This window comes from Triturus cristatus, chromosome 10 (genome assembly GCF_964204655.1).
Source record: "Triturus cristatus chromosome 10, aTriCri1.1, whole genome shotgun sequence".
Lineage (NCBI taxonomy): Eukaryota > Metazoa > Chordata > Amphibia > Caudata > Salamandridae > Triturus > Triturus cristatus.
The window spans coordinates 914,584,702-915,161,417 of record NC_140593.1 but is presented as its reverse complement, the minus strand read 5'-3'; the positions used below and the strand labels follow the sequence as shown (position 1 = coordinate 915,161,417).

The window sequence follows — 576,716 nt, the reverse complement described above, 5'->3', positions numbered from 1 at the left end:
TCAGTTTGTATATGGATTTAATTTAGTGACCAGGGATTCTAATATAGGCCCTATTTTTACAGACACCTTACATCCACAGGTGTTCATCACTCTCACCTGCGCCATTTGAGCCTTGGAACCCCATCGTCCTTGACAAAACTTTGTACCTGCTAAGTTTTCTCTTCTAATGGTAAATATAGTGATCTATTCCTACTTCTGCCCTCGTCCTTGAATTTATTTTTCGGATCTGACAAACTCCTTATTATACCCTTAGGTGCCCCTTTGCCCTCATCCTTCACTTTTGTCCTGAGGAAGACCCCGCCAGTAAGGACCAAAACCAACCTACAAGGTTTAAGGGGTCAAAACGTAGACACATCATTGATGCCAGTACCATCAATAGTGCACTGTGCACTGTGTTCCTCTATTATACATGGCTTTGTAAATGAATGTAAACTAGCTGCTAAGAATTTTACTATGATTTTGTGGCATTGAGTAACATGCCTAACAATTTGATTGTGATGCTTTTGAGTATTGTATGTCACTCGCCTCACTACCTCACCCAAATCACCCTCCTCCCCTCCCCTCACCCAGTTGGGCACACCAACCAATTTTTATTCTAATATTGTTTATAAATTGCTTCCTTAAACCAATATCTAGCAGGTGCTTTGTGTGATTATACAACACTTTAGCACTAATTAATTTCTCTTTGTTACTGTTTTTTTATACTGTTTTTGAAACTACTTTTGAATATAACTGTGCTGGGACCATTACCTTCTATACTGATCTAGAAGGCAAGCAAACCCAGAAGTATGTACAGTTGTGCTAACCTGTCGGGAGAGCTACTCCCAAAATTGCTCACCTTTCAAAATTCTAATGTTGAAGAGAAGCTGTAACTGCGTAGCAGGAGTCCTACCATGGTTACAATATATTCACTATCCACTGTAAGACAACAATATACTAGGTTGTAGTATTCTAATACCAATGTCACATAGTAATAAACACATGACTTCAGATTGGTGTCATTTTATTCCACAAGTGAGCAGTGCATGCTTCGAAAATAAGGGCTGCTAATAAAACACAATCCAGTGTCCAAAATCCACATTGTTTGCCAAGACTGATGCTAGTTCCTCTCCCATACATGATGGTGCCGGCCATCCAAGAGAAACCCTAAAGTGAGAAGCCTTTAATCACTATCTGACCACCAAAGTAAAATAAAACATAAAAAGAGAGAATAAGATGTGGGAGAGGATGCATGGGTGGCTCATTATACTAATATATTTGGATCAGTTCCAGAAAGGGAATATTTAACTGACGACGTTTTAACTAATGATGTGTGCCCCCATTGTCTTCTCTATGGCAGAGGGAAAATGTGGTCTGATGCAATGCAGTAGCACTAAAGCCCCTGGCCCAGATGGGGCTCCGATCGATTTCTCTTTTGATTACCCGGTTCTCTGGTTCCCGTTCTAGAAGAACATTTTTAATGCAATCACTATAGTGGGTCCCCCTGCTTCACGGAAAAGGAAAAATATTGTACCAATTTATAAGAAAGGGGATAAATCATTGCCCAAAAACTATAGGCTCATTTCACTCCTGGATGGAACAGTTAAATTAATGGGCTGTCTGTTATAAAACAGACTAGAGGATTAGGCTTCTGATTAAAATATATGAACACCAGTTAAATATGGTTTTTAAAAAGGTATGGGGACTTTGGATCAGTGCTTAAATTTGAATCTAATTATATCCAAGTGTACCCAGGTTAAGAAAAGAAATAGTTTTATGGCGTTTAAGGTTTTCTCAGCAGCTTTTGATTCTTTCTCACATAGCAAATTATGGAGTATCATGAAAGATATGGGTGTAGATGAAACTATGATATCTTTCACTCATCAATTATATTCCCAATCTTCTGTGTGCATTAGATATGGTCGTCAGGGGGAATGTACTAGATCATTCCCCATTATTAGGGGTGTCAGGCAGGGGTGTGTGCTAGCCCCTTTCTGTTTTCACTCTATACTAACGGCGTAGAATCAGCAGTGGATCACTCTGTAATTGACTTCCCCAGGGTAAATAAAAAACGGATCCCCATATTGCTATATGCAGATGATACCGTATTGATAGCCAGGACTGGCTTAGCACTGCAAAAGCTAATTAATAATGTTGTGCCCTTTATGGCTTCATTGGATCTCCAGGTTAATAAATCAAAAATCTATATTTTAATTGTGGGGAAACAACCAAGAAGAGCACCCTTCTTTTATAACGCTTCAGGGAGAGTTGAAATTACCAAGACTTTTTTATACCTGGGTGTACTTTTTAATAGTTCGGGAACGTGGCTAAATATGATAACAAATAGATGTAAGGCACTAGAAAGGAGCATTATGGCCATATTTTCCTTCAGGAAAAAACTGGGAACAAAGCCATCGGAACCAATTAAAAGATTTACTCTGCTAAAGCTATCGCATCAGCCACATATGGAGCAGGGATTTTGGACATAACGAACGCGAATGCAATACAATGGAAAGAAAATTGCTTTTTTAAGAAATTACTTTACCTCCGTAAAAGCTGTTCAAATTATACTATGCATCAAGAGTTGAACGTCCCATATATTTCAGATTTAATATTCCTTACCCTGGTTCTACTTTGGCATTTAATTTGGCGGAGGGACACGGTGGGACTAACCCAAAATATTATTAGGGATTTGTTTAAGCCTCAAACAGGTGCATGTGGTACCATGGCTCCAATATGTAAATATAAACATAGTCAACATTGGGTTTCGAATCTCTATATAATGACCCACTCAACTGCCAGAAAATCCCCAAAGCTGAAATTAAATCTCACTCCAAAACGTATAGGGAAAACAAAAGACTTGCACATGACTGTAATAAAACCATGGCAGCACTATATCTGGGACTACCCACAATCCCTAATGAAGCAAACGCATATCTGGCTTTTGTGTCAAACATCCACCAACGATATGTGTTGGTGCGATTTAGATTTCATTACAAGACCGGAGGCTACCATTATGCATATTACTTTTAATGCGTCCCCAAGCAGCCACATACATCATAAAGCAGAAAGGTTCCAGAACAGAACAACAAGAAACATACAAAAGGCATGAGGACATAACAATCAGCCTCTTTTAAATGCGGCTCCAAGCAGATAAGTCACCTTTTTTTTTACTCGTCTCTTACTGCTTTTATGATTGAATATTTGATTTCTTGATTACATATCATGCTTTTTAATCCCTGCTATGTTATTTATTCCTTCACCGACCTGTTTATTGTACCTTTTATGGGTTAACTCCTACGATTTCGGATTGCCCCCTCCCCACCCTCCCTCCCTTCGGTCTACCGATCTCCAACTTATGGTGATTGGTCTCGATCTGATCCTTCCTTTTCTCCCGCTTTATTTTATTTATTCAAATTAACTGCACACACGTAGAACTCAAAATTGTTATGCCCCCGGATACTTCCACGTCCATTCCCCAATTCATGGACATCTCGTACCTTGCGTCGTCTTCTTAATCATCCGCACGATCGCCGCTTCGTATGAAGGTTACTTTCTCCCCTCCTTCGTAACGGAACTAAATTGGAGGAAAGTACCTTTGGCAACACGCGCGCTACATTAGCGCGTTGCCAAGGCACTTTCCTCTAATCATTGCCAGCCTCTTAGCAACGAGACTGACCCTCTTACGCTCGAGCACAATAACTGTTGTTTGTTTTCCTTCGTGCACATCGGACCAGAGAATTAACAAAAAGGAGCATTTTTACACATTTATTCATTCTATACCTGAATTTACTTCTTTCACAGTACCCCTCCTTAAAGTCCTCTATCTATAACTCTTGGTCCCATCTCTATTCATAAGATCCCCCCCCCCCAAAAAAAAGAAGGCAGTTTCAGTATTTATATATATATAATTAATAATAATAAAAAAGGGGAATAGATAAATTTAAAGTTATTATTATTTAACATCTATCCCTTAAACCTCCATGTCTGACATTGAGTCGGATGAGGCTCGAGCCCCCATCCCTAATATGGAGAACAAGGCAATCAAAAACATGATTCATGATGAAATGAGATCCTGTATGTTGTCAACTTTATCTAAAGTTATTACATCTAAAAGATTACTCCCTCCTGAGGAGGATGACATTACCGAACTACAACATACCCTTCCTGATGATGATCTCATTGAAATAAGGGGAAAAAGATCTAAAAAGATTAAAAACATCGATTTCATCCCCAAGAGCACTATGGGAGGTCACAGCACCTCAAATTTCATGGGAGGTCCTCGCACCTCAAATACATCAGGTGTCCATAGCGGCACGACTTTTAAAGGTGTCCCTAGCGGCACAAAATATACGGGTGTCCCTAGCGGCAGAAACTATCGAAGTGCTCAATTCATTGATACACATTTGGATCAAGATGATGATGATTTTAATGACGATGATGCCTCTGACTTCCCTGATGAATATATCCTCGACTTTGTTGAGGACGATCAGGAATTTAACTCTCAACCCTATGATGATGATCTGCCTTCCTCTTCCAAAGACACCATTTTAGACCCATTAGGTAAAGAGATGTTTTCTCCCCTTAATATTAAACACCCAAGGAGCTCAAAATGGGTTCCTCAAGATCATGTTTGCAAATTTATCGCAAAATGGTTGAGAAACCCTCTGGAAAGAGACACCTGCAATCTTTTAAGATCCGAATGCTCTAGACCCTTCATTGAGGGTATGGCCTGCCAAACCCCAAATCTTGACCCAGAATTGCTCAAATATCTTTTTAAGCTCGGGAGAGATCCCAGAAAAGGAAGGAAAGATCTCTTAAAATTTGCCAAGTTCGGCTCCTGGATATCGTTGGACCTCTAACTAAAATCATCGATGCTGCACAAGATAGCCACAATAATGGCTCTCCACTGAACACCGAAGTAATCCGAGGTTGGAGCCAAAGAGCATTAGTTTTATTGGGCAACGCCAATGCCAGCATCAACTCCGAGAGGAGAAGAGTCGTTCTCACCAAAATCAGTCCGAAAGTGAGGGACCTAGCGGAAAAGGAACCCTCACTCAATCCTAAAGGTTTACTTTTTGATGAAGACATGATCAAGACCTTAGGTAAATACGTATCTACCTTTAAGGCATTAAACAAGGCCCATCAAAACATGAAGAGAGTCTTCAACAATAATAACCTTTTTGCCAGGGCCGGAAGAAGGGGCCAATCTTCCGGCCACTTCAACCGCAGGCCCTACTCCAGATCTAGAGGTTACGGTGGAAGCGATTACCAGCTTTCAAACATCCCTCAATTTTATCCCCCAAGAGGGAGAGGATTTTGCTCAAGAAATTTCAGAGGAAGAGGAGCATCCAGTGACATCAACCCTCAAAGTGAGTACTATGATCCTTTCCACTCCCCCTTCCCTTTCTCCAAAGGTAGGAGGCAGACTAAAATTATTTTTCTCACAACTGGAAACTAATTACTCAAGACCCTTGGGTCCTGAATACTGTGAACGGGGTTATGATAGACTTTATAGACATTCCGACACAAATGTCCCTTCCCAAGAACATTCCCCTCACCTTAGATAAAGAAAAAATAATAGAAGAAGAGATTTCCTCAATGCTGCTGAAAGATGCAATCGTGGAAGTCCCTATGCACTTGTTAAGATTTGTGAGCACACTCTTCCTGGTAGAGAAAAATGACAAAGGTTGGAGACCCGTCATGAACTTAAGAGAACTCAACAAATACCTTGTTTACAGACACTTCAAGATGGAGGGAATCCATCTTCTGAGAGACTTGTTATTAGAAGGAGGCTGGCTAGTCAAATTAGATCTAAAAGATGCTTATTTTACCATTCCCATGGCCAAGACTCATCAACCCTTTCTCCAATTTATCTGGAATAATCATCTTTTTCAGTTCCAAGCTCTTCCTTTCGGCCTCTCCTCAGCCCCTTGGTGTTTCACCAAGGTGATGAGGGCAGTTGCCTCCTCTCTACGAGAAAAGGGTCTTCGTCTTATGATATACCTAGACGATATCCTCATCCTGTCTTCAGATCATTCTCAAATCATTCAAGACCTGAACTCTGTAATAAATCTCTTAGAAAACCTGGGATTTATCATAAACAAAGAAAAGTCAATACTATCTCCCTCCAAAACTTTGGAATTCCTGGGTTTCACTGTGTTCACCACAAATTGTCTCCTCCTCCTTCCTTCAAAGAAAATATCCAAAATCAGGAAAGAGATAAGACACGTTCTGAAACAAGAAAATCTATCCTTGAGAGAACTAGCCAGACTACTGGGTCTCCTTTCCTCTTCTATCCAAGCTATCTTTCCAGGCCCCCTAAACTATCGAGCCCTCCAAAGGATAAAAGCGAAGGCTCTGCGATCAGGTCTCTGGTACGGAGATCGTGTTTCTCTGAACCAAGAAGCCAAGTTGGAACTGAACTGGTGGTTAGAGAACTTAGACGCTTGGAATGGGAGAGCAATCTTTGGCTCAGCTCCAGACTTTGTCTAAGAATCAGATGCCAGCTTTCATGGCTGGGGTGCCTGTTTCCTGGATCAGAACAAAGGAGGAGTTTGGTCTCAAGAAGAATCTTCTCTCCATATAAACTTCCTAGCGCTCACTGCCAGGCTTTATGCTCTAATGAGTTTCAAACACTCTCTTCAAGCTAGATCAGTTATTCTAAAAATGGACAGCATGTCCGCTGTTGCCTACATAAACCATCTGGGAGGTACAAAATCCACAGACCTATCGAATCTAGCCAAGAAACTTTGGATGTTCTGTCTAGAACACAAGATCTCCCTAAGAGCAGAATATCTCCCTGGAAAATCAAATCTATATGCAGATTGGAACTCGAGGTTCCTCTTAGATCACAGAGACTGGAAGCTCAACACCTCTGTTTTCAATTCACTCAACAATTTTTGGAGTCCTTTCCAAATAGATATCTTTGTGAGCAGACTAACATTTCAACTGGAGAATTACTACAGCTGGATGCCCGACCCGGTTGCTCTAGCGGTGAACGCATTTCTCCAATGTTGGAAAGAGATCAACGCTTACGCCTTTCCCCCCTTCGCCATGATACAGAGAGTCCTCCAGAAGGTCAGGCATCAACGCTCTTCCATTGCCCTAGTGACTCCCTTCTGGCCAGCCCAAGCCTGGTTTCCCACTACTCTGGTACTTTCTTACGACCTTTCCTTCCTAATTCCTCCCCTCGCGGATCTACTTTCAGACGTAGACGGTCATATTCACCCTCTAGTCCAAACAAGGAATTTGAACCTTCTTGCCTGGAAAGTGTCAGGAAATCCAACCATCTCACAGGACTTTCATCGACAGCTTCAACTCTTCTCTGTGAGTCTTGGGCCCCCGGTACACACTACCGGCATAACAACATTTGGAAGGTTTGGTTACGTTGGTGCTTGGAAAGGAACCTGGATCCCGTGGAGGCATCTATCGTTGACATAGTTAATTTCCTTGTCGAACAATTCGAAAGGGGTCTTAGTTATTGATCTATCAATTGCTATAGATCAGCTATCTCCGCAGGCCATGCTCTGATGAATGGTAAAACGATAGGTAAAAATAACATTATTTGTAGAGTCCTCAAAAGTATCAGATTTGGAAGACCTCCTCAACCAAGATACCAATCTCTATGGGATGTCAATGTTATTCTTGACCTCTTCTCTAGTTGGCCTGAAAATAAACTTTTGAACAGAAATAATCTCTCCATCAAACTTGCTACACTACTTTGCTTAGTATCTTGCCATAGAGTCTCTGATGTTAAAGCTCTTTATATTTCATATAGATCCTATAACATGTTTGGGGTCAATTTCGAGTTGTATAGAAGAACCAAGACTATGTCTGACTCTATTTTCTACCCACGCTTTGACCTTTGCAAAAAACTTTGTGTTGTAGACTGTATGAAAGAATATGACCACAGAATGAGTTCTCTTCGCCCTTCTGGTGTGAATCAGTTACTTATCTCCTTCATTAAGCCTCACCAAGGTATTAGCTCGGCTTCTATCGCTAGATGGGTTAAAATCGTTATGAATCTAGCAGGTATTGATCTGAATATATTTAAACCTCACTCTATCAGAGGCGCTATGGCCAGTAAATCCTTCTGTTCAGGTGGTAAGTTGGATGATATTCTTAAAGCTGCTGATTGGTCTAATTCTACTACCTTTGCAAAGCATTACTGTAAACCAATCACTCATATGTCAGATGTTGTCCTACAAAGCTACCAACATGCATAATGGTAGCCTCCGGTCTTGTAATGAAATTGCGATTCTCCTATGACCATGACTAGAGAATCTAGATTTCATTAAAGACACGGAGGCTAACATTATCCCTCCCACCCTTTCCCCGGGTGGTTGATTTTTGCATACAGTACTTATATTGCTATTTCATTGTGATGTTATTATATTGTTATTTTATTCTCTGACTTACCTTTCATTCTGTACATTTAATGATTATTGATGTTTTTTATAAATGCCTACTTGTTCTCTCTCTTAAATGTGCTTAATCACTTTTTTTGCCTCCTCTTTTGAATTTTTATCATTCTTCTTCTTCTTATATCTTTCTCTTCTTTTTCAGATAACCTCTCATAAACTTCATGATCTTGATCTGTGCAAGAGTTCTTCCATCGCTTCATGGCGGTCTAAAGAATTTCTCTGGACTCTAAAGTTTATTGGACTTATCCTACTCTATACCACATTTTAAAAGAGGCTGATTGTTATGTCCTCATGCCTTTTGTGTGTTTCTTGTTGTTCTGTTCTAGAACCTTTCAGCTTTATGATGTGTGCGGCTGCTTGGGGACGCATTAAAAGTAATATGCATAATGTTAGCCTCCGTGTCTTTAATGAAATCTAGATTCTCTATGCATGGTAATAGGAGATACGCAATTAAATCTCATCCCTTGCATGCTGGGTTTTCTTGCGGGAGTTTACTCAATTAATGAAAAGCCAGTTTGTCCTAGCGATGGTACCTCCCCTCAATCTAACCTTCATTTTATATTTTTCTGTACATTTTATATATATGATATCTTATTGCCTAAGATCGAATTAAGGTAATAACTGAAGTGAATTGAATTGAGAGAATAAGGTGGGGTAAGTTCAGGGTAGAATATACCTGTATGATTTCAACCTGAGATTAGGGGAGCACTCCAAAATATTCAGATCAAATATCTTAACATTGATACAGTCAAATGTTTGTGTTCACGAAATATAAATTCCAGCTCTAAAAACTACTTTATGTAAAAAAAGAAAGCAACAACATAAGCTATCCAAATAAGATACTGGTTCTCAAAAAATACATCATTGTCATGATTGAAAATTTCAATATTTATCTTGTAAAGAGACCTCATGGATAATCTGGTGCATCATCAATTAGCTATCCATAATGTTAAGAAAACTCTTAAAAGAAGGTAGATCTTGTGCTCACAGTAATGTAGGTTGTATCAATTAATGAGCCAACAGTTACTGTACTTTCACATTACTCTGAGCGAAATCTTCAAACCTACTTAACATACCTGTAGTATCTCTTACAAAGGATGGAAGATTTTCCAGTACGGGTTTTAGGAAGATGTCACCAAACTGTGACAAATGTTTGGTCATGGATCATATCCCAGAGATAATCAGGCACCCAGGGGGAAGTGTCCCTTCTTCTGTATGTTTGGTAGCAGGTACAGACAGGGGAAACTGGGATTGTTAATCAGGCGGAACCTCAACTCAGCATCTGATAAAAGCCCAGTCTCTTCCAAGGCCTTTGTCTGAACTCAGCAATTCAGCTCCTGGGACCTCATGCAAATGGACTTCTAAGGGTTTTAGGCTGGTAAAAGGTAGATTTTCAAAAGTTCATTTAATAAAATATCCATTAAAAATCTGGCTTTAGCAGTAAATTGAGCTTATAGTAAATAATGCTAAAGGTCCAGAAATTATTTGTGATATTGTTTGGTAAGCAAAGATGAAATGATTAAGGTGCCGATTCCGATCCGTTAAAAATAATTTGCGTACGACCTGTATCCGTAGTATTTTTACGTACGAGTCGTACAAGTACCGTACAAACGTCCAAGTACGATTCGTCCGTGAAAAATAACTACGAATAGCGTCGGGAAAAGTCTGCGTCGGAAAGTTTTCATGTCCGAATATCGTCGGGAAAAGTGTACGAGAGTGAGCCGGACATTTTTACGTGCAAATCGTAAAACACAAGTCCGAGCGCGCAAGTACGATCCTAACCGTCCGTCCGAATACACAATCGCACGTAAAATGGCCCGTACGGAGCCAACGCAGTAGCACACATGTACATGGGTAAACTTATGCCCGTGTACGAGCCGTACAGCCCCCCACCCCCAAATATGTCAGCACCATACACCACCTTGTCCGCACTGTACCCCAGCCCCGCAACTGTACGCGCCGTCCCCCCATGTACACACCGTACCCCCCATGTACGCACCTTACCCCCCCGTCCGCACTGTACCCCTGCCCCGCACCTGTACGCGCCTTCCCTCCCCCCTGTACGCGCATCACCCCCGCATGTACGTGCCGTACCTCCGCATGTACGCGCCGTACCCCAGGGCCGCACGTGTACGCACCGAACCCCCACCGCATGTACGCGCCTAACCCCCCCATGTAAGTGCCATACCTCCACATGTACGCACCGTACCCCAGGGCTGCACGTGTACGCACTGAACCCCCACCGCATGTACACGCCTAACCCCCCCATGTACGCGCCGTACCTCCGCATGTACGTGCCGTACCCCAGGGCCGCACGTGTACGCACCGAACCCCCACCGCATGTACGCGCCACACTCCAACACCGTACCCCAGCACCCTCACCCAGCATCGCGTATGTACGGATCGTACCTACGCGAAAAAGACTCTTACAGAACCAGGACACTGTAAAACAGCACAAGGAGGGTCAATTCGACTCGCACAACACCACAAAACACGTCTACGTGACAAAATACATCTCAATGACTGACCTGGCACATCCAAACAGGCAAACAGAGGCCCCAAATCACAACCGCCTCTTATAACATACCCACCAAAATTCAAACACAGCCACACCCAAAAATGGACCAATAAAAAGGGCCCACACATACAACCCAAGAGCCTTTGCAACAGACCCACTGCTGCCAGACCCCACTGAGAAACAACTCCACTGAGAAACAACTCCACATCACTCATACCTCAACTACACCTTCACTCACACACCTTCACACAACCTCCTCCACAAACACCCCCCTCTTCACATTCACACACACACCGTCACATTCACAGCAACACACCCACAACCATCCACACCCACACCCACACCCCACACCATGCCCACAGACAAGAATCCAAAGTTCACAACGGCGGAGCTGGACCTCCTTGTCAACTTAGTCATCAGAGTCGAGCCACAGCTGTTTGGAACATTGGTCAGACAGACCAGCATAGCTGAAAAATCTGCCATGTGGCAGAGGATTGTAGATAAGGTGAATGCTGTTGCGCCCATCCGAAGGACCAGGCATGAATGCCAAGCCAGGTGGTACGATCTGCGCAGGGCGGTCAAGAGGAAAATTAATGAAGAGTATGCCCAGAGTAACATCACTGGAGTTGGGCCGCCCCGCAGACCCGTACACTACCATCCCTGGGAGGAGAAGGTGATGGCCCTGCTACCGCCGGTGGGAGTACACAGAGTGGAAGGAGTCGCAGAGCCTGGTGAGTACACAAACAACTTACGTAACATGGGGGCAATGGGGTCTACACCACATATACACCAAATGCACGCAACTTCCCCCAAGCACTCACCGCACACAACCACACTCAAAAATCACGCTCATGCCACTAACGTCTCCATGCACCCTTCACAAATCAAGGCAAGGCCATGTCCAAGGCTACAACAACCACAAACACAAGAATGGATGTCCGGGAGGCTGGAAGGGTGGGCCCCACACAACACATTGTGAAAATGAGACGCAGACACCAATGCCCTCAGCCCATATGGCATAGGTACATACCCATGCACAATGCACAGGGACTGGCAAAGTACTGACAAGGTAGCTGACACTTGGCCCTGCTGTATGCAGCACAAGGCCCTCCTGGGACCACTGTACACTCAAACACCAACTCCACAAGCACAGGTATCTAGCACAGGAACTCACACTCACTGTCATGCCAGCATGCACCATGAGGGGCCAGACACATCACCTGGGAGACCCAATGACAACTCACACTACACACAACAGCACGCCCGGTCACAACCCCCCCCTAACAAGAGCACACACCCCCGGGGCAGGCAACGGATTTACACACTCCCACAATGGACATGTGACACAACAAGACCAATCCAGAGCCAAATAAGCATCAGAGTCAACAATCTACAGGCCAAACACTCAGGAGAACATCCCAATCTGTCCCCCGCAACATACCCATCCCCAAGTGGACATTGAGAGGAATGCTAGGCACATCCAACTACCTGGAGGTACTTGGTCAACTTGAATATGTATGAAACATAGATGTCGCATGAAACACCATTATCATTGTCTCGCACTCACATACAGGGCAACGTCGACGATCTCCCCCCAACACTGGGGGGGAAGAATCACAGTCCCAGGCTCCGCGTGAAGAAGATCCCACCGGCAGCGACGACTCTCACCACTCCGTGGATGACCCCGACCAACCTGGACCCTCTGGTGCCCAAGCCCCTGCAGCACCTGCGTCAGGTACATCTGTGCCAACCACCACCCCCATTCCTGCCACATCCCAGGACACACCCAGGAGCCCTGCTCGCACTGAACAACAGAGCCAGTCTGACCAGGAGGGACAAGGTTCTCCGGGCACCCAGGAGGAGGCAGGCAACCCTGCAAATGCCATCCCTTAGGGGTCCCGTAGACCCGATGTGCCCACAAGGGCAGGCCAGGCTCAAATGGGCAGGGGTGGTGGGAGTGGAGGCAGGCGGAGGCGCGAACCTGACCAGCCAGCACAGGACACCGGTATGTCACACATACGCAACATCCTGGACTCATACCGGCATGATACCAGAGGCATTAACCAGGTCATGTCCAGACTCTCCGAGATGCAGGGGACCCTCGATGAGATTAAGAACCTGCAGGTCGAGCATCATGCCAGTCATCAACAACACCAAGGACGGATGGAGACAAGACTGGCTGAGCTCCTGGCGGTGCACAGGGACGTGAGCCAATCACTCCGTCAGATCGCCCAAAGCATCGGCAACCCTCCCTGTGCCACCAGGCATAGACCAGCACCAGACACAGGGAGGGAGGAGGAGGAGGATTCGTCTGACAGAGCGTCCCCAGCATCGTCAAGGCCTGCATCTGAGGGTCCCCGGAGGAAGGTGTGTCATCCACGGAAAAGACCGTGAGAGTCAGCGGACCATCCACATCTCCCAGGTCACCTGGCCTGGCACCTGGCCCCTGGCGCAACAGCAGCACCTCATCCAATGACATGCTCTGCCACATGGACTTGCTGGTCACAGTCTGACCAATGATGACCAACACTGTGCCCTGGACTCTGATGACTTCCAATGCCAAGGATACCATCTCCCCCTGTTAACTTTGGATTCTATTCCCCCGGTAGAGCACCTAATTGCATCTACCAAACCACTTACCCCACCGCAAATAAATATATCACTTTGGACATGAGACGTTCCTGTCATTTTGCATTAATCAACAACATATGTGTGTGGGAAATGTCAAACTATGCCTGAGTGTTGAACTAACTCCAGCCATCCATACCCTGGGATCAGAGTCTGGTACAGGACACACATGGGTCACAAGGTATCATTCAATGTAGGCATGGAGCACAACACTCACCTGTGATGGCCTCTGGCTGCTGAGGGGGTGCTTGCTAAACTGTGCGGAGAGACCTATTTGGGAGATTATCATCAAGGCGTAGAGGTCATGGCTCATGTGGAGGTCCCCGGGGAGGGAGTCCCAGGTATGTGTGGCCAGGTGGGAGAACAATGTCCTGTATGCTGGAGTACGGTGGATGTGAAGAACGGTGGCCAGGGCAAGGTTGGATGCACAGAGATGGCCCAACAGGATCTAGGATGACAGACGTACAAGGTTGGTTGGGGTCGGGGTTGTGGACTGCCTCCTGAGTGTGGGTGGGGAGTGTGGAGGTCTTCCTGCAGCAGACAGTGATCCATTGCAGCTATCTATGGTGGACAGTGAGGTGGCTGGGGCGCAGGGTGTTGAATCTGAGGTGTGCAGATGCACCCTGGAAGTGGACCAGTTTCCTGGGAGTTTGGATGTACTTGCTCCGTAGAGGGCAGGGCAGTCTTTGACACGGATGTTGTCATGGACCTGGCGGATGGTCTGTCTTTTCTTGGAGTGGATATATCTGTGGATCATGTGCATAATGCAGAGGGCGTTGCAGCATGAGGTACAGATGGTGTGGACTAGCATGGCATATGTGAGCGAGCGAAACATGATGCACACCATCTTGTGTGTGTGGCCACTGGGTGCTTGTGCAGGGCTCTTGCGGGTGGGACACAGGCACTTGACCCAGCTGGAAGGGGACAATCCTCAGATGATCACCTCAGTCCTGTACAAGTCCAGCCTCAGGTGGCTCGTGTTCAGCCATTCATCAATGGATCTCATGCATACTTGAATGATGGAACTGCCAATGTCTGTGTCTTTGTTGAGGGTGAGGAGCATCTGGCTGTCAATGGCATACGAGCTGATGATGAGGTGCTGTGCGCATGTGATGGTGGAGAGGGGGGTCCTGGACACTCTGTAGATTGACATGCTGAGAGATGATACCTGTGCCATGTCCCTGACTATGACACCATACTACATGCTGAAGCCTTGAGTCCCACTCCCATGCCCTTGCTGGGCTACAGAGCCTGTGGGCAGTATTAGGGACGTGACCTGGTTGGTGTGACAGGGCCTGGAAGGCGGGCAGTGCAGTGTAGGCAGTTGGAGTTGCACACTCAGCATGCAAAGGTGTCGTGTGTGTGCCCAGGGTATGTCTCACAGCAGGCGTTAGATGTGCGTATGGACATAGCTCGGAGTGTGGCTGATACATCAGACTGTAGTGTGATGTGGGTTATGCAAGGACAGGATGGTGGTGCAATGTGCACCTTGCATGTGCTGATGGTCCAGCCTTTGGCACCGCGTGGCGGCAACAGTGGCATCGACAAGCTGAGGACATCCAAATGAATGGGTGGAGGGAGGAAGTGAGGAGCATCTTGGAGGCGTGTGTGTTGCCAAATCAGGATACTCTGTGGGCCCTTGCTGCAGGGGCCGCAGCAGCAGGCGGCATCTCCTTGCAAAATGACAGAATTTGTACACATAGACTAGGATGTCAGAAGGACAACTGCAACAGGCGTGTGTGTAAAGTAAGGAGTGTCCAGTGTCACATGGCACACCCAGAGACAATGCATGCACAATCACCAAAGAAGCATGACACCGGATCAGGAAACTGAAGGCCGACCTGCGCACAGGAGACACACCCTCAGCAGCTGTTGATGGCCCATTGTGTGGACCAACATGCCAAAAATCATACACGACCATGTACTTCATGCCCAATAGGGAGCCTAATCCATGAGCAACTGCATGCATGTTGCTAAACTACACATGGACTCCTATGCATAATCTTCCACAACTATGTCAGATATGCCGCATGCAAAGTGGCAAGAGACCTGCATTGACGGAGATGAGGCACCTTGGAGTGTGACGAACACCTTTATTACTCAGCCTCACACTAAGGGAAATGCATCAATTGGAACAGACTCACAGGTCATTTGGCTGACCATGTGTGACCTACATTGCACACCCCCTTCAACACACAGATGTGTAAATCCTACTGAGCTGGCACACAAGTGAAGGGGTTGAGCCTAACACCCCTTGCTGCACACGGAGAGTCTACAATTCCCCATTGAGCCTCATATGGGGATGTCCCACACTATGTCCACCATAAGCTTCCCGTATGTTCCTGAGGGACGTTACACACACATTGATGCCTTCATCAGAATCCACAAACCATTACAGATGACTGTCAGGAAGGGTGACTATCAATTCATGGGAGCCATGCAACACGTCATGTGGCCCATGGTGAGTCGACATGTATGCATGGTAACACAACATGCACAGGAGCAGTCCCCACATATCACAAACACGTACCACCCACAAAATGCCTTGCTGCACTCCTTACCCCAAATGACTTTTCACCATGTCTGTGCATTTAACTCTGATCCAGCACACGTTGCAATACTCATGAGGAATAGCAGGAGGGCAATGATGACATGAGCAGACGACAGCCGCAAGAACCTGTAGAGGCCAGACACACAACAAGTCAGCGAAGAGCTAGTAATCCTCAGACATGTACATGTAGTCTACAGGAATGATGTTGTCACCATGCCTTTAATAAATTTAGTGTCCCAGCTAATATGTGTGGAATGACATCATCACTTGAATGACACATCAGAACACACCTCCAAGTCACTTAGCACACAGTCAGCTCGACACACACATTGCAACACATGCCACACAAGGCTCAAAGCGTGCACACTCAGACACAGGGACTCACCATCATGAGAAGAAGTTGCGGATAGGCTGACTCCGGATGTCCTCATCCTCATCCTCATCCTCACTTGCCCCGTGCCCGAGCCCTTCATCCTCCACGGGTGGATGATCCTGCTCTTCCGGATCAAGGATGAGTGGCACGGCCTTCTCCACTGCCATGTTGTGCAGCATGCAGCACACAATGAAGATTTATCAGACCTTCACCGGGGCATATGGGAGGGCGCCGCCGGTCTTGTGGAGGCACCGAAATCTGCTCTTCAGGAGTCCAAACGTCCACTCAATCACGCGCCTCGTCTGCCTATGGGTGTCGTTGTATCGGTGTTCTGCGGCTGTTCTAGGGTTGCGGAGAGGCGTCATCAGCCATGGCATGTTGGGATAGCCTGCGTCCCCTACATGGAAACATCATGTGAAGAAGTGGGTCAGGAGATGCCGTAAGATACAAATATCTAAGATATAAAGACAAATGGTATAGAGGGATAGATCATATTTTGTTTTGCACAAGAGTTTATTAATTACCTTGGCAAAAAGCCTATTTCTTCTGGCAAATTTAGATAATTATTTTATACAGGCACAAATATCCATCGGTGAGCATCAAAACTAATGGACGGAGCATCAGAACCATGCCAGGGAAGGCATGGCTTGGCAGTTCGGGCTGGACTGTTCCCATGAAGCACAGCGTCAGACTGATTTGCATATGGCCATGTCTGAACTGGGGTGGCAGAGTGGGCTAAAGAACGGTTATGGATCAAACCCAGATCTGTTGACTGGGTGTGAGTGTTTGATTGGTTCTGATGCTCCATCCATCACCACCCCCCTTTGTACCGCTTTGTTCGCCATAAGTTGGCAGGGTATGCTCAGACGTGAGTCCCTTGCTCACTTTGCCACTGGATTCAAGCAAGCCTGGCTGAAGATGGCTGAAATGCCAGAAACCGGTCCTAGGAAGCTTGTTTCCGGTCCAGGGAAGGCATGGCTTGGCAGTTCGGGCTGGACTGTTCCAGTGAGGCACAGGGTCAGACTGATTTGCATATGGCCATGTCTGAACTGGGGTGGCAGAGTGGGCTAAAGAACGGGTGATGGATCAAACCCAGATCTGTTGACTGGGTGTGAGTGTTTGATTGGTTCTGATGCTCCGTCCATCACCACCCCCTTTTGTACCGCTTTGTTCGCCATAAGTTGGCAGGGTATGCTCAGACGTGAGTCCCTTGCTCACTTTGCCACTGGATTCAAGCAAGCCTGGCTGAAGACGGCTGAAATGCCAGAAACCGGTCCTAGGAAGATTGTTTCCGGTCCAGGGAAGGCATTGCTTGGCAGTTCGGGCTGGACTGTTCCCATGAGGCACAGCGTCAGACTGATTTGCATATGGCCATGTCTGAACTGGGGTGGCAGAGTGGGCTAAAGAACGTTGATGGATCAAACCCAGATCTGTTGACTGGGTGTGAGTGTTTGATTGGTTCTGATGCTCCGTCCATCACCACCCCCCTTTGTACCGCTTTGTTCGCCATAAGTTGGCAGGGTATGCTCAGACGTGAGTCCCTTGCTCACTTTGCCACTGGATTCAAGCAAGCCTGGCTGAAGACGGCTGAAATGCCAGAAACCGGTCCTAGGAAGCTTGTTTCCGGTCCAGGGAAGGCATGGCTTGGCAGTTCGGGCTGGACTGTTCCAGTGAGGCACAGGGTCAGACTGATTTGCATATGGCCATGTCTCAACTGGGGTGGCAGAGTGGGCTAAAGAACGGGTGATGGATCAAACCCAGATCTGTTGACTGGGTGTGAGTGTTTGATTGGTTCTGATGCTCCGTCCATCACCACCCCCTTTTGTACCACTTTGTTCGCCATAAGTTGGCAGGGTATGCTCAGACGTGAGTCCCTTGCTCACTTTGCCACTGGATTCAAGCAAGCCTGGCTGAAGAAGGCTGAAATGCCAGAAACCGGTCCTAGGAAGCTTGTTTCCGGTCCAGGGAAGGCATGGCTTGGCAGTTCGGGGTGGACTGTTCCCATGAGGCACAGGGTCAGACTGATTTGCATATGGCCATGTCTGAACTGGGGTGGCAGAGTGGGCTAAAGAACGGTGATGGATCAAACCCAGATCTGTTGACTGGGTGTGAGTGTTTGATTGGTTCTGATGCTCCGTCCATCACCACCCCCTTTTGTACCGCTTTGTTCGCCATAAGTTGGCAGGGTATGCTCAGACGTGAGTCCCTTGCTCACTTTGCCACTGGATTCAAGCAAGCCTGGCTGAAGACGGCTGAAATGCCAGAAACCGGTCCTAGGAAGCTTGTTTCCGGTCCAGGGAAGGCATGGCTTGGCAGTTCGGGCTGGACTGTTCCCATGAGGCACAGGGTCAGACTGATTTGCATATGGCCATGTCTGAACTGGGGTGGCAGAGTGGGCTAAAGAATGGTGATGGATCAAACCCAGATCTGTTGACTGGGTGTGAGTGTTTGATTGGTTCTGATGCTCCGTCCATCACCACCCCCTTTTGTACCGCTTTGTTCGGCATAAGTTGGCAGGGTATGCTCAGACGTGAGTCCCTTGCTCACTTTGCCACTGGATTCAAGCAAGCCTGGCTGAAGACGGCTGAAATGCCAGAAACCGGTCCTAGGAAGCTTGTTTCCGGTCCAGGGAAGGCATGGCTTGGCAGTTCGGGCTGGACTGTTCCCATGAGGCACAGCGTCAGACTGATTTGCATATGGCCATGTCTGAACTGGGGTGGCAGAGTGGGCTAAAGAACGGTGATGGATCAAACCCAGATCTGTTGACTGGGTGTGAGTGTTTGATTGGTTCTGATGCTCCGTCCATCACCACCCCCTTTTGTACCGCTTTGTTCACCATAAGTTGGCAGGGTATGCTCAGACGTGAGTCCCTTGCTCACTTTGCCACTGGATTCAAGCAAGCCTGGCTGAAGACGGCTGAAATGCCAGAAACCGGTCCTAGAATGCTTGTTTCCGGTCCAGGGAAGGCATGGCTTGGCAGTTCGGGCTGGACTGTTCCCATGAGGCACAGGGTCAGACTGATTTGCATATGGCCATGTCTGAACTGGGGTGGCAGAGTGGGCTAAAGAACGGTGATGGATCAAACCCAGATCTGTTGACTGGGTGTGAGTGTTTGATTGGTTCTGATGCTCCGTCCATCACCACCCCCTTTTGTACCGCTTTGATGCCATAAGTTGGCAAGGTATGCTCAGACGTGAGTCCCTTGCTCACTTTGCCACTGGATTCAAGCAAGCCTGGCTGAAGACGGCTGAAATGCCAGAAACCGGTCCTAGGAAGCTTGCTTCCGGTCCAGGGAAGGCATGGCTTGGCAGTTCGGGCTGGACTGTTCCCGTGAGGCACAGGGTCAGACTGATTTGCATATGGCCATGTCTGAACTGGGGTGGCAGAGTGGGCTAAAGAACGGTGATGGATCAAACCCAGATCTGTTGACTGGGTGTGAGTGTTTGATTGGTTCTGATGCTCCGTCCATCACCACCCCCTTTTGTACCGCTGTGTTCGCCATAAGTTGGCAGGGTATGCTCAGACGTGAGTCCCTTGCTCACTTTGCAACTGGATTCAAGCAAGCCTGGCTGTAGACGGCTGAAATGCCAGAAACCTGTCCTAGGAAGCTTATTTCTGGCCCAGGGAAGGCATGGCTTGGCAGTTCGGGCTGGACTGTTCCCATGAGGCACAGGGTCAGACTGAGTTGCATATGGCCATGTCTGAACTGAGGTGGCAGAGTGGGCTAAAGAACGGTGATGGATCAAACCTAGATCTGTTGACTGGGTGTGAGTGTTTGATTGGTTCTGATGCTCCGTCCATCACCACCCCCTTTTGTACCGCTGTGGTGGTACCAAAGCCACATGTGTCCCATCAATGGCCCCTATTACATGAGACATCCCTCCCAGGGCATAGAACTCACCCTTGACACCTGTCAACTGCTCATGAGGAAAATGGATGAATTCATCCAGGTGCACCAACATGGCTTCTATAACATCATGCAGGACACGGCTGAACATTGTCTGGGACATGCCACCGACATCAGCTATGGTCAATTGAAACGTGCCGGTGGCAAAAAATGTAGGGCTGCCATCACCTGTACCTTGGGGGTCAGAGCTGTAGGATACCTGTGTTGTGGTTGGAGGTGTGGTACAAGCCGGTGGGTCAAGTCCTCTATCAACTCTTGCGAGAAGCGGTATCTGCGTATGCAGTCATGTTCACGCATGGCATCCAGGTCTGGCATTCGTCTGGGAAGAGGCGGTGCCCTGCAGAGATTTGGAAGGAATAACGAAGAGTGAGTACATTACCACACCAATGTCACTGAAGTGAGCACATGTTCAACAGCTAATACACATCTGCTTAATACAAGTCTGTGCTGTGCAATACATCCAGGATACGTGGGCCAGCCAGGTGATACTCCTACGAAGAGCCAGCCACAATAGTTGCATGGCAATGTTGACGTGACATGCCATTAAAATAACTGTGGGCCAGTGTAAGTGACAAGCCAGACACATTACATGAGTGACAGACATCCACATATCAGCATTTGAAGGATGTCTTCTCATACAGATAGCTGGCGGGAGTCTAGACGCACAGGTCACATGTCATCTGGACATGGACAGATAACACACATTTCCATTAAGGGGTCCATGTCAAAAACTGATGACATAGACATTGAGAGAACTCAGATATTGCCTCATGTCAGGAAGTCATCTTCGAACCATCATGACACATGTAACGTGTGAGTCCACATGTGGCATGGTGTGCGTATATGTGTGTCATGCACATATGCACACAGACACATGTTGGATGCTGCAACAGCAGATGGAGTTGACGGAACACCAACGGAAAGCTCATGGGAACACATGACACACACATGACATAGTCACATCGTGGCACGCTGAGAGTCACATGTCAGGTGTAATTATCCGTGTACCTGGCATCAGGGGACAGTTGCGGGTGTTGCTGACTGTGCCATACCAGTGATGCAGTGCTTGACACGTGTGTCGTACATGCACACATGTACAAAGTGTGAAGGGGAAGTGTGCCACGTAGTGCCCCATCACACATGACATGTGTAAACAGCTCATCACACATCTATTGTGCCACAACATGAGAAGACATGTGCCACATCACTGCCTGACACACCTAGGCCCTGCACATGAAGGACTGCACTGACAATTACTTGATGTCCAGCCTTGTGCGAGTCTGACACCTCCATTCCTTTCGTGTGTGCCTCCTATCACCAGTGTAAGCTGTGAAACGCAGTACGCACGCAACTATAGTTGTGTTTCTGTAGGTCCAAGTGAAACGGTACGTACTCACGCGTGTACGGCACTGCTGGTATTCCTCTTATTATTTCATGCTGAATAAAGCATTTTGTTTTCCGTTTTGAAAAGTCTTGCATTTCATGTATTGATGTTGATGCTGAGGCTCCAGGAGTTGGGGTTGTGGGAATGTGTTATGTTTCATGGACATGTTATAGTCTGCATCTCATGGGGTGGAACCTGGTATCTGCGTGCCCTCACAAGGTCTCCGCAAAGAATCTTTGGTCGTGTCTGCTCTTTGTGTTTGGAGACATTGTCCCTAGGAGTGTTCCTTCCTCTGTGGCACCTGACATCTCCCCTGCAGAGGGTTGCACAATTGTTGTGTTGCCCTGTGTCTACATTTCCTTTGTTGGTGATGGATCCCTTCAACTCTGGCCATGCCTGCTCAGCAATGTCTCTGGCTGCATCGTCTGTGCCATCCTTGGGACTCACTGTACTTGTGTATAGAGTATTTTGCCATGCCTTAATGGAGAAATTATCCCTTTTCCGCACAATGCATGTGTGTAATCCCAGCCTAGTACACATATGGTACTTGTTCTGCTGGGTATTTGAACACCTGACTCACAATTGTGGGCATTGTATCTGTGGGAACTCCACCCTATTCCTTCCATGACAGACAACATCTTGGTGGCTGGCCCAGCACCTGAACATTCCTATCAGTCCTGGGATGTGCGTGACAGTGTGTGTTCTCTTTGGCTCTTTTAGTTTATTAGGCAGTGACATGACTATACAGTCTTGTGGCATGATCTCAGTGTGTGTATTGTACTGCATCTGCCAGGGGTGGGTATGCATGTGTTATTTGTCCTCACACCCACATGTGGTGTGTCATGCAGTGGGGGAAAGACATCCATCCTCCTGGGAGTGGGACACTGCTGTCAGTGATGTGTTGTTATGGCACTATCATCATTGTCCAAAGTTAGGGATGCGTACATACACCCATGGAGTTGTGGTCATCTGATAATGATGTACACCCCCCCATGTCTCTGTCCACTGCTGGGAGTCCTCTGCACCCACCCCCATGTCTGTGTCCACTGCTGGGAGTCCTCTGCACCCACCCCCATGTCTCTGTCCACTGCTGGGAGTAATGGGCACCCAAACCTCACATGTCCCTGTCCGCTGCTGGTATTCCTCTGCACCCACCCCCATGTCTCTGTCCACTGCTGGTATTCCTCTGCACCCACCCCCATGTCTGTGTCCACTGCTGGGAGTCCTCTGCACCCACCCCCATGTCTCTGTCCACTGCTGGGAGTGATGGGCACCCACCCCTCACATGTCCCTGTCCACTGCTGGGATTTCTCTGCACCCCCCCCCCATGTCTGTGTCCACTGCTGGTATTCCTCTGCACCCCCCCATGTCTCTGTCCACTGCTGGGAGTCCTCTGCACCCACCCCCATGTCTCTGTCCACTGCTGGGAGTGATGGGCACCCACCCCACACATGTCCCTGTCCACTGCTGGGATTCCTCTGCACCCACCCCCATGTCTCTGCCCACTGCTGGTATTCCTCTGCACCCACCCCCATGTCTGTGTCCACTGCTGGGAGTCCTCTTCACCCACCCCCATGTCGGTGTCCACTGCTGGTATTCCTCTGCACCCACCCCCATGTCTCTGTCCACTGCTGGTATTCCTCTGCACCCACCCCCATGTCTGTGTCCACTGCTGGGAGTCCTCTGCACCCACCCCCATGTCTCTGTCCACTGCTGGGAATGATATGCACCCACCCCTCACATGTCCCTGTCCACTGCTGGGATTCCTCTGCGCCCACACCCATGTCTGTGTCCACTGCCTGTATTCCTCTGCACCCACCCCCATGTCTCTGTCCACTGCTGGGAGTCCTCTGCACCCATCCCCATGTCCCTGTCCACTGCTGGTATTCCTCTGCAACCACCCACCCACCCACTTGCGCCCTTGCTTTGGTACACTGCTGTCCTGGGCATACACCACCCCCAATTTAAAGCTGATGTGCTGCACCAAGCCGTACACCTACGTCCGTGGCGTGTGTACGCCTTGTATCCATCATGTAATGGGGCTGTAGGGGTACGGGTGGTACAGCCCGTACCCATGCTCTGGGGGCGTGGGTACGGGCCGTACCACCATTGTGGCGTTGCTGTAGGGGTACGCGTGGTACAGCCCGCACCCATGCTCTGGGCGCGTGGGTACGGGCTGTACCACCATAGTGGCGGTGACGTAGGGGTATGCATGGTACAGCCCATACCAATGCTCTGGGGGGCGTGGGTATGGGCCGTACCACCATAGTGGCGGTGACATAGGGGTACGCGTGGTACGGCCCGTACCCACACCCCCAGAGCGTGGGTATGGGCCGTACCACCATTGTGGCGGTGATGTAGGGGTACGCGTGGTACGGCCCGTACCCACACTCTGGGGGGCGTGGGTACGGGCCGTACCACCATTGTGGTGGTAACGTAGGGGTACGCGTGGTACGGCCTGTACCCACGCTCTGGGGGGCGTGGGTATGGTCCGTACCACCATTGTAGTGGTGATGTAGGGGTACGCGTGTACGGACCGTACCCACGCTCTGGGGGCGTGGGTACGGTCCGTACACGCGTACCCCTACATCACCACTGCAATGGTGGTACGGACTGTACCCACGCTCTGAGGGGCGTGGGTACGTCCTGTACCACCATTGTGGTGGTGATGGGTACGCGTCCACGTCCACTTCCGTTGTGGCGGGACGTGGGATTGGTGGACACGCCCCCCGAAGGGACCAGACCATGGAGGTAATTAATGTGCAGGATATATTTGTTTTTTGTGGGGTGTGGGTTATGTTTCCTGCCCCTTGCACCCCCCCTTTGCCCCTGGGGGTTGTTCTGATCTTCTGCGGCGTCTGCGTCGGTTTCTGAACACGAGGTCGTAGGCTATGAGGGCCGGGATGACGCGTAGGTTGGGGTCCATCGCTGTCCGTCGCGTACTGGTGCTCCTTCTTCGCGTCGTCCTCAATTTCCCGGCAGTTTTTGGCGCCCATAAAAAATGCTACGTGCGGAGTGACGTAGGCACGCATCGTACTTGCTGGTCCGTAAAACGCTGCCTGACTCCGTCCGGACGTCGTGTACGCGCCGTCCAGATTCAGATTTGTATGTATTTTTTTGCCGGTCGGTCTTTTGTACGACTCGTACGGAAATGGTATTTCTGTGCGAATCGTACTTGCGAGTTTGTAAGGTGTTTTTCCCGGGTACGAGTCGTACGGAGAAAACGCTCCTTATGACCATTTGTACCGGGGTTTTACAGGATCGGAATCGGCACCAAAGTGTTAATATTGCAATGGTTTTAGTTAACTATGCAAAAATAAAGAAACTTGACAGGTCAGGGTCATCGTTTTTCATCAGAAAATTTATTTTTTGGACTGTTAAAAGAATGATTTGAAATGTCAACTGAATCATACCTCATGTTGAATAGCCACTTTTTAAAGCATAACGATGACCAAAATTGCCATTATTACACATTTTTCCTCATACGCAGAAGCTTCTAATTTGACCAATTTCGGGCAGGAAAATGACTCTAAACACACTTATTTTAGTTCCAAAAGTGATATTTCACATGCAAGTCGTTTACATTCAAAAGATTAAACATTAAAAAATCACCGTTACTGACCATCTAGAGAAAGTTCGACAGATCCAGGGTCATCGTTTTTCATCAGAAAATTGACTTTTTGGACTGTAGAAAAAATGATTAAAAATGTCAATTGGATTGTGCCTCATGTTGAATAACCACATTTTAAAGCCTCACAGTGACCAAACTTGCAGTTTTTACAGAATTTTCCTCCTACTCAGAAGCTTCTATTTTGACCAATTTCGGGCAGGAAAATGACTCTAGTCTAAACACACTTATTTTAGTTGCAAAAGTGATAATTCACAATCAATAGCCATTTACAGTCAAAAGATTAAACATTAGAAAACAACCATTACTGACCAACTGGAGAAAGTTCGAAAGGTCAGGGGTCATCGTTTTTCATTAGAAAAGTTATTTTTTGGACTGTTAAAAATATGATTTAAAATGTAAACTGAATCATGCCTCATGTTGAATAACCACTTTTTAAAGAGTCACAGTAACCAAAGTTGCCATTATTACTCATTTTTCCTCAAACTCAGACGCTTCTAGTTTGACCAATTTCAGTCAGGAAAATGACTCTAAACACACGTATTTTAATTCCAAAAGTGATAATTCACATGCAATCGTCATTTAAAGTCAACAGATTAAACATTAAAAAATCACCATTTCTGGTCCGGGGTCTTTATTTTTCATCAGAAAATAGATTTTTTGGACTCAATCAATCAATCACAGAATTTGTAAAGCGCACCACTCACCCGCGAGGGTCTCAAGGCGCTGAGGAGGAAGAGGGGGAGTTGCCGCTACTGGTCGAACAGCCAGGTCTTGAGTCGCCTCCTGAAGGTCAGCAGGTCTTGGGTCTGTCGTAGGTTAAGAGGAAGGGTGTTCCAGGTCTTGGCGGCGCGGTGGGTGAAGGATCTGCCGCCGGTGGTGGTTCTTCGAATGCGCGGATGGTGGCCAGGGAGAGGTCGGTGGAGTGGAGCTGGCGGTTGGGAACATAGAAGGAGACTCGACTGTTGAGGTAGGCTGGGCTGGTCTTGTGGAGTGCCTTGTGTGCGTGGATGAGGAGTTTGAAGGAAATTGTCTTGTCAACGGGGAGCCAGTGCAGGTCTCACAGGTGGGGGGTGATGTGGCTGTTGTGTGGAATGTCGAGGATCAGGCGTGCAGAGGCGTTTTTGAATCTTTGTACTCGTTTGATGAGCTTGGCCGGGGCTCCAGCATAGAGGGCGTTTCCGTAGATGAGTCTGTTGCTAACTAGAGCCTGGGTGACTGTTCTTCGCGTGTATCCGTGGGGATCCACCTGTAGATCTTGCAGAGCATGCGGAGGGTGTTGAAGCAGGAGGAGGAGACTGCGTTGACGTGCATGGTCATGGAGAGCATTGAGTCGAGGTTGCCTCCCAGGTTGCGTGCGTGGTCAGTAGGGGTCGCGGGTGCCCCCAGGGTCGAAGGCCACCAGGAGTCATCCCAGGCTGATGGGTTGGAGAAGAGGATGAGGAACTCCGTCTTGTCCCTGTTCAGCTTCAGTCGGCTGCACTTCATCCAGTCGGTGACGGCCTTTATTCCTTCGTGGAGGTTGGATTTGGCGGTGAGGGGGTCTTTGGTGAGGGAGAGGATCAGTTGCGTGTCGTCGGCGTAGGAGATTATGCTGAGGTCGCGCTGTGGGGTGATGCGTGCGAGTGGGGCCATGTATATGTTGAGCATTGTACAAAAAATGATTCAAAATGTCAATTGGATTGTGCCTCATGTTGAATAACCACTTTTTAAACCCTCACAGTGACCAAATTTGCCATTTTTACAGACATTTTTGCTCCTACTCAGAAGCTTCTATTTTGAATAATTTCGGGCAGGATATAACTATAAACACACTTATTTTAGTTCCAAAAGTGATAATTCACATGCACTAGTCATTTGCTGTCAAAAGATTAAACAATTACAAAATCACCTCTACTGACCAACTGGCGAAAGTTCAACAGGTCCGGGGTCTTCATTTATCTTCAGAAAATAGTTTTTTTGGACTGTACAAAAAATGATTCAAAATGTCAATTGGATTGTGCCTCATGTTGAATAACCACTTTTTAAAGCTTCACAGTGACCAAAATTACAATTTTTACAGAATTTTCCTCCTACTCAGAAGCTTCTATTTTGACCAATTTCAGACAGGAAAATGACTCTAAACACACTTATTTTAGTTCCAAAAGTGATAATTCACATGAAATAGTCATTTACAGTCAAAAGATAAAAAAATTTAAAAAGACCATTTCTGACCATCTGGAGAAAGTTTGACAGGTTCGGGGCAATCGTTTTTCATCAGAAAATCTAGTTTTTCGGAGTGTAAAAAACAATGATTCAAAATGTCATTTGGACAGTGCCTCGTATTAATAACCACTTTTTAAAGCCTCACAGTGACCAAAATTGCCATTTATACAGACTTTTCCTCCTACTCAGAAGCTTCTATTTTGACCAATTTCGAGCAGGAAAATGATGCTAAACACATGTATTTTAATTCAAAAAGTGATACTTCACATGCAATAGTAATTTACTATCAAAAGATTAAACATTAAAAATTACCATTTCTGACCATCTGGATAAAGTTCGACAGGTCCGGCGTCTTTGTTTTTCATCAGAAAATTGATTTTTTGGACTGTACATAAAATGAATCAAAATGTCAATTGGATTCTGCCTCATGTTAAATAACCACTTTTTAAAGCCTCACAGTGACCAAAATTGCCATTTTTACAGACTTTTCCTCCTACTCATAAGCTTCTATTTTGATCAATTTCGGGCAGGAAAATGACTCTAAACACCTTTAATTTATGTTCCAAAAGTGATGGTTCCCACGCAATAGTCAGTTACAGTCAAAAGATTAAACAATGAAAAATGACAATTTCTGACTATCTGGAGAAAATTCGACAGAACCGAGGTCATCATTTTTCATCAGAAAATTGATTTTTTTAGACTGAACAAAAAATTATTTAAAATGTCATTTGGATTGTGCCTCATATTAAATAACCACTTTTTAATGCCTCACAGTGACCAAAATTACAGACTTTTCCTCATACTCAAAAGCTTCTATTTTGACCATTTTCGGGCAGGAAAATTACTCTAATCACACTTATTTTCGTTCCAAAAGTGATAATTTCCACGCAATAGTCATTTACAGTCAAAAGATTAAACATTGAAAAATGACCATTTCTGACTATCTGGAGAAAGTTCGACAGGACCGGGGTCATCGTTTTTTATCAGAAAATTGAGTTTTTGGAACTGTAAAAAAATGTTTCAAAATCTCATTTGGATTGTGCCTCGTGTTAATAACCACTTTTTAAAGCCTCACAGTGACCAAAATTGCCATTTTCATTGACTTTTCCTCCTACTCAGAAACCTTTATTTTGACGAATTTCGGGCAGGAAAATGACTCTAAACACACTTATTTAGTGCCAAAAGTGATAATTCACATGCAATAGTCATTTCCAGTTAAAAGATTGAACAGTAACAAATCGCCATTCCTGACCATCTGGAGAAAAGTTGACAGGTCATTGTTTTTCAACAGAAATCTTGTTTTTGGACTGAGCAAAAAATAATTCAAAATGTCAGTTGAATTTTGCCTCATGTTGAATAACCATTTTCTAAAGCCTCACGGTGACCAAAATTGCCATTTTTGCAGACTTTTCCTCCTACTCAGAAGCTTCTATTTTGATCAATTTCAGACAGGAACATTACTCTAAACACACTTATTTTAGTTCCAAAAGCGATAATTCACATGCAATAGGCATTTACAGTCAAAAGATTAAACTTTAAAATATTACAATTTCTGACCATCTGGAGAAAGTCCGACAGTCCCGGTTTCATTATCTTTATCAGAAAATTGATTTTTTTTAACTGTACAAAAAATGATTCAAAATGTCAATTGGATTGTGCCTCATGAATAACCACTTTTTAAAGCCTCACAGTGACCAAAATTGTCATTTTTACAGACTTTTCCTCCTACTCAGAAGCTTCTATTTTGACCAAATTTGGGCAGGAAAATGACTCTAAACACACTTATTTTAGTTCCAAAAGTGATAATTCGCATGCAATAGTCATTTGCAGTCAAAAGATTAAACATTAAAAAAATGACCATTTCTGACCATCTGGAGAAAATTCAATAGGTCCGGGGTCATCGTTTTTTATCAGAAAATTGATGTTTTGGACTGTACAAAAAATTATACAAAACCTCATTTGGATTGTGCCTCATGTTAAATAACCACTTTTTAAAGCCTCACAGTGACAAAAATTGACAATTTTACAGACTTTTCCTCCTACTCAGAAGCTTCTATTTTGACCAATTTCGGACAGGAAAATGACTCTAAACACACTTATTTTAGTTCCAAACGTGATAATTCACATGAAATAGTCATTTGCAGTCAAAAGATAAAAAATTTTAAAAAGACCATTTCTGACCATATGGAGAAAGTTTGACAGGTTCGGGGTAATCGTTTTTCATCAGAAAATCTAGTTTTTCGGAGTGTAAAAAACAATGATTCAAAATGTCATTTGGACAGTGCCTCGTATTAATAACCACGTTTTAAAGCCTCAAAGTGACCAAAATTGCCATTTATACAGACTTTTCCTCCTACTCAGAAGCTTCTATTTTGACCAATTTCGAGCAGGAAAATGATGCTAAACACATGTATTTTAATTCAAAAAGTGATACTTCACATGAAATAGTAATTTACTATCAAAAGATTAAACATTAAAAATTACCATTTCTGACCATCTGGATAAAGTTCGACAGGTCCGGCGTCTTCGTTTTTCATCAGAAAATTGATTTTTTGGACTGTACATAAAATGATTCAAAATGTCAATTGGATTCTGCCTCATGTTAAATAACCACTTTTTAAAGCCTCACAGTGACCAAAATTGCCATTTTTACAGACTTTTCCTCCTACTCATAAGCTTCTATTTTGATCAATTTCGGGCAGGAAAATGACTCTAAACACCTTTAATTTATGTTCCAAAAGTGATGGTTCCCACGCAATAGTCAGTTACAGTCAAAAGATTAAACAATGAAAAATGACAATTTCTGACTATCTGGAGAAAATTCGACAGAACCGAGGTCATCATTTTTCATCAGAAAATTGATTTTTTTAGACTGAACAAAAAATTATTTAAAATGTCATTTGGATTGTGCCTCATATTAAATACCCACTTTTTAATGCCTCACAGTGACCAAAATTACAGACTTTTCCTCATACTCAAAAGCTTCTATTTTGACCATTTTCGGGCAGGAAAATTACTCTAATCACACTTATTTTCGTTCCAAAAGTGATAATTTCCACGCAATAGTCATTTACAGTCAAAAGATTAAACATTGAAAAATGACCATTTCTGACTATCTGGAGAAAGTTCGACAGGACCGGGGGTCATCGTTTTTTATCAGAAAATTGAGTTTTTGGAACTGTAAAAAAATGATTCAAAATCTCATTTGGATTGTGCCTCGTGTTAATAACCACTTTTTAAAGCCTCACAGTGACCAAAATTGCCATTTTTATTGACTTTTCCTCCTACTCAGAAACCTTTATTTTGACGAATTTCGGGCAGGAAAATGACTCTATACACACTTATTTAGTTCCAAAAGTGATAATTCACATGCAATAGTCATTTCCAGTTAAAAGATTGAACAGTAACAAATCGCCATTCCTGACCATCTGGAGAAAAGTTGACAGGTCATTGTTTTTCAACAGAAATCTTGTTTTTGGACTGAGCAAAAAATTATTCAAAATGTCAGTTGAATTTTGCCTCATGTTGAATAACTATTTTCTAAAGCCTCACGGTGACCAAAATTGCCCTTTTTGCAGACTTTTCCTCCTACTCAGAAGCTTCTATTTTGATCAATTTCAGACAGGAACATTACTCTAAACACACTTATTTTAGTTCCAAAAGCGATAGTTCACATGCAATAGGCATTTACAGTCAAAAGATTAAACTTTAAAATATTACAATTTCTGACCACCTGGAGAAAGTCCGACAGTCCCGGTTTCATTATCTTTATCAGTAAATTGATCTTTTTTAACTGTACAAAAAATGATTCAAAATGTCAATTGGATTGTGCCTCATGTTGAATAACCACTTTTTAAAGCCTCACAGTGACCAAAATTGTCATTTTTACAGACTTTTCCTCCTACTCAGAAGCTTCTATTTTGACCAAATTTGGGCAGGAAAATGACTCTAAACACACTTATTTTAGTTCCAAAAGTGATCATTCACATGCAATAGTCATTTGCAGTCAAAAGATTAAACATTAAAAAAATGTCCATTTCTGACAATCTGGAGAAAATTCAACAGGTCCGGGGTCATCGTTTTTTATCAGAAAATTGATGTTTTGGACTGTACAAAAAATTATACAAAACCTCATTTGGATTGTGCCTCATGTTAAATAACTACTTTTTAAAGCCTCACAGTGACAAAAATTGACAATTTTACAGACTTTTCCTCCTACTCAGAAGCTTCTATTTTGACCAATTTCAGACAGGAAAATGACTCTAAACACACTTATTTTAGTTCCAAAAGTGATAATTCACATGAAATAGTCATTTGCAGTCAAAAGATAAAAAATTTAAAAAAGACCATTTCTGACCATCTGGAGAAAGTTTGACAGGTTCGGGGTAATTGTTTTTCATCAGAAAATCTAGTTTTTCGGAGTGTAAAAAACAATGATTCAAAATGTCATTTGGACAGTGCCTCGTATTAATAACCACGTTTTAAAGCCTCAAAGTGACCAAAATTGCCATTTATACAGACTTTTCCTCCTACTCAGAAGCTTCTATTTTGACCAATTTCGAGCAGGAAAATGATGCTAAACACATGTATTTTAATTCAAAAAGTGATACTTCACATGCAATAGTAATTTACTATCAAAAGATGAAACATTAAAAATTACCATTTCTGACCATCTGGATAAAGTTCGACAGGTCCGGCGTCTTCGTTTTTCATCAGAAAATTGATTTTTTGGACTGTACATAAAATGATTCAAAATGTCAATTGGATTCTGCCTCATGTTAAATAACCACTTTTTAAAACCTCACAGTGACCAAAATTGCCATTTTTACAGACTTTTCCTCCTACTCATAAGCTTCTATTTTGATCAATTTCGGGCAGGAAAATTACTCTAAACACCTTTAATTTATGTTCCAAAAGTGATGGTTCCCACGCAATAGTCAGTTACAGTCAAAAGATTAAACAATGAAAAATGACAATTTCTGACTATCTGGAGAAAATTCGACAGAACCGAGGTCATCATTTTTCATCAGAAAATTGATTTTTTTAGACTGAACAAAAAATTATTTAAAATGTCATTTGGATTGTGCCTCATATTAAATAACCACTTTTTAATGCCTCACAGTGACCAAAATTACAGACTTTTCCTCATACTCAAAAGCTTCTATTTTGACCATTTTCGGGCAGGAAAATTACTCTAATCACACTTATTTTCGTTCCAAAAGTGATAATTTCCACGCAATAGTCATTTACAGTCAAAAGATTAAACATTGAAAAATGACCATTTCTGACTATCTGGAGAAAGTTCGACAGGACCGGGGTCATCGTTTTTTATCAGAAAATTGAGTTTTTGGAACTGTAAAAAAATGATTCAAAATCTCATTTGGATTGTGCCTCGTGTTAATAACCACTTTTTAAAGCCTCACAGTGACCAAAATTGCCATTTTTATTGACTTTTCCTCCTACTCAGACACCTTTATTTTGACGAATTTCGGGCAGGAAAATGACTCTAAACACACTTATTTAGTGCCAAAAGTGATAATTCACATGCAATAGTCATTTCCAGTTAAAAGATTGAACAGTAAGAAATCGCCATTCCTGACCATCTGGAGAAAAGTTGACAGGTCATTGTTTTTCAACAGAAATCTTGTTTTTGGACTGAGCAAAAAATAATTCAAAATGTCAGTTGAATTTTGCCTCATGTTGAATAACCATTTTCTAAAGCCTCACGGTGACCAAAATTGCCATTTTTGCAGACTTTTCCTCCTACTCAGAAGCTTCTATTTTGATCAATTTCAGACAGGAACATTACTCTAAACACACTTATTTTAGTTCCAAAAGCGATAATTCACATGCAATAGGCATTTACAGTCAAAAGATTAAACTTTAAAATATTACAATTTCTGACCATCTGGAGAAAGTCCGACAGTCCCGGTTTCATTATCTTTATCAGAAAATTGATTTTTTTTAACTGTACAAAAAATGATTTTAAAATGTCAATTGGATTGTGCCTCATGTTGAATAACCACTTTTTAAAGCCTCACAGTGACCAAAATTGTCATTTTTACAGACTTTTCCTCCTACTCAGAAGCTTCTATTTTGACCAAATTTGGGCAGGAAAATGACTCTAAAGACACTTATTTTAGTTCCAAAAGTGATAATTCACATGCAATAGTCATTTGCAGTCAAAAGATTAAACATTAAAAAAATGACCATTTCTGACCATCTGGAGAAAATTCAACAGGTCCGGGGTCATCGTTTTTTATCAGAAAATTTATGTTTTGGACTGTACAAAAAATTATACAAAACCTCATTTGGATTGTGCCTCATGTTAAATAACCACTTTTTAAAGCCTCACAGTGACAAAAATTGACAATTTTACAGACTTTTCCTCCTACTCAGAAGCTTCTATTTTGACCAATTTCAGACAGGAAAATGACTCTAAACACACTTATTTTAGTTCCAAAGGTGATAATTCACATGAAATAGTCATTTGCAGTCAAAAGATAAAAAATGTAAAAAAGACCATTTCTGACCATCTGGAGGAAGTTTGACAGGTTCGGGGTAATCGTTTTTCATCAGAAAATCTAGTTTTTCGGAGTGTAAAAAACAATGATTCAAAATGTCATTTGGACAGTGCCTCGTATTAATAACCCCCTTTTAAAGCCTCAAAGTGACCAAAATTGCCATTTATACAGACTTTTCCTCCTACTCAGAAGCTTCTATTTTGACCAATTTCGAGCAGGAAAATGATGCTAAACACATGTATTTTAATTCAAAAAGTGATACTTCACATGCAATAGTAAGTTACTATCAAAAGATTAAACATTAAAAATTACCATTTCTGACCATCTGGATAAAGTTCGACAGGTCCGGCGTCTTCGTTTTTCATCAGAAAATAGATTTTTTGGACTGTACATAAAATGATTCAAAATGTCAATTGGATTCTGCCTCATGTTAAATAACCACTTTTTAAAGCCTCACAGTGACCAAAATTGCCATTTTTACAGACTTTTCCTCCTACTCATAAGCTTCTATTTTGATCAATTTCGGGCAGGAAAATGACTCTAAACACCTTTAATTTATGTTCCAAAAGTGATGGTTCCCACGCAATAGTCAGTTACAGTCAAAAGATTAAACAATGAAAAATGACAATTTCTGACTATCTGGAGAAAATTCGACAGAACCGAGGTCATCATTTTTCATCAGAAAATTGATTTTTTTAGACTGAACAAAAAATTATTTAAAATGTCATTTGGATTGTGCCTCATATTAAATACCCACTTTTTAATGCCTCACAGTGACCAAAATTACAGACTTTTCCTCATACTCAAAAGCTTCTATTTTGACCATTTTCGGGCAGGAAAATTACTCTAATCACACTTATTTTCGTTCCAAAAGTGATAATTTCCACGCAATAGTCATTTACAGTCAAAAGATTAAACATTGAAAAATGACCATTTCTGACTATCTGGAGAAAGTTCGACAGGACCGGGGGTCATCGTTTTTTATCAGAAAATTGAGTTTTTGGAACTGTAAAAAAATGATTTAAAATCTCATTTGGATTGTGCCTCGTGTTAATAACCACTTTTTAAAGCCTCACAGTGACCAAAATTGCCATTTTTATTGACTTTTCCTCCTACTCAGAAACCTTTATTTTGACGAATTTCGGGCAGGAAAATGACTCTATACACACTTATTTAGTGCCAAAAGTGATAATTCACATGCAATAGTCATTTCCAGTTAAAAGATTGAACAGTAACAAATCGCCATTCCTGACCATCTGGAGAAAAGTTGACAGGTCATTGTTTTTCAACAGAAATCTTGTTTTTGGACTGAGCAAAAAATTATTCAAAATGTCAGTTGAATTTTGCCTCATGTTGAATAACCATTTTCTAAAGCCTCACGGTGACCAAAATTGCCCTTTTTGCAGACTTTTCCTCCTACTCAGAAGCTTCTATTTTGATCAATTTCAGACAGGAACATTACTCTAAACACACTTATTTTAGTTCCAAAAGCGATAATTCACATGCAATAGGCATTTACAGTCAAAAGATTAAACTTTAAAATATTACAATTTCTGACCACCTGGAGAAAGTCCGACAGTCCCGGTTTCATTATCTTTATCAGTAAATTGATCTTTTTTAACTGTACAAAAAATGATTCAAAATGTCAATTGGATTGTGCCTCATGTTGAATAACCACTTTTTAAAGCCTCACAGTGACCAAAATTGCCATTTTTACAGACTTTTCCTCCTACTCAGAAGCTTCTATTTTGACCAAATTTGGGCAGGAAAATGACTCTAAACACACTTATTTTAGTTCCAAAAGTGATCATTCACATGCAATAGTCATTTGCAGTCAAAAGATTAAACATTAAAAAAATGTCCATTTCTGACAATCTGGAGAAAATTCAACAGGTCCGGGGTCATCGTTTTTTATCAGAAAATTGATGTTTTGGACTGTACAAAAAATTATACAAAACCTCATTTGGATTGTGCCTCATGTTAAATAACTACTTTTTAAAGCCTCACAGTGACAAAAATTGACAATTTTACAGACTTTTCCTCCTACTCAGAAGCTTCTATTTTGACCAATTTCAGACAGGAAAATGACTCTAAACACACTTATTTTAGTTCCAAAAGTGATAATTCACATGAAATAGTCATTTGCAGTCAAAAGATAAAAAATTTAAAAAAGACCATTTCTGACCATCTGGAGAAAGTTTGACAGGTTCGGGGTAATTGTTTTTCATCAGAAAATCTAGTTTTTCGGAGTGTAAAAAACAATGATTCAAAATGTCATTTGGACAGTGCCTCGTATTAATAACCACGTTTTAAAGCCTCAAAGTGACCAAAATTGCCATTTATACAGACTTTTCCTCCTACTCAGAAGCTTCTATTTTGACCAATTTCGAGCAGGAAAATGATGCTAAACACATGTATTTTAATTCAAAAAGTGATACTTCACATGCAATAGTAATTTACTATCAAAAGATGAAACATTAAAAATTACCATTTCTGACCATCTGGATAAAGTTCGACAGGTCCGGCGTCTTCGTTTTCATCAGAAAATTGATTTTTTGGACTGTACATAAAATGATTCAAAATGTCAATTGGATTCTGCCTCATGTTAAATAACCACTTTTTAAAGCCTCACAGTGACCAAAATTGCCATTTTTACAGACTTTTCCTCCTACTCATAAGCTTCTATTTTGATCAATTTCGGGCAGGAAAATGACTCTAAACACCTTTAATTTATGTTCCAAAAGTGATGGTTCCCACGCAATAGTCAGTTACAGTCAAAAGATTAAACAATGAAAAATGACAATTTCTGACTATCTGGAGAAAATTCGACAGAACCGAGGTCATCATTTTTCATCAGAAAATTGATTTTTTTAGACTGAACAAAAAATTATTTAAAATGTCATTTGGATTGTGCCTCATATTAAATAACCACTTTTTAATGCCTCACAGTGACCAAAATTACAGACTTTTCCTCATACTCAAAAGCTTCTATTTTGACCATTTTCGGGCAGGAAAATTACTCTAATCACACTTATTTTCGTTCCAAAAGTGATAATTTCTACGCAATAGTCATTTACAGTCAAAAGATTAAACATTGAAAAATGACCATTTCTGACTATCTGGAGAAAGTTCGACAGGACCGGGGTCATCGTTTTTTATCAGAAAATTGAGTTTTTGGAACTGTAAAAAAATGATTCAAAATCTCATTTGGATTGTGCCTCGTGTTAATAACCACTTTTTAAAGCCTCGCAGTGACCAAAATTGCCATTTTTATTGACTTTTCCTCCTACTCAGAAACCTTTATTTTGACGAATTTCGGGCAGGAAAATGACTCTAAACACACTTATTTAGTGCCAAAAGTGATAATTCACATGCAATAGTCATTTCCAGTTAAAAGATTGAACAGTAACAAATCGCCATTCCTGACCATCTGGAGAAAAGTTGACAGGTCATTGTTTTTCAACAGAAATCTTGTTTTTGGACTGAGCAAAAAATAATTCAAAATGTCAGTTGAATTTTGCCTCATGTTGAATAACCATTTTCTAAAGCCTCACGGTGACCAAAATTGCCATTTTTGCAGACTTTTCCTCCTACTCAGAAGCTTCTATTTTGACCAAATTTGGGCAGGAAAATGACTCTAAAGACACTTATTTTAGTTCCAAAAGTGATAATTCACATGCAATAGTCATTTGCAGTCAAAAGATTAAACATTAAAAAAATGACCATTTCTGACCATCTGGAGAAAATTCAACAGGTCCGGGGTCATCGTTTTTTATCAGAAAATTTATGTTTTGGACTGTACAAAAAATTATACAAAACCTCATTTGGATTGTGCCTCATGTTAAATAACCACTTTTTAAAGCCTCACAGTGACAAAAATTGACAATTTTACAGACTTTTCCTCCTACTCAGAAGCTTCTATTTTGACCAATTTCAGACAGGAAAATGACTCTAAACACACTTATTTTAGTTCCAAAGGTGATAATTCACATGAAATAGTCATTTGCAGTCAAAAGATAAAAAATGTAAAAAAGACCATTTCTGACCATCTGGAGAAAGTTTGACAGGTTCGGGGTAATCGTTTTTCATCAGAAAATCTAGTTTTTCGGAGTGTAAAAAACAATGATTCAAAATGTCATTTGGACAGTGCCTCGTATTAATAACCCCCTTTTAAAGCCTCAAAGTGACCAAAATTGCCATTTATACAGACTTTTCCTCCTACTCAGAAGCTTCTATTTTGACCAATTTCGAGCAGGAAAATGATGCTAAACACATGTATTTTAATTCAAAAAGTGATACTTCACATGCAATAGTAAGTTACTATCAAAAGATTAAACATTAAAAATTACCATTTCTGACCATCTGGATAAAGTTCGACAGGTCCGGCGTCTTCGTTTTTCATCAGAAAATAGATTTTTTGGACTGTACATAAAATGATTCAAAATGTCAATTGGATTCTGCCTCATGTTAAATAACCACTTTTTAAAGCCTCACAGTGACCAAAATTGCCATTTTTACAGACTTTTCCTCCTACTCATAAGCTTCTATTTTGATCAATTTCGGGCAGGAAAATGACTCTAAACACCTTTAATTTATGTTCCAAAAGTGATGGTTCCCACGCAATAGTCAGTTACAGTCAAAAGATTAAACAATGAAAAATGACAATTTCTGACTATCTGGAGAAAATTCGACAGAACCGAGGTCATCATTTTTCATCAGAAAATTGATTTTTTTAGACTGAACAAAAAATTATTTAAAATGTCATTTGGATTGTGCCTCATATTAAATAACCACTTTTTAATGCCTCACAGTGACCAAAATTACAGACTTTTCCTCATACTCAAAAGCTTCTATTTTGACCATTTTCGGGCAGGAAAATTACTCTAATCACACTTATTTTCGTTCCAAAAGTGATAATTTCCACGCAATAGTCATTTACAGTCAAAAGATTAAACATTGAAAAATGACCATTTCTGACTATCTGGAGAAAGTTCGACAGGACCGGGGTCATCGTTTTTTATCAGAAAATTGAGTTTTTGGAACTGTAAAAAAATGATTCAAAATCTCATTTGGATTGTGCCTCGTGTTAATAACCACTTTTTAAAGCCTCGCAGTGACCAAAATTGCCATTTTTATTGACTTTTCCTCCTACTCAGAAACCTTTATTTTGACGAATTTCGGGCAGGAAAATGACTCTAAACACACTTATTTAGTGCCAAAAGTGATAATTCACATGCAATAGTCATTTCCAGTTAAAAGATTGAACAGTAACAAATCGCCATTGCTGACCATCTGGAGAAAAGTTGACAGGTCATTGTTTTTCAACAGAAATCTTGTTTTTGGACTGAGCAAAAAATAATTCAAAATGTCAGTTGAATTTTGCCTCATGTTGAATAACCATTTTCTAAAGCCTCACGGTGACCAAAATTGCCATTTTTGCAGACTTTTCCTCCTACTCAGAAGCTTCTATTTTGATCCATTTTAGACAGGAACATTACTCTAAACACACTTATTTTAGTTCCAAAAGCGATAATTCACATGCAATAGGCATTTACAGTCAAAAGATTAAACTTTAAAATATTACAATTTCTGACCATCTGGAGAAAGTCCGACAGTCCCGGTTTCATTATCTTTATCAGGAAATTGATTTTTTTTGAACTGTACAAAAAATTATTCAAAATGTCAATTGGATTGTGCCTCATGTTGAATAACCACTTTTTAAAGCCTCACAGTGACCAAAATTGTCATTTTTACAGACTTTTCCTCCTACTCAGAAGCTTCTATTTTGACCAAATTTGGGCAGGAAAATGACTCTAAAGACACTTATTTTAGTTCCAAAAGTGATAATTCACATGCAATAGTCATTTGCAGTCAGAAGATTACACATTAAAAAAATGACCATTTCTGACCATCTGGAGAAAATTCAACAGGTCCGGTGTCATCTTTTTTTATCAGAAAATTGATGTTTTGGACTGTACAAAAAATTATACAAAACCTCATTTGGATTGTGCCTCATGTTAAATAACCACTTTTTAAAGCCTCACAGTGACAAAAATTGACAATTTTACAGACTTTTCCTCCTACTCAGAAGCTTCGATTTTGACCAATTTCGGGCAGGTTCATTATGCTTGACACACTTATTTTAGTTCCAAAAGTGATAATTCCCACGCAATAGTCATTTACAGCCAAAATATTAAACATTGAAATTTGACCATTTCTGACTATCTGGAGAAAGTTTGACAGGACCGGGGTCTAGGCCTGGCCGTTAAATTTCGTTTCGCTCGCAGAATTTGCAATTTGTTGTCATTTTCGCATTCCGCGGAGAGCACGAAAATGTCAAAACTTTTGCAATCTGATGCGAAACGAAAGTATTTTTCTTGTTCGTGCTTTAAAAATGCGTTCTCGCGTGCGCGGTCGCGACTTTCCGGGTCCCTGCGTTCGCCGATGAGTCTTCCTATCCGTTCGCGCGCGCCACAAGATGTTGGATTGTTGGTAGCCAGTTGCGCTATCCCGCGAGAGTTTGCAATCGCGAACACGTCATTGCGATCGCGAACAGGAAATAAGCATCGCAAGCAAGATGGCTGCACCCATTAGCGACCGCATGGGCAAGTTGGAGATATATTTCCCCACGAGCACGCAAAAAGACATCACGAACGGGCGGGAAAAGATATCTCCGCATCTTCGCAAAAGATTCGCATGCTCGCGCAGATTTTGCGCAATTTCGCGATAATTTGCGAAAGTCAATTTTGCAAATTCCGCCCATCCCTTATGGGGTCATCTTTTTTCATCAGGAAATCGATTTTTTGGACAGTACAAAAAAATTTTTTAAATGTCAATTGGATTGTGCCTCATGTTGAATAACCACTTTTTATAGCTTCATAGTGACCAAAATTGTCATTTTTACAGACTTTTCCTCCTACTTAGAAGCTTCTATTTTGACCAATTTCGAGCGGGAAAACGACTCTAAACACATTTATTTTAGTTCCATAAGTGATAATTCGCATGCAATTGTCATTTACAGTCAAAAACTGAAAAATAAAAAATCACCATTACTGACCATCTGGAAAAAGTTTGACAGTTCGGGGGTCATTGTTTTTCATCAGAAAATTGCATTTTTTGGACTGTATAAAAAATGGTTCAAAATGTCAATTGAATTGTGCCTCATGTTGAATAACCACTTTTTAATTTCTCTCAGTGACCAAAATTGCCATTTTTACAGACTTTTCCTCCTACTTAGAAGCTTTTATTTTGACCAATTTCGGGCAGGAAAATTACTCTAAACACACTTATTTTATGTTCCAAAAGTGATAATTTCCACGCAATAGTCATTTACAGTCAAAAGATTAAACATTGAAAAATGACAATTTCCGACAATCTGGAGAAAGTTGAACAGGACCGGGGTCATCGTTTTTCATCAGAAAATTGTTTTTTTGAACCGTACAAAAATGATTCAAAATTTCAATTGGATTATGCCTCATGTTAATAACAACTTTTTAAAACCTCACAGTGACCAAAATTGCCATTTTTACAGACTTTTCCTCCTACTCAGAAGCTTCTATTTTGACCAATTTCGGGCAGGAAAATGACTCTAAACACATTTATTTTAGTTCCATAAGTGATAATTCGCATGCAATTGTCATTTACAGTCAAAAAATGAAAAATAAAAAATCACCATTACTGACCATCTGGAGAAAGTTCGAGAGGTCTGGGGTCATCGTTTTTCATCAAAAAATTGATTTTTGAACTGTACTAAAAATGATTCAAAATGTGAATTGGATCATACCTAATGTTGAATAACCAGTTTTTTAGGCCTCACAGTGACCAGAATTGGCATTTTTACAGGCATTTCCTCCTACTCAGAAGATTCTATTTTGAATGATTTCAGGCAGGTAAATGACTCTAAACACACTTATTTTAGTTTCAAAAGTGTAAATTTATATTCAACAGTCATTTACAGTCAAAAGATTAAACATTCAAAAATCACCATTACTGACCATCTGGAGGAATTTCAACTTGTCCGGTGTCATCATTTTTCATCATAAAAACTATTTTTGGGACTGTACAAAAAATGATTCAGAATGTCAATTGGATCATGCCTAATGTTGAATAACCACTTTTTTAGGCCTCACAGTGACCAGAATTGCCATTTTACAGGCATTTCCTCCTACTCAGGATATTCTATTTTGAACGATTTCGGGCAGGAAAATGACTCTTAACACTCTTATTTCAGTTCCATAAGTGATAATTCACATGCAATAGTCATTTACTGTCAAAAGATTAAACAAACAAATGACCAATACTGACCATCTGGAGAAAGTTCGGCATGTCCAGGGTCATCGTTTTTTCAGAAAATTGATTTTTTGAACTATAAAAAAATTATTCAAAATGTCAATTGGATCTTGCCTCATGTTGAATGACCACTTTTTAAGCCTCACAGTAGCCAACATTTTAATTTTTACAGACCTTTCCTCCTACCCTGAAGCTTGTACTTTGACCTATTTTGGACAGGAAAATAACTCTAAACACACTTATTTTAGTTGAACAAGTGATAATTCACATCCAACAGTCATTTACAGTGAAAAAGTGACACATTAAAAAATCACCATTACTGACCATCTTGAGAAAGTTCAACACTTGTTTTCATTTTCATCAGAACATGTATTTTTTGAACTGTACAAGCAATGATTCAAAATGTCAATTGGATCATGCCTCATGTGAAATAACCACTTTTGAATGCCTCACATTGACCAAAATTGCCATTGTTAGAGCCTCTCCCTCCTACTCAGAAGATTCTATTTTGACCAATTTCAGGCAGGAAAATGACTCTAAACACAGTTATTTTAGTTCAAAAAGTGATATCTCACTTGCAATAGTCATTTACAGTCAAAAGATTAAACATTAAAAAATCAACATTACTGACCATCTGGATAAAGTTCGACAAGTCCGGGGTCATCTTTTTTATCAGAAAATTTATTTTTTGGACTAGTAATTGATTTATTTTAGCAACTATTACTTTTCTTGCAATAGATAGGGATCAGTGTTGGTTATGTTCTGCAGACCATGTTATACAAGCTTACTCGTTGTTTACATCCTTGTCGAACCCTGAAAGTTCAGAAAATTGATTAAAGCATGATGCTTTCTCTGCGTCACTAATCCCATCCTCTGCTTTGCTGTTGTCATTCTAAAATTGACATCTGGAATTTAGTAGAACATTTTATTAAGATAGAGAAATGTACTTGTGCATTTAAGTAATGAAGGGCTTTTCTTTTGCTTTACATTCAGGTCATAGTAACTTCTTAATTTGAGCAACCATAAACCAAATCCATTAACTACAACTTTAGCCAAATGTGTGACTCTCAGCTTTGGGCTTAATTCATGTTTATAACAGAATAATGATTTTGACCAACTGAATATTAACAAGCAAGCAAAATGTTTTTACACTCAAATTTATTAGTCATCAGAAAAATGTACAGAAGATATATTTCAAAATGGGAAAATCTATGTGCTAGCTAACAAATTCATATCCCCTAGCCTGATCTCGGTGTTATGCTTGCACTGTCAAACCACCTCCAAAGTTAGCTGCATTTAGGAGCATGCTTAAATTTGAGCCATTTCCTGCCACATTTCATTCAACATCATTATCTTGGATGTTTAAAATAATTGGCTCAATTCATAAAGCCACTTGTGTATATTTATGCGAATGGCTCTTATAAATAAATGTATTCATACAAAATATTACCATGTAGTGGTGTAAAATTGAGTATGAGTAAATCCCATTGATTGGGCTAGGAGGTTTACCTGGAGAGATTTGCAACACCTACAAGCTAGTTTTTGTGGGTGTTTGTGGGTGTTCTCAAATTCCTCTCTTATCCAGTGCACAAAATAAATTATCACGAAAACGACTTTCCAGAGTGGTAAGAGAACAGGAAGAACGCCAACACAAATGTGTTGTAAAGGAAGGGAATTATCCACTGGCAGTATTTTCTTTGTGGAGAATATATAAATTATGATTGACAAAGCCAGGTCTGGGATAAAGGTGGTAAAGCATACAAATATTCAAACCAGCAATAGCGGACAGAGAGGGCAAACATTTTAAAGTAGTCGTTGAGGTACTCAAGTACAGGCAGAAGGATACATAGAAGTAGTCCGTAGTATTTGGTATTTTTTTTAAAATGTTTATTTGCATTTAAAGCATTGAAAGTTATACAAGACAAATAACAAAGAGAACAAGAACATAGATAACATATTTAACTTTCTGAAACACAACAATGAATCAATGAAATATTTCTGCAGCAGTTCAGTGTCTTACCCCACAGGGAGCGACCAGAAGGAATGATCCATCATACCCTGGAGGAAGGGGGAGGAAGCAATGACAAACACAGTGTTGCATGAACTGATGTTCCCAGGTCAAACCATCACTTATAGCACAAATCAAAAGGAGGAGACAAGAGGCCCCTGCCCGTTCCTCAGTGCAACCATCAAAATGTGAGACAAATCCTCAGAGCTCCGGAAACATCTGGCTCACATCACAGGAGCATTTGGCAAAGGTGAATACTCCACTGGTCTGAGACAAGTAAAGATTAACATTGTTTCAGGAGAAGGGTGATCTCATACTTGCATTCTAGAGTGCATGGTATTTGTGGGAACTCCTTAAATCAGTATTCTTAAAATGTCAAAAACCAAGAGCCCAAAAATTGCTCCAGATTGGAGCTGCCTGACTGATGAGATGCTGCCTAACAAAACCAGAGCGACAAGACACATTTGGCGACCTATTGCTAACAATTTGTGCAATGCCTACAGCATTTCACTAGAGGAGGGTCTGTACACTTAGCAGCAGAAAAAGGAAATGGATCATAGGCAGGATCACTTGGTTGTTTGTCTTGAAGCAGTTGGAAATGTACTACAAGATTTAAGAAAATACACATTGCTGCCACCTGAAAGGCCAAGGATGTAGGAAGCTGCTTTAAAACAATCACAAAGCTGTTTCTTGTCCTAAGTGGGGAACTTTAAACCACAAGGTGTTTCTAGAATCCAGTTACTGCTTCATAACTCTGCCAATTTGCTGAAATCAGAGATGGAAATGCTCCCCATTTCTCCACATCACCTAGAGAAATTATAAACTACTGTACCTTCAGCTTTAAAATGTTTTAGTCATACCAGTCAAGTCTCCCAGCCTGTCTTTACTTATGCACTTCTCCTCAAGTACTTTAAAGCAACAGATAAACAGCGTACTACTCCAACTCCTGGGACCCTATCTTAGGAGGTACACCTCAAGTCGTTTGGATAACCTTACCTGCTTGTGAATTTATTTTATACAGCAGAGCTCTCCAAATCTGCATATTTTAGCAGCTGTATGTATTGTCATGGGCAACTTAATTACCAAATAATTCCTAAAGGATATATAACTATTAATCAATAAAGGGAACATTTGTTTCTTAATCACATCAACTATTTCATTGAATTTTCTACTACCTCTAGATGAAAAATAAAATCCTAGACAAAGCCAGAAATACACGAGCAGCACTTTTTCCAATCAGGGCGTGGACATGAAAGTCATAAGTTGTTGTTGTTAGACAACAGAGAAAGCACTCAGTCAGAAACTATCTTCACAACCACCACCACCAAGGGATTCATGACCATCATCTTGTTTTTAGTTAACATTATAAAATTAGTTGATCAAGGTGTCACTGCACGTTAGTGTATGATTATACACAGTAGTTTAATTTACGCTGGTGATTACAATAACCACACTCGTAAATGCACTGGATGATTAAAATTAAGGTGCTAGTGAAAAGCAAGCATGGTCATGGATTGTTGAGTAAATTCAAACAAGGGTATTTGCCATCACAAATACATGTTGGTAAAGCAAAGGGGAGGTTTATAAAAGTGTTGACTACTTTATGATGATTTGTGCATCAATTTACTGTAATGCCTTTATGCTAACTGATTTACTGATCTATTGATATCTGGAAATGGACCAGCTATATTTGATTCCATCGCTGAATGATAACTGTTGCAATAATTTGTATTCTCATATTCCCTGGGTAAAGTGGTTGCTTGCAATTGTGCACTTTTTTAAGTATTTGACTAATTGAACAGAGTCTAACTTATAATTTATTCCTTCATTTATACTAAGAGAAATAAAATACATAGGCTATCCCTATCCTTATAGCTTTTGGGCACAATTTACAATTTAGTGGAAAGAGCACTCCTTGAGAGCTGTAATGGAGTTCCCAATTCAATTTTGAGTCAGGCGGACCACTAGGTTTACACGAATGGAGAAAAATGTACCGTATTTAGAGTGGGCAGTCAGATGGCATTTTTTGCTGTCCATCGCCGCCAGGCCAGGACCAATACAGTGACAGCAAAAGTAAAACATTGATCCCCCACACCACAATAGGATTGATGTTGGGCCATTAGTTTATCCTTTTCAAAAACAAACCCCTGCTTTAAGAGTTTGTTTTTGGAAAAGTAAATAGTTTTGAAAGTTTGGTGTAAGCATCCATCACAAAAGCTTTTCAATGGCTTTGTGTGTACCGGTGTGATCGTAGGTCTTGCATACCCGCAGAGGTCAGTGCAGGCACGTTATAAAGTCCTTTGCCACTTCAATTGCCTTACTCCATCCTTCAAAATCGAAATCAGGCCCTCTGTCTTTTATTTCCGTGTCACTCTGGATTTAATCATGCCAATTGTATTTCTAATCATACACATAAATGAGCAGGCCATATGTTGTCTTTGTTAAATCTTTGCCGTTTTGATAAACAGTTATAGCTGTACCTCGCAATTTGTTCATTGCATGGCTCATTAAGAGGTGGCTAAATAGTTTTTGATGCTGGTTATATTTCTTTTTAAAAATGTACTTGCAATTTTGGTTTTAGTTTAAATTCTTAGTTTTTCATTTGGATATGGGGTGTGAGCTAACTGAACTTGATTGGTTGAGAAACTTCTATTAATAATTGAAAATTCTTGCATATTTAATTAGCAATCAATTAAGAATATTATGAAACCACATTAAAAACATTAATAATACTGAAAATCGCAAATATTGTTCATTAGGCACCTCTTTACAAATCGTTGTGTTTTTTTTTGTCCTCATTCACCACCAATCTCACTTAACTACACACCAGTGATCTCTGTACCAAACTCAGTAAGCTCGGAAAGAGTGGGTGAATAGGTACAAAAGCCCACCTACAAGGTATCAGAGGTCTGCTTGGATGCCAGTGATGGAACAACTGAGATAGCTCTTCTACCGAGCTCCAAGAGCTGGGGGGCCCTTGCCGTAAACTCCTGTCAGCTTTCCATACTCTTACTGCAGTAGAAACCAAGCAAAAAGCTCCAGTGTGGATTCAAAATGCCATCTGCATAGCTGCGCATTGCAGCAGAAGGGTGAGGTTGTGTTAGCAATAGTGAGCGAACACAGCCTCTATTAGGGCTGATGGCGCTGTCTAAATAGCCGCACTTTAAACGGGAAAAGCATAACTCAAAGGACGAATGGAAATCTTAATTCAGGAGGATTTCCCCTGAGAATTAACTGACTGCCTCATATTATTTTTGACAGCTTGGGGAATTGTGAAATATTGACACAACCTCACTCAAGACTTTTATCCAACAAATAGGTCACCCATGTGCGTTTGCACAGGTGAGTTATTCCGTAATTATCAAAGAGTGATTGAATGGTATGAGAGTGCTTCACAATAATGTATGATGTGGAATAGCAGCAGTGATGTGCACTAGGGATGGATGTGAGTGAAACACTTACAATGCAAACAATGTTAAAAAATGTGTAGGGTTAAAAAACAGGCTTCTTTGTGTCAAATTGAAAATATTTGGAGTTACACATGTATATAAAGGGTGAAGCCGCTGTCTCCTCAAAGTAAATGATACCCAATAAGCAACTATGTGGGAGCTTTCCTTTAATAAAGAATGTCCATAATGTATTTAGAAGGGACTAAGTATGAATTAGAGCAATGTAGCATGCAGAGAACACGTTTTACTTTAAAGTAAAGAAATGCTTTATCTCTGCATTAGGTGACTCTTTTGGATAAGGAGAAACAAATAGTTATTGTCCTGAAGAAGGAGGCTACAATCAGCGAAAGCCTCCGAAACGCGTCGACGCATTGTGCATTTGTTAAATTTGGAAGTGGCCAACAAACTATTGGAAATAGGGAAGGGAATCCCTACTTCATGTTGCCCATAGAGGGTCTGAATTAACAACGATATGACAAAGTTTATTGTCTTTTATCTTTTTTTCTCCTGTATTATTATATGTTAAGTGTCTTTAACTGTATTCTTGTCTTTTTGGTTTTTTAAAAAAATGAAATGTATATTTTATATTGATTGTACTTCTATGAAAATATTTTCAGATGCAAATAACTAGTCTGCTTTGATACAATTGGTGTTTCTTGCTTGTAAGTGTTTCACCGGTTGGAGCGATCTGTTTAGACCTCATGTGGGGATTCTGACTGAGTAGAGCGATTGAATGAGTTTGACATTGTTTCTTCCAAAAGGAAAAACTTGTTTTTACTTTTCATAGAATACAGCAGACCAATGTCAAAATAACCTAGCTGTCTATATCGAAGGAGCAGGGAAAATGATCCAGAACTGAGGGAAAAAAACTGTTTCTATGCAACGTTAAAGGAGGAAGGAGTGACTACCTTGCAAGCTAGGAGTGAGGAACTATGATCCGCATTACATTTCCAACATGGGAGACATGTTGTTGCTGCCTGACCAATTCCAACCTTGTTAAAAGTGCTAAGGAGATCTCACCCACTTCCTTTGTGTTTCTTCTAGGGATATTCTAACTGCCTAACATCAGCTTCACTAACACATTGTCTGCTCAACCTGAGCCCCCACAAGAAGGACAATATCAGTCCCTAGTACCACCACAGCAGACTGTAAGAGTCCATGGACCCATGGCCCAGCAGTTGGTCTCTGCGGCCCTTGTAATTAGTGCAGCCTTTGCCTGAAGAGAATCAAGACTTAGGACCCTGCAGGTGCAGATCTTATTCTGCCTTTTGAACAATCTTTGAACTTACTATGTATCACTGTTAATAATTACATCAGCGGCTAAACCAGATGTTTTGCCTAGGTTGCTCCCTATCATATACCTGTTCTTGTGAGCCTTAAAGGTTTACACACTAAGAAAATGTGGCTCTGGGGAGGTGCTACTAAGAGTTCATTGACAAAATATCAAGGCAAAAAATATCTACATAAAAAAATGTTGAGTTAAATATAGAATTTGAAAATATTGACTCCCTATACTTATAATTAAAATGACAAATTATCGAAAAAATATAGTTTTCATTAATACAGTTGTCTAAAATATTGATTTTAAAATATATATAAGTTGAAATAATAAACATAAATTAAATATTAATACTAATAACGTAAACATAAAATATAATGTTTTGAAAAATATAACAATTATCATCATTTAAAAAAATTAAAACAAACATATATATTAATATACAGATTTATTTCACAAATATCTAATTTAAAAATATAAAAGAAATAATATTTTTTCTTCTTGATCCTTTTCTTGCAATATCGTGTATCTATTAGGACTACACATGTCACACGACTCTCCCGGTGATTTCTCCATTTCATGATCCAACCGTCCCTCCATACTCTTATCCGTCTCCCCCGCCTCACTACTTATCAACCTCCCTTCCCACAGTGTTAGAGTCCTAGGCAGCACCTTAAAAAAGGTCCTAAGTGAGGGAGTAACCTTCACCTTAACCTTCTGAGATTTGTTCATACAATGTTTTGTCAGCCCCTCTTGCTTGGCCACTCTTTGTTCTCTTTTTACAGTGATTCTTGCTAGTGGAGTTTTAAACTCTGAAATTTCTCTCTCCTCCTCTCCTTCACCTCCTTCACTTCCACCTCCACCCCCTCTTCACCTCTATCTACACCCTGTCCTGCCAAGATCTTATCCAACTTAGCACTCCTCAATGAATATCTTCCCGGCTGTTTAAGCTCACTGTTATGTTTAATCTCTACGTTTTGTTTTAGGTTTGATTTTTTCTTGCCGGCCTGCCCCCTTTTGGGCTTCTTTTGCACCTCTCCCTGCAGTGCTAAATTCTGCTGTAGGACCTGATCTCCCTCTGTGCTTCTCCCCGTGCCTTCTGAACTTTCTATAGTCAGCTCTCCAATTTCTCTGGTTTATGCTTTTGGGCTGTCTCCACCTCCTCCTCCTCGGTACGGGATTCTTGCTGCCGCCTTTCTCCCCCTTTTGACTTCCAGCGCGGCTCTGAACCACCGCTGTTCGCTTCCCCTCTGCCTGCCGTGACTGCCTCTGCTTTGCACCCTAACCTCCTTTAATATACTCTTAAAAAAATGTGGGAGGGGGTCGGAATAGGGTCTAGGTCCCGTTACCGTAATCGGAAACGATTGCCCAAATCAACCAGACTGTCGTTGCTCCACTCGACTCGTCTCTGTCCCCATCTGGACTCTCCGTTCTCCGGCATAGAGCCCCGCCTACTGTAGGTCTTGGAAGTCTGCCTTCGCAACTTGACCGTGATCCGCGTTCTGCCTCCCTTGACTCTCGGCTCCTGGCTCCGACTCGTGGCTTGCGTTTTCACTGCAAGTATTCCCGATTATGGGGACAATCTTTAATTTTCACTAAACTTGTACAATTCGTCTAATCTTCATTTCCTCTCCACGCACCTCTCCGCACGGTAGCGCACAGGAAAACACCTGATTACAAACACACCTGGAGGAGCTCCCGCAATCCGCCTCTAGCTGGCCACCATGTTCTCCTGCTTAGAGGCTTGCACTACTCCTTAGAAAAAAGTGATAGCGCCATCACCCACCCATTGTCAGAGCAGGATGAGAGAACTAAGGAGCGGGGGACAAAGGAACTCAACCCTGGTCAGAAATTGAACACAAAAGAGAGAAAAGAGAAGACTCAAAGCGGGCTGGGGCAAGAAGTCAATATGGAGGGAACAGTCCTGGGTGATTTGATAGCAAGTCTTACATCCGAGATTAGAAGCAGGTTCGAGGTGTCTGAAGGGAATCAAAAAGAGATTAAAACAGCTTGTGAGGCGCTAAAAAAACATTGTATGATCTTACAGGAAGAACAACAGTTTTGGAAGAGACAGTAGAGGAACTCAGGGGGAAAGATACAGATAAATGAAGAAGAAATAAAAGCCTTGAGATTGAGAGAACATGGGCATCAGGAGTGGGAGGAAAGGATGGAGGACAACCAAAAGAGAAATAATTTACGAATTTTAAATGTCCCAGAAGGAGCGGAGGAACATAACTTAAAAGGACTGATAGTTAAGCTGTTGAAAACAGGGCTTCACCTAGAAGAGACTGAGCAAGAGATGGGGAGGGACATTCAGAGAGTAAATAGGGATCCTTTCAGGCTTAATCCAAATAGGAGTAAACCCAGGAGGATCCTGGTAAATTTCTTACTTTTCCCTGAAAGAGAAGGCTTTATCTCATCTTCTGAAAATGAAAACAATAAAGGAAGATGGAATATCTTGTGAAATTAGGTCAGATATTTCCTACATTACTTCCGATAGACAATGGGAGTTGGGAAAGAGAATGGACCAGTTGAAGGAGCTAGGAGCCTCTGTGCAGATGAAATTCCCGGCGGTGCTAAAAGTTATGATGAATAATAAGATGCATAATTTCACAGGGGTGAGCGAAGTGGATGACTTTATAGGGGCTTGTAAATAGACATGTAAATAAATTCTTGATAGATATATCAGATAGCTAGATAGGAAGAGCAATTAATAGTGGCTGAAATGCAAAATTAGATGTTAGATGTAAGATAGAGGTAGAAACACACCTGGGGGAAAACCCATAGGCTTAGGTTAAGGCCATTAGAAAGGGGGGAAGGTTCTCCATGGGGGGGCGGGGAAAGGGTAGGGGTCACTGGGTGGGGAGCATTAGGGAAAAAAGAAAATAAAACCTCTGAAGTCTCAGATTTGCTAGGTAAGAAGTTTACTAAGATGGTAAGATGGGAGAGAGACAGAGATTGAGTCTGAAGATTTTATCTTGGAATGTTAATGGGTTAAGGGTGAGGCCAAGAAGAGAGCGTATCCTCCAGTATATATAAGACTGTAATGCCCAGATTTGTGTGCTTCAGGAGACACATTTGCCAGAGAAAGAGTGCAAGGAAGTATGTAAGTCCCAAAAGTGGGTGCAACAAATAGTGTGCACTAAGCAAACTATTGTAAACAAGGGAGTGGTGATATTAGCCCCTTCCATGCTCATGACGGAACGATTCCGTCATGAGCATCGGTTGAGCTGTGCTCATGACGGAACCGTTCCGTCATGGCCCCGCCCGCGCTCGAACCCTTCAGCACCGCGGGGGAATCCGCGCAGCGCTGAAGGGGTTAGTAAAACAGGACCCAAATATTTATATTACATAAAGTAACTCAGACACATTTGGCAGATGGGTCGTAGTTAAATTGAAATTGAGGGGACATGGCTTTACATTAGCAGGATATTACGGGCCGAATGTGGATGACATAGCACCACTGAAAGTGTTATTAGCGGAGTTATCTTGCTCCTCAGACCCAATTATTTCGGTGGGGGATTTCAACGTGGCATTGGCTAGTACCTTGGATAGATCAGCTGGCAGTAGAGCAGGTGCAAACACAAAAAATGAAGGGGCAGATAAAATCTATGATGAAGCAACTGAGATTATATGATAGTTGGAGATGGAGGATGGGAGATAAAAGAGAATACACTTATGTAAATAAGAAATATCAACACCAGTCGAGGATAGACTATATCTTGTTAGACTTAGGTCTGCGGGAACAAGTCAGGGGTATCACACATATCGGGATACACTTGTCTGATCATTCTGCAATCCTATTGGTGATCTGCCTCAAGAAAGATAGTGCCCCCCATGTTGGACATTAGACCGCACCCTGTTGTTAGATAAGGAAATTGAGAGGAGATTAAAGGAGGATACAGCTGAATTTTTTTACTTTAATTGTGGTTCAGCATCGACTGGGGTGGTCTGGGATTCTTACAAAGCATACTTGGGGGGAAGCTAATAAACTATGCGGTTGGGAAGAGGAGAGTCTTCCGGGAAAAGATAAGAGAAGTGGAGGAAAGGATAAGAGTACTAGAAGGAGATCTGGTCAACAACATTCAAAGAGAGTCTAGACAGATCGAATTAACAGATTTGAAAATTAAACTTGCCGGTATTCTAGATAAGAGTGTGAGGGAGAGGTGGGAGACAAGCAAGCTAACGCAATTTGAATATGGGGAAAATTGTGAAAAATTGTTAGCTTGACAGACAAGAAAAGATCAGGTGAAAAACTTAATACAAGAATTTAAATGTCAGAATACTGATAAGGTTTTAACTAGGCCTGGGCCAAATTTACGTTCCGCTCACGGAAATTGCGATAATTTGACATTTTCGCGTTCCGCGGAGAGCGCGAAAATGTCAAAATTTCCGCATTCCACAGCTTAGCGATAATTTGGTTCTTGCTCGCGCTGTAAAATAATACATTCTCGCGTGCGCGCAATCGCCTTACCTGAATCCCCGCGTTCGCCGACAAGTTTTCCCGATCCGGTTGCGTTCTCCACAAGATGTTGGATTGTTGGTAGCCATTTGCGCTGTCTCGCGACAGTTCGCGCCCGCAGTAATGTCATTGGTCGCGCGATCACGTCTTTCTTCTCGCGATCATGCACCGCGAGAAGAGTGAAAACAAGATGGCCGCGCCCGCAAGCAACCGCATGGGTAAGTTGGCGAGCCGCGACCATGCAGAAAATATCGCGAACGGGCGGGAAAAAAACTTCCGCATCTTCGCGATATTTCCGCGTGTTTGCGGAGATTTGTAACATTTTCGCGATAATTTGCGAAAGTCTCTTTCGCAAATTCCGCCCACCCCTAGTTTTAACCAACGGAAAAGAGGTTGAAGAGGCTTTTTCTCACTATTATGGAATTCTGTATTAAGAAGAACTGGTGTCATTCGAAAAAGAGAGAAATAGGTGGCTTGGGGGGGTGAGATAGTGGCATTGGAAGATGAAAAAACTGCTTTATTGAAAGTTCAAATCCAGGAGGGGGAGGTGGAGCAGGTACTGAAGAAGGGCAAGCGGGGTAAGGCACCTGGTACAGACAGTCTCCTCTTAGAAGTTTACAGCACACTAAAAGAGGTGTTGACCCCAATCCTGACTAGATTATTTAATGAGCTATTTATGCAAGGGATATCCCAACCAGAATCCTGGTCAGAGGCTATTATCTCTCTAATCTTAAAACCAGGCAAGAGCAAAAATTGTTGTGATTCTTATAGGCCAGTGTCGCTTTTAAATTGCAATTACAAGATTTTCTCAAAAAGTCTTGCAGACAGACTTAAGGGCCTAATGGGAGATCTGGTAGACGAGGACCAAAAAGGCTTTATGCAAAGAAGGTCGTTACATGAGTTAACTTGCTCCCTGATAGAGGCAATAGATCTGGCGATAACGAACAATGCACCTTTAGCAGTTATAGCTTTGGATTCCACCAAGGCATTTGATTGTGTGAATTTGGCTTTTCTGGCATCCGTCATGGAAACTGCTAAGTTAGGTGACAGATTTTGCAGAATAATTGCGGGGTTCTACAAGTCACCAAAGGCAAGAGTTTTAGTGAATGGAGCATTAACATCAGCATTTACTATTAGGAGAGGGACAAGACAAGGGTGTCCGCTGTCCCAATTATTATTTAATTTATATATGGAACCATTGGCAAAAAAACTGAGGGCAGAGCCGGGGATAATCCTTTTTCAATGCAATAATTGGGTTAAGAAACTGGCAATATATGCTGACAACCTGTTGCTATATACGACGGACCTTGGAAATACAATGAAGTATGTAGTAAAAATTGCAGAAGAATTCAGAAAAGTATCAGGGTACGAGATAAACAGGGGTGAATCCGAGATTATGGTGTGGAACTTAGATGAAGGGGAAGAAAAAATTACAACTGAAATGAGATATCTGCGAGTGAGAGTGACTCAAGGTATCAATAAGTTAGCAGAAACTAACTTTAACAGGGTGAAAAAAGAAGTCTGTGATTTAATGACAAGTTGGATGCACTTACCCCTGACTATCTTTGGTAGAGTGAATTTAGTGAAAATGATTCTATTACCAAAGTTGACCTTTCTTTTTAACGCTATACCTCTGCCGTTTAAAGAAGTGGGGCTTATGAAGTTGCAGGGTAAGATTGTCTCCTTTATCTGGGCAGAAAAAGGTCCCCAAATACCGCAGAAAAAGCTGCAGAGGAGGAGAGAGAAAGGGGGCCTGACTCTTTCAGACTTGCAACTATATGCATGGGCTTTCCATCTTAAGAATAATAGGATGCTTCTAGATAAGCCCTCAGATTCATAAATAGGCATGTTGTTTACGGGACTGCTAAAAGATATAGAAGGAGGGGCTTTGGGATTTATGATGAAGTATGCAGATTCTAGATACTTCCAAAAAGTTAGATTGAAGATTCTCAGAGGAGCGGCAGAAACCGCTTATAGGATTAGAAGGAGATTGAAATGGATGTATTATAGCAACATGGCTCCTATTTGGGACTCGCCAAGATCACTGGAATGGATGAAGGACAAACTAGCTGGGGCATTAAGGAAAGCTGGAGCGGAAAGATGGGAGGATTTATTAGAGAGAATACTGATGATTTCATGGGAGAGTTTTCAAAACAAACCATCAAGATTCAAGGTTTAAGTATCTTCTGATTCAAAGTTGGGTTCAAGCATCAGAAAAAAAGATAGGAGGACCCAAAGAACTTTAAGAAATGATGATTTTATATGACCCCAAGAAGAAGGAAACATCATATTGGTATTGGCGAATGATGGAAGAGTTGGAGGGGGAGTTCACTCAACCACAAGAGATATGGGGAACTGACTTGCCAGGAGCAACCCTGGAAAAATGATGACTGGTATCCTTTTCTACACTTTATAAAATGATCAAACCTGCCTATTTAAAGAGAAACCACCTTTTTTCTATCTTTTGTGTATTAGACTCCGAATAAGTTGTCGAAGGTTGGGAACAGAGGAGAGATGGCGTGTACCAAATGTGGTCTGAAGTTGGGGAATGACATGCATGGGGTGTCCAAAGATTCAGGTATTTTGGGGAGAGGTGTGTTGCGCCTTGGCTGAAAATTTGAAGAAACAGATTCAGGTAAGCCCTCTCCTAGTATTTTTAGGGGTGGACAGCGAGTTGGTTAGAGATGAACAAAAAATAATCTTTTATGCTATGTTGTTGGCGAGAAGAGAGTTGTGCAAAAAGTGGACTAGCCCGTATCCTCCCACTTATATAGAGTGGAAATCAAAATTGATATATATTTTAAGTTTAGATGCAATCTCTCTAGATAGGAGAAGATATGCCTTTTGGCGCCCGGTAGCGGAATGGCTGGAGAGGTAGGAAGGGCGGTCCAATGATTATGCCTAAAAAGCAGACCTCGGTAAAATGCACAAGCCACTCCTCCATTTTTCGTATCCCTCCTGGAGGGTCGGTACCTGAGCATTGGTCGTTGGTCGAGAGAGTTGAAGGACAGGGAGAATGGCTATTGGAAGTGCACTTGGCAGGTCTCTTGATAAGTAAGGCAATTATCAGAACCTTGCTCTCAAGGCACGAAAAAAGGGCGGTTACGGATGGAGGTACTGTGGAAGCCAATCTGAGGCTAATAAGACCTAAAAAAAAACAATTACAAAAATTAATATTTTTTATTTACATTATTTTTTCATACTTTTTTAATGCAATAACGTAAAAAGTAAATTTAAATACATATCCAATAATACAAAATATTTAAAAAACAAACCATTTTAATTACATATGAAAAACTCAAACAAAATTTAAAAAATGAAGATAAAAAAATATATATTAAAAAATTAATAATTATAAATATTATCATTTGAATAACCAACACATATTAATATGAGTTTAAACAATATAAAGTAAACTAGAACATTTTAAAATTAATTCATATACTATACCCACTTCAGCTTATAAAGAGTAGACAAAGTACATACTCAGGAGGTGTAAATTTACAAATCCCACTACTGTCAATGCAACAGTAGGTAAAGGGGCCGATTACGATGTCGGTCCGAAGGGCATCCAAGAGCCTTTCAGAGTTGGACCTTCCGACCGACTCGTACTTGGATTCGGTTTTCCTGACCGACGCATTATGATGCCCAAAACCCACTGCTTACCGACTGACTCGTTCACTCCGAATCTGACTGGATACTCTGAACGAGAAGCCTTTGGAAATGCCAAATGGAGCCAGTTGGAGCCACTTCAAAGTATGAATCCACCCGCCCAATTACGATGGGTACTACCAACTCGCCGAATCTGTCGGTCCGAATCTGTCTTACCAACCACCAACCACCTCCTCAGAGCAGTCAGAAGGGGAGTATTTCAACTCCAAATCTCATCACAATACGATTCCTGTGACCAAGAATGTGCAGCTATGCATTCCATCGCATATGTCATCCCTCTACTGTACATCTACGATGAATACTACAACCCCAATTGACCCGGCAGACGCAAAGTTAGACACCTACCCCTACAGAATAACAAAACTACCCCACGAAAGACAATACAGTAGAAATCAGGGGCTAAGCTAGAGGCAAATCTAGGGGGGTAAAAGTTACAGAAACGTCTCAGTGTATAATATAACTGGTGTACATGCATAGTGCCTCAGAACCTTTGGGTGGAGTTTGAGCCGCATAAAATTGCACAAAAAAAGCCTAAGGTTACGAATCAGGAAGTGCGTTCTCACACTGTGACAGCAAGAGTAATTTGCAACTCTAAGGAATAGATAGAGTGGAGATGCAGGGGCTCCAGGAACAGTTGAAAAAACAAGAAATCCCAGTCATCAAGTAAATGGTCATTTAAAGACCTGTGAAATACTGAGGAGTGGCTGTGATAATATGCCAGACCATCCAGCCCACAGCAGCTCAAGAACTGTCTGGGGGGAAGCTGTCTCAGCACAGTCTGGCACACACGAGGGGGGTGAAGCCCTTTGAGCTCTATGGGCTTTGCGCACCCGGGAGGGGGGTATATGGGGAGGGCAAGAAGCAGCCCTGCCAATGTTCCCAGGTTCGTATGTGATGTGCTGCTCCAGTCTGGGGTTTTGCCTTTGAACTCTGGGACTTGTAGTCTTGTTTATTGCATTATAAATCAGGACTACAAGTCCTAGAATTCAAAGGATAAACCGTGAACTGGAGAAGCATATCATGCATGCACCTGGGAATCTTGGTAGTTTTGAAGGAGGTATAAGGAGGAGTGGCAGCACTTCTCATTGTCTTGGGCCCACACTGTTAGTAAAGTGTGGGCCTTGGAGACCTAGGGCACCATCAAGTCATATGGGGTCCACATTAGTTGTACAGCCAGGGTCCCCGAGAGCCCAGAGCTACCCTCCAGAGGCATGGGTCTGCCCTGGTAGTATTGTGTGGGCCTCTAAAAGCTGGGGTATCATGAAGACATGTGGGTGACACCCTGGTGTAGATTAGGACTCTGAGAGACAGGGTATCATGAAGACATGTGGGGCTCACACAGGCTTACCTTAGGTATCTGAGAGATGGGGTACCATGGAGATATGTGGGGGTTCACACGGGCATAGATCAGGCCTCTGAGAGACAGGGTATCATGAAGACATATGGAGGTCACACAGGCATACCTTAGGAGTCTGACAGAAGGGGTACCATGAACATATGTGAAGTCACACTAGTATAGTTAAGGCCTCTGAGAGACGGGGTACCATGAAGACGTGTGGGGGTTCACACTGGTATAGATCAGGCCTCTGAGAGACAGGGTATCATGAAGACATGTAGGGGTCACACAGGCATACCTTTGGTGTCTGAGAGACGGGGTACCATGAAGATATGTGGGGGGTCACACTGGTATAGTTTAGGCCTCTGAGAGACAGAGTACCATGGACTGAAATGGAGGGGGAGCACACTAGTATACCTTAGGCTTCTGAGAGGCGGGCTACCATGATGACGGTCATGGACACACTGATATAGCTTAGGCCTCTGAGACTCAGGGTACCATGAAGACATGTCTGAGTCACACTGTTATAGATTTAGCCTCTGAGAGATGGGGTACCATGAATACGGTCAGGGACACACTGGTATAGTGCAGCTTAGGCCTCTGGCAGATGGGGTACCATGAAGATGTGTGTGGGTTTACACGTGAATATCTTTGGCCTCTGTGAAAAGTGATACCATGAAGACGTGTGGATGTTCATACTGGTATAGCTTAGGCCTCTGAGAGGTGGGGTACCCTGTTGAGCTCAATAGGCATTGTGTGCCTGGTAGAAAGTGTTCTGCACAGGCTTGGATTGGGAAGGTGGGCAATCAGGCTTGGGTTGATGAGCTGGTGCCTCACGGTCACCTGTGGGCATGTTATGTAGGCCTTTGTAAACCAGATCAAGAGACTGACTTTCTTCACTAGTCCCCACCAGCCAACCTAAATGTGATGCCAGTATCTTGGTTGCTCCCCTGCCGTGCTATAAATTGAGTCTGGGGGCCAGCCTTTTCGGGCATACTCACCTTGGCGCCCTGCCTTGCATGCCCTGACTCGCATGCCCTGCCAGAAGCAGTGTCATCTCCCCTGCCGGGACATCACTTTTAGGTCATGGCAGGTGCAGGGAGGGTGGGTTGTATGCATGTGCCTCGCAGGGGGGCACGTTTTACAGGGCCACACTAACCTACCCAACACTCCCTTGATCAGCAGCAGTGTGCTGTTTTGACACCTCCATTGTCACATAAATGCACAGAGGCTATAATGAAAGGGATGATCAGAGAATGTGGCCCTCTTCCTTTTAGAGTGCCCAAGCCTAATTGTGATCCCAATCCGATCCTGGTTCTGTAGCATGTTTTGTAAGTCAAATGAGGGAAAGTCATCTTTAGGTAGGTACACTCAGCCTGCAAAATACTGGGAGAAAAAACATTTTACTTTGGAACAAGAATGCCCATAGCCACACATATGTATGTGTTGCTAAATGAATGCATGAGTAGACCACAGCACAAATTAAAACATCACAGTGCCACAGAACTTCAATGTACACACAAATGTATGTCCGCAGACACATATGCACTGGCACTAGCCAACACCTACATGCATCAGTACCCCATGAAAAATACAAACATATGAAACACAGACAAATACAACAACACCTCATGTACTAGTAAGTCACATTGCAGGAAGTGACAATATTTGTCCTAATTTCCTTGCCATTTTCAAAACATTATAGCAAGAAGCACATCTTTTCCTCTGGATAGCTTAAAAAAAAACGTCAACTTGTATAAACCACACAGGAGAGTGAAGGCAAAATCTGTGGCTGATCTACCAAGTAGCAACACAATACATCCACCCAATTAGTAGGCCTGGGCGGTAAATTTTGTTCCGCTCGAGGAATTTGCGATATTTTTACATTATTGCGTTCCGCGGAGAGCGCGAAAATGTCAAAACTTTCGCAACCTGCCGCGAAACGGAAGTATTTTTCTTGTTCGCGCTTTAAAAATGCGTTCTTGCGCGCACGGTCGCGACTTTCCGGGTCCCTGCGTTTGCCGACGAGTTTTCCTATCCGTTCGCGCGTGCCACAAGATGTCGGATTGTTGGTAGCCGGTCGTGCTATCCCGCAAGAGTTTGCGATCGCAAACACGTCATTTGCAATCGCGAACAGGAAATAAGCATCGCGAGCAAGATGGCCGCGCCCATTAGCGACTGCATGGGCAAGTTGGAGATATATTTCCCCGCGAGCACGCAAAAACACATCGCGAACGGGCGGGAAAAGCAATCTCCGCATCTTCGCGGAAGTTCCGCATGCTTGTGGAGATTTTGCGCAATTTCGCAATAATTTGCGAAAGTCAATTTCGCAAATTCCGCCCACCCCTACCAATCAGATGGGAAACCTAGGCCTAGCTTCTTTACTCTCTCATACATCACTTTACCTGATGCAACAATTGTTGACAGATCAAAACGTCTCTAAACAAAAAATTGACAACTACAGTCCAAACAGGCCTGCCACTCCCCCACCAGCAAAATTACACAGACTCATGGACTCAGATTGAGAGGGTGGTGGGTCCACTGCAGTGGTAGGGTCACATTGAGGAGGTGGGTGGGCAGCTGTAGTGGGAGGGCTAGATGGACGGGGGATTGGGCTGGGCTTAACAAGTTTGGGGATGTGGTAATGGGTAATGGTATGAACAGGAATAGGGAGGGGCACTGACTTTTTGGAACTTTGTGGGTTCGGAGGTACTGGGCTAGACTGGGAAAGTATGGGTTACAGGAGGGGATTTGACTTAGGAGACTGGGGGGATTTACAGATGAGGGTTGATTTGGGGCTTTTTTTCTTTTTAGGCGGGGGATGGGGCAGATGTAGATGGCAAGTCTGGGGACGTGGGTTTCCTCTTCTTGGGAGGGGGTTTGTAGGTTTGGGTAGGGAGAGTTTAAGAGGAATGAGCTGGAGAACCTGGGCTGAGGGGGAACAGGAGAGGTAAGGGTAGGGGTCATAGAGACAGAGGGTTCTGAGGTCTGCGGCGTGTCTGTGGATGCATGTGTTTTGTCTGGTGGTATGTCTATGGTGGTGAGTGTGCTGTCTGTCTTGTGAGTGTTAATGGGTGTGGGTTTGCCCTTGTGTCTGTGTGGTTGTATGTTGCATGTGGCTGTTGAGGTGGATGCATTGGTAGGTTTGCGTGTGCTTGGATGGGGAGGGTAGTTGGGACTTTGGATGGGGAAGAGACAGGAGGGGGTGGGACAGCTGTAGCTGGGGCACTGCTGGCATCAGTGTAGAGGCCAGAGCCTGATTGGATCTCTGTAGGACAGACATGTCAGAGTGAATGCTCTCCAGGAATTATACCATTTGTGTTAGATGGGTGGAATGCACACTCAGGGCAGCAGGGGAGACAGGGGCAGGGGGTGAGGTGCCTCACATGAAGGAGACGTGTCCCTTTCTAGGGGAGCAGCCATGGACAGTGGGATGGGGAGCAGCAGGGAGGATGGTAGGGGGTGGTGGCCTGGGATGTAGATGAGTCTGTTCCTGGCTGATCCACCACCACACGAAAGTCCTCACTGGAGCTGGAGCTGGATTGTGATCCAACTGATGTTACATCAGAAGTGCCCCCAGTTAGGCTCCCCTCACCCTCCGTGCCACTGGTTCTCTCCTGCTCTGACTCGGCACTGGAACCAGTCTGGCAAGCTCCTTCCCCTTAGTCTGTGACGCTGCTTTCTCTACTGGCCGGTGCTGATGCTGTGAACAAAAAGGAAAAAGAGTTACATGAGTCATCCAGTGTTGGCATCTATGCACAGTGCTAGAAAGATGACTCAGAAGGTTGTGCACATTGGAAGCATCTCACCAATGTCAGATGTGAACAATGCTCAACACACTTCAAAGTCCAATGACTGTATCTTCATAATGCTTCAGGTAGATCACTATGCCAACGGGCCGTCAGGGTGAATTGTCTGTACAGTCAATTATCTTTAAGTGTTTAGTCAACACTGTCTACCAATCCTGTCTAGACTGCAGAAGTCTCCATTTGTAGATGCCAAGTCTGAATATCCCTCACTTCCTTTAGACATATTGCACACTTTGTACAGCTTAAATTGCTCTTGTTTAACATCTCATTTTTTTAACTTACTCCAAAATGCTGCACATTTGACATCTCTGAATCTGACAGTGATGCATCCACCACATGGTTTAAACATGCATCAAGTATGGATAGTCAAGAGCATTTACACACATGTGAACCATTGTCAATGTGTATCTGACATCATACCTTACAATTCCAGCTCAGTTTCCACCAGTGACCACCTGTGTTTGCCACTGACTGGCGTTTGTGGCCACCATTAGATAGTCAGACACATGGACTCACTCTTTTGAGTGGAGAGAATGGAATCTTACAACCAATCATGTGAAACCTAACCTAACATTGGCACACTAACCAATCAATACCCACCAAGGCCTCAACATAGACATCATCTGCTACTGTGATGTATAGCATGGGCTTTTTAGACTTGAGTGCTCCAACAACATGCTTCACAGATTTGGTGTGACCACTCTGAGAGCAGGTCAGACATTAGTCAATTTGCTGACACATGTTGAGCAATCGCATTACTACTGAAGCTTATCTCCAAGCACGTTGTTGTAATTTGTGCTGATCACATGAGCATGACACTACTGTCACTACCCTGAACATATTTTCCTCACATGCTCCTGATGAAAGGGGCATAACCAGTCATCTAATAATCCTTGTGCATAAGCATCTTTTAACACTGGTTTTGGTTGTCTTACAACCTGAAAAGGGCCAGAAGGCAAAGATACATCAACATGCATGGTTAAGAAAGTTGTGCAACAAGGCACACACTCACCCCTCCTTGATGCTGTGTGGCTTTCAACTTCCCATCCAGGTCAGGGAAGACCACTGCTAGGATGCGGTGCACCTGGGGGGGTAGTGTCTGGCAAACACCCCTCTTGCTTGGAGATGACAGGCCCAGACTTCCCTGATCTTCTTGGTCCAGCAATGAAGGTCCTGCCACAGTTTCTGACAATGAATGGTGCGCCAATTAGTGACCCCCCAAGTAGCGCATCTTCGGGGCGATATTCCTCCACAGCTCAGCCTTCCGATGAAAGTTGACCTGTAGGGATGACATGGTGACAGACTCTTAGTTCACATGAAAAATGTACAAAGACAAAAACTGGTACACAAAGGTAAAGGTCAGATTGGCAACACTGTCTAAGGGGTAGGAAAGTGGCATTATTTGCAGTTCTCCTGTGTTCAATGATGACATCTCATTAGAAGAAGATGTTTACCCCAGTAGATACACTTCTACACCAGTGTACTAGCCCAGAAAAAATATCTACACACTTTAAAAATTTTGAAAAAGTCAGTTTACATGCTTGTCTGTGAGATTCCTAATGCCAGTAGTGCATGGTTATTGCCCCTGTCAAATGACAATTCAGTGTGATCAATTCTCACCTGCTCCCCTGGTTTGCCATAGAGCCGGCTGTACAGAGGCAGGAAGCTGTCCAGCAGCACCTGGTTCTCTTCCTGGCTGAATACTGAGGCCCTGCCCTCTGTATGTGCCATTGTAGGTCCCAGAGGATATGGACACAGGAACAGAGAGATAGGGAGGTGCAGGAATGATGCAAGTAGTGCAGACAAGTAAAGTCTATAGCGAACAGACAGACTTATATCTAAACAGCAGAGGCGGTCTTCAGTCCATGCTGCCTAAGCGATAGGTTTGCGTCTGTCGCATTTTCCAATTTGGTCCAATGCATTACCTTGCTTGCAGATGACACGCCTACTGTGTGGTTCAGCAATATCATCAGTCCCAGAGTGTCTTTGATACATTGGCAATGGGAGGTTACCGAGTCAGTTTCCAGGTGACGAGGACACATTCCGAAACCCGTATCTGTCACCATAACAACTAACAGCCAATGGGCGTGTCCGAATTGGTCCCCTGAATCTTCCCAACCCTTTCCTTAGGGTACTTAAGGGCTTTCCCGGGTGCAGGTCCCTAGATTCGTCATGGACAAGATTCAGAACTGAAACCACTGCACTTCTACCGTCTGGGCACTTTGGACTTCGCTGGGCTTCGTTTGGGCCTGACTTATGTCTCCCATTCAGTCAGCTGCATTGTCTGTGCTTGTGCACCATACAGGATCCATGCAGGACCTGTGGAGCATCCACAACACTTAAAGATAATCTCCCTTGAAGTGAAGAAGTCACTTCCCTGCATTCGCGGGCACCTCAACAATGCTGACTGATCTGCTGATCCCAAGCTCCTGAGGACTCCAAAGGGTTCAACAACACAGATGGTGGTTATCTACGTCTCTTGAGGCCTGAGCTGTCCTCTCACCAAGTTTGAGGTCAGCATCCCTCGTGGGGGCTGCATTATCCGAACCCCTGTGCACCGCGTACTTTTGCAAGTGAATATGCTTGTTGGAAACTTTGTGACCAGTGCATTAGGCTCCAAGTAGCCCCAACCTCCGACAACTTCTTCTACCAAGATCTTCTGCCACCTCATCTTGTGGGCGCTGTGGCCTGCTCCTGTTGATGAGCTGCTCGAGGTCCTCTCACGACTTCTGTGCCTCTGGCCTGTGGGTCCATTTGAGGGTCACCTTTGTTTTCCATGGGCTTATCTGATTGTTCAGGCCTGCCCTGACTCGAGGTGAGTCTCCCAGACCTTGCTGGTCCCAACCGTGCACCTTCTTAATTTCTTGTGTGGGTTGCATTTGCCAAGGCTTGTTGGTGTTACCACCTGACATTGAATCCTCAGCACTCGACATCCTTTGTGGGACAGCTCGCATCCAATCCTTGTCATACTCAGAATTGCCTGGTCTTCGCAGCTGCAGAGTCAAGGTCACTGTCATCCTTCCTGAAGCACCGAACATCAGAGGGCATTCTTCTTCCAAGTCTACTGGTCACCTCTGAGTGACATAGACTCTGTCCCCTCTGCTTTCAGGTACTCCTTATCAAGAATCCAAAACTGGTTTCCTCCGGACACTTTCTCCTCTTCCAGCAGCGGCACTTTCCTGTGGTCCTCTGTTGGGTTCCACTGCGGTTTCAGATGTCACTTCACACCTATGCACCCTAGCTTCCCTAGGATAGGTAACTTGGTTACCACGATATTCACGGATGGGGTGGCCATCCAAACTTCTGTCTTCCACAGGGTTTCTTCAGGGTCCACTGGGAAGGGTCCCTCATCTTTAACGTTCCAACCGCAACTTGCACATAGACTTGTACGGAGGACACGGTCATGTTCACACACTGCATGCGTTCTCTGTGGGGTCCCTATCTACTTACCTTGGGTGGTTCTGTGGGTCCCCAGAAATTCTATATCCTCTCAACATTGTCCTGATGCGAGTCGTGGTTCTTACGCCACTTTCTAGGTATATGGTTTGGTCCCCCCCAGGGCCCACCCTGTATTAGTGCTATTTTCTGTGATTTTTTGCTAAAGTATTGTGTGCTTTGTGTCTATCTCTGTGTAGGAGATACTGTAACGTACTAGAGAGTGTTATATAATGAATACATATTTTTATACATATTTTGTGTGGTTCCTTTTCCTTTAATCTAGACTATAAGATTGCATTCTGGTAAAACAAGCTGCTTTACACTCCTTCAAGACTTGGGGCCAGATGTACGAGCCACCAATTAGCGAGTCACTACTTGTATCGCATTTGTGACTCGCTAATTGGGATGTACAACAGTGTCTGAGACACTGTTTGTGATTACCAATGGGGTCGCAAATTGCATGCCTCACGCATATTAATGAGTCTGTCGCAATTTGCGACCCATTGGGAAGGGCTGGCACTCCCAGGGATGGAGGCCTGCTGGGGTCAGCATACCTCCATGTCTGGGACTGCTTTCAAATAAAGCTGTTTTTTTGATATGCAGCCCGTTTTCCTTAAAGGAAAACAGGATGCCTTTAAAAAATAAAAATGTAACTTTTCAGTTTCATTTTTTAAGGGCAGTCAGTGGTCCCTGGGACCACTGCGTGTCCTTAAAAAAAATGTGCACATGCATTCACAAAGGGGAAGAGGGCCCCTGGAGATCCCTTCTCGTTTGCGAGTGCTTTACCACCCTTCTGAGAAGGGTGGTAAACTGCGAGTGTTATGCGACTGCAATTGTGGTCACAAAACATTCTTACATAGCTTAAGGAGTCACTATTTTGGAAGGGACGCTCTTGGAATGCCCCTTCCTTATAGAGAGTCACTAATCTTATTTTACGAGTCGCAAAATAGGATTAGTACATGGGCCACAGGTTTTTTTGCGGGCGCAAACGGTTCTAAAACCCCTTTGCTCCCTCAAAAAACCTTTGTACATCTGGCCTGAAGGCTGCTTTCCACAGCTACCACTTGGATAGCTTTCTAAGGGTATCTGAGAGCTCTTAAATCACCATAAGGGTTGTCTGGACTAGTCTAAGGTGTCCACTTACATTAGTGGACATCATATACTAGGTTAGCTTCTCACATGTTTACACTGACATTTTGGTGCTTAAGAATAAATCATTTGCAGAATTATGCTATCTTATTCCTGATTTGCTAACTCTGCTCTTTGTGATATTTTACCAGTGTACTTTGCGTGTGCTCCACTGAGTGGACTTTGACGTTGTGAGCTCACCTGACACATGATTCTGTGACAGTTTGTGACTTGGAACAGTTTCTGAACGCCATGGCACGTACTTCCTTCAGACCTGATAGTCAGTTGATTTTGTTTTTAGTTACTTTAAGTACTGTGTGATGTGATTTTGCTTTGTGTTCAGGCACTCTGTTGTATCTTGAGAATAAACCACTGTTCCACATTGAGGTGTGCCTTGACTGTTATCACACATCCAAGGAGTTTTTGAAAGCATATTTGACAATGATGGGCTTGTTTTGCTAACAATGATTGTTGATTGTGCAGGCAAATGGTGATAGGTGTGAAGACAATAGCCTTCCATTGAATCTGTACCATGTACAACAGGTTCTATGATAACCTGGTTGTGTCTATCTATCATGCTTTGCCAAGGTACATTTACTCATGAGCCCACCAGTTTACTACTCGGATGTAAATTAGTTTTTTTTTTTGTTGTTTTTTTTTAAATACTTTATTTCGGTTCTTTTACAAACCATAAAAGTGCGTACAATATACAATACTTTGTCACAAAGGAAAAAACCATACATTTCATCAAGTGCCAGTGCAAAGGAGAAAATACATTGATGGTATAGGCACATAAAAAAGGACAGAGTTTCACAATTTAAACATTACTGGTCCAGACAATTTCTCAGTCTGACAGATAATTTTAAAAACTCCTTGATTTGGAGGATACTATCACTGTGCAAAAGCTGCAAATACAAAAGTGCCGGCCTGATTTGTTTAAAACCAAGTTTATTTAAAAGAGTTACTAAGTATCGCTTGCGTGGAAATTCATAAAATTTACATAAAAAAATAAAATGCAGCATATCCTGCGGAGACTTTCGGTCGCTGATATCAGTCTTAGGTCTAATAAGCAGATGATGGAACAGATTAAACCTGAATCTGGTCAGTAAGAATTTTTCATGTGTGGTCAGTGAACCTGCCAGGTATGGTTCAAGAGTCTCAGTGGTCTTTAGCATAACAAACTTCCTCACACTATGTTTCTGAAGCTCCACTTCTTCTCTCCGGGTCCTCCTGTCCATCAGGAAGGCCTGTTTAACAAACTCCAGATCTCCCTTTGAAATTAGGCATGGATTGGCAAAAAGTTCAGATCGTCCAAGTTTTGCAAAGTTTAACTTTAAATAGGTTAGCCAAGGGGAACACATTGCCTTGTCCAGGCCCATAAAGTCCTTCACAATTAAATGTGTTAGGGGTATGTCCTCATTTAGCCATAATTTGAGCCAGCAGGTCAAAGGACGTAGAGAAAGCAGATCACATAAATATTGCGTCCCCAACTCCTCATGTACAACAAGGTTAGACGTACCAATGGGGACACACAGTAGGCGCTTCATGAAAGAATTTTCTACGATCTGTAATTGCTCCCCGCCAACATACCCCCAGATTTCGCTGCCATAAGATGCAGTTGCCACGGACTTAGCATTATACAATTTCAGCATGGCGCAAATGGGTTTTTTCCCCAGTTTGGCAGCAAGGTTGAAAATAGATGCATTGACCCTCACCATTTCTCCTTTCTTTTTTACAAGATGAGGTTCCCAATTTAATTTTGTGTCAAAAAGAACTCCTAGATAGGAGAAAGTTTTAGATAAGGGAATTACTTCTTCACCAATCTTAAATGAGAAGGACCTTTTTGGTTGCTGACCAACTTGTAAAACAAACTATTTTGTATTATTTACCAGAATGTCTCTGTCCGTCATAAACAAATTAAAAACATTTAACAAGGATTGAAGCCCCTTCTCTGTTCTTGAAATTAAAACCGCATCATCTGCATAAAGAAGTATTGGATTCCACACCTGCCTACTCTTGGGCAGTCAGCACAAACATCCTGTAACACACCATCTAACTCATTAATATAAAAGTTAAAAAGAAAGGGGGCCAGAATTCAGCCCTGCCGGACACCCTTTCCAATGTTAAAATTATTTGTTACTCTCAGATCTTGGGAGTATCTCACGTTGGCTCTGGTATTACAATGTAAATCAACCAGAAAATCAACCAGACCGCTATCTACCCCCTTCGACCTCATGGACTGCCACAGCTTTCCCCTGTTTACACAGTCGAAAGCGGAAGACAAGTCCATAAAGGCGAGATGGATGGTGCCTTTTTGTATTACGGTGTATTTGCTTAATATCAGAAAGAGGTTGAGGCATTGGGTTATTGTCGAGCGGCCTTTACAAAAACCATACTGCGAGGGGGACATAATATTCTTTTCCTCAACCCAATCTGTAAGTCTTTGCAGTACAATTCTTCCTACAATCTTGACCATAGAGTCTATCAGTGAAATGGGTCGGTAACAGTGTGGGCTACCCTTGTCCCCCTTCTTAAAAACCGGGACAATTGTAGAAACACCCCACGATTGTGGACAACCTTCTTTCACAGCAGCATTGAAGACAGACTCTAAGATGGGTGCCCAAAAATTAGGTTCAGACTTAAATAAGTCAGGGGGAATCCCATCAGGCCCAGGGACTTTCCCACCTGTGAGCCCCAAAATGCCCTCAAAAACTTCACCTCTGTTAAAAACAATTTGTTCACCAGTATCAATACAGGCAGAAGTCATAATCGCATCCACTGTACAACAATATAACTTCTTAAAATGCGCTTCCCAATCCTCCTTGGATATATAGCTTTCTAGGCCGTCTCCCGGCACCTGGGCCAGGAACGGTTTCCTCACCAGGGCCCAAAATCTAGTACTACTCCGAAGGGTGGCAGGATCTAGAATCTCTGACCACGCCTCTTCCCTAAGGGATTCCTTATGTCTAGCAATAATATTTTTATAGGTCTTTCGACACAACTGAACATCAGCTTTAATCCTAGGTTTTGTCGCCAGTGCTGCTCTTAGATTTCTAGTGGCTTTTGAGCAGTCGTGATTAAACCACCTCGGTCCTTTAAAATCCAACTTCTTTACAGGTGCTGATAATAGCTGAGACACCTTATCCGTTAGGCATTGGAAAGCATTTAAGACAGTATTTGGGAGTGCACCCTCTTGTGTACAAACCGTGATTTCATCTGCACATGTAACTTTAATTTCATTATACAGCAGATCGGGGGTAACCGTGGACCATCTCAACCAGCGTCTGCCGTCTGTGGTATTCACCCTACCAATAGAGGAGTCTTCTCTTTCTTTAGCTATCAGTGGACCCCTCATATAAACAGTGAGAGGGTTATGGTCACTGAATTCATTAGCTTCAATGGAGAAGGATCCCACAAAAGACTGCATTACTGATGTTAACAGAACAAAGTCTATAAAGGTTCCCCTCCCATTCCCCTTAAATGTCGGGGTATCAAAGCACTTGGTAGGGGCCATCAAAGCCATCGTAGTTGTTAGGTCCAACTCATTAAGCATGTCATTTAAATGTTCCCCCTCAGTTGTATGCTCAAAATGGAAATCATCACAACGTGAGCTATTAAGTTCTGTAATCATTTTAAAAAGGGGATCTCCACAGGGATGCACATTAAAATCCCCCATCACCATGAGGTTGTGAATGCAATCCTTCATAGAGTTACTAATGAAGGTGTTCAGTGCTACTATCTGACTGGAAACAGTACTTAAATTAATAGCATTATAGAAATTGACCAGGCCGGCCCTACAGTTATCCCCTGTTAAAACTAACCCAATAATACCAGTATGATTTGTTGTGATTCTCCGCACCTTACAGCAAAGTGCTATAGAAATAAACACAACCAATCCCCCTTTGGGTCTGCCCCTAGTGGTCGCTTCTGCAGGGACATAATAAGCCTTATACCCTTCCAGAAAATGATTGCAGTCAGTTGACCAGGTTTCTTGCAAACAGATAATTTGGTACTTCTTAATGTACCCAATCCAGTTGCAGTCCACCATTTTTGTGCCTAAACCCGCAATATTCCAGGAGATTACGCTATTTGAATTTATTACTGCCAAAGTACTCTCCATACATCCCAGGTCCTCTGATCTTCGAGTTACCTGCCCAGCAGATACCTCATGTCAGTCACAAGACTCTAATCCCGAGAGAGCATCAAATCTATTATGTGTTGCAATATTGATACAATTCCCACTCTGGCTACCAACATTGTACAAATAAGCTCCATCGGGGGTCGATGGCTGTAAAGATATACATGATCTAAGAGGCCCAGGGGTCGATGGATTTTTAATCAGGTGGGAGTAAAAGTACCCCAGAGGGCGTATGCAAATACTATTAGGAGTATGAACCATTGATGCTGCTCTTAGTAAAACCGTGGCAACATGTTGAGGATGCCTGAAGTTAACAATAATGCAGTCACCATTTGTTAACTTACTAGATGGTCCGATCCAACTCACCCTTCTTGTTGTTATTATTTGGTCAGCAAATTTAACAGGAAACCCACAATTTTTATTGAGCCAAGAGACCGTTCTATTCTTTAGAGAATCGTGAGTTTCCTCATGAGCCTGATATGCATGAGACTCAATGGGAGGGACATTAGTAAGTACAGCCACATAAGGTGCACAGTCAGGTGGAAGATTGACATGGCGAGTTTTCTTTACATAACTATGGACTGACATGCCGTCAGGAACTCCCGTAGCCCTTATGTTCTGCAGAATTGGTGGGTTGGGATCAAATGGGGCAGGCTCAGCAGCAGATGTATACTGCCTAGTATTTTTTAAATTAACTCTGCCTGTTCCCAGACCCTCAACAGTTGGTTTATTATTCTCTACATTTGAGTTTCCTGATGCTAAAGCCAAATGCGATGTTAACAGCCCACCTAGTCTTTCCACTTCCAGAGCCATTATATCTAATTTAGATAACAGGGGTTGCATCAGCTCAGTGATTTTTGCCTCTATTTTTTCTTCCAGAGAATGAATTAGAAGAGCAAATGGTTCCAAATCTATATTAATACTCGTGCCACCCATACCACTACCATCCTCTGGGTCCTTTCGAGCTACCACACTACTTGGGGATAGATTGCTCTTTCCTACTCTCGGTTTACAATTCTTCCCCCCCGTTTAAATTGTACTTTCCTGCACAATCTTACTGGCCTAAGGGGGGGTGATAGGGGTGGTGTCTCTTCTTCTGACAAATCAGGTACTGTTTCTGGGTGGTCTTCAGTCTGATCTACATGTACCTGCGCCACAGTAATTGCGATAGCCCCATTACCCCCTTCCTGTCTATCTGTAGCCGCTAGATCCACCAAAGGGGGAGGAAACTCTGCTGATGAGACAGAATCATTACCTCGCCCTAGAGACGCTCTGCGGGTATTATTAATTTGAGTAACCTTTTGTACAAGATAATTTTCCATGGAACCTGCCCCAATTACGGGTTTATTAGCCTTAACCTTAGCCATTTTGCCAGGCTTGACAGAAATCCTCAGCACGACACAAGTTACCGACGAATAAAAAACAAGCTACTAACTTCTAGTGACAAACAAATAAAAACTCACACTTTATTGAGTAAAACAGGACCAAGAGGTCAGAGTACAGGGTCCATGGCCCAGCCCAGCCCAGCCTCTTCTGGCCTCTTCTGGCCCGCCTTTACCCGGGCTTAGCCCGGCTTGCTCCCGCGCGGGCAGTCAGGTAGGATTATGCCCCTCCTGGCGCTCCTTTACCTTTGCCGTACAAATACCTCCTGAAAAGCACAGACCACTTGTGTCCGGGCGAATGACAGTACCACAAGTCTGAGTGTCTTTACTCCGGCGAATGGGGGGTGGCCCAGCCCAGCCTCAATCTGCCTCGGACGGCCCGCCCTTTGCCCTTTGCCCGGGCAACGCGGGAGGTATGCTCGAATTTAAAGCGCCTCCGGGTGCGTGACTAGCATCGCCTGTGTCCGCCCTCTGAAGCAGGGGAGCAGGGGAGTCTGGGGAGTAAAGTTTCCTCCACACGGCTGCCGCGTTGTGCCAGCAGAGCGGCGGCGGGAGGAAGAGAAGCCAGCGACACCCAAGGCGACCACGGAGAAGAGCAGGTAAGTTTAGGGAGTCCCCCAAGTTGTCCACAGCGTCAGATTAACACCCGTTCCACCGGAGGTATGCTCGAATTTAGAGTCTTCCTCAGTCTTTCACTGCAGCTAAGCAAACCAAGCCACAAACAGAGAAGCGCAAGAGCCAGCACGGCAGAACAGTGAGGCAAACAGCGAGACAACCACAGAAAAAAAGCTACAATTTTGGGAAGCTAATGTCCGTCTCCAGCTCACCTCCTCAACGACACCACCAGGACAGCAGAACCGCCGTCTACTGCTCCGGAGGGCTCTCCGTGGTGTTTAACGATTTCCCGTCTGATATTTCCATAAGCCCTTCCGGAGCTTCATGCGGCGTCAGCACTCCGGAGTGGACACACCTCCACTCGGCCGCTCACGACCTCCTGTTGCAACCGAGCCAAACCCAGCCTTCTTGCCTGACCAGCGAGGATTAATGGAGACCGCCGTCTGTCCCCAAAATCAGCTTTTCAGCTCACACCACCGCCACACCTTGAGCACCGTAAACAAAGCGCTTTCAGTGATAAAAATATCTGCATCTAGGAACTAGCATCTACGACGCTTCGCCTCGCCTCGCCTCGGCATGCACCTCCACCGCAACCCTCACTGAAACGCCAGTCAGGTATGAGCGCCATTACTGGGGGGTGGGGCCTCCCTCGGAAGCATTCGGAAAGATGGAAAGAACAAATATGTTAGAGATCCCGTCGGGTGAAAACAGCGATAAAAAAGGAAGGCATGGCATACATTTTCAGAGACGTGGAACGTAAGGAGTCCGATGGCAAGGTTAATTGGTGTTGAAAGGTGCACAAAAGGCATATGGACTTGGTCATACCCTAGCTACTAAGGCACAATGACTACGCCCTGCCTCCTGGATGATTGTAGGAGGACCACGTCACTGTAAATTAGTTAATGCTGTTGTAGACAATTTCTTCTTTGTCATTTTGCGGGTCATTACAATATGTACATTTGGAATTCAAAGTCATGCAATGAGCAAGTATTTTGTTGAAAAGTGTTTTATTTTTGTGCATAAAGTGGTCAAATTAAAGCCACACAATGGCGGTTTGATCACAACAAAAATAAAGAACGTGTGGACAGGAGTTGATAGTGTTTGTAGATTAACTCTTCCAAAGTAAAGCCACAGTTATTTGAGTCCAAAGTCCAACTTTGACCCTCCATCCAATGTGGGACGGTTCTTAATGACAGTCAACAAAGTGATTGCTAGGCACACACTGGAGGATATCAGGGGCATATTGTCACTTCCTGGGGGTGGTACAATGAAATTTGACTCCCAGGGATTCTTCCTCAGACGGCCCTTCCCACGTTTGGCAGGGGAACCCTCAGCTGCATGCTCTTAGGGTACTGTGGACTCTTCACCAGATTCCATGCCCCTCCCTGTGGCTTGGGCAGATGTTGATGCACCAGATGTTGTGGGCACACAGAGAGGTGTGGTCAGGTGATCTGCAATCTGGCGGAGGCTAGTGCCAATGTCCCTCAGCACCCTTGTCATATGATCAATTTTCTGATTAAAAGTGTCCAACTGTTGGTTCTGGGATGCCTGCAGCTGCTAATGTTTCATAGGATCCCAATAACATAGCCCATTTCTCCCTGGAAAGCCTGGTAGGCGTTGATCACCCAGAAGATGTTTGGGTGCTCATTATCACCAGCACCAGCTGCTTAACAGTGTAGATCCCCACAGCCCCTCCCACTACCCCCACCCACTCGAGCAGGCCAGGTTGTTGGTGGCACTGGAGCCTCCTGCCTCATTGACAAGTGTAGGATCTGCTTCTTATGGTTACCCCCACTTTTTGCTTGATGTTACACTGTTTTTGACTATTCTGACTGGGATACTGCTAATCAGGACGCCAGTCTATCTGCTTTCTCCCTAAACCGTTATGTACTTAGGTACACTCCAGATTGGAGACTGGGGTACCCTTGTCAGTCCCTAGTATATGGTATCCATGTACCCAGGGCATAGGTAGCCCAGAGGCCTCCCATGGGCTGAAGCATGTATTATGCCACCCATGAGAGGGCATGCAAAATGGAACTACAGGTCTGCAATTGCAGCCTGTGTAAGATGGTGCATGCACCACTTACGTTAGATATAGGTTTACTTTATCTATAGGTCACTACACTTAAAACCTAACAATCACCCCTCTAGCAGTCCTTGACAATCCTGAAGGCAGGGTGCTAGGTTTTACCTGAGAGGGTGCCCCTGCATGAGTAGAGCCCCTTCAGAGACCATTATCCCGGGTTGTCGGTGTCACAGCCAGACATATAGGTAGAGGTGCATTATATGCTCGCGTAAAACACTATCTTAAAAACAGCTGCAACAAAACATATTGTGTTTGATATCAAACACCTTGGAATCATACTGCCACACCGGTAACCAATGTGGGAGATATGATTCCACCCTTCTGAAGCAAGCTTCGTGGGGTCGCTGGTCTTCCCGGTACAGCCTTCTCGACCCGGGCAACACAAAATATTTACTGCCGATCAGAGACATGATTCTGCCCTTCTGCTGCTGAGCCAAGCTTGAGCAGGGGAAGGCAGGACAATAGGCATCCTGTCACAGGGAGGCGAGACCACCTCCCAGACAGGATTTAGTGTATTGGGGCTGGGTGGGTGCACTTACAAAGTGCCTGAAAGTCTGCATCTGGGGCACACTTGTTGTCCAAGTGCATAGTCCAGTTCAAACCAGTCCTGGGAGCTGTTGGCTCCTGCTCTGGCACAAACCTGGACACAGGGCATAGGAGTATCTTCCCCCCTGTCCTGACCCTCCTCTGAGAGGGTCCCCTGAATCTGTCCAACCCTCTACCGTGGGTACAAAAGGTCTTACCTGGCTGTAGGACCCTTGATTCGATGTGGACAAGATTCTGATCATGAAACCACTGACCTTTGAACGTCTGGATACTCTGGACTTCGCTGGAATTTTCCTGGGCCCGACTGCCCCTCCCTCTCTATCCAAAGCATTGCCTGTGCCCGTACACCATACAGGCTCCATGCGGGACCTGTGAAGCATCAAGGACAACAGAAGTATCTCCCTTGGGGTGAAGGAGCCACTCCCCTACATTTGCAGGCACCGTAATGCAACTGACCGGTCTGCTGATCTTGAGGTCCTGTGGACTCTGAAGGCTCCAGCAACACAGGAGGTGGGTTCCTATGTTCCTTGAGGTTGAGCTGCCCTCTCAGCAAATTTGAGGTCAGTATCCCTCGTGGGGACTGCATTACCCAAACCTCTGTGCACCGCGTACTTTTGCAAGTGCATATGCTTGTTGGCTTTCCCCAACTAAGTGAATTGGGCTATCAATAGCCCCAATCTCTTCCCACATTTCATAGAAAGGACTTTGGCCTCCTTGTACTCTGTGCCCTGCAAGCTGTGACTTTGTCAAACTGCTAGAGGTCCCCGTGCTACTCCTATGCCTTCGGCCTGTGGGTCCACTTGAGGGACAACACTGCTTTTCTTGAGGCTCCCCTGGTTGCTCCAGTCCTTCCCTGACTTCTCCTACTGTAGTGAGTCCTCTGGTCCTTGCTGGACCAGACCGCAACTTTCTTTGACCTTCTTCGTGGGTTGCCGCTGTCAAGGCTTGTTGGGGGTCCAGCCAGACGATATCCTTTGTGGGACAGCTCATATCTGACTCCTGGTCATCCTCAACATCTCCTGGTCCCAGCAGCTGTAGAGTCAAGGTCTCCATCTTCTCACCTGAAGCTCCTGACATCAGTAGGCATTCGCCTACTGAGCCCCTGGTCACCCATGACAGACCCAGACTCTGTCCCCTCTGCTTTCAGGTTATTTCCATCAAGAATCCACCTGTGGGTTCCACCGGACACTTTTCTTCTTCCCAGCAGTGGCATTTCATTGAAGACTCCCATTGAGAACAACTTCATTTTCTGACGCCATTTCAGCCCTATGCACCTGGCTTCCCTGGGATTGGTAACAATGGTACTTTGGTATCCATGGGTGGGGTGGTTCTCCAACCTTCTATGTTCCAAAGGGTTACCTCGTAATCCAGTGGGAAGGGTCCTTAAACTGTAAAACTGCAACCGCAACTCTCCCATCGAATTGTATGTAGCACGCAGTCGTGTTCTCACACTGCACCCATCCTCCGTGGGGTCCCTACTTACTCACCTTGGGTGGTTCCTTGGGGTCCCAGCAATTCTACATCCTCTAGACACCGTCTTGATGCGAGTCGTGGTTCTTATACCACTATTTTAGTATATGGTTTGGTCTCTCCCTGGAACCCACTCTGTATTAGTGCTACTTACAATTGTTTCTGTGCTACAGTATTGTGCTTATCTGGGTGTAGCAGATACTGTGAGGTATTTAAGGTGTGTTATGATAATAAATACATATTTTTATAACTTCTGTGTGGATCTCCTTTCATTTAACCAACTCATTAAGGTTGCATTCTGGTAAAACAAGCTGCTTAACATTCATTCAAGACTAAGCCTGAAGGCTGCTCTCCACAGCTAGCACTTGGATAGCTTTCTAAGGTTATCTTTGACCTCTTAAATCACCATAAGGGTTGTTTGGACTTGTGCAAGGTGCCCACTTTAATTAGTGGACAGCGTATACCAGGCAATTTCTTACAACGGGGTATTGTTGTCCGCCAACTCCAGAGTGCCATGTGTTGCTGTGCTGTTGGCATATTTACGGCCTGCTGTGTCCATCAGTGTAGGGGTCAGCTGAGTGTTTTCAGCTGAGGCTGGAGTGGGCGCAGTGGATCCTGCTTTAGCCGCTGTGGGTACCGTCTGCTGACCCAAACCTGATGGGCCAGGTTGGTCCTCATTTTCTGGGGATGGATGAGAGTCTTCCATGCCGGAGAGACCCTGGTTGCCAAGAGTCTGGGACTGAATGTCATCATTTTGTCTGGTGGTGTTTCCAGCTCGCCTTGTGGGTACAGAAATTGATGTGAATGTCCACTGCACCTCAAATCATACTCATTACATAGATGATTGAACCTAACAATAAGTTAATGAATGTTGATAGGCATCCTTCATCCATGATGCTGGCCTATGTTTTTTGAGGACAATGCATTTCTGATAAGTTGTGGATAGTTGAACATGTCCACCTAAGAGAACAAATCGGCATTTGAGTTTAGTTCTCATGACATGTCCAAAGACATTGACTGGTGCCTGACACCCTAGGGATGACACTGGTGGGTTGGTGTTCTCCACATCTGTAGTATGACAGTGACATACCTACTCTTCAGTTCCCAATGTTGGAGACTGTGTACTGGGCTTAGTCCATGTGTACGCAGTCACATAGGTGTGGCTGCCTACACAGTCACAGTCTGTTGCTTTTCTCTGATTTTTGTGGTCATGGTGTGAGTGAGGTACTTATTGTTCTCATCTCATGACACACTAGTGAATGACTGTCAGGAGCCAAATGTGTGACTGCTTATTTTGTGCCTACACAGATCATGTATTTTTTTCAATTGACCGGCAAAGCGAGAGCATCGAGGCGCCTTAACGGAGACACCGGGTTGAACCACGACGTGTCTCTGGGTCGCGTAGTCCTCTTGACACATAATCATTAAAGAACTAAACGCCAGTCCATTCACTGACGCTACCAGAACACGCCATCTAGACTGATCCCCAATCCCATGTAAAACCGCCAAGACCGTCTGTTAAGCTCGCCTAACAAGTCGATTGGAAGTACGCTCTCCCCGTTCCTTCCATACCCAGACCGTTTAGTGAGAATCTGGATACATTTTTAAATTCTCTTGATCCTAATTCGCGTCAAGTAATATCCAGAGAAAAGCGGATTCGTCAAACAAATAATAATTGAAAGGGTTGTAGCCCCCCTAAACGGATCGGTTATTAAACCTTTCCACTTGACTTCGACTGCAGTCTTCATAGCGATTCGATCTATGCCTACCAGCATTCAGAACTCAATTAGTGATAAACTCACACAGGAACCGAGAAGTTTCATGACACACGAGTAGGCCATCTACCACTCTTATCGGTGACAAACTTTGTATGGCCCCCTGATGAAGGCACATGCCGAAACGCGCGTAGGATTGTGGAAACATCCTAAGGCCATATCAACGCTTAACCCTTTGTTTAACAGCCTTTGAATATTTGCTTAGCACGTTTATAATTTTTGTACTTTATTTCACATTGAGGAGATTTCCCTTGTTAACTGTGTCAAATATTTTTACACATGTTAAACCATCTGAAGAATTGTGATTTATTTACAGATGAATAGCAAATTCAAAACATGTAATTGTAAATATGGATATATATATATTTTTTCTACAAACTTATAAAAATAAAATGATGTATAAAAAGCACTTTAGTTCTACCTAATTTTGAATTCAAGAGTTACGCTGTTTTCTATTATCTAACCTACATTCCTAAATCTATGTTTCTTCCCATTCAGTTTTGTCTTACCCTGATTTAGGAAGAATAATTAGGGGTAACCCTCTGTTCTTTACACATATATTTTTTTCAATTGACTCCATATTCAGATGAGATGACAAACTCTGCTTTCTACTATTTTGTGGCTAACTAATTTAGAGATCTGAGGTTTGAGTACTTATGGTCTTTTTGTGTAACTTACAATCCTCCTCCCACCCAGCCCAACCAGCATAGCTGTAACTCTGCTTTCCTAACAGTGAGGGGGACAGGTGAAATACCATTCACCATTGTCAACCATCCTGCAAGTGGATTTTGAACCACTGTGGTGAAAGTCTAATTCCAGATGTGCTGTTTGGGCTTGGTGGGAAGAACGTGTGTAGGTCAGGGTCTGCTGAGAGTTAAGGCCACACCACACATCAGTCCACAGTGCCAGTCATCTTGCTAGTCCATTTACACTCACTGTCAGGCAAGCATAGTTGAAGGGGTGCTGTTTGTGCAGGGTGACAAGGGTACATATAGTACATGGCCTGATGTGAGATGTGACTAGGCCTGGGCAAAAATTTCGTTCCGTTCGCGGAAATTGCGATAATTTGACATTTTTGCGTTCCGCGGAGAGCGCGAAAATGTCAAAAATTCCGGTTTCCGCAGCTTGGCGATAATTTGTTTCTTGCTCGCGCTGTAAAATGATACATTCTCGCGCGCGCGCGATCGCCTTACCTGAATCCCTGCGTTCGCCGACAAGTTTTCTTGATCCGGTCGCGTTCTCCATGAGATGTTGTATTGTTTTTAGCCATTTGCGCTGTCTCGCGACAGTTCGCGCCCGCAGTGACGTCATGCGTCGCGCGATCACGTCTTTCTTCTCGCGATCATGCACCGCGAGAACAACTCAAAACAAGATGGCCGCGCCCGCAAGCAACCACATGGGTAAGTTGGCGACCCGCAACCATGCAGAAAATCTCGCGAACATGCCGGAAAAAAACTTCCGCATCTACGCGATATTTCTGCTTGTTTGCGATAATTTTAAACATTCTCGCGATAATTTGCGAAGGTTAATTCCGCAAATTCCGCCCACCCCTAGATGTGACCATTGCAAATCCTCCTCCTCCCACCCAGGGCCAAAAGCCTACCCAGAACTGCTTTCTTGACAGTGAGTGGAAATGGACTAGCAAGATGGCTGACACAGGTGCATGGTGTTTAACTTGAACCAAACTCGCATCAAGGACTTATGCTCCATACACCATGCAACAGTGCCAGCCATCCTGCTAGTACACTTCCATTCACTGGCAGGTACACATAGGCTCTGATCTGATGTCTGCACTGGGTGGCAGGAGGAGTGTTTGCACTGACTCCATCTCCCATCAGGCCCAGGTCCTACAAACACCTTCCCACCCAGTCCAAACAGCCCATCATTTACTATGCTTTTCTCACAATGTTTCAGAATGTACCAGCAGGTTGGCAGACAATGGTGAATGGTGTTTCCCCTGTCCCCAAAGTCCATCGAGGCTTTGGGCTACAAACACCAGTGCCCAGTGGGTGGGGCGTGGCCTAAACAACCATGATTGTGGACAAAAACTAGGTTAGCTCCGACCGTGCCCCAGACATCCAACGTCATCCTGCTGTGAAAGAAGTCAGCGATTGCCCTCTCTCCCTGTTCTGGGTGAGAGACAATACGGTGATGCCCCCTGGGCTCAGGGGGGGGGCGAATTTTGATCCAGATCGGCAGTGGGCATCGCCTGCGACGTGCACTGGGTTTACCTGTATCCTTGGGCCTGGGTGGCTGTCCCTACTGAGGCGGCTCCTCTCTGTAACGGAGCCGACCTGCTAGTCACTCAGAGAGCTGTGGCCATATCCAGGAGGGCTGTGAGGTCCAGCCTGGTTAGGAAATCGTAGCAGAGAAGAGCGCTGCTCGCCAGATGCTCTGTCCGATGGGATGAGGGTGTTATCCTGATCTGAGACGCCATGGAGGTGACGTTGATGGAACCGGCTGTTGAGGCACTCAGAGACCTACAGCTATGCTGCGGGGCACTCCAGAAGGCCCCCTGCCCGCGGCGGGTCACCAAGTAAGGAGAAATTGAACTTGGGATTGAATTGGGCATTTGACTGTCACGAGCTCGGTGCTGCGGCTGCACAGGAGAGAGGAAGCAGTTTGCTGAAGTTTCTCTTCCTGTATTTTAGTAAGCGACAGTGTCACTACAGTTAAAGACAAGAGCGCCAAGCCATGCCAGTCCAACCAAATCCACCAATATACCCAGGTGCTCGCACCAATGGGGCAAACTTTGGAATGCCTACGGACACAGCCGATCAGTCACAACATGACTGCCCACCCTAACAGATCTTCTAGCTTCAATACAAACCACACATTCAGACCTTGTCCAAAAAATAGACTCATTTGCAATAGATGTACCGCTCCAGCGGGCAGATCTATGTGGGCTTGCAGACCGAGTGACTACCACTGAGACGGTAGTGGCAGGTTTAAAATTTGAAGGAGTGTCCCTCTTTGAAAATATGTCTTGAGGAGTAGATAGGCAAGATCATTCAGCCAAAGCCACTGTTGTAGAATGGGCAGCTAGAGCCTTAGCGCCGCCCCCTCCCCGCCCTGGGGCACCCTGAAACCCATCATGGCTAGAATGTTCAACCACAGAGACAGAGATGCAATCCTTCAGCATGTGCATGTGAGAGGCACTCTTAACTTCGAGGGGCACCCCATCTCGATATTTCCAGACTATATCATGAGGGTCCAGGAGCAGAGGTGAATATTCCTGGCGGTGAAGGCAAGGCTACGCGAGCGCAATCTGCGCTACAGCCTGATGTTCCGCACCAAGCTCAGGGTACAATACCAGGGAAAAACACAGATCTTTGCCTCAGTGGCAGAGGCTCCAGACTGGATTGATGCTATACCGAGCCCCCCACCCCCACTCAGGCGTTAGGACCATTGAAAACTGCAACAGGCTCTGTGCATAGTCTAAACTCACCAAGACAAAAACGTTGAGCCCTGAGGCCTGCACGTCTGAAGTCCCAATCGGTGCATAGAGGTTTGTTTGGATGGGACACTCCAAGAGGCAACTACACAGGCAATGGCATTGCCCCCCCCCCCACTTAGACAGACGCAGTGACCTTGTGTACTCCTCAGATAGCATGGCTAATGGCAAAATATAATCCTTTACAGTAAATCATAATGGGGTTATGCAGTCTCTGAAACCTGACTGGGGATTGTTACACATTACAGATATTATTGTACACAAACTTTGAGATGTGAGAGTGGGTGGGGGTGCTGGGAGGGGGGCACCTCTGAATAATATGATGACTGGCACTGGAGCCCGGTATTGATATTGGCATTGGCTATGAAGAAGTTTTAAGACTGGTAAAGATGGTTATCGTATGACAATAATTACTGTATTTCCTTTGGCAAAAGGATGTTGCAAAACTCACAGCTTATCAAGTTTTCAAATAGGGGTGGTATGACCATAGATGGGCAGTGAGTGTGGGAGTGTGACTTATTATATACTCCATATTGCCTCCTGTACCGGTTGTGGTAAGCTAACCCCTAGCACTACAGAATAATCAAAATATGATTTTGGTTATTGTTCTGTTGTGGGGATTACAAAGAGAGGGGTATGGGGCGGAACCAGCGACTCTTTCTGTCTCAAGTCTAAAAATGGGAGGGGTTGAGGGTACTGCCCTGAGGGTGGGGGGGAGTTCGGGTTACAATTGTTGCCAGTTTCTTACACTTTATGGGACAGGGATGCATAGGTGAACGAGAACAGATCTTGACCGTGAGGTGGAGACATGTCATACACAATGCAGAAATGGTACAGTTCCACTAAAGTATAGAACCGGTATGGATAACACACTTAAGATAATAACTTGGAACGTTAGAAGCCTAGCGTGACCGGAAAAGCACCAGTGAATATACAAATACCTTAAAAGATATAATTTAGCAATAGCCTTCCTACAGGAGACACATGTTTGGGGAGATCGTTTCCTGGCACTGCAGAAATGTGAGAGGGGACAGTTATATGCAACTTCCTACTCTGTGTTTGCCAGAGGTACCCTGATCTGGATAGCCCAGGAGTTATGTTCTGACACATTGGTCATGTGGTAGACCGCGATGACCACTATGTGATACTCTTGGGTTAACTGAATGGTTGCTGTCTCAGTTTGATCTCAGTCTATGCCCCGAACTCGGATCATTCACAGTTTTTTACTTACCTGATTATGGCCGCAACCCTAATTCTAAACACTGACATTATATTGGCGTGTGACTGTGGCTGCGTGCTAGATCTGGTCCTGGACTGAGACCCCCTCAGGGAAACACAAAACTGCATATGACTGGTTGTATGCAAGCACTGCTGTAGAAATTTAATCTCAAAGATATCTGGTGTGATAGGCACCCAATGACTAGAGCCTTCTCTTGTTATACACCGGCAGCGGGCACGCATAGTGGGCTTTATTACATCTTCACAACCCCCAACATTACCACCTTTGTCACAGAAACATCATATGAAGCTAAACAATTTTCTGATCACTCCCCCCTCCTTGTGGCCATTACGCGGGATCAACCATGCCCCACGGTACGACGGTGGCGACTGCGAGCGGAGGAATTGACAGACCCCCATTACTAGCCACGGTACACACAACTCTCTACAATTACTTTAATGAGAACTGGGGTTTCTCCACAGCGAGGGCTTATGATTGAGAGGCGATGAAGGTGGTCCTCCAGGAGGTGTGAATCAATACTACTTATGGGGTCAAAAAGCAGTCAGAGCATGACCTAGATCATGATGAAACTAAGATACTAGAAATAGAGCAGGCCCTCCCTATACAACTGACTAGACTAGAGGAATGGCGCCAACTGAGAACCTTGACATTAGACGACTGGAATAGATTAGAAAAATACACCCACAAGGTATACAGGCAGCGCGTGCATATGGAGGGAGACTAAACCGGGGCTCTGTTAGCTAGACTTGCGAGACAGATGCAATTACGAGACCTGATCTTGGCGTTGAAAGACGCAGGGGTACTCTACATACTTCTCAGTCATCCATAATAAAGGAGCACCTTGAAGAGGTGTACGCCCTATGTTGTGGGGCCGCTCGCGCTGATGTAGGCCCTCGTTACAGGCCCCGCAGCTATAATAATGGACGCCACACTTTGTGTCTGGGTATCGGCGCGTGACTGCCTCAGCAGGCCGCGCCCCTTTATTTTATACAGAGGCGTACGCCACGTTCGTGGCGTACGCATTGCGTAGTGACCTTATGCGCTCTAGCGTCTAACGCTAGAGCGCTAACTGTAACATCCCTCCCCAACTTGGATAACAAAATAAACCAAAGTCTATAACAGTCACTCACTTGCTTGGCAGGCAAAGTCTTTAAGGCGGCTGCTAGGCGTGGGGTTCGCTCTCAGACCATACCTGGCAGTGGCACGAGTGCCGGAGCTGGGTGGGTGGCTATTCGGGGCTTCACCTTCCATGGGGGCATGATGGCTCTGCTCTGGGGCGCTGCAGGCTCCGCTGGACGTCAGTCCTGGTCCCAACTCTGGGGTTGAGATCTCTTCCTCCCCTCCGTCCAGTCCCCTCTGGCCGCGGTCGGTGGCCTCCGGAATGCGTTTGAACCACGAGATGTTCCTGGTGGTCGACTCCACCCCTCTTTCTGCTGTGACCATTGTACCCCGCCTCTGTGCCACAGTCCAACTACCTGGTTCATACCGGGGTCTGAATTTTCCTCCTGGCCTTCTGTCCTTCACGAGGTCTGATGTCGCGGTCTCGACTGCCTCTGGCCCGGCTCACTTGTCGGTTGCGGTATGCTCGTCGTTGGAAAACCTCCTCCGCTTCGAACGGTGGGGCGCCCACCCAGGGACTGTGGGTAGCCCATCGCGGCGGGGCCCATTGAGCATGAGAGACCACGGGGCTTGTTTGGTGGAGCAGTGGGGCGTGCTCCGATATTCTCCCAGGAATCGCTGGATTTCCCTCTCGGGGTCTAGTTGCTCCACGCCGGCTATTCGAATCACTTTATTCAGGGTCCTCATGAATCGTTCTACTTCTCCGTTGGCTTGTGGCCACTGAGGAGTGATTCGCCGATGGTGTACTCCCTGATGCTGAAGGAACTCCCGGAACTCATGACCGTGGAAGGGTGGCCCATTGTCACTCTTCACCTCCGAGGGGCGCCCGAACATGGCAAATATTTTCTCCAGCGCTGGTCCCACGAACATGAAGGCTGTGGACGGTAGAACTTCCACTATGGGATACTTCGAGAAGTTGTCAATGACCACCAGCGACACTTTTCCGTTTGGGAGGCTCCCGAAGTCTATACTAATCTTGTCCCACGGGTACCTTCCTGGTTCTTCTGTCACGATGGGGGCCGGAGGCTCCGGGCCGCTCGTCACCTGGCACGCGGCGCAGCTCCTTACCACCTCGTCCACCATGCCATCCAGCCCCGGGAACCATATCTTCGCCCTCATCCTGGTCTTCATCTTCTCCGTCCCTTGATGGCCGTCGTGAGCAATGGTCGTGGCTTGATGGCGTAGTGCGGCGGGCATGACGATCCTAGACCCTCGCAGGACGACACCATCGCGGGTCATACTTAGTTCATTCCGCACTCGCCACATCTGCTGCAAGTCCTTCTTGTCCTCGTCTGCCCACGAGTTGGCGGTGTGTAGGAAATCAGCCCAGGACCCTTTTTGAAGAGCTCCCCGTGTCCTTGCCAGCACGGCGTCGTGCTCCCCGGCACGTATGATCTCCTGGATTGTTAGTATCCGAGGGCAAGTCAGAGCAGCTAAGAGGTCGATGTGTGCTTCGGTTTCCTCTTCCTCTTCTTTCCCGACCGGGGACGTCACCCCCTTTTCCGGGTGTCGTGACAGAAAGTCTGCCGGGTTTTTCGCACCTGGCCGGTATGTCACCTCCATCTGGTATTGCTGTAGTCCAATGGCCCACCTCTCGATCCTCGGGGGGGGGTGGGGTGCTGTCCCTTTGAACAGGGGCACCAATGGCTGGTGGTCTGTCACCACAGTAAAAGGGTGTCCGCAGACATATAGGTGGAAATGCCGGCAACCCCATCGGATGGCTAGTGCTTCGCGTTCAATCTGAGAATACCTCTGTTCAGTTGGGGTGAGTGCCTTGCTGGCGTAGGCCAGGGTGGCCCATGTTCCTGGTTCTTGCTCTTGCGTAAGGACTGCGCCCAGTCCCACCGGGCTGGCGTCGACAAGTAGTTCTGTCTTCCTGGTCGGATCAAAGTAGACCAGAGTGGCCTGGTCCAGCAGCGTGGTCTTGATAGCACGGAAGGCATCTTCTTCCTCTTGCCCCCAGCGCCACAGGGTGTCTGTCTTCGTGAGGCGTCTGAGAGGTTCCGCCGTGGTAGCCAAGTTTGGGATGAACCGCCCACAGTACGTGGCCATCCCGAGAAAACTGCGGACTTCCGACGCAGAAGTCGGTGCTGGGGCGTTCTTGATGGCCTGGGATTTTCTTGGGTCTACTTGAATGCCATGGTTGGTGAACGTGTATCCGAAGAACTCGATGCTTTGTTGAAAGAACTGGCACTTCTCCTTGTGCAACGTGACCCCAAACTCTCTCAGCCTCATCAGTGTGGACCGGACTCGTCGGTAGTGTTCATCCACTGTTGTGGAGTGTATCAGTATGTCATCACTGACGTTTAGTACTCCTGGTAGCCCCTGCAAGATGTCTCTGATAGTGTTCTGAAATATTTCGGCCGCCGAAGAGATGCCAAAGTTAAGGCGTCGGTACCTGCGTAGCCCCAGGTGCGTGCTGAAGGTAGTGATATACCTGCTCTCTTCGGCTAGCGTTAGTTGGTGGTACCCCGCGTTGAGGTCCAGTTTGGAGAACCACCGTGCTCCGTTAAGGTCTGCGATTATGTCATCCATCGTGGGCGTGATGTGCCTCTCCCTTTTGTTGGCCTTGTTGGGCAGCCTCATGTCGATGCACACTCGAATCTTGCCTGGTTGCCGGGGCTTTTCCGCTATCACCATGGGTGATACCCAGGGGGTGGGTCCGGTTACTGTCTCTATGACACCTTGCTCCTCCAACCTCCTCAGCTCCTCCTCTACCAGCGGGCGTAGGTGGAAAGGAATCCTCCTGTGTTTTAGCGCTGTGGGTGTGACTGAACGGTCAATGTGGAGCTTGACTGGTGGTCGTCGGATGTTCCCCAGACCAGTGAACAGCTCCGGAAACTGGTCCAGCAGGGTAGTCGTCTGGGATTCTTGCACCTTCCGGAGGAATGCGATCAACCCTAGGTCTTCGGCTGCGTGCCCGCTGAGGAGGGTGTCTGCCTCTTGATTGATCACATGTATGTCAATCGTTATCTCTGCATCATCTGACTTCACCGGCACCGTCATCTTTCCTGCCAACGGCAGCGGTGTGTCACTTCCGTAGGCATAAATCTGGGCTTTTGACCGTCGGAGTTCAGGCTTGGGTCGGAGGCGATTGTATTGTTGCACTCCCATCACGGTGACTGACGCCCCTGTGTCGATCACTGCGTTTATCCGGGACCCAGCGACTAGGACGTCGCACCTCGGTTGTGGTCTTCTCGAGCTCTTGAGGGCTCTGGTGAATGAAATCAGGTATGTCTCCCCTTCGTCATCATCGGACTACATTGCATCTTCCTGCAGGGCCTGCGCTTGCTTGCGCCCTGGGTTGGTGGGGGAGGACAGCGACAGCTGGGATAGTTGTCTCACCAAGGCCTTCTCCGGCCTCTTTCCCCTCCGGTCCCGTTGCGTGGCTCGTTTGCGACAAACAGACGCAAAGTGGTTCATCACGCCGCAGTTGTCACACGCCTTTCCTTTCGCAGGGCACGTCCTGCCTCCGTGCTCGTCATACCCGCAGTACCCGCACGGGGCTGCAGGCTTCTTTGCCGCCGGTCGGCGGGAAGCTTCACGCGTCTGTATTGCGTCGGCCCGCTCCGTTTTGACTGTTACTCCTGACCCGGCGCCTCGTGTGAGCGCCATCTCCATCTCCTCTGCGCGGGCGTCGGATAGATCATGGGACCGTGCCAGCACTAGAATGTCCGCCATTGGGATGTTCGGTTGGCGGAGAATGAGTGTCCGTAGCTTTTTGCTGCGTATGCCGCATATTATCTGGGCTCTGATCTCCTCCTTGGCTCTATCACCCACGAGGTGCGTGTCTGCCAGCACACTCAGTCGAGCGTGGAATGCATCCACCGACTCCCCTTCCTTTTGCCTCGCTTGGCGCAATTTGAAATGTTCAAAATCCGGGTTCAACTGGGGGTCGAAATGCGCATTGAGGGCTCTCACGGCCGCGTCATAGTCGTCCGCGTTCCCTGTGTTGGGGAGGTGCTTGAATAGGAGATAAACTTCTTCCCCTGCATAGTGGAGTAGTAGAGACCTTTTCACGGTGCCATCCGTCTCCCTGGTGCCCGCAAAATAGTTGTCGAGTCGGCCAATCCACGTCTGCCAGCATGGGGCGGCAGTGGCAGGGTCAGCAGCTTCACTAAACGGCGGCAGAACGCCGGACGCGGGGTGCAGTGGCACTGCCTGGGCGGGGCGCTCATCATCCCCCATGGCTCCCTGGGGCACAGCACAGCAGGAGGGACGGCAGCAGGCAGAGGAGGCCGCAGTGGCAAGAGATGCCCACACTAGGTGTTGACAGAGGGCGTCAGGGCTCAGCCAGGGCACAGCAGGCAACTGGGGCAGAGGGCTTCAAGGCCCAGCCAGGGCACAGCAGGGACACAGAGTCACACAGTTCAGTGGCAGGGATGTTCATCTGCCAAGATGGGCCGTGTTCGGTGCACACGTGCACTCACCGTTGGTCAGAGGGGCCCAGCTGCACTGCCCGCGTGAGACGGAGCCGGTTCCAGTCAGGCCCGTCAGGAACACGTGCGCGCGCGCGGGACTGCCGCGGAGCGCGTCTATCGGCTGGGGCACACGTGGTCGATCTTCGCTCTCGTCGCCAGTGTTGTGGGGCCGCTCGCGCTGATGTAGGCCCTCGTTACAGGCCCCGCAGCTATAATAATGGACGCCACACTTTGTGTCTGGGTATCGGCGCGTGACTGCCTCAGCAGGCCGCGCCCCTTTATTTTATACAGAGGCGTACGCCACGTTCGTGGCGTACGCATTGCGTAGTGACCTTATGCGCTCTAGCGTCTAACGCTAGAGCGCTAACTGTAACAGCCCTACACCCGCCGACCGTATACCCCGCAATACAAGCCTACTTGGGCGCCCTAGAATTACCAAAGTAGTCAGAGGAACACGATGAATGCATTAGAAATGGATCTGGAAGGGGCGGAGATCCTTGTTTCACTGAAAAACTGAAAGCCTGCAAAAACCCCGGGAGGGGATGGATTGCCTGCTGAGTTTTATCATAAGTCCACTGAGGTACTCACAGGCAGACTGCTAGAGGTATATAATGAAGCCGTCACGGTGGGGCATCTCCTTGATGCAATGCGAGAGGCACTCGTAGTTATGGTGCCCAAGCTGGGCAAACCAGTAGATGAAGTGAGGTCCTATAGATCCCTTTCGATGCTTAATGTCGACACAAAAATACTCAGTGGACTGTTGGCAACCCGGCGATTACTCCCTACACTGGTCCACGAAGACCAGTGTGGTTGTATACCCAAAAGGAGTAAAGCACTGAGCCTCTGAAGACTCTTTCACATCCTGCAGGCCCCTGACACCCAGACAAGTCCATGTGCGCTCACTTTCCTCGACATAGAGCAGGCCTTCGGCACGGTGAGGTGCGTCATGAAGGAGCTGGGGTTTGAACCCAAATATATCAGATGGGTACAGATACTCCATGCTGCTCCGAAGGCCCGTGTCCGAACAGGTGACTACATATCAGAGTATTTTCCTTTGTATTAGGGCACTAGGTAGGGATGCCTTCTATCCCCATTGCTTTTTGACATGGCGCTGGAGCCACTGGTGATGTTGCTTCTTAGCAGGCTGGGAAACTCGGGTATCCCAACTGGAGAATCCATCCATGTGGTGTCTTTCCGTGCAGACAACACCCTACTTTATCTGCAGAATCCTGATGAAGCAATGCCATTACTACAGAAGGCTTTGTCTGAATTCGCAGAAATCTCTGAGGTCACGGAAAATACAAAGAAATTACAAATTATGCCACTGAGGACACTTACAACTCTCTAACCTGATCTGCTATCACACTTCTCTAATACCTGGTGTCGAGAGGGGGCATGTTATCTGGATATTAGGCTGGCCCTAGACAAACAGATGTTCCTGGATTTAAATATGGGCAGAGTCCTGGCAGGGTTGCGCGCCTCGGTCCTGTTCTGAAGAGATCTTCCATTGACACTAATGGGTTGCTTTGTCGTGGTAAAAATGGTGGTGCTCCCTCATTTCCTGTATGTTATGCCAAACTCGTTCTATTAAATCCCCCACCACTATTTTCGTGAACTTGATAGACTAATAGTAGCTTTACTGTGGTCCACAAAATGAAAACGCATCAGCATACGAATGTTACAACAGACATGGGACAGAGGAGGAGTGGAACTCCGTAACTTTGAGTTTGATCATATGGCTGCGGTACTGGAAAACATGGTTCACTGGTTTGACGAGGAGGGTAACTGGGAGAAAAGGCTCATAGGACAGTTGGATGGCCGGATCAGCCTGCCTGAGCTCTTCATGTTGGAAGCACGTATCCCAGACAAGTACACATACTTGGTCAGACTGGCAGGCCGAGTGTGGGAGAGATTGTTCACATTGGTACTCCGTGGAGCCCCGTATGCAAAGGAAAAGCCAATTCGGATACTCAAGCCTTTCAGGGACATTGAAAACACTACATCCATGACAAAATGGAAAGCTGGCGGCTGTGACGTCCTTGGAGATCTGTACCTGGATGGCCAATACATAATTAAAGAGGATGCCTATGACTCGTTTGCACTAAGTGCAAGGGATAATTTGCAATATCAAACAATTTCAGCCATGGTGCGAGAGATATGGCCAAGCTTTCCTGACAAGCCTGTCCCTTCTTAGACATTGAGAAGATCACTTGACATGACAGGGGATTGAAAGCTCATTACACATTTAAACAGGGCCATAAGGGATGACGCTCCCAGAATCACCCAAAAAGCGCACATTTCGATTAGAGGAGAACATTAAGGAAGACATATCTCAACGAGACTGGCACAAAATACACGAGGAGACATGTGTGATTAGCTCGAATCCCAGGTTTAGATTGGTTCAATATAATTTCGTAATCAGTTATATGTTACCCGTAAGATCCTGCAAACTATTTACCCCACCAGATCCGATGACTGTAAAGGCTGCCTGGAACCTGAAGCAGACTTTCTACATGTGGTCTGGGCATGCAGGGATATAAGGCCGTCCTGGGAGGAGACACTTACTACCGTTAAGCAAGCAACAGGATGGGAACTCAAGGTACTCCATTTGAAATAATATTGGGTTTCATACCTGCTCCAGTAAATAAAAAACGTACCCGAAGATTCCTGAAAGTGGGGCTGGTTCTGGCAAAGAGCTGTATACCTATTAGTGGCTGAGTCTGCGTCTGCTAGGTCATAGGGAATGGCTGCAAAATTTGGTGGAGTGGGCCATGGCCCAAGAAGTCAGAATGAGTCTGGTCAGACAGGACGACAAACTCGAAGACGATTTGAAAGCATGGAGGCAGATTATAGTACAGCTGAGTGCCTGGGAAGACCTAGTAGCAGTAGAGAATGTAATTGAATGAACTAAGAGGGCAGTGTGGCCTCCCCAATGTGCACACGGGGGGCACTATGAACAGACCTACGAAGTAAATAAGTAAACAGCAAGTGACTGTTCAGCTATACACACATAGGGGTGAATGCACTAAGGCCCAAGTACTCTCCTGTAGATGTTACGCCACAAGGTTTCCACCATTGTATGATTACTGGATGTTGTTTCACATGGAAGGGAGGAAGGTGGGGAGAGGAAAGCGAAATTGTGGGTTAAGATATGAAAAAAACAAGAATCAGCATGATGTATTAAAATGCATATATGTGTGACTCCTGGTACTGCAATGAAAATAAAAATATAGGTATAAAAAAAATGCCAGTGCCCAGTGTCAGTTATCTTGCCAGTACATTTCCACTCACTCTCATTAAAACAGGATCACAGGGGTGCTGTTTGGGATGGGTGGGGCGAGTGTGTGTATGGCATTGGCTAATGGGAGTTAGAGTAATAGCAACCACTACTCACCCAACACAGCACAAACACTTCATCAGGGCCTATGGCTAACTGCAGTGAGTGGAATATGGACTAGCAAGGTGGCTGGCACTGGGGACTGCAGTCTGACCGAACCACAACTAGCAACTTGGCCCTTGTGCTCCAAACACCTGGCACCAGTGACAACCATCTTGCAAGCACACTTCTCGTAATTGTCTGGACAGCACTCTTCCTGGTGGCCTGGTGGGGCTGGGTGGGAGGAGGAGTGTGAGTTTCACAGATAGACCATCAGCATTCTAACCCCAGTTCAGGTAAAAAGTTAGACACAAAATAGCAGTAAGCAGAGTTTATGATCTCATTCAAATATGGAGCAAATTTACAAAATACATGATATGTGTAGGCACAAAGCAAAGCAGTCACACATTTGGCTCCTTACAGGCATTCACTTGAGTATCACTGCTGTTTAAAGCACAAGGCTATGATGGGAATTGAGGTCAGCTCAGCCACCAGTCCCCAGTGTCAGCCATCTTGCTAGTACACTTTCATTCAGTGTCAGATAACCATAGGGCTAAATGAGCTGGTTGTGCTGTGTGAGAGGACGAGTATTTGCAATGGCTACATCTCCCTTCAGGGCATGTACTACACACACTCTTCCTACCCAACACAACCAGTTCATCTCGGACTCTGGCTACATGAGAGTGAGTGGAAATGGATACTCAAGATGTCTGACAGTAGTGCCTGTTGTGTGAGCTGACCACAACTCCCATCATGGCCTTATGGTTTGAACAACAGTCCCCAGGGCCAGCCATCCTTTGGGATGGGAAGGAAAGTATATGAAACACAGAGGTTGGTGGAAGATGTAGTGATCTCAAACACTCCTCCTCTCACCCAGCCCAACAAGCACAGCTGTAACTCTCCTTTCCTAACAGTGAGTGGAAATGTGCTGTCAAAATGTCTGATAATGGGCACTGGTGTTCAAAGCACAAGGCATGATGGGAGTTGTGGTCAAGTCAGACACCAGGCACCAGTCACAGTCATCTTGATAGTATACCGCTACTCACTGTCAGGTAAGCAGAGTCCCATATGGTCTGTTTGGGCTGGTTGGGAAGGTGTGTTTAGGACAAGACCTGATGGGAGTTGTAGTCAGTGCAAACACTCCTCCTCCCAAACAGCACAAATGGTCCACCAAGAAGCGTAGTGTACAGACAATGAAGAGAAGTGTACTAGCAAGATGGCTGACAGTGGTGCCTGGTGTTTGAGCTGACCACAACTCTCATCATGGCCTTGTACATTGAACATAAGTCCCCAATGTCAGCCATCTTACCAGTATATTTTGCTAACTGTCAGGACAGCGGAGTTCCAGGGTGGCTGGGTGGGAAGAGAGTGTGTTGGCAGAGCCTGATGGCATTTGGAGTGATTGCAACCACTCCACCCACCACACAGCACTATCACTTCATCTGGGATTATGGCTACCTGACAGTCAGTGGAGGAGTACTGTTAAGATGGCTGATATTGTGAACTGGTGTTTGGAGCACAAGGCCATGATAGGAGTTGTGGCCAAGTCAGACCCCAGTCCTCAGTGTCAGCCATCTTGCCAGTATATTTCCAATCACTGCAATGAAATCATGGTTCCAGGTGGCCTGGTTGTGCTGGTTGGCATGAGGAGTTGTTACCATTTCTCTAACTTCCATCAGGCCCGCCCTACCCACACTCTTCCCACCCAGATAAACCTGACCACCTGGCAGATGGTTTCCTGACAGTGATTTTAAATGGATTAGCAAGATATCTTACAGTGGTGCATGGTGTCTGATTTGTCCACATCTCCCATCCAGGCCTTATGCTTCAAGCACCAGTCCAAAGTGTCAGTCATTTTTGCAGTACATTTCTAATCACTTTCAGGTAAGCAGAGTTGAAGGGGAGCTGGCTGTGATGGTTTGGATGAGTGTGTGTATGGCAGAGCCAGATGTGAGTTGTAGAAATGGCAACCACTCCTCCCCCCCACCCAGCACAACCAGTTCAGACGGGCCTGTGGCTACCTGCCAGTGACTGGTGAGGTACTAGCAAGATGTTTGACACAAGTGCATGGTGTTTGGAGCACAAGGCATTGATGGGAGTTGTGGTCAACTCAGACACCAGTCCCCAGTGTCAGCCATCTTGGCAGTACATTGCCACTTACTGTCAGGTAAGCAAAGTTTCAGGTAGGCTACTTGGGATGGTCGGGAAGGTGTGTGTAGGATAGAGACTGATGAGAGATATACTCAGGGCAAACACTCCCCCTGCCATCCATCCCAACCAGCTCATCTGGGCCCATGGGTATCTGACAATGAGGTGAAGTGTAATTGCAACATGGCTTCTACTGGTGCCAGAATTGCCCACAATTCCCACCGTGACCTTGTGCTCCAAACAACCATTCCCAGTGTCAGCCATCTTGCCAATTCATTTCCATTCTCTATCAGGGACAGCAGAGTTCACGGTGGTCTGTTTGGGCTGGCTGGGGAGGTGTGTGGAGGACAGGGCCTGATGGGATATGTAGTCAGTGCATACACTCCTCCTCCCACCCATCCCAACTAGCCTACCTGAAACTCTGCTTAACTGACAGTGATTGACAATGTACTGCCAGGATGGCTGGCACTTGTGCCTGGTGTCTGAGTTGACCACAACTTTCAACAGGGCATTGTGCTCCATACACCATGCTCTAGTGTCAGCCATCTTACCAGTACATTTCCACTCACTGTCAGGTAAACGGAGTTCCATAGGTGCTCTTTGTTCTGGTAGGGAGGAGTGTTTGCCTTGACTACATCTCCCATCAGGCTGTGTCCTCCACTCACTTTTCCACCCATCCTAACCAGTCTACTTGTTACTCTGCTTTCCTGATAGTGAGTGGGAATGTGCTGGCAAGATTGCTGAAACTGGGGGCTGGGGTTTAGAGCACAAACCCTTGGTGTGAGATTGTAGGAAGTGTGCACATGTTGATAGTTTTGAGCCTTGTCCTTTTCACAGCAGTTAAGTGGTTTATCTATATGACATATACATCACATGCTCATTGACTCTAGTTTTTTTTAAATGTGAAAACATTCATTTCTTTCACTGGGTCCTTCACAGTGATGTCTATAGAGGTGTAATTGGTAACTTTAGTGGAATGTGGAGTAGGTACTTGCCAGACTCTGGTGCTTTTGTGAGTCCATACATGCTCTCCGGCGGAAGGTTGGCATGCACCTTCTCCTTCCAGGAAGTGAAGTGCACGGGTGGTGCAGGAGGGCCACCACTAGTCCTTTGGGCATTTGAATGTTCCTTTGCTAGCAGTTTATTTACCCTCCTTCTAACATCATACCACCTTTTCCTGATATCCTCCTTTGAGTGTGGTGTGTCAGCTACTGCGTTCCACTTTGTTGACTATCGTGCCCCACATCCTATTTTTCTGGTTGATTGGGGTATGTTGTACTAGGGTACCTAATAAATGTGGCTCTATTTTGACTATTTCATCTACAAGCACTATCAACTCCTCATTTTAAAACATGGCTGCTTCCACTGGGGCATGGTGAGGGTGAGGATGAGGGTGAGTGTGAAGGTGAGGGTGAGTGTGAATATAAAAGAGTGTGTGTTTGTAGGTGGGTTTTGAAAAATACATTTGTGCAAGTTGTGTTGTGGGTGAAGTATGTGTGTGTGTTCAGGGCAAATAGCAGGGAATGACGAAAATTTCCTCTCTCTATATTGGATGCAGTTGTGTGTGAGCAGAGGATCATGGTCATTTTTTTGCTCTTTTTAAAGGTGGATTGGTGGGCGTGGCTAATATTTTTTTATTTTTTTATTTGGTGCTGCCTATGCTTGTTGTTTTTACTAATTTTGATATTTTACACTTTCCAAGTGTAAAGTAAATCGTTCACGGAACTGCGTTGGATGCATCGTAATCTGTTCATCGGGTAAACCGAGTCTTGTTCGTAAGCGGAATGCCAATGCAACAGCATTTCTGACCGACTCAGTCGGTTCGGACATATTTCCGATGATGCGGTCGGGCGGAATGGTTTTTGACCAACTCGGTCGGAGTTTCACATGCAATGCATCGTAATTGGGCGGTCGGAAAACTTGCAGTCGAGTCGGTCAGAAACCATCCAGACACGGATTCAGGTGTGAATACTTTCTGACTGACATCATAATGAGGCCCAGAGTGTTGGATGTCGGAGGGGTAAAATTTACTATTCCCACTCCAATTAGTGCAACAGTAGGAAAAGTGTTGGATTGCAGATGGGAAAATGTACTATTCCCACTCCAGTCAGTGCAACAGTAAGGAAAGTGTTCGATTATGGAGAGGGAAAATTTACTATTCCCACTCCAGCCAGTGCAATATTAGGGAAAGTGTTGGATGTCGGAGGGGTCAAATTTACTATTCCCACTCCAATGAGTGCAACAGTAAGGAAAGAGTTGGATTGCGAAGGGTAAAATTTACTATTCCCACTCCTGTCATATTATAAATTAATACAAATATAAATTTTTATCAAAATACCAAACTCTATTGTCAAAATAATAACAACCAATAAATACAGCTTTATTTACAAATATAAAACAAAACACAATGAACACATGCAAAAATTAAATACGATAAAAAAGTTGTTCTTTTTAATTTTGTTATTACTTACATAACTTCCTACCCTATACCTCTACAAGCTACACATCACACATCTAAAAGGTACATTTACATTTATAATATTTACACATTTTACATAATTAAATAGATATTACAATATTAATGCTAATTAGCTACTAATAAAACAATTAAATGTAATTAACGTTCCACCCTTTCTCCACACAAATCAAACAACAGACACCTAATATATGAATACAAAAATAAGTAAAGAATTTACAATCAGTTAATCAATTAATATCACTTATTAACTAAAAATAAATTAAGTATATTTAATTAACTTCATACCCTTTACCCTTACAAATGCAACTCACACCTATAAACTAAACAATATTTAAATTACATATTTACATAATTAATTATCATGTAAACAATTGTTAAAAAATAACGATATTTATTAGTTATAATTTCCAACATAACATTTAACCATACAAAAACCACAAAACAGGCAACAAAAAAATATATTACACAATTTTCATAATTAATGATCAATTAAATAAATATTTTGACTACTAAATAATTTATAAATAATTATGATTATTTACTTCCCACCCTATACCAATACAAAACCCATAACCTGCATGATACATTTACATTTAAAACAAATAAAAACAACTTTCCGCCCTATACCTCCACACAACACGTTTTTATTTAAGTATGAGGTGTGTGTTTTACACACCTCATACTTAAATAAAAACGTATACTATCTACATAAATAATTATCATTTAAATACTTGATAATAATTAAAAATTAATGATGAATTAATTATAATTAATTTAAATCCCACCCTATCCCGCTACAAAAACCCACAACCTGAAGCTAAAACTAAAAAACAAACAACATTAATTATACAAATAACACAAATATTACCAAATAAATAATTGATATTAATCTAAAAATATTTATTAAAAAATTATAATTAATTTCCTTCTCACAACCCGTAACTAAAACTTAACTAAAAAAATATTATACAATTAACATAAATAATTATCGAAGAAATAATTGATATTAATGTAAAACATTTTTGTCTGAATACCACTACTGAATACTTTCAGACCCTTGTTAGAGCACTGGAAGTATTGTGCGCTTTTAAAACCATCTTTCTAAGATAGATTACATAAGTTAAGTAGCCCAGGAGGCCTACAGTAACTTACTTGAAGCAGATAGTGTTTTTGCCACAATAAGCTTTGCGTTGGGTTCAGTAGGTTGTGGAAAAAAACGATCTTGTGCTTGCATTCTAGTGTGCGTGGCATTTGTGGGAAATCCATGAATAGGCGGTCCTGAAGAGCTGAAAAACAAGAGCCCACCGATTGCTCTTGACTAGAGCTGCCTGACTGATGGGATTCTGCCTAACAATATACACATAACGGATTTTATGGGATGCTGGCATCCCGACAGAAGCCACAGCAAGAATACACATTTGGCACACCTAGTGGATATGATGGGATGAATATATGTTGATACTTCGCAAGCTAAAACAACGTTGTTTTTAGTTCGCATGTACCATTACAACTCATTTTTATATAGCGCATACCATTACTTCGTAAGTACTTTAAAATGCATATAAAATGTCTTTTCAACGGATCCCAATTCCCCGCATACTTTTACAGCAAATTTTTTAGCCCCTAACACTACGCTAATTTTTATATCCATATACACTACCCTACAAAACACATACTCAACAACACTACCCTAACCCCTAAAACATTACCCCCAGCACAACCCCCCCTTCCCACAATATGGTCTCTACATGCAAAACACTACCCCGCATGACCCCCCAACACTACCCTAAATCCTAAAGCACTACCCTACACTACAGAAATAACACAACACTACCCTAAAACCTAAAACACTACCCCCTGCACAACCTTCCCCCTTCCCCCATTCCAGTTCCTACACTCAAACACTACCCTGCATGACACTCCCAACACTACCCTAAACCCTAAAACACTACCCTACACTACACAAACACCACAACACTACCCTAAACCCTAAAACACTACCCCCTGCATGACCGTGCCCCTACCCCCAGTCTGGTCCCTACACTGAAACACTACCCAACACACAACCCCCCCAACACTACCTTAAACCCTAAAACACTACCCTACACTACACAAACACTACAACACTACCCTTTAACCCTAAAACACTACCCCAAGCACAACCCTGCCCCTACCCCCAGTCTGCTCCCTACACTGAAACACTACCCTGCATCACCCCCCAACACTACCCTAACCCTAAGACACTACCCTACACTACACTAACACCACAACACTACCCTAAACCCTAAAACACTACCCCCAGCATGACCCTACCCCCAGTCCGTCCCCCACACTGAAACACTACCCTGCACAACCTCCGACACTACCCTACACTACACAAACACCACAACACTAACCTAATCCCTAAAAGACTAACCCCTGCACGACCCTCCCCCTTCCCCCACTCCTCTCCCTACACACAAACTCTACCCTGCATAACCCATAATGCTACCATAAACCCCAAAACACTACTCCTCAAACACAAACACTTTAAAAATACACAGCCCCCCTTACCTCTCTCTCCTGGGTGCACGTCCCTTGTCCTCAGCTGCAAGCGTTCTCAATCAAAGACGGTGAGGACAGCATAAGTGCCCCAAAAGCCCCCAGCCAGCGCACAGGAGCCTGCAGATCCGCTCCAGGCACAAGCACCTGTCCCCTACTTGCTCCAGCCATGCTGCTCAAGGCCCCACAGCTCACCGGTTGTCCAGGCGCCCCCGCAATCTCTGACTTCAGTCCGAGGGACCCAGCTGGTGCGCAGGACCACCCTGAGGCCCAACAGTGCTCGGCGTCCACCGCAATGACAAACATGCCAGGACTTCCAGAACATGCTGCAAGGCCGCGGGACCAGGCTCACTCGCTACAGGCTGCAGGGGAGATTCAGAGGCCACTTCTGCCCCACTGCCGTCATCGCTGCCTCGCTGCCTCCTTGGGTGCTCTGCCATCTGGGCACCGGTATTGCTTACTGCCTCTATCCAATAGACCAGGCCGGAGGGGTCGTCCCTCCAATTCTGGGCGCAGCCAACCATGAGTATACATGTCTTGCACAGGGTCGAGGATGAGTTGGTCACGCATTACAATTCTTTCGTTGTAGTAACAGCGCATGCGATGTAATAGCATGCGTAGTAAAGGCTACATGTTGTTACAGCGCATGCGTTGTTACCCTTGCGTTGTAATGGTATGCAAAGTACAAGTTGCGTACTAATGGCTGTTTACCTATGGGATACCTCGGTCCCCAAAGAAACCAGAGCAACAAGGCACATTTTGAAACCTATTTCTATTAATTTGTGCAACTTCCTACAGGAATTGATTAGAGGAGGGTCTGCAGACTTGTGCAGAAAAAGGACTGGATCATAGGCAGCATCACTTGGTTATTTATCTTGAAGCAGGTAGAAACAAATTACAAGATTTAGGAAAAGACACACTGCTATGACTTGAAATATAAAGGATGTAGAAAGTTGCTTTAAAGCAATTGCAGAGCTGCTCCATGTCCTAAAGTGGGGAACTTTAAGCCACATAGTGTATCTAGACTCCTATTACTGCTGCTCAACTCTATGCCACTGTCTTAAAATCAGAGAGGGAAATACTCCCCTTTTCTCCACATCACCTAGAGAGATTGTAAACAACTGTACCTTCATCTTTAAAATGTTCCCTTCATACCAGTCAAGTCGCCCAGCCTGTCTGTGCTTATGCACTCCTTTTTAAGTACTTTAGGGTGATAGATAAATAGTGTAATACACCAACTCCTGGGTCCCTATCTTACGAGGAACACCATAAATCATTTGGATAATACCTTACTGTGAGAAGTTGGCCTGGTATATGCTGTTCACTAGTTAAAGTGGACACCTTGCACCAGTACAATTCGACTCTTATGGCTGTAGGTTAAAGACAACCTTTTAAAGAAAGCTATCCTAGTGGTAGCTGTGGAAAGCAGCCTTCAGGCTAAGTCTTTAGAGGAATGTAAAGCAGCTTGTTTTACCTTATAATCTCTTGAATTACTAAATGAAAGGACACCACACAGGTATATATATCAAATATATATGTATTTATTACTAGACACACTCTACTAATCTCTTTACGACTGGCGAGGGGACAAGGCCTAGGGCCTTCAGAAGCGCTGGGGCCTCACTAATCTACCCAAGGCAGGTAAGTAAAGGACCCACGGGAGACGCATGCAGTATGAGAACACAGCCGCGGATCCCAATTGACTTCTATGGAGCAAGTCGCGGTTGGAAATTTAAAGTTTAAGGGTACTTTGGGAGAGTTTACAAGCAAGTCACTTACTGGGTAAGTAGTTCTAGAGCCAACACCCACAGGAGCACCATAGTGCTGGAGCTACCTCACCCAGGGAAGCCGGGTGCATAGTTGTCTTTTGGTGTCGGGTCGCGGCGTCGTTTTCAATGGGAGCCAAAGAAGACTTGCTGCTTGTGAAGACAGGAGAAGTGTCCAGTGGAATTCAAGGATGGATTCAGAAGAAGGAAGACCTGAAAGCAGAGGGGACAGTGTTCAAAGTCACTTGGCAGTGACCCAGGGGCAAGGAAGATGGATGACCACAGTCGTCGGGTGATTTCAGGTGATCACGGGTGTCTTGACTCTTCAGCCACGAGGTCCAGGAGATGTCGACGACAAGCAGGAGCTGGATTCGGCGTGACCCATGAAGTCTGCAGCTTACTGCGGTGTCGGTGACCAGATTGGAGCCAACAAGCCTTGGTAACAGCAAGTCTCATGGAAAGGATAAAAAGTCAGGGGTGCAGACCAGCAAGGTCTGAGGGACTCACCCAGCGAGGGTAAGTCAGGGTTGGCCTGGAGCAACCAGGGGAGCCCTTTGGAACTGTAGAAAAGTCTTCTGGGGACCCACCAGTCAACTGACAAGGGATTGCGAAGACGCCTCAGGAGGATTCACTCAACAGGGGCCCACGGTCACTCGGGATGGGGTAGGCCTCTGATCTTCAATGGAAATCCTGCTGGAGGCTTGGACCACACGTGGTCCAATGTACAAGTTCGCAGAACATCGTGAAGGGGTTGCACTTGAAAATAGTGCGTGTTACCCAGGGATTGCGATTCCTCGTCACTCGTGGGGTCCACTTGCCTCAGCGTCGCTGGGGACTCACAATGGCCTTGGAGAAGTCAGGAAATCCTCTTCCTGGACTGCAGGGACTTCAGACTCCGGTGGGAGCAGGAATGTTTGTGACCATTGATTGCAAGATTGGGTGCCTGTCAAGCAGGGGAGTCACTCCTTGACTCCAAGGGAGATTCTTCCATCTTCCAGAGGTAGTGGAATGTCGAAAGTCCAGGATTCTTCTTCAGAGCATCTTCCAGGGATATCTAGTTTGCAATGGCAAGGGTTCCCTAACTTATACTAGAAGGAAGGGAGGGACTAGCTCTATGACCACCCCTATGGGAGGGTCAGGGGAGTGGGTGGCTACACCCACTTCCCTTTGTCCAGTTTCATGCCAGAGCAGGGGCAGGTAGCCCCTGAGCCGGTTTGAATTGATGTATGCACAGAAGAGCCTACAACTCCCCCAATGCAGGACTTCAAAGCACGCTAGGAGTGCACCCACCCAGCCCCAATACACTAAACCCTGTCTGGGAGGTGGTCACACCTCCCTGTGACAGGATGCCTATTGTTGGGCCTCCTCCACTGCGAGTTTCGGTCATCAGCAGGAGGGCAGCCCAGTGTCAGTGACTGGTGGCATCCATTTTGTGATGCCAGGGCTCTTCAGGATTCTACCGCGTTTCCACAGTAGGTACATGTCTATCCCTCTAGAAGGGTGGGATCATACTCCCACACCAGTTACTGGTGTGGGGATATGATTCCAATGCGTTTGACACCAAACACAACATGTTTTAATGCAGCCATTCCAAAGTTAGCCTTAACCGCAAGGTTATAATGTAATTAAGAGTATATGGTTTGACCGCATTCACAAACAGCCCCAGAGAATAGACTCTGAGAGCTGCAGAAGGGCCCTGCTCAGGCAGAGGCACCCCCTCACATGGAAACCAAGCACCCTGCCCTCAGGATTGATAGGGACTGCATTGGGGGTGACTGATAGGTTTTAATGTGAGTGCAGGGAGAGATATAGTGAACCTATATCTCAGTGAGGAGTGCTAACACTACCTCACCCAGGCTGCAGTAGCAGGCCTGTGGTGTCAGATTTAGTCTGCGTCCCAGGGGTGGCATAATACATGCTTCAGCCCCTGGTAGGCCTGTGAAGTACCTATGCCCTTGGTACCTAAGGTACCATATACTAGTGGCTCATAAGGTACCACAGTATCCAATCACTAGTGCACCTAATATGTACTCCAAGTTATTTAGAGAGAACAGAGAGGCTGGGGCCCTGATTAGCAGGGTCCCAGCCAGACTATAGCCAGAAACCAGTGTAAACATCAGAAAAAAAGTGGGGGCAACATAAGAGGCAGATCCTACTCTCCTACACAACCCCCCCACCCCCAAACGCAGGGACACTAAACTAACCTTGACCAGTTGAGTCTTCGTGTTCTAAGTGGAAATACCTTGAGAGTCCATCTGCATTGGCATGCTGAGTCCCAGGTCTATGTTCCACTGTATTGTCCATCCCCTGTAGGGAAATTGACCACCTTAAAAGTTTTCGGTTTTCACCTTTCATCTGTTTGAGCCATAGGAGGGGCTTGTGGTCAGTCTGAACTATGAAGTGAGTGCCAAACAAGTATGGCCTCAGCTTCTTCAGGGCCCACACCACAGCAAAGGCCTCCCTCTCTATAGCTGACCAACGTTTCTTTCTAGGGGTCAGCCTTCTGCTAATAAAAGCTACTGGCTGGTCTTGACCTTCATCATTCAGTTGAGACAGTACAGCTCCCACACCCAGCTCAGAAGCATCTGTTTGGACAATGAACTTTTTGGTGTAGTCTGGACTCTGTAAGATGGGGGCAGTGCACATGGCCTGCTTTAGGTCTTCACATGCCTTCTGACAGCTAGCTGTCCACTGAACCTTTTTTGGCATTTTCTTTGAGGTAAGATCATTCAAGGGGGTCACTATAGATCCATATCCCTTTACAAACCTCCTATAGTACCCAGTCAGGCCTAAGAAGGCTCTCACCTGTGTCTGGGTGGTTGGAGCAACCCATTCCATTATGGTTGGGATTTTGCTCTGTAGAGGCTGAGAGGCTGAACCTGGCCTCCACCTACAAGGTGGCCCCAGTACACAACCTGACTCTGCCCTATCTGGCACTTAGTGGCCTTGATAGTGAGGCCTGCTTTCTGCAGAGCCTCCAAAACATTTCTGAGGTGGACCAGGTGATCCTGCCAGGAGGAACTAAAGACAGCAATATCATCTAGATAAGCTGAGCAATAAGTTTCCATCCCTGCCAGAACTTTGTTCACTAAGTTTTGAAAAGTGGCAGGTGCATTTTTGAATCCAAAGGGCATCACCACAAAGTGGTAGTGCCCACTAGATGTTGAAAATGCAGTTTTGGCTTTTGCATCATCAGCTAACCTGATCTGCCAGTAGCCAGCTGTTAGGTCAAATGTACTCAGATACTTGGCTGAGGCCAAAGTATCAATCAGCTCATCTGCCCTTGGTATGGGATAGGCATCAGCCCTGGTGACTGCATTGAGGCCTCTGTAGTCTACACAAAACCTCATTTTTTTCTTACCACCCTGGGTATGAGGTTTGGGTACTAGGACTACGTGACTAGCCCAAGGGCTATCTGAAGGCTCTATGAATGAATGAATTAATTTATTTGTAAAGCGCTACGTCCACTCCAAGGAGCATCTTGGCGCTATCAGACAATGAGCAGAAGACAGAACAGTAACTGAAGAGACAAGAAGACAGATAGACTGTGCGTCCCTATGACTGTCCAGATAACAGGGTGAACACAGTACTGTCCCTGACGGAAAAAATCTACGTTTTTAATATTTTTCTAAAAGAGCACTCTGATTGAAGCAATCTCAACTGGAACGGCAAACTGTTCCAGGCTTTAGTACCCAGGACAGCTAAGGTTTTTCCCCCTTTAGTTTTCAATCGATAACTGGGGACTGTCAGACAGTGTCCAGATGATGATCGGAGAGGGCGCTGTGTGGTATAAGGCCGAATTCTAGTCCTAAGATATGATGGCCCTAATGTTTTTGTAGTTTTATAGATGATAATTAAAATTCTAAACAGAATTCTTTTATGTGTAGGCAACCAGTGTAGACGTTGAAGTCCTGTTGAGGAAGAAGCTCCCCTAGGAAGCCTTAGCACCAGCCTGGCTGCTGCGTTCTGGACCACTTGTAACTTTTTTATAATGGATTTATTTGCCCCCGCATACAGGCTGTTAGAGTACTAGAGCCACAAACCGATTTCCTAGCATGAAGAGGTAGTAGGTCCAAGAACTTTCTCAAAGTTTTTATAGTGTGAAAACACATGCCTGCCACTGCCAGTACTTGACTCTGAAATGATAAGGAGTGATCAAATAAAATTCCAAGGTTCCGAGCTGTGTCTGCAGTGTTCGGTGGAGGAACCATATTTTCAGGCCACCACTGACTGGGAGAAAAAAGATTAGTTTTCCCAAACAGCATAATCTCGGTTTTTTGGCTGTTACATTTCAGATGATTTGCTTCCATCCAGTTCATAACTGCCGTTAGGCAGTGATAGAATTTTTCCTCAGATCTGGTGGAATTTTTATCTAAGGTAAGGATGATCTGTGTATCGTCTGCATATGTAATAGCCTCAACCTCAAAGGTTGAGTAATGGGGTCATGTATAGATTAAAAGGTGTTGGCCTCAAAGAAGAGCCCTGAGGGACCCCTGACAAGCTCTGTTTCTCTGCCGACTTATAATGGCCAAGGATGACAGTGCCACGTCTATTTTCTAAAAAAGACATAAACCATGCTAGTGCCTTGTTGGTAATGCCATTAATAGCCAATCTATCCAGCAAGACTGCGTGAGAAATAGTATCAAACGCTGCAGATAGATCCAACAGAACCAGTACTGCATCCCTACCTTGATCTAAAGCCAATTTTAACGTTTCTGATGTATGGAGCAGCACTGATTCTGTCGAATGGCCAGGTCTAAAACCAGATTGTTTTGGGTGGAGAATATTTTCTTTCAGCAAGAACTCATTCAATTGATTATTCGCCAATTTTTCGGCCAGCTTACTCAATGAAATTGGTCTAAGATTAGAGAGTGTACTAGGATCCACAATTTTCTTTTTTTTATGTCAGTGACACCAGCGGCTCAAATGATGCATTAATTATTTTGTTAATGACTGGATTAATAATATCTACAAGTGCTTGAAAGACTTTGGGAGGACACGGATCAAACGGGGAACCCGATTTACAGGTAAGAATAACCTGTTTTGATTGTTCCAAACTGACTTCTTGAAAGCTGGAAAAAGCTCCGATAGTCCGTAAGAGTATAGACTCATTATGTGAAAGAGTGGTTACTGGGAAGTCTTCCCTCAGATCCATAATTTTTTTTTCAAAATATTCTGAGACTTTATCACATAGGGCTTGTGATGGTATCATTTCTTGTACCAATATCTTAAGTTTCGTGAATGTCTTAACGATATCAAAAATTGTTTTTGGGTCATCTCCAGCTAGCTCGATTTGCTTGGAATAAAAAGTAGCTTTTTCCAGTTTAATATTGTGATGATATTGTTTGAGGGCAGTTTTAAAAGACATAAGATCAGTTAATTCATAGCTACTCCTCCAAATTCTTTCTTGTTTCCTACAAATCATTTGCAATTGATTTAAACGGGGAGTAAACCATAGAGTTTGCTTTTTGTAATTGCTCCGTACCTTTCGAGGAAGCGTAAGTGGAGCTAAATTATTAGCTAAGGATACCATCCATTCATTAAACTTATAATTATCTATAGATGGGATACCAGAAAGAATGGGTTTTGTTGCCTCTGCCTTAGTTAAAAGCTCTGGGTGCATGAGCATACTATTCCATTTCCGAATCTTCATAGAATCTTGTAGGCTCCAGGGAGTCATTATTGGATCCTTGTCAAAAGTTATCTTAAATGGAATATATTTATGGTCTGACCACGTAACTGTAATGGGAGGCTTTACAACGAGATTGGTCATGTTAGTACAAACACCATCCAAAATATGTCCAGCAGTATGAGTGGGGGTCTCAATCATTTGTTTTAAACCTACCGTACTAATGATCTAAAAAAACTGTCTAGTATATGGGTTTTAATGGGAGTCTAAATGAATGTTCAAATCGCCTAAGATGGTAAAATTGGAGTATCTGATCACCAGGGGACCAATACTGTCTCCTAGTGCATCTATAAAATTATGCAGCGGCCCTGGGGGTCTGTAGATAAGAACTCCTGCAAACGTAGTGCTGCTATTTAATTGGAAGCAGAACTGGAGACTCTCTGCCCCATCAAAGGCCGTGGAGTTTATATTTTTTAATTTCAAATGTTGCTTGTATATAATTGCAAGACCCCCTCCCCTTTTTTCGCCTCTATCTTGTCTAGTCAAGGTATAGCCCTGTGGTAGTGCTAGTACAATATCAGGATTAGAGCACTCATTCATCCATGTTTCCGTGATGAATAAACAGTCCAAGTCCTCCATATTAAGAAGGTCATAGATATGAGTGGCATGTTTTGACAGGGAACGTGCATTTATCAGGCCGCAGAATAGAAATAAACTAGAAGTTTCCCTTTCTTTTACTGCCATTACGGAGCCATAAATATCTAAAGTGGACCTGCACACAGAGCAGTAAATCGATCCCCTCATGTCATCCACATGAAGTTGCACAGGGCATTTCACACCGTGAGTGTTTAATTTTCTTAAATCTCCGGCGGAATATTGAATATCTGGGCTAAAACCGACAGCATTCTCTGCCTTGGCCGCATGCCGGACGCGGACGGGCGCAGACGGGCTTGCCTTAAGCTCGCCTTCGGCGCGCCTCCGGCGCACCCGCTGCGTGTCCGACGAAGCATCCGGATTTGTATGCTTCCGGGGGCCAACCACTAGTCTGCTAAACCGTGGTGGCTCACCGGAAGTGAGTGTGTAAGTATGCCTCGTTAAATTGAAAGTGCCAAGTGCAGTAGATGTAATACGATAAAATACGGCAATTTTACTTCATTAAAACAACTCTTTACCTAAAATATGCAGCAAGCAATATCTATTAAAAAAGGCAAAGCGAGCCGAATTTCTCAGTTAAAAAATAGCGTGTCCCGACCTCTCCTATTCCATGCTATCTAAATGTAAATTGATACTTGTATAGCGCACTACTCACCCGCAAGGGTCTCAAGGCGCCTGTACGAATACCGCTGTGGAACCCATCCTGGCTTTCCCTGTGAGGCGTCCACTCCTGGGCACCCCCAAGGTGGAGGCCAGGCATCCTTAGCGTTGTGGGGGCCGTTGTGGAGATTAAGCAAGCTATTGCCCAGAGTTGCACTCCATGATTGGAATGGCACCGAGGCGAGAATTATCAGGTCCGTGGAATTTTTGAGCCCAAGACCCACCAAGGCGGGGAATTGAACCCTGGTCCCAGGCTAGACCTCTGCATCAGGGTCTGCTGCTCCAATCATTGAGCCACACTTCTCCACTTCTAAAGCTCTGTCACACCTAACTCCAACATTTTCTGGACTTCAGCCCTGATACAGTCCCTGACATGGTCAGGTTGCCTGTAGATTTTACTCTTGACAGGCAGACTGTCTCCAGTGTCCACCTCATTGGTGCACCAGGTAGTCTGACTAGGGGTCAGGCTAAACATATGTCTGTACTGCTGCAGAACTTGTCTGCAGTCAGTTTGCTGATGGTCAGTGAGGCTGCTTGCCAAAGCAACACCATCTACTGACCCATCATCAGGGTTCTGTGAGAGCAGGTCAGGGAGAGTGTCACTCTCCTCCTCCTGTTCCTCATCAGTTGCCATGAGCAAGCCCATGTCAGCCCTGTCAACATATGGTTTCAATCTGTTGACATGGAGCACCCTCAGGGGGCTCCTGGGAGTTCCCAGATTCACCAGGTAGGTGACTTCTCCCTTTTGCTCAACAATTGTATGGGGGCCACTCCATTTGTCTTGGAGGGCTGCTGGGGCCACAGGCTCCAACACCCACACTTTCTGTCCTGGCTGGTACGCAGTCAGCACAGCCTTTTGGTCATGCCAAGCTTTTTGTAATTCTTGGCTGGCCTCCAGGTTTTTGGTTGCCTTCTTCATGTATTCGGCCATCCTGGAGCGGAGACCAAGTACATAGTCCATCACATCCTGTTTTGGGGGTATGAGAGGTAACTCCCAGCCCTCTTTCATCAAACATAATGGACCTCTTACAGGATGCCCAAACAGAAGTTCATATGGGCTGTAACCAACCCCCTTCTGTGGAACCTCTCTGTATGCAAACAGAAGGCAGGGAAGAAGAAGGTCCCATTTTCGCCTAAGCTTTTCTGGGAGTCCTTTAATCATTCCCTTAAGGGTTTTGTTGAAACGTTCAACCAACTAATTGCATTGTGGGTGATAGGGGGTGGTGAATTTGTAAGTTACACCACACTCCTTCCACATTGCTTTCAGATATCCTGACATGAAGTTGGTACTACTGTCAGATATGACCTCCTTTGGGAAACTCACTCTGGAGAAAACTCCAATGAGGGCTCTTGCCACCACAGGGGCTGTGGTGGTCCTCAGGGGAATTGCCTCTGGGTACCTGGTGGCATGATCCACTACCAGCAGGATAAATCTGTGCCCAGATGCAGTTTGAGGGTCAAGGGGACCAACAATGTCAATCCCTACCCTTTCAAAGGGTACCCCCACCACAGGTAGTGGTATCAGGGGGGCCTTTGTTGTGCCACCTGACTTGCCACTGGCTTGACAAGTGACACAGGAGCGACACAACTCCTTGGTGTCTTCTGACCTATGTGGCCAATGAAAATGTGGAACAAGCCTGTCCCAGGTCTTGTTTTGGCCCAAATGACCTGCCAAAAGGATATCATGTGCTAAGGTCAAGAGGAACCCCCTAAACTTCTGAGGTATTACCAACCTCCTGGTGGCTCCAGGGGTTGGATCTCTACCCTCAGAATATAGGAGCCCCTCATCCCAATCAACTTTATGGGACCCACTAGCACTCCCAGCAGCCTGCTGTCTGAGGGGTTCAAGAGAGGGGCAGCACTGTTGCTCCTTACTCAGATCTTCCCTAGACGGGCCCCCTGCCCCCAAGAACTCAACCTGATCAGGCTCAAGTACCTCTGGGGCAGTTCCTTCTTCAGGATATGCTTCTCCTCCCTCAAGAGGTGAATCTGTGATCTGAGACAGAGGGGAAGGCACTGCTTTAACCCTACTGCTCCTCTTCTTGTGAAGCACCTGGTCCATAGTTTCAGGATCCAGAGCTGGTTCAGTGTTATGCATTTTGGCCTGTGACCTGGTAACAGCAAATACCTCTGCAGGGATGCTCAACATCTCAGCATGAGTCCATAACTCTACTTCAGACCGGGCTTAAGTCTCTAGATCATTGCCCAATAGACGTTCTACAGGGAGGTCTGCACTGACTACTACCTTCTTGAGGCCAGTTACCCCTCCCCAGGAGAAATTCACAACTGCCAGACTATGGTTGGTCCTGACATTGCTTGCATTGGTTACCTGGTACATTTCGCCCAGGATGATCTGTCCAGGGTCCACAAGATCCTCTGCCACCATGGTGACACTAGCACCTGTGTCCCTAAATGCCAAAGCCTGTTAGCCATTTATTGCAGGCTGCTGTTTGTATTTTCCCAGATTGCTGGGGCTCACTAGGAAGGACATATCAATGTCTCCATCACAAATCAGTAATGCCTGAGTGGGTACTCTGACTAGGCCAGAGTCCACTTCAGATCCCAGGTTCAACCCTACTACACCCTTATTCTGAGTACCACCTCCACCAGTAGCTGAACTAGGGGGAACAGTTGCCTTAGTGGCAGGAGTGGTGGTGGTTTGGTCTTTGGACTTGTTACAATCAGAAGTCCAGTACCCTTTCTGGTTACAGAATTTGCACCAGGGCTTCTTTTGGCTTTTTCCCTTGTTGGATTGTGACTCCCCACCAGATGCAGATTTTTGGGGCCCTTGTGAAGACTTCGGATCTTTTGACTTATCCCCACCTTTCTCAGAGCCCTTGGAATCCTGCTTCTTGGTGTCACCCCCTTGGTTCTGGGTTTTCTGCCTCACCCTGGTTCTGACCCATTTGTCTGCCTTCTTTCCCAATTCTTGGGGAGAGGTCAGATCAGAGTCCACCAGGTACTGATGCAACAACTGGTTCTGGCAATTATTAAGGATCTGTTCTCTCATCATTAGATTATACAATCCCTTGAAATTAGTAACCCTACTGCCAACCAGCCAACCCTCCAGAGCCTTGGTTGCACAATCTACAAAGTCAGTCCAGTCCTGAGTCTGTGCCTTCTGGGTGTCCCTGAACTTCAACCTGTACTGTTCAGTGTTAAGCCAAACCCACCTATCAATGCACTCTTCAGGACTTCATAGTCATCAGCATCCTCTTCTCTAACAGTGAGGAGCTTGCCTCTACCTTTATCTGAAAAGGAGAGCCACAAGATTGCTGCCCACTGCTTTTGGGGGACCTGTTGTACTCTACAGGCCCATTTCATAGCAGTTATCCACTTGTAGCCAAAAGGATATCATGTGCTAAGGTCAAGAGGAACCCCCTAAACTTCTGAGGTATTACCAACCTCCTGGTGGCTCCAGGGGTTGGATCTCTACCCTCAGAATATAGGAGTCCCTCATCCCAATCAACTTTATGGGACCCACTAGCACTCCCAGCAGCCTGCTGTCTGAGGGGTTCAAGAGAGGGGCAGCACTGTTGCTCCTTACTCAGATCTTCCCTAGAAGGGCCCCCTGCCCCCAAGAACTCAACCTGATCAGGCTCAAGTCCCTCTGGGGCAGTTCCTTCTTCAGGATATGCTTCTCCTCCCTCAAGAGGTGAATCTGTGATCTGAGACAGAGGGGAAGGCGCTGCTTTAACCCTACTGCTCCTCTTCTTGTGAAGCACCTGGTCCATAGTTTCAGGATCCAGAGCTGGTTCAGTGTTATGCATTTTGGCCTGTGACCTGGTAACAGCAAATACCTCTGCAGGGATGCTCAACATCTCAGCATGAGTCCATAACTCTACTTCAGACCGGGCTTAAGTCTCTAGATCATTGCCCAATAGACGTTCTACAGGGAGGTCTGCACTGACTACTACCTTCTTGAGGCCAGTTACCCCTCCCCAGGAGAAATTCACAACTGCCAGACTATGGTTGGTCCTGACATTGCTTGCATTGGTTACCTGGTACATTTCACCCAGGATGATCTGTCCAGGGTCCACAAGATCCTCTGCCACCATGGTGACACTAGCACCTGTGTCCCTAAATGCCAAAGCCTGTTTGCCATTTATTGCAGGCTGCTGTTTGTATTTTCCCAGATTGCTGGGGCTCACTAGGAAGGACATATCAATGTCTCCATCACAAATCAGTAATGCCTGAGTGGGTTCTCTGACTAGGCCAGAGTCCACTTCAGATCCCAGGTTCAACCCTACTACACCCTTATTCTGAGTACCACCTCCACCAGTAGCTGAACTAGGGGGAACAGTTGCCTTAGTGGCAGGAGTGGTGGTGGTTTGGTCTTTGGACTTGTTACAATCAGAAGTCCAGTGCCCTTTCTGGTTACAGAATTTGCACCAGGGCTTCTTTTGGCTTTTTCCCTTGTTGGATTGTGACTCCCCACCAGATGCAGATTTTTGGGGCCCTTGTGAAGACTTCGGATCTTTTGACTTATCCCCACCTTTCTCAGAGCCCTTGGAATCCTGCTTCTTGGTGTCACCCCCTTGGTTCTGGGTTTTCTGCCTCACCCTGGTTCTGACCCATTTGTCTGCCTTCTTTCCCAATTCTTGGGGAGAGGTCAGATCAGAGTCCACCAGGTACTGATGCAACAACTGGTTCTGGCAATTATTAAGGATGTGTTCTCTCATCATTAGATTATACAATCTCTTGAAATTAGTAACCCTACTGCCAACCAGCCAACCCTCCAGAGCCTTGGTTGCACAATCTACAAAGTCAGTCCAGTCCTGAGTCTGTGCCTTCTGGGTGTCCCTGAACTTCAACCTGTACTGTTCAGTGTTAAGCCAAACCCACCTATCAATGCACTCTTCAGGACTTCATAGTCATCAGCATCCTCTTCTCTAACAGTGAGGAGCTTGCCTCTACCTTTATCTGAAAAGGAGAGCCACAAGATTGCTGCCCACTGCTTTTGGGGGACCTGTTGTACTCTACAGGCCCATTCCATAGCAGTTATCCACTTGTGGATATCATCCCGACTCTGGTAGGGAAGAACAACCTTGCTCAGGTTCCTATGGTCTGGAATATATTATCTGACTCTAGGGACACTGTTGCTGCTACCAGTGGGTTCTAACCCCTCTCTTCTAGAAGCTCTCTGGAGCTCAAAGGCTTCCCTATCTAATGCCAACTGCTTGGTTTTGAGGGCAAATCTTGCTTCCTCATACTGAAGCAGTGTGTACATTCTGTCAGAGGAGGTCTCCCTTCTAGGAAAGTAGGAGTTCCTCTGCTGGACAGATTCTCTGCCAGAGTGATAGGAGTGGTCAGACTCCCTGGAAAGGGACCTAGGCCTTTCCTCCACTCTGTCAGTTCTCTTAGGGAGGATTCCTCTGTCCTGTTCAGAACCCTTGTGGATCTGGCCCTTCAACCACAGAGTCCTGGTCATCTTGATTTTCCTCCTCTGACCCAAACACTGTAATTGACCCACCCCCTGATTCAAACCTATTAGCTCCTAGAGCTAATCTAAGATCATCTGCTGTCAGCAGATCTATCAGGTGTAGTGTGGAGGGACTCTGTCCTAGCTTCAGGTGCCTTGCAGCACACATGGCTTTCAAGTCAAAAAAAGTCATGTCCTTATACTGAGGCTGGGTGGACCCACTGGTTCCAACCCTTAAGGACATTCTAGTGTTGTGCAGTGTTGTACTACCTACACTAGTTTGTGGCCTACTGATCCTAGCTTGAGCTGTGGAAAGGGTGTGCTATCCCTTGACACGCAGCTCTAAGTTCAGTAGAACTTATTGATACTAAGCTTGACTTTATATGTACCTTGAGTACATATAGTGGTTTTCAGTTAGTAATTCAATTAGAGATTTTCTGGTAAAACAATGGCAATCTGGAATCCCACACGCTGCCCACCAATGTGAGAAGTTGGCCTGGTATATGCTGTTCACTAGTTAAAGTGGACACCTTGCACCAGTACAATTCGACTCTTATGGTAGGAGGTTTAAGACAACCTTTTAAAGAAAGCTATCCTAGTGGTAGCTGTGGAGAGCAGCCTTCAGAGGAATGTAAAGCAGCTTGTTTTACCTTATAATCTCTTGAATTACTAAATGAAAGGACACCACACAGGTATATATATCAAATATATATGTAGTTATTACTAGACACACTCTACTAATTTCTTTATGAGATTAGAAGTCAGGAACATATGCATCAATCAACATTTCACAATAAGTTAAGCACAAATATGGCTGGGGCCCTAGGGGCGTACCAGACCATATACTAAAAAAAGAGACTTAGAGATAACGACTTGCGAGGGGACAAGTCCTAGGGCCTTCAGAAGCACTGGGGCCTCACTAATCTACCCAAGGCAGGTAAGTAAAGGACCCACGGGAGACGCATGCAGTGTGAGAACACAGCCACGGATCCCAATTGACTTCTATGGAGCAAGTCGCGGTTGGAAATTTAAAGTTTAAGGGTACTTCGGGAGAGTCTACAAGCAAGTCACTTACAGGGTAAGTAGTTCTAGAGCCAACACCCACAGGAGCACCATAGTGCTGGAGTTACCTCACCCAGGGAAGCCGGGTGCATAGGTGTCTTTTAGTGTCGGGTCGCGGCGTCGTTTTCAATGGGAGCCAAAGAAGACTTGCAGCTTGTGAAGACAGGAGAAGTGTCCAGTGGAATCCAAGGCTGGATTCAGAAGAAGGAAGATCTGAAAGCAGAGGGGACAGTGTTCAAAGTCACTTGGCAGTGACCCAGGGCAAAGAAGATGGATGCCCACAGTCGTCGGGTGATTTCAGGTGATCACGGGTGTCTTGACTCTTCAGCCACGAGGTCCAGGTGGCGTGGACGAAGACCAGGAGCTGGATTCGGTGTGTCCCATGAAGTCTGCAGCTTACTGCGGTGTCGGTGACCAGATTAGAGCCAACAAACCTTGGTAACAGCAAATCTTGTGGAAAGGATAAAAAGTCAGCGGTGCAGACCAGCAAGGTCTGAGGGACTCACCCAGTGAGGGTAAGTCAGGGCAGACTTGGAGCAACCAGGGGAGCCCTTTGTAACTGTAGAAAAGTCTTCTATGGACCCACCAGCCAACTGGCAATGGATTGCGAAGACGCCTCGGGAGGATTCACTCAACAGGGGCCCTCGGTCACTCGGGGCAGGGTAGGCCTCTGATCTTTGGTGGAAATCCTGCTGGAGGCTTGGACCACATGTGGTCCAATGCACAAGTTTGCAGAACGTCGTGAAGGGGTTGCACTCGAAAATAATGCACTGCACCCAGGGATTGCGGTTCCTCGTCACCCGTGGGGTCCACTTGCCTCAGTGTCGCTGGGGACTCACAATGGCCTTGGAGAAGTCAGGAAATCCTCTTCCTGGGCTGCAGGGACTTCGGACTCCAGCGGGAGTGGGAAAGTTTGTGACCATTGATTGCAAAATTGGGTGCCTGCCAAGCAGGGGAGTCACTTCTTGACTCCAAGGGAGATTCTTCCGTCTTCCAGAGGTAATGGAACATCGAAGGTCCAGGATTCTTTTTCAGAGCGTCATCCAGGGATATCTAGTTTGCAATGGCAAGGGTTCCCTAACTTATACTAGAAGGAAGGGAGGGACTAGCTCTATGAACCCCCCTATGGGAGGGTCAGGGGAGTGGGTGGCTACACCCACTTCCCTTTGTCCAGTTTTTCACCAGAGCAGGGGCCTACTGCTCCCCCAGTGCAGGACTTCAAAGCACTCTAGGAGTGCACCCACTCAGCCCCAATACACTAAACCCTGTCTTGGAGGTGGTCACACCTCCCTGTGACAGGATGCCTATTGTTGGGCCTCCTCCACTGCGAGTTTCGGTCATCAGCAGAAGGGCAGCCCAGTGTCTGTGACTGGTGGCATCCATTTTGTGATGCCAGGGCTCTTCAGGATTCTACCGCGTTTCCACAGTAGGTACATGTCTATCCCTCTAGAAGGGTGGGATCATACTCCCACACTAGTTACTGGTGTGGGGGTATGATTCCAAAGCGTTTGACACCAAACACAAAATGTTTTGATGCAGCCATTCCAAAGTTAGCATTACCCGCGAGGTTAAAATGCACTTAAGAGTATATGGTTTGACCGCATTCACAAACAGACCCAGAGAATAGACTCTGGGAGCTGCAGAGGGGCCCTGCTCAGGCAGAGGCACCCCCTCACATGGAAACCAAGCACCCTGGCAAGATGGCGGCCGCTTGAGACCGTAGTGCAGTGACCCCCGGCCGGTGCTCGTAGCTAAGCTTTACAGCCTGTTATGTGAAGATTTAAATACAGGCTTCAATTACGCTAAGGATCAGAGGAATGCTGCTCGAGGAATCAGCCGACAGGATTGAAATATTGAGTAAGAGCCGGGTCTTGATTTTGGCCTCAGTAATCGGCCTATCTATAGTCCGGTATTTATGCAGCATCAGTAAAAACTTTAAAAGCCATCGCCAATCTTACCTGAGTGACACGGAAATCCAGCAGTGTAACAGCATGGCTCCGAAAAATGCCTCAAAGAACACAGTCACTGCGACCACGAAGCAGAAAGAGACGAGAGTGACCAGATTGGCCGCCCGAGACACAGTGGAGGCGCCAGCTGCAGGAGCATCAGAGAGGATTCCATCTAAGGGCTTGAATGTGAGCGGCTCAACCCGGAAGAGTGGACAGACTGTCTCCTCAGTGATTGAGCTCCTACGCGGGATCCCGGCTCGTTCTCTTCCGGGTCGAGGTGAGCAGTGCAAGCCTCACACTCGAGACGCGCTGGATGCTGCCACAGCGAGCGCTACTCACACGGAAACTGACAACAGCACCAATGGAGTCTCTTCTGCCGAAATTAGACGGAGCCACATACATAAACAGACGGTGAGAGGGGGGAAGATCACAGGGGTCCTTTCGGGGGGGCCAATGGCGAGATACAAGCTTCTAGTAAGATTGTAATGAATGGGAAAACTGACGACAGTCCTCACTCAGTACTTACTTCTGAGACTGGAAGCGATGCTTGTCTAGTACCCCCCCTCACTCAAACAAGTGACTCGGGAAGCCGGCAATTGAATCAGGCTCTAGTGTCCTTATCGAGAGATCGGCAATCTGTGCAACTCGGATCTGAAAATCCTAGTGAAAATCCGAGTGAGGCTGACACAGATAAAGATAGAGATAAGGATAAGGAACCCAGTGATTTTTATTCCTTCTATGATGAGTTGGGATGGTCAACCGATACTGCTTCTAATTTATCTGAGTCCAGCGATGAAGAGACTAACATTAGTAAGGTTAGAACTGCTCAGAAACTGGGACCTAAACACAGGAAAAGCCGCCACGACTCAATAGACTTGGCTTGGGATTATACTCCTATCAGTGATCTCCCCCCCCAGGGACAACCTTGATACAATCACAGCGACCTATCTCTGGTTCTAGTCAACATCAAGAGCAAGGTACTACTCAAGACACGACTGCGCCAACGCTAGAAACGATTTTGTTAGCTATAGCTGCGCATAGGGAAGAGACTTCTCATGATGGTCGTAGGGCCCAAGCAGAGCTACGTAAGGTGCAGGGCGTGGTCCGTAAGCTTTCGAAGAAAATTGATTCCTTCAACGATCGTATGAATGAGATGGAGTCAAGATTTTTGCTCAATGAAACGGAAACTGCGCTAAATCACGAAAAGACTGAGGCGCACGATAAAGAACTCTCAGACATGATGTGGAAACTCGAGGACATGGAAAATCGCCAACGGCGAAGTAACCTACGAGTCCTGGGAATTCCCGAGGGAGTTGAAGGGGGGGACATCCGCTCTTTCATGGTTAAACTGTTTCAGGATTCCCTCCCAGAGTTGTCAACGTGGAAGTGGGATATTGAGATACAACGTGCCCATCGGGTACCCCTTAACATGAGAAGCACCCCCAAACCTGGGGCGTATCCAAGAGCAGTATTGGTATACTTTGGCAATTTTCTGCTGAGACAGGCGATATGGGAAAAAGCTAGACCTGAGGCAAAAAAAACTAGTGGCAACATAACTTATTTTGTACATCCCGATTTCTGTCACGTAACGGTTGAGCGGAGGTGGCGTCTCCGCCAACTTATTAGACCATTTCAAGAAAAAAAACTTCAGGCATTCCTGAATAACCCGGCCTGTTTGAAAGTTATTAATGGTAATCAGACCAAGTTCTTCACCTCTGAGATAAAAGCTAAGGAATATCTGGACACTCTCTAGGGCTGAAATTTAGTTTCCTCGCTTTTGGTTAATTAATGCTATCCCTCTGATATTTTTTTTTTTCTTTCTCGGTGGCTTCAAGCCCTGGAATATGACGAGGGGGATAAGTTAGTCTAAAATATGTTATTAAGGAGGGGTATAGATCTAATAGAGAGCACTGGCCTTTCACTGCACGTCCATCATTACAGACTCTTATGGAGTCTATTTGTCCTAGCAATGGGGGAGTGGGGGGGTGGGTGGGGGGAGGGAGGGCAAGGGGTTAGGGAATGGTTTGGGATTCAGGGGAGTGAAAATATATAAAAAATGCAACTGCAGGTATGGAAATAAAAATGGAAGCAGAGATAGAAATGGATTTCGTGAAATTATTATTGCCAAATCTGGTCATACAGTAAAAACTGATTGGTTAATAGATATAATGAAGTATGGCTAGCCTAAAATTATGCTCATGGAACATAGCGGGCCTCAATGATAAGGGGAAAAGGGATCGAATGTGGGGAGTGATCTCCCAAAATACGTTCGATATAATTTGTCTTCAAGAGACACACATCCCCTGGGCAGAAAGAAATATATTGAGGGTCCCGGGGTTTGACTTAATGGCAAGCACAACCCATACTACTAGAACAAGAGGAGTAGCTATCTTGGCAAAATCTTTTTTAGGACCGCCTACACGTAAGACAGCTGACCCCCTGGGCCGGTGGGTGATTGTCGAGCTTAAAGTAGGTATCACTATATGCTCTATTTATGCACCTAACCAGGATGATCCATCTTTTTTTTTCAATCTAGAATTGGAATTAGCATCCTGGCCTTCCACATTAATTTTTTGTGGAGATTTCAACATCTCTCTGATTCACCGAGACCTGATATGTAATCATAAGCAATTTAAATATGTGGGATACAAACCGAAGGTATACAGAGCCATATTACAATTAAAGGAAAGTCTAGGCTTAGTCGATGTGTGGGACATGAAACAACACCAAGATCCGGGATATACTTATTTTTCATATCCACATAATAAATATGTCCGCATTGATTATATCTGGACGACAAGTAGTTGGCTTAATGAGGTACAAATAAATAAACTTCCAAAAATCATCTCGGATCACAATCCCTTAGTGCTCATATTAAGGACTAATAATATTCTAAGACCTCGGTCAAGCTGGTCCTTCGATAGAAAATTATTAGTTGATAATGACTATATAGAATATATTAAAGTATGGGCACAAAGATTTATAGACGCTAATCGTTATAGTGCCCCACGGGATGTGGTCTGGGATTGTTTTAAAGCCTCAATCCGTGGTGAAACAATAAGCTATGTGGCCAGAAAGAGGAAGGAGCTGGTTAGAGCCAACGAATTATCTCTCCTAGAACTAGCTGGGAAGGAGGAGAAACACATCGCTATAATAATGCAAGGTGGTGATGGAGGGCAGATACTAAATGAAATGATGATTCTTAAAATGGAAATTAATAGTAGGCTAACCAAGAGAGCAGCAGAGATCTATCAATCCCATCGCAACAAGATATATGAGGCGGGTGAGATGATCGGTAAGCAATTAGCTCTCCGTACTAGACAAAAACAATCCCTAAACCTGATTACTAGTATTAAGGCAGACGGTCAAGACCACACAACATCTGAAGCCATTCTAGAAGCTTTTAAAAAATATTATCAGAAACTTTACCAAAATGGGGATACGCTGGACCCTTTAATAATCAAGGATGAATTTGCTAGGTGGGCAACTGAGCAGGCGGGTAACCCAGGACTAGAGGATGCTACCAGACAAGATCTAGAAAGAGACATAACCCTACTAGAGCTACAAACGGCCCTTGCAGAGCCCGCTCCAGGCAAGGCCGCAGGCCCAGATAAAATACCCCTGGAGCTATATAAAATTCTTGGTAATACTATAACACCGCTTCTTCTAGATCTATTTATAAGTATCCAGGTACGCGCCACCTCTCCTAGTTCTTGGAGGGAAACGAACATAGTTGTTTTTCCTAAAAAAGACAAACCACCCAATCTAGCTACATCGTACCGCCCAATTTCTCTCATAAATACTGACTCGAAACTCTATTCTAAGATTCTAGCTAATCGCCTCGGAGGGATCGTCGAGCGTCTGGTCTCCCCGTGGCAGCATGGCTTCATTCCGGGCAGGGGTACTACGGATCATATCCGCCGGGCTATCGCCTTGTTTGAGGCCATGGGTGTCTCGGGCGGCCGGATGTCGATGATCCTTCTGGATGCGGAGAAAGCCTTTGATAGGGTTTCATGGGCATTCCTATGGGCGGTACTCGAGCAAAACAAAATTGGGCCCCGTCTCATGAAATCCATCAAGGCTATGTATTTTATGCCAAGAGCTAGGGTTCTGGCAATGGGTCTTGAGTCTGGGTACTTTGATATATCTCGAGGCACTCGCCAGGGCTGCCCATGTTCTCCGATTCTCTTTGCCCTCTATATAAACCCCCTAATCTTGAAACTGTTAAAAACAGAGTCTATTAAACCTGTTACAATAGGCCCATTTGATACCAAAATCCTCGCTTATGCCGATGATGTGGCTATAATAACATCTCACCCTGCCGAGGCTTTATCGACTATTGAACAGATTACCCAGGGTTATGGTCGCCTCTCTGGATACTCTTTAAATAGAGATAAAACAATGGTTATCTGCACTCATAATACCCAATTTGTTGATTCAAGTAGAGTTGATAGTGCAATGTATTTAGGAGTTCCGATATCCTCAAAAATAGAGGAAATAATTAAAATTAATTATGATCCTCTCCTCCAAAAGATTAAGAACGATTTAAAAAGGATAGATGGCCTGCATCTATCAATTATCGGAAGAGGGAATTTTCTCAAAATGAATATATTACCCAGGGTCTTATATTTATTTCGTGCAATCCCGCTACTAGTTGACGATAAAATTATTAAAGCCATGGAATCCCAGATGGTCAGATTCATTTGGGGGTACGGGAAAATAAGGAGATCAATTCGCTTTCTCTCTCTACCAACTATGAGAGGCGGCCTCTCTGTTCCGAATTTGGGATTTTATTTGTGGGCCACCTTGATCCAACAGATGACCACGCTACTCTTTGTTAAAATACCAGAAGAAGAAATAGGGGGTAAATGTATACCATCAATCTATGAACTCCTCATAGGAGATAAGGCTAACGGTCTCCTAGTAAAACAGTTGGAACCCTCCTACTATAAGAAAACTAAGTTTAAGATCATAACTAGTGCCTGGGGTACCTGGAGGAAAATAGTGCGCCACCTTAATATACCTAAATATAATAGTATATTTCCCTGTGGCATTCTACAGCTCTACCATCACATATATATGATAGTATGGCTAGAAGATGGGAATACTTGGGAGTTCTAACATTAGGGGATTTCTTGCTACCAGGTAACACTAATAGATTTCAAGTGCTGCAAAGTAAATTTTCCATTCCGAATAATAATATATTTAAATTCATTCAGATTAATACAATCTTAAAACTAAGGAGTTTCGATTTCTCTCTGAGTAATATTCCCATATTTGAATGCATGGCCAAATCTACAACCAAGATTGGCACTGTTTATACAATCCTAATCGAAAACCAGCAGGATGATCTGGAAAATACCGAAAGGAGATGGTCATGCAATTTAAATAACTCCAATGTGGACATTGATATGTCCCTATATCTCTCAATGAAATTATTCGTCTCATCTAATCTGAAAGCTCAGTTATACAAAACTATATATGATCTCTACTTTACACCATCTAAGCTTTACTCTTGGGGGAAAAGGGTGAATTCAGAATGCCCGAGGTGTGGGAAAAGTGGGGCACATTTACTCCACATGCTCTATGAGTGTAATAAACTTGCTCCTCTAAGAGGTCTGATAGCTGACTTTTGGCAGGACGTGTTTGGGCACTCAATACCTGAATCCCCCACCCTATATATGCTGGGCTACGATAATACACTCGGGCATACAAAGAGAGAGGAAAGCTGTCTCTTTCTAGGGACAGCTATCTACAGGATAATTTTAACAGCCCGCTGGAAGGATACAGATCCCCAAACTTCCAGGTTTGGCTAGCTAGGCTATTGGCTATGTATAACCAGGAGAAAGCTATCTTTGCATGTAAAGGCAAAAAGGCGAGAGCCCTAGGTAATATGATCTGGGAACCGATAGAAACATGGAAGAATAATAATACAAATGTATGATTGTAATATGCTTAAGTTATATTTACATTAGTCCTATGGATTATCTGCTTGTTTTTCTCCTTAACTGTAGTTCTTATGCATATATTTTACTTTATATGTCCAATGTTTAACTTAAATTTCTCTCTCTGCAATTAACTATGTAAAGTAATTTTTGTAACACCTGCAATAAAAAAAAAAAAAAAGGAAACCAAGCACCCTGCCCTCAGGATTGATAGGGCCTGCCTTAGGGGTGACTGATAGGTTTAAATGTGTGTGCAGGGAGAGATATAGTGAACCTATATCTCAGTGAGGAGTGCTAACACTACCTCACCCAGGCTGCAGTAGCAGGCCTGTGGTGTCAGATTTAGTCGGCTTCCCAGGGGTGGCATAATACATGCTTCAGCCCCTGGTAGGCCTGTGAAGTACCTATGCCCTTGGTACCTAAGGTACCATATACTAGGGGCTCATAAGGTACCACAGTATCCAATCACTAGGTCACCTAATATGCACTTCAAGTTGTTTAGAGAGAACAGAGAGGCTGGGGCCCTGATTAGCAGGGTCCAAGCCAGACTAAAGCCAGAAACCTGTGAAAACATCAGAAAAATAGTGGGGGTAACATAAGAGGCAGATCCTACTCTCCTACACTTACCTGCTTTTGAATTTATCTTATACAACAGATATCTCCATATTTGCATATTTTAGCCGTTTTTCTTATACACATAACTATTTCATTGAATTTTCAATTACCTCTTCATGAAAGAAAACATTTCTTCGAGCAGGCCAGACATACAAGTGCAGCACTTTTTCCAATTGGCATGTGGAAATGAAAGTCATAGGTTGTTGTTGTTAAACAACAGAGAGAGCACTCAGTCAGAAACTATCTTCACAACCACCACCAATGAAGGGCTACCCCCACCAAGGGATCCACGGCCATCATCTGGGTTTTAGATGACATTATAAAATTAGTTGATCAAGTTGTCACTGGACCTTAGGGTATGATTGTACATAGTAGCTTAATTTACGCTGGTGATTAGATTAACCACACTTACAAATGCATTGGATGACTTACATGAAGGTGCTAGTGAAGAGCAATCGTAGTCATGGGTTGTTGGGTAAATGCAAACATGGGCATTTGCCATTACAAGTGCATGTTGGTAAAGCAAATGGGAGGTTTATATACGTGTTGACTACTTTATGATGATTTGTGCATCAATCTACTGTAATGCCTTTATGCTAACTGATTTACTGATCGATGGATACCTGGAAATGGACAAGCTATATTTGGATCCGATAATTGAATGATAACTTTTGCAATAATTTGTATTCTCATATTCCCTGGGTAAAGTGTTTGCTTGCAATTGTGCACTTTTTGACTATTGAACAAAGTCTAAATTGTAATTTATACCAAGAGAAATAAAAGACATAGGCTAACTTGATCTTTATAGCTTTTGGATACAACTTACAATTTAGCGGAGAGAGTACTCCTACAGAGCTGTAATGGGTTACCCAGTCTGCCGTCAAATTTTGAGTCAAGCGGACCACTAGATTTACACCAATGGAGAAAAATGTGCCCTAGTAACAGTGTGCAGATGGCTTTTTTTTTACTGTCCATTGCTGCCAGCACAGTAATAATACAGTGACAGCAAAAGAAAAAAAATGTCCCCCACACCACAGCAGTATTGGTGTTGCGACCATCAGTTTTTCCTTTTCCAAAAACCAACCCTCGCTTTGGAAGTTTGTTTTTGGAAAAGTAAATTGTTTTAAAAGTTTGTTGTAAGATTCCATCACCAAAGCTTTTAAATGGCTTTGTGTGAACCGGTCTGTTCGCGGGTCATGCAAACCAACAGAGTTCAATGCAGGCATGTTATAAAGTTCTCTACCATCCTAATTGCTTTACTTCATCCAACAAAATCTAAATTAAGCCTTTTGTTTTTAGGTCTCGCCTGACCCAGCGCATGCGCTGGTCTGGCGAGACTTATTGAGAGGGCTCCAAAAAGTGCTACCAGGCTAGCCTAGAGCTATAGTGCATGTGCGCGGGCGCGCGAGCCGCGCTTTACCGCGATTACTTTCGGTTTCGTGGCCGCGCGGCCGCTTTGATGTTTGATCGTGATCGCGATCACTTTCACTTTCGCTGCCGCTTTGCATAGCCAATAGGTCTCGCTTTTGGGACCTTATAAGTATTTAGTTATGCAACTGTTGCATGGCTAAACACTTATAAGGTCCCAAAGGCGAGACCTATTGTCTATGCCAATGCTTGTTTATTCTGTGTCACTCTGGATTTAATCATGCCAAATGTAATTCTAATGATGCACAAGAATGAGCAGACCAAAAGTTATCATTGTTAACTCTGTGCCGTTTTAATAAACGGTTATAGCTGTACCTCGCTATGGGGCCGATTCCGGCCGCAAAACGAACCGACATACTGACCGACACGGATCAGCGCCGTACGACCCGTGCAGTACGATGCAACGCAAGTGAATTACAACCGACACATACGGAATACAAGCCCTATGACCGAGCCATAGGGAAAATAGTGATCCGGACGGAAAACCAACGCGGTTTTCACCGACCGACACAAACCCGGAATGAACCCGACCGACCCGTACCCGCGATGTCGGATTGACGCAGTACGATGCAATGCGTGTAAAACCAGACCGACTCACACGGAGACCAAGCCGCACGACCGACACGCACAGACAACCGGGCACACAAGCAATAGAGACCGCCGCAACCGGCACGTACCAAACACGATAGGCAGCGTGAACGAGGCCCGAGAAGCCCGCACGAGACAACAGCAGCATCCGTTTCCGTCACATGAACGTCTCCTTCATGCCTACAAAACCCAAAGGAAAAAAATACAAAAAAAGGACCAAACAAGCAATGACAAAGCCAATAAATACCAAAGAAAAAAACATGGGACAAAGACACACCCACAACTCCAACTATATAAAGGACTACAATAACTACCATCATCCCTTGCAAACAGGAGACACAGCCAGCAGCAAACACCATTACACAGCAACCACAGACACACTCACAACTCACCCATCACACAACTCACACACCATCAGCACCTCATACAAAAGCACACACACATACACCCAGCAAAACCAACTCCAAACCACCCTCACTTGCACCCTCACACACACATCCCTCACCACCACCACCCATCACCATGCCCCCAAAGAAGAATCCAAAGTTCACAGATAGTGAGTTAGAAGTGCTGGTAGACGAGATCATCAGAGTAGAGCCACATTTGTTTGGTACATTGGTCCAAAGGACCCCATCTCACAGAAAACCAAGATGTGGCCGAGGATTGTGGACAAGGTGAACGCTCAAGCACCAGCAAGGCGCACAAAGGAAGATACCCAGAACAGGTGGTATGACGTGCGCTGGAGGGTCAAAAAACTCATCGAAAAAGATCACGCCCTGAGTTAGTGCACCGGTGGTGGCCCTCCTGCCAAACCAGTCTACTTCAGGACCTGGAAGGAGAAGGTGCGGGACATCCTACCACCAGAGAGCGTCCATGGCCTAACAGACATCCCAGAGCCTGGTGAGTACACAAACAACATACACAAGATTGTGTGGCAAGGGGACAGTGAAACCATGCACCGCAAGCAAAGCTACAGTAACCAATAAATAATCATACCAAGCTGTGTATGCCAGTCAGACAAACACAATACCTGCCATCTCATAGTGACTGGGAACTGTTTCATGGCATGCACCAACCAAAAAACAAATAGAGCAAGCCAGTGGCACAAAGCCAAATAGACCCTGCCAGACAGTTTGCCACCACAAACACACCACCTCACAGTGCAGCTGACTGTCAGGAAGGAATAGTGGGGATGCAGGTGAAGTGAGTGTATCCAAAAGCATGATGGGGTCTGTAGTCACAGATAATTCTCCCCCTCCTGATTGGCCCATCAAGATCTCTCTGAAACATGCCCACGTCACAGGGAGTGGAAAATGACTGACAAGATGGCTGACACTGAGTCCTGCTGTGGGGAGCACAAGGCCCTGCTAGGGGTTGTGTGCAAATCAGAAGCAGGACACCACTGACTGACATCCTGAAAGACAACTTGCACGCCCTACAATGGAAGCACGTTTCATGATGGGAAGGAGGACTGACAGCCCTGAACATACTTACCAGCATGTGGAGACAACCCCCTTAACACAAACTCCACACAACTCAACGGATACAATGTATTGACACACACCTCATTGAAATATCAGCAAAAGATACCCCGTACTGGGTGCTGCTGTGTGAAGCACAGGGGGTCACTTTGGACTTGTAGCCAAACAAACACCAGGATTTCACAGTCAGCCATCTTGCCATTGCAGTCACACCCCCTCACAGGGAAGCAGAGTCAAGAGGGAGGAAGTATGGGCATGCTGGAAAGGGGTTGGGGCCAAGAGTATGATGGGAGTCGCAGTCACAGACAATCTACACCCACCCACATGGCCCAGCAAGATCAAACTGAACCATACTCGCCTCACAGGGAGTGGGAAGGGACTGCCAAGACGTCTGACACTGGGCTCTGTCGTGGGGAGCAGAAGGCCATGCTGGGAAATGGCCAACAACAATATCAAACACTGTCCGTGACAAGCAGGGAAAAAGCAGTTTACAGGCAGGCATCTGTTCGAAAAGAAGAAAATGTCTTGTTTGTTAACCATCGATGCATGTAGAAACATAACTCACATTGTGTGTCTCTTCCAAACACAGGTGGTGCTAGACACCCAGCACCAAATGATGAGGATACCCTGTCCCAGACTCTGGCGGACACTGAGCTCTCTGGTCTGACTCTCTCTTTGTCCTCTTCGGATAACGACGACCAACCTGGACCCTCCAGTGTGAGCCATCATGCAGCACCAGCAGCATCAACATCTGCACCACCTGTACCCACGCCTCCAGCATCTGGACACCGACAGGGCACCCCCGCCAACACGGACAGACCAAGGCCAATCAACACCCACAGTACAGGGACACAAGACCCCCCGGAAGCTAGAGCAAACACCACGAGCAACACCACCCAAGGGGTCCCAGTGTCACCTGTGCATCCTGCCGCTGGTCCTGCCCGTGTGGATAGGGGTGCTGGGAGGGGTGGGAGGCACAGGGTGCGCCTTGCAGAGGGGTCTGGACTGCATGATGACTCCCACCTGGCACACATCTTAGATGCGTACCAGGATAGCACCGGAGGATTTGGCCAGGTAGTGGGGATCCTCAAGGACATGCAACACGAGCAGGTCGCCCACCATGCCCATATGGAGGCCAAGTGGGATGACATTACTGAGGTGCATCGGGACATACTCCAATGCCTCTGCCAGATCAACACCAACCTGTCCACACCCCCCTGTGTGGCCACAACATCTGTCGCAACACCATCTGCCAGTGCCACACGGAGGGAGGAGACTCTGGCGGAGAGTCCCCTGCACCGCAGAGGCCTGCACATGAGGATCCCCCCCGGAAGAAGAGGGGTCGTCCGAAGAAGGACATGTGAGAGGCAGATGACCCAGCACATCCCCCAGGGCCTCTAAACCTGTTCTGGACAATGCCCTTTGTGCGAAACCCGTTCACCTTGTCCAATCGCACGCAACTCGCCCACATGACATGGAGGGTTCATGTTGGGCCAATGTAGCAGATGACTGTGGACTTTACTCTGGAAATTTCATCTACCAGCACTTCCAACTCCAATGTGAACTTTGGATTCCCAAACCAATGTACAGCACCCACCATCCTGTGCACTTCCCTCACACATGTTTGTAAATAAACTCACCAGTACACCATACTTGCCTCTGTTTTGATTCCAACTTGTCATGTTCAGGGAGATGTCGATCTGCTACACAACACAGTGCATGCCAAATACTGCAACAATGTGACCAACGTAAGGTGAGTCATGGTGATGTGACACATGTGAGGGAGACATACCACTATGGCAACACGACACATACTCACCATGGCCATGTTACTCATCACACACAATGATGTTGACCTGAAACGCATTGGCATGCACAGATACAACACCAACCCCAGTCAGTGGTAACAAGTCCACAGGTGAGGTAAGCAGATGTCACTCAGATGTGGGAAGACAGACAACACACATAAGAAAGCGTAGCACAGGTTCATTACACATCAGCAACACGTTTATTCCACAACAGTTGCACGGTAATTCTACGTAACAGTGGACACACGCTCACAATGTGTTGGAGAATGGAAGTCCAGGGATGTGTGGTAAATCAGTTGATGAGAATTGTCAACTTCCACACTGGTGTTGGCTTCTGGGTGTTGGGGGTCAGTGTTGACCAAACAACAGGCAAAGTACCCTGGGAAGGACAGACACAAGACACAGTCAAAAGCAGAGAAGAACAGGAGAGAACTGCAATACCCATGCACAAAACATGTTGCAAGACACCTACACAAACACTAGTTAGCAGTACTACCCTATTGTGGAGTGCACACCACCTGAATGGATACATCATAGCACGCATCCAGTCAAGTGGCACACAGACACAGTCAGACAGAAACAGAGCTGGCACAAAACATTCCAGGCTACCTCCATACATTCACATAACAACCCGGGAAACTCACATTCAGGTGAAGAAGTTGTTGATGAGCTGTGAGCAGAAGTCACCCTCATCCTCATCATCACTGGCATCTTGGCCCAGGTCGGGATCCTCCACAGGTGCCGGAGGTTGGTCATCGTCATCCTGGATGAGAGGCACCTCCTTCCACACTACCATGTTGTGTAGCATGCAGCAGACAAGGATTATTTTGCACACCTTTGCAGGCTCATATGGGAGGGCCCCTCCGGTCTTGTCCAGGCAGCGAAAGCGGCTTTTCAGGAGGCCGAATGTCCGCTCAATCACCCTCCTGCTCTGACCATGTGCCTCGTTGTAGCGCAGCTCGGCTGGTGTCACAGGGTTCCTGAGGGGTGTCAGCAACCACGGCATGTTGGGGTATCCGGAGTCACCTACACACACAAAAATGAACAAGTAGCTGAGTTTTGTAGGAGTGCGGAATACAACATTGACAAAAACACACAATGAGAAACAGTCAGTACACACCGACAAGCCAGGCATGCTGAGCTGGCATCTGGACATCAGCATTGCAATGCGACTACTCCTCATAATGTAGGCATCGTGCACAGAACCAGGGAACCGTGCACACACATGTGTGATCAACATGTCAGCAAGACATACCACCAGAGCATTAATCGAATGGTAGTGCTTCCTGTTATGGTATGCCTGCTCATGTGCCTGTGGTGGTATCAGGGCAACATGTGTCCCATCAATAGATCCAATGACGTTCGGCATCCTCCCCAGTGTATAAAAGGCATCCTTTATTTCAGGGAGTTCAGCTGGGCTCAGGAACTTGATATACAGGTCTAGGAAATGCAACATCCCCTCCAAGACATCGCGTAGCACCCGACTAAACATCGTTTGCGACATCCCACCAGCAGTAGCCACAGTGTACTAGAAGGTACCAGTAGCAAAGAAGTGCAGGGCTGCCATCACCTTCACCTCTGGGGTCAGTGCTGTAGGGTATGTCCGGCCAGGTAGCAGATGTGGCGCCAACTGCTCTGCCAACTCCTCAATCAGTGGCCTGGTGAAGCGGTACCGTCTGATGCAGTCGCGTTCCTGCATGGTTGCAAGGTCTGGGAACGGGCGATGGTAAGCTGGTGCCCTGCAGTACAGAGATGCACAAAGGAAGATTGTCAGTTCAGCCACCCATGTGGCCATGACCACGATCAATATCACATGCTAGATCATGACATTATACAATGTACTGAGGTGTGTGCTGTTGGGCATGGACACATATGTCACCTACATGACCACCACCTCACATCTCAATTCCACATGTCCACATGAGTCCCATGTAGTGCAATGGCCAATCATCTGGCTGTGTCACCCAACCTATGTACTGCTGCAACGTTCCAAACACACACCACAGTGACAAGTGAGACCTCATGTCTCCCAGGCATCACAGATCTTTGCCATGCAGAAATCCAGGGTCCTTGTATCACCACATCGACACCGCAATGGAAATGGCGTATCACGTACACACCACAAGGCAAGCGTAAGTCCCACAGGTAGTGGCCACTGTTGTTCCTGCCGGCCCTGCATGTACGTCTCTTAGACACACACCCCATCAAGGGTGATGCATATACCACATGGGTGTGGAGACTGTCACCCATTGGGCACATTTGATCAGACACATCTGAGACACAACATGCACACAGACTGTGGGTGCTCATCAGTATTGTGGCTACAGGTCTCACTGTGTCATACATGCCATCACCCCCAGGACTCAGGGTGTATGTGACATGTCCTAAACATATCCAACCTGACACTGTGTCTGTGACTCATGCCCATTACTGTACAATTGCACATCACAGTGGTAATGTGCACAACACACAAAGGATTCTGCCCCATGTACACGTGCACAGCCTGGGAGTGGCTGCACAAAGTGCCAGCCAAAAAACCATATGTGCCCCCCCAAACACCAAGGGAATGCAGCCTTACACGCCATGGGACACTGTATGGCCAATGCTGTAGTGTGGTAGGTGTGCACAGGTGTCCCTGGCCAGTAAATGTGTGTTGCATCCGTATAATAGTCACACCAATGAGGTCCGACGCGGGTGACAATGCGTACGCATTGCACGGTTCATGACCGAGCCGTGTGTACACTTTGTCATTGAATGTAAAGAGGTCCGACATGGGTGACAATGCGTACGCATTGCATGGTTCATGACCGAGCCGTGCGTACGCTTTGTCATTGAGTGCAATGAGGTCCGACGCGGGTGACAATGCGTACGCATTGCACGGTTCATGACCGAGCCGTGCGTACGCTTTGTCATTGAATCGTATGGAGACGGGTGTATGTGTATATTCAAAATACGCGTTGTACAGTCAGTTGAACGAGCCGGGTGCACCCATTGGCTCCGGACTGTCATGGAGACGGATGCGGATTCAAAACTTGTACGAGTTGTGCACTGGAAATTTAGTTGGATGCCTACAACAATGTTGCAATTTCAAGTGTTCCATGAAGGTGAAGATTTGAACGATGCGGAAGGCGTGTACGAGTCGTACATTTAAATGGATTGGCCAGATTCATAGAATGCAACCGTGTTGGACCTATCACTTGGGACACATGGCACAGAGTCTGCCTCTGCAGCATAGATATAAGGCGACTGGCCCCCAGGGAGCTCACTTGCCTGCACTACATGCTACTGGACCACATCCCTGCTACCACTGCTGCTGTCTCTGCATCCTCTGGCTCCTGCTATGGCACGTACTCTGGAGAGGGCCCCAGCCTTCACTTAGGAGGAGAACCAGGCCCTGCTGGACGGGCTCCTTCCACAGTACAGCAAGCTTTATGGGAAACCAGGGGAGCCGGTGAGTGTGCAGTCCACTGCCTTCCTAATTATGCATGTTGTCTGACTAGCAGCACTGGCAGTGTGTACACCAGTGGCAAGCATTCTCACTGACTACTTTCATCCCCCAAAGTGTGTAGGTACATGTAATGAATAGGTTTCCTGCTGCTAAAGTGCATTAGTGCAAGCTTAAACTATCCAAGCAATGTTAACATGTCAGACATGCAGGTGATTTGTCCTTCCCCATGGTTGCACTACCTGTGTAATTCATTTCCCTTTGTGATGATGAGATGTATATCCAAATTTGTGCTGCACAAATCTGGGGCATGTGTGTGAATGTACTTTTCACTTTGTCATCCTCACAGGTTGATGCCCACCAGAAGCAGAAGATCTGGCTGACCATCGCCCGGGCTGTTCGTTCGGTGGGGGTCTACAAGCGACGGATCCGCAACTGCCAGAAGAGGTGGCAGGACTTTCGGGCTGGACCCGGAGATAACATTTATGCGTTCCTGTATTCGGGGGCCAGAGTGTTTCAAAAGTAAGCGGGAGAGGAGACTTAGTAGTTACAGAGAGCATGTTGTGTAAGATTATAATTGAGGTTACTGAGGATATAATTTTGGTTTTTCAATTTGCAGATCCCCGTACTACAGGGATTTGTGGAGGAAGTATTTGGTTGTTCGTGATATATTGACACAGAAAACTTGGGTAATAGGATTGTGGCCCTTCACTATTAATACGGAGCAAGGACGTAAATCATATCCTGGGCCACATAGGAAGAGCAATTCAGGTAAGACGTATTCTTGTTATGTGATAGTTAAAAAGGATGAGCATCGAGAACTATGAAGGTAATAGTAGTAGATTAAGTTTACATAGACTTTTGAATTTTTGTTTTAGGTTCGTGTCAACGATTTCGTATGGTGGTACTTGAATAGGAGTTAGCACTAAAGATGACATTATAGGCGTTAGGGTACGTTAATGAGGTAATAATTACGTCGATAAGATCAGCCTATGCCTCATGTGCTCCGTAGTGAATAATACTAGGCCTGGGCGAAGCACTACGCTACGCTCGCGTAGTTTGCGAAGTTCGCGCTACTTCGCACTACGCGAACTGCACGTAGCACAGTGCGAACACGCGTAGCGTAGTGTTGCGTAGTGCTGCGGTCATTTTTTGCTTGCTTGCGGTCCTCAACGTCAAGTTGGCGACCGCGAGCAAGCAAAATGACATCCCGGCGAGACTTTTTCCTTGTTCGCGATCGCGAGCATGGAAAATAAACCTCCCGGCGAGATTCCCAACGCGAGGAGGTCAGGTTTCTCATTGCGAGGGGTTGCGTATGCTCGCGACCGCTCGCGATGAGAAACTACCAGTTCGCGTTGAGAAAGCTGCCGCTCGAGTAAAAATCTACTCGAGCAGCAGCAAACTACAGCTCGCACTGTGCAAGATGCCATTTTCAATGATTGCACAGTGCCGGTTGCTTGTCCGCACTGTGCAATCATTGAAAACAACATCTTGCACAGTGCGAACATGTTACTACGCAGTTCGCGAAGTGCTACGCGTAGCTCGCGTAGTGCGAACTTCACTTTGCGTAGCTTCGCGAAGTGCTACTTCGCGAACTACGCCCACCCTTAAATAATACTATTCCACTTGGTTCTATTGTTTTAGGTGATAAATACAAGAAGCAAGGTACAGAACTTTCATTCAGGGTCTCATTTTAGAGCATGCGCCTCACTGATGGTGATGGTTGTCATAGTTGGGTGTATTTAATGTAAACACTTTATGTGTCGGATATGTTGGTGAGACTTATTTTGTGGTAATTTTGACAATGAGTTTGTATTAACATGTTGAACACAGGACACAATAGGTCCTATGTTGTAAAGCATGATTATTTCCTTTTGCACGTGCAGTAATTGTGGGCTTATTTAAATTGAATAAGTAGTGTTTGAACCCCAAATATATTATTTTGTTACTTCCAGCCCTGAGGAAGTCGTATTGGTTAATCCCTTATCGACGAAACGCGTTGGGGAGTGGAAGAATGTTTGGAAAATAAGAATTTTGAAGATCCTACTTGAAATGAAGAAGAGAAGCCCACACTAATCGTTCCTTTTTGGTATTATCAGGATATTGTAATTATTTAATTTTACGTGTGCTTCAGCGTAAGAAAATACTGGACCCGGAGGATAGCTAGAGTCCAGCTGAAACTGTCACCTCCACGCAGGAGGGGCGGACACCGGACCCTGACTCCCCACATGCTCCTGGTACTGGTGGTGGTCTTCCCGGACCTGGATAGGCAGCTGAAGGCCAGACAGCAGCAGGAAGGGGGTAAGTCCATGCCTGATCTGTGTACTATGTCTGACATACTAATAGCAGTCTTTTGGCCTGCTCACACTTCCACATTACGTAGGTCTTGTAGTCCAATACTCATGTCCCTCAATTGTGTGATGCACCCTCCTGATCTGTTCCACAGGTGTGGCCCCTACAGTCTGTTGCTTGTGTCACTAGGGCACTGTGTCCCTGCAGTCAGCTATGCTTCAGCTACCGGTCAGCATCTGTTCCCATGACTCTGTTGTGTGTTTCATGGGTGGGTCAATTGTTTACACAATGCCTGAGATCTGACATGTGATATGTGTGTGCCCTTGAGATGTGTTCCAATTGCTGGTCTGACTCGCAACATGTGGCTGGGGTATTCCACACAAACTCATGCAGCAGGGGACTCCAATTTTTGGGCTTCAGGAGTATGTATATCAAGTATGTCACACTTGCTTAGCCACCTGACTACTGTCCAATGCCAAACACTGTTTCACGTAGACCTTGCCAGTCATGCCTCCTTAAGGGCATTTAGAAACACTCTGTAATCCCACTCCTGTGTATGAAATTGCAGTTGTGCTTAGTGACATGTGCCCTCAGGTGTCTGCCTCTATGTCATTAGGGTGTGGCTTGTTGTTACGTACAACTGGGGTGTCCATAATTCAGAGGGTCAGCATGACATCTGAGATGTGACTGTGAGAGACAAGACCTGTGTGACATATAGGTGTGTGATCATCTGACAGCACACAATGGTGTATGCAACTGTGTCCTTCAGGCAGCTGGGTTTAAACATGCATGGCAGACTGTGACGTGTTAATGTACACGGATTTGTGTTTCCAGAGACTCATATGTATGATTTGCATGATGTGGGGTCTTCTGGCTCCTAGGTATGTTGCTTGCATGGGAAGGGCAAGTGCGCCAGTCGTTTGCAGAGTTAGCTTTACCCCTGAGCTAGGATTGTGAGTCAGTGCATATTATTGTTGTCTGGATGCCCTGTCCCAGTGACAGGAGACAGTGTTGACTGACTTTCAGGGCATCCCAGTGCCATGGCATTTAACTTGCTATGCGTGATCCTGCATTGTGTTCAAGTGTGCACCATGCACACCATTGTGGCATTGCCCATCAGGACATGAGAACATCATAGTGTGTGTTGCTGGCATGCATCACAAGCATGTGAAATGAGTCTCTGCCCATCCCTTCATCCGGACACCCTTTACTGATTCAGTAGCAAGAGATGTGCTGTGTGTATAGTGACATACTCCTACATGTTCACTTGCATGTACAACTAATGTGTGGGTGGTGCATGTTGGCACATTGGGGTGTTAGCATCCAACATGCAACAGACATATGTGTGAAAGTCAAGGAGGGATATGTGTGCCATGGTTGATGTTGAGAATGACAATTGTCTTATTCTAAACAGTGTTGGCACTTTGAGCTGTGTTCAGCTGATGATGCCAGAGCTTGCCCAGTGATGTGATGTACTCACTGTGGTATGTGCAGTCGGTGCAGGTGACTGATGTTGTTCTCTGACTTCCTATTCCTATCCAGATACATCCACGGCCACAGGAGGGGACAGCTCCACAGACCAGGAGGAGCCACAGAGCCTTACAGGGACAGAAGGAGAGGAGTCGGGTGGACCCAGTGGCACGGATGGCGAGTGGAGCCACACAGAGGAGTCGTCAGCACCATCCCCCCAGCTGAGGCCCACAGCAGCTCTGAGGATGATTCCCTTGTGGAGGTGGGTGTCAGCAGCCACCAAACCCCAGCTAGTGAGGCTGTCCCCGCCACCACCACCCTCCCATCGGCTTCCATTCCAGAGGTCCCTGTGGGCTCCCGTGTTCGTGAGCATGTCTCCTTCGTGCCCAGCACCACACCCCCTGCCCCTGTGTCCCTGCTGCCCTGAGTGAGGAGTCTGTGGACTTACTTCAACAGATCCATGTAGGGCAGACGTCAATGCTGAAGGTCCTCCATGCACACACAGGTCTGTTGACACAACTGGTGTCATTCATGGAGGGCATTTCCTCGGGCATGTCTGCCCTACAGAGGACCAATCAGTCCGTGGCCTCCTCCCTGACGGCAGCAGTGTCCCTCCTCCAACAGTCCTGCACCCCTCAAACCCCTGCACCATCCACGATTCCTAGCAGCCTACCTGTCCCAAGCACAGAAACACCCAAACAAAGGTCTAGACGTGTACACAAGCAAGCGCAGGGGACTGATGACACACTCACAGGGGCTGGTTTGTAGGCACACACACAGTCATCCACAACCACTCCACAGTCCTCCGAGACCTCTCCCTCCCAGCCCCCTTCTCTTGCATCACCAGCAACCCCATCTTCCCAGAAGCTCTTCCTCTGTGACCGGCCTCTTTCACACCGACCCAGCAGATCCTGATTACAAGGGGAAGAGTAAGTCCCCACACACAGAGGGGAGTGCCCCTCACACCCAGACACCCTCCCCCAGGTGCAGTCAGACAGAGACCCCCACCCGCAAGTCCTCCCGGCGCAAGACGAGCAAGACCCCCCCGCCACCACACAGCTCCAAGGCAAAGTCTCCATCCTCCAACCCCCAGGCTACCACTCCAGAGGTTCCCCCACCCCTCACTGCCCCAGGTTCCCCCACCCACAGATACACCATCCCCAAAATTCTAAGGCAATTCCCCCCTAGCACTTGCTCCTCCACACCTGGTCAGATGGTTGGTGCCACTGATGTGGGGGCCGTGTCCCCCCTGCCCTGCCGACCTCACCTGCCCCCCATTCCGCTCGCATGGATGTAGGCACTGCATTGGAGTCCACGACCACCCCGTCTGACTTGGGCACTGCAGTGGTGACCCTATCCACTCCATCTGACCTGCCCACTTGAGTTGTGCCAGCACCCACCCCATCTTACTTGTGCCCCACAGTTGTGACAGCACCCGCCACGTCAGTTAGCTCCACTGCAGTTGCAAGTGTCTCACCTGCATCCACCACCTCTTCACTGCCTCCTTCTGCTGCTCTCTGATCCTGTCCCTGCGGTGCCTGGCCTGCCCCCATGTATGCCCCTCCGAGGGGATGACCCCTGTCTTTAGCAATGCAGGCAAGCAAGGTGTGACAGTTGTCACTCTACTTCACTCCTTGGCATTTGGATATGGACTGGCCATTGGCCTTTTGTTTGAACAGACGTTTAACTTTTAATATGCTGAATAAAGCTTTTTTCTTTATCCCTGTGAACTTGATTTAGCTGTACATTATGTTGATGATGTTTAACATGCCCTTACACCTGTGATGCTTGGTTTCCAATGTTGAATACTGATGTGTCGCTGTGAGGTACTCCCTGTGGTCCATGAGATATGTATCCTATTCTGGTGGGTATCCATGTCATCCTTTGCAGCTACCTGGGTGTGTCAGGATCAACTATTTGTGGACATCTCTGTGAACATTTCATTCGCATGGTCACATCTGTGGCTTGCACCCCTGCACATATGATGTGCTTCCCATTGTCCAATTTGTCACTTCCACAGACTTTGTGCTCATCAACACTGGACCTACAGGTGTAGGCATCATTGGTATCGGAGTAACTGGGTCCTCTGTGCAACTTGCTAGACATATGTTTTGGGTATGTGCAGATGACTTAGGGGAGACTCACGTACCCAGGCTGTTGTGACCAGAGCCTTCATTGTATGTTAACTGATGGCTGACTGACCAAGTGTTCTGCAGACATGAGTGAGACGTGCGGGGAATATGTTTGGCACAGCTGGGCTTCCACAGGAGTTGGGTCCCCTCAAGTAAGTGTGTTGTCCAGTGACATGGCCTGGGCCCATGGTGTGTGTTGTATGAGCATGTGTGTGTGTCCACATCCCTGTTCATACACAGAAAGTGTTCCCTTGATATGTTCCTGTAGTTGATGCTTGCTGAGTGGTACTGGGTTCATCCCACTACTTTTCCAATGGGCTACCAGATGTGTGGGTGCATGACACACTACTGTTAATTGGTGTATCATCATTGGGATTTGTCAGTTCTGAGTGGTGATGGTGTTGTCAGACACAGATGGGACACAGTCAGTGTTCCCCTAAGCACCAGTTTATTTGCTAAATCATGTAGTTGTCCCTAGGTGGTACCTTTCAGTGATTGAGACATTTGTATGTGTGTGTGACTGCTCCCACTTGTCGGGTTCATGGCTGCGATGCTGGCAGGTGTCAGCATGTGTGCCTTGTGGTTCTCCTTGGCTTCTGCATTGTCCTGGGACTGTGGCAGGGATTCTGAAGGTTACGTGAGCTTTGAGGTCATGGCCATGTACCGCATACTGTGCAGTATGTTTGTCATTCCCCAGGGTTGTAAACAGTCCTTGTGTGATGTGTCTGTGCACCTTAGTTCCTCCCAACATTCCTGTGTTTGTCATGGGTGCATGTGCAATGTCACCTGTCCATGTGGGCTTCACAAATACACATTGTTGCAGTTCAGGGTGTGTGGTGTTGAGGGTGGACTGATGTAAATGTTTGCATGGATGGTCCCCTAACTCCCGTTTGTCCATGGATGAGGGGACATGCTGAGTGATTTGTGTTTGTGTATGTGTGATGTACGTTTGTGGCACAGGACACATGTCTTGTTTTCCCAGTTTGTACGACATCTGCCTTTTTCATCACAGTGGAGGTGTCATGCATGCTTGTGTCACTCCAATGTCCGGTCCCTGGGGGTAGTGGTGCTGTGTGTCAGTCTCTTGCTGTATTCGTTTGTGTTCATTCTAGCTTGTGTCACATGTGTCCGTTGTGCTCCCTCTCATCTCCCAATGCCTGATTGCCCAATGAGGGCATCCCAAAGATGGTTTACTTTTGTGGGGCACTGTGTCCACATCTGTGTCACTGTGGTTCAGCCCCCCCTCATGTGTTGTGTAGTTGCCTGGGGATACTGTGACACACACACACACATGCTGTGTCAGATGTGCAGTATGAGGTTGCCTGTTTGGGTTTGTGCGTCTGCACCAGTGCATTGGTATTGCTATTGTGGGCCTTTGTCTGGATGGTGTTTCTGTTTTTTTGCCTGCTGTCCCTGTGAGTCATATCACATCATTGTGCACATTCTTCCTGGTTGTTAGGTGCCATTGCTGGCATGGAATGTGTGTTTGTGAGCTGACACCTACAGTCTACACATGTTGTTTTGGTTAGTCTGTCTATTTTCGAGATGTGTGCATGCTTTGTAATGGTCACTTCTGCTCTTGTGTCATTGTACACTGTATGCATTGTCAGCCCCCATGTGTGGTGCTTGTCTGCACATGGCCGAGAGTGTGTTATGTTTTCATAGCACTGTTAGCCTCACCACATCTCTGTGGAAATGGGACACAGCCACTAGTTTGCCCCAGAAGTATTTAATGTGTTGGGAGCAGGGATCATACATGCTGTTTGTTATTTGAAGCTTTGACCATGATGACACTTACCCTTTGGTCACTGTGATGAGAGGGGGTTTAGTCCCCATCACCACAATGCTCAACATCTGCTGCATTTTGGAAGCCCACACTTAACTTCTGTTCTACACAGTGAGGGGGTGTCCTTTTTACATTGCCACAGTGCTATGGTGATGCTTACCTTGTGTATGTCACACTCATGTGTTGGTCACACATGTGCTGTTAGTAACATTGTATGTTCGAAGTCATAATCACTGTTGTGGACATTTGTCACAGACTACACACTGTTGTCATGATGTTAGGGGGGATGTATTTTGCTGACATACCTGATGTTGGAGTATGCTGGATGTGTTGCGCATCACCCATCCTATGGCTGGGGGTGGCAGTAGTGATGAGCAACATAAGCCCTATGGCTGGGGGTGGCAGTAGTGATGGGCAACAGGTCCCCTATGGGTGTGGGTGGCAGGGGTGATGGGCAACATAGTCCCTATGGGTGGGGGTGGCGGTAGTGATGGGCAACAGGTCCCCTATGGGTGTGGGTGGCAGGGGTGATGGGCAACATAGTCCCTATGGGTGCTGGTGGCAGTAGTGGTGGGCAACAGGTCCCCTATGGGTAGAGGTAGCAGTAGTGATGGGCAACAGGTCCCCTATGGGTGTGGGTGGCAGGGGTGATGGGCAACGTAAGCCCTATGGCTGGGGGTGGCAGTAGTGATGGGCAACAGGTCCCCTATGGGTGGGGGTGGCAGTAGTGATGGGCAACATAGTCCCTATGGGTGGGGGTGGCAGTAGTGATGGGCAACAGATCACCTATAGGTGGGGGTGGCAGTAGTGATGGGCAACAGGTCCCCTATGGGTGTGGGTGGCAGGAGTGATGGGCAACATAAGCCCTATGGGTGGGGGTGGCAGTAGTGATGGGCAGCAGGTCCCCTATGGGTGGGGATGGCAGTAGTGATGGGCAACAGGTCCCCTATGGGTGTGGGTGGCAGGGGTGATGGGCAACATAAGCCCTATGGGTGGAGGTGGCAGTAGTGATGGGCAACAGGTACCCTATGGGTGGGGGTGGCAGTAGTGATGGGCAACAGGTCCCCTATGGGTGGGGGTGGCAGTAGTGATGGGCAACATAGTCCCTATGGGTGGGGGTGGCAGTAGTGATGGGCAACAGATCACCTATGGGTGGGGGTGGCAGTAGTGATGGGCAACAGGTCCCCTATGGATGTGGGTGGCAGGGGTGATGGGCAACATAAGCCCTATGGGTGGGGGTGGCAGTAGTGATGGGCAACAGGTCCCCTATGGGTGGGGATGGCAGTAGTGATGGGCAACAGGTCCCCTATGGGTCTGGGTGGCAGGGGTGATGGGCAACATAAGCCCTATGGGTGGGGGTGGCAGTAGTGATGGGCAACAGGTACCCTATGGGTAGGGGTGGCAGTAGTGATGGGCAACAGGTCCCCTATGGGTGTGGGTGGCAGTAGTGATGGGCAACATAAGCCCCATGGGTGGGGATGGCAGTAGTGATGGGCAACAGTTCCCCTATGGGTGGGGGTGGCAGTAGTGATGGCAACATAGTCCCTATGGGTGGGGGTGGCAGTAGTGATGGGCAACATAGTCCCTATGGGTGGGGGTGGCAGTAGTGATGTGCAACAGGTCCCCTATGGGTAGGGGTGGCAGTAGTGATGGGCAACAGGTCCCCTATGGGTGTGGGTGGCAGGGGTGATGGGCAACATAAACCCTATGGCTGGGGGTGGCAGTAGTGATGGGCAACAGGTCCCCTATGGGTGTGGGTGGCAGTAGTGATGGACAACATAAGCCCTATGGGTGGGGGTGGCAGTAGTGATGGGCAACAGTTTCCCTATGGGTGGGGGTGGCAGTAGTGATGGGCAACATAGTCCCTATAGGTGGGGCTGGCAGTAGTGATGGGCAACAGGTCCCCTATGGGTGGGGGTGGCAGTAATGATGGGCAACATAGTCCCTATGGGTGGGGGTGGCAGTAGTGATGGGCAACAGGTCCCCTATGGGTGGGGGTGGCAGTAGTGATGGGCAACAGGTCCCCTATGGGTGTGGGTGGCAGTAGTGATGGGCAACATAAGCCCTATGGGTGGGGGTGGCAGTAGTGATGGGCAACAGGTCCCCTATGGGTGGGGGTGGCAGTAGTGATGGGCAACATAGTCCCTATGGGTGGGGGTGGCAATAGTGATGGGCACCAGGTCCCCTATGGGTGGGGGTGGCAGTAATGATGGGCTACAGGTCCCCTATGGGTGTGGGTGGCAGGGGTGATGGGAAACATAAGCCCTATGGCTGGGGGTGGCAGTAATGATGGGCAACATAAGCCCTATGGGTGGGGGTGTTAGTGGTGCTGGCCATGCAACCCTTATGGTGGGCTGTTGTTAGTGGCCAGAGTGTGTGTGTGCCATTTTGTGGGTACGTGTCGTTTGTTTATGTGGTAGGTGTCTGACTTACCGCCTGCGCCGTCGGTTCCTGAGCCAGTCATAGATGTAGAGTACTGGTATGACCTGCGCAATGGGATTCATGATGTGTTTGTGTCATACACGCTGCTTGTTGCTCCGTCTCGTACCCGCTGCAAGCTGGCCCGTCTCGTAGCCATGTATTGAGTTGTAGCGCAAATCGTAGCTGATATGCTTGTTTTCCGGTTTCTGTGACGTCCCGTACGTGGCGAGCCGTCCGGCGCGTAGGAAGTGCGCATCATACTTGTCATGCCGGAAACTGCTAAGGATACTGCTTCCGGGCGACTTGGTTCAGCGTTAGGACTTACGGCTCGGACGGAGAATGGAGCTTGAATCACAGCCTACGTGTCGGTCATGTTTTTGGCAGTTATGTGCATCGTACTTACTCTACAGCAGGGGTCTCCAACCTTTTCTGTAGTGAGAGCTACTTCTGATGAGTGAAAATCATTGTGAGCTACTAAATGCAAAGCAACTCGCGCATTTTTACGAGAGACACCCCCATACCCAGCTTCATTGACTTTAAGCCTGATTTATTCAAAGACAACACTGTGATTTGAACATGCACTGCAGTGAACTGATTCCCCGTGGAGAGCAAAATGAAAAAAAATCAGTTCAGCAATTATTGATCGCCACTTGAAAAGAAAAAACAATTTTTTTTTTAACAAGTGGCTGTTTTCTTTCCATTACATGATCTGACAAATTCTGTGTTGGTACCCAAAATATGTGGATCTTTTAAAAAACATAAAGGGTGGCAGAATATGAAGCTAACCTATGATGGCTGCATGAAAGCAGTGCTCAACCAAACAGTTTGTACACACTGTGAGGTGCACAGCAGATTCCTTGTGATCGAAACTTGCTGCTAGTGGTGCCTGGGGATTGTGATCTGGTGATTCTGCATTTGCTGAGAGTGCTGCTTGGTGACTTGGCAGTGCATGGTATCAGAGGCCTCACAGCAACTGGGGCTGTTGGTGAGGCTGTACATGTGTCTCTTTTGCGGAGTCGCCCAAACCTGCTGCTGGCGCCCCAACAGCCCCTCAGCTCCACAGATGAAAGTGCCTACCTGACACAGCACATGGCTGTGCCTTTGAGATTCAAGTGAGTTCAGGGAGAAGAGCTGCTCCACTGCCAGTCACGTACTGGACCTGGATGCCACGGCCGACAAATCATTGCAAGGGCCTCATATTTGCATGCCAGATGAAGCCTTTCAGACAATTAAAGGAGCCTGATACCCAATGATATATTTATCAATCACATATCACTGGGGTCACATTGGATCACGCGCCTCCCGCCGTTGTTCTCTACTGCGATCCTCCTCAACAACTTCGGCCCACCAATGAGTAATCCGGAGCGTGCACTGCGCAGGAGCCCACTACTGTTGATATGCCCAGCTGAAAATTAGTTTTGAGAGCAAAATATTACCTGGGCGACTAATGGTGGACCATTCTGTGCAATGTATTAATTAATTCCCCTTTCAAAAACAAACCCCTTTAACACCCTCGCCATGCAACCAAGCACTGGCGCTATACTCATCACAGTACTGACAGCTGACCTGCTGAAAAGCAGTTTTCTCTCTTCACACGACATACATCTAAGAACCATTCAAATAAAGTTAACTAAATATATGACACCGGCAGGCGAAACATATTACATAAGTGTTAACTGCCTGGCTAGCAATGTGGTATCGAAAACAACCGTTACAGGAAGCACCATGGACAACTGACTGCCCCTTGAACTAACAGGGGCACACCCATCCGTGCACACGATACACTACACATGTTTAAAATTATCGAACTGATTTTACTTTCACATTGACCAGCAGACACTGATACTAGATCAGGCGCATAGCAAGCCTCTAGACAAGAATACACAACCAAAGCACATTTGGTCGAGGGAAGTCCCAAATGCCATAAAAAGGATCCCTAGAATGTAAAAGTGCTTATTTGCCAAACTATTCGTGGAAGGCGCTAATTACGCAGTTTCTGTCCCCTGCTGCCGGGAATACATGAATAACGGTCTTCTCTAATATGTAAATACATATTTATGCTGCTAGATTGCTGTCAATACCTGGTGCAAATTAATTTTAACACTTCATATGATGAGTGTAAGAATCACGGGACAAGGTGACACCAAGCAGGGGAAAATACCCTCTGAGGCCAGGCAGACTGCTTTGTTATTTTCCCCCGCGCTGCCCCTCCAGCTGCCACTGCTCACAACTAATAAAGTAATCACAACTATTTCAAGACATTGCTTACCGATTGATCAGCTGCTTCCCACACAGATCAGAGATTTGGTGGCAGGCTGGAAAAGGCAGGTGGTGCAAGTACTGGTAGGTTAGCAGTTCAGTACTGCCTGCGCCACGCCACTGCCATGCGATCAAGATTTCCGTCCTTTTTCTGCACCGGCACATGTCATGCAGATTGAAAGCACGGTGCCACGCTGCGAAAGGCAGGTGGCGTAGTGATGACTCAGATGACAAACAACGTCGTCCTCTTCAGCTCGCCCTCTACCCTCCCAGCTAAGCTCAGTTAAGCCTATCAGAGCAGCTGGTTTGGGTAAGGGCGGCAACAGCTATTAAAAAAAGGCCGAAAAACGTTAAAAGAAACTAAAGGGTTACAAAATCAAAATGCTGCAGAGAGCTACTCACAGGACCTCGGCGAGCTACCGGTAGCTCGCGATCGACCGGTTGGAGACCGATGCTCTACAGGATGGACCGGCTACGGGTATGTGTCGATCGCACGGTAAGGCTACGGACAGCTGTCTGACCAGGTATCGGAATCGGCTCCTATGTGTTCATTGCATGCCTCATTAAGTGATGTCTAAATAGTTTGTGATGCTGGGGGTGTGAGCTAATATGATTTGAAAAACTACTATTAATAACTGAAAAATCTTACATTTTTAATTAGCAATCAAGAGAATTATGAAACCACATTAAAAATATTAATAGAACATCTGAATTATTGCTCACAAGGCATCTCTTTACAAATTGTTGTTAACAGTGACCTTGCCAATCTGATCAGCAGCATCTTTGCTTTACAGAAATCTGTAATGCAGTCAGGTTTGCATGTGGGCATGGTATGCGCATTTGCTTACCAAATAATTATCAAACATCCTTTAACCTGGTACTATCAACAACTGTCTGTTGTACCAATGAGCCAAAAACATTCAAACACAGACTGAGCAGCACTTGGCCAAATGCAAAACCAGTGAAATGTTCTGCATACTCTTCTTTCCTGAAGCGAACACTGTCGTGCTAAAATGGATAAAGCTGCCAGATGTATTTATTTTAGCATATATTACTTTTCTTGCAATAGATAGGGATCAGTCTTAGTTTTGATCTACAGTCCCTGATATATAATAAGCCTGCTCATTGTATATGTCCTTGTCTTGCACTTGCATCTCTTGAAAGCTCGGAGAACTGACTTAAGCATGATGCTTTCTCTAGGTCACTAACCCTACCCTCTACTTTGCTGTTGTCAGTATGAAGTTTAGTCTGAAACTAATAGAAGACATTATTAAGATAGAGAAATGTGTTTGTGCATTTAAGTAACATGGTGTTTTTCTTTTGATTTATATTCAGGTCATAGTACCTTCTTAATTTGAGCATCCTTAAACCAAATCCTTTAACTACAACCTCAAACAAATGTGTGACTCTCAGCTTTGTGCCAAATTCATGTTCATTACAGAACAATGATTTTGGCCAAATGAATATTAACAGCCATGCAAAATGTGTGTACCTTGAAATTTATTAGGCATCAGCAAAATGGACAGAAGATATATTTCAACATGGGCAAATCTATCTGCTAGCTAACAAATGTGTAGCCCCTAACCTCATTTAGGTGTTACACATGCCCTGTCAACTCACATCCAAAGTTAGCTGCATTTAGGAGCATACTCAAAATTGAGTCACCTACTGCCGCATTTCATTCAACATCAAAATTTTAGATGTAAAAAGGTGGGACATGATTCATGGAGACATTTGTGTAGATTTATGCAAATGGCTCTTGTAAATAAATTTATTCATACACAATATTATCCGGAAATGGTATAAAATTGAGTATGGTTACATCCTATTGAAGGGGCACCCACACACTAGAATTTGTGGGTGTGTGTGGCTGTTCTCAAACTCTTCTCTTAAGCAGTGCACCAAAATATTTATCTTAGAAAACCACATTCAAAAGTGGAAAAAGAACAGGAAGAATGCCAAAATTAATGTCTTGTAAAGGCAGGCAGTTCACCAAGAGCAATATTTTCTTTGTGGAGAAAAAAATTAAATTATGATTGACAAAGCCAACAGGTCTCGGTTTTAGGTGGTAAAGCATGAAGCGTAAGAATATTCCAACCAGCAAGAGAGGGCAGAGAGGGAAATAGTTGTAAAGTAGTCCCTGCTGCACTCTATTAGAGGTGGAGAGGTACATAGAAATAGGCAATAGCATTTGGTACAGTTTAAAAAATATTTAGTTGCATTTAAAGCATTAAAAGTTATGCAGTACAAATAGCGAACAGAATAAGAAGAAAGCTAATATAATGACGCCCTGAAACACAACAATAAATCAATGGCACAGTTCTGCAGCAGTTCAGTGTAGCATTTCACCCCATAGGGAACAACCAGAAGGAAGGATCTATAATTCCCTGAAATGGGGAGCCCAAACACATTCTCCAATTATCTGATGTACCCACGTCAAACCATTACTTCTAACACAAAGCAAAAGAAGGGAACAAGGGGTACTGCTCAGAACCTCAGATGGCAACCACCATAATGCGAGACACATTCTCAGAGCTCCAGAAACATCAGACTCACATCACAGGAGCATTTGGTGAAGTTGACTACTCCACTGGTCTGAGAAAAAAAAGATTGGCAAAGTTTCAAGCCAATGGTTAAAAGAAGCTGGTCATAGAAAGCCAATCATTAAAAGAGCCAGACTCAAAGCCACTCTATGTACATTGTAAGCAATTAGGCTATATGACAGTTGTGCTGTCAAAATCCAGACCTAAAAAGTGATACTGTTGTACAAAAGCTACTAATATGCATGCAGAAATTCCTAAACACTAGCCAAAAATGGAATTCTATATTTTTTCTAGGAGCAGGCTTCAAAATCAAAGACTTTTAAAATGTACAATTTTTGACACTTATGGAAAGTTGCAAATCTACAATCTATACGCACATGAATCAAGTTCTGAAGATTTACAAACATTTTTTCAACAAATAAAGAAAGTAATTTTCAAAATATGTACAAGTGTGATGGAACATAGTTTAAATAAGGGCAGTAGGAATCATGGTAACTCCACAAAGCATCAACCTGAAGGGAGAAGGAAGAAATAGTGACAAGGGCATTTGAGAATTGCTAGAATGATGGAAGGAGGCTGAAACAGATGTGTATAATGTCGCTGTTATGATTTGTGGCCATGCCAGTTACCATAAGAATGTATTCAATCCAAGGAAAAAATACAAGATGGTTGTGAGAAGAACACATTTTTGGGTGTTTATTGAAGAGTGTTGATTTTACTTTAGCTAGGCTTTCAGACATTCTAAGGCAAATCTGGAAAACTCCATGTTTGCTTGCTCTGCAGGCTTCAAAACACTTCTGTTTGCTTTTCTTTCTTTTAGTTTCTCATTTTAGTTTTGGTTTGTTCCTGATCCCTTTCCCTTGAGGTCACTACCTGGTCACTGTATCAGTTGGAATCAGTGGCAGCGGTGATTTTGGAGGATTGTAGTGTCCATTCTCCCTCGGCGATCATGCAAGTGACACCGGCATTCCAGTAGTGTTTATGTCTGATAGTGACTTAGACTGTATTCCTTCTTTTTTATTTTTTTAGTAATTTTCATTCTTATGTAGCATGGCAGTTCCAATCAGATTTTGGTGTACTTTATATTCAGAGCAACATTGTAGGCATGGCCACTTCTGTGCAGAGAAAAGAGCAGACCAATATCAACATAACCTAGCTGTTCTCGTTGAATGAGCAGAGATTATGATCCAGACCTGAGGAAAAAATCTGCTGCTTTGTAAAGTTAAAGCAGAAAGGAGTCACTACCTTTCAAGCTGAGAGCGGGGAACTATGATCCGCAATTCATTTCCAACATAGGAGGCATGTTGTTGCTGCCTGACCCATTCCAACCTTGTTGCAAGCTCACCCACTTCTCTTTTTGTTTCTTCCAGGGAGATTCTAATTGCAGAACATCAGCTTCACTAACTCTTTGTCTGCCCAACCATATGAAGAACAATATCAGCTCCTGGTACCTCCACAGCTGACCGTAACAGTCCATGGACCCATGACCCTGCAGTTGGTCTCTTTGGTGCCTTGCAATTTGTGCAGTCTTTGCATGAAGCGAATCAAGACTCAGGACACTGCAAGTGCAAATCTTATTCTGCCCTTCTGAACAATCTGTGAACTTACTATGTATCAATTTAAATACTTACTACAGCGGCTAAACCAGATGTTTTGCCTCAGTTGCTCCCTATTATATACCTAGTCTTGTGAGCCTTAAGAGTTCACACACAAAGAAAATCTGGCTCTGGGGAGGTGGTACTAGCTACTGTCAGACACATGCTAGAGCACTGGAAGCATTTTGTGCTTTTGAACCCATCTTTCTAAGAAAGACTACCTAAGTTAAGCAGTCCAAGAGGTTTACAGTAACTAACTTGAAGGCGATAGTGTTTTAAATACAATAAACTTTGCACTCTGTTCAAATGGTTGTGGAGATTAGTGATCTTGTGCATGTATTCTAGTGAGTGTGGCATTTGTGGAAAATACTTGAATCTGCAGTCCTGAACTGCCAAAAACCAAGAGCCTACCAATAGCTCCTCATTGGAGCCGGCTAACTGATGGGATGCTGCCTAACAATCTACACATAGCGGATTTTATGGGATGCTGGTGTCCAGAAGAAGCACAGTAGGAAGACACATTAGGCACACCTAGTGACACGATAGGATGCATCGGTCCCCCAAGACACGTTTTGCAACCTATTGCTATCAATTTGTACAACACCTATAGCATTCCACTAGAGGAGAGTCTGTAGACGTGTTACTGAAAAAGGACTAGATCATAGGCATGATCACTTGGTCATTTATCTTGAAACCATTGGAAACATACTACAAGATTTAGGAAAAGATACACTGCTGTGCCCTGAAAGATAAAGAATGTAAAAGGCTGCTTTGAAAGAATCGCAGAGCTACTCCATGTGCTAATGTGGGGCACTTTAAACCACAAAGTGTTTCTAGAGTCCTGTTACTGCTGCTCAACACGTTTTCAATTCCTGAAATCAGAGAAGGAAACGCTCCCCTTTTCTCCACATCACCTAGAGTGATTGTAAACGACTGTACCTTCATCTTTAAAATGTTCCCTTTATACTAGCCAAGTCTCCCAGCCTGTCTGTGCTTATGTGCACTCCTCTTCAAGTGCTTTAGGGTTACAGATAAACAACGTATAACTCCAACTCCTGGGATACTATCTTACAAGGAACACCACAAGTCATTTGGAAAACCTTACCTGTTTGTGAATTTATTTTATACAACAGATATCTCCAAACTTGTATTTATTAGTTTCTTAATTACATCAACTATTTCACAGAATTTTCCATTACTTTCTGATGAAAAGCAAATTCTTACACAAGGCCAGACTGTCATGGTTCCGGACCTGGGAGACTGTCTGGGGGGTTCGGCATTGTCTGTGGCTAATAGAGTGTTTGTTCCGCTTCCTTGTGGACGTCTTAGGTCTTCAGACTCCACAGGTTAGCTGTCCAGCTTCCTTCAACCGGAAGTAGACCTGGAGGTCAGCATGGGATGTACTACCGGGTGAGATCACATATGAACCTGCGGCGCTCAACCCGGCGTGCTTTGGATTTGGATTCCTCGCCCAGCTGGAGTCATCATTTGTTTGGCAAAGTATACCACTCTTCACACCTTGAGTGTTATCCTTGGATACAGACTACCAGGTACTTCTATGTGGTACAGGCGCAGGAGCGCTTGTTTAAACAACTGAGTCACGACATTCGCAGGAGCATGTTGTCGCTTCCTACACTTGGGGTACAGGCACAGGAGCACTTGTACATATTTCTGTGTTACGACACGCGCAGGAGTGAGTTGTCACTTTCTACACTTGGGGTACAGCCGCAGGAGTGCTTATGCATATTACTATGTTGCGACACACGCAGGAGCACGTTGTCGGTAGACACACTTGGAGTTCAGACTCTGGAGCGCTTGTGCATATTACTACATTGCGACACATGCAGGAGCGCGTTGCCACTTGATACACTTGGGGTACAGGTGCAGGAGCTCTTGAGCATATTTCTGGGTTGTGATACGTGCAGGAGCGCTTCTGTCTATTTCAGAACTGCAACACGCACAGGAGCATGTTGTCACTAGTCACTCCACGAGAGGAGTGCAGGAGCACTTGTTTAATTTAAACAGTAAACACACAGGAGCACATATTTGCTTTATCACTCATTTTAGTGTTGACATTAGAGCGTCTATTTCCTTTAGAACAACCCTACATGCAGGAGTGCAGTTCTTTTCCTGTGGATGAAGACAGGAACAGCAGAGTATTGCCACTCACTTCTTTTATGCGTAGGAGAGCCTACGACTTCAAGGGATCCACGGGCACCATCTAGATTGTAGATGACATTATAACATTTGTTGTTCTAGCTGTCACTGGACCTTAGTGTATGATTGTACATTGTAGCTTAATTTATGCTGGTGATTAGACTAAACACACTCACAAATACATTGGATGGCTTACATAAAGTTGCTAGTGAAGAGCAATTGTGGTCATGGCTTGTTGGGTAAGGCAAACAAGGGCATTTTCAATTACAAGTGCATGTTGGTAAAGGAAAGGGGTTGCTTATATAAGAGTTGACTACTTTATGGTGATTTGTGCATCAATCTACTGTAATGTCTTTACACTAACTGATTTACTGGTCAATGGATATGTGGAAAGGGCCCAGCTATATTTGGATCCAACAATGAATTGAATTATAACCGTTGCAATAATTTATATTTTCATATTCCCCAGAATAGATAAAGGGTTTGCTTGCAATTGTGCACTTTTTTGAGCATTGGACTAATTTAACAGAATCTAAATTCCAGTTTATACCTTTATTTATCAAGATAAATAAACAGATTGGCTATCCCAGTCTTTATAGCTTTTGGGCACAACTTACAATTTAGTGGAAAAAGTACTCCTAGAGAATGGCGATTAAGTACCCGGTCTGAAAACCCAATTTTGAGTCAGGTAGACCACTACATTTACAAAGATGGAGTACAATATACCCTATTTAGAGTGGGCAGTCAGATGGTTCTTTTTACTGTTCATCTCTGTCAGCCCAGTAACAGTACAGAGACAGCAAACATAAAAAATGACCCCACACACCCCAGCAAGATTGGTGTTGGGGGCCATTAGTTTCTCTTTCCCCACCCCAAAAACCTTTGGGAGTTTGTTTTTGGGAAAAAAAAGCTTTTAAAGGTTTTGTGTAAGCATCCATCACCAAAGCTTTAAAATGGCTTTGTGTGAACCGGTGTGACCCCGGGTCATACAAACCCACTTAACTGACTTTACTCCACCCACCAAAATCTAAAACAGGCCCTTTGTCTTTTTTTCTGTGTCACTCTGGATTTAATCATGCCAATTGTCTTTCTAATGATGCACATAAATGTGTAGAACGAAAGTTACCCTCCTTAAATCTGTGCCTTTACAGTTATAGTTGTACCTCCCTATTCGTTCATTGCATGGCTCATTAAGTGATGACTGAATAGTTTATGATGTTGGTTATATACTTTTTATATTTCTCTTAAACATTTTACTAGTAATTTTGTTTTTAATATACGCCCTTTCTTTCTCATTTGGACATGCATTATGAGCTAACTTAACTTGACTTGATTGGTTGATAAACTGGTTGATGAACTGATATTAATTGATATTAATAATTGAAAATTCTCTTGTGTTTAATTATCAATCAATTAAGATTATTATGAAACCTCAATTATATTAATATTACAGAAAATAGCAATATTTCATGAAAACATAGCAGATAACATCTCTCTTGCACACTGCTTTCAAAGTTGCTTCAAATACCCAAAAATATTTTGCTTGCACTACCACAAACCATATCCAACTCATTATTGCTCAGTAAGCATCTCTTTACAAATTGTTGTTACCGTTGTGCTAGAATGGATAAAACTGTTAGCAGGTATTGATTTATTTAATATTGATTTTATTGCAATAGAGATCTGGCTAAGTTTTATTCTGTAGGCCGTTATTTAAACATCCTCGTTCTTTTGCAGTTGAATCTCCCAAAAGCTTGTAACATTTGTCTATAGCACGATGATCTCTCCTGGCCTTCGCTTTTGTCTGCCTGAAGCTCAGTCTGAAATTAATATAACATGTGATTAAGATAGAGAAATGTGCTTGTGCATTTAAGAGATACAGTGATTTTCTTTTGATTTACTTTCAGGTCATAGAAAAATCTTCATTTGAGGAACCATAAACAAAATCTATTAATTACAAACTTAAACAAATGTGTGATTCTCAGCTTTGCGGTCAATTCACGTTGAATACAGAACAATGATTTTGGCACGAAACATTAGCAACCAGGCAAAATCTTTGTACATTCAAATTATAATAGTCATAAGAAAAATGTAAAAAAAGATTGGAGTGTCTATTTTCTAGATAACTAATCTGTAGTCTTAAACTAGATTTCAGTGTTAAGTGCTCTCTCAAGCCACATACAAATTTAGCTGCAGTTAGGAGCATGTTTAAAATGGAGCCATTTCCTGCCACATTTTATTCAACATCATAATATTGGATGTAAAAAGATACAGGTCAATTCATAGAGTCACTTATGTGTGCAGGAAAGACATGCAAATGTTTAAAGTAAACACATTTACTCATACACAATAATAATTTGTAGTGGTGTAATATTGAGTATGAGTGAATCCCATTGAAGGGGCAAGGAGGTTTACCTGAAACGATTTGGAGCACCCACAAACTAGAATTTGTGGATGTTCTCTAACTCTTCTTCCAAATAGTGCACCATAGAAATATTCTCAGAAAATCGCTTTCCAGAGTGGGATGGGAGGAAAGGCAAAATGAATGTATTGTAATGGAGGGAAGTTTTCCATTGGAAATATTTTCTTTGTGGGAAAAAAAAATGAAATTATCATTACTAAAGCCAAAACGTCTGGGTTAAAGGTGGCAAAGAATGAAGTATAAGCATATTCAAACCATCAAGAGCAGACAGAGAGGGCAATAGTTCAAAAGTAGTCCCTCAGGCACCCATATAGAGGCAAAATGGTACACAGAAATAGACAATAGCATTTGGTAAAACTGAAAAGTCTCTTGGTCAAAGCCAAGAAAAGATTGAGAAAATCTCAGGCCAATGGTTGAAACAAGCTGCTCATAGAAAGCCAATCATTAATAGAGGCAGACTCCAAGCCCACTCTATGTCATTGTAAGCAATGACAGTTGTGCGGTCAAAATCCAGACTTAATAGGAGTGATACTGTTGAACAACTGCTACTAATATGTATGGAGAAATCCCTAAACACTAGTCAAAAAAGGAAAGAGGAAGAAAGGTATAGAAAGAGACAAGAGAAGTGCAGAAAGAGGAAAAAAGGTGCAGAAAGAAGAAAGAGAAGCACAGACTGAGGCAATAGTAGTGCATAAAAAGGAAGAAAGATGCAGAAACAAGCAAGAGAAAAGCAGAAAGAAGCAACAGAGGTGCTTAATGAAAATAAGGCAAGGAAAGTGAAGAAAGAGGCAAGAGAGTTGCAGAAGTAGGCAAAAGAGATGCAGAAAGAAGCAAGAGCAGTCCCGAAAGAACCAACAGAGGTGCAGAAGGAGGTAAGAGGGGTGCAGAAAGAGGCAAGAGAAGTATAGAAAGAAGGAACAGAGGTGCTTAAGGAGGCAAGAGAACTGCAGAAAGAGGTAAAAGAGTTGCAGAAACAGGCAAGAGAGGTGCAGAAAGAGGGAAGAGAGGTGGAGAAAGAGGCAAGGAGTGCAGAAAGAAGCAAGAGAGCTGCAGAAAGGAACAAAAGAAGCACAGAAAGAAGAAACACGGGTGCAGAAAGAGGCAAGAGGGGTGCAGAAAGAGGCAACATGGGTGCAGAAAGAAGCGAGAGATGCAGAAAGAAACAAGAGAAGGGCAGAAACAAGGAACAGAGGTACAGAAAGAGGCAAGAGGGGTGTATAAAGATAGAAGAGGGGTAAAAGAGGCACAAGGGGTGCAGAAAGAAGCAACAGAGGTACAGAAAGAAGAAACAGAGGTGCGGAAAGAGGAAAGAGGGGTGGAGAAAGAGACAAGAGAAGTGCAGAAAGAAGCAACAGAGATGCAGAAAGGGGTAAGAGGGGTGGAGAAAGAAACAAAAAGGGTGCAGGAAGAAGCAAGAGAGGTTCAGAAAGAAACAAAAGAAGTGCATAAAGAAGGAGCAGAGATGCAGAGAGAGGAAAGAGGGGTGCAGAAAGAAGGAAGAGGGGTGCAGAAAGAGGCACTAGGGGTACAGAAAGAAGCAAGAGGGGTGCAGAAAGAGGGGAGAGGGGTGCAGAGAGAGGCAAGAGAACTGAAGAAAGAGGCAAGAGTGTTGCAGAAACTGGCAAAATAGGTGCAGATATAGGCAAGACTGTTGCAGAATCAGGCAAACTAGGTACAGAAAGAGGGAACAGGGGTTCAGACAGAAACAATAGAGATGTAGAAAGAGGCAAGAGAGGTGCATAAAGAAGCATGTGAGGTGAGGAAAAAAGCAAGAGAAGTGCAGAATGAACGGATGGTGGTGCAGTTAGATGCAAGAGGGGTACAGAAGGAGGCAAGAGCAGTGCAGAAAGAGGCAAGAGGGGTACAGAAATTGGTAAGAGATGTGCAGAAAGAAGCCAGAGCAGTGCAGAAAGAACCAACAGAGGTGTAGAAAGAGGCAAGAGGGATGCAGAAAGGGCAACAGAAGTGCAGAAAGAAACAAAAGAGGTGCAGAAAGAGGTAAGAGAACTGCAGAAACAGGCAAGAGGGGTACAAAAAGAAGCAATAGAGGTGCAAAAAGAAGCAGGAGAAGTACAGAAAAAAGCAACAGGGGTGCAGAAAGAGACAAGAGAAGTTCAGAAAAAGGTAACAGGGGTGCAGAACAGGAAGGAGAGGTGCAGAAAGAGGGAACAGGGGTGCAGAAAGAGGCAAGATTATTGCAGAAAGAAGCAACAGAGGTGCAGAAAGAGGCAAGAGAAGTACAGAAAAAGGCAACAGAGGTGCAGAAACAGGCAGGAGAGGTGCAGAAAGAGGGAACGGGCTGCAGAAAGAGGCAAGAGAGGTGCAGAAGTAAGGAACAGATGTGCAGAAAGAAGCAAAAGAGGTGCAGAAAGAGGCAAGAGAACTACAGAAAGAAGCAAAAGAGGTGCAGAAACAGGAAAGAGAACTGCAGAACCAGGCAAGAGGAGTGCAGAAAGAAGCAAAAGAGGTGCAAAAATAAGCAGGAGAAGTGCATAAAGAAGCAAGAGAAATGCAGAAAGAAGCAACAGAGGTGCAGAAAGAGGGGAGAGGGGTGCAGAGAGAGGCAAGAGAACTGAAGAAAGAGGTAAGAGTGTTGCAGAAACTGGCGAAATAGGTGCAGATATAGGCAAGACTGTTGCAGAATCAGGCAAACTAGGTACAGAAAGAGGGAACAGGGTTTCAGACAGTAACAATAGAGATGTAGAAAGAGGCAAGAGAGGTGCATAAAGAAGCATGTGAGGTGTGGAAAAAAGCAAGAGAAGTACAGAATGAACTGACGGTGGTGCAGAAAGATGCAAGAGGGGTACAGAAGGAGGCAAGAGCAGTGCAGAAAGAGGCAAGAGGGGTTCAGAAATTGGTAAGAGATTTGCAGAAAGAAGCCAGAGCAGTGCAGAAAGAACCAACAGAGGTGTAGAAAGAGGCAAGAGAGATGCAGAAAGGGCAACAGAAGTACAGAAAGAAGCAAAAGAGGTGAAGAAAGAGGCAAGAGAACTGCAGAAACAGGCAAGAGGGGTGCAAAAAGAAGCAATAGAGGTGCAAAAGAAGCAGAAGAAGTGCAGAAAGAAGCAAGAGAAGTACAGAAAGAAGCAACAGGGGTGCAGAAAGAGACAAGAGAAGTTCAGAAAAAGGTAACAGGGGTGCAGAAACAGGCAGGAGAGGTGCAGAAAGAGGGAACAGGGGTGCAGAAAGAGGCAAGATTAGTGCAGAAAGAAGCAACAGAGGTGCAGAAAGAGGCAAGAGAAGTACAGAAAAAGGCAACAGAGGTGCAGAAACAGGCAGGAGAGGTGCAGAAAGAGGGAACGGGCTGCAGAAAGAGGCAAGAGAGGTGCAGAAATAGGGAACAGGTGTGCAGAAAGAAGCAAAAGAGGTGCAGAAAGAGGGAAGAGAACTACAGAAAGAAGCAAAAGAGGTGCAGAAACAGGGAAGAGAACTGCAGAACCAGGCAAGAGGAGTGCAGAAAGAAGCAATAGAGGTGCAAAAATAAGCAGGAAAAGTACATAAAGAAGCAAGAGAAGTGCAGAAAGAAGCAACAGAGGTGCAGAAAGAGACAAGCGAAGTTCAGAAAAAGGCAACAGAGGTGCAGGACCAGGCAGGAGAGGTGCAGAAAGAGGGAACAAGGGTGCAGAGAGAGGCAAGATAAGTGCAGAAAGAAGCAACAGAGGTGCAGAAAGAGGCAAGAGAAGTACAGAAAAAGGCAACAGAGGTGCAGAAACAGGCAGGAGAGGTGCAGAAAGAGGGAACGGGGTGTAGAAAGAGGCAAAAGAGGTGCAGAAATAGGGCACAGGGGTACAGAAAGAGGCAAGATAAGGGCAGAAAGAGGCAAGAGAGGAGCAGAAAGAGGCAAGAGGGTGCAGCTAAAAGCAAGAGAGGCACAGAATGAAGTAAGAGAAGTATAGAATGAAGCAACAGAGGTGCAGAAAGAGGGAAGAGGGGTGCAGAAAGAGGCAAGAGAACTGCAGAAAGAGGCAAGAGTGTTGCAGAAACTGGCAAAATAGATGCAGAAAGAGGCAAAGGAGTTGCAGAAACAGGCAAAAAAAGAAGGTACAGAAGGAAGCAAGACCAGTGCAGAAAGAACCAACAGAGGTGTTGAAAGAGGCAAGAGGGGTACAGAAAGAGGCAAGAGAGGTGCAGAAAGATGGCATGGGGTGCAGAAAGAGGCAAGAGAGGTACAGAAATAGGTAAGATAGGTGCAGAAGGAGGCAGGAGAGGTGCAGAAACAGGCAAGAGAATTGCAGAAAGGGGCAACAGGGGTGCAGAAAAAAGCAAGAGAAATGCAGAAAGAAGCAACAGCGGTGCAGAAAGAGGCAAGAGGGTTGCAGAGAAAGGCAGGAGAAGTGCAGAAAGAGGCAAGAGTGTTGCAGAAACTGGCAAAATAGATGCAGACAGAGGCAAAGGAGTTGCAGAAACAGGCAAAAAGTAGTGCAGAAAGAGGGAACAGGGGGGCAGACAGAGGCAAGAGAGGTGCAGAAGGAAGCAAGACCAGTGCAGAAAGAACCAACAGAGGTACAGAAAGAGGCAAGAGGGGTACGGAAATAGGCTAGAGAAGTGCAGAAAGAAGCACTAGAGGTACAGAAAGAGGTAAGATAACTACAGAAAGAGGCAAGAGAGGTGCATAAAGATGGAATGGGGTACAGAAAGAGGCAAGACAGGTACAGAAAATGACAAGAGAGGTGTACAAACAGACAAGAGAGATACACAAAGAAGGAAGATGAGTGCAGAAAGGGGCAGCAGGGGTGCAGAAAAAAAGCAAGAGAAATGCAGAAAAAAGCAACAGTGCTGCAGAAAGAGGCAAGAGGGTTGCAGAGAGAGGCAGGAGAAATGCAAAAAGAAGCAACCGAAATTCAGAAAGAGGCAAGAGAAGTGCAGAAAGAAGCAACAGAGTTGCCGTAACAGGCAAGAGATGTTCGGAAATATGCAAGAGATGTGCAGAAACATGCAATAGAGGTGTACAAAGAAACAAGAGAAGTGCAGAAAGAGGGACGACGAATGCAGAAAGAGGCAACATGGGTGCCGGAAGAAGAAAAAGAGGTCCAGAAAGAAGCAAGAGAAGTGCAGAAACAGGCAAGAGATGTGCAGAATGAGAATACAGGGGTGCAGAAAGAGGCAAGAGCGGTGCAGAAAGAGGGAAGAAGGGTGCGGTAGGAGGCATAAGGGTGCAGAAAGAAGCAAGAGAGGTGCAGAAAGTGGAAGAGATGTGCAGAAAGAGGCAAGAGAAGTGCTGGAAAAGAAAGAAAAGTACAGAAAGAAGCAACAGAAATGCACAGAAAGAAGAAATAGTGGTTTGCACACACATTTAGCAATAAGTAACAGTTGACTATTCTATTCTTGCAAAGGACCTTCCACCACGCTGTAACACTTGTTGTTGCAATTATGGTAACGTTTGAGCTAGAAACAAGGTTTTTTGTTCAAATCTGCAGATTATGCAGCAGATAATGGATTATGTGACAAATGCGGAAAATGTCTAATTATGTGAAAATCGGTGCAGCTGAACAGTCGCATAGTTCCAGTGGCCCAGCTCATACCTCTGACTGGGTCCAGAAGTGCTTCTCAGTGGTTCCTTCTTTTTTTCTCATTGAGTTTATAGTTTGGCTTCTTTGGAAATGAGGAAGACTAAACCTGAGGTTACCACTCCACAACACAGACAACCATACCACATAATTACTCTCCATAACACATAATCCCGCTCTACATAATTCCTATACACTAAATACCACATACTTTCTATCCATATAATTTCACTATACAACATATCACATAATTCCACTACACACAACCTACATCCACTCAAATCCCAAAAACATTAGTAAAAAACTTTTACATTTACAACAGCAATAGCTATAACTCTTGCAAATGCGAGACCTAATACATTACAAATGCTTCTTTAACTGGTAGTCGCGTTTGCAGAGTGGGGGAGAAAGGGGGCTGGGCCGCCAACCAGCACTCAGGAATTCCTCTGCGTAGCACTTACAGGAGGTACCAGAAGGGCTTCTTGGCCTCCAAAGTCCCTCAGTAGTAAAGTGGACTTCATCCCCCAACCCGTAGTGTGCCAGGAGGTGAATTTGCAGAGCGGTGGAGAAAGGGGGGGCATGGTCTCCGGAGACCTCTGAGCAATCCCACTGAGTGGAACTTACTGGAGGTAACAGGAGGGGTAGTTGGCCCCCAAGGACAACCTTGGGGGGCAACTATCCCTCCTATTACCGCCAGTAAGTCACACACAGCAGCATTGGTAAGTTCTCATAGCAGGCCATGCCCCCTTTGACCACCAGTCTGCAAACACACTCCCTGGAGTGCTCTTTGATGGGGATTAAAGTCCCCATCGCTGCCGGGGGTCCTTAGTGGCCAACTAGCCTACCTGATAACTCCAGTAAGCCCCAGATAGTGGGATAGCTGAGAGGTGGACACAGGCCACAGCCCCTTTCTCCACCACTCTGCAAACATGCCTCCAGACGCTCTCTTGATTGGGGGATGAAGTCCCCTTGCTTCCTGAGGGTCCCTGGGGGCCAACTAGCCCTCCGGTTATCTCTAGTAAGCCCCACACAGCTGGATTGCTGAGAGTGGTCCAAGGCCACACCCCCCTTTTTACACCCAATGCAGTTTTCTGGAAGAAGCCCCAAGGAGGTGGTGATTGCCGGGGCAGCGGGGGGGCTGTGAGCCCCCGCATATTATTTAAAAAGCCCCAAGGAGATGGCGGTCACCGGGGCTTCGGGGGCCCACACGGCCCCCGGATATAATAACAAAATTGCCCCCGGGACCTGGCCCACCCAGGGGCTCATTAAAAGGAAGCGTGGGACACCACAGTAATTTTTTTTTTTAATTTGGCGGGATTCACGCACCCCCAGTGCAAATCCTGCCAAAAAAGTAAAAGAAAATGCTTTTTTAGGGACCCCCTGAGCAGGCCTAGGGGGTCAGGGTATTTCTACCCTGGCCCCTTTTCTTCATTTTTAACCTTTTTTAAACTTTTTTATTGTGACTCGGTTCAACCGAGTCACAAGATGGCTACCAATACTTTTTGATTTGGAGTGTTGGCAGCTAATCAGAATGAAGCTTGGGCTCGGGAGGGTTTGCGGATCCACCGCGGTCACCAGATATTGATATTACATTTACACCATTTAAAAAAAAAGTTTGCTTTCGGAACCAAGAGCTTTCTTTTTGCCAAATTTGGTGTAATTCCATTCAGCAGTTCAGGCTTTAGCTTTGTCATAAGTTTCTTATGGAAATTAACATGGAGAAAACACGTTTTGGGACCCCCTTTTTTCCCAGCCCCCACTTGACGAATCACACCGAAACTTTCAAGACAGAAGCTGACCAGAGTGCCCCATTAGTTTTGGAAATGCTGTGAAGATTCATTAGACAATGGCAAAGATATCGGCAAAAGAACAAATGTTTTTGAATAGAAACTAGGTCCTAACTATAACTATCTACAGGCAACCGCTAGTAGGTAAGATATATATATATATAACAAGGGCGTAAGCCAGAAACGCGTTCAGCCGAAATATGTTTTGCACAGATGCTGTCTCACCCGCTGCACGCTCTCATGAAGGATGCCATAGCTCACCTGTGTGGCCCTTTCCAAATGGTGCGAAAAAGGATGGATTTGTAAACGGCCTGCCCGGTCGAGGAGGGGGCCCGCTGCTGTAACAAGGCGGATCGTGAGCCACGCACAACACGTGGTATCTATGACTGGTGGGTTACCCTTTGAGACCTTCGTAATGGCAGTGTTGTGACCTACGGACTTTGATGCAAACCCACTGGGGTCTTTTATTTTGTCGTAAATTATGGGTGAATAACACGGAACCCACAGAGGTAATACGTGATCACTACAAGGAACATAATGCCTTGAGGCCTGTAGGGGCGGGGCTTAAATTCAAATAAAACAGTGATTGCTCTTCCGTGACTCATTCTGACTGGCTGGTGAACAAGGGCGTAAGCCAGAAACGCGTTCAGCCGAAATATGTTTTGCACAGATGCTGTCTCACCCGCTGCACGCTCTCATGAAGGATGCCATAGCTCACCTGTGTGGCCCTTTCCAAATGGTGCGAAAAAGGATGGATATATATATATATATATGTATATATATATTTGCTCCTCCTCACTTGAGTAACTGCCGCCGCACGCCAGAACAGAGGGTGCGTCGTCTTTCGCGAACTACTCCAGCGAAGTCCGCATAACATCAACCAGTCCTCTGCCAGCAGCCAAAGGATGACGACGCCGTGTCCAGGCTCGAAAAAGTTTATTCAATCAGCCGATTTGTACGCGTTTCGCCTGCCCAGCAGGCTTGATCACCAACCAACCTTGGTGATCACGCGTACAAATCGGCTGATTAAATAAACTTTTTCGAGCCTGGACACGGCGTCGTCATCCTTTGGCTGCTGGCAGAGGACTGGTTGATGTATATATATATATATATATATATATATATATATATATATATTATCTACTGGCGGTCGCCAGTGGATAGTTATAGTTAGGACCGTGTTTCCATAGGAAATCTGAAAATTCTATTTTGAATACCTTTGGCGCCGGTTGACGAATCCTCGCGAAATTTTCAAAACTAATGGGGCGCTCCACTCAGCTCCTACCCTGAATGTCTCGGGGTGATTCGTCAAGCGGGGGCCGAGAAAAAAGGACCATTAGTCGAAGGTACAGCCCGAACGGCTGAACAGAATTACTTGAAATTTGGCAGAGAGGTAGTCCTCAGGTCAGGGAAGTGCCTTTTGCAGGTCTGATGTCAATGTGTTCAGTATTAACTGAGAAAATAGCATTTAAAAGCATATAAATATCTATACGCGCGCACCGTGCGCGCACGGTACTTGCACTGTGCGCGCACGGCGCCGTGCGGGAGCGTAATTCTGATTGGTGGATTGATGTCAGTAAACATTCGAATCGGTCGAAATCAGGAAGTGTCGGCTGCCATTTTGTCTGTGGCAATGAAAAACAAAGGTGGAGAACGTGAACAGAGGGAAGAGTAGGGAGTTCCTGACCCCCTAGCCTTTGTCTGGGGGTCACAGTAGGACCCCGAAGGGCCAAAAAAAAGATTTTAATTTCTTTTTTTAAATCACGGGGTGCGCCCACCGTGCACGCACGGCGGAAAAAAATCTTTAAAAAAATAGAATTAAAAATCAAGTTTAAGTGTTTAGATATTAGGTGGCTCTAAAAAGAGCAGTTGTGTTTATTGAGTGTTTTTTGGTACCTACAAGTAAGTACCAATGCAGAGTCTAAAGTTCAAGAGGAAGACTGTGTTGCCTTCATCATTAAAATGTACACCATCTCCTCTATAAATGTCTTGCATGTTGTAACGCAAGTTGTTGTGGTATATAGAACCCATACCATAGTCTTTGAGGAAAGCAGAAACAGACTTATTGACGTGCTTTCTTGCTTTGTCAATCTGCGGACAATGTTGGTTGGACCAGTTCCACTTTTGCCTTTGGCATATATTAGAATATACAAAGGTAGTTTGTGGAAAAAGTGACATCAATTGCACAAAGGTGTCCTTAACAAGCATTTCCAGACCTACCCCAGTTAAAGTGCCTAGGTCATTTCCACCACAGTGCGCAATTATAAGGTTAGGCTGTGGGAGATGAAGAAAGGATTTCACCAAAGGCATTAATTGGTGCCACTTTAACCCTCTCTGACCAATCCATTCAATGTCTACATTTGGCAAAGCAAGGTCTTTCGCAATACCTCTTTTTTCTGCAAATTTTTCACTCCAGAAGACATAGCTGTGACCTACAATCCACACTGTGAACATCTTCCAATGAGATCTGGATGCACTCAGAAGGTGTCTTTCAGTAGAATGGCAATATGAAAAGAAAGATAGTTGTAAAATGGAGGCTTACATACTTTTTTTTTTATAAAAAGAACTCATTGGCTGTTTCAAACCATTCTACACTAAAAACTAGGTTGTATGTTTACATTTTTAAAAGCATGTTTTGTATTGGTTCAGAAAAATGTGTTCAAAGAGAACATTAGTTTGGATTTGCTGTTAGGTTTGAAAAGTCAAGCACTCTTGCTCTTTGGAATAGAAACATTGTGTGCTGAACTTCTGACCTCTCTGCTCACACCAGTGTTCCATGACCTGTTGCTATGGTAGCAGGCAGAAGTCATGTTGGGGGTAGGGATCACTTGGAAAGGGTTGAAATTTGCAACCAATAGAAATGTGTGTTTCCATTTGAAAAAATGTGGGAAGCAATGTGATTTGAAGTTAACATGTATATGTGTGAAAAAAGAGAGGGAAACTTTGCTATTTACTGGTTCTGGTGAGAGGAGTACAGCTCTGAGATTCTGGCTCTGATAATTTGATGTGTGAGTGCCACATTTCTTTCTCAACTAACTACTTTTAAAGGTGAGTTGTGAATTTGAGAGGGGATGTATGTAGTGCATTTTGATATAAATAATAGAAAATTGTTTCTTCTTTTAAAGTTGTGTTTTACATTTTATGTTTTGGAAGATATTTAACTGCCTTGAGCTTGTAAGATATTATGGATTATGTCTTCACCATAAGATAAGGTGTACTGGTATCACCCAGGAATACTGTTTTGTGTCTAGAATCATATCATGAGTCTGTGTGCACACAAGAATTGTTGTCAGAGATTTAATTTGTGTTGCTCTTCTTCTGTAAAACTTGCACTTGTATGAAAGGGGGAGCTTGTTTTCTTGAACTGTGATGGTTAGCATTCAGCAGAAATCAGTAAGATATTTAACTGTCTTGAACTTGTAAGATATTATGGAGTATGTCTTCACCATAAGTTAAGGTGTACTGGTATTACCAAGGAAAACTGTTTTGTGTCTAGAATCACACCATGAGTCTGAGTGCACACAGGAATTGTTGTCAGAGATTTAATTTGTTTTGCTGTTGTTCTGTTAGACTTGCACTCGCAGGAAAGGGGCAGCTTGTTGTTGAACTGTGATGGTTAGCATTCAGCAGAAATCACTATTTCACTCCTGCAGTGGGTGAGGTAATTCCAACATGTTCAAAACTCCAATTAACCCTTACCACACATGTACTCTTACATACATGTCTGCAGTCTTCATGCAGCTGTGCAAGCATCCATGCAGATCTCTCTTGCACCTGACAATACACAGTCATAAGAAACTCACTGTTAGCACACAGGCAGGAGCTTCTCCTACACTACCATGGTTACTAATCAGCACTGTGTGGTATTGAAGATAGCAGTGTGTAACGCTAGCACATTCAACGTCACCAAGGCTTATTTCCTTTGCTCTAGTCTAATCATTCACCCAGGTAACACATGCTGATGGTCTCAAGTAGCTGTTAGGGCATGTGCTCTTTTCTGCTTCTCTAAAATATAAGGAAAATGTGTCAGGCTGTCACAGTAATTATCACTTACTCCACCACAGTAGTAAATGCGGTTTGTAATTGCCGATCAAATATCGTTTTATGCCTAGAATCACACCATGAGTCTATGTGCACACAGGAATTGTTCTCAGAAATTTAATTTGTGTTGCTGTTGTTCTGAAAGACTTGCACTCGCAGGAAAGGGGCAGCTTGTTTTCTTCAACTGTGATGGATAGCACTCAGCAGAAATCACTATATCAAAAATGAGAGGCAAATGCTAACACATTTGAAATCAACATGGTAGATTTTCCTTCCACTCCTGCAATGGGTGAGGTAATTCCTACATGTTAAAAACTCCAATTAACCCTTACCACACATGAACTCTTACATACATCTCTGCAGCCTTCATGCAGCTGTGCAAGTGTCCATGCAGATCTCTCTTGCACCTGACAATACACAGTCTCCAGAAACACACTCTTAGCACACAGGCAGCAGCTTCTCCTACACTCCCATGGTTACAACTCAGCTCTGAGTGGTATTTGAGATAGAAGTGTGTAATGCTAACACATTCAACGTCACCAAGGCTCATTTCCTTTGCTGTAGTCTAATCACTCACCCAGGTAACACATGCTGATGGTCTCAAGTAGCTGTTAGGACATGTGCTCTTTTCTGCCTCTCTAAACTATAAGGAAAATGTGTCAGGCTGTAAGAGTAATTATCACTTACTCCACCACAGTAGTAAATGTGCTTTGAAATTGCCAATCAAATATCGTTTTATGCCTAGAATCACACCATGAGTCTGTGTGCACACAGGAATTGTTCTCAGAGATTTAATTTGTGTTGCTGTTGTTCTGAAAGACTTGCACTCGCAGGAAAGGGGCTGTTTGTTTTCTTTAACTGTGATGGTTTGTATTCAGCAGAAATTACTATCTCACAAATGAGAGGCAAATGCTAACACATTTGAAATCAACAGGGTAGATTTTCATTCCACTCCTGCAATGTGTGAGGTAGTTCCTACATGTTCAAAACTCCAATTAACCCTTTACCACACATGTACTCTTATATACATCTCTGCAGTCTTCATGCAGTTGTGCAAGCGTCCATGCAGATCTCTCTTGCACCTGACAATACACAGTCTCCAGAAACACACTCTTAGCACACAGGCAGCTGTTTCTCCTGCACTCCCATGCTAACTATTCAGCAATGTTTGGTATTTCAGATAGCAGTGTGTAACGCTAACACATTCAACGTCACCAAGGCTCATTTCCTTTGCTCCAGTCTAATCACTCACCCAGGTAACACATGCTGGTGGTCTCAAGTAGCTGTTAGGACATGTGCTCTTTTCTGCCTCTCTAAAATATAAGGAAAATGTGTCAGGCTGTCACAGTAATTATCACTTACTCCACCACAGTAGTAAATGCGGTTTGTAATTGCCAATCAAATATCGTTTTATGCCTAGAATCACACCATGAGTCTATGTGCACACAGGAATTGTTCTCAGAAATTTAATTTGTGTTGCTGTTGTTCTGAAAGACTTGCACTCGCAGGAAAGGGGCAGCTTGTTTTCTTCAACTGTGATGGATAGCACTCAGCAGAAATCACTATATCAAAAATGAGAGGCAAATGCTAACACATTTGAAATCAACATGGTAGATTTTCCTTCCACTCCTGCAATGGGTGAGGTAATTCCTACATGTTAAAAACTCCAATTAACCCTTACCACACATGAACTCTTACATACATCTCTGCAGCCTTCATGCAGCTGTGCAAGTGTCCATGCAGATCTCTCTTGCACCTGACAATACACAGTCTCCAGAAACACACTCTTAGCACACAGGCAGCAGCTTCTCCTACACTCCCATGGTTACAACTCAGCTCTGTGTGGTATTTGAGATAGAAGTGTGTAATGCTAACACATTCAACGTCACCAAGGCTCATTTCCTTTGCTGTAGTCTAATCACTAACCCAGGTAACACATGCTGATGGTCTCAAGTAGCTGTTAGGACATGTGCTCTTTTCTGCCTCTCTAAACTATAAGGAAAATGTGTCAGGCTGTAAGAGTAATTATCACTTACTCCACCACAGTAGTAAATGTGCTTTGAAATTGCCAATCAAATATCGTTTTATGCCTAGAATCACACCATGAGTCTGTGTGCACACAGGAATTGTTCTCAGAGATTTAATTTGTGTTGCTGTTGTTCTGAAAGACTTGCACTCGCAGGAAAGGGGCTGTTTGTTTTCTTTAACTGTGATGGTTTGTATTCAGCAGAAATTACTATCTCACAAATGAGGGGCAAATGCTAACACATTTGAAATCAACAGGGTAGATTTTCATTCCACTCCTGCAATGTGTGAGGTAGTTCCTACATGTTCAAAACTCCAATTAACCCTTTACCACACATGTACTCTTATATACATCTCTGCAGTCTTCATGCAGTTGTGCAAGCGTCCATGCAGATCTCTCTTGCACCTGACAATACACAGTCTCCAGAAACACACTCTTAGCACACAGGCAGCTGTTTCTCCTGCACTCCCATGCTAACTATTCAGCAGTGTTTGGTATTTCAGATAGCAGTGTGTAACGCTAACACATTCAACGTCACCAAGGCTCATTTCCTTTGCTCTAGTCTAATCACTCACCCAGGTAACACATGCTCATGGTCTCAAGTAGCTGTTAGGACATGTGCTCTTTTCTGCCTCTCTAAACTATAAGGAAAATGTGTCAGGCTGTTACAGTAATTATCACTTGCTCTACCACAGTAGTAAATGTGCTTTGAAATTGCCAATCAAATATTGTTTTCTGCCTAGAATCACACCATGAGTCTATCTGCACACAGGAATTGTTGTCAGAGATTTAATTCATGTTGCTTTTGTTTTGTAAGACTTGCACTCGTAGTAAAGGGTCAGCTGTTATGATAGGATTTGAAAAGCTCCAAAAACAAATCGTAATGTATTAAAATTACATAACGGTATTTTTTTTTTTAGTTTATTTCAGGTATTGCTGAACAACAGTGAAATAAGTTAAAGATGCCTATAAAGTCAAGAAAGAGAAAAGAACAGCAACAACATCTATATTTGAAGACAACTGGACCAAAAAAATTAGTTGAAGAACCTCATGTTGGAAAAAAGAAAAAGTCTTCTGGTAAGCAGACTAAGGATTTTTGTAAAAATATCTTCAAACAAAGGACAAATGTTAAAAATATATCCACTGCAAATAGTGTTTCAAGTACAAAACAACAACAGAGTCGACAGAAAATAATAAACGCTAATGTAGAATCAGAAGTAAGAAAGAGTGACTTAACACGAAAAGTAGATTTTAAAAACATTCGACGAAAAATGTTTCAGAGAAGAGTGATGTTAAATTTGCTAAAGGATGTGAAAAAATATAAGAAGAAAACCAAATTTTATAAGAAAAAGAAATATATTGAAACAATTGTTACAAAGGCTTTGGAAATAAAAAGAAAACTATTCATTTTAATTTTGAATAGGATGCGTAGATTAGATAAATTAGTCAAAGCAATGAAGTCACAAAGCAAAAGGAAAAGAGTAGTTAAAAAAATAACTTTTGTAAAGTGTTCTTAGGAGAATGGAAGCATAGTTCAAGTACTGAACCATTTTTTAATGCAGAGAGTTATCTTCAAAGTAATAGTTTGTTGCATGCAGTTGACACCACTGGTCGTGCATATGAAGTGAAAGATGGTTGTGTAATGGAAAAGGAGAAAATGGTTCCAAGAAATGAGGAAGAAGTGATAGCTGATGAGGTTATGGGGAGACGTCCTAAAGCCCCAGTGTACACTTGGAATTGTAGTAGTATTTGTACTGTGCGACAGGAATCTATTGATAAATTACGTGACTTTCTAAGAGAATATAGTAAAAAGAGTGTTAAACAGAAGATTAAGGTGCTTCAATGACTAGATCCATGCAGAGTGAGAGAGAATACTGGTTTGCAAGGACATTCTCTGGCTTGTCTATCTAGGAAAGTTTGTCAAAGTGTTTTTCACCATTTTAGGATGCTGGCAGTACATCATACTGAAATGAGAAAGTTTGTGAGAACATTGTATGTTGCTAAAAGTCCAGCACTAAAGTTAAATGAGTTGAATAATGCTCTGTTCCATGGATCTGTATCAGATGTAGTGAAGGTTACTGATGATATTCAGTTTTGTTACTTTGGTCCAGAACAAGAAAGTGCAGGAAATGATACAGTTATTGAGGAAAATGTGGAAGAGAATGTAGAACTCACTGTTACTAAAAAATTTGAAGATGAAATGACAACATTTACCATCATCTCTAATGAAAGACCAAATATTACTTGTATTTGTTGCCAGAGAAGCCATTATAAAATTCAAACAAGGAATGTTGATCTGTATAAAAAAAGTGAAAATGAAGATAATTATAAGTAGAAGGATTTTGCAACATATAAATTTCTGGAAAATTGTTTTGATTTGGGTGAAGATCAGCGTATTTGTAAATACTGTTATAACAAGTTAGAAGAAAATAGAATGCCAGCTAGAGCTGTACATAACAATTTAGAATTGGTTGATATTCCTGCAGAACTTTCTGATTTAAATACGTATGAGTCTATACTCATTCAATGTGTCCATCCGTTTCAGACCATAGTGCGCATGGAGCCCAAAACAGGTAAATTACCTCCTTCAGATTTACAAAGAGGTTTAAAAGGAAGAGTTGTCTATTTGTCATTGGATTTGAAAAAAAATATTGAAACAATTGATTCAGATAGTTTGGAAACTGAACCATTAGTTATTTTGGTTAATGGTGTACCTACAAAGAATAAGAAAATTTGGCAGGAGCTGGTAGATGTACGAAAAGTACAAAGAGCAAATTTATATTTGAAAAGAAATAATAAATGGTATGAATCAATTTATATGGATGAAGATGAAGAAGTTTTACTAGAAGACACAGGAATACCAACTGAGCAAATTGAAAAAGTGGATAAGTCAAAAAAAGAAGAAATTTATGAACATTTCAGCATACATCCTCTTCATTCCAAAGAAGTTATGGGAAACACTATTGATCTGTTTCAGATGAAAAAAGCAAAAGGAGCTCCCGTGAGTGTATGGGAGGAGAGCTTGGAAGCTCGTTGTTTTCCCCAGCTGTTTCCTACAGGAGAGGGTGGACGATATGATGAACGTCCAGTACAGATTCCTGCTTCCGAATATCGGACTACAAGATTATATGCAGAAGATCCAAGATTTCGTCAAAGTATTCCTTATTTGTTCCATCTTTTATTTGAAAGTGACTTGTCTGCACTATCTTATGCAGTAAATCACATTTTAAAAACTGGAGTACATCTACATAATGTGTCAGCAAAGGATTTTATCAACAAAGTGCAACAGCGAGATGATCATTTGGAATCTCAATTGATTAATTTGATGGCTTGTCAGCGTGGGACTAATGAATATTGGTACCGACGCCATGGAGAATTGAAATGTATGTTACGGAATTTAGGAACTCCTACATGGTTCCTTACCCTAAGCTGTGCTGAGTACGCTTGGGATGATTTACTGGATTTTCTTCGAGAGGCAAATTCAAACATTGAAAACATCCAATACAAGACAGCAGGAGAATTGTGCTCATTGGATCCGGTTAATGTTTGCAGATATTTCAATCATAGTTTTGAGGCTATGATGTCCTTCATCTGCAATAAAAAAAATCCACCTCTTGGAGAAGTTGTGGATTTCTTTTGGAGAAAAGAGTACCAAGCAAGAGGTGCTCCTCATATTCATATGCTGTTGTGGATCAAGGATGCTCCAAAATTTGGAACAGATGCTGATGAAGCAGTTATATCTTTCATTGAAGAATATGCAACATGTGCTATACCTAAAAGCACAGAAGAAAAAAACTTAAAAGAGCAAGTTTTACGTTTCCAAAGTCATCGGTGTGGAAAGTACTGTCGACGAAAGTACAAGAGTAAAGATAAATTCTACACAAAATGTCGATTTGGATTTCCACGACCTGTTCTTTCAAAAGGAAGAGTAAACAGTTTTATGTCAGCTGTGCGACATACTATTACAAGAAAATCGCTGAAAAATACCTACAACCTAAGAAGAAAAGAAGAGCCGAAATACATAAATGACTACAACCCAGTCATTTTATACATGTGGAATGCTAACATGGATATTCAATATGTAGCTGACAATTCTATTGCTGTTGCCCGGTATGTCACATCTTACATCACAAAATCTGAGAAAAAGGAATTGAAAGAAATGTGGGAAGAGATTTCTCACGAGAAGACTGTCAGTAAAAAGCTATACAGTTTCAGTTTAAAGATGTTATCGCATCGAGAAATTGGATCATACGAATGTTCAGATAGGTTATCATCTGCAAGTCTGTACTCCAAATCCAGAAGAATAATTTGGGTAAGTTTAGGCCTTGCAGGAATGCGAAATCGGGTATTGAAATCTATTCAAGAAATTAAATATTTAGCTGAGTACGAACCAGAAAGTACAAACATTTTAAGAACAAACATGTTGGACACATATTACCCAAAAATAAGTCATCATCTTGAGAACATGTGTCTCTATGAAGTGCTGCAGAACTACATTTTTAAACGGAATGCCACAGAAGACATCAACAATGGAAAATATAAAGTCACTGGTGAGGAAGGATGTTTGGTGAAGCAAACAAAAGCAAGTTTGATTAATCATCGGAAGCTGAGTTGCGACACTACTGACAAAAAGGAATTTTACTACTTGGCACTTTTACAGCTGTTTAAACCATGGCGTTCAGAGGACGAACTACTGGGAGAATTTCAGAGCTATGAAGATTCCTTTAATGCTTGCATAGATAGCATAGAATGCAGTACTTTCACGACTTATGTTCAAATGTTAAATGAAGAAATTGAACAAAAAGCAACAATTGCAGCTGAAGTAGCTAGAGACAGTTCTCAAGACAGTCAAAGTTCTGGGAAGTTCAGTCAAGATCCTCTAGGACAACCAATCGTAGAAAATGAAGCTGCAATAGCCATGACTGAAGTGGAAACAGCTATGAATCAAGCTCAGGAAGATTTAATAAACTTACCAAATTTGGAACAACAACTGAATGATGAACAACAACAAATTTATGAGGAAGTCAGAAAAAAAATTGATCACAGATTACTACATGAAAATAAAGAGTGTTCATGCACATCTTCTGAACCAATCAGAATGTATGTGAGTGGACAAGCAGGAACTGGAAAAAGTTTCTTAATTAATGTAATTAGAAGCTACCTACAGAACAAAACGGATTCAACTTTGTCTTGTGTTGTTACTGCTCCAACTGGGTTAGCAGCGTATAACATAAAAGGAGTTACATTACATCGTTTGCTAATGTTACCAGTAGAGCATGAGAACAAAATACAATACCACAAGCTATCAGGAGAAGCATGTTTTGAAGTTTCAAGAGTATTGAAGAAAATGAAAGTACTCATTATTGATGAGGTGAGCATGGTATCAAACTTAATGCTTGCCTTTGTGCATTTAAGAATGCAGCAAATTCTAAAGACAGACTATGATGTGTTATTTGGAGGAAAACACGTCATAGTTTTTGGGGATCTTTTGCAGCTTACTCCAGTTAAAGGACAACCAGTATTCCATACACTTACACATGAAGACACAAAAAAGTTGTTAGGAAGTATAGGTAATGTGAATATTTGGACATACTTTGAGTATAAAGAACTCATTACCAATATGAGGCAAGCCAATGATGAGGATTATGCAAGTATTCTCAAAGATATCAGAAATGGACTACTCACAGAACATGGCAGAAAAGCTTTACAGAGTCGAATGCTGTGTAATTTGTTTCCAACAGAAGAAATAGTTCCAGAGAAAATATACAAGAAAATTGCTGAAAAAAATACTGTAATCTGCTTAATGCCAACACTACATGAATGCTCTATATTCAATCAAGAAATTTTGAAATTGGAAAATGAAGACATTATAAAACTGGAAGCTGTGGATAAAATACAACATGAAGGAATAACTATTATATTGACAGGCAAATTGGCAACTAAATTGGATTCTCTAGAGAAAAACATTTCAAAAACAGCTGGTTTGGAAAAGAATCTTTATGTATGTATGAACTGTAGAGTAATTTTAAGATGTAATTTGGATGTAGAAAAAGGTTTAGTGAATGGAGCTATGCGTAAAGTTGTGGGTTTTGTAAAGTACCAGAAAAAAGATGGAATTGAATTTTTAAAAATAAAATTTGATCAGATTGAAGAGGTAAAAGACATTAGTCGTTGTTCAGTTCGTTTTCTGCTAGTGAAAGACTTATATGTACGTAGGAAGCAGTTTCCGTTTTCTCTAGCATATGCTGTAACTATTCACAAGTCTCAAGGATTAACTGTAGATAGTGCTTTTGTAAACATTGGATCTAGTGTGTTTAAAGAAGGTATGGCATATGTTGCTTTGTCACGCGTGAAAAAATTATCTGGTTTATTTATGATAGACTTTGATGACTCAAAAGTTAGTGCTGATGCAAACTGTGTAAAGGAGTATAATAGATTAAGAAGAAGCTATGCTCCTCATTTAGGACAGTATCCTGTGTTTGAAAAACGTGTTGTTTGTCGGAAAAGGAGGATTGAGAATATCTGTAATGAGGATGTACAGAAGAGAAAACAAAAAGAGAGTGATGTGATTGGAAGCAAAAAGAAAAAGCACAGTGTTGAAGAGGTTGTTGGTTGTCATTTTTGAAAATAGCTCTGGTGTCAACTGCTACGCAAATGTAGTGCTGAATGTTGTATTTTATCTTGAAATTTTGCAAGAGCAGATAATACTAAATCATGGAAAAAGATTCTGTTCTCTGCTGAGGTCCTTTCTGAGAAGCTGAGTAATGATAAAACTGAAATAGAAAGTGCTACTGATGTTAGAAATCTTTTAGATGTATGTTCTGGATGTACACATTTTAAAGAAAATGTCCAGCAAGATGCACAGGAATTTTTAATGTATATGGTACTGGAAGATGAAGGGGTAGAAGTAGAAAATATATTTGGTGTCTCTTATAAATGGGAACATTGTTGTGAAAACTGTATGAACACATGCAGCAGTAATGTTGATTCGGAAAGGTTCATATATTTAACATTACCAGAGAGTAAATCAGTGACTTTTAGTAAGTTAGTTAAAGATGCTAATCACAACATGGAATGTTCTCAATGTACATCAGACATGTTATCAACGTTATTTTTTAAGAAATATGGACAGTATGTAATTTTAATGCTACAACGTTGTAGAGCAGATGGAACAAAATTGGAAACTTTACTAAAGAAGTTTGTAGGTAATCAATTATCAATTTCTGGAAAAACTTTTGCTGCAGTTGCAATAATTTATCATGATGGTCCTTTTATAACTTCTGGTCATTACACAGTTTATCTTAAATGTGAAAAAGGATGGACACTGTGTAATGATTCTCAATTGATTTTCAAGCAACGTTTGCCTTATGATTTACCAAATTGTTACTTAATTTTTCTAAAACCAAAATTTTAGATACAAATTCCAGCATCTGAAGAAACCATTATTTCAATTTTAAAGGATTAAGATTGGATATTTCACTTAAAAAGGATTTTAAAATTACCCATTTGGCCTCATGGAAAGGTAACGGTACCAATTGTGGACTTCTTTGACAGATATTATTTTGGTGTATGTGCTTATGCAACAAGATTTACAGACGTTATTTATTGCAAATTGTTATTGTTCTTAGAAGGTATTTTAATATATATGTGACATTTCTATCAAGGTATGTTTTAGTGAGGATACATTCGGTGCTTTTTTAAACAATCTTTCAGATTGTTTTTTTTTTTGTCCGCTGTTAAATGATGAATACAATTGATATCACTATTTTCAGTGAAATTCAATACATTCTGAAAACAGCAAAAAAAGGGCAAAAAATTGCTTTGTTAACTATGAAAAAACATGTACTGTTTAATAAAATGTATTGTTGAATATTAATACTTTTTTTTCTTTTTTTCAGATCTTGAAAGAAAATTTAGGAAATGTATTTCATTTTACTTGCAATTAAAAAAAACATTTATTTCTAATTAAGTTATTTTGATGGTCAGGTAAGTTTAAAATATCTGTATTTCTCACTCATTTCCTTTCATGCTTCCTTTTCTTCACCTCTGCTCACTCTGCTTTTCTCATTCCTCTTCCCTCTCTCTCTTCTTGCTTTACTACCCTTTCGTAACTCCCTCACTCCTTCTCTACTACTCCCCTAGGTTTACTGCCTCCATCACTATTTTTTCAACCATGTTTATCTCCCTGTCTCCACATGTCTCAGTCATTCTAACTGCCTTACTCCTTCTCAGTTCCTTGCTCTCTGTCTCTGTTTCTGTCTCACTCCCTTTGTCTGTTTTACCCTTAATTTCCTTAACATCTCTGGGGTAAGGGTGGGCGTAGTTCGCGAAGTAGCACTTCGCGAAGCTACGCAAAGTGAAGTTCGCACTACGCGAGCTACGCGTAGCACTTCGCGAACTGCGTAGTAACATGTTCGCACTGTGCAAGATGTTTTTTTCAATGATTGCACAGTGCGGACAAGCAACCGGCACTGTGCAATCATTGAAAATGGCATCTTGCACAGTGCGAGCTGTAGTTTTCTGCTGCTCGAGTAGATTTTTACTCGAGCTGCAGCTTTCTCAACGCGAACTGGTAGTTTCTCATCGCGAGCGGTCGCGAGCATACGCGACCCCTCGCAATGAGAAACCTTACCTCCTCGCGTTGGGAATCTCGCCGGGAGGTTTATTTTCCATGCTCGCGATCACGAACAAGGAAAAAGTCTCGCCGGGATGTCATTTTGCTTGCTCGCGGTCGCCAACTTGACGTTGAGGACCGCGAGCAAGCAAAAAATGACCGCAGCACTACGCAACACTACGCTACGCGTGTTCACACTGTGCTACGTGCAGTTCGCGTAGTGCGAAGTAGCGCGAACTTCGCAAACTATGCGAGCGTAGCGTAGTGCTTCGCCCAGGCCTACTCTGGGGCAGATTTACAAGTCCCCTGTGCCACCACTACGTCACTTTTCATGACATACTGGTGGCGCAGGGTGCTCCTTCATATTTACAAAGAGAGGAAAAGCCACCCTGTGTGACTTTTCCTCTCCTCGTAAATACAGCCACTTCACACGCAGCACTGTGTGTTGAAGGGGTATTCTATGGGTGTCGTTGTTTGTGTTCCCACGCAACACTCATAGAACTACACATATCTCCTGATTTACAAGAAATCGTAAGTCTGAAGTTGAGTGTGAATGCTACGCCACCCTAGAGGTGGGGTTGCGAGGCACAACAAGGAGAAATGTTTTCATTTCTCTTCATTTTTTCCTCTTTCAGTGTGTGCTGCATGCTACAGCATGCATTGAAAGAGGAAAAAGCCTCTTGTGATTGTTTTTTTGAGGAAGGTGTCCCTTCCTGCACAAGAACAATCTTCCCACCACGCAGGCATCCTTGCACCATGGTGCAAGGGAGCTTGCGTCGGCGCATGGCTGCAGTTTGTGCGCCAGCGCAGGGGAAGCATAGAGATGCGACATATTCTTGTAAATATGTCGCATCTCTGTGCTTCGAAACTAACGCAGCAAGGCGCAGCAAAATTACTTGCTGCACCGTGCTGCGTTAGTTTGTTATAAATCTGCCCCTCTGTTTCTACCACTCCTCCTCTCTCCATCACTCATTTTCCATCTATGTTAATTTTTTAACCTTCTCCGTCATTCTCCTTCCCTCACCTTCCCTAATTGTCACTATCCTTTACTCATAGTCACTCCTATTCTCCTACTTCTCTTCCTCCTGTATTTATCTCACACCCCTTCACCTTTTTGCATTCTTTCCTTCAATCTCCTTCACTCTGCTTTTCTCATTGACATCCTGACTCCCTTTCTCTCACTCAGGTTTTCTAAATCCCTCCATCCCCTCACTCTCCATTTCTCACTTTCCCTTACCCCATTTTCTAATCCTCATGCCCGTTAAAAAAAAAAGAATTAAAAATCAAATTTAACTGTTTTGATAGTGGTTCGCACTAAAAGTTTAGTATTGATTCTGAAAAATGTGTTCCCACTGAACATTACTTTGGATTTGCTGTTAGGTTTGAAAAGTTAAGCACTCTTGCTCTTTGGATTAGAAACATTGGGGCAGATTTACAAGCCCCTTGAGCCACTTTTGCATCTCTTTTTCCATGTAAAAAATGATGCAAAAGTGGCGCAAGGGGCTTGTAAATCTGTCCCATTGTGTGCTGAAGTTCTCACCTCTTTGGTCACACCAGTATTGCATGATCTGTTGCTATGCTAGCAGGTAGAAGTCAGGTTAGAAGTAGGAATCATTTTGAAAGGGTTGAAATTTGCAAGCAATAGAAATGTGTTTCCATTTAAAATAAAGGTGGAGAACATGGAAAGGAGGTAGGGTAGGGACTTCCTGACCCCCTAGTCTTTGTCAGGGAGTCCCTGAAGGATCACAAAGGGTGAAAAAAACGATAATTTTTTTTAAAAAAATCATACCGTGCGCGCACGGTAAAAAAAAATATCGAAAAATAGATTTTAAAAACAAGTTTTTGTGTTTAGATTTCAGGTGGCTCTAAAAAGAGCCCTTGTGTTAATGTAGGGACAGAGGAACAGAAAAACGAAAAAATGAAAAAAACTATGGCCTGGTGCATGAGTGCTGCTCTATCTTCCTCTGAATGAGATCAATACTGGTTTCACCAAGAGAAATAAGAGCATGACATTCAGTGCACCGTGTATACACCCTCCCAAATGCAGGGCGTATATCCAGAGGTACAGAAGTAGGTGAAGGCGCCACCACAGACGAAGTGCTCGGCTGAGCTGCTGGGGATGTGCTCGGCTGAGCTGCTGCAGATGTGCTCGGCTGAGCTGCTGGTGGGTTTGCACTAGTAGCTCGAGCAAAAGCCACAGGATGTACAAATTCAACGTGCCTTACCATCGTGTGAATACTAAAAGAGTATTTCTTGTTAGCATTTCCACATGATAAGGTCCGCTGACAAATAATACAGGTGACTTTGGGAGCATACCTTCTTCTGCCCCTCAGGAAAAGTGAAAAACTGCCATATGAAGGAGTCTTTCTGCTTCCTCTGCCTCTGTGGCACAAGAGTCTCCTGCTCACTGCTAGAAGATGGCTGCTGTTCTGCCATTGTATCACAAAAACAGATCAGCTCCTTCTCCTAGGGAATCAGAAGTAATAATGAGGGGAGTGGGTGTGGTGTTGGAAGAATCTGGAACTGAAACTAATATGAACCAATGAAAAGTGATGTTTCTTAATCACATGACTTGCCATGAGGGGAGTGGGTGTGGTGTTGGAAGAATCTGAAACTGAAACTAATATATGAACCAATGAAAAGTGATGTTTCTTAATCACATGACTTGCCATGAGGGGAGTGGGTGTGGTGTTGGAAGAATCTGAAACTGAAACTAATATGAACCAATGAAAAGTGTTGTTTCTTCATCACATGACTTGCCGTGCGCGCTCCGTGCGTGCACGGCGCATGCGCGAACGGAGCACTCGCGTATGCGCGTACTGAGCACGCGCGTACTAAGCACGTGCGCATGCATGAACGTAGCATGCGCGCATGCGCGTACTGAGCATGCGCGTACTAAGCACGCGCGCATGCGCGAATGTAGCACGCGCGCATGTGCGAACTTAGCGCACGTAGCACGCCCGCATGCGCGAACGTAGCGCGTGGAGCACGCACGACGTACGCATGCGCACACGGAGAACGTACGCATGCGTACACCGTGCGTGCACCGAACGCGCACAATGCCATGCAAGCACGGTGCGCGCACGGCAAAAACCCTTTAAAAAAAAATGAAAGAATTAAAGTGTATATAAGATAATAGAAGATATTAACTATGCTGTTCAACTTTATCCAAATTCAAAAAAAAAGCTGAGGCAATCCAAATTAAAAGATACAGATAATCTATAACTATATACATAGGTAACTTTTTGTTAAAGAAATATATAAAAAATATAATAAAACATTCATAAATTAGCATTTAAAAAACCTTTGAAATTCACTGAAAAAACCATAGGTTTCACAAACGTTATAGTTAGGAATTAGCATTTAAAAAACCTTGCAAATTCACTGAAAAAACCATAGGTTTCACACACGTTATAGTTAGCTGGACATTTCACTCGTACAAAACCATTGAAATTCCACCGTTATAGTTAGTTCAGCTAACTATAACTCGCGCCCCCGCAATGCACTGCTGATGACGTCACATATTACATCACTCATGACATGGTCAGTGACATCACTGATGACATCACTGATGACATCAATGATGACGTCATCCATGTGATAAATTACTGCATCTTCTCACTTCCTAATTTAACCGTTGATACACCGACTCAAAATTTCAGACGTCCATTCTCAAAACCATAGATACTCTAATACCAATAACTACATACCCACTTATTAACTCTTAGGTCTACATACACCTCCACTCATTCACCTGTACAGTCACTCATACTTACAGTCACTCTGTACAAGACTATCATATGCATTTATACACTTACATAGACACTCACACACCACCAATCATCCATAGAGGTACTCTCACACCTAGTCAGTCATGCAAATAATTAATCACACTCCCATTTACTCACCTATGCAGTTATACACACTCAAGTTCACTTACTCATAAAAATAGTACCATTCTTACGCTCTTATACAATCATTGATACAAGCACACACTCATCCATACAGCCACTCTCACAATCACACACTCTCACATATACCCAATTATATACTCTTGCACACATATATACTGCCTTTCACATAAGTAGTTACTGACACATGTACAACTGAGATATACATTCAATCACTAACACACTCATACATACACTCACCCAACCATAGAGTCCATCACAGTTGCACTCTTAAAACCATGCACCATAGAATCACCCACTCACACATCTAGTCACAGAGTCACACACACCCCACCCACACAAACACTCAGGCACCCATACAGATACTCAGGCAACCAATCAATAACCCATATAGACACTCATAAAGCTATTCGCAAAACCATGCAGCCACTTATACAGCAACACACAGACAGATACAGACATTCACACAGTTTAGTCACTAGTCTGTAGTAAGTTACATTTAATGACTCACTTATAGAGTCAGTTACACACCTACAAAATCATCCATTCACACACTTGTACACCCACTCATTCTTCAACAGGCCTTTCCCTATATATAGTAAACATATTAAAACTTTAAAGAAACACATACTCACTGGATGACGTCATCAGTGATTTCATCAGTGATGTCATTTGAGATGTTATCAGTGATGTCATCAGTGATGTCACTGACCATGTCATGAGTGATGTAATATGTGATGTCATCAGCAGTGCATTGCGGGGGCGCGAGTTATAGTTAGCTGAACTAACTATAACGGTGGAATTTCAATGGTTTTGTACGAGTGAAATGTCCAGCTAACTATAACGTGTGTGAAACCTATGGTTTTTTCAGTGAATTTGCAAGGTTTTTTAAATGCTAATTCCTAACTATAACGTTTGTGAAACCTATGGTTTTTTCAGTGAATATATATATATATATATAGCACTCGGGGGGTATCTTTACAGTTCTTTAATCAGCCACACAAGACAACAGACGCGTTTCGGAAATTCCTTCGTAAACACTGACGAAGGAATTTCCGAAACGCGTCTGTTTTCTTGTGTGGCTGATTAAAGAACTGTAAAGATACCCCCTGAGTGCTGGACTTTACTTGGAAAAGGTTATTAAGTCTTGGAGCGCTGATTTTACGTGGAGCACCGCCACGACGAGCACCCGCCTCTGAGTGCCTTGATTTCTGGTGCAACACAGGAGCTTGATATATATATACATATATATATCTCAAAAAGCACTCTTCTTCCCTGCGCATCTTCACAGCCACGACAGAGAGAGCACGGACCACATGATTCTTATTTAAATACCCATTTGTTTATTCAGGATGGCTATCACAGACAAACGGCAGCCATATATATATATATATTACCTACCAGTAGGTAGTTATAGTTAGGACCTATTTTCCATAGGAAATCCTCAACATTCTATTTGGAATAACGTTGGCGCCGATTGACGAATCTTAGCGAAATTTTCTGAACTTTGGGCCAGCTCCGGTCTGCTCCTATCCTGAAAATTTCACGGTGATTCGTCAAGCGGGGGCCGAGAAAAAAGGGGGGTCCCAAAACGCGTTTTCCCCATGCATTTTCCCATAGGACCTGTTGACGCAGCTACAGCCCGAACTGCTGAATGGAATTACACCAAATTTGGCAAAGAGGTAGTCCTAAGTTCAGACTCGTGCCTTTTGCTTAAATGGTGTAAATCCATTCAGTAGTTCCTGAGAAAATTAGAGTTAAAAAGATAGATATATCTGGGTGGAGCCTAACCACACATCTCATCGTGAGATCTGATTGGCTGTCAGTACTTCATCCAAGAAGTGTTGGCAGCCATCTTGGGACCAATATACATGATAGCACCTCATTAAAAAGCATTGCAGTTAATAGAAGGTTTTAAGACTTTAGTTACATTATAAATCATTTGTAGATGGTACCATACTCATTTTAGGAATTGTGGTGTGTTCTAAGGTGATTTTACCATGTGAAAAAGCCTTCTGCTGTGATATCATGAATCATGTTTGAGAGAAAACTATTTTCTCATGCTTTTCCCACAGAGGTTTGGAAGGTGATCTATAAGCTAAACTAAGAGCATATATTCTGTAAATTCACATTATCTTCCTCAGTCATGTGAGAATGAAGTCCGACATTCTCAGTAAAACATGGACATCCAACAAGGGCAGAGACCGTCAGTTGATTCCTTTGTGTTCTACTGCAGCTTCCCAGAGTGTTCTAAAGAACAACTATAGTGCTAACAGTCCTACTTATGACAAACGTATTGCACACCTGAAGCCATCTTGATTGGAATAAAGTGGCATCTCTTAAAACATTTAATTTAAAAAGGAACAAAATGAGGGGGTTCATTTTGCCATAGAAAGTATGATTAGTGCTGCAGAAAGAAAAATTAGGGCACATTTTGAGCGACTTCTCGAATCCTCTTCTATTTCATTAAAAAATTCTAACATGCAGACTGAAACATGCACTTTCAATACCAGCAGCAGACTTCCCTGGTGAGCAGTAGCTTTACTACAGTGATCTAATAAGCAACTAGAGTGCTAACATTCTGAATTTATGGCAAATGTGTGACACATCCGAAAGCCTTTTTGATGGAATCAAAGTAAAAAACTGAAAGTATTTCCTACTGAGGAGACTGTAGTAAATGAGGAAATTAGGAAACTTCATAACAAATAAGTCTCCCAAAATGGCCGCCAGAGACAAAAGAGCCCAAATGTAGCACAAATATCACCCAGATGGAGCCCAAGTATAGCCCAATGACAGAATTTCCCAGAGTGTTCTAACGAACAACTAGAGCGCTAACAGTCTTACTTATGACAAAAGTATGGCACACCTGAAGCCATCTTGATTGGACTAAAGCGGTAACACTTAAAACATTTAATTTACAAAGGAACAAAATGAGGGAGTTCATTTTGCCATAGAAATTATGATTAGCACTGCAGAAAGAAAAATTAGGGCACATTTTAACTTCTCAAATCCTCATCTATTTCATAAAAAAATTCTGACATGCAGACTGAAACATGCACTTTGAATACCAGCAGCAGACTTCCCTGGTGAGCAGTAGCTTTACTACAGTGATCTAATGAGCAGCTAGAGTGCTAACATTCAGAATTTATGGCAAATGTGTGACACATCTGAATGCCTTCTTCATGGAACCAAAGTAAAAAACTGAAAGTATTTCCTACTGAGGAGACTGCAGTAAATGAGGAAATTAGGAAAATTCATAACAAATAAATCTCCCAAGATGGCCACCAGAGACAAAAGAGCCCAAATGTAGCCCAAATATCACCCAGATGTAGCCCAAGTATAGCCCAATGACAGAATGTCCCAGAGTGTTCTTAAGAACAACTAGAACGCTTACTGTCTTACTTATGACAAAAGTATGGCACACCTGAAGCCATCTTGATTGGAATAAACGGGTAACACTTAAAACATTTAATTTAAAAAGGAACAGAATGAGGAGGTTCATTTTGCCATAGAAATTATGATTAGTGCTGAAGAAAGAAAAATTAGGGCACATTTTGAGTGACTTCTCAAATCCTCTTTTATTTCATTAAAAAATTCTGATATTCAGACTGAAACATGCACTTTTAATACCAGCAGCAGACTTCCGTGGTGAGCAGTAGCTTTACTACAGTGATCTAATTAGCAACTAGAGTGCTAACATTCAGAATTTATGGCAAATGTGTGACATATCTGAATACCTTCTTGATGGAATCAAAGTAAAAACTGAAAGCATTTCCTACTGAGGAGACTGCAGTAAATGAGGAAATTGGGAAACTTCATAACAAATAAATATCCCAAGATGGCCACCAGAGACAAAAGAGCCCAAATGCAGCACAAATATCACCCAGATGTAGCCCACATGTAGCCCAATGACAGAAGTGTGCAAAACACTTATTTTTTGTGTATTTGCAGTTTTATATAGTGCAGACTTGTCAGGTATTGGAGTGCTTTACATGAGCATTGGTTACATCACACAAGATCAAATTCATTTTGGTTGTAGACATGGGAAGATTAAGTGATTTGACCAGAATCACAGAATGTTGAGCTGAAGCAGAAACTCCAACCTGGTTCCCCAGTTGCAAAGTCTGCAGCTCTGGAATAGGGGTGGGCGGAATTTGCGGAATTAACCTTCGCAAATTATCGCGAGAATGTTTAAAATTATCGCAAACAAGCAGAAATATCGCGAAGATGCGGAAGTTTTTTTCCGGCATGTTCGCGAGATTTTCTGCATGGTTGCGGGTCGCCAACTTACCCATGTGGTTGCTTGCGGGCGCGGCCATCTTGTTTTGAGTTGTTCTCGCGGTGCATGATCGCGAGAAGAAAGACGTGATCGCGCGACGCATGACGTCACTGCGGGCGCGAACTGTCGCGAGACAGCGCAAATGGCTAAAAACAATACAACATCTCATGGAGAACGCGACCGGATCAAGAAAACTTGTCGGCGAACGCAGGGATTCAGGTAAGGCGATCGCGCGCGCGCGAGAATGTATCATTTTACAGCGCGAGCAAGAAACAAATTATCGCCAAGCTGCGGAAACCGGAATTTTTGACATTTTCGCGCTCTCCGCGGAACGCAAAAATGTCAAATTATCGCAATTTCCGCGAACGGAACGAAATTTTTGCCCAGGCCTACTCTGGAAGTAACACCACATCCTCTCCCCTAGGTGCAACATTTAATCAAGTGGTCAACTGGATAAAAAAACATAAAGATTACACATAATTTAAAAGTTCTTTGTCGCTATTTGAAAACTCAGAAAATATGTCCTCATTTTAGTTTTTTAGAGCACTAACCATGATTTTGCTGCAAATAAGACCCTCTCCTATATGTAATTTCTAAAGGAAATGCTCTAGGTATTACAGTTTTGATTACATCAAGATGACGTAATAAATATAGAATGTTAGCAATCTAGTTGTTCATTGGGATACTGTTGAGAGGCAGAGGCCAGGGTCACGAACTCTGAAAATTGAAGGCAGGTAGGAGAGTGCAGAGGCCACAATTTGACCACACTTGGCAGGCAGGAAGGGCAGTGGCAGCACAACAGACTATGGAGGGCAGTGGAAAGGGGGCCTGGGGCAACAAACCAACAATACAGGACTGGCAAGAGAGGCTGTGGCAATATAATAGACCATTGTGGGCAGAAGGAAGAGCAGTGGTAGTACAACCATACATGTCAACAGACCCGTTTCAGACAGGAAACGCCCAATGTTTTTAAGCTCAAATGGGCTTTATTTGATCAGTCTCCTGTCTACAATCTCCTCTTTTTCAATGTAACTCAAAGGGGAAAATCAATACCCCAGTTTTTTTCCAAAATCTCCCTCTTACCAAGTTCAAAATGTTCACAAGTATGGTACATTGGATCATGGTAGGCAGGAGGAATTGGGGTAGGGACATGGACTCGGATAACAGAGGACAGGAGAGACATGGAGAGGTGCACCAAACTGACCCTACAGGGCAGGCATCAGGGTTTGCACCAGCACAATACACCACACAGGGCATGCGGGACGGGAGTGCAGCACAACAATCCATAGAAAGCAATAGGGAGGGGACAGGACCATGCACATGGACAACAGAGAACAGAGGGGAAAGAGGCAATTGGAGCTAGCTGACCATAATGGACAGACAGGAGAGAAAGCTGCAGCATAACAGACCATAAAGGGCAGGAGGGACGGATCAGGGGCATTACAATGGAACAGACAAGCCAGGAGGGAGGGAATAGGGGTCTGCACATGGAAACAGAGGGCTGGGGGCAAGGGGGCAGGGCAGGAGCAGCAAGATGACCATGGAGGTCAGGTAGGATGGGCACTAGAAACAAGACACACCATGGAGAGCAACAGTGAGACTATGATTGTATACATACAGACCATAGACGGAAGGTGGGAGCGGGTCAGGGGCAGCTAGCTAACCACACAGGGAAGGTGGGAGGGGCCATGGCAGCACAGAAGACCATGCATGGCAAGCGGGAGGGTTAGTGGCAGCACAATGGCTATGATGGGCAAGAAGGAGGGTGCAGGGGCATGCACAAAAGACCATGGAGGATAGAAGGGAGGGTCAGGACCTGGGCACAGACAAGAGAGTTCAGGGGAAGGGGCCTCACAACAGACCGCGCGGGGCAGGCAGGAGGAGCAGTTGCAGCACAACAGACCAGGGAGGGCAGAAGGGTGTGGCAGTAAAATAGATCATGGAGGACAGGAGGAAGGGGATAGGGGCATGGCATGTGGACAGGCTGGGTGGAGGTGGCAGGGACAGGTTACAGTCATCTGACAATGCTAGGCAGGTGAGAGGGGAGTGGCAGCTCAACAGAACACTCAGAGTAGATAGGAGTGGCAGGTCCATGGAGCATGGTGGGCAAAAAGGATGGAGAAGGGGCATGCACAAAGACATTGGAGGGCAGGGGGAAGGAGAATAGGGGCAGCAAGCTAAGCACAGAGGCTAAGCAGGAGGTCAATGATGGGCCATAGAATTGGGCAAGGGAGGGCAGGAGGAGTGGACTGGTACATCATGTTAAATGGAGGGCGGTGGCAGCACATCAGACCATGCATGGCAGGAGGGGGGAGGCTAGTCCATGGATTCAGACAACAGAGGATAGGGAGGAGGTGGATGGGGCAGCAAGCTAACTGTTCAGAGAAGGTGGGTATTAGGAACCTTATTGTTTTTAAAATGTGTGTCTGTGCGAACTACTTAAAATATGAACAAGTATGCAGCATAATCTCACTTTTATTCAGGAAGAAGAGGACGTTTGTGACTGTGACTCTGGGCTCACTTGGCAGAAACACCCTCTGACCCTCCACCCCCCATCGCAAAATGTAATGCCCGTGAAAAGGGTAGGTGGACGCAGTGTTATATAGAACATAGTCCTGAGAGCACGATTGAAAATGAAAACTAGATTTAGTATATGGTATAAACTATGTACCAAAAAGTGTGATATAAGATGAACCGGGGCGTGAAATTTAATATACAATACATTGTGCGCAATGACAGATTCATTGGAGAGCGCGAGAAAGCACAGGCACTAGCGCGTGCTATGCGATATGCGCCTTGGAGTGTAATATGAACAGGGCAGTGCTGTGTAACCTAACTAGTCTCTAAAGTTGTAATATAAAATATGTGCTGGGGAGTGTGATGTTGCATATGCACTGTGACAAAGATATGGATCCCAGATTGTAATATGTATGGCATAGCGCTGTGCGTTATAACATAGGCATCGAGGAAGGCATGTTAGATGGGGCAATATAACCCGTGCGAAGGCAAGTGTGGCATGACATATTCACGGGTGGTGTTACAGTGCACATGGGCTAGAGAGTGTCATAGCATACGCACTAGCTGGTGGAATACAACACAGAGGTGTGTGGCACTCAGCGGGCACTGGTGGGTGTAACACAGCATTGGGCTCAGCCAGGAGCATGCTGTGACTCTCAAGTGAGGTCGTCTCCTTTCCAGAGAGTAAAATAAAAAGTATTACACATCCGGCGGTGGATGTGTGTTTTATTAACCGTGAGGGGGGTTTCTTACATAGTTTGGTCAAATTTTGTCGAATCCCCTTTGAATGGCTTGGTGTGCGTGTATATTAAATGTGCCCGTCAATAGCTACCCATGTTTGTATAAATAAACGACAAGGGTGTCTACTTGGAGAGTACCCACTGGCGGGGGCACCGGGGTTAGGCACGGTAGGGCGTCAGACACGTCAGAGCTTCACTAGCGGTGTAAATACATTCCACGTGGATTCATTGTATGCATAGTCGCCTTTTAATGAATATCACACAAATGGTCATGGTGATAGGTACATACAGTTTGTCCAGCATGTCCTAGGTGTTTCTATAAATATATATTTTTTTTAAATAATAAAAAACAAAGGCCTGCCCCGGGGGATGAGGTCCCCGGGGCCATAAGTGGCCTGAGGAGGGGGGCAACGCTGCCCTCCTCCTAAAGAATTAAAAAAAACAAAAAGGCCATGACCCGGGGGTTGGGGTCCCCAGGGCCGATTAAGGCCTTGGGAGGGCCAAATTAATTTTTTTCAACAGAAAAAATTAGGGTGCAGGCCCTGGGGGATGGGGTCCCCAGGGCCAATAAATTAGAAGAAGAAGGGGGGGCCACACAGCCCTCCTTCTTAAAAAAATAAAATAAATAAAAGACCGGCATCGCGTCGGAGGCCACGCCCCCTTCTTGCAGCACTCTGCAAACGCACCCCCTGGCCAGTTGTAATTGGGGGAATTAATTCCCCTTCAATACTGAGGGTCCCTGAGGGTCAACTAGCCCAACAGGTATCTCCAGTATGCGCCAGGGAGCTGCGTTGCAGAGAGGTGTTCTGAGGCCATGCCCCTTTTTACACCTCTATGCAACGCAGCTCTGTTGCACTTACTGGTGGTACCTAGTGGGCTAGTTTGACCCTAGGGACCCTTAGGATTCAAGGGGACTTAATCTCTCAACTTAGAACGGCCACAGTGCGCGTTTACACAGTGGTGAAGGGAGGGGACGGGGCCTGAGGTGACGTGTGCAAACACGCCCTGTGGCGCGTTTTAAGTTGGGGAAATAATTCCCTTTCAATCCTGAGGGACCCTGGGGGCCAACTAGCCCACCAGATGCTTTTAGTAAGCGCCACTGCTCTGCGTTGCAGAGAGGTGGTAAAGGCCGTGCCCCTTTTTACATCTCTCTGCAACGCAGCTCTGTGGCGCTTACTGGAGGTACCTAGTGGTCTAGTTGGACCCTAGGGACCCTCAGGATTCAAGGGGACTTAATCTCCCAACTTAAAACGGGCACAGGGTGTGTTTACACAGTGGGGAAGGGAGGGGACGGGGCCTGAGGTGACGTTTGCAAACACGCCCTGTGGCACGTTTTAAGAGGTAGTTTTAATCCCCTGCCCTATTATATACTAGGGGCTTACAGAGGAGGTCATGCTAATCACAGGGGGACCCCAGCGCATAGTGTTCCCTAGTGTATGTAGGTGTTTTCAATGTATTCTGAGTGTCTTTTAACATACACTGGCTCTAGGACTGGTTAGTCAGACTCAGTTACCACCAGCTGAGGGTACAGGATGATTTTGCAACAAGGCTTCTTTCTGCTCTTCTGTTTGTTCTTTCTGCACGTTATCCTTCTTCCTGCACTTTTCTTCGTCTTTGAGGACTTCTGTTGCTTCTTTCTGCATTTCTTTTTTTTCTTTCTGTGCGTTTTTTCTTCTTTCCTCATATGTCCTATCTCTGTAGGCATAGTTAGAAATTAGCATTTGAAAAACCTTAGAAATTCACTGACAAAACCATAGGTTTCAGGGGCGTTATAGTTAGCTGGACTTTTCACTCATACAAAACCATTGAAATTCCCCCGTTATAGTTAGTTCAGCTAACTATAACTCGCGCGCCCGCAATGCACTGCTGATGACGTCACATATTACATCACTCATGACATGGTCAGTGACATCACTCATGACATCACTGATGACATCTCAAATGACATCACTGGTGACATCACTGATGACATCATCCAGTAAATGTGTGTTTTTCTGAAAATTACATATGCTTTATATGTGTATATCTCAAGGTCGATGGAAGAATAAATGGGTATACAAGTGTCTAAATGGATGATTTGTTTTTGAAAAACTGATTGTATAACTGACTGATTAAGTGTATCTTAGTGAATACATGGCTTAGTGAGTAATGTTTAAATATGTAAATATCTGTATCAGTCTCTCACTTTGTGTATAAGTGGCTGCATGGGTTGGTGAGTAGCTACATGAGTGTCTATATAGGTTATTAGTTGCTTTTTTGAGTATCAGTATCAGTGTCTGAGTCGGTGGGGGGTATTACGTAGTGCATCCCCCCAAAAAAATAAAATAAATAAAGGCCAGCCCTGTGGGATGGGGTCCCCGGGGACAACAGAGGCCTCAGGAGGGGGGCCACACAGCCCCCCTCCTTAAAAAAATTAAATAAATGTGGCCATGCCCCGGTGGAGGGGGTCCCTGGGGCCGGAATTGGCCATGGGAGGGGGACCCACGTGGCCCCCTTCCCGTTCAGATTTTTATAATATTTTTTAAAAAAGGGCTCAGGCCCCAAAAACAGAAAAAGGAAGGGGGCCACACAGCCCCCTGCTAAAAAAATTTTTTTTAAAAGACCGGCATCGTGCCGGAGACCCTGCCCCCTCCCAGCAACACTCTGTAAACTCGCCTTGTGGCGCGTTTTAAGATGGAGAATTAATGCCCCTTCAATACTGGGGATCCCTGGGGGCCAACTAGCCCACCAGGTACCTCCAGTATGCGCCACAGGGCTGCCTTGCAGAGAGGTGGTCCGAGGCCATGCCCCTTTTTACACCTCTCTGCAATGCAGCCCTGTGGCGCTTACTGAAAGTACCTGGTGGGCTAGTTGGCCCCCAGGGACCCTCAGGATTGAAGGGGATTTAATCCCCCAACTTACAACGCACCAGGGGGCGCGTTTGCACAGTGGTGGAGGGAGGGGGCGTGGCCTGATTTGACAAGTGTACAAATGCGCCCTGTGGTGCGTTTTAAGTTGGAGGATTAAGTCCCCTTCAATCCTAAGGGTCCTTGGGGGCCAACTAGTCCACCAGGTACCTCCAGTAAGCACCAGGGAGCTGCGTTGCAGAGTGGTGGTCCAAGGCCATGCCCCCTTTTTATACTACTCTGCAAGCAGCTCTGTGGCGCTTACTGGAGGTAGCTGGTGGGCTAGTTTGCCCTCAAGGACCCTCAGGATTCAAGGAGACTTAATCACCCAACTTAAAACGCACCACAGGGCGCCTTTGCACATTTGTCACATCAGGCCCTGCCCCCTCCCTGCACCACAGTGCAAATACACCCTGTGGCACGTTTTAAGTTGGTAGATTAATTCCCCTTCAATCCTGAGGGTCCCTGGGGGCCAACTAGTCCACCAGGTACCTCTTGTAAATGCCACAGGGCTGTGTTGCAAAGAGGTGCTCCAAGGCCACACCCCTTTTTACACCACTCTGCAAACGCGGCTACCGGTGCACTGCTGGTGGGGCGATGAGCGCCTCTTGTGTCTTGAGGACCTCAAGGCACAAGTGGACTTCATCCTCTGAGAAGCAGTGCACCAGAAGCCGCGTTTGCAGTGTGGTGTAAAAAGGGGCATGGCCTAAAAACACCTCTCAGGTACGCTATACTTAGAAATTAGCATTTAAAAAAACTTTAGAAATTCACTGAAAAAACGATAGGTTTCAGGGACGTTATAGTTCGCTGGACATTTCACTCTTACAAAACCATAGAAATTCCACCGTTATAGTTAGTTCAGCTAACTATAACTCGCGCACCCACAATGCACTGCTCATGACGTCACATATTACATCATTCATGACATGGTCAGTGATATCACTGATGACATCACTGATGACATCTCAAATGAGATGTCCCGGAAGGACCCCCAGGGCCAAAAAAAGCATTTTAGTTTTAAAACAATACAATACGTGCTGGGGTCGCAAATTCTGCCGAAATTGTTTAAAAAACAATAAAGCGTGGGTTCCCGCGTTTTATTTTAATGACACCCTCGGGAGGGCTAGGTCCCGGGGTCATTTCTTAAAAAATGATAGTAGGGGCCCACTGGGGCCTCTGCAGCCCCGGGGACCACCACCTCCCCTGGGCTTCACTTATGTTGGGAGGGGGGCCGCGCTGCCCCTGTCCTGGAGCCCGTGATGGCCCGGGGCCGCCACCCCCCAGGGCCGGCTCCTGCAGTATCCCGGGGTGCAACATGAAAGGGAGCCCAGCCCAGAGCTACACCTGAATGACAACAGATGCAATAGAGCCAACGATCATGCAGCTCGGACACTCAACACTGCTACGACACCCCCCACCACCAGCCCCTTGTCCGCCATCCTCCCCACCCCACCGCCTCAAAAAAAATGTGACTGCAACCTTAGGAAATCTGGAACATAAAAAATTGGCTGATGTCGCACAATTATAATTAAGAAGATGCATGTCGAGGTTGGACAAATAAGAATCACAGTCATGTATGGATTTACATATAAAACATTTTATTTAAACAAAACAACAAACAAAACTAGGTACAGCCATGGCGTGTCATCTCTGGACCATTTGTGAATCACAGTGTGCAAGACAAAAAGCAAAATAAGATTGTGCGTCATGCGTCCATCAAAGGAGAGAGAGAAAGAGAGGAAGAGTTAGAGAGAGGAAGAGAGAGAGAAAGAAAGAAAGAAAGAAAGAAAGAAAGAAAGAAAGAGTGAGAGAGAGAGAGGAAGACAGAGAAAGAGATAAAGAGTGAAAGACAGAGGAAGAGAGAAAGAGTGAGATACAAGGAAGAGAGAGAGCAAGAGAGAAACAGTGTGAGAGAGAGGGAGAGAGAGAGAGAGAAAGAGTGAGACAGAGAGGAAGAGAGAGAGGAAGAGAAAGAATGAGAGAGAGAGTAAGAGACAAAAAGAGAGAAAGAGTGTGAGAGAGAGAATGGTAGAGATAGAGAGTGAGAGTGAGAGAGAGAGAGAGAGAGAGAGAGAGAGAGAGAGAGAGAGAGAGAGAGAAAGATTGACAGAAAGGAAGAGATGGAGAGGGAGTATTGACACTGTAGAGAAACTCCTCACAGCTCACCTTTCTGCCACCAGTGTGTCTCCAACCACGAGCCTGGACATAGTGCAGCCCTCAAGTTTAGTCATCTGAAACATAGTATAGAATCAGTAATGGTAGAGTACATACAACTGCACATGCCTAATTCTCTGTTTCGCCCCTGCGCACACAGGCTGCTGCACCCCATCCACTCCCACTGCCCGGAGGTGACTGCCCGCTTCTACGCAAACAAGCCTCTCTGCTCACCTTCCACCACCTACGTGTGTCTAAAAGGGTCCACCACGTACCGAAGCAAGCTCCTTAGCTGTTGCGTACACACCGTCAAGCCGTGTTCACAATTCAATATAGATCTTGATTGCAAGTATGGCCATGCATCATCGCAGGCTGCACACGTGCTCAGTTCTGGTGGCACTAACTCAGTAGAACTGAAGTAATCGCCTCGTGGTGGGAGGTCCGTGTCGGGGGGTCGTCAATCTCTGAATCACAGCCTGCTAGACAAAAAGCAAGATAAGATTGTGCATCATGCGTCCATCAAAGGAGAGAGAGAGATCGAAAGAGTGAGAGAGAGGCAGAAAGAGAGAAAGAGTGAGAGGAAGACATAAAAAAAGAGAGAAAGAGTGAGAGAGAGAGAAGAAGAGAGAGAGAAACAGTGAGAGAGAGGAAGAGAGAGAAAAAAGAGAAACAGTGTGAGAAAGAGGAAGAGAGAAACAGAGGAAGAGTGAGACAGAGAGAGAGAGAGCGAGAAAGAGAGAGAGAAAGAGTGAGAGAGGAAGAGAGAGAGAGAGAGAAAGAGAGAAACAGTGTGAGAGAGAGGAAGAGATAGAATGAGAGAGAGAGAGAGGAAGAAATAGAGTGAGAGAGAGAGGAAGAGAGAGAGAGAGAGAAAGAGTATGAGGGAGAGAAAGGAAGAGATGTAGAGGGACAGTGAGTGCCCACACAAAATCCTCTCAGCTCACCTTTCCGCCACCGGTGTGTCTCTAACCACGTGCCGGGACATAGTGGAGCCCTCAAGCTTACTCATCTGAAACGTAGTATGGAATCAGTAATGGCAGAGTACATACAACTGCGCCCGTCTAAAATGCTGTCCTGCCTCTGCGCACCCAGGATGCTGCACCCCATTGACTCCTGCCACCTAGAGGTGTCTGCCAGCCGCTGCGCACCCAGGGTGCTGTACCCCATCCACTTCCACTGCCCAGAAGTGTCTTCCCGCTGCTGCGCACCCAGGCTGCTGTATCCCATCCACTTCCACTGTCCAGAGGTGTCTGCCCGCTGCTGCACACCCAGGCTGCTGCACCCCATCCACTCCCACTGCCCGGAGGTGACTGCCCGCCACTGCACAAACAAGCCTCTCTGCTCACCTTTCGCAAACTGTGTGTAGAAAAGAGGGCCTACCACATGCCGCTGCAAGCCTCAAGCCCGGGGCCCACGGACAGGGCACCCTGCATATCATGCAGCCCCGTTCCACAGGCCACCAGGTCTCACATTTGGTGCTGGGTCTTGATTTTGCCATGGCAGAGGACATACCAGTGCACCCGTCATCATCGCAGGTTGCACACCTGCTCAGCCCTTGCGGTGCCACTAACTCTATGACCAGCGAGACGATGCTATGTAGTGGTAGGCCTGCGCTGTCTGATGGCTCAGGCCTACACTGCGGTCCAGCAGGGCACACAAAACCTGAGCTGTCCAAACCGCCGGGACGGGCCATCACTGCAGGCTGCACACCAGCTCAGCAGTTACAGTACCCGTACCTCAGTGGACCGAAAGTCACCGTCCCGTGCTGGTGTGCCTGTGCCGGGCGCAATGCATCTGGTGCAAGCAACTATAAAATGGCGTAGAGCACGTGCGCCCGTTCATTTTTATTAGCAGGGTCACGTGTCCTGTGACCTCTGTGCTGGATGGGTGTGGTGTGGGTGTATACCAGCCATGAGGGAGTGGCTGTGGCATACTGACAACTAGGCCTGTGACCAGCAGATCACTGCAATGAAAACCTGGGCCATGTAGCGTTGCTGTCCTTCCCTGTAAGCTGAAGCAGAGTGGGATGGCCTGGTGTATGCCAGTCCTGCGTGAGGCTGTGAAGGATGACTCCGGAGCTATGGGTGTGGCTCCGTCGTGAGCTGTATGAGTAGTCAACTGATGTGGGTGTCCGTGTTGTAGTGCTGCCGTCATCCGGGTCGCAAGCGCCAATCTGTCACTCTGTGAGCCAAGTCCCACAACATGGCCAACATGGAAGGTACGGGGAATCACCGACCCTACATTCATCCATAGTTCCACACATGAAAGATGGTGGACATGACACATCTGTGTGGATATGAATGTTTATTGCACATTCAGTGGAGTGTTGCAGCTGTAGCAATACAGGGCCAGGGAAAGTTCAGGTTTCAGTTTTTGGCACATGGAGGGCAGCCAATTAGAGCAAAGCTTGTGTTCGGGGTTAGGCTGTGCCAACATATGTAGTTATACAATCACTCTGCCAATACCCAAGCACTTATAATTTCACTATACATTCTCCTTGCAGTACTCTAATGATCCAGTCCCTACGTACGTACTTGTACAATGACCGAGACAAAGTTACATAACCGAGGTTTTCCCACTGCCAGAGGTAATATGGTTGCATACGCTGTCCGCAGCACAATGTAATGTGGTGGGGCCCAGGGGCAGCATCTTGCATACATAATGAACACAGGGACACAGATAGATAGTGGAAATGGGTACGGGCATGTGCGCTCGACTCCTTCTTATTACCAGGGTCACATGTCCAGTGACGTCTGTGCTGGATGCGTGTGGGGTGAGTGTAAGCCATCCCTCAGGGAATCGTTGGTGCTGGCAACAAGTACAACAGTAATCATCGGATCACACACAGAGATTCAATCATAAAGGGTCCATGACCTGTGCTGCACTAAGGTAGGGGCAGCAGATGTGAAATAATACACAAAATATTCTATCTTAAAGGGTCCATGACTTGTGGTACACTGAGGTAGGGGCAGCAGATGTGAAATTATACACAAAACATTGTATCATAAATGGTCCATGAGTTGTGGTGCACTGTGGTAGGGGCATCAGAAGAATTCAGCATGTGCGCAGCCAGCGATGATGTGTGGTCCGGGCGGGCTGCACTTGGAGCAATGTCTGTTGCCTACTGGACTGCGTCATCTGCAATTGCGACTCGATCTGAATTGTGAGCCCGAGGGTAGATCGAAGGCAGTAATCAGCAGAGACATCGAGGAATGCTTTTTGTCACATTCTCTTAACAAAATCCGAGGACATAGAGCACAATTCTCTCTGCCATTAATAAAACAAGACTGAATTCAAATTGTGAGCTTGGTTGACCGCAGTGTAGGCATATGGAAGAAAACATGAAATATGTATGGAATACATTGTCGAAATATGTAGGTTTCAGGGACGTTATAGTTCAAATTGTGAGCTCTGATGTACGCAATGTAGACTGCCATTCAGTGTTCGTTTGGACTTGCAAGATGAATTTGGTCATTGTAGTAATGCTATAATTGATATAAAACAAGTTCTTGAAGCAAGGATACTAAAAGGATATTATGTTGGTTTGAGGGTCGCTATACTTAGTTGCCTGCTGGACTCTGCAATTAATGAATCAAGACTGAATTTGAATTGTGAGCCCTGCTGACCACAGTGTAGGCCGGAGGCAGCCGTCAGCAAGGGTCCACAGCCATGTGGCGTTGAGTTGAGCTTCACAGTTAGTGGCACCTGAAGCAACCATTATGTGCGGAGCCTGCAATGATGCGTGGTCCGGGCAGGCCGCACTGGTAGCAATGTCTTTTGTCTAATGAATTCTGCCTTAATAAGGCTACGTGGTGATGACTTGTGGTACACTGAGTTAGTGGCACCTGAAGCAACCAGCATTTGAGCAGCCTGTGATGATGCATGGTCTGGGTGGGCCGCACTGGTAGCAATGTCTTTTACCTACTGAATTCTGCCTTAATAAGGCTATGTGGCAATGACTTGTGGTGCACTGAGCTAGTGGCACCTGAAGCACTCAATGTGTGCACAGCCTGCGATGATGCGTGGTGCGGGCGAGCCACACTGGGAGTATTGTCTGTTGCCTACTGGACTGCGTCATCTGCAATCGCGACTCGATCTGAATTATGAGCCCTTCTGTCCGCAGTGTAGGCAGGAGGCAGAGGTCAGCAAGGGCCCACAGCCATGTGGCATTGACTTGAGCTGCACAGATTGGGAGCATTTAGTCTTCTTAACCGATTATAGTGTCTTACACAATTTGCATCGGTACTAATCTTGAATTGTGAGCCGTGCTAACCGCAGTGTAGGCCAGAGGCAGTGGTCAGGATGGGCCCACAGCCACATGGCGTTGAGTTTAGCTGCACAGTTAGTGGCACCTGAAGCACTCAGCGCGTGCGCACCCAGCGATGATGCGTTGTACGGGCGGGCCGCACTGGCAGCAATGTCTTTTGCCTACTGAATTCTGCCTTAATAAGGCTACCTGGCGATGACTTGTGGTGCAATGAGTTAGTAGCACCTGAATCACTCAGCGTGTGCGCACCCTGTGATGATGCATGGTCCAGGCGGGCCGCACTGGGAGCTTTTTCTCTTGCCTACTGGACTGCGTCATCTGCAATAGCGACTTGATCTGAATTGTGAGACCTGCTGTCCGCAGTGTAGATCGAAGGCAGTAGTCTGAACAGATATAATTCTGTGGTACTGTGCCGCTGGGTTCGCAGGGGGCCTTTGTCAAGGAGGCCGGGGGTCATGGCGGCGGCCTCATGGCAGGGTGAGGGCCGCCGCTCTGGCAGACACGTTGGCCTACCCACAAGTGAACCACATCCCCAGCCTATTTATTCACATTCCTGCGCTGGATTGGCGTACATTGGACTAGCCCACTCCACTTCTGCTTACAGGGAGGAACAACACAGCTACATGATCTAGATCTTACCCATTGCCTGACGTAACATGGTTACGTCCACTGTCCACAACACTACAAGCACACATGGAGAGGTCTGTGTTGTGCAGAGTGAGGTCTGTCAAGCACATCACCGCTACACTTGGCATTGTGTATATTGTTATTGATGGGTGACTTGCGTCTTTCACAAATACTTGGTTCCCACATCTCCAAACATTCAGCTATTGTGCGGCTGAGGGGCCATGTCGTTTTGGGAAGGTCTGTTGTCCTGTTCTGCGCTGCCTCAGTGGTAGTAGGGGGGTGTGGTCTGGGGGGAGGTCCTGGGGGTGGTGGCGGTGGGTGTTGTGGCCTTCTTGGGTGTCGGAGTTGCATGATCAGTAGCTCTATGACGTGTTGGCCTTTAGATGTGGCTCTGGCAGGGCTCCCTTTCCTACTGTAGGTAGTTGTCCTGCTTTACACCAGGAAAAGGCTGATGGTAAATTATTACTGCTGACGCGGATTATCGCCTATTTTTGGATCACATCGCAGATTTGGCTGGTCATTGAAAATATGGGAAGTGGTGTTTTCGTGGTTTTTTGCACGGGAACGCCTACTCTGCATATCATTCGCGTTAGTTGTCGCACTCATTTGTGGCAATTTTTTTGGATGGAAAACTGCCAAGATCAGCAGTTTTTACTAGGTTGACAATGAGATGATAATTTAAAAACAAAGAAAAAAACTTAGGTTTAATGAACATTATAATTAGAAATTAGCATTTAAAAATCCTTTGATATTCACTGAAAAAACCATAGGTTTCAGGCACGTTATAGTTAGGAATTAGCATTTAAGAAACCATAGAAATTCACTGAAAAAAAACATAGGTTTCAGGCACCTAATAGTTAGTTTGACATTTCACTCATACAAAACCATAGAAATTCAGCCGTTATAGTTAGTTCAGCTAACTATAACTCATGCCCCCATACATACATACAGCATATAATTAAAACAAACAGACTGCATCCAATTGAAGTCCCATGCCAGACGCGTTTCGGGTATGAATCCCTTTCTCAATGGCATTTCTTGCATCAAACCAGGACAATCCTGCGCGCTATTTGGCTGTGGTCTCTTCTACAGGGGCCATCCTTTGTTCGGATTGATAATAGCTTCTGGAGACCAGCCGCAGGAGAGACCCACCACGAGTGCGGGCCCATTTTGGCGTCAAACTGCGTCATGATTGCACGGGAGGAATTGTTTACAGGAAGAGCGGCATGATTAAGCAACTTTTAAAAGCGAACCCTGGCATCAACCCACTGGGGTTTTATTGTTGAATTTATTGTGCATATCCCTAAGACGAACTCACATGAGGAATATAAACTGCAGCACTACAAGGACCAGAGGGCCATGTGGATGGCCCCGCCCACTGGGGCTGTCCTAGAAAGGTTAAATAGCGTGCAGGATTGTCTTGGTTTGATGCAAGAAATGCCATTGAGAAAGGGATTCATACCCGAAACGCGTCTGGCATGGGACTTCAATTGGATGCAGTCTGTTTGTTTTAATTGTATGCTGCTGTTCTTCAATAAATTACCAGAGAATCACCTACCTGTGGTCTCTTCTACAGGGGCCATCCTTTGTTCGGATTGATAATAGCGGCTGGAGCCCAGCCGCAGGAGAGACCCACCGCGAGTCCGGGCCCGTTTTGGCATCAAACGGCATCCTGATTGCACGGGAGGAATTGTTTACAGGAAGAGCGGCATGATTAAGCAACTTTTAAAAGCGAACCCTGGCATCAACCCACTGGGGTTTTATTGTTGAATTTATTGTGCATATCCCTAAGACGAACTCACATGAGGAATATAAACTGCAGCACTACAAGGACCAGAGGGCCATGTGGATGGCCCCGCCCACTGGGGCTGTCCTAGAAAGGTTAAATAGCGCGCAGGATTGTCTTGGTTTGATGCAAGAAATGCCATTGAGAAAGGGATTCATACCCGAAACGCGTCTGGCATGGGACTTCAATTGGATGCAGTCTGTTTGTTTTAATTGCATGCTGCTGTTCTTCAATAAATTACCGGAGAATCACCTACCTGTGGTCTCTTCAACAGGGCCCATCCTTTGTTCGGATTATTTGGAGGCACCTGTACTCACTATAGGAATTTGGACTTGAATTATAATTTTGAGATGATATTCAATTTTATTAGCTAAACCAGCTGTTCTCTGGACTGCTAACAAATCATTACTTCAATCAAGGACCCTTGATGAATTATTATTATTAGAAGCCTGGGTCCCCTGGCCTAAGCAATTTCTACAATTTAAACTCAAAACAGCACACACAAATATAAAATCAAGTACGCACCAAACAAATGTTCAAATCTTTTATTCAATTCAAAATCAAATTTAGAAAAATGTTTTCAAATTTTCAATTGTACTTCTTTATTTGTATACTTTATCCTCAATGTATTAATTGCAATATTATTTTATTTTGTAAAACAGTTGTGGACCCCCTGAGAAGGTCTTGTGGACCTCCAGGGGTCCTCAGAACACAGGTTAAGAATCACTGCACTAAACCATTTCCTAGATGTATATATCAAAAACAAAACCAAAAGAATCTACAAAGGATATTGTATATGTTTGTCACAATTTCGGTAGTAGAATGCTAGTATGTCCATAATTTAAAAATAATATTATCCAGGAAAACAATACAAACTTATAACACAAAACCAAAATCTTTTTTACAGCCAAATGTGGCTTTATCAAGGGAGATTAAAAATACTTTGGCCAATGGTATATTAAATGTATTCATGGCAATATGAATCCAACATGAGCAAGCTAGAGAAGGAGAAGCCCAAAACCACTTGCCAGGAAGGGGAAAGGTGAAAGGACTGACAGGATCAGTGTGCCTAAGACTAGAGGAGAAAGAAAGAGAAGACCAGGTAGCTAGAAAAGGACAACTGGAAAGGTAATAAGAAAGGGAGGCTACGGAAAGCTAAAAGCTGTATATTAAAAGGAAAATTAAGAGAAAGCTGAAAGCTCTGGAGAAGGAACAGTTGAGGGTATATCTGAAAGGCTTCGCTCTAGGAAATGTGATTCCCCCTCCACCTCCAAAGAAGTGCCTCCCAACAATCCAAAGGAGAGTGCACACATGACTGTATGGGTTATGGCACTTTGAGTTGAGTTGTGAGATATGAAATTGCTTGGTGAGCTCAGGGATTGAATGTGAAATTTGAGACTACATCATGCACCATGTTTCCAGTCATGTCAGAAATTTTGCAAGTGCCACTCATGCCCCTTGTGTCTCTAGCCTCCAAGGTTCACTCATGTCACAGTAGGTTTGCACACCACCATCATACTGTGTGTGTCCTTGGCCATCCCTTTGACATGACTTACCTTGAGAGGTGTAGGACAGGTATGTGGTTACACTTACACCACCTCTCGTATCCCTGAGACTTCCAAAGTCTTGCAAGAGCAGCATCCAGAATAGGCATGGCTCTGTATTTAAGCCATGTCTGGCCTGCCTCACCTTGCTTGCTTTTAAGGTTTTTCATTAGAGCAGGTTTCTACTTTTTTGCTTTGAAAGCTTACCTGTAGTTCCACTCTCACATTTGCCAGACGATAATCTGCAAGCTTCTGCTCGTTCTTCAGACACTTCTGCTTTTTGCTTTTTGCTTCCAGATCCTGTAGACAAGATAATACAAATCAACATTAGAAGTATTGCCTAGACCAAGATAATGAGCAAGCTCTTACTGTCACATTTCTGAGTGGAGTCTTACAACTCTGTAAGTGGCTGGCTAAGAAAAATACTCAAAGCAGTCACAGAGAGCTTTGATGATAAGCTTAGAGGGAGCATGGCAACTTCACAGTATCAGTGGCTTTCCTGCATATGGCCAGTGATTTTATGCAGATTCGCAAATGTTTGTAAGGGGCAATGTGTGTATGATTAGAACATTGGATACCAGCATTAGGTAATGTTACAATGTGAGTGAAACAGGCAGTTACAGGGCAGAAGGGGACAGAGTTAGATATGAGATTTGGGAGACAAGAATAACATGCATATTACCTTCCCTTAAGCTATTGCTAGACAAAACTCAAAGCCCAGTTATTTCCCTTAACTTCGTCATATGAGAAGGAATCCACTCAGGTAGATTTGTAGTACCGTTCACCAATACCGTTCAGTAAAGTGATATTGTATAGAATACCTGCCTGTGTTAAGGCCCCAATTGATCTAATGTATGTCTTGTACATAGCAATCAAAGGTGCATGCCAGGGTGGTTGGGTACTGGCTCGAGAGAGTGAAAGATGTGGTAAACCAGACATTTTTGTCCTTTCTTACTTTGGATGATCAGCAGCTTCATGGTCAATTAACCTCTTGGATCAGGAAAATCGCTTGCTCTTTGCCACTTTCAGAGCAGAAATGAAAAAATAGTTTGACAAACACACACTCTTGTACAATCAGTAGATACTGAGCTACTAAATCTCATATACGGCAATCAGGACCTAACAACGTACATGACCTCATTGAATTAATTTGTGACAGAAGTGGGATGGCCAAAAGAGAAAAAAGCATCCTTATTTTACCATGAAATAAAGATTAAATTAATGATTTTTAACCCAGCTGGTGAAACCCCAAAACATATGAGAAACAAATCAATCTTGCCATAAAATAGAATTATCATCTGTGAAAATGCAGTAACAAACATTGAAAAGATGAGCATTAAATTGTTGTATTATTGTAAAAGAAATCTTGAAGTAAACATGTAAACATGGGAGATGAATCTGAACCCATGCCAATCAGGTATGTGAGGATCATTTATTTACCAAAGTAGAGGTAAAATGAAGGTCAATGCAGAAGCGTTTGTCTCTGTTACGGAAAGAACAGCAGATTCTTCAAAGAAACCCCAGATAAACATAAGTGTAAAGTAGGGAAGCCCTTCTTTTTTCCATGATCACCCCCAGTTTTTGACTGATTCTGGTGATCACTAACTCTGAAAGTGCCCTGGGCTCTGCTAAAAAACCAGGCCCAGGGCCAATGTTCTGTCTTTAAAAGGTATGTGATAATTGGTATAATTCTAATTGGCCAAGACAACGTGCCTGTAAGTCCCTAGTATATGGTATGTCATGTAGGTTTAGAGACTCTAATGGGCTTAATGCACTGAAGTATGCACTGTTGTGGTGCCTGGTGTCCTTTTAAAATCCAGGTCTGCCTTGCAGGCTCTTTTTAGAATAAAACTATGCCCAAATTCGACTTTGGAAATAAAAGTACTTCCAAAGTCCAAGACTACCTATAAATTACATATGAGTCACCCCTAGGTGCCCAATGGTAGATTGCATTGTTATAAAAAACAGGGACACTATAAAAGATGTTTTAAATGCTCTGGTAGGGGAACAGCCAATGCCATTTGTCCCTATTGCAGTGCTGCTAGCCCCAGATGCTAACATGAGAAGGCTTTATTAAACTTTAATAAAGTCTAATGTTTGATTGAAGCTAGCTAGCATTCTGATTCAAAGAATCAAAATAATGGTTACAAAAAATCCAACAAATTGCCAAGGTCGGATTTATTATAACTATTACAGGAAAGTAGTTTTAGAACTTATTATCCTGAAATTACCTAAAACAGCCCTGTAGCAGCCTCTTTTGATTGGCCACCCTTTGAAAGCCTGAGCCAAGCAGCTCTCTGAGTAGGTGTGAAGAGGCCTGGGCTGAAACAATACAGCCATTTCCTAGGAAGAGATTTCCTACCTGGAGAAGCCAGGGAGAGGGAAGGGCTGTGGATAAAAGCTGGACTTCAAAGGCAGGAAAACAGATGTCAGAAGACATAAGACAGCTCCCACTTCCTTGATCCCCAGTCAGATGGGACCCACCACCCTTATTAGTTTAGAAGAAGGGCTGGAAGGGGAGTGTAGTGAATTGTTAGCCACACCTGTTGGTTGGGTAACACAGACATACACTCCAAGGAGGGAATTTCTCCATTTTGATTTTTAGAGAACAGTGGATACTGGGTCAGAAATATGCCACACTTCACAGGAAGTGGTCATAGCAGAGGGAGGCAACTTTACTCCTACCTATTGGTTGGGTGTCCTCCCCTCTTGCCAGCCCAGAATAGAAAATAAATATGGCAGATCTGCACAAGTTTCTCAGAATACTGCCTGGAACAACAGAAGAAGGACTGCGTTGCTGGACCCTTGGACTGTTCTACAGAAGGCTGGCTCTCAGAAGAACTACACCTGCTCCACTCTCAAGGCTCTACAAACAAAGGAATGTGCCTGTCTTAAAGGAAAAAGAGTGGACTTCCTGAGCAGAAACAAGTTCAAACGTGTTGGAAGAAGTCACCTGCAAGTCCAAAGAGAGAATTACCCCAGTTGACCAGCTCCAAGAAAAAATGCCAAGGTGAACTTTTGACCCAGACCTAGCACTCAGGCCTATCCATCCCATGCTCCATTGCGGTAAGCCTTAAACTTTGACTTTCTCCCAGCCCAGCACGACCAGATAGCTGTGAGTGGCGCTTTATGCTTTCTGGTGCTAGAATGCATATTTTCTTCAGTTAAATTTTAAAAACTCATATCTCTAGTTCCTTACATTGGGTTTTTGTTGTTTTGGGGTCATTTAGAAGATAACAAAATTCTCTATTTTCTTTTTTTAACTTATTTTTATTTCAAAATTGCACATTTATCAGTATGAATATTGTCTCACATAGTTGCAATACACTAAAATGATGACACAAAACACCTCACATGTTCGAGTACCATCCCAATTCCCGCAATGATCACAGGACTAGCCCTGAACATTGGCCCAAGATTAACATCGTAGAGCACATATCTCCGTGCTGAATGTACTGTGCAATTCCTATGAATTAAATCATGCATAGAAGTACACAACAATAAAAAAGAAGAAACAAAACTAAAACCATGGCAGTGACTGGCAGTCAGATGATGTACGCTACAGTTTCTAGACTAATAAAGCGGACTTGGTTGCATACAATAATAGTCCCATTTGTAAAGCGCATGGTTACACTAGGCAAGTGTGTCCCCGCGCTGCGGTACATTCTGAAACGCACATCTCAAAGGGGACCCTTAAAGCTGGACAGTAGCGGGGAGAATCTAAACATAGGGAAAAAGGTGAGTTTTCAGCTCTTTACGGAAAGTAGTCTCCGAGACCTCCAACCAGAGGCCTTGAGGGAGTTTGTTCCACTGCTGAGCTGCCAGATAGTGAAAGGAGCGACCACCCATCCTTGCCCTCCTGATGGTAGGGATACTCACCTTCCCCGTCCCACTAGATCTTAATTGACGGGTCGGGGAATAGGGAGTTAATAAGTCATGCAGGTAGGAGGGACCCTTCCTATGTATGATCCGATGGCTAACACATAGAGCCTTGAACAGAACTCTCTCCCTGATCGGAAGCCAATGAAGGGAGGCTAAGGCCCTCTTAGAAGAGGCTCTCTTTGGTAGCATCAAGACTAGGTGTGCTGCTGCGTTCTGGATACTTTGGACTCTGTATGCATTTAACATTCGCTCCCAGGTACAGTATGTTCCCATAATCCAGACACGATGTCACCAGGAAATGAACCTAGGTTTTCCTGGCTGCACATCTAGAGTTTTCCGGAGACCTCGCAGTACTCCAAAACATGTGCCTGCCACTCGCCTGGTATGATGCTCAAATGAGAGCTTGGTGTCCAGCCATACCCCTAAGTTCTTAACCTGTTCACAAGGCATAGGGGTGGGTCCCAGTGTCTGTGGCCACCATGCCGACCACCATACTGATGGTGCTTTCCCTATCACAAGCACCTCGGTCTTGTTGCCATTCAATTTAAGGCAGTTATTCGCTATCCAAGACGCCAGTTCTTGAAGGCAGGTCACAAAGTTGAATGCTGCCTTCTCTTGTGCCTGTGTAAGGGACACCACCAGTTGAGTATCGTCCGCATAAGACACGACATTGACCCCAAATTTTTCAGTAATCTCTGCCAAAGGAGTGACGTAGAGATTAAACAGGGTTGGACTAAGGGTGGACACCTGTGGCACCCCGTTTCAACTTGATGTTTTTAGAATAGTGGGATCCCTGCACCACCTGGAAACTGCGCTCATACAAAAAAGATTCCATCCATTTCAAGGTGCTACCTGCCACCCCGCTCTTTCCAAGACACTGTAGCAAAGTATGATGAGCAACAGTGTCGAAAGCGGCACTTAGATCTAATAAGATTAAGGCCGCCGTCTGTCCCTCATCTACATATTTCCAAATGGTCTCCATAGAAAGAAGCAGAGCCGATTCGGTAGAGTAAAGAGCCCGAAACCCAGACTGGGTAGGATGAAGTAAGTTATGTTTGCTGATGTGGGCCGTCAGTTGGATATTTACTACCTTCTCAGCAACTTTAGCAAAGTATGGTAGCAGTGAGATAGGGTGCAGATTATCTAATTGGTCCATACTAACATGGGGCTTCTTTTTTAATGGGAGAACAACTGCCTCTTTCCATTTTTTTGGAACTATTCCTGAGATGAAAGAGAGCTCCAAAAGGTGTCTTATGCGGGGCTTGAGAATCTCAATACTCCCTCTTAGCACCTTTGGGGAAGCAGGATCTCTGGGTGAGCCTGACTTAATGCTGATAGCTATCTTGTTAAGGGTATCAGGTAGGGGAACGTTAAATTTAGCAAGGCGTCTGTCTCCATAATGTTGACAGGTTCATAAACAACCCCGCACCCAACTCGTGCAGAGACCGGGAAGGCAGAGTAAATCTTCTCCACCTTCTCCGCAAAAAAATCAGCCACCCGATTGCATGACTCCACTGAGCCTATATTGGGTGCTGCAATTTTTGCCAGGGAGGATATCTCTTTATAAACCATGAACAGCTCTTTAGCCGAGTTCTCCGCTGTCTGAATCCTTTCCTTGTAGTGGGTAGCCCGAGCCTTTCTAATAAGCGCATGATAGCTCTTAAGACTGGCTTTATATTCGCTCTTCACCTGGGCTGAAAAGTCTCTTCTCCACCGCTTTTCCAGGCGTTTACATGCTGATTTAGTCATTCTTAGTTCGTCCCTAAACCAGGGAAACGATTTTTGTCTTCTCCCTGACGCTTTAGACGACCAGGGTGCATTACTGTCTAATGCCTCCATGATACGCCTATCCAAGGCTTCACAGGCAGAATTAACATCTAAGCCGCCTGGTAGCCCTCCCTGTAATAGGGACCTGTTAAATTTCCCTTGTGAGAAACCAGACCACTTCCTGTGTTTTATCTTAGTCTCGAGTTTCTCCTGTACATTCGGTAAGGGCATCCTTGCCTTAAAAGAGATCAAAAAATGATCCGACCATAAAACTGGGAGCGGGGGCTCCATTTCTAAAGCTCCCCAATTAGCAGAAATAGGGTCAAGTAAGTGGCCCAACTGATGAGTGGGGAGTTCTGATTTTAGTATCAGCTGTAAGGCTGCCAATTCCTGGCGAATCTCTTGAGCCCCGGAGTTGAATGCGTCATCAAAATGAAGATTCATGTCACCCAACACTAGTACTTTCTCATACCGTAGTGCTGGTTGTATTAGGCGCTCAATCAAACTAGCTGCAAAACGTGTAAAGGGTCCAGGAGGTCTATAAACCAGAAGCCCTTTAATGATGTAGTTGGTAGCTGTCGTAATAGAGAAAAGACCTGCCTCGCTATCTAAGATGTCTGCCGGCTCAAGGGAACACCGGATAGCGGGTTTAAGGATAATCTCTATCCCCCCCTCCCCTACCGGAGGGTCTATCCACTCTGGTAATCCCATAGCCACTAGGTAGGGCCTAGAGAATTTCAGGAGCTGAATCCTCATCTAACCATGTCTCTGTGAGGAATAGCACATCTGCCTGACCATCTAGCAGGTAGTCGCAGATATTCACTCTGTGTTTCCTCAGGGACCTGCAATTTATTAAGGAAAGGCTAAGTAGCTGACCTGCCTCCTTGTCCTTCACCTGGGAGTTTGTCGTAAAAGACCAGTGACAGCACTCCCAGTTTTCACTCCCTGCCATTATACTGTGCCTACATGGGTCACCATCTGGAGTCCATCTTCCCTACTTTCCAGAGCAGACCCTCTTCTCACTTAATTATAGGACAACAGGAATGTAATGTGGGGCATCCGGTTGGATTAGTAACCATCCGCTGACATAGGAATTGAGTTTATCTAATATTCAATGACAGTTTCTCAGGGGGCTAAGACTCTATCTCATGTAGGGACACTGGAATTATGTGCTGTTCCAGCGTAGGCAATGATGCACAAATACCTACCTCCAACACTCACTCATTATCCACTTCCCTCACTCAGTAGCAATTAGCATTCATTTAGTCGATAGATCAGCCTGTTGCGTCCATGTTGGTGAGGCCGAGGTTGCCATTTAAGTTAAACCTGTTGCAACCATTCCTGTCCGCCCAGCCGATAGTAGCTTCTCTAACATTTTCCCCAAGTTTCTAAATCGTGTTCTGCATTCTCATCAATACGAACAAAGTGAAGGCGATGCTCCTCATTCACATACATCAGTTCTCCGTTTAACCAGGCAATGGGGCACAGGGTGCGTCCAATGTATTGTAATATGGCGCTTGGCCAACACAAGTCCCAAAAGGGTACATTTGTATTGCATACGGGTCTCTGATCTGGTTACTGGCAGTACCGCCAGGAGATTATGTTTGAACTGCAGTTCAACAAGGAGTCCCGTAGTCTCCCGCAATAAACCTAGGAACCCCAACCAGTATGCCTGGAGGCGAGTACAATCCCAAATGTATGTGTATGAACGCCGTGGATTCAATGCCACAGTGGGGACATGCCAATGAGTGTGCTGCATTAAATCTAGACAATCGCTGAGGGGTCAGGTATGTGCTATGTAAGTAGTAGAATTGTTTAAAGTGGATGTTGCTGGCCACCTCCCGGACCTGTGCAACAGCCCGCCGCAACTCCCCCTCTGTTAGGGGTGATGTCAAGTCTGTTAGCCATCTACCTAGGATCTTTGAAATATTAACACTACGATCCGCTTTCAAGGTTTTATACAAGCGGGAGATCACTCCCCTGAAGGAGCCCAGGTCGGGTATTAGCATCAAAGCATGGGACTCACCGGGCTCCTTCGTAAAGGTCATCCATATCTTGTGCGCTGTGCATGATAGTTCTGCATATGCTTCAGGTCTTGTTAAGTGTTGAGCTCTGCCATACTGACATGGATTCTCAGCTGGCATGCTTCAAACAGTAGATGGTCCAAATTCTTCATAACGGGAAAAAACTGTCAATTTTAATGCTCATTGATTTGCCTGCCATGAGAAATTACACATACATCAATTATGCCTGTACTCTAGACATTCCAACTGAAACCAGAGAAACCAGTATCAGTGAGCAATCTTCTTGTACCATCACTATGGGGCCGATTCCGATCCTGTAAAACCCGGGTACGAATGGTCGTACGGAGCGTATTCTCCATACGACTCGTACCCGGGAAATGCACCTTACAAACCAGCAAGTACGATTCGTACAGAAATACCATTTCTGTACGAATCGTACAAAACACCGTAAGGCTCAAAATTACCTACTATTCTGATCCTGGACAGCGCGTACGCGACGTCCGGACGGAGTCAGGCAGCGTTCTACGGACCAGCAAGTACGATTCGTGCCTACGTCACTCCGCACGGAGCATTTTTTACGGCAGCCAAAAACTGCCGGGAATTTGAGGACGACGCGGACAAGGAGCACCGGTACGCGACGGACAGCCATGGACCCCATCCTACGTGTCATCTCGGCCCTCCTAGCCTACGACCTGGTGCCCAGAAACCCACGCCGACGCCGCAGAAGGTCAGAACAACACCCAGGGGCAAAGGGGGGGGGGCCAGGGGTAGCAAACATAACCCCCACCCAAGTAAAAATGTAAATATGTCCTGTACACACATTACCTCCAGGGTCTGGTCACTTCGGGGGGGCGTGTCCACCAATCCCTACGTACCGTCACAACGGAAGTGGACGTGGACGTGTACCCGTCACCACGACAATGGTGGTATGGACCGTACCCACGCCCCCACAGCGTGGGTACGGCCCGTACCACCATTGTAGTGGTGATGTAGGGGTACGCGCCGTACCCACGCCCCCAGAGTGTGGGCTTGGCCCGTACCACCATTGGAGTGGTGATGGAGGGGTACGCGCCGTACCCACGCCCTCAGAGCGCGGGTACGGCCCGTACCACCATTGAAGTGGTGACGTAGTGGTACGCGCAACGGAAGTGGACGTGGACGCGTACCCGTCACAACGACAATGGTGGTACGGACCGTACCCACGCTCTGAGGGCGTGGGTACGGCGCGTACCCCTCCATCACCACTCCAATGGTGGTATGGGCCGTACCCACGCTCTGGGGGCGTGGGTACGGTGCGTACCCCTACATCACCACTACAATGGTGGTACGGGCCGTACCCACACTCTGGGGGCGTGGGTACGGCGTGTACCCCTACATCACCACTACAATGGTGGTACGGGCCATACCCACACTCTGGGGGCGTGGATACGGCACATACCCCTACATCACCACTACAATGGTGGTACGAGCCGTACCCACGCTCTGGGGGCGTGTGTACGGTCCATACCACCATTGTAGTGGCGATGTAGGGGTACGCGCTGTACCCACGCCCTCAGAGCGTGTGTACGGCCCGTACCACCATTGGAGTGGGGATGTAGGGGTACGCGTGGTACGGGCCGTACACACGCCCCCAGAGCGTGGGTACGGCTCGTACACCCCATGAATGTGGGGGTACGGTCCGTCCCACCCGTACCCCTACGGCACCAGTACAGATTGGATACAAGGCGTACACACGCCGCGAATGTTGGCTTAGGGCCTGGTGCAGCATATAAGCAGTATATCGGTGTGTGTGTATGCACAGGACAGCAGTGTACTGCACCAAGGGGGCGGGTGGGTGGCTGCAGAGGACTCCCAGCAGTGGACAGAGACATGGGGGTGGGTGCCCAGGACTCCCAGCAGTGGACAGAGACATGGGAGTGGGTGCAGAGGAACACCAGTAGTGGACAGAGACATGGGGGTGGGTGCAGAGGAATACCAGTAGTGGACAGACACATGGGGGTGGGTGCAGAGGAATACCAGCAGTGGACAGAGACATGTGAGGGGAGGGTGCAGATGAATACCAGCAGTGGACAGAGACATGTGAGGGGTAGGTGCAGAGGACTCCAAGCAGTGTACAGAGACATGGGGGTGGGTGCCCAGGACTCCCAGCAGTGGACAGAGACATGGGGGTGGGTGCAGAGGAATACCAGTAGTGGACAGAGACATGTGAGGGGTGGGTGCAGAGGAATACCAGCAGTGGGCAGAGACATGTGAGGGGTGGGTGCCTATCACTCCCAGCAGTGCACAGAGACATGTGAGGGTAGGTGCAGAGGACTCCAAGCAGTGGACAGAGACATGGGGGTGGGTGCCCAGGACTCCCAGCAGTGGACAGAGACATGGGGGTGGGTGCCGAGGAATACCAGTAGTGGACAGAGACATGTGAGGGGTGGGTGCAGAGGAATACCAGCAGTGGGCAGAGACATGTGAGAGGTGGGTGCCTATCACTCCCAGCAGTGGACAGAGACATGTGAGGGGTAGGTGCAGAGGAATAACAGCAGTGGACAGAGACATGTGAGGGGTAGGTGCAGAGGAATGCCAGCAGTGGACAGAGAATTGGGGGTGAGTGCCCAGGACTCCCAGCAGTGGACAGAGACATGGGGGTGGGTGCCCAGGACTCCCAGCAGTGGACAGAGACATGGAGGTGGGTGCAGAGGAATACCAGCAGTGGACAGAGACATGTGAGGGGTAGGTGCAGAGGAATACCAGCAGTGGACAGAGACATGGGGGTGGGTGCCCAGGACTCCCAGCAGTGGACAGAGACATGGGGGTTGGTGCAGAGGAATACCAGAAGTGGACAGAGACATGTGAGGGGTAGGTGCAGAGGAATACCAGCAGTGGACAGAGACATGGGGGTGTGTGCCCAGGACTCCCAGCAGTGGACAGAGACATGGGGGTGGGTGCAGAGGAATACCAGTAGTGGACAGAGACATGGGGGTGGGTGCAGAGGAATACCAGCAGTGGACAGAGACATGGGGGTGGGTGCAGAGGAATACCAGTAGTGGACAGAGACATGGGGGTGGGTGCAGAGGAGTACCAGCAGTGGACAGAGACATGGGGGTGGGTGCAGAGGATTCCCAGCATTGTCCTGACATATGAGGGGTGGGTGCATCATCCTCAGATAACCACAACTCCATGGGATCATGAACGCATCCCCAATGTGCGAAAATGTTGAGAGTGCCATATCAACACATCACTGACAGCAGTGTCCCACTCCCATGAGGATGGATGTCTTTTTCCCACTGCATGACACACCACATGTGGGTGTGAGGACAAATGACACATGCATACCCACCCCTGGCAGATGCAGCACAATACACACACTGAGATCATGTCACAAGACTGTATAGTTATGTGAAAGCCTACTAAACTAAGAGAGCCAAAGGGAACACACACTGTCACGCACATTCCAGGACTGATAGGAATGTACAGGTGCAGGCACAGCCACCAAGTTGTTGTCTCCCATTGAAGGAATAGGGTGGACTTCCCACAGATACAATGCCCACAATTGTCAGTCAGGTGACCAAATACCCTGTAGAACAAGTACCAATTGTGTGCTAGGCTGGGAGTACACACATGCATAGTGCGGAAAAGGAACAATTTCCACATGGAGGCATGGAAACATACTCTATACACAAGTACAGTGACTACCAAGGATGGCACAGACGATGCAGCCGGAGACATTGCTGAGCAGGCATGGCCATAGTTGAAGGGATCCGTCAGCCACCAAGGAAATGTAGACATAGGTCAGTACAACAATTGTGCAACTCCCTGCAGGGAAGATGTCAGGTGCCACAGAGGAAGGAACACTCCTTGGGACAATGTCTACAAACACAAAGAGCATACACGACCAAGAGACCTTGTGATGGCACGCAGATACCAGGGTCCACCCCATGAGTACCATACTACAACATTTCCCAGACACCTAACACATGATCACCACCCCAACTCATGGAGCATCAGCACCAACATCAATACCTGAAAAGCAATCGTGTTCAAAGGGAAAACAAAATGCTTTATTCAGCATTAAAATAAAATGTATAAAAGGACACTATTTACAAAGGCCATAGGCCAGTCCAGATGCGATGTCCACGCATCTCCCCTAGCTTGCCTGTACATTCGAAACCTCTGGTTCATCGACTGGGGTGGGGGCATCATGTGGGGAAGGACCAGGCACTGCAGGGACAGGAGGGGGAAGGGTAGGTGTTGTGGGTGCAGGGACGGACGACTCCACCACAGGGGATGGGGCAGCGGCAAAGGTGGAGGTTAGTATGGCGCTGCACACGTCCGCAAGCTCTTCCAGCGTCTCCCCTGCACCCGAATGAACCACAGGCCCCAAGAAGGGGGGGGTTGGAGGGATGGGTTGCAGCGCTACTGGGGGAGGTGGTGGACAGGGGGGACTCAACTCCCCTACCCCTGGAGTGCCTTGCCCGTTTGCACGATGGTGAAGCAGTGGGGCTGAGGCCCAGCACAGCCAAGTATGTCTCCTTCTCAGACTGTGGGGCAGGGGAGCCGAGGGGAGTGACATTGGAGGGACTGGGGAGTGAGGCATGTGGACTCCGACTGTGGCTGCGTGTCTGCCTGTGTGCCCTACACTCAGTGGGTGTGCCTTCTTCCCCCTGAGTGTGCGTGACTGGAGGTGTGCGCTTGCCCTTCTCTGTTGGTGTGCTGGCTGTGTCTGGTGTGGTGCCTGCCTGGGAATGTGTGTGTGTGCTTGGGACAGGCATGGGAGTGGGAAGTGTGGATGGTGCAGGGGTAGGTGGGGGGAGCAAGCGCTGCAGGAGACCCACTGCTGCCGTCAGTGACGAGTCCATGGACCTCAGCAACATCCGTTGGTCAGACATCGCTGATGACATGCCCTCCATGTACGACACCATCTGTGTCAGCAGTGTGGTGTGGCCATGGAGGACAGTCAGGATCGTTGTCTGCCCAACCTGCAACTGCCGCTGAATGTCCACAGACTCGGCAGTGAGGGCAGCAGGGGAGACAGGGGCAGGGGGTGTGGTGCCTGGCACGAAGGAGACACATTGTTGCCCTACACGGACAGAAGGGATCGGAGCAACTGGGAGGGCGGTGATCGGAATGGAGGGGGCGGTGAAAGTTGTAGTGCTGCTGCCAGCTGTTGGAGCAGCCTCCACCCCCTCAGGGAGTTCAGCCTCGGACCCGTCAGCGTCGTAGTCTGTGTTGGTACTACCCAGGTCCTCCGCCGCACTCCCCTCGCCCTCCGTGCCACTTGATGCTGCCGACTCGCCAGGAGTGGTGGCACTGGTGCTGGATCCCTCCTCCACGTCCGTGCAGGTGTCTCCCTCGGTGTCCCCCAATGATGCTGTGGGCAAGGTGAAGAGACAGGAAATAATCAGTCACCTGTGTACATCTGACACATGAGTCCAAACATAATAGGTCACAGTGCATATCATGAAATGCATCATGAGTAACATCTAGATGACTCCGCACATATGTAAGCCCTGCACTCCCCAGTTGGTTCACCCACCATGCCACCTTAAATAATGAAAATCAGGACATAACAACAAATAACTGTATATTCAATTACACAGAGAAGCTAGTGTCTGTGAACAGTGGAGCACAGCCAGACTATGAAGGCATGCCACCCCTTGGTCACTGTGAACGAAACAGTATTGGTGCACCCAATGCCAAATAACAGATGCCAATGCCGAAGGGGTCCCCACGCTCATAGACCTGTGAGTACCTTTGAAAAACCAAAGAAATACTTTCTGATCCATTGGGAATCACAAAACTTTACACAATTGACAAATTTGGAATGTGTGAATGTTCCACTTGTGGAACAGAACACACATGTGCATGAATATCAGAAGTCACACAAGGAGGTGCACACAAAACTACATTTACACAGTCATTGTATGAGCTGCCAGCCTAATGCCAAGAAGCTATTGTTAAGAAGAAATGTGGTATCAGGAAGTACATATACATGGCACCACGGTGGTCCGGATGACTTGACACCGGTAAGTTGGCATCAGCAACAACCAAGGACTAACCCAAATGCAAACACACTGTGGGAGCATGGATATGTATAATTCCAAAACAAATTTTGACAGACAAAACTGTGCCTTTGTTTGAAATGTGCCAGCGTGTTCCCCCAAAGTGTAAAGGTGGTTTCTTGTGCACTTCCTTGGGAGACATCTGTCATGCAGGCACATTATTGCCCTTCACAATAATCAAAGTGAAGCATAGAAACTATTGGGACATGTTGACAAGTGTAGTGAGTGCCAAGGTACAAGACTTCTTGAATAACAACTTAAAACATGCCACCTGTCACATGGCCATCCGTACCATGATGACACAGTTGGCAACATATCTGACACACTACCTGTCATGTGGATTGGCACACATGTCCAGACTCAGGACAATGCATTAGCTAATGGCCCTGAAATAGTGTTGGAATAAGGAGCACCTGCACTGAGGAGACACCCTGATAGGAACGAAGAATGTCCACACAGATGTCAGCACACACAGACCAAACTACATAGCATCGGGAGCACACACCGGTGCCAATAATGGATGAGCAGGAAACATGTATTGTAACTTTTGACATATGCTGCAAAGCACAAACATGACACCCTGCACAACATGCCTGGGTCACTGCACGTTGAGTGTCTGTCCAGACAATTAGCACACACAGGTCAGACCTGGCAAGGACATGTATGCCTTTCCTGCACAAACCCCCCATACATGAGACAATGTGATTGAGACAGAGCAAGTAGTTACACCTCTCAATCTGTGTTTACTAAAAGGAGAATCAAGAACTCCTAAATGTACTCAACATCACCTCGTGAGGCTGACCACACATATATCTGTGACAAACAACCATCAACTGATAGTTGTACATAGACACACAGGCACTGCCCAGTGTGAGTATGCACAAGCCTAATGGGGTCACCCTGTACAGTGGACACTTGTAGCACACTTTCCGTAAATACAAATTAGGGCAGGGAACAATGCCACAGAGGCCAAACTATGCTGAACACACAGAGACTGGCCACAGTGTGTGATGCCACACATGATTCCTAGGATAAGGTGTCTCAGGGGACAGTAGTGGGCACACTGCTCCATGGTCCGGGAATGATCTGACTGTAACAGGAGCAACCGTCCCGGCCCTATGTATATCTCCCACTCATGCACATCATGTCTGAGGCCACTACATTGGTCATGCATGCTGCAAGGGTGTGTATTTTAAACCTCACACTCCTATGTGGAGCCTCAGGACAGTGCCAACAATTATGGACCTCCAAATGAGTGGACAGGACAGGGCACAGGCAAGGTACCAACACATATCACAGATCACCCCCACACATGATGCAGAAAGCATTGTGCACCGTGATGCCCTTGCAGCCCAGATGACCATGTGCAATAGTGATTACACACAGACCAGGGAACACATGTCAAGGAGGGGAAGGGAGGAAGAACAGCAGCGGTTGACTAGGGGGAACAGGATATGCACTACACATATAAACCCTGGCAGTGTATCCATGCGACTGAGCACTTCCAAAAGCTTGTGACACACAACAGACACACATGTACCTACCCCCTTGCTGCTGCTGCTTCTCCTGTAACTGCCTATCCATGTCAGGGAAGACCACTGCCAGGACACGCTTCATTTGGTGGGTCAGGCGCCGGCGCCCGCCGTGTTTGCGTGCTGGTGAGTCCCCCAGCAGGACCCGGGCAATCCTCCTGGTCCAGCACCGGATGTCCTGCCAGCGTTTCCTCACCTGGGCCAGGCGCCAACTGCGACCCTCCACGGAGATCACGGCCCTGACGGCCCGCTTCCATATTTTCCCCTTCTCGTAGGCGGTTACCTGTGAGGATGACAAAGTGAGAATAGATCACTACACCTGCTCCATGTCACAGAGACACACATTAGAACATCTTTGATTTGTTGAACAGGGCATAGCATGCTGCAAACTAATAGCACCTTTGTCATAGGGAATTTTGCCTCTGTGTAAGCCCCAATGCACTACATGGCATTGAAAGTACACAGGTGGCATGAGGGGTGCGACACACTCCCTGATCATGGCACACACTGTACATCACAAGCAACGCAAGGCTGATGGACAGCACCTCCAAGCAGTCACATGCCCCAGGCCACTGACCCAACCTCAGCAGAGTACACAGACACTCAGGCACAGATAATTCACCTGCCAGTGGCAACAGCGGATACAAACATCACTCTGCACATGTGCCACTTGCCGGGGGGTGTCACAGGCGTGGGGCTAGCCCAGCAAGTCAGACACACAGCACGGCTTACTTCTTATATCAGATGGGTAGAGCAGTTGCCTCCTCCATGCAGCTGTGGTGCAACACTCCACATAGACACTCACCCATATGACAAGGAACATTCACACACATCAATGTCCAGGGGGCATACACATCATTTGGACACTCTCACCACAGCTCCACTCAACTCACACACATCTGTGGGTACAGTCACCTGTCACACCGGGGGGAACACTGAATCACCTCAGGACTATAGAACAAGAATGGCCAAGAGGATTAGCCATGCTGAATGTGCCATGCACCATGCAGTGAATGTGACAGTAAGCACAATGCAAGTGAGGAGTGCACACATGAACCACATCATGCTCTGCATGACAGACCTAAGCCATTCCCCCCCCCCTGGGACCCACTCTAAACAACATTGCATGTCTGTCACACCTGGACACAATGCCAGAAGTGCCAGTCACAAAAAGAAGGGGCACAGTCAAAGGTAGTGGAGTCAGCACTCACCTGCTCCCCTGGCCTACCATACAGGCTGGGGAACTGTGGGAGGATGACGTCCAGCAACGCCTCATTCTCCTCCTGGGTGAAAGGCTGGGCCCTCTCCACAGTCCTTGACATGGTGCCAGAGGAAGCCAAACAGCAGCAGTGGTGTCGATGAAAGGTTGTGCAGGCAAGTGCCCTCTCATGGGTTCTGGCTGACTTATATCTGCCTTGCTGGGCTATTTCCTTTACAGGAGTACAGAGTGATTGGTCAGACTCGTTTGCATCTTACGTTTCCTCCAATCCCTTTGAACATACACCAGTGACAGCATTAGCATTTTTTCAATTTTGCTGCATCATGTCAAGTCAACAACCACTTTGCAACAATGTATAAGCTGGCCAACTGCTTTTTCCAGGCCACATGATGGAAAAAGTTGATCTTGAAACTGGGTATCCATGACAACCAGCATGCATTTAATACTTGTCCCTTATGTGTCCCCATTGTAATTTTCAAATCCCCACACCGGTATGGTGCGTTTCACACATACCCCTAGGGCACCACTACTCTAGTGACACGGGCCGTACACGCGTGTGTAGGGCTCGTATCCCTATGGTAGTGTTGCCGTAGGCGTACGCCATAGTGATACGGGCCGTTCACGCGTGTGTAGGGGTCGTATTGCTATGGTAGTGTTGCCGTAGGCGTACGCCTTAGTGATACGGGCCGTACACGCGTGTGTAGGGGTTGTATCACTATGGCGTATGCCTACGGCAACACTACCATAGGGATAGGACCAGTGTGTACACGTACGTGTGTACGGTCCGTACACACATGCGTACTCCTACCCAACCCCAATATAGTGATACGACCGTACACACGCCCTCAGAGCGTGTGTACGGTGCGTTTCACAGCTTACACTGGTGATAGGAGGCGCACAGGAAAGGACTGGAGGTGTCATACTCGCACAAGGCTGGACATCAAGTCATTGTCAGTGCAGTCCTTCATGTGTAGGGCCTAGGTGTGTCAGGCAGTGATGTGGCACATGTCTCCTCATGTTTTAACACAATAGTTGTGGGATGACCTGTGTACACATGTCATGTGTGATGGGGCACTATGTGGCACACTTCCCCTTCACACCTTATACATGTGTGCATGTAGTACAACCTTGTCAAGCACTGTATCACTGGCATGGCACAGTCACCAACACCCGCAACTGTCCCCTGATGCCAGGTACACGGATGATGACACCTGACATCTAACTACCAGCGTGCCACGATGTGACTATGTCATGTGTGTGTCATGTGTTCCCATGAGCTTGCTGTTGGTGTTCCGTCAACTGCATCTGCTGTAGCTGCATCCAACATGTGTCTGTGTGTAGATGGCCATGGCACACTATTAGGCACACCAGGCCACATGTGGAATCACACGTAACGTGTGTCTGTATGCATCGAACAGGGACTTGCGAGCTGAGGACATATCTGCGTAGTCTCAATGTCTGTGTGATCAGTTTTGACATGTACCACTTCATGGCAAGGTGTGTGGTCTGTCCTTTTTCAATGACATGTGACCTGTGCGTCTAGCTTTCCGCCAGCTGTCTGTATGAGATAACATCCTTCAAATGCACATATGTGGATGTATGTCACTCCTGTAATGTGTCTGGCTGTTCACTTACACTGGCCCACAGCTAGTTTCATGGCATGTCATGTAGACCTTGACAATCCACGTTTGTAGCTGGCTCTTGGTAGGAGTATCACCTGGCAGGGATGTATTGCACAGACCAGTCTCTGTATGTAGCATATGTGTATTAGCTGTTGAACATGTGCTCAGTTCATTGACATTGGTGTAGTAATGTACTCACTCTTCGTTATCCCTTCCAAATTTCTGCAGGGCACCGCCTCTCCCCCGACCAATGCCAGACTTGGGTGCCCTGAGGGAACGTGACTGCATACGATGATACCGCTTCTCGCAACAGTTGATTGAGAACTTGACCGCAAAGCTGGAACCACACCTGCAACCGCTACACAGGTATCCTACTGCGCTGACCCCCAAGATGAAGGTAATGGCAGCCCTACATTTTTTTGACACCGGTACGTTCCAATTCACCATAGCTGATGTTGGTGGCATGTCCCAGACCATGTTCAGCCGTGTCCTGCATGATGTTTTAGAAGCCATGTTGGTTCACCTGGATGAATTCATCCATTTTCCAACTTGTGAGCAGTTGACAGGTGTCAAGGGTGAGTTCTATGCCCTGGGAGGGATGCCCCATGTAAGTGGGTCTATTGATGGGACACATGTGGCTTTGGTACCACCACAGGCACAGGAGGTAGCCTATCGGAACCGAAAACATTATCACTCCATTAATGCCCTTGTGGTGTGTCTACCTAACATGCTGATTTCCCATGTCTGTGCACGTTTTCCAGGGTCAGCACACGATGCCTACATCATGAGGCGTAGCAGGGTGCCAGAAATGATGCTGCGGCTGCACAACGAACGAGCATGTCTTGTTGGTGGGTATACTCTGTTTGTCCTGTATTTAGTGGTATCTTTGTATCTTACGGCATCTCCTGACCCACTTCTTTGCATGTTGTTTCCATGTAGGGGACTCTGGCTATCCCAACATGCCATGGCTGATGACGCCTCTCCGCAACCCCAGAACAGCTGCAGATCACCGTTACAACAACGCCCATGGGCAGACCAGGCGAGTGATTGAGAGGACATTTGGCCTCCTGAAGAGCCGATTCCGGTGCCTCCACAAGACAGGCGGCTCCCTCCCATATGCACCGGTGAAGGTCTGCAAAATATTCCTCGTGTGCTGCATGCTGCACAACATGGCAGTGGAGAAAGCTGTGCCACTCATCCTGGATCCGGATGAGCAGGAACATCCACCCGTGGAGGATGAAGGGCTTGGTCACGAAGTGATGAGCAGGAGGAGGAGGAGGACATCCGGAGTCAGATCATACGCAACTTCTTCTCATGATGGTGAGTCCCTGGGTCTGAGTGTGCACGCTAGGAGCCTTGTGTGGCATGTGTTGCAATGTGTGTGTCCAGCTGACTGTATGCTAAGTGACTTAGAGGTGTTTTCTGATGTGTCACTCGAGTGATGATGTAATTCCACACATTTTAGCTGAGACACTCAATTTTCAACTAGCATGGTGACAACCTTATACATGTAGAGTAACTGACCATGCATGCGGATGACCATCTTTTAGCTGACTTCTTGTGTGTCTCTCATCTCATCCCCTGGTAGTTGCGCATGCTGTCTGCTCGTGGCATCGTTGGGCTCCTGCTATTCCTCAACGTGTGCTGAATCAGCGTTACATGCACGGACATGGTGATAAGTCTCCTTTGGGTAAGGATTGCAGCATGGCATTTTGGGGTTGGTAGTTGTTTTGAATGTGTGTGCACTGCTCCTGTGCATGTTTTTTTACTATGCATACATGTCGACTCACCATGGGGCACATGACATGTAGCATGACTCACATGAATTGATAGTCACACTTGGTGACAGTCATCTGTAATGGGATTGTGGATTGGGATGAAGGCATCAATATGTGTGAAACTTCCCTCGGAAACATACGGGATGCTACGGGTTGACATAGTGTGGGACATCCCCATAAGAGGCTCAATGGGGAATGGCAGCAGGGGATGTTTGGCTTACCCCCGTCACTTGTGTGCCAGTTCAATGGATTTACAGCATCTGTGGTGCAAAGGGGGGGGCCAGTGTAGGTCCCACATGTTAATCCAAATGACCTGTGCGTCTGTTCATATTGATGCATTTGCCGAGGTGTGAGCCTGAGTAATAAAGGTGTTCCTCACCATCCAAGGTGCCTCATCTCTGTCGATGCAGATCTCTTGCCACTGTGCATGCGGCATCTCTGGCATAGTTGTCAGAGATTGTGCATTTGAGTCTATGTGTAGATTAGCAACATGCATGCTGTTCTTCATGGATTTGATTCTCTATTGTGCATGAAGTCCATGGCTGTGTATGTATTTTGGCATCTCTGTCCCCACAACGGGCACTCAACACCTGCTGAGGGTGTGTTTCCTGTGCGCTGCTCGGCCTTCAGTTTCCTGATCCGGTGTCAGTCATCTTGTGTGATTGTGCATCCATTGTCTCTGGGTGTGCCATGGTGAACCGGACACTCCTTCCTTTACATACACCTGTTGCAGTTGTCCTTTCTGACATCCTTGTCTTTATGTGCAACTTGTGGCATGGTTTCAAGGACATGCCGCCTGCTGCTGCAGGCCCTGCAGCAAGGGCACACAAACTTTCCGGATTTGGCAACACACACGCCTCTAAGATGCTCCTCCCTTCCTCCCTCCACCCATTTATTTGGGTGTCATAAGCTTGTCTGTGACACAGTTGCGGCCACGCGGTGCCAAAGACTGGGCCGTCTGCACATGCAACGTGCACATTCCACGACCCTCATGTCCTTGCTTGACCCACATCACACTACAGTATGATGTTGCAGCCACCCTCCAAGCAATGTCCATCCGAAAAATCTACCGCCTGCACTCAGGCATACACTGAGCGCACACACAACACCTTTGCATGATGAGTGTGCATCTCCAACTGCCTACACAGCACAACCATGCCTTCCAGGCCCTGTCACACCAACAAGGTCATGTCCCTCCTACTCCCCACCGGCTCTGTACCCCAGCAAGGCCATGGTAGTGGGACTCACGGCCCCTGCATGTAGTATGGTGTCGTTGTCTGGCACATGGCACAGGTATCATCTCTCAGCGTGTCAATCTACAATGTGTTCAGGATCCCCCTCTACACCATCACATGCGCACAGCACCTCATAATCATCTCGTGTGCCATTGACAGCCAGGTGCTCCTCACTAGGCCTGGGCTAAATTTCCGTTCCGCTCGCGGAAATTGCGATAATTTGACATTTTCGCGTTCCGCGGAGAGCGTGAAAATGTAAAAATTTCCGCATTCCGCAGCTTAGCGATAATTTGTTTCTTGCTCGCGCTGTAAAATAATACATTCTGGCGTGCGCGCGATCGCCTTACCTGAATCCCCGCGTTCGCCGACAAGTTTTCCCGATCCGGTCGCGTTCTCCACGAGATGTTGGATTGTTGGTAGCCATTTGCGCTGTCTCGCGACAGTTCGCGCCCGCAGTGACGTCATGCGTCGCGCGATCACGTCTTTCTTCTCGCGATCATGCACCGCGAGAAGAGTGAAAACAAGATGGCCGCGCCCGCGAGCAACCGCATGGGTAAGTTGGCGAGCCGCGACCACGCAGAAAATACTGCGAACGGGCGGGAAAAAAACTTCCGCATCTTCGCGATATTTCCGCGTGTTTGCGGAGATTTTTAACATTTTCGTGATAATTTGCGAAAGTCGCTTTCGCAAATTCCGCCCACCCCTACTCCTCACCCTCACCAAAGACGCAGACATTGCCAGTTCTCATATTCAATAATGCATGAGATCCATTGGTGGATGGCTGAACATGAGCCACCTGAGGCAGGACTTGTACAGGACTGAGGTCATCATCTGAGGATTCTCCCCTTACAGCTGACTTAACTGCTTGTATCCCCCCCGCAAGAGCCCTGCACAAGCACCCAGTGGCCACGCACACAAGCTGGTATGCATCATGGATTGCTCGCTCACATTTGCCATGCTAATCACCAGCATCTGTACCTCAGGCTGCAACACCCTCTGCATTATGCACATGATCCCCAGATCGATCCACTCCAAGGCAAGACAGACCATCCCCCAGGTCCACAACGACATCCGTGTCAAATACTGTCGTGCCCTCTACGGAGCAAGTACATTCAAACTCCCAGGAAACTTGCCCACATCCAGGGTGCATCTGCACAGCTCAGCTTCAACATCCGGCGCCCCAGCCACATCACCGTCCAGCAGAGATAGCTGCAATGGATCACTGTCTGCTGCAGGATGACCTTCACACTCCACAGCCACACTCAGGAGGCAGGCCACGACCCCGACTCCAAACCAACCTTGTACCACTGTCATCCAAGACCCCATTGGGCCATCTCCGTGCATCCAACCTTTCCCTGGCCAACATTCTTCACATCCACCTTACTCCAGCATGCAGGACATAGTTCTCCCACCTGGCCAAACATACCTGAGACTCCCTCCCCGGGAAACTCCACATGAGCCACGACCTCTGCACCTTAATGATACTCTTCCAAATAGGTCTGTCCGCACAGTATTGCAAGCCCCCCCTCAGCAGGTTGAGCCCATCACGGGTGAGTATTGTGCTCCATGTCTGTATTGAATGATACATTGTGACCCATGTGTGTCCTGTGCCAGACTCAGAGCCCAGGGTATGGATGGGTGGAGTTAGTTCAACACTCAGGCATAGTTTGACATTTACACACACAGATGTTGTGGACTAATGAAAAATCACTGCAACATCTCATGACTTAAATAAACTTTTATTTGCGGTGGGGTACATGTTTTGGTAGATAAAAAGAGGTGCTCGCCGGGTGCCTAGAATCCAAAGTTCACAGGGGGAGATGGGATCCTTTGCATTGGAAGTCATCAGAGTCCAGACCACAGTGTTGGTCATCATTGGTCAGACTGTGACCAGCAAGTCCATGTGGCAGAGAATGTCATTGAATGAGGTACTGCTGTTGCGCCAGAGGGCCAAGTGCCAGGCCAGGTGACCTGGGAGCTGTGGATGGTCCGCTGACTCTCACGTTTTTTTCCGTGGACGACCCACCTTCCTGGGGGGACCCTCAGATGCAGGCCTTGACAATGTTTGTGATGCTCCGTCGGACGAATCCTCCTCCTCCTCCCTCCCTGTGGCTGGAGGTGGTCTTCGCCTGGTGGCACAGGGAGGGTTGTCCATGTTGTCGGCGATCCGACGGAGTGAACGGCTCATGTCCGTTTGCACCGCCAGGAGCTCAGCCAGTCTTGCCTCCATCCGTCCTTGGTGTTGCTGTTGACTGGCATGTTGCTCGGCCTGCAGGTTCTTCATCTCGTCGAGGGTCCCCTTGATGTCTGTGAGGGTGTCCACTACCTGGCTGATGCCCCTGGTGTCACGCCGGTATGTGTCCAGGATGTGGCATATGTGTGACATACCGGTTCCCTCAGCTGGCTGGTCAGGTCCTCGCCTCCGCCTGCCTCCACTCCCACCACCCCTGCCCACACGAGCCGGGCCTGCCATTGTGGGCACATCGGGTCTACAGGACCCCTGAGGGATGGCATTTGCGGGGTTGTCTGCCTCCTCCTGGGTGCCCGGAGAACCTTGTCCCTCCTGGTCAGACAGGCTCTGTTGTTCAGTGCGAGCAGGGCTCCTGGGTGTTTCCTGGGATGTGGCAGGAATGGGGGTGGTGGTTGGCACAGATGTACCTGATGCAGGTGCTGCAGGGGCTGGGGCCAGGTTGGTTGGGGTCATCCACGGAGTGGTGAGAGTCGTCGCTGCCGGTGGGATCATCTTCACGCTGAGCCTGGGCCTGTGATTGTTCCCCCCCAGTGTTGAGGGGAGATCCATGACGTTGCCCTGTGTGTGAGAGAGACACAATGTTAATGGTGTTTCATGCGACATCCATGTTTCATGCATATTCAAGTTGCCACAGTTCCTCCAGGTAGTTGGATATGCCTAGCATTCCTCTCAATGTACACTTGTGGATAGGTATGTTGCGGGGGACTGATTGATATGTCCTCCTGAGTGTTTGACCTGTCTCATTTATGCTAGGATGCTTATTTGGCTATGGATTGGTCTTGTTGTGCCACATGTCCATTGTGGGAGTGGCTAAATCCGTTGCCTGCCCCGGGGGGGTGCTTGTGTAAGGGGTGGGGGGGGATGACCGGGCATGCTGTTGGGTGTAGTGTGATTTGGCATTGGGTCTCCCAGGTGATGTGTCTGTCCCCTCATGGTGCATGCTGGCATGACAGTGAGTGTGAGTTCCTGTGCTAGGTATGTGAGCTTGTGGAGTTGATGTTTGAGTGTACAGTGGTCACAGGAGGGCCTTGTGCTGTCTACAGCAGGGCCAAGTGTCAGCTACCTTGTCAGTACTTGGCCAGTCCATGTGCATTGAGCATGGTGCATGGGTATGTCCCTAGGCCATATGGGCTGAGGGCATTGGTGTCTGCCTCTGAGTTACACAATGTGTTTTGTGAGCCCCACCCTCCCAGCATCGCGGACATCCAGTCTTGGGTTTGTGTTTCGTGTAGCCTGTGACTTGGCATGGACCCGTTAGTGGCATGTGCGTGGTTTTTGAGTGTGGTTGTGTCCGGTGAGGGCTTTGGGGTAGTTGCGTGCATTAGTTGTAGTTGGGGTGTGGATGCCGTTCCCCCCATGTTACATCAGTTGTTTGTGTACTCACCAGGCTCTGCGACTCCTTCAAGTCCGTGTACTCCCACCGGCAGAAGCGTGGCCATCACCTTCTCCTCCCAGGGATGGTAATATACCGGTCTGCGGGGCAGCCCACCTCCAGTGATGTTACTCTGGGCATGTTCTTCGTTCATTTTGTGCTTGACTGCCCTGCGCAGATTGTACCACCTGTTTTTGATTTATTTTATCCTATAGACGTGTTTTGTGGTATTGTGCGATTCGAATTGACCCTCCTTGTGCTGTTTTACAGTGTCCTGGTTCAGTACGAGTCGTTTTCGCATATGTAAGGTGCGTACATACGCTATGTTGTTGTACAGTGATCACATATGCAATGGTGCTGTAGGATTTGTACATACGCGATGCGGAGTGAGGGTGCTGGTGTACGGGCCTGGGGTACGGTGCGTACAGGCACGGGGCTGGGGTACAGTGTTGGGGTACTGGGCGTACAGGTACGGTGCTGGTGTATGGGCATGGGGTACGGTGCGTACGGGCACGGGGCTGGGGTACGGTGTTGGGGTGCGGTGCGTACAGGCACGGGCATGGTGTACGGGGCTGGGGTACGGTGTTGGGGTACTGGGCGTACAGGTACGGTGCTGGTGTACGGGCATGGGGTACGGTGCGTACGGGCACGGGGCTGGGGTACGGTGTTGGGGTACAGTGCGTACAGGCACGGGCATGGTGTACGGGCTTGGGGTACGGTGCGTATATGCACGGGGCTGGGGTACGGTGCGTACAGGCACAGGCATGGTGTACGGGCCTGGGGTACAGTGCGTACACGCACGGGCATGGTGTACGGGCCTGGGGTACAGTGCGTACAGGCATGGGCATGGTGTACGGGCCTGGGGTACGGTGCGTACAGGCACGGGCATGGTGTACGGGCCTGAGGTACGGTGCGTACAGGCCCGGGCATGGTGTACGGGCCTGGGGTATGGTGCGTACAGGCACGGGCATGGTTTACGGGCCTGGGGTACGGTGCGTACAGGCATGGGCATGGTGTACGGGCCTGGGGTACGGTGCGTACAGGCACGGGCATGGTGTACGAGCCTGGGGTATGGTGCGTACAGGCACGGGGCTGGGGTACGGTGTTGGGGTACGGTGCATACACGTAGGGGGCTGGGGTACAGTGTGGACATGGGGTACGGGGCTGACATACGGGGGTACGGTGCTGACATATGCGGGGGGAGGGGGGGCTGTGCGACTCGTACGCCGGCACAAGTATAGCCATGTACATGAGGGGTTCATCGTTCGCTCCGTACGGGCCATTTTCCATGCGGTTGTATATTCGGATGGACGGTACGGATCGTACTTGTGCGCTCGGACTTCTGTTTTACGATTTGCACGTAAAACTGTCCGGATCCCTCTCGTAACATTTTCCAGACGCGACTCGTATTATATTTTAACGTACGAATCGTACTTCGCCGGTTGTAGGGCACTTGTATGAATCGTATGTAAAAATATACGGATATGAGTCTTACGCAAATTTTTCTTACCGGATCGGAATCGCCACCTAGGTGTATGCGGAAGGAGACTCTGGTAATTCAGGAACGTCACATAGAGTCTCATTGTGTCTGTCTTCTGACCCACCTGAATCCCAGGCTATTTTGGAATTCTGTGGTTACCACTACACAACGTAGCTGTCAACTGGACTGCACAGCGGATATAGTAAATATCTTTTTGCAAAGAGGCTTGTTGAAAAACCGACTGTCATGAATCCAGGCAACTATGTCATTTTTGTGGGATAATCAGTCTGATAAATGCATCTGTAGACTACCCATACATTATCAGGAACTTCCTGACGTTTTTGATAAACAAAAGCCAAGCACTCAGAGCCCACACAGACTGTTGGACTACTGCATAGATCTACAACCAAGGCATAGATACAGCATAGTGAGACCTTTGCTCTCGCAGAAAGGAGAACAAGCATCTGCATACTTACTTTAACAAGTTGCTGGAAATAGAATTCATTAGGCCGACACAGAATCCTGCCAATTCCCCACAGTTATTTGTGCTCAAAAAGATTGGTGAGAGAAGCACTTTTACTTATATGCTAATAGGTCATCAATAAAGTGCTAATTAAAACTTCACTATCCCTTATCCATTCCCCTAATCCCTGCGTTAAATGATGAAGTGAAAAATGTTATTTTCACAAAATTATACCTACGCAGGAGATAAGTGAAAGACTGCAATCTCAACAAAGTTCAGATCGTATGAGTCCCTTGTCACGTCTTTCAAGCTTTGCAATTCCCCATCTGAGTTTAGCATTTCATGAATGAAGAGCTTCATGAATTGTTTGATATGTGCACTGTTGTCTATATAGACAATATAGTGATGTTGTCAGAAATTACCCTGTCCCATTAGGTAAGAGGTGCAATTAATTTGAAGGTTAATCCTGCATTTTTCCTGCCAATGTCCCTAGAGATAATGGATTGAGAATAACTCTAAAGAGAGTGCTTTGAAGAGATAAGGGGTTTTAGGCTGAGGGAATGAAAAGAACACCGAATGCATGCAGTAGGCATCACAGGAGAAGCTTCTCTGCACTCATATGGATAATGGCAGTGTTGGGGTAACATAGAGGTCTGAGGTGTTCCCTAAGACCACAAATTGAAAAACACTGTTCATAACAGTATGAGCCAAAACACATCAACATACCATAGAAATGTGGTTAAAAAAACTCACCAGATCCTTAAAAATAATGAACAATGATGAGCCCCTGTAGGCATCAGAAAATGCCCTGAGATCATGAAGGAACCAGAATGTGGACCAAAACGTAAAGGAAGTCTTTAACGTATTTAGAAGGGGAAAAGCAGAGGGATGCATGATCTGAGGGGGGGACCCAAAATAAAGGTGAGAGATACAAAGCCAGTGATGAAGTAAACAAGAGTTGGAGTTGTATAAGAAAGTAGATGTTGCCAGGCACCATCTTGCTAGTTTTACCTCTGTTCATGGGAATGAGGAACCTATGTGATTGTTCTACTAACTGTTCTGGTCCAGACTTACAAGTGAGGGATTCTGTGGTCCTGTGTGTATGCTCCAGACACCTAAAGCCAATCTCTATAACTTCCAATTTTGCAAACTCGATGACCTCTTTTTCTGTGTCGTACATTGTTCCACATGCCTTATCCTCTGTGTTCACCTGACTAAAAACCTGATAGATTTTCTCTAATGCTGAATCAGAACACATACTCTACTGTTTATGAGAACATCCTCTTTAAACCAAAAAGGAGAAATGCATTTTCCACACAGCACCTGTAAAATTCTTTAGTTTAATTATACCACCCTCTGGAATCCAGATGAGCCCTACCAAAGGGAAGACAGTGCTCTGTTGGAAATCATCCCTAAATGTGGGTGAAGTACAAAGCGTTCTTGGGTGCACCAATTTCTATAGTCATTTCACAGACCACCTTTTAACTACCATGTCTGGCATTACTAACTTATTCAAACAGGGCGAGTGATTTACATGGCTTTCCAGGGCTTAAAGAACACATTTGTCACTGTGCCCATTCTACACCAATCTGATTCTACCCAGTTCTTCATCAAAGCTAAAGCTTGACAGGGGTCCATGTGAGGTGGTTCTTAGCAACAATGCCCAATGTCTGGTCAGCAGTATCCAGTGGCATATCTCTCACACATAATAACCACCATAGATAATAATTACAAAAGTAGCAGACAGGGAACTAATGTTATTAAAAAGCCTTTGAGGAACTGTGAAATCACCTGTGCCCAGCATACAGCTACCACAGCTAACATACCACTGCAATTTAAGTTTCTTAAAATTCACAATGCCAGTTAGATGCATTGGATATAATTCTTAAATAGCTGTGATTTTGGGATTAAATTCATGCCAAGGATAACAATGGCAAAGAAGGTGCTCTCTGAGCTGACATTTATACAGAAATGGAATACGTCTCAGAGCCATGCTACATCACTGTGCTAAAAAAGAAAATGTGGCAGTCACCACTGAGTTAAGTGATTTCCAAACACAGGTGCAAAAGATAAATGCTGATCCCAATTTGCAACAATGGATGTAAACAAATGTAGCTACAATTAGAATGATTTATTTTATTTCCATGGAGTTTAGTACCATCCCACAAGCACAAAAAAAATGTAAGCAGTGTATTAGTGCCATGCATTTCCCCTTGCTGATCACTCTGGTAAAAATATAACCTTGCAACTGTTGCACCATTATTTTTGTGGTTCTCGATTTTCCGGAGAATACAGAGATTTGACAGTACAAGCAGCAAATGTTTCAAAGTAAAAGCTCACACTTAGCACTGGTTTTCTTCAATGCACAGCATTCCCACCTCAGTGTGACACAAAGGCCCTAATTAGGATGTTAGTCAGTAACCCCATGAATGTTCGTTGGTGGCTTACTGACCAACATCCTTGTTTTGAATTCAAACCGGCCGGTCAATCTGGCTGGCTTCGGGTGGGCTCAAGGAGCCCGTCGGCCAGTCAGAGGCCGCACATAATCCCTTTAGGATGGTGTTTACGTCGTCGGGATTATGATGTCGGTTTTTAGACAGGCTTTCCATGTCGAGCTTTCCTAAATAGAAAGCCTGTCAGAAAGCAGCTTTGGGGGCCACTAGCAGGGCCCCCATCCCTCAAAGGCCTCTGGTTTGGGGCTTGGGGGCACCTATGGTGCCCGCTGTAAATCCCTGCACCTTGTGGCAGGCTCCATAAGGTGCCTGCTATGCAGTTCAGGGATTCACAGAAACTCCCATTTCTCTATGGGAGCTTGTACTGCAGCCGGTTTCCAACTGCAGCACAAGCTCCCATAAAGCAATGAGAATTTGAGACCACACCATGTGGGGTTGCATCATAATAGGGGGTGGGGAACCGCTGACCTAAGGTTGGTTCGTTCTCACACCGATACGGTGATTGACATCGGAACAGGCCCCACAGTGTCACCAAATTTCATTGATGAGTTAACCCCAGCCCGTGGCGGCTCCAAAACACATCTAGCTATTGTGGATCATTCGATAAAAATGCACCCTTCATATAACTTAATAGTTGACTAACCCCAATTACTCTGGCAACAATGTTTCTGCAAAAGGTAGTCAGATAACATATCATTCACGCATAGATGCACACAATTCATGTCACATTTTTTAATGAGTTCTCTGTGCAGTATTGGGAATGTGCGCCCTTCTTTTCTCCAACTACCATCCTCAAATGGACAGAGATGGAGAAAATTAATTAAAATTTAGAACAATACCTACGTTGCAATCTACTGGAAAATGAAGACTGGGCAGCTTCCTTGAGGGTTGCAGAATTTGTATACAACATCACTCTTCATTCCTTGTTAGGCTTGTCCCACTTCAACTGCTCAAGAACATATCATTGTATGATGGGGATGTAGCTCCACCACAGACTGTCCAGCAGCAAACTGCTACCACAACAACCTCACACATATGCACAAAGTAGCCTGCTAAAACTTAACACAAGTCAATTAAAATACAAGAAGAATGCTGATCAATATTGACTACCAGCCCTGACATATCATCTTGATTATTCATGTGGCTGTCTAAAAGGCACCAACGCCTAAAAGGGAGAAAATAAAAATTCTTACCAAAATATGTCAGTCCATTTAAAGTTTCCAAAACCTTTAGTCAGGTGGCTTTTGCACTACAATTCCCTCTCTCTTCCATCCAGTTCTCCTGTTCCTTTGGAGAAACCAGTAACAGAATAAACATGTGTTTGTACACGCCCAACCCCTCTTCGGGTAGATAACCAGCCAAAGCCCAGGGAATGTGCCATACTAAATTTGGATGAATTACCAAAATATTGGTATACAAATATTGTGCAACATGAATATTATGTCAAAAATATTGTGACTAAAAAAATATTGTGGAACCGGATATCTAATATTTTTTAATATACTTTTTTGTTATGTAATATAGTTTTTAAGAATTTTGTTGTATTTAATATTGTTTACTTTAATATTATTGTAATAAATATAATACTTTGTGGATAATATTTTTCAGTTAGTATATTAATTTCATCTGCAAGTATTGCTAGTATAATTATTATTACATTTGTAAAATATTTTTTGTAATTTTAAAATTTTCATTTATTTTTAATGTAATTAGTAATGTATAATGTAGTAGCAGGTTGCAAGGGAATAGGGTGATACGTTACTTAAATTTCAATTAGTTAAATTGTAATGCTATATCGTTATGATCAATTAAATATGAATCGATCATTAATTAAGTGAATTGTTTAATCATTATTTATTTATTTACATTTCATTTATTAATTTTACTTTATATTTTAATTGTAATTTTTTTTTGCAATTTATATTTTAGTGAAGGGTTGCTGGGGAATTCAGGGGAATTTAATTAAATCAGAATTAATTTCATAGAAATGTAAATTAACTAAGTTCTTGGTAAATTAGCATCTATTTACATTTGTAATTATTTTTGTTAGTAATTTAGTTTTAGTTGTTGGTTGTTAGGTTTGTAGTGGAAAAGGGTGAAATAATATTTTTTGAAATGATTGTTAATCTGAAATAATTTTGTTATTGATAATTAGCTACGTATATTGTTTTTTGTTATTTTAATTATTTTTGCCTGATTTATTTAATAAATTCTTTTAAGTGTTTTAACATCAATATTTGTAAAATATATATTTTAAATGTTTTCAATTTTGAATGTTTAATTGAGTACTATTTTCATTTAAATATGTTCTCAATTATGTTTTTGAGTTTTTGTGTTTTTGGGTCGTAGGGGAGGAAATAATTTAAATTAATTTAATGTATTTGAATTATTTTGTAACTTTATTTCGCAAGCTTTTTTATAAAATGATCTAAAGAACTGTTGTTGTTAGGTATTTCAATGTTTTATAGGATATAATAATGAACTGGAATGGTATGTTTCATCCTTACAAAGTTCAACACTTTCACATGTATACTTTGAGTGGAAATCGGAAATGTAACCTTTCCGAAGTCAAACACTGGTCCTACTGTTGCTTAGACTGGAGTGGAAATAGTAAATCTGTCCCCTCCGAAGTCCAACTCTCTCTGCTGTTGCTTAGAAAGAAGTGGCAATAGTAAATCTAATTATAATATTGTGATACTATATTTATAATGGGAGCAGTCAAAATATCATGTCAAAAATATAATGGAATAGAATATCGACCAGAAACAGATAAGAATATTTTTTTAAAATAAATATCAACTTTAAACAATATTTTTGACACAATATCTCTCAAAATGTTTGTTCTCAATATACTTTCAGACAACCCTAAATTGAAATGGTGTTTCTACTATCTTGTTAAATGTAAGGGCTATAGGCTAACAACAGAACAAGAGGGGAGCAGCATTTCATTCTCTTAAAAAGTATTTGTCCCCCCTTGTGATCTTGCCAGAGACACATCTGCTGGGTAACAGTGTTGCAGGGATTCTGCTTATGCACAGAACTATGCACAGGAAACCAGGACCTCAGTGGATTGTGGTGTACCAAAAACTCACCTCAGAACCCAGAACCCCTTATCCCAACCAACATCAGTGTCCCATTCGTTACCCGAGTTTTATCTCGGCGGTCCCAATGTATAGACAACCCAGAACAAGCGACTGAGGTGCCGATTCCGATCCGTGTAAAATATTCACCATACGAATCGAATCTGGATTTTTTACCGTACGAATCGTACAAGTCCCGTACAAACTGGCAAGTACGATTCGTATGTTAAAAAATCCATACGAATCGCATTGGGAACATTCCCCAACACGTCCTCGGGTCGGAAAAAGTGTCCGACACGTCCCCGGACATTTGTACCTACGAATCGGTAAACTGAAGTCCGAGCGCGCAAGTACGATCCGTCCCGTCCGTCCGAATGCACAACCGTATGGAAAAAACACACAACGGAGCGAACTCCCATAGGAACCATGGAGACGTCCAAACATGTGCCCGCATACGTGCCGAACACCCCCCCTGCCCACCCCTCCCAAGTACGCGCCGCACCCCCAGCCCCCCATGTACATGCCGTACCCCCACCCCACCCTCGTAGGTACGGAGCATACCCCCACCCCACCCCGTAGGTACGGAGCGTACCCCCACCCCCGTATGTTTGGAGCATACCCCCACCCCACCCCACCCCGTAGGTACGGAGCGTACCGCCACCCCCGTATGTATGGTGCGGACACCCAGCGACGCGCTGGGGGTCCGCACCGTACATACAGGGGTGGGGGTACGCCCCGTACCTACGAGGTGGTGGTACACACCGTCCATAGGGGGGGTGGGGGTATGCACCGTCCATACGGGGGGCTGGGGGTACGGCGCGTACAAACGGGGGGCTGGGGGAACGACGCATACATATGGGGGGGCTGGGGGTACGATGCGTACATACGGGGGGGCCCGGGGGTACGACGTGTACATACGGGGGGCTGGGGTACGGCGCGTACATACGGGGGCTGGGGATACGGCGCGAACATACGGGGGCTGGGGGTATGTGCTGGGGGACGGTGCGTACATACGGGGGTGCTGGGGGTATGCACCGTCCATACGGAGGTGGGGGTATGCACCGTCCATATGGGGGTGGGGGTACGCACCATCCATACGGGGGGTGGGGGCACGGCACGTACATACGGGGGTGCTGGGGGTACGCACCGTCCATACGGGGTGGGGGTACACACCGTACCCCCAGCACCCCATATGTACGCGCCTTACCCTCGGTTACCGTAAGTACGCGCCGTACCCCCAGGCCCCTACACCCTGCCCGTGCCTGTACGCACCCTACCCCAGGCCCCCACACCAGCACCCACACCCAGCATTGCGCATGTATGAGTCGTACCACGCCATAGCAAATGTGAGCACTGTACAACAACATGGCCGACGTACGCACCTTACAGACGCTAAAAACACACGTACTGAACCAGGACACTGCAAAACAACACAAGGAGAGTCAATTCGAATCGCACAACACCACTAAACACGTCCAACAAGCCCAAAGGCATCCAAAACACTGACCTGCAACAGCCAAACAGGTAAACAGAGGCCCAAATCACCACCACTGCTTATAACACACCCACCCAAATTTCAAACACAGCCACACCCACAAATGGACCAATAAAAAGGGCCCACACACACAAACCACGAGCCTTTGCAACAGACCCACTGCTGCCAGACACCACAGACAACCCACAGCACCATACTCGAACCTTTACTACACCTTAAACTTGCACACCTCACACAACCACCTTCACAAACACACCCATCACATTCACACACACACCTTCACAACCACACCCACACACCCACAACCATCCACACCCACACCCCACACCATGCCCACAGACAAGAATCCAAAGTTCACAAGGAACGAGCTGGAGATCCTTGTCAACGAAATCATCAGAGTCGAGCCACAGCTCTTTGGAACATTGGTCAGACAGACCAGCATCTCAGAAAAATCAGCCATGTGGCAGAGGATCGTCGAGAGGGTCAATGCTGTTGCGCCCATCAGAAGGACCAGGCATGAATGCCAAGCCAGGTGGTACGATCTGCGGAGGACGGTCCGCCGCAAAATGTCGGACGAATACAACCAGGGGAACATCACTGGAGGTGGCCCGCCCCGCAGACCGGTACACTACCATCCCTGGGAGGAGAAGGTGATGCGCACGCTGCCGCCGGTGGGAGTAAACGGAGTAGAAGGAGTCGCCGAGCCTGGTGAGTACACAAACAACTCACCTCACATGGGGGGAACCGCATCAACAACCCAACTCCCAATAATGCACGCAACTACCCCAAAGCCATCACCGGACACAACCACACTCCAAAAACACACACATGCCACTAGCAGCTCCATGCCTCATGCACCAAGCAAGGCCATGCCAAGTCACAGGCCACACAAAACATCCAACACAAGACAGGATGTCCGTGATGCCGGGAGGGGGAGCCTCCATAAAAACATTGTGCAACTCAGAAGCAGACAACAATGCCCTCAGCCCATATGGCCTAGGGCAGAGCTATACAAACAGTGTGTCCCGACACTGTACTGTGTCGCCTGCAAATGGTGGCCGCGTCGCAGGAGGACATGGGTATGAAGGCCCAATTTGCACATAACAGCAGCTAATGAAGAGGCATCACTGTGAAAGAGTGTCAGCACACACCGCCGCAGCTGCGCAGACTCAGAGACACCCTGCCCAGTAGGGGCCGGGAGATCCTGAGCTACTCCACCCTCGCCAAGCCGGCTTCAGAGCCCACCACAGTACGGAGCTAGTTATGTTATCTGTTCTTGATGACCTCAGATTAAAGGCTGATAACAGAGAGCCGAGCGCCCTAATACTTTTAGATCTCTCCGCAGCATTCGACACGGTCAGTCATTCTATTCTACTGACTCGACTGGCGGATTTGGGATTTAGGGGTGCTGTCTACAGTTGGCTAAAGTCCTTCTTATCGGGATGATCGCAAAGGGTTCAACTCGGCGATTACACTTCAAACAGGGGTGATATTCCCTGTGGCGTGCCTCAGGGCTCTGCGTTATCCCCTCTGCTTTTCAATATATACTTGCAGCCCCTAGTGACTGCACTGTCTAATCTGGATTGCCGAGTTTTTAACTATGCAGACGACACTCAACTTATCCTGAGCATTGACAACTCGGCCCAAGCTCAAGAGACAGTTCAAAATATCCTAAGATTCACCACTAACTGGATGACGGTTAATTCCTTGAAAATTAACCGTGACAAAACGGAGGTCCTCGTCATTCCAGCAAATAACAAGCTCTGGAGTGGCTTGTTTTGGCCCAAAGAACTCGGGGCCCCTCCATGTCCGTCACCAGTTGTGAAAATTCTGGGAATCAAGATCGATTCAGAACTCTCCTTGAGTCACCAGGTGTACTCAGTGGGGGGCATCTGCACCGGCGTCCTGAGACAACTGAGGAAACTGGTCCCCCTCCTATCAGTTTCCTCTATGACATCTATAGTCTCAGCTACTGTTCTATCGTGCCTCGATTATGGGAATGCGCTCTATTTAGGACTCCCTCTGAAACTTATGAATCGACTCCAGGTTGTACAGAACGACGCTGCCAGGCTGATTTTTAGCCTTCCTAGGAGGACCCATGCTTCACCCTTGCTGCACAAACTACACTGGTTGCCTGTCAAACAGCGCGCAAAATTCAAAGGCCTGTGCATTGCTCACAAAACCCTCTATGGCCACGCCCCTGGCTACATAAGGGAACGTTTAGGTAAATACGTGCCAGGGCGAGTACTTCGCTCTACAGATGCCTCCCAGTTAGTCTGCCCTCGGAGCAATTTGGCTACCAAGGGTGGACGAGCTATCTCAGTTATTCTGCCACGACTCTGGAACCAACTGCCGGATACTTTACGAAAGGAACCGGGTTTGCTTCCTTTCCGGAAGCTGCTAAAAACTCTATTATTTAAAGACACCTTTTAACCTAATTCACCACCAGGACTGTCCGTACCGGCTTGAATGCAACCTCTTTTCTGTCAAGCGCTAAGAGACCTGTTGGTATATATGCGCTATATAAATAAACATACAAATACAAATACAAAGCCACGTGAACAAGCCAATGGCCTTTGAACGACCTGTAAAGTGTGTGTGCCCAGGAAGCTGGGCTGAGGTGACAGAGGGTGACAGACAGACAGAGGGAGAGGGAGGGAGACAGAGGGAGGAGGGTGACAGAGGGAGGGAGAGAGGGAGACAGAGGGAGACTAAAAAACCCTTGGGTGGTGTGGGCATGTCCGCTCGTCAGCAGGTGCACAGTGTGCATGTTGACAAGGACTGGCAGTGCGTGAAACACCCCTATTTCGTTTGGAAACCACTGGGCCATGTGTCAAACTGTGCACAAGTAGATCTTTGCTGCAGGCACAAACCTAACCTTACACCCAGTTTACCCACCCACTGTGTTTGGTAGCACCCAGTCACAAATGCTAAAGTTACCTACCTGCATTCTACAATAGATATGCAACTGCACCATTTGCCCACGTACAGTGCAACACGTAAGCCGGTTCTGCATTGCTCACTACGCACGCTCGCTACACTGCTTACTGCGTTCAAAATTGATGCAACAACAAAGACTGTGTCACACATAGGAAAAGTCATGAAAGCTGTGGTCAAGGGACATATCCATGCACCATGCACAATGCACAGGGACCTGCAAAGTACAGACAAGGTAGATGACACTTGGTCCTGCTGTAGACAGCACAAGGCAATCCTGTGACCACTGTACACTCAAACACCAACTCCACATGCCACCTACCTACCACAGGAACTCACATTCACTGTCATGCCAGCATGCACCATGATGGGATAGACACAGCACCCGGTAGACCCAATGACTAATCACACCACACCCAACAGCATGCCCGGTCACACAACAACCCCCCTTACACAAGCACACACCCCCAGGGCAGCCAACGCAAATTGCCACTCCCACAATGGAAATGTGTCACAACAAGACCAATCCATAGCCAAATAAGCATCCCAACATCCATTAGACAGGCCAAATAAGCAAGAGTACATATCAATCAGTCCCCCGCAACATAACCATCCACAAGTGCACTGTGATAGGAATGCTAGACATATCCAACTACCCAGAGGAACTGTGCCAACTTGAATATGTATGAAACATGGATGTGGCATGAAACACCATTAACATTGTCTCTCTCTCACACACAGGGCAACGTCGTCGATCTCCCCCCAACACTGGGGGGGAACAATCACAGGCCCAGGCTCGGCGTGAAGATGATCCCACCGGCAGCGACGACCCCAACCAACCTGGCCCCAGCCCCTGCAGCACCTGCATCAGGTACATCTGTGCCAACCACCACCCCCATTCCTGCCACATCCCAGGAAACACCCAGGAGCCCTGCTCGCACTGAACAACAGAGCCTGTCTGACCAGGAGGGACAAGGTTCTCCGGGCACCCAGGAGGAGGCAGACAACCCCGCAAATGCCATCCCTCAGGGGTCCTGTAGACCCGATGTGCCCACAACAGCAGGCCAGGCTCTAGTAGGCAGGGGTGGTGGGAGTGGAGGACGGCGGAGGTGCGAACCTGACCAGACAGCTGAGGAACCGGTCATCTCACACGTCCGCAACATCCTGGACACATACCGGCTTGACACCAGGGGCATCAGCCAGGCCGTGGAGGCCCTCAATGAGATCAAGAACCTGCAGGCCGAGCAATATGCCAGTCAACAGCAACACCAAGGATAGATGGAGGCAAGACTGGCTGAGCTCGTGGCGGTGCAAACGGACATGACCCGTGTACTCCGTCAGATGGCTGAAAACATGGGCAACCCTCCCTGTGCCACCAGGCGTAGATCACCACCAGCCACAGGGAGGGATCAGGAGGAGGAGGAATGGTCCGAAAGAGCATCACATGCATCATCATGGCCTGCTTCTGAGGGTCCCCGGAGGAAGGTGGGTCATCCACGCAAAAGACCGTGAGAGTCAGTGGACCATCACGATCTCCCAGGTCACCTGGCCTGGCACCTGGACCTCTGGCGCAACAGCAGCACCTCATACAATGACATTCTCTGCCACATGGACTTGCTGGTCACTGTCTGACCAATGTTGACAAAGACTGTGGCATGGACTCTGATGACTTCCAATGGCAAGGATCCCAACTCCCCCTGTGAACTTTGGATTACAGACACCCGGCGAGCACCACTTTACATCCCCCCCAACACGTACCCCACCACTAATAAAAATCATAGAAATCACGAGATGGTGCCGTCATTTTGCATTATTCCATAACATGTGTGTGGTGGGAAGTCAAACCATTCCTGAGTCTTGAAGTAACTCCAACCATGCATACCCTGGGGTCTGAGTCTGGCACAGGACACACATGGGTCACAATGTATCATCCAATACAGACATGGAGCACCAGTGATGTACGGTCCGTGTGTAGTGTCCGTATCACCATGGCGTACGCCTACGGCGACACAACCATAGTGATACGGACCCTACACACGCGTGTACGGACAGTATCACCATGGCGTACGCCTATGGCGACACAACCATAGTGAGACGGACCCTACACACGCGTGTACGGACCGTATCACCATGGCGTACACCTACGGCGACACAACCATAGTGAGACGGACCCTACACACGCGTGTACGGACCGTATCACTGGAGTAGTGTTGCCCTAGGGGCGTGGAATGCACCGTACCTGTGTGTGTATAGTGAAATTACATAGGGGACACATGAGGGACAAGTATAAGGGCCTAAATGCATGCTGGTTGTCATGGAGACCGAGTTTAAAATTCAAAATTTTACATCAGGTGGCCTGCAAAAGTCGGTTGGAGACAATATACAATGTTGCAATGTGGTTGTTGACTTGACATCATGCTCAATTTTCAATCCATGCAAAGCCCCTCACTGGGGTAGGTTTAAAGGGATTGGAGGAAACGTAGGATGCAAATGAGATTGACCAATCACTCTGTACTCCTGTAAATGAAACAGACCAGCAAGGGAGATATAAGGCAGCCAGGTCCCATGAGAGAGCACTTGCCTGCACAACCTTTCATTCCACACCACTGCTGCTGCTCGTGATTCCTCTGGCACCATGTCCAGGTCTGTGGAGAGGGCCCAGCCATTCACCCTGGAAGAGAATGTGGCATTGCTGGATGTCATCCTCCCACAGTACCCCAGACTGTATGGGAGACCAGGGGAGCAGGTAAGTGCTGACTCCACTAGCTAAGACTGTGCCCCTTTTTTGTGACTGTCACTTCTGGCCTTGTGTCCAGGTGTGACAGACATGCTATGTTGTTTAGAGTGGGTCCCAGGGGAGGGAATGCCTCATGTCTCCCATGCAGAGCATGCTGTAGTGCATGTCTGCACTCCTCACTTGCATAGTGCTTACTGTGGCAATCACTGCATGGTGCATTCCACATTCAGCCTGGCTAATCCTCTTGGGAATGTTGTTTCTACAGCCCTGATGTGATTCTGTGTTCCCCCCAGTGTGACAGGTGACTGTACCCACAGAGGTGTGTGAGTTGAGTGGAGCTGTGGTGAGAGTGTCCAAATGATGTGTTCGTCCCCTGGACATTGGTGTGTGTGTAAGTCGCCTGTCATGTGGGTGTGTGTCCATGTGGAGTGTTGCAGGCCAGATGCATGAGGGATGCATATACCCTACCCATCTGGTGTGAGCAGGGAGCAGTGCTGTGTGTCTGACGTGCTGGGCTAGCCCTACACCTATGACACCCCCCGTCAAGTGGCACATGTGCAGAGTGAGGTTTGTACGCGCAGTTGCCAATGGCAGGTTATTGTCCTGTGCCTGTGTGTGTCTGTGTACTCTGCTGAGTTTTCCTCAGTGGCCTGGGGCATGTGACTGCTGTGAGGTGCTGTACATTATCCTGGTGTAGCTTGTGATGCACAGTGTGAGCCATGACCATTGTATGTGTTGCACCCCTCATTCCACCTGTGTACTTTCAATGCCACGTAGTGCATTTTCCCTTCCCCAGAGGAGAATGTCCCTATGACAAAGGTGCAATGACTCTGCTGCATACTATGCCCTGTTCAAACCAGCCAAATTGTTCTACTGTCTGTCTCTGTGACATGTAGCATGTATATTTAAGTAGTCTCACTTTCTCATCCTCACAGGTAGGCGCCTATGCCAAGGGGGTGATTTGGAGGGAAGCCGTCAGTGCTGTGAGGTCGGTGGAGGGTCGGAAGCGGCGCCTGTCCCAGGTGAGGAAATGCTGGCAGGATATTCGGTGCTGGACCAGGAGGATCGCCCGTGTCCTGCTGGGGGACTCACCTGAGGGGAAGAAGAACCGTGGGTGCCAGCGCCTGACCCACATCATGAAGCGTGTGCTGGCGGTGGTCTTCCCTGACTTGGATAGGCGCTTAATGGAGAAGCAGCAGCAGGAAGGGGGTAGGTACACGTGTGTTTGTTGTGTGTCACCAGCTTTTGGAAGTGCCCAGTCGCATGGATACACTGCCAGGGTTAATATGTTCCACAAAGTCAACCCGTGCTGTTCATCCTCCCTTCCCCTCCTTGACATGTGTTCCCGGGTCTGTGGGTAGTCACTCTTGCACAAGGTTAACTAGGCTGCCAGTTAATCCAGGTGCCCAATGCTTGAAGCATCATGTGTGGGGGTGGTCTGTGACATGTGTTGGGACCTTGCCTTTGCCCTGGCCAGTTCAGTCATTGTGGGGTCCATGTTAGTTGGCACTGCTGCTGAGTCCCGACATAGGAGTGTGTATTAAAAGTGTGCTGCCTTACAGCATGCATGAGCAATGTGTTGCACTCAGACATGATGTACATGAGTGTGAGATGTGCATAGTGCAGGGACGTTCGCTTCTGTTGCAGTCATATCCATACAGGACCATGGAGGAGTGTGGCCACTACAGTCCCCTGGGGCACCTCTCCCTAGGTATCATGTGTGTCAGCCAAAAATGTGGACATTCTCTGTGTTTTCAGCATAGGTTGGGCTCTGTGGCATTGTACCCTGGCCTCATTTGTATTTACGTAAAGTGTGCTACATGTGTCCACTGTACAGGGTGACCCAATGTGGCCTGTGCATCCTCACACTGGCCAGTGCCTGTGTGTCTGTGTACAACTATCTGAAGATGGTTGTTTGTCAATAATATGTGTGGTCAGCCCCACGAGGGGTAGTTAGAGTGCATTCAGGATTTAATGGAGCACATTTCTGTGATCCCTGATTAAGAGGTGTAAGTCCTTCCTCTGTCACAATCACATTGTCTCAGGTAGGGGGGGGGTTTGTGCGGGCAAGGCCTACATGTCCAAACATTATTTGTCTACTTGCCAGGTCTGCCCTGTGTGTGATGATAGTCTGGACAGACACTCAACAAGTATTGACCCAGTGATGTTGTGCAGGGTGGAACACACAGCACAACAATGAAGACCAGAACACTGAACTATACAGAGGAGAATTAAAAACCCATTTATTCTCCTCTGTATAGTTCAGTGTTCTGGTCTTCATTGTTGTGCTGTGTGTTCCATCTCCTAAAGCGCCGGGACGCCTCTTGGCTGCGGCATCTGTGCGCTATATAAGAAAATAATAACATAACATAACAATGTTTGTGCTTTGCAGCATGTGTCAAAAGTTAAAAGACATGGTTCCTGCACATCCATTTTTGGCAAAGGTGTGTGGTTCAGATGCTGTGCTCGACTGTCCACAGACACTAGCTTCTCTGTATGAATCGATATCAAGTTCTTTGCTGTTGTGTCATGCTCTCCATTGTTTCAAGGTGGCATGGTGGGTCAACCAACTGTGTAGTGCAGGGCCTACATATGTGCGTAGTATGCAGATGTTACTCATGATGCTTTTCATGTTATGCACTGTGACCTATGTAGTTTGGACTCATGTGTCATATGTATACAGGTGTCTGATTATTTCCTGTCTCTTCACCTTGCCCACAGCATCGTTGGGGGACACCGAGGGAGGCACCGGCACGGACGTGGAGGAGGGATCCAGCACCGGTGCCACCAGTGCTGGGGAGTCTGGCGCAGCAAGTGGCACGGAGGGCGAGGGGAGTCAGGCGGAGGACCTGTCCAGTCCCACCACCGACTATGACGCAGACAGGTCCGAGGGTGAGCTCCCTGAGGGGGCGGAGGCTGCTCCCACAGCTGAAAGCAGCAGTACATCTCTCGCCGCCCCCTCCATTCCCATCACCGCCCTCCCACTTGCTCGGGTCCCTCATGTCCGTGCTAGGCGACAACATGTCTCCTTCGTGCCAGGCACCGCACCCCCTGCCCCTGTCTCCCCTGCTGCCGTCAATGCCGAGTCTGTGGACATCCTGCGGCAGTTGCAGGTTGGTCAGACATCACTGCTTAATGTCGTCCATGGCCACACCAGACTGCTGACCCAGATGGTGGCGTACATTGAGGGCATGTCAGCAGCGATGTCTGAGCAACGCATGTTGCTGAGGTCCATAGACGTGTCACTGGCTGCAGCGGTGGATCTCCAGCAGCGCTCCCTCCACCCCCCTACCCCTGCACCATCCACAATTCCCACTCCCATGCCTGTCCCATGCACACCCAGATGTCCCCATGCACGCACCCCACCAGACACAGGCAGAACACCACCAGGGAAGGCCAAGCGCACACCTCCTGTCACGCACACACAGGGGGAAGTAGGCACAGCCACTGGGTCGGGGGGAAAACAGCAGCCACTCAGCCACAGTGGGAGTGCGCAGTCCTCACAACCCACTTCCTCCAAGACCACTCCCCTTAGCTCTCCTGGGCAACAGTCGGATAAGGAGTCCTTCATGGACAGTGTGTCCCTCAGCCCCAGTATGGCACCACCCCGCAAGCGGTGGAGGCAGTACCCGCCCAGGGTAGTTGAGTTCCCCCCCTGTCCACAACCTCCCCCAGTAGCGCTGCTACCCATCCCTCCGACCCCCCCCTCCTTGGGGCCTGTTGTTTCTCCGGGTGCAGGGGAGACGCTTGAAGAACTGGCAGACGTGTGCAGCGCCGAGCTCGCATCCACCTTTGGCGCTGCCCCACCCCCTGTGGTGGAGTCGTTCGTCCCTGCACCCACCACACCTGCCCTTCCCCCTCCTGTCCCTGCGGTGCCTGGTCCTTCCCCCCCACATGATGCCCCCCCTACTGTGGATGATATGGAGGAGTGAACTGTGCAGGCAAGCTAGGGGCGACACGTCCCGAAGTGTCCCCCACCAGGACTTTGCACATGGCCTGGCCTATGGGCCTTGTATATAGTGGACATTTCTAATCCAATATATTTTTCTGCTGAATAAAGCTTTTTGTTTTTCATTTGCACACTAATGCTTTTCTGGTCTTGCTGCTGGTGCTGCTGCTCCATGATTTGGGGTGTTGATCATGTGTTAGGTGTCTGGAAAATGTTTTAGTGTGCTGCTCATGGGGTGGCCCTTGGAATCTGTGTGCCATCACAAGGTCTCAGCAAATAATCTTTGGTCATGTAAGCTCTTACTGTATGGTGACATTGTCCCTAGGTGTGTTCCTTCCTCTGTGGACCCTGACATCTTCCCTGCAGGGTGTTTCCCAATTGTTGTGCTGGGCACTGTCTACATTTCCTGGGTGTGTGACGGATCCCTTCCACTTTGGCCATGCATGCTCAGCAATGTCTCCACCTGCATCATTTGTGGCCCCCTTGGTGGTCACTGTACTTGTGTATGGAGTATATTGACATGACTTCCTGTGGACATGTTCCCTTTTACGCACTATGCATGTGTGTACTCCCAGCCTCGCACACATGTGTTACGTGTTCTGCAGGGTCTTTGGGCACCTGTCTGACATTTGTGGGCATTGTATCTGTGGGTACTCCACCCTTTTCCTTCCATGGGAGGCAACAACTTGTTGGCTGCCCCAGCACCTGTACATTCCTATCAGTCCTGGAATGTGTGTGACAGTGTGTGTTCCCTTTGACTCTCTTAGTTTAGTAGGGTGGCACATGAATGTACAGTCTTGTGGCATGCTCTCAGTGTGTGTATTGTGCTGCCAGCGCCAGGGGTGGGTGAGCATGTGTCACTTGTCATCACACCCACATGTGGTGTGTCATGCAGTGGTGGATGGTCATCCACCATCATGGGAGTAGGACACTGCTGTCAGTGATGTGTTGCCATGCCACTCTCAATATAGTTGCTCTTTGCGTATGCCTTCATGCACCCATGGATTTTTGATACTTGTAGGATGGTGTACACACCACCATGTCTCTGTCCACTGCTGGGAGGCCTCTGCACCCACCCCTCCTATGTCTGGGCACTGCTGGGAGGCCTCTGCACCCACCCCTCCTATGTCTGGGCACTGCTGGGAGTGATAGGCACCCACCCCTCCTATGTCTGGGCACTGCTGGGAGGCCTCTGCACCCACCCCTCCTATGTCTGGGCACTGCTGGGAGTGATAGGCACCCACCCCTCCTATGTCTGGGCACTGCTGGGGGGACTCTGCACCCACCCCTCCTATGTCTGGGCACTGCTGGGAGTGATAGGCACCCACCCCTCCTATGTCTGGGCACTGCTGGGGGGACTCTGCACCCACCCCTCCTATGTCTGGGCACTGCTGGGAGTCCTCGGCACCCACCCCTCATATGTCTGGGCACTGCTGGGAGGCCTCTGCACCCACCCCTCATATGTCTGGGCACTGCTGGGAGTGATAGGCACCCACCCCTCCTATGTCTGGGCACTGCTGGGAGTGATAGGCACCCACCCCTCCTATGTCTGGGCACTGCTGGGAGGACTCTGCACCCACCCCTCCTATGTCTGGGCACTGCTGGGAGTGATAGGCACCCACCCCTCATATGTCTGGGCACTGCTGGGTGTGATAGGCACCCACCCCTCCTATGTCTGGGCACTGCTGGGAGTGATAGGCACCCACCCCTCCTATGTCTGGGCACTGCTGGGTGGACTCTGCACCCACCCCTCCTATGTCTGGGCACTGCTGGGAGCCCTCTGCATCCACCCCTCTTATGTCTGGGCACTGCTTGGAGTGATAGGCACCCACCCCTCCTATGTCTGGGAACTGCTGGGGGGACTCTGCACCCACCCCTCCTATGTCTGGGCACTGCTGGGAGTGATAGGCACCCACCCCTCCTATGTCTGGGCACTGCTGGGAGGCCTCTGCACCCACCCCTCCTATGTCTGGGCACTGCTGGGAGTGATAGGCACCCACCCCTCATTTGTCTGGGCACTGCTGGGGCTGATGGCCACACTCCCCTATGTGTCTGCCCACTGGCGTGGTACGACCCGTACCCACGTCCTTAAGGGATGTGTATGGGCCATACCCCTACGTCACCCCAACAATGGCGGTCCGGCCCGTACCCATGCCTTGAGAGCGTGGGTACGGGTCGTACCACGGACACCCCTATGTCACCCCTACAATGGCGGGACGGCTCATACCCACGTCCCAAAGGCATGGTACGGGTCGTACCGCCATTGTTGGGGTGACGTAGGGGTGGGCGTGTTACGACCCGTACCCATGCTCCCAAGGCATGGGTACGGGCCGGTCCGCCATTGTTGGGGTGACGTAGGGGTGTCCGTGGTACGACCTGTACCCACGTCCTTAAGGGATGTGTATGGGCCGTACCCCTACGTCACCCCAACAATGGCGGTACGACCCGTACCCATGCCTTTGGGATGTGGGTACGAGCCGTCCCGCCATTGTAGGGGTGACGCAGGGGTGTCCGTGGTACGACCCGTACCCACGCTCCCAAGGCATGAGTACGGGCCGGTCCGCCATTGTTGGGGTGACGTAGGGGTGTCCGTGGTACGACCCGTACCCACGTCCTTAAGGGATGTGTATGGGCCGTACCCCTACGTCACCCCAACAATGGCGGGACGGCCCATACCCATGCCTTGAGTGCGTGGGTATGGGTCATACCACGCCCACCCCTACGTCACCCCAACAATGGCGGACCGGCCCGTACCCATGCCTTGAGAGCGTGGGTACGGGTCGAACCACAGACACCCCTACAATGGCGGTACGGCTCGTACCCATGTTCCAAAGGCATGGGTACGGGTCGTACCACGCCCACCCCTACGTCACCCCAACAATGGCGGTACAGCCCGTACCCATGCCTTGAGAGCGTGGGTACGGGTCGTACCGCCATTGTTGTGGTGACGTAGGGGTGGGCGTGGTATGACCCGTACCCACGCTCTTAAGGTGTGGGTACGGTGCGTACCACAATTGTTGTGTTGCCAGTTCGCGTCCATGCCGACTTCCGTTGTGGCGGATGCAGGCCTTGGTGGAGACGCCCCCGCCCGCCGAAGTGACCAGGCCCTGGGGGTCAGGTATGTACAGGGCATGTATGATTTTTAACTAGGGTGGGGGTTGTGTATCCTGCCCCTGCCCCCCCCCCTTTGCCCCTGGGTGTTGTTCTGACCTTCTGCGGCGTCTGCGTAGGCTCCTGTACACCAGGTGGACTGCTATGAGGGCCGGGATGACACGTAGGTTGGGGTCCATGGCTGTCCGTCGCGTACAGCTGCTCCTTCTGCGTGTCGTCCTGATTTCCCGGAACTTTTTGGCTGCCGTAAAATATTCTCCGTGCGGAGTGACGTGGGGACGGATCGTACTTGCTGGTTCGTGTAACGCTGCCTGACTCCGTCCGGACGTGAGGTCCGCGGTGTCCCGGATCGGAATTGTGGGTATGTGTGTTGTGGGTCGGTGTTTTTTGCTATTCGTACGGCAATGGTGTTTCCGTACGAATCGTACTTGCATGTTTGTAATGTTTTTTTCCCGGGTACGCATCGGACGGAGAAAACGCTCCGTCTGACAATTCGTACACGTGTTTTACAGGATCGGAATCGGCACCTTAGTGTATTCTCAGGAATGGTGGGAATCAGAAATACCTGTTCGTAATTATTCTCATATTATTCCACAACAGAATAAACAGAGACACGGTAAAGTTTAAAGAGTTTATTTTATAAACCTCGCGTCCTAAGATGCAGTACTTTGGCTAACATAAGCAGACAAATGATTAAAATCAAAACCATCAGCATAGTTACAATACCATAGACAATGAAAGGAGTAATCATAATAAAATGACAGTGGATGACAGCCACCTTCCTTTCGCTAGTAAACTAATATTATTATTATTAGACTAATAAAAGGTTTCTAGGCTTGAATGGGGAACCCCATACCATAAAGGTCAGCTTAGTGGAATCACATCACAGGATCAGCTAGACTCTGCTCCTGGGAAAGCTCTTCTTCCGAATGTGTCTAAAGCATGCAGCCTGCAATATTAAAAGTACTCGACTTTCAGGTATTTGCAGCTGCGTGCGTGTTATGGCTAAGTAGTGGGCCGATCAACCTGAACCCAACAACATGCACCGTCTAGCGACCCAGACTGTTTCTTTACACAATGTTCAGACCAAGGTCGCAGCTCACTGTTAGGGATGTGAACAACAGACAGTTCTCATGTGAAGCAAAGGCGAGCAAGCATTTCTTAATTAATAACATGTAACTACAGTGTTGTGTGCAAAAGCAGCAAAAGTGGCAAGATGGCTTTCTAACATCTAACGCGGTTGTGCTAACTTAGCATTGTACGTATATAAATAGCAGTCTTCACTACAACAGATACCCCCCTTTTCCCACAGAGGCTACAAAAGAATATATCACACTAGCTACACTAACATCTCTTGATTACAGCACTTCTCTGAAATAAGCACTTTCCACTTTAGGTCACAAAAACACATCATGATAACCTAAGAAGATTTACAGTGATTGAAGGCAGGCGGGGGGAGGTGCCAAGGTCCTTTTCATAACTCTATGCATCACCTACCCTGATAAAAAGTACAATAAAATCGCTTACACAGATGCTCCTCCAGTCCTCTGTGGGACCGACGGTAAGAGGAGGAGACTTTAGCTCCATCATGGACCCTATGCCTCACACTAGAAGTTTCTAAGTCCCACACAGATCTACTATTCTAAACACTAAGCAGGGGCTGCTCCTCCACTAGGGCAAAGGAGCATCGCCACACTGCTTCTCGCAGTGCGAGAAGCTGAAACATGCAATGGTAATAACTTTCAGTTATTACCATTTTGTATTTGGTTGCGGGCGGGCAGGTGAGCGGGGCTGCTCTGCGAGCAAGGGAGGAGTGGTGTGCCCACTCCTGCCCTGAGTGCGCAAAGACTTTTTGGTTAGCCCTCTGGGGCTACCCAAACAGTCATGTGCACTCTGCCCTTCTCTATACAGGTTTCAATGCAGCCTGCATGGAGAACATGGCCTCCCAATAAGCACCTGGCTGAGCGCCTTCCCAAACAATTACAAAACTGCTTGCAGCGCTGTGATTGGCTTAGGTTAGGGAGTCTGGCTGTCTGCTTCCTGTTCCTGCCAGAGGCTAGAGAGCAGGAGCGGAGAAGACACGGGACCCGGCCAGCGGAAAGGTAAGTTAACATTATTAATTATTAAATTAAGTGTGACCTCCCCCGTGACCCCTATTCCCCTTGCAACCCCCTGCACCCACCCCCACCTGTGAGCCATGCTGGCCGCAACTGACACTTAGTCCAGCTCACTGGTTTTATGCATGGCAGTTGTTGCACTCTAATACTAGGGAGTTTCGGTTTTACTCTCATTCACATAGGTCCTAGTCCAGGATAGACTATTTTTTTGTGGCCTCTGTAGTTCTTAAAAAACTAGAAGACCCCCCCCCCCCCCCCCCCCCCCCCGATTCTTTCCGGAGCTTTAACTGATGAGGCCCCGGTACAGATTTAGCTTGGACTGCCTAGGGGCCGATGGACTGGGCTGTGGAAGCTGAGGGTCTGGTGGCTCTGGGATGCTGATTTTGGAGATCTCTCAAGACAGTATATATTTGGCTACTTTGACATAAACACAGGCATAATTATGTCTCCAATTGTGCTCTAGGAGGCATTAAAACCGGTACTGAGGGGGGCAAGTAATCTCAAATCGAATGGAGGCTAAGCAGGTTAGGTATCGTGAAATTCAAGAGATAGAAACTACTATTGACAGAACCCCTGATAATTACACAATGCGCAGGATGGAGCTGGTGTGGTTATCGGTCTGACAGAAATTGTGCACGTGATGATAGAAGGGCAATACCTAATCTTCATTGAGTTGAGAAATATTGTAAACATATTGGCATGCAAATAGCAACCATCAGACAGAGAACATGTGATTTAAACATAACACCTCTAATATCCCAGGGGCTTTGCGGTATGGAGATGCTGCAAAGCCTCCCCCTAAACATAGCGGGTAGAGGAGCACTGTTTAAAATTATTTCCTTAACTCGCCTGCTCTATATCCTTCAAAGCATTTCCTTTGAAGTACCTACAACGATTATATGGGAGATGGAGAACCACTCGGATTGAATTCTGACAATGTGTATTTAACAAGTTTAATGAGGGACTGGGGATTGCACGTATTAGTCTGAATTACTTGGGCAGTCATAGAGTACCAGTTAATGACTGGCTATTCGCGGATCATATGGACACCACTGTAGTCACTAAATTGGCTGCTGTAGAGCAACAGGGTACATTTATTTTGTTATATGGCTCAAACAAACAAGCCAATCTCTCTCCTGCGACGTTGAAGTCTCTATCGTGCTAGCATCAGGTGCTGAGATGGACTACCTGATAAAGGGTGCTAATTACCTGTTGTGGAGTGACTATTGGCTAAAGCATGCAGTGAATCTAGAGGGCTTCTGGACCTGGGATAGCATTGAAATTTCCATGCCTGGAGATATTTAGGAGGGAGCCTGAATCTGCACATTTGTGTACCTCATGGAGGCCTATGGCATGTATAAAACACAATGTTATTGTTACTTGCAATTGGGCTATGCACTTGAGGCATGTCAAGAAAGACTCAGGCGCTTCCCAATTATATAACCCGCGAGATTACCATGACGGATTTTGGTGTTGCACACTGGTGAATCATACTCCTGACATCTTGCAAATACAGAAAAGTTGGGACCGGTATATGGACCCCCAGGAAGGGGAGGATTGGGTGAAGGCAATTGTGGCTCCCAAGATATTAATGGTCTCTATTAGAGTGAGTGTAACTCAGTTTAGATACCTCTACAATGTATATTATAGTCCCACAAGGCTAATAAAAATGGGGCACTGCCTACACCCCTACTACCCTAGATGTACTATGGGACTTGGTATTTGCTATCACAAGATATGGACATGCCCCACAATACAGCAACACTGGAGACATATATGTGGCATTCTAACTGAGGGGGTGGGAAGGCTGCTCATACCTAATAGTGTTATAGTGTTTAATGGATTAATAAGGGGCAAGTGACCACTAGATTTGTGGTATCTATGCGCTTGTTCACTGCTAAATGAGATATCACACGTCACTGCCATGCAGGTCGGAATTATCCCCCTCAGTGGCAGAATGAAGTCATGGAATGGACTACTGTGCAAAAGCGGGAGCATTAGTGTATAAAAGAGGGGCCCTGTAAAATACATTAAAGCATGGGATGACTTGTAAATACTCTTTAGATAAAAGAATATGATTTACTGAAGGGTTTTCTTATAATATGAGGTTCATCATAATGGGAAGGCCACAGGCACTGTGTTTTTATCAATCAATCAATGAAAACTTTATTCGGATCATTACAATCCATAAAAGTACCAAAAAAAAAAGACAGAACATTTATAAAATCATACAATAAAACAGAAAATGCAGTTTTGCGCATGGGGAGTAAACCATATTACTTTAGGACATTGTTAACCGGGCGCGAACCGCAGTTTTTAGAAAAGAGCTCACCCGAAAGACAAGTTCATCGTCATCCAGGGACAAAATCATTGAGAATGCAAGTTCCAGGCTAAGGGGTTTTAGTTTTTAAAATACGGGGTTAAAAACCATTTAATGTACTTCATATAAAATTTACAAAAAAATAGAAAATGTAAAATCGTTTGCCTACTCTGAGAGTCACAGGGGCATGGCTCAGCACAATGGCCATTAAAATTCCATAAGGGAAAGCTAAGTGCATATTTAATAGTGCCTGCCCTAAGGCGAAATATGAGGCCACGCTCCCAATGGCTCAACGGGAGAGTTAAATAGCTGGGTGTCGGATGAATTGTAAGATTACGGGCTAGATATCCACGGACACTAGGTTTCAAAGACTCCCTTGCTACCCTTTCCACGTCAAATAACATATAGAGTGCTTTTTTAAGTTCACATTTGGTGGGGAGCACAGTGGTAGTAGGTTTTAGGAAGATATTTTCAAGGTTCACGCTGTGGAATACGCTAGACACCCCTGATAACCAGGGGATGGCCTGACCCCTGTCGCAGCGTAAACAATCCTCGATGATATCCCTAGTCAAAATGGCGGCAGGATTTTTCCAAATCGCCAGCCAAAAAAGGGCTGGGCGCGCACGAATAAAATCCCCTATAAAAAGCAACCCCAATTCCCTATGACATATAAAATGTGGGGAAGTGATGGGAACACAGAGAAGTTTCCTACAAAATCTATGTTCCTCGGTAGTTAAATCGGAACAACTAGCAGGTCCCCAAACCTCAGCACCATAAGTAGCAACCGGGACACATTGAGTTTTGTATATTTTTAAGATAGCAGGCAATGCCCCGGTTAATTTTGGACGGGGGAGGCTCAAAATGGAGTTAATGGACTTTGAGAACTTACTCCTGGCGTGGGCTATATGCCCACTCCAGGAGTTGTTCGCAGCAAAGACCACGCCCAAATACGGGAAACTGCTAGTAGAGCCCAATCTTTCAGCCCCCACGACTATACTTCGGGCCACAGGACATTACAAAAGACTTTTTAAAATTGGTCTTCAAGTCTAGGGAATCCATGTGTGCAACAAAGCCATTCACTAAGATACGTAAAGCATTTGGGGTGCGCCCCATAAGGACCGCATCATCTGCGTAAAGCAGAGCGGGGAGATGATTACCTTTTATGGTCGGGACATCGGTAGTTAGAGAAACCAGGTGTTTGTGAAGGCCGTTGATATATATTATAAATAATAGGGGAGCAAGGACGCAGCCCTGTCTAACCCCTCTATTAACTCTAACTAGCTCAGAGACCTCGCCCCCAATACCAATCCTGACACAGGCCTTCAAATCTCTGTGCAAATAGGCCAGGAAATGTACCAAGGATTCGTCCAGACCGTAATCTAATAAGGCCTTCCATAATAATGACCTGTTGACAAGGTCAAAAGCGGTGGATAGGTCCATAAAGGCCAGATAAATTGGGCAATTACGAGCTACGGTGTATTTGCCCAAAATAGGGTTCAGATTAAGACACTGCTCTGCGGTTCCAACTTTGTTGCGGAAACCCAGCTGGCAGCTCTCTAAAATTTGGTTATCCTCGGCCCATGATAAAATTTTATTGTACAATACTCTCCCTAAAATCTTTAAAGTGTTATCTATAAGGGAGATAGGCCTGTAACATGCCGGTTGGGAACGGTCGCCCTTCTTAAAGATAGGCACTATTATACTAGATGACCAGGTTGATGGTGGTGGAGAAGTAAAAATTAACAGCCTCATGCATCAAGCCAAAATCCAGTCGGTAAAATACCGATTCGCTAATAGCTCCCGGTATTGAGTCAAAAATACCCAATCCCAATGCATCAACCCAAAAGCAAAAATCGCTATTTAAGGAATCCTTAAATAGCGATTCCTTAAATAGCGATAGCATTTAAGGAATCCCAAATTGAGATTCCTTAATTTAAGGAATCTCAATTTGGGATTCCTTAAATGCAATGCATGAAAGTTAAAAAATTAGCGAATTCGCTAATAGGGGGAGCAAATTACCATGAAGATGAACTGCATGGTAATTTGCTAAAAGTTTGAAAAATGCACTTTTGTGCATTTTTCAAAGTTTCATGTTGCGCACACACATGCCCTTAGAGCATGTGTGTGTGCAACATATGTGCACATATCAATTTCAGGGGTGCAATAGGGTGTCATTTTGACACCCTTGCACCCTTGAAATTGCATGAGCAATTTGCGAGAACCTACTGGTACTCGCAATTTGCTCATGCAATCTCCAATTCATTCCTATGGGCCTGGAGGCCCATAGGAATGATTGGGACGGCATTCCTTAATTGCTACTCGCAATTTGCTAGTAGCAATTAAGGAAAGTTAAGGAATCGCTATTTGAATAGCGATTCCTACATGCATAGCCTTTTGCTATTCCTTATTAGCGAATCCTTATTTTTCGCTAATAAGGAATCGCAAATGCCAATGTTGATGCATATGCCCCTAAGTTCTTAAAAACATTCAGCAAAAGTGGGGCCCATAAGTCAGGGTGAGTCTTAATAATATCGATTGGGAGGCCATCTGGGCCAGGGGCTTTGTTCCCCGCGCTCTGTGCGATGGCCTCTTCCACCTCAGATAATAATATATCGGCCCGTGGGGGGCTATTAAATATTGGGGTTGCTGCCCCAGAGGGTGGGGTCACGTAGATCTTAGAAAAATTGTCCACCCATGCAGCTCCAGGGATAGTGCAATCCATTGGAGTTGCAAGTTGGCCTGAACAACGCAGATCTTTAATAGCACCCCAGAAGATGTCCCCCCTTCCCCGGGCGGCTGTTTGCGCTAGTACCTCCCAGCGTTCCTCGAGGATCTCCTCCTTCCTTTTACTTATAGCCAGTTTGTATCGAGTCCTGGCGTTTTTTACGTCAGAGAGATTCCTCGGGCTAGCAGATAAGACTAGTCGCAAGTCACGGTTGGCCAGAGAACACTCATGATCGAACCATCCCTGGTCGTCTGTAGAGGCGCGCAGTGGGATCGTAAGCTGTGCTCGAAGAGCTGAGCAGATCTTAACAAAGTTGTTTACTGCCCCAGGGTTAGGGCTTAAATCAGACAAACATGAGAGGAAAAGAGGGAGGTTATCTTTGACCAGAGTCTGAACGGTTGTCTTGACATTAATGCCCCTCCATTTTAATCTGTAATTGTTTGAACCAGTGGAGAGGTCCCTGGCACCACATTCCTTATTGTAAACTGGTCGATGGATGATCTTCAGGCTGACCTTGATAGGATTATGGTCCCCTTGGGACATTGGAATAACCATAGCCTTACTAATACAATCTGCCAGCCCAGGGGAAATGAAAATGTAATCAATTGTTGAGGAGCAGTCTCTTCCTCTAAATGTGGGCACTAGTGGGACGGTAGGAAAACGGTCCATAACATTCTCCAAGTTATGTGTACTCAAAAAGGTAGTTAATTCTACACCCCTTTGGCACCCCGAGCCCAAATTGCAGTCCTTAATAGTTGGGCAATAATCGATTAGTTTAGCATTAAAATCACCACCCAATACGAGGCCAGAGGTATCATTAAAATCGGCCCTAGACTCCAAAGTGGTAATAAAATTAAAAAGGTTCTTAAAATGTAAATTAGATGATAAACTAAAATCATTGTTATAAAAATTGACCAGAAAAAGACTAGTTTTCTGTTTAAATAAAATAGCCTGGAAATTTTGATTGTTCGTCTGCAAGGCCCTGGAGGAGCCTCCAACAGAGATGTTGATCCAAATGGATAAACCTCCCGAGGGGCGGCCCATTCTAGGTTTAGTGGCAAGAATATTGTAGCACTGAAACCCATTAACATGTAAGTTCGCAGTGGCCCACGTCTCCTGTAACATAATTATATCCTGACTCTGGATAAAGTTGACCCACCCAGGATCGAGAAGCCTTTGCTTGAGGCCTGCTATATTCCAACTTATAATATTTAAGGAGTTTGATGTACCCGTCCTTGGTACTGTACACTCTGATGACTTAACAAAATCATCAGGGAGGACAGGTACAGATACTAACAGCGGAGTAGGGCCCTCGATCAGCAACAGGGGAAGAGATTCATTACTCGGTCTTGGTTGTCAATCAGGGACATCTAAATCAGACAGAGCCAAGAAACGATTAGCCAGAGGGAGGGCCATAGGTGTAGTCACACAATTATTAGAGATAGGTTTATAAAAATGGCCAAGGGAAAACATGCATATGTTCGTCGTAAGCCCTGGCAATAACTCAGGGGAGCGCATTAAAGACTGAACAATATGAGGTCTAGAAAAATTTATGACAATGCAATCCCCATTGATGTTTTTGGCCGAATTGCCCACCCATCCCACTCTCCGCACCATTATAATTTCATGCAATCTGACTGGTTCAAAGCCCTTATGTTTCCTTAACCAGTCCACGCATTTGTTACGAAGGTCCACCCATGATTCCTTCTTTGTGTCAGGCAAACAGGGGACTCCGGCTAAAATTATAACGTAAGGGTATGATGCGGGGGGAAGGTTCAAAGTCACAGTGCTGGGCAAAGTCTTCACTGTAGGTCGTGCAATGGGCCGTGGTCTGGCATCAATGTCCGATGAAAGAGGCAGGGCGATCGGCGGGAGATGTTGTGATGCACCATTATGTGAGTGCAAGTGCTGAGTACTGTTGTTAGCATTGGCTGTCCCGGTACCTAGGTTGTCAGGGCCCCCCGATGGATGCATCAAAGTAGGTAGGGAGGTACAATCAGCAGCCGATGAAACAGGGGCTAGCTCCCGGGTCAACAATTGTTCCATGCGTAAAAGTCTCTCGTTTAAAGGGGCAAGGTGTGTATCAAATAAGGCCTTAGAGTGGCTAACAATGGCTTTTAAACCCGACTCCAAGGCTGACATGATATCGTCCTTACTATGGAGAGTAGGAGTAGGCTTGTCAGTTTGGGTGCCCACCGACTCAGTGTTAGATACAACAATTGTTTGTAATGCCGGTTTATTACAATTGACGGGGCATCAGAGGGTATTAGATTTGTTATTAGCGCCCCTTTTCCGTTTGGCCGGTGGACCACTAGATTTAGTCACTCCAATTAATTTAGAAGTATTGGATCTGGTGCGGGTTTTTTGGCCACTAGGACGAGACTCCGGGGGTGTAGCTGGGGCGACTAATGGAGACAGTTGGTGAGTAGGGGTCGCAGGCATTGGTGGCAGGGTTGGTGACACAGAAAGGCGGTGTCATGTGATATCGCCCTGTGACATGGCTTCAAGAGATGTGCGTCGCTGAGCCGTCATAAGGTCTAGGGATAGGCGCCGCTCAGTTAGCTCAATCTCATGAGTCAATACACTCTCAGCCCTGATCATAAAAGCGTCCAATGTCCCTACCACTGCCTTGCGTCTGCTCATAATGTGCAAATATGAAGCCCCCTCACTCCGCTAGCGCACATATGTTACAGTACAATCCGTTGCGCGGCAATGTTAAACGGTGTCACCTGGCTTATCCGTCGTCCGGACTTGAAGATCCACGGGGGGTGTCCTGGCCCGGCCTCCTCCGGCCCCGGACGGCCACAGACGGTCCCGCCCTTGTCCCGGGCTTCTCCCTGTGTTTTTATGTTATCCATGACTTTTGTGTTCAGTATAAATAAAACCAATAACAAGTGTTTAAAAAATACAAAAAAGTTTAGAAATATTCCCGAGACCAAGCACTTATAGTTGCACCTCTTTGTGGAATCATACAGCCCTGTAAGTGGCTGCTCAAACACAATCCTCATAGCAGACACTGAAACATTTAGGAATAGTTTCAGGAGCTGCAATGAAACTTTGTATAATCAGTGATTTTCCTTTGCATAACTGTTGACATAGTGGGCATTCATGAATGCTGCTTTCAGAGATAATGCATGTATGATTAGAACAATGGACAGTAGCATGGCATAATGCTGTTTTCATGTTACCTTTCCATTGAAACATGTAGTTACAGAGTAAGAGGGGGCATAGTTACATGTAGGAATGAAGAGAAACAAATAACTTGCACATTCCTTTCCCTCGCAGAATTGAGGAGCAAGAGTCCAAGCCCTGTTAACTCCCTTAAATACACCATCCGAGGAATACTCCTTTAAGGACTGAATGAAGTATAATTCACAACTATAGTTCACCAAATTGATATTGTTTAGCATCTCTGTCTTTGTAGAGGCCTCACCTGATATAATGTATGTCTTTTGTACACAGTGTCCAAACATGCATACCAACGTCATTGGGTACTACCTCGAGTGATTGTAAGATGATGGTAAATCAGTGTACCTCTTCTTAACCCTAGTCTTCAGACTCAGCTATCTTTTTTCTCTCTTTTATCCCATTCCCCTTCCCCCATGGGACTCATTGTGATTTCTGCATACTTTTCCAGGACTCTGAAGTAGACAGAAGATGCACTTGGGACCATCATCCTGGTCTACATCACTCATAAAGGAATAGCACTTCAAATGGTAATGCTTAGTGTTCATGACAGGTCACTGCTGTTCTGAGCCAGTCTCCCACTGGGGGTTTAAAGAACTTGGGGCCATATGTAGGTAGGCAAATTGCGATCGCAAATGCCGAAATTCGCCGAATTTCAGCGTTTGCGATCGCAATTTGGGCAGTGTGCTATGTAGCACACAAAAACCCACATGCAAAATAAGGAATCGCAAAATTTGCGATTCCTTATTTTGCTAATGCATTTAAGGAATCCCAAATTGCGATTCCTTAAATGCAATGTAGGAAGCACCCAAGTTGTGCTATTTTGCCTTAAGGAATCGCAAATTACCACCAACTTCAGGTTGGTGGTAATTTGCGATTTCTCTTAAAAATGCAGTTTTTTGCATTATTAAAAGTGCCATGTGACTCACATACATGCCCTTAGGGCATGTATGTGCACCACATGTGCACCCATGCTCATTTCAGGGGTGCAACAGGGTGTCCTATTGACACCCTTGCAACCTTGAAATTGCATTCTCAATTTGCGATTCTCTAATTGAGAATCGCAAATTGAGAATGTCTTCCTATTCATTCCTATGGGCCTTTTAGCCCATAGGAATGAATGGCAAGGTATTCCTTATTTGCGATTCTCAATTAGAGAATCGCAAATAAGGAATAGGTGGGATTCACAAAAAATTTTGCTAATCCTACCTACATTGCGTTTTGCAATTCTCTAATTGCGATTCCCTAAAAATTGCAATTAGAGAATCGCAAAACACACTTTACCTACATATGGCCCTTGGAGGAATGCAGATAGGTGCTAAATTATGAGTGAATGATAGAAGTTCTTAAAGATGCTTTGAGCTGAAGCCAAAGAGGAACCTTCATAGATTCTATTAGAAAAAGATAGACAATGCTGTTATGTTTGATAATTGCGCGTATGATGTGGTGAATTATCAAAATGAGTGGGTGAAAAAGATGGAGAAGGATTTTCAGTCACTTTACCAGATAATGGTGGATATGTAACTCATGGAGGAGTCTCTATCCTATTGTGGCAATATATACCTGAATTGACAGACCAAGACAATCCTGCAGTCTTTGCTGACAAGTGATTATCTAACAGGGCATATAAGTAGAAGCTGGAGCACTATTGTATCATGTCCATAGGTAGAAAAACGCGCAGTAGAATAAGGAAGGCCAAAATGGTTCCCAAAGGTCCTGATATGATAGAGGTGTAAGTGGAACTGGATTCCTAATCAAAACTAATATGTAGACATGCCACAAGGAGATCGGCATTGCAAGAAGAATTGCACTATTAAGAATCTTCTACCAACTTCCCCCCTGAGAGGCAACATGCTACCTGTAAGGATGAGTACTTGTTAGAGTACTGTAGAATTCAACCTAGTATCAACTGACATCTGAGAGAGAGGGATCCAACTCCTCTCAAGTACATTCAAATAAACATCATGGGGTTTGTGGGGAATGGGTAATCAATGATTGGAATCTTCCTACCTAGATGGAAATTAGTAGCCAGTGGAAACAACACAGAGTACCTGAATGCTAGAGCTAAGGCAGAACTTAACGTGAGAGACGTGAGAGAGAAGAAGAGTGCACCCCTTCCTCAAGGAGAGGCTATGATAACTCCACAGGTGCAAGCACCAATGGAAGTACTGTGAGCAGATCAGGGCAAGCCCTGAGAAGATATCGGCCATGGAGCCCTTTCTTCCTACTCCAGATGGAGTAAGAGGTCCTAGATGCATTCTTGTGTTGGAGTCTGGGCTGATGCACAGTTTGTTATCTGCTGCAAGAGTCATGATGTGGGCGATCTGTAGTATCTGTAGTCTCCACTATTTCCCTTGGAGAAGTCTCATCACACTCATCAAGTCCTCATTTATTCCAGTACACCATGCCACCCACAAACGTAATAGCCTAGAATGTTAGGAGGCTTCACACGCCGGCTCGCAGATATCAGATCTAGATGTACCTTAAGCGACCCGCGGCACATATAGCCCTTCTACAGGAGACGCATATTTCACAGCCATAAATTCGTAGATTACAACAGAGGTGGAGAGGTCAAATTCTAGCCACAGGGTACTCAGCCTACGCCAGAGATGCCTTAATTTGGATAAGAGCAGGCATTCGATTTATATTGCTAGAAACTGAAATTGATCCTCAGGACAGATATGTACTCGTAAAGGGCCGCCTTCATGACCTACAAATGGTACTGGGGTCTATATATGCCCCGAACACGGAACAGGGTACTTTTTGGCACACACTAACAGGTATACTATCACGCTGGTGCGAGACCCCCTGGTTATTAGGGGACGACTTCAATTCCGTGCTAGACACTACACTCGACAGGTCCTATCCGCCCTTGCCGCAGACCACAGCGACATCCAATGCCAGGAGCCTGAGTGATTGGCTGCATAGATAGAACCTCTGCGACGTGTGGAGGACCCTCCATCCCCAGGCATGGCTGTATTCATATTACTCGCACCCGCACAGGCTACATGTGCGTATCGACTGTTTTGTCGCAAGTGCTCCCCTACTGGCTCAATGCTTTAGCACAGCTTATCTCGGCATGACATACTCTGACCACAACCCACACATCATGACACTTCGAGGCAAATATGAGGGGCCCATTACTTGACTATGGAGACTGCAGCCACTGGCTTTGGAGGACCCCTTGTTCAGAGAGGAAGTGCGCGCTGCGATCGAGGCGTACTTTGACACTAATGCGGGGTCAGTCACAGACTTTAGTATGCTGTGGGATGCGGGAAAGGCAGTAGTCAGAGGGAGCTGTATGGGATTGAGTTGGAGTGTAAGGAAGCAATTGGAAGATGAGGTTATGATCGAAGATACCCTAACTCACTTGGAGGCAGAGCTGGTGAGGGGCGCTGATTTACAGCGATATCTCAATTATGCTGCGCCTGCTGCACACACATACAGCGGCTGACAAACTGGGCCGATTGCTGGCGCGTATGATTTGTCAGGAGCAGGCAAGTCTGCCCATACTGCGGCTGCGCTCTGCATCAGGACTGCTGCGCACTATGCAATATGACATCCATAACACATTTGTCGCACACTATACCAGGGTATACAAGTCCCTAGATCGTGACACGGCACAGGCTATTGAGGCTTTTCTCGCCTCACTGAATATACATCAAATCATGGATGAACAAAAGGATGAGCTAAATGAGCCGATTGTACTAGAAGAAGTGCAACATGCTATACAATCATTGGCTACGGGCAAGGCGCCGGGCCCAGATGGCCACCCGGCTGAATATTACATAGCCTTTCAACAGGCCCTGGTGCCGCGCCTTCTTGAAACATACCGAAGCGCGCAGTAAGAGGGAACACTCCCGGATACACTCCGTGAGTCCCTGCTGTTGTCCCTACCCAAACCCAACAGAGACACGGAACTAATAGGCTCGGATCGGTGGTTGGCCCTCATTAATACGGACTACAAAGTCCTAGCCAAGATATTGGCCAACAGACTGGCCCCTCTGGTGCCGCAATTAGTACATGCAGATCAAACCGGCTTTGTGCCGGCGCACAACACGTCGCTCAACTTAAGACATTTCTTCCGGATGGCACGTTATTCCAGGGACAGATAGGGACAGGCTGGCTGCCTGGTGCTAGACCTGGAGAAAGCGTTTGACACGCTGGAATGGGAATTTTTATTTATCAAACTGTGAAAATATGGACTAGGTGAGGAATACTCTGGGCTCGTCAGGTTACTTTACACAAATCCAACCGCTAGAGTCTGGACAGGCCCATACGTGTCACAGCAGATCGTCATTTTTTTTATTTTTTTCAACAACAATTTTTTTTGTCCTCATTACACCATGGCTACTGCATTCTCGACAGATTGGAAACACCCTTGATCCTTCTGTGGACCAAGAAGTTTCGTATAGCACCTTCCACGGCGCCAATCTATCCTTCTTGAAAGAAGGGGGTGGGGGGAGTAGCAACCTCCATACCACCCCAATCCACCGCTTGATGTAATCATTGGACTAGTTCTCCAAATTTGTGCCAATAATTCCCTTTCAGCCTAACCAGTTGAAAAAGGGGTCCCACACCTCTACCGATTAACTTTTGGCCCCTTTAGTATCTAATCTACATGTCCATTAAGCTCCATTTAACCAAGTAATTGGATTAGGCGTCTAAGGGGCCTAACCAAAGTTTACAAATCTCCCTCCTGGCCAGGAGTTTTAGGTAAAACAATAGATCCACATTGAGCACGGCACGCGGAAAGCCTGCCCGCTTTCCCCTTTGTTATTCGCGACACTGCGCAGCACACAAGAAGACTGGGGGATCCCCTTAGGAGACGACATTCATGCAGTCTCATTATATGCAGATGATCTGCTCATATATTTAAGAGATGTGGGACAATCATGTGTGGTGATGGAGGATGCGCTAGCCCGATTTGCCTCGGTGTCAGGCCTAAAGGTCAACTGGGAACAATCGTGCTTGTACCCCTTCACTGCGTCCACTCCTGAACCCCGCTCAGTTATTAGTGGCAATGCGGTACGCTGGCAATTGGAAGTGTTCCGATACCTGGTGATTCTTATCTACAGGGATGAGTCAGACCTTTTTGAAGGCAATTTGGTATGCACTGCCACGTCAATACGGGCGCAGATGGCCTTTTGGGGCATCTTGCCCCTCGTGGTCATGGGCAGAGTGGACATTGTTCCACCCAGGTTGGAAAGGCGGAGTGCCCACGCAATTGCTGGTGCGGGTAGCATATCAGTGTTACTGACCTAGTCTTCGTATTACGAATGAGGTATTGCCCTACGCGCCTTCACTGCCCATACTAGGCACACCTAGGAGGTGTGGGGCGGTAGCTGGTACAGAACTTATACGTTGGGAGAAGGTACATGTGCAAACGTTAAGTGATCTATACAATGATGGGCAGTTGATGCCGTTTGCGGATCTGGCTGAGGGTTCGGGATTGCTGCAAAGTCAGTTCCTGTTGCATGCCGCGGTGGTACACACGCTGACTGCGTTATGGGTCGATGTGACGCAGGAGCCGGCCACCCACTAAATGATACAATAACTACATGAGCTGGGCACAGGCCGCCACCTTACCAGGTAGTTTGCGGAGTCACTGAGAATGCACACGGCACCGCAACTGACATCTCTCCGTGCCCACTGCTATACAGATCTGAGGCGACCCGTCACGGATCGGGAGTGGGACAGCATGCTTGAGAGCCCCACTCCTTGGATCCGGCTCATTCAGTATTAAATAAAACATAGGGGCAGATTTATGAGCCCCTTGCGCCACTTTTGCGTCACTTTTTACATGGGAAAAGTGACGCAAAAGTGGCGCAAGGGGCTCATAAATCTGCCCCATAGAGCCTATCTGACGCCAGAGCGCATAAATAAGTATTTTGATCGAAATGACGCCGAAATGACGCCTGCTGCGCGAGATGTGGCAAAATCGGGGCAGACCTACTACACATGTTGTGGACATGCACGGTTATCCAGACATATTGGGGTTCGGTCACCAAATACTTGGCTCAGTGTACGGCGCGTGTCCTGGACTGGACATGGGAATGATGTATTTTAGGATTCTACCAATGATCCACAAAATACAAGGTAACGACTAGGTATATAGACCTGGGCCTCATAACAGCAAAGAGTCTACTCATGCGTCGGTGGAAATCCCCTGGCACCCAAGGCCTAGTACCAATCCATGCTGTGTTGGGCGCAGGCAGAAAGTGTGGCACTCCGAAGGGAGGATGCCATGGGGTTGCGGAAGCATCCAGTGGCAGAAGCATGGGATGCAATAATGGCAGATTACAGAGCACACTGGCGGGACCGATCTGAGGCATCAGATGAGGGGGCACATGACTGTGATTGATATACAGTACACACATGACGGGGGAGTCGACCACCACCAAATTAAAGACACCTGGCCGAGTGGCGATTAAAGCGCAGCTTCCACCCTCTGCTTCCCCCCTTCCCGATTCCTTACCCGCCCCTATCCAGGATCTACGATAAACATTTCCCCTCACCCTTCCCCGCTGGCCTGTGATTCCCGATTTGCTTCATCCCCCCAGTTGATCCCTGTCAATTAGTTAGACGCGCCTGGAGCGGCCCTGGCTGTTATTACAAATCATGCGCTCTACATGTGTGGGGCATTAGAGTATACACGCAGAGATGTGTGAGCCGTATATTGTCGAGTTGGGGGATTGACTCATCCTGCAAGGCTTAAAATATGTATTACGCTGGGAGGTCAAAGGCAATGGGAGGTCCCAGGACAAAGAGCACACTGTTGGGTGTTATTAAAGTTTAATTGATTATAGTTAGAGTCTGTATGTAGAGGCGCTACACAAATCAATGTAGTATTGATATGCTCATGCACAATAATTCCCGGACTGTCTATTGTTCTGACTACGTTGATATCAAACTGTGATGTATTTTAAATGGACTTCAGGAAAGTATTAAATGGACTTCAGGAAAGTGTCAAATATGTTGTAATTCAAAAACCAGAAAACAATAAAAACAGATTTAAACAAAAAAATCAAGTCCTCATTTAATGCCCTTCTCAAAACCACGCTAGTTGAATATATTATAGATTGTTCTGTTAAACTGAACTTTTGCAGGATTTCATGCTCTTAAACTAAAGGCCTCCATTCTGGCTGTGGGCAATAGACCTTCGTATTTAGACTGCATCTGAAATCTCACAGCATTTCTGCGGCAACATGTAACCTGCCAGAAATTTTGGGCGCAGTTTAACAAGTACCATGCCCAAGCTAAGAAGCCTTGACTGGCTTCGAGAGTTCCAGAAAGAGAGTGAGCATCCCTGGTGATAACGTACCAGTCCTGAATCCAGCCCATCGGCGAGATCTTGTTGGACAGTGCGTACCCTAATGACATCACAAGGGTGCCTTCTATCTTCATCCTGGCTTCTGTTTTTCTGAAAAAGAGAAAGGACACTAGAATTAACAGAAAAAGTGGCAAGGTGAACTTCAAGAAAAACCCTGTGAGAAAAACGTCTTTAGAAAAGTCAGTGCACTTATCCACTCTTTTGAAAGACAATAACGTTTCCCATTTGGTTTTGGTTGCAAGAGCAAGGGGACAATATCCTAAAAGTATAAATCACTCCAAGGTGATTTTATGACTTTAAAATTTTTCAATTTGGTGATAAGACAATATTTGAGAGACAACTAGTAAACTCTATTTCGTAAAAGTTTCCAATGTACTGAATATTACATTCAAGTGCAGTTTTGTATGAACCTAATGGAAAACTCGGAAGGGCAAAGGGAACTCAGTAGTCTTAAACTTCTAGGTATACATAAAAGGAAAGTTAGAGAATAACTAACAAAGGAGTAAGAATGTACTGTTATTCTTTATTATTGAGAAAGCCAAGATTGCATGAATAGATGTTTTACTGCATTTGTCTGTTTATGAACCAGGTACTCATTTAGTGATCACATCACTGGTGAGCTTTGGAAGTAGACCCAAGAAGAATCTGGAGTTATTCTATCTTGTTAAACATCTTTGAAGATGAGATTGGCTCTCAATTCCTCTTCTGCTTGGGATTAGTTGCCAGCACTTGTAATTACCTGAAGGAAGTAACCCATTTAGGGCCACCCGGGTCACTAATGACCACCTCTCAGCCTTCCGTACTAAATGAAGAGTCGGTCAGACAGTAGAGAATACAAACCAATAACTGTTTATTCATATACACTCAAGAGTGGAGCCCCAACTGCCCAGTCTCTACGAGTGCTGCAGAGGGAACTGAAATCAACAAGCATAAAGATACATTACACGCCCACAGTGGAATTTTCCAGGCAGGTGCAGTTAAACAGCGAAATATAGCAATTAACAGTTTCAGCGCTCCTATCTTACACAAAGTAACATAGTCCAAGGTTGTTCCATCTGGAGCCTGCCACCAGACAAGTGAGAAAGCTATGTGCTTACTTGAACAGTGTGCTCATTACTGAAACAAAACCCAAGTGAAGAAACAAATCTCAGAGAGGAGCATTTTCTCAGAATTTAACTAGATCAGTTTCGAACAGCCTAAAATGGCGCCAAAATTAGAAAATGGCGCAGCGCATGCTAACTTACATGGAGCACTGCATAAGCATAAGCAATTTTTATTCTAACATTCCATGTGTGCTGAGGATTTATTTCTGGGGAGATAGGCAGAATTTCTTTACTTTTACAGAAAGCCTGGATTTCAGCTGATTAGCTCTTGACAGTAAGACACTCCTGCGAGGAGTTTTGCTAGCTTCAAGTCGAGTTCCCTACTCTAGTGGGACTTCAGAAAGAGGCCTAGGAACAGGTCAGATAGGAAGTGGACTTTACACACTTTGGATCTTGCTACAACTGATAAATGAGTAAGAGTTAAAACGAGTCAGGATTTAAAACCAGTGCAGCTTGTTTTCTCTACTTGTTGTAAATGTGTCATGTGAGCAGTTCGGCATTAACCATTTTGGTCCCTTTGACAATCTCCCTTCTACCGGCAACAAGTATATCTTGGTTGTTGAGGTAGAAGCTCAGAGGAGCAGAATAGCTAAGGTAGTAGTCAAGGCAGTCCTGGTGTCATGTGGTCAGGATAGGTCAGGCGGAGACAGCCCCATTGACATGCTCAAGTTTCTTAAGTTGTCTTCTCTTTTTATCTAAAAATGGAAAGGCTGGTCGCACTCCAAATGTATACCAGAAAATAAATCTTCAACTGTCCTTTTGAATTGTTAGGGTGCTGTAGAGAATCACCTCCCGACCTAGAGGTGTGGGCAGAAAGCTCCAAATAAACAATATGGCTCTCACTACTGGAGAGACAACTCATATGAGCACTCCTGAATGGCATTGAATATTGCTTAACCGAATGAATTTGTCTTTAATTATTTTTCAATGATATTTATTCATTGTTTTTTCTTATTCCTTTCCCATTATTTCCATCACAAATTTGTTTTCACAATAGAGCGTAAGACTCGAGTCTTTCCTCTTCTTTCACATACTTGCAGCGTCAATCGTCACTGGTCATTACTAACCGCGGTTCACTTTCGGTTTTTACTCTAATTAACACCAGGTCAATGCACGCTGACTTTGGCGATACCAGCACAAAGGATTCGAATGTTGCACGCTCGTTTATGAGCATTTTCTACAGGTACCCGTTTTTATTACGGTCATTGCTGTCTCTTCATTTCACTTTCTTGCATGTTTCACGTTTGTCTACTTAATACGTACGGCGTTGCGTCAATATGTCTTTGTTTGGATTAAAGTTTAAACGCACGGTATTTCTCATTTACTTTTCCCGCATTTTAATCGGATCTCTCCCATATTGCACAGTTTTGTTTTCGTTTTTTCAGATTCACAGCATCACTCACCACAGTCTGATAGCGTCTCCCGCACTTTTCACATGATCTGCTATTCACCCTACCTACCGCCGAATTCTTTCCGTTCAATCACACCGTTCTCCGAGTTCCTTATCAACCACCTTTGACCGGATGTTTTTATACACGGAGATTGCACATTGTGATAATTTTCGGTGGAGGTTTCTTAGCATGACATACACTTATTTGAATTTAAGTTAATAGTTGTTGCGCATTCTGCTCTAGGTATACTTAGTACCTTCATTTTCTTTTTAGGGATGAACCCCTGAAGAAGGGTTGGACCTGAAATGCATCGGGGTTATGATATTTCAATCAATCAATCAACAAATCTTTATTCGATTGTTACATCATGAAAGATACACTACATTAGAGAATAAAAGATGTACATAAAATAAATACAACAAAACCCTCCAAATAGGACCAGCCCAAGAGGTCATACTAAAACCATGTAAAAAGTAGATATCTTTCAATATTCTAATAAAAGAAAAGGGAAACTAGATATAACAGGACTAGGTGAATTTAAAATTCTAAGGCTGGAAGCACTAAGGGATCGTTCATGTTTACCTGGACCCTACGTATGGCCCAAGACCAACTGAGGAATTTGGCTAGAGCAAAAACTATGTCCTCTCGGGTGTTAGTTCTCAGAAGACACATAGCTATTTTATGTGATCTGGTGCCTAAATTGGAACAGATCGGCTTTAGCCATATCTTCCTAGGGAGAGCAAAAGCTGGGCACACAAACAAGACATGGGCGGTGGACTCTTCCTGTGTTTTACAGATAGGGCAGTATCTATCTGTTCCGCCCTTCCACTTGTAGCTGAAAGAATTGAGCGGGAGAGACCCCACTCTAAACTGATGGTATAGTTTGCAGTCCCCTACTTTGGAAATGAAATTCCAGTAGGGTTCAAAGCTACCTAAAAGTTTATGATCCAAGAAGAGACCCGATAATGAACTGCTATTCGTATCAGACCACAGTTTTCTTAACCTGAATTCCCAATATAAAGTTTTAAACTAAAGCTTACTAGGGAACTGATTACCCCTAGGATCCACCCACAGATGGCTCAACCCCATTTCAGTCAAGCTCTTTTTGATATATTGGAGCCATGCAATTCGCTTTTGCGTATCAAGGTCCTTAATATACCAAATTGCATTGGCATACGATAGCAACTCGGGGGTGGTCCACAGTCTTCTCCAGTAAGAGAGAGGTCTATACTCGGCATCCTCATTAAATGCCCTACACCCCAGATCTAACAATAAGGGCTGAATAGGGGTGGATTGTGGGAGGGACGTAAGTGAACGCAATAACTTGTTTTGTGCTTTGACTAGGGGCGATAAGTTATCAAAGCCCCAAATCTCCGCCCCATATATGATTGATGCTCTAACTTTTCCCTTTTTTAGAGCGATTGCAGGTCCCACTGATTTTGTGTAGGAAGCTCTGAATTCTTTCAAAATGGCTCCAGCAAGCTGGTTATGTTTCAGAGCAAATAGATCTATCTGTGGCTTCCAAGATAACTTTCTATTCATTGTGATACCCAAATACGAAAATGTGTCGGTCTGTTCTATGATATTTAATTCCTGTGGATGGAAATAATGTTTGATTACATACGTCGCTTGTAATGAAGAGTACAATTACAATCATGTAATACTATGGATTATTGACCAACTGAAATACAATTGATGAACAAATATAATTGAAAAATAATTAAAGATGAATTCATTCGGTTAAGCGATATTCAATCGCATTCAGGACTGCTCATATGAGTTTTCTCTCCAGTGGTGAGAGCCATATTGTTTATTTGGAGACTTCTCTTTTTACACACACTGACTTTTGTCATACATTTCCGTGACTGTCAATGCAGGATAACATTCTCTGAATCTGCATTGCTTACATTTAAACTTCGTAGACACTCTATCATGATACCTTGAACATTCAGTACAAGTGATAAAGTTCACTGTGCAAATGTCATATTTGTTATTTGTCCGTGAGGCGTCACTACTATCCAACTAGAATAAATAACTACAGCCCAAACTGGGGTTAAGACATGATAACATTGGTTCTATTGTTAGAAATACACAACCACTTCCTTGTTTAGACAGAGGAGCACTCAGCTGACACTGCAGGGCACCACATGTCAGAATACCAGCTCTGCTCATTCCTGCGTACTAATACAAGGGATGGCGAGCTCAACACCAAGACAGACAGCCTGTTGATGCTTGCCCACAGGTAATGGGGAGGTAGTCCACCCAGAAGGGATTTGACAGATGACTCCCCCGAGGCATGACTAGGGTAGGGAGCGCTTAGAAGAGGTACATATATACACAGTACTTAAATGCCTGCATTTATACACTGTCTTAGCACAATGGTGGAAATGTTTATTCATTTCACTGTACTTGTAATGTTATAATACTAATCTGTTTCATTCTACTCATAATCACAGCACATGTATAGTATGTAAGAATCACAATGCTACAATAAATACTGTAAAGCGTTGATGATAATTTCTTCATACTTATTTGCATATGCACAAGAGCCCAAATGAAAAGATTCTAGATCTGTTACCACGATTTCCTTGGGGGATCAGGGTTGTCATGTTCTGAGGTTGTATACACATTTGTTACCCTGAGCCCAGCTGAGAAGTGATCTAATTAAGGGAAACGTTGCATTTGTGCTAGGAGGGTCAGGGTAGGGCTCATAATGCGAAGCGGAAGAGGGAAGCAAAACCGATGGAAAGCAACAATTAAAACAAGCAGCGATGGATGGAAAGCAACATTTAAAAAAAGAGTTCTCCCAAACAGATGATAAAGAATGCAAGTATAAGGGTACTGTACTTGGGCAGTGCTCCTCAGCCTTGAACGGAAGTGAGGTATTAGCTGTGTGAATGAGTTAGGAGGAAGCAAAGAAGAGCGATGCAGGAGTGAGCCTATGGTAAGCTGCAGCCAGGAATAAAGTTGTTTTATAGATTACAGCAGATCGTGCAGACATCGCATTTTGCACTGCAGAGGCTTGACCTGAAAATAGCACACTCATTCATCCCCTAAAGATAAATCAGAGTCCAGTCTAAGATGGAAACATGTGGAAAGTCAGATACTGAATGAAGGAAAGATACTTCAGTGCAATAATACTAATGCCAGACCATGTGGAATATGTGTGCTGATTAACAATACAAATAAACGAAATCACACTCTCCCTTTGAAATGCTTAAGAAATAAGCATGGAAAAACAGAGGGTGGGGGTATAGTGAGAATTCATATGCATTCTCTGTTGCAGTACACTATTTTCAAAGTAGTTAGACTGAATTGCAACTTCTGGTGATACAATGAGGGGTTTTGACCTTACCACCTCTGAGGAGGCACTGAAACGCTTTACGCCAGGCAGCATGCTGCTCCTGAACTCAAGGTTAATGGCTATTCCATTTGTTATTGTTGAATTATTGGGATTTGTCTTGGGCTCTCAAGGAGACCAACCAGTGTGTTTGTGGCAGATTATATTAGTAGGAGTTAAGTGTGCCATTAGAGGGGAAGGTGTACGTGAGTTGATGCCTATGATTGGTGGGATTAGTAGATGAGCTAGAGGAGAATAGGCCTTGCTAGGCTGCAGGGCATGACTTTCAAATAAGATCAGGTTGTGATCGTTGACATGTGCTGTGGTGCTTGCATCTCACACTTCATTATGTCCAAGATATGGGTCCTCGAGCCTGGAGCCAGCAGCAGTACTTCCTGTTGCCAGAAACATCACTAAATACAAATGATGTGTCTTAAGGGCAGCCTTAGAAAAGAGATTTAAGAAAGGAACCACTGCACCTTAATCTGCACTTTACAAAATGAAATGTAATCATACAAAAAAGTTCAAAGAAAAAGTTTCATTTTGGATTACATGTTCCACAAATCACCAAGATGGGTTTCAATGTGACAATAATAGTTTAGGAAGTAATATTTTAAGTGTATGGCACTGTACTTGCACATCACACTTAGCTCACCTAGGGAGTAATTGACAAAAAATTTCTGACACACCGTGCATAGAAATTGCAATACAAGCATGGCCAGGCTACAGAAATACATTTATGGCTGAAATAAGCAAAAAACATTCCAGAAAACAGTTTACAACTGCCAACTGATTGAGCCAACATAAAAGTTCAAATTCAAGATAAACACAGCACGTTCATAAGGGCGTGGCCACGACTGCCTTCAATATGGCAGCAATCCTTGTGAGGCTCATGCAGCAGCACGCCCATAAACGGTTGTCATCCTCAACATCATGCTGGCAAGTGTTGTCCGACCTCCCGCAGCGGCCTGAAAGACTGCCGCTGCCCGCGTCCCGCGCAGGGGGACATCAGCAGGGCAGCCTTCTAGTGGCCGCCCGTCGGAGTCTCCCCCCCCCCCCTTTTTGCTCCGCCTCGCTTGAGGCCGCACCCAATGGGACTGGCTGGGGGAGGCGTGCCACCAGGGTCGGCGAGGCTAGCCCCCCTTTTAGGCGCCTCACCCCCTCTGATCTTCCTCTGCTTCCTGCGCCGCTCCTCCCGGCCACGCGCTTTCCCTGATCCGGACATCAGCGGTTTCGTCCGTACCACGCGGTTTCGATCGGGGTCCCTGCGTCGTCGTCCGTTTCGTACCAACCAGCAACGGTGAGTCTTTCAACCCCCCCTCCCACCCCGGCCCTGTCCCTGGGCATGACCAGGTTGACGGGGCCCTGTGGCTCTGATGGCCACGGGTCGGGGGGGGGCGCAAGTGGGTCCCCGCGCCACTGAGGGATAATGTGGCGGGACTATAGTTAATTACCACGGCGCGAGTTGGAACGCTGCCGGGCCGCAGGGACGCCATGAGGGAGGGATGGGCTGTTCTGCTAGAGGGGCCGGCCGCGGGGACTTGCTTGAATCGGAAAAGCATCATACCTATCTAAATAAGGCCCACCACCCCTCCTTCCTTCGCATTCCCGGCTCGGTAATTGCGGCAGCCCTAACGGACCAGCCAAAGAATATTATAGGGTGTTAGCGGATTGGTCCGTAGTTGTGGGCATTTACATAGGATGCCGGGTAATGCGTTACGATGCACGCGGGAAGATTCGCGCCATGCGGGAATCTCTGTAACGCCGCAAATATGGAGCAGGCGCTACTGCTGGGCGGGACCATCCGAAGTTAATTGGGCGGGTTATCGCAAGCGCATTAATACCCTCCCCACACCCACCCCCCCTCCTCCCGCGATTTAAGGCAACGTCCGGCGGTTGAAGTGGGAGCTCCACGGAAGAGCTGCAATTGGGAAACCGGTAACCCAAACTGTTATGCCAGGCCGGATGTGGCCCATCTGCTTAAACTGCCGTCTTTGGTCAGGAAACCAGGGTTTCGAGCATCGAGGTCGCGCCCACACCCGGTGTTTCTGGGTAAATCACTTAATCCCCCGTGCCGGAATGCGTAATGTAAATACGATGCAATGTACAGCACCCCAGGACCTGCGTGTCGAGATCCCGTGGGCGGTGTGGTCCGCTGGCTGCACCGCCGACTGAGTGGCTGCACCGTTGACAAGACCAGAGCTGGCTGGTTACTGTTAACTCATGGAACGTGCCGGATAATTTCCCCTCCGCGCACGCGGGACTCCCTCCGCTGCGCCGCTGTCAGTGAAATTAGCTTTGATTAACTGTAGCAGAGATCGGTGGGCCTCTTTGGAGCCTCCCTGGGGCGCAGTTAAACTGCCTCGAGCCTGGCGCCCAGAGCGCGAGCGTCAGCGGGAAGGCGCTAACGAGATGGATGTGAGGCGGCCCAGTGCGCAGACCTGCCTGCAACACACAGACCACCACCCCTCGCGCATCCCTCCCGGGGCAGTGGTAGAAGCGGAACACACGTCCATCCTTTACTATCCTGCACATGCTTGCTGGGCGGGGCCTGTCCAGAAACACGTCCTGTCAGCTCGGGCACACACTTTCCTGTAAATGTATAGTACAGTTATTCGTTAACACCGCGCCTTCACCACACCTGGCTATGTGGGGAATTCTGAGCATCTTGTACATGCTGGCTCCCTTCCAGAATCATCGCTGGCCACCTTACACATCTGTGCCACCCACCTCAGACTTCGACACATGAGAATCCCTCGCTGAGACAAGGCGCCGTGACTCGGCCCAACACAGGACTGGCGCGACGATGTTCAGCTGCCCATGTGCTTGAGTCTGCAGCAATGCAACTCGCGGTCACTGTGCCCCAATAACTGTGTTTGAGAGGACTAAGCACAGGAAGATAGGGCAAAGTGTCTAGGAGCACACATTTGTGTTAACACCTGGGATTGGAACTCGCGCCACCGGGCTCCAAATTAAGCTTTTCACCCACCGGGTCACACAGGCAAACCTCGACCCACTCTTCTCAATACTTTTATCGCCCACACGTTCCCGTGCAAGAGGGGCTTCTGCAAAGTCGCTGCCCCTTCCTGGCACTGTGAATAAATCTGCAGCGCCCAGCCCTGTCCTTCCCTACACCCGGAGAGCGCTAACCTCTCCCGGGCCGCTCCCAGCTCTACAATAGCCCGCTAGGCGCTCGGGACCAAGAAGTTATTTCCAGTTGGAAACTGCTGAGTGTGAACGGTGGAATTCGGGGTCCCTCGTATACTCGGTGCACCTTGCCTCCTAGAACAAAGTGTGCACCGCTGTGTAATTTGTTTCAGTCATGGCTCAGGGTTGGTCCCCCACCCCCTTTCTTGCTAATAGTGGTACGTTAGATATACAGTACCCATCACAACTACACAACCACGTGTTGTCTGGAAGGCACCCATTGAGGACTTTACATATTGATAATCACTGTTTTCTTTTGTCATGACATGTTTTATAGAGAAAATTTCATTAGGTGTGACTAAATCACGAAAGATATGTTAGGTGCGTTTTGGCGTATCAGAGGGCCTGTGAGTAGGTGAGTATAACCAAACCCCGCATACGTCACTGCCCCGGTGCCGCTGAGTGTACTTTGCTGTAATGGGTCCACCTTTCCACAACGTGACTGCTAACCCCCCTACACTCTTCAGACAGGATCCATTAGAGAGCAGGCTGTACACTTCCCTTCACACCTAGCAGGCGCTGCTCTCAGAAGAAAGTTATTCCTTTCAGGGGCTCACCACCGATCTCTGTTTTTTCTTGACATGCCACCATATTCCGCTATCGTGTCCCCTGTCGCGGTTCCCTGCCGTCTCCTCCTGCCGGTTTGGAAGTTTATTATGCTTTGAAGCACCGGATGCTGCGTTTCTTTCCGCGGCAATTCCAGGCCTCACTTACATGTCAAGATAACTCGGGTAATTCGTTATCTTCCGGGAGAAAGATCAGGAATTTGTATAGTGGCGGATTTGACTTCGGTGTAGTTAGTGCAGAGGGTTCATTGCCCGCTGCATAAAACATGTGCCAAGTAGATTTCAGAGTGCGTATGATGTGAATAGGTCAGCGGGTTACTGTGTTCAAAAGAGGCATCCTTTTGTTACTTGCAATGTATATCTTAAAGCCCTGATAGTCAACAGTGAGCTACAAACGCTCATCCTAGAGCTGCATACTCACCGCTAAGCATACATTATTAGAACATTGATTAATGTTGCAAGAGGGTTAATTTGGCTAGAAACTGACTGAGCTTTTGCTTCACCACACCAAGCAGCCCTCAACTAAACTGCCTGCCAGTAGGGATGACATGAGTCTCCTACACTTTGCGGCCTTTGGCTCAGGTTACATTTCCTATACACTGATTCACATGCATATGATTGATTGGCTCGGCGGATTCTGTGTGAGATGCAAAGTTCGCGGACACCCTACACTGGTAGGAGTGGCACTATATAACTAATTCAATGCATCTGAGGGTGTGGTCATGGAAACGGGGTCAGCAGTAACTCCTGATATTTCTTGCCCTGCGCAATTGAGTTCATTTCTCTCCAGTTCCCTGGGAAAGGTTTGGGGGGCCAGGGTGATCTATGACGAGTCTGTACTCATTACGGTTTATGGTAAGCGTTTTGAGAAACATATGGTATAGTTTTTACTAGTTTAGCTTTTGGCCAATGGTAGTTTTCGTCAGTCAGATTCGGAATAGCTGGTATTGCAGGACACTAGAGGCAGTTGTGTGTATGTCCAAGTTGGGGAATGGCATGCTTTGCTGATTAATTGATTAAATGAATAAAGTCGCATGTTCTAGCTCGAACAGAGCAACAGTTACTAATCGCAATGACATGGGTTCACACGCACTCGAGAGCCCCCTTGCATTTATTCCCTGGTATCTTTGTCCCAAAATGCAGCATTTATTAGGATTATCCGGTACTAGGGGGAATCTCGTTGGCATTAGTTCCATGCAGGTGGGTACGAAGGGGCGAAGTTGTGTCCCAAGTGGTGCAACAGGATAAGGGAAGGTATATATATATATATAGATATATGTTCCCTGGCAGCAGGTGTACAAATATGTCAAGGTTCAGCCTAAAACCCAGTCTCAACCATGATGCAATGGTCAGCTTGTGGAAAGGTGTAACACAGAAATTGAGCAACCAATGTTATTATTGTAAGTTCAACGCTTGAGTCAAGAGATGCTGTTGTCTCTCATCTTTGCCTTGCTATTAGAAAACAGCTGGGGTAAGGTTTCTCTCAAATTAGTCATAGTGGCAGCTTAGTGTATATAGAAAAGTCAGCAGCCTGTGCTGTGTTGAGGCAAGTTGTAGGCCTGGGTTTGTGTGTCATACATAACATCTTGAAGGTATTTTGTGAGTTCCACGCTTAAGTCAAGAGATGCGGCTGCCTTTCATCTTTAGCCTTGCTATTCGGAAACAGCTGGTGTGATATTTTCTGCAACTCAGTCACAGTGGCAGCTTAGTCTATGCAGGAAAGGCAGCAGCATGAGCTGTTTTGAGACAGGTGGAAGGCCTGGGTTTGTCTATCATACTTAACATCTTTGAGGTTATTCTCCCTGTTCCACAGGGAGGCCAGGGAAAGCACAGAGTGACATGGTTTACCGAGACTTAGCCTGGCTTGCCGCTTCTGCGACCTTGTGAGGTTTGTTTATGTATTGTATGAGGGTGACAGAGGCTGTCACTGTTGTTTGATAGGCACCAGGGCCAGATGACATTTATGTGCATTGTGTGCTGGCACCTAAGGAGCGGGTCCATTTAGTAAGCACAAGGAGCACGGGGGGCGTTCGTAGCTCTAAAAGGAAAGTTGAGACAACCAAGTTAAGTTTCAGTGCAAGGCTACATTTGGTGGGGCAATTCCAGGCGTAAAGCATTAAGCCAGACAGCCCTGGGAATTAGGCAGGCGTACGATTAGCTAAGATTTTGGTCAAACTGAGGGAGAGCATATCGACCACAAAAAATTGTGGAACCAGAAAAAGCTTTACAAAGCAATGCTGTAGATTTCCGGTAGAATGCTGTATGGATAGGCTTAAGGGATAAGGCCATGACCTTTCTGGAAGGGGCATTCTTCTTCGACCTATGTCGAACTGGGAAAGGAACTAAGGCGGGCTGGATAACTCTTTATTCTACCTGCGTTGGCACATCTTGCCAGGAGTGATTGTCAAAGGTTTTGTCTTCAGCCAGCCTAGGTTAACACCCATCCACTCCAAGCTAATTGTTCATGGTGGTATTGGGCCGCATTTACACAGCCCAGTATTTGGCCCCTGGGGTTGTCAGTGTCGTGAATTACTAAATTTCACTGAACTGGAGGTGTGGCCAGGTTTTACACTAGCAGAAGTTTGGGAGTGCAAGCCTCCACCTAGCGGGTGGCTGGCTGAATCTGATGAACTACTTCAAACGTTTCACAGCACTGCACGTGGGAGCGTGTCAATGACCTGTGCATACTTCAACCAGACACCCCAGAATGAGTGTCAATTACCTGTGCATACTTCAACCAGACACCCGTGAATGGCATGCCCTCATCTACATGGTAATAATTGAGAGAGCAGAGAGCGACCATACCTCTTGAATTTTGCACTTAAACTTTCTAGTAATGGAAAGGGCTTAACACCTTCTGAAATGAGCATGACCAGAGATGTGCTGCTCTCCACAGACATTTAACAGGTTTATGGGCAAGGCTAGCGGAAAAGCCAGATGTATTGTCGTCATTTAAGGCGGACGTGTCCCAGGTATTGGCAAGATAGAGACACTGCCAACTATGAAGATATGAACGAAATCATAACTGGGGCTCACAACAAATTATTTGATAAAATAAGAAGTTTCAATTTCAAGCCACGATGTCGGTGCAACGAATTACCTATAGCACAGCAACACCGGTATAACAAGGACTGTAGGCAAACCTATTAACTCCTTTCAGCAGCAATAAAGTCCAAAAGCTAGCTTCTATTCAACAAACAAGGAAATTGGATACGCCGTCCCAGTGGAGAGTAAGAAAAGATTGGGATAGACAGCGGGACTAGTATAAGACTATCGTCGAATTTAATGTAACTTAATTTGCAAATAGAAAGGCTAAAACGAGGAGATGTTGCTAAGATACGGGTCAGTTTGTAGTAAACAATAGGATAAAAGATGTGAAAGGAAGAAAATTGAGATACCCGTGATGTCAGCTTGTGTTTATATACGTAGGTAAAGTGGTTAACTCACACGTTACCTTCACCCTGCTTATTGTGCTGTAGCTGTTGGGGACACAATTCCAAGCCAGGAAGGCACCTAATTTGGCCAATTGAAAAATCTTAATAGGATTGCAGGTCCATAAGCGCCTATTTCACCAATGCCTTGTTACCCATGCCATATTTTCCAGCCTGAGAAACAGATTTAGGTGTTGCTCTTCTCGCTCAGCCTCTCCTTGGAGCCAGGGAGGTGGGAAACGTTCACAAATTTGGGTCCTCGAGCTGAGAGATGTATTCTACGGCAGCTCAGTCAGTCATATTGGCTTTATCCGGAGTCATGATAAAAGCCGTCCATTTAGCAGTTACGTTAAAATGTTTTGTCCTGCTGAGAAATCATTCAATCCTCGCAGCAGCAGCAGCAGCAATTCAGGAACCATGACGCTATCTATACATCACCTTTGTAGACAAAGTGGAAATTGAAACCTTCTTCGTGCTAGGATTTGAAGGGAATCGATGGATTGACAAATTCAGCTATGGTTCAGTTCTGGCTCCATATGTAGGTGCTAGATCTTCCCATAATTACGTTAGGAAGATCTGCAGTTGCATCGCTAAGAAAGTTAGGAACACCAGTAACGTCTAAGCTGAACGGCAGTTGGGCCAAAAGACATCCTTTGTTAGTCTGCCCTGGGCTTCTGAGTAATGTTGCAAATTAATGCCGTCATTTACGGGTTACAGAACAGGACCCAGAATTTAGCCCACTAAAAGCTGGCTCGCAGGGGCAGGGCACCTATAACAGCGAAGGGAGGAAGGGGGGCTCTGGCAGCGACGAAAGCCTCCCCAGAGCTGTGGCGGAGTTACAGGGCGATCTGGAGGCAGAAGGGTACAGTAAGGGTACCTCCGCGACAGGCGGTACAGTAAGGGTGCCCGAGCCAAGGTCCGGGAGCCAAAGGAGGTTCTGCGAAGACCGCGACGGCGCCCCGTTAGTCCTTCGGGCGGTTGGGGGGCCTGACCAACCGGGGGTGTGCCACAACACGCTCCGCCCCCGTCAAAAGGGGCGGGAGTATGCGACAGATCACGTGATCCAAAGGATGATCGGAAAATATGTGCCGCACTGCAGGGCATCGACCCACCGTGCGTGCTGGCTCGACAGGCGGGCGGAGCAGCGAGGGGCTGCTTGCCCTGGATCGCCCGTAAGATAACCCACTTATCGTCATACTTATGTTGTATGAAATAAACCTGCAGCAGTTCTTCACCCACAATGAAAGTGTCAGTGTAATCTATGGGTGACGTCTGTGCATGCGTGTTGAGTGGAGCGGATGACGGTGTGGTCACTATGGAGATTCCCGGGTCGTGACCTGGTGGACCGCTGAGGCCGTGCAGCCACACATCAAGCCAGCAACAGGGGCCACCCGGTCCTGCTGGTGCTGCCTCGTTGTTGGCTATCTGACGCCGGCTTGGAGGAGGACCCCGAGAGCACACTGCATACTTCTGGGAAAGGAGGAGGACTTAGGCAGGGCCTGCTGATGGCTGCCCCATACCTGCGGGCCTGAAGTCGTCAGCTGGGGGAGGCGGGAGCGGCTGTCACCAGCTGACCCGGCCCTTCTCATCAAGACTTTGCCAAATCTGAGCTTGCAGTACACACAGGTACGGTGGTGTGGGCTCCAGCGGTGTGGGGACTTGCTGAGATGCTTAAATATTTATTCAGGACTACCCACATCGTGGACACTCCGGGGCCCTGCTATCAGCGGCGGCTGCTGTGGGCCCCATCTGTGAGTCCCTGTTGACCATCCTACGCTGATATCAGGCCTCCCCCTCAACACCTATATGCGGCAGGCCCCTGGTGGTTCAGCCCCAAATATTCACACCTACTGACTGCGCTGTTGCCTATCCCTGCTCCACCATTTAACACTGTGTGGCTTGTCCTGCGTGGAAGTGTGGAATTACACCATCCGAGCACTGACCCGTACTTCGTGGTGATATATCCAGCAAGGCATCGCCTGCAACAACTGGCAGAACAGACCCGAAGCAGCGCAAGTTGAAATTTGACCAAGCTGGCCCACCAAGAAGCGGCAGGGGAAACTCAGACACAGACGACACTGCTGGTGATCCTGCAGAGATGGTTCCTGCTAACGACACCGCAGCCAATATGCGAGAGCTCAGGGCTGGCTTTAAGGGCCATAGATGCTCAGTTTGAACCGCTTTCACTTACACTTGCCCTATCCTTCTCTGCTTTCGGCTACACTATCCTCCTATTCCTTGCTTTTACCCCCTTTATATTTAGGCCGCTGCCTGCTGGGTCGCCTTTGCGCCCCATTGGTGTATACCAAAATCATAAGTTTGGAACCCTTTTGCTGTTTGTTTTTGTTAATTGGGATTCACTGGATGTTTTTTAATCTAGTGTGGGTGGGGGAGAGGTTATCCCTGTTTTTCGAGGTGGATGTTGTTTGAATGATTATTCTTAAATCTGCCATGAACCTCATGATGCCAATAATTTGCCTCTTCAACAATTACAATCGCTCAGATATCCGGGCAGGCCCATTGTCCCTAACCATGCATCAAACTGATACATGACATGAGCAAATCTTTCAAGATATCCTGTATTACATGGAATATACCCACGTAAGGGAAAGCAAGTTCTGGCGTACTTCAAAAGAAAGGGCGTTAAAATGACCTATCTGCAAGAAACCCACCTACCCACTGGTCCACTGCTGCGTTTGCTAAATCATGGGGCATGCATCGATATTTCTCCTCCTACAGTACATACTCACAAGGCACCTGCATACTTATACATAAGAGTATCCCTTTTCATCTCTACACCTCCCACACTCTCCCAGAGGGTTGTTATATCATACTTCATGTCCTCCTCGCAGACAGACAGGTCCTGTGGTGAATATATACGGGCCCACTGTAGACAATCAGCCTTTTTCCAAGGCATACACAATCTCATTAGCCATGTGGGCATTGACCAGATAATCATGAGTGATGATTTCAGACTGACCCAGTGCCTGCAGCTAGACTCTACTAGCACACACCCAAGTGACAAGCCGAAAGCCAGGGCTTTGCTTTGCCAAATCATGGATACATATGTGCTACGTGACCCCTGGCATTTCCTTCATCCCACAGACCCGGGCTTCACTTTTTATTCATTCCCCCACACAGTTTGGACGAGATTAGTCTGTTGGTTTCTCTCGGCCAATATCCTGCACTGGGCAACAGAGGTCCACACACTTCCATGTACCCTTTCTGACTATAGCCCAGTTCTGCTACGCCTAGCCATCCCTTGCAGGTACGAAACCGAGAGGCGATGGCGATTCCCTGGTGAATTTGTCATTGGTCATTTGTGCAAAGGTGTGAACGAACAGGAGTATCTTGGGGCTTTGCAATTAAACATAATTAGGCAGCGAAAGTGCTCGTAATTCCGTGGTAATTTCTTTTTGCAAATTATGTTAACATTTTCACCGCAACCAAGAAGAACAGGTGTACAAAAATGACATGTATAATTTTTACATGTTTCTGATGGCTTTATATTTATTTTATATCTTTATTCAACATTTGGGTAAGCATAGCTGACTTGAAACTGAAACCAGCCCTGCCAAACAGCTCGGCGGGGCAGAGGGGATGGGCTTCTAGTTGAAAGCACCTCTCCTGTCTCACCCCTGGCCGCTTTTGTTACAAGTATGCAGCAAAATCTGCTCTGGTACCAAAAACGGCCCCCACCCTGGCGGCCCACCGGGGAAATGCCTAGTGCCCACTCCGGCCAGTCTGGCCCTGTTGGTAAGCCGAAATACAAACAACAACTGCTAGGCACAATGCATTTTACAGGTATTTATCACCCACCATTGTCCCTGCATTAGGGCACTTTGGTGGTTTGTACAGTGCGACAACTAGACAGCACCATGATGTCTCACAGAAGACCACCTCAGGTTCCAACCACTCTCTTGTGTAATTCATTCATCTTTGGTTTGCCCTTCAATAAGGGTAGGGAGTCAGTTCAAGGTGATTTATCATCATTTCTCACAGACATTTGATGGAGTACAGTATCCGATTCTGCTGTTCTTTGCCGGGCAATATCCCTTATCACCAAGCGTTTCAGCACCGCATCCTCATCTGTCACCCACTTACTCAGTTCTTGTTCCCACGGATTCTGCATCAGGGCTTCCATACTTTTCCAGCACATTGCTATCTGCTTTTGAGCGAGAAGCAGCGCCTAGCCAGCAAAACACTACAATACACCGCTTGTAACCCTGTTGAGACAGCAATCCTAACGGTGCCACCGAGGATTTTGCTACAGTTGCAGGCCTGGCATTTTTTCTACATAGTCATAGATCTAAGGCCAGTGTGGCTGCAAGTGCTGCAATCCCATAACATTTGCAAAAGATCAGCCTGCCCTTCACTTGGGCAGGCATCCGTCATGGTGGGAGACAGCCTATTTAGCCTACTAGGTGTGTGAGGTAAGTGTGAGCAGGATGTTAAACTGAAGCAATCAGAGTCTGACATTTCTTGTCCCCATTTTGGGGCACATCACTGCTCTTTCCCAGCCTTTGTCTGTAAAGTCTTCTTCCAAGTCCATGTCCACTACTCCTTCAGTGCAGATACTTTATTTTTATCATACTTATAAGTGCCTGGTACAGCTGGATCACTGCTCTTTGGGAGGCACCCTGATTCATGTCATTGCTGCCAAACCATATGTTGCTGGAAGATGCACCCTCGAACTCCATACTGTTTTTATCACGTGAAGGACTTTTTCATTCACCAGGTATTGCCCAGCACCAAAACAATTATTGAGGCTAGCACCTAGAAAAGCGGTTCAAAGCTTTGGAGTATTATAAATAGTCATTTTTTGGTGACAAACACTGCTAATCGATTGGATGCTCATATCACTTAAGATGACTGGGTAAGTCATCTTGGGGAAATCTATCAGTCCTCTTCCGCTTTGAGCAAGGGTCTCAGCCTGGATGAAAGGAAACCCACTGTCTCGTTCCCAGTTGCAGAAGTAATAAACGATATAGCGGGGTTGTCTAAAAATAAGGCCCCAGGTCCAGACGGGATCCCACCTGATCTGTATATCTGTAACATGGACATTTGGGTACCGGCCCTTAACTCCCTTATTAATGCAGCAGATGTAACTGGTCTCCCGGGTTCCTGGATGATTTCTCCCATCGTTCCTGTTTTTAAAAAGGGAGACAGACATAGCATTCACTGTTATAGGCAAATCTCCCTGCTTGATTCGGTGGTCAAGGTGGTTGGACGCAATTTATTAGAAAGGCTTTCCGATGGGCAGATGAAAATGTAAATGTTATCAGAAGTACGGTACAGTTTTTGTCCAGGATGGTAAGCGGTTGATCAATGATTGAACCTTAACATGATCCTTACTAAGTTTACCGTTGCCCATTCCGGTTCTATCCACTTGGCTTTCATGGATCTGTCTTCCAAGTTGGATCACGTTAACAGAACTTAGCTTTGGCAGATCATATTGTCCATTGGGGTGGATAGAGACATTGTCCTTTTTTTTAAAGGATCTTCATAGAGATACAAAGGCGGTGGTTCACTACACAAAAGATCTTAAGGCCACCCATAAATATTTAATACATAGAGGGGTCTGGCAGGGTTGCCTTTTGGCCCCTTTTCTTTTCAACTTGTATGTTAATAACCTGGAGCAGGTCCTTTCGCTGCTAAAAACTGGATTGCCCCCAGGTGAGACAACAAAGTCTGCCTGTACTATTGTACGCAGACAACTCTGTATTTATGGCTTGGACAGCTAGGGGGCTTCAAGTTTTGCTGAATTCTTTTGTCCACTTTATGGAGGATCTGGACCTGTTGGTTAACAACAAGAAATCTTATGTGATGGTAGCGGGACCCTGCTCAAGAAAATCCTATACTTTTATGGTTGGGTCCACCCCAATCCCTAAGACTAGTGTTATTTCTTACTTGGGGGTATTGTTTGACTCTGCTTTGAACTGGCAGCCTCTAGTAAGTTGAAAGAAAGGTGAATTTGTGAGGGCTAATGCTGTTGTTTTTAACTTTGCTCCTCGACTGGAGACCAATTGGGACTTTATTGCAGATTTACAGGGCTAAGTGTATCTCCAAGGTAACCTATGGTAGTAAGACCTGGAGCTACACTACCACGAAGAGTTGCAAATTGTAAAAAACATTTGTTTGAGGTGGCTATTATGTGTGCCTCGGGGTACTTCTACTTTTGTAGTAAATTAAGAATTGGATATGGCCTATCTTTCTGACATTCTGGCTTATCGTCCCCTTTCTTTATGGATGAAAACGTTGCTAAGGATGGTGATCGAACTAAGCAAAGAGATTTTAAAGGATTGTCTGGTCCTTGACTATTTTTATCATATCCCCTGGCTTAAGTATATAAGGGAGTGTTTTATGAGTTTGGGTAGGGGAGACTTATTTATTAATCCAGATAAAAATGTGTTAGAAGGATTTCTGTTGGGTGACTGAGTGCTTCTTCAGAAAGCAGATGTTGGATAGAGAAGGGGCACTGAGAAAGTCCAGCGTTTGTAGGCCCATTATGTTGAAAACTGTGCAGCCAACTGAGCCATATCTTTTATGGATTAAAGTAGTTACGACTGTTTTTTATTGACTAGGTTTTAGTTGGATTTCTTTTTCTCTCCTCCTAAGTCACCCTCGCGGGGGAACAAGGGTCAGAACCTCTTGCTCTGTGGATGCAATGGTAAGCCTCAAGAGGACATGCTTCATTTTTTAATGTTTTGTTGTTTTTATGAGGTGCCCAGAAAGTCATATATTATCCCCATTTTAAAAAAGGCACATTTTATTCAGGTCCGACCTGCTTTTATCTTTTTACAAATGCTCTCAGGTAACACTGTCTCTATGTTTCTTAGTTTTTTAAGGTCTGCTGTTAGGCTCAGATCCAGTTTTAAACAGTGAGTTAGTTATGGTTGATTGCTGTCTTTCAAAGATTACCCTTTTATTTGTCAAAATGTATTTGTGTATTTCTCCTCATTCTTGTAATTATTCTTGCCAATCCAGTATTAATTTAGTCATATTTATATTAAGGATGGTGTTTTTTAAATATTGCACATGTATTGTTTAACTGAATTTTTAATGTTACACATGTATTTTATAATTGAACTTTTATGTCGCTTTGCAAAATCAGAATAAAGTCTGTTTGATTGATTGAATTATATCAGTTGAAGCAGTTAGAATATGCCAAATTCTTCCTCTTGTAGCAAGTCCTCAAAAGTCAATACCTCAGCTATGTCTCATGCCTCAACCTGTATTTCACATGTCAGTTTGCAGAAGGTCGGCAGTGTCCCTAGAGACATAGCAGTACAAAAGGTACCTTAGTTTTCGTGCACTCACATCAACACAGTATATTTACCATGACTGTCCAATATATCAAACAGAGAGTGGGTGGAATTTTGCCCGTCCCTCATTGCATATCACAAGTCCGCTCCCGCTGTGCCTATCTGCCCTTAGAGGGTCGTCTTTTAACCTAAAAGGTATATACAGGACTTATCCACATTAACTTTCAAACCAGCCACTCCCTAAAATATCTCTAATTCTATCATAGCCTTCCCACATCCTCACGAGCATGTCCCCAGGTACAGCAATAGCATGTCCCCAGGTACAGCAATATGTCATCAGTATAGAAGCATATAACATGCACTTCCCATCCCAATTCTATGCCCTAATGACCAGCCTCCCCCTGTAGTGGGCAGCCAGCAGGTCCACGGCCACTGAGAACAAAAGAGGTGACAGTGGGCATCCCTGATGGTTTCCAAGCTCAATAGACAAGACCTCTGGTATGACACAGCCCAGACGCCCGGGTGCGCTCGAAAACACATAAAGAAAGTGTATCCACGGGAGAATGTGATCGCCTGATGTTGAAAATTGAAATAGCGGTGTGAGTAAGCATTCACTAAAGACATGAATTCCCCTTATATGACCAAGTTTCTCTCGTTATGTTGACCAAAGTCTGGACTCCATTTTGTATTGTCATGTCTCCACGTGCTCAGCACGAGAAGAGTCCTATCTTCGTGTTAGTTGCTCTTGCAATCTGCCTAGTAACAGTCTATGAATAGCTCCTTTGTCCGTCTGGCACATGCCCAGACTTGACCACATCTGTTATCAGTTATTCCTTGCTTGACCATGTTTTCGCGGGCTCAGGGAATTAGTTACTCCGCCCACATATTGATTCTGTATTGAAAATGTCCATAAAAGGCAACATTTCTTGCTTCATGTTGTATCCACCCACTTATGAGCCCCTCTGTTGTGTATAAAAGGGGACCGTGTACGCAAGTTCTGTGTGCTACTCTATGCAATACTGAAGGGTGTTGTATGGATTGTAGGACCACCCTTAAGGGTTAATAAACTTTGTCTTTGTACTTTGCAGTTTCCGTGCCAACTTCCTTATAGATTCCATTTGCAGGAGAGCGAACCCTTGTGTCCTGCGGGCCTAGCTGGGGCCTGTATTTATCACTGAACCCATCTCTGTAAGCAATACAAATGAGAAGCCGCGGTCCGTGCAGGTAACAGCGGTGGGGCGATGGGGGCACCTGGGGGGATTTCAAGGGACGATGCAGAGGGAAAATTAAATCAATAATTAATTTTCCCTCAGCATCGTCCCTCGAAATCCCCCCGCATGCGGCCCACCGCCCCACTGGTGTTACCTGAACGGAACGTGGCTGCAAATGAGTATTCCTAGTTGAGGGAATAAAAGCTTTTTCAATATCAATTGACACTGCAGCTGAATTGCTGCTGTGTCGCCTTGCATGTCATCATAACATGTGCTGATTTGCCTTAATTATGCCGCTGTTCATCTAATAGCGATTAATCCTGACAGCCTGGGTGCACCAACACAGTCATCAATGGCGTCATTCTGTTGGCTACTGCCTTGGCCAGTATTTCATAATCTAAATTTTGCATGGACAGGGGACAATTAGCGCCTCGTGTCCTGCCTTCGGTATTGCCATGATCACTGCTTCCCTTGTCATATCAGGCAGCGTCCCTTGCACGTGCACTACTTCATCATTTTATGGCATTTCCATGTCAGAGCAGCAACATAAAATTCTGTAGGCAGGCTGTCTCCTCACTGTATTTTTCCTTCTGCCATCCTTGATGGCAGCTTTAATTTCCTCTCTTTGCAATGGGGCATCCAGGTCTTCCCTCTGTACATCATTTAGTGTTTGGGCCTGATCCCTCATGAGACTCATCCTCTCTCTGTCTATCTTCTTCCCCCTGTTGATTGCTACAGGGTGCAATCATAGTCCAAAATCACCATATGTATTCTATTTTGGCTGGTTTTAGCCACTCCTTCAGAGGCCTGGATTGCCATGAGTAGCTTCCTGCAATCTTACTGCTTTAGAATCCAGGACAGTAACCAACCCGGTTTTTCTCTTTCAGTATGTTGCCTAGTAATCACTGCATTATGATCTAAGTAAACCAATCAACCACTTATGTCGCTGTGTTTCGCCCTGGCCTGTAGTATGACCTTGTATTATATATTTTAGATGCAACCGCAGCATCTAGCTCGGCTATTGTTTTTTCCACTTCAATCACTTTTAGTTGTAGGGTTGCCCTTGCCCCACATGTTGTGATGATTTAAATACCCCGGCTGTAACCCTTAAAGACGTCTCACTCTATCCTAACATCTGCTGTTGTGGCTTCGTTTAGTAAAAGATATTGCACAATATGTGTACCCACTAACTGTTTGTGCAAGCTGTCTTGCAGGGTTTCCACTCTTAAATTTCAGGTCGTGGCTCGAGGCCTACACGGCCCCTAAAACTAATCAAAGCAATCACCGGCACATGGCCAGACTCAATCATCGCCATGTGCTCTACTCATCCACCTGCGAGCCTACAATATGGTCTGAGTATAGGATCAAGTCCAGTCTAGGGTGCCATTTATGAACCAGCAAATAGTGTGTGTATCATCATAGTAAGAGGTGTGCAACCCTTCAAGTATCTCATATTCCCCAGTGTGTCAGAGCCCCAATGCCGTCACCATTGCTCCATTTGGCAGCGGTGGAAAGATTCTATCTAATCCATCAACATGAACACAATTAAGTCACCTTCCCACAGCATTGGTGTGGTGAGCATGTGCACCATTATATGTTGTAAGGAGTGCAGAAATGTCCTCTGTTCCGTATTTGGTATGTAAAAGGAAATTAGAGGCTTGCCATCCGGTTACCCAATCACAAAAACATATTTACCATCTGGGTCAATTTCCACTGCTTGTGCTTAATATGGGAAACCTGATCTGATCCATATCGGAAGTATTCAGTGCAATGCGACTATTCATACCTTTTCCAGCGCAATAATGTAGCATCTTGTCACACTATGGGGCATATTAACAAGGGTTTTATCTCCGCTTTTTTGGCTTTAAAAGCCAAAGAAGCGGAGATAAAAATATCGCCCTATCAACAACAGGGTGCTAACATGCAAAATCGCATGTTAGCACCCTTTTTCACTACGCTTCCCTTTGCATCTCTAATGAGATGCAAAGTGGGCGTTCCAGAGCAAAATAATAGGAGAAATGTCGCTAAGCGACATTTCTCCTATTATCAAGCTTCACGCTAACCCTGTTAGAGACAAAACAAGCAGCGCTAACCACGGTTAACGCTGCTTTTTTATGTCTGCTAATTTTCAGACTTAGCCATGTAATCCAATGGGAGGTGGATTACATGGCTAAATCCACCATGGGCTATCAACAAGGATATCCCTATCCTTGTAGTTTTATCGCTGCATTACCGGCGATAACCTCCCAAAATGCCGCTATTGCTGGATTTTTTATCGCCTAGGCGGTTAGCGTTGTTAATAACGCGATAACAAGGCGATATTATCCAGCGATAGCGGGTGTTAAAAAAATTAACGTTAAGCGCCCTTAGCGTTAATTTTCCCCGTTCCTTGTTAATATGCCCCTATGTGCGTTTCCTGGAGACATGTTATATCAATGCCTTGTCTGCTCAGAAAGCTATGTACTCTATGCTGGGCACCCCATTCCCTGCACATTCTATGCCATATATGTATAAGAATCCAACTCCATCATACAAGGATGTATATGCATGAGAGGAGCAGCAGCAAACGCTTCTTCCCATGATCATGTAGCCTCCAATCATCCAACTCTGCCAGCGCCTCTTCTGATGCGGAAGCTTACAGTCGTAGGGAGAGAGAACTCCTCATCATTTGTAGGGTCGGGCTGACATCCCTACAGTAACACAGTCATCAGTCATCCTACAGTGATCATCTTGAGACCACTTTAGGACCTGCAGATGCGCACCTTAAATCAGCATGTTAGGAGTGGCATTGTGGGTTCCCTCACACCTACAAGAAGAGCGGAATGGGGTGAGTAAGTTGTGGGGGCCTCCTGCTCCTCAATCCAGATAGACTGGCCTACAGGCCTAGAAAACATTGTACTGTATCTCCCTGCAGCTTATATATAAAGAGGCTACAGCCAGCGCTGCACAAACTCCACACATCAATCCCTTGTTCCCAAGCATCCCACATCAATTTGTTGTCTCTCTATCAAGAATGGCCATCTTATATTGCATCAACTGCAAAAGATGCCAACTGTGACTTACACTATAAGCCCGTTTTCACAGCTACCTCTTCTGCTGCGACTGGGACGGGGGCGGACTGCATGCCCCAGGCAGCACTGCGGCAGACCAATGCCTGTGCCAGCAGCAACATTGACTGGAGGCGCCTTTAAAAACCAGGGAGGGCTCCCTCAGCACGGGAAGCCTGTTTTCACAGCCGCCACTTCTGCTGCGACCGGGACGGGGGCGGACTGCAAGCCCCAGGGAGCACCGTGGCAGACCAACGCCAGCAGCAACTGTGCCAGGAGGCGTCTTTAAAAACCAGGGAGGGCTCCCGCAGCGCGGGACGTGCGGGGGCCGTGCCCGGGCCAAGGGGGGGCCTGTCTGAGCCTGTCAGAGGCAGACAGAGGCAGGGTTCACCCCCCTTGGCAGTAATTCAGCATCGCAAGCATCAAAAGTACACAGCGCCCCTAGGTAAGAAGTATTTCTTTTATCCTCATGGAACTTTGAGAGCTGGATGGGTTTCTATTCTTCAACTGATCTACCTGCTTAAATGTGATGATACCTCCTTGGCCTGTTGTTCCGGACTCAAGTTGCCCTGAACTCGAACTTACTGGAAGCCTTACTTGGCCAGACAGAATACTGTTTTTTATTTCTTAAAGACACATGTACTTGTTATACACTGACTGGCATAAATACTTGAATGCTGGATTTTGATATACTGTACAAGGGACCCTGTATCCAAAACTTACTAATTAAAGAGTTATTGCATCCTCTCTCTCTTATAACTGTCCTGTGGCTATTGCAAAAGCTTGATAGCTTCCCCAATATCAGAGTAAACATCCTAGCAGCAAGTTTGAGCGGCTTGCTGGTAGGACAATGGGGAAAAGGAAGGCAATAGAGTCAGCAGCCGGTAGGAAAAAGATGGCTAAGCTTAGTAAGACAGTGACTTCTGCAGCAGACAACGGCACCCTAGCAGCTATTGATGAGTTGATCGAAGAGGTAAAATCTATGTTAGCAAACGGGAATGAAGTACCATCCAAAGGCACTAAACAAATCTCCACTTACTTTAGTAAGCAAAGCAAAGTGACCACCATAAAACATACTCCAAAGCAAACAAGCCCCCTAGTAACTACATTGCACCCCAGGGTCTCCCACAGCTACGCAAGCTAATCCTCCCAAAAAAGATTCCCCCAATCGAGACATTGTAGAATTGGTTGATTCAAGCCCCTTAGCTGGGGACTTTATCAACTTAGAATGTTAAAATAGATACCTAATACTAGGAGATGGTCACAAAGAAAATTCTGGGGGACAAGCAGAGGAGAAGGAGTGCAACAGGAGGCTTTTAGCCGGTTCTAGGGAAGTAGGGACCCAAACTGAACTAGAGGACACAAATGAGGTGTTGAGGGACCTTCACCTGAAGCAGAATTCTATACAAGAGGAGATTGCAGGACTTAAGGGGATGCTTTTGGATTTGTCAAAATGGCTGCCTATAACCTCAAAAGAAGGAAACAACTCGACAGCCTGCTCTATAAATCTTGGTGGAAAACCGGATCTGACCAATAGGGTAATTGTGCGACCAGCACACCTACCTGGCGCACATCCTAAAAATCTTGCAAAGGATCCAACAATCCAGAACAAACATCCAACTAGTCTAGCCCCTTATCCAGCAAGGCCAACTTCACTTATGTCTCACACATAGATTGAAATGAATAAGCCACTATGAACCAGGTCCGAACCAGAAAAACAGCTGGGAAGGGGAGGGCTATCATCAACTACAGAACACTCACCTGTTAATCCATTATCCGATCAAGTACAAGCCCAATACACACAATGCCTTCTTGACAAATGTCCTAAGGTTGAGCCGGGGAGCCAGGGAAGACGAGGATTCCTTGATTAATAAAGTGATCCATTGGATCAGATCCAAACCCCAGTGTCTTTCTGTAGTGAGATCCGACATCATAAGAGCTGAAAGGTTCCAGCAGAAAGTGGGGAATATGGACGTTATACAGTTAACTTTCCACTCAAGGTACATAGCAGATAGCTTAATTGATATGAACCTACCGTCACACTCCCTCTTCAAAACAACAACTGGCATTAAAAAAAATATTCCTGAACTAATGAAGTGCATTAATACACCTCAAGATACGCAGGAGTCAACAAACTTAGACTCTGTAGATTGACTGGCTCGGCAAGATAGGGAGATTATAAAGGTAAAGGGAGTCCATTCCAAACAAGATATGAACCTTGCTAGTTCTAGCTTCAGCTTTCAACCTAATCATGATGCCATCCTAGAACAAATACTACACCATGAAACCAGGGTAAGCAGCCTCTATCCCGCAGGGGAGAGTAACTCTCGCTCTTAATCTAGTGACCCCACAATTACCGATACAGCCTTGGCCCCCAACTTAATACAGATAGTTTCCTGGAACATTGTTGGGCTCAAACAAAAAGTTAAGGAACCTGATTGGCAGAGCTATGTTGAAAAGTTTGACCTTTGTCTCTTCCAGTAGACATGGGCTAGTGAACCACAGCATAAAGTAGGGTAGAGAACTTTCAGCAGGGAGGCACTACAATAAAAAAAAGGGAGGGCCTCTGGAGGACTGATAATATGGGTAAAAATTAATTTAAATGTCACTATAGAAATTGTACCCACTGGTTCATTGGACATCTTGGGCCTGAAACTTAGGTTCTCAAATGCTACACAGCTGTATCTTTTTAATATATATGTAAGACCTAGGGAATGTTCAAAAGAAGCACACTTACTAGAACATCTTAAGAGGTCCTGGGATCCATAGACCCAAAAGATGCCATCATAGTGGGGGGCGATTTTATCTGCTGCTGTGAAGCCATGGTGGGACTCGATGTAGTTTCCGAAGAGGAAGATCAAATCAGAGGGATCCCCCTCCTCACGATAAAAAAAGAAGTGAGGTGTACTACCTCTGCAATGCAAATATTTCATCTTACCATAGAGAAAGGTCTTAGGGCATGCAATGGTCATTTCCCCTCAGACCTTGCGTGCACAAACAACTTCTCAAGCAAAACTCTACATTGAGAATAGATTATGTGCTCATAAGCACAACACATTGGGCATACGTAAAGGACTTTAAAGTAGAGAGACGAGAGCAACCACTTCCTGCTTTGCTTAGATCTAGAGGGGAAACAATTTCCAACTCATGAAACCCTAGAAATTGACCCAGGAGTAGAAACAAGGCAGCCTCTGGTAACTAATAACCGGCGGTCAGTCAGATGGCCTGCCATATTAGATCAAGTTGAACCTCTCACTAGCATATATAACATCTTTAGTGACCTAGTAGCCTCCTACCTGGAGCAAGATCACGAAATTAACCCGATAACAAATACCCATCAAAAAATGGTATAGCAAATACAAGTCCACCTAACCAAACCGCCAATAACAATAGGTTCAGCGAAGGCAGGGGTGCAGTCATCTAACCCCTGGTATGACAAGGAATTCAGATTGGCCAAAGATCGGCTCAATAATGCCCTCAAAAACAAAAATATACTTGAGATTAGATTAGAAAGATCAAAATATAAGAAAACACAAAAGATAGCCCAAAGAAATTGGGAATATGCATCTGGGAAGATCTTATAATATCTGTAAACTATGGGGACCAAGCTATGTTTTGGAAATTGATGACCCATGGAAGTAAACGAGACATGACGGTGTCTGACCACTATCTAGATCTCAATACCTGGCAGAGTCATTTCTCAAACCTCTATGATATTACTATTGATTTGGATTCCGCCCAAGACCCCACAAGTGACCTTTGTGGGCTTTTAATATCAAGACGAGCACCACCTTTACAGTTTAGCATGGAGGACACGGCGCTTGCTATAGCAGCCATTAAGCCATCAAAGGTGCCCAGCCGAGATAGAATACCAGGGGACTTATTCAAACATACCTCGGAAGTATGGATGCCATACATAAACGAATTAACAAATGCAATAGCTAGGGGGCAGCTGATTCCAGAGTCGTAGAAGGGTGCTGAGATAGTCCCTATCTATAAAAAGGGCAGCAGAGAAGAGCCTGCAAATTACAGACCCATAAGTCTGATAGACGTTCTACAAAAGGTCTATGCAAAACACATTTTAACTAGGCTTACTGATTGGATGATAGCAGAGGATATACTTTCACCGTGCCAGGCTGGCTTCAGGCAGAAAACAAGCACAATAGACCAAGTTTTTAGACTCCTGGACCAAGCCTGGAAATACACAAGGATAATAGCTAGCCACTTGTATGTTGCCTTTATTGATTTAAAGGCAACATTCGATTCCATCCCAAGGGCTCAGCTGTGGGAAAATCTGCACCAACAAGGTGTACCTGATGAGATCTTAATCCAAATCATAAGGCTACATGAAGGCAACTATGCCAAGGTACGATGGGGCAAAGGAAGCAAACTTACTGATGAGATCCCAGTTCAGAGGGGAGTGCGCCAGGGCTGTGTCCTGGCGCTGACTCTGTTCCTCTTGTACATAAATGATCTGGTTGAGCACCTCCAAAAATCTGCCCATGAGTCGCCAAAACTTGGAGGCAACTTTATCTGCGCTTTAACATTCGCAGATGATACTATTCTGCTGTCCCAAACACCAAGTGGCCTACAGAATCTACTTCATAGCTTCAACAAATACAACTTTGGAACGTGTACAGAACTTTGTATACTTGGGAGTCACTCTAGACTCTAAATTTTCCTGTGCCCCACAAATAGAGAAATCAAAGGCCATTTTAATGCAAAACTCTATTCCCATTGCAAAAAAGCAAGCTGAAACATCCTCAAAAGCCATTACTCCTGCTCTGGAAGTATACAAGGTCAGAGCCCGAACCACCGCTTTATATGGTGCAGGGCTATGGAGAGGGAGTCCTCTTAATTCTTAAACCCCTAACTATAGGAGAAAATAAAATGTTGATAATGTTTATGGCCCTTCCTCAACACACTCCACTGATTCCCCTGACCTATGACTTGGGTATTAAACTCTTGGAGCACCTAGCTATCTGGAGAACCTTGTCATTCTGGATCAGAACTTGGCCTACACTGGAACTAGCAACGTACAGAGAATCACTCAGCGAACTGTTGGAACTTGACACCCAAGTCACCTTTCCTTGGACGAGCCATATTGGAAAATGGCTCTTTGATCTAGGTCTGAGTAGATACTGGAAGAATCTGAGACTGCTGACTCCTGAATCAAAACGTGAGATTAGGCTCATATTCTGGAACTTCATTAGAAACATGATAACTTCAAACAGCACACTTGGTAGGCTCACCACGCAATTCCTCCAGTTTAAAACAACTCCCTGTTTTGAGCCATTTCTGGACGAGATATGAACTGTTGCAGATAAACACTTTCATCTCCAAATGGGCAACACCACAATCTAAGGAGTGGGAGTCTCATTGTCGTTATGCCAGTTGGGAGTTGATGAGGATATCTCACACGTTCTGTTCTTTTGCCCTGCTTATAAAATTGATAGAAGGAAGTGGATAAAACCGTTAGGCAGGTGCCTTAGTGTCAGGAAACTGAATGAAATGCTGCTAATATTAATTTCATAAGGAAAAAGAGCAGGCAACATTTTTAAATGTTATTTCTATAACTAGGACGCCAGGCCGAAGCCTCTATCTAGTGGTTATGGTGCACTACTTTGTATGAGTAGGTATGTTTAAAAATACTCAAGGGGAACAGATACCTCAACCATGCACCATACTGCTACCCTCGAATTATAATTCATCGAAGATAATATTTCTATATCTTTGGGGAACGTGGACCTAATAGGCTCTGAAGATGGCGAAACAATTAATTTAGTGGGGTAGATACACTGGAAAGGCTTTCGTTTAAGTTTGTATTGCACTGAAAGTGAAATTGACAGATTCTGTGTAATTAACCAAAGGTTTTTATTTGTCATGCATTTTTATAAGTTTGATATTTTTAGAAATATTTTGATGATGTTATGAATTGATAAACTTTCAAGACAGGAGCTGACCGGAGCACCCCATTAGTTTTGAAAAATTCGCGAAGATTCGTCAAACGGCGCCATTGGCAAAAAAAAACACTTTTTGATTAGAAACAAGGTCCTAACTATAACTACCTACTGGCGACCCTCAGAATTGAAGAGGAATTAATTCCCCAACTTAAACCGCGCCACAGGGTGTGTTTGTACACATGTCAACTCAGGCCCTGCCCCCTCCCTTCACCACTGTGCAAACACACCCCCTGGTGCGTTTTATGTTGGGGAATTAACTCCCCTTGAATCCTGAGGGTCCCTGGGGTCCAACTAGCCCACCAGGTACCTCCAGTAAGCGCCATGGATCTGCGTTGCAGAGTGTTGTTAAAAGGGGCATGGCCTCAGAACACCTCTCTGCAAGGCAGCTCCGTGGCACATACTGGAGGTTCCTGGTGGGCTAGTTGGCCCCCAGGGACCCCCAGTATTGAAGGGGATTTAATTCTCCAATCTAAAATGCGCCACAGGGCACGTTTGCAGGGTGGTTTCATGAGGGGGCGGGGCCTAGGCACGATCGCATCTTTTTTTATTTTATTTATTTTTTGGGAAGGGGGACTGTGTAGCCCCCCCTTCTTTTTTCTTTTTTGTGACCCTGGGGACCCCATCCCCCAGGGCCTGACCCCCAATGTCAAAAACAAAAAATTTATTACCGGGAAGGGGGCCGCGTGGGCCCCCCTCCCCTTGCCCAATTCTGGGCCCCGGGGACCCCATCACCCAAGATATGGGCTTTTTTATTTTGGAGGGGGGCTGCATGGCCCCCCTCCTAAGGCCATTTATGGCCCCGGGGACCCCATCCCCCGGGGCCCTTCTTTTCCGTTTAAAAATATATATATATATTGGGGAGGGGGGCCTTGGGTCCCCCCTCCCTGGCCACTTCTGGCCCTGGGGACCCCATCCACTGGGGCCTGGCCACCTAGTTGGGGACCGTGGGGGAGACCCAATTCCCTCACGGTCCCAGCCGGCTCCCCGCCTCCTGCGGGAGCCGGCATTGCTTTTTCACATGGGTAGCTGCTAAGATGCAGCTCCCCGTGTGGAAAAGCATTTTGCTTTGGTTTTTTTCTTCCCAAAACCAAAGCAGTTTGCCATAGCAAACAGCAGTGTCCCGGTGTGGGCACCCTGGGACACTGCAGGAGCTGGCCCTGGGGGGTGGCGGTCACCAGGGCCATCAAGACCCCGGGGGTGGTGGTCCCCGGGATTGGGGGGTCTGTCACGGACCCCCAATTTAAATATTTAGAGCCCCGGGGAGATGGTGGTCCCCGGGGCATGTGGGGGGGCTTGAGCCCCCCACACAGGGTATTTTATCATCAGAAAAAGCCCCGGGTGTGGCGGAACCCAGGGCTGCGGGGGGCAGTGTGCCCTCTGCAATCACAATTGAGTCGAGCCCTGGGGGATGGTGGTCCCCGGGGCTCGGGGGGGCCTTAGAGGCCCCTCCAACATTATACTATAATGCCCCGGCGGGTGGCGGTCCCCGGGGCAGGGTGGGGGGATAGGGCCCCCCCACACTTTCTTTTTGTGTATGCCCCCGGGACTTGGCCCACAGCGCAGATTTTGCCGATTTAAAAAATAAAAATAAATTGTTGGGGCCATGGGGGTCCTTGTGGGACCCCCTGAGCAGGCCTAGGGGGTCAGGGTGTTTCTACCCTGCCCCCTTTTTGCGTTCTGCGCGTTTTTTCTTGTGTTTTCTGGCTGCCAACACTTGCTGGTTTGGAGTGTTGACAGCCAATTAGCATACAGCTCATGCTCGTCAGGTGCGCGGATCCACCGCGCCCATAGATATATCTATGATTTTACTTTTGATTTTCTCAGGAACTACTGAACGGATTTACACCATTTAACCAAAACGCACGACTCTGAACCAAGGGCTACCTTTTTGCCAAATTTGGTGTAATTCTGTTCAGCAGTTCGGGCTGTAGCTGCGATTAAAGGTTCCTATGGAAAATTGCATAGGGAAAACACGTTTTGGGACCCCCCTTTTTTCAAGGCCCCTGCTTGACGAATCACCCTGAGACTTTCAGGATCGGAGCGGACTGGAGCGCCCCACCAGTTATGAACATTTCGCGAAGATTCGTCAATCGGTGCCAAAGTTATTCCAAATAGAATTTTGCAGATTTCCTATGGATAATATGTCCTAACTATAACTACATACTGGCGACCACCAGTAGGTAATATATATATATGTATATATATCTTTATTACTTCGATTCCAATTCGGTGACAATACTCCGCCGAACAAAACAGGACACAGACCCAAAGTAAGTGCTCAATTTGTTGTTTACTCCTTCATCGCCATGACGCGTTTCAGCTCGTCAAAGCCTTGTTCACATGACATGTCGGAGCCAATCCGTGTAAGTTATTTAAAGTGCAAATACAATTACGTAGCCACATCACATGATTTGAAAGCCATGGAAATAGAAACAGTAAAATTGCCAAAATAGAGCCTTAAAACCAACTTGCGACTAAAATGTAAATAAAATACTCATTTTGATATCAAACCTTCTGTTGCTCATGAATAATTGTAAAATACGTATTATCTGCAACCAGACAGGTATAGTTGGCTATGAGGAAATTAAATGCAGAAAGTTACTCACATGATCTAATAACATGCCTAATATAAATCGTATGCAAATGCATATACATAAAATACTGAGATTTTCAAAAGGTATCGAAGGCAGTATATCAATTAGGTACCTAGTTGGAATAGGAAATTTGCAGGCATTACTGCGTGGGCTTAGAAAGTGGATGGGCTTTCGTGTGGAATGGAAAGTGCCAACACCAATAAAAAAGGGGGGACAAAAATAATATTGAAATAACAAGATTAATGAAAAGAAATTACTCGAGATGTGTAACAAAGTACGAATCTAGTGGCTAAGGTATATTATGTAAAACTCCAAGTTAAAATAACTGAGTTAGCCCATACGTAAGTTTGGCAAAGTGAATAAGGTGCGAAAAGTGCAAAGTGCCAGAACGGGAGAATGCAAAAATGCATTGACAGACCAGAGAGTGGAAATTAATGATAGTCCGTTGGCATAAATGACGAAATTTAGAATATGCGGGAGGACAGGACAGAGTCACCTCCAAAAATATATATTTTGATCTGAGACAAAGTTATAGCAGCAACAAGCACAGATTACCTCAAAGGACAATTAAAAATGTGCAAATTTGCAATAAAAAGGTGTGAATAAAGTGCCTGGTGTCAACAAAAGACAAAGGGCCTCATGTAGGTAGCCAAATACCGGTCGGTAACGGCCGATTTTCGGTAATTATACCGTTACCGACCGGTATTTTGGCTATTGGTATGTAGGGGGACAATTTCTGGATTCGGAATTTACCGAATCGGTAAAATTACCGAATCGGTAAAATTGCCGAATCGGTAATGTTACCGAATCGGTAATTTTACCGATTCGGCAATTTTACCGATTCGGTAAATTCCGAATCCAGAAATGAGATGTAGGGGGAGTGTGTGGGTGTTTTTAGGAGTCGGTATTTACCACCAACTAATAGTTGGTGGTAAATAATTAATGGATGTGTGTAAGCATTTTTAAGCGCTTAGCAGTGTGCAATGTGGCAGACATACATGCCCTTAGGGCATGTATGTGTGCCACATGTGCACACATGGCCGAATCAGGGGTGCAACAGGGTGTCAATGTGACACCCTGCCACCCTTGCATGTTCTCCACCATTACCGAATCGGTATTTACCGATTCGGTAATGAGGCATACCTTCCCCTCAATGGGAAGGTATGCCTCATTACCGAATCGGTAAATACCGATTCGGTAATTACCGAATTGTAACGAATCGGTAAAAATTACCGACTCATTACCTACATACGAGTTACCACTTCTTAAATACCGATTCGGTAACGTTCGGTATTTAAGAAGTGGTAACTGGTATGCTACCTACATGAGGCCCAAAGTCTCTTGGAAAAACGGAGTTAGGAGGGTAAGGCAATGGGAGGTGCAAATGATTAGCAAAAGATAAAATATGTATAAAATATGTATAAATATGTGCAAAAAAGCAATTGTAAACAATTTTCCATTTGACAATAAATATATATATCTCTTAATAATAAATAGTCATAAATATGAATAAATAAATACATAAAATCTTTACATCCCTGATCTCCCTCTCCTAAAACAGTTCCAGGACCAGATATTTGACCATGAATGAATTATATACAAATGCACATTAATTAACTGCATCTAAATCGTAACCCCATGAAAATGTTTAGGTCAAGCATTAAGAGAGAATGTCATACACCACTTGAGTCTTATAAGAAATCCTTATCATAGTTACAGACATGTGTAAAGATCTTCCGTGGCATTCAAACCCCCTGGTGACTTGGTATCAAGCTGAATAATATATCTAGTCTCCAGTTGTCTCAATTTCTGGTCCCTGTCACCACCCCGTCTGCTAGGGGGTATACTGTCAATCACATAGTAGCTCAAGTTTTTGATGTCTGATTGATGGAATTCTTTAAAATGCCGAGCTACCGGATATGTATTGTCCTGATGAGTTATTGCTCGTAGATGTTGTAAAACTCTTTTGTGAACCTGAAGTTTGGTGCTTCCAATATATCTTAGGTCACAAGGGCACGTGAGAACATAAATAGCATATTCGGTTTTACATGTGAGTAAATTTTGTATTTTGTACTCTTTGTCACAAAATGGGGTGGTGTAGGTCTTGGTGTTTTTGCCATGAATACATGCTTTGCACGTTTTACATTTAAAAAAGCCTTTGTGCGTCTGTAGCCATGTAGTACTCTCAATAATTTCAGGGTTAGTGGTGACTAAACTATCCCTCATGGATGGTGCTTTGCTGTACGTAATGGACACACGTTGCGGCAGCAAAGGTCCTATTACTGGATCGTTAAGTACCAGTGGCCAGTTATTTTGTACTATCTTTTGAATGGCTTTGTGTTGGCGACTGTAACCTAAAATCAAACGAAATTCTGGGGCTACAGGGAAGGTGGCAGACATGGAAAGGGAAGCTGGAGGTGTATGTTTGTCTTTTAACAGGCTGTCCCGAGAGCACCTCATGGATTTGGAGATCGCCTGTGAGACAATGTTGGGAGCATACCCTCGAGCGAGGAATCTCTCTTTGCTCTCCAATTGGGCTTTATGTAAATCCACCTCATTGCTACATATGCGTCTTAAACGAAGCATCTCACCGTAAGGTATGCTATTTATCAAGTGCTTAGGGTGAGAGCTCTGGGCATGCAAGGTGGAATTGCCAGCTGTCTTTTTTCTGTGAAGGCGTGTCTCTAATGCATTATCATGAATATAGATTTGGGTGTCTAGAAATTCAACCTCAATTTCACTGATGGTGGCAGTAAATTTCAAATTCAAAAGATTGTGATTAATACCAGACACAAAATTAGAGGCTTGTTCTTTGGTACCCCGCCAGATAACAAAAAGATCATCAATATAACAAAGCCATTTGATGATATGGCTTTCAACAATGTACTTGTGTTCAGTTTTGAGTACCAGCTCCTCCCACCACCCCATGTGAAGACATGCGTAGCTGGGGGAGAAGCTGGCACCCATCGCTACACCCTGAATTTGCTGGTACAGTAAGTTATTAAACATAAAGATGTTATTGTACAGACAATATTCCATCATTGATATAATCATATCGCTATGTTGCAGATCATATGTAGGATTTTTTGCCAAGTAGTACTGGACTGCATTGATGCCATCAGTGTGTTGGATGCTGGTATAGAGCGAAGATACATCTAGAGTCATTAGTAAATAATCTTGTTGCCACTTTACATCCTTTGTTTTCCTGATGAAGTCACCTGTGTCACGCACGTATGACTCTAGATTTTTGACATGGTTTTGTAAAAAATAGTCTACATAGATAGATGTATTTTCCAGTAATCCATCCTTGGCTGTAATGATCGGACGACCTGGCGGTTTGTCTCTATTCTTATGAATTTTAGGAATAAAATAGATAGAGGGAGTTGTAGGATTGTCTTTCTTGAGGAATCTATATTCATCTTCGCTGATAAGGTCTTTTCCTTTCCAAATTGCCAATTTTTTGTAAAATTTAGAGTAAGTGTCTTTAAGAAGTGCTGTGCTGCTGCGACTATAGCATTGTCGATCATTTAGCTGGCTGAATGCCTCTTTTTTGTATTCCTCCTGGGGCCAAAGGACAATATTGCCACCCTTGTCGCTGTTGCGTATAACAATATTTTAATTTTTTTGAAGTTTTTGAATCAAGTTCGAATACTGCTGGTCTTGTTTGTTATATTTTTTCTTAGTATTCAACATTGATTTATTTAGTTTTTTGATGTTTGCCGTGACTGTTTCATGGAACACGTCTATTGCATCTCGTGGGGCAATCGGATTGAATTTGGAGGTTGGTTTAAAGGGAGTCCGGATTTTTTGATTTCCTTGTGGTGGAATTTCCTTGACAGAAGGGAGATTCCCAAGTTCTTGTGTGATGTTACATTCCCATAGGTCAGTGAGTTCATTGAATAATGGTACATCTGACTGGGTTAGTCTGGATTGGAAATTGTCATCAACTTCAGAGATGTTATGTTTGTTCCGAGGGTTGTCATTCTGAAGAAGGAAATATATTTTTTTTTAATTTTAGTTTTCTCACCCCTTTGTAAATATCCATCCTGGTTGATACATAATTGAAATCATTTTTTGGGCAGTAAGAAAGACCCAGACTTAAAGTACGGATTTCTTCAGAAGTAAGCTCCAGTTGAGAGAGGTTGATTACTGTGTTATCATTGAGGGTTGTAGGGTTTATCGTTTCCTCCAGTATCCCCGACCTCTTTTTTTGTTGTTGAAGGCGGCGTTTCCCTGCCTTCCGTCTCTGTTTTCGCTTGTAGTTTGCAGTTGTGCGGCGTGCTCTCTTTGTGGCCTCGGGCGAAGAGTCTGTCTTCTTTCTTCGCATAAAAAATTTAATTCTTCTCCTGGAGATGGTTTGACCTTTTGTTGTTCTCCCTGAGGCTGCCGCATTTCAGATTCAGATTCACTTCCTCCCGTTGAGCTGAGGTCAGAAAAGGTGGTATCATTGGTAGTTCCTACTCTTTTTGTTGGATTGGATACAGCATTTTGTTTGTTGTGGGATTTGTTGATCTTAGAAGCCCGAAGTGAATCATACTTTCTGGCAAATGTAAAGATTTGTCCAAGTTCGTAATCCGTTTTGTCTCTGAGAAATTTGTCCCCGGGGCAGGGTGGGGGGATAGGGCCCTCCCACACTTTCTTTTTGTGCATGCCCCCGGGACTTGGCCCACAGCGCAGATTTTGCCGATTTAAAAAATAAAAATAAATTGTTGGGGCCATGGGGGTCCTTGTGGGACCCCCTGAGCAGGCCTAGAGGGTCAGGGTGTTTCTACCCTGCCCCCTTTTTGCGTTCTGCGCGTTTTTTCTTGTGTTTTCTGGCTGCCAACACTTGCTGGTTTGGAGTGTTGACAGCCAATTAGCATACAGCTCATGCTCGTCAGGTGCGCGGATCCACCGCGCCCATAGATATATCTATGATTTTACTTTTGATTTTCTCAGGAACTACTGAACGGATTTACACCATTTAACCAAAATGCACGACTCTGAACCAAGGGCTACCTTTTTGCCAAATTTGGTGTAATTCTGTTCAGCAGTTCGGGCTGTAGCTGCGATTAAAGGTTCCTATGGAAAATTGCATAGGGAAAACACGTTTTGGGACCCCCCTTTTTTCAAGGCCCCTGCTTGACGAATCACCCTGAGACTTTCAGGATCGGAGCGGACTGGAGCGCCCCACCAGTTATGAACATTTCGCGAAGATTCGTCAATCGGTGCCAAAGTTATTCCAAATAGAATTTTGCAGATTTCCTATGGATAATATGTCCTAACTATAACTACATACTGGCGACCACCAGTAGGTAATATATATATATGTATATATATCTATATATATATATATATATATATATATATATATATATATATATATACATACATACATACATACATAATACATACATACATATATATATATATAAATAAAATAATGAGGAGTTAATCTGATGCTACATGAAACAGAGCCATATAAAGCAATATTAATAAATGACCATAACCTTATGGAGTCATTTTGTAAAACTGGTGCATAGTAAATGCAGAAGATAATATAACAAGTGTGTTAATTCAAGATAAAACAATGTGCAGCAAAGTTGTGTAGGGTTACCAGCATTAAGCAACATTACTTTATGCCAAAAACGCTCTTTCTTGTGCAGCCCACAAGAAAGGTCTGCCAGACACTCCAATACGACAAGTTTTTGTTGAAAATCTCCTGTGTCTACTATCTGGACCAAAGTGGTAAACATTTGAACTTTATGTTATGTATGTTCAAAGTAGAACCAGGTAGGGAGAAGCTATGTCAGATTTCCCAGATAACTGGTGTCTAAAAATGAGTGAGTCAAACTTCAATTCACTCCATGTAGGTTTTAAATTTTTAAATATCCTAAAATGTGGCATGAATAAGCAGTGAGTAAATAAAGGAGTTCTATTTTGATTGACTTTATGTATGTGGATATGTTGAAGTCCTGAAAAATGTAACGTATATACCGGTGACTAAGGAAATTAGTTCAATTTAGATTAATTTTATGTAGAATATTTTCCTCTCTTGATATTCTGAAAAATTTGGTCTATAAGTACACCCTGGGCCTCTCCATTGTAGCTCAATTAGAGTCTATACCCAATATCAATCTTCGAGACATCCATAATATAAGGACACTATCAGGTTCTTGTGGTCTCCCTGGATTTTACGAGATGCAGGTCAAAGCATTCACAAAGTGATTTACCAGGCGCAGCCAGTTCAGGTAAGAGCAGTGTGGTGGGGGTGGGGCAGGGGCAAGTCAACAGGAGTTTGTAAAATCAAATAAAAAAAAAATCACTTACCTTGCGCCTACCGCATTGCCAACTTGGTGATGTGGCAAGCGCAGGGTAAGTAGTTTTATTTATGTATTTATATTACCTATTCCGTCATCTGTTGACTCCCCCTGCCCCTCCCCGTCCCCACCCCACTGCTCTTACCTGAACCGGCCACGCCTGTGATTTACTTAGATCTAGCACACCTTCAAAGTCTAAAGAAGTTGGCAAGAAATGAGAAAGCCGCATCAACGTACTGCAAGTACATTTTTATTAGGCACACATTCTTCGTTTGGCACATGCCTATGGTATGCAGCAAATGTCTAATAAAAAGAATGGAAAAGAAAGACACCATCAGGAACAAGATAGTATTGATTGGTGGTTATAGTGGAATCTTTTGAGCAAAAGTATGAGAATCAGAAGCTGATGAAAGGTGGGTGTGTTATGTGTGGTGTAAGCAGTAAGTGAGGGAACATATCAAGCAAGCGCATAGTATTAATATTCCACAAACACTTGATATGGTGCATCGTGCATTTTCATATAAACATGGCCATCTTAATATAGATTTGACTTAGTGAAAGAAATAATGGAATAATGAACAGTACCTTTTGCACGCTATCTATTTGACGCTCTGGCGGTGCTTCAATCACCTGCACCAACTTGCAGTGACAAGGAACTGGAGGCATCCCACAGAACGGAAACTTTCGTTTTTTTGTTTTGTTGAAAATCTGTGAAAATAAAAGAAGTCCAGTTACATAGAAAACACGGATGAACAGATTATACTTAATTCTTTAAGAAATTCAGGTTGTCTTTTCTCATAGAAACAGTAAGTATCTTGAATATACCATCTCAACGGCCAAAAACAGTTTTACAGACTATCCTGTACAATCCATTGGAATGAGGATGATTATGGTAAGATTACATTGATTTACTACACATATGTGGCGGTGGCCATGGCAATATGCCTATCTTTAACTAATCAAAATTAGCAAATTTTTTGCTGAAATTGTCATGGGACTATCTGATATTGCTCTAGATTTTCTCAATGGAGAAATACATTTAATCAAAGTAATTGATAAAGAACTAGTGCTTTTCTTGTGCATCTTAGATCACTGAGAAAATCTACAACTCATTTTAGCACAGTTACTTAGAAAACTATAAAAGGTATTTAAAAATAAATAAAATGTGATTGTTAACAAAAAGTTGATATTTGGCAGGGTCTACCATAGAAGTCTACATTTTTCTTTAGATCTACAAAAATAATTGCTACAATTTCTTTAGAATAACTTACAATAGCATCGCAGACATTACAAATATAACAATGTTAACATAACTCCTTCCCAGCAACATACCACACACCTTCCACCTCCTTGTCAATCTAAAGTCATCTGGACAAAATGTGTGTTGCCATTAAACTCACATCACTCCATATTGATTTGAGCTCTAAATCCTTTCTCTCTTCCTCCCCACACTTATAATTTTGGTGCTTCAATCCAGTCCCTATTCATCATACATCCTAAAGTGCTCAATGTCATTACAAAGTGTCCGTGCTTCCTCAAAGTGCAATTGTTCCAGGGAAGGTAAACTCATCCCAAAATACATCATCCCAAACGTATAGTGGCATTCTTTCATCTCAAAAATTGTTTAAGTACAGAATCTTATATATCCTCTACTGCTCATAAAATATTTTTTTCCATCCCAAAGACTCAAATAAATACAAGCCTATCTGAACCAAAATAATTTCTTCCTCCAACAAGCACTTATAGTGACAGTGCTTCAATTCAGTCACCAATCACTGTACACCGTAAAGCGCTATACATCAAAAAGTGCCTGTGCTCCCCTAAAGTGCCAATGCTGCAAGCCAATCTTAATATGAATAGACCTGCAAAAAGATAAAACCCTAAAAGTGAGAGTGTCCAGCCATCTCCAAAGCTCCTTGGCCTCTATGAATACCACTGAAAACTTCATTAGAGACCAAGACACTACTTCTTCCAGGGCCATTTCCTCCATTTCCTGTGATATTGTAACAAGCTATTGACTCCAGTGTAGTATCAGGCTTCTCGCTTGCTGACATTCCACATTTTTGCCTCCCATTCTGCCAGCCTAGGAGCAGAGGTTGATTTCTAATAAGTGGTAATCAGGGAGCGGGCCATCTGCATTTCAATAAATATAAAGTTCCCACATATCATATTGCCCTGTTATCTTGCCATCCAAAAAGCCAAAAGTGCCATTTTCAGGGTAGGATGAATATTCCACTCAGTTGTCCTGCCTACTACTAGGAGCACACTCCTCCAAAACATCACCAAATTACCACAGGACCAGAACATATGCAGCCAATCCCCTACAAGATCACATTCTGGGCATTCTAGATGAACCGGTAAACATCCTATTTACTAATTGCGGAGTAAGGTGCAGCATCCATCTATTGAAGAAAGCCATTTAATGGAAAATGGCCCATCTGAGGGTCAAGTAACTAAGATAAAAAATATAATTCCTAATGAAGTTCTTTTAATTTATCCTTCTGTAGTTTTCCCATTTTGATTTTATGTTCAGAACCATGTCATCGGTCCCAGATTCAGTTATTTGTACCAATAATTTAAAGTAGCATTGACTTTATCATCATGTAACAGCTGTCTAGCCCTATTGCTTGAAGAATCGACATCCTTCCCTGATAAATTGCTAAAAATAGTCCTTATTTGAGTGTACATAAAAAATTAGAATTAACATGAGATGTCTTTCCCTAGAAAAGGGCCTGGGGGGATTTCTGCCTGGCCCCTTAAAAAAATCCCCTACCTCTGTGATAGATAACTCCTCGCATTTTTCTACTGTATCTTCAGTCAGAGCAGGAGAGAGGGATTGACAATGCAACAATGGAGTTCTACATTGACTGGGGAATTTTGTATTCAATGAACACTTTATTTTCAACAACCAGGCAACTTATACATAACTGTTTTGGGCTATTTAGAGATTTGGATGCACCACCTAAGATCGGGCACCCCAAACTTCTTCAACATAAATAGATTAATAGAGTTATCAAAATTGGAGGTGGATATTGAGAAACACGGCCATTGCCAGATTCTCACTTTATATTGGTGATGCTTTCTTTGAACGATAGGTGATGAAAATCCTCTACCATATATTGACAATTAGAGAAGAGAAAAGTTTGCAATGTTTTTCAAATTATGAGATTTTCCTTGAATAGCCGTACAAATGGCAAATAATCTGTCAATGCTGAACAGACTGAAAGAAGTATGTGGATATGTAGCCACTGATGATACACTCAGGAAATGGATAAAAACTGCTGTTTCCACCAACCAGGTGGTCTACCTTACTTTCCAAGAGGACCTGCGTGTCATCTTCATAGCATGTCATTTTCTGGGCAGTTAGAGTTAACTTGAGAGCATCCTTGCTAGTTTCTGTCTTTTATCACTGGTTTATCAGTATCTTAGATAGTATTGCCTTCCAATTAGATAACTAAGTGCTTCCTTTGTACTCCTGCTCCCTGATGTGTAAGTAGGTTTAACAGTCTGGGCTTTCTCTAGGAGGTGAAAGATTGTTTTAAATCAAATATAGAATGATAATGTAATCAGTTGTAATAAACGTGATGCTCAGGCATACATTTGTTTTGTATATATAAGAACGGATGGCTAGATTTTTTGAGGGGTACACCAAAAAAATACAGAAGTTGTCGGCACCTGCTACTGTCATGTTTTATACATCCCAAAACATCTCTGGTGATTAGAACATCAGACCAAGAGCATGAGAAATAACAATCATTTATTTCAAGCAGGGAAGGTGTTATACATTCAAATATTCTGTCTGCTAGTAAACCTGAGGATTGTGCATGATGAATACGTCACTGTTTTCAATCAAATGGTTGCAACAATATAACTCCTGAGCTATGGGTGTTGTATTTTTTGTTCTAGTTTTCGTGCAGCTCGGGATTCATGAGGGTAGTTCAGTGATGTAATCATGAGGGTATCTCAGTGGTGATCATCACTCAGAATGCAAGCTAAATCCCAACACATAACTTTAGGAGTACTCCTGGTTTGCAGAGACTACATTTGACACTATATGCAGTTCTAGACTGTATGGTAACACGTCCATTGAAGATCCTGCGACGGGACAACATTCAAATACAGACTCATTTAACATTTGTTAAAATTCAATATTTTTGGGACCACTGGTGTTGGAAAAGCACCCACAGTGGGCCATCTTGGGGTTCAATGGGGAGCTATTTACAAAGATACATTTTTATACAAATGCGTAAATCTACATGTGCAAATGTAGTCATACACTTTGCAATAACTTTAAAACAATTATATAATGTTATTACAAAGTGTAAAATTACATGTTACCGAGCCCCTCGCTTTACAGGGTTGAGTCTGAAACAATGTCAAATAAATTGATAAAGAAGCAATCATAGTAAATTTATGACCGCATTTTTAGTTCGGCAGATGTGGCAGAGACCTCCATGATAGGATAAGAACTCCCTATGGTACAGTGCAGGGAAATTAATAAAAGTTAATTAAACTTTTTCTAAAAAGTAAAAATGTGTTAATGCTACTTTTTAATTTTAGAAACTTTGAATGGGAAATTTCATTGTTTTGGGACATATTACATTTAAATTATTTTTTAAATATTTTTTAAATAAAAAATTTCTCATAAGGTAACATTTTTATATGTGTTTATTATGTATGAAGGTTACAAAATGTCTTTATATTTCGTTACCATAACATCAAAATAAACATACGAGTTCATTGCGGAGGCCTCTGCTGCCTACTATAGGGAACTGTATAGCGCAGATCCTCTGAGCCACCCGCATTATCTCTGCACTTTTGTGTATGACCTGCCAATGCATCGTCTGCCTCAAGAGGAGCAGGGCTGTTTTAAAGTCCGATGTCACCTGTGATGAGTTGTGTGAAGCCTTGGCACAGATACAGGCGGGTGAGGCGCCAGGGCCTAATGTTTTTCTGGCAGAGTTTTGGTGCTTGGTGGGGTCTCAGATGGGGCCTTTACCAATCGAGATATTCAAGGAGGCCTTGGGAAGGGACGCACTCCCTTTGGATCTTAGAATGGCGGAATTTGTCATAATGCCTAAACCGGGCATTGTGAAGGCTTTCGGCCCTTCTCCCTCTACTATTGTGGCCACCAGTCTCTACTTTCCATCGATTTTAGGAAAGACTTTGACGCAGTAGACTGGGCATGGCTATTCACCTTCTTGCCACGCATGGGGTTCGGTCCCAGATTCATCGGGTATGTGTGTTTACTATACAATGGACTGGTGGCTAGGGTGTGTGTTGGGGGGTGTCGGAGTGACTTCCGGTGACACAGGCATTTGTCAGGGTTGCCCATTGTAGCATTTGCTGCTTGCCCTCCCAATTGTTCCCCTGGTACCCTCAGCGAGGATTGATGTGTTGGTTTGGGGTTTTCAGTGGACCTCTGTAAGTAACAAGATTTTGCTGTATGCGGCCAATGTTCTGTTATTCATAGAAGACCCAGAGTCATCATGCCCCAGGGTGCTTCAAATGCTACAACGTTTTGGAACCTATTCTGAGCTTCACATGAATATCACCAAGTCATCGATATACCCCATAGCTCCTTGTCCTGTGGCTATGCGGTGGGCGTGGGTGATTCCCATATTCTCGGCGGGGTTCAACTACCAAGGCATCTTTGTTATGGACAATGCATTGAGGTCCTATGAAAAAACCTTGTCCCCCAGCTGAATGGTCTGGCATGGGACATTAGGTTCTGGTCCACGAGTCCCTTGTCCATTTTTGGGGAGATCTGTCATTTTCGAAATGTTGCCTTTGCCGCTCCTCCTATTTCAGCTACAGAATCACCCCTTCCCGGTAGCCGGGGACTTCTTTGTGAAGGTGAGGGCTCTGATTAGAACGTTTTTGGAGGAAGGGGGCCTGCCTGGAATAGTTAGTGCTGGGGAAATCTTGTCAGCCAGTCTACCAGGGAGGGATAGCTAACCCTGACATTGTTTTGTACTACTGGGCAGCACATCTGCAGGTGGTCAATGTGTGGTGGTTCCGCAGATTCGATGACCCGGCATACACAGTGGAGATGGGTTGTCAGAACCTTCTGCACCTACTCTACACCAGGGCCGCATTGAGTACTCTTCCAGATGCCATGCACATAGTGCTGGAGGTCTGGACTGTGGCCATGGAGTCCACTGTAGTGGGGCACTCGGCTTTCACAGGTCACGCCCTTAAGCATTTTTTCCACTTGCGACACGATAGGAATTTCTACACTGGGGATGTGACTCACAATGGCATGCTGAAGTTGTTTCAGGATATGCAGGAGATCTACTCCGCTCACAGTTCTTTCGCTATCTACAGCTGCGCCAAGCGCTTATTCCATTTATACAATTGGAGGAGTCTATCCTTATATTCTCCCCCATAGAGGCAAACATTCTGCTTACAGACCTGAAGGCACACAAACTGTCTGAGATTTTTGCACAACCTGCCGGACGCCATTGAGAGGATGAGGAGGGCGTGGGAGGGAGATCTATGTCCACCAGAGGAACATGATTGGGGAGAGGCAGTGGAGGCACCTAGAGAGGCAGTAATGGCCTCTTAATTTAGATTGATACAGCTCAAACTGCTGCTCCATTGTGATTACTTCATTAGAGTTTGGCTGCACCACATGGGCCAGGTGGCTGCGGGGAATTTGCTGTGGTGTAATGACAAACACAGAGACATATGGCATACATTTTGGCACTGCTCTGTGCTCTCTCACTTTTGGAATGGGGTTCTAGGCCGATTGGAAGAGGTGCAGGGCTGGCCTATCCCCAGGGAAACAAAACTCATCCTTCTACATATTTTTGATGACTTGGGTGGAAATTTATATCAGAGGGCAAAGCTGTGGCTTGGATTGATGTTGCCAAAAGAGATATTGTGAGAGCCTGGAAGGCATGAATTATTGCATGCAGTTGGAGCTCCTGATTCACTTAGCAAGGGGATGTCCCCAGAAGCACTATAAAGTATGAAAGGAATGGGCCGAGTTCTGGGGCGTCCTTTTGGAGTCCTGCCTGGACAGACCTTGGTCCACTGTTGGATGTAATTGTGTTGCAGCCATTACAAGTGGAGGAGATGGTGGGAAGTCAGAGTCAATGAGGGGTGCCAACCTCAAATTTCATTATATCAGCCAGCTAGTGGTGGAGCTGGAGAAAGGCAAGTCAGCAATGTACCTGGTTTCCTTATTATTACTTTGTTCCACTATGCATACCCCATCATCTGAGAAGTAAGTATAACAGGAGGGTAGACAAGAGCTGGCATGATGATGGGAGCATCACTTTTATCTCCTCTGCCTCGACTCACTGGCCATATTTCAAGATTCCCATGACGTTTTTCACTGTAAGAGCTTAAGCCGATACAGAAATTGTTCACACCCCACTGACCTACTGAGTAATTGGACCCTGAAAGATAGCCATTTTTCTTTCTCAAAAACAGATCCCCAAAGCAGAGGTTTAAACAAAACAATCAATGGCTTTTTTTCTCCCCGCATGTAGGCGACACGTAGGGACTGGTTTACAAAGGTAAAGGTACACTTTTTTGTAAGTTTACAATTTTTGCAATTCACAAAGGAATTTTATGTAGAAGCTTCATGACTGCGGAGTCCCTGCACATAAAAAGATAGGCACTCATAAAGATGCTATTTTTAAAATTCCTGTGTATTGTAAAAATTATAATCTTATACAAAAGTGTAAGTTTACCTTTGTGAATCCGGCCCTTTGTGCTTTTTCCCACCCAAGAATACCAGGTCAGAAGACTTGCCTTAAAGAGGCAAGTCTTGCAATGCTGTGAGCATGGATTTTCTGTTGTTGACTTAGCATAAGGTGTTTTGAGGGAGTAGGAACCGTGCAGCATTGTACATTGGTTTATAGTAGGCAATCTATGAATTCTACAGAAGAGTACGTTTTTTAAAAAAGTGGCCAGTCTGTCAAATCATTTGTTCCAGAAGGGTCACCTAGCACAAGTACCCACAACTAATTGCAATGTAAATTTCTCAATCAATCAATCAAGAAGCATGTAAAGCGCAACTACTCACCCGTAATGGTCTCAAGGTGCTGGGCACTCCTAAACTTACTATTAAAATGTAGTGAACTCCCAAGCTCTCTTTGAAACTCAGACTGTTGATCCCCAATGGAGATCATACAAGCCTGTGCTATATATATATATACACAGACCAGCTTATCTAATAAACTTCCCCTACATCAACTACATCTCAAGCAGACAAAGAACTCCCATGAGCAACATTTTTCTAGGAGCGGCATTTGTCTATGTCTTGATACCTACATTAACACATATATGATGGATTCTTAAATGCATTTAAAACCTCTTAAGCGCAGAACCAAACTTCCTTAGCTGCTGCTACATCCATACAGAACTCACTCCCCGAAGACCGACAAACTTTACCCACCCTCCTTCTGCTCAGGTCGAAAAAAATAAATCACCTCTTCTAATTTCATATGAAAGATCAGATTGCTAAGTAAACCCAGAGCTCTTTCCTCATTTGCTACGGCATTGTGGTGCCATAATATTGTTGCCTAAATATCCTCTGACAAAAACACAGTCTACTAAATATTGTTTACAAAACTATTGCCACATTGGAATCAATAATAGAAGATATGTGCTCATCCACTGGAGCCCTATATTTGTAAATGATATTTAGGCCATGATCTTCAAGTTATGCAATATTTTTATAGATATTCTAACATGCGACTGTGACTGCTCTACTAAGTTTGTCATTATTTTTTCTGTGATCGTATTTACGAATTATTACTGTAAGGAATACTAAATTCCTTAGTGCAGATGAGTTATACAAAAATGTTCAATAGTAAATAAATACCCTCAGTTAAAAAAAAAACCTGTGACCTCGCTGTTTGGCAGATAAGTAAAACTATGGACTATGGACAGGACTATACCAGTGATTTGCCCTGGATCAAACAATTAAGTGGAGATGTCAAAAATAGAATTAGGTTTAAATAAATAACTATGGGCCTGCTTCAGAAAAGTAAACTTACACATTTGTGTAAGTTTATGCTTTTTAAATATTCACAAAACTGCAATTTAATAGTATGTTTACGAGTGCAGAGACTATGCAGTCGGGGCAGAAAGCTCCACACATAAAAAGATAAGTCTATCCCATCTTTTTATGTGCAGAGTTCTCTGCCCTGACTGTGAGTCTCCGCACTCGTAAACTTATTATTTAAATGCACTTTTATAAATACTGAAAAAGCATAAACATAAACAAATTTGTACGGTTACCTTTCTGAATCAGACCTTTTTAGTGCCTAATTATGAGTCTGGCGGTCCAGGAGGCATCAATATGCTTAGCGAAACCACTGCGGTCCCACCAAGCATATTATGAGTGTCCTCTCCGCCATGGTTTTCATTAAGTTTCCTCCTCCATGAAAGCCCTGGTAGAGAGGTGCAGTGCAGAAACAGTTTTTGGCATTCCCATTGTGGTGTCCATTTTCAAGGCACCGCTGTGTGAACGTAAAAAAAAAGGCCGCCAGACAGAATTTACGCTTCTATTCTGGCGGGCGGCCCAAACACTGGTTTGGCAGTGTAGCAGTGGACCCGGCGCACCACAGTCAAACTCGTAATCAGGTCCAAGTCACCAATGAGAGTAATTAATCCCTCCACATCCTATGCTGCCCTAAAATAGCCTTCCCTAAGCTCTCTCATTCCTCTAGTCTCTAAACCCATTCCACAGTCTCTCCTAAACAGCTTGCAAGTTTAACATCTTACTGTGTTTTCCACTTCCCTGTATTCACTTTGCCCTGCAACATGTGTGCCTGGGAATTCAGGCACCACATGAAATGTGATATTTAACAGTAGCTATCTGGTTGCAATCAGATAAGGGTGCTTTAGTATGTGTCTATCAGCTCCTCCTGTATGTAGGTATGACATGAAGCAGGGTGAGTGAGACCTGTTGTATAATCTTTTCCACAGCTGTTAGGCTCTGCTTTTGGGCTGCTAACGGTGATGGAGTTGTGTTCGCTTAGCTCAATAGGAACATGTTAGGTAGACCCATCGAGTCATACATAATTGAGATCTTTCTTGGTCTTGTGCAGGATATCATGTAAAAACAAAATTATGTGTGCATAGGTACAATACGCATAATATATTTAGTTAGGCAGAAATGATATGCAAAAAGTACAGAAACACCTCTTATGAAGTTGGGATCCTAGGATCGCTCAGTGAGTTGAAAGCAACTGCAGGGATTAGCTTGCGTTGTTAAAGCATACAAGATTTTTATATAAATTCTGAAAAGTCTGGTTGTTGACGTCATATGGTCACACTTTAAATAATCACGTTGTCCTCAAGGTTTAAAGTTTTTTTTTACTTTATTCAAAAAGAGTTATCTGAAAATATTGTATATTTCTTTTTGAATAAAGTAAAAAAACATTTCAACCTTGAGGACCACATGATTTCAAGTATCACCATATGACCATAACAATCAGACTTCCCGAATTTTAAAATTCCAAAGTGGCAGATGGAGAGACACGACTTGTTAGACATTTTTGGCAATCAGACTACGCACTACTCTTTTTCTTATCAGGTTATTAATGTAATCCACTTAACAGAGGATCAAATCTTTCAGGACAGATTTTGCCTTTGACCCTTACTAGCCTATTACAATGGGTAGCATTTAATAAAACCCATAAGTCAACTTCTGGGTGGTTACTTGCTTACTTGATCTGTGCCAATGCCATCAAACATAAGCAACTGTGTTCATTATGCGGCATATTTACAAGGGGATATATTCTCCATAATAAGCCACAATTTGGATCAGTTTACCAGGTAAAAGGCACAGGAGAGTTCCATAAAGGCTAGATGTAAAGTCCCTCCCTTGGTTTTGATTTATTTGACAGTTAGTAAATAAAGAATAATTCCCTGCTCAGCTGTGCCTATCCCTGGTTGGAACTCAAACTGAACCTCTGATATGATGTTATGTTCTACCTCCCACTGATCCAGACATGATAATAGGACTCTTAGTTGTAGAATCCAATAAGATAATTGGACGGTAGCTGCTGGGTTGGTACCCATCAACTTAAAAAAAACAAAAAACGCTATAATCCCAGGTAGCTGGGATGTGGCGTCCACAACTCCTATCAAAACATTTTTAATGAGCAGGATCATCTATCGATGGTGACACCATCGTGACCAGGGTTCTACTCAAAGGGTCTCCATTTAATTGCTATAATTACCTCATTGACAGAACTGGAGCTGTGAAATATCGACAGGAGAGTTTACATCAAAGAAACAACAATGCTTTTCAAGCAAATCAGAAAAGAAGAGTTTAGAGTAATGTCTTACCAATACCCATAGTTAGAGCCTTAACCTTCAGAGCAGAGGAGTAAAAAAAAAGGTGACTTACTAATTCCCAAAACTTTGAGATGCCTTTAGCTTTCCTGGCCCCCAGAAGTTAGTTCAACGCCTGCACTCTTATTTCGGCTATTCATTCAGTAAGAATTATTTTGTACTCCCTTCATGCCTTTTTAAACCCTATTACAGTTCTGACGCCGGAGTGCAATGCCTCTTTAGGAATCCTGTGTGCCACAGAGAAGGCTAAACAAATCCATCTGTGTGGGGGTTCATAGTTTGTGTTGATTTGGCAGTTAACACAGAGGAAACTGAAAGGCAAATAGAGACAAAATCTTCCAAAATTGAATCAAAGTTAGCCCCAAAATCTACATAAGGTAGAAAAAACTGTGTGATTGTGTGCAATTTAATTTTTATTGAATTTATTTAAAGAGTTTTGCATAGCACGAACAAGACCACAAGGGGTATCTAAGCACTTTACAGAAGTGTAGTTGCAAGGGAAGAAATAACGATAGTAGCAGAGGCCAGACCAGAAAAGGAGAACATTGGTAACAACAAACATTTCAATAGAGGAAAGAGTAAGAAAGCATATCCTAGGGTAAGACTAAAGGTCTAACCAGTGATTTCTTCAGCAGATCCCTTTGACTTTCTTAAAAAGGGAGCAATGGTTAATGTAACAATCGAACAGGACAGGGGCAAAACCGATAATAATCTTAGCAATTCATTTGAGACAATATTACAGTGAGTCCTAAGGTGGGCTAATGGGCTAGCCCAGAAATGTCTTCATCAGAATCTGTTTGATTTCCCTTTTGAAGGAAGCTGTGGAATTATTCAGTCTTATTTCAGGTGGTGAAGAGTTCCAAGTTCTATGTGCAATGCCTGAGAAAGCTTTATGGTACGTTTTCTTTTTATGGAATTTCTGTGGTGTAAATAGTAAGGTGCTGGAGCCCTTAGAGAGCCTCCTGAGAGCTCACATTTGTGTGCAAGATACAGTGGGGTGTTGAAGTAAAGAGCTTTGTGGGTCAGGCAAGCAATTTTTAATTGCATCCTTGCTTCATACCGGAGCCAATAAAAACGTTTAACTCAGGCAAGATATGATGATAACGTTTGGAGCCTATAATAAGCCTTGCAGCGGAATTGAGAGAGGCCATAAGTGGAGCCATCTTCGGTTTTGAAAGTCCACAAATGGTTGCACTAACATAATCCAGTTTGGAGGTCACTAATGCTTGCACCGCGGTCTTCAGGTCGTTGAGGGGAAGGGACGATTTTATTTTCCTTAGGATGCTTAAATGGAAGTTTGCTCCTGTGATGAGAACACTAATGTGATTCTGCATGTTCAGATGTTTATCCAGTATTATTCTGAGTGAACGCGTAGAATCAATCATGTTTGGAGTGTAGTTGAGGGCTGTCAGTTGGTGCATCCATTTTGCAATGACTGGGGATTGTTTGTCAGGGGCGATGAGGAGGATTTCGGTTTTGAGAGCATTCAATTTCAGATGATTGAGTGTCAAACAACTTTGTTTTTCCTGAAGTACTGAGTTGAGAGACCTGATATCCTCTGGGGAGGAGATTTTCAAGTACAGTTGTGTGTCATCAGCATACGTGTGATAATGGATGTTGGACTATTTCAGGATTTCTGTTAGAGGCTCCATGAACAGGTGAAATCAATTCAATTATTACAAATATAAACTCTTGGTGTCAACTTTGTCCCATTTTACTATTACTCCCTTATTTGCTGTGTACCTAATTGGCCCAGCATTTTTTGAATTACCTTGCTTCCTTACATTTATATTCTGGGCGAAGACAAGAGGGTTATGGGCACTAATACAGTTGCTTTTGACTGGAAAACCACAAAGCAGGGCATGGAGTTCAGTGGAGACTATTGTAAAGTTACTGATACGTCCATTTCCATTACCAATAAAAGTTGTAATACGTGGAGTCTCCCCGAGGCCTATATCAGTGGCAAGTAATGAGTAATATTTTTAAATGAAACTATTTAACACTTCGCTACAGGACAAGTGTCTAAAATGAGTCATATTATCTAGGCTTAAGTCCACAAAGCCACAAACTGACGTGCCACGATGATCACAAGTTGGGATATTGAAATCTCCATCCCAATTGAAGAAAATGGAATTCGGAACTCAAATAGAAATTCTCTAAGAAAACACTGAATTATTCAGTTGCATCACAAGATCTCTGGTTAAAAATATTGTAGTCGACATTTTTGAGTAAAATTTCAAAAAGACCCACCAAAAGGTAAAATAATCCACAGTGCTTAATTTTTGCAAAAATAATAAGTGCTAGGTATCTTGTCCAGAGGCCACTGCAGCTTGTACCACACAGTACCACTGCTATGCTGGCAATGATACTAACAACACAACTACCAACCATCACATTTATGCAAGTGTGACAATTCAGCCTATTCCAGGCCCCTAAAGCTATAACAATGGCTTGGGCAGCAGGTAATAGTCATTTCTAATGTATATTGAATTGATAATTAACCGTTGTTGTGGTCATCTCTAAATAAGACAGAGAGCGCCACCTTGTGCCAGACTGTCACAAGCACCAGTGTTGACAATTAAGTGCTGGCACTGAGCACCAAAAACCACGGGCTCAAATTAAGCACTGATAATATGTCTAAAAAGAAGATAAACTTCGAATGGGTTCTGCCTGAATGGGGAGGAGTTTGATAGAAATAAGTATAGCAAGACCTACCTCCTCCCTGTCTGATGGAGAGTCTATGGCTGGTTGGCAGGAAGAGGAAAAGTCCATCATAAACAATTGATCAGCTATCCATGTTTTTTGAGAAAAGATAATTTCATAGTTGTTAATAAACAACACCCGATCTGTATTAGACAGTTTTGATCGGGCACCTGCTATGTTTCATATAATTTACTTCAAGACCCCAGTATTTGTGAAATCATTGTCATTTAGTATAACTTCTTGATAAAGTAGGTGGAACAATGAGTAAAACTTGCTCGGCTGAAGAAATTGATGACATTTAATTGGTGATAATTTAATACATGTCCAAGTTGAAAAAGTAAATGTCTGACAATGTAAGGATTCTTAAAATTAATGATAACAAAGTTCCCTTTATTTTTTTTGTGTTGTGAACCCACCCACCCACCCAACCGTACGTGCAGAAAGAACTTCATTAGAATTTAAATTACCCACCACCATGAGGAAATCTTCAACCAAAAACTTATGATTTACAATAACATGGGCATTTCTAGGAAATTGCAGAGACTGACCTGCACAGTTCCCTACCCTTTCTTTTCCCATGGTGTATTGTAAAGACACCTACCTCCTCCAGAAACGGATCATCGGAGTCAAAATGGAAGGCAAAGAAGTAGGGCCCAACCCAGACTCCTTGGGACTCGGATGGGCATGGACAGGCCTGCTCTTTGTCCTGGCCTTCACTTAGGCACATTTGTGTGCCCTTGAATGGCACCCAAACAGGAAGTCCAGGTACAGATAAATCATACAAGATTGTGGGAAATGAAGTCCTTTGTCCCCAAGAATGCAGTTGTGCATCCTGCGCTGTGGTGGCCTCTACCCCTTATATGGCGCCCAAACAGGAAGTCTAACCTCCAGGCACAGATAAAACCCCACAGAATTGTGGGAAATTAAGTCCTTTGCTACCAAGAATGTAGTTGTGCATGCAGCACTGTGGAGGCTTTGACACCTTTTGTGGACTCCAAACACGGAAGTCCTGCTTCCAGGCACAGATGAAACCCCATAGAATTGTGCGTAGTGAATGCATTTGCCACCAAGAATGTAGTTGTACAGCCCTTTTTCCAACAGACTTCTTCTAGTGTTCCAGGCTTATTGAGTTCAACAATTCATTGCTTCACTCTATAATTAATGACTAGTATACAGAAGAAACAGAAAATATTTCCAAAGTATATTAACCTCAAAAAACCATAGGAAATGTGTCTTTATACCCTTTCTTTAAACGTGAGGCCAAACTCTATCTGACTTCCGAAAAAGGTGTGATACAAAAGCGATATGTTTGCCTTTCCTTAAATCATAGTAACATTCTATACATTAGAATTGTACTCATTTGCAATTATTGAACAGAAAATGCCCCTTTGCATTTGGCTGAGAAAGCCAAAAGGTTGGTCACACATTGTCAGATTCTCAGCTTTCCTTTCAGAAGCATCACAAATACCTCCTGCACAACTATTAAACTACAAGCCCTCCAAATCTATTTCTGCAACAATGGTTTTAGTGTTCACATTTCAGAAAGTCTTTTTGAATGAAAACCATACGACCTGTAAATTTGCAATGGATGACATGTTCTACTCCCCTTGCCCTTTCACTCAACACTATGGGGCCCTGAGGTACATGAGTATTCATCTCTGCAGCCCTCTAATACAGAAACATGGCCCCTAACTATTACCAATTGCTAGATGGGCCGTATTAATTTACACCAGTTGCAAAATCTCATGTGGTAGAGGATGGTAAATCGGCATGTTCCTGTCCACATACAATCAGTAAGAGTGCCCCCTTAATATTGATCAATAGCAAGAATATAAAAATATATGTTACCTTAGCTCATCTAGTCATGATGTCAGAGCTGTTGCCCGTCGACCATCCAGGACTGCACTCCACTCCCTTACCCACTGCATCAGCTCTCTTTCTGTTCTTCCTCTTGGCCTCTGTGCCAGCCTGTGTCTCTTTCAAATCTGCATTTCATAGATTAGTTTCTAGTCTTTAACTGCACTGTGTCATCTGATGTGTATTTGACTGTGCTATGATCTGAGTTTGTGGCTGTTAGGTTGAAGAGTCCAACCCAACCCTGCCCCACATTGTTGTGTCTCTAGCCATTCAAAGATGCCCATCTTTAATGTTGAGTTAACTTGTTGCTCTTGTTTGAGATTTGGATGCCTGGTGATGTTCTGGTATAAAAATATCCTTGCTCTGATCACCCTGCTAATTGGTGTGATTCCAGACTACCAATAACAGATCTACACTCCAGTTGCAGCAGATCCAAGTCCAGGTAACACCAAATTATAGTCTATGTAACCGGCGAGCCCTGCACACGCAAACTCAAGTTTAGCAATCATAGTAGTGCATTTAGATACATGGATGTACAAAAGAGAATTGGTTTAAGACTGTACTTGACACATAAGCCAGTGACTTATATCACAGAGAAGCACAGACTCTTCAACCATAGATTTGTTTGACTAAAGCAATAAAACTAAAAGAATAGAGCAATTGGACCCACAATAGAACTGCAAACTACTCATGGGCTCGTGATGACCGGCTACCAGAAAAGAAACAGATTAGACTTGTGGGAGCTTGAAGAAAGGTTTCTACAAAGAAAGACAGATAAAAGTACTAAAACCAAGTGTGCTGGAGTATGCATGCATTGTACTGCTTATTTGTTTATTGTGCTCCAATACTACATTGTTCTCACTGTCACTGGTGTCTGAAATACAGAAGGGGCTTCTTCTCAGTCTTGGGTCCACTTGCTCCATTGGACGGTCAATCATCCAAATGTGATCTATTGTGATCTGTTACTGAGTCACCAGACAATCAGTAACAGGCTAATGAACAGATTTTATAGTCACCTAGATCTAATCCCCTCTTCAAACTTTGTGAATGGTTTGCCACCTGAGTTTGACTTGCTGTACCAAGATAAGGACTGCAAGTGGTAGCATTCTTCAATATACAAATATATGAAATGCATTGTTTAAATGAAAAGTATGCATCTCCTAGCTCCTAAAGCTGAGGCTGTTTCATGTTTGGTTTCATTACATTATAACTGTCATTTCATTTGTGATGACAATATAAATGTAACATAATTTTTAAATCTAACGAAATACTAACTAACTGAAACACATGCATACCTATGACATGAGCAGTAGTTAATGCCCAAAACCTGCAACATAACTATTACGGGATTGTAAGGTAGGATTAAAAATGTATTTATTGTCTGTGTATGCATCTAGAAATATTTATGAATTCATAGAGAATGCATGTGAATTCACTCATTTACAAATTTAATCGATGAAAACATTAAAATCATGAGGTCACCACTGAAGATATATCATGCAGACATTTTGCAGAAATCTGATAGTCTAGTGCCTAGAGTTTACATGCATTGTTTATTTCCCCAGACCATCAAATAAAAGGAAACCTTGCACTATTGCATATTTCTTAAGGCTTACACCCTATGAAATTTAAAGATTCACTTACCTATACCTTGCAGTTCACCATAGTTACAGTATGTCTACATGTTGAATAAAATATGTGATTTCATTTACACAGGTTTACAGAGAAGTAGCCATCCTGTGATATCTAAATAGCCAAGCATTAGCTCAGATGAGGTACCTAAAACAATATCTCGGAGAGATGTAGGCAAGATATTTAGCACCCATTAACACACAGACAAGAGATCCCTAAAGGAGATGAGGGCTTTAGTTGCACTATGCATAGTGATTTAGGGGAGTCCTTTAGCTAAAGGATCACCCTCTCTGATACTTTCATGGTTCAGTGGTAAACCTGCTCTGGAATCATGTCAGCCACATGCCTTGGGAAATAGCTGGATTTCTCCTCTCCAGGATCTTCTCACTCTAGGGCGTGTAAAAGTTACTGCATGTTAGAGGATTTTCAAACAAATAGATTTTTACCAATTGGAATTTTTGCAGAACACAATATTTGACAGGGCTTAAAGTTATTGAATAAAATCACAGATGCAAAAAGAAGTACTTTTCACATGAAGTAAAGTTATCTGACTATACCTCGTCATTCTGTTCTATTGTGACATTTTTGTCTGCAGTCCTATGTCCAGCTGGAGCGTTGAGCACTTTATGATGGATAGTAAATTTTCTGTATGGGTCACCAGAATCCATTTTCTGAAAAATAGTAAGGGTATAAGACTTAGAGAAAGCGTTAAAGCTTCCAGAATACCATCAATAGTTGAATTCTATCTTAAAATGTGTGCACAATCTAATTCTCTCAGAGGATGGTGGATGACATGGTCAGTATGGCAGAACTACATTGTACTGCACAGTTTAACACAATGACTAGGACTGTAAGGCCAAGCAAGTCCTATAAAGGTCATCTATTGCTGTGCAGTGTACCCAGCTCAAGATATGTCTAGTTGGTTCTTGGCAAGAGAAATATAGTTCCATATTGAAATATTACCAACATTTAGCTGTCTGAATTACATTTATGAAACAAAAATATAAATAATGAAATGGTCTGTAGGTCAGTGAATGCCTATGAGCTTAATGTTTTCAATAATTGTTTTGAGGACAGTGTTTCTATGAAAAGCCATTGGCATGGAAATATGTAAGAAAATGTTAGTAAAATGATAATAATTGTGGCAAGTTGTGAGCGAAAGAACAGGTATCATGGTGAAGAGTTATTCTTTGCAAAATAGTTAATACATCGCTGAAAAGCAGCACAGAAAAATATAATCAAGAGATCAACTATTCTATGGTTATGGTTAGAATGGAATCCCCAGATCAAAAAGAATCAGTTTAGTTATTTACTAGCCTATAGATGTGTTCAAATTCATTTAAATCCAGAATATCCCCCCAGTCTAATAACCTTGCAGATTATAGGTAGATTTTCCTTCATGTGTGAGATGTGCAGTACAACATCAGGTGTTTACATCGACACAATCCAGTGCCTTCTTCTATTAACCAGGCCTGTCGTAACTGGCACCAAAGGTGGTTGTGAATAAATGTGAGAGAGGATCGATTTTGGCATATTTATGATGGCGCACAGGGAAAATGCTGTGCTTGTGAATAGAAGGCTGTGAGAAAGCCGTGGAAACCATTTTGAAGGCCATAACTAAAAGGAAGAGCCGCTGGTAGAACTGTAGCTTCTATCATGTTTCTTTAACTGAAACTTTTTCTCTCTTAGGTGAACCTACTATACAGTGTATCAATTTGAGACAGTCCTGGACTGAGGGAGCTCCATTTTTTTGTCATCTGTGAAGGGAACCCTTCCCCTTGGGGCATCATAATTTTAGAACAACAAAATAAATGCATACTTTTATAATATATACATGAAAGTGTAGAGTACAGATTTTTTTTTCACACTTCTGACACGCACCCTCCTTTGAGCATGATACACTTTGAGCACAAATGCAAGCGGCTCTATGGCAAGGGTAAAAAGTAAGGGTATCAATGGGCAAGCCTGTCTCACGCCACAAGCATGTCTCCTTTCTGGAATCACCCAATTTACACATACCTTGGTCACTGGTGGTTGATAGAGCAATTGGATACGTTTCAGGAAGATCTCTCCCAAACCCAACATTTTAGGAGTACTACAGATAAAAATCCTCATTCTAGGGAATCAGATGTGTTTTACTTAACTAGAAAAAGCACCACTGCCGGCAGATCAGGATCAATGTGGTATATTAGAGCCATAAGGGTGTTCATATTTTAATGTGTAGATCATACACAGATGAATCCTGACATGCCGGGTACGACCAGTCTGGACATTACAGGCTTCCATCTACTTGCTAATATTTGTGATAATATTTTGCTTTCTACATTTAATAGTGCTAACGGTATGGAAATTGGGTTGTTGGTTGACTGGGAAATGAACCCTGGTCATGCAATAACCACAATCCTAGTCAGGGTAAGAGGTAGGCAAACCCTAAATTAACCTGTGCTCACCCTCTGGTTGCTTGGCACAGGACAGTTAGGCTTAAGTTGCGAGGCAATGTGTAAAGTATGTGTGCAACACTTCAAACTGTAAAACAGTGCAACACCACACAAAAAGATCTAACCACAGGTTTAGAAAAATAGTGTAAAATGTATTAAATAAAACAAGTCCAAAATGACAAAAATCCAATTTGTAGAACTAGAGGTATTGAATTTCAAAGATTATAGTGAAAATTAGCCCCAAACATCACAAAGGGTTATGCATGGATATCTGGTCGCACAGGACTAGGACAAAGCCACAAGTTCAGGCTGACCGCTATGAAGTGTGGTCCGGCTACAGGGACCCAGTTAGGCCCACTGAATAATTTTCCTTAAACCCTGGTTGCAAAGCATTGCATGGATCCGCATTGAAGATGCGCTGAGCAGCATAGGCGATGCTTCGGATCTGGGTTGTGATGAGGCTGTGGTGTGAGGTCCTGATGTGTTGACTTCAAGGATCCTGTCAGCGGGGCTTGCGATGCAAAGTCCAGTCTCGAGGATGCGAGGCACAGCAGAGGCGATGCGTCGATTATGGTGAGTGGTGAAGCTGCGATGCAGAGTTTTGTCGTCGTTGTTGAGGCTGCCGTTTGACGAGGTATGCAAGGAGCTTGCTCCAAGAAAAGCATCACAGAGTGGTGGTCCTGCTCGGGGATGCATCGCTCAGCAGAGAAGCTGCATCAGTTCTGCAGGCAAGCACCTTAGGTCCACTTCAAAGGGCCCAGGACTGGGGTGATACCACTTTGCAGGGTAGACTCACAGATGGCAGAGTCCAGGTGCAGGGGTTAGAAGTCCTTTATGTCCCTGAGACCTCAGATCATGAGGCCAGTCTACTATGCCTTCGAGTCACTCTCAGTTCTAGGGTCATGTGATGGAGGTCCAGTCCTTCTCACCCATGCAGGAGTGCAGCAGGTCATTAGGCCAGCACAGCAAAGCAGGAGTCCAGCAAGGCAGCAGTCCAGCAGAGTGGCAATCTTTCAGCAGCACAGCAGTCCTTCTTCCTGGCAGAATATCCAACGGTCCAGAGGTGTAGTCAAGCGGTGGTATCTGAGGTCCAGTACGTATACCCAGTGGAGCCTTTGAAGTTGGGCAGACTTCAAAGAGATGCCTTTAAAGCGCACAGAGGTCCTCCTTTGCTGCCCTTGCTCCAGACTCACTTTAGAGGGGTATGCAGCCCTTCTTTGGGGTTAGGATACAGTCTATTTAGGTGTAAGTGAGGCTGGGTCAGGCTGTTCCCTCCTATCTTGGCAGGATGGCCCATCAAGTCACACCTAAGCTTCCATTGTGTGTGGTTGTCTAGGGAAAAATGCAAAGCGCAGCTGTCACCCACCACAGATATGTGATCTCAGACAGGCAGCAGGCACCAAATTCTTAAGGTAAGTGGTATTTTCAGAATTGCATTTTAAAATACAACTTCACCATAAGTTTAGATTTTAAATTGTGATCTCAGAGACACCAAACTTGAATCAGTTACATCTTCCCATTTGCAAATTACTGTTATAAAATGTACTAAGGTAATCCCATATGTTATTCTATTGCAGTAGTGAAAAATGACTTTGAGAGTTTTTCACCACCAGGGCATGTAAAACTTACAAGTACATGTGCTGCCTTTTAAATACGTTGTACCTTGCCCTCAGTTGTCCAGGGCCTACCTTGGGGGCATCTTATATGTATAAAAAGGGAAGGTTTGGGCCTGGCAAACGGTTTATTTTGTCAGGTCCACATGTCAGTGTGAACTGCACAGCACACACAGGCTCTTCAATGGCATCCCTGACACATGGTTAAAATCCTACTTAAGTGGTTGTCACAATAAGTGCTGCAGGCCCACTAGTAGCAATTCATGTATAGGCTCTGGGCACATGTAGTGCACTGTACTATGGACTTCTAAGTAAATGAAATATGCCAATTGGGTATGAGCCAATGTTACCATGTTTAGAGGAAAGAGCACATGCATATTAGCACTGGTTAGCACATGCATTTTAGCACTGGTTAGCAGTGGTAAAGTGCCTAGAGCCCTAAGCCCAATAAAAATCAATTCATCCACTGTAGGAGGAGAAAGGCAACAGTTTTGAGGCGACTCTGCAAAAAGGGCCATTTTCTAACACGGTCTACAGGAGATGCACTGCCCATCAAATTTTATTGGTTTGAATAAGGGTATTAAAAGAAATTCCTTCATTGTGGGGGGATGAAAGGGGGTAGTATTCCTTTGTGAGAGACACCTCATAAACCACCAATAAATGTAAAGCAACAAAGTCAGCATATTAATTTTAGAGCTGAGTATTTAGTCGTTCTACCTAAACGACTAAAGAGAGAGTCAGGGGCAGCCTATGGCAAACCAACTGTCCCAAAGTATCATACACCAAACACAAAAGAAGTTGATTGCCTATACCAATAAAAAGAGCAAGGAAACCTTGGTTAGAAATAGAGATTCCAAAGCTGTAAGTCACATGTAGTCTAAAGAGAGGCCATCCTTAAATAAAGAGGATGCCTCACACACAATATTGTGTCATGCTTCATCATAGGCATCCTCTCCCACCCTGGTAAGATGGTGCTACTAGGGCGTACTCGACTTGGCGAGAGGAGGGAGTTCTTACATAAAACTTACAGGACAAAATCGGGATCCAGTTCAATTAAAAATACCTTCAGGTTCCTCAGTTGTCACCTTTTTTAGTGCGGACCTGAGGTACGTTAAAAGCAATAGTGATGGCAGAACCTAAAGAGCATAATGTCTCTTAGTCCATCATTCATTAAGCCAACATGTTTCTGTCCACACACAGAGCCATAGAGATCTGGTGCATTTGTCAGGGCTGTCTGAAGCGGTATCGGGTGTCCCAAATATCTCATAATACTACAGTGGGGGAGTACACCTAAGGTGCTCCCAAGTGAATCCTACCTGGGTTACTCTTATACACACATCATCAAGCACCCTAGACTGTAGGGGATACCAGAGGCTTGGTCAGAGGAGGGGTGGTGGCCTTCATAGTCACACATTCGTCAGAAGGCAAGGCACCCTGGTGCACCTAAGTTTGTCCGCTCTCTGCTGGTTCTATACCTGGAACTTATCCACTAGCCAATTATTTAATGACTGTCTGACTTCCTCTTCCGAGAGGGTTACGTTTAGTGGCTTCCCATTCTGATCATTTATCCATTCCAATTTGTCCCTCTCCATATCCCCTTAAACATGTATGGTTGGCTATAAACATCCATTAATGGTTGAAGTATAGCAGTCGACTCAAACTGGCAACTACCACCTGCATCCATTTTATGCATTACCGTGGTTGTGTTCCTTCACCCACAGAGTAATTAAGCTAGACCTCATCGTGGTGTAGTATCGTTACCATAATGTTGAGACTGAGTTTGTCTATTAATACATCATAGATTCCTCTGCCGGTAAACTCAATCATTTTCTACACCTGTCAATTTTCATCAGGGTGCATGGCTCCAACACTGCTTAGTATTTGATACTCACAGATAGGAAGACGCATTTAGTGTTCTATGCACTTTAGAGGCTTATAATTTACTATCATTCGCAGTTTCTAATATTACAGAAGCTTCTAGTCAGTCTGTGCACCTTTAAATCTCTCATGTTTCTCTCTTTCTTGATTTCAGTTATCATAGCTTCATAGGGTCTCCTTCAGCACTGCCCTGGAACTTCTTCACATGTCTGCAGATTTGCTCTTCAGATGCTACTTGTGAATTAAGTTATTCCGTCCAGTTCACCTATTTCATGGACGTTAAGACAGGAGCGGGCAACTTTCCACTGCAACCGTGGTCTCCTCATTGGCCAGAGAGGCCTAGGAGTGGAGCATCACATCTGGCATATGTCTATTCATCTCCATCTGTCACCATACAGCCCACAACCAGAACTAGAGCACTGCGCTCAGCAATGTGGGCGATTGAGAGCCAGGTGGGGGAATGCAAGTCTGACTCTCTCCCGGGCCTTTGCCTCTTGGGTCACCACAATCAGAGATCAGAAACTGTTGTTATGTCCTGTGCTCAGTGTCTTGGGGGCCCAGAAGCCGCAGGAATGATTTAAACATAGTCTGGAGATCACGTCTCCATCTTAAATTGTTTGACTACTTCCTCAGAATTTGGGATTGTCACTCGTCGCAGCATCAGGGCTTTGCCCCCATATCCCCATCCTCCTGCACATCATCATTCTCACATCTTAGAAGCTTTACTGTCCCCGCCTGTCAGGTCCAGAGTGTGCCTCTATGGTTGTCTGTTTCCAATTCCTATGATATGCATAGGTAATTCCAGGAGTAATCAGCTGTTGTAGAAATTTACTGGTCTAGAGGGAGCAATTAGATCTATGGATTCTGTCATATTTTAGACAAAGCAGGCAGACCCTCTTAAATATGGCAATTTTAAAGATTTGGTATATGTGTTACTGGCCTCAAATATGAGGTATGAAACAAGTGTGCTACCTTGAACGCCTTTATATAAAGGTGGGAAACAGCCTTTCAAATATGACATTTACCACGCGATGCCTTTACCACGCATCCTTTACCACGCAATTTGCTTATCACACACTCCCTAACCCACGCAGGTCTTTAAAACGCATAGGCCTTTGCTATATATATATATATATATATATATATATATATATATATATATATGAGAACACAACAGAAGCCCATTTCTGAGGACAAAGCGCTTTATTCCAGGCAAATGCAGCACAAATTCTTCCAAACGTCCAACTAGTTTCGGCATTTGCCTTGATCACGGACTGGGAAGCTGGAAACCAAGTGCGTACGTGCCTGCATTTTATAGGTGTATTTAAAGTCACATGACTGTAAAGCATACAACTTCCAGAATGCCACGGGGGATACAGGTAAGTGCTGACATTTAAAGAATAGTTCTCATAATTCTGGCAATCGTTAATCCTTTGCTCATGGCAGCCATCCCGTGCATTACACATTAAATAAGACCAAGTGGAATACAGTCACGGCAGTTTGTATGCCAGAAATGCTGAATATACAAATGTCCCGGTGGCATTCTGGAAGTTGTATGCTTTACAGTCATGTGACTTTAAATACACCTATAAAATGCAGGCACGTACGCACTTGGTTTCCCGCTTCCCAGTCCGTGATCAAGGCAAATGCCGAAACTAGTTGGACGTTTGGAAGAATTTGTGCTGCATTTGCCTGGAATAAAGCGCTTTGTCCTCAGAAATGGGCCTCTGTTGTGTTCTCATGTTGTTGAAGTGACGGGCTTCTCCGTGCCCGCCTGTGAGAGGCCGCCCTGAAGGGTCGGGGGCTCCTTTCTCGGAGGTGTTGCTGTGGATATATATATATATATATATACATTTTCCACTTAAAAAAACACAGGTTTCAAGGACGTTATAGTTAGTCTGACATTCCACTCGTACAAAACCATCATATATAAATATATCACATTCTTAAACTTTTTAGAAACACTCACAAACACTGGATGATGTCATCAGTGATGCCTTTCGAGATGTCATCAGTGATGTCACTGACCATGTCATTAGTGATGTAATATGTGACGTCAGCAGCAGTGCATTGTGGGGTGTGGGTTATAGTTAGATCAGCTAACTATAACAGCTGAATTGCTCTGGTTTTGTACGAGTGAAATGTCAGATTAACTATAACGTTCCAGAATTCTGTGTTTTTTTCTGTGAATTTTATCTCTATGTATTCAATCTCCTCTCACTCTTACAAGGAAGGAATCAGCACTCAGGTTGTAGTTTGGAAGTATTTATTCTGCAAAGGACGTGATCCATGCATTTCGGCCCATCCGAACCTTGGTAACGATACAAGACGTCATTGCAGCTTCCTTATTTAAATGTACAAATGCCTCCAGTTGCCAACGTTAACAAAGGACTACATATTGCATTAATCCAAAAAGCTGGCAGCTATATTGGCCTGATCACAATGCAAACATTCAGGAATTCATACAATAAAGAAAAGATGATTGCAAACATCAACATAAACAATGGACTACACATTACTTTGAAGTGAAAGGTTATTGGCCATATTGATCTGGGCATGTTGAGTATTATAATGGTTCTTACACAAAAGTAAATAAAATATAGGGGTGTTAATATACAAACACTATCCCTAAATAAAGTTCTAGCGATTATAGTTCCATTTTTTATTCACAGCTCGTTTGAGATGTCATGAGTGATGTCCTGAGTAATGTCACTGAGCATGTCATGAATGATGTAATGTCTGAGGTCATAGGCAGTACATTGCGGGGGCATAAGTTATAATAATAATAATAATAATAATAAAGGAGCTTGTAAAGCGCATGGTGACGCCATCTCGGCGTGTCCCCGCGCTGTGGAGAAAAGTCAGAGCCAAGAGATGGCAGTTTAAGAAGAAAACAGAAAGGTTTTTAAAAGTTTCCTAAATAAGGGCTCTGAATCCGCTTGCCTGATATTCATGGGGAGAGAGTTCCATTCTTTGGCAGCCACAACACGAAAAGAACATCCGCCCATTCTGGCTTTCTTGACGCGGGGAATTTTAAGCAATCCAGTTCCCCCAGAGCGGAGAATTCTATTAGGCTCGTATGGAATAGCCAGATCTGTCATATAAAGGGGAGCTTTGTGTGAGATAATCCTATAGCACATTAAAAGAGCTTTAAATAGGACTCTCTTTTTTATGGGGAGCCAGTGCAGAGTGGCTAGGGCTGGCATAGAGGCTGACCTTTTCGGAAGTCTAAGGACTAGGCGTGCTGCTGTGTTTTGGAGTACTTGAAGTCTCCTGAAGTTTTTTTGTGTGGTTCCGAGCAAGAGCACATTGCCATAGTCTATCCTCGAGGTCACTAGAGCATGGGTCATAGTGCGCCTGGCTTCCAGAGGGAGAAGGTCTAGGGTACGGTTCAAGGTCTTCATTACCCCGAAACATTTCCCAACCACTTTATGTACATGGTTATCATAAGAGAGTCTGGGATCAACCCAGATCCCCAGATTCTTAGCTGCTTTACAGGGAGTGGGTAGCGGTCCCAAGCATGATGGCCACCACTCCTTGGTCCAGCTCGCATCCCTTCCTCCAATTACCAGAACCTCCGTTTTTGAGCCATTAAGCTTCAGGCAGTGCTGGGTCATCCAGCCTGCCAGAGCCTGCATGCAGGTTTTAAAATTGTTAGCATCAATGGAGGGTGCTTGAGACAGGGAAAGGAGGAGTTGGGTATCGTCGGCATATGAGACTAATTCAATGCCGTACGATTCAACCACTTCCGCCAAGGGGGCCATGTAGAGATTGAACAGGGTGGGGCTCAGGGCGGAGCCCTGAGGTACCCCCTGTTCTAAAGCTATGCTATTCGAGCGATGCATGCCTCTCTGAACCTGGAAGCAGCGGTTGGTGAGAAAAGCTTTAAGCCAGCCCAGTGCTTCCTGGGTGACCCCGGCTTTGTTCAGACACTGCAGCAGGATGGAGTGTGCCACAGTGTCGAACGCGGCACTAAGGTCAAGCATAATCAAAGCCATAGTCTGGCCCTCATCCGCACCTGCACGTAGGGTTTCGGTCGCTCTCAGTTAACTATAACTGCTGAATTTCACTGGTTTTGTATGAGTGAAATCTGAGTCTAACTATAACGTCCCTGTAATCTTTGTTTTTTTCAGCAAATATCTAGGTTTTTGAACATTAAGTAAGATGCCTATCACAATAGATGGTTGGGGGTGGAAGCAGGGCCCGGCCTGGCATTGTGCTGCCCCCACCCATGCGTGCTGCTCCCACCTCCCCTCCTCCTTGCCATCCATTGTCCAAGTCCATGTCCCAGCTCCCTCACTACAGCCATGTGTGGTTGTTTTTCTGCCACTGGCCTTCCTGTCTTCTGTGAACAGTTAGCTTGATGCCCCATTCATGTCCTCCCTATCCTCTGTTGTCTGAATCCATGCACTAGCCTCCTCCCTCCTGCCATGCATGGTCTGATGTGCTTAACAACTAACAAGAGATTCTCAGTCTATTAAAATTAAACAGATACCTGCTGAGACGGGTAAAAGAGAAGTGAAACTTAGATAAACCCCTGAGAGGTCAGATAGTTAGTTCACAAATCGGTAAGATAATAGAGTCCATCAGCCCACCCATTAATGGCGGAGCCTCGTCATCTGGACCTAAAGGAGACCAGGAACCGGCCCAAGTATTGAGCCGACAGGCCCTGCTGGGAACCTGGCCCTGATGCTCCTGAGGAAACTCTTGACCAGATGTATGCTCTAACTATATGAACTCAAAAAAGATGCAAATGTGTATGAAAGTGCAGTGCTCTAGTGCAAGTGCTGATTAAAAATGACTACTGGGGCAAAAACCTATGTTTATTATGTATACGTCCAAGTGTCATGTCTAAAATCACCTAATAGTCTCAAAAATTATATAAAGACTAATTCCTAATCAAATATATACAATTGTGGTCGACATGTTTCAGCCGGATGGGTCACTCAACCCGGCTTTCTTCAGGACCTCAAAAATAAGGAATCAACAGAGAATAGCTACTGCAAAATAAGCGCAATTCGTGCAAGTGTGTACATAAGACAATACTTATGAAAAATAATAATACTGGCCCGACCAGTCTGTGGCAATAGCCACCCTACCAGATAACCGGACCTAGTGTTAAGAAGGTGGGCATCACCTCTTCTTTCCTGGAAAAATAATAAGAATCAAACTATCACAACCTTGTTAATTGCAAAGAAGGACTGCAAAGATCACTAACTCACAAATACACTGTCCCAGAAAAGTACCTGTTAATTAATGCCATTTACACACTAAAATATAAGGAAAACCCCATCAAAGTGGTTACAATTCATCCAATACTCGACAGTATTCACATGCCAGTTAACACTGCCTTGCTTCAATATGTCGATGATCTGCTGATCACCGCTAGAAGCGAACCTGAATGTGAAAAAGCATCACTGACAGTTTTACAATTTCTAGCTGAAAAGGGTCACAAGGTGTCCCCTTCTAAGCTGCAATTCTGTGTCCAGCGAGTTATTTACCTTGGTCACTCGCTGTCCAAGGAGGGAAGGCAGCTTACACCAGACCGCATTCAGTTAATAGCTAACATGCCAATACCCAAGACACAAAAGGAGGTGCGGGCTTTCATAGGCCTCACTTCATATTGTAGGCAGTGGATCCCTCAGTATGCATTTCTAGCAAAACCACTCATTCAGTTGACAACACAGGAGGCAGCCACATCGACTGTTCTCCCTTGGACTCAGGAACATACACAAGCTTTTGAAAGCTTAAAGAAAGCTTTATGTCAAGCACCTGTTTTAGCAACACCATGTTACAGTAAACAGTTTACACTCTTTATTACAGAACGCGAAGGTACTGCCTTGTCAGTACTCACACAGGAACAAGCAGGAGCACACAAACCATGTGCTTATTTTTCTAGTACATTAGATCCCGTAGCTCAGGCTCTGCCTGCGTGTCTGAAATCAGTGGCAGCGACCGCTTTAGCAATAAGACAAAGCGATGCCATAGTGTTAGGACATCCATTGACAGTACAAGTACCACATGCAGTGGAGGTTCTTGTGAATCGAACGCAAACACAACATCTGACTATAGCAAGACTTACAGGGTATGAACTAACATTGTTTCAGCCACATATAGAAATCAGACGTTGTAACACATTGAATCCTGCCACACTTTTGCCTATAAATGGAACAGACCCACTAGCACATGATTGTATTGAAGTTATTACAATAACGACGAAACCCAGACAAGATTTAACCGATGTCCCGTTGTCAGACCCAGACCTGACGTTGTATGTAGATGGGTCATGTATGAGAAAAGGTACAGGAGAGTTAGTGGCCGCTTACGCAGTCACAACAGATACTGAAATCATTGAAACAAATTGCATAAATACCTTGTCCGCTCAAGCAGCAGAGCTCGTCGCTCTGACACAAGCCTGTATTCAAGCCACAAATAAAAAAGTCAACATATACACTGATTCACGTTATGCATTCGGAGTCGTACATGACTTCGGCGTGCTGTGGCGAGAGAGAGGTTATTTAACTTCTCACGGTGCCCACATTCAGCACGGACCCCTCATTCACGCCTTATTAGATGCAATACATTTACCCATTGCAATATCGATTATGAAATGCAAAGCACATACGAAAGTTACTGATATCATTTCTCAAGGCAATGATTTAGCTGACAGAACAGCTAAACAGACTGCCCAAACTCAAACATCCGACATGACAAAGACAATAGTCCCGACGCCAACACATTGTATGACGGTTAAAGATCCTACTCTTGATGTAATTGATATACAGACACATGCTACATCAGAAGAAATAAAGAAATGGACTGAATTAGGAGGGATCCAAACGGATCAAGGATGGTTGATGAAGGAAAAGTCTGTGTGGTTCCTTCCTGATTCAATGGTCCAAGTCATTATTAACACTATCCACAGTCCAGCGCATCTAGGAGAGAAAGCTATGCTAGACAGCATTCAACATATTTGGTTCAACAAGCATTTACGAGCAGCAGCGAAACAAAAAGTTCGTACCTGTATGATCTGTTGTCAGTTCAACCCAGGAAAAAGCGTTCCCGTAGAACAAGGTGGATTTCATCCTCCTGATCACCCTTTTGAAGTCCTCCAGATGGATTATATCCAGATGGAACGATGCAGAGGATTCAAATATGTTCTCGTAGTTGTGTGTGCTCTTTCCCGTTGGACGGAGGCATACCCGGTTTCAGATTACACTGCCCCGACTACTGCCAAACAGTTGGTTCGAGAATTCTTCCCACGATACGGTTTACCACGTGTTGTTCACTCAGATAACGGCCAGCCGTTCTCATCCGAATTAATGAAACATGTTTCACTTTTGTTAGGTTATCAGTGGAAATTCCACTGTGTCCGACACCCTGAGGCAGCAGGTCTCGTAGAAAGACATAATCAGACCCTGAAAATTAGATTGTCCAAAATATGCAGGGAGAAAGGTGTCGACTGGGTAGTAGCACTACCAGTTGCACTCTTTTACACGAGAATGGTAGCACACTCTCGAACAGGGCTATCCCCGTATGAAGTGATCTTCGGCAGACCACCAAATATGTGGGGGACGCCTATGCCACGAAAAATAACTGATATTGACTGTAATATGCTGACAGATTACTTGGCTTCCTTGATGGCTGCACTACAATCTTGTCGTTCACAGGTAGCCGCAGCTTTTCCTGACAACACTGAGGTGAAACCCCATGACGTGGTTCCGGGAGACCTGGTCCTCGTGAGGAACTTTGATCGAAAGACTCAGCTGGAACCTAGGTGGCGGTCACCTCAGCTGGTGTTGCTCACAACAAGAACAGCCGTGAAGATCGAAGGCAGAAAAGGATGGATTCATTCAAGTCATATCAAGAAATTTCATGGACTGAAATCAGATGTGAATAGCACACCTTGTGTGTCTTCACCCATTGACTCAAAACTTCCTTTTGTGGAAAAAAGTGACTCCGAACTTTATAAATTAAAGCTCAGGCCCAATCAGTCGAGCAATTTGATTGTTTAAGTCCTCTCCAAGGTGAAGCGGTTGAATTGTCTCTGACATGTATCCCTTGGACCTGAACAGAGAAAGCACCCGAAAAATGTTGAAACGACAGGCGTACTGTAAATCTCTGCGTAGTCATTGTATAGTGACGTTATTAATTTTGTTTTTCTTGAGTCTTTTAATAATTACTGCAAGTATATTGTTGCACATATATTATCCTATTTCTAGACATGTTTACAATGTTACTGCTGAACATTCTTTTAGTGAATTACCTCCGCTTGAGTTGTCTTATAGATTTGCGCTGCGCAATAACACTTTTATTCGTATGTTACATCATTCCCATCAGGTTAGCAATGCTACAGACTGCTGGGTCTGTGGCCGACTCCCCCCCTATCAGAACTATAAGGGAGTTTTGCCCCTCTTTCTCTATCCGTTCACACACAATGGCTCCTGTGGAGCATGGTTTAGTTTGATTAATTCCCTAGATTCGAATTCCGCAGTTTATCAAGACAACTGGGTATGGGGAAACCTGAACTTAGTTTTACTTAAGGTCTGCTACCCCAACAAGGAGGGACTTCCCCAGAGAACAGGAACTGATCTAGAAAATGAAGTGTATGGATTAGGTAATTTCACGCTTAACCTTATGATCCTAAATGTCGAATCCGAAGCTACTCCAATTTTGCCCGCTATGTCAATATTTCCAGTAAAAGGTGAATTATGTATAAGAAAGAATGGTTCCATACATATGGGCCATAGTAGATGCACCACTGTAGTAGAATTTAGTGATCAAGGCAAGTCTACATTTAGAGCTTCTCGCCATTCTTATTTCATATGTGGTCAGACGGCATATGTACGTTTGCCTCTAGATTGGGATGGTACTTGCTACATTGGATTCCTTTTGCCACCTGTTTTTTTAGCTCCTCCTGATTATCACAGAAATATTCATTTAGTAAATAATAGAGTAAGGAGAGATCTCCCAATAGTCGATTACACTGAAACAGCATGAGAAAAATACACAGATTTCAATAAAGGTTTCTTTCCCTATATAGGTACCGTTACTAATAGTAAGCTGATACGTAGATTGACTAGAACCCTTGAAGCAGTAGTGAACGAAACTATTTCCGCCTTAGGCAATTTAACAGAAGAGCAGTCTGCTATGCGGATTGTTGTGCTTCAAAATCGTCTTGTCCTTGACGTCATCCTGGCCGATAGGGGCGGAGCTTGTAGGGTCATCGGATCAAGCTGTTGCATATTCATACCAGAAAATTCGCCATCAGTATATAAGGCCATAACCCGCCTTCATAAGATTGTAAGCCAGATACACCAGAATCCAGGCACCTGGACTTGGTCCGGTTGGTTTTGGAGCGTGTTATCAGCCTGGGGATGGAGAGTTCTATCCTTCCTAGGTATTGGCCTTCTCATATTATTCAGTTGCTGCTTATGCCTGCAATGTGGACCAGCGATTTGTGGTCTGTGTGCCACATCGTGCATTCCACATCAAGATTTTCATTCAAGATCCCGGAAGAAGAAAGAAGAACAAATGATGCTATATGAACAGATCAATGGATTAATGAAGATTGATATCTCTTGACGGGCAAGTAGGGGACAAGGAGGGAATGTGGAAATATGGATTTTTCTGGTCAGTTATGTCCCCTATCTTGGACCCCAACGGTTCTATGTGCATGTTACAAGTACATGTATGTTCCCTCCAGTTCCAGTTATGAAGACGCAAATACATGTGCGTCCACCGTTAACATGTCCTCTGTTGATCCGCCATGAATGGGCCGGATATTCCATTCCTAAGTACGAAAGGCCACTGCCTTTATATGGTTCACTTATGTCATTTTTACAGTCCAGGCAAGTAGGCCCTGATTCTGTCATCGAACTCTTCTTGCTTTCTGTCTTTGAAGCTCCAGTCCGAGCCTGCATCTGTGACCATGAACTTTGTCTCATTCTCTGCGCGGCTCACGAAGCCTGACATCAGCTTGCTGCCTGCCAAGAACTGTATTTCACCTTCGAAAATTATCTGCTCCGTTCCCTGCCCAATGCATTCCTGTCTAATAGTTTAAGTAAACATTCTTCCAGCTACCGAGCAAAGGGCCCGGCTTCTCTGTCTTTATGCAAGTAATTCATAGCCCTGTTACTATGGAAGATTCCTGCCCTCGCATCTAGTGTAGACACTTAGACGCTTGTACACGCACTAACAGTCAGTATAGTCAGTATAGAATAAGATTCTACTCTAAGAGACCTCTCTTTTGATAACTTAGTTCTTTAAACATAGGATGTTAGATATGATTTGGGATTAGGTTGACTTGACCCCCCAGACTTCTTGTCTCCACATGTAGAGCTAAATGTCAAGTCCCCCTCACCCCCTAGTTGCACGTCAATCACACGTCATGCTGCTGCGCGCGCATCTATGCCAAGTATAATCTTATAGATCCACCTATATATGACATCATAACCAATTATGTTCCTTTTTACTCCTCATTACGCCCATTTTCGGTTACGCAGGTGAATCGTCATTTTCCTTATCAATTGTTACGCCTACCGCATCTATTTCATTGTAATGTATGTTCTATAAAAGTCATTTCTTGTCAATAATGTATGTACTTCACTTCCTGAACCTTCGTGGTGACGGAACTTGGAGCAACCGATTATAATCGATCATTGGAATAAAGCCCATTCCGAACCTCTAATACCACGGATTCTGCCTCTTATTTACTGAGCTATTTTTATTATGTTTCCGTATCAAATTAAGTCCCGGTAATTAAATTATTTACCACACGGTTCAAGGTCTTCATTACCCCGAAACATTTCCCAACCACTTTATGTACATGGTTATCATAAGAGAGTCTGGGATCAACCCAGATCCCCAGATTCTTAGCTGCTTTACAGGGAGTGGGTAGCGGTCCCAAGCATGATGGCCACCACTCCTTGGTCCAGCTCGCATCCCTTCCTCCAATTACCAGAACCTCCGTTTTTGAGCCATTAAGCTTCAGGCAGTGCTGGGTCATCCAGCCTGCCAGAGCCTGCATGCAGGTTTTAAAATTGTTAGCATCAATGGAGGGTGCTTGAGACAGGGAAAGGAGGAGTTGGGTATCGTCGGCATATGAGACTAATTCAATGCCGTACGATTCAACCACTTCCGCCAAGGGGGCCATGTAGAGATTGAACAGGGTGGGGCTCAGGGCGGAGCCCTGAGGTACCCCCATGTGGAAATATGGATTTTTCTGGTCAGTTATGTCCCCTATCTTGGACCCCAACGGTTCTATGTGCATGTTACAAGTACATGTATGTTCCCTCCAGTTCCAGTTATGAAGACGCAAATACATGTGCGTCTACCGTTAACATGTCCTCTGTTGATCCGCCATGAATGGGCCGGATATTCCATTCCTAAGTACGAAAGGCCACTGCCTTTATATGGTTCACTTATGTCATTTTTACAGTCCAGGCAAGTAGGCCCTGATTCTGTCATCGAACTCTTCTTGCTTTCTGTCTTTGAAGCTCCAGTCCGAGCCTGCATCTGTGACCATGAACTTTGTCTCATTCTCTGCGCGGCTCACGAAGCCTGACATCAGCTTGCTGCCTGCCAAGAACTGTATTTCACCTTCGAAAATTATCTGCTCCGTTCCCTGCCCAATGCATTCCTGTCTAATAGTTTAAGTAAACATTCTTCCAGCTACCGAGCAAAGGGCCCGGCTTCTCTGTCTTTATGCAAGTAATTCATAGCCCTGTTACTATGGAAGATTCCTGCCCTCGCATCTAGTGTAGACACTTAGACGCTTGTACACGCACTAACAGTCAGTATAGTCAGTATAGAATAAGATTCTACTCTAAGAGACCTCTCTTTTGATAACTTAGTTCTTTAAACATAGGATGTTAGATATGATTTGGGATTAGGTTGACTTGACCCCCCAGACTTCTTGTCTCCACATGTAGAGCTAAATGTCAAGTCCCCCTCACCCCCTAGTTGCACGTCAATCACACGTCATGCTGCTGCGCGCGCATCTATGCCAAGTATAATCTTATAGATCCACCTATATATGACATCATAACCAATTATGTTCCTTTTTACTCCTCATTACGCCCATTTTCGGTTACGCAGGTGAATCGTCATTTTCCTTATCAATTGTTACGCCTACCGCATCTATTTCATTGTAATGTATGTTCTATAAAAGTCATTTCTTGTCAATAATGTATGTACTTCACTTCCTGAACCTTTGTGGTGACGGAACTTGGAGCAACCGATTATAATCGATCATTGGAATAAAGCCCATTCCGAACCTCTAATACCACGGATTCTGCCTCTTATTTACTGAGCTATTTTTATTATGTTTCCGTATCAAATTAAGTCCCGGTAATTAAATTATTTACCACAGGAATGGCGCCCGAATAGGGACACTTTCTCATCTCACGCGCCGGCGGTGCGTTGCAGGCCCGGTCTCCTGCCACAGCTGGACGGACAATAACGCGTACCAGCAGGATTTCCTGTATCTCCCTCCGGTCAAGCGGGGGCGACTGAGGCTGCGATCAACACCCAGACGAGGCGGTGAGAAGTGCGAAGTATCCCGACCAGAGCCTAGCTGAGAGAGCAAGATCCGAGGTATACAGAGGCCCACCAGTTTCCGAAGTCCCAAGTCGAGTCCAGTGTCCGAAGCGTTCGAGTCGAGTCCAGTCCGGTTCAAGTTCAGTCCAGTTTCTGAGGCCTTCCGTTTCCGAGCTACCCGGTGAGTACCATTACTGGGGAGGCGTTCTGGCGTGCACATAAGTTGTGCCGGTCCAGACGGGTTTGGGTACACAAACTCGGTCTGCACTGTTTCAGCAGTGTATCTGTACTGTTTAGCAGTATATCAAGTATATAATTCAGAATGATTCAGTTAATGTCGAGTATTATGTTTAGTGTTTTAAGTTCTCCTTAGATCGTCATCATTATTGACTGTTCAGGTAAATGTTAAATGTTAAATGTTTTAAGTACGTTCTGCATATTGTGGTATGAATGACTGTTCATTATTGTGTTTATTGTATTAAGTTTGTTCAAAATCTAGTATCAGATCAGTTCTCATTAAGTTTGTTCAAAATCAAGTATCAGATCAGTTTTCAATATGCCGCTCTTTTCGAAATTAAGACAGATCACAACAAGAAAAGGGGTACTCGAAGAAGCTGTTCCTATTCCTCCTAGGGACACTCCAGGGTACTTCATGTATCATAAACATGGCTTAGACGCTATATTATTTCTTGATTTATGGGTAGACTACACTAAGGAATTACCAGAAAGTCAGAGGTGGCCCGTAGCGGGGACCTGGGATGCAGAGTGCATCGTGAAAGTAGAGGAAGAGTTATGGAAAAAGAAAGCTAGACAATCACAGAAGGACGCCATTGAATTATGGCGTAAAGAATCGTATAGACGCACAGAAAAAGCACGTAGACAGGAAGAGAAGAGTAAAGAGAATTCAAATAAAGTTCAAGAAAATCTGTTAATTGAAGAAGGTACACGAGTAAAATCAGAACAAGTGGACAGACAAAGACATGCCCTTATGAAGGGTATGTATCCCCTTCTGGCCGAGGGATTACCTAAGGCTACTGCGGGGATACCAAAAGACTTGCCACCCCCATTATTTCCAATAAAGGTACATTCTAAGGGGCATCCTAGAACCGCAGAAGATGTTTTTCTTTCCTCATATTTAGATGACGCAGCTCCCGAGTATGCTAATCCCGCCCCACATAGACCGCCTGCCAGGGAGGTTCAACGCCAAGATCCAGTACCCGTATCCCTACAGCAACAAGTTCTGACACAAGTTCCGGCAAGCACATCTGTTTCTGCATCTGTTCCTACAGCTACTTCTATAGCTGTATCCACACCTATAGTTGCTGTATCACGTTCAACGAATCCTTTCACACCCGATACTCTAGACGGGGCTACCGGAGGTGCTACCAATATCTTTTCTACGCCACCCAGAATAAATAAACTTACCTTTCAAGAGTCAGCACATTCACGTACCCCCAAACTCATAAACGCCCGTACGCTTAAGGAACTTCTTGTAGATTGTAGATATGACCCTGTGCCCGGCAAAGAGGACGAAATGATCATGGCATCATTACGTATCAGACGAGCCGCGGTGTATTTAGGGAAGCTACCAGGAATGACTGCGCATCTAGATAAAATATACCATTTTGTTCAAACAGGGCGAGATTCTGAATGTATTAACAGAGCTATGGAATATCAGAAAGTGGAGATACAGGGGGAACTGTTACGTTTCCTCATAAATTGTGTGATCAGAAATCAAGACCGACCGGGGGTAGACCCGGAAGCAATGCAGATTCTTACCAGATGGAGCCAGAATATATCAGAAGGGAGACATGATAAGCAAAACTGTATAATAGCCATGTGCCGAAAGATCCGTAAAGAAATAGAACGCCTACACGAAGAAAGATTAGCGGTAGACCAGTTCGAACAAAGCGAGGAAGAAGCATCAGGACTGCCCACAGGACAGTCAGAAACTATAGCCTATGTAGGTAGAAGAAGATCTTGTAATAGTACTAGATGTCTTACTGATCCGATACGTCCGATAGGTCTAGAAAATAACAGGAATTTTCAAACACCAATAATAAATATAAGGTCTAACGAGCATTCATTCCAAGCAGCTGATAAATTACTCCGAGAACGAAGGGGTTATCATTTTCTCGATTCTATGGATGAACAAGAATTAGTCAGGTCAGCTGTCCATTGGGTTGACAGTCCCGGGAAGTATAGTGATGATACAGTAGCACACACATTTTTGAATCTCACCCCAGATGAACAGCGTTTAGCTGGGATTTATATGATTCAACAACTTCTTATACTATATAAAAGCCAACATTCAGATCCGGGTCCCTTACCTGATATATTGACCGAATTACTCAAGAATAGATGGAGAGGTTCAGGTACTAAGTTAATTAAAGAGATACTAGAATCAAGAAAGCAGTACATTCTTTTTATATGCCCAGAACATGTCTAACTGCCCATCAAGGAAAGAACCACGTATTACATGGACAGACAGAATCCCTTACGAGAAGTGCACCCAATAAAGGGCGAGGACAATGAGTTTAAACGTGTATATGTATATACGCCCATATCGAAAATAGAATTGTTAGAAATGAAGAAAGTGGTACCCAGTCATGACAAAGACCCAGCGGGTTTCCACCGAGAAATTAAAGACATGTTACTCATGGGAGAGTATACCTATCCCGACATTATGACAATATTAAAGGTATTAATGCCTGCTGGCATTTATGAAAAACTCAAGGAAAAAGAGTGGGAGGTAGGAGACCAAAAGATAGATTGGACAGCATTAGAAAATGAAGAAAAGGCCCGAGGTCCAGGTTCGGGGCTTGGGGACAAAACTAAAGCACTGCCAGGTTTATTAGTCCAGGTACTGCCACGTTTATTAACTACGAAAAAGGAAGACTGGGGTGCAATTTCAGCCTGTAAACAAAAGCAAGATGAAGACACTAGTGATTTCTATGCCCGATTCGAAAAATGTTTTGGTATAAATAGTGGTATAAAAGCAAGTAGCGAGTCCTCCCACATCTGTTTGTGACAAAATTAGTTGAAAATTCCTTGCCCCAAGTGAAGAATAGAGTATTAAAATTCGAGAGTACCTGGCAAGGTAACACTCCATCACAAATGTTACAAATGTTACAGTATCATCACAATAGAATTAGAGAGGAACAAGATCATGAACAAAGACGCATGAAAGACACGAAAATGAAAATGCTAGTCTCCCAAACAGTTCCAGCTGAAGGACATAAAAAGGGTACGACACATTCTGGCGATTTAGCAGGACCTGTAAAAGGGACATGCAACTATTGTAAACAACTAGGTCATCATGTACACGATTGTCCAGTCCTGAAGCGTAATATCGCCACAGGTATCACAAAAGAAAGACCACGGCCACTTAGACAGGATCAGAATGAACAAGGAGCCTTGCAGCATGCACAGTCCATGCCAGCTCCACAACAGACTATACAGTTTGTGCCAGCTGCACCAGCGTTGCCTGTTGCTGCCACGCAAACCACGACACGACAACTGTACCAGACCGCACAGTATGACTATCCTGATTATCAACGATATGCATGAACCAGCCTAGAGAGGGAAGTTGACTTACCCCTTATCGAGATCCCTGTAGATCAAGAAGGACCTTATGTACATAGTGAATTATTAGGCCAAGACAGAAAATTTTTACTCGATACAGGGGCAAGTCGAACAACTATAAAACGTAGTGAAGTTCCAGGGGCACCCCTCTCAGGCTCACAGAATATTTCCCTTGGTTTTTCAGGAAAACCTATTGTTAATGAAGTGTCACAACCTCTTCCACTTACGATAGGACCTTTGACCCGAACTACAGATTTATTGCTTACTAAATCATGTCCAGAAAACCTGTTAGGAATAAAAACACTGAAGGCTCTAGGAGCTATAATATGTTGTTCTCCGGAAGGAGTAAGATTGTTTTTACGTGATTTTAAAGGTCATTATGTGTCTAGAGACATGGATCCCCGATTGCAGACTTTACCTACACATTTATGGGCACAAGGCCCTACTGATGTTGGTTGTATGAATATTACACCATATCGAGTCACACTAAAGGCAGGAGTGGTACTACCACGAATGCGACAATACAAGTTACCACCAGATGCTGTAGTGGCTTTACTGCAAATCATTGACGAACTCATTGCCCAAGGAGTGGTTGTAGAAACAGACTCCAATGTATGTAATTCACCGATAATTCCGATTCTCAAACGAACAGATCCGAAGGCCCCGCCAGTATATCGATTGGTTATAGATCTGCGCGAATTAAATAAGTGTATTGTGCCACAATTCCCTGTGGTCCCCGATATCTCATCATTACTGACAGCTATTGATTCCGAAGCAACATTCTTTACTGTAATTGATCTCAAAAATGCTTTTTTCAGCGTCCCAATAGATCCGGAAAGCCAATATTTGTTCGGATTTAGTTTAAATGGACGTAGCTTCAAATTCTCACGCGCACCTCAAGGATTTACAGAAAGCCCCAGCATCTATAGCCAAGCACTGAAACGAGAACTCGACAGTATTCACATGCCAGTTAACACTGCCTTGCTTCAATATGTCGATGATCTGCTGATCACCGCTAGAAGCGAACCTGAATGTGAAAAAGCATCACTGACAGTTTTACAATTTCTAGCTGAAAAGGGTCACAAGGTGTCCCCTTCTAAGCTGCAATTCTGTGTCCAGCGAGTTATTTACCTTGGTCACTCGCTGTCCAAGGAGGGAAGGCAGCTTACACCAGACCGCATTCAGTTAATAGCTAACATGCCAATACCCAAGACACAAAAGGAGGTGCGGGCTTTCATAGGCCTCACTTCATATTGTAGGCAGTGGATCCCTCAGTATGCATTTCTAGCAAAACCACTCATTCAGTTGACAACACAGGAGGCAGCCACATCGACTGTTCTCCCTTGGACTCAGGAACATACACAAGCTTTTGAAAGCTTAAAGAAAGCTTTATGTCAAGCACCTGTTTTAGCAACACCATGTTACAGTAAACAGTTTACACTCTTTATTACAGAACGCGAAGGTACTGCCTTGTCAGTACTCACACAGGAACAAGCAGGAGCACACAAACCATGTGCTTATTTTTCTAGTACATTAGATCCCGTAGCTCAGGCTCTGCCTGCGTGTCTGAAATCAGTGGCAGCGACCGCTTTAGCAATAAGACAAAGCGATGCCATAGTGTTAGGACATCCATTGACAGTACAAGTACCACATGCAGTGGAGGTTCTTGTGAATCGAACGCAAACACAACATCTGACTATAGCAAGACTTACAGGGTATGAACTAACATTGTTTCAGCCACATATAGAAATCAGACGTTGTAACACATTGAATCCTGCCACACTTTTGCCTATAAATGGAACAGACCCACTAGCACATGATTGTATTGAAGTTATTACAATAACGACGAAACCCAGACAAGATTTAACCGATGTCCCGTTGTCAGACCCAGACCTGACGTTGTATGTAGATGGGTCATGTATGAGAAAAGGTACAGGAGAGTTAGTGGCCCCTTACGCAGTCACAACAGATACTGAAATCATTGAAACAAATTGCATAAATACCTTGTCCGCTCAAGCAGCAGAGCTCGTCGCTCTGACACAAGCCTGTATTCAAGCCACAAATAAAAAAGTCAACATATACACTGATACACGTTATGCATTCGGAGTCGTACATGACTTCGGCGTGCTGTGGCGAGAGAGAGGTTATTTAACTTCTCACGGTGCCCACATTCAGCACGGACCCCTCATTCACGCCTTATTAGATGCAATACATTTACCCATTGCAATATCGATTATGAAATGCAAAGCACATACGAAAGTTACTGATATCATTTCTCAAGGCAATGATTTAGCTGACAGAACAGCTAAACAGACTGCCCAAACTCAAACATCCGACATGACAAAGACAATAGTCCCGACGCCAACACATTGTATGACGGTTAAAGATCCTACTCTTGATGTAATTGATATACAGACACATGCTACATCAGAAGAAATAAAGAAATGGACTGAATTAGGAGGGATCCAAACGGATCAAGGATGGTTGATGAAGGAAAAGTCTGTGTGGTTCCTTCCTGATTCAATGGTCCAAGTCATTATTAACACTATCCACAGTCCAGCGCATCTAGGAGAGAAAGCTATGCTAGACAGCATTCAACATATTTGGTTCAACAAGCATTTACGAGCAGCAGCGAAACAAAAAGTTCGTACCTGTATGATCTGTTGTCAGTTCAATCCAGGAAAAAGCGTTCCCGTAGAACAAGGTGGATTTCATCCTCCTGATCACCCTTTTGAAGTCCTCCAGATGGATTATATCCAGATGGAACGATGCAGAGGATTCAAATATGTTCTCGTAGTTGTGTGTGCTCTTTCCCGTTGGACGGAGGCATACCCGGTTTCAGATTACACTGCCCCGACTACTGCCAAACAGTTGGTTCGAGAATTCTTCCCACGATACGGTTTACCACGTGTTGTTCACTCAGATAACGGCCAGCCGTTCTCATCCGAATTAATGAAACATGTTTCACTTTTGTTAGGTTATCAGTGGAAATTCCACTGTGTCCGACACCCTGAGGCAGCAGGTCTCGTAGAAAGACATAATCAGACCCTGAAAATTAGATTGTCCAAAATATGCAGGGAGAAAGGTGTCGACTGGGTAGTAGCACTACCAGTTGCACTCTTTTACACGAGAATGGTAGCACACTCTCGAACAGGGCTATCCCCGTATGAAGTGATCTTCGGCAGACCACCAAATATGTGGGGGACGCCTATGCCACGAAAAATAACTGATATTGACTGTAATATGCTGACAGATTACTTGGCTTCCTTGATGGCTGCACTACAATCTTGTCGTTCACAGGTAGCCGCAGCTTTTCCTGACAACACTGAGGTGAAACCCCATGACGTGGTTCCGGGAGACCTGGTCCTCGTGAGGAACTTTGATCGAAAGACTCAGCTGGAACCTAGGTGGCGGTCACCTCAGCTGGTGTTGCTCACAACAAGAACAGCCGTGAAGATCGAAGGCAGAAAAGGATGGATTCATTCAAGTCATATCAAGAAATTTCATGGACTGAAATCAGATGTGAATAGCACACCTTGTGTGTCTTCACCCATTGACTCAAAACTTCCTTTTGTGGAAAAAAGTGACTCCGAACTTTATAAATTAAAGCTCAGGCCCAATCAGTCGAGCAATTTGATTGTTTAAGTCCTCTCCAAGGTGAAGCGGTTGAATTGTCTCTGACATGTATCCCTTGGACCTGAACAGAGAAAGCACCCGAAAAATGTTGAAACGACAGGCGTACTGTAAATCTCTGCGTAGTCATTGTATAGTGACGTTATTAATTTTGTTTTTCTTGAGTCTTTTAATAATTACTGCAAGTATATTGTTGCACATATATTATCCTATTTCTAGACATGTTTACAATGTTACTGCTGAACATTCTTTTAGTGAATTACCTCCGCTTGAGTTGTCTTATAGATTTGCGCTGCGCAATAACACTTTTATTCGTATGTTACATCATTCCCATCAGGTTAGCAATGCTACAGACTGCTGGGTCTGTGGCCGACTCCCCCCCTATCAGAACTATAAGGGAGTTTTGCCCCTCTTTCTCTATCCGTTCACACACAATGGCTCCTGTGGAGCATGGTTTAGTTTGATTAATTCCCTAGATTCGAATTCCGCAGTTTATCAAGACAACTGGGTATGGGGAAACCTGAACTTAGTTTTACTTAAGGTCTGCTACCCCAACAAGGAGGGACTTCCCCAGAGAACAGGAACTGATCTAGAAAATGAAGTGTATGGATTAGGTAATTTCACGCTTAACCTTATGATCCTAAATGTCGAATCCGAAGCTACTCCAATTTTGCCCGCTATGTCAATATTTCCAGTAAAAGGTGAATTATGTATAAGAAAGAATGGTTCCATACATATGGGCCATAGTAGATGCACCACTGTAGTAGAATTTAGTGATCAAGGCAAGTCTACATTTAGAGCTTCTCGCCATTCTTATTTCATATGTGGTCAGACGGCATATGTACGTTTGCCTCTAGATTGGGATGGTACTTGCTACATTGGATTCCTTTTGCCACCTGTTTTTTTAGCTCCTCCTGATTATCACAGAAATATTCATTTAGTAAATAATAGAGTAAGGAGAGATCTCCCAATAGTCGATTACACTGAAACAGCATGGGAAAAATACACAGATTTCAATAAAGGTTTCTTTCCCTATATAGGTACCGGTACTAATAGTAAGCTGATACGTAGATTGACTAGAACCCTTGAAGCAGTAGTGAACGAAACTATTTCCGCCTTAGGCAATTTAACAGAAGAGCAGTCTGCTATGCGGATTGTTGTGCTTCAAAATCGTCTTGTCCTTGACGTCATCCTGGCCGATAGGGGCGGAGCTTGTAGGGTCATCGGATCAAGCTGTTGCATATTCATACCAGAAAATTCGCCATCAGTATATAAGGCCATAACCCGCCTTCATAAGATTGTAAGCCAGATACACCAGAATCCAGGCACCTGGACTTGGTCCGGTTGGTTTTGGAGCGTGTTATCAGCCTGGGGATGGAGAGTTCTATCCTTCCTAGGTATTGGCCTTCTCATATTATTCAGTTGCTGCTTATGCCTGCAATGTGGACCAGCGATTTGTGGTCTGTGTGCCACATCGTGCATTCCACATCAAGATTTTCATTCAAGATCCCGGAAGAAGAAAGAAGAACAAATGATGCTATATGAACAGATCAATGGATTAATGAAGATTGATATCTCTTGACGGGCAAGTAGGGGACAAGGAGGGAATGTGGAAATATGGATTTTTCTGGTCAGTTATGTCCCCTATCTTGGACCCCAACGGTTCTATGTGCATGTTACAAGTACATGTATGTTCCCTCCAGTTCCAGTTATGAAGACGCAAATACATGTGCGTCCACCGTTAACATGTCCTCTGTTGATCCGCCATGAATGGGCCGGATATTCCATTCCTAAGTACGAAAGGCCACTGCCTTTATATGGTTCACTTATGTCATTTTTACAGTCCAGGCAAGTAGGCCCTGATTCTGTCATCGAACTCTTCTTGCTTTCTGTCTTTGAAGCTCCAGTCCGAGCCTGCATCTGTGACCATGAACTTTGTCTCATTCTCTGCGCGGCTCACGAAGCCTGACATCAGCTTGCTGCCTGCCAAGAACTGTATTTCACCTTCGAAAATTATCTGCTCCGTTCCCTGCCCAATGCATTCCTGTCTAATAGTTTAAGTAAACATTCTTCCAGCTACCGAGCAAAGGGCCCGGCTTCTCTGTCTTTATGCAAGTAATTCATAGCCCTGTTACTATGGAAGATTCCTGCCCTCGCATCTAGTGTAGACACTTAGACGCTTGTACACGCACTAACAGTCAGTATAGTCAGTATAGAATAAGATTCTACTCTAAGAGACCTCTCTTTTGATAACTTAGTTCTTTAAACATAGGATGTTAGATATGATTTGGGATTAGGTTGACTTGACCCCCCAGACTTCTTGTCTCCACATGTAGAGCTAAATGTCAAGTCCCCCTCACCCCCTAGTTGCACGTCAATCACACGTCATGCTGCTGCGCGCGCATCTATGCCAAGTATAATCTTATAGATCCACCTATATATGACATCATAACCAATTATGTTCCTTTTTACTCCTCATTACGCCCATTTTCGGTTACGCAGGTGAATCGTCATTTTCCTTATCAATTGTTACGCCTACCGCATCTATTTCATTGTAATGTATGTTCTATAAAAGTCATTTCTTGTCAATAATGTATGTACTTCACTTCCTGAACCTTCGTGGTGACGGAACTTGGAGCAACCGATTATAATCGATCATTGGAATAAAGCCCATTCCGAACCTCTAATACCACGGATTCTGCCTCTTATTTACTGAGCTATTTTTATTATGTTTCCGTATCAAATTAAGTCCCGGTAATTAAATTATTTACCACACGGTTCAAGGTCTTCATTACCCCGAAACATTTCCCAACCACTTTATGTACATGGTTATCATAAGAGAGTCTGGGATCAACCCAGATCCCCAGATTCTTAGCTGCTTTACAGGGAGTGGGTAGCGGTCCCAAGCATGATGGCCACCACTCCTTGGTCCAGCTCGCATCCCTTCCTCCAATTACCAGAACCTCCGTTTTTGAGCCATTAAGCTTCAGGCAGTGCTGGGTCATCCAGCCTGCCAGAGCCTGCATGCAGGTTTTAAAATTGTTAGCATCAATGGAGGGTGCTTGAGACAGGGAAAGGAGGAGTTGGGTATCGTCGGCATATGAGACTAATTCAATGCCGTACGATTCAACCACTTCCGCCAAGGGGGCCATGTAGAGATTGAACAGGGTGGGGCTCAGGGCGGAGCCCTGAGGTACCCCCTGTTCTAAAGCTATGCTATTCGAGCGATGCATGCCTCTCTGAACCTGGAAGCAGCGGTTGGTGAGAAAAGCTTTAAGCCAGCCCAGTGCTTCCTGGGTGACCCCGGCTTTGTTCAGACACTGCAGCAGGATGGAGTGTGCCACAGTGTCGAACGCGGCACTAAGGTCAAGCATAATCAAAGCCATAGTCTGGCCCTCATCCGCACCTGCACGTAGGGTTTCGGTCGCTCTCAGTTAACTATAACTGCTGAATTTCACTGGTTTTGTATGAGTGAAATCTGAGTCTAACTATAACGTCCCTGTAATCTTTGTTTTTTTCAGCAAATATCTAGGTTTTTGAACATTAAGTAAGATGCCTATCACAATAGATGGTTGGGGGTGGAAGCAGGGCCCGGCCTGGCATTGTGCTGCCCCCACCCATGCGTGCTGCTCCCACCTCCCCTCCTCCTTGCCATCCATTGTCCAAGTCCATGTCCCAGCTCCCTCACTACAGCCAAGTGTGGTTGTTTTTCTGCCACTGGCCTTCCTGTCTTCTGTGAACAGTTAGCTTGATGCCCCATTCATGTCCTCCCTATCCTCTGTTGTCTGAATCCATGCACTAGCCTCCTCCCTCCTGCCATGCATGGTCTGATGTGCTTAACAACTAACAAGAGATTCTCAGTCTATTAAAATTAAACAGATACCTGCTGAGACGGGTAAAAGAGAAGTGAAACTTAGATAAACCCCTGAGAGGTCAGATAGTTAGTTCACAAATCGGTAAGATAATAGAGTCCATCAGCCCACCCATTAATGGCGGAGCCTCGTCATCTGGACCTAAAGGAGACCAGGAACCGGCCCAAGTATTGAGCCGACAGGCCCTGCTGGGAACCTGGCCCTGATGCTCCTGAGGAAACTCTTGACCAGATGTATGCTCTAACTATATGAACTCAAAAAAGATGCAAATGTGTATGAAAGTGCAGTGCTCTAGTGCAAGTGCTGATTAAAAATGACTACTGGGGCAAAAACCTATGTTTATTATGTATACGTCCAAGTGTCATGTCTAAAATCACCTAATAGTCTCAAAAATTATATAAAGACTAATTCCTAATCAAATATATACAATTGTGGTCGACATGTTTCAGCCGAATGGGTCACTCGACCCGGCTTTCTTCAGGACCTCAAAAATAAGGAATCAACAGAGAATAGCTACTGCAAAATAAGCGCAATTCGTGCAAGTGTGTACATAAGACAATACTTATGAAAAATAATAATACTGGCCCGACCAGTCTGTGGCAATAGCCACCCTACCAGATAACCGGACCTAGTGTTAAGAAGGTGGGCATCACCTCTTCTTTCCTGGAAAAATAATAAGAATCAAACTATCACAACCTTGTTAATTGCAAAGAAGGACTGCAAAGATCACTAACTCACAAATACACTGTCCCAGAAAAGTACCTGTTAATTAATGCCATTTACACACTAAAATATAAGGAAAACCCCATCAAAGTGGTTACAATTCATCCAATACTGATCAAATTATACATATGTTGGACTTACCCAGCTTTGTGTGGGAGAACCGCCTCACCTCAACCGGCTAACTGCTCGGAGGAAGAGGCACCGCTCTGTTAGTGGATAGAGTAAAAACGGAAAAGTTGCCCAAGGCTACTGATCTGACTGCAAACTCTACCCATATATCAAACATTATCATTATCATAACCCTATGAAATCTTCAACCCAGAAAACACATAACCCCAAGTAAGGATGCTTTTGCAGGACATCACTGGAATGGAGCCTCAGTGATAAAAGGAAACTTAATACAGAATCAATTGCTGAATGATTCTAAAGACTGCAAAAATGCCAGGGCCAAAGGGAACCTTCTGTATAGATACCCTTATCCCTGGATAATGAAAATAGAGATGGAAAAGCGTAATAAACTGGACTGCTTGTAAACTACCAAAAACCTCCATCAGATGAACGAGTTAAGTATTGAAAACATGAAAGGGACTCTACAAATTGGCTAAAAGAGTTTACAGCATTCAAAAGGGCTTGTAGAACTTCAAAGAGCTTGCCTTACTTACCTATCCGTCGGTACCTCGGGCTGGACTGCGAGCAGTCTGAGAGGTGACGGTAGGCGGGAGGGGAGCTCTTTTTAAACCTGCCGTGATTGATGCCAAATAAACTGAATAGGTAACAGCTGTGGTTGTGAAGTTTGGCACTGGGCATGCGCCGCTATTGGGAGTAGTGCGCGTACCGAGACACTAATTTAGAGGCATGCGCAGAAAGAGTTCGAATCTTACTGCCGTGCCTGAGGAGCTCATTCGGCATGTTAGTGTAGAAGACACTAATTATTGCGCGTGCGCTAAAAAGTCAAATTACTAGGTCTCTTACGTACGGAAGGAGTTTGTGCTGCTCCAAATGATTGGGACATTTGCTCGAAAACCCAGATGAAGCCCGAAATAAAAAGTAAGCTAACTGAGTTATGCAAAAGCATAAAATACATTAGAAAATGGGCAATAGTGTTATAAAGAGCCACTACAAGCCTCGGACGGGCTTCCCACATAGTTAGAAGTACCACGATAATTGCCCAGATCGTAATCGGAACCACACAGTGATTAACGGTTCCACCAAGATCTGAAGGTCCCTGCATTAGAAATAGGGATCTATTTGGTTGCACTATTCCAGGGGAAACAAAAAGCGCCTTGTACACCGTGCCCAACCTGAGGCCACAAGTTTCTCAGAAAGCATCAATGTGAGAACACAGTGAGGAACCAATAAATCAATGCACCCACGACTGGATGAAAAAAGCGTAGTCTCATCAAGTTGACGGAGGCCAGATAATAAGATGATTGTGTATCATAGAAGATGTCCACAAAAATGATGTGCTGCCACTGCCCTCCATTTAGCATGATGTACAAGCCCACTCCTCCTGCCCTCCATTGCCCAATTCTATGCCCCATCATTGACCTCCTGCTAGGCTCTGTGCTTAGCTTGCTGCCCCTATTCTCCTTCCCCCTGCCCTCGGATGTCTTTGTGCATGCCCCTGTTCGATTCTTTTTGCCCACCATGTTCCATGGACCTGCCACTCCTATCTACCTTAAGTGTTCTGTTGAGCTTTCACTCCCCTCCCACCTGCCTAGCATTGTCAGATGACTGTAACCTGTCCCTGCCACCTCCACCCTGCCTGTCCACATTCCATGCCCCTATCCCCTTCCTCCTGTCCTCCATGGTCCATTTTAATACCACACCCTTTTGCCCTCCCTGGTCTGTTGTGCTGAAACTGCTCCTTCTGCCTGCCCCGTGTGGTCTATTATGAGGCCCCTCCCCCTGAACTCTCTTGTCTGTGCCCAGCTCCTACCCCTCCCTTCTATACTCTATGGTCCTTTGTGCATGCCCCTGTCCCTTCCTTTTTGCCCATCATGGCCATTGTGCTACCACTAACCCTCCTGCTTGCAATGCATGGTCTTCTGTGCTGCCACGCCCCCTCACACCTTCCCTGTGTGGTTAGCTAGCTGCCCCTGACCCCCTCCCACCTTCCCTCCATGGTCTGTGTATATGCCATTATAGTCTCACTGTTGCCCTCCATTGTGTGTCATGCTTCTAGTGCCCATCTTGCCTGACCTCCATGGTTAGCTTGCTGCTACTGCCATGCCCCCTTGCCCCCTGCCTCTGTTTTCCATGTGCAGACCCCTATTCCCTCCCTCCTGGCATGTCTGTTCCATTGTAATGCCCCTGATCCCTCCCTCCAGCCCTGCATGGTCCCGTCCCCTCCCTATTGCTTTCCATGGATTGTTTTGCTGCACTGCCATCCTGCATGCCCTGTGTGGTGTATTGTGCTGCTGCAAACACTGATGCCTACCCTGTAAGGTCAGTTTGGTGCACCTGTCCATGTCCCTCCTGTTCTCTGTTATCCATGTCCATGTCCCTACCCAATTTCTCCTGCCTTCCTTTATCCAATGTCCCATACTTGCTAACATTCTAAACTTGGTAAGCGAAAGATTATGAAAAAAAAACTGGGGAATTGATTTTCCCAATTGACTTACATTGAAAAAGAGTAGATTGTAGACAGGAGACAGATAAAATAAAGCCCATTTGGGCTGAAAAACATTGGGCTTTTCCTGGCTGAATCTGGTCTGTTGGCATGGATGGTTGTACTACCACTGCCTCTTCCTTCTACCCACAATGGTCTATTATATTGTAACAGACTCTCTTGTCTGTCCTGCATTGTTGGTTTGTTGCCCCTGCCCCCCTTTCTACTGCCCTTCATAGTCTGTTGTGCTGTCACTGCCCTTCCTGCCTGCCCAGTGTGGTCAAATTGTTACCTTTGCACCCTCCTACCTGCCTTCAATTTTCCGAGTCTGCGCCCCTGACCTCTGCCTCTCAACAGTATCCTAATGAACAACTTGATTGCTAACATTCTATATTTGTTACAAAAGTGTGGCATGCCTGATGTCAACTTGATGTAATCAAAACTGTAATACCTAAAGCATTTCCTTTAGAAATTATAGAAATGAGAGGGTCTTATTTGCATCGAAATTATGGTTAGTGCTCTAAAAAAGTAGAATGAGGACATATTTTCTCAAATAGCAACAAAGCACTTTTAAATTATATGTTGCCTTTAAGTTTTTGTATCCAGTTCACCACTCGATTAGATGTTGCACTTAGGGGAGAGGATGTGGTGTTACTTCCAGAGCTGCAGACTTTGCCACTGGGAAACCAGGTTGGAGTTTCTGCTTCAGCTCGACATTCCGTGATTCTGGCCAAATCAATTAATCTCCCCATGCCTACAACCAAAATGGATTTGTCCTTGTGTGATGTAACTAATGCTCATGTAAAGCACTCCCATACCTGACCAGTCTGCAATATATAACACTACAAAAAAACAAAATAAATGTTTTTTTCCACACTTCTGTCATTGGGCTATTCGTGGGCTACAACTGAGTAATATTTGTGCTACATTTGGGCTCCTTTTTCTCTGGTGGCCATCTTAGGAGACTTCAATTCAATAAACTTTATTTGATCTGATTTAGAAACATAGATCATAAAAGTGTACATAAAAACAGTAAATCTTCTTTCTTAATACAATACAATGAGAATTAATTAAAACCAGTAGGTAAAAACTGGTGTTACAAAGCCTGGCTCAGAGCAACTTTAGTTTAACAGAATAGTAAAGTTCAATGTTTCGCAAGATCAATCTCAAGTGCTTCGTGCAAAATACGCAATAAGGGGTCCAAGTAAGATGAAAAGCTCCAATACCTGACCAGTCTGCACTATATAAAACTGCAAAAAAACAAAAAATAAAAATGCACACTTCTGTCATTGGGCTATACATGGGCTACATCTGGGTGGTATTTGTGCAACATTTGGGCTCTTTTCTCTCTTGTGGCCGTCTTGGGAGACGTATTTGTTATGAAATTTCCTAATTTCCTCATTTACTGCAGTCTCCTCAGTAGGAAATGCTTTCAGTTTTTTACTTTGATTCCATCAAGAAGGCATTCACAATGTGTCACACATTTGCCATAAATTCAGAATGTTAACTCTCTAGTTATTAATTAGATCACTGTAGTAAACCTGCTGCTCACCAGGGGGTCAACTGGAAGTCTGCTGCTGGCATTGAAAGTGCATGTTTCAGTCTGCATGTCAGAATTTTTTAACCCCTTCAGTGCCACGCCCTTTCCCCCTCCTGTGCCGGGCGTTGCACTAGTGGGTGGGGTTCATGACGAGATAGTCTCGTCATGGGCACAGCGCAACCGTGCTCCATGACGAGACTATCTCGTCATGGGCACTGAAGAGGTTAATGAAGTAGAAGAGGATTTGAGAAGTCACTCAAAATGTGCCCTAATTTTTCTTTCTGCAGTACTAATCATAATTTCTATGGCAAAATAAACCCACTCATTTTGTTCCTTTTTAAAATAAATGTTTTAAGTGTTACCAGTTTATTCCAATCAAGATGGCTTCAGGTGTGCCATACTTTTGTCATAGGTAAGATTGTTAGTGCTCTAGTTGTTCTATAGAAACCTGGGAAGCTGCAGTAGAACACAAAGGAATCACCTGACAGGCAGCTCCTGTTGGAAGTGCATGTTTTACTGAGAATGTCAGACTTCATTCTCACATGACTGAGAAAGATAATGTGAATTCACAGAAAATATGCTTTCATTTTAGCTTCTAGAGCACCTTCCAAAACTCTATGGGAAAAGCATGAGAAAATAGTTTTCTCTCAAACATGATTCATGATATCCCAGCAGAAGGCTTTTTCACAGGGCAAAATCACCCAAGAACACACCACAATTCCTAAAATTAGTATGGTACCATCAATAAATGATTTAAAATTGAACTAAAGTCTGTTATCACCCTTTATACGTTCTCCTTTTGATGACCCTCAAAACCTTCCATTCACTACAATGCATTTTAATGGGGTGCTATCATGCATATTGGTCCCAAGGTGGCTGCCAAGACTTCTTGGATGAAGTGCTGACAGCAATCAGATCTCACGCCCAGATATATATATTTCTCTTTCCTTTAACATTCAAAACGCAACTGAATGTATTTACACCATTTAAAGCAAAAAGTGCACTCTGGACCAAGAGCTACCTTTCTGTCAAATTTGGGGTAATTCCGTTCAGCAGGTCGGGCTGTAGCCGCAACAAAGGTTTCCTATGGAAATTACCATGGAGAAAACATGTTGTGGCAACCCCTTTTTACTTGGCCACCATTTGACAAATCACCCCAAAACTTTCGAGACAGGAGTTGACCGAGCGCCCCATTAGTTTGTAAACTTTCGCAAAGATTCCGCAAACGGCAGCAAAGATATTGGCAAAAGAAAAAAACGTTTTTCCTATGGAAACTAGGTCCTAACTAAAAACACCTACTGGTGACCGCCAGTAGGTAATATATAAAGATGTGAGCAAGATCACCGGGTGACCGAAACGCGTAATTACATTTTGGAAGGGTGAATAAATAATCTCTGCAAGGCAAGTGGAGTTTGTGCTCTTTGGGACCGTCGCAGCGTGGGTGGATACTGAAATCAGATATATATATATATATATATGCAAGTAGTACAGTCAAACATCAGATAAGAACGACACTTTTCAAGCCCCGCTCCACGTTCAATCCCATTATGCAAAAATACACAATTGATACTTTCCACGAACAAATTATAACGTGCATTAAGCATCTCAACTATAAAGTACAAAATACCACCAAGCGCAAAACCAACAAATGGGAAATACAATATCATCTACTGATGTCCAAACTCAAGGCAAACAGTGATAAAGTCATCCGCAATGCTAACAAAGGGGGCAATTTGGTCTTATGGAACAAAAATTAATATGTCAAGCAAGCCATGAGCCAACTAAGGGATACAGAATGCTACTGTCGAAGTGACCAACTGTCATTAAGAGCTGTATACAATGAATATAAAATGAAACTGATAGCATGGGAAAGCACAGGACTACTATCGATTGAGGAATACAAGTTCCTAAAAAATGACAATCCGGTTACACCGATTCTGTACTTTATACCCAAAATACAAAAAAAAAAACTACAACCACCAGGAAGACCTATCATTTCAGCCCGAAACAGTCTACTAGAAAAGACATCCAGATATGTAGACATTTACTTACAAGAACATGTGCAACAGCTAACTTCCTACATTAGGGATACGGGTGACTTTCTATCAAAAATGTTGACCTTTGACTGGCATGATGATTACTTGCTTATTACCCTAGATGTGAAATCACTATACACATCCATAAATCACCAGAATGGGTTAAGGCATTGAAATTTCATCTAGTGCGGAGGGGAACAAACTATACCAGACACAACAGTATGTTGATAAATATGGTTGTGTTTTGCCTATATAACAGCATATTCATGTTTCAGAACACCCTGTCTCAACAACTGAGGGGCGTGGGAATGGGGGCCAGCTTCTCCCCCAGTTATGCCTGCTTCCATATGGGGTGGTGGGAGGAGTTGATCTTACTTAAGAACACACAACAATTGTCAAAAATAACATCAAAACATGGTGGCGGTACATAGATGACCTGTTTATTATCTGGCAGGGAAATAAAGCAGACGCAGGGAAATTCATTGAGGGAATAAATGTCAATCAACTCAATTTGCACTTCACAGCAACAATTTGCACAGAATGCATTAACTTTTTAGATGTGCAGATTTACATCAGAGATGGTAAAATGGAAACTAAACTCCAAAAAGGTATATGTTTTTTTTAAAAGACATCTTAAATTTGTATTCCTGGGCAAGAGGTATTTGGATCAATCCCCAATTCGACTTTAATAAAACTATGGCATATATATATATATATATTTATTCACCGAAAAAAAACATAGGTTTCAGGGACGTTATAGTTAGTTGGACATTTCACTCGTACAAAACCATAGAAATTCCGGCGTTATAGTTAGTTGAACTAACTATAACTCGCAATGCACTGCTGATGACGTCACATATTACATCATTCATGCCATGGTCAGTGACATCACTGATGACATGTCAATTCTTTCAGTGAATTTCAAAGGTTTTTTAAATGAAAATTTGTAAGTCTGATGTACCTCAATCCTATGTTTTTTTAATTTTCCATATATATATATATATATATACATATATATATATATATATTCACTTAAAAAACCATAGGTTTCACAAATGTTATAGTTAGCTGGAAATTTCCCTCGTAAAAAAACAATGAAATTCCCCCGTTATAGTTAGTAAAGGGAACTATAACTCACGCGACCGCAATCCACTGCTGATGACGTCAGATATTACATCACTTTATTTGTTCACTTATTTACCCCTTTTTCTTTCCTTTAACCTTTAGCTATACATATTTAATAAATATTTATTTTACAGAAAGACACATATGTCATCAGTGATGTAATATCTGACGTCATCAGCAGTGGATTGCGGTCGCGTGAGTTATAGTTCCCTTTACTAACTATAACGGGGGAATTTCATTGGTTTTTTATGAGGGAAATGTCCAGCTAACTATAACATGTGTGAAACCTATGGTTTTTTAAGTGAATTTGCAAGCTTTTTTAAATGCTAATTCCTAACTATAACGTGTGTAAAACCTATGGTTTTTCAGTGAATTTGTACAGTTTTTGAAATGCTAAGTTATGTATTTATTATTTAATTTTTTTTTTTTTTAGGTTTTCCACCGTGCGCATACCGTGCGCGCACGGTGCGTTTCGTGCACCATGCGCACTCTGTGGGCGCCCGGTGCACTTCGCGCACCGCGTGCCCACGTTACGCCGTTCGCGTAATTTTCACGGTTCTACCGTGCACGCACGGTAAGCGCACTCCGCGATTTTTCATAAAAATATTAAAAACATTTATGGCCCTTGGGGGTCCTTTGGGGACCCCCTGACAATGGCTAGGGGGTCAGGAACTGTCCACCCTGCCCCCTTTTCATGTTCTCCACCTTTATTTTTCACCTCCCTCGGACTGCGAGAGCCAAAATGGCGGCCGACACTTCCTGGTTTCGACCGATTCGAATGTTTACTAAGATCTAACAACCAATCAGAATTGCGCTCGTGCACGGCAGGGTGCGCTTACCGTACGCGCACGGTGCGCGCCTATAGATATATATATGCTTTTAAATGCTATTTTCTCAGAAAATACTGAACAGATTTACACCAGACCTGCAAAACGCACATCCCTGACCTGAGGACTACCTCTCTGCCGAATTTCAAGGTTTTCTGTTCAGCCGTTCGGGCTGTAGCGCGGACTAAAGGTCCTATGGGAAAATGCATGGGGAAAACGTGTTTTGGGACCCCCCCTTTTTCTCAGCCCCCGCTTGACGAATACCCCAAAACTTTCAGGGAAGGAGCGGAGCGGAGCGCCCCACCTATTTTGAAAATTTCGCGAGGATTCGTCAATCGACGCAAAAGTTATTCCAAATAGAATGTTGCGGATTTCCTATGGAAACACGGTCCTAACTATAACTATCTACTGGCGACCGCCAGTAGATAATATATATATACATATATATATATATATATATTTAAAAAAAATTGTGAATAATTTTTAGTTAGGAAAACTATAGTCAATCTTTTTTTTTTAATATTATACAGAAGTCGCGCACCCTTTGCGCACCCTGCACAATGGCTGCACGCATTCTGGTAGCCATTTTGAAAAGTCGCGCTACGGTCGCGACTTCGGCGTGATTTGTAAAGTGTGAAATATCTTTAAATTAATTATAAATAAAAGTTTTCCTTTAAGTGTTTGTCTAAATTTATTATTAAAAGTATTTTTAGGGGGAGGAGCCTAGCGCTTGACCAAGATGGCCGCGTGAGCTTTGAGCTCCCGAGACCCACGCGCCCTCCGTCGACTATCCTGTCTTCAATCCTGTTTTATATGCACGGCATCTTGCAGATGACTCGTTATGGAGGCGATTGATGCTGCCCGAGTTCGGATCGCCCACCGGGAACCGGAGTTGTGCACGGCAGAAGATTGAGGCCTATCTCCGAGGGATGCCAGGGGCTGGCGTTGGCAGGATGCCCGACCTCTAATTGAACAACAGCGGCCAGGCGAGGTGTGAACTGTCGGACGGAGGACCCCGTCCTTCCACTTTCACTTTCTCGCCCTTTGTCTGCCTTGGCCCGGGAGTGCTTTCGGATGCTTTATTATCCTCTGGACGCTCTGCGCCCTACCCTGGCTGGCTATTGCAGATCTGACTTCTCCTGCTCCCTCTACCTGAAAGAGGGCCGTCTTTTTGCACCGGACTGCTTGGTGCCAGACATGTCGGGTAAAGCAGAGGTGGATCGGCTGAAACCCAAGGCTACCAGGCGGGGAGCCTATACTCAAGCCAATAATATGGATCGGTATGCCCAGCAGAAGGGGTCGCCTGGTGGATCGAGCCAGTCGCTGGATGGACAGAAGACTGCCTCACCTCCGGCCTCGGAGCTCTCGTTGCAGGATGTCATGGGCGCGCTCGAAGGGATGCAGGCTTCGATTGGGAGACAGTTTGATGCCCTGGCGCACAAAGTGGATACCATCTTGGTGGATGTTAACCTGATCCGCGCGGATTTGGGCAAAACTAATGAACGGGTTAAAACCCTTGATCTCAAGACCACGGGCCTCGCTGATGATGTCTCGAACTTCAGACTGAGGTTCGTAAGCTGCGGGCCGAGAGTGACCTCTCCGCCCGTAGGCTCGAGGACTTTGAGAGCCGGGCCAGGCGCAACAACGTGCGCATTATCGGGGTCCCGGAGTCCTCGGACGAGATTTCTGTAGACCTTCTCGTGGAGGACTTGGTGCTTAACCATCTGAAGCCTAAGGGCCTTGGGAAGTTTTTCGCAGCTGAGCGAGCTCACAGAGTGCCGGGTGGGAGGCCCAAGGTGGGAGCTCCACCGAGACCGATTGTCGCCAGGCTCTTTCACTTCCGAGATCGGGACGCTATCCTGCAAGCATCGCGGGTGACGGGCCCGGTCCCTTTTCAGAACGCGTCGGTGAGTTTCTATCCTGACTTCACCCAGCTGGTGCAAAAGCAAAGGCAGAGTTTCCTGGGGGTGAAGAGACGGCTTCGGGAGAGGTACCTGAAGTATGCCATGCTTTTCCCTGCCAGATTACGTGTGGTGTATGAAGACCGAACTTTCTTCTTTGAGTCGCCTGCTATGGCCGGTGAATGGCTGGCGCTTTGCCCCGACGACGGACTGGCGAGGATGCTGCCGCAGACGGGGACAGTGGCCGGGATGGGCAGGGTTGATGCCTTTGGAGCCGGACTGACTTGATTTGGTTCCGGATGATGACTTGAACTGATAGCAGTACAATACGGAGGGTTGCGGGAGGACGATGGGAGCTCTTTCCTCCCTCAGGGTACTTTTTGTAGATTTGGGTTTTGGTTGGGCGACAGGCACACTGCAAGTTGGGGGGACTTTGTAAGCTGCAGCAGGGGTGCAGGGTGGGGGGGATAGTTGGGATTTTGGGTTTGTTGTTGGGGGGTTTGTTTTTGCAAGGCGTAGTAATCATTGTCAGGATTGTTCCATGGTGGCTCTTCGGGTGTGGGGTGGGCCTCTTGGTGTGTGGGGATGGGGGGTAGGGGTTTAAACGTTCTTAGCTGGAATGTTAATGGTTTGGGGGATCGCATTAAGCGGGGGAAAGTCTTGCAGTTCTTGAAACGGTCTTTGCCGGATGTCGTCCTACTGCAGGAGACACACCTTATAGGTAATACTTGCCATGCTCTTAATAGGAAAGGTTACAAATTCATAGCTCACTCGGGATTCTCCTCCGGCTCCTCCAGGGGTGTGGGCATCCTAGTTAGAGCTTCACTACCGTTCGAGGTGAACTCCACCATTGTCGATGATAGGGGGAGGTTTGTGGCGGTGGCGGGGAGGTGGGAAGGAAGAACTCTGGTTTTGGTTTCGGTCTATGTCCCTCCTGCCCTGCAGGCCTCCACGTTTACAGATCTGGGTAGGGCCTTGTTGGACCTCCCGGAGGGTATGCTAGTGGTGGGGGGTGATTTCAATGCTGTCGGCTCTGGGCTGCTGGATAGGTACCCGCCCAGGGACACCGGGGGGGCTCAGAAGTGGCTTCCAGACTTTCTAGACACACTCGGCCTGGTAGACTGCTGGAGGCTCCGGCACCCCACACAGAGCCAATACACCTTCCACTCCGGGGCGCATGGTAGCCTCTCTAGGATTGATTACCTGCTCACTCTGGCTGCGCACGCCTCATTGGTATCTGAGGCCAGGCATATGGCGCGGGGCATATCGGATCATTCGCCAGTGTGGGTCCGGCTGGATGTCGGGCGCGAGGGAGGGGGCAGGGTTGCTCCTATTAACCCCTGGTACTTTCGTGACCCCAAGATGCGCAGTGCGCTGTTGAAGACAGTTGATCACTTTTTTAAGGACAACCAGGGGTCCGTTGACTCGGCCGTGTCGTTGTGGGAAGCATTTAAGACCGTGCTGAGAGGAGAGGCCCTCTCCTTGGTAGTGGCAGCCAAGCGGCTGAGAGATGGCGAGGTTATGCAGGTTGAGGAGGAGATCGGGGCTTTAGAGGTGGCCCTGGAGGGGGAAGTTACAGAGGCCTCACTGCATGAGCTGAGCTTGAAGCAAGCCGAATATAAGGACCTGGTGACGAATGCTGCCAAGACCCTCAGTAGGGAACAGCAGGGCCGCCTGTATGATGTTGGTGATAAGGCCGGGAAGCTCCTAGCTTGGCTGGACAAAAAAGAACGGGTTAATAGAGTGGTGCCGGAGCTGACGAGAGAGGGGGGAGAGGTGGTTGTTGACCCTGAGGGGATAGTACAGTGTTTTTCGGATTATTTCCGTATGGTTTATGCCTCAGTTTCGGATAGGCCGACCGAGGACTCGCTTGACCTCCTGCGGGACATCGCTCTGCCCTGCCTTTCTGACGTAGATAGAGATGACCTCGATGGAGACATAATGGTCGATGAGGTGGCGGGTGCCATTCGTGCGCTGAACTCGGGTAAGGCCTCAGGCCCTAATGGTTTGCCGATTGACTTGTATAAGCTGTTCCCGGATAGGGTTGCCCCTCACCTGCACGCCATGTTTGTGGAGGCGCGGGGGGCGGGTCCCTTCCGTTGGATCAGAGACTGGCGACGATTGTTGTAATACACAAGGAGGGTAAACCCCGAGATAAGTGTGCCTCCTATCGGCCAATATCACTCCTTAATGCTGAGCCGAAAATTCTGGCTAAAATTCTGGCAGGCCGCTTGGTCAGGGTGCTCGGAGACTTGATCCATCCGGATCAATCCGGCTTTATCCCGCACCGTAACACTGCGTTGAACCTTCGGCGCCTCCATGGAGTGATTGCCAGGGCGGGCACGCTCCGAGAACCAGCTATTGTGGCATCTCTTGATGCCACGATGGCTTTTGATACGGTGGAATGGGCATATCTGTGGGCTGTGCTTGCCAAGTTCGGCTTTGGCCCTGGTTTTTTGAGCCGGGTGAGGTTGCTTTATGAGGGCCCCCTTGCGAGTGTTGTGGTAAACGGGCGGGCGTCGACTCCGTTCCAGCTTGGGAGGGGAACTCGGCAGGGGTGCCCCCTGTCGCCTTTGTTGTTCGCCCTTGCCCTCGAGCCGCTGGCGGCGTGGATACGCTGGCATCCGGATATACGTGGACTTAGGTGGTCACCCGAGCACGAGGACCGTATATCGCTCTATGCCGATGACATCCTGTTATATCTCGCCTCGCCCAAGAACTCGCTTATAGTGGTTTGTGACGTTCTGACGTCCTTTGGCAGGAACTCGGGTCTCGTCATCAATTGGAGTAAATCGTATTTGTATGTTCTGAGCGGCGAGGTTCCGCCTGTCCCGCGAACGTGTTCGATCCGGATCGCCCAGCAGGGCTTTGTGTACCTGGGGATTTTTATCTCCACTGACTCCACCCTGCGGTATGAGAGAAACCTGCTCCCCCCACTGGCGCGTTTGCGGCGGGATGTTGCGGGCTGGCGGAAGCTGCCGCTCTCCCTCGTTGGGCGCGCCGCCTTGTTTAAAATGATGTCTCTCCCCCGGTTCCTCTACGCCTTGCAGAATACCCTTGATTGGGTACCGGCCAGTTACTTCCGGGAGGTTGAAAGCCTCCAACGATCGTTGTTGTGGGATGGACGGCCGCGCATAGCGATTGCTAAGTTGACGCTTCCGTGGTACGACGGGGGTATTGCGCTTCCGGACATTCGACGCTATTATTGGGCCACCCAGTTGAGCGCGATTAATCATGGTTTCTATGGTCCGGCTCTAAGCCCCGGCTATGCCATGGACCGATGGTTGCTGCGCGGCGGTAATTATCATAGAGCGTTGTACTCTCGGGCGCTGGATTCGTCCCTCACGGGGCCCACTGGGGTGGCGGTGCGCGTGTGGAGGTTGGCGACTGACTCGCTGGGCTGGAAGGATAGACTCACCCTAGCTACCCCGTTGTTTGAATCTGAAAAATTGGGGAGGCTCTGGCATATGAAAGGTTTTGATAAATGGGACTTGATTGGAATCTCCAGGGTTGGAGATTTGCTGATTAAGGGGAGGGTGAAGTCCTTTGAAGAGCTGCAGCAGGAGTATGATTTGGGGAAATCCGAGTTCTTCCGCTATGTTCAAGTGCGTCATGCCCTGCGGTCAGTCCTCGTAGACGGTGAGAAGGTGCCTGAGTCCTCTCCATTGGAGGATCGGATCCTCGACGGCCATATGCCAGAGAGTACGATTTCTCTCATATATAAGAAATTGATAAATGTTCGGGCGGACCTGCTATTGGGGCTGAGGGACCAGTGGACTAGGGACGGACTCGAACTGGATGACGAGGATTGGCAGTCTGCGGTCTCCTCTCCTAAGGAGGTCGCGATCCCATCACGTCTGAGGCTGGTGCAGCTCAAAATACTCCACAGAACCTATGTTACGGGGCCAAGGCTGGTTCATATGGGATTTTCTGAGGAGGGTTTATGTAGGAGGGGCTGCGGTATGGTGGGTACCTTTATGCATATCATTTGGGAATGTGGCGTTATCATGGAATTCTGGAGGAGAGTCCAAACGGTGATGGGGGAGGTGACGGGCATTGTTATGCAGCCGGAGGCGCGGTGCTGTCTTCTGAATGTTTGGGGGCCTACCGATCACGATGAGGCACAGACCCTGTGGGTGACTCTGGGTAATATGGTGGCTAAGCGAGACATCGCGCGCCTGTGGGGCTCTGCGGGTCCCCCCCACATTGACTGCGTGGAAAGAAAACATGGACTGGAGTATACTAAGGGAAAAGACAGTATATTGTGCTAGAGGGCGCCCCCGGAAGTAGCACGCCATTTGGGGGCGGTGGAACCAGTATAGGGGGGGCATATGTCTTGCCCCTGATTTGGATCCCCCCGATGAACAGCTCTCTCCTTAACATTCTTTCCAGCTTTTGTATATGTATCTGATTGTTAGTTGACTTTTTGGGCCTCTGCTTTTCCCCCTTTTTCCTCTTAACACAGTATTGTGACTGTTAGACGAGGGGGGTCTGCTCTCCCCTGAGGGGCAATCACCAGTGGTATTCAGTGTCCTTCGCCTTGCTGGGGTTTTGTGTGAGTTTGTGTTTATTTAAAACAGAACCTTTTCTGCTTCTCCTTCTATGCACTGTGGACGTTTCTTTGTTCTGCTTTCTCAAAGCTGCCGAACCTCCGGGATGTCGGCTGAATAGCTGTGTCCATGTTTTTGAAGAATAAAGGTTTTCCAAAAAAAAAAAAGTATTTTTAAAGTATTATTTTCAATATAATTTTGGCTAAAAATTATTCAATTATTATTGGATTCGGAGGTTAGGAGGGATGGCCATTTTGCAAGATTTCTTGGTCTAGTCAGGTGGACACCCTCCTCCGGGTGAGGTATGGCTTGGGGATTCTATTCAAAAGGTGAAGAATTCACAGGCAGAAGTATCCATCAGAAGAACAAGTTACTTACCTTTTCTGGTGGATACAGTGTCTGCCTGTGGATTCCTCACTGTCCCACCCAGCTCCCCGTTGTCCACCTGTTTATACAAAAAAGATGCTATTACTGTTTGTCATGCGTATGTTTTAATAGTGAGAAATACTTGATCTGTTGCTAGTTCTTTATGCCTTTATTGGTTATGCATTTGTATATATAGATATATATATACAAGGGGATATCAGTAACAAGTGTGTGAACTACTTGGACCTAGTGGTGTTCCCCATGGAAGGTAGACTGTGCACTCGTTTGCATAGAAAACCGACCGCGGGGAATTCCGTATTGCATGCCCGAATTTGCCATTTTGAGAAGACCATAAGCAGTATACCTTACGGTGAACTCCTTAGGATTAAGCAAAATTGTTCCCTAGATAGCGATTATCAAGTGGCAGCAAGAGAAAGCATGAATAGGTTCAGGCAGAGAGGTTACCACCAGGACATCCTAAATGAGGCTATCAGAAAAGCAGAAATGAAGTCTAGACTTGATTTGATTAAAGATGAGGATCACATTACCAGACCAGCAAGAAAGATCGATAACAAATTCAGGATAATTATCGATTATTCTGAGGATGCTCAGGTCATCAGAAATATATTGAGAAGGAATTGGCATATCCTGAAAACTGATTCAGTTTTAGAGAAAGATATACCTAAGGCACCACCATTGACATTCAGGAGAGCTAGAACGCTACGTGATGACCTAGTACAAAGCCATTGCAGTAAAGAGAGGATAACATCACCTTTTGGGAGAATAACAGGATTTTATCCGTGCTTAAAATGCAGGGCTTGTAGAAACAGCAGGAAAACAACACATTATAAAGTTCCAGGTCTTAAGTCCCCCCAAAAAATCAACAAGCTAATGAATTGCAACACCAGTTTCACAGTTTACTGTCTGGTTTGCCCCTGTGGTTTATATTACATAGGGAGCACTATTCACCCAACCAAGGTACGCATTTTGGAACACATGAGGGCTATTAACAACAGAGATGTGTCATATCCAGTGGCAAGACACTTTGAATCCTTTCACCAGAGTAACAGGGATCTGTTAAGTTTCTTTTGCCTGGACCACGTACCATTAAATGTTAGAGGGGGTGACAGACAGTTACAATTAAGGAAACTTGAATCCAGGTATATTATTGATGTACAGACCAAAATGCCACTTGGTCTGAATAGTGGGGAGGAGTTGGCTGTCCACCTGTAGTCTGAAGTATCTATGTATTGATTTTTGCTCCTGATTATGAAATATTATTATTATTATTTAAATTGTTTTTCAACATATGGCAGGACAAAACCCATCCAGGGTGTGATGCTTTGAAAGGCCCATTCAGGGCATGATGTGCATTGCAATCAAGAATGATGTTTGCATGTTTAGTAATGGCCGCCAATGTGGACTGAAGTAAGTCCTATGTTGATGTTTATGTTTGTAATGGAGTATTTATGTCCACTGAAAAGCTGATGCCTCTGGCAATTGACGAAGGCGATAGCCGAAACGCGTTTTGCTGTAAGCTGGTCCAAATAAATAAAATTGGACAACTGTTCCCGTGAGTGCTGGTGCCTTTGTACCCGGAGCTTTGACTAAGTGCGGTGTCCGTCGCCGCATAGAAAGCACCCGACCGCGAGTGAAGGGGCGTGACGGAAACGTGAGCCGGATATATATATACATATAGATATATATATTTAGTATACTATGTATACATGTGAAAATGTCTTGGTCCGCCTGTTTGCCTCTGTGGCACGGAGAAAATGGGTGGAACTGACGTAAGCACGCCGACGAGGTCCTCTTATGGCTCCGATGATGTCATACGTTGTCGTGCTATTATGACGTCCTTGTCGACGTAGGAGAGCTAGGAAAGAATTTCCGTGGAATGCTGATGCAGGGGATATTCACCTAAGTGTTCAGACTAGTCCGTTGGGAGCAACTGTTTATGTTGCCACTCCAGAAACTGAAACCAGTGATCCGAGGGCAGAAGCCCTGCAGATGGTACACGAGGTGGGGTGCACCGGCGGGGCAGCCAAGTGACAAGCATCACAACCCACAAAAAAGGTAACGAGGGCACTGAATAACATAGGATCTTCTCTTTGTATCTGGCAGGAACAACAAGGTTAAAATGCCCTAGTTCCAAAATGTAGAATTAGTGCTACAATGGTCTTCAAGAGGACCTGCGATGCCGCTTCTGCCTCCCGTACCCTGAAGGCAGCACATGGGTAACACGGTACGGTCATACTGCGGTGGGACGCACACTTGTTGACCTCTCATGGCACTGCTCCACACTTCAGGGAGGACGCTTTCCATTAGCTGTGTTTTCTGATGACGTGTCGTGCCGGCCCCGTCCAACAACAGAACTCCTTTAGATCCAAACAGAATCTTCCTCTTACTCACCGGAAGTGAAACCAGGCCACACGGACACTTCCACAATACAACAGCCGGGAATGCACTTTTCGGTAAAAAAAACACATTACTTCCTCATAATTTATCAAATAAATGACTCACTGAAGAACAGGGGCCAGCTTCAATCGGTAAACAGCCGTTACAACAACTTTTTTTCTTCGTGTTATCATTACAACGCATGCATTTAAACACACATGCATTGTATATCGCGAAGTCATTACTACGCATTTTTTTAGAATGCATGGTCATTTACCACGCATGCCTTTACAACGAATTTTGTTGTAAAGGTATGTATGGTAAATGACCATGCATTCTAAAAAACATGTAGACGATCCACGTCGTTGTAAGGAAACAGAGGCTGTTCCGTTTCCTCACAATGATGTGCACTGCCCCTCAGAGACGACATGAAGCAGGAACCACGAGGAGAGAGGAACCATGAGGAGTGAGAGGTAAGGGGGATTGGGCATGGGGTGAGGGTTTCTTTTCTAGGGTTTAGGGTAGTGCAGTGGTGTTTGGCTAGTGTAGGGGGTCATGCTGGGGGTAGTGTTTTAGGGTTTAGGGTAGTGCAGTGGTGTTTGGGTAGTGTAGGAGGTCATGCTGGGGTAGTGTTTTTGGGTTTAGGGTAGTGCAGTAGTGTAGGGGGTCATGCTGGGGTAGTGTTTTAGGGGTTAGGGTAGTGCAGTGGTGTTTGTGTAGTGTAGGGGGTCATGCTAGGGGTAGTGTTTTAGGGTTTAGGGCAGTGCAGTGGTGTTTGTGTAGTGTAGGGGGTTATGCCGGGGCAGTGTTTTAGTGTTTAGGCTAATGCAGTGGTGTTTGTGTAGTGCAGGGGGTCATGCTAGGGTAGTGTTTTAGGGTTTAGGGTAGTGCAGTGGTGTTTGTGTAGAATAGGGGGTCGTGTTTTAGGGCAGTGCAGTGGTATTTGGGTAGTGTAGGGGGTCATGCTGGGGTAGTGTTTTAGGGTGTAGGGTAGTGCAGTGGTGTTTGGGTAGTGTAGGGGGTCGTGCTGGGGTAGTGTTTTAGGGTTTAGGGTAGTGCAGTGGTGTTTGTGTAGTGTAGCTTGTCATCCTGGGGGTAGTGTTTTAGGGTTTAGAATAGTGCAGTGGTGTTTGTGTAGAATAGGGGGTCGTGTTTTAGGGCAGTTCAGTGGTATTTGGGTAGTGTAGGGGTTCATGCTGGGGGTAGTGTTTTAGGGTTTAGGGTAGTTCAGTGGTGTTTGGGTAGTGTAGGGGGTCGTGCTGGGGGTAGTGTTTTAGGGTGTAGGGTAGTGCAGTGGTTTTTGTGTAGTGTAGGGGGTCATGCTGGGGGTAGTGTTTTAGGGTTTAGGTTAGTGCAGTGATGTTTGGGTAGATCGACAACAATAGATCTCACAAAGCGCGCAGCGCATGCGCTGCATCGCTAGGCAAGACCTAAAACCATTGCACCAAGATGGCTGCCAACACTTCCTGGATTGAAGTGTTGTTAGCCAATTAGAGCCAAGCTCGTGTTTGTGTAGTTAGGTCCCGCCCAGATATATAAACACATTTTTCCTTTAATATCTCAAAAACTACTGAACGGATTTACACCATTTAAAAAAAGGTCTCTTTCTGAAACAAGGGCTAACTGTTTGCCAAATTTGGTGTAATTCCATTCAGCAGTTCGAGCTGTAGCCGTGTCTAAAGTTTCCTATGGGAATTAACATGGAGAAAACACATTGTGGGACCCCCCTTTTTTCTCGGCTCCCGCTTGGCGAATCATCCCGAAACTTTCAGGATAGGAGCTGACCGCAGCGCGCCACAAGTTTAGAAAATTTCCCGAAGATTCGTCATCCGGCGCCAAAGTTATTGGGAAAAAAAAACGTTTTTCCTATGGAAACTAGGTCCTAACTATAACTATCTACTGGCAACTGCCAGTAGATAATACACATATATATATAAATATATATATAAATGAAAAAAACATAGCTTTCAGAGAGGTTATAGTTAGAAATTAGCATTTAAAAACCTTAGAAATTCACAGAAAAAACCATAGGTTTCAGGGGTGTTATAGTTAGCTGCACATTTCACTCGTACAAAACCATAGAAATTCCTCCGTTATAGTTAGTTCTGCTAACTATAACTCGCGCGCCCGCAATGCACTGCTGATGATGTCACATATTACATCATTCATGTCATGGTCAGTGACATCACTGATGACATCACTGATGACATCTCAAATGACATCACTGATGACATCACTGATGACATCATCCAGTGAATGTGGTTTAGTTTGAAATTTAAATATGTTTTATATATATACCAATCTGTATTAAAGATTGAGTGGATATATAACTGTCTGGATGGAGTATTTAGTATCTGTCTGACTGTCTGTTTAAGTGAGTAATTAAAAGTGTCTCACTTAATAATACATGGATTAGAAACTAAACTATGTGAATGTGTGCATCACTGTCTCTGTTGTTGTATAACATGCTGCATCAGTTGGTCACTAACTACATGAGTGTGTATATTAGTTATTGATTAGTTGGGTGAGTATTTGTATGGGACACTGAGTTTGTGTGTGGTTGGATGGGGTGTGTGTAACTCTATGCATCTTCGCCCTCCTCACGATCCTCTCATTAATTTCCCTTCTCCCCTCATTAGTTTTTCCTTCCTTTTTATGGTCTTTTCCTCTCCTCCCCACAGTTCGTAGTTGATTCCATCGGCAGTTCCAACACTGATGCACTAGTTCAACGAAATACATGATTTCATTTGTTATGAGGGGGGAGCTACACAAAACCAAAAGAAATGATGGACGGAGTGTTTAACATTGCAAGCACTCACCCCCAGTCAACTGATCTGGGTTTAATCCATCACCGTTCTTTAGCCCACTCTGCCACCCCAGTTCAGACATGGCCATATGCAAATCAGTCTGACCCTGTGCCTCATGGGAACAGTCCAGCCCGAACTGCCAAACCATGTCTTCCCTGGACTGGAAACAAGCTTCCTAGGACCGGTTTCTGGCATTTCAGCCGTCTTCAGCCAGGCTTGCTTGAATCCAGTGGCAAAGTGAGCAAGGGGCTCACGTCTGAGCATACCCTGCCAACTTATGGCGAACAAAGCAAAACCAAAAGAAATGATGGACGGAGTGTTGAACATTGCAAGCACTCACCCCCAGTCAACTGATCTGGGTTTAATCCATCACCGTTCTTTAGCCCACTCTGCCACCCCAGTTCAGACATGGCCATATGCAAATCAGTCTGACCCTGTGCCTCATGGGAACAGTCCAGCCCGAACTGCCAAACCATGTCTTCCCTGGACCGGAAACAAGCTTCCTAGGACCGGTTTCTGGCATTTCAGCCGTCTTCAGCCAGGCTTGCTTGAATCCAGTGGCAAAGTGAGCAAGGGACTCACGTCTGAGCATACCCTGCCAACTTATGGCGAACAAAGCAAAACCAAAATAAATGATGGACGGAGTGTTGAACATTGCAAGCACTCACCCCCAGTCAACTGATCTGGGTTTAATCCATCACCGTTCTTTAGCTCACTCTGCCACCCCAGTTCAGACTTGGCCATATGCAAATCAGTCTGACCCTGTGCCTCATGGGAACAGTCCAGCCCGAACTGCCAAACCATGTCTTCCCTGGACCGGAAGCAAGCTTCCTAGGACTGGTTTCTGGCATTTCAGCCGTCTTCAGCCAGGCTTGCTTGAATCCAGTGGCAAAGTGAGCAAGGGACTCACGTCTGAGCATACCCTGCCAACTTATGGCAAACAAAGCAAAACCAAGCAAGCCTGGCTGAAGACGGATGAAATGCCAGAAACCGGTCCTAGGAAGCTTGTTCCGGTCCAGGGAAGACATGGCTTGGCAGTTCGGGCTGGACTGTTCCCATGAGGCACAGGGTCAGACTGATTTGCATATGGCCATGTCTGGACTGGGGTGGCAGAGTGGGCTAAAGAACGGTGATGGATTAAACCCAGATCAGTTGACTGGGGTGAGTGCTTGCAATGTTCAACACTCCGTCCGTCATTTGCTTTGGTTTTTGCTTTGTTCGCCATAAGTTGGCAGGGTATGCTCAGACGTGAGTCCCTTGCTCACTTTGCCACTGGATTCAAGCAAGCCTGGATGAAGACGGCTGAAATGCCAGAAACCGGTCCTAGGAAGCTTGTTTCCGGTCCAGGGAAGACATGGCTTGGCAGTTCGGGCTGGACTGTTCCCATGAGGCACAGGGTCAGACTGATTTGCATATGGCCATGTCTGAACTGGGGTGGCAGAGTGGGCTAAAGAACGGTGATGGATTAAACCCAGATCAGTTAACTGGGGGTGAGTGCTTGCAATGTTGAACACTCCGTCCGTCATTTGCTTTGGTTTTTGCTTTGTTCACCATAAGTTGGCAGGGTATGCTCAGACGTGAGTCCCTTGCTCACTTTGCCACTGGATTCAAGCAAGCCTGGCTGAAGACAGCTGAAATGCCAGAAACCGGTCCTAGGAAGCTTGTTTCTGGTCCAGGGAAGACATGGCTTGGCAGTTCGGGCTGGACTGTTCCCATGAGGCACAGGGTCAGACTGATTTGCATATGGCCATGTCTGAACTGGGGTGGCAGAGTGGGCTAAAGAACGGTGATGGATTAAACCCAGATCAGTTGACTGGGGGTGAGTGCTTGCAATGTTCAACACTCCGTCCGTCATTTGCTTTGGTTTTTGCTTTGTTCGCCATAAGTTGGCAGGGTATGCTCAGACGTGAGTCCCTTGCTCACTTTGCCACTGGATTCAAGCAAGCCTGGCTGAAGACGGCTGAAATGCCAGAAACCGGTCCTAGGAAGCTTGTTTCCGGTCCAGGGAAGACATGGCTTGGCAGTTCGGGCTGGACTGTTCCCATGAGGCACAGGGTCAGACTGATTTGCATATGGCCCTGTCTGAACTGGGGTGGCAGAGTGGGCTAAAGAACGGTGATGGATTAAACCCAGATCAGTTGACTGGGGGTGAGTGCTTGCAATGTTCAACACTCCGTCCGTCATTTGCTTTGGTTTTTGCTTTGTTAGCCATAAGTTGGCAGGGTATGCTCAGACGTGAGTCCCTTGCTCACTTTGCCACTGGATTCAAGCAAGCCTGGCTGAAGACGGCTGAAATGCCAGAAACCGGTCCTAGGAAGCTTGTTCCCGGTCCAGGGAAGACATGGCTTGGCAGTTCGGGCTGGACTGTTCCCATGAGGCACAGGGTCAGACTGATTTGCATATGGCCATGTCTGAACTGGGGTGGCAGAGTGGGCTAAAGAACGGTGATGGATTAAACCCAGATCAGTTGACTGGGGGTGAGTTCTTGCAATGTTCAACACTCCGTCCGTCATTTGCTTTGGTTTTTGCTTTGTTCGCCATAAGTTGGCAGGGTATGCTCGGACGTGAGTCCCTTGCTCACTTTGCCACTGGATTCAAGCAAGCCTGGCTGAAGACGGCTGAAATGCCAGAAACCGGTCCTAGGAAGCTTGTTTCCGGTCCAGGGAAGACATGGCTTGGCAGTTCGGGCTGGACTGTTCCCATGAGGCACAGGGTCAGACTGATTTGCATATGGCCATGTCTGACCTGGGGTGGCAGGGTGGGCTAAAGAACGGTTATGGATGAAACCCAGATCAGTTGACTTGGGCTGAGTGCTTGCAACGTTCAACACTCCGTCCGTCATTTGCTTTGGTTTTTGCTTTGTTCGCCATAAGTTGGCAGGGTATGCTCAGACGTGAGTCCCTTGCTCACTTTGCCACTGGATTCAAGCAAGCCTGGCTGAAGACGGCTGAAATGCCAGAAACCGGTCCTAGGAAGCTTGTTTCCGGTCCAGGGAAGACATGGCTTGGCAATTCGGGCTGGACTGTTCCCATGAGGCACAGGGTCAGACTGATTTGCATATGGCCATGTCTGAACTGGGGTGGCAGAGTGGGCTAAAGAACGGTGATGGATTAAACCCAGATCAGTTGACTGGGGGTGAGTGCTTGCAATGTTCAACACTCCGTCCGTCATTTGCTTTGGTTTTTGCTTTGTTAGCCATAAGTTGGCAGGGTATGCTCAGACGTGAGTCCCTTGCTCACTTTGCCACTGGATTCAAGCAAGCCTGGCTGAAGACGGCTGAAATGCCAGAAACCGGTCCTAGGAAGCTTGTTTCCGGTCCAGGGAAGACATGGCTTGGCAGTTCGGGCTGGACTGTTCCCATGAGGCACAGGGTCAGACTGATTTGCATATGGCCATGTCTGAACTGGGGTGGCAGAGTGGGCTAAAGAACGGTGATGGATTAAACCCAGATCAGTTGACTGGGGGTGAGTGCTTGCAATGTTCAACACTCCGTCCGTCATTTGCTTTGGTTTTTGCTTTGTTCGCCATAAGTTGGCAGGGTATGCTCAGACGTGAGTCCCTTGCTCACTTTGCCGCTGGATTCAAGCAAGCCTGGCTGAAGACGGCTGAAATGCCAGAAACCGGTCCTAGGAAGCTTGTTCCCGGTCCAGGGAAGACATGGCTTGGCAGTTCGGGCTGGACTGTTCCCATGAGGCACAGGGTCAGACTGATTTGCATATGGCCATGTCTGAACTGGGGTGGCAGAGTGGGCTAAAGAACGGTGATGGATTAAACCCAGATCAGTTGACTGGGGGTGAGTGCTTGCAATGTTCAACACTCCGTCCGTCATTTGCTTTGGTTTTTGCTTTGTTCGCCATAAGTTGGCAGGGTATGCTCAGACGTGAGTCCCTTGCTCACTTTGCCACTGGATTCAAGCAAGCCTGGCTGAAGACGGCTGAAATGCCAGAAACCGGTCCTAGGAAGCTTGTTTCCGGTCCAGGGAAGACATGGCTTGGCAGTTTGGGCTGGACTGATCCCATGAGGCACAGGGTCAGACTGATTTGCATATGGCCATGTCTGAACTGGGGTGGCAGAGTGGGCTAAAGAACGGTGATGGATGAAACCCAGATCAGTTGACTTGGGGTGAGTGCTTGCAACGTTCAACACTCCATCCGTCATTTGCTTTGGTTTTTGCTTTGTTCGCCATAAGTTGGCAGGGTATGCTCAGACGTGAGTCCCTTGCTCACTTTGCCGCTGGATTCAAGCAAGCCTGGCTGAAGACGGCTGAAATGCCAGAAACCGGTCCTAGGAAGCTTGTTTCCGGTCCAGGGAAGACATGGCTTGGCAGTTCGGGCTGGACTGTTCCAATGAGGCACAGGGTCAGACTGATTTGCATATGGCCATGTCTGAACTGGGGTGGCAGAGTGGGCTAAAGAACGGTGATGGATTAAACCCAGATCAGTTGACTAGGGGTGAGTGCTTGCAATGTTCAACACTCCGTCCGTCATTTGCTTTGGGGGAGCTACACAGACAGAAAAGGGGAGACCGAGTTAACCCTAGATAACACATGTCACACCGGTACAGTCGTAACGATGCACATGACGGTCTATCGGAACGCACCAGTAGGAGACATATGATTTTAGCAATGTCAGGAGGTTCCAGGGACTAAGCAACTAATGCAATCACCCTTTGTAAACAGAAATGATACTGTACAATGATGTAAACAATGGCTCGTCTGTAATACAGTTGACATACATTGTGGACAGTTGAATGCAAAACCCTAATAAAAAAATTTAAACAAAAAAAATGCATAGATGTGTGAATGGTTGATTGACTAGGTGTTTGGCTTGAATTTGTTGACCGTTTTGACATCTTTTGTCTTCAAGAAGCTTGGATAACTGAGGAACTTCATATTGAGGGGTATAGGACATTTCATACGCCAGCTATTCAATCGAATCATGGTAGGCATAAGGGGGGACTCTGTATCTACATTTCGAATCTTTTGGAGGTGCACAAAATCTCCATAATAAAAATGACTAATTATTACCAGATAGGTTCGATTCATGTCGCCTCGAATTGCCTTTTAATCCTGATATATTTTTACAATAATATAGAGAAGGGTCTTTTGGGGGACACTTTGAGTCAGCTTAGTGACGATATTGGAAAATTGAAAGCTCCTAAAGATACAGACATGATCACGATTTGGGGGGGTGATTTTAATACCAATCTATGCTCCAAAGCAGAGTTAGGGGCATGTGGTTTAACAATTGAGGATGATGATCCATTAATACATTTTGAACATACAGAGCGTAGAGAAAAATTTTATGAACTTTTGTTTGCTCATGATTTCGGCTTTGCAAACCGACTGTGTTCCCCTAGCGTGGAGTTTGATTACACCTATGTAGGTAGAGAACAATGGATTTAGGCCCAGATCTCTGTACTTGGGTGAATGTATGACATTGTTATGCATTCTGTCCATCAATAGTTTTTTTTGCAATTGTCACCCCGAGTGGGACGGGTATGCTCGGACGTGAGTCCCGTGCTCTCCATGCCACTGGAATCAAGCTATCCTGGCTGAAGAGGGGGGAAACCCTGAAACCGGTCCTAGGATGCTTGTTTCCAGTCCAGGGAGGACCTGGCCTGGCAGTTCCGGCTGGACTGTTCCCATTGGGCACAGGGTCAAGACTGATTTGCATATGGCTGGGTCCAAACTGGAAGGGCACGGTGAGCAAAGAAACAATGGGTTTAGACCCAGATCTCTGTACTGGGGTGAATGTATGACATTGTTCTGCATTCTGTCCATCAATAGTTCCTTTTGGAATATATGTATACAGCATGATTGAGTGAAAGAATGCATTAGCAGTGTATCGTGAATTTATAGGTGAAGATTTATGAGGTAGTACTGCAGCGTGACGCTGCAAGCTCTTTAGCTGCACTGCACTGTGGCACTTCCGAAGCACAAGGATGTGACATATGTACATGAATATGTTGCAGCTCTGTGCTTCCCTCTGCAGTGCTGCACAAACTGCAGCCATGCAGTGACACAGCCACCCTTGCACCATGGTGCAAGGATGTCTGTGTCGTGTGGAGATTGTTTGTGTGCAGGAAGGGACACTTTCCTGCACAAAAACAATCAGTAAAGGCATTTTCCTCTTTCAATGTATGCTGTGGAATGCAGCATGAATTGAAAGAGGAAAAAATGAGGAGAAATGAAAACAGTTCTCCTCGTTGCACCTTGCTACACCAACTCTAGGATGGCACAGCATTCACACACATCTCCAGATTTACGATTTTTCATAAATTTGCAGATGTGTCTTGTTCTATGGGTGTTGCGTGGGAACACCCAAAGCAACACCTATAGGACGCCCCTTCAACGCAAAGTTCTGTGTATGAAGGGGTCGTATTTACAAGGAGAGGAAAAACCACGCAGGGTGGCTTTTCCTCTCCTTGTAAATATGAAGGAGTGCCTGGCACCATCACTACGTTACAAAAAGTGACGTACTGGTGGCACAGGTTGCTTGTAAGTCTGCCCCATAAGTGCTTAGGTATTGGCAGACTGATACAATAAGAACATAGTGCTGGATGGGTGATTGAAGAATTGCATGAGACTGACAGGAGGTATCCTAAGCTGCATGGGTACTACTTTGGTATTTAATGGAGTGGACCAATAGTATGTATCTGCTTAGAGATTTGTAGGGATTCTGCACAGAATATTTTATGCGTACTTGTGTTGGTGCCTAGGTCATTTTATAAGAATACCACTAGTAACTGGAATGATGACAGTGCTGCAAACAGAGTGAACACTTAATTTATAAGTGCTTACGTATTGGTGGAGTGATAGGATAAGTAGATAGTGGTAGGTAAGTGATTAAAGAAGTGCATGGGACAGACTGGACAATTCCTACACTGCATGAGTACTAACTGGGTATTTAGAAGAGTGTATCAATAGTATGTAGCTAGTTAGAGGTCTGCTTGGATAGTGCACAAAATATTATAGATTTACTTGTGTTAGTAGCTAGGCCATTCCATAAGTTCATGACTAGTAACTAGAATAATTACAGTATTACAAACAGAGTGTATGGTGAATTTTTAAGTGCTTAGGTATTGGTGGAGTGATAGACTACGTAGATTGTGCTGGATGGTTGAATGGAGAAGTGCATGGGACTGACAGGAGGATTCCTAGACTGCATAGGTACTAACTGGGTATTTCGAAGAGCGTACCAATAGTATGTAGCTGGTTAGAGGTCTGTATGCATAGTGTACAAAATATTGTACCTGCACTTGTGTTAGTGGCTAGGCCATTCCTTAAGTATATGTCTAATAACTGGAGTAATTTCAGTGCTGCAAAGAGAGTGCATGCTAAATTTATTAGTTCTTAGGTATTGGCAGAGTGATAGGATACATAGATAGTGCTGGATGGTTGAATGGAGAAGTGCATGGGACGGACAGAAGGATTCCTAGACTGCCTAGGTAATAACTGAGTATTTAAAAGACTGTATCAAAGCTATGTAGCTGATTAGAGGTCTGCATGCATAGTGCACAGAATATTGTAGCTGTACTAGTATTGGTGTGTCTATGGTTTCGAGAATCATAGTCTGTATTTTAGGGTGTGATGAGGTGCATCAGATGATCACATAGATGATGTCATCAGTGATGTCATTTGAGATGTCATCAGTGATGTCATCAGTGATGTCACTGACCATGTCATGAGTGATGTAATATGTGACATCATCAGCAGTGCATTACTTTAATCCAAAAAGCTGGCGGCCATATTGGCCTGGTCACGATGTGAAAATTCAGGAATTGATACAATGAAGAAAAGAAAACAAGTGTTACTATGCACACAATGTCATTTCAGCATATCTTGCCCCATGACCGCCATACCTGTATGTTCGTCAACGTGACTTATTCATAATAAACATACTTAGAATTGCAAACATCAACATAAACAATGGACTACACAATACTTTAAAGTGAAAGGCTATTGGCCATAATAATCTGGGCACATTGCGTATTATAATGGTTCTTACATGAAAGAAAAGGAAAAAATGGGGTGTTAATATACACACACTATCCCTAAATAAAGTTCTAGCGATTATGTTCCATTCCATTCACAGCTCATTAGAGATGTCATGAGTGATGTCATGAGTGATGTAACTGACCATGTCATGAATGTTGTAATGTCTGAGGTCATTAGCAGTACATTGCGGGGCGTAAGTTATACTTAGCTCAGCTAACTATAACTGCTGAATTTCACTGGTTGTGTATGAGTGAAATCTGAGTCAAACTATACCGTCCCTGTAATCTTTGTTTTTTTCAGCAAATTTCCAGTTTTTTAAAAAACTTTAAGTAAGATGCATATCACAATGGATGGTGGGGGGTTGGAAACAGGGCCTGGCATTGTGCTGCCCCCACCCAAGCTTGCTGCTCCTGCCTTCCCTCCTCCTAGCTATCCAATGTCCAAGTCCATGTCCCTGCTCTCTTATTACAGCCCTGTGTGGCTGTTGTTCTGCCACTGGCCTTCCCCCCTTCTCTGAACAGTTAGCTTGCTGCCCCATCCACCTCCTCCCTATCTTCTGTTGTCTGAATCCATGGACCAGCCTCCTGCCATGCATGGTCTGATGTGCTGCCACTGCCCTCCATTTAGCATGAGCTACCAGTCCACTCCTCCTGCCCTCCATTGCCCAATTCTATGCCACATCATTGACCTCCTGCTTAGCCTCAATCCTTAGCTTGCTGCCCCTATTCTCCTTCCCCCTGCCCTCCGATGTCTTTGTGCATGCCCCTGCTCCATCCTTTTTGCCCACCATGTTCCATGGACCTGCCACTCCTATCTACTCTGAGTGTTCTGTTGAGCTGCCACTCCCCTCCCACCTGCCTAGCATTGTCAGATGACTGTAACCTGTCCCTGCCACCTCCATCCTGCCTGTCCACATTCCATGCCCCTATCCCCTTCCTCCTGTCCTCCATGGTCCATTTTACTGCCACGCCCTTCTGCCCTCCCTGTTCTGTTGTGCTCCAACTGTTCCTCCTGCCTGCCCCGCGTGGTCTGTGTGAGGCCCCTTCCCCTGAACTCTCTTGTCTGTGCCCAGGTCCTGACCCTCCCTTCTATCCTCCATGGTCCTTTGTGCATGCCCTTGCACCCTCCTTCTTGCCCATCATAGCCATTGTGCTGCCACTAACCCTCCCGCTTGCAATGCATGGTCTTCTGTGCTGCCATGGCCCCTCCCACCTTCCCTGTGTGGTCAGCTAGCTGCCCCTGACCCACTCCCACCTTCCCTCCATGGTCTGTGTGTATGCCATCATAGTGTCACTGTTGCTCTCCATGGTGTGTCTTGCTTATAGTGCCCATCCTGCCTGACCTCCATGGTCATCTTGCTGCTCCCCCCTTGCCCCCAGCCCTCTGTTTCCATGTGCAGACTCCTATTCCCTCCCTTCGGCTTGTCTGTTCCATTGTAATGCCCCTGATCCGTCCCTCCTGTCATTTATGGTCTATTATGCTGCAGCTTTCTCTCCTGTCTGTCCATTATGGTCAGCTAGCTACCATTGCCTCTTTCCCCTCTCCTCTTTGTTGTCCATGTGCATGGTTCTGTCCCCTCCATATTGCTTTCTGTGGATTGTTGTGCTGCACTCCCATCCTGCATGCCCTGTATGGTGTATTGTGCTGCTGCAAACCCTGATGCCTACCCTTTAGGGTCAGTATGGTGCACCTCTCCATGTCCCTGCTGTCCTCTGTTATTCGAGTCCCTGTCCCTACCCCAATTCCTCCTGCCTTCCATGATCCAATGTACCATACTTGTGAACATTTTAAACTTGGTAAGAGGGAGACTTTGAAAAAAAACAGGGGTATTGATTTTCCCCTTTGAGTTACATTGAAAAAGAGGAGATTGTAGACAGGAGAAAGATCAAATAAAGCCCATTTGAGCTTAAAAAAGTGGACATTTCCTGGCTGAATCGGGTCTGTTGGCATGTATGGTTGTACTACCACTGCCTCTTCCTTCTGCCCACAATGGTTTATTATATTGCCACAGCCTCCCTTGCCAGTCCTGTATTGTTGGTTTGTTGCCCCTGCCCCCCTTTCCACTGCCCTCCATAGTTTGTTGTGCTGCCACTGCCCTTCCTGCCTGCCCGGTGCGGTCAAATTGTTGCCTCTGCACCCTCCTACCTGCCTTCAATTTTCAGAGTAGGTGCCACTGGCCTCTGCCTCTCAACAGTATCCTAATGAACAACTAGATTGCTAACATTCTATATTTATTACAAAAGTGTGGAACGCCTGACGTCATCTTGATGTAATCAAAACTGTAATACCAAGAGCATTTCCTTTAGAAATTACATATAAGAGAGCGTCTTATTTGCATCAAAATTATGGTTAGTGCTCTAAAAAACTAAAATGAGGACATATTTTCTGAGTTTTCAAATAGCGACAAAGCACTTTTAAATTATTTGTTATCTTTATGTTTTTTTATCCAGATTACCACTTGATTAAATGTTGCATTTAGTGGAGAGGATGTGGTGTTTCTTCCAGAGCTGCAGACTTTGCAACTGGGGAACCAGATTGGAGTTTCTTCTTCAGCTCGACATTCTGTGATTCTGGTCAAATCACTTAATCTCCCCATGTCTACAACCAAAATGAATTCATTCTTGTGTGATGTAACCAATGCTCATGTATACCACTCCCATACCTGACAAGTCTGCACTATATAAAACTGCAAAAACACAAAAAATAAAGTGTTTTGCACACTTCTGTGATTGGGCTACATGTGGGCTACATCTGGGTGATATTTGTGCTGTATTTGGGCTCTTTTGTCGCTGGAGGCCATCTTGGGAGATTTATTCGTTATGAAGTTTCCTAATTTCCTCATTTGCTACAGTCTCCTCTGTAGTAAGTGATGGTATTCGGATATGTCACACATTTGCCATAAATTCTGAATGTTAGCACTCTAGTTGCTCATTAGATCACTGTAGTAAAGCTACTGCTCACCACGGAAGTCTGCTGCTGGTATTAAAAGTGCATGTTTCAGTCTGCATGTCAGAATATTTTAATGAAATAGAAGAGGATTTGAGAAGTCACTCAAAATGTGCCCTAATTTTTCTTTCTACAGCACTAATCATAATTGATATGGCAAAATGAACGCCCTCATTGTGTTCCTTTTTAAATTAAATATTTTAAGTGTTACCAGTTTATTCCAATCAAGATGCCTTCAGGTGTGCCATACTTTTGTCATAAGTATTCCTAATTTCCTCATTTACTGCAGTCTCCTCAGTAGGAAATACTTTCAGTTTTTTACTTTGGTTCCATCAAGAAGGCATTCAGATGTGTCACACATTTGCCATAAATTCTGAATGTTAGCACTCTAGTTAGATCACTGTAGTAAAGCTACTGCTCACCAGGGAAGTCTGCTGCTAGTATTCAAAGTGCATATTTCAGTCTGCATGTCAGAATGTTTTAATTAAATAGAAGAGGATTTGAGAAGTCAAAATGTGCCCTAATTTTTCTTTCTGCAGCACTAATCATAATTCCTATGGCAAAATGAACCCCTAATTTTGTTCCTTTGCAAATTAAATGTTTTAAGAGTTACCACTTTATTCCAATCAAGATGGCTTCAGGTGTGCCATACTTTTGTCATAAGTAAGACTGTTAGCGCTCTAGTTGTTCTTTAGAACACTTTGGGACATTCTGTCATTGGGCTATACTTGGGCTACATCTGGGTGATATGTGTGCTACATTTGGGCTGTTTTGTCTCTGGTGGCCATCTTGGGAGACTTATTTGTTATGAAGTTTCCTAATTTCTTAATTTACTACTGTCTCCTCCGTAGGAAATACTTTCAGTTTTTTACTTTGATTCCATCAAGAAGGCATTCAGATGTGTCACGCATTTGCCATAAATTCAGAATGTTAGCACTCTAGTTGCTTATTATATTACTGTAGTAAAGCTACTGCTCACCAGGGAAGTCTGCTGCTGATATTGAAAGTGCATGTTTCAGTCTACATGTCAGAATTTTTTAATGAAATAGAAGAGGATTTGAGAAGTCACTCAAAATGTGCCCAAATTTTTCTTTCTGCAGCACTAATCATACTTTCTATGGCAAAATGAACCCCCTCATTTTGTTCCTTTCCAAATTAAATGTTTTAAGAGTTACCACTTTATTCCAATCAAGATGGCTTCAGGTGTGCAATACATTTGTCATAAGTACGACTGTTAGCGCTCTAGTTGTTCTTTAGAACACTCTGGGAAGCTGCAGTAGAACACAAAAGAATCAACTGACAGCCTCTGCCCTTGTTGGATGAACATGTTTTACTGAGAATGTCAGACTTCATTCTCACACGACTGAGAAAGATAATGTGAATGTACAGAAAATATGCTCTCAGTTTAGCTTATAGATCACCTTCCAAACCTCTGTGGGAAAAGCAAGAGAAAATAGTTTTCTCTCAAACATGATTCATGATATCCACAAAAGAAGGAAGGTGCACCCTATCACGAGTCATACAAAGCCAACACTTGTAGTAGAAAATGATTTCTTCTTTTATTTGTAGTCTTGGTTAAAAGGACAGGCACACAGCCAACGCGTTTAGTTCCCTTGTGCCTTGGGAACTTCGTCAGGGCTGCAATAATTATAGAAACACCCACATAAATACACATGTAAAATACATATATAAATCACAATATACAAGACATGAACATAAATAACAATTATAAAAAATTATAAAAGGATCAAAAAACATCACATACTCAGAATTTGTACATTAAGCACAAACAACAGAAGGAAAACCTACACTCATAATCAAGATCAATTTTTAAGATCAGACCGCGCATACAGAGTATGACATCTAGACGTAAAACCGCCTATGTATAATTTCACCACAAGAAAAATGAAACATAACCATCATACAAAAGGGAAACAAATATAGTACTTTTAACAAATGAGATAGGGAAAAAAGGGAATAAAAGACAGATAATTCAGGGTGAAAAGCAAAAAAGTAAGAAGAGAAAGGAAAAGAAGAGACCAAAGAGAGAAAGCAAAAAACGCACATGGCTTATCTGTAACAAGCCTCTCCAATAGAACACGTAAATGCAAAAATCATTAGAATAAACCCAGAAAGAGGCTAACATTTTTTTTCAACAGAAACCAGAAGATATAGTCAAGATCAAGACATCAGAACTACCAAAAACACCAAAAGTGATTATAGTGCAGGATATGTTAAAAACCTCCATAAGGGGCAAAGATAATATCCATCGTGATCATAAATAAAATATCCCAAAAGGGGAAGGAGTATAGACTAACAATCAATTAGAAGTCATCCTTACCTTACTACAGGTATCTGGAATATTCTAAAAGACCTCAATTAAGGATGACTAATCAATGAGTTTTCGAGAGTCTAGTCTTATTATTCACCAATTATGGAACCGAAATGCAAGGTAGGCTTGTCAGCAGGTGAATATATATAAAATTATACTCAAAGAAAGGAGGGCTATTCATAATAACAATCGGTTGCATATGAAAGCCCAAGGTTACAATATTTGAACAATATAATCACTAAATCGATCAACATAATACGGAGCAGTGCTCTTTATTAAAAGAAGATACTCCAAATATCGGACACCCACATGAGCGAAGCCTGAGTTCTATTTAAATGTTCCATAAAATATAAGTTAAAATTAAAGAACCCAAGCTCGCACCACATAAGAAGCACAATCCTAAACAACGCCTTACCTTGATCTATATCTATTATGCCTCCAGTACACTGCTACTTAAGTATTGAAGGAATCAAGTAAAAGGAGAAGTCTCCAAGGAGTATCTGTCAAAAATAAAAATAAAGCTGAAAGCAAAAATTCAAACCAGAATTGCCCGTACCGAAGGTACACGGTACTCCTTAAAATGTATTTATATACCTAGAGAGTTCACCAGGCAAAACTTACCTATATTAGGTTATCTGACCGCAGGACAGTACGATAGCTGTTCGGTACATTGGTATTCGTAAAGGGGGCCGCTCGTCCTCCATCGGCGTTAAAAAGACGCGCTGGATCATCACGTGACCATAGTCAACGTCATGCGCGTCAGAGTAAACATAGAGAAAGGAGAATTCTAAAATATAATCTCACCAGAATGGCGGCCTTATTGAAATAACATTATTCATGATAAACTATAGTATGGAACCACGAGATTCATGTAAAAGTTAACAAAACAAAAATCTACCTAAATGAAACAGAATATATAAATTGTGTCCATCATGGTAAATTTCAATTTATCACAAAACACAAAGCGAAATCATTGTGTCTGCAAAGTTGGCAATAAAACGAAAGATCGGTTGATGTAACCTAATCACAAATACCAGCCAAGTCCGGCTATGTTGTGCAAAAGTGATATATATTAATATGTTTTAAGAAATTGATATATAAGATGGCCAACACCACCAAAAAAATACCAAAATACCCGCGGAAAATTGCATATGTATATATAGCATCGGCAATATAAAATCAATAGCATATCATATCAGAAACTAATTTACCACCATATCAAATTAACTTTTGAACAATAGGCATCTAATATAGTCAGATATTATATATGATAGTTAATATCAATTAATAGACTTGAATAGTCCACACATTTATGAAAAAAGTAATCCAGTCAGGTAAATCGGTCGAAAGAATGCTCTAAACTATATTTCAGTGCGGGTAAAGCAAATGTTTAGAGAATATCTGTCAGCTAAAGTGCCTTACAGGTGCTGCCACATAATTAAACTCATCTTATCATATTAACCAAATCAACAGCCTTACCCCGATATCTAGAAAGACTATAGGCACATCTGCCAAAGTAAGTCAAAATGTCATTGTACATCTTAGTATAAAATCCTGTACCACCGTGCAGTTTTTATGATAAGATCAGAGAGAATATAATCAGAGGGGAAAAGAGAAAATAGATAAAAGTTGTCAATACAGTTGTAAACAGATACTTGACATAGTACTTTGCTCAGATACATTGTTACACAACAATATAACCAATTGTCACTGGGGTCCCATATTGTTTCGCTTTTTATGTTCATTATCCAGTCTCCTATCCAAGGAAGTAATGAAACCTCTGTGGGAAAAGCATGAGAGAATAGTTTTCTCTCAAACATGATTCATGATATACCAGCAGAAGGCTTTTTCACATGGGAAAATCACCTTAGAACACACCACAATTCCTAAAATGAGTATGGTACCATCAACAAATGATTTATAATGTAACTAAAGTCTTAAAACCTTCTATTAACTGCAATGCTTTTTCATGAGGTGCTATCATGTATATTGGTTCCAAGATGGCTGCCAACACTTCTTGGATGAAGTACTTACAGCCAATCAGATCTCACGATGAGATGTGTGGTTAGGCTCCGCCCAGATATATATGTGATTTTACTTTTGATTTTCTCAGGAACTACTGAACGGATTTACCACATTTAACCAAAAGGCACGACTCTGAACCAAGGGCTACCTTTTTGCCATATTTGGTGTAATTCCGTTCAGCAGTTCGGGCTGTAGCTGCGACTAAATGTTCCTATGGAAAATTGCATGGGGAAAACACGTTTTGGGACCCCCCTTTTGTCTCGGCCCCCGCTTGACGAATCCCCCCGAGACTTTCAGGATCGGAGCGGACCGGAGCTGGCCAAAAGTTCTGAAAATTTCGCAAGGATTCGTCAACAGGCACCAAAGTTATTGGGAATAGAATGTTGCGGATTTCCTATGGAAAATAGGTCCTAACTATAACTACCTACTGGCGACCTCCAGTAGATAATATATATATATATATATATATATATATATATATATATATATATATATATATATATATATATATATATACATATATATATATATATATCTCAGCTCCAGAAACACCAAAGCGAAGCACTCGCAGGCGGGTGCTTTCAATGCGGGGGTGCTCCCGCAAATCAATTACCGCTCCACTTCTCCTTTACATCCTTCAGGAAAAAAGGCACTCCCGGGGGTCGTTTGAGTCTTTATTGACACAAAACAAACACAGCAACAAACAGACGTGTTTCGTTATAAACCTTCTTTATACCGAAACGCGTCTGTTTGTTGCTGTGTTTGTTTTGTGTCAATAAAGACTCAAACGACCCCCGGGAGTGCCTTTTTTCCTGAAGGATGTAAAGGAGAAGTGGAGCGGTAATATATACATATATGCACAAAGCAATGTCAATGGCGATCTAACTAGTCCGGTGTTGAGTATTACTGAGGAAATTAAAATACAACAACTATATACCCAATTGGAAAAATTATATAAAAAAGAACTTTCCAAATGGTGGGAAGCAGAGTCCCTACAGAGGTATATTGACGTGGCCCGAGTACCTCGAGGGCTGCGCATTTTTACCATTCCAACTTATGAGGACCCTGACCCGGACATGTTAGAAGAATGGTCTAACAACTCGGCTGCTTGCTCCATCACGATGATGCGTATTCTAGTTAAATTTGCCCTCAAAGATCGTAGCAAGTTACTAGCAGAGATTGATATGGTGTATGCTGAGCTGGAGAAACTGGTGGCTAAAGATGTTTTGGATGTTTTTATGAAATCTTTGTTACAACGGATGGACAAATTAGAGGAAGAAATTACGGCCCAAAAACAACGTAAATTCTTAAGAGATTATAAGGACTACCAATCTGGCCGTTCCTTAACATTCCACAAAAAGTATGATCATCTATTTGATAAGGATGGAAGTGTGTCCTTGCCACTGGTCACGGCAACACCTATTGTGGATATTAGTGAAAGTGGCGTCTCGGATGGCAGTTTATCAGATGTACCCATATCAGGAGCAGTGAGTAGTGTGGGTCCAGTTTCTCACAAGAAGTCGAATAATTTTTTAGCCCAATTCCAAATGTTGAATCAGGGATGGACAGAACAATATCAAGAACAAATTCGTCAGAGAGGCAGAGGACGTGGCGGCAGAGGAAAAATAAGAGGAAAAACAGGCCAAACAGAGGAGCAAGAAAAGAAATGGGAAGCCCGATGGGAATGGTAACAAGGGGCAAAAAAGCTCACAAAAAAGCTCAATCATGACTGTCGTTAACCTCTCCAAACGTGTTCTATCGAAAGATGAGAAAGAACTCCTTAGCCTAGGTTTGTCTTTTTGCCCCACTTCTAATTTCAATTTTGTACAAACCAGGATTGATTTGTTTTATTTTTCTCGTAAATTGAAACTTAAAAAATGGTTTGACACCAAACATAACAAACAGGAATTAACACATGTTGGTACATCTTTGAATAATCTTAATATTGATGATATTGAGGTTTTACATGCTTTGTCTTCTATGTCTGAGTCGGATATTTATGATGACAATCAGGGTGTGAACTTGGAAGATTTTTCTATTGATCCCGATGTTAACCCAGGTAGCCGCTTTAAACCAAAATCAGTTTTTTTTACCCAATATTGATTGCGATGCTATGGAGGTATTTGAAAGGGGTGTTGTGAATGATTTAAAGAAATTGAGGTATACTAAAACTCCAACATCCAGAAAGAACTTAAAAAGGGACCAGATAACAGCATTAGAGAATCTAAAAGCAGACAATACCATCGTTATCCGTCAATCGGATAAGGGTGGCAATGTCGTTGTCTTAGATAAAACAGCATATTTACGTGAGGGTTACAGACAGTTGGAAGATCAGACATGTTATTCTATCTCTGACAGAAATGCAATTATGCAATCCAATTTGAAATATGGGGAATCTTTGGTGGAGTGGAGAGAGAAGGGACTATTGGAGTGGGAGGAGTACAACTATCTCAAATGCCCTCACCCCAGGATCCCTGTTTTGTATTTGCTTCCAAAACTACACAAGGACCCAGTTAACCCTCCAGGGAGACCTATATTTTTGTCTATTGGCTCCCTGTTGGAAAACACATCCCGTTTTATTGATCATTATTTACGGCCGTTTGTGGTTGGTCTGCCAGCATATCTACGGGACACAACACATTTCTTAACAACTATTGATGGGATTCACTGGGAATCTGAGTATACTTTGGTCACTTTGGATGTGGGCAGCCTATATACCAGCATAGAACATCAGCTTGGTTTAAGGGCTGTGAAACACTTCCTAAAGACTCGATCTATCTCTCTACTAAACCATTCGGAAATGATTCTGGCCATGATTGAATTCTGTCTGACGAATAATTTTTTCCTACCTATTTGATGATGTCATCTATCGGCAGTCACAGGGCACAGCTATGGGCACCTGCTTCGCCCCCAGCTATGCCAACCTAGTCATGGGCTGGTGGGAGGAGCAGGTGGGCTCCCAATTGGTGGAGTTTGCTAATTGTGTCCTGTGGCTCCGATATATTGATGACATTTTCTTTATTTGGAACGGTGATGTTGACTCTGCTATTGCATTTGTCAAGAAACTTAATGACAATGCACTTAATTTGGTCTTCACTGAGAATATCAGTAGGACATCTGTAGAGTTTCTTGATATTGTAGTGGAGATTAAAGATCACTCCATGCACACACACCTATTTCGTAAAAAAAACTGCCGGTAACAGCATTTTGAGCGATTCTAGTGCACATCCTCGGAAGTTAGTTTCTAGCATCCCTTATGGCGAATTACTGCGCGCTAAGCCAAATTGCAGTACCGAGAGTAGTTATTTCAGGGAAAAAGAAATTATGGTACAACGTTTCAAAGACAGGGGCTATCAACAAAAAACAATCAATGAGGCATGTAAGAGAGTGGATGAGGTGGCACGTAATGAGTTATTGCATCCTGTTCAACGTTCATCTGAATCGGAGAGCTTACGTTTCATTACTATGTATTCAGGAAAAGCACATGATGTGCGCCATATTTTGGACAAATATTGGCATGTGTTACTTACTGATTGTAACTTGCAGAAACATCTGAACAATCATCCACAAATTACTTTTCAGAGAAGTAAATCATTAAGAGATGAGCTTAGTCCTAATATGATAACTGACTCTATTAAACCCAAAGTGGGCGGCCGCCCGGGTTTTCGATGCTGTAAGAATTGCAAAGCGTGCAAAAATAGCTCTGACTGTACTGTGTTACATTTTTCGAGCATGAGTAAAGAGTTTAGTATCAAAAAAGCCCTTACTTGAAACACAATATATTGTGTATATGCTCTGATTTGTCCATGCAATAAGGCATATCTTGGTAGCACAATTCATCGTGCCAAAAAAAGAGTGCTCGAGCATATTAGAGCCATACGCCATAATAACAGGCAATACCCTGTTGCTCGACATTTTTTTGAGCAACATTTGCAAAATGAGAGGCTGCTTAGAATGGCAGTGATCGATGCTGTGAGTGATAATGTACGTGGAGGAAATAAATTACTCCACCTTAGACAACTGGAATCGAGATATATTGTTGATTTCGAAACTATGTTCCCTAAAGGGCTGAATTCGAGTGAGGAACTGTCTGTTCATTTGCATAATTAATGTAACCATGATATATTGTGTAGGATGTTGTTGCTGTTAATTTGATCTGTTATTTTACACTAAAGCACATTTTATTGTATTTTTCAGGGACAGGTATCGAATGTTTGAACAGGCCACTGATGAGCTCAAATACCGGGTTTATGTATAAATATATCATTGACTTGTTGATTTATTGTAACACTGCATTTTGCTGTAACACTGTTCATTACTTTGCCCACTAGGGCGTTATTTTTGTACTTCGATTAACTTTATGGCTGGCTTTATGTTTGTGAAGGCTTATACAAAACGTCAATGGATTATTTGATTGATCGTGAGCATATTTAAGTAATTTTATTTACAATAATTATTGAATATATTTTGGCATTTCGCCCACTGGGGCATTAACTCTGTACTTGATCAAATTCATGACAGATTGAATATCAGTGAATGCTTGCACATGATTTTAAGTGTTTATCAGACTGATCATGAGATCGTTCAAGCATCATTTACTTATAGTAGCCATTGTGTTATCTTTCCAATTCAATTTGATGGCTGAGTAACATTATGCTCAGTACAAGAAGTTATTGTATTGAATTCAACATAGTGCTAAGATGGACGCTACTTTCCCCTGTGTCTCACTATGGGCAATACTATTAGTCTGTTGTTTTTGTTAATAACATTGTAATATATTTAGCTTTATCAGAAAACTTTGCGTCAAGCGTGAACAAGGCGAAAGCTGAAACACGTTGTGTTTGCAGGCAATAAACCAACTTGAACTGCAAATCTCTTTGGTGTCCGTGCGTGATTTCCTATCGGAATCTGTGGTGTGTTATATATATATATATATATTCACTGAAAAAACCATAGGTTTCACACACGTTATAGTTAGGAATTAGCATTTAAAAAACCTTGCAAATTCACTGAAAAAACCATAGGTTTCACACAAGTTATAGTTAGCTGTACATTTCACTCGTAAAAAACCAATGAAATTCCCCCGTTATAGTTAGTGCAGGCAACTATAACTCACGCGACCGCAATCCTCTGCTGATGCTAATACTGTATTTAGACACTTATTTGCCCATGTCTTCTTCCATTAAATTTTAGCTATACATATATTACAAATATTTTTTTTTCATAAAGACACATATGTCATCAGCAGAGGATTGCGGTCGCGTGAGTTATAGTTGCCTGCACTAACTATAACGGGGGAATTTCATTGGTTTTTTACGAGTGAAATGTACAGCTAACTATAACTTGTGTGAAACCTATGGTTTTTTCAGTGAATTTGCAAGGTTTTTTAAATGCTAATTCCTAACTATAACGTGTGTGAAACCTATGGTTTTTTCAGTGAATTTGTACGGTTTTTTAAATGCTAAGTTACTTTACGCCATTCGTGGCGTGCGCGCCCAGTTAACGCAGTTCGTCCTGTGGGCGCACGGTGCGCTTTGCGCACCGTGCGCGCACAGTGAGCACGCGGTGCGCTTCGCGCACCGCGCGCCCACTTTACGCAGTTAGTGCCGTGCACGCACGGTGGACACGCGGTGCGCTGCGTGCACCGCGTGCCCACGTTACGCGGGATGGGCCATGTACGCACGATGCGCTTCGCGCACCATGCGCACATGGGGGACATATTATGTGCTTCGTTGTGAAAGGTATTCATTTTTAGTTTCTTTAAATATATATGCCATGCACAAATGGTGCCCTTCGGGCACCATTTGCTCACGGGGTGGGGAAAGTGTGGTTAATTTTTTTTTTTTTTATAATTTTAACCGTACACGTACGGTAAGCGTAATCGGCGATTTTACGCAGTTAGTGCCGTGCACGCACGGTGGTCACGCGGTGCGTGCACGCACCGCGTGCCCACGTTATGCGGGATGGGCCATGTACGCACGTTGCGCTTCGCGCACCCTGCGCACATGGGGGACATATTATGTGCTTCGTTGTAAAAGGTATTCATTTTTAGTTTCCTTGCAAAATCATATGCCATGCACTAATGGTGCGCTTCGGGCACCATTTGCACACGGGGTGGGGAAAGTGTGGATTATTTTTTTTTTTTTATAATTTTAACCGTACACGTACGGTAAGCGTAATCGGCGATTTTTCGAAAAAAATTAAAATTGTTTTTTTGGCCTTGGGGGTTTTTGGGGGACACCTATATCGATGCTGGGTGGTTAAGAACTAAATATACTACCCCTTTAGATGTTTTTTGACTTTGTTTATGCTGCCCCCTCAGAGTGCGAGAGAGAAAATGGCGGCCGCCGCTTCCTGGTTTCGACCGATTCGAATGTTTACTTAGATCAAACAGCCAATCAGAATCGCGCTCGCGCACGTCACCGTACGCGTACGGTAAGCGCACTGTAAGCGCACCGTAAGCTGGCTCAGATATATATATTGATTTAAAGGCTATTTTCTCAGAATCTACTGAACAGATTTACACCAAACCTACAAAAGGCACTTCCTTGACCTGTAGACTACCTCTCTGCCAAATTTCAAGGAACTCTGTTCAGCCGTTCGGGCTGTAGCTGTGTCTAAAGGTCCTATGGAAAAATGCATGGGAAAAATGCGTTTTGGGACCCCCCTTTTATCTCAGCCCCCGCTTGACGAATCCCCCCGAGACTTTCAGGGTAGGAGCGGAGCGCAGCGCCCCACCTATTTTGAAAATTTCGCGAGGATTCGTCGACCGGCGCCAAAGTTATTCAAAATAGAATGTTGCGGTTTTCCTATGGAAACAGGGTCCTAACTATAACTACCTACTGGCGACCGCCAGTAGGTAATATATATATATATATATATATATATATATATATATATATATTACCTACTGGCGGTCGCCAGTAGGTAGTTATAGTTAGGACCCCTTTTCCATAGGAAATCCGCAACATTCTATTTTGAATAACTTTGGCGCCGGTAGACGAATCCTCGCGAATTTTTCAAAATAGGTGGGGCGCTACGCTCCGCTCCTACCCTGAAAGTCTCGGGGGGATTCGTCAAGCGGGGGCTGAGATAAAAGGGGGGTCCCAAAACGCGTTTTTCCCATGCATTTTTCCATAGGACCTTTAGACAGGGCTACATCCCGAACGGCTGAACAGATTTACTTGAAATTTGGCAGAGAGGTAGTCCTCAGGTCAAGGAAGTGCCTTTTGTAGGTTTGGTGTAAATCTGTTCAGTATTTCCTGAGAAAATAGCATTTAAAAGCATATATATATGTGGGCGGAGCCTAACCACACATCTCATCCTGAGATCTGATTGGCTGTCAGCACTTCATCCAAGAAGTGTTGGCAGCCATCTTGGGACCAATATACATGATAGCACCTCATTAAAAAGCATTGCAGTTAATAGAAGGTTTTAAGACTTTAGTTACATTATAAATCATTTGTTGATGGTACCATACTCATTTTAGGAATTGTGGTATGTTCTAAGGTGATTTCACCATGTGAAAAAGCCTTCTGCTGGGATATCATGATTGAGAGAAAAATATTTTCTCATGCTTTTACCACAGAGGTTTGGAAGGTGATCTATAAGCTAAACTGAGAGCTTATTTTCTGTAAATTCACATTATCTTTCTCAGTCATGTGAGAATGAAGTCTGACATTCTCAGTAAAACATGTACATCCAACAAGGGCAGAGACTGTCAGTTGATTCCTTTGTGTTCTACTGCAGCTTCCCAGAGTGTTCCAAAGAACTACTAGAGCGCTAACAGTCCTACCTATGATAAACGTATGGCACACCTGAAGCCATCTTGCTTGGAATAAAGTGGTAACTCTTAAAACATTTAATTTCAAAAGGAACAAAATGAGGGGGTTCATTTTTCCATAAAAAGTATGATTAGTGCTGCAGAAAGAAAAATTAGGGCACATTTTGAGTGACTTCTCAAATACTCTTCTATTTCATTAAAAAATTCTGACATGCAGACTGAAACATGAACTTTCAATACCAGCAGCAGTTTTCCCTGGTGAGCAGTAGCTTTACTACAGTGATCTAATGAGCAAAAAGAGTGCTAACATTCTGAATTTATGGCAAATGTGTGACACATCTGAATGCCTTCTTGATGGAATCAAAGTAAAAAACTGAAAGTATTTCCTACTGAGGAGACTGCAGTAAATGAGGAAATTAAGAAACTTCATAACAAATAAGTCTCCCAAGATGGCCACCAGAGACAAAAGAGCCCAAATGTAGCCCAAATATCACCCAGATGTAGCCCAAGTATAGCCCAATGACAGAATGTCCCAGAATGTTCTTAAAAACAACTAGAGCGCTTACTGTCTTCATTATGACAAAAGTATGGCACACCTGAAGCCATCTTGATTGGAATAAACTGGTAACACTTAAAACATTTAATTTAAAAAGGAACACAATGAGGGGGTTCATTTTGCCATAGAAATTATCATTAATGCTGAAGAAAGAAAATGAGGGCACATTTTGAGTGACTTCTCAAATCCTCTTCTATTTCATTAAAAAATTCTGACATGCAGACTGAAACATGCACTTTTAATACCAGGAGCAACCTTCCATGGTGAACAGTAGTTTTACTACAGTGATCTAATGAGCAACTAGAGTGCTAACATTCAGAATTTATGGCAAATGTGTGACATATCTGAATACCTTCATGATGGAATCAACGTAAAAAACTGAAAGCATTTCCTACTGAGGAGACTGCAGTACATGAGGAAATTAGGAAACTTCATAACAAATAAATCTCCCAAGATGGCCACCGGAGACAAAAGAGCCCAAATGTAGCCCAAAATCACCCAGATGTAGCCCAAATATAGCCCAATGACAGAAGTGTGCAAAACACTTATTATTTAGTGTTTTTGCAGTGTTATATAGTGCAGACTTGTCAGGTATTGGAGTGCTTTACATGAGCATTGGTTACATCACACAAGCACATATTCATTTTGGTTGTAGACATGGGGAGACTAAGTGATTTGACCAGAATCACAGAATGTCGAGCTGAAGCAGAAACTTCAACCTGGTTCCCCAGTTGCAAAGTCTGCAGTTCTGGAAGTAACACCACATCCTCTCCCCTAAGTGCAACATTTAATCAAGTGGTCAACTGGATAAAAAAACATAAAGATAACAAATAATTTAAAAGTGCTTTGTCGCTATTTGAAAACTCAGACAAAATGTCCTTATTTTAGTCTTTTAGAGCACTAACCATAATTTTGATGCCAATAAGACCCTCTCATATATGTAATTTCTAAAGGAAATGCTCTAGGTATTAGAGTTTTGATTACATCAAGATGATGTCAGGCGTTCCACACTTTTGTAATAAATATAGAATGTTAGCAATCTAGTTGTTCATTGGGATACTGTTGAGAGGCAAAGGCCAGGGGCACGGACTCTGAAAATTGAAGGCAGGTAGGAGAGTGCAAAGGCAACAATTTAACCACACTGAGCAGGCAGGAAGGGCCGTGGAAGCACAACAGACTATGGAGGGCAGTGGAAAGGGGGGCAGGGGCAACAAACCAACAATACAGGACTTGCAAGAGAGGCTGTTGGAGGGAAGATCTATTACGGGTCAAGGAAGCTAGAGGCGGTCCCCAGAGCCCCGGGAGCCACCACAGAACTGAGCAGGAGAGTGAGTCAGGGACAAAAGGGGCACCTTAATTTGAGCCGGGGTGCCTAGGAACGCTTGCTCCAAAAATGAAGAAAACAGACATATGAGACATGGAATTGGTGGCAGAATACAATGGCAGTTTAATGAGAAGATACAACTTCAAAGAAACCGCAGAATAGAGACATAAAGTACAAAATACAGAATCCAGATAATCATACAGCTGTCATGATATTCTCTGTATCTCAATTAATGTACTGACAGAGAGAGAGAGAAAACACATCTATAAATGCATCATGAGAAACAAGTTACACCAAGGAAAATGTTACCTAGGAACACTCACGTTTACTCTTAGAGCAAGCATTCCTGCAATTACAATACAAAATCTTTTAAATGCAAAAGTAAAGAGAACAATGGTTAAACATAACATGACATTTCATATAGGTAAAATAGAATAAGATACTTCAAGCAAAGCAGAGCAAGACATTTTAAGCAAAGGAAGACAAGAGCTCCCAGCTCTTGGGGAAAACCTGCACAGCCTGTTAACCTACATACAGACGGCGAGGTAGTCCGTCGATATCTGTGGGTGCTCCCTTTTTATATCATTTTGTGGGCTCCTTTGCACGCTACATCTACCTACGTATGCTACCCAAAAGCTTCGTCTGCAGATTTTACCAGACATTTCGTCATTTACCCACTTAATGCTGACAATGGACTGGGTGAAAAGGTCAGTCTCTCAGGCCAATCGCTTATCGTAAGTTCCATAGAGCAAGCAGAAAATAATGGGTATTGTACGGGAATTCAATATATTCATGTACAAAATCTCCTCAGTTCTCCTAACTTGACGCTCTGCGGTTGCCACTTCCTTAAAAGCGGGAAACCTGCCCAGGAAGCAAGTACCAGTCCAGGATGCAGCCTACTGTATGTCGACAGCTTCAGTGGGATGTTGAACTTTGATACCGAGCACGGAGCACTCGGGTAGGGTGGGGGCTACTAGTTTGGAGCAGAAGGCCTCGCAGACCTGCCTTCAGACTGCTATACACTAAAATTGCAGAGCTATGGTCAATTTAACAAAGAGGCCTACATATTGAACAGAAGGGCCTACACAGGGGTTTTATGCTAGCTGAGTGGTAAGGATGTCTCAGGATAATTATATAGCAACACAGGACCCGCTGGTCAATTTAATACGGCCTACAAATGCGGCTGGCAGGGCAAGGACAAGGGTCTCATACTTCAGGTGTGGACAGAACGGGCCAGGGGCCCCCTGTGATACAAAATCTAACCTCCTTCAAGGCTGTGGCAATGTAATAGACCATTGTGGGCAGAAGGAAGAGGCAATGGTAGTACAACCATACATGCCAACAGACCCGATTCAGCCAGGAAACGTCCAATGTTTTTAAGCTCAAATGGGCTTTATTTGATCTGTCTCCTGTCTACAATATCCTCTTTTTCAATGTAACTCAAAGGGGAAAATCAATACCCCAGTTTTTTTTCAAAATCTCCCTCTTACCAAGTTCAAAATGTTCGCAAGTATGGTACATTGGATCATGGAAGGAAATGGGATAGGGACATGGACTTGGATAACAGAGGACAAGAGGGACATGGAGAGGTGCACCAAACTGACCCTGCAGGGCAGGCATCAGGGTTTGCAGCAGCACAATACACCACACAGGGCATGCAGGACGGGAGTGCAGCACAACAATCCATAGAAAGCAAGAGGGAGGGGACAGGACCATGCACATGGACAACAGAGAACAGAGGGGCAAGAGGCAATGGTAGCTAGCTGACCATAATGGACAGACAGGAGAGAAAGCTGCAGCATTACAGACCATAAAGGGCAGTAGGGACGGATCAGGGGCATTACAATGGAACAGACAAGCCAGGAGGGAGTAGGGGTCTTCACATGTAAACAGAGGGCTGGGGGCAAGGGGGCAGGGCAGGAGCAGCAAGATAGCCATGGAGGTCAGGCAGGATGGGCACTAGAAGCAAGACACACCATGAAGAGCAACAGTGAGACTGTGATGGCATACACACAGACCATGGAGGGAAGGTGGGAGGGGGTCAGGGGCAGCTAACTGACCACACAGGGAAGGTGGGAGGGGCCATGGCAGCACAGAAGACCAATGGCTATGATGGGCAAGAAGGAGGGTGCAGGGGCATGCACAAAGGACGATGGAGGATAGAAGGGAGGGTCAGGACCTGTGCACAGACAAGAAAGTTCAGGGGAAGGGACCTCACAACAGACCACACGGGGCAGGCAGGAGGAGCAGTTGCAGCACAACAGACCAGGGAGGGCAGAAGGGTGTGGCAGTACAATGGACCATGTAGGACAGGAGGAAGAGGATAGGGGCATGGCATGTGGACAGGCAGGGTGGAGGTGGCAGGGACAGGTTACAGTCATCTGACAATGCTAGGCAGGTGGGAGGGGAGTGGCAGCTCAACAGAACACTCAGAGTAGATAGGAGTGGCAGGTCCATGGGACATGGTGGGCAAAAAGGATGGAGCAGGGGCATGCACAAAGACATCGGAGGGCAGGGGGAAGGAGAATAGGGGCAGCAAGCTAAGCACAGAGTTTAAGCAGGAGGTCAATGATGGGGCATAGAATTGGGCAATGGAGGGCAGGAGGAGTGGACTGGTACATCATACTAAATTGAGGGCAGTGGCAGCACATCAGACCATGCATGGCAGGAGGGAGGAGGCTATTCCATGGATTCACACAACAGAGGATAGGGAGGAGGGGGATGGGGCAGCAAGCTAACTGTTCAGAGAAGGCGGGTATTAGGAACTTTATTGTTTTTAAAACATTGAGTCTGTGCGAACTACTTAAAATATGAACAAGTATGCAGCATAATCTCACTTTTATTCAGGAAGAAGAGGACGTTTGTGACTGTGACTCCGGGCTCACTTGGCAGAAACACCCCCTGACCCTCCACCCCCTATCGCAAAATGTAATGCCCGTGAAAAGGGTAGGTGAACACAGTGTTATATAGAACATAGTCCTGAGAGCACGATTGAAAATGAAAACTAGATATAGTGTATGGTATAAACTATGCACCAAAAAGTGTGATATAAGATGAACCGGGCGTGAAATATAATATGCAATACATTGTGCGCAATGACAGATTCATTGGAGAGCGCGAGATAGCACAGGCACTAGCGCGTGCTATGCGATATGCGCCTTGGAGTGTAATATGCACAGGGCAGTGTTGTGTAACCTAACTAGTCTCTAAAGTTGTAATATAAAATATGTGCTGGGGAGTGTAACGTTGCATATGCACTGTGACACAGATATGGATCGCAGATTGTAATATGTATGGCATAGCACTGTGCGTTATAACATAGGCATCGAGGAAGGCACGTTAGATGGGGCAATATAACCCGTGCGAAGACAAGTGTGGCATGACATATTCACGGGGTGGTGTTACAGTGCACATGGGCTAGAGAGTGTCATAGCATATGCACTAGCTAGTGGAATACAACACAGAGGTGTGTGGCACTCGGCAGGCAATGGTGGGTGTAACACAGCATTGGGCTCTGTCAGGAGCGCGCTGTGACTCTCAAGTGATGTTCGTCCCCTTTCCAGAGAGTAAAATAAAAAGTATTACACATCCGGCAGTGGATGTGTGTTTTATTAACCGTGAGGGGGGTTTCTTGCATAGTTTTGGTCGAATTTTTGTTGAATCCCCTTTGAATGGCTTGGTGTGCATGTGTATTAAATGTGCCCGTCAATAGCTACCCATGTTTGTATAAATAAACGACAAGGGTGTCTACCGGGATTAGGCACGGTAGAGCATCAGATATGTCAGAGCTTCACTAGTAGTGTAAATACATTCCACGTGGATTCATTGCATGCAGTCGCCTTTTAATGAATATCCCGCAAATCGTCATGGTGATAGGTACTAGGCCTGGGCAAAAATTTCGTTCCGTTCGCGGAAATTGCGATAATTTGACATTTTTGCGTTCCGCGGAGAGCGCGAAAATGTCAAAAATTCCGGTTTCCGCAGCTTGGCGATAATTTGTTTCTTGCTCGCGCTGTAAAATGATACATTCTCGCGCGCGCGCGATCGCCTTACCTGAATCCCTGCGTTCGCCGACAAGTTTTCTTGATCCGGTCGCGTTCTCCATGAGATGTTGTATTGTTTTTAGCCATTTGCGCTGTCTCGCGACAGTTCGCGCCCGCAGTGACGTCATGCGTCGCGCGATCACGTCTTTCTTCTCGCGATCATGCACCGCGAGAACAACTCAAAACAAGATGGCCGCGCCCGCAAGCAGCCACATGGGTAAGTTGGCGACCCGCAACCATGCAGAAAATCGCGCGAACATGCCGGAAAAAAACTTCCGCATCTTCGCGATATTTCTGCTTGTTTGCGATAATTTTAAACATTCTCGCGATAATTTGCGAAGGTTAATTCCGCAAATTCCGCCCACCCCTAATAGGTACGTACGGTTTGTCCAGCATGTCCTAGGTGTGTCTATAAATAAATATTTTTTTAAAATAATAAAAAACAGTGGCCGGCCCTAGGGATTGGGGTCAAAAAAATATAATTAGGAGACAGGCCCTGGGGGATGGGGTCATCAGGGCCAATAAATTAGAATAAGAAGGGGAACCACACAGCCCCCCTTCTTAAAAAATTAAAATAAATAAAAGACTGGCATCGTGCCGGAGGCCATGCCCCCTCCGTGCAGCACTCTGCAAACGCGCCCCCAACAGGCATCTCCAGTATGCGCCAGGGAGCTGCGCTGCAGACAGGTGTTCTGAGGCCAAGCCCCTTTTTACACCTCTCTGCAACGCAGCTCTGTGGCGCTTACTGGAGGTACCTAGTGGTCTAGTTTGACCCTAGGGACCCTTAGGATTCAAGGGGACTTAATCTCTCAACTTAGAACAGCCACAGGGCGCGTTTACACAGTGGTGAAGGGAGGGGACGGGGCCTGAGGTGACGTGTGCAAACACGCACTATGGCACGTTTTAAATTGGGGATATAATTTCCCTTCAATACTGAGGGCCCCTGGGGGCTAACTAGCCCACCAAGTGCTTCCAGTAAGCGCCACTGAGCTGCATTGCAAGGAGGTGGTCCAGGCCGTGCCACTTTTTACACCTCTCTGCAACACAGCTCTGTGGCATTTACTGGAGGTACCTAGTGGGCTAGTTGGACCCTAGGGACCCTCAGGATTCAAATGAACTTAATCTCCCAACTAAAAATGGACACAGGGCGTGTTTACACAGTGGTGAAGGGAGGGGACGGGGCCTGAGTTAACGTGTGCAAAAACGCCCTGTGGCCTGTTTTAAGAGGTAGTTTTAATCCCCATGCCCTATTATGTACTAGGGGCTTACAGAGGAGGTCATGCTAATCACAGGGGGACCCCAACGCATAATGTTCCCTTGTGTATGTAGGTGTTTTCACTGTATTCTAAGTGTCTTTTAACATAGCACTGGCTCTAGGACTGGCTAGTCAGACTCAGTTACCACCAGTATCCGTCTGAAAAAGTTGAGGGTACAGGATGATTTTGCAACAAGGCTTCTTTCTGCTCTTCTTTTTGTTCTTTCTGCACGTTATCCTTCTTCCTGCACTTATCTTCGTATTTGAGGACTTCTGTTGCTTCTTTCTGCACTTCTTTTGTTTCTTTCTGTGCATTTTTTCTTCTTTCTTCACATGTCCTATCTCTGTAGGCATAGTTAGAAATTAGCATTTAAAAAACCTTTGAAATTCACAGAAAAAACCATAGGTTTCAGGCACGTTATAGTTAGGAATTAGCATTTAAAAAACCTCAGAAATTCACTGAAAAAACCATAGGTTTCAGGGGTGTTATAGTTAGCTGGACTTTTCACTTGTACAAAACCATTGAAATTCCCCCGTTATAGTTAGTTCAGCTAACTATAACTCGCGCGCCCGCAATGCACTGCTGATGACGTCACATATTACATCACTCATGACATGGTCAGTGACATCACTCATGACATCACTGATGACATCTCAAATGACATCACTGATGACATCACTGATGACATCATCCTTGTGATAGAGTGGCAGACCTCCTCTCACCCTAATATAACCTTTGATACACACATTCAAAAATAGAGACTAAAATTTTCAAAACAATGGACATACCAATACCAGTTACAACAACCTCTTCAGTAATTCTAAGATCCACATACACATCCACTCATTCACCAACAGTCCTATACAGTCACTCATACATGTACTCACTCATCATATGTACTCATGCACCTATACATCCTGTTACACAATGCCACTCATCCATAGAGTTACTCACACACATAGTCACTCATGCTAATAAAGAATCAAACATACATTTACTTGCATATACAGTTATATACACACACCACCACACTTACTTCTATGGAAACTTACACATACTTAGTCTTTTAAACAATCACTTATAGAAACACATACTTATTCATACAGGAACTCTTTCAATCTCTCACTCTCACATATACTCACATATATACACCAATAGTCACATATACTAGTTTAAAACATATGTAGTTACTCATAAAGACACTATTGAGACAGTCATTCACTCACTAACACACCCATACACACACTCATCCACCCATACAGTCCTGCACACATGCTGTGTTCAACACATACAAACAGTGAGTCACTCATTCATGCACCTATGCACTACGTAATACCCCCCACCGAACCATGCAGACACTCAGACTGATACTCAAAAAACCAACTAATAACCTATATAGACACCCATGTAGCTACTCACCAACCCATGCAGCCACTTATACACAAAGTGAGAGACTGATACAGATATTTACATATTTAAACATTACTCACTAAGCCATGTATTCACTATGATACACTTAATCAGTCAGTTACACAATCAATTTTTCAAAAACAAATCATCCATTTAGACACTTATATACCCATTTATTCTTCCATCGACCTTGAGATATACATATATAAAACATATTTAATTTTCAGAAAAACAAACATTCACTGGATGATGTCATCAGGGATGTCATCAGTGATGTCATTTGAGATGTCATCAGTGATGTCATGAGTGATGTCACTGACCATGTCATGAGTGATGTAATATGTGACGTCATCAGCAGTGCATTGCGGGCGCGCGAGTTATAGTTAGCTGAACTAACTATAACGGGGGAATTTCAATGGTTTTGTACAAGTGAAAAGTCCAGCTAACTATAACACCCCTGAAACCTATGGTTTTTTCAGTGAATATATATATATATATATATATATTAGGTGAGGATTAATGACAAATTTATATATATTAATTAATAAGGTATAGCTTTTTAATTATTTCGTAAGTTTTATATATTTTCTATGCTTGATTTAAAAAAGAGATATAGTATATGTTTATTTTTATTTATATTGCTTCTAAGTGCATTGTAGAAAAAGTAAACTATTTATACAATTTACATGTTTAATCAATAGGTTTGCAGTTATACTTTTATTTTTAAATGGTCTATGAAAAAATCTTTTTTATTATTTGTAGTTTTGTATATATTTCTTATTTTAAGTTGTTTGTATATTGGCTATATATTTACTTATTTTTATGTTTTTTAATGTTCTATTTTTTTTCAAATTTGCATGATGCAAAACAATTATATATTAATTACAGTTAATAAATAATATTTTGTTGTTTCTATTATATATTTTAAAACATATCTATTTTTTGTTAAGATTTCAAAAATGTTTTCATATAAAATATTTATAATTTGTAATATATATGGGCCTGATTATGAGTCTGACTCCTGGTGGCGGTGGTCCATCTGCCGCATTACGACTGTTCCCTGCTCGTGGCAGACGTGTGCCACATGAAGTATGCTCAATATAGTATGCTCAGCGGGACAGGCACAGTACAAGTTCCGCCACCGCCAGCCGTTTTATGGTGGGAGTCCCACCATTAAAAGGCTTGTGGTGAAGGAACAAAGGGGGCCCTACAGGGCCTCATGCCCCCCTGCCATTGGGATGCATTTAGGGGGCACAATATGTGCCTTCCTCTCTGTGTACCCCCAAATTTCCAGCACGGCATTGACGTCACCATCCATGCTGTGCTGGAACTTTTGCGCTTTTCCCATTGTGGTGCCTTTTTTCCAGGCACCGCCATGGGACAGGCAAAGGACCATCTGCCATACACAAGTTCAACTCGTAATAAGGCTGGCGCTCCTTGGGCAGTTTGGCGCAGGTGTGTCGGCGGAGAACCGGCGCAACTGCGCCAAACTCGAAATCAGAAATATTTTAAATATACATACATATATATCTATATATATATATATATATCTATATTATCTACTGGCGGTCGCCAGTAGATAGTTATAGTTAGGACCGTGTTTCCATAGGAAATCTCAAAATTCTATTTTGAATAACTTTGGCGCCGGTTGACGAATCCTCGCGAAATTTTCAAAACTAATGGGGTGCTCCGTTCAGCTCCTACCCTGAAAGTCTCGGGGTGATTCGTCAAGCGGGGGCCGAGAAAAAAGGGGGGTCCCAAAACACGTTTTCCCCATGCATTTTTCCATAGGACCTTTAGACACAGCTACAGCCCGAACGGCTGAACAGAATTACTTGAAATTTGGCAGAGAGGTAGCCATAAGGTCAAGGAAGTGCCTTTTGTAGGTCTGGTGTAAATTTGTTCAGTAGTTCCTGAGAAAAAAGCATTTAAAGCAATATATATATCTGTAAGCGCGCTCCGTGCGCTTACGGTAAGCATACCGTACGCGTACGGTGCCGTGCGCGAGCTCAAATCTGATTGGTTGTCACATGACTGTAAACATTCGAATCGGACGAAATCAGGAAGTGTCGGACGCCATTTTGTGTGTTTCACACAGAAAAAAAAGGGAGATAACGTGAAAAGGGGGCAAGGAAGAGAGTTATAGACCCCATAACATTTGAAAGAGGGTCAAAGAAGGACACAAATGTACGAAAAATACATTTATTAATTTTTTTTTAAAATCGGCGAGTGCGCGTACGGTAAGCTTACTGTACGCGCACGGCAAAAAAAAAAAAGAAAAAAAAAAAGAAATAACAATCACTTTTATTAAATAAATTGAAAGACCCGCAAGGGAGAAAAAAAAATTGTTACTGTGTAAAAAAAGGCGAGGCGCGCACGGTATGAACTGCGCAACGTGGGCGCTCGGTGTGCGAAGCGCACCGTGCGCGCAGGGTGTGCGCACGGTGAAAAACCAGAAAAAAAATAAAAAATAAATACATAACTTAGCATTTAAAAAACCGTACAAATTCACTGAAAAAACCATAGGTTTCACACATGTTATAGTTAGGAATTAGCATTTAAAAAACCTTGCAAATTCACTCAAAAAACCATAGGTTTCACACATGTTATAGTTAGCTGTACATTTCACTCGTAAAAAACCAATGAAATTCCACGTTATAGTTAGATCAGGTAACTATAACTTGCGCGACCGCAATCCACAATGTATCATTTCAGATGTCATCATTGATGTGAAGAGTGATGTCACTGACCATGTCATGAGTGATGTAATATGTGACGTCATCAGCAGTTTATTGTGGGCGCGCAAGTTATAGTTACCTGATCTAACTATAACGTGGAATTTCATTGGTTTTTTACGAGTGAAATGTACAGCTAACTATAACATGTGTGAAACCTATGGTTTTTTAAGTGAATATATATATATATTGGAAAAACACAATGTGAGGCCCAATACCTTCGAATTGGCTTTATTTAAAAAATCTTTACAGAGCGCCTGTTTCCTTTGGTCCAACGTTTCGGCTGGATGCCTTGCTCACGGACAGGAATGCAAGCGCCCAGGTGCGCTCGGTCGTAATTTAAAGAGTAAATCACGTGACTGCATTCGCCAATACTACCAGTCCCATAGTGCACTGTGCATGTTAGTTGAATACATGTTGGCAGTCCATATATGTTAATGGCCGCACTGGCAATTGTTATTCTGCACAGGCACTGAAGTCATTAAGGACTCGTTTTCTGCAGTCAGGTGAATTGAATCAACCTTGCAAGTATTCGTAAATTATGACTTGAGAGAGGCTGCTTCTTCCAGGCACGATCAAAAAGGGAGATTGTCCCCTCTGAATCCCTTCCACGCGCCGTTCCTTTTTGTTAAAGTAGCTATCCCTCGTGGGTCGGGGGCGCGTGTGGGCTAGGCTCCTCAATTAATATCCACAAGAAGCAAAAGCGTTTCCCCGTTTCTGGAGCCCCAAGCCCTTCAGGGCAGCCTCACTACATGGGCACGGAGCAGCCCACAACACCACACTGGAAAAACACAATGTGAGGCCCAATACCTTGGAATTGGATTTATTTCAAAAGTCTTTACAGAGCGCCTGTTTCCTTTGGTCCAATGTTTCGGCTGGATGCCTTGCTCACGAACAGGAATGCAAGCGCCCAGGAGCGCTCGGTCGTAATTTAAAGAGTGAATCACGTGACTGCATTCACCAATACCACCGGTCCCATAGTGCACTGTGCATGTTAGTTGAATACATGTTGGCAGTCCACATATGTTAATGGCCACACTGGCAATTGTTATTCTGCACAGGCACTGATGTCATTAAGGACTCGTTTTCTGCAGTCAGGTGAATTGTTTCAACCTTGCAAGTATTCGTAAATTATGAATTGAGAGAGGCTGCTTCTTCCAGGCACGATCAAAAAGGGAGATTGTCCCCTCTGAATCCCTTACACGCGACGTTCCTTTTTGCTAAAGTAGCTCTCCCTCGTGGGTCGGGGGCGCGTGTGGGCTAGGCTCCTCAATTAATATCCACAAGAAGCAAAAGCGTTTCCCCGTTTCCGGAGCCCCAAGCCCTTCAGGGCAGCCTCACTGGAAAAACACAATGTGAGGCCCAATACCTTGGAATTGGATTTATTTCAAAAGTCTTTACAGAGCGCCTGTTTCCTTTGGTCCAATGTTTCGGCTGGATGCCTTGCTCACGGACAGGAATGCAAGCGCCCAGGATTTTATATCATGTATAAAATCCTGATAACAATGTAATATATAAGGAAATATTTTCATCATTACAATTCATGATTGTTATAACTCATAATTGAGCCCTGAATGGGCATAACTTCAATTGCAAAAATAAACATAGCGCAATGTTAAATCATTCAAAACTCATATGGTGATAGGCAGCAACCACTTGATGTATAATCATATATAACGCAACATTCAAATTAGTGCAGTGTTCATTGTAATTCAATAGGTGAATACATACAAGAATCATTCTCCTAATACAGACTTCAATTAATGTATATACAAGGACGAAAATGTATATGCATAATCGACTCATTAATCCCCCAGATGCACAGCCAATTCCTCACTGCTGTTTAGCCCTTGCGAATTTTTACTCTGTAGATCAATAATATAACGTGACTCAAGACGTCTAAGTCTTTGAATCCTGTCCCCCCCCCCTTGGGATAATGGGTACATGATCTAAACAGAAGTATGTCAATAAATCTCTGTCACGTTTATGACATTGATTAAAATGTCGCGCAACAGGGTAAGACTCATCTACATTTGAAATTGCCTGCAAATGTTCAAGAATCCGAATCTTGGCGGGACAGTATACCGTATATGGAGTGGTACAGGTGAGAAACTTCGTTATTTTCTTAGGTACTGTAAGGCCTGGGATACTATATGACAAGACCCTTTTACTTCTCTTACAAGCCTTGCATTTACCACAAGGATAAAATCCATTGGGTACCCCAAAAGGTGATTTTAAATCCACAATATTTTGATAACTGTGGACCAAGGTATCCCGAAGAGATCTTGCTTTCTTGAATGTGACCAAAGGGTAAGGAGGTAAATCTCTTCCTATAATGGTATCTGATAGGAGAGTTGGCCAGTTCTTTTTCAGAATACGTTTGAGATGACCCGCATCTTTAGAGAATGTGGTAATCATCCTAAATTTTCCTTTATTGTCCTCTTCCCTGGGCTTACTGTGATCACTCAAGAGGTCTCTTCTGTTCATACATTTGATGTTATTCATAGCTTTAATCAGTACTTCCTCACTGTAGCCTCTCTGTCTGAAACGATGCATACTTTCATGAGCTGACAGTTCAAAATCAAGATCTCTGGTATTATTTCTCCTTATGCGTAATAGTTCGCCATAGGGGATACTATCAATCAATTTTTTGGGATGACTACTTGAGGAGTGTAAGATGGCATTACCTGCGGTAGGTGTACGATACAATTTAGTGTGCAGTTTACCATCTACTATAAATACACTGAGGTCTAGATAATGAACTGTTTCTGTGCTGACTTCCCCTGTAAATTTCAAGTTGACATTATTGGCATTCAGAATTTCTATATACTCAAATGCTTGTTCAGGAGAGCCCTTGAAAATAACTAAGAGGTCATCAATATATCGATGCCAAACCACAATTCTGTCTGTCCAAATCTTATTGGGTTCGGCCCAGGCCACCTGCTCCTCCCACCAGCCCACGAAAAGATTTGCGTAGCTGGGGGCGAAGCAGGTGCCCATCGCCGTTCCAGAGACCTGTCTGTATAGCTGTTTCTGATAAATAAATGTGTTATGAGTCAAGCAAAAATCAATGAACTCAATAATCATGGCATTATGATCAGTAAAACATAATGGGCGATTGGCTAGGAAAAAATTAACTGCTCTCAACCCACCAGTATGAGCTATGCAAGTATAAAGACTGGCAATATCCAGTACCATCAGACAAAATCCTTCTTCCCATTTCACTTTTTCAATGTGCACAAGAAAATCTTTTGTATCCCTCAGATACGATTTCAATTGTACCACCTGTTGGAATAAAAAGTGATCTATATATATATGGGCAAATGTTCAGTTAAACTGGCCATTGATGCCACAATGGGCCTTCCAGGAGGGTTTGTTATGTCCTTGTGAACCTTTAGTAAATAATAAAAGGTCGGAATCGTTGGATTCAAACATCTCAAAAATAAATGTTCTTCCACGTCCAATAGATTCTTCCTATAGCATGTAGATATCATAAGATGGTAATCCGTGACACCCTGATTGTAAAGTTTCACATTGGTTTTTTCATAATAGGAAATGTCAGTTAGTCAACGACAGACTTCCTGATGATATTGCTCTTGAGTCAGTAGAACAATATTCCCTCCTTTGTCCGAAGGTTTACAAATCAACGTACCATCCTTGCACAGTTTTTCTAATGCCAATTGTTATTTTTGGGAGAAATTGTTGTTACCCCTACGATATTTTCCTTTGCTCCGAAGGCGTATCAAGTCCTTCATAACCAGATCTGAAAATATATCCACCGCATCTGTGGGCATTTGTGGAAGAAAAACAGACGTGGGTTTAAATGGACTATGTCCACCTATCTGTGGGATATCAAGATCAGCCAATAGTTGTGTTCGGCTAATGGTTGTTTCACCAGCCTCCACATTCACTTCTAGCATGCTGTCTTATTTTTGCAATTGAAGTTATGCCCATTCAGGGCTCAATTATGGGTTATAACAATCATGAATTGTAATGATGAAAGTATTTCCTTATATATTACGTTGTTATCAGGATTTTATACATGACATATGTATTTTTTACGGTGATTCGATATTCTTTGAATATTCAAAGATGGCAGAATTCCGGCACCCAGATTGTGGGGATCTGCCGGATTAGTTCTTTCACTGTGTTGGTTGCACTTTGCGATCGTGAAGAATGAATTTAAAGTAATGGTGATACCGGCGTTTCGTGCTAAAACATCGAGTAAGGCGACCTGCCGAAACGCGTCTGTTGTGCGCCCAGAGTTCCCGAAATAAAATATACTATCGGAACTCTCCCCCGTGCTGTCTTCTGTGAAAGGGTACGATTACCGATTGACAGCCTGGAGCTGATATATATTTATATATATATATATATATTTATATATATATATATATATATATATATATATATATATATATATATATATATATATATATATATATATATATATATATTAATTTTTCACTGATAAAATCAAAGGTTACAGAGACGTAATAGGAAATACAATATAAAAAACCATAGAAGATCACTAAAAATACAAAGGTTACAGGGACGTTATAGTTAGGCTGACTTTTCACTCGTGCAAAACCAGTGCAATTCAGTAGTTATAGTTAGTGAGCTAACTATAACTTGCGCCCTTGCAATGCACTGCTTATGACCTCACATATTACAGCACTCATGAGGTGGTCAATGACATCACTGTGGACATCACTGATGACATCATCCAGTGAATGTGAGTGTTTTTAAAATGTTTGTGAGTTTTAAATATATGTACCAAGGTTTATTGATGAATCAGTGGGTGTATGAGTGCCTGTATGGATAATTCAGTGGGTACATGACTGACTGTACCAGTGAGTAATTAGGTGTCTCAGTGAATGTATGAGTGAGTTACTAGGTTTTGCAAATGTCTGTATCAGTCCATAATATGGTATCTAAGTGGCTGTATGGGTTGGTGAGTGAGTATGCGAGTGGCTGTATGGGTGATTGACTGGTTTTCTGAGTATCTGTATGTGTGTGAGAGTGTCTGTGTGGGTGGGTGAGAGGGTGTGTGACTGCCTGCATGGATGAGTCAGTGTGTGAGTCAGTGGCTGAATGGGTTATTGAGTACATAAGTGAGGGTCTGTATAGGTGAATGAGTATGTGCATGGCTGTGTTGGTGAGTGAATGGATGTGTCAGTGGTATATGGGTGAGTAACTAGATATGTGAAAGCTAGTATAGATGAGTGTTGGAGTGAATGACAGTACATGTGAGTGAGGGATTGTGACAGTGGCTGTATGTGTGAGTGTGTGCTTGTGTCAGTGGCTGTATAGATGAGTGAGTATGTGTATGAATAGGTGAGTGGGTGTGTGTATAACTGTTTAGGTGAGTAAATGGCTGAGTGATTGACTTTATAGGTGAGTGGATAAGTATGTGAATAGCTCTATGAGTGATTGACAGTATGTGAGTGGCTGTATTGGTGTATGAGTTGATATATCAGTGGCTGTATTAGTGAGTAAGTTGGTGTAGGAGTGGCTGCATAGGTAACTGGGTAGATGTATGTCGAGACCTATGAACCAGTGAATGGGTATGTAAGTACTGGTATGGGTTTGTCAATGGTTTTAAGAATTGTAGTGTGGAAGTTAGAGTGGGTGTATGAAAGGTTATATAGTGGTGTGAGTGAGTGCTTTAGAGATTCTGTGAATGTTGTTAGTGATGTCATCAATGATGTTATTTGAGATGTCATCAGTGATGGGTTTTTTAATAGCAGTCGCATTTGCAGAGTGGTGGGGAAAGGGGGCATGGCCTCTGACCGGTTCTCAGGAATTCTGCTGTGTAGAACTTACAGGAAGTACCAGTAGGGCTAATTGGCCCGCAATGTCCCTCAGGAGTAAAGTGGACTTCATTCCCCAACCGGTAGTACACCTGTAGTTGTGCTTGCAAGGTGGTGGAGAAAGGGGGCGTGGCTTCTGAAGACATCTTAGCAATGCTGCTATGTTGGTCTTACTGGAGGAGGGGGGTTGGCCCCAAGGATGTCCTTGGGGGACAACTACTCCTCCTGTTACCTCCAGTAAGTCCCACACAGCAGCATTGCTAAGACCTGGTAGGAGGCCATGCCCCTTTCCTCCACCACTCTGCAAACACGTCTCCTGGAACACTACTAGAAGGGGGATTAAGTCCCATTGGCTATTGAGGGTCCTTGGCGGCAAACTACCCCTCCTGTTACCTCTAGCAAAACCGACACAGTGGGTTTGCTGAGAGGTTTTTGGGGGGATATGCCCCCTTTATCAACCACTCTGCAAATGTGCCTCCTGGTGCACTACCAGTTGAGGAATGAAGTCCCCTTGGCTCTTGAGGGTCCTTCGGGGACCCTAAATTGCCCCGGAGGGGGCGTGGCTAGGGAGGTAGTTGTCCCTGGGACCCTTTAAAGCAATGGAGGAGATTCTGTTTGGCCCCCTACAATTTTTTTATAAATACCTGGTGAGGTGGTAGTCCCCAGGGCTCTTAAAAGCCTTAGGAGGGGGCTTTGTGGTCTCCCTCAGGAGGGGGGCTTTGAAAATCTCTTTTCAATTAAAAAAACAGCAGCTGGCCCTGCGGCTGTCCCTGGGCCACGATTGGCCATGAGGAAGGGGGCCGCATGCACCCCCTCCCCATTTTCTTCATATAAAGAAGCCCCCAGGACCTGACTCATCCAGGGACTAATGTTTAAACAAGCGTGAGATACCGCACTTGTTTTTATTTAAAAAATGTGCAATGAATTCAGAAAATATTCGCGATTTTGCTGCAAACGATTTTTGGCAGGGTCCCTGGGAGACCCCTGCACCAGGGCTATGGAATCAGGGTATTCCTACCCTGCCCTCTTTTCTTTATTTGGATGATTTCCCATGATGTCTGCCATCATTCCTGGTTGAAGTGTTGGCAGTCAATAAGATATATGCATGTGATTGTCAAGAATTCTGGAGAATCTGCATCCCTAGATATACAAATTTGCTTTTCCTTCAAGAACTACTGCGCAGTTTTACACCAAATAACAAAAGGTATGTTTTCTGGACCTAAAGCTAGCTTTCTGTCAAAGTTGATGTTATTTTGTCCCGCGTTTAGGGCTGTAGTCATGGCTATAATCTCTATGAGAATTAACATGGGAAATGCACTTTTTTACCTCCCCTTTTTCTAGGACCATGCTTGATGGATCACCCTGAAACTTCCCTTGCACAACTAGAATCAGGAGAGTACTATTGTTTTTGGAAAATTTCGTGAAGATTCATCAAATGGCATCAAAGTCATAAGCAAGTCAAAAAATGTTTTTCCTATGGACAGTAGGTCTTAACTATGACTACATACTGAAATTCAGAGCACCTTACTCATGCAAATTAAAGTAAATTGAGCACAAAGTAACTTCATTCAATAAAATAAAATTCAATGTTAAATCAATTCCATTCAAATTCGTAATAAATGCCAGGAAATTATATGGTCATGTACAACTTCAATAACGACAATAACAGCATTGCAAAACTCATATGAGTCCAAGTGGGCAGACTGCTTTGCATTTTTAAATGGACGGTGCACATAGTATATTTCATTGATCTAAGCTTCAATGTATCCACAATTCCCTTCTGACATGTGCTGTACATACGAGACTTATTCAACATCAATTAAAGTCAAAATGACTATTTAAACGCAGCTCAATCGAGCCCAAGTTGGCAGGCTGCTTCACATACTTAAAGTGAACAGTGCAATGTGTATATTTAATTGAGCAACATTTCAATGTATCCACAATTGCTTCATGACGTGCTGTACATACAGGGCTTGCTCAATGCTGGTTAAGGTTAAAATGCATTGGAAAAGCATTACATAACAGGGTTGATTGTCAAAATAACCTTGTTATGTACCCATATCAGGAGCAGTGAGTAGTGTGGGTCCAGTTTCTCACAAGAAGTCGAATAATTTTTTAGCCCAATTCCAAATGTTGAATCAGGGATGGACAGAACAATATCAAGAACAAATTCGTCAGAGAGGCAGAGGACGTGGCGGCAGAGGAAAAATAAGAGGAAAAACAGGCCAAACAGAGGAGCAAGAAAAGAAATGGGAAGCCCGATGGGAATGGTAACAAGGGGCAAAAAAGCTCACAAAAAAGCTCAATCATGACTGTCGTTAACCTCTCCAAACGTGTTCTATCGAAAGATGAGAAAGAACTCCTTAGCCTAGGTTTGTCTTTTTGCCCCACTTCTAATTTCAATTTTGTACAAACCAGGATTGATTTGTTTTATTTTTCTCGTAAATTGAAACTTAAAAAATGGTTTGACACCAAACATAACAAACAGGAATTAACACATGTTGGTACATCTTTGAATAATCTTAATATTGATGATATTGAGGTTTTACATGCTTTGTCTTCTATGTCTGAGTCGGATATTTATGATGACAATCAGGGTGTGAACTTGGAAGATTTTTCTATTGATCCCAATGTTAACCCAGGTAGCCGCTTTAAACCAAAATCAGTTTTTTTTACCCAATATTGATTGCGATGCTATGGAGGTATTTGAAAGGGGTGTTGTGAATGATTTAAAGAAATTGAGGTATACTAAAACTCCAACATCCAGAAAGAACTTAAAAAGGGACCAGATAACAGCATTAGAGAATCTAAAAGCAGACAATACCATCGTTATCCGTCAATCGGATAAGGGTGGCAATGTCGTTGTCTTAGATAAAACAGCATATTTACGTGAGGGTTACAGACAGTTGGAAGATCAGACATGTTATTCTATCTCTGACAGAAATGCAATTATGCAATCCAATTTGAAATATGGGGAATCTTTGGTGGAGTGGAGAGAGAAGGGACTATTGGAGTGGGAGGAGTACAACTATCTCAAATGCCCTCACCCCAGGATCCCTGTTTTGTATTTGCTTCCAAAACTACACAAGGACCCAGTTAACCCTCCAGGGAGACCTATATTTTTGTCTATTGGCTCCCTGTTGGAAAACACATCCCGTTTTATTGATCATTATTTACGGCCGTTTGTGGTTGGTCTGCCAGCATATCTACGGGACACAACACATTTCTTAACAACTATTGATGGGATTCACTGGGAATCTGAGTATACTTTGGTCACTTTGGATGTGGGCAGCCTATATACCAGCATAGAACATCAGCTTGGTTTAAGGGCTGTGAAACACTTCCTAAAGACTCGATCTATCTCTCTACTAAACCATTCGGAAATGATTCTGGCCATGATTGAATTCTGTCTGACGAATAATTTTTTCCTACCTATTTGATGATGTCATCTATCGGCAGTCACAGGGCACAGCTATGGGCACCTGCTTCGCCCCCAGCTATGCCAACCTAGTCATGGGCTGGTGGGAGGAGCAGGTGGGCTCCCAATTGGTGGAGTTTGCTAATTGTGTCCTGTGGCTCCGATATATTGATGACATTTTCTTTATTTGGAACGGTGATGTTGACTCTGCTATTGCATTTGTCAAGAAACTTAATGACAATGCACTTAATTTGGTCTTCACTGAGAATATCAGTAGGACATCTGTAGAGTTTCTTGATATTGTAGTGGAGATTAAAGATCACTCCATGCACACACACCTATTTCGTAAAAAAAACTGCCGGTAACAGCATTTTGAGCGATTCTAGTGCACATCCTCGGAAGTTAGTTTCTAGCATCCCTTATGGCGAATTACTGCGCGCTAAGCCAAATTGCAGTACCGAGAGTAGTTATTTCAGGGAAAAAGAAATGATGGTACAACGTTTCAAAGACAGGGGCTATCAACAAAAAACAATCAATGAGGCATGTAAGAAAGTGGATGAGGTGGCACGTAATGAGTTATTGCATCCTGTTCAACGTTCATCTGAATCGGAGAGCTTACGTTTCATTACTATGTATTCAGGAAAAGCACATGATGTGCGCCATATTTTGGACAAATATTGGCATGTGTTACTTACTGATTGTAACTTGCAGAAACATCTGAACAATCATCCACAAATTACTTTTCAGAGAAGTAAATCATTAAGAGATGAGCTTAGTCCTAATATGATAACTGACTCTATTAAACCCAAAGTGGGCGGCCGCCCGGGTTTTCGATGCTGTAAGAATTGCAAAGCGTGCAAAAATAGCTCTGACTGTACTGTGTTACATTTTTCGAGCATGAGTAAAGAGTTTAGTATCAAAAAAGCCCTTACTTGAAACACAATATATTGTGTATATGCTCTGATTTGTCCATGCAATAAGGCATATCTTGGTAGCACAATTCATCGTGCCAAAAAAAGAGTGCTCGAGCATATTAGAGCCATACGCCATAATAGCAGGCAATACCCTGTTGCTCGACATTTTTTTGAGCAACATTTGCAAAATGAGAGGCTGCTTAGAATGGCAGTGATCGATGCTGTGAGTGATAATGTACGTGGAGGAAATAAATTACTCCACCTTAGACAACTGGAATCGAGATATATTGTTGATTTCGAAACTATGTTCCCTAAAGGGCTGAATTCGAGTGAGGAACTGTCTGTTCATTTGCATAATTAATGTAACCATGATATATTGTGTAGGATGTTGTTGCTGTTAATTTGATCTGTTATTTTACACTAAAGCACATTTTATTGTATTTTTCAGGGACAGGTATCGAATGTTTGAACAGGCCACTGATGAGCTCAAATACCGGGTTTATGTATAAATATATCATTGACTTGTTGATTTATTGTAACACTGCATTTTGCTGTAACACTGTTCATTACTTTGCCCACTAGGGCGTTATTTTTGTACTTCGATTAACTTTATGGCTGGCTTTATGTTTGTGAAGGCTTATACAAAACGTCAATGGATTATTTGATTGATCGTGAGCATATTTAAGTAATTTTATTTACAATAATTATTGAATATATTTTGGCATTTCGCCCACTGGGGCATTAACTCTGTACTTGATCAAATTCATGACAGATTGAATATCAGTGAATGCTTGCACATGATTTTAAGTGTTTATCAGACTGATCATGAGATCGTTCAAGCATCATTTACTTATAGTAGCCATTGTGTTATCTTTCCAATTCAATTTGATGGCTGAGTAACATTATGCTCAGTACAAGAAGTTATTGTATTGAATTCAACATAGTGCTAAGATGGACGCTACTTTCCCCTGTGTCTCACTATGGGCAATACTATTAGTCTGTTGTTTTTGTTAATAACATTGTAGTATATTTAGCTTTATCAGAAAACTTTGCGTCAAGCGTGAACAAGGCGAAAGCTGAAACACGTTGTGTTTGCAGGCAATAAACCAACTTGAACTGCAAATCTCTTTGGTGTCCGTGCGTGATTTCCTATCGGAATCTGTGGTGTGTTATATATATAATAATAATAATAAGGGAATTTTATAAAGCGCTTGGTTACGCTCACAGCGTGTCCCCGCGCTAAAACAGAGAGACTCCCATCAGACTCAGCCCTTGAGACTGTGCAAGCTAGCGTGTATATAAGTATGTTTTTAGCTTCCTCCTGAAGCCAAGTTCAGATGACTCAAGACGAAGGTCCAGAGGTAAAGCATTCCAGCTCTTGGCCGCCAGGTAGCGAAAAGATCTGCCTCCCATACGAGCTCGCCTTATCTTCGGGACCTTTAAAAGGGCTCCGTGGGACGAGCGAAGGGAGCGTGTTGGTACATACCTGGTGATCAGGTCCTGGAGCGGTATTGGCGCTTTCCTAGTGAGAATACGGTGGCAGGTACAAAGGGCCTTAAACTCAACCCTGCTCCTCACTGGCAACCAGTGAAGAGCCCGAAGGGCAGTATTAGAGGACTCTCTTTTGGGAAATTTTAAAATGAGGCGGGCAGCTGCGTTCTGCAATACCTGAAGGCGATTTAAGGCCTTGTTGGTTGCTCCCAGGTACAGCAGATTGCCATAATCTAGGCGTGACGTAACGAGGGCGTGCACCAACGTTCTGCGGGCTGACGTGGGGAGGAGATCCAAAACCTTACGTAGACTTTTCAGGACGCTGAAACATACGCCCGCCACACGTCCTATCTGAGGTCCAAAAGACAGGTCAGCATCCATCCAGACTCCAAGGTTCCGGACTTCTTGGCAAGGTGTTGGAGCCTCACCCAGACATGGAGGCCACCACGCCGACGACCAGACAGACGGGTTCCCCCCCACTACGAGCACCTCGGTCTTGTTGCCATTTAATTTAAGGCAGTTGGCGGACATCCAGGCTGCAAGATCTTGCATGCAGACTCTGAAACTGTCCGCCGCAAGACCGGGAGCTCGCGAGAGGGAGACAACCAGCTGCGTGTCGTCGGCGTAGGACACGATGTGCAGACCATGACTCGCCGCAATAAGGGCCACTGGGGAGACGTACAGATTAAATAGGGTGGGGCTCAGGGACGACCCCTGGGGTACGCCCTGGTCCAATCCAATATCCCTGGAATAGCATTCACCCTGACGGACCTGAAAGCTTCTCCCGGTCAGGAAGGACTGAATCCATGCGAGGGCAGCTCCAGTTATTCCGCCATTATTCAGACACCGTAGCAAGGTGGAATGAGCTACGGTGTCGAAAGCTGCACTCAGGTCCAATAGGATGAGTGCCATAGTATGACCCTCATCCACCCCCTGGCGCAGGGTCTCCACAGCCATCAAAAGCGCTGATTCCGTTGAGTGGCAGGGACGGAAACCAAACTGGGTATCGTGAAGTAGTGTGGCCTCATCCACGAAATCCATCAGTTGTATGTTTACCGTCTTTTCGGCCACTTTAGCCAGATAGGGCAGAAGGGAGATCGGCCGGAGGTTCTCTAATTTCTCAAAGCTGATGTTAGGTTTCTTTCTGAGAGGTAGAACCACCGCCTGTTTCCAGGCTTTGGGCACGGTCTTGGTGCTAAAAGACACATCCAATAGGTGTCTTATATATGGTTCTAGCACCGATAAACTATCCACTAGTCGTTTCGGCATGGTGGGATCCCGCGGGGAGCCCGATTTGATGGATAAGCAGATTTTTAGTAGGTCCTCCGGGGGCGGGGTGACAAAGTTGGTCAATGTGTGTTTGTCACTCCATTCCCTCGGGCTTTCCGCAAAATCAATTCCAGCAATGGGATGACTGGGAAATGCCAAGTAGATTTTTGCAATCTTTTCGGAAAAGAATTCCGCAATCCTATCACAGGATTCTACCGAGCAGTCATCTGGAACCATGGCCGGTTTCCCACTCGAGAGGGTTTTATAAAGCAAAAAGAGCTCCCTCATCGAGTTGCCAGCTTGGCTAACTCTAGTGGTGTAGTATGCTGTTTTAGACTTCCTAATTAGTCCGTGGTAAATACGCCTCTCCATTAGGTAAGCCTCCCTAGTATCCTTAGTCGGAGCCCTCCGCCACTGTCTTTCGGCTCGCTTTAATGCTGTTTTCGTGACCCGTAGTTCATCACTGAACCACGGGGCAGTTTTTTGGAGGCGGCCACCCAATCTAGCATGTGAAAGTGGGGCTGTGCAGTCAAGCGCCTCATTGATGCGCTTGCATAGATTGGTATTAGCCGTATCTGCGTCATCCCCTCCAGGGCTTCCCCCTTTAGTCAGTGCCGCACTAAATTTAGCCTGAGAGAAGGTAGCCCATCTCCGTCTGGGATGGTATAGTGTGGCTGGCTCCGGGGGTTTAACCCCGGGAATTCGTATGAGGAATGGTACCAGGTGATGATCCGACCAAGGGATGGGAATGGGGGTCCTAGCTTCTACTTCTCCCCAATTGACGAATATGGGGTCCAATAAGTGTCCTAGCTGGTGAGTTGGACCACTGACTATTTGATTCAGTTGGAGGGCTCCCAATGCCTGGCAGAAGTCTCTACCAACATTATCTGTAGGGCTGTTTAGATGTAGATTAAGATCTCCCAGTATCAGAAATTTGTCTTTGCATAACACTGCCTCCATTATGCCTTCCACCAGACTCTCCCCAAACCTGGCTATAGGGCCTGGGGGTCTATAAATTAGCATACCCTTCAGCGTACAGTTCTCATTCACTTTGACAGTGAAGCTCCCTGCTTCACTGTCCAGGATAGAGGAGTGGTCTAATTGACAACGTAGATTTTTCTGTGCTATAATAGCAATGCCCCCTCCTCTACCAGTGAGTCTATCTTGCCTGAGCATAGTATAGCCCTCTGGGAGTGCCTCTAAGGCATCAGGGGTGGAGCCCTCATCTAGCCATGTCTCAGTAAGAAACACAAGATCCCACTGTTTCTCAGTGAGTAGGTCGTATAGATCCAATTTGTGTTTCCGCAGAGAGCGTACGTTGAGCAGGCCACAATCCAGGATATAGTCTCTGGGGGCCACATCCCTGCCAGGGTCAAAAGAGAAGTGGCAGTATTCACAGCCTATATGGTCTTCCACTCTCAGTTTATGTAAACATGGGGTAGACATGCAGAGAGTCAGTAATTCCTGCCTGCTCCACCGTATATGTCCTTTCCGTGGGGCAGGAGGTATAGCCCTGGACCGCGTACGATCGCGGACGATCGCGGACGGGCTTGCCTTAAGCGCGCCTTCGGCGCGCTGTCGGCGTGCCCGCTGCGCTCGTCCACTGCGCGTCCGGAAGTGACACATGATATAGTGTGAGGGGGCGTGGCCTAGCGCCGAGGGGCGTGGCCTGAACAGGAGGGCTTCCCCGGGATGACTGCGCGGGAAGATTAGAAGCAGGACTGGTGGCGAGATGCAGCAGCAAGGTAGGGAATAGCAATGCACACAAATATACAATTTTAAAAACAAAAGCTCATAGCTCCCGGCTTCCGCCTCAGGAGTCCTATCTGTCCGGCCGCGCAAGGTATGACGCGCCGTTAAAAGGACGTGGGGGCGTGGCCTAGCGCCGAGGGGCGTGGCCTGAACAGGAGGGCTTCCCCGGGATGACTGCGCGGGAAGATTAAAAGCAGGACTGGTGGCGAGATGCAGCAGCAAGGTAGGGAATAGCAATGCACACAAATATACAATTTTAAAAACAAAAGCTCATAGCTCCCGGCTTCCGCCTCAGGAGTCCTATCTGTCCTATATATATATATATTCACTGAAAAAACCATAGGTTTCACACACGTTATAGTTAGGAATTAGCATTTAAAAAACCTTGCAAATTCACTGAAAAAACCATAGGTTTCACACAAGTTATAGTTAGCTGTACATTTCACTCGTAAAAAACCAATGAAATTCCCCTGTTATAGTTAGTGCAGGCAACTATAACTCACGCGACCGCAATCCTCTGCTGATGCTAATACTGTATTTAGACACTTATTTGCCCATGTCTTCTTCCATTAAATTTTAGCTATACATATATTACAAATATTTTTTTTTCATAAAGACACATATGTCATCAGCAGAGGATTGCGGTCGCGTGAGTTATAGTTGCCTGCACTAACTATAACGGGGGAATTTCATTGGTTTTTTACGAGTGAAATGTACAGCTAACTATAACTTGTGTGAAACCTATGGTTTTTTCAGTGAATTTGCAAGGTTTTTTAAATGCTAATTCCTAACTATAACGTGTGTGAAACCTATGGTTTTTTCAGTGAATTTGTACGGTTTTTTAAATGCTAAGTTACTTTACGCCATTCGTGGCGTGCGCGCCCAGTTAACGCAGTTCGTCCTGTGGGCGCACGGTGCGCTTTGCGCACCGTGCGCGCACAGTGAGCACGCGGTGCGCTTCGCGCACCATGCGCCCACTTTACGCAGTTAGTGCCGTGCACGCACGGTGGACACGCGGTGCGCTGCGTGCACCGCGTGCCCACGTTACACGGGATGGGCCATGTACGCACGATGCGCTTCGCGCACCATGCGCACATGGGGGACATATTATGTGCTTCGTTGTGAAAGGTATTCATTTTTAGTTTCCTTTAAATATATATGCCATGCACTGGGGAAAGTGTGGTTAATTTTTTTTTTTTTTATAATTTTAACCGTACGCGTACGGTAAGCGTAATCGGCGATTTTACGCAGTTAGTGCCGTGCACGCACGGTGGTCACGCGGTGCGCTGCACGCACCGCGTGCCCACGTTATGCGGGATGGGCCATGTACGCACGTTGCGCTTCGCGCACCCTGCGCACATGGGGGACATATTATGTGCTTCGTTGTAAAAGGTATTCATTTTTAGTTTCCTTGCAAAATCATATGCCATGCACTAATGGTGCGCTTCGGGCACCATTTGCACACGGGGTGGGGAAAGTGTGGATTATTTTATTTTTTTTATAATTTTAACCGTACACGTACGGTAAGCGTAATCGGCGATTTTTCGAAAAAAATTAAAATTGTTTTTTTGGCCTTGGGGGTTTTTGGGGGACACCTATATCGATGCTGGGTGGTTAAGAACTAAATATACTACCCCTTTAGATGTTTTTTGACTTTGTTTATGCTGCCCCCCTCAGAGTGCGAGAGAGAAAATGGCGGCCGCCGCTTCCTGGTTTCGACCGATTCGAATGTTTACTTAGATCAAACAGCCAATCAGAATCGCGCTCGCGCACGTCACCGTACGCGTACGGTAAGCGCACCGTAAGCGCACCGTAAGCTGGCTCAGATATATATATTGATTTAAAGGCTATTTTCTCAGAATCTACTGAACAGATTTACACCAAACCTACAAAAGGCACTTCCTTGACCTGTAGACTACCTCTCTGCCAAATTTCAAGGAACTCTGTTCAGCCGTTCGGGCTGTAGCTGTGTCTAAAGGTCCTATGGAAAAATGCATGGGAAAAATGCGTTTTGGGACCCCCCTTTTATCTCAGCCCCCGCTTGACGAATCCCCCCGAGACTTTCAGGGTAGGAGCGGAGCGCAGCGCCCCACCTATTTTGAAAATTTTGCGAGGATTCGTCGACCGGCGCCAAAGTTATTCAAAATAGAATGTTGCGGTTTTCCTATGGAAACAGGGTCCTAACTATAACTACCTACTGGCGACCGCCAGTAGGTAATATATATATATATATATATATATATATATATATATATATATATATATATATATATATATATATATATATATATATATATATATTGGAAAAACACAATGTGAGGCCCAATACCTTCGAATTGGCTTTATTTAAAAAATCTTTACAGAGCGCCTGTTTCCTTTGGTCCAACGTTTCGGCTGGATGCCTTGCTCACGGACAGGAATGCAAGCGCCCAGGTGCGCTCGGTCGTAATTTAAAGAGTAAATCACGTGACTGCATTCGCCAATACTACCAGTCCCATAGTGCACTGTGCATGTTAGTTGAATACATGTTGGCAGTCCATATATGTTAATGGCCGCACTGGCAATTGTTATTCTGCACAGGCACTGAAGTCATTAAGGACTCGTTTTCTGCAGTCAGGTGAATTGAATCAACCTTGCAAGTATTCGTAAATTATGACTTGAGAGAGGCTGCTTCTTCCAGGCACGATCAAAAAGGGAGATTGTCCCCTCTGAATCCCTTCCACGCGCCGTTCCTTTTTGTTAAAGTAGCTATCCCTCGTGGGTCGGGGGCGCGTGTGGGCTAGGCTCCTCAATTAATATCCACAAGAAGCAAAAGCGTTTCCCCGTTTCCGGAGCCCCAAGCCCTTCAGGGCAGCCTCACTACATGGGCACGGAGCAGCCCACAACACCACACTGGAAAAACACAATGTGAGGCCCAATACCTTGGAATTGGATTTATTTCAAAAGTCTTTACAGAGCGCCTGTTTCCTTTGGTCCAATGTTTCGGCTGGATGCCTTGCTCACGAACAGGAATGCAAGCGCCCAGGAGCGCTCGGTCGTAATTTAAATAGTGAATCACGTGACTGCATTCACCAATACCACCGGTCCCATAGTGCACTGTGCATGTTAGTTGAATACATGTTGGCAGTCCACATATGTTAATGGCCACACTGGCAATTGTTATTCTGCACAGGCACTGATGTCATTAAGGACTCGTTTTCTGCAGTCAGGTGAATTGTTTCAACCTTGCAAGTATTCGTAAATTATGAATTGAGAGAGGCTGCTTCTTCCAGGCACGATCAAAAAGGGAGATTGTCCCCTCTGAATCCCTTCCACGCGACGTTCCTTTTTGCTAAAGTAGCTCTCCCTCGTGGGTCGGGGGCGCGTGTGGGCTAGGCTCCTCAATTAATATCCACAAGAAGCAAAAGCGTTTCCCCGTTTCCGGAGCCCCAAGCCCTTCAGGGCGGCCTCACTACATGGGCACGGAGCAGCCCACAACACCACACTGGAAAAACACAATGTGAGGCCCAATACCTTGGAATTGGCTTTATTTCAAAAGTCTTTACAAAGTGCCTGTTTCCTTTGGTCCAACGTTTCGGCTGGATGACTTGCTCACGGACAGGAATGCAAGAGCCCAGGTGCGCTCGGTCGTAATTTAAAGAGTGAATCACGTGACTGCATTCGCCAATACTACCGGTCCCATAGTGCACTGTGCATGTTAGTTGAATACATGTTGGCAGTCCATATATGTTAATGGCCACACTGGCAATTGTTATTCTGCACAGGCACTGATGTCATTAAGGACTCGTTTTCTGCAGTCAGGTGAATTGTTTCAACCTTGCAAGTATTCGTAAATTATGACTTGAGAGAGGCTGCTTCTTCCAGGCACGATCAAAAAGGGAGATTGTCCCCTCTGAATCCCTTCCACGCGCCGTTCCTTTTTGCTAAAGTAGCTCTCCCTGGTAGGTCGGGGCACGTGTTGTCTAGGCTCCTCAATTAATATCCACAAGAAGCAAAAGCGTTTCCCCGTTTCCGGAGCCCCAAGCCCTTCAGGGCAGCCTCACTGGAAAAACACAATGTGAGGCCCAATACCTGAGAATTGGATTTATTTCAAAAGTCTTTACAGAGCGCCTGTTTCCTTTGGTCCAATGTTTCGGCTGGATGCCTTGCTCACGGACAGGAATGCAAGCGCCCAGGATTTTATATCATGTATAAAATCCTGATAACAATGTAATATATAAGGAAATACTTTCATCATTACAATTCATGATTGTTATAACCCATAATTGAGCCCTGAATGGGCATAACTTCAATTGCAAAAATAAACATAGCGCAATGTTAAATCATTCAAAACTCATATGGCGATAGGCAGCAACCACTTGATGTATAATCATATATAACGCAACATTCAAATTAGTGCAGTGTTCATTGTAATTCAATAGGTGAATACATACAAGAATCATTCTCCTAATACAGACTTCAATTAATGTATATACAAGGACGAAAATGTATATGCATAATCGACTCATTAATCCCCCAGATGCACAGCCAATTCCTCACTGCTGTTTAGCCCTTGCGAATTTTTACTCTGTAGATCAATAATATAACGTGACTCAAGACGTCTAAGTCTTTGAATCCTGTCCCCCCCCCCTTGGGATAATGGGTACATGATCTAAACAGAAGTATGTCAATAAATCTCTGTCACGTTTATGACATTGATTAAAATGTCGCGCAACAGGGTAAGACTCATCTACATTTGAAATTGCCTGCAAATGTTCAAGAATCCGAATCTTGGCGGGATGTATGGTGCTCCCAATATATCGGAGTCCACACGGACATGTCAGACAGTATACCGTATATGGAGTGGTACAGGTGAGAAACTTCGTTATTTTCTTAGGTACTGTAAGGCCTGGGATACTATATGACAAGACCCTTTTACTTCTCTTACAAGCCTTGTATTTACCACAAGGATAAAATCCATTGGGTACCCCAAAAGGTGATTTTAAATCCACAATATTTTGATAACTGTGGACCAAGGTATCCCGAAGAGATCTTGCTTTCTTGAATGTGACCAAAGGGTAAGGAGGTAAATCTCTTCCTATAATGGTATCTGATAGGAGAGTTGGCCAGTTCTTTTTCAGAATACGTTTGAGATGACCCGCATCTTTAGAGAATGTGGTAATCATCCTAAATTTTCCTTTATTGTCCTCTTCCCTGGGCTTACTGTGATCACTCAAGAGGTCTCTTCTGTTCATACATTTGATGTTATTCATAGCTTTAATCAGTACTTCCTCACTGTAGCCTCTCTGTCTGAAACGATGCATACTTTCATGAGCTGACAGTTCAAAATCAAGATCTCTGGTATTATTTCTCCTTATGCGTAATAGTTCGCCATAGGGGATACTATCAATCAATTTTTTGGGATGACTACTTGAGGAGTGTAAGATGGCATTACCTGCGGTAGGTGTACGATACAATTTAGTGTGCAGTTTACCATCTACTATAAATACACTGAGGTCTAGATAATGAACTGTTTCTGTGCTGACTTCCCCTGTAAATTTCAAGTTGACATTATTGGCATTCAGAATTTCTATATACTCAAATGCTTGTTCAGGAGAGCCCTTGAAAATAACTAAGAGGTCATCAATATATCGATGCCAAACCACAATTCTGTCTGTCCAAATCTTATTGGGTTCGGCCCAGGCCACCTGCTCCTCCCACCAGCCCACGAAAAGATTTGCGTAGCTGGGGGCGAAGCAGGTGCCCATCGCCGTTCCAGAGACCTGTCTGTATAGCTGTTTCTGATAAATAAATGTGTTATGAGTCAAGCAAAAATCAATGAACTCAATAATCATGGCATTATGATCAGTAAAACATAATGGGCGATTGGCTAGGAAAAAATTAACTGCTCTCAACCCACCAGTATGAGCTATGCAAGTATAAAGACTGGCAATATCCAGTACCATCAGACAAAATCCTTCTTCCCATTTCACTTTTTCAATGTGCACAAGAAAATCTTTTGTATCCCTCAGATACGATTTCAATTGTACCACCTGTTGGAATAAAAAGTGATCTATATATATATGGGCAAATGTTCAGTTAAACTGGCCATTGATGCCACAATGGGCCTTCCAGGAGGGTTTGTTATGTCCTTGTGAACCTTTAGTAAATAATAAAAGGTCGGAATCGTTGGATTCAAACATCTCAAAAATAAATGTTCTTCCACGTCCAATAGATTCTTCCTATAGCATGTAGATATCATAAGATGGTAATCCGTGACACCCTGATTGTAAAGTTTCACATTGGTTTTTTCATAATAGGAAATGTCAGTTAGTCAACGACAGACTTCCTGATGATATTGCTCTTGAGTCAGTAGAACAATATTCCCTCCTTTGTCCGAAGGTTTACAAATCAACGTACCATCCTTGCACAGTTTTTCTAATGCCAATTGTTATTTTTGGGAGAAATTGTTGTTACCCCTACGATATTTTCCTTTGCTCCGAAGGCGTATCAAGTCCTTCATAACCAGATCTGAAAATATATCCACCGCATCTGTGGGCATTTGTGGAAGAAAAACAGACGTGGGTTTAAATGGACTATGTCCACCTATCTGTGGGATATCAAGATCAGCCAATAGTTGTGTTCGGCTAATGGTTGTTTCACCAGCCTCCACATTCACTTCTAGCATGCTGTCTTATTTTTGCAATTGAAGTTATGCCCATTCAGGGCTCAATTATGGGTTATAACAATCATGAATTGTAATGATGAAAGTATTTCCTTATATATTACGTTGTTATCAGGATTTTATACATGACATATGTATTTTTTACGGTGATTCGATATTCTTTGAATATTCAAAGATGGCAGAATTCCGGCACCCAGATTGTGGGGATCTGCCGGATTAGTTCTTTCACTGTGTTGGTTGCACTTTGCGATCGTGAAGAATGAATTTAAAGTAATGGTGATACCGGCGTTTCGTGCTAAAACATCGAGTAAGGCGACCTGCCGAAACGCGTCTGTTGTGCGCCCAGAGTTCCCGAAATAAAATATACTATCGGAACTCTCCCCCGTGCTGTCTTCTGTGAAAGGGTACGATTACCGATTGACAGCCTGGAGCTGATATATATATATATATATATATATATATATATATATATATATATATATATATATATATATATATATATATATATATATATATATATTAATTTTTCACTGATAAAATCAAAGGTTACAGAGACGTAATAGGAAATACAATATAAAAAACCATAGAAGATCACTAAAAATACAAAGGTTACAGGGACGTTATAGTTAGGCTGACTTTTCACTCGTGCAAAACCAGTGCAATTCAGTAGTTATAGTTAGTGAGCTAACTATAACTTGCGCCCTTGCAATGCACTGCTTATGACCTCACATATTACAGCACTCATGAGGTGGTCAATGACATCACTGTGGACATCACTGATGACATCATCCAGTGAATGTGAGTGTTTTTAAAATGTTTGTGAGTTTTAAATATATGTACCAAGGTTTATTGATGAATCAGTGGGTGTATGAGTGCCTGTATGGATAATTCAGTGGGTACATGACTGACTGTACCAGTGAGTAATTAGGTGTCTCAGTGAATGTATGAGTGAGTTACTAGGTTTTGCAAATGTCTGTATCAGTCCATAATATGGTATCTAAGTGGCTGTATGGGTTGGTGAGTGAGTATGCGAGTGGCTGTATGGGTGATTGACTGGTTTTCTGAGTATCTGTATGTGTGTGAGAGTGTCTGTGTGGGTGGGTGAGAGGGTGTGTGACTGCCTGCATGGATGAGTCAGTGTGTGAGTCAGTGGCTGAATGGGTTATTGAGTACATAAGTGAGGGTCTGTATAGGTGAATGAGTATGTGCATGGCTGTGTTGGTGAGTGAATGGATGTGTCAGTGGTATATGGGTGAGTAACTAGATATGTGAAAGCTAGTATAGATGAGTGTTGGAGTGAATGACAGTACATGTGAGTGAGGGATTGTGACAGTGGCTGTATGTGTGAGTGTGTGCTTGTGTCAGTGGCTGTATAGATGAGTGAGTATGTGTATGAATAGGTGAGTGGGTGTGTGTATAACTGTTTAGGTGAGTAAATGGCTGAGTGATTGACTTTATAGGTGAGTGGATAAGTATGTGAATAGCTCTATGAGTGATTGACAGTATGTGAGTGGCTGTATTGGTGTATGAGTTGATATATCAGTGGCTGTATTAGTGAGTAAGTTGGTGTAGGAGTGGCTGCATAGGTAACTGGGTAGATGTATGTCGAGACCTATGAACCAGTGAATGGGTATGTAAGTACTGGTATGGGTTTGTCAATGGTTTTAAGAATTGTAGTGTGGAAGTTAGAGTGGGTGTATGAAAGGTTATATAGTGGTGTGAGTGAGTGCTTTAGAGATTCTGTGAATGTTGTTAGTGATGTCATCAATGATGTTATTTGAGATGTCATCAGTGATGGGTTTTTTAATAGCAGTCGAATTTGCAGAGTGGTGGGGAAAGGGGGCATGGCCTCTGACCGGTTCTCAGGAATTCTGCTGTGTAGAACTTACAGGAAGTACCAGTACGGCTAATTGGCCCGCAATGTCCCTCAGGAGTAAAGTGGACTTCATTCCCCAACCGGTAGTACACCTGTAGTTGTGCTTGCAAGGTGGTGGAGAAAGGGGGCGTGGCTTCTGAAGACATCTTAGCAATGCTGCTATGTTGGTCTTACTGGAGGAGGGGGGTTGGCCCCAAGGATGTCCTTGGGGGACAACTACTCCTCCTGTTACCTCCAGTAAGTCCCTCACAGCAGCATTGCTAAGACCTGGTAGGAGGCCATGCCCCTTTCCTCCACCACTCTGCAAACACGTCTCCTGGAACACTACTAGAAGGGGGATTAAGTCCCATTGGCTATTGAGGGTCCTTGGCAGCAAACTACCCCTCCTGTTACCTCTAGCAAAACCGACACAGTGGGTTTGCTGAGAGGTTTTTGGGGGGATATGCCCCCTTTATCAACCACTCTGCAAATGTGCCTCCTGGTGCACTACCAGTTGAGGAATGAAGTCCCCTTGGCTCTTGAGGGTCCTTCGGGGACCCTAAATTGCCCCGGAGGGGGCGTGGCTAGGGAGGTAGTTGTCCCTGGGACCCTTTAAAGCAATGGAGGAGATTCTGTTTGGCCCCCTACAATTTTTTTATAAATACCTGGTGAGGTGGTAGTCCCCAGGGCTCTTAAAAGCCTTAGGAGGGGGCTTTGTGGTCTCCCTCAGGAGGGGGGCTTTGAAAATCTCTTTTCAATTAAAAAAACAGCAGCTGGCCCTGCGGCTGTCCCTGGGCCACGATTGGCCATGAGGAAGGGGGCCGCATGCACCCCCTCCCCATTTTATTCATATAAAGAAGCCCCCAGGACCTGACTCATCCAGGGACTAATGTTTAAACAAGCGTGAGATACCGCACTTGTTTTTATTTAAAAAATGTGCAATGAATTCAGAAAATATTCGCGATTTTGCTGCAAACGATTTTTGGCAGGGTCCCTGGGAGACCCCTGCACCAGGGCTATGGAATCAGGGTATTCCTACCCTGCCCTCTTTTCTTTATTTGGATGATTTCCCATGATGTCTGCCATCATTCCTGGTTGAAGTGTTGGCAGTCAATAAGATATATGCATGTGATTGTCAAGAATTCTGGAGAATCTGCATCCCTAGATATACAAATTTGCTTTTCCTTCAAGAACTACTGCGCAGTTTTACACCAAATAACAAAAGGTATGTTTTCTGGACCTAAAGCTAGCTTTCTGTCAAAGTTGATGTTATTTTGTCCCGCGTTTAGGGCTGTAGTCATGGCTATAATCTCTATGAGAATTAACATGGGAAATGCACTTTTTTACCTCCCCTTTTTCTAGGACCATGCTTGATGGATCACCCTGAAACTTCCCTTGCACAACTAGAATCAGGAGAGTACTATTGTTTTTGGAAAATTTCGTGAAGATTCATCAAATGGCATCAAAGTCATAAGCAAGTCAAAAAATGTTTTTCCTATGGACAGTAGGTCTTAACTATGACTACATACTGAAATTCAGAGCACCTTACTCATGCAAATTAAAGTAAATTGAGCACAAAGTAACTTCATTCAATAAAAAAAAATTCAATGTTAAATCAATTCCATTCAAATTCGTAATAAATGCCAGGAAATTATATGGTCATGTACAACTTCAATAACGACAATAACAGCATTGCAAAACTCATATGAGTCCAAGTGGGCAGACTGCTTTGCATTTTTAAATGGACGGTGCACATAGTATATTTCATTGATCTAAGCTTCAATGTATCCACAATTCCCTTCTGACATGTGCTGTACATACGAGACTTATTCAACATCAATTAAAGTCAAAATGACTATTTAAACGCAGCTCAATCGAGCCCAAGTTGGCAGGCTGCTTCACATACTTAAAGTGAACAGTGCAATGTGTATATTTAATTGAGCAACATTTCAATGTATCCACAATTGCTTCATGACGTGCTGTACATACAGGGCTTGCTCAATGCTGGTTAAGGTTAAAATGCATTGGAAAAGCATTACATAACAGGGTTGATTGTCAAAATAACCTTGTTAAACCCAAGTAGGCAACATCTCTGTCATTGCCATTAATGCTCAAGCAACATATATATCTCCATTAACATCAGAGAGGCATAAGATTTTTTAGAAAATCACTGCTAAAACATTAATAAAATATAAACAGGTAAGACATACAGCCCTAATGGGCCTCATCTTGCTTTGAGGTCAGTGAATTGAGCTAGGATGATCAATTGGCATGCAGGTGCGCCTAATATTCTTCCTTATTGCATATTGCAATGTTTGTGATCAAATTCGCCACCTCAAAAATTCCACTATAAATCTTTTAATTACTTATTAATCCCTTCCTTATTGCTGAATGTCCCGGTTGCCAATTCTGCTATTATGAATCCTGTAACCAAAGCTCTACCATCCTGCCTCCGCTCCATGGCAGCAGTGACCTGGCTGTTGAACAATCTGAGAATATTGATCTAGCACATCAATTGATTTTGCACGTTTTTCATGCAGTAGATGTGCTGCTTACATCAAAAAGAACTAAACACCCCATGATTGCCATGCTAACACACTATGAATTAATTATTATTGCATCACATATTACTTTAAAGCATTGCGCCACCTTGAACCCCATCACACTGCCTTTCACAAAACAAAACTAGATGCCGGAGGATGATGCTTTCCATGATTGCATACTGGCCACTGAATGACATACGATGGTGCAACTTGATTTGCAAGATACCCTACTTTCTGATGCTGATGGTGATTTTTCCATTGATGGCTCCTGTTTGAGGGACAACCAGGGAACATTGCAAGCCCCATATGCTGTTTGCACTGTATGTAAACTTGCTGAAGGAGCTCGATTGTCCAATATCAAAAGCGCACAAGCAGCAGAACTAATTGCCTTAACAAGAGGATGCTATACAGCAAAAAACATGAAGGATAACATTTACATAGATAGCAAATATTCATTTGGGGTTACCCACGGTTTTGGGTAGTTATGGGCAATGAGAGGGTTTCTTAATTCAGCTTGATATGAAAAACATAATGCTGAATTATTTTATACCCATTTGCGAGCTCTCTTGTTGCCATCTAAGATTACTAATATTAAATGTGCAACTCACACCTAATCAAATGATTATATGTTATTAGGTTATGCTTTTGTAGATTGCCAGGCCAGGGACCTAACCTTTTCAGTATATGCTAAAACATCTTCACGTAATGAATGCACCTCTCAAAATGAAGAATCTGTATGCTTCTTCTCTATAAATTAGCAACATCAGAAAAACATTAAATCATTCCTTCACAAAAAGTCACACGACTGCCTACATGCTCTACTTAATTGATAGCCTTCACTCCAATCCAAGGGAAAGCACTCTTTGAGAAATGTCTTTCCCTATATCTTTAAAGACTGGCCAAAGTACACCAATTCTCATAAATACTCGCTTAGCTTTAAAGTTCTGCCAAACTATCCCCCTGCATCAAACCTATCTTGGCTAGGAAAAGCAATATTCCACATCATTTCAAATCTACTAAACAATTGCAGATTTTCATACGTCACAGCATCAAACCAGCAAATCTAAAGGTCCTGCATAATATGCAGCATATTTTGAATAAATGGTAGTCCTGCCTGCTCATACCTTTGGAATTACTATCAGACTTTGATACTGTTGACCACCTTAAATCTTTGCATAACCTTAAAAATTGTAAGGGCATCATAGACTTAGAACTAAGGCCCAAATGTAGGAAGCATTTTTGAGGTCGCAAATAGCTTAATTCTTGTTTTACAACCACAGATTTTCAATGTACAAACCACAAATAGTGATCCAGCAACAAGTTACCGAATTGTAATGTGGGTTTGCGACCAAAAGTAGAATCACTATTTGAAAGGGGCATCCCTTCCAATTAGGGAACCTGAATGGTATGTACTAATGTTTTGCAACTGAAATGCGGTTGCAAACCACTTATACTTTACCACCAACTCAAAGTTGGTGGTAACCCATTCGCATATAGGAAGGGGTCCCTTTGGGGTGCCTTCCCTTTTGAAAATATGCCCAAAAATATTTTTTAAGTTCAGGCAGTGGTTCAATGGCATACTCTTAAACAATATAAATATAACATCAATTTTTTTAATACATTCCATTTTCCTTTAAGGAAAACAGGCTGCTTTAAAAAAAAAAAAGATTGCTATATTTAAACGCAATGACAGACATCGTTGTCTGCTGACCCCAGCAGGACACCATCCCTGTGATTGCAGCAAATCCTGGTGGGTCACAAATTGTGATCTACCTCATTAATATTTATGAGGTAGGTCTATTTGCGACCCACTGTGAATCACTAATCAGGAAATAATGGTCAAACATAGCTTTGGTACATTAGTAATAGCGTTTACCAAATAGCGAGTCGCAAAAAAATCTCTATTTGGTCATCGCTATTACTAATGTTAGCACATCTGGCCTTAAGTTGGTTCTCAAACTTCCTCTCCAAAAGGTAACAATTGGTCACTGCTTATTGAGCTACCACCTCAGAATAGATGAAGAACAATTCTGGGCTCTATACCGTCAAGGAGGGAGAAGGTGCCCTGATTATGAAGGAGAGATTATTACCTCCGTGGTGTATGTGTAAGGTACTAAGGTTTTTAGGTGTCAGGTGCAAAATGATGTCAGTTTACACAGTATGAGTGACTTTACTCAGGCTTTTCTGGGTACCAAGGATGTTTTATGTGCATTTGCCCTGCTGTGGCAAGGACTTATGAATACAGTTTTAGAAGCTGGTAGGTACCCAGTCAGCCTTCATGACTGTGCTTCTTTATGGGGAGCATACCTGATGAAGGGTTTCCTACATCAGCGATCAAGATGGATGTATTGTTATTGTTATTTTCATCGGCTGTGCCCTTGAAGTGTACTTTACATGTGGACTAGAACATCTGCATGATCCTGTTCACACTAGCACTATTCAGACAAGCACAGTAGGAGTTCCACCCAAAGGGGTTGTGTTGTGCCTTACTGTAGAAACCAAGACTACATAAATTAATGAATGAGATATATTTAAATAATTGAAGCTACTGGATAAGACCACAAATATATAATTATAAGCTGCAGACATGTAAATATGAAATACTTTGTCAGGTTCTCCTGGTTTGGTTGATGGCCCTGCAGTGGTGATTAACTCCTGACTATCTCCTTTGCCGTTTGATTGCATGTGCTTTTTCTTTTGGGCTGGTGCATCAATGGCCTGAAATACAGAAAAGTTAAACTATTTAGACAGGTACGTAAAGGTTTAATGTTTCTAGTTTTCTATCAATAGTTGTGTCATCATCATCTAATATACTTTAGTTCAATTACAAACCTTAAATAGCTTTACAGAAAAACATACAATATCACACAAATCATTGTCATAGTAATAACAAAGTGTATCATAACACGGGGGATCAGAAAAGAGAAACCTCACAAAGAATTTATGTCAGAGCACAGTCCAGAGACAAAAACCTAAAAATCAGGTTGATAAGTCATTTGACTGTGCCTCAAACTCTAACAATAAAACCTGTACATGTAGTGTCGAAGAGGGTACCCCCCTCATGTCCAAACATAAGAATATAATAGTCAAGCAACTGTAACAAACTGCAAACAGCACAAAACATTCCTATAACATTCCAAAAAGGTGCATTCATAATATAAACTAATATGTACATAATAAAAGGTAATGCATATACTTTAAATAAAACATCAATTCAATGGCCCCTGCATGTTCTAGAAAGAATTACAATTATTTACCTTTCATCTTTCTAAGTAAGCAAACAATGTGCAAAAATCTGTTTAGGACAAAGGCAATAAAGGGCACAGTATTGGTTGAAAAAAATCGAATTGCTGGTTGAAAAGTGCAGAAACCCAAAGTAAGACATAGAGATCTAATCCATTTGTGTCTAGGTTTCCCATATATTGGACAAAAAAATAAAACATGTTCAATATTTTTAGCAGCACTATATTGACTACTCTCATCTCTCCTTTTTCTAGGAGACCGGAGCCTTAGAGCCGTAATACAGGTCAGGTGTTGTTACCTACTCATGGATGTGCTCCCTTCATTGTCTGGTCACCTCTCTGCAGTGATCTTAATTAGGGTTAAAATTAGGCCTGGGCGGTAAATTCCGTTCCGCTTGCGGAATTTGCAGAATTTGGGTAATTTGGAGAACGTGAAATTGCTAAAAATTCAGCAATCCGCGGCTTTGCGAAATTTTTTACTTGTTCGCGCTTTCAAACTAGGTGTTTGCGAGATATTTCCCCCGAGCACCCAAACAGTGTTCGTCAACAGGAAAAAAGCATTGCGAATGGGCGGAATAAGCAATTCCGCATGTTTGCGGAACTCTTGCATGCTCACGCAGATTTTTCACCGTTTCGCGGAGGGCGCGACTAAGCAAATTCCGCCCACCCCTAGTTAAAATCTCACTCAGCTGGGTCAATAAGCAGCTGTCCATCAAGTCAGGCGATGTTTTTGGTTTATCTATAAGGGCCAGCAATGGGTTTGTAAATAATATTTATAACATCTATAACTGTAGTCTGGCCAATAATATTGCCTACCCAACATTAAACATCTTAGATAATGATCTGGAGCTCTTGTCCTATAAACCCAATCTTATTCTTATGGGTGACTTTGATGGACAAGTTACTTACCTTCAGTAGCGCCTTATCTGATAGAGACATAGTCTAGCCACAGATTCCTTACCTTAGAATTCTCCGCAGGTGCCCTTTCTTGATGCACTGACGTCAGATTCTTGTGTGACTAATTTCCACGCCTAAATGAGGAGGCACCATAGAAACTGGCTATGGAAACAGTGTGCCAAAAAGAAATATACATCTTTGAATTAACCACTACAGGTGGTAAGGTACTTTATAATGAATCAACCACCACAAGTGGTAATGTACTATAAAATAATTTTAAGAAATGAATCTTGCAGGTAAGAAGAAAACAGTTTGCAGAACGGGGAGAATGGATGAATCAGTAAGAAACCCGTGGCTAGACTATGTCTCTACAAGATAAGGCATGAAAGAAGGTGAGTAAGTATTATTTATTTTTTGATTAATAAACATCATTACAATCACATAACGAAAAACGTGTATCATTTAAAACATGAGTAAGACAGTAATTAAAATCCAATCTCCATAAAATGCTGAAATTACCGTTTGTGCAACATTATTATATGCAAGTTTGATGTGCAAAATGCGATTTAGAGTGTTCCATGTCAGTGCCAGATTAAACAATATGTATGTGAGAAATAAAGTGGCACTAACCCCAGCCTCAATCAACCTCTTTTCCTTAGCTAATTAGGCTTGATACGACATTACGAAATACAATTTTGTGTGCAAAGATGTAGCAGGATAATACAAATTGTACGTCATCTACAATGTAAAATATCTGACGCAATTTTTTTGTTTTGTTTTTTAGGATAATAGTTCAACAAAATGTGAATTGCTTTTGTGTGTGCAAAATTACTATCTTAACAATTGCGATTAAAATTAAGACTTTGTTGCAAATTGTAAGTTTGGTTGAACCTACAATGTAAAATATTTTGTATCCATTTGAGTTCTTTAAGAACTCAACAGCGACTAAGTGACAATGGTTGGATCCTTAAGGCCTCTGGTAATTTTAGCCATCAGTCGCTGAGTCCTTCCTGTTTGTCTTTAATTTTTAGTCTTTGATCACTTGTGCTCAGGAATTTTACCACTAGGCAGTTCGGTTGTGCATCTTCTCCAGAGCAGCAAGAAATTACCGTTGCCTACAGATGTGTATTCCTTTGACATTGAAGAGCAGTCTCAGCAGTGCCCTTCGCTCTTGTGACAGTTCCTTACATCTGCATATCAGGTGGACAATGTTGTTTATCTCCTCCCCACATAATCGGCAATGAAACGACAAGGGTGCTTCCATGGTGAAGATGGAGAGCTGATGGTTGGATGCCAAGACAATATAGCAGATTTTCCACCTTTATGTTCTTGGAGAAGCCAATTGCTAAGTAGCCTTGGGTAGTTGACTTTATGTAGCTTTGTATTGTGGACCATCCATGTTGCCTTGTCCAGCAGAAGGGAGGCTCCTTTGGCAGATTTATTCACCAGTTTTTCAAAACATTTGAGTCCCTGAGGTCTCACAGAGGCCTCACAAACGAAGCCGTTCCAGGGCGTCTTCCTAGTAGGATCTGGCAGCGCCCTTTTTAGATGATAGTTCTAGCTATAAGTGGGCATTTAATGTAATAGATAATTTTTTTCTGGCTTTTATGCCAGCATTTGACCTATGATCCCTTGCGGGCCAGCCTTTGTCTCTGGATGCCAAATTTGAGTCTTAGTTGGGCTGGGGATGTGTAACTTGACAGATTAAAAATCATTTTCAGGGTTTTGGTGACCATGCTATCTATAGTGGCTGCGTCTCTCCCTCGCATGGCCTCTCTCCCATATGTAATTGCCTGAATCAGTTTTGGCTGCATCACTTGGATCAGCGGAAGGCTTGTACCAGCGATACAGTTTTAAATGGTTTTCAGAGCCACTACAGTCGCTATTCCCTTTCTCTTGTTGGCCGCCCTTTGGGTAGAAAATAATCCTTTGCTATTGATGGTGATTACTAGGTATCTGTATTCTAAGATAGCTTCCAATAGTTGTTTCGCCAAATACCATCAATGGGTTCTTTTACGCCTGTGCTGATTCAAACTCATGACTTTAGATTTGTACAGATTTATAGTCAACTCGTTCTCCTCTGAGAAGCTTTGTGATTCACTTAACAGATGTAGAAGGATGAATGGTGTGCGGCTGATAATGATAAGATTGTCTGCATATAACAGGTGTGAGGAGACGTGCCCCCCCATCTTTGGAGAGTGTGAGTTGCATTTATCAAGTCTTGCTGACAAATCTGCCATGAAGAGGTTGAAGAGTGTTATGGGTACACAGCGATGTTTCAGCCCCTGTATGGTCGGAATCTTTTCTGTGAAATGATCTCCTGCCCTCCTCTTTACTTGAATCCACGTTATCTGTGTGTAGGAGGATTAGTTATTTCAGGAGAAGAGATGGAATGTTCCATTTATATAATTTACTCCATAGTTTGTTTCAGTTTATCCGGTCAAAGGCTAAGCTGCAATCTATGAAGGAAACATGCAGTGGCTGCTTAGTTGCAATGGTAGATTCAATCAACAGGGAGAATGTTAAAATGTTGGTAAAAGACCCTATATGTTGATGGAAGCCCGTTTGATTCAAAGGGATGATTGTGTTTTCCATTGCCCATGTTTGTTAATTCATTCAGTAGTATCCTGGCATAATACTTGGCGTTACAATCAATCAGGGCTACCAGTCTGTAGATTTTTGGGCTTGTTACCTGTCTCTTTTTTGTAAATCAGAGAGATAATTGTTCAAATACAGGTTTCAATACTTCTGCCCAATACTCCCTGTCTAATTTGAACATCAGTAGAGGTATCATTGTTGGTTCTGGGGTGCCCTCTCTACTGCCCTCAGATATTCTTTCAGTTATTTGGTTGGAAGTAATGGCAAAGGGTTCCTGATCAGTCTGTGTTATATCCTTTCTCCCTGTTCCTTTTTTTTTAGTATGAGTGATGTCTCCACAGAGAGCTTTGTTGAAATGAGCATCAAGAAAAGTTGTCCAATCTTGTTATGTTAGGTGAGAGTTGATACACTGATTTGCTGGGTTTCATAATTTGTTAATCCTGTACCAGAATTGAGCACTGTTATTAGTTTTGATATCATGCAGTAATCTAAACAACAGATTGTCTTCAGTTTCTTTTTTGAGTTGCCAATTATTTTCTTTTGCCTTGTTTTAAGTTGCCTGAGTTCTCTTTGGGTCTCTAAGACCAAACCCCCTCTTTGGAGTTTCCACACTACTTTTGAGATGCTTAATAGAAGCATTTTTGGAGATTGCAGACTCCCTTGTTGCTGATTCACAGAGCTTTTTTGGCATGGGTCTTTTTTCCCATGGATGTCTCACCCAGTGCCTTTGTGAAGCATTCCCAGCTTGTCAGTGTATTTGATTCTTCCGCTTGTTTGTCTTGCAGAATTATTTTTGCCAAGGCCATTCATTTTTCTGGGTACCGAGTTACGCATTTAGGTCTTTTGTTGTCATAGGTAATGACAGGACATGACGCATTTACAGGCTGCGTTATAGCAGAAACTTGCAAATGCAAATTTATCACTTGTGGGAGGTGGTCGCTATGATCAGTCACTCCTATATGATAATCACCCACTTTATGAAACAGTGGAAGCGATGCAAATGTGGAATCAATTATTGTACTTAATACTGTGTTATGGAAAGTCGCAGTCAGGAACAGTCCCCCGAAAATCGCCCATTTAAAGCACAGAACCCTAGGTGTTCTAATCTTACTAAGACTTTTTCACAGTCTTAGTTTATTTTCCCCAGTTGTTCTTGACTTGAGGGGGGATATGTTGTTGCAAAGCATTAACTTCCAATGGGTCTTCTTCATTAGTTGTGCCCAGGATATGCAGATTAAAATTAAAATGATGATAAGCTTTGGAATTCGCTCTTCCATTAAAATTCTAATTAGTTCCTCTTATATTTGTTTAATTCCCCTGGCCTTGTCTCGTGGATGCAGATATACATTTAATATTATCAAATGGAGGGATTTGGATGACCCATGTACCATCAGTTTTAGAGCTTGTATTACATTAGGCAGTGCTAGCTTAATTGATAGCACTTTAACTGAGTGCATGTCCTTGATTGAGGTTTAAATAGCTAGTCCTCCTTCGGAATAACAAAATGTGGCTAATTTTACTACTGGTGAATGGTATAACTTAAAACCCTGTAGTTGAGTTGGCTGGTCCAGCCGGGTTTCCTAAAAAATAATAAGATAAAACGTGTAGAAATATTGAAGGAAATAAGTATCTTCTAGCTTATTCCCAAGCTCATTTAAGTTCCAGAAGAGCCTCAAGATGTTAGCTTGTCAGAGGTCTTTGCTTTAGCTGTTTATTGTCCTGGCTAGCCAACCCCAGTCATGAGGTGGAGTATGTACCCTTGCTTTCGCTCCCGGTCCTGTTTGTACAGATTCTCCTGAACGGGTTGGGGATTCAACTGCGTGCTCTCCCTCACACAGAATATGTTTTTTTGCTTAATACGTTCATGACTGGTTTCAGAGTGATCCTTGGATCTAGCCAGCAGAGGTTCAAGATATCTTGGTTTGTAGTATGGTATTCATTTGATTCCCCAGGCGCTTAGCTGTTCATGTTTGCTTAATATCCTTTTGGCTATGTCAGTTGATGCACAGACTGCTTTGGTTGCCTCGTTCCCCAAGTAATTATTCGGTTCTTCAAATTCAATTGATTCCAAATCGCTTGACCTTAGATCCGCCAAGCCACTGATTGTCCTTAAAATTCATTGTATGTTCCCCCTATGTAAGCTGTCCCCCCTTCCTTTGGACTTGTATTCTGGATAGAACAAGGTGGTATGCGCATCAAGTTGTATCTGAAGGTTCCTGCTCACTGTGCCCTTTCTCCAGGTTCTTGAGGAAGTCCTGAGCTGAAGTGTACTGAATCTTGCTCTTTCTCAGTAACTGGTCCTGGATATTGCTGGGTGGTTGGTTCCATCCCTGGGTTTTTTTGTACTCATGTGTTTATGCTGTTTGTTGCTTGCAGGGGTTCTCCCCCCATTCTCTGCTCTCTCAAATTGGGAAAGCACTAGGCCAGAGTGTACTGCATCTCGATTTCTCCTGATAGCTGGCTTTGGATTTTGCTGGATGGTTGATTCCTTGCCCCTGATTTTATCTGGCGGTCCTATATTTGCCCTTTTAGTTTCTTGCGGGGATAGTTCTGCCCTGTTTTCTACACTCGTGCCCAGGAGCAGTTGGATAAGGTTCACGTCTTGGTCAGCGATTACTGATTTATTCTCTAATGCCCCCAGTGGTCTATCTGCTGCAAATTGAGTTGTTGGGCCACTGTTCAAGTATTCTGCTATGTCAGTCTTCTTTTTCCGTCCTTCCCTTTCTGCATGCCTGCTTGCCTGCATAAGCTTAGCCTCATTTTGGGCATGCCTAATCAAATTGTTAAGGTCGGCCAATTTGGTGTCAATGTTGAAGGCATATATTGACAATGAGTTTAAGATTGATAGTTGTTAATCCATTTTGCCGGATTGATATTGTAGTGCATTAACTGACATTTGCATTGTGTTTAATAATGAAAACCATATATTGTCAGTTCCAATTGTGCTATCCTGTTTGGTGCTGTTTCAGGCATCCTGGTGGTTTTTTTTTCTTGCATACTTATGATGGTTGCGGAGCGTAAGAGGCTACCAGCTTTTCCCATTCTTGTTTCGTAAAATAAGATAGGTCTAAAAATTTCTACACCAGAATCTGGGGTGCAAGGTAACTTGAGCCATAAATTCTTGGCGGGGGATATACTGTGAGAGGCCTTCCCTGGAGATGAGGACCTAATCTGTGTTGCTACCAGGTGACATTTTGTATTCTTTAGGTCCATTTCCACCAGTCTTGGAGATTAGAGTCGGCTGAGTTCCTAGCGGTAGATACCTCCTTCTTTTTTATACTATCTCTTTTTTTTTATTGGAAGAGTAAAAAAAAGGATATCATATAAACATTCACTGCTGCCAGAAGGTCAGAAATTACAGAAACATGTAATCTAGTTGCGTAGCAGCAAAAATCATAACTAATTCACAGTTAATAAATAAATAATAAACCATGAATATTATATTGCACATCTTTCCAATTCCACCTTTTACTTTAAACTAAATTCTTTCTATTCCAGAGCACCACACAGACTGCAGACCTTATAATATGAACTAGATCTCAGAGCACATCTTCTTTCCAGTTCTTTGATTCTATTTACTTCTAATCACCTCAGCTGGAATGTTGGAATTATTTCTGACCTACAATTTAACAGAATCATTGATCCTGCAATCAAAACAAGAAGATATATTCTGTTTCTTTGCGAAAGGCCCATTTTTATGTCCGATGAATATCCCAGAGGTGCAGTCTGAATGTCTATAGACTGTGCCAATTCTAAAACATAAAGGCAATATAAAGCAATCTCTTTCCAATGTGATCTAATACCCGGACAGCTCCAAATTATATGGGTCCATGTCCCCACCCCCTCCTGCTTACATTGAAAACAGTTGGATACAATTTCTCCAATATATTCTTTGTAAAAACACAGGCGTTCTATAAAGCAGCCATTTGGAGCAAAATTGCATTTGCCTAAAATTCACCCCTGTTATCAAAGTTAAATTAAATTCATTAATCTTGTTCCATACGTTAGGGGTAACAACAATAATTTATTTAGCATGCCTTCTTGTTTCATACTTTCTCATAAACCATTACACTTTTATTTTGCCTCAAAATCAAAATCCATCCACTGATAGATCTTTTGTTTCTGGGTTCCAGCAATTCCTCAGCTAACTCCTGGCTTGCCTGTATTCTGCATACATTCAAATCCCTCAGAAAATAAAGGGAAACTGGAGTATATTTTTGGGCAACCTAATCCTGTGTTCTATATCTTCCTACACCTTTCATGATTCTCTATTTTAGAGAGCTGATGTTAAACTGACACCATTACATTCCCACTTTAAGGCAAAACATTTCCCTAAAAGGTGTCTTTCCCCCATATAAACATCCGTTAAATGAGTTAAACCATTGATCATTGGAATTTCACAATGCTTGAATATCTGTGCCTTCCATTTTATGTACCAATGCAAAGTCTTACATCTAACTTTTTGGGGGGTTTTGGTAAATTGAAAAAATCTATAATACCAGATTCCTGAAAAAATAATTCCCTCAAAAAATATCGAATCCGTAGCTATTTAAGGGACTTGATACATCTAAAAGTGCTTTGTGCAAAATTAGAAAATATTACATTTTTATATTAGGAAGAACTAATCCACCTTCTTTTAAGAGGCCTATATAAAGCTAAAAGGTGCTTTATTGCCCATATAAAAGCTGTGAACATACCCTCTGTTTTCTTTAAAAAACCTAATCTTGAGAATCAGAGGAATAGCAGAAAACAGGAAATTAAATAAAGGTAAAACAGGCATCCTGATTAAAATTATATGGCCCATTATAGAGATCAGAAACTTGCTCAATCTAGTGAACCGTGCCTTCAGCTTGCTGATAAAGGGGATATAATTTAACTGAAATAAGTTATAAACATTCTCTGTGAAATACAGCCCCAAATATTGCTTGGGTTTTGAATTGATTAACCCCTTGCATGCTCATGACGGAACCACTCCGCCATGAGCCACGGGCGCGCTGTGCTCATGATGGAGTGGCTCCGTCATGCTGCGGCCGTTGGCGGCCGCTCCGCCCACGCGGCACTGTTTCCCCGCCTGTGCGGGCGATCAGCGCAAGTGGGTGGAGTCATGACGGAACCACGCCGTCATGAGCACAGCTCGCGCGTGACTCATGACGGCGTGGTTCCGTCATGAGCATAGCGGCGCCGCGCTCACCCCAAACCCCCCCAGCGCTGCGGCGGAATTCGCGCCGCAGCGAAGGGGTTAACGGATAAAATTCATGTAATAAAGTGTCTTATGTGAAATTGCTTGATAAAATCTCCATTTTCAACTTATTAATCTTGTAGCCTTCCAAGTCTTGGTATATTTGGAAAACTGCAAAAAACATTTTCTGATTTTGTACATCTGGCTGTAAAAACAACACAATATCATCTGCAACTAATTTAATGGGAGTGATACCACTTACAGACGGATTTATATTGGGAGTTGTGCAGATTGCAATAGTTAATGGTTCTATAAAATGAGCAAAGAGTATAGGTGATAGAGGACAGCTTTGTCAGTATTCTCCTATTTAAGGCACATGTTCCAATATTTCTTGCATTTATAATTACTCGGGCTTTAGCTCCTTTGTATAAACTAGATGTTAAGTAAATCAGTCTTCTAATGAATCCACATTTTTTGAGAATAATAAAAAGGCTCTCCCAATTTATCAAATCAAAGGCCTTTTTCGCATCTAAAACATCACCTGTGCTGGTATGTCTTTCTGTGCAAAGACATCTAGGGCATCGGCTAAAAGAATTATGTTAAAAAATAGATGTCTGCAAGGCACAAAGATCTGGATGAATTAGCGCTCCGATAACTTGACTGAACCGAGTAGCTAAAAGTCTTGTAATGAACTTGTAATCTACGTTTAAAAGGCTAATGGGCCTATATGAATTGATGTTTTCTTCATATTTTCCTTTTTTTTTAAACTAACTACTGTTGACAAGCAAAATGGAGCCAGGAATTCTCCTTCCTCCAGAACATGATTAGCCAATTCTAGCAATTCTGGATTTGATACTGATGCAAATGTTTTATACATTTCTGCCGGAATATCATCTTCCCCACAGGCTTTTCCATTGGCTAAAGACTTCACCACTGTTTCACTCTTGGTAATGGTGATTTTTTGCCACCCGTGCTTGTACTTGATCTTGTGTTAATCTTGGGATATCTAGCTTATCTAAAAAAAATCATTGAGCATTCCTGCATTCCCCTGTTGTTGAGTATTGTATATGGATTCATAATGTTTAAAAAATTCCTCCTGAATTTGTTGTGAGTCTTTAATGATTTTTTTGTCACTGGGTCTTTTACTTGATATTATCCTATTTTGCTCTTAGTGATATCTTGTCTGCCAAGCCAGAAGCTTCCCTGCATACTCACTCTCTTCAAACACCTTTTGTAAATATGCGTGATTTGGCTGTGTATCCTCGTGTGTAGTAATACTCCTGTAAACATGATCCAGCTTTCTTAAGAGCGCCCTTATTGGTTGTTGTTGGGGAGCATTGCATGTCAGCACCAGCCTGATTTAATTCTGTCTCCAGATTTGTCCAGAGTATCGAGCTTTCTTTTCTCATTGCACATATTGTAGAAATTATATGCCTCCCATATATTCTCAATACTGGCTGAGCATTGCTTATTTTAAAATAACTGGGTATCTCTCTCTGTATCTCATAGCACCACTCCTCATCCTCAAGATTCACATTCTAATGGCTCTACCTTCCAGTCGGCCTTTCCACCTTAATGCCTGTTATTTCCATCTTTACTAAGGAATGGTCAGAAAATGCATTTTGAATAAGGGAGTATCACTTTAACTGCAAATTGTGTGTGTAGAGAAAAAAATCAAGTCTGGCAGCTGACTTATGCCTGTATTCACAAAGGAGCAACAGAGGGAAAAGAAAGCCTGGTCGCCCTCCACTCATCAAACATCAACACAACAAAACCAGATTTCTAAGGCGCTTTTTATTAGCCTTCCAACTTTCATCAACGTGTGTGAATTACTGCTATTTGCTCAGTTGTACTACTCTATTTTATTTATTTTTTTATAGTAGTCACACTCCGTGTAGTCGCCTTTCTTTTTTTTTTTTTAACTATTTTTACAGAAGACAGTCCTCCAATAACAGGGTTTCTTCAAACTAGCCTGATGTAAACTCCGCAATCACAAACTGTGAAAAATAATACAAAAAATGTGGGAAAACAAAATTACCCCTCACGTGCGCACCACCAATGGCATAGCTGGTTGGAACTCACCAGTTGTGCCCACTTTTATCATCATAGGTGGTCATTTTGTTAAAACATAAACGAAAAAGTGTCTAAACAAAAAATTATAAGAATCAAGTGCAGTGAAGTGAAATAGGTTGCATCCCTCGATGTAACCAAGTGTAATATTAAAATTGAGAAAACACTCACAAAGCAATCCTTTATTATTTACTGAGTGTTTTTATCACATTAAAATGAATAGGTTGCCATTCATGCATACCTTTTCAAATGCCAACATGTTTCTTTGCCGCAATAATTTAGGCAAATTCATCCGGGCCAAAAACACTTCGTCAAAGCACCCGTATTGGACACAGCGTTATGGAAGACTGTTAAATGCAAAAAAGAGAAACACACAACAAAATATTACGTCATTAACCCCTCAACCAGCCCGGAAATATGAAAAACATTGTTTTCAACCTGTGTGCCTGGCAATATTTACCCTCAGATAGCCAACGTTTTGTATACCAGCTTCACTTTTGAGGTCACCTACAGAACTCCATTTATGAGTCCTCCTTGCGAAATGACCATATAGTTATTATGTCAATCTAAAGTAAAATCAGGAAAGAAGTTTAAAAAGCCTTATTTAGCAACATAAAGGACGAAGAACAAAAACAGGTACACGATCAATCAGCAAGTGTATATGGGAAACAGTTCACCATTAACCATCGTAATAGCATGCTCGCATATGCCAATCCCATTTCTAACAAAGCCCATATGTTGAAGTTAAGGTATTGTTTCCCTCATCCATAAAATCAAGTCCTTCAGTTTCGAAACCCGGACTATCACCCATTTAGATATCCGAGACCCAAACCGCCCTCTATCTCCTTACTTTTCGGGGCCTCACGGAGCTCGTTGTCAGCTGCCGTGGCGTCCCATCGCAAACACGCCAATTTTCAAACTCGCCCCTAAGATCACGTGCGCGACAACAGTCACGTGCCGGGGGTCTTTTTTGGTACGCGTCGCAACATGGGCGCCATTTTGTGTTGGGAAAACGACAAAACATTCATGTGATAGCGCTGGTGTTCGAGATACACCTCTTCCAAATCAAGTTTATTTCTAATAGAGTTTTTCACATTATTTATTGTTCTTAAATAAAATATACATTAACTTTCCTCTAGCTTGTACAAAGGGAACCAGCGCACTAAATACTAAGAGGAAAGCCTACATAAACGTTCTTGCCGGCATTTTTCCAAAATACTTTTCAAAGCACATGTCCAAAATATCCAGAGGCAATTGTCTAAGGAAAAGGGGGGGGGCGGGGGGGAAAACCCCTCACTACGCCAATTCGATATCAAATGGATGATATAGTCAGGATAACTTATCCATAAATATGGACAACCATTTCTCCTTCGCATATTATATGATCTCGCGACACCTCCTACAACATGATATTTTATATACATACAAAATGTCTCTCTCCCCAAAAGAGGTTAACCACAACTTTCAGCACCGTTCATGCGGCATGTCATTCAGAACAAACTTAACATAGTGCAGTTATATATTCTCTGGAGATACTAGTATTGTATTGTATTGGTGCTTATATAGCGCACTGTCACCCTACGGGTATCCTGGCTCTCTGACAAAACAGAATCACTAATGCTGAGAGATTAGGCAGGACGGAAACAATCAGGCTGCTGGAAAAAGCCAGGTCTTAAGGCTCTTTCTGAATTCCATTAAGGAATCCATCTGTCTAATCCTCAGTGGGAGCTCGTTCCACATCCGAGCACCCACCACACTAAAAGCCCTCCCGCCCATCCTGGCACGTTTGAATCTAGGTTGTGCCAGCAGGTTAGCGCTGGAGGAGCGCAACTGTCTCAGGAGGAGATACCATGTAAATCTTTCCTGAAGAGGGACAGGGCCCGTCCCATGTGTTGCTTTATGGATCAGACAAAGGGATTTAAAAAGGACCCTTTCTCTGACTGGCAGCCAGTGGAGCTCTCGCAGAGACTGAGTGGAAGAGGAGTCGCACCTACGGTTTAGCGCCAGCTTCCCTGCAGCCGACTGAACTCTCTGTAGCCCCTGCAGGATGTATTTGGGGGCCCCTAAATACAGGGAGTTACAATAATCCATTCTACTTAGTACCGTGCTCCTTACGATCATTGGTCGCATGTCTTCTGGCAAAAGCGGAGGAATCCGGCGTAGTAGCCGTAGTAGCCCAAAACACACACTGGCTGTCTTGCTTGCCTGCGAGTCCAATTGGAGATTACTATCAAACAGGAATCCGAGGTTGCGTATTGTATTGGCTAGAGCCAGTGGAGCCTCATCCGGGGCGAGCCTGAACTCCACCGGCAGGTGTTGAATCTGCCTTAACGGCGAGTAGTACAGTACCTCAGTTTTTCCTCCATTAAACTGCAGGGAGTTTCTCTGCAGCCAGTCTATGGTCAGCCTCATACAGTTTTGAAATTGTTCTAGGGGGACCGCCTGTTTTCCCTCCAGTGAAAATGCCAATTGCGTGTCGTCTGCATAATTGACTAACTCAACCCAAAACGCCTAGATAATCGAAAATAGTGGCTGTAAATATATATTAAAAAGAATGGGGCTGATGCTGGAGCCCTGTGGTACCCCATAAGCTACGGGGGTTTTTCCAGAGGAAAACGACCCCAGAATTACCACCTGTTGTCTCCCCGCCAGGTAAGAGCGGAGCCACTGCAGTGCCCGGCCCTTTACCCCTATTTCCTCCAATCGCTCAAGCAGAATTGGATGACTTGCTGTGTTGAATGCGGCTGACATATCCAGGAGCACCAAGACAGCGGTGCTCCCGTTGTCAGCCCGCATTCGCATATTGTCCATCATAGTGATCAGGGCCGACTCCGTCCCGTGACCGGGACGGAAGCCGAACTGGTCCCTGTCCAGCAGGTGATGTTCTTCCAAATAATCTGAGAGAGATCTACTCACAGACTTTTCCAAGATCTTAATAGGAAAAGGGAGGAGGGAAAAAGGCCGGAAGTTAGCCGGATTAGTTGGATCCAGGGTAGGCTTTTTGATCAGAGGGGACACCACCGCCTGCTTCCATCCCTCCTGAACTGAACCTACTTCCAGAGATTGGTTACAGATCTGACGCAACCAAGGAAAAGTAAGGTGGCCATATGACTTCCACTCTTTCTGGGGCAGGGGGTCAAGGGGTGAGCCAGAGGAGATACTGTAAGCCATTGTATCGAAGGTAAGGTCCGTAAAGGTAGGAAAGGTGACCAAGGAGTATTGCTGGTCCGAGGTCCCCTTAGTTACCTCTTTACCAGAGTCCTGAGCAGCCACTTCGTTGTCCTTAAAAAGGTCAATGATCTTTGCTACTTTATCCTTAAAGTGGGTGGCGATCTCATCACACAGCTTTTGTGAAGCTTCTACTTTGTTCTCCAGGCATGTTGGAGCTGAAATAGTTCTTACAATTCTAAAAAGTTCCTTAATCCCATTTGGTGCTTGCACAATGGATTTAGCATAAAAGTTAGCCTTACTTTCCAGGATAAGCAGTTTGTACCTGCTCTGTGCTATCTTTAGTGTAAACTTGTCCCTATCCAAATACCCCTTCCTCCAAGTCACCCTAGAGTTATCTCTTAAGGAAACCCTACATAGTACATTGCTTCAAGGTCTATAGAGGGTTTAATAATTCAGTGTCTCTAACACTGATAACAAAAAGGTTTCAACAAGAAGGTGGGGGGCAGGGGCGGCCAACTCTTATAAAACTTTTAGCATGTTAGGAGCCCCTAACACTACAAGAGTGAGCTCCCGAGACCTGGTACAAGGGAGTTACAAAGTAACCCACCATCTCAACAGGTTTCTGCCCCTGAAGAAAAACCTCAGACTACTGTAAAAGTCACCCAACTTTGTTCCACTCAATAAATTCATTGAGCCCGCATTGGTCACTTTTTTCTTGATATAGCCAGCGGGCTTCTTTTGAGGCTAAAATCCTCTCGATGTTCTGTGGGCTCCCTCTTACCTTTTCCAGGACAACCCATGTGAAACTGTGCTTTTGCAAATGGCAATGTTGCACCAATTTTGTTGTGAGTTTTCCTGAATTTATAGTGCTAAGGTGTTCCTGTATTCTCACTTTGATTTTTCTGGACGTAAGCCCTATATACTGAAGATTACATTCAGACGTCAGCCTATACACCACATCTGTGGTATTACAATTGCTGAAGTGTGTAAGGAACCACTCTCTACCAGAAGTAAGGTACACACTTGAGGTTTTCTTAGTCAGTGGACACACCGTACAGGACCCACAGGGATAATGACCATTTGGAATCTTGGTTTAAATGTTTTTTAGTGTCAGTGGTAAACGGGTGTGAACTAATTTGTCCATAAGATTGCACGCCCTCTTGAAAGCAAATCTTGGTGGTGGCATCTTGAAATCTTTGTTAGACAAAATAGACCAGTGTTTACGTATAGATTTTCTAATTCTTGTAGCCAACGGATCAAATGTCCTTACCACCGGAACACACTCATCTTTCGCTTTTTCAGTCTTTTCTAACAATACACTCCGAGGAGTGTTCAAAACCCTCTTCTTTGCTTGTTTTAGTATATTAAGGGGGTAGTTCCTCTGCTTCCATCTTTCACTGAGTTCTTCAGGATGTTCCAAATATGTTTTGACCGAGGAGCAATTCCGGCGGTAGCGTAAAAACTGCCCAACCGGCAAATTGTCCCTCAAGGCTCTCGGATGGTAAGAATTATATGACAGAAGAGAGTTTCTGTCTGTGGCTTTTTGATGGACACATGTGGTCAACACATCTTCATTCACTTTTATATCTAAGTCCAGATACACCGCAAAACTGTTACTGTATGACCAGGTGAATCTTAGACTAGGATCTTGTTGATTCAGCCAATTTAAGAATCTCAGAAGAACCTCTTCCGCTCCTGACCAGATGCAGAGCACGTCGTCTATAGAACGCTTCCAGAGGCGTATATTCCTCTGGAACGGATTGGTGGACTGATAGACGACATGCTCCTCAAACTGGCCAACATATATACATGCTAGACTGGGCGCCATAGTTGCGCCCATTGATGTACCTGTAGTCTGGAGATACAGGTTCTCCTTGTAACAGAAAAAGTTCCTCGTCAGGGCCAGTTCCACGCACTGCAGTACAAATGACTGAGGCGCATCATAGAACCATTCTTGGTCCCCCAGGGTGCGTGCTGCTGCCACCAACCTTGCATCCTGGGGGATGCAGGTGTATAGTGATTCTATGTCGATGGTAACCAAGAGCTCTCGGTTACCATCAAAACGCATTCCATCCAGAATATTCAAAATCTCGGTGGTATCTTTAACAAAGGCCGGTTGTTTAATGATGGATGCACATAAAATGAAATCGGCAAATTGGGACAGGGGTTCTAAAATTGATTGGATCCCCAATACAATCGGTCTTCCGGGGGGGCGTGTGGGTTTATGGATTTTAGGAAGGATATAAAGAGCTGGGATCCTAGGTTTTTCATTAATAAGGGATTCAGCTTCCTTCACTGTAATCCATTTATTCTCCTTTGCTTTGCACATCATCTCTCGGATTATCTGTTGAAGTTCTCCTGTGGGGTCACGACTAAGGGGCTGGTAGTTGGTACGTGCCCCCAATAGTCTATTGACCTCAGCATCATAATCAATCGTTTTCATCACAACCACTGCCCCGTCCTTGTCAGCTGGTTTTATGGTCAGGGAGTGGTTGTTCTGCAAGATCTTAATTGCATTCCAGTCTTCTCTTCATATTTCTATGCTTTTGATTATTATTCGTTGTTTCAAAATTGACAATATCTTGCAAGACCTTGGCTTCAAAGACTGCAACATCAGGTCCTAGAGAGGTGGACGGAGGACCGAATTGTGGTGGTCTTTTAAGATTGGTGTTAAACAGAGCAGGGGAATCTTGAGTTTTAATCCGAGAGATGGTGGGCAAAGCAAAGGAGAATAAATGGATTACAGTGAAGGAAGCTGAATTCCTTATTAATGAAAAACCTAGGATCCCAGCTTTTTATATCCTTCCTAAAATTCATAAACCCACACGCCCCCCCCCCCGGAAGACCGATTGTATCGGGGATCCAATCAATTTTAGAACCCCTGTCCCAATTTGCCAATTTCTTTTTACGTGAGTCCGTCATTAAACAACCGGCCTTTGTTAAAGATACCACCGAGATTTTGAATACTCTGGATGGAATGCGTTTTGATGGTAACCGAGAGCTCTTGGTTACCATCGACATAGAATCACTTTACACCTGCATCCTCCAGGATGCAACGTTGGTGGCAGCAGCATGTACCCTGGGGGACCAAGAATGGTTCTATGATGCGCCTCAGACATTTGTACTGCAGTGTGTGGAACTGGCCCTGACGAGGAACTTTTTCTGTTACAAGGAGAACCTGTATCTCCAGACTACAGGTACCTCAATGGGTGCAACTATGGTGCCCAGTCTGGCATGTATATATGTTGGCCAGTTTGAGGAGCAGGTCGTCTATCAGTCCACCAATTCCTTCCAGAGGAATATACGCCTCTGGAAGCGTTATATAGACGACGTGCTCTGCATCTGGTCAGGAGCGGAAGAGGTTCTTCTGAGATTCTTAAATTGGCTGAATCAACAAGATCCTAGTGTAAGATTCACCTGGTCATACAGTAACAGTTTTGCGGTGTATCTGGACTTAGATATAAAAGTGAATGAAGATGTGTTGACCACATGTGTTCATCAAAAAGCCACAGACAGAAACTCTCTTCTGTCATATAATTCTTACCATCCGAGAGCCTTGATGGACAATTTGCCGGTTGGGCAGTTTTTACGCTACCGCCGGAATTGCTCCTCGGTCAATACATATTTGGAACAATCTGAAGAACTCAGTGAAAGATCGAAGCAGAGGAACTACCCCCTTAAAATAATAAAACAAGCAAAGAAGAGGGTTTTGAACACTCCTCGGAGTGTATTGTTAGAAAAGACTGAAAAAGCGAAAGATGAGTGTGTTCCGGTGGTAAGGACATTTGATCCGTTGGCTACAAGAATTAGAAAATCTATACGTAAACACTGGTCTATTTTGTCTAACAAAGATTTCAAGATGCCACCACCAAGATTTGCTTTCAAGAGGGCGTGCAATCTGAAGGACAAATTAGTCCACACCCGTTTACCACTGACACTAAAAAACATTGAAACCACGATTCCAAATGGTCATTATCCCTGTGGGTCCTGTACGGTGTGTCCACTGACTAAGAAAGCCTCAAGTGTTTACCTTACTTCTGGAAGAGAGTGGTTCCATACGGACTTCAGCAATTGCAATACCACAAATGTGGTGTATAGGCTGACGTGTGAATGTAATCTTCAGTATATAGGGCTTACATCCAGAAAAATCAAAGTGAGAATACAGGAACACCTTAGCACTATAAAGTCAGGAAAACTCACAACAAAATTGGTGCAACATTGCCATTTGCAAAAGCACAGTTTCACATGGGTTGTCCTGGAAAAGGTAAGAGGGAACCCATAGAACATTGAGAGGATTTTAGCCTCAAAAGAAGCCCGCTGGATATATCAAGAAAAAAGTGACCAATGCGGGCTCAATGAATTTATTGAGTGGAACAAAGTTGGGTGACTTTTACAGTAGTCTGAGGTTTTTCTTCAGGGGCAGAAACCTGTTGAGATGGTGGGTCACTCTTGTAGTGTTAGGGGCTCCTAACATGCTAAAATTTTTATAAGAGTAGGCCGCCCCCGCCCCCCACCTTCTTGTTGAAACCTTTTTGGTATCAGTGTTAAGAGACATTGAATTATTAAACCCTCTATAGACCTTGAAGCAATGTGCTATGTAGGGATTCCTTAAGATATAACTCTAGGGTTACTAGTATCTCTAGAGAATATATAACTGCAGTATGTTAAGTTTGTTCTGACTGACATGCCGCATGAACGGTGGTGAAAGTTGCGGTTAACCTCTTTTGGGGAGAGAGACGTTTTGTGTATATATAAAATATCATGTTGTAGGAGGTGTTGCGAGATGATATAATATGCGAAGGAGAAATGGTTGTCCATATTTATGGATAAGTTATCCTGACTATATCATCCATTGGATATCGAATTGGCGTAGTGAGGGGTTTCCCCCACGCCCTTCCCCCCCCCCTTTTCCTTAGACAATTGCCTCTGGATATTTTAGACATGTGCTTTGAAAAGTATTTTGGAAAAATGCCGGCAAGAACGTTTCTGTAGGCTTTCCTCTTAGTATTTAGCGCGCTGGTTCCCTTTGTACAAGCTAGAGGAAAGTTAATGTACGTTTTATTTAAGAACAATAAATAATTTTAAAAAACTCTATCAGAAAAAAACTTGATTTGGAAGAGGTCTATCTCGAACACCAGCACTATCACATGAATGTGTTGTCGTTTTCCCAACACAAAATGGTGCCCACGTTGCGACGCGTACCAAAAATGACCCCCGGCACGTGACTGTTGTCGCGCACGTGATCTTAGGGGCGAGTTTGAAAATTGGCGTGTTTGCGATGGGGCGCCACGGCAGCTGACAACGCGCTCCTTGAGGCCCCGAGAAGTAAGGAGATAGAGGGCAGTTTGGGTCTCGGATATCTAAATGGGTGATAGTCCGGGTTTCAAAACTGAAGGATTTGATTTTATGGATGAGGGAAACAATACCTTAACTTAAACATAGGGGCTTTGTTAGAAATGGAATTGGAATATGCGAGCATGCTATTACTATGGTTAATGGTGAACTGTTTCCCATAAACACTTGCTGATTGATCTCGTACCTGTTTTTGTTCTTCGTCCCTCATGTTGCTAAATAAGCCTTTTTAAACTTCTTTCCTGATTTTACTTTAGATTGACAAAATAACTATATGGTCATTTCGCAAGGAGGACTCATAAATGGAGTTCTGTAGGTGACCTCAAAAGTGAAGCTGGTATTCAAAACGTTGGCTATCTGAGGGTAAATATTGCCAGGCACACAGGTTGAAAACAATGTTTTTCATATTTCCGGGCTGGTTGAGGCGTTAATGACGTAATATTTTGTTGTGTGTTTCATTTTTTGTATTTGACAATCTTCCATAACGCTGTGTCCAATACGGGTGCTTTGACGAAGTGTTTTTGGCCCTGATGAATTTACCTAAATTATTGCGGCAAAGAAACATGTTGGCATTTGAAAAGGTATGCATGAATGGCAACCTATTCATTTTAATTTCATAAAAACACTCAGTAAATAATAAAGGATTGCTTTGTGAGTGTTTTCTCAATTTTAATATCACACTTGGTTACATCGAGGGATGTGACCTATTTCACTTTACTGCACTTGATTCTTATAATTTTTTGTTTGGACACTTTTTCATTTTCTTTTTACCAAAATGACCGCCAATGATGATAAAAGTGGGCACAACTGGTGAGTACCAACCAGCTATGCCATTGGTGGTGCGCACGTGAGGGGTCATATTGTTTTTCCATATTTTTTGTATTATTTTTTACAGTTTGTTATTGCGGGGTTTACATCAGGCTAGTTTGAAGAAACCCTGTTATTGGAGGACTGTCTTCTGTAAAAAAATGTTTTTATTTTTTTTTTTAAAAGAAAGGCGACTACACGGAGTGTGACTACTATAAAAAAAATATCTAAAATAGAGTAGTACAACTGAGCAAATGGCAGTAATTTACACACGTTGATGAAAGTTGGAAGGCTAATAAAAAGCGCCTTAGAAACCTGGTTTTGTTGTGTTGAAAGCTGACTTATGCCTACCTGAGTAGCATGAATATTCAGGTTTATCTGGGAACTTTCCCCTCCATAAATCTAATAGGCTTAACCCTCACTTACATTCTGAGAAATAGCAGCTGCCATTCGTAGTTTATTCTGCCCATGCTTCTCTGATGATGAATCGACCTCTGGACATTATAGGAAATTAAAATCACCTCCTAAAATAAAAAAAACTGGGATATCAAGCAAAGCATGAAATAAGCCTGTAATTGGGTTCGAGTTATCAGTTATTGGGGCATATTTTGTGGCTATGGTTAGTCTGTTGTCCTTAAGATATCCACTAATAAGAGCCCATCGTCTCTCCTTATTGTTTTGAAAAAAGTGACTTGTAGGGGAAAATGTTTGTTAATATATATTGCAACACCTCTGTATGCTGCACTTGTGCATTATAGACATTGAGATAGGGTACATTCCTTAAAATTTTTAAAATGTAATTCCTTTTTCTTGATATAATGGGTTTCCTGGAAAAGTTCAAAATCTGGAGAATGCCCTCTCAGCCGTATAACTATTGCCCTAGCCGTGGCGTTGTTATTCAAACTGTAAGCATTCAATGACACAATGCGAATTGATTCTCTATATTGGGCTATCATTTTACATTACTAATATATCTAAGATATCTTTATAGCCTTACTTTTCTCTCATAAGGGATCACATCCCTGCTTGTTTGTAAAAGTGCCATTAGTCTCCTATAAGTGCAATCTGCCTGTAAACCATATGATTTTCCTATTTTAATACTGGATCCGTATCCCTTCAATATGTTACCTACATATTTACCATGTTTAGTTTTCCCTTTCCTAATCATTGTAAAGAGCGTACCTCTTCTCTAAGTTGTATATAAGTTGCAGTGTGTCGTCAAAAAGTGTCCAGTACGTGTTTGGTATAGCCAGCCTAATACTCTCTTGGCTAAATCACATCATGTAATACCTCCCCTCTTATCTTATAAATGTGTCAATTCCACCTAACAAGTGTCACAAACTTGTAAGCTATACCTGCATCCCATATGCTGCCTAGATTGTTTCGTATATAATCAAAGCATTTTTACCATTTATCATTTCTTGACTTTTGTTTATTATCATGCTGTTAATTAACATACTAGGACCAAATTACTTACTTGCACCCAGTATTTTAAAACTCTTTCATTTTTTATTGCCACCCTCCAGTGCCCTTCTCCCCCACCTCCTGCCAAGAACCCCCCCAAGGCAAAGATTGTCCACACATCCGCCTCCCACCCTCAATCACCTCCAGTGCCATTTTATTGCATCCCAGCACACTCATGCCTCCAAATTGTCCGGAGAATTCTTGTTCCCATCTGACCACCCGCTGAAAGAATATCTCAATTCATTAGATTCTGCAGAAATGCTTGCACTTCTTCTAAGTCCTTGAACACATGGAATTGACCCTTTACGAGAACTTTAAGTTTGGACCGCTGTATAATTGATGCCTGAGCACCTTGTTCTTTGAACGTGTCAATCATTTTAACAAACTCACTTCGTCTGCGTGCAGAGACCGCTGACAAGTCTGAGGAAATCTTAAATTGCGGTATTTCTTGAGTAGATAGTGTTCTCTTTTCAATGGACTTGAATAAGTTGGATTCCCTAATGCGTTAGTCCGCAAAATTGGCTAGAATTGTTCAGGGATATCTTACATTAGCATGTTGTTGTTGTGTTGTCACCCTATGGTCCCTTGTAATAGTCAAATCCTGTTTAATTCCAGAATTGCCTTTCTTACCTTAGATTCCATTCAGTGCCATACACTTAGGCCATAAATTCCTTCTGGTACGCCCACTATTCTGAGATTTGAATGTATATTATAATTATCCAAATCCATGATTTTTTTTTCAAACAAGCTTTTATTTGTTTCCAATTGTTTAATTTCTTGTTGCATAATCTGTACTCTATCCTATAATTATTCAATTTGATGTTCTGCTTCTGTCAATCTTTCTTGAAACTTTGTGATGTTTTCTTCAATTTTTGTCAGTCGATTATGTAGTTTTAAATTCTCTTATTTCTGCCAAGATATTTTCAGGCATACTTTTAATTGACAGTTCCGTGTCTCCTAGGTCTATTAGATGGTTACCACGTCTATCTATGCCTTCTGTTGGCACAGTTATTTGTGCTGGGTCTTTCACTGTATCCTCATTGTTGTGAGCTTGCCTAGCCTCCACTGTTGCTGAATAGCTGCTGCCCACAGTTCCCTGACTGTGCCAATTGCATCTCCATTGGTGTCCATGCTTTATTCTGCTTGAAGAATAATGTATACAGCTTGCTTCCAAATATACTTGTATAGGGCTCTGCTGGGCTTGTAAATTCCTTGTCTTAAGCTCTCTGGTTGTTATCAATCAGACACTCTGCACCTGCCACTTACCCCATTCCTGAAGGGGAGCTTGATGTTTGTAAATCAGAAATATCACCACCACTTTCATTTTCTGACCCCATTTCATATTGTATTTTATTTTTGAGAATATCTCGAGATGATGCTGGAATTACTGGTGTTGCCAGTATTGCTGGGTTAGCCAACCAGGTTTAGGGCTGTTGCTGAGGTACATTATCTATTTCTAGTTCAAGTTTTTGTGGCCTTAATTCACTTGTAGGCCTTCTGGGTGGGATGGTTGTGCCCAACGATAGTTGAGAGGTGACAATGAGCAGCTCTTCCTTTGAGTGCACACCCTTATTGTATTCTACAGACTGTGAGGTGCCCTGGTCTCCGCTGATACTGTCTTTGCTTCCATTGCTCCTGTGCCTTTATCCTGAGGTAGGTAGAAGGGGATTGACTTTTGAGTTCTTAGGCACAGTTGCTCTCTTCCCCTTAACGTTGGAGGTGGTTGCATCAAACCCCTGAAATGTCTTGTTGTTCATATGCTTGGTGTTTTGCGATGCTTGGCCAATGGTGTGATCATTGTCGGGGACTATTTCGGGCCCCATCCTCGGTTTCTCATTGCTCTCCTTGATTGTATTCAGGTGATTACCGTTGATCTGCTGTTGTTGAATTATCTCTGGCTGTGGCGGTGAAGGAAGGCCTTCGGTGTCTGTGTTCGTCGAATATAACGGCGCCCCTGCATCTTTTAAGGTTGTAAATTTTGTACATGTATTTTTGGTTGGCTGTCTATGTTCATCATCTTTTGAAATGCCAGTGGACTTGATAGGGCGGTGAGGCTAAAATGCTGTCATCTGTCATTTGCCTTGTATTTTTAGTTTTTTTTCCCCTCTTGTGGCTTTTTTCTTGGATTTCGTTGCTGTCTGTTGTCTCACCCTGCCTTAGCTACATCTAAATACGGTATTTGTAAAGCACAAACTACTCACCTCGAACGGTCTCAAGGTGCTGGGGGCCATTGGGGAGAGTGAGCTATTGCCCAGAGTCACATGGTGCTGAGCTTAGCTGCCTCCGGGATTGAACCATGAGCCTTGCGCTCCGGATACAGCTGCCCTGGCTGCTGCGCCAGACCTCTCCCTGATCTCATTATGTGTGCCTTATTGAGTGCCTTGTTGAAAGGTAGTAGCTAAGGTTGTTGCTTCTAAATATTGCTGTGATCTGGGGAGATAGTTCTTTAGCTATGGAAAGGCTTGTTCTCCAGTGGCCAAGTGGTGGAAATGTAGTGGCAATGTGGTGAACTGTCCCAATTATTATGAAAAGGGCTTGTCTTCTTGTTTGCAGTACCTTGCCCCATTATAAATTGTAGGTCCATTATGGATCAAAAGGTCTGTGTGCTGGGCAATGTTCACTTTAAGCAGGGGGGATTGCAGCAGCGGATGGAGTGGGGATTAATGGGGGTCAGATTCACTACCACTAGCACAGCTTTGGCTATGTTTCATTGCCGTTGAACTAGTGCTCCTTGCTGCCTTTTCACTTTGGTCTTGTCCCCAAACTGTGTCAGGAACATAATCTTTCATGCACCACCTCACTCCCTTTGCTACATGCCCTCCAAGGTCATGGGGGGGGGGGCACCAGCAGGCTACTGGCAAGGATTGCATGGCCAGAGGTCCAAGATCCCCCACAGAGTTTCCAAAGCTCCACAAAGCACCCCCACAAGTTCTCAGTGGTGCCCAGTGGAAGCAGGAAGAAAGTCACACCAAGCCGAGTGCAGTGCCGTGGCTGTGAGGGGGCACTGGAAGGCAGTGCGGATTTAGCAGGCGACCCCCCTCAGGCTGCAGGCTCTTTGGCTGTGGGCTGGGCTGTGGTCTGCTGTACGGTGCAAGCCACATCAGCCTAGCGGCGACCGCTTTCACAACAGTAGAGAGACCGCGGGTCTGACCCTCCCTGCCGACCTTACCACCTTCAATGGCTATTACCTTCAATGGCTATTGCTACTCCGCTCTGCTGCAGTCACTTGTCTCTCCCCCCGGAATTCTGCAGTACCCCTCCTGCGTGAACCTGTGGGAACCAGGACAACTCAGGTTGCTCTAATCGACTCGGGTCGGGTCACTGGAATCAACCTGCAGCCGAAGGCACGGAGCTTGCGCTGGCGTGCAATGTGGAACATGTACCAGAACCGGAAGAAGATGGACAAGTAAGTAACTTTTCCATCTATTAGAGACATCTAGCCATATATTCCTTACCTTAGAATTAGATACCAAAGCAACACCATCCCCGGAGGTGGGTCTGTGAATTAATCTTACCAAAAAATCCACTCTTAGAACCAACCTGTGTGCCGAAAGACAGGAAAGACTCAAGGAGTGTTAAAATGAGGTGAGGAGAACAATACACCTCACCATAAGCACCATGGAATAACCACAGATAAGAACAGTACATATTTGAGATGGGGAACCATGGTGAAGCAGAACCCATGGCAATGGAAAAACAAGATATCAAAAGGCACTAATAAATATGATTCAACATATTACCCAAACCCAAGGTGGGCATTGAAACCATGAATAGCTAAAGCCCAGAAAATTAGGACTCATAACCGAGCAAAGCTCCGCGTACCAACAGCAATTGAGATTATCTGGGGTTAAAACACAGAGAAGAAAGCACAAACACATGGTACGCATCCACTACAAATCCACAAGGACAAACCATATATGCAACAATTTTACTCCGGGCCTGACAGCGAGAGTCAGATCAAGGACACAAGGTTGGTCATAAAAAAAGAAAGAGAGATAGAGAATCTTAGGCTCTCATGCACAACCACAAGGATTAGGAATGTGGAATAAAGCACCCATAAGGGTGATCAGTAGGAGGAAAAGAGAACAGTAACACTCCGTAACCTGCAGAAGAAAGGCGGCAAAGGTTGCTGAAAGAAAATGGGTAAACAACAGCAAAAGATGTCCCCACCGAAATCACTGACCAGGCACAGAACGCAGATTACCGCACAGAACGCAGATTACCATGTAGAGACCCTATAAGCTGCTCCACTGCTCTAGTGGGAAATCGTTTAGCATAAAGGGTAGTTCCTGAGAGAATCAGGAGAGACCAACAATTCACCATCAGTAGCATCTCAACAAACTGTACACAACCTTCCCCAAAGGAAAATCATAGGATCCCATAAGGGATAGCAAATTAGTAAAAAGAATGGCAATATGCCTACTGCAAGTGCCCCCAAGAGCAGGTAACACCGGTGTTCGATCTTGTTCAAAACAGAAATACATCGAAAAATGATTTCTTGGGTTAGGAACCCTTCAGCAGAGGTAACCAATAGGTAGTAGAACCCCATAAGGTTACAAAGAAAGACAACTTGTCATTGACAGTGTAAATACAAAAAGGAATAAGACCTACAGAAGCAGGAACACCACTCATGCTATACTGAGCTGACCCACATAGGGGCCTTCCAAAAAAATAAGATGTGAGTCAGTGACACAGCACAGAAAAACAAGCCCAACATGAACATGTCAGCTATAGAATAACATTGGAAGTTGAGAGAAGGGAAACAGCTGAGTGTATGTACTATGTCTCTAAAATGGTGCAAAGTAGCGTCAGCTTGGACATCAAATAAATGGAGGCCATCAAAAGGCATGTCAACTAAAGTAGATTGGACTGCCTCCAAAAATCCAGTGGTACAAAGCTAAGCCTGCCTGCACAATGCCACAGATGAAGCCATAGCACAGCCCACACCAAATGATTCATTTATCAGCCTGCTGCCCATCTGAAATCATTTGTGTCAGATCATTCCGAGTAGCCACCGGGTGTGATTGCAACAGCCATGCCAATGAATCCCATAAGGCATGAGAAAAGCATCAGAGGGCGCAAGATGTGTTAATGGAATGTAAAGCAGCACTGGTGGAAGAGAAAATATGCTTTCCAAAAAAGTCCTGTGTCTGGGAATCTCTGTCAAGCAGATTATGAGGCAGACAAACCAAATCATGAGAAGTCATAGCAACCATAGCAACCTGCACCAGAAAACTGTGGTGTGTCGGATGGCGGAGTAGACAATTGTGGCTTGGGGGGCTGCATGGTGTTTGTGGGCAATAGAACAATCCATAGGAACACCAGTATCTGGCTTAGATCAAACCCCTAACAAAACATCATGCAGCGCCTCACAAAGAGGCAATGCCATCTCAATACCTGATTGGCCCGGGTGAAGGACTCCAATGAGAGGGTCTGTAGACTGTGACACTGAAGGAAGGGACAAATCTAAAACTACAGCCACCCTTTCCAACATGTCTGCCAAAGAAGAGCTATCCTCCGTGGCCAGGACAGAAGAAGAAAGAAGGCCAAAGCAGGGAAAGACGCTAACCTACTTGCTTCACCCAAATCAGAAATCCAACGATCCACCACAGGAGGATCCATAGTCATTGGCTATACAAGCCCAACCCCTTCCTCGTTCTCTTCTAAAAATTGTTCACCAGAACCCTGATGCATTAGCTCTGCACCCAACATAGATCGACACAGATCCGGTGCTGTACCGACATTGGGAGAAAACAGTGAAGGGTCTCTGACGGCAGTGACAGAATGAGGCGAGGGGAGACCGATGTCGCAGGGGTGAGCCCTGAAGGGTCTTGGACCGGCACCACATGAGAGTCATCAGCACCACAGAAGCGAGCCTCAGAGCCAAGTCGGAGTCGAACGGCGCCGCAGTTGTGAATCCAGAAGGGCTGTGCACTGGTGTTGATGTGCATAAGGGCCTAACTGAAGTCAACGCTGAATCCACCAGTGTGGGCATAGTCAAAGCACCTGTCACCTCCTTAGGGCCAGAGGCGCCCCAGGGGAAGGTGAAGACCCAAAGATGGCGTGGAGAGCACACTATTAATCTCTCATTTGGGTTAAAGTCCCTGACTCCAGGAAAGGCAGGGAGGCAAAGGGAGAGACTCTTGCACAGGGTCCTCAGCTTGAGGGCATGAGGAGCCGTGGGAAACCATGTTGTGAAAAGGTGAAGCCAGGAGATGCCGCGAGTTTGACCATCTACGATGTGACTTACCGTGGGAGGTCGACAGCAAGCGACTTCTATGGGAACGGCTCCTGGAATGGCATCGTAAAGGGACTGTTGATCGAGAAGGAGACCAAGATCGGTAATATTCAGAGGATTTTGACAACTGCACCGTCAGGAGCTTCTTTCGTCACTCCTGCAACACCTTTGGCATCATCTGTTGACAAGCGTTGTACTCCTTAGAGTCGTGATGCTTGCCCAAGCACCACATACAGACATCTGTCGAGTGCAAGACTCACAAGGTTCAAAACCAGAAGTCATAGAAAAAAGGGACACTGTTCCAGATGAAAAAATGTTGTGTGGAAAAGAAAAAAATAGCGACAAGACTTCAGGGAAGGGCTTATATGGTCACTGTCAAGGTCACATCCAGTGGACAACATCACTATGGGGTTGCATGATGCCCTTAACCAATGCACAGAGGTTCTGGTGGGAAAAATTTGCAAGGTCTAATCTGGTGCCTGGGGAGAATCCTAAGGTAAGGAATCAGATCCTACCTATGAGTCATTGGATTTTATTACACTAGTTACTAAACCAGAAGATGAGGCCTTGGTCATACCGGAATCAACTGCTCCCCCTTTAAAATCTTGTTCCACTGTGGCCAAGCAACTAGCTTTGTTTACTATTGCTCATAGGGTGCATGCATGTAATGGCAGGTCAGATTCTGACCTAGGTAGGGCTTATACGTTCCACAGAGCTTCATCAAAGAGTAGAAGTAATTATATAATGCTGTCTCTTAATCTATGGAATTGGTTGGTGGCCTTTCATGTAACCAACAGAGCAGAGGGCGGCCATAATGCCTTGCATTTATCACATAAAGTGGGGCTATTTGATCCCATTGATCAGACCAGAGCATCTGGGAATGCTGTTGTTGGGAATTCTAGGATGGCCTTCAAGTGGCCAAAAATGTATTCCTGAACTTCGCGTCTTGCTTCAATTTATAATCTTTTTGCCTCAGTTCTTTCATCTTATGAGGATTTGGATCGCTACCATCCATAGCTATTTGTTTGATTCTGTAAGTCATCTCTTTGAAGTTGAGGTGGGAGCTGGCAAATCCAAAAGAGCTGCCGCTGAGTCAGCTCCTTGGTTTACAAAGGATTGCAAACAGGATAAAGCTCTTTTGTTCACTGCTATAAGATTGGTGAGTCCTCCACAAATTCATGATGCAAGACATCTCTATGAAGTGGTGCTAGCATCGAGAAAAAAGAGCTGGGATGATAAAAACTGGCAGGGTCTGCTTGAGGTTTCCATAAGGAAAGATATGTTTTCCTTTTGGCATATAATTGCCCGCAGTTTGGAAGCTTGAACTCTGACTGTTCATTATATCCAGCAGCAGGTATGGGTTCAACATTTTGCTAATCTTTACTCTTCATCCCCCTCAGACCTGATGCTTTGTGGTACAAATCTGTGTACCCAGGCTAGTAGTAGTCTTGTAGCGCCTGTCCTAGAGTTTTTCTCTTCAGACGATACTAATGAAGCAATAGTGTCCTTGAAGCATGGGAAAGCACCAGGTCTTGATCTAATCCCGGGTGACTTGTATCAATCAGAGATTGAGATCTGGGCACCGTTTATAAACATTCTGGTGCCGATTACGATCCGGTAAAAACCGGGTACGAACCGTCGGTCGGAGCGTTTTCTCCGTCCGACTCGTACCCGGTCGTAAAACTTTACAAACATGGAATTACGATTCGCACGGAAACACCATTTCCGTACGAATCGTAAAAAACACCGACCGACGAAAATATACAGACGAATGTGATCCGGGAATGCTGCGACGTGACGTCGGGACGCTTTCAGGCAGCGTTTCACGACCCAGGAATTACGAATCGAACCGACAGCAGTCCGGACGGCAATATTTTCACGGCACCCAAAAAGTGCCGGAAAAGCGAAGTACGGCGCGAAACGACCAGAGTAGGTGGCCCGGTACGCACCGTACCCCCCCCAGCCCCCTTACGTACGCGCCGACCCCCCCAGCCCCCGTACGTACGCGCCGACCCCCCCAGCCCCCGTACGTTCGAGTCGTACCCCCACCCGTGTATGTACACCCCTGTACGTGTCGAACCCCCCGTGTATGTACACCCCTGTATGTGTCGAACCCCCCGTGTATGTACACCCCTGTACGTGTCGAACCCCCCGTGTATGTACACCCCTGTACGTGTCGAACCCCCGTGTATGTACACCCGTGTACGTTCGAGTCGTACCCCCACCCGTGTATGTACACCCCTGTACGTGTCGAACCCCCCCTGTATGTACACCCCTGTACGTGTCGAACCCCCGTGTATGTACACCCCTGTACGTGTCGAACCCCCCGTGCATGTACACCCGTGTACGTTCGAGTCGTACCCCCACCCGTGTATGTACGGTGCGTACCCCCAGCACGGGGGGTTCGACACGTACAGGGGTGTACATACATGGGGGGTTCGACACGTACAGGGGTGTACATACATGGGGGGTTCGACACGTACAGGGGTGTACATAAACGGGGGGTTCGACACGTACAGGGGTGTACATACACGGGGGGTTCGACACGTACAGGGGTGTACATACATGGGGGGGTTCGACACGTACAGGGGTGTACATACACAGGGGGTTCGACACATACAGGGGTGTACATACACGGGGGGGTTCGACACGTACAGGAGTGTACATACACGTGGGGGTTCGACACGTACAGGAGTGTACATACACGGGGGGTTCGACACGTACAGGGGTGTACATACACGGGGGTTCGACACGTACAGGGGTGTACATACACGGGGGTTCGACACGTACAGGGGTGTACATACACGGGGGGTTCGACACGTACAGGGGTGTACATACACGGGTGGGGGTACGACTCGAACGTACACGGGGTGTACATACAGGGGGGGTTCGACACATACAGGGGTGTACATACACGGGGGGGTACGACTCGAATGTACGGGGGCTGGGGGGGGGTCGGCGCGTACGTACGGGGGCTGGGGGGGGTCGGCGCGTACGTACGGGGGCTGGGGGGGTACGACTCGAACGTACGGGGGCTGGGGGGGTCGGCAGGTACGTACGGGGGCTGGGGGGGGTCGGCACGAATGCGGGCACATGTCTCCATGGTTGCTATGGGAGTTCGGTGCGGACGGTGTTTTTTCCATGCGGTTGTAACATCGGACGCACGGGATGGATCGTGATTCCGCGGTCGGACTTCACTTTTCACATTTGTACGGTAAATCGTCCGAGGACGTGTCGGACACATTTTCCGACCCGAGGACGTGTGGGGAATCATTCCCAATGCGATTCGTATGGACTTTTTACCATGCGAATCGTAATTGGCAGTTTGTACGGCACTTGTACGATTCGTACGGTAAAAAGACCGGATACGAGTCGTACGGGGAATTTTTTTGCCGGATCGTAATCGGCACCTCTGTCTAATGCTATTGTAATTGGTGCTCCACTCCCTGATTCTTGGAGAGGAGCGGTACTTATTTCAATCTTTAAAAAGGGTGCAAGATCTGACTTCAGTAATTACAGGCCTAACAACCTAATTGTCGTTCTTCAAAAGGTATTTTGTTGCCATGTTTTAGCCAAACTGTAGCAGTGGGTTCTTGATGAAAATATAATATTATAGTTTCTCTACCAGGCTGGATTTAGATCCAAGGTTGGAACAGTGGATCAAGTGTTTAGGTTTATGGCAATTCTCCGGAAATATACTAGGATCCAGAAAGACTATCTTTATGTAGTCTTCATCGACCTGAGAGCAGCATACAATCTGGTTCACAGGGGTTGTCTCTAGGATTCTCTTAGGACAAGGGGGCTCCTCCCCTCCCCCTTTTGACAGGAATTCTCATGAGGCTTCATGAGAACAACTATACCCAAATTCGTTAGGGAAAGGACTAGGTTTTAACAGAGAGGATTATCATCACACGTGGGGTCCTGCAAGGAGGCGTCCTTTTGACAGCGCTTTTTTCTCTGTCCATAAATGGCACATTTACCTACCTAAATGACTGTATTGATGATGCCCCCAAACTGGGGGATGTTTCCATCCCTGGACTGCTGTTTGCAGAAGATATCCTGCTTATCTCAACAACCCCCTGTTGGAATTCAGATTTCATTAAATAAATTCTGTGACGTTTGTAATCTAAGGGGTTGGGAGATCATTGTCCTGAAAACAAAATTCATGATCCTAGGACAACATGTATCATTTTGCAAAACCTTAACACTTGGTGCAATGATGCTGGAGGAAGTTAACCATTTCAATGATTTAAGGATTAGGATTAGCAACTCTTTTTTGTGGTTTGCACATATTGAGAAGAGCAAGGCTACTATTCTGCTTAAATCAGCTGCTATAAGACTGGTAAATCCTCCACAGCTACTTCATAGAGGGCTGTTTCTCCAGCCATAGAAGTGTGTAGGCTGCCACCCAGTTGACTGTATTGTATGGGATGGAGGTTTGAGTCATGGCTTCGCCATATTCTCTTACAACTAGGGAAAACCATTTCATAAGATCGCTATTCAGTTTATCTCAGTTGACCCTACTTGTCCCAGTATACTTTGATCTTGCATTAAAATGGATTGGTGATTTGGCAGTCTTGAGACCCTTGAGACCCCTGGTTTATGAAGCCAGGATCTGGTCTACTTCAGAACTGAAATCCTAAATGTATGAGTGTGGCCTTGCTCTTCTCTAAATGTGGTTGCCAAAAAGACTGCCATCAAGTTTGATTCCCAAATACTTGGAATTTGAAAATCTGTCTAGCACCTCATCTCCCAGTCAATTTTTCCCCTAGTATTTCTTTTCCCCTTGTAGCACTTATGTGGGTTGAATATAGTTATCTTTGATTTAAAGAAGTTGATCTAACCCCTCTCCTGACAGGAATGCGTTCCTTAAGTTCATCATTGCTACCCCATCTGACATGGGCATATTTTCCTCATGAAGCCTCACTATGAGGTTGAGAGGGGCTGGGGAAGCTCCCATGGACTTAACTGTTCAACATACGAGAGAACACGGCACAAGATTGAATGCTGCTCTTAGGTCCATGAGGGCAATGTAGAAATGGTCATCGGTTAGTTAGGAAACTTCCATGAGATTAATGTCACACTGAAAACCTGATCGGCCATCCCTTTTTTTGCTCTAAAGCCTGCTTCAAAGTTTGGCAATATGCTACTTTGCAACATTCAACATTCAATCCTCCAATTCATTAAGTACCTGGTAAGAGAAGACCTTTTGAAGGTAATCCAAATGGACCTATTGCTCAAGGGAAGCCATTTGCCCCCCTTTTTTTACAGACTGTTATCATTTCAGCCCCTAACCACACAGATGGAACTCGGCCCCCTGCAACAATAAAGGTAGACAACATATTTATGTGAAGTACCCACTTGTTGGTAGGAATAAGTCTCTGTTGTGCCTCGTGTGGCATGATCGGTCACATGGGGCAGATATACACATTTGTAATATGCTTATTTCCTCTGTTAGACACATATTAGTTTTGTCCTAGAACATAGAATGCCTTCTTTGTATTTTGACCAGAATCTCACCAATACTGTCACTGGAAATATGACACTTTTTCTTATGTCCCTTGGGAATAATATATAGAGGGCGTCTTAGCCAGGCAACGGTGCTTGGCTTACATTTCCTGCTTTGGATATGGACCACGTCCCTTCTTACGAAGACATCATACTTCATCTCCTGTTTCTAGAAATCATGGATGTGGTCTAATTGCCGTTTTCCTGGTATCTGCTTCCGTGTGTTATCCTGAGGCTATGCGTTCGAGTCGACAGACTCCGGGTCTCCTTCCCCGCAAAACTCTCATGGTGGGACATTCCCACCTTCACTGTATTGTCTTTAGGCTATGTGTTTGAGTCGGCTGACTCGGCATCTCTTTCCCCATAAGACTCTCGTGGTGGGACGTGCTGCTCATGCCTATTTCCTCAGTTCCACGAATTGCTGCTTGTCAGGGGTTCTTGGAGAAGAGTTAAGTCGCTGTTGTGGCTGAACTCTCGTCTACGTCTCTTGGAACTGGAAGACACCTGTGATGCTGAAAATCCTCCTAGGTCAGAGTTCTTCACTCTGTGGGGTGCGCCCCACCCCCAGAGTGACACAACACCATCTCATGGGGTGCGCGCACTCCACACTAAGATCTTACCTTTGTTAGTCTTTAACTGTCCCGCGTAGCATGTCTTCACCCATTTCAAATGGGATTTTTTTATTGGAGAACTCTGGTAACAGAGGGCTGGAGGGGGGAGGGAGGGGATATAGATAAGGCACGATGTGCCCATGCTTTTGTTATGTAAAGAGCTGAGTTAACTGTCACAGGAGGGGGTTAATTCTTAGAGCTGAAATGCTTCAGCTGCAGTGGGAGGCAGGGAGTCTCCTGCTAAAACCGAAAGCAAAGGAACAGAGAGTCTTGTTCCTTTGACTTTGATTTCATAGCAGAGGAGACTCCTTGTCTCCCACTGCAGCTGAAATGACTGTCTGTTCCTTGCTTTCAGTTTTAGCAGAGACATCCTGCCTCCGGATCACTGACATAATATCAACTACCAAAATATGGACATACAAAAATATCGATGCCAAAATATAGAATGCCAAAATATCGAATCCTATCTCCAAACAGGTAAGTACAAAAATATAGAATCCAAAATATCGTTGTTAAAAACATAGTTAGTCAAAATATCTAATTTTGTAAATGTCTTAAAAGTAATGTAAAATGAATGAAATAATACATATAATTAACTGACACATACTTAAAAATACTTAAATAACATTAAAAGTAATAAATAATTAATGTAAGTAAAAAAAAAAATTAATACATATATATTAATGTAATATTAATTAAAAATATTCAATATTTTCTGCGTAGGATAGCGGGTGGGTAAAATTTACTATTACCACTCCAGTAAGTGCAATAGTAGGGAAAGTGTTGGATAGCGGGAGGGTCAAAATTACTATTCCCACTCCAGAGAATGCAACAGTAGGGAAAGCGTTGGATAGCGGGAGGGTAAAAATTACTATTCCCACTCCGGAGAGTACAATAATAGGGAAAGCATTGGATAGCGTAGGGGTAAAAATTACTATTCCCACTCCAGTGAGTGCAACAGTAGGGAAAGCGTTGGATAGCGGGAGGGTAAAATTTACTATTCCCACTCCAGTGAGTGCAACAGTAGGGAAAGCGTTGGATAGCGTAGGGGTAAAAATTACTATTCCCACTCCAGTGAGTGCAACAGTAGGAAAAGCATTGGTTAGCGTAGGGGTAAAAATTACTATTCCCACTCCAGAGAGTGCAACAGTAGGGAAAGCGTTGGATAGCGGAAGGGTAAAATGTACTATTCCCACTCCAGTGAGTGCAACAGTAGGGAAAGCGTTGGATAGCGTAGGGGTAAAAATTACTATTCCCACGCCAAAGAGTGCAACAGTAGGGAAAGCATTGGATAGAGTAGGGCTAAAAATTACTAATCCCACTCCAGAGAGTGCAACAGTAGGGAAAGCGTTGGATAGCGTAGGGGTAAAAATTACTATTCCCACTCCAGAGAGTGCAACGTAGGGAAAGCGTTGGATAGCGGGAGGGCAAAATTTACTATTCCCACTCCAGTGATTACAACAGTAGAGAAAACATTAGATGGCGTAGGGGTAAAAATTACTATTCCCACTCCAAAGAGTGCAACAGTAGGGAAAGCGTTGGATAGCGTAGGGATGAAAATTACTATTCCCACTCCAGAGAGTGCAACAGTAGGGAAAGCGTTGGATAGCGGGAGGGTAAACCTTACTATTCCCACTCCAGAGAGTGCAATAATAGGGAAAGCATTGGATAGCGTAGGGGTAAAAATTACTATTCCCACTCCAGAGAGTGCAACAGTAGGGAAAGCGTTGGATAGCGGGAGTGTAAAATTTACTATTCCCACTCCAGTGAGTGCAACAGTAGGGAAAGCGTTGGATAGCGTAGGGGTAAAAAATACTATTCCCACTCCAGTGAGTGTAACAGTAGGGAAAGCATTGGATAGCGTAGGGGTAAAAATTACTATTCCCACTCCAGAGAGTGCAACAGTAGGGAAAGCGTTGGATAGCGTAGGGGTAAAAATTACTATTCCCACTCCAGTGAGGGCAACAGTAGGAAAAGCATTGGATAGCGTAGGGGTAAAAATTACTATTCCCACTCCGGAGAGTGCAACAGTAGGGAAAGCGTTGGATAGCGGGAGGGTAAAAATTATTATTCCCACTCCAGAGAGTGCAACAGTAGGGAAAGCGTTGGATAGCGGGAGGGTAAAATTTACTATTCCCACTCCAGTGAGTGCAACAGTAGGGAAAGCGTTGGATAGCGTAGGGGTAAAAATTACTATTCCCACTCCAGTGAGGGCAACAGTAGGAAAAGCATTGGATACCGTAGGGGTAAAAATTACTATTCCTACTCCAGAGAGTGCAACAGTAGGGAAAGCGTTGGATAGCGTAGGGATAAAAATTACTATTCCCACTCCCAAGAGTGCAACAGTAGGGAAAGCGTTGGATAGCGTAGGGGTAAAAATTATTATTCCCACTCCAGTAAGTGCAATAGTAGGGAATACGTTGGATAGCGTAGGGGTAAAAATTACTATTCCCACTCCAGTGAGTGCAATAGTAGGGAAAAAAATTAATTAATATTTTATTAAAAATAAATGAATTATTAATACCAAAAAAGTATTCAAATTAATTACCAATCACACATTATTTAATAATTAATTAATTATAAATACCAATCAATTTTTGATTAATTAATTACCTATTAATAATTAATTAACAACCAATTATTTTTCTATAACAAACATTAATAAATGCAAATAATACCAATTAATAATTAATTAATAATATATTAATTATCAATATACACAAATTATTTAAATAATTAATTTTTTTGAATTATATTACTTCCCACCATATTCCCCTATAAACCCACTACCCGCTACAAATATTAAATGAATACAATTAACATAATTATCAATTAAACAATTAATACAAATTAATTACCAATTAATACAAATTATTTACCAATTAATAATTAATCAACAACCAATTAATTTTCAATACTAATTAATAATTAACTAATAACAAATAAATTACTTCCCACCCTATTCCCCTATAAACCCACTACCTGCCACAGAAGTAAAACACAAAATTAAATTAAAAATAATTAATAATTCCTATAAATTATTATTTAATGTACTATAATTAAATTACTTCCCACCCTACTCCCCTATAAACCCACAACCCGCTACCGAATTATACTACACAAAAATGAAATAACATAAAATTCATTACTTAAAAAATATTCTAACATACATTCCAATATTAATACATACTTTTAACACATATACTAACACTTAAAACACTATAAAAAAAATCAATATGTTTAACTACTATATTATGACTGTCGATATTACTTACTTCTATATTATTTAAATCGATATTTCTTACCTGATTTTCGATATTCTTCACCACTATATTTTGGCAATTCGATATTCTGTCCATTCTATATTAAAAACTCGATATTCTGTCCAGTCGATATTTTTTTTTCGATATTATGTCTATTTACCCATGCCTCCCACTGCAGCTGAAGCATTTCAGCTCTACGAGTTTAACCCCATCCTGGGAGTGTTAGCTTTTAGCAGAAAGTAGACAAAGTATCTTTTTAATTTAAACAGGCAGGCGCGCAACGCCTGTAAATTGCTTGTCTTGACACTAAATATGCGTATACATTTGTAATGTGACTTTTCTGTCTTTGTTACATTTTAGTTTCAGTCATGGATGATTCAGGCAGCCCTAGAACACATTGAAAAGTGCCTCTATTTATATTTGCTGTTCAAAGTATGCACATTCAAGTACTGACCATACAGCTTTCGGTGACTGTTTATTTTTTATTTTTGTACTGCCTGGGACATCAAAATAATGAGCTGGCAAACCTAATCACAAAACTGTAAGTTTGTTGCAAGATCAGCACATTTATTTCCTCCACCCTGATCCCTGGTTAATACCATAACAGCAATAGTTAAACTTATATAAATCCTAAGCTGCTGTCAATAACCTGCTGAGTTACTTCAACTGTCTGGGAATGCACCTTGCATTTAGACAACTCGCTCCTCATTCTTGCCCTTCAGTTTCATACTCATCCTGCACTCACAGCGATCACAATGCCCTCACACTGATCTCAATGCACTCACACCATTCACCCGCTTACCCTGTACTCACAGTGATCACTCTGCACTCACAATGCACTTGCACTGTTCACCCTGTACCTCACCCTGCAGTCACACAAGCACACTAATTACCCTGCACTCATGTGAAACTTCACCCACCTGTCCCCTTACTGCTCAATCTGCAATCTCACTGAAATAAGACCATCACTAACCATACATTCATTCATCCCACTCTGCACTTACATCCGCACCCAAATTCATATGGTCACCTCACTCACCCTGCAGTCACTCCTGTTACCCTACTCTCACACTGTTGCATTGCTCACCCTGCACTCACATGGGCACTCCTGCCACTCACACAGCGCAGAGGTTTAACGTGCCTGCTACAAAGAATATGTACCATGCAGATCAAAGAACTGAGTGTGAGTAAACAATGAGTAGTGCTATACAAAAATGAAATGTTTGCCTGAAAGGAGCTATAGAGAGATGAGGTGCATTGTTGGTGAGGGGTAGTGAGGAAATTAATGGAGAAGGAGGAAATGGGGTTGGGGCACCAAAACAGTCCGTTGCACTGTATGCGACCAGTGCTAGCGCCAGCCCTGGCTGGGAGTGTTATCCCCCCCCGAAAGTTTGGGTCTAGTTGCGCCCCTGTACACAAGTATGGGCATGTCATGCCCCATCAAGGTTTTCGTCCTAAATTACAAAAGGACACATTTACATGCACTGCAATCCAGCCTTTCAGGGGGCCCCTTGATAGAGGCAGCTCTGTTTTTGCCCCGATGGCCTGGAATAATTTCTAAACAGATTCTTGAAAATACAGTTTTGTTTCATTTGTTTTTAATGTGATTGATGTGAGAGAGCCTATTATTATTTACTGAGAAATGTTTTTGTTTGATGCACCAACCATAAAAAAGTTTATTTTAGATCAAAACGGGTCCTCACATATGAGAAATTGGAGGATATCACAGATATTATTCGCTGTAAAATTAGTGGGCTGCTGCTTTGTGAAAACAGTCATCAATATCTCTGAATATTAGATGTAAACACTTTTAGAGTTTTGACCATAGCGCCTGTGCACTGTTAGTAGCCTGGCTAAAGAGGGTATGGCAGAGCTGAAAGTGAATCATTTAATCTCAAAGCTATTCAGAACAGGGGCCCCCAAAATAGTATTGGCCCAGGGCACCTAAAATGCTTAACATGTCGCTGCCACCACAAAGTCTGTCAGACAACATTGCTCTGAAGTAAAATAGGCAACATCATGAATTTATTATCAGTTCTATTTCTTTTAAACATAAGCCTGGCGTGTCCTAAACCCCACTGCTTCAGGCAAGCAACTTATCGTACCACTAAGGAATTAGGTGTTCGCTCAGCACCCTCTCTGTGGACTTTTACCTTTGTCTTCGGATTCATAACTGGTTGGTGGGCAATTATCCCATTATAATGCTGCCTAAAACGTTTGTTAATGGTTTCTAGAGAAGAATTGTTTCTCGTGTACCAACTCTGAGCTAGGGAGTGCTCGAAAAATCTGATAACACGGTCTCCCTTACAGTCACTGTTTTGGCTGAAAATGTCTGCAGTATATTCAACTTTGAGAGAAACTGCTATCAAAACTCTCTTCCCTTTCATCTCGTCCTATTTATGTGAGTTTGGGTTCTCAGCACTTTCAGGATTAAAGACTAAGTACCGTTCAAGACTGGGGTGCCGATCACGATCCGGTAAAAAATTCCCCCGTGCGACTCGTATCGGGTCTTTTTACCGTACGAATCGTACAAGTGCCGTACGAACTGGCAATCACGATTCGCATGGTAAAAAGTCCATACGAACCGCACTGGGAATCATTCCCCACACGTACTCGGGTCGGAAAATGTGTCCGACACGTCCTCGGACGATTTACCTTACAAACGTGAAAAACCAAGTCCGACCGAGGAATCACGATCCATCCCGTGCGTCCGAGGTTACAACCGTATGGAAAAAACACCGTCCGCACCGAACTCCTACAGCAACCATGGAGACATGTGCCCGCATACGCGCCCAACACTCCCCCCAGCCCCCGTACGTCCGACACGTACCCCCCGTATATGTATACCCCCACCCGTCTAGGTACACCCCAGTACGTTCCAGTCGAACCCCCACCCCAGTACGTGTCATAGCCCCGTCTACCTACACCCCAGTACGTTCCAGTCGTACCCCCACCCCAGTACGTGTCGTACCCCCCGTGTACCTACACCCCAGTACGTGCGAGACACACCCCCACCCCAGTACGTGTCATAGCCCCGTCTACCCACACCCCAGTACGTTCCAGTCGTACCCCCACCCCAGTACGTGTCGTACCCCCCGTGTACCTACACCCCAGTACGTGCGAGCCACACCCCCACCCCAGTACGTGTCATAGCCCCGTCTACCCACACCCCAGTACGTTCCAGTCGTACCCCCACCCCAGTACGTGTCGTACCACCGTCAATGTACACCCCCCCACCCCAGTACGTGTCGTACCACCATCCATGTACACCCCCCCACCCCTGTACGTGTCGTACCACCGTCCATGTACACCCCAGTACGTTCCAGTCGTACCCCCACCCCAGTACGTGTCATACCCCCCGTGTACCTACACCCCAGTACGTGCGAGCCACACCCCCACCCCAGTACGTGTCATAGCCCCGTCTACCCACACCCCAGTACGTTCCAGTCGTACCCCCACCCCAGTACGTGTCATACCCCCTGTGTACCTACACCCCAGTACGTGCGAGCCACACCCCCACCCCAGTACGTGTCATAGCCCCGTCTACCCACACCCCAGTACGTTCCAGTCGTACCCCCACCCCAGTACGTGTCGTACCCCCCGTGTACCTACACCCCAGTACGTGCGAGCCACACCCCCACCCCAGTACGTGTCATAGCCCCGTCTACCCACACCCCAGTACGTTCCAGTCGTACCCCCACCCCAGTACGTGTCGTACCACCGTCAATGTACACCCCCCCACCCCAGTACGTGTCGTACCACCATCCATGTACACCCCCCCACCCCTGTACGTGTCGTACCACCGTCCATGTACACCCCAGTACGTTCCAGTCATACCCCCACCCCAGTACGTGTCGTACCACCGTCAATGTACACCCCCCCACCCCAGTACGTGTCGTACCACCGTCAATGTACACCCCCCCACCCCAGTACGTGTCGTACCACCGTCCATGTACACGCCAGTACGTTCCAGTCGTACCCCCACCCCAGTACGTGTCGTACCACCGTCAATGTACACCCCCCCACCCCAGTACGTGTCGTACCACTGTCCATGTACACCCCAGTACGTTCCAGTCGTACCCCCACCCCAGTACGTGTCGTACCACCGTCAATGTACACCCCCCCACCCCTGTACGTGTCGTACCACCGTCCATGTACACCCCAGTACGTTCCAGTCGTACCCCCACCCCAGTACGTGTCGTACCACCGTCAATGTACACCCCCCACCCCAGTACGTGTCGTACCACCGTCAATGTACACCCCCCCACCCCTGTACGTGTCGTACCACCGTCCATGTACACCCCAGTACGTTCCAGTCGTACCCCCACCCCAGTACGTGTCGTACCACCGTCAATGTACACCCCCCCACCCCAGTACGTGTCGTACCACCGTCAATGTACACCCCCCCACCCCTGTACGTGTCGTACCACCGTCAATGTACACCCCCCCACCCCTGTACGTGTCGTACCACCGTCCATGTACACCCCAGTACGTTCCAGTCGTACCCCCACCCCAGTACGTGTCATACCACCGTCAATGTACACCCCCCCACCCCAGTACGTGTCGTACCACCGTCAATGTACACCCCCCCACCCCAGTACGTGTCGTACCACCGTCAATGTACACCCCCCCACCCCTGTACGTGTCGTACCACCGTCCATGTACACCCCAGTACGTTCCAGTCGTACCCCCACCCCAGTACGTGTCGTACCACCGTCAATGTACACCCCCCACCCCAGTACGTGTCGTACCACCGTCCATGTACACCCCAGTACGTTCCAGTCGTACCCCCACCCCAGTACGTTCCTGGCGCACCCCCAACACAACCTCCTAAGTACGGAGCGCACCCCATGCCCCACCATCACAACCGCATGTACGAGTCGTACAAAGCCACACACAAGGACATAATCGTACAACCAAATGGCCCATGTACACACCGTACACACGCTCAAAACGCACGTACACAACAAGGACAAAACAAAACAACACAAGAATACACCATTCGAAAGGCACACAGCCACTAAACATGGCCAACAACCACTAAAATAACACAATCACTGACCTGCAACTGTCAAAAACAAACAGAGGCCCAATACACCACCACTCCTTATAACACACCCACCCAAAATTCAAACACTGCCACACCCACCCACGGACCAATGAAAAGGGCCCACACACACAAACCATGAGCCTTTGCAACAGACTCACTGCTGCCAGACACCACAGAACCAGACTACAAGCTACACCACATCTTACACTTGCACACCTTCACACGACCACCCTCACAAACACCCTCTCATCACATTCACACACACACACAACCATCCACACCCCCCCCAACATCCACACCCCCCCCACACCCACACCATCTCCACCCACACCCCTCACCATGCCCACTACCAAGAATCCAAAGTTCAGTCACCGAGAGTTGGAGGTCCTTGTTGATCAAATCCTCAGAGTCGAGCCACAGATCTTTGGAACATTGGTCAGAAGCACCAGCCAGGCAGCCAAAACAGCCATGTGGCAGACCATCGTCGATGCTGTTAATGCTGTTGCGGACACCAGGAGGACCAAGCAGGATTGCCAGAACAGGTGGTACGATCTGCGGAGGAGGGTCAGAGCCAAGAGACAGGAGGAACACGACCAGGCCAACGCCACCGGAGGAGGGCCCTCCCGCAGAGCCGTACAGTACCATCCCTGGGAGGAGAGGGTGATGGCCATACTGCCGGTGGAGGCAGTTGAAGGAGTAGAAGGACTCCGAGACCCGGGTGAGTACACAAACAACGCACCTCACATGGGGGGAACTGCAACCACACCCAAAATTAATAACAGGCACGCAACCACCACAAGCCATCGCATTACTCAACCACACTCCATGAGCAGGCACATGCCACTGCTGCCACCATGCCCCATGCACCCAGCTGGACAATGTCAAGTCACAGGCCACAGAAGACAACAACACATGACACGGTAACCCGGATGGCGGGAGGCTGGGCACCAAGAATCACATAGTGCGACTCCAAAGCAGACAACAATGCCCTCTGCCCATATGGCCTAGGTCACAGCCAGACAAACACTGTGTCCCAACACAGGAATGACTTGCCAGCAAATGGCGGACGCCTTGCATCAACACATGGGGGTGAAGGCACTGTTTTGCACATGCCAGCAGCTAATGAACAGCCAACATTGTGAAAGAGTGGCAGCACACACCACCACAGCAGCAGCGCACAGACACACAGCAGACAAAATGGGTGCCTGGAGATCAGAAACAAACTCACATCAACAGGCCAAGGGCCACTCAAAGATCTGCTAACAGTGTGTGCCCAGGAAGCTGGGCCAAGGTGACAGAGGGTGACACACGGAGGGAGGGAGAGGGGGACACAGAGGGAGGGAGAGGGGGACTGAGAGGGAGGGAGACGGACAGAGGGAGGAGGATGACACACAGAGGGAGGGAGAGGGGGACAGAGAGGGAGGGAGAGGGGGACAGAGAGGGAGGGAGACACAGGAAGATGGACACAGGGAGGAGGCTGACACACAGAGGGAGGGAGAGGGGGACAGAGAGGGAGGGAGAGGGGGACAGAGAGGGAGGGAGACACAGGAAGATGGACACAGGGAGGAGGCTGACACACAGAGGGAGGGAGAGGGGGACAGAGAGGGAGGGAGAGGGGGACAGAGAAGGAGGGAGACACAGGGAGAGCAAATCAGTCCTTTGGTGTGTGGGAATGTCTGCTCGTCAGCAGGTGGACTGCGTGCATGTAGACAAGGGTGGCCAGTGCCAGAACCCCCCCTCTTCATCATGGCAAAACGCAGGGCCATGTCACAACCTGTACACGAGCACAAGGACAGCCACCTGCATCATATAAGTGTGTGGATCCACTCCATGTGCACATGTACAGTGCTACAAGGAAGGCGCAAATGCATGGCTCGCCACACATGCACACTCCACTGCTGACTGCAGTCACACTTGACGCAGCAAGTAAGACTGTGCCACACATAGTTAAAGGGGCCAAATTGGTGCCCAAGGGACACACACATGCACAAGTGCACTGTGAGTGGAATGCAAGACAGATCCTAATTCCAAGAGGAAATGTGCCAACTTTGTAACGGATGAAACATGGATGTTGCATGGATCAAAATTAACATTTTCTCTCTCACACACAGGTCAACGTCGTGCTGCACCCCCCAACACTGGGGGGGAACACTCACAGGACCCGGATCTGCAGGAGACCGATCCCACCGGCAGCGACCACTCTCACCACTCTGCGGACGACCCCGACCGACCTGGCCCCTCTGGTGTCCAACCACCTGCAGCACCTGCGTCAGGTACAACCGTGCCAACCACCACCCCCCCTCCTGCCACATCCCAGGAGACACCCAGGATCCCTGCCCCAACACCACAATGCAGCCAGGCTCGCCAGGAGGGACACGGTGTCCCGGGCACCCAGGAGGAGGCAGGCGACAACGCCAATGCCACCCCTCAGGGGTCCCGGAGACCCGATGTGCCCACAAGTGCAGGCCAGACGCAAGTGGGCAGGGGTGGTGGGAGTGGAGGACGGCGGAGGCGCGAGCCTGACCAGTTGGCTGGGGATCCGGTATTTTCCCATGTCCGTAACATCCTGGACTCATACCGGCAGGACACCACGGGCATGGCCCAGGTTGTGTCCGTCCTCGAGGGGATCAAGGTCCAGCAGGCCCAGCAACATGCGGAGCTAATAGCCTGTCTACAGGTACACCAACGGAGGATGGAGGACAGACAGGCTGAGCAAGTGACGGCGTCCCAGGGGATTCACGCTGAACTCCGTCGGATGGCCGACACCATGGCCGACCCTCCCTGTGCCAGAAGGCGGAGAACATCACCACCCACAGGGAGGGATCATGAGGAGGAGGAGGAAACATCCGACGGAGCATCCCAGACGTCGTCACGGCCTGCTGCTGAGGTTCCCCGCAGGAAGCCGGGTCGTCCACGGAAAGGACCGTGAGGGTGGCTGCTACATCACCATCTCCCAGGACACCTGGCCTGGCACCTGGCCCACTGGAGCAACAGCATCACAGCATCAAGAGACATTCTCTGCCACATGGCCCTGCTGGTCACTGGCTGACCAATGTTGACAAAGACTGTGGCATGGACTCTGAGGATTTCCAATGGCAAGGACACCAACTCCCCTACTGAACTTTGGATTCCCTAATCCCGGAAAGCCCCTCACTTTGTCCCCCCCCCCCCAATAATAAATCACACTATTAAGAGTAGATGCCTGCTGGTAGCATTAGTACCTAACATGTGTCTTGTACAGTCTAAACATGCCTGAGTCATCTGTTCACTTCCACCATCCACACCCTGGGGCCTGAGTCTGGCACAGGACACATGGGTCACAGTTTATTAGGCAAGACAGACATGGAGCACCATACACACCCGTGATGGTCAGAACCAGCTGAGGGGGTGGCCGAACAACCGTGCTGACAGACACATTGAGTACAGCAACAGTCATGCGCAGAGGTCAGGGATCCTGGCCCGTGTCCTGGGGGGCACCCAGGTATGTGTAGACAGGTGGCAGAACCATGTCCTGCAAGCTTGAGTCCGGTGGATGCAGAGAATGGGGTCATGGACAACGTTGGATGCATGGGGATGGCACATGTCACAATACCCACACAGTCATGGACATCATGCACAATACACAGTCTCAGCACACACACACAGCTTGCATCTTGCCACTCGACACATTGACACATAGCCACAATCAGGGAATACCATGCCAGACATGCAGGATGCACCGTGCCAACACACCAGCATTGACTGAGAAGAGGCACCTTGGAGGCATAGGGACACCTTTAATAGTCATGTTTTTGGGATTGCAGAGGCAACTTGAAGTACACATGAACACATCATGTGGAGTAACATGTGGCTCCAACACTGGCACCCCCCTTCTGCAGCACAAATGCGTGATAGCCATGGGACTGGCACACAAGTGTCGGCTAACAGCTAAATACCCACAGCTGCTCACGGAGAGCCTGCCATACACCATACATCCGCTGATGTGGAAGTCCCACGCCATGTCAAGACAATGTTAACCGTATGTGTCCGAGGGCAGTGTCACACACATTGATGCCATCATCACAATCCACTATCCCATCACTGATGACTGACAACCAGGCAGCCCATCTATTCAGGTGTACCCAGCTGCATGTCGTGTCCCATGGGGATGCCACATGTCTGCAGAGGAACCAAACCCCGACCGGGGCAGTGTGCACACATCGTGAACAACTGCCACACCCAATACACCCCAGATGCATCCCTTACCCCATGGAGACTTCCAAACGTGTCCGTGCCTGTAACGCTGAGTCAGCCCACGATGTCATGTCCATGAGGAATAGCAGTGCCACAACAATGCAACCAGCAAACGGCATGCGCAGGTACCTGGGGAAGAGAGACACACAAGAAGTCAGCCACAAAAAGCACAGCCACTTGCATGTGCAGTTACTCGACACATGTATGGATGACAACATGCTAGGTCACAATTATGACTGGGGAAATACTACCATCACTGCCACCATCACTCCAGTGACACACCCACACACACCTCTGACCCACGTGCCATACATGCAGGTGGAGACACACATCACAATGCATGCCACACGGGGACCAATGCGTGCACACTCAGACCCTGGTACTCACCACTAAGCAAAGAAGTCGCGTATGAGCCGAGTCCGGATGTCCTCTTGCGGCTCCACATCCTCCACATCACTAGCCCCATTGCCAAGCCCTTCGTCCTCCACGGGTGGATGGTCCTCGTCATGTTGATTCAGGATGAGTGGCACAGCTCTTTCAACTGCCATGTTGTGCAGCATGCAGCAGACCATGAAGATCTTGCAGACCTTCGCCGGGGCATAAGGGAGTGCACCGCCGGTCTTGTGGAGGCACCGGAATCGGCTCTTCAGCATGCCAAACGTCCTCTCTATCACTCGCCTTGTCCGGCCATGGGCGGTGTTATAGCGGAGCTGGGCCGGCGTGATGGGGTTGCGGAGAGGTGTCAGCAGCCAAGGCATGTTGGGATAGCCAGCGTCCCCTACATGGGAAGCACATGGACATCGTTAAAACTGGTGTAGCGGTCGTGCTGGTCGGCTATACAGAATACAGGACAGACAGACTGTACCCACCAACAACACATGCCCGTTCGTTGCGCAGCTGCATCATCATATCAGGCATCCCGCTACGCCTCATGATGTAGGCATCGTGTGCTGATCCTGGGAAACGAGCACAGACATGTGAAATCACCATATTGGACAGACACACCACAAGGGCATTGATGGAGTGGTAGTGCTTCCGATTGCGGTACGCCACCTCCCGTGCGTGTGGTGGTACCAAACCTACATGTGTCCCATCTATGGACCCAATGACATGGGGCATCCCTCCCAGGGCATAGAATCCACGCTTGACCTCAGTCATCTGTTCAGGGGTTGGGAACTTGATGAAGTCATCCAGGTGAATCAACATGGCCTCCAAGAAATCATGCAGCACACCGCTGAACATGCTCTGGGACATGCCACCAACATGAGCTATGGTATTTTGGAAGGTACCCGTGGCAAGAAAATGTAGGGCAGCCATTACCTTCAGCTGGGGTGTCAGTGCCGTAGGATACCTGTGCTGCGGTTGCAGGTGTGGTGCCAGTCTCGCCGTCAGCTCCAGAATCAACGGTTGGGTGAAGCGGTAGAGCCGGATCCTGTCATTCTCCTGCATGGTGGCCAAGTCTGGAATTCTTCGGGCAACAGGAGGCGCTCTGCAGTAATTTGGAAGTGACAAGGAAGAGTGAGTGCACTACGAGAACAACTCATGTCTACTGAGCACATGTAAATCTGGCAATACACACATGCCACATAGGGAGTCAGGCATGTGCTTCATGCCCAGGACACGTATGGATGCAAGGTGACACTCCTTCCAAGACCCAGCTACACACGGTGATTGAGAACCTCCCCATGCCACGCCATGGAAATAGCTGTGTCCCAGTGCAAGTGCACTGCCCGACGCAAGACAGGAGTGACATACACCCACACATCAGCAGAAGTGTGATGCCGATTGCAGAGACTGGTAGCGGAACACTTGAGCCACAGGTTGTTGCAGGGATTCTGCTTATACACAGAACTATGCTTAGAACCCCAGGACCTCAGTGAATTGTGGTGTACCAGAAACTCACCTCAGAACCCAGAACCCAGTATCCGGCTAGCATAAGTGTCCCATTCGTTATCCAAGATTTAGCTCGGAGATCCCAATGAATAGACAACCCAGAACAAGCGACTCAGTGTACTCAGGAATGGTGGGAATCGGAAATACCTGTTCGTATATTATTCTCACATCAGTCCACAACAATAATCAACAGAGACACGTTGTAAATAAAAGGGGTTTATTTTTATAGACCACGTGTCCTAAGATGCAGTACTTTGGCTAATACAAGCAGACAAATGATTAATATCAAAACCAGCAACATAGTTACAATACCATAGAATATAAAAGGGGTGATCATATTATAATGACAGTGGATACTACCACCTTCCCTTTACTAAGAAGCTAATATTATTATTATGCTAATAGAAGGTCTCTTAGGCTTGAATAGGGGACCCCATACCTCAAAGATCAGCTTAGTGAAATCACATCACAGGAGCATCAGGAGACTTCTCGCAGGAAGGCTCGTCTTCGGTCTGAATAATAAACATGATGTCTGTGATACTAAAAGCACTAATTTTCAGGCATTTGCAGCTGCGCGTGTGTTATGGCTAAATAGTGGGCCGATCAACCTAGAGTGAAAAACATGCATTGTGTAATAACCCAGACTGTTTGTCACACCATGTACAGACCAAGGTCGCTGCGCAGAGCTTGGGATGGTAACAACAGATTGCTCTTGTGTGAAGCAAGTCGCGAGTCAGCAGTTTGTTTTAAGAAATAACATGTAAACGCAGTGCCGTGTGCAAAAGCAAAAAGATGGCTTTCTAACATCTAACGTGGTTATGCTAACTTAACAATGCCTGTACGTATTCAGAGAGAACTCACTACACGCCCCCTTGATCGAAGCACTATTTAGTAGGCAAGAAAAGAGAGAACGCAGAGTTCAGTTTCGTCAGAGCAGAACAAGGCGTAACCAATCCAAAGGTTCAGAATGAGTTAAAGTCTGAAACGAAAAAAATCGAAAAGCAAAAGGGGAAACTGTGGTGTCCGGAAAAAAAATATAAGCAATTAAAAAAAAAAAAACTCAAAACAACCATCAGGGAGAAAGCAAAAAAAGTAAATGCCGCGGCAGGGTGCTGTCCAGGAGCGACAGGCGCCAAGGACGATAGTTCAGTCAATCCATGAATGTATAGGCAGCATATGTGGCAACCGCTTCCAACAAAAATCATTTGCAGGGCCAGCGAAAGTCTCAGCCATCCAATCCATCAACGAAAAGGAACACACGTGTTCTTCAATCAGCGGAGCTTCCAGCACGATCAGAGGGCACCCGGAATGTTCCTCCAAATAGCTCATAGCCAAGAAGTTGTAGGCAGCTGTAGAGATGTCCCAATTACCCAGGATCCCATGTGCTGCTCCACAAGCCATTATCCGGACACCAGAACAGGTCAACTCGTGAGACACTAAGGGCCTCATTAGTCGATCGAAATCCGGCACCGGAAACACCAGGCTGGTTAAGCACAAATCCAAAGGCCATTCAAAGGGGCAATCCAGGCAGTGAAGCACAGGCTGCACGCAGGTGAAGTAGCAATACCGGAAGGATAATCCATACGCCAGGCTTAATGTCGCCAACGGCAGAGTTCCATAAAAGTCAAGCATCCTATCCCGAAGAAGATGCAGGCGGGACAGGTGCACGTGCGGCACAGAAGGAGCAGCCATTCCGTAGGATGAAAAGGAAAAGCAGCACACCCGCCACTAGCGCCAGAAGCAGCGGAACACCTCCAAAGATGCTCGAGAAAAGGGAATGAAAAAAGCCCGGAACCACACCAAAAATAGTTTGGAAAGAGGTCACGAGACCCGAGCCCACAAGTTTAAAAAAATGAGCCAGGCCGGTCGTGGACGAGGCATTGAAAATAGTTTGGATCAAAGAGCCGAAATGTAGGGGGAGGTCAGTATTCAGAAGCGCCTGTACCTCTGTGCGCGTATTAGCAACGTGAAGGTCGAATGTTTCACGAGAGGAAGTCAAAGACACCTCTTTTTGGGACAATAAGGCTCTTATTCTGCTCAACTTGTTGAACTCTGCTTTCAAGGTTGGAATCGAAGGCCAGATGGAAGCATCCAGCCGCCCATGCGGGGGTGGAAAGAGAACATTATTGCAGCAGACCACTTTCTGCGAGACAGTTACAATATACGGGATTCCCACTAACATCCCACAGCAAGCTTCACTATTCAAAATCAAATAACTACCGTTAGCAAGCAGTGTGAAAGAAGGCGTAATCACAGGCACTGGGACACCCCGTAGGATGCATGCTAAGTTCGGTGCTTGTACATTGCATGCGCCGTGTAATTGAATGTGTCTACATACCAAGGAATGGTCAGGTGACGTGGTACATTCCTCGCCCTTCAAATAAACCTCAGTCCCGTCCCTAGTACATCTATACGTAAAGGGGAGGGACCAAACCTCATGTATGAAAGCGGTGCCCAGCGGTTCATATCTACCCAAAGCATAATGTTTCATACAAGACGTAAACTTAAAAAGCGCAAAAGGGAGAGTTATCAATCCGTGGACTAACCACGTAGCCGAATTGATCTCCGCTACAGAAAAAGGCAATGGTTCTAACTTTTCAATATGTAACAATGAAAATGTAGCATCCTTCATGGACATAAATCGCTGCTTGTCAGTAAGGTTAAAGGGAAGGAACAACGATGAAGTGTTAAGATAGTCCCAAGGGACTCTCCCTGCCTTTAAAGTCTGCAATGTCCATGCAAACTGCATAACAGAACGCAACTGGTTTTGACCATGATATAACACAGACATATCATCATGCACAATATCAACAACTGACGAAACAATATTATCTAATGTATAAATCCTAGAAGAGAGAGTGCTAATGCTATTATCTATAACGGCTAAAACCTTCTCCATGTTTGCTTGGTCAATAGCTCGCAATCTGGAAGCCGCCTCAATCTGTGACAACTTCCAGACTTCGTTGTAAATAGCATACGCCCACCTCTTGGTTCTGCCACCCACAGGACCCTTAACAAAATCATTCAAATCTATTTTGTCATGTAATTGTGATAAATGAACTTTGACAGACGCCAAAGTGGAATGTCGCAGCCAAGATTGACATAACTTACCCACAGAGTATGTAGTTACCGTATGTGACGACTCAAACCGAGGGTCTACGCGTTCCTGAGTATACCCCGGTTTCAGTCCCAGAAAACGTCGTTGACAGATATCTGAACTGCTTTGCCAAATTAACCAACCCTCACTATTAACTTTCGAAATATTGAAAGATGTATTTGAAACTAAGGAGTGCAAAGCAGCAAGGGACAGATCTGTGTGGTTATCCCAATTGGGATAAGCGCCCAGATCCGGCACAGAAGGTGATTTTAATTGTTTAGAAGTGGCCAATCCAAAACAGGTGGTTTGGAAGATGGATGAATTCAAAAATAAAATATGATTTGGTATAAGACAGGCACGATGTAAAGCCTCTGTACCCTGTACCTGCCACGGCTTGGAACCCCAAACCGACTTTAGATCAATAGTAGCCTTCCATACATCATAACCTTTGATTGACAACTCGTCCATAAAGGACTTGGAATAAAGTAACTTTGTGTGTGTCAGTCTAACCTTTGCGGCAGACTCAGGCAGCACCTTAAAATAAAACGCTGCCGGGTTGGAAACACTGAAATCGGTAAAATATGAATACTTGTTAACTAGTGTTTGTGAACTTCCGAATTCGGGAGTAGGACAGTGTTCCCATTGGGTAAAATTTACAAAATTTCTAAATGTATTTGCTTTATGCAGGAAATGATTGCCATAATGTTGAAAACAATACTGTTCCGCATAATTAGCCGCATTTTCGTATAAATCTTCAGCATCAAAAGCGGCATAATATTTCAAATCAGAAAACAGTGATTCAATGGCGTGTACATCCCAATCATCAGAACGTATGTTCTGCCTAACCACATCACCCATAGAAACACGAAATACATTAGGTACATTAATGACCTCTGTAGGCCCATGAATTTGGAATTTAACAGCATCCCATGCGATTCCATCCAAGACGGGCCAGGCAGTAATATTCACAAAAGTCTGGTCCCTCTTCATGATGTGGGACGAGGAGTGGGGGGGCCAAAGTTCCATTGATAAGTCTAATTGTCGATCTTTCACTCAGATAGTGGCCATCCACAAGACGGAAAAAAACTATTACGAATCCAATGGACATAAACAAAAAAACACTGAAAAGCAACAGCCAAATGTATGTCCAAGGGGCAACCAAAAAATGTCTCTTAAACCAGCTGAAAAAAACAGCAATGTTCGATGGGGGGCTTGAGGGCAACGAGTTAGTGTCAAAGGAGAAACGGGACTGTCCAAGCGCCGTAGATTGTAAAACAGGCGAGGGACCACGTGTAGGATAAGCATACTCAGTATCTTCGGGCAAACCACCAGCCGATGGTATCAACAAGGGATCAGTAACCGATTGCATCTCGATGGCAACATCAGGCAAGGTGTTAGAAGCAAGAGTCAACATTGAATTTCTTTGCATCGTCTGGCATGAAACTGCTGGAGTCATGCTAAGAAGTATCGGCCACTCGCTGAAGTTTGACATTGTCAATAGAGATGTACCTGTTTTCTTTGCGACCAGGAAGTGGAGGTAAAATGACTGTTCTTGTACCCTGCACTCCAAGCACTGGAACTGGTGCACGATAAGAGGGGCCGAACTCCTTCTTGTTCTCCACCTTCTCACGGACCAGATCTCCAACTCGGGGTAGCCAGCCGACTACCGGAACCTGAACTTCAACTTCAGATGTGGAGGGCATGTGTTCCTTCGATAGAGTGTCTCTGGCTTCTTGTAGAGTCTGTAAAACAGCACAGTGATCATCTACGTCAAAGGGTGCGGTCGACGCCGCCATGTCTAGACCATCAAGGTCTGGTACAAACATCCTGATTCCGAAGAGCATCATGTACGGGGTCCGCCCACCCAGAGACCTTCTAGGGAGATTATTAAGTGCACGTTGAACGTTATACAAATGGGCTAGCCAGTTCCGGCCTGTGCCTAAAACACGGGCTGTCAATGATTGCTTTAAGTCACGGTTCATTCGCTCCACCACACTATTACCCTCAGGTCGGTAGGGGGACGAAAATTTGACTAGGACCCCCAAATTTCTCATAGCCTCCTTGTAAGCCTTAGAGGCGAACGCAGGGCCCTGATCAGAATGGAAGGTACCACACGCAAAAGTTCCCACAAAGACACGCAAATCTCTGATGACAGTCCGCGAGTCAGCACTCCTTTGTGGCCATACCCACAGAAAACGTGTGCACGAATCCACTGCAACCAAGATGTACTTGTACGCAGTATCAGAAGAAAAAGGACCGCAGTGATCCAAATAAACACAACCAAATGGTTTATTGGATATGTACAACTGTGTTTGTGATGGGCGCGCAACAGTAGAAGGTTTAATCTGTTGGCAAATGTCACAATCAAGAACATAAGCGCGCGCTTGTTTATATAAACCAAACCACCAGTAACGTTGTTGTAGCAGAGATATTGTGGCTGACACTCCGGCGTGGGCTGACGCCAACCCCTCATGAGCAGCCAGAATCAGTGCGGGTCTGCAGTCCGCGTTGGGAATAATTCTGTCACCAACGTCGTTAATCCTCACTAATGGGACATTATCAGGACTTAAATGGTAAATGTAACGAGAAGGAAAACCCTTCGGGTAAACGCCTCCCTTTTCTGTTGCAGCAATAGCTGCCAAGATGTCATCATCAATCTTACTTTTTGATCTGGTAACTGCTGCCACTAAGTATGTAGCCACTGCTGTTTTTGCTGCCTCGTCAGCCAAGCTGTTGCCGACAGCATGGACACCAAGTCGTTGGTGACCAAGAGTGTGAATTACATTCACGAGTGGGAGACGTTCTTTAAAGTCTGCCACTCGAACCCAAAGCGTTTTATGCTTAATTGTGCCACCTTTTGTGTCTCGATAATCATTCTGAGACCAGAAGTGTAAATTGTCATTATAGGACTGGACACAGTAGAAAGAATCACTCACAATTAGAGTAGTGACTCGGGGATCAGCAAACTCCAGTGCAAGCACTAGAGCCCGAAGCTCCGCCAATTGCGCGGTACAATCGCCCAATGACTGCGTATGCACTGCATCAGATTGGAATTCACCATTTACGAAAGTACCTACGACAATTGCGCAAGCCGCTGAGTAGGCGTGCTTTGATCCAATTGCGGGCTGCGCAGACCCGTCAGTGTATATGACACAATGGTATTCTTCGAGCGGGCGCAAAGACAGAGGAGCCGGATGAACGAATTCATACTGCAAGAACTCTTGAGTCTGTAATGAGGCATCAAAGATGTAGGTGACGTCTGGCGACGTCAGTGTCGTGGCCCATTGTATCCACCGAGGATGCAAAGCTTTAGAATTTGGTACACTTGCCTTTGTCACCGCTTCTAAGGCGGGATAGGGTGTTACAACCAGAATCTGTTTCCCATGTGACAGTGCGCGTTCTTTAAGGATCGCCATCTGTACAGCAGTCAGAACTTTTTCGACCGCGGAAAAACGTAATTCAGCAGAGGTGTACAAGTGGGATTTGTACGCAATGGGGACTGTATCGCCCTCATTAAACGTCAAATACGTGAAACCCACGGCGCCTGGCACTATTCTTATCACCAGGTTAGTGCGGTTATCACGTGTCAGCAAATATTGTGAAGCAAGAAGGTCAGCCTGTAAAGACTGTAAAATTTTAGAATGTTCCAGCTGCCAGCTAGACTTCGAAAATGTGGGTTGTACCAAGGCGTAAAGCGGCTTGATACGCTGGGCGTAATCAGGAATGTACGTACGGCCGAAATTCAGAAAGCCCAGCAGAGATTGTAATTTCTTTAGTGTCGTTGGCGCACTCAAGCATGCGCACTTCTCCAGAAAGTGGGGAGCTAACCCCTTACCTTCATTGTTGAGCTCGTAGCCCAAAAACAACACTGTATATTCCGCGATGTGAGACTTCGCAAAATTGAATTTGTAGCCATATTCAGCAAAACTCACTACAATATTGTCGACTCGAGACAGATGCGGCAACAGCTCGTCATCCGTGAGGTAGATATCGTCAACATAGGAGTATGCCTCGGGGTCTATTCTTTCTAAGAGAGAAACCACGCGAGCGGAAAAGACGCCAGGGCTATTTTGTAGCCCATGGCTAATCTCGTAAACTGTTTTTGTTTACCGCCCGAAGTAAACGCTGTCCACTGGCTACTCAGTGTGGACAGGTTATGGCTAAAAAAGCCATTGGAAATGTCAAGTGTCGTTTTAAACCGTTTACGCACGAGACTGTCGACTAGAGCCGAGCTATGTGTATTTTGTACCGCGCAGGTCCGGCAATGGGAGTTTAGGTGCCGGTAATCCAAAACTAAACGGTACGAGCCGTCAGGCTTCGTCACAGTGAATAAAGGGTTATTCATAGGGGACACACATGTTTCAATTACACCCTGATATTCCAATTGTTCAAGGATCGCCGCGACGTGAGGTCTAGCTTCACGACGCATGGGATATTGGGGCTGTGGCTGTGGCATAGACCGCAATGGAATCTCATGGCAGGGGGACAACCGGTCCCAACCCACCTGAGTACGATACACCGCTGGCGCAAGAGCCAGCGCCCACTCACCAGCGTACATTTCAGCTTGGTCCTTAGGCACCGTGTGCGCAAAGGACGGGAGGATTTTTTCCTCCCCTCTAGGAGCTTCCAAAATGAAGGCTGGGGGCCAATCTGCCTCCGCTAGGAGGATATCATAGGTGGTGGTCAGATTATCCCAAAAAATCCCTTTTATAGTACGTTGTATGTCACCCTCTATTAATAAGACTATTTCATAAAGTCTATCAGGGGGAGCCACTCTGGTATCAGCTGTTTCAACAGTAACCAATACATCAGTTGCTGTCGCCGCCAGAAATGGACGCAGAGCTTGACGGACTATGGTAATTTCTGCTGCGCTGTCCAGTAGCGTCAGCGCCCATGTCCGGTTCTGAAGCTGTGTCCGCACTATCTGAGGCATATTTTGCCGTCAGAGCCGCCACTTTCTTCTTCTGAAACGGGGGTCTTTGTCGAGCAAACTCGTCCTGCTTGCCTTTACCCTCAGTCTGTCGGGGTTGGTCACGCTGTTGTGGAGCACCCCGACCTTTGCCACCGCCTCCGCCACCAGACTGTGTAGCCGATGTTTCCTGTGAAGAACGAGGAGAGCGCGGTTCAGAAACCTGAAATCTATCAGGAGACTTAATAGTAGCACGATCTCGCAGATCATAAGTGCGTTCACTACTTGACTGAACGGGAGAGGCAGGCCGAGAGCCCTGTTTCTGCTGCTGCTGCTTTCCCTGTTGTTTAGTCCGCCAAGGTTGTTTTGGAAAAATTGGCCGACCATCCTTACCAAAAGTTTCTGCCTTACCCTGCTGCTTAGAATCGGGATTTTTGATCACAGGCTTAACTCCTAAAGAGCTACGACCCAAATCGCGATATGCTTCTGAAATTATTTTTGCAAATTCCTGCGGCTTGTCCTCTTCAGCAACTTTCTTTAGTTCATTACGAACCTGAAAGTGCAACGCATCACCCTTAAGGTTTCCCATTATCATGGTAGCCACCAGGCCAAAATCTCCGAGGAGCCGCATCCCCAATTCTATCGCAGACTCCGCTCCATGGTCCTCTTGAACCTGTTTAATTATGGAGGGCAGCTGTAACATAGACGGAGTGCCGAAGCACTGCGCGTACGTCGCAGCAAAAATCTTACCCCAGGATACACAATCATCTATATGGGGAACTAAGTCTTTAGGCAAACTAATGGTGAGGATCCTGTGTTTTTCCACAGGAGTTGTATGCGGATAAACCGCCTCTATTTGGTCAAATTTTTCAGCAAGCCAAAAAGGATAATCATCCCTTGTGAGGGGGCGCTTGCCCATTACAGAATTGACCATAACAGGACTAATGACCACCGCGTGACGATCACTAGGTTGTCCCGCACTAACAGGCGCCCCCGCCTGTACAGTGCGCGACACATACTGCACCAACGCCCTATATACTGATATAAGGGCAGTGTGTAGTACACGCAATTCAGCCACCGTCACCGTGAGGTAACGGGGATGAGGCGTAAATCCGGCTAGTACCGGCCAAGTGGCCCCCGCAATTGATAAAGGGCCCATTCTCGGCGGTATAACCACATGGGGGAGGGCGCCATTAAACCAAATCTGATGTTGCCAAGCAGATATTGGTATCTCCTGTGTCCTATACGGCGCATAGTTAGCAGGCACGGCAGTAGCAGTGTAAGAATGAAAGGTATCGTCATCCCCACTGACTGCCGGAATCGTCACCCAGGAATAGAACAACTCAAACGGGTGAGCCGCATCGGCTCCCACCACAAAGATGACGTCCATGCCCGTGTCCGGCACCCCATACTGCGTCAAATGACGTTTCAGAGCTGCACGGCTGTGCGCCGCAATGTCTACTGCCATAAGGACAAGCTATACTTCAAGTATTTAGTAGCACAAGGGTCCAATAACCTTTTTAATGATCAAGCTTGAAGGAACCTATATCAATAGAACTAGGTAGGTTTAAAGCCGTCAGACTTGTTATCCGGAAACAAGAATGAGGGTGCTGTGGACTAAACGTAAGCACTACTAAGGCGTTTCAACTCATAGACCAAACGTTAGGTGCGCCATGTTGCAGGGATTCTGCTTATACACAGAACTATGCTTAGAACCCCAGGACCTCAGTGAATTGTGGTGTACCAGAAACTCACCTCAGAACCCAGAACCCAGTATCCGGCTAGCATAAGTGTCCCATTCGTTATCCAAGATTTAGCTCGGAGATCCCAATGAATAGACAACCCAGAACAAGCGACTCAGTGTACTCAGGAATGGTGGGAATCGGAAATACCTGTTCGTATATTATTCTCACATCAGTCCACAACAATAATCAACAGAGACACGTTGTAAATAAAAGGGGTTTATTTTTATAGACCACGTGTCCTAAGATGCAGTACTTTGGCTAATACAAGCAGACAAATGATTAATATCAAAACCAGCAACATAGTTACAATACCATAGAATATAAAAGGGGTGATCATATTATAATGACAGTGGATACTACCACCTTCCCTTTACTAAGAAGCTAATATTATTATTATGCTAATAGAAGGTCTCTTAGGCTTGAATAGGGGACCCCATACCTCAAAGATCAGCTTAGTGAAATCACATCACAGGAGCATCAGGAGACTTCTCGCAGGAAGGCTCGTCTTCGGTCTGAATAATAAACATGATGTCTGTGATACTAAAAGCACTAATTTTCAGGCATTTGCAGCTGCGCGTGTGTTATGGCTAAATAGTGGGCCGATCAACCTAGAGTGAAAAACATGCATTGTGTAATAACCCAGACTGTTTGTCACACCATGTACAGACCAAGGTCGCTGCGCAGAGCTTGGGATGGTAACAACAGATTGCTCTTGTGTGAAGCAAGTCGCGAGTCAGCAGTTTGTTTTAAGAAATAACATGTAAACGCAGTGCCGTGTGCAAAAGCAAAAAGATGGCTTTCTAACATCTAACGTGGTTATGCTAACTTAACAATGCCTGTACGTATTCAGAGAGAACTCACTACAAGGTCACATGACATTACACTAGTCCAGCCCACACACCTTGCCATGAAGGTGCACATGTCATGACTCACCACACATTCCTTGTGAGTTTGCTGACATGGCCTTGTCACGCTACTCCGTGTCCCATGCATACATGTGCACCTCACATCCGATAACACATGTGGCATGGTGTTGGGAACAGTGTGCAATGACAATCTACACACAGCCACATGTTGGTTGCTGCAACGGCTGCAGCTTTTGAGGGTGCTACAACATCAACCTGATGTAAATCCCGGACACATATATGGCATAGTCACATTGTGCACTGTGGGTAGTGACAAGTCATGTGTCATGACCCCTGTACCGGGCATCATGGGACACTTCCGTGTGTTGGTGTCCGTGCCATGCCAGTGACGCTCACCCCAAGTGCGCAGTCCCATATGCACACATGTCAAAGGAGTCAAGGGCATGCCTGGCACACATTGCACCCTCACACAGTACACATGTACACATCTCATCATACATCTGGTGCCTTCTCCACTCAGGAGGCATGTTCCACATCACAGCCTGTGACACCTGTGCCCCACACATGTAGTAATGCACAGACGATGCCTTGATGTCCATTCCTGGACAAGTATGTCCATCCATGGACAAGTATGTCCACCCTATTCCTACATGTGTGTCGCCTATCACCACAGTGATGTGTAAAAACCACCGTACTGCTGCTGAGAGGGCCTGTGCATGTTCCCAAATCACTGTGGGAGTGCTGCCGTATGTGTACCCATCGTGATGGCGAGCGTACAGGCATTTGTACGGTCCGTAGCACTACGGGTACGCATACGCGTGCAGACCCATAGTGATAGTGAGCGTAGATGCGTGTGTACGTTCCGTACCACTACGGGTACGCATACGCGTGCAGACCCATAGTGATAGTGAGCGTAGATGCGTGTGTACGGCCCTATCACTATGGGTCTGCACGCGTATGCGTACCCGTAGTGGTACGGACCGTACACTCGCATCTACGCTCACTATCACTATGGGTCTGCACGCGTATGCGTACCCGTAGTGGTACGGACCGTACACTCGCATCTACGCTCACTATCACTATGGGTCTGCACGCGTATGCGTACCCGTAGTGGTACGGACCGTACACTCGCATGTACGCTCTCTATCACTATGGGTCTGCACGCGTATGCGTACCCGTAGTGGTACGGACCGTACACTCGCATCTACGCTCACTATCACTACGGGTACGCATACGCGTGCAGACCCATAGTGATAGTGAGCGTAGATGCGTGTGTACGTTCCGTACCACTACGGGTACGCATACGCGTGCAGACCCATAGTGATAGTGAGCGTAGATGCGTGTGTACGGCCCTATCACTATGGGTCTGCACGCGTATGCGTACCCGTAGTGGTACGGACCGTACACTCGCATCTACGCTCACTATCACTATGGGTCTGCACGCGTATGCGTACCCGTAGTGGTACGGACCGTACACTCGCATCTACGCTCACTATCACTATGGGTCTGCACGCGTATGCGTACCCGTAGTGGTACGGACCGTACACTCGCATGTACGCTCTCTATCACTATGGGTCTGCACGCGTATGCGTACCCGTAGTGGTACGGACCGTACACTCGCATCTACGCTCACTATCACTACGGGTACGCATACGCGTGCAGACCCATAGTGATAGTGAGCGTAGATGCGTGTGTACGTTCCGTACCACTACGGGTACGCATACGCGTGCAGACCCATAGTGATAGTGAGCGTAGATGCGTGTGTACGGCCCTATCACTATGGGTCTGCACGCGTATGCGTACCCGTAGTGGTACGGACCGTACACTCGCATCTACGCTCACTATCACTATGGGTCTGCACGCGTATGCGTACCCGTAGTGGTACGGACCGTACACTCGCATCTACGCTCACTATCACTATGGGTCTGCACGCGTATGCGTACCCGTAGTGGTACGGACCGTACACTCGCATGTACGCTCTCTATCACTATGGGTCTGCACGCGTATGCGTACCCGTAGTGGTACGGACCGTACACTCGCATCTACGCTCACTATCACTACGGGTACGCATACGCGTGCAGACCCATAGTGATAGTGAGCGTAGATGCGTGTGTACGTTCCGTACCACTACGGGTACGCATACGCGTGCAGACCCATAGTGATAGTGAGCGTAGATGCGAGTGTACGGTCCGTACCACTACGGGTACGCATACGCGTGCAGACCCATAGTGATAGTGAGCGTAGATGCGAGTGTACGGTCCGTAACACTACGGGTACGCATACGCGTGCAGACCCATAGTGATAGAGAGCGTACATGCGTGTGTACGGTCCGTAACACTACGGGTACGCATACGCGTGCAGACCCATAGTGATGGAGAGCGTAGGCATGCATGTACGGGCCGTTGCCATGCATTTGGGGTGCCCTAGGGCCCCCAAACGCACCGTACCTGTGTGTGATGCTCCAAATTACATAGGGGACAAGTATTAAGGCCTACATGCATGCTGGTTGTCATGGAGACCAAGTTCAAAATTCGAAATTGTTCTGGAAGGTGCACAGCAGAAGTCAGTTGGAATTCTTCTACTTTGTTGCAATGTGTTTGTGGGGCTGACATCATGCAGGAGAATGAAACCGATAGAGAACCCACAGACTGCTAGCTTTGAAGGGATTGGTGGAAACATAGGATGCAAATGTGAGTGACCAATCACTCTGTACTCCTGTGCATGAGACTGGGCAGAAGGGCACATATAAGGCAGCCAGGTCCCATGAGGGAGCACTTGCCTGCACATCTTTGCATTCGTCGACCCAGCTGCTGCTACTGATTCCCTGGAACCATGTCAAGGGCTGTGGAGAGGACACAGCCATTCACCCTGGAGGAGAACATGGCTCTGCTGGATGTGATCCTCCCACAGTACTCCATGCTGTATGGGCGACCAGGGTATCAGGTGAGTGCATAGGCCACTGCCACAGACTGTCCCTATGTTGTGACTGTGACTCCTGCCATTGCGTCCAGGTGTAACACACATGCCATGTACTGTCGGGGGGGTCCCAGGGGGGGGTGCCTGATGTCTCCCAGCAGTGCCCTGAGACAGGAGGGGTGGGGGCCTATCACTCCCAGCAGTGCCCTGAGACAGGAGGGGTGGGGGCCTATCACTCCCAGCAGTGCCCTGAGACAGGAGGGGTGTGTGCAGAGTCCTCCCAGCAGTGCCCTGAGACAGGAGGGGTGGGGGCCTATCACTCCCAGCAGTGCCCTGAGACAGGAGGGGTGGGGGCCTATCACTCCCAGCAGTGCCCTGAGACAGGAGAGGTGTGTGCAGAGTCCTCCCAGCAGTGCCCTGAGACAGGAGGGGTGGGGGCCTATCACTCCCAGCAGTGCCCTGAGACAGGAGGGTTGGGGGCCTATCACTCCCAGCAGTGCCCTGAGACAGGAGGGGTGGGTGTGATGCACAGTGTGAGCCTTGATCATTGATTGTGACATTGCCATCATTCCACCTGTGTACCCACTGTGGCACGTACTGCTTTTTCCCTCACCAGGGGATGATGTCCCTATGACAAAGGTGCAATGCGTTGGCTGCATGACATGCCTTGTTGTAACCAGCTAATTTGTACCCATATGTCTCTCTGTGACATGTGGCTGGTGTATTGATGTGGTGTGACTTGTTCCTCCTCACAGGTAGGCGCCACTGCCAAGGAGCAGATCTGGCTGACCGCCGTCAGTGCCGTGAGGTGTGTGGATGGTCGGAGGAGGAGCCTGCCCCAGGTGAGAAAACGCTGGCAGGATATCCGGTGCTGGACGCGGAGGATTGCACGGCTCCTGCTGGGGGACTCACCTGAGAGCCACAAGAACCGCGGCCGCCGCCGTCTGAGCCACCTCCACAGGCGTGTGCTGCCGGTGGTCTTTCCAGACCTGGAGAGGCGCTTACAGGCGATGCAGCAGCCGGAAGGGGGTAGGTACATGTGTGTTCGTTGTGTGTCACCGGCATTTGTAAGGGCACAGTAGCATGAATTAACTGGCAGGGTTTAAAGGTGCTGTGCAGATCCTGTTTGCCCCAGTATAGCGCTGTGCCCCTGCCACCCTTCCCCTCCTTGCAATGTGTTCCCTGGTCTGTGTGTAGTCACTCCTTCACAAGGTGATGTAGGCTGGCGCTTTGTCCACGAGAACAATGACTGTAGCATCATGTGTGGGGGTGGGGTGTAACAGGTTGTGGGACCTTGCCTGTGCACTGTCAAGTTCACTGCATGTGGGTTCCATGTCAGTTGGCACTGATGCTGACTCCAGACATGGGAGTTGGTCTCTCATGTGTCATGCCTTACAGCGCGCATGTCCTATGTGGTGGCCTGTGACATGATGTGCATGAGTGTGCGATACACATAGTGCAGGGATGGTGACGTGTGTTGCAGTCATTACCATTCAGTAGCATGTAGTTGCGTGCCCACTACTGTCCCCTGGGGCACCTTTTCCTCAGTGGTGTATGTGTCATCATATACGTGGACAATCTCAGTGTCTACAGCGTAGGTTGTGCTCTGTGCCATTGTCCCCTGTCACCATGTATATAGACGTGCTATTTTGTACAGGTGTCCACTGTGCAGCCTGACCTGATTGTCCTTCTACATACTCACAGTTGCCAGTGCCTGTGTGTCTTGTTATACTCATCTGAGGATGGGCACTGGTACCTCATTATTTGTACAGGCGCACCTTGGCTGTTTGGCGTACACTCTTGCTTTTTGCCTGCCCCTGTGTGTATCAGCCAGACTATGAGATGTTGGTGCCACCTGTGTCTCAACAATTTGCCTCGTGTAGGGTCTTGTTGGTGCGGGCAATGCCTATGTGTCAAATCCTGATTTCTACTTGCTGGGTCTGGGCAGTGTGTGATGTGTCTGGACACACACGCAATGTGCAGTGACCGAGTCATGTTGGGCATGTTTTCAGCATTACCTATGCAGCATGTGTCTCAAGTTCATGGATATGGTCCCTGGTCATCGGTATTTTCGCCAACGCTGTGTGGTGCAGATGCAGTGCAGGATTGTCCCCAGGGCCTGGGTGCTATGTCAGACTCCGTTTCCTGTGTTTAGCTATTGTCTCATGCTCTCCATGGTATTTCAGTGGCATGGTGGCTCAACCAACTGTGTGTTTCATGCCCTACATCGGTACCTTGTTTAGTAGATGTTAGGGATCTTCCTTTTCAGGCTATGCAGTGTTACCTATGTCGATTGTACTCATGTGACTGATGTGTACAGCTGTCTGATTAATTTCTGTCTCTCCACCCTGCCCACAGCATCGTCGGGGGACACAGAGGGAGACATGGACACAGGCAAGGCGGAGGGACCGAGCACCAGTGCCAGCCGTGACATCGGGGCTGGCACATCGAGTGGGACAGAGGTGGAGGATAGTGCGGCCGAGGACCTGTCGACTGGCACGTCAGAATACGAAGCTGACAGATCCGAGGAGGATGTCTCCGAGTGGGCGGTGGCTGCACCAGCAGCTGACAGCGGAACAACACCTCGCACCGCCCCCTCAGTTCCCACCAGCCGCCTCCCACTTGCTCGTGTCCCTTCCCAGCGTGCCCGGTCACAGCATGTCTCCTTCCTGCCAGGCACCGCACCCCCTGCCCCTGTCTCCACTGCTGCCGCCAATGCAGAGTCTGTGGACATCCAGCGGCAACTGCAGGTTGGTCAGGCTGCGATCCTTAATGTCCTCCATGCCCACGGCAAAACCCTCACCAACATCGAGGCTTTCTTGGAGGGCATTCATTCATCGCAGGCTGACCAACGCAACTTGCTGAGGTCCATCGACTCCACACTGACTGCAGCAGTGGGTCTCCTGCAGCGCGACCTCCCCCCACCTACCCCTGCCCCATCCACACTTCCCACTCCCATGCCTGTCCCACGTACACCCAGACGTCGGCATGCACCCACATCAACGGACACGGGCACCACACCAGCAGGGAAGGTCCACCGCACTCCTCCTGACACGCACACACAGGGTGAGGTAGGCACACCCACTGGGTCGGGGGGCAAACGTGTGACACGCAGCCATAGTGGGAGTCCGCATTCCACCCAGTCCACTCCCTCCAAATCCCCTCCCCTCAGCTCTCCTGGCCACATCTCCCCCAAGGACTCCTTCATGGCCGCTCTGTCCCTGAGCCCCACAGTTACACCACCACGCAAGCGGTCAAGGAGGTCCCCGGTCAGGGTGGTTGAGTCTCCCCCCCTGTCTCCACCCTCCCCCGGTGGCGCTGTGACCCATCCCTCTGACCCCCCCCCTCCTTGGGGCCTGAGGTCCCTTCGGGTGCAGGGGACTCCCTGGATGACCTTGCAAAGGTGTGTAGTGCCATCCTGGCCTCCGCCTTTGGCACTGACCCACCCCCTGTGGTGGAGTCCTCCATCCCTGCACCCACAACGCCGCCCCTTTGCCCTGATGTCCCTGCGGTGCCTGTTGCTTCCCCCCCCCCTGATGCCCTCACCAGTGTGGAAGGCGATGCCATTTGACTGTGCAGGCAAGGTAGGGGACACGCATCCCACTGTGTCCCCCATCCAGCTGAGAATCATTGACTGCCCTATGGGCTTTGTGAAGATTGAACTGCCTGCGATCCACGGACATTGTGCTCATGCTGAATAAAGCTTAATTTTGTTTTCATTATCACACTACTGCTATGCTGGTATTGGTGTTGGTGGGGCTGCTACATGGTTTTGGGTGGTGTGTAAGGGTTTGGGTGTGTGGGATATGTAGTAGTGTACTGCTCATTGGTGGGACCCTGGGATCTGTGTGCCATCACAAGGTGTTGGCTAACTTTCTTTGTTCATGTAAGCAGTTACTGCATGGTGCACTTGTCCCAGGGTGTATTCCTTCCTCTGTGTACCCAGCTTTCTTCCCTGCAGGGTGTTCCCAATGTTTAGCGCAGAGCTGTGTCTACATGAGCTGTGTGTGTGACGGAGCCCTTCTACTTTGGCCATGCATGCAGGGCCATGTCTCCACCTGCAACAATCGTGGCATCCTTGATGATCACTGTACTTGTGTGTGGAGTCTGTTGACATGAGTTCATGGGGACATGTTCCCTTGTAGCCAGTATGCATGTGGATAATTCTGGCCTCACACACATGTGTTACACCCCTCCTGTCTCAGGGCACTGGTGGGAGGACTCTGCACACACCCCTCCTGTCTCAGGGCACTGCTGGGAGGACTCTGCACACACCCCTCCTGTCTCAGGGCACTGCTGGGAGTGATAGGCACCCACCCCTCCTGTCTCAGGGCACTGCTGGGAGGACTCTGCACACACCCCTCCTGTCTCAGGGCACTGCTGGGAGGACTCTGCACACACCCCTCCTGTCTCAGGGCACTGCTGGGAGTGATAGGCCCCCACCCCTCCTGTCTCAGGGCACTGCTGGGTGGACTCTGCACACACACCTCCGATTTCAGGATATGTACGCTTGGCACATACACGGTGGGGGTACGCTCAATGCATTCGAGGTGAGGGTACGGGTCGAACTTACACTGTTGGGGTGGGGGTACGCTCCGTACGTCCGCGGGTGGGGGTACGGGTCGTACTTACACTGTTGGCATGGGGGGTACGCTCCTTGCATACGCGGGTGGGGGTACGGGTCGTACTTACACTGTTGGGCTGGGGGGTACGCTCCTTGCATTCGCGGGTGGGGGTACGGGTCGTACTTACACTGTTGGGCTGGGGGGTACGCTCCTTGCATTCGCGGGTGGGGGTACGGGTCGTACTTACACTGTTGGGCTGGGGGGTACGCTCCTTGCATTCGCGGGTGGGGGTACGGGTCGTACTTACACTGTTGGGCTGGGGGGTACGCTCCTTGCATTAGCGGGTGGGGGTACGGGTCGTACTTACACTGTTGGGCTGGGGGGTACGCTCCTTGCATTCGTGGGTGGGGGTTCGAGTCGTACTTACACTGTTGGCATGGGGGGTACGCTCCATGCATACGCGGGTGAGGGTACGGGTCGAACTTACACTGTTGGGGTGGGGGTACGCTTCGTACGTCCGCGGGTGGGGGTACGGGTCGTACTGACACTGTTGGCATGGGGGGTACGCTCCTTGCATACGCGGGTGGGGGTACGGGTCGTACTTACACTGTTGGGCTGGGGGGTACGCTCCTTGCATTCGCGGGTGGGGGTACGGGTCGAACTTACACTGTTGGGGTGGGGGTACGCTCCGTACGTCCGCGGGTGGGGGTACGGGTCGTACTAACACTGTTGGCATGGGGGGTACGCTCCTTGCATACGCGGGTGAGGGTTCGCGTCGTACTTGCACTGTTGGCATGGGGGGTACGCTCCATGCATACGCGGGTGGGGGTACGGGTCGTACTTGCACTGTTGGGCTGGGGGGTACGCTCCTTGCATTCGCGGGTGGGGGTACGGGTCGAACTTACACTGTTGGGGTGGGGGTACGCTCCGTACGTCCGCGGGTGGGGGTACGGGTCGTACTAACACTGTTGGCATGGGGGGTACGCTCCTTGCATACGCGGGTGGGGGTACGGGTCGTACTTACACTGTTGGGCTGGGGGGTGCGCTCCTTGCATACGCGGGTGAGGGTTCGCGTCGTACTTGCACTGTTGGCATGGGGGGTACGCTCCATGCATACGCGGGTGGGGGTACGGGTCGTACTTGCACTGTTGGGCTGGGGGGTACGCTCCTTGCATACGGGGTGGGGGTAGGGTCCATACATATCCGTCCCCACGCTATGTGATGTTTGTGCGGCCCGTACCCAGGCCTTTGCCACGTGGGTGCGATCCGTCCCGCCATTGTTGGGGTGACGTGTGGGCGTGGTCCGACTCGTACCCACGCTCTTCAGGCGTGGGTACGGGATGTACCTGTCTGGTTGTGTTGCCAGTTCGCGTGGTGACGGACTTCCGTTGTGGCGGGCGCTTGCTTATCAGGACACGCCCCCACCCCCTCGTGGTGACCAGGGCATGGGAGTCAGGTATGTCCAGGCCATGTGTGGTGTGTGACTTATGTGGTTGTTTTGTGGCCTGCCCTGGTCATGCCACCCCCACCCCACCCCACTTTCCCCCCTCCCTTAGTTATTCTGACCTTCTGCGGCGTCTGCGTCGTAACCTGTAGAGGAGGTGTACTGCTATGAGGGCAGGGATGACTCGTAGGTTCGGGTCCATGTCTGTCCGTCGCGTACTGGTACTCCTTGCTCGCGTCGTCCTGTCGCGTACGGGTCCTCCTTGATCGCGTCGTCCTGTCGCGTACGGGTCCTCCTTGGTGGCGTCGTCCTGTGTGTCCGTCACGTACTGGTCCTCCTTGTTCGCGTCGTCGTCTGTCCGTCGCGTACTGGTGGTCCTTGTTCGCGTCGTCCTGATTTCCCGGCAGTTTTTGGCTGCCGCAAAATATTCACCGTGCGGGGTGACGTCGGTGCGAATCGTGATTCCTGGGTCGTGAATGGCTGGCTGCGAGCGTCCCGACGTCAGGTCGGCGCTTTCCCGGATCGCATTGGTAGGTGTTTTTTTGTTCGGTCGGGCTTTTTTACGATTCGTACGGTAATGGTGTACCCGTGCGAATCCTAATTCCTTGTTTGTGAAAATTGACGACCGGGTACGCGTCGGGCGGAGATTGTGCTCCGTCCGACGGTTCGTACCCGGTTTTTGCAGGATCGTGATCGGCACCTGGATGTGGAGCACGACCTGAGGATGGCAGTAGCAAAAATCCATCCACAGATTGACAGTCTATGTGGCTAAAAATCGGCACAACCGTCACATTTATTTTGGTTGTGTTATTATTAATCTATGTCATGTGTAAAACAAAGCATCCTAGTAAAAACAATGTGCGCACATTTTGTTTTTTGAGCTGTGTAATAAGCCTCTGTCATTTCACCACACCTACTCACAAACCTGCAGTTTACTAAACACTCTTATTGTGTTGAACATTATTTGACGGATATGACCAGTGATATGCGCGTGGCGGTCGATTATGTAGTGTACCAGATTCTAGAAATTTCTGTCAGGTGGGGATGGGGGGGCAAAATCTAAAAAAATTCAGCTGGGGGGGCTCAACCTACAAAAGTTTGAAGAACTCTGTCCTAGGTCACTGCACTGACGAACGTAACCTTTTCTTTTACTAGTATACTTGTGTTGGACTTAAATACATTTGAGGATATATCAATCCTGGCATTACTGGAAAATAAAAGTGCTACAAGAACCGTTTTAGGAGTAAGATTAACTCCTTTAACAAACTTTCTGGCCACTTAGGAGAGTTCATGGTAAGTGAGTATTTGGTCATACACGGAGAACGTAGAGGGGGGACGAAAACACACATGGAGCCAGTAACAGACTAAAAGTTGTTTTCTTGTTCCTTTTCTTTTTTTCTCTTTATTGTTTCTTCTTTATGCAGAGTTGTGTGCCTACATGAGAATGAAGGGTCCTCGATTTGAGTTGTTTTATGCAGTCCTTCACTTGAATATCTCTCCTATCTATCAGAAGAGAGTGACCTGTGATTGAGTTATCATATATCCTCATAGGGGCACTGCCTTTTGGGAGATTGGGGGCCTATCTTTGCTCCTGTGGATACTGGCTCTTCAGGCAAGTGGGGTTTTTGGCCTGACAGTCTCCTGGTATTTTAAAAGGCCCAGTGGCCCTCCCTAGTTTTAAGCTCCCTATAGCAGCCAAAGTTACAGGCATGGAGAGAAAATCAATACGCAAGAGATGCGAACGATTACCACCCTCTACTGGATGAACAATGCCCTGAGGGGCAGTAGCAATGTGGTACTTCTTCCACAGTGTATAATTGTTTATAATTGTGCAAAATTAGGCTCCCTCTTGGGCATTTCAATGTGATGTACAATTGTCGCAAAAAACGCAGTACACCCATGGGCAATAATGTGCCAAAATAACACTATGTCCCTTCATTTAGATGCCTTAAGTATATCTGACCAGTTATCTTCCTGCCATCTAGACCTCTTTCTGACCCTACATATTGCCAAGAAGTTCACTTCTAGAGTTCTAACTGCACATATTACCCTATAGGAACATTGTCTCTCCTCCAGAGCCGCTGTGTGTTCAGAGTTCTAACATTGTCTCTCCTCCAGAGCCACTGTGTGTTCAGAATTTTATTCGAAACGCTTTTTAAATAAAGAAGGAGTAGGATTAGTGTTCATGATATTATCTACTTCTGTACACCATTCATAGCCGAGAAAATAAGCACCATGGGCCCGATACCTAAAACTCCATTACTAAAAATCAGAAATGTACTCATGTAGGCTCAAACATACCATTTGACTAAATGTCATACTATTATAGAATTGGAAAAAGTCCATGAGTACTCCTGGGAACTTACAGTTGCCCCAGATTCCCAGGAGTTCTCACATCAATATCCATTTAGGTACCCACTAAAGTACAAGTTCACTATTTATTGAACGTTTGCACTTTAAATGATTGTTTGTTTCTCCAATAGAAAATATTTTCCGGTCTGAGATAACATCCCCTCTAAACTAACATTAATTTTTGGGATATTCTCTCCCCATTTACACCATGCAAACAGATTCCCTTCTGCCCTTCAGAGGAGTGAGTCAGTCTATCTATCTATCTATCTATCTATCTATCTATCTATCTATCTATCTATCTATCTATCTATCTATCTATCTATCTATCTATCTATCTATCTATCTATCTATCTATCTATCTATCTATCTATCTATCTATCTATCTATCTATCCGTTTTAAAATTTGCAGGTGGATCCTGTATGCAATGTAAAACTTTGAGCCTCTACAATCAGATTTTCAAACACAGTAATTATGATTATGTGATTTTGGAATGGGTTTATTTGTGCCTTGATAGTGTTTCCGCACATAAATAGGTGTTTAAAGAGAAGACTGGAAGGATGGCTGCAAAAGGAAATGTAGAAACACTAATGAAGGAATACTGAAAGCAATGGATGAATGACTGTCATTATTCATAAAGTCATGGGACTGATGTGTTAAGCCATCAGTGTATTCATGAATGTTAAGTGTTCCAAAGAGACGGAAGGAGGGTGGGAGCACACTGCCTCACATCCCAGAACTCAATGTGCCCCAATGCTTTTTTTTTTAATTTTTCAAAAACCTTTACTGACAAAAGTGAATAGACAGGTTACATTCTTGCATTGAACCAAAGCACCATATACACAGATAAAATTGTTGAAAACAGTGTGGATTGATAGCAGATTACGACAGAGAGCAGTAGCATGGCAGGGTATATCTTGGCCTCAATTGGACGGTGACGGCAAGTGACAGGAGGCCCACAATCTATACGAGAGAGGACGGGTCCAACTGAGAAGGAGAAAGGGGCAGGGGAAAGGTGGATTACTGCCCTTCACTGGTGACCACCGTGGGCGACACGCCGACGGGGAGCGCGGGAGTGACAGCTGGGCCTGGGGAGTTGCGGGTCAGGAGGTATGGCACTAGGGGGCCCCAAATATTGAGTGCGCGGGATCTAGCTGGCATGATGTCCCAGAATTTAGACAATATGGTCTAGCAACACGATGCATCCTCAAGCCATTGGGCGAACTTGGGAGCAGGTTTGCGACCCCAGCACATGGAAACCCTACGCCGTGCGAGTACAAGCAGCATGGCAATCAGGCGTCGGGAGGCTTCCGGGCAGAATTCAACAAAGCCTAAGAGGTCACTCCCAGTTTAAACGTGAACAGCCCAAGCAGCATGACGCGCTGAGCTCCTCTCCCAAGACTTTCCAAATAGGAGTGACTTTAACTAAACTTATTGGCAGCAAATCATTAAGCGCAATTTATACAGCTGACCCTGCCTTTCAAGTTTACACAGAAGGGAAATTCTCACGCTCGTACCTTCAGCGAATTAATCTGGGTGAACTCGTCTACCCTCAGCTGTTTTCTGAAGCCCTCAATTGCTCTTCCTTGTGCTACGAATAATTGCATCAATTCAGCTTGCTCACCCGCTATATGTCCTGATGATGATCTCGAACAGTTGAGATCGAAACGCCGTTGACCCTTTACAACAAAACTCTTCCTATTCTATAAAGTTGCTTGAGGAGTTTTACACTATTGTTGTCAATGCGATGCCGTTATTTTAAACTTCACCATCACTCTGCACGTCACGCCTCTTTTACTTATTGTGTGAGCACATGTATTCTATTGTTGTGGAAATAAATGTTTCACATGAACTGACTTATGTCCCTATGTACATTATTAATTTTTTTGCTCCTTTAAAATAATTAATCTTCAACTCTCTAACCATAAGTGCTCTCCTTAGGATCACTTTATTATTGGACCTTTTGGCCACACCCGAACCATTGTTTTTTTACCGCATATTTCACCCCAGGTTCACGAATTGGGGTACCCTTGTTTTTCTTAAAACCGGGACCGTATAATGCGGCAATCGTCAGGGGTTGGGCATGAAGGGCGCTGTGGAGGATAACTAAATGCCCGGCGGGGTCTCTTATTACCTGGAAAGTGTGCCATGGGAGTCCCCTGAGAATTAGGATAGATACCACCCGGGAGTAGTTAGAGTAGAACGAGGAGTGAATTTGTCCCCAGTGTCGGGAGCAAAGTCTGGCAGCAGATGCTGGAAGCAGGTGGGTTTCCTGTAGCAGACAGATGTCCACTTTGTGTCGAATGAGATGTGCATGGACCAGTCGAGCCGCGGATGTTCCACGTCCAGAAGTTAGTGTCTGTCATGCTGTCTCAGTGTGGAGTGTTGTGAGGGTGGCCTGTGTCCATGAGCAGGTGCATATGGCAGTGCCGACCAAATGAGGACAAGGTAAATAGGGCAAAAACCAAGGGGGTGCATGAGGACAGTCAAGAGCCTGCCCGGATGGAGATCTGGGCTGCAGGGGGGAACAACTAGCCCCAAATGCGAAAGTGGAGTTGTCTTGAGGTGCCGTGCCCAGGTGCGAGAGAGTGGAAGCGTGCGTAATGCAACGTGGCATGGCAGAACATGGCAGATGAGGAGCAGCAGGGTAGGGCAAGCGATAGGACAATGACATAACCAATATTAGTGTTAAATACGCTCAATAGGCCCCCCACCCCCAGTCCACACCAACCCCCCAAACATATTGAAATGCATTTTCGTGAATCACAGTAAAAAACAACAGAATGTAAACAGTCAATACCAAGAGCACCTCCGAAGGAGGATGTAAACACCCAAATACCCCCCTCCCGCTGCCCACACCAACCCCCCAAACAGGTTGAGAAACCACCCACGATCACCCCAGGGCACCACAACTTGAAGACGGAACAGTCTCTAGCAAAAGGGAAAATCATCCCGCGGGGGCATGGCAGAACTCGGCATACACCCCTGCCGAAAAAAGCAGGGTGGCCAAGCCAAATGTAGAGGCAGATACCAAAGTAGAGGGTAACCAGAAGAGGATCAGGTGCGCCAGAACACCCAGCATTACAGTGAGGAGTAAGCCTTCATGAAACCAGGGAGCGCAATTGAGACTAAGTTCGACAGTTAAAGAAGCTTCCTTGGGGAGAAGAGCAAACAATCTGAGTCACGAGAGAGGATGGAATCAGTCATTGTCGCTCAGATTGGCTGTCGCAGAGTCCTGGGTATTGACCGGGGTGGAGCGAAGAAAGGTGTCAGGAGTAGAGTGATGGGTGCGATCAAGCTTCTTGGCAAAGTCAAGGGCGTCCTTAGGGTCTGGAAAGATGAGTGTCTTAGCGCCCTGCTGGACTCGCAGTTTGGCAGAATATGCCAGAGAGTAGGGGATCTCATGTTTCTGGAGGATGCGCTTTTCAGGCATGAATTCACGGCGGGCAGCCTATACCACCAGAGTGTAGTCTGGGTAGAATGACAGGGAGTTGCCTTGTGGCAGATTTCACCTTTCTCCCTGGCCGCTCAAAGGATTGCATCGCGATCCCGGAAATTAAGGATCTTGGCAATAATAGGGCGGGCCTGTAGTCCAGGACCTGGGCGAGGGCTTAGGGAGCGGTGGGCTCTCTCCACGATGAAGACCGGAGAGAGCACATCCCCACATAATTTGCGCATTAGTTGTTCAACAAAGTCCTCCATTCGCGAGATGTTGGTGGACTCAGGCACTCCGGTAATGCGGAGGTTGCTCCTGCGGGAGTGCGCTTCCAAATCCTAATTTTTATTTCATATCAGTTCCAGGATTTTGTCCATTTGAAGGAGTTTTTGACGGTACTGGGTGGCAGTGTCTTCAATGTCGGATACCCTCGACTCTACATGCAGCAAGCGGGAGTCATGTGAGTCCACTCGAGATTTGACCACATCCAGGCGAGAGGACAGCTGTTCCAACTGAGTGGCTATACCCAATACCGCGGACTTAACCTCCAACATAATGGACTTGAGGTAATTCTCCCGAGAGGTGGCCATCTCCGCGGAGGTAGCAGAGATGCCCCCATCGGCGACCATGCCATCCTGGCGCGTCTGTCGACGCTGGTCGAAGGCAAGCTTGGGCTGCTTGGGGTCAGCCTTACCCATGGCAGTCGCTGGCGGTGGAAAAAGTGAGACGAGGAAGCCACTCAATGGTGAGGTGGCCCTGTCCGATGTTGTAAAAAGGCTGGCCCAGGATAGGAAGACACGAAGCGGCATGACGATTCCAGGCGAGGTGTTGGGAGTCTGTGAGCGCAGCCGGGCCGTACTCCCGCCAAACACCCTCAACGGGAGGCTCCAGTCAGGATTGTTGGGTCAGAATAGGTAAGTAGTCCAGGGGAAGCGCGACTCCGCGCCGGCAGATGAAGTGCTGAAAGAACTCTGTGGTACCGAGCGAGGGGTGATCGCAGCTGCATCTAGGCAGAAAGAGGCCTTCACAGAGGGGGTGCAGCCACAGGGACGGGGCAGCTGTGAAGCGCGGAGGCATGGGGCCTCACACTCGGGGGCAAAAACCACAGGGCCAGAGGGAGATACAGCGGAAGCAACACTGGCGGTCAGAAGTGGGCCCCCACAGTGTGGTGCATACGCCCCCAACCCAGCCGTGACGGCCCCCGCAGCAAGAGCACTTACCCCTGGGGGCAGGAAGCGAGCTGCTGATGGATCAAGCAGGCACAGATGGGAAGGCAGCGAATGGAGTGTGGCTGAGCCGGCCGATGTACCTGGGCTGATGAATGCTGAGGCCCTCTGCAGTCACTGATGTGGATCAGACGCTAGGCCCTACAAGAGCCCGGCACGGGAACCGATGAGGCACCAGGTGTGGGGAGGCCGGCCAGCCGGGCGCCACAAGAACCAGCGCGTGAGCAGCGCCTGGAGTGGAGAGATGGCCCAGGTGAGCTGGCTGTCAATCAGGGGGTAGGGGTGGACCGCAGAGAGGCCGGATCCGTCATGCAGCAAAGGTCTACTTCAGGGCCGAGCACCTCGGCACCAGCAGACAGGCAGCAGTGGGGGATCACGGGAGGCATGCCACCCAACCCGGCAGACAGGAAGCAATCTCGGCGGGCACCAGGACCCAGGCAGATAGCACCCACACAGAATCACCAGCGATGGGCCAGGCAATGCCACAAGCGCTCCCCCGGTCCCACCGCGATAGCCCCCAGTGACCGCAGCACTCACTGGCAGCACCCAGCAGTGGAGTAAGAGGGGCCTCGGGTGACGCTCCAGGCATGGCGTGTCCCAGCGAGGAAGTGGCAGACAGGCCCAGCGCTGTTGGCAGGAAGACCCGGCCTTGAGGAGCTGGCCCGGGAGTGCATCACAGCGTAGAAGCAGTGTGGGGGGCCAATAAAGGTAACTGGCAATGCCCCAGAACAAGGTGATGGCAGATATTCTGAAGCCAGGCAATTTTGGGGAGTCTATCTGCGGGATTCTGGTGAATGATGAGCTTGGCCGGCAGAGCCCACTCAGAGTGCGGCCATCTTGCAGCCGGCTAAGCCACGCCCCCAATGTGCCCTAATGCTTCATGGTAAATGCAGTGCAGGACAAACAATTACTTCACTAGTAGTCTTCACCTTTGTTGGTGCAGCGTGTGCTGTGTAACTCTAGACATGTGTTTCTGGATGAATTCCTTCCTCAGTAGAGAGCAACAAGTCATTTTGGTGTTGCTGGAAAGGATGTCCAAAGTCTTCTCAGGTCTCTGTATCACTCACTGTGTGCAGGGGCATCAACACAAGCTTGTCAGCTCAGTGGCTCAAGGGAGCCTTTTGAAACACAAGAAGGGTGTGAGCACACTGCCTTACATCCCAGCACTCGATTTGCCTCAGTGTATCATGGTAAATGCAGTGCATGGTAACACTTACTTCAATAGTAGTCTTTAATATTTCACCTTTGTTGGTGCAGCGTGTGATGTGTAACTCTAGATACGTGTTTTTGATTAAATCCTTCAGTAGTAGAGAGCAACAAGTCGTTTTGGGGGTGCTTGTGTCGATGCACCTGCACGCAGGAGTCTTTCCTCTGAAGGTCACCACTTTGATCTTGTCTGGGTTGTACTTCAGGCAGTTGCATCTCACCCAGTTGACCGCTGCGGTCATGCGGTTACAAAGTTGTTTTGTGTTGCGGGGATCTTGTGCATTAGGAATAATATCAGTTCTCTAGTTAACATAACCTCATCAAGGACTCCTAGTGATGTCTCGTTACAGGCTTCATGTTTTCCTTAGTCTATAACTGAAGCAGGAAGTCAGGCAGAGGGTCTGTTGGCCCACATCAGAAGTCAGGCACCAAAGGAAAAACTTAACCAAAAGAAGAGAGGCTGGCTGAGATAGAAAGTGACACTGGAAAATTCACAGACGAGGAAGGAGAAAATGAGAAACATGTGGAAGGAATGACAGCATACAAGAGAAGACACCAAGATTTACTAACCTTTCAAGCAATGCAATGCAGCAAGGAAACTTGCTGCGCTTCATTGCATGAAAAGGGAAGAACAGAAATGCAACATATCTATTAAGACATTGTGCACTTCTGCTCTCTCATAACGCTGGTGCACTTCAGGCAGCCTAGTGCAAACGTGGGCACCCTTGCGCTACGGTGTATGGGTATCTAAGTTACAGGCAGCATATTTTGGCAAGGAATGGATGACTTCCTGCACAAAGGCAATCTTTAGAGGCATATTCCTCTTTGTATGTGCCATGTAGAATGTAGCACACATTGAAAGACGATCCAAGGAGAAATGTAGACTATTTTTCCTCGTTAAGACAGCCTCGGGTAGACAGAACATTTTAGCGCTAACCCATGTTTGCTACCTTTTGCAAATCTGAATTTGCATCAAATTCCAAGGGTGGATGCATGGTAACGCCTATGCTCCAGTAGAGAAACTTCGAGGGACCCTGAGTCAATGAGTAGGAGGGGAAAGGAGTCAGGGAGTAATCAACACCAATAAACAGAAGCACAATCCCCTCACTAGTATAATGTAAATAGGCAATAAGTCCATAGATATAAATGTGTCCACAGTCCGAAACAAATATATTTTTTATAAGAAGATTATTTGTCTTTCATTTTTCATTTATTTTATAAAAACAATAATACAAGTAGTAGAATCAAATTAATTCATTACATATAAAAAGCCAAACATTCTGAATACCATCGGAGTACCATGGATGATAAAGAAAACATAATCAAATGCCCAACATTAAATGTTATACAATACAGTACATGAATCAACTTCATACATATACAAAACACAACAAAGCACAACACAATATACTATATGTAAGGTACAAAAGGTCAGACAAAAAAAGCGCCGACACGCGTTTCGGAGATCCCGAAATATTCTATAAATAGGAACTCCTTCTTCAGGGCACAATTGTCATAGGCATCTAAGTCACGATATCCAGAAAGTTAATTGGAAGTATAATTTATTATTTCAATTTGTCGGGCTTCAGGCACATAAGCACATAATCGGTCTGTGGAACACAACAAAACATTTCTTATTAAAATAATAAGATAATCCAAAACACAACAAGACTAATATAGTTGTGACCACGGATGCAATCCCCAATGGAAAAAGAAGAAAGAAACCATCACCAAAAAATCGTGTGGAATATAAAGTATGATGACAATGAAACATACTGTGTTGAAAAGACAAGAGATGTGAAAAGTGTAAGGAAGAAAAGATATAGTAACCATAAACAAAAAATAATGCTTGAAAAAGTATCCTACTTAGGGGGAGAGAGATATCTCCACAGGCGTGAAGCAGCAAGAGTTTTTAGTGACCAAGAGAATATAACTTGAAGACATTACATACTTCGGAGGAGAGGAATATCTCCACAGGACTAGTGCTTGGTAGGTGTAAGCAAGGTTTAAACACCTGGTACATCAAGGGGAGACTGGAGGTTCAAACCAATAGGTACCTAATCAACTAGAATTAGAAGATACATGAAAGTAATAAATGTACATGTTAAATAATAGAGCAATACAGAGTATTACCAAGTCTGCAATGAGTACCTATGATCTCGCAAATAGAAAAGTCGACTACCTAGCTGCCAGTTCAAGCTAGCCACGAGTAGTTAAATTAGGGGTAGTAATACACTAATAATACAGTCACATGAAAAAGGGAATCATAATTCTATCCTAAATGAACAAAGGCCTCGTATAAAACGTGTCCTGATTACTTAGAGTTGTCCAGATTACTTAAGGAGCTAAGTGGGAACTCACCAGACACAGAAAAAACGTTCCAGACGATAAGGCATAAGATGTTAAACCGTATAAAGGTTAAGACTAACGATCAGGAATGAAAACGATGCAAAGTCCATCGGGCATCACGGTTGGAACTAAAAACAGACCTGCCCGGAAAAACAAAGGACAGGAATATCCTTGTAAATAGTTAGAAGATGAAGCCTAGATAGATACCAAAACCATCCGAACAAAGTCTGAGATCTTACCGGATGGGTCGCCATATCAGAATCGTGAAAACGGGAGTCTTAAAGCCAGTAACGAGGGGTCCCTACTACACCAGGAAGAACTCCAAGGTAAGTAATGAGCCGGTCAAAAGGTGCAGGAGGATAGTAACACATTCAAAGAGGCGCCAGGACAGCACTTACTACTCTGAAATAAAACCACAACAAAGGGAACGTTAATTAAAGAACCTAACGGCAATACGGGACCAACATAGGCCAAGAATATAGAAAGCTTTACCGCATGCGTCCTCGGTCTGGCGTGCACGGCTGCGTCCCTCGGCTTTATCTTCTAAAGTAAGTACAAAGTACCACAAAGGGTCGCCATTAATTACGAAGTACGATAAGGAGGGAGCACTGTTGAAATACCCGGCATCAGGAAATCATGTGATCCGTACAAGAGATGGAAAGTGGATCGAGATGGTACTCCGCAGCGGTAGAATGCTTTGGAAAAAATCGGCCATATTGTAATGGCAAAGAGGTGAGATAAAAATACCAACGGGCAACTCCAAATTAGAAATACTCAATATAGTAGTCCAATAAAGTGAGCCTTAAATTGGGGGAAAAAAGTGTGATAGAATGGACATAACATTCCAATCTGGTAAACTTTAAAGAAAATATATAGGCTGACATAAGTTATAGTTCAGATAATAACATTCTTCCAGGAATGTGCTGCAAAAGATAGGCCATATAAAAATGACAAGGAGGTGGGAAAAAAATACTAAAGGGCAACTCCAAATAAGAGATAGTCAAAATAGTAGTCCAATAGAGTAAACCTTCAATGGGGACACGATATAATAGAGTGGATGTAACAGTCCAAACAGGTAGTCCTTGAAGAAGATACAAAGGCTGACAAAAGTTATAGTTCAGATAATAGCGTTCTCCCAGGGGAGAGACTTGTTTAATCCCTTAGCGAATGTATCTAAAGTATAAATCCAGAATACCTCTCTTTTGCGCCTCAAACAGTCAGTATTCCCATCTTTGGGAGGAAGAATGCGTTCCAGAATGGTCCACCGCAAATCACCTACTGTGTGTCCACATTCCAACCAATGGGCAACCATCGGGGCTCCAATGCGATGATTAGATATGGCCGACTTGTGTTCACTAAACCTCACCCTGAACTCCCTACCAGTTTCGCCCACATATCCTTTGTGGCAGGGGCACAGGGTGAGATAAATCACATTGCTGGTACGGCAATTACTCATTGACTTCATAGTGAAAGTGCGTTTGCCCCAGGTAAGGACATGACCTATAATGGCAAAATCACACGCATGGCAGTGGCCACATTTGTGTGTTCCCATAACAGGAGTGCTTCCAACTATGGATTTCTGAACAAATCTGTCTTTTGAGGGCTCTCTTGTTTTAACCAAGACGTTTCGCAGATTTTAATTACGGCGAAACGCAAAAATAGGTTTAGGGAGTACGTTTTTTTGCGAATCGGAGTTGAGAATGTATAATAAAATATCTGGACAATTTTCAAACAATCGCACTTCCCAAATGAGAGGGAAAAGGTTGGCAAATTAATGTTGAGTAGACTATTGACTGGGGGTGTGTACAATTCTTGTAATTTAATTTCCCGTAATTATCAAAATGTACTGGAAATTACAAAGAATTACACAAAATTCAAATTAGTTATTTAGTACTATATTTTCACAACATGTTTGATGCAAATACAGAAGTGACGTGAGCAACAGCCACTCACGTTCCCGCTGTTTGTGTTATTCCTGTTCTCTTTCAGTAACATTTTTGCCACAAACAGAGCTTAATTAGCATTATACCGTCTGGCATCTAAGACTATTGACTCTGGGAGAAATCTTTTAGTGTTGCCAGGTGGATTATCCAAATGTTTTGTGTAAGGTAAGTAAGTATCTTTTGTTGAGAAATTTGGTGTTTTGGGGGATTGAGCATGTTCCCCTTTCATTGATCTAGTGCTATCATATAGCAACAATGGTGAAGATTAATGTAGGTAATGGACGGGCCAGCAACAGGGGCATAGTTTGGTAAGTAAGATTGTGGGGGTGTGAGCTACAGATTTTCCGACAATTCACGCTAACATATCATGGTAAATTATATGAAAAGCAGCACATGAGTGGGGCTTAAGGGCCAGTGGAAAGGGAAGGGAATGCAGATTATGAGAGGTGCTTAAAATATATTTTGTAAAATAACTGTTTTAAGACCTTCAAAACAGAGAAGAGAGTGCATGTTTGTGTATTTTGGATGAGTGAGTATTTAGAAATCGCAGATGAAATCAGGAAGACACCTTATCATACGTGACTAAAAGCCCCTGTACCCATCTATTTATTAAACAATACATTTATTAGTGGATGTAACACCCCAGACACCTCACAAGCTACGCCCCTGGAAAGCAAGGAGCACCCAGAGACTAACAACCTGATTTAGCTTTTGGCGGACACGGTACTCCATGTCAAACATAGTTTCTTATTTGCAAAACCAATGGCCTGCCTACCTTATTTAGGGTTGAGAGGACTGCCAGATTTCTGTCGATAGAACCCTCCAACATCCTGATGAAGTAGCGGCCATTGGAGGAAGGGCATTACACAGCCTGCCCGATTTAGGGTGGATGGTGTGATGTCCTTTTTTCTGTCTGTCACTACCAAGTAAAACATGGTGTTGAGGGACAGAAAAAAATGAACAATGACTTCATATCCGGGGAAAAAGTTCCTGAGTGTGGGAGCTCTTAGTTATTTTTTTTCAATAATCACATCCCACTTTGGAAGTTTGTGTTCGAACAACAAAATCTTAAGTAAAGATTCTTGAACAGTGGACTGTTTTTCCTGTTTCCTGCTCTTCCTCCTCTCCTGCCGTGGCCACACCTTGCATCAGCTCCACTCTTAGATTGTTCTTGGGAACCATGGGAGCTTGAGTCTCCGGTCACAGCCTCACAGCACACGGTGCCACATCAGCTCTGCACCCGGATCGCTCCCGGTGGTCGCAGGAGCCTGAGTCTGAGTCTGTGCTAGATCAAGCTGCCTGCTGCTGAAATCCAACGAGCGTGGTGAGTCGACCGCTGCCTCCGCCCAGTACCAGCACTGGACTGGATGTGGAGGCCGATTTATGAGGGAGGCAGCAGCGGTTTACAGGGAAAATCCTGCAGCAATGTGACAGGCTACTGTTGCGGCCACTGCTTAACCAAGTAAGCCCAAGCACCTCATTTAATTTTTGTGACTCCGACTTCCCTCATCTCCCCCCCATAGCGAGCCTCGTGCCAGGCCACTCATCTTGCCTCATCTCGCCCAGCACAGACAGAGCCTTTTTCTGACAAAAGGCAGCGGCAAGGACAGGAAGGGTAGGATTGCCAACTGCATCAACCGCCACCGCCCGGAGGACCCACTCAGCGCTCGGAAGTAAAGAGAGGCGAGGAAGCAAGCAGCGGGGCGTTAGCAGGCACAGGGAGGTCACACCCAACCCCCAAAGTGTGTGTGAGCCCCATCATTAATGGACGCCGCTAAGCTTGGTCTGGGTGCATCTTGCTGGAGGTCTGACTAGCCTGCTCCACCTCACCTCGCCTAGCCAACCCAAGCTCCCACTGACTAAGCATTGACCAGGCAGAACAAAACATGCTTCAGTCAATACCTAGCAAAAGACTTTGTGCACCTAGGTGGGACCTACAAACCCACAAGTCTTCAAACCTGCAACCTTCAATACCGGGCTAGCGATAGCTAGAGAAGACACCCCTCCCTGTGCGTCTTTGGAGCACCCCAGCTTGGGAACACAAAAAAAGGAATAAAGGGGGAGAGGGGTAGCTCCTTCCCCACAAAGCAGGGGGTTCGTGAAGATTAATCTCACATATATGTACACAGATGGTATAACGGAGTGGGGGGAAGAAAGCGTAAAACCTCGAAGCACTACTGTGTTCAGATGAGAACAAATGGGTCGTCTATGCAAGGTCTTGTTCCGGAGGGAGCAACAGTGGTTCTTTCGAATAGTGAGTCACAAGAAGGGACTTAATGATGATATTCCTTGGTTCTCATTATAAGTGAACAACAACAGACATGTCATACTAATCTGTATTTGTTGGGTCAGAAATATAGACAGTAATATGGGTTATATAATGACCTGATAAATTACACTGAGACCGTTGTTTAATCCACCAAAACAATATCTTGGAGAGTAAGTATCTATTGTCTTTCAATAGAAACTTGAGTGTATGAAGACTACTAGAAGGGGCATATTTTATAAACCTGATCTGTTGGGACACGTGATAAGAAGGGCTGATTTATCCGTTTACCCTTTTTAGCAAATGCACGTAATTATTTATATGGCCACAGTTGAATAGCAGAATGAGATATATTTTGAGCTGTAGCCTGTCAAGTACCAAAAAAAGTCAATACTAACCAGGCAGCTGGTTTAATAGCATAAATGATGTACTGAATTGGAAGTAGCCTTGAAAGTAACTTGAAAAGAAACATCATTATTCACCTGGTGGCAGGCTTAATAGTAGACAGCATTTACAACTTGGCCAGTAGCCATGCAGATAGCAGAGGAACTTCATTATTTATCCAACTGCTGTCTAAACAAATTACATTTTATTTTATTATGCTTTATGCACATTTCAACAGATACTTACACAAAGTAGAACTGCAAACAAGGGGTGAACACAATTGACTTTCACTTCTTTATGAAAGTTAGGGGCCTGGCCTAACTAATATTTTATTTCATTCCGAAAAAGTGGTCACAAATTTTGCATATTTTGGGGGGGGGGGGATGGAATAGTATTTTGCAAATTGACCCATGGGTGTTTAGTTTGTTCACAAAATGCTGAATCTAAGGGGGTTGCCGAAAAAAATGCCTAATTACTGTGATTGACTTGTAATTTTAGGGGTGGTGGTTTGCAAGGGACAGCACACCACCATCTCTAGGAATGCATTCCAAAATGGAAACCTTTTTTTTCAAAGCAGCCCATACTCCTTAAAGGAACCAGCACTGGTTAAGAAAATTAAAAGCTTTAGGTTTTGAAAATTCTCTCCCCCCTGAGGCTGCCAAAATGATTTCCAAACGGAAAGGGGTACTAGGACGACCCTTTCCCCTTTGCAAATTTGTTACCAACCCAGTGTGGGGATCGTTAGTTCATCACTGCATTGCGACAGCAATTACTGTCACAAACTATTATTAATTTCCTTTCTGAATTGGAAAAGAAAGCGAGGAAATCACTTTCATGAACCCTCCTATTTGCAATTTGGAAACAATCAGAAAAGTACCTGTATGAGTTGAAAGAAGGTTCCAACCCATACGTAGGGTTTTATAAATAATGATTTTTTTCTGTACATGTGATCTTGCTACATAGGGCCCTTAATGATAAAATTGGCTTAGATGCAGACACTAACTGTTAGTTCTAAAGGTCCCAAATGTGTGAATGTTTACAAGTTACTTTGACAGATATGGCACAGAATGCCACTCCATTACACCGTGGGCCAAAACATAGTGACTTGGGAGGCCAGTTATCGGGCAGTCTCATGTTCTACAAATGCTTCTATTCCTTTACTTTAACTTGCAGAGGTGACCGATGATCAAGATGATTAGAACCTGTGCAAGACTAGTTAAAGCTGTTTTCTCTTCTAAAGCTTTGTACTTGCTGTTACTCACAAAGCCATGGGAATGTACCGGGCCAGATTTAGGATTACCAAAATACGTCATGTTATCAAAACACCTCTTTTTGTACAGCAGCACTGCATACTTTAATTATTAATTCTGGTTCCATTCAATTAAACAAATTAGACTGAAACACCTGATATCAATGATTCGGAAAAGCAAAAACCAGACCTGGAAATGCTGCATCCCAGTGACATAGAGCCATCTAATATTGAGTGTGATTTTATCAAAATAGAAACAATTTCATCAGGCCCCTTATGATGTGACCAGCACAATATCATTGAGAGGCTTCATTCCAATCTCATGACAGAAGAAATTAAAACTATGGGCTTGATTTTGAGTTTTGAGCACGGGAGTTAACTTCATCAGGATGGTGGAAGACAACACCTCAGCCATCCGGTAAATTTAGAGTTATCTTTTGGCCCTGTGGACAACTGTCAATCAATCATTCAGGATTTATAAAGCGCAGCTAATCACCTGATAGGGTATCAAGGCACTTGGAAGTCCTGGAGGCTTTTTAGAACTGCTAGGTCTTGAAGGACATTTGGTATTCCGGAAGTAAGGTGATGGTCTGAAGATGCGTGGAGAGGCTGCTCCAAGTCTGTGCTGTGATATGGGGGAAGAAGCGTCCTCCACTTCTGCTTTGGTAGATGCACAGAGTATGGGCAAGTGAAAGGGAGGTAGAGCATACTCTTCTCGATGGTTGGTGGAAGTTCAGGCAGTGGTTAATATATGTGGGCCCTTGGTTGTGTAGAGCCTTGTCTGCATGGGTAAGCAGGTTGAATTGGCATCTCTTCTGTACGGCGAGCCAGTGGAGTTGCCTGAGGTGGGGTGTGATGTGGGTTTGTCAGGGAAGGCAGAGGATGAATCTGGCTGCGACGTTCTATATGTTCTGATTTCTCTGTAGGAGGTATTGGGAAATTCCTACATATAGGTTATTGCTGTAGTCCAGTTGGCTAATGATGAGGGCTTGTGTCATTGTGCATCTTGTGTGTAGGGTTAGCCACTTGAAGATCTTATATAGCATGCACAAAGTGAGAAAGCAGGTGGAGGAAGCCCCTTGAGCTGTCATTTCATGGTGAGCTTGTTGTTAATGATGATTCCAAGGTTTCTGGTGTGATCAGAGGGAGTAGGTGTGGGTCCTAGGTCGTATGGCCACCAGTTGTTGCTACTGTTGCCAAACATCAGTACTTCTGTCTTGTCTGTGTTCAGTTGCAGGCAGTTGCTCTTTATCCAGTCGGCGATGTTTGTCATGCATCTGTTGAAGTTGGTTCTGGTAGTGAGGGGGTCGTCGGTTAGTGAGAAGATGAGATGGATGTCGTCTGCATAGGAATTTATGTTGCATATACTCGGCATCATGCCATGTAAAAGGCAACCCACTGGTCCATGTCCTTAGACGTTTGCCATAAAAGGAGTCTTACTACTATGCACTTGCTACATACCCACACATGGAATGTCAGCGTAAAGTTCTGGTGGATCACACAGAGTCCCTCTTTGAACTATCTAAGATAATTGATCTGGAGCCTCCATCTACCCCTCTTCTGCTCACCAGAGCTTTCTTAGGATCCTCAGCTCCCCTTTGCTGACTAAAGTAGCAATTTGTTCCCTTTGGTAGCCATTAACCATTTTCTTGACTTCAGCCATCTGAGTTTCTCAAACCCATTCTGCCATCCTTCATAGACCACACACATTTTCACTCATCCACCTTTAAACTCGTCTGCCATGTTTCAGTTCCTAAGGCCTCAGATCCACGTTGGGAAAACTGCCCCAGCATAAATCAGCATTTTCTATCACTCAGAGGACACAGTGTAAGTGTCCTAGCTTTTTATCCGCCTTCCATGCTCTGATTGTTCAGCACATACTTACCAGTTCTAACTGTGGGCTGAAGACGTAGAGGTTTCTAGGGGTTGGCAGAATAAAAAGAATGAATGAGAACCATTTACAAAAAGGATATCTTAATACATGTGTCCTAGATTCACATAGGTGTCCTCCTGCCCCATTCTTCTTCCTTCTCTTCCAGGTCCTTCTTTCCCTTTAGGTGTTGGTCCTCCTCCTAGTCCTGTTCCAAGCCCTCCTTTTCTGGGTTGTTTTGGTCCTGCTGTTCCTTATCCAGGCCCTAGTCCAGCTAGTTGGCGCCATCCTGGTACTGGTTTCTTGAATCTGGTGCTCCTGGTTGTAGACCTTCATGACGCTGGTCTTCCTGGCTTTGCTCTAGGCTCATCTTTGATTAGCCCTTCCTGGGCCTCCTGATTCTGGTACTACTGATACTCACCCTGATCCTGTGGTCTGCTTGGCCACCTAGCCCTGTTGTCTACGGTCTCCTGGAGCTGGCAGTCCTAGTCTTCCTTGTTTGAGTCATCCCGAATCTCAATACCCTGGTCCTTGTTCTTGTGGTCAAACTGGTAGTGCATCCACTGATTCTGGTCCTCCTTATTGGGTCCTCTTCAGCTGGACCTGGTCTTGTCTCATTGGGCCTCATGGTTCTGGTTGTCGTAGTTCCCCTCATCCTCTCCAGCCTGCTACTAATACCTAATTTCCTAAATATCCTGCTCCACTAGGAATTTCAGGTCCTGGTCCCCTTGGTCTGGCCTCTCTGGACCTCTTAGCCCTGTTCCTTCTAGTCCACCTAATCCTCCCCATCTGGTCCCTGATTCTAATGGCCCTAGTCAACCTGCTCCTGACCTGACTTGTTCTCTGGGTCCTCACCCAACTGTGGAAATATGGATTTTTCTGATCAGTTATGTCCCCTATCTTGGACCCCAACGGTTCCATGTATGAATCACAAGTACATGTATGTTCCCTCCAGTTCCAGTTATGAAGACGCAAACACATGTGCGTCCACCGTCAACATGTCCTCTGTCAGATCCGCCATGAATAGGCCGGATATTCCATTCCTAAGTATGAAAGGCCACCGGCTTTATATGGTTCACTTATGCCATTTTACAGTCCAGGCAAGTAGGCCCTGATTCTGTCATCAAACTCTTCTTGCCTTCTTCCTCTGAAAGCTCCAGTCTGAGCCCGCATCTGTGACTATGAACTTTGTCTCATTCCCTGCGCGGCTCACGAAGCCTGACATCAGCCTGCTGCCTGCCAAAAACTGTATTTCACCTTCGAAATTATCTGCTCCGTTCCCTGCCCGATGCATTCCTGTCTAGTAGTTTAAGTAAACATTCTTCCAGCTACCGAGCAAAGGCTCGGCTTCTCTGTCTTTATGCAAGTAATTCATAGCCCTATTGCTATGGAAGATTTCCGCCCTCGCATCTAGTGTAGACACTTAGACGCTTGTACACGCACTAACAGTCAGTATAGTCAGTATAGAATAAGATTCTACTCGAAGAGACCTCTCTTTTGGATAACATAGTTCTTTAAACATAGGATGTTAGATATGATTTGGGATTAGGTTGACTTGACCCTCCAGACTTCTGTCGCCACATGTAGAGCTAAATGTCAAGTCCCCTTCACCCCCTAGTTGCACGTCAATCACACGTCATGCTGCTGCGCGCGCATTTCTGCCAAGTATTTCTGCTGACATTGCGAAATTCTTTCATGTAACCACCCTCTTATGACATCACATCTGATGACGTTCTTTCATCACTCCCAGTTACGCCTATTTTTGCTACGCACGAATATATTATCCATACTATCAATTGTTACGCCTCTTGTATTTGCTTCACTGTAATGCCTATTGTATAAAAGTAATTGATTGTCAATAACGTATGTACTTCACTTCCTGAACCTTCGTGGTGATGGAACTTGGAGCAACCGATTATAATCGACCATTGGAATAAAGCCCATTCCGAACCTCTAATACCACGGATTCTGCCTCTTATTTACTGAGCTATTTTATTATGTTTCTGTATCAAATTAAGTCCCGGTAATTAAATTATTTACCACATGAATGGCGCCCGAACAGGGACACTTTCTCATCTCACGCGCCGGCGGTGCGTTGCAGGCCCGGTCTCCTGCCACAGCTGGACGGACAATAACGCGTACCAGCAGGATTTCCTGTATCTCCCTCCGGTCAAGCGGGGGCGACTGAGGCTGCGATCAACACCCAGACGAGGCGGTGAGAAGTGCGAAGTATCCCGACCAGAGCCTAGCTGAGAGAGCAAGATCCGAGGTATACAGAGGCCCACCAGTTTCCGAAGTCCTGAGTCGAGTCCAGTTTCCAAAGTGTTCGAGTCGAGTCGAGTCCAGTCCGGTTCAAGTTCAGTTCAGTTTCCGAGGCCTTCCGTTTCCGAGCTACCCGGTGAGTACCATTACTGGGGAGGCGTTCTGACGTGCACATAGGTTGTGCCGGTCAAGACGGGTTTGGGTACACAAATCCGGTCTGCACTGTTTCAGCAGTGTATCTGTACTGTTTAGCAGTATATCTAGTATATCAAGTATATAAATTCAGAATAATTCAGTTAAAGTCGAGTATTATGTGTAGTGATTAAGTTTTCCTTAGATCGTCATCATTATTGTTGCTCAGTTAAATGTTAAATGTTAAATGTTCTAAGTACGTTCTGCATATTGTGGTGTGAATGACTGTTCATTATTGTGTTTACTGTATTAAGTTTGTTCAAAATCAAGTATCAGATCAGTTTTCAATATGCCGCTCTTTTCGAAATTAAGACAGATCACAACAAGAAAAGGGGTACTCGAAGAAGCCGTTCCTATTCCTCCTAGGGACACTCCAGGGTACTTCATGTATCACAAACATGGCTTAGACGCTATATTATTTCTTGATTTATGGGTAGACTACACCAAGGAATTACCAGAAAGTCAGAGGTGGCCCACAGCGGGAACCTGGGATGCAGAGTGCATCATGAAAGTAGAGGAAGAGTTATGGAAAAGGAAAGTCAGACAGTCACAGAAAGACGCCATTGAGTTATGGCGTAAAGAATCTCATAGACGTACAGAAAAGGCACTCCGACAGGAAGAGAAGAATAAAGAGAGTTCAAATAAAGTCCGAGAAAATCTATTAATTGAAGAAGGTACCCGAGTGAAATCAGAACAAGTAGACAGACAAAGAAATGCCCTTATGAATGGTATGTATCCCCTTCTGGCCGAAGGATTACCTAAGGCTACTCCAGAGATACCAAAAGACTTGCCACCCCCATTATTTCCAATAAAGGTACATCCTAAGGGGCATCCTAGAACCGCAGAAGATGTTTTTCTTTCCTCATATTTAGATGACGCAGCTCCCGAGTATGCAAATTCCGCCCCACATAGACCGCCTGCCAGGGAGGTTCAACGCCAAGATCCAGTACCCGTATCTCTACAGCAACAAATCCTGACACAAGTTCCGGCAAGCACATCTGTTTCTACATCTGTTCCTACAGCTACTTCTATAGCTGTGTCCACACCTATAGTTGCTGTATCACGTTCAACGAATCCTTTCACGCCCGATACCCCAGATGGGGCTACGGGAGGTGCTACCAACATTTTTTCTACGCCACCCAGAATAAATAAACTTACCTTTCAAGAGTCAGCACATTCACGTACCCCCAAACTCATAAATGCCCGTACGCTTAAGGAACTTCTTGTAGATTGTAGATATGACCCTGTGCCCGGCAAAGAGGACGAAATGATCATGGCATCATTACGTATCAGACGAGCCGCGGTGTATTTAGGGAAGTTACCAGGAATGACTGCGCATCTAGATAATATATACCATTTTGTCCAAACAGGGCGAGATTCTGAATGTATTAACAGAGCTATGGAATACCAGAAAGTGGAGATACAGGGGGAACTGTTACGTTTCCTCATAAATTGTGTGATCAGAAATCAAGACCGACCGGGGGTAGACCCGGAAGCAATGCAAATTCTTACTAGATGGAGCCAGAATATATCAGAAGGGAGACATGATAAGCAAAATTGTATAATAGCCATGTGCCGAAAGATCCGTAAAGAAATAGAACGTTTACATGAAGAAAGATTAGCGGTAGACCAGTTCGAACAAAGCGAGGAGGAAGGATCAGGACTGCCCACAGGACAGTCAGACACTATAGCCTATGTAGGTAGAGGAAGATCTTGTAATAGTACTAGATGTCTTATTGACCCGATACGTCCGATATGTCCAGAAAATAACAGGAATTTCCAAACACCAATAATAAATATAAGGTCTAACGAGCATTCATTCCAAGCAGCTGACAAATTACTCCGAGAACGAAGGGGTTATCATTTTCTCGATTCTATGGATGAACAAGAATTAGCCAGGTCAGCCGTCCATTGGGTTGCCAGTCCCGGAAAGTATGGTGATGATACAGTAGCACACACATTTTTGAATCTCACCCCAGATGAACAGCGTTTAGCTGGGATTTATATGATTCAACAACTCCTTATATTATATCAGAGTCAGCATTCGGATCCTGGTCCCTTACCTGATATATTGACTGAATTACTCATGAATAGATGGAGAGGTTCAGGTACTAAATTAATTAAAGAAATACTAGAATCAAGAAAACAGTACATTCTTTTTGTATGCCCAGAACATGTCTCATTGCCCATCAAGGAAAGAACCACGTATTACATGGACAGACAGAATCCCTTACGAGAAGTACACCCAATAAAGGGCGAGGACAATGAGTTTAAACGCGTATTCGTATATACGCCCATATCGAAAATAGAATTGTTAGAAATGAAGAAAGTGGTACCCAGTCATGACAAAGACCCAGCAGGTTTTCACCGAGAAATTAAAGACATGTTACTCATGGGAGAGTATACCTATCCCGACATTATGACAATATTAAAGGTATTAATGCCTGCTGGCATTTATGAAAAACTCAGGGAAAAAGAGTGGGAGGTAGGAGACCAAAAGATAGAATGGTCAGCATTAGAAGCAGAAGAAAAGGCCCGAACTGCAGGAGCAGGGCTCGGGGATAAAACTAAAGCACTACCAGGTTTACTAGTACAGGTACTGCCACGTTTATTAACTACGAAAAAGGAAGATTGGGGTACAATTTCAGCCTGTAAACAGAAGCAAGATGAAGACACTAGTGATTTCTATGCCAGATTTGAAAAATGTTTTGGTATAAATAGTGGCATAAAAGCAAGTAGCGAATCATACCCACATCTGTTTGTGACAAAATTAGTAGAAAATTCCTTGCCTCAAGTGAAGAATAGAGTATTAAAATTCGAGAGTACCTGGCAAGGTAACACTCCATCACAAATGTTACAAATGTTACAGTACCATCACAATAGAATTAGAGAGGAACAAGAACATGAACAAAGACGCATGAAAGACACGAAAATGAAAATGCTAGTCTCCCAGACAGTTCCAGCTGAAGGACATAAAAAGGGTACGACACATTCCAGTGATTCAACAGGACCTGTAAAAGGGACATGCAATTATTGTAAAAAGCCAGGTTATTACGTACACGATTGTCCAGTTTTGAAACATAATATCGCCATAGGTAATACAAAAGAAAGACCACGGCCACCTAGACAGGATCAGAATGAACAAGGAGCCCCGCAGCATGCGCAGTCCATGCCAGTTCCACCACAGTCTATACAGTTTGTGCCAGCTGCACCAGCGCTGCCCGTTGCTGCCACACAAACCACGACACGACAACTGTACCAGACCGCACAGTATGACTATCCTGATTATCAGCGATACGCATGAACCAGCCTAGAGAGGGAAGTTGACTTACCCCTTATCGAGGTCCCTGTAGACCAAGAAGGACCTTATGTACATAGTGAATTATTAGGCCAAGACAGAACATTTTTACTCGATACAGGGGCAAGTCGAACAACCATAAAACGTAGTGAAGTTCCAGGGGCACCCCTCTCAGGCTCACAGAATATTTCCCTTGGTTTTTCAGGAAAACCTATTGTTAATGAAGTGTCACAACCTCTTCCACTTACGATAGGACCTTTGACCCGAACTACAGATTTATTGCTTACTAAATCATGTCCAGAAAACTTGTTAGGAATAAAAACACTGAAAGCACTAGGAGCTATAATATGTTGTTCTCCGGAAGGAGTAAGATTGTTTTTACGTGATTTTAAAGGTCACTATGTGTCTAGAGACATGGATCCCCGACTGCAGACTTTACCTACACATCTATGGGCACAAGGCCCTACTGATGTTGGTTGCATGAATATTACACCATATCGAGTCACACTAAAGGCAGGAGTGGTACTACCACGAATGCGACAATACAAGTTACCACCAGATGCTGTAGTGGCTTTACTGCAAATCATTGACGAACTCATTGCCCAAGGAGTGGTTGTGGAAACAGACTCCAATGTATGTAATTCCCCGATAATTCCGATTCTTAAACGAACAGATCCGAAGGCCCCGCCAGTATATCGATTGGTTATTGATCTGCGCGAATTAAACAAATGCATAGTGCCACAATTCCCTGTGGTCCCAGATATCTCATCATTACTGACAGCTATTGATTCCGAAGCAACATTCTTTACTGTAATTGATCTCAAAAATGCCTTTTTCAGCGTCCCAATAGATCCGGAAAGCCAATATTTGTTCGGATTTAGTTTAAATGGACGTAGTTTTAAATTCTCACGCGCACCTCAAGGATTTACGGAAAGCCCCAGCATCTATAGCCAAGCACTGAAACGAGAACTCAACAGTATCCACATGCCAGTTAACACTGCCTTGCTTCAATATGTCGATGATCTGCTGATCACCGCGAGAAGCGAACCCGAATGTGAGAAAGCATCACTGACAGTTTTACGATTTCTAGCCGAAAAGGGGCACAAGGTGTCCCCTTCTAAGCTGCAATTCTGTGTCCAGCGAGTTGTTTATCTTGGACACTCGCTGTCCAAGGAGGGAAGGCAGCTTACACCCGACCGCATTCAGTTAATAGCTAACATGCCAATACCCAAGACACAAAAGGAGGTACGGGCTTTCATAGGCCTCACTTCATATTGTAGGCAGTGGATCCCTCAGTATGCATTTCTAGCAAAACCACTCATTCAATTGACAACACAGGAGGCAGCCACATCGACTGTTCTCCCTTGGACTCAGGAACATACACAAGCTTTTGAAAGCCTAAAGAAAGCTTTATGTCAAGCACCTGTTTTAGCAACGCCATGTTACAGTAAACAGTTTACACTCTTTGTTACAGAACGCGAAGGTACTGCCTTGTCAGTACTCACACAGGAACAAGCAGGATCACATAAACCATGTGCTTATTTTTCTAGTACATTAGATCCCGTAGCTCAGGCTTTGCCTGCGTGTCTGAAATCAGTGGCAGCAACAGCTTTAGCAATCAGACAAAGCGATGCCATAGTGTTAGGACATCCATTGACAGTTCAAGTACCACATGCAGTAGAGGTTCTTGTGAATAGAACACAAACACAACACTTGACTATAGCGCGACTTACAGGGTACGAGTTAACATTGTTTCAGCCACATATAGAAATCAGACGTTGTAACACATTGAATCCTGCCACACTTTTACCTGTGATCGGAACAGACCCACTAGCCCATGACTGTATTGAAGTTATTACAATCACGACGAAACCCAGATAAGACTTGACGGATGTCCCATTGTCAGACCCAGACCTGACGTTGTATGTAGATGGTTCATGTATGAGAACAAGTACAGGAGAGTTAGTGGCTGCTTACGCAGTCACAACAGATACTGAAATCATTGAAACAAATTGCATAAATACCTTGTCAGCTCAAGCCGCAGAGCTCATCGCTCTGACACAAGCCTGTATTCAAGCCACAAATAAAAAAGTCAACATATACACTGATTCACGTTATGCATTCGGAGTTGTACATGACTTCGGCGTGCTGTGGCGAGAGAGAGGTTATTTAACTTCCCACGGTGCCCACATTCAGCACGGACCCCTCATTCATGCCTTATTAGATGCGATACATCTACCCACTGCAATATCAATCATGAAATGTAAAGCTCATACGAAAGTTACTGATATCATTTCTCAAGGCAATGATCTAGCTGACAGAACAGCTAAACAGACTGCTCAAACTCAAATATCCGACATGACAAAGGCAATAGTCCCGACGCCAACACATTGTATGACGGTTAAAGATCCTACTCTTGACGTAATTGACATACAGACACATGCTACACCAGACGAAATAAAGAAATGGACTGAATTAGGAGGGATCCAAACGGATCAAGGATGGATGATGAAGGAAAAATCTGTGTGGTTCCTTCCTGATTCAATGGTCCAGGTTATAATTAACACTGTACATAGTCCCGCACATCTAGGAGAAAAAGCTATGCTTGATAGCATTCAACACATTTGGTTCAATAAACATTTACGAGCAGCAGCCAAACAAAAAGTTCGTACCTGTATGATCTGTTGCCAGTTCAACCCAGGAAAAAGCGTTCCCGTAGAACAGGGTGGATTTCAGCCTCCTGATCACCCTTTTGAAGTCCTCCAGATGGATTATATCCAGATGGAACGATGTAGAGGATTCAAATATGTTCTCGTAGTTGTTTGTGCTCTTTCCCGTTGGACGGAGGCATACCCGGTTTCAGATTACACTGCCCCGACTACTGCCAAACAGTTGGTTCGAGAATTCTTCCCACGATACGGTTTACCACGTGTTGTTCACTCAGATAACGGCCAGCCGTTCTCATCCGAATTAATGAAACACGTTTCACTTTTGTTAGGCTATCAGTGGAAATTCCACTGTGTCCGACACCCCGAGGCAGCAGGTCTCGTAGAAAGACATAATCAGACTCTGAAAATTAGATTGTCCAAAATATGCAGAGAGAAAGGTGTCGACTGGGTAGTAGCATTACCAGTTGCACTCTTTTACACGAGAATGGTAGCACACTCTCGAACAGGGCTATCCCCGTATGAGGTGATCTTCGGCAGACCACCAAATATGTGGGGGACGCCCATACCACGAAAAATAACTGATATTAACTGTAATATGCTGACAGATTACTTGGCTTCCTTAATGTCTGCACTACAATCTTGTCGTTCACAGGTAGCTGCAGCTTTTCCTGACAACACTGAGGTGAAGCCCCATGACGTAGTCCCGGGGGACCTGGTCCTGGTGAGGAACTTTGATCGAAAGACTCAGCTGGATCCTAGGTGGAAGTCGCCTCAGCTGGTTTTGCTCACCACAAGGACAGCCGTGAAGATCGAGGGCAGAAAAGGCTGGATTCATTCAAGTCATATCAAGAAATTTCATGGACTACAATCAGATGTGAATACCACACCTCGTGTGTCTTCACCCATTGACTCAAAACTTCCTTTTGTTGAAAATAATAAATCCGAACTTTATAAACTGAAACTCAGGTCCAATCAGTCAAGCAATTTGATTGTTTAAGTCCTCTCCAAGGTGAAGCGGTTGAATTGTCTCTGACATGTATCCCTTGGACCTGAATAGAAACCACACCTGAAAAATGTTGAAACGACAGGCGTACTGTAAATCACTGCGTAGTCATTGCATAGTGACGTTATTAATTTTGTTTTTCTTAAGTCTTTTAATAATTACTGCAAGTATATTGTTGCACATATATTATCCTATTTCTAGACATGTTTATAATATTACTGCTGAACATTCTTTTAGTGAATTACCTCCGCTTGAGTTGTCTTATAGATTTGCGCTGCGCAATAACACGTTTATCAGTATGTTACATCATTCCCATCAGGTTAGCAATGCTACAAATTGTTGGATATGTGGCCGACTCCCTCCCTATCAGAATTATAAAGGAATTCTACCTCTCTTTCCATACCCGTTCACACACAACGGCTCCTGTGGAGCATGGTTTAGTTTAATTAATTCTCTAGATTCGAATTCTGCAGTTTATCAAGATAACTGGGTATGGGGAAATTTGAACTTAGTTTTGCTTAAAGTCTGCTATCCTAACAAGGAGGGACTTCCCCAGAGAACAGGAACTGATCTAGAAAATGAAGTGTATGGATTAGGTAATTTTACGCTTAATCTTATGATCCTAAATGTCGAATCCGAAGCTACTCCAATTTTGCCCGCTATGTCAATATTTCCAGTAAAGGGTGAACTATGTGTAAGAAAAAATGGTTCCATACATATGGGCCATAGTAGATGCACCACTGTAGTAGAATTTAGTGATCAAGGCAAGTCTACATTTAGAGCTTCCCGCCATTCCTATTTCATATGTGGTCAGACGGCATATGTACGTTTGCCTCTAGATTGGGATGGTACTTGCTACATTGGATTCCTTTTGCCACCTGTTTTCCTAGCTCCTCCTGATTATCACAGAAATACTCATTTAGTATATAATAGAGTAAGGAGAGATCTCCCAATAGTCGATTACACTGAAACAGCATGGGAAAAATACACAGATTTCAATAAAGGTCTCTTTCCCTATATAGGTACCGTTACTAATAGTAAGCTGATACGTAGATTAACTAGAACCCTTGAAGCAGTAGTGAACGAAACTATTTCCGCCTTAGGCAATTTAACAGAAGAGCAGTCTGCTATGCGGATTGTTGTGCTTCAAAATCGTCTTGTCCTTGACGTCATCTTGGCCGATAGGGGCGGAGCTTGTAGGGTCATCGGATCAAGCTGTTGCATTTTCATACCAGAAAATTCGCCATCTGTATATAAAGCCATAACTCGCCTTCATAAGATTGTAAGCCAGATACACCAGAATCCAGGCACCTGGACTTGGTCCGGTTGGTTTTGGAGTGTATTATCTACCTTTGGATGGAAGGTCCTATCTTTCCTAGGTATTGGCCTTCTCATACTATTCAGTTGCTGTCTATGTCTACAATGTGGACCAGCGATCTGTGGTCTGTGTGCCACATCGTGTATTCCACCACCAGGATTTCATTCATCACGGAAGAAGAAAGAAGAACAAATGATGCTATATGAACAGATCAATGGATTGATGAAGATTGATATCTCTTAACGGGCAAGTAGGGGACAAGGAGGGAATGTGGAAATATGGATTTTTCTGATCAGTTATGTCCCCTATCTTGGACCCCAACGGTTCCATGTATGAATCACAAGTACATGTATGTTCCCTCCAGTTCCAGTTATGAAGACGCAAACACATGTGCGTCCACCGTCAACATGTCCTCTGTCAGATCCGCCATGAATAGGCCGGATATTCCATTCCTAAGTATGAAAGGCCACCGGCTTTATATGGTTCACTTATGCCATTTTACAGTCCAGGCAAGTAGGCCCTGATTCTGTCATCAAACTCTTCTTGCCTTCTGCCTCTGAAAGCTCCAGTCTGAGCCCGCATCTGTGACCATGAACTTTGTCTCATTCCCTGCGCGGCTCACGAAGCCTGACATCAGCCTGCTGCCTGCCAAAAACTGTATTTCACCTTCGAAATTATCTGCTCCGTTCCCTGCCCGATGCATTCCTGTCTAGTAGTTTAAGTAAACATTCTTCCAGCTACCGAGCAAAGGCTCGGCTTCTCTGTCTTTATGCAAGTAATTCATAGCCCTATTGCTATGGAAGATTTCCGCCCTCGCATCTAGTGTAGACACTTAGACGCTTGCACACGCACTAACAGTCAGTATAGTCAGTATAGAATAAGATTCTACTCGAAGAGACCTCTCTTTTGGATAACATAGTTCTTTAAACATAGGATGTTAGATATGATTTGGGATTAGGTTGACTTGACCCTCCAGACTTCTGTCGCCACATGTAGAGCTAAATGTCAAGTCCCCTTCACCCCCTAGTTGCACGTCAATCACACGTCATGCTGCTGCGCGCGCATTTCTGCCAAGTATTTCTGCTGACATTGCGAAATTCTTTCATGTAACCACCCTCTTATGACATCACATCTGATGACGTTCTTTCATCACTCCCAGTTACGCCTATTTTTGCTACGCACGAATATATTATCCATACTATCAATTGTTACGCCTCTTGTATTTGCTTCACTGTAATGCCTATTGTATAAAAGTAATTGATTGTCAATAACGTATGTACTTCACTTCCTGAACCTTCGTGGTGATGGAACTTGGAGCAACCGATTATAATCGACCATTGGAATAAAGCCCATTCCGAACCTCTAATACCACGGATTCTGCCTCTTATTTACTGAGCTATTTTATTATGTTTCTGTATCAAATTAAGTCCCGGTAATTAAATTATTTACCACATATCATGAAACTCTTGGCCTTGGTCGTCCTGCTAATTCTCATCCTGACTAACGTGCTTACGTTATCCTGATCCTCCTTTTTCAGGTCATCCTATTCTTAGCCATCCAGCCTGATCATAATGGCTCCCGTCATCCTGGCTTTCCTTGTCCTGGTCCTGTTGGTCCTTGTATGTCAGGTCTGGATACTCATGGGTCTCTATGACTTTGCTTCCTTTTGCAGCTTGGTTATGGTTGCACTGGTCCTTCATGCCTGGTCCTCTTAGCTCTTGGCCTGCGTGCTTTGGTTGCCTGACAATCTCCTCTTGATTCTTCAGGTACTGTTCTCCTAGTCTTCCTCACTCTCAGTCTGGTTTGCCTAGCAATGGTCTTCCTAGTCTTATTCCTCACAATCCGTGTTTTCTTCCTGGTTTTCTGCCCACTGGACTTGATCCCTTTGTTTATGGACCTCTTTGTATGGGTCTTTGTTTGCCTAATCCTATTGGTTCTGGGCACTCCTTGCCATCCTGTTCCTTCCGTTTCTTTCCTGATCCAGTTTACCCTCCTCCATATGACCTCATACTTCTGATACTTCTTAACCTGTTCATATGGTTCTTAGTACATCAGTTCCTGGTCCTGCTGGTCCCTTCAAACCACTTGGTCTCTTGTGTCTTGGCCCCCTAGGCCTTGCCCTCCTAGCCCTTATCTCCCTGGTTTAGATCACCCTTGTCCTCCTGACACTGTGCCTTGTCCTTATGCTCCTTCTAGCACTGGGCCCAATGGTCTTGTTCATTTTGTTCCTAGTTCTCCCTTTTTGGGCCCTTTTGAACCTGACGATTTTGGTTGTGGCCCTCCTGAACATCCAGGCCCAGTCCCCTTAGCCTACCTGGCTTTAGCTGTTGTGGTCCTCCTGATGTTCCTCACCTGGCCCTGCTACTCCCTGGTCTATCTGCTCCACTGGGTACTCTAGGCCTGAGTCATGGTCTCCCTGGCACTTCTAGGCCTGCTGCTGGTCCTCCTATTGCAGATCCTTCTAATCCTGCTTGCTCTGGTCCTGGTCCTCCTGGCTCTTGTCTTCCTGGTATTCTTGGCACTGACCTCCTCATCGTCCTTGCTTAATCCGGCCCCAGGTCTTATTGGCCTCCACTGGTCTTACTGGATCTGGGCCTGATCCTACTGGTCCTGGTCTTCCTGCAGCTTGTCCTCGTGCTTCTAAACAAACTCATCATGGTCTTCCTTGTTTCCGGTCCTCCTTGACCTGGCCATACTGTTGCTCATCTTCCTGGCCATCCTAATCCTAGCCCTGTGGCCTGGACTGTCAGGCTGTGTTTATCTTGGTCATGATGTCCCTGGTCCTGATACTCCTTTTCATCCTCACCCTAGTCCTCCTGGCCCTAGTACTCCTGACACACCTACCATCCTAGTCTTTGTGTCCTTGTTCATCAAGGTCCTTTTTGTCCTATTGTTGTTGTTATCATAAACTTTGCCTATTGGCCATCATGGCCCTTCTTGGTTCCCCTAGTCTTGAATCACCTCTCCGTCAACCTCCTAGTCTTAGTACCGCAGGTCCTGGTCCTTCTTGCTTCTTGTGCCGAGGCACTCTTAGTTTATTTTGTCCTGGTTTGGGTGGTCCTGGTTCTCTTGGATCTGTTCCTTGTCCATTTAATCCTAGTGGTACTATGTCCATTAATCCAGACCCTCTTGATCAAGGCTCTCTTTGTTCAAGTCCTCCTGAGCCAGGTCATTTTGGTCCTGGTCCTCCTGGTCACCACTGTTCAGTCCACTTGGCATTCCGTGTTTAGGTTGGCCTTCTTAGATCTGATCCTTCTCACCCTGATAATTGTAATTGTTGTTTTGCCCTACCTGGTAATCCTAGTCCTGGTCCCCAAGGACCCTCTTCATGACCCTCCTAGCCCTGTTTCTGGTCATGATCACTTTAGTTTACCAAGTCATCTTGCTGTGGTCTTCTATGTGCCCTTGGTACTTCCCCCAGTCTTCCTAGTCCCTGGCCTGCTATCTTAGTATCCTGGACATACTTACCATTGGCCTTCAGGCCCTGATATTTGAAGTCTCTTCAATCTGGTCTTGATCCTCCAGGCCCTTGTCCTACTGCTCCTTTCCTGCATGGTTCTGCAGTAACCTATCCAGTCATGGATTATTCTAGCCTCTCCTAGTTCTGATGTTCCTGGAACCTCCGGATCATGCTGGTCTAAGAACTTCCTGATCCTGTACTTTCTGGTCCTCATCTATCTGGTCGTCATTCCCATGTACTCTAGCCCTAGTACTTTGGATTCTAGGTCTCCTGTGTCACAGGCATGCTTCTGGTCTTGGACCTTTTCATCCTCCTCACCCTTATTTTCATCTGTCAGTCCTCCTGGTCCTGCTACCCTAGTTTATCTAGTCCCCTGCTTTCCTGCTTCTAATACTTTTAATCCTTGTCCCCCAGGCCCATGCAGTCGTGGTCTTAGTTCCTTGATCTGGTCCTCATGTATCGGTTCTTCTGGTGCTGGACCCATCGGCCTTGCTTTCTCCATCCCACCTAGTCCCCCATTCCACTTACCCACTTAAAACACTGCTTAGCATGTTAAAAATCAAAATTCCCATTCCCATTTGTGGTTGACTACAATATCTGTGTGGCTGAATGGCTACTCATGACTTGGGGCCAATAAGCATCTCTGTCTGAAACCAACTCCGCTGGGTGAATAGTATGAAAACGTTTGTTTATTCCTCAGGCAGCTGAGTTCACAGCCAAGATGCATACCTTGCATGTCTCCTGCTTACATGTCTCCATTTTGCAAAAGTCCTGTTACTGTGTCTTAGTTTACCTCCTGCAAGTGTCCCAAAGCACTGTGACCTCAAGCACTAATTGTCTACTGTAAGAATCTCTCCCTGTGTGGCCAAGATACAACCTATCTGTCAGTCTGCATTCCCGTTTTGCTGCTGCTTGCCGACTCCTGCTGTGTTGCCAGGTTTGAAATCTTGAGTAAGCACAACCCCCTCTTAAAAAGAAGCCTAAAGTTAGCACAAGGCCGTCCATAGGCATAGCTACCAAGTTTCAGATTACATGTGTATGACATTACAATGCTTTAAGTGCGTTAATGTGCGACATTCCATACTTTATGTGTGGCACTGTATGAAACCTAATTGCAAATAAAATCATGCAAAAAAACTCTGTAAAATTAAATATCAGAAATGACCCCATATGAAGCATTAGAAGTGCTATTTTTGTTCAAATGTACTTGCACTGACGTACAGATGCTCACTGATGGCATAATGCCATTGAATTTAAAGGTACTTGCATCTGCAGAGAGCAGAGCCACCTGCCATCACCCTTGTAAAATAGTGCAAACTGTCCCAAGGTTTAACCATGACAGCTGTTGATCCTTCCTTGCCCCTCTACACCTGTCCTGGCTGCAGACACTGGTAGCAGCTAAATGCTGAGTGTCAGAGTCTTTCTCAGCGAGTTGACGAATAGCTTTTCACACTTGTGGCACAAAAAGAATGACTACTGCTGAGAGCAGACTGATGCAACACATTGTGTGACAAAAGCTTCCTGTGCAGGAATGACTACTGATTTGCATTAGTCTGACCTTTAATGAGTGGCACTTTGCAGGGCTACTTTAGATTATCTTCCCTGCTGCGGATGCTTATTGTCACGTGACTTCCAGGTAATTTCACTCACCTATTTCAGTTCTGCATGCATTAATGATTATGTCTGGAAGGTTAAGAGCAAATTAAAGGTTTTCAGGCATACTTCGCTGGGCCTTAGTATTTATTTATTACACATAGACTGCAGCACCGCACTGTTCAATCAGCATGGTCTCATGACATTGCTATTCTGTACTACATGATTGTACAGATGTGTATCATATTGTAGAGCATTAATTTCAGTTATGAGCACCATTTCATCTGCACTGGTATACACTGTTACATCAACCAACAGGATAACAATATTATACATTTTGCATTTTGAATGGCCTCTATTGTGTTATTTATGGTAAAAAAAAAAGTGTGTTTGACGCAGCCTATAATGTACAGTATAGGCCTGTTAGAGAAATGAGACCCCCTGAAACGCTGCTTTAAAACTTATGTTAAACCCTGGTTCTGTGGACATAAAGGGTTTGTTCCTTTGCAATATACGTCACAAAATGTCAGCACCACGTTAGGGACATGCAGAACTCGCTCTACACTCAAAAAAGTGAGCCCACCATCAATTTATCTTGAGGAAAATTCAATATCGTCAAAGGACTCAGTAGCGTAACAAAACGTGAGGGGGCCACCTGGAAGATATGCTGAAGGAGCCCCTCACACTCACACCAGTAGGGGCTGAGGGGGCCCCCTCCAGTATGGGTAACCCTGGGGACCCCAGGCACCGCGGGGGCTGTGGGGGCCTTTGTTACACCCCTGAAAGGACTGCTCTTCTCACACTTTTGCAACTCCTCTATTTTGCCTTGAGAAAACCTTTACCAAGACTTGCCTCTGTTCTGCCATTCTAAAATCAAGTTGTTGTATACCAACATCATTTGCAAGCTCCATGGGGACTTGGTACTGGCCACTTCTGACATGCAGCCTCCAAACAGTCACCTGCCTCTTCCTAATTTGAAGGGATTAGCTTGAACTGAAGTTTGCACCATCCTTAAAAGCGTTAGATTTGGCTCAGCTTTTAACACTTGTTCCCCTAATATTTTAGCCCTAATTCCAAAAACAGTGATCCCTGCCATCACAGTTATTTGCATAATCTGTATAGCCAAGGGCAATGGCCTGGTTAGCTGAAAACATGCCTAGGTCATTTACTTACTTACAAAAATCTCAGCTAAGCCTTTAATTCTGGGGAACGGTCATCGACTAGCTCTTCTTTCCGACCTCTCCAAATTCTTAGAAAAATAGCTATTAACAACCAGTTTTCTACAGGAAGAGAAGATTTTACTAGCTTTTTTGCAGTTTGGTTTGAGACACTCCTAGAGGAAAGAAATCTGATCAAGGCCATTCTGCAGCTCTTATATTGTATGACCTATCAGCATCCTTCAACACCATCTCTCACTCTTTGCTTCTGAACAGATTGAGTAAAACAGGCGATTGCAATATTGTGCTTAAGTCATTCTGCTTCCAGATCTCCCACAGAACCCAGAGCATCCATCTACCACTGTTAAGAAACCTCAAAAATCTGTGCACCCAACACCAACAGGGTCCCACAAGGCTCCTCTTTGAAAACTAGTCTCTTAAATGTTTATCTCTTTTCCCTAGCCCAACTCATCTGCTTTTTCAGGCTCATTACCTCATCATACGCTAATAACACACACATTCTCATCTTCATCCCTGATCTTCCAAATCAGGTCTTGTTAAATTTCTGTTCCTAGATGAGGGCAACTGCCTGCTGGATGCAGAGCCACTGCTTCAAGCTCAATGAGGACAAGACAGAAATTCTCTTCTTTTGTCACAAATCCCCAGCTCGGACTCTTATATTGTTGCCCAGCGACCCAGGTCCTCCATCCGCTCTTGTCTCTTCAGTCAAACATCTTGAATGTATCCTGTACAATCAACACTCTTTTGGGAAACAAGTAAAGCAGATGCCCATATCAATGCTGCATTCTTCTTAAAATGCTCAGGAAAATGGTCCTTTCTTTCCCACTTGACATGCGTAACACCATTGTTCATTCTTTAATCACCTCTCTTGTTGACTACGGAAATTCTATGTGCTGGGGATCCCAGACCGCCTTGCCCATCGCCTTCAAGTAATCCAGGACTCAGCTGTTAGGCTGATCCTACAGTTGTCTGCTACTACCCAACGGTTATCCCTTCTTGTGTCTCTCCACTGATTGTCTGTCAAGAAACAGTCTATCTTCAATGTCCTCCACAGAGTTAATACAATCCCTAACATCTCTGGCCTTATTTACCTGAGGCACAAGTTCACTCCTTATCTTCCTTCTAGTCCCATTTGCTGCACCTCTGCCAAGCAATTAATTCTTCCACGCAATTCCAAGTCTTGAGTTGCGGGCCATTCTTTATTCTCTTTAGCCTCCAAACTTCCTCCCTCTTTCAAATCCATTGCCTGCCCTTCAAAGTTCAGGAGAAATCTAAACACTCACCTTTTCCGATAATGTATACTTGCTGATCTTTTTTGCACGTACCTAATGCTTCCTCTTACGTCTTTCCTTTCCTCCCCTACTAAAACGCCAATACACTTTTGGGCATTTGTCACACTTTTTAAATTTACTAACATACAACATAGGGGCCGATTCTGATCTGGGTCGGAAAGCTCTCCAACCGAACCGGATCCGGAGTGTTTTCCGACCGAGCCGGAGTCCTGCAGTCCGACCGAGCGAGTACGATTTGGCCACATGCTGCCAGACTCGGTTCGGTCGGACTCCCATAGAAGTCAATGGCAGCTGGTCGTACGACGCGTACATGGGCTCCCATTGACTGAATTGGTACGTCTCGCACAAGGGTGCCCCCTACAGTGGGTACGCGTCGGTGCCATCCGCACTGTTCATGCCTGTGTTGGGGAGACCCTTGGGTCTCCCCCTGTGTCCAAGTCGTAAGGCTTCGGGTGACAGGGGGTCCGACGCGGACCCCCAAAGGCAACTTCCCAGACGTTTTGCAAGCCGGAAACATTGGCTCGCACCGGTTGTCCGACGCGTGCATCGTACTGGCTCGGTCGTAAATCGCATCAATTGCACGGCACGGTGAATTTCAAGTTGCTCGCATCGTACTTGCTCGCTCGTACAGCTGTACGAGTCGGGCGCAAACACTGGTGGGACCAAGTAGAATGAGATGAGGTAAGTGGATTCTGTGAAGGTGGAGATTACAGAGTATGGAGGGGTGAGAAGGAAGGTGGAAAATGGTTCTAATAGTGGTGATCTTCAAAGACAAGAAAAACAACATAATTGGCAATGAAGCTGGTCAAAATACCAATAGGGTAGGGACAGGTGGGACAAAATGCTTGGAACAACTGATGAGCTTGAGGCTGGCGTCAGAAGAGGAAAGTGATGTAGTGTAGTGGTTCTTAACATTTTGATTTCTGTGGATCCCCACCTAGCCATTTCTGGAATCTGGGGCCCCCCACTGAATTATAATTGGAAAGTAGGAACCCTCACTGAGTCATTACTAGAAGCTGTGGAACAATGCCTAAGCAATAAAAAAAAATTAACCACAAAACAATACAAAAAAGATGTAATGTTTGATTTAATTCACAAATAAATATATATATATTCACTGAAAAAAACATAGGTTTCAGGCACGTTATAGTTAGAAATTAGCATTTAAAAAACCTTTGAAATTCACTGAAAAAAACATCGGTTTCAAGCACGTTATAGTTAGAAATTAGCATTTAAAAAACCTTTGAAATTCACTGAAAAAAACATAGGTTTTAGGGAAAGTTATAGTTAGTTGGATATTTCACTCGTACAAAAACCAGTGAAATTCCCCCGTTATAATTAGTTCAGCTAACTATAACTCACGCCCCCGCAATACACTGCTGATGACGACACATATTACATCACTCATGACATGGTCAGTGACATCACTGATGATATCACTGATGACATCTCAAATGACATCACTGATGACATCGCTGATGACATCATCCAGTGACTGTGTGTTTCTGTAAAGTTGAAATATGTTTAATATATATAGAGAAAGGCGTATTAAAGAATGAGTGGGTGTATAAGTGTCTACCGAGGCACAAGATGACTGCCAAGCCAACACTTCCTCGTTTGGAGTGTTGACAGCCAATTAGCATGAAGCTCGTGATTGGGAAGGTACGCGGATCCTCCGCGGCCATAGATATCACTATCTTTATTTCTTATATTTCTCAAATACTACTGAACGGATTTACACCATTTTTAAAAAGGTTGCCTTCTGAGCCAAGCAGTACCTTTTTGCCAAATTTGGTGTAATTCCGTTCAGCAATTTTTGCTATAACTGTGTCTAAAGTTTCCTATGGGAAATTGATTTTTTTACCTCTATTTTTTTAATTTCTCAGGAACTACTGAACGGATTTACACCATTTAAAAAAAAAGGTCTCTTTCTGAGCCAAGGGCTACCTTTTTACAAAACTTGGTGTAATTCCGTCCTGTTCCCAAATTTCCTATGGGAAATAACATGAAGAAAACGTGTTTTGGAACCCCCCTTTTTTCTTGGCCCCCGCTTGTCAAATCACCCACAAACTTTCAGGATAGGAGCTGACCAGAGTGCCCCACCAGTTTTGAAAATTTAACAAAGATTCGTCATCCGTCGCCAAAGCTATTGTGAAAAGAATGTTATGAATTTCCTATGGATAATAGGTCCTAACTATAACTACCTACTGGCGACTGGCAGTAGGTAATATATATATATATATATATATATATATATATATATATATATATATATATATATATATATATATATACAGAAAAAACCATAGGTTTCAGGGGTGTTATAGTTAGCTGCCCATTTCACTCGTACAAAACCATAGAAATTCCTCCGTTATAGTTAGTTCTGCTAACTATAACTCACGCGCCCGCAATGCACTGCTGATGATGTCACATATTGCATCATTCATTAAATGGTCAGTGACATCACTGATGACATCACTGATGACATTATCCACTGAATGTGGTTTAGTTTGAAATTTAAATATGTATTATATATATACCAATCTGTATTGAAGATTGAGTGGATATATAACTGTCTGGATGGAGGATTTAGTAGCTGTCTGACTGTCTTTTTAAGTGAGTAATTAAAAGTGTCTCACTTAATACATGGATTAGTAACTAAACCATGTGAATGTGTGCAGCACTGTCTCTGTTGTTGTATAACATGCTGCCTCAGTTGGTCACTAACTACATGAGTGTGTATATTAGTTATTGATTAGTTGGGTGAGTATTTGTATGGGACACTGAGTTTGTGTGTGGTTAGATGGGGTGTGTGTAACTCTATGCATAGATGTGTGAATGGTTGATTGACTAGGTATATGGGGTTAAGAGTGCATGTGGAAACAGTTGTTTGGGTGACTGAGTGTATTTGTTTGTGTGTTGGTGAGCGAATATATGTTTTAGTTGTACATCTTCAACAAAGTAAAAAAATAAAAGGCATTGTATGTGAGAGTTGGTGTATATAAATAAGTTTGTGTAAGAGTCAGTGATTGTGAGAGTAAATATATGAATGAGTGTATAATTGTAATGGTGCTTTTTTAACATATTAACGATGAGTTACTGTGTGTTTGAATAAATGAGGTATCATTGGATAATTGTGTAAGTGAGTAAATTTAAGTGTGATACATTTTTTTCATGAGTGAGTAGGATGACTGCATAACCGACTAAGATGACTGCTGATGTGTCAATGTCTATATATGTGTATAAGTGCATTTGATAGTGTTCTATTAATTAATGACTGCATGTATAGATGATTCTGTTGTTGAATGGGTAGTTGTGTGTGTAGACTTAGGAATCAGTGAGTGGGTATGTAGTAACTGGTATTGGTGTGTCAATGGTTTCAAATATGGTACTCTGTATTTTACAGTAAGTGATGAAAGGTTGTACTAGTGTATGATGTGGTGTATCGGATTGTCAAGTGGATGATGTCATCAGTGATGTCATTTGAGATGTCATCAGTGATGTCACTGACCATGTCATGAATGATGCAATATGTAACATCATCAGCAGTGCATTGCGGGCGCGTGAGTTATAGTTAGCAGAACTAACTATAACGGAGGAATTTCTATGGTTTTGTACGAGTGAAATGGGCAGCTAACTATAACACCCCTGAAACCTATGGTTTTTTCTGTGAATTTCTAAGGTTTTTTAAATGCTAATTTCTAACTATAACGTCTCTGAAACCTATGTTTTTTTCAGTGAATTTCAAAGGTTTTTTAAATGCTAACTTTTAAGTGTGATAGTAGTTATATCTATTTTTTTGTACTGATTTTCTACAGTTTTTTAACTGTTTATTTATAAATATTTTATTCATTAAATAACATATATTTTTCTGAAAATTGCAAAAAAACATTTTTTAATTAAAACTGAAATATTGATTAATTTTCTTTTTTTCATTTTTTATTTTAATATATTTATATCATTTTCTTTAAAAAAAAATCCAATTTTTTTCGCAGTCGCGCACTCAAAGTGTAAACATCACGGTGGGTGCGCGCATTCTAGCCGCCATTTTAGAAAAGTCATGAAGGATCCGCGTATGGTGTGCGATGGCTGCGTGTTTTTCAGTTACATCATATACATGTAATATCACGTGATATGCGCGATTGGTATGCGACCAGTCTGCGACTCCTGCTCCCGTGCATTCGCGACACATGCGCATTACGGTACGAGATGTTTGCGCGCTTGCGGGTCCCGCGTGACATCATATACGTGCTGGGGCGCGCTGGGTGCGCGACTCCCGCAAAAAAGATTTATGTTCCAAAATGATATGTATGTGTCTTTAATATACATATTAAGGCAAGAGATTATGTAAGATATTCATCAAAATAATATATTTGTACTTATAAGAAACTTATATTATTTTTAAATATATTTTCGCGAAGTCGGGTGCGTGCGTCGTGAGTGCAGAAAACCAGGTCAGCAGAGCTGCTGTAGAGCCAGAGAACCAGGTCAGCAGAGCTGTTCTAGAGCCTAAGAACTAGGTCAGCAGAGCTGCTCTAGAGTCAGAGAACCAGGTCAGCAGAGCTGCTGTAGAGCCAGAGAAACCAGGTCAGCAGAGCTGCTTTAGAGGGAGAGAACCAGTTCAGCAGAGCTGCTTTAGAGCCAGAGAACCAGGCCAGCAGAGCTGCTTTAGAGCCAGAGAACCAGGTTAGCAGAGCTGCTTTAGAGCCAGAGAACCAGGTCAGCAGAGCTACTCTAGAGCCAGAGAACCAAATCGGCAGAGCTGCTTTAGAGCCATAGAACCAGGTCAGCAGAGCTGCTTTAGAGCCAGAGAACCAGGTCAGTAGAGCTGCTCTAGAGCCTAAGAACCAGGTCAACAGAGCTGCTCTAGAGCCAGAGAACCAGGTCAGCAGAGCTGCTGCAGAGCCAGAGAAACCAGGTCAGTAGAGCTGCTTTAGAGGGAGAGAACCAGGTCAGCAGAGCTTCTATAGAGCCAGAGAACCATGTCAGCAGAGCTGCTGCAGAGCCAGAGAAACCAGGTCAGTAGAGCTGCTTTAGAGGGAGAGAACCAGGCCAGCAGAGCTTCTATAGAGCCAGAGAACCATGTCAGCAGAGCTGCTGCAGAGCCAGAGAAACCAGGTCAGTAGAGCTGCTTTAGAGCCAGAGAACCAGGTCTGCAGAGCTGTTGTAGAGCCAGAGAACTAGATCAGCAGAGCTGCTCTGTAGCATAAGAACTAGGTCAGCAGAGCTGCTCTAGAGCCAGAGAACCAGGTCAGCAGACCTGCTGTAGAGCCAGAGGAACCAGGTCAGCAGAGCTGCTTTAGAGAGAGAGAACCAGGTCAGCAGAGCTGTTTTAGAGCCAGAGAACCGTCAGCAGAGCTGCTCTAGCTGACACTGACTGACTGACACTGACTGACTGACACTGACTGACTGACACTGACTGACACTGATTGACACTGACTGACACTGATTGACTGACACTGACTGACTGACACTGATTGACTGACACTGACTGACACTGATTGACTGACACTGACTGACTGACATTGACTGACATTGACTGACACTGACTGACTGACACTGACTGACTGACATTGACTGACATTGACTGACACTGACTGACTAATCTCTACTACTCTACTACTGACTTTCTACTACTCTCTACTACTCTCTCTCTACTACTCACTCTCTACTACTCACTCTCTACTACTCTCTACTACTCACTCTCTACTACTCTACTACTCTCTACTACTCACTCTCTACTACTCACTCTCAACTACTCACTCTCTACTACTCTACTACTCACTCTCTACTACTCACTCGCTACTACTCTCTACTACTCACTCTCTACTACTCACTCTCTACTACTCACGCTCTACTACTCACGCTCTACTACTCTCTACTACTCACTCTCTACTACTCTCTACTATTCACTCTCTACTACTCACTCTCTACTACTCACTCTACTACTTTCTACTACTCACTCTCTACTACACTCTCTACTACTCTCTCTCTCTACTACTCTCTACTACTACTCTCTACTATTCACTCTCTACTACTCACTCTCTACTACTCTCTACTACTCACTATACTACTCTCTGCTGCTCTCTAGCACTCACTCTCTACTACTCTACTACTCTCTCTCTACTACTCACTCTCTACTACTCTCTCTCTACTACTCTCTACTACTCACTCTCTACTACTCACTCTCTACTACTCTCTACTACTCACTCTCTACTACTCTACTACTCTCTACAACTCATGCTCTACTACTCTCTCTCTACTACTCACTCTCTACTATTCACTCTCTACTACTCGCTCTCTACTACTCACTCTCCACTACTCACTCTCTACTACTCGCTCTCTACTACTCTCTACTACTCACTCTCCACTACTCTCTACTACTTTCTCTGCTACTCATTCTCTACTACTCTACTACTCTCTACTACTCGCTCTACTACTCACTCTCTACTATTCTCTACTACTCACTCTACTACTCTCTCCTACTCTCTACCACTCACTCTCTACTACTCTACTACTCACTCTCTACTACTCTCTCTCTACTACTCACTCTCTACTACTCACTCTACTACTCTATATTACCCACTCTGTACTACTCACTCTGTACTACTCACTCTCTACTACTCACTCTCTACTACTTTCTACTGCTCACTCTCCACTACTGATTCTCTACTACTCGCTCTCAACTACTCTCTACTACTCACTCTACTACTCACTCTCTACTACTCTCTCTACTTCTCACTCTCTACTACTCTCTCTACTACTCACTCTCTACTACTCACTCTCTACTACACACTCTCTACTACTTGCTCTCTGCTACTCGCTCTCTACTACTCTCTAGTACTCACTCTAATACTCACTCTCTACTACTCTCTACTACTCACTCTCTACTACTCCACTACTCTCTACTACTCACTCTCTACTACTCACGCTCTACTACTCTACTACTCTCTACTACTCTCTCTCTACTACTCACTCTCTACTACTCACTCTCTACTACTCTCTACTACTCTCTACTACTCACTCTCTACTACTCTCTCTACCACTCTCTACTACTCACTCTCTACTACTCTCTACTACTCACTCTCTACTACGCTCTCTCTACTACTCTCTACTATTCACTCTGCTACTCACTCTCTACTACTCTCTACTACTCACTCTCTACTACTCACTCTCTGCTACTCTCTACTACTCACTCTCTACTACTCACTCTCTGATACTTTCTCTACTACTCTTTACTACTCTCTACTACTCACTCTCTACTCTCTATTACTCGCTCTCTACTCTCAACCTCTCTACCTCTCTCTCTACTACTCTCTACCTCTCTACCTCTACCTCTCTACCTCTACACCTCTACCTATACACCTCTACCTCTCTACCTCTCTGTACATGCACACATATGCACATATAGATATGCATATATATGCATATGCATTTATATATATGTATGTGTATGTATATATATATATACATAAATAAACATATAATCTGCATATCTATATAAATATAAATTCATGCAAACATATATATATACATATATGCATACATATGCATGGTATGTATATGAAATTTTGAAAGCTAAAAAGCCACCTAATTATAAACAGAATTGCTTTAACTTAAACGAGGGCGAGACCTATTGCATTTTCAATGCTTGTTTACTTTGGTTCCATCAAGAAGGCATTCAGATGTGACACATTTGCCATAAATTCTGAATGATAGCACTCTAGGTCCTCATTAGATCACTGTAGCAAAGCTACTGCTCACCAGGGAAGTCTGCTGCTGGTATTCAAAGTGCATGTTTCAGTCTGCATGTCAGAACTTTTAATGAAATAGAAGAGGATTTGAGAAGTCAAAATGTGCCCTAAGTTTTCTTTCTGCAGCACTAATCATAATTTCTATGGCAAAATGAACCCCCTCATTTTGTTCCTTTGCAAATTAAATGTTTTAAATGTTACCACTTTATTCCAATCAAGATGGCTTCAGGTGTGCCATACCTTGGTCATAAGTAAGACTGTTAGCGCTCTAGTTGTTCTTTAAAACACTCAGGGATTTCTGTCATTGGGCTATACTTGGGCTACATCTCGGTGATATTTGTGCTACATTTGGGCTCTTTTGTCTCTGGTGGCCATCTTGGGAACCTTGTTATGAAGATTCCTAATTTCCTCATTTACTGCAGTCTCCTCAGTAGGCATACTGTCAGTTTTTTACTTTGATTCAATGAAGAAGGCATTCAGATGTGTCACACATTTGCCATAAATTCAGAATGTTAGCACTCTAGTTGCTCATTAGATCACTGTAGTAAAGCTACTGCTCACCAGGGAAGTCTGCTGCTGGTATTGAAAGTGCATGTTTCAGTCTGCATGTCAGAATTCTTTAATTAAATAGAAGAGGATTTGAGAAGTCACTCAAAATGTGCCCTAATTTTTCTTTCTGCAGCACTAATCATACATTCTATGGCAAAATGAACCCTCTCATTTTGTTCCTTTTTAAATTAAATGTTTTAAATGTTACCACTTTATTCCAATCAAGATGGCTTCAGGTGTGCCATATGTTTGTCATAAGTAGGACTGTTAGCGCTCTAGCTGTTCTTTGGAACACTCTGGGAAGCTGCAGTAGAACACAAAGGAATCAACTGACAGTCTCTGCCCTTGTTGGATGTACATGTTTTACTGAGAATGTCAGACTTCATTCTCACATGACTGAGAAAGATAATGTGAATTTACAGAAAATATGCTCTCAGTTTAGCTTATAGATCACCTTCCAAACCTCTGTGGGAAAAGCATGAGAAAGTAGTTTTCTCTCAAAGAGGATTCATGATATCCCAGCAGAAGGCTTTTTCACATCGTAAAATCACCTTAGAACATACCACAATTCCTAAAATGAGTATGGTACCATCAACAAATGATTTATAATGTAACTAAAGTCTTAAAACCTTCTATTAACTACAATGCTTTTTAATGAGGTGCTATCATGTATATTGGTCCCAAGATGGCTGCCAACACTTCTTGGATGAAGTGCTGACAGCCAATTAGATCTCACAATGAGATGTGTGGTTATGCTCCGCCCAGATATATATATGATTTTACTTTTGATTTTCTCAGGAACTACTGAACGGATTAACTCCATATATGCAAAAGGCACATCCCTGACCTGAGGACTACCTCTTTGCCAAATTTCAAGTAGTTCTGTTCAGCCGTTCGGGCTGTACCTTCGACTAAAGGTCCTATGGGAAAATGCATGGGGAAAACACGTTTTGGGACCCCCCATTTTTCTCGGCCCCCGCTTGACGAATCCCCCCGAGACTTTCAGGGTAGGAGCTGAGCGGAGCGCCCCATTAGTTTTGAAAATTTCGCGAGGATTCGTCAACCGGCGCCAAAGTTATTCAAAATAGAATTTTGAGATTTCCTATGGAAACACGGTCCTAACTATAACTATCTACTGGCGACCGCCAGTAGATAATATATATATATATATATATATTCTATTAATATTTTTTCATTTTCCAAGCAGTAGCCGCCCCCTGAGTAGGATTCGCAAACCCCCATCGGTCCCTGGACCACAGGTTAAGAACCAATGATGTAGTGTGTAGTGTGTTTTTGTTTAGTGTGCTCATTAGGACTGTCAATACTAATTTGTAGGAAAGGCAATCAGGTTCCAGGATTTTCCCCACTTGCAGATGATGTCGGGGAAATCGCATTTTATTTGTAGGGGTGCATTATAATTACACTTGTGGGGAGCACCTGTATATAATCTTTTGTCGTATTAACATGAAGTGTTAGAATTTTGAAATGTATTAATCTGAAACGTTATGTGCTTAGGCCATTGGAAAGTAACATGGAAAATTAATGTGGAAAGTAAATGTAACTAGCAGAAACATTAACATGAAGGATTCCTGATGTGAAAATGACAAATATTTATGTACTAAATGTCTTTATTAATTATGTTGTTTTATATGTAGGTAAACGTATTAATTGAATGTGCCTTATTTTCTATGCAATTTGTAAATCTCTCATGCTGTTTTCATTATGTTCATTACCGTCAACAAGCAACTGGCCGCCTTCCTCGAGACGAACGGATCCCTCGACCCCTCACAGTCTGGCTTCCGAGCCAACCACAGCACCGAGACCGCCCTCATCGCTGCCACCGATGACATCCGAACCCTGATGGACAACGGAGAAACAGCGGCCCTCATCCTCCTAGACCTCTCCGCGGCCTTCGACACCGTCTGCCACCGCACCCTAGTGCAGCGCCTCCGCAACGTCGGAATCCAGGAGAAGGCACTGGAATGGATCATCTCCTTCCTCGACGGAAGAACACAGAGAGTCCGTCTACCACCGTACAAGTCAGAGGCCACCAAAGTCATCTGCGGCGTCCCTCAAGGATCCTCGCTGAGCCCAACCCTCTTCAACGTCTACATGAGCCCCCTCGCGGCCATCGCACGCCAACACAACCTCAACATCATCTCCTACGCCGACGATACCCAGCTGATCCTCTCCCTGACCAACGACCCCGCCGCCGCCAGAGCCAACCTTCACGAAGGAATGAAAGAGGTAGCCGAGTGGATGTCGACCAGCCGCCTGAAGCTGAACTCGGACAAGACGGAAGTCCTCATCCTGGGATCCTCGCCCTCCGCCTGGGACGACTCCTGGTGGCCCCCCGCCCTGGGCACCGCACCCAAACCGACAGACCACGCACGCAACCTGGGCTTCATCCTGGACTCCTCCCTCTCCATGACCAAGCAAGTCAACGCCGTCTCCTCGTCATGCTTCAACACCCTGCGCATGCTACGGAAGATCTTCCGGTGGATCCCCACCGAGACCAGGAAGAATGTCACCCAGGCACTCGTCACCAGCCGACTGGACTACGGCAATGCCCTCTACACCGGAACCACCGCCAAGCTCCAGAAGAGACTCCAACGGATCCAGAACGCCTCAGCCAGACTCATCCTCGACATCCCACGACACAGCCACATCTCCGGACACCTAAGAGACCTGCACTGGCTCCCGGTCAACAAGAGAATCACCTTCCGTCTCCTCACCCACGCACACAAAGCTCTTCACGACCAAGGCCCGAGCTACCTCAACAACCGCATCAACTTCTACGCTCCCAAACGACACCTCCGATCAGCCAGCCACGCCCTCGCCGCCGTCCCCCGCATCCGAAGAACGACAACAGGAGGAAGATCCTTCTCCTACCAGGCCGCCAAGACCTGGAACTCCCTCCCTCCCGACCTGCGCCTGACCCAGGACCACCTCGCCTTCAGGAAGAAGCTCAAGACCTGGCTGTTCGGGCAGTAGCAGCACCCCCCCCCCCCCCCCCCAGCGCCTTGAGACCCTCCGGGTGAGTAGAGCGCTCTATAAATAAATGCCTATGATTGATTATGTCAGCTGAATCTCGTAGGCCTGAAATGCAGTTCCATGGAGACTCTCTCTTTAGAATAAACAAGTCAAATTTCATGTGTGCTGTGGAATTTGTTCTTTCTCATGTGTTGTGTTGCAGGTGAAAGAAGGACTCTTTTTAGCTAGAATACTGTCTTTGTTTCACTAGTCAGGCAAGGAGAAGAAGAAGTTACAATCTGGTGGCTTGAGTTGATTAAGGAAGGTCATTGTGTTTCACAAAGGAGAAAGCCTGGAAATCAAGGGCAAATTGTTGCAAGAGAAGAGTTCCATTGTCCCATGGAAAACTACCTTTAGGAATGTACCAGGGCAGATGGCGTGACCCAAAATGAATCTTGGGAAAGTTACCGGCAATTATGTGATGTTGGGAGTAGGGAAACTGCCCACTTCTTCTTTGCCTTCGGAGAGAGAGCATCTTAGAACAAGCTCTGTCCCAACAGCCTATTTTATCCGATCCATTGATGGTGGAGGGACTTCTTAGGAAGACTCCACATGCTGACACCTTTCATCTTTCTTCCTGAAGACGCATAGGTAGGAATGTCACTTTAGTGTTAGTGTAAGGATAGATTAATGCATTTCACTCATCAACCCCCGATGCAGGGGAACTTGGACTCACGGTCTTTGATCATCTGCATTCTGCTTCTTGAATTAATTGTATTATTCATGCTACATTGTCTTAATTGGATGCATAGATTTGGCTTTATGCTAATTCCAATTAACTTTTACAATCTCGTCTTGAGGTGTCTTTATGTTCAGTTATTTTTAGCTTTGTAATAAATCTACTAACCTTATGTAGTTGTATGTGTCTACTATGTGTCAAAGTGAATTTCATTTCATTGATTGGTAGAAACAGTGACACATGCCAACAGATGAATGCTGAGAAAAAGACAGTTGTTGGTCTGAGTCACATTGGCTGATCCGGGGGTCCTTTCAATCGGATCCAATTGGAATTTGTTGGGATGCCTGTGTGTAATGGGTTGAAATACATCTTGGTTGTCGTATGCATCTTTTCTCAATGGGTAGAAGCTTATCCAACAAGAAGGTGTGAGAGTCTCACAGTAGCAAAATTATTGTTGAGGGAACTCATACCTAGATATGGATTTCCAAGTACATTGGAATCGGATAGAGGAACACCCTTCCATAGCGAAGTCATGAAACTGTTGTGTACCGCCCTGAGTGTGGACCAAAGACTGCATTGCAGTTAGAGGCTGGAGGCATCTGGCATAGTGAAGTAAATTAATGGGATCTTAAAAACAAGATTGGCTAAACTGTGTGCTCCAACATATTTGAAATGGCACGATTCATTGCATTTGGTTCTAATGAGTTTGAGCAGCATTCCTGAGAGGTGAACTGGGTTATCGCCACATGAAATCTTGATGGGGAGAGCAATGCACTTGCCTGCTGTGCCTGCCACTGCATTGGCATTGATTAGTATCACTGATAACTTAATCCTTGAATACTATAAAGGATTGGCTGATGTGGTTTGTTCTGTGTCTCATCAGGTTGAAGCAGCTGCACCGACTTCAAAGACCTTTGCCATTTCCTGAGCCCAGGAGACTGGGTGCTCATCTAAAAGCATGTGAGTAAAAACTGTCGTGACTCTCAGTGGTGTGGACCATATCAGGTGATACTGGTGACAAATACTGCTGTGAAGTGTGGAGGAGTACCGAATTGGATCCATACTTCACATATCCTACGGGTCACAGGTCCCTCCAATGAAACGTCTTCTGTCCGAGAAGAGGTTCCAGCCGTGACCAAGAGGTCACCAGAGAAGGAAAGCCAAGCTGTGGAGGTTCCTAAAGAGGTTGGATACCCACCAGATCAAGCTGAGGAGTCAAGCTACACAAGAGCTTGATATAGACTCGGAGGTAGATGGTAAGGTTGTGAGTGGTATAGAGTCTGACTCAGCAGAAGAGACTGGTATGGAAATCGGTTGTGTGCAGTTAAGGAAGAAAGATGCTGAAGATGAAACGTGGCCTATGAGACAGCAAAGAACAAACCTGAGACTTGCATCTGAAAGATAACTTGCACCAATAAGTGAATCTTCCAAGTCTGGCCTGAGTAAGTCTGAGCAAGCCACAGGAAGTGTCCGAAGGTCTAAGAGGGCAAGAGTGCAGTGCCGGAGATATTCCTCTCCCAAATAGACTTATCTGGCTACAAATTCTGGGGAAAGCGAGGTCTGAGTTCTCGAAACTGTTTGCAAAGACCTTGCTGAGAGTTCCTGGAATCAAAGCTAATGCAGTTCTGTCATTCACTGCGTCTTTTCCGACATGGTTGAGTGGTTTACGGACTGTGATTCTGGAAGATATCGAATTTTCGAGCTTCGGAGCTCCACAGTCTCCTCAAGAGATTGCAGCATTAAGAGCCAAACTGCTCCAACAAGTTATTGAGGAGATTGACACTTATCTCATAACAGATGTAAATTGAACCTTTTTGAACTGTAAATAAATTGTTTGAAAGAAGATATCCTAGGCCCGATTGGAAGAAGAATAAAAATAGGGACTTTTTAATCTAGAAGAAATAGTGCTAGGGAGGTCTTCCAAGCTGTGTAAATATTGTACAAAGGACTATTAAAGAATTTTGCAAGATTCAAAGAAAGTTGCTCAAAGACTTTGCTGCAAGTGAGCAAGAGGCAAAGAAAAGAGACTGTGTGTTGATCCTCCTATAAGCTATAATCCAAGACACTTTGAAATGGAGTCTGGAAATTCGAATCGTAGTCACAAATGTATGATAGGTACACTCATTGTAGGAGTAATCATAGTAATATCTGTAATCATTACTGAGTCAATTTTGAGTGCACAGAAGTTTGAGGAACAGGGAGTGGGGGTACATGGACCATCCACATCTGTCACTGCCATCTCAAAAGAGGGTATACTAGGATGTGATAAACGCTTAATAGAGCAAACTAGTCCCTTTCTTCATGTAGATTTGTCTAATGCTGAATGCTTATGCTAAGTTTGCTTTATGAATATGAGAAAACTATGGATGTGAGAGATTGTTATGTGTGTATGCAATTGTCTGTTTTTGACGAGGAGGGAATTATATACCACCTCTTACTCTTGATGTAAGGCATTAGTTGTAGTTTGCTTATTAGCATGTTTAATGAAAGATCATTACAAGTACTACTTCTCAAATTATGATGTGATATACTCAGAGATACCTGTGTATAAGCATTTGAACAAATATAACTATTATAAGCAGAAAGAGAGTATGGGAAAATAGTTTGCACCCACAGTAACACTAGACACTACTTATGTGCATAGACATAACCTGCCTATTAACGGACATTTGTAGATCAAGTAGAAGATAGGCATAGGGGTCTAATTGTTAAGCTTAATAATAGAGCTGGAAATTTTGAATGGACCAAAAAGGAGTTAGCTCAAAAGCCTAAAGGAAGTTATTGTCCTTTACCTCTAGATTGGGAACGAAGAGGCAAGCTGTGCATACAACAAGTTAAAAGTCGCTATGAGACTATATTTGTGGGACAGAGTGTATGTGACCATATTTATCTAATAGATGATCCTTGGAAGAAGTTTATGCAAGAAGCAGTACAAGTGGTGCCATTAAAATATTTTGTGTGTGGGAAAAATGCATATGTTCGGCTTCTGAACAGTTGGTATGGTACTTGTTAATGGTGCAGTTGTGTTTCCAAAGATATACCATGTGGAAGATTTGGAAGGTTTGGAAGGAAAGTCGAACCATAGAGAAAAACATGGACTAAGTGCAGGTGAAGTTGTGGTACACACATTTGGGGTGATGATACCTAGTTTGGGTGTTGTGTTGAATGACATCAAGATCAGGAAGTTGTCTACCATTTTGGATAAGTTGTCGGTTAGCACAGCTCTGTTATTGCTACTCATCGATGGAGAAATGGTTTTGATAAAAGCAATGGTGATGCAAAACCATCTTGCATTTGACATGTTACTGGCAAAAGAAGGCAGAGTCTGCCGGATGCTAAAGGTCCAACAGTGTTGTACCTACTTACCTGACAAAAGTAAAGCTCTGAGGGGATATATAAGTAACATCACTGAGATACATCATTAGATACATGATCTGGCAACCGAGGGAATATGGGATAAGATTGGAAAGGGATTTGGTGCAGTGGAAGTTGGATGGCTAATCTAGGAAAGGGAATTATTGGATATATCTTGATGCCAATCATGATTGTAGTGTTTTGTGTCATCATCTTGTAGAAACGATAAGAGCATACAAATGTCATAAGGCGAGACAAGTGGAGAACTCCATAAGGGAAAGAGAGAGAAGGGTGGAAGGACTGCAGGACAATCATTATGAGACTTTGAAGTGGTTGGAGGAGACTAGCTAAGACATCTGTTTAGATCACTCTACTCTACAGGCATTTGAAGGTGTTTGTGATGACTCAAGGTCATCAGAGGGGGAAACTGATGTAGCAGAAATCGCATTTTATTTGTTGGGGTTCATTATAATCACACGTGTAGAGTGCATTGCATATGATCTTTTGTCTTATTACCATGAAGTGTTAGAATATTGAAATGTATTAACCTGAAATGTGATGTCCTAAGTGTCGTACTTTAATATTCGGGACCGCGTAGGGGACAGGGCCCTACCCCTGTCTATGTTGGTATTAGCGAACCGCAAATGGTAAATGCGGCATGTACGAGTGCTTTATATGTCGTTCTAGCTATGAATGCACTGTGTACACGTTATTCTGCTCAACTACGCGGGTTCCATTTTGGAAGCAGTGGCCATCTTGTCATTGCCCTCACATAGGCTATGATGGAGTTAATACGGGCCTCACAGTACATGGGCTTTCCCTCTGACTTCTCTGTGACCTGGGCAGCTGGCTCTGCTGCCCCGGGTCAAACCGGTCTCACGAGCTCCCCTTCCTCCGTCCACCTGTGATTAGCATCAGGGTTTGACCCGTCATAAAGTCCTTTCATTCTACACAATCCCCCGGCTAATCTCTTCCACACCTGCTTGTTCTTGCTTTATGACTTGTTTCCCAAAACAGGAGATGCTCATGTTTATTGGGGGGTCTATTTACTTCAAACATGGGATCTGAACCTTACTGTGTAAATCATTGTGGGCTGGCCGAACTGGAATGTGGGATGGTCATCATGACTCTGCTTTTTCGTTTGTAATGTATGCCTTTATATGACCATATCGTAAACCAAGGAATGTGTGCCTGGAGCATGATATTTTGTACTTAAGGAGAAGTCCGTTGCTATGATTTTCAGCAGTCTCCTGAGAACATACACGCTGTTGTACTTCTAGGATACCTGTCATTGGTCTGCAGCCAATAAACGATTCTTTGACTTCACCCAGAAGACTCTGTGTTTCTGTAGGTCCGGAACAGGGTGAAACCCAGAAGTCATAGGGTGTGTGCCCCTGCACCGCTGGGACTAAAATACCCAGTACTTCATAAGGCCATTGGGTAATTAATATGGAGAATGAACGAGGAAAGTAAATGTAACTAGCAGAAACATTAACGTGAAGGGTTCGTGATGTGAAATTGAAAATGATTCATGTACTAAATATGTTTATTAATTATGTTTTTTTTAATATATACCGTATAGAGTGATACAGTACTTACATATATCTTATCTCTATTGTGACCCACCTTGATAGTCCATTACAGTGACTATTACACCAATAGCTCATTATTCAGTCTGTGGGGTGATATTAGTTTGCTGAAGAAGATATTGCTTGAGCGGTTCCCATTTGTCTCTTGGTCTAGATGTCACAGGCAGTTCTTCTGCATACAGTGCTAATTGCTCATTACAATACACCATGTCCTTGATCCACGATTTGGTGGTTGGGGCTAGAACACTTTCCCAATGCAACGCCACACAGTGCTTGGCCAGCAAAAGTGCAATACGTACGATCTTTCCCAACACTCCCCTCAGCTGTGATACAAAACATAATAAGCAGACTGTAGGTGTACACTGTAAGGCAGTCCCCGTCATCTCTTGTAGTTGCTGCAATACACGCTCCCAGTACAATAAGACACGTCTACACCCCCATGCAAGGTGCAGAAAGTCAGCGTCAGGATGGCCGATCGTCTACAATTACTTGGGTCCCTGAGGCCATATCAATGCAGTCTGGCAGGGGTGTGGTAGATCTGGTGGATGTATTTGAAATGGATTATATGCAGGTTACCAGTAGGCGTAAGGGAACTGATCAGTCTACAAATATACTCCCACTCTTTGTCTGATAGTTGAGGAGTCAAACTTTGGTTCCATCGGGCTAGACTTCTGTCCAGTGCAAGGACACTCTCTTCCCTTACTTCCCTGTACAATTTTGTAACCAACTTGCGTTAATATGGTGTTGTCAATAGCATTTGTAGGGCTCGTAATGCAGGTGGCTCGTCGGGGTATGTATAGTAGTGATCCCTGATCGCGCGCCGCAGTCTGTAGATGGTAAAATTAAACAATAGTGAGGGATTTGTTATATAGGATAGGTGTTCCTCTGTAAGAAAGTGCCCGTACGGATATATATCCCGCATGCTCACGAGACCAACTTCCCTCATGGCTTTAATGGGGCCTTCTTCTCGTGTGACAGAGAGGGCTGCATGGTGTGCTATAGGTAGTGCCGATGCATATATAGGTAGTCTATTAGTAATTTTTCCTATTGCTTGCCATGCCCCTATAGTTTTGTCTACTGAGTTAATTTCTGTGCGGGCGTGTTCCTGTGGATGTGTGTGAGAACCCCCGCTAGTGGAACCGGGTGTGCGTCCCCATCCTCCACCACAACATGCGGAGTAAATGCGTGCGGCCTGAACCAGTGATATGCGTATTGCGCGTGCGCACATAAGTAGTAAAGATATAGGTCTTGTGCACTGAATCCACCCCTAGCATAATCTAGCGTCAGTGTAGCCCTGCTCACTCTGGCCTGCTTACCTCCCCATATCAGGCGAAGAAACAAGGATTGCACTTCCTTGAAGAATTGACATGTCAATTTAATCGGAATGTTGAGGAACAAATAGAGGAAACACGGCAATACAACCATTTTTACGATCGCTACCCGATCAGCTAGGCAAAGTGGTAATCTGTCCATCTGTCCACCTGCTGTTCCAATTTTATGCATGCCCTGCCATAATTTTCTCTAACCACTAGATCAGGGTCGCGATGTACCCATACCCCCAAATACTTCACCGGTTCTGTGGTCCACACCAACGGATAGTCCATGCTGAGGGGGTACTCTTTTAGTAGTTAGTGGTATAATAATCGATTTATCCTAGTTAATCTGCAGTCCCGAAAAAGTCCAAATCGTATATATTCCTGCGACACCCCTGCCAGACATCTACCTGGTTCTCTTATGAATAGTACCATGTCGGCAGCGTAGAGCGATATGCCAACCGGTCGATGTAAAAAGTTTAGTGCCGATTCCCTGTGTCACTGGTGAATAATACACACCAACGGCTCAGGGCCAGTGCGAATAATAACGGTGACCTGCACTAGTGCTGAGGGATCAGCGTATAGAAGCTGCACCCAGCCGAGAAATAGCGTCGGTAACCCCATTCTTTGCAATATACGGAACATATAATCCCATTCAATGGAATCGAACGCCTCCGCCGCGTCCAGTAGGACCACAGCAGCGGGTAGTTCAGGATCTAAAACATGAAACATGGCGAAGATTGTTCGTAAATTATCTGACATTGATCTTTCCGGGATGAAGCCCGATTGATCTGGGAGAACCAGGCTGGGCATTAAGGGCTGTAGTCTAGTAGCCAGTATCTTTGCCAAGATCTTGGTATCAAGATGTATTAATGACAGCGGCCGATAAGATTCGCAAGCGTCAGTGGCTTTGTCCTTTTTCAGCAGCGTAATGATCAAAGCTTGGCGAAGAGTCGGTGGCAACAAGCCAGATTCATGCGCCTCCGCACACATCTCAAGCATGTAGGGGGCAACTAAATCAATGTAAGCTTTGTAGAATTCAGCCGTGAGCCCATCTGGCCCTGGCGCTTTCTGGTTGGGCAACGACCGTATAGTCACTTTGATATCTGCCTCATCAATTGGTTGATGTAAATACTGACGGTGATGGTCCTCTGGCCACACACAGGCTATGTCTGCCAAGTAGGCATCCAGCTCCGTCTCCGCCGCACTTCCCCTCGATGTATATAGATCAGAGTAGAAGCCGCAAAATTGCTCCACTATCGCCTCCGGGGCATGGTGAGCCACCCCTTGGTGATCTGTAATTTTAGTAATGTGGTGAAAGTCCTCCCAGACCTTGATTTTTGTGGCCAGAGTACAGCCCGGGCGACCCCCCTCCCCATAAGCTCTTGCAACCCACCGGCGTGCTGTATAGCGAATCTCAGATTCCGCCAAAGAGTCATAGTTTTGTAACAGGCATGAATGCTTGCCAATATTTCAGGACTGGGTGTGAGTGTGTATTGTCGTTCGGTCTGCGCCAGCTTGCGCTCAACCTGAGCGAGCTGCCCTCTGATATCTTTTAATATACTAGCCGTGGTGCTGATGCAAACCCCTCTGATGGTTACTTTAAATGCCTCCCATAGTGTGTTCGCACTGTCCACAGTGCCTGCGTTGATTTCAAAATATCGCTCTATGGCCGTCCGTATCGCGTCGTTATAAATAGGGTCTAATAGTGCCTGCGCTCGAAAGCGCCACGTATAAGGTCGACGCTTGTTAGTCTCTATTCTAAATGTAAGCAGCACTGGATTGTGATCCGACAGCGTGCAAGGGAGTATCACCACATCTGTAACCCATTTATTTGGCTCACCATTTAGAAGCCAGTAATCAAGGCGAGGCCAGCTGTTGTGTGTAGGGGTGGCATGCGTGCCCACTTTTGCCGAGCCATTCCGTAGTCTCCACACATCCACAAGAACAAATTCAAGCATAGTGTCATTAATACTCTGTGCAATTTTAGGTGTGCGCAGACCTTGTGGCCTCGATTTATCTAGCTGAGGATCTAGATATGTATTAAGGTCCCCTCCCCACACCGTGGCTGCCTCGGGCCACTCACGCATAATGCTGTATAGGCATGTGAATGTCTCCAGGTCGTCCGGTATGGGGCCATAAATATTGATCAGGGTAATGAGAGAAGTGCCTAATTTATCGTGTACCATGGCACATCACCCATCCTTGTCTGTGTATGTACTGATAGGTGTAAAGTGAATACTTCGCTTCACTAGAATGATCACTCCTCTAGCGTATGAGGAGTACGATGAAGCCAACTTATATCCCGCCCATCTACGTGCAATATTAGCCTCGGAAGCCGCGGTTAGATGCGTCTCCTGTAGGAGAGAGATCTGAATATCATGGCGATCCAGATAAGTAAATACTTGCCTAATTTTTTTAGGTGTGTTGAGACCGCGGACATTCCATGTTATACAGTTGTATTTCTCACCCGCGTTCATACTTATGTAACTTAATTGTCGTTGTCATATTGCTATCCACAACAGGTGTAGTCAACAGTAGTCTCGTCTGTACAATCGGTGTGATTATAGCAAACAATCTTAACTGTAAACAAAGCTTTACCCCTCCCCCTACCCACTTCAGCAGACCCAATTCGCCAAAGCCATCCCTTAATAGTACCCAACTCCCCGCTCCCACCTCCCCCAAACAGTCCCCAAACAAATCCAACATGTTGCGTGGTATACACACGGGAACAGGAGCAGCCAGTCAAGAATCCCAGTGATAGTCGTCACATGGGGGTCGCCTTAAATGTACAATGCCACCAATCCCACCCTCATCTCAAGTAATAACACCGGGTGCAATGCCGCACCCTCTGCGAATGTCCTCCACCCACCAAATCCAGACATAACTCAAAATACATATTGTGAGTTTGTGGTGAGCACTTATCTGCATCCACATGTTCTGCTGCCAAGGCTGCCCAGTAATCCATGGCCCCCTGCAAGTCAAAATATAGGATACACAACCTTTATGAGACTCTTGCTCGCCCCTGGGCGATCATCTGCACGGTGCCTGTGCGCCTCTCTGTTTCAAGAATTTTTGCACCTCATTTGGGTTGTTGTAAATTCTTATTTTGCCCCCTCCGTGACATGAAGACGAGCGGGGTAGATCATTGCATATGGAATATTTTGATCACGTAGTTCTTTCTTGACATCTACAAACTTTTTCCGTGCCTCTTGGACTTGTTGCATGAAATCTGGGTAGACGGAAATATTCATACCTTCGTGCAAGAGGGTGCCCAGTTCCCTCGCTTTTCGGAGCGCCGCGTCTTGATCTCTGTAGTTTAGAAGTGTTGCTATAATAGGGTGCGGTCTTGCTCCAGGTGGAGGAGGCGGCGCCAATGACCTATGTGCCCTTTCAACAATAAAGACGGGTGAAAAGGTGTCTTTGCCCAGCAGTGTGGTCAGCAGAGTTTCTATGTAATGTTCCATAGTACCCCGTGTTGGTCGATTCCGCAATTTCCATAAAGCATAGATTGTTGCGGCGAGACCTCGCTTCCAAGTCTTCTGATTTCGCCATGACAGCCGCCAGCACTTTATCTGTCTTTCCCTGTTTTGTTTCTGTTTGGCGTTGTGCGTCCTCGGCGTCAGAGATCCGCCTCTCCACCATATCGATCCGTTCTGTTTGATGATCTAGTCTTTCGGACATGTGGCTCACTCTATAGGTCAGTCTATCAATCTTCCCATCTATGTTGGTTAGCGTTGCTTGGATCGTCGTGAACATAGACTGGAAGTCCACGGCGGCAGGGGGTTGTGTGTCTGCCGCAGGTGCTGATGCTTGTTCTGCCCCAGGGTTATCCACCATTTTCTCTGCCTGCTCAAAATTCAGCCTGGGCTGATTACGGTGGCTTGCCCATTGTCGCTGTTCCGCAGTCGCCGAGACGACACTCCGACGCCGAGCAACACTCAGGCAGGGAAACCAGATTCTGATGCTTAGCCGCTACAATGTGTGTGACTTCGCTGAGTGTGCGGCCTGTTGTAGTGACTGAGTTCAGTGGGCGGTGTCTGGGCTATGGCGTGTTTTAGAAAGGAGTTCATCGCACCTGGGCCCCGCCGCTTCACAGGCCCCCTGGACAGTGTAAATATCCGCGCTGAAATTGCAGCCTGCTGTCGTGGTGGAGTTCAATGGGTATTTTCGGAGCAGTGATGCGTGTTGGATTAGCGGCAGTAGTACAGCGCGCGTGGGCCTCATCGCCTTATAGGCCCATGGACAGAGCTCCCAGTCGTAGGTCACTGGCTAGCACCTTCTATATGGTCACACCTCCGCTCCGGTCAAACTCAAGGCGGGGGGTACAGATGTACAGCTCGCGGCTGATGTTGAGCTTGTGCCCATCTACTTGCACTGCAGGGGCGCTGTATAGGGCCCACCATTGGGCGCTATGTTGCGTGGGTCCAGGTCACTTTGCCGTACACACGATGGGGGGACCAGGGAAGGGCCGTGACCATGCAGAGCAGATGCGCTCACCTTCAAGGCAGGGTCCGCAGCATCGCACGGTGTCGCGGCGACCCGCCGCACTCTCACCACAGCGGGGCCCCGACCGAGCGCATGTTCCTCCACCTCAGGCAGCTCCCGCCTCCGCTCTTCAGCGCGATCAGGGCCCCACGTCCCCCGGCCCCACCAGCGCTGCAACGGTTAGCTGCACAGCCTCTCCAGCGATGCCCCACGAGCCAGGAAGGGATCTCTCAGACGCTGCTCCACGGCCTCCTTGACACTGCCGCACCGAGGCCGTGCATGTGCTTTTCACAGGCCCTGAACCATCGGCAATGTCTTCCCAGGCGATAGCAGCCTCAAAATTTGGTGCCTCCGTGTACCGCAGTGCTCTGGTGCATGGATCTATGGATTCTAGCTCATAGGACAGGCTGGAGATGGAGGATAATTACAGGATTGTTAGGCGACTGCAAGGAGCTCGCCTACGAAGCGGTCATCTTGCAGGCTGGGCTAGCTCCGCCCCCAATAATTATGTTATTTTATATGTAGATAAATATATTAATTGAATGTCACTTATTTCTATGCAATTCTTAAAAGCTCATATGTTGTTTTCCTTATGTTAGCTGAATCTCGTAGGCCTGAAATGCAGTTCCCTGGAGACTCTCAGCTTAGAATTAACTAGTCGAATTTCATGTGTGCTGTGGAATTTGTTCTTTCGCACGTTTTCTGTTGCAGGTGAAAGAATAGCTCTTGTTAGCTAGAATAATTTCCTTTTTTTAATAGTCCGGCAAGGAGAGAAGAAGTTACAATTTGGTCGCTTGAGTCGATAAAGGAAGGTCGTTGTGTTTCGCACAGGAGAAGGCCTGGGAACCAAGGACAAATTGTTGAAAGAGAAGAACACAATTGTACCATGGATTACTACCTTTAGGACTGTACCCAGGGCAGATGGCGTGACCTGAAATGAATCTTGGGAAAGTTACCACCAATAATGTGATGTTGGGAGTAGGGAAAGTGCCCACTTCTTCCTTGCCTTCAGAGAGAGAGTCTCTTTGAACAAGCTCTGTCTCAACAGCCCATGTTACCTGACCTATTGATGGTGGAGTGTCTTCTTAAGAAGAGTCCACATGTTGACACCTTTAATCTTTTTTCCTGAAGGTGCTTAGGTAGGGATGTCAATTTAGTGTTAGAGTAGGGATAGATTAATGCTTTTTATTCATCAACCCTCAATGCAGGGGAACTTGGAAACTGGCTTTTTGATCCTCTGCATTCTGCTTTTGAATTTATTGTATTATTCATGCTACATCATCTCAATTGGATACATAGATTTGGCTTTATGCTAATTCCGATGTACTTTACTCTCTCATCTTGAGGTGTATCTATGTTCAGTTATTTTTAGCTTTGTAATAAACCTACTAACCGTATGTAGTTGTCTGTGTTTACTATGTGTCAAAGTGAATTTCATGTTATTGATTGGTAGAAATAATGAATTTGTTCCCCTTAACGCTTACATGCTGCTAAAAAGAACAATCAGATTGTGATTCCAGGATAGATACGGAACTTATAGGCCCGGCCCTGTCACAGATATGGGTAAACATTTGCACCATGAGTGACCAAATAGAGAGGTGATACAAGACTGAGGGCAGAGGGTGGGGGAAGCAGGTGTGAATACCATAGGTTCAATGTAGAACAGAAAGGAGGGGATGTCAAGCAGGTGAGTAAAGTCACAGCATTCCTCATTGAGGTGTTTGAGGATTGAGCTGGGTTTGATTTTGGTGCCAATTACGATCCTGGAAAAACCGGGTACGAACCGTCGGTCGAAGTGTTTTCTCCGTCCGACGTGTAGTGCTGGGGGTACGCACCGTACATACATGGGTGGGGGTTCGACTCGTACGTACACGGGTGTACATACACGGGGGTTCGACGCGTACGTACACGGGTGTACATACACGGGGGGTTCGTCTCGTATGTACACGGGTGTACATACACGGGGGGGTTCGACTCGTACATACACAGGTGTACATACACGCGGGGGTTCGACTCGTACACGGGTGTACATACACGGGGGTTCGACTCGTACACGGGTGTACATACACGGGGGTTCGACTCGTACGTACACGGGTGTACATACACGGGGGGGTTCGACTCGTACGTACACGGGTGTACATACACGGGGGGTTCGACTCGTACACGGGTGTACATACACGGGGGGTTCGACTCATACATGGGTGTACATACACGGGGGGGGTTCGACTCGTACACGGGTGTACATACACGGGGGGGGTTCGACTCGTACACGGGTGTACATACACGGGGGCTCGACTCGTACGTACACGGGTGTACATACACGGGGGGTTCGACTCGTACACGGGTGTACATACACGGGGGGTTCGGCGCGTACTCACGGGGGCTGGGGGGGTCCGGCGCGTATGCGGGCACATGTCTCCATGGTTGCTATGGGAGTTCGGTCAGTACGGTGCATTTTCCATACGGTTGTAACATCGGACGCACGGGATGGATCGTACTTGCGCGCTCGGACTTCACTTTTCACATTTGTACGTAAAGTCGTCCGGGGATGTGTCGGACACTTTTTCCGACCCGAGGACGTGTGGGGAAATTTTCCGAATGCGATTCGTATGGACTTTTTCCCATGCGAATCGTACTTGGCAGTTTGTACGCTACTTGTACGATTTGTACGGTAAAAAGACCGGATACGAGTCGTACGGGGAAAATTTTTCCAGGATCGGAATCGGCACCTTTATGTTTTGGTATGGGAATTTTGCTTCTTCAGATGTGGCAGAGAACTGAGTATCAAGTACAGTTAGGAGAGTATTAGTCATTTTCTTAGAGCACTAGGGTAATGTAGATGGTATTAATGGATCAGATGAGTTACATTGGAGTGGGCGTTTGATAAAGTTGTAGGGTGGAAAGTGATTAAACGAAGTGGCCTACTAATGATTCTTCATGTCAAAGGTGAAGCAACTAATAACCATGAGGAGAGCAGAGTGGGACACAGTCTCAGATGAAGTGTATATCCTATAAGAAGTCTTTTGTCACTTTGAGAAGAAGTTAAACCACTATTATATGCAGTTTGAAACAGTGAAGTCAATGTATTTAAAGGTGTTTAATAGGGATTGGGGGCCGCTGACAGGGCAAGAAGATGAGCGGTCCCTTTGCAAGCAGGCATATGCTGCGGCTTCTTTGTGCTTAACAAACTTCTCTTGAAGCGTCCATCACACTGTATTATCACTTTTTTGTTTTCCTTAACCTTGTAGGTCAGTTCTGTGTAGCAATAACTTTCACCATTTCCTTGAGGTGAAATCTGGTCATTTTCTATCTAATTCTTTTTCCATGCCTTGTCTTCCTTCTTTCTATGTGTGCACTCCTCTGGCGAGGCAGTGACCCCTGACTATACAGGATAAGAGGATAGGAGTAATGGGAAACAGGGGGATAACAAAGAGGTAATGAAAATAGGGTAGCAGGAGAAATGACATAGAAGGAGAAATAAGGTAAAGATGAGGTGCAAAGATAGACGAGGTAGGGAAAGACGTCAGGTGAAGAAAAAATAGGAAAAAAGGGAGACTGGCGGAAAGAAAGATACAAACACATGGAATAAAAAGGAAGTGATAACGACAGGTAGGTAGATAGGTAGGGTTCTGGGGTGAAGGGGAATCATGATGATTTGGAGATATGGAGAAAGGGTTGGGCACACCAAGGAGTGAGATTGAGGGATAGATAAGGAAGAAAGCGAGGAGCGATACAAAAATATAGTGTTGGAAAAAGATTTGAAGTGGTCATTTAGACAAGTGAGTTAACAAGACAAGCATAAAGATATTCAAGATAAGGGTGTACTTTTTAAGACAAAAGGTATTGGCTAATGCCAGACTTAAAACGATATGTTTTTTAGGCATACAAATTACATGATGACTTCCAACTGTCCCGAACACTTTACCAGGGGAGCACATGGAAGGTTGGTCCTCCGGACAATGGTCCATTTTGCCCATCCTGTGCATTTGATTTATATCCACTGAAACAGTAGTAGGACATACGTAACCTTCTTGTATCCCGAACTACGATGCGTAACTGAGAATATATTATTTACAAGTACTATACAATTTAGCTAGAAGTCAAATAACCTGAATTTTGATTTCTCATACGTGTCTGTAGCCATCAGGAAGCCATTCACAATCTAAACACTGAACACACACATATTAAAACAGTATTCATACCTTAGGGAGTTTAAGTGGAATCTCCCGCTTTACATCTTCACTAACATTGAAGACAAAGAGCATTTTTGCATTCCTCCTGATCTCATCGCAATCGTCAACTCTATTAACCTGAAAAATAGAAAAGGTTATTAAGAAGGAGGAAAACGCAGCTACCCTGCTGGCCACCAGTTCCAGAATGATTTGTATGGTCGTAAGACCCTGTTTAAGAGCAATGTCATATCAAGAATTTCTGCTAAATTAGGCTAATAAGTCTCACAATGATATATGTAGAATAATCATAGGTATTAGCACAGAAGGCTTACAAATCTCTTGTCAAACACTGAATAATAGTTCCATAGAAGAATTAAAGGCTGCAACACTAACATAGTGCCACAACACTGATTTTGACATCATAACATATTATGTTCCATAAAAAGGAAAAACGTGATCAGCATTCGCAGCAAGGCCCATCGAATGCAGCAATACAGTTACTCTTTAAGGCATAAAGCTGGTCTAGTGTCACAACGTCTTTCAGCATACAGTGGTGAGTTCTCAAAGCACAGGCCTGGTGAGGAACACATGGCAAGCAAGAATATCTTAATGAGTCGAGATCAGTTGCACAGGGTCACACAACAATGGGCCAAATCACTGTGGCAAGATTACACTGGAATTGGAACATGGTCAGACATCTCTGATCAAAATTAACATGCCCATTTTATTCTCAGGGCCCATTGTTTAATGATTTTTCTTATAAGATATCACAATATCTAGGAGCATGGAAAGTAGTAATCTAAAATATTAATGCCTATTCACAGAAGATAACCCTTTACATTTTAAAATCATAAGCTGAATTATATCTTTTCTATAAGGAAACAATTTTCACCATGAGTTTTCCGAAGCCTTTATATGGGTCTGGGGAGTAACTTCTATACTCTGGCCAAAGTCAATGCACCACCGACAGAAGTCCAACCAGGAGCTCTAAGGAACTGAGCCCCACACCCTTATATAGACTCTCCAGGTAGGCAAATAAGAGACATAGCAGATGATCTCACTTCCTCCTAAAATACCTGGATAAAGTACCCTTCATGCTCCTAAGGATCTTATTAAAGTGGTCCACCAACGCATTGGTCTGCAGGTGGCACACAGTGGAGAAATGGTATGTCACTCCATATACCCTTTATATCTACACATCCTCCTTCTCTCTTAAGAGTCTGTTTTCTGTTCAGAATTTACTTTCTGACGGTCTTATGAGTATGTTGGGCTTCATCTTTTAATTAGTATTTATAGTGATCATACTTCCCGGTTTCGGGGTGAACCCATCTGTCCTGCTCCAAGTGATTCTTCATATCTGTAAGCTTTTTTCAACATGATGAATAGCAGAAAAATCACCCCTTTGTGTGGCTGCGTGGTCGCTCTTCTTGAAAACCGAGGAAGTGTGCATCCAGTCAGCTATTCATTCCTCAATGAGTGATCAGCCCTTCCTCAAGGTGCATGATTATATGGTAGTGTGCAGAATGGCTTGTCGTTAACTAATAAATGATAAAACCACCCTCCTAGTTTTATTGAGCATGTGAGCATTGCATGCTGTTTGTCTCTTACTCAACCATGTGCATGTATTATCCAATGCAATTATTCATATTTTCCTTGTTATCATGTATAACTAACAGGGACTTCTAGCATCCTTAGTTGGAGGTTGAAAATGGTCCCTCATCTCTCATTTATCAATATACATGTTTGTGTTCATTCATGGGTTTTTATTCAGTCATAATGTTGAAGATTGTGAGTGAATCAGCTTCCCTTAAAATGTATTGTGTGCCAGAGACCAGACTGTCTGTGTGCAATCAATCTGCTCTATGGTACTACCCAGATATTTGTTTTCTTACTACAATTCTCATAATGGTAGGTTTTCCAATTATCTTGTGGCAGTGTGTGGGTGTCTGTCTTTATCTAAATCATGTAGAAAAGGCTTGTCTACCTATTGTGTCTGTTCCTCTTCCCCAACTTTGCTGGATCTATCCATTGCCACCCACAACCTGGCTCTCATTTTTGACTGATCGCTTTCTTATGTCTCCCATTTTACATATGCTTTCAGACTTCATCTCTAACATCTGGAAATGTGTAATTTCTTGACTTTCCCAAAAGCATATAAATTATTCTTCCTAAGATGATCTTCACCTGGAGTATTGTTGTTCTCATGGTGTTTCTGATTATTCTCTGACACGCTCTTCTACAGTCTGTCTTGAATGTCTCTTATGTTCTCCACAAATTTCCTTCTGTCTTCAGTGTCTCACCTACCCCAGGATCCCTCCATTGGCTCATGGTTTAGTTTTCTGCTTTTTATTGTTTCTTGTATACCACATTTACATGCCTCCATTTTTCTTTGGTGGCTCCTAAGGGTTGGACTCCTTCTTCTATTCTCCTTCCACTACTTTGAGATTACACGCCTTTTGTCTGGTTTTTAAAAAACTGTCTTGTTTCTCTTTTTCTGCTCCCAATCTCTTAAAATCCTTCTAATGATTGTTTTACTTTGCACCTTCTTATAATCTTTTGTGCAATGCTTTGACAAAAATGCTTCTTTTATTGTTTAGAATCTTTTTATGAACCGTTTTCATAAACAGTCCTATTTTCATGTTCACATATAACAGTGAAGCCTTACAACTCAAACACAAAACAATAGCAAACGATATATTCGCTCAGTGTTCTCTTAACCGCCAGCTCAATCAGCCGTAATAAAGTTGTTTTTTAAATTCAATAAAATAAAAAACGATGTGAAAATTAAATATATCCAAAACATCCTCATATGTAACCAATCAGAAGTTCTATCCTTGTATCTGCACCGCCACTCTAGTATAGTACATATACATTTACACATTATCTCCTCCATCACTGAAGTACCAGACCACCCTGCAACATTACACTACCTCCACCAAAACCACATCAGGGACATTTCATCCATAATAAAGTTTCATTGGTGGTGCCCGATCTGATGTTTTCACTGTCAAATTAACCGTTTGGAGTTCTATCAAACTGTACTGTACAGTTTGTATAGTGCTCAATTCCGCAGGTTTGGGCCTGACGTGCTGTCCATGGAAGTCAATTAAAAGCGTACTTGGTTTGCTCTGTGTGTTTAGTTAGAGTTTATGTTGCTAGTTTGATCTGTGTGAAAAATAATGACACTCCCCTTTGCCTTGCCATGCTTCTACCCACCTACATATCACACACCAGTGCTGGATACCTCCAGACATCAATACAGATGCGCAAACCCAAGCATAAGAGCTGAGATGCAGGACTACACTGAACACAGGTTTGAGCCTATCACCATCAGTGTTTGCCACACTCCATCCCTTTGCATTCCGCTCAGGACACTTGGGAGCCACAGGTTCTGGGCTGGGTCCAGATTCCTTGTCAACCATGTGGTGGGCACGGTACCCAGAGCTCCCAAGTATTCCTGGGCTCTCAATCTTACCAAGGCCTTCGAGATCTAGAGGTCAGAGTTTTTCTGTGGCCATTGTGGAAGCCCAAAAAGTCCAGCTCAACACAAGCTCAAGCAACAAACATCGAGAGGCAATTTAGCATCTCCCATTCACTATGCATTCATCTTATCTGTGATTTTTGCAGGGGAGGTGATTGCTAGATTGCAGTCAGTTCGGGCGGGGGTAAATGAACAATTTTCTATTGTTGTATCCACTTGCTCACCTTTATTTGTACTTTGACTAATATTTGCATACTGTACCTGTACACGTACTTAAGAAAACATTTTCCCAAGTGTAAGAGACTCATATAAAAACAAAATAGCTAACTGCTGATCTAGCTGATCCAGCTGTCCAGGAAGGGACGATGAACTCTTAAGCACTTGTCCCTACCATTATTACCATCAACATTCCCACCAAGACCGATGTTCTTACTGAACTACTTGACCCCAAATACTCCAGTCTTTCAGTGGCACCAATACCAGTAACAATAAGAAACTGCCACCGGAGCTAACCCTAACCCAGGGCAATATATATAACGTTATTCTATTGAGATATCAAAGCAGCCCAGGAGCCTTGGCAGATCTGGTACTAACACTTTCGTAGATGCAGGCTATTTGAAGAATGAATCAATGGCCCTGGAAAATGGAGATTGGTACAAAAAATCATGGACTGTTTTTTTCAATTCAAGCAACTTAAGGACGTGTACTGGCTTTGCTCATAGCCTCACCAGTTGCCATCATCACCCTACTCCTCCAAATTATGTAACCATCAACATCCTACCAGAGTACCCGCAGTATTTCTAACAAATCTATCAATTCTTGATTTGGAGGATAGTACTGACTTGATATATTGCAGTAAGGAACCCAACAGTCTTCACAACCTTCACAGGTACTCCGCCCTTGATACCTCACAACGTACAGCAGAAATGCTAATTGTTGATAAAACTTTGGAAGCCCTCTTAGATCCGATAGGCTTAGAAGGAACAGCAGCCTCCAATACTTACCTGGCTAACCACATGATAACAAAAGCATCAACACCAACAATTGTTGGAAATATTTAGACCAGTCCACTCAAAGAAATTATATCTGATACTAGAAATATGGGGCCCAGGGGGTTTGAGGAAGGCGCCTTTGGCGTTTCAGTGCTTAGTGCGGTGGGCGCATTAGCAAAAACTCTTGATTCAATATTCATGTCCTCATACCCCAAGCAGCAAAGACTAATATGCAGTTGATAGATGCCAACTGCATGTAGTTTGGCTTCCCAAAATCTACAATCCGATATCAAAGTGCTACCCACAAATTATAGGCACTTACAAACACAATGAAATCCAGATATCCACACAACAATTAAGGCGAACAGTCAGGATCAACATGTCCATCAGGGAAATTCTAGACAATATATGTCCCAACGGCCTACCCTAGATCTTGAATGTGATTGCAAACATCTTTTCTCCAGACCCACCAGACGGGACATAAATCAGCAAATAATTAATCCAAGGGACACTTAATTTATGTCGGTTTTACAAACTGAAGCTTGACCTCACACCCACTTATTTATAAGAGGGTGAACATGATGTTTTTAAATTGGAGGAATATTATATGTCTGTCACACTATCTGGAAGGCCTCACAGATATTGTATTGCTGACATATGTTATATTTAGTTTCTGGTTGATACAGAATCAGGAGATGCAGAATCAACCTGCGTATGTTGGGAGGGTATGGGCATTTGCAAAGCCCTATTGGCCCAAATGGAAAATCTAACAAACATGGGAATAGTTGTATCCAAGGAAGCCAATGGAAATCATTCCTTTCTGTTAATGCCACCCCAGCCCAAGAACCCATGCAACGACAAGAAAAAGAAAATAAATTTGCTAAGTAGAAGGTTAGCATGCATACGGGGCCTGGCTCTGATGCCCTGAATGAAGGAACATCCTTCAAGATAAATCACTCTTCGTGCACGGAGTATATGGCAATGACAAATTCAAGAAACACTGGGCTAGAGGGTGGGTAGTTGGTCAAATCTATTTTAAGTAAACAACTGCACCATCTCGAGCAGGAAAAAACACGGAGACTTAAAACTTGACTTACACTGCATGAATGAATGAATGATTCTTTAATTGTTTACGTTAGTTAAAACCATAACTATATACCAATAAAACTATATATGTTTCAACTAATGTGATATACATCTTAAAAGTTTGATTTCCCAATAATCCAGTATCTATGTAAATCCTAGGTACTTGTAATTGCTGACTGCCTCCAGGTTCGTGTTGCCAAGCTTAAAAAATGTTAGTTGTTTCTGGGCACGACGATTATGGTCATGACTTTTGTTTTTGTTGTGTTTATTTCTAGCATATTTGCTTTGGCGAAGTGTCCCAGTTCATTGAACACTCTTCGGAGGCCCACTCTTGTGTAGCTTAGCAGCACTATATCTTCAGCATAGGATAGATGTGTAACAGATAATGTACCCAGGCATGGAGGATGAGAGTTAACCCGATCTAACTTCAAACCCGGTCAAATGTCACCTTAAAGTCTATAAAAAATAGATGCACACTTTTTCGCTGCTGCAGGCTCGTGTTTGCCATCAGGCAAGTATATTTGTAGTGGCACCAGAGCCCCTATGGAATCCAGACTGGTTAATAGGTATTATTTTGTTGGTTTCTGACCAGTTTACCAGATCTCTAAGGATCAATAGTGTAGTATTTTGCTCCGAATCTATTAAGGAGGTCACTCTATAATTTGCTGGATCTGTTCGATCACCTGCTTTGTACACTGGGTTGATTATGGACCCTTTCCAACTCTCTGGAGTTTGCTTGTACTGCCAACCTCGGGGAACAAACGGGACATTGGGGCTGCCCAAAAGTCAGGGTCCTATTTGTTAAATCGCTTGGGAAATATCAGTTGGGCCTGGGGCCCCGTCCAGTTGGCCTGATCTTATTACTTTAGATATATGTTATCTTACTTGTATTGTATTGAAGGTTGTTCTATTGCAAAATTTGTAATCTTCAGGGTGCATCCTGATTCTTTAAGTATCTTGACTATTGTATGTGCATATTTTGCCTGTTCTGTTAAACTATCCAGTTCTGAAGGTGTAGTTTGAGCACTCACCTTGTTAGGGTTGAGTGTGTTGTTATGCTGTGATCAATGGCTAAGGAGTGATTAAGAGTTCTCAAAACTTTGCCACTGTGCTCCGCTTTAACAAAAGTGGTGATTAGGTAGAATATCCAGGCTAGTTCTGTAACACAAGTGGCGTTAATCAACTTTGAAGGTCTTGTACAGCCATTTACTAGCTCCCAAAAAGCTCTAACAGTTGATTGCTTTCCATTAAATAGCAGTTTGGACCAACAGTTATCTGTTTATGTTCTTTTGTCTTCTCAGATTTGCTTTTTGTACTGCTTCTTGTGGTTTTAAATTCTTTCCCATGTATCTTTGGACACAACAGTGCCTCTTATAGATCTATTTGCACCTCTTAATTATTTTCTTAGGTTCTGGTCTTTTTTACCCAGTGATTTGAACTGCTTGTACCTTGATCTTCCAGGCTGATCTACTATAGGGGCATCTTTTAGTAGATTTGTTAAAAAGGCGGCCCAAGCTTCTACTTGCGACCGCTCCCTCGAACCATAATTTGTTATCAATTCCTTTGTCCTGGTGGCTATTACAGGGAGCGAGTTGCTTGACCATCTTAGGCGCTTCAAATTGATCCTTGTTGCTTGTCCCACCTTTGGTGGTGCTGTTGTGTGTCTTGGTAGTTCAAATGTTGATATGAATGGTCGATTTTGGTGGTGTATTTGGTGGAAAACTCCTTTGTTTGGGCAAGCAGTGCTAGAGTAAGAATTATGGGGCACATGCATCAACAATGCCATTTGCGATTCCTTATTAGCGAAAAATAAGGAATCGCTAATAAGGAATAGCAAAAGGCTATGCATGTAGGAATCGCTATTCAAATAGCGATTCATTAACTTTCCTTAATTGCGACTAGCAAATTGCGAGTAGCAATTAAGGAATGCCGTCCCAATCATTCCTATGGGCCTCCAGGCCCACAGGAATGAATTGGAGATTGCATGAGCAAATTGCGAGTACCAGTAGGTTCTCGCAAATTGCTCATGCAGTTCAAAAGTGCATTTTTCAAACTTTTAGCAAATTACCATGCAGTTCATCTTCATGGTAATTTGCTCCCCCTATTAGCGAATTCGCTAATTTTTTAACTTTCATGCATTGCATTTAAGGAATCTCAATTTGGGATTCCTTAAATGCAATCGCAATTTAAGGAATCGCTATTTAAGGATTCCTTAAATAGCGATTTTTGTATTCGGGTTGATGCATTGGGATTAGGTTTTATTTACTCGCTAACGGGTGTTATTAGCGATTCGGTATTTTACCGACTGGATTTTGGCTTGATGCATGAGGCTGTATATAGTCTATTATAGACTGGGCATATGGGCCATGATATGTGCAGGTCGGAGCACTATCCTGCTGGGTTCTTCCATGTAATACTCTCATTCCAAGATGTTCTAGGTCTGTCACTAGTTTCTGCCCACTTAGATTGTGTCGTTTGAGGGTTAAATGTTATTGAAGTTGTACTGCCCATAGTGCATTTGCCGCTGTTAAGGGATCACTTTCCTCTGGTGTCTATATTAAATTTGACTTAAAATCCCAAGTTACGATTATTTCCCGTGTTGGGTTTTCAAACCTTCTTTCCATTACTGCAGTTGTCAATTTGTTGAATAAGGCATTTTTGTTTTCTCCCTTTGGATGTACATAGACATTAATGCGTATGATTCTATTTACTGCTTTGCTGTGTCCCAGGTCCATTGTTATCATTTGTATGTCTGTTGTTGAAGTACACATTTGGGTTGATGTGATATTGAGCGCAGTAGAGATGTAGAAAGCTAGGCCACCCTTTGGTCCACCATATTGTTGAGGTCTCATTGCTTTCACATGATGGAGAATGTAGCCTGCTACTTGGACTGGGTTGTTCAGCCATGTTTCTTGAAGGACTATTAATTCATATTTTTTCCAGTTATTTGGTGGTGAGTTATCCTGCAGTTTGTGCTTTGCCCCTGCAAAGTTCTACAATAAAAGATTTAATGACCACTACTGAACTATACTTCTGTTGTTAATGAGTCATTCCCTTCGTGGTGCCATCCAGGGCCTGCCATGTCCAAACTGATTCTTCCTTTGTATTTTTTGATACTGACCTATTGTCTTCCAATTTACCTCTTGCACTTTGTACAACGGAATATACATGAGTTAATTATCAGATTGATTATTGTGCAAACAAAACAAGGGGTAGGGGGTAGTTTTGCTTAACGGGCTTTGAAAGTGTTATGCCCCAGGCCTCAAACTGTGGGGCTCCGTTTAGAATTAATGAAACGGTCCAAGTGGCCTTCAAGTTGAGAGTGCTTATTAATTTTGGTACTTTGGTACAATCAATAGACCACAGATCGGATGAAGATAAATGGTTTAAAGTTGGAATAGGTGCCATTAGGCTCAGGACGTTTCCTTTGCTCAGGTAGTCCTGAGGACCTTGGGATGTATATTGTTGTGTTAGTAGGATCTGGTTATTTCAGTTTTTTATTTGCTCCTCAATTCTTAGCTGCAGTGAAGGGAACGAACAGGATACTGAGTTTTCAGTTTGCTGTTTTGACATTTGGTACTTCGTGTTGCTATGATGTAAATTTACATTGCTGAATATCCGCTCAATCTGATCTCTGTCTGTTTGGGAGCATCTCTGCAGGGCCACTTTCTGTTGATTTTTGTCTTGTTCAATGCCTTCCTTATGAGTTAATAAGCCTGTATCCAGTCCTTTGTGGTTGACTAGTTCGTCCTTTGTCTTCTGAGCAATTTCTTGACCTGTTGTTACCATGCCTGTGTGAATTTTGTTCTTTTTATCCAATGCAGCATTCACTGACCTTGTGGGAGAGGGGGCTGCATCCTGCAATCTCTCTTTGTGGGGAGGCTTCTGTTCAAGAACTTCTCTCTTGGTTTGTATATACTATTTTTCCCCATGGATTATGTGGATAGAGAATCTGATGAATCCATCAGCAAGGGGACCTCATAAATGCTGTTTGGGTCTTCCTTGGCTCCCTGATTTATTGTAGATGTGATTATTACTGAATTTTGTTTCTTGTACTTTGAATCAAAGATTGGATAGAATCTGTTCTCCTGTTGACTAACCTTTCTTTTAAACTGTAGATGCTTTCTAACCTTCCCGGCACGTTTCCTCTGTTTTTTTGTTTGAGAAAGAGCTAGTGGATTATCTTGATTGTTTTGCAGGTTTATTAATTGTTCATTTGAGACTGGATTGCTGTCGACTGAAATGCTAGGTGGTGATGGTAGATTTTCTATTTTATGTGTTTTATCATTTTTGCGGAGTTCTTGCACTAGGTTGCTGATCTCTGGCATATTTTTATTTGGTGATGTTAGTGTTTCTATAGATTTTATTATTTCTTTTCCATTTGGAAGTTCATTTTTCAGTGAACCATATGGCACTGGGTATTCTGTTTGCCCTTACTTAGTATACTCATTAAGATGGTTGGTACTTCACGTAATTGAGCAACTATTGGTCCACGTGTGCAATGGGTTGCTAGTATGATGCAGGGTATGATGCAGCTGCGTTGTTTTTTGTGTCAATGTTTCAAGTTTTGAATCAATGCCAGTAATATGCACTGCTATGATGTTCATTAAGTAAATCTGGATATCCAGTTTATCCGACTGCATGTTAAGAACACTAATTGAAGGTACTGGATGTAGTAAATTTAATTCCTGACATAGGTCCCCCTCCCAGTACTGCCTCAGTCCCAGTATCAGTACCAGTACCAGTACCAGTACAGGGAAATGACGCCCCTTTGGACAGAGGAAAAATAAATATCCGTCCTGGGGTTAATGGTAAGCCTGATTTGGAATCAATATTATTAAGCCTAAGAGGAGACTTATTTTCAAAATTTGAGATTTCTGAGGCTAACCAGAGAGGGATACATGAAAAATGCGAGATTCTAGAAGGAAAACTGGATGATATAGCT

General features: G+C 44.9%; 1 protein-coding gene across 1 annotated transcript; it reads right to left on the bottom strand.

The window, feature by feature from the left end:
- Positions 1-321,600: 321,600 nt before the first annotated feature.
- Positions 321,601-575,560, bottom strand: LOC146796253 (uncharacterized). Its single transcript, XM_085631284.1, has 4 exons — positions 575,378-575,560; positions 566,243-566,350; positions 434,224-434,337; positions 321,601-321,720 (listed from the first exon to the last, which is right to left on the bottom strand). Exons 1-4 carry the CDS (start codon positions 575,558-575,560, stop codon positions 321,601-321,603), a joined length of 525 nt encoding a protein of 174 aa, XP_085487410.1.
- Positions 575,561-576,716: the final 1,156 nt, after the last annotated feature.

Bases quoted from the DNA above. Each gene is read 5' to 3' on its own strand.
- LOC146796253 (XM_085631284.1), bottom strand. From the start codon at position 575,560: ATGGTAACAACAGGTCAAGAAATTGCTCAGAAGACAAAGGACGAACTA. The intron at 566,351-575,377 runs GTAAATTTACAT...TCTATTTTTCAG, and splicing joins TTGAGCGGATATTCAGCAAT to GTTAATAGAGTTGACGATTG. The intron at 321,721-434,223 runs GTATTTCATATT...ACTATTTTTCAG, and splicing joins AACCAGGAGAACCTGACAAA to AAAATGGATTCTGGTGACCC.